This window comes from Maniola hyperantus, chromosome 23 (assembly GCF_902806685.2).
Source record: "Maniola hyperantus chromosome 23, iAphHyp1.2, whole genome shotgun sequence".
In the NCBI taxonomy this organism is placed as follows: Eukaryota; Metazoa; Arthropoda; class Insecta; order Lepidoptera; family Nymphalidae; genus Maniola; species Maniola hyperantus.
The window spans coordinates 7,875,926-8,341,152 of record NC_048558.1 but is presented as its reverse complement, the minus strand read 5'-3'; the positions used below and the strand labels follow the sequence as shown (position 1 = coordinate 8,341,152).

The 465,227-nt window shown below is 37.9% G+C and overlaps 13 protein-coding genes, 2 long non-coding RNA genes and 1 other non-coding gene across 37 annotated transcripts in view; 13 read left to right on the top strand and 3 right to left on the bottom strand.

Annotated features, from left to right (window-relative positions):
- The first annotated feature begins 27,184 nt into the window (after nt 1–27,184).
- Nucleotides 27,185–39,867, top strand: LOC117993149 (uncharacterized). 2 transcript variants are annotated; one of them, XM_069506578.1, is made up of 10 exons: nt 27,185–27,345; nt 29,689–29,871; nt 30,049–30,210; nt 31,237–31,404; nt 32,037–32,163; nt 33,334–33,508; nt 35,120–35,252; nt 36,695–36,826; nt 37,103–37,648; nt 38,940–39,867. In XM_069506578.1, the coding sequence occupies exons 1-10, from the start codon at nt 27,294–27,296 to the stop codon at nt 39,131–39,133; spliced, it is 1,872 nt and encodes a 623-aa protein (XP_069362679.1). In that variant the 5' UTR covers nt 27,185–27,293; the 3' UTR covers nt 39,134–39,867. The 2 variants fall into 2 exon arrangements, with proteins under 2 accessions (XP_069362679.1, XP_034836784.1); XM_034980893.2 differs by lacking the exon at nt 27,185–27,345 and adding an exon at nt 27,741–27,801.
- A 19,301-nt stretch (nt 39,868–59,168) lies between these two features.
- Nucleotides 59,169–93,511, top strand: LOC138403955 (uncharacterized). Its single transcript, XM_069506328.1, has 16 exons — nt 59,169–59,193; nt 61,213–61,329; nt 62,796–62,940; nt 65,526–65,697; nt 66,444–66,645; nt 67,101–67,223; nt 70,066–70,207; nt 70,918–71,095; nt 71,914–72,097; nt 72,374–72,532; nt 74,925–75,029; nt 76,041–76,179; nt 77,459–77,627; nt 80,149–80,272; nt 82,854–82,946; nt 93,399–93,511. The coding sequence occupies exons 1-16, from the start codon at nt 59,169–59,171 to the stop codon at nt 93,509–93,511; spliced, it is 2,190 nt and encodes a 729-aa protein (XP_069362429.1).
- Nucleotides 93,512–118,160: 24,649 nt separating this feature from the next.
- LOC138403988 (uncharacterized) lies at nt 118,161–134,753 on the top strand. The gene is made up of 15 exons (XM_069506552.1): nt 118,161–118,451; nt 118,805–118,903; nt 120,444–120,539; nt 120,806–120,968; nt 121,435–121,609; nt 122,785–122,926; nt 125,083–125,175; nt 126,349–126,484; nt 127,674–127,848; nt 129,410–129,686; nt 130,414–130,485; nt 131,336–131,455; nt 132,373–132,520; nt 133,849–134,023; nt 134,253–134,753. The coding sequence occupies exons 1-15, from the start codon at nt 118,397–118,399 to the stop codon at nt 134,391–134,393; spliced, it is 2,067 nt and encodes a 688-aa protein (XP_069362653.1). The 5' UTR covers nt 118,161–118,396; the 3' UTR covers nt 134,394–134,753.
- Nucleotides 134,754–137,481: 2,728 nt separating this feature from the next.
- Nucleotides 137,482–160,204, top strand: LOC117993248 (uncharacterized). The gene is made up of 10 exons (XM_069506327.1): nt 137,482–137,524; nt 139,184–139,291; nt 141,312–141,474; nt 141,695–141,869; nt 143,278–143,485; nt 143,963–144,058; nt 144,968–145,136; nt 158,192–158,366; nt 158,836–159,139; nt 159,954–160,204. Exons 3-10 carry the CDS (start codon nt 141,335–141,337, stop codon nt 160,202–160,204), a joined length of 1,518 nt encoding a protein of 505 aa, XP_069362428.1. The 5' UTR covers nt 137,482–137,524; nt 139,184–139,291; nt 141,312–141,334.
- Nucleotides 160,205–166,004: 5,800 nt separating this feature from the next.
- Nucleotides 166,005–229,715, top strand: Cadps (calcium-dependent secretion activator 1). Of its 10 annotated transcripts, XM_034980845.2 has the most exons (35): nt 166,005–166,166; nt 175,871–175,950; nt 177,464–177,547; nt 179,696–179,789; nt 184,766–184,874; nt 187,280–187,447; nt 188,616–188,791; nt 189,072–189,157; nt 194,587–194,744; nt 196,232–196,312; nt 196,410–196,579; nt 197,709–197,717; nt 199,720–199,825; nt 200,531–200,652; nt 201,612–201,756; nt 202,284–202,390; nt 202,558–202,733; nt 204,137–204,157; nt 204,845–205,021; nt 205,707–205,843; nt 206,244–206,434; nt 207,921–208,083; nt 208,535–208,682; nt 209,024–209,136; nt 210,804–210,842; nt 213,210–213,366; nt 214,040–214,181; nt 214,578–214,752; nt 215,572–215,706; nt 218,587–218,717; nt 219,713–219,821; nt 220,523–220,657; nt 221,972–222,105; nt 222,921–223,029; nt 223,705–229,715. In XM_034980845.2, the coding sequence occupies exons 2-35, from the start codon at nt 175,881–175,883 to the stop codon at nt 223,774–223,776; spliced, it is 4,149 nt and encodes a 1,382-aa protein (XP_034836736.2). In that variant the 5' UTR covers nt 166,005–166,166; nt 175,871–175,880; the 3' UTR covers nt 223,777–229,715. The 10 variants fall into 10 exon arrangements, with proteins under 10 accessions (XP_034836736.2, XP_069362597.1, XP_069362602.1 ...); XM_069506496.1 differs by lacking the exon at nt 197,709–197,717 and having other exon boundaries at nt 184,781–184,874; nt 199,678–199,825; XM_069506501.1 differs by lacking the exon at nt 197,709–197,717 and having other exon boundaries at nt 196,410–196,567.
- A 1,931-nt stretch (nt 229,716–231,646) lies between these two features.
- LOC117993346 (LIM domain and actin-binding protein 1) lies at nt 231,647–272,605 on the top strand. The gene is made up of 17 exons (XM_034981148.2): nt 231,647–231,803; nt 251,184–251,325; nt 253,224–253,387; nt 254,223–254,323; nt 254,501–254,572; nt 255,108–255,270; nt 258,095–258,189; nt 258,660–258,829; nt 262,137–262,194; nt 263,620–263,775; nt 264,174–264,280; nt 264,649–264,804; nt 267,245–267,410; nt 267,767–267,927; nt 268,565–268,713; nt 269,142–269,223; nt 269,750–272,605. Exons 2-17 carry the CDS (start codon nt 251,188–251,190, stop codon nt 269,750–269,752), a joined length of 1,941 nt encoding a protein of 646 aa, XP_034837039.1. The 5' UTR covers nt 231,647–231,803; nt 251,184–251,187; the 3' UTR covers nt 269,753–272,605.
- Nucleotides 252,399–252,480, top strand: TRNAS-GCU (transfer RNA serine (anticodon GCU)). The gene has a single exon. It is a non-coding gene; the product is annotated as a tRNA-Ser (tRNA).
- Nucleotides 272,606–279,618: 7,013 nt separating the features above from the next.
- On the bottom strand, nt 279,619–306,103 carry LOC117993345 (lysine-specific demethylase 9-like). Its single transcript, XM_034981147.2, has 12 exons — nt 305,697–306,103; nt 302,304–303,015; nt 301,724–301,888; nt 300,952–301,069; nt 300,218–300,406; nt 298,987–299,127; nt 293,263–293,399; nt 292,455–292,594; nt 290,206–290,356; nt 285,258–285,397; nt 284,344–284,442; nt 279,619–283,776 (listed from the first exon to the last, which is right to left on the bottom strand). The coding sequence occupies exons 1-12, from the start codon at nt 305,902–305,904 to the stop codon at nt 282,968–282,970; spliced, it is 3,009 nt and encodes a 1,002-aa protein (XP_034837038.1). The 5' UTR covers nt 305,905–306,103; the 3' UTR covers nt 279,619–282,967.
- LOC138403982 (uncharacterized) lies at nt 294,161–295,899 on the top strand. The gene is made up of 3 exons (XR_011238095.1): nt 294,161–294,582; nt 294,734–295,020; nt 295,152–295,899. It is a non-coding gene; the product is annotated as an uncharacterized lncRNA (long non-coding RNA).
- Nucleotides 295,537–296,786, bottom strand: LOC138403981 (uncharacterized). The gene is made up of 3 exons (XR_011238094.1): nt 296,664–296,786; nt 296,425–296,568; nt 295,537–296,107 (listed from the first exon to the last, which is right to left on the bottom strand). It is a non-coding gene; the product is annotated as an uncharacterized lncRNA (long non-coding RNA).
- Nucleotides 306,104–317,550: 11,447 nt separating the features above from the next.
- On the top strand, nt 317,551–399,218 carry FoxP (forkhead box P). 9 transcript variants are annotated; one of them, XM_069506558.1, is made up of 18 exons: nt 317,551–318,203; nt 348,867–349,083; nt 357,222–357,248; nt 380,460–380,548; nt 382,557–382,662; nt 382,889–383,095; nt 383,827–383,938; nt 384,924–385,040; nt 386,096–386,204; nt 386,942–387,114; nt 387,734–387,811; nt 388,567–388,643; nt 389,215–389,316; nt 393,856–394,025; nt 395,669–395,744; nt 395,836–395,927; nt 396,221–396,369; nt 396,447–399,218. In XM_069506558.1, exons 2-18 carry the CDS (start codon nt 349,036–349,038, stop codon nt 396,605–396,607), a joined length of 1,893 nt encoding a protein of 630 aa, XP_069362659.1. In that variant the 5' UTR covers nt 317,551–318,203; nt 348,867–349,035; the 3' UTR covers nt 396,608–399,218. The 9 variants fall into 9 exon arrangements, with proteins under 9 accessions (XP_069362659.1, XP_034836771.1, XP_069362658.1 ...); XM_034980880.2 differs by lacking the exon at nt 393,856–394,025 and adding an exon at nt 391,054–391,202; XM_069506557.1 differs by having other exon boundaries at nt 383,827–383,950.
- On the top strand, nt 323,062–327,904 carry LOC117993247 (putative nuclease HARBI1). Its single transcript, XM_069506335.1, has 4 exons — nt 323,062–323,267; nt 323,392–323,681; nt 323,775–324,375; nt 324,686–327,904. Exons 1-4 carry the CDS (start codon nt 323,062–323,064, stop codon nt 324,696–324,698), a joined length of 1,110 nt encoding a protein of 369 aa, XP_069362436.1. The 3' UTR covers nt 324,699–327,904.
- On the bottom strand, nt 326,384–328,609 carry LOC117993246 (myb/SANT-like DNA-binding domain-containing protein 4). Its single transcript, XM_034980999.2, has 6 exons — nt 328,333–328,609; nt 327,910–328,029; nt 327,587–327,652; nt 327,330–327,421; nt 327,021–327,169; nt 326,384–326,657 (listed from the first exon to the last, which is right to left on the bottom strand). The coding sequence occupies exons 1-6, from the start codon at nt 328,607–328,609 to the stop codon at nt 326,384–326,386; spliced, it is 978 nt and encodes a 325-aa protein (XP_034836890.1).
- A 16,998-nt stretch (nt 399,219–416,216) lies between the features above and the next one.
- LOC117993201 (zinc finger protein GLI1-like) lies at nt 416,217–421,653 on the top strand. The gene is made up of 5 exons (XM_034980953.2): nt 416,217–417,189; nt 417,837–417,935; nt 419,318–419,436; nt 419,987–420,148; nt 421,342–421,653. The coding sequence occupies exons 1-5, from the start codon at nt 416,217–416,219 to the stop codon at nt 421,573–421,575; spliced, it is 1,587 nt and encodes a 528-aa protein (XP_034836844.1). The 3' UTR covers nt 421,576–421,653.
- Nucleotides 421,654–426,279: 4,626 nt separating this feature from the next.
- Nucleotides 426,280–435,026, top strand: LOC117993076 (vitellogenin-like). The gene is made up of 7 exons (XM_034980800.2): nt 426,280–426,393; nt 428,188–430,393; nt 430,485–430,698; nt 431,007–431,994; nt 432,090–432,971; nt 433,464–433,641; nt 433,874–435,026. The coding sequence occupies exons 1-7, from the start codon at nt 426,363–426,365 to the stop codon at nt 434,688–434,690; spliced, it is 5,316 nt and encodes a 1,771-aa protein (XP_034836691.1). The 5' UTR covers nt 426,280–426,362; the 3' UTR covers nt 434,691–435,026.
- A 17,597-nt stretch (nt 435,027–452,623) lies between these two features.
- Nucleotides 452,624–465,227, top strand: part of LOC117993327 (trehalase-like) — a 49,914-nt gene continuing 37,310 nt past the window's right edge. For all 4 annotated transcript variants that reach the window (XM_069506554.1, XM_034981117.2, XM_069506556.1 and 1 more), the window contains exon 1: nt 452,624–452,780. The gene's annotated coding sequence lies outside the window, so the exon portion shown is untranslated. The remainder of the gene's footprint in view (nt 452,781–465,227) is intronic.

The following is a 465,227-nucleotide window of genomic DNA, read 5'->3' as shown; positions in this document are numbered from 1 at the left end:
TATCCGCAACAACCCTACTCTAGAGATAGGTTCTGCATACAACAGGCGTCAATGAAACTTATAAGATACGAAAATTAAACATTTTTTTATAGACTCGCGCTTGGCTGCAATCACACTTGCTGGCAAGTGATGATGCAGTGATGCAGCCTAAGATGGAGTGTGCTCGCCTAGAAGATGCCTATTCACTCTTGACTTCATGGTACCCATATTAAAACTAGAAGGGAAAACTGAAGCTATAATAACGTTTCATATTATTATCCTAGGACCTAGCGGTTGGAATTAGAAACGAGGAGGCATTTTACATTTTCAAGTTTTTGTTAATGTGTTAGTAGCGAGCAAGCGAGTGTAGTTTTAGTGATTTAGTATTTTTCAAACCCGCAATGTATAGCGTGCAAAACTGGGGTCAATGTCCCACCTACGACGCGGCATCGACTCCGAATGCCCTATTTACTCAACATTCGTTGATCTCTAGCATCAGTCAGATGTTTTATTTGCAATACTAGCTGACCCGCCCCGGCTTCGCTCGGGTGGAATTTAGAAACCGCGCGTTCGCTCGGGTGGAATTTAGAAACCGCGCGGGTACCTTACTCATAGATCTAAACTCCCCTCCCGCACGCGCACCGCAGAAATCGTAATATTTTAATTTCGCCATAACTTCAAAACCAAACGTCCAATTTTAATCATTCAAAGACCAAATATTATCTCCATAAACTGTTCTTAGTGATGAAATCATTTATTTTGATAAGGATTAATAGCATGAGTAAAATAAACGCGTTTAAATGTAGTCCAAAAAAAATTCAAGATTTTTAAATAAAAAAATGGTTGCTGTGCCTCACTCGACATAGATGGGTATAGTGTGTCGCGGACTTTTTTGTAGATATTTATAAGATCTACAATTAATTAGAACATTTTATGGTTCTATCTTTTATAGTTTAGGCAGCGTACGCAAAATAAGTAACTTTTCTGGTTGATTTTTTACACCTTGTGTCCGAAAAACCCAAATATCTTACGGAACCCTATTTTTTTCCAAAATAAAATATAGCCTATGTTACTCGTGGATAATGTAGCTTTCGAATGGTGAAAGAATTTTTAAAATCGGTCCAGTAGTTTTTGAGCCTATTCAGTACAAACAAACAAACAAAGTTTTCCTCTTTATAATATTAGTGTAGATAATATCGTGAACTTTTATAAAATACTTATAAGATTTTTTTTCGCGTTTTTTGTGGTCCTATCATATCAGTTCTATCACCTGTCTTCGTTTTTGCTAGCGTTCTGTTTACACCCTGTATGTATTTTTATGCAAGTGAACTTTTACAAGTGCTTTTGAATCGTCAAATAATTATTTACCACTGGTTCGGAATGCCGTTCCTACCGAGAAGAACCAGCAAGAAAGCAAGTCGCCTAATCTTTGGCAATAACCGATATCCATAAACTTATGCAGCATTTAATTTAATTTAATTTAATCAATAGAGAAACAAATTACAATCATATTGTAATTTTGAAATTCCAAATTACAATATTTTATTTTTGAAAGCAGGTACAAGAGCATAAGGTTCAGGTGTCTAGCAATTTATATTATTGTCGTGTTGAAAATTGCTGATAATATGTATAAACATATAGAAACTGATTGTAAAATTAAATAACCGAGCAAGTAGAAGAAAAGATAGTTAATAATTGCTAGCTCTAGTAAGACCTCACCTCTAATCGCGACTCAACGGGATTTGCCACAACCGGGAAGTGACCGGTAGCTATCACAGGATGCTTACTGATAGGTAATATCTGTGCACATACCTATCAATATAATAATTACTTATCATCGCAACAAAAAATTGAGGAAAATCAAACTTAGCAAAAAGTTTTTAACAAGCGTTTAAACTTGACTGACTTGACTGTGATGTTGCCAGCTGATATTTTTGACAAATTAGCCCTTGACTGTGATTATTTTAGCGTTTTTAAACTTGACTGACTTGACTGTGATGTTGCCAGATGATATTTTTGACAAATTAGCCCTTGACTGTGATGTTGCCAGCTGATATTTTTGACAAATTAGCCCTTGACTGTGACGTTGTCAGCTGATATTTTTGACCAATTAGCCCTTGACTGTGACGTTGTCAGCTGATATTTTTGACAAATTAGCCCTTGACTGTGACGTTGTCAGCTGATATTTTTGACAAATTAGCCCTTGACTGTGACGTTGTCAGCTGATATTTTTGACAAATTAGCCCTTGACTGTGACGTTGTCAGCTGATATTTTTGACAAATTAGCCCTTAACTGTGACGTTGTCAGCTGATATTTTTGACAAATTAGCCCTTGACTGTGACGTTGTCAGCTGATATTTTTGACAAATTAGCCCTTGACTGTGACGTTGCCAGCTGATATTTTTGACAAATTAGCCCTTCACTGTGATGTTGCCAGCGGCGCGGCGCGGCGCGGGGTGATATTTTGACAATTTTTATTTATTAATTTATTATTTATTAGTATACATAAACATAAAGTGACAAACCCGCACAAATATTTTAAAACTATACTTAATAACTAAACCAGAAAACTCTTTACAACTTGGGCATTTGCGTGGGTGGTGGATCTGACTCCTAACTAGATAACCTGTGTCTAGGATGTCATTTCCATTCCCGATGCGGTTTGCGGCTTATAAGTTTACCAGTACTTACATAGATGACACTACTTTTACTTTCCCTTTGTACTTTTCGATCCTTATTAGCCCTTGACTGTGATCTTATCAGCGCCAGCGCGGCGGCTTGTAGTGATATTTTTGAAAATTTAGCCGTTGACTGTGAATAAGATGTTACCAGCGGCGGAGTGATTCGCTAACTCAGTCTTCAACACTGACCACCACCACCGACATTGCTTAGTTCTACATTGCTGCTTCACTGAGTGATATCCAAATATTTTTTCGTAGAAAACTGTCAATGGATTAAAAATAAATCTCAAATGATCGGTGGCTATCATTCAATGTTGAAGACTGAGTTAGCGAACCTAGCAAGTCTGGATTTCTGCCCACGTAATTGACAATCGTAGATCGGCAATTTAGATACAACCTTTTATAAAATACATCAAAACCTTCTCATCATCATCATCAATCAGCCTGTTTGCGTCACGATCACGATCCTCCGCCTTCCTCATCCACCCACTTCCCGCTATCTTCTTAAGGTCATCAGTCCAGCGGGTTAGAGGTCGTCCCACACTGCGCTTGCTGATACGCGGCCTCCACTCCAGAACACGTCTGCCCCGTCGGCCATCGATTCTGCGACAGACATGACCTGCCCATTGCCACTTCAGCTTACTAATTCGTTGGGCTATGTCGGTCTAAAACTTTCTCGTAGCGTCAATATAATATAGTACGTGACTGGTCGAGATAGCAATCGGGGTGATAGGTGATAAGTGATAGATAGCGCGGGTGACGTGCAAATGTGCGGGACGTCCCTCCGCCTCACACCCCGCTTGCCATCTCGACCTGTCGCGTACTATACATATCCATCCATGGGTGAAAACCGAATAAAAATTCCTACTATAGTTTCTGAGTACCTACGCGTACGAAACGCTTTATGTACGTCATCATTCCTTATACGCATGGCTAGGGTCTGGAATACTCTTCCGAGATCAGTATTTCCCGCCAATTATAATACAATCCGGGTATCTATAAAACAAGAGTGAATAGAGACACCTTCTAACGCGTCCCAACTCCTAACTCCCATCTTAGGCCACATCATCACTTCCCATCTGATGGTGTGATCGTGGTTTTATAAATAGTACTTAGTGATAATGGTAGTGATAGTGATATTGAGTGGGCTCATTAATGATCAACAAAAAACGTATAACAAAATATGATCATTTTACCAAAAAACGTTTTGAAAACTAATCAAATCACAAACGTATTCCGCAAGCATATTATTTTTCATTTCCTACCAGAGTCAGAAAACTTTCTCGCACGATAGTAGGTATTTCCTTTTATACGTCACAACTCCGCCTACGTGGTTTTAGGTTTTTAAAAATCCCATGGGAACTCTTTGATTTTTCGGGATAAAAGTAGCCTATGGCCGTTTCTGGGTTTCTAACTTTGTACCAAATTTCATCAAAGTCAAAAGTTTACATCCCGAGGAAGGACGTGGCTCTTTTTTATCCCGGAAAATCAAAGAGTTCCCATGGAATTTTTAAAAACACAAATCCACGCGGACGATGTCGCGGGCATAAGCTAGTCCGATAATATTTTTTGCAATTTTCTTCTCTTACCTACAGAAGTTCGATACTTTTCAGCAAGGAGGCAAAAAGAATTTTGGGGGTTATAACAGGTAAAATAAAAGCCATTTTATTAATAGGTACATAATAACAGTTTATTCTTTATTATTTGAACAAGCTGTGATAGCCCAGTGGTTAGGACGTCCGCCTTCTAATCGAAGGTCGGGGGTTCGATCTCATTTACGGAGTTATGTGCGTTTTAATTAATTAAATATTACTTGCTTTAACGGTGAAGGAAAACATCGCGAGGAAACCGGCATGCCTGAGAGTTCTCCATAATGTTCTCAAAGGTGTGTGAAGTTTACCAATCCGCACATGGCCAGCGTGGTAGACTATGGCCAAAACCCTTCTAACTCTGAGAGGAGACCCGTGCTCTGTAGTGAGCTGGCGATGGGTTGGTCATGATGATAACAGTTTATTCAGAAGTCATTCAGTCTCAAAGCTTCTCAGTAATGGGCCGACAATAGTTCGATCATGATTAGCTAATTATAAATACACCGTTACCCTGTTGAGTTATTGTCGGCGGAAAGTTTATAGGTATTGTTGTTGGCGGCCGTGGCGTTGTTGTTATTGTTGTCGGCGTTGTTGTCGTAGCGCTAGTTGTTCTGGATCGCAGTAGTAGTACACTGACTCCCCTGACGTATGGCGACGTCGTCTATTGCTATAATCCGATCAGTCACACCTTCAGTGAAAGTCCCTTCTATGATGATCTGAATATAAGAATATTTATGTTCATCAGATTTAGAAATTGTCTTGTATACATGTGGAAGGAAAAACCCGGCCAAGTGCGAGTCAGGCTCGCGCAATGAGTGTTCCGTACTACAGTCGTATTTTTTCAACATTTGGCAGGATAATTCAAAAACTATGATACATAAAAATAAATAAAAATCTGTTTTAGAATGCACAGATGAAGACCTTTCATATGATACCCCACTTGATATAGTTATATTACTTAGAAAATTGAAAATACTAATTATTAGTTCATGACCACAATTTAATTTTTTTTTGTGTGATCTAACCCTAAATTCACGATTTTCAGATTTTTCCCCAAATGTCAGCTATAAGATCTACCTACCTGCCAAATTTCATGATTCTAGGTCAACGGGAAGTACCCTGTAGGTTTCTTGACAGACAGATGAACAGACAGAATGACAACAAAGTGATTCTATAAGGGTTCCGTTTTTCCTTTATCCACACGGACAGGTAGGTATTAATTACTTATACAGGATGTAACCAGAACTCTAGCAAAAACTCTACTAGTGATTTAGTATTTTTCAAACCCGCAATGTATAGCGTGCAAAACTGGGGTCAATGCCCCTTCTACGACGCGGCATTGACTCCTAGTGGCCCGCTTATGCAACGTTCGTTGAGCTCTAGCGTCGGTCAGATGTTTTATTTTCAATATATCGTGAACTTTTACAAAATATAGGATTATATTATGGCTGGCTCCCTATTAGGCATCGACGTAATCTGCATGTTCTTTCTATCCTATTTGCCACACTTTTCCATCCCTGGTCACCACCCTACCTTAAAGATCAGTTTAAATTTTTTAGCTCCTTCGAACGTGATCGCGGCCTGCGTTCCTGTTTCGATTTCAAGCTTATAACGACCAAACATAATACGCATGGCTACGCGGAATCATTTACTGTAAAAAAAGATTCCGACGAATTGAGAACCTCCTCCTTTTTTTGAAGTCGGTTAAAAAGCAGCTTCGCTGTGGAATGCACTTCCGGTCGAAATAAGACGCTCCAAATCGCTGGCAATCTTTAAAAACCGTGTCAAGAAACACTATCTGTCACTGTAGATTTTCTGTCATAACTATATGTACAGTTAGCTATGTAGTATGTATTATTTATTTAATTATACTATATTGATTTTATATAGTATTTATATACATGTATATTGTATATATTATATTATATTTTATAGTATGTACCTATTAGAGTGTATATGTTTATATATACCTATATATATTTATATATATCATATTTATAGCTACATTGCGACTCCCCGTCTTACAGTTCTATAAGTTCTTAAGTATGGGTTGCCTGGAAGAGATCACTTTAGTGATAAGGTCGGCCTTTGTTTTTTAAGTGTATCCTGTATTCTTACTCTCTGTAAATATATTAACAATAAAGTTATTTAAATTTTTTTTTTAAATATTTTTTGTGGTATCATAATATCAGCAATCATCAGTACCTGCCTTCGTTTTTGCTAGCGTTCTGGTTACACCCTGTATTATATTTTTGACGTACTTGAAAGTTGTCATTGAAGTGCTTCAGAGGTGACTCTCGGACACACCAGTTGTTTATTGCAGATGGCGACCATGCCGACGCTCTCAAATTCTCAAAAATGATGTAGTCCTTTTTCGCCTCATCGCTGTACGCAATTAAATCTTCAACAGCTAGATACTCCGGCTTTTGGTATACTCGGATACCAAGAAAACTGATAAATTATTAGAAATAGATTATTAAAAGGGTATAAATTAATCTAAATATATAAAAGGAAAAAGGTACTGACTGACTGATATATCAACGCACACCTCAAACTACTGGACGGATCGGGCTGAAAGGCAGGCAGCTATCTAACTAATATGACGTAGGCACGTCAAGAAAGGATTTTTGAAAATTCAACCCCTAAGGGGGTGAAATAGGGGTTTGAAATTTGTGAAGTTGCGAGCATAAGCTAGTACTTAATCTAGAGGTACCTACTCATATTATTATGAAAACGTTAACACTGGACCAATAAAGGAGATGGACAAAAATTGTATGGACGCGTTGTATGGAAAAAAAAGTCACGCGTTGTATGGAAAAAAAGTCGCAAGTTGTTTTGCAGTCGTGGAATTAAGTTTGTGATAGGCATATTTCAGCTTGGGGCAAATTTTGTCCATTTCGTTTACTTTAAAAATGGAAACCATTAATAATTGTCGTCGTGAAACCCTCATAGAACCAAAACATTAATTTTAAAGTTTGTATAAGTCTGTCTGTGCACTTAGTGGGGGGTCTTCCAACACGGCGTCTTCCGGTGAAAGGTCACATTTCCAGCACCTTGAGACCCCAACGTCTATCCGTTTTACGAACTATGTGCCCAGCCCATTGCCACTTCAGCTTCGCAACCCGTTGAGCTATGTCGGTTACTCTAGTTCTCCTACGGATCTCCTCATTTCTGATTTGATCACGTAGAGAAACTCCAAGCATAGCTCTCTCCATCGCCCGCTGAGTGACTCTGAGCTTTCTTATGAGGCCCATAGTTAGTGTAAGGGTGGTAAATTGGGCGGAATGTAAATATACCCGGATACGGAATAATCTACCACCTTACAAAGATTAGAGGAAAAAAATAATTTACTTTACTTGATCTATCTACCTAGTAAAGAATAGAAGCTAGCCGTCGACTCCCTTGTAATGTATATGAGGTGTTATAAATGAAATTTGCTAGATGTTAGGCAAAATTGTTTTTAATGTAACTTTTACCGGGGTCGCTTAATACATAGTGATGGCTAATAATGCTTAGTTATTCTAGCTTAATGCCAAGACTTAATTTAGATACATTAGAATGCCTTAGGTAGATAGTACATAAAATCTATGTTTTAAATTTAAGATGCCATTGGCATGGAATAGACAATGACACAGTAAAATTCATAAAATTGTTTCAAAATAAAAGCTCAGTAGTAAAGACAGGGTTCTTACTGTACACATACACTAAGAAGGTTCACTAAACTGTTCCAGAATACAAACATTTGCTTACTTGTAGGTGCGAAGACTGCAAGGTAGCTGGACGGCATCGGCCAAGCTCCCAAAACTCGATTTAACTTGATTCTTCACAACCGAAATGTTTCATTACAAAGATTTTCACCAAGTCTTATCCATAGAATTAAGTTGCCAACGTGAATGTGCAAAAGAAATAAATACGGAAAACGAAAGCGAAAAACGGAAAACCGAAAACTAAAAACGGAAACGCAAACGGAAACCCTGTAACAAAGAAAAACAAGATTATAATTTGTGCTGTGTGAAAATTTCGACACGTGGAATTTTCCCGATCAAACACAACTCACCTATTGAACTCCTGGCCACCAATGGTTTTCAGGAGTCCACCCACAACCCATTATCCTCATTTATTTGGGAAGGTAAAATAACTGGAACTGAAAGGGAAATCATGAAATTAGGATTTTCTCTAACCAAACCGCCATTTTGTCGAATCCACATTACTTGATTTTTCACTCACCATAATTGATGAAACATTGAAATACGTTAGGATGACTAAATTTATAACAATTGTATTTTCCCAGGCGAAGCCATGGGCGAAAAAGAGTGAGATTTTCCTGGAACGAAAAAATTCGTCTTCACATGTTGACTCCAGAAAAATTCTAAATCTCACCAATCGGTGTTGCCAGACGCAACCCGAGTGTGGCCGCTCTCATTTAGTTTGATCATGAAGCCAATTCATTTTTGAATATTTGCGGAACCTAAGGATATATTATAAGAACCGTTTTGTTAATGACTTAACAATAAACAAATGATATTATGGTTTTATTTAATTATTTTGTTTTATTTTTACGACAATTGACAACGAAGCAAACGCCATCTATTGTGGCTCGAATGAACTCTGAACATCGACCCACGCGTAGTTCTGCACCTTGATGCTAGGTGGCACCAACATACTTTGAACAAAATAGATTTTAATTAAAAGCGAAACGCTAATTAGTAGTTCAAAATTTACAACGTCACAATACTTCCCCTCCTACGAAAAGGTTCAACAGGTTGAACCACGCTGCCCTCAGCGTCATCCAACAACTACTAACAATTTGCCTGAAACAAACAAACAAAAAAAACACAGAAGTTACGCGTGAACGCACATCTACTACTAACAAGGAAAATTGTCTAACAAAATAAATATACTGAAAACAGTGTAAGGTTTTATACGTTATACTTAACTACACAACCCTAACTTCTAAAAAGAATATATACAAAAAAACTTCATGGTGTCTAAGACACTTGAGTGGAAACATCTTGGCATCATTCTTCAGCTGACTGATAGAATGCGTCTAGGCCTACGGTGGTTCACTCTTTTAAACTACCATCGTAATATTTGTTACTCAACAAATACGGAAAATCTGGTTGTGAACGGGTCCATCTGATATGGCAACCGTTCTCTATCCCATTCGGAAAAATAAAACCGAATCAAAATCGGAATATGAGAAAAAAAAAAACGAAATAACTCTCCTAGAAAATAGATCTCGGAACAGAATCGGAAAAATAACAGAAATGATCCATTATCTAGAAGGAAAACGAAAACAAAACACAAAACCCCCCCCTTTTCGTTATCCCCAAAGTACGATATTTGCATTTTTACTTTCTCAACCGGTTGGTCTACCACAAGCATTCCAATCATCACATATTCATCCCTACATACATCCACTACATTCCTCCTCAACTGAACCATGGTAATGTAACTGTTAACTCAGAACATCACTACACTCATTCAAATTCCTAATTGAATATTGATAACTTAAATATTCAAACAGTTTAGACCAAACTAAGTAATGGCAAATATCTACTTCTTAATATCCTTAATATGCCAAGTGCCTATTGGGTGGTTGTCAGCTACTCTAACTAGTTCATAAACCAAAGGTGACAAAACCTTGACAACCCTGCACTTTTCATACTTAGGTGCCAGCTTAGCTGTGAAAAAATTTGTAGCGTCGCTTTGTGGATAGGTCTTTTTCCACACTATATCCCCAACAGAATAGCTTGCAGACCTACGCCTTAAGTTGTAATGCGTTGCATACTCTGCATGAGCCTGAAACAAATTTCTCCTAACCTGACCAAATATGTCCTCCAAAGATCCAAACTTTCCTGCGTATTCCTCCCTTGGAATTCCGGCCTCGTACTCCTTATCCGTGTCCTTATAGAAGGAACCATTTAAAACCGGTTCTCTAGCGTGGACAAGGAAGAACGGGGAGAATCCAGTGGATTCATTAACCGCACTGTTTATGGCGAACTGGACCTTGTACAGGTTTTCGTCCCAGGACCTGTGGTTATCTTTCACAAAAGCGGCTACAGCAGTCATAACAACCTTATTGTACCTCTCAACAAGGTTAACTTGCGGAGTGTACAGTGGTGTGTAGTGTAATTTCGGAATATTATAACGCTTAATGAGATTACGGAATTCAGATCCTGTAAATTGGGACCCATTGTCCACAATCACAGTCTCTGGAACACTATGGTTCAAAAATACAAAATTCTCTAGCGCTTTAACAACAGCGGCACCTGTGGCACGCCGTAACGGAAACAACATTGTATATTTCGAAAAACAACACGTCACCACAAAAAGAAATGTAAATCCTGATTTAGACCTAGGCAAAGGTCCGACTAAATCAGCCGAAATGACCTGAAAAGGTCTCTCGCAGACTTTAGGCTTCCCTAGCAGACCTGGAGTGGCTGATGTCGTGTGTTTATACGCAGAGCAAGTATCACAATTCTTAACGTACTCAACCACGTCCTTATACATACCACGCCAAAAATATCTGAGGGATAATCTGCGATGAGTTTTGAACACACCAAAATGACCTGCAGTTGCGTCTGCATGGTTTTGTTGCATAATTCTAAGGATGTCGTTCTTGTGGACTACCTCTTTCCAGTCGAACTCACTGAGAAGCTGGTATTTACATTTACTGTAACGATATAGTTTATCGTTCAAAATACTAAAATTCGGAAAATTTGCTGGATTGATTTTACAGCCATTAAATGTTTTGTCATACCAGTCATCTACCAAAACTTGTTGACTAGAGTTATCATTACGATCACCAACTACATCTACGTGTATGAGTCTCGACAAGGTATCCGGAACTACATTATCACAACCCTTCCTATGTTCGATAACAAAATTATACTGTGATAATCTACAACCCCATCTGGCGAGTCGTCCTGAGGGATTTTCTAAATTTAAGAACCACTTTAGGGATGCATGGTCTGTGATAATTGTGACTGGCTTGGAACCAAAATAAGCCTGAAATTTCTCCACTGCAAAAATCACTGCTAGAGCCTCGCGTTCCGTCGCGCTGTAATTCCTTTCGTTTTTATTTAGGCTCCTACTGACATACGCAATGGGATGATCGCAACCATCGGTTTCTTGCGTTAGCATACCGCCAACACCATATGCAGAAGCATCACAATGTATTTTGAATGGTTTTTCAAAATTCGGTACCGCAAGAACAGGTGCGGTTACCAACGCATTCTTCAATGTATTAAATGCTACCTCTGCCTGTTCGCTCCACTCAAATTTAGGTGCGTTCTTTCCTTTACTCGTTAGTCTATTGAGTGGTGCAGCGATGGTTGAAAAATTCCTAATAAAGCGCCTGTACCAAGAACAAGTGCCTAGGAAAATCTTTACCTCCTGTGCAGTTTTTGGGGTCGGAAAGTTCAAAACTGCGGCAACTTTTCCAGGATCTGTGCGTAAACCAAATTCATCCACTATATACCCTAAATATTTCAAAGAGTTTCTAAAAAAATTACATTTATCAAAATTTATGGATAGTTGAGCCATTTTTAGTTTATCCAGAACTCTGTTTAATAAAATTAAATGGGTTTCAAAATCAGCAGAACAAATAACAATATCATCTATATAACAAAATACTATTCCATTTTCAATATCACTACAAAAATTTTGATTAAATAACTGGTCCATTAACCTCTGCTGTCGTGCTGGTGCACCGCATAGGCCAAACGGCATGACTTTAAATTTGAATAACCCTCTACCAGGAACTGTAAAACTGGTTTTTTCCTGAGAGTCGTTAGCTAACGGAATTTGCCAGAAACTTGAACTTAAATCAATCGATGATAAAAACCTTGCCTCTTTCAAGCTATCTAGAATTTGTGGAATGTACGGTATTGAGTATGAATCCCCCTTTGTCACTGAATTTAATTTCCTGCAATCTAGGCAAAATCTCCAGTCTCCATTTGCCTTTTTCACTAAAATTGCTGGGTTATTCCAAGGGCTTTCACTCGGAGTAACTACGTCCATTTCCAGCATCCTATCTAACTCTTTACTTAAAGCTTCCTTCTTTTCGGGAGAAAGTGGATATTGTTTTATTTTTATTGGCAAGGCATCACCGGTGTCAATAACATGTTCAATTAATTTTGTTCTACCCAATCCAATTTTCTCTGAAGAAATATCTAAAAATTTATTTACTACAGACTGGGCTAATTCTTTCTGTTGAGATGATAAGTTTTCAAAAGAAGTGATGGTATGAATTTGTTTATTATCAATCGCACAAATATTGTAAAATTGAGAAGGTGCCTTAATTAATTCTAAATTATCAAAAATGCCAGGGGCTAACTGAAATGTTTTCCAAAAGTCACAGCCAAAAATAACATCCGCTATTATAGAGGGTACTACAAAAAATTTTATTATGTGAGTTACGGAATTATAAGTAATCGGAATAAACATATAACCCATGCAATCAAGTTTGTCTCCATTTGCCACTGAAAATGTGGTATCAATACTGCTATGCAGTTTATAACCGAATCTCAAAAAACCTTGTGCGCCTGGTTACCCAAAATTGACGCGCAAGCACCGGAATCTAGTAAACCTGTAATCTCAAAACCGTCAACAAAAACCTTTAAATGTGGCCTAAAGTCTCGTTTACCCACTGAATACAGAACTGTGTCAGGTAAAAGGGATGTTTTGTTGTTAATGACCAAGTTCTTTACTTGTGTCTCTGCACAGTTCTTACTAATTAGTTTTTTGAATTTTTGTCCGGAGCGGGTTTACTAGTCGCCTTTTTACTACAACTTGGACATGTCTTTACTGTAAAGTTCTGACGTCCACACGAAAAACATCTAATAAATTTCGGAACTGTCCTGCAAAATTTAAAGGAATGGTTACCCTTGCCGCACTTGTAACATAGTTGTTTATTTGTTTTCGTAAAATTAGTGCCTTTACTTGTATCAACCTTAGGTGCAGGTGTGACTGAAAGTGTGTTTATCTGTTTTGTCACTTGTTTGTAAGCAAACTCTGAACTTAAAGTTGCCTTACTGTTAGTAGGCTCAGAAAATAAGGCGGAACGCTGCCTCGCAGCCTCTAGTTTGCGACACTTTTCCTTCAACATTGCGACAGACTTAATGTCAACAAGAGCTAATTGTTCTGAGTAAAAAGGGCGAATATTATGTAATAAAATTTGTAACTTTTGTTCTTCGGAAAGTGGTGTTGACAACCTTGAAAACATGCAAAACATTATAGCGAAATAGATAGACACAGGTTCTTCAGAGCCTTGTGTTCTTGCTCGAATTTCACCTAGCAACCTGTAGTCATAATCTACTGCATCAAATTCCTCTAAAAATAAAGTTTTCAATTCTGACCAAGACGAAACTTGACATTTGTTGCCTCTGTACCATAACAATGCTCGGCCTGTAAAAAGATGAAATGCAGAAACAAATAATTTTCCATCTGAAACGCCATAAGATCTTTTATATTCCTCAACGCGTTCGATGAAACTGCGCGGATCACCCTGTCCGTTGAAATTTAACTTCCACTTGGCAACATTTTATCACCAGTGCAGTCAACGGCGGTACTCTCGGAATCCAGTGATTCGTCGTGAGACGACTCATTGTCAGCATCTAATCTGGAAATCAAACTCTGCAACTTTGTATGTAATTCACTCTTCCTACTTATTAAGCTGAGTTCGGAACACTGTATTCTCAAAATTCTAAAGTACAAATGTGAAGCTAAAGCTTTAGACCTACAGAGGGCATGTCTATCTTTAGTGTCAGAACACTTTTTTAATAAATCTTCTAAGTCTTGAAGTTTTTTAGTAATAACCCCTAACTCACTTTCAGAAGAGAAATCCGTCTCTAAAATTGATTCAGAAGGAATTTCCTGAATTAATTGTTTTAACTGTTTCTTTAAACCTAGCACTGTAGGTGCTGGAGTTTCGGAACGAATGGATACCTCATAACACAATTCGTCCTTCAAAAGTGAATGAAACTGGGCAAAAGTCTGTTCCATTGTGTTAAGTCAAAACACATTTAACAAAATATCGAGCTTGTGTAACTGTCTATGTTTAGCCTTATACAAATTGGTTAAACACAAACACAAAAGAAGTTATTTAAACTATTAAATATACACAAGCAAAATACACAACAAAAACAATATTCTTAAGTCTATCCTAACTATTTTATCAATTATGTTCCTATTCCAAAATATTGTTAATAATACAAGCACATATTATTACTATAGTAAACAAAATATAACAAAATAAAACTTCCCAAAATTGAATATATGATTGTAAGGTGCAGTATCACCTTTATGAGTACACAGTGTGTTACAACCTTTACAATTACAAAAGTAAACAGGCAACAAAGTTGCAATGAACTCTGACTAGCATATTATCTTTAAAAAAAAAACAAAGAGATTGTGCAATGGTTTGATGACTGTTACTTTACACTTTTAACACATAACCTAAAATACAACAAAATCTGTTTCTAAATGTCACTTTAAACTACCAGCATTCACTTAAACTTAACATGTTTTGTGTGTGAAGTAGCTTTTATCATAACCTTAACACAGCTCTAAACAAAATTTCAACAAAATAATGAAGTATCAAGTCACTGAAAAAAAAATTGTTCATAACTTCATACTTGAACTTAATGTAATCTCTGAATATAGTTTATATATTTAGTTTCACAAGTTGTAACTCTTAGTATTTATAAATGTATGTGTGTAACTAGTTAACAGCACATAGCGTTTCAAAACTTTAATTATACTAAGTTACCGGAATTTTCAAACATAAGATGTACTTACTATTGAAAGCAATACCCAACAACAACTCAGTTAAGCAATGTTTATTACTAAACTGAAGGCAAACATTCACTTATACACCTCCAAGGTAAGTCAAATAACATAATTGAACGGCATAAACACCATTTATAATGTGTTAATTAAATAAGAAAAAAAAAACCAATGTTGGACTATACTCAGAAAATTACTTAAACTATCAAACAAAATTTCTAACTCTTAGTTATTATTTAGTTAGTTAACCATAAAAAACAGCTTAGTGCTCTTTGCAATGTGTCACTACTTAGAAAATTGTACAATCAGCGGAGTACATTTCATAAAATTCACAAAATTTCTCAAAATATACTGAAATAACTATATAAAAAAAACGTTCGGGCGCCATTTGTAAGGGTGGTAAATTGGGCGGAATGTAAATATACCCGGATACGGAATAATCTACCACCTTACAAAGATTAGAGGAAAAAAATAATTTACTTTACTTGATCTATCTACCTAGTAAAGAATAGAAGCTAGCCGTCGACTCCCTTGTAATGTATATGAGGTGTTATAAATGAAATTTGCTAGATGTTAGGCAAAATTGTTTTTAATGTAACTTTTACCGGGGTCGCTTAATACATAGTGATGGCTAATAATGCTTAGTTATTCTAGCTTAATGCCAAGACTTAATTTAGATACATTAGAATGCCTTAGGTAGATAGTACATAAAATCTATGTTTTAAATTTAAGATGCCATTGGCATGGAATAGACAATGACACAGTAAAATTCATAAAATTGTTTCAAAATAAAAGCTCAGTAGTAAAGACAGGGTTCTTACTGTACACATACACTAAGAAGGTTCACTAAACTGTTCCAGAATACAAACATTTGCTTACTTGTAGGTGCGAAGACTGCAAGGTAGCTGGACGGCATCGGCCAAGCTCCCAAAACTCGATTTAACTTGATTCTTCACAACCGAAATGTTTCATTACAAAGATTTTCACCAAGTCTTATCCATAGAATTAAGTTGCCAACGTGAATGTGCAAAAGAAATAAATACGGAAAACGAAAGCGAAAAACGGAAAACCGAAAACTAAAAACGGAAACGCAAACGGAAACCCTGTAACAAAGAAAAACAAGATTATAATTTGTGCTGTGTGAAAATTTCGACACGTGGAATTTTCCCGATCAAACACAACTCACCTATTGAACTCCTGGCCACCAATGGTTTTCAGGAGTCCACCCACAACCCATTATCCTCATTTATTTGGGAAGGTAAAATAACTGGAACTGAAAGGGAAATCATGAAATTAGGATTTTCTCTAACCAAACCGCCATTTTGTCGAATCCACATTACTTGATTTTTCACTCACCATAATTGATGAAACATTGAAATACGTTAGGATGACTAAATTTATAACAATTGTATTTTCCCAGGCGAAGCCATGGGCGAAAAAGAGTGAGATTTTCCTGGAACGAAAAAATTCGTCTTCACATGTTGACTCCAGAAAAATTCTAAATCTCACCAATCGGTGTTGCCAGACGCAACCCGAGTGTGGCCGCTCTCATTTAGTTTGATCATGAAGCCAATTCATTTTTGAATATTTGCGGAACCTAAGGATATATTATAAGAACCGTTTTGTTAATGACTTAACAATAAACAAATGATATTATGGTTTTATTTAATTATTTTGTTTTATTTTTACGACAATTGACAACGAAGCAAACGCCATCTATTGTGGCTCGAATGAACTCTGAACATCGACCCACGCGTAGTTCTGCACCTTGATGCTAGGTGGCACCAACATACTTTGAACAAAATAGATTTTAATTAAAAGCGAAACGCTAATTAGTAGTTCAAAATTTACAACGTCACATTAGCGACCATCTCGGATCCATGTCATCACTGGCAACACGCACTGTTCGAAGACTTTGGTCATCAAGCACCGCTTTATTTTCCACCAGTTTTCTTAAAATATTTTACTTGAAAATAAGAACTTCTCACCTGTCATGTGTATATATAATAAACATGATATATTCGAAGTAGAAACAGCCGTTTCTTTCTAGCTCGCGACTGTTAAGTGGCGAAATCAAACGAGCTGTTCTGTTCCCGAGCTCTGGGTTAACGGCGGTGTACAGGGGTCTGTCGGCACTCAGGAACCTGTTGTCGGGATCTGAAGAGGCTTTGTAAACACATGTAAGCATGTAGTAACACATACGGTGTCTGTCTTTGCGGGGTAAGCCCTATTTGTGCCATAATATGACTTGTTGTCATCGGAAAAAATGAGACAATGAGGAAGGTTCAAAGAAATTTTAAGTACTAATTCTTGATGTAAGGAATAAGAATTATTACTTTCTATGTCGATGGGAAGGTTCCAGGCAACATTCGATAAAATTTTCATAGATGGCTCTGAGTACCTACTACCACCACTAAAGACGAAAAATAATACCTAGGTAAATCTATATGATCTATGCTTTAATGTTTAGGTCGTGTCAATCAATGACATAGATGAAGAGTAAGAGCTAGCGTGTACGGTGTACTGCAGTTTTCCTCACGTTTCTTCCCCACAAAATCTATGAACTATAATAGAAGTAATTACATAATTTCGCATCGGATTTAATTTTTAAGATTTCACGTTTAGATCATATACCTACATATAGGTATTATTTTTCGTCTTTAATGGTATTCAGAGCCATTTATGAAAATTTTATCGAATGTTGCCTGGAAACTTCCTTATTTCATCCTAATTTGTTCCATAGAACTACATACCAGCATTTCATCTCGAACTTGCTTTTCTTTGATGTCATAACAAACTTTTCTCGGGGACAGCGGGATGAGTTTTTAATAATTTTATTCAATTCCGAGTAACGGATAGTATTTTAAATGTTCGCAATGTATTGCAAATAAAACATCTGACTTATGATAGATGTCAAAGAACGTAACTTAAAAACGAACTTTCATTGTTTCAAAACTCTGCATGATAATGTTGGAAAAAGAGGATTGAGAAATCAAGATAAATTAGTGTCTGATAGGATCTCCAAAACATCATTATACCAAAAAAATTGTTACTCTATGTGCATAAATTTTTTTAACAAATTGCCGTTAAACGATTCTGTCATAAATTAAAAAAATGGTTGCAAGAAAAAATTTTTTATGCAGTGGATGACTTCGTACGACATATTAAGGCTTAATTTCGAGATTTGATTAAGTAATTAATTTCATCAATGTAATTAATTTATTATTAAGTTAATATTAACATGCACTTAAATAAGACTATTTTAGGTTTTCTCTGACATCATATTTTAAATTTATTTTTTATTTTTTAGTACCTATGTTAATAGTAACTAAATGTGTAACTGACACTATTGTAAAATTGCGCGCCATTGATGGCAGATTGTAATTGGACCTTTATATTTTTAAGACCCTATGTACATACAATTTTGCAATTAATAAACTTATCTTATCTTATCTTATATAGGTGCGTCATCGTAGTAGGTTCCGCACGACATACATTGCGGGTTTGAAAAATACTAAATCACTAAAACTACAATATAATGCAATGGTCAATGGTATTGGAATGTGTTTAAATATTATAATGATAGCGCTAAGTTTTTGCTAGCGTGCTAATTCCACCCTGCATATTGTTCGATGGAAGCAAGGTGGTTAGGTGGACAAGGAATTGTTGACTCGTTTTTGTCACATAAATAATTGCGTTACGAAACAGGTAGCTGGCCTCAGGGCTTAATATTCTAAGTCTCCTTTTAAGAATGAAACTAAATGTGTGAGAAGAGAATATACACGCTGAAATTTTAATGGTTGTTTTCCCGAAGCGAAATGATTTTGTCGTGGTATTACAATCGATTTATAAATATAAAAAAATATTACAGTCAAAAATGTCAAATTTACAATCGAGAAAAACAAAAATCAAATGATACCTCGAACCAATAGTAGTACCGCGTGCGTGCAGGCTAGTTTATGCCGTATCACTAAGCGCAAGAGTTTATTTTGCTGTAAGCTTTTTCACTTTATTGGCAGCGTGGTTCGAGTGGATGTACCTACCTACTATTCACATTACGTCTAGTAAGTTACTATAGTTTCCCACATTTTCAAGTTGATGATTTTTTTTTATTTTTTTTTAAAACAAAATCATTTTTACTTTTTAATCGTTCTGCCGCGGGAATACAACCACTAAAACCTCACCGATAGCCTTACCGAGGTTAGTTACTTTTTCCCAAAATCCAGTCGCCCTCGGGTCATTTTTCCATCCGCAGAGACCCCAGGCCTCGAAATCGCAACTCAAAGAATCTGAAAATAATAATCGATATATATACGTGTTCAACTTCTTTATCTCTAGCTTTTCGGAGTACTTAATTAAATATCACTTATCGTGAGGAAACCTGCATACCTGAGAGTTCTCCATAATGTTCTCAAAGGTGTGTGAAGTCTGCCAATCTGCACTTGGCCAGCGTGGTATATATAGTCATATAGCCAAAACCATTAACACTGAGGGTGAGATCTATAGAGCGCACTCTGACTTTGCTTAGACTTAAGAAAGAGTTAAAACGAGACAGAGCTACATTTCTCACATAAGTCTGTCTTGTTTTAGCTCAATCTTAAGTCTAAGCAAAGTCAAAGTACGCTCTATAGATTTCAATCTGAGAGGAGACCCACGCTTTGTAGTGAGCCGGCGATGGGTTGATCATGATGATAATGACTTAATTAAAATATTAGTCACATTAAATACTTTTTATTTATTTATTTTTTATTCATATACAAGTTAGCCCTTGACTGCAATCTCACCTGGTGATGATGGAATCTAAGATGAAAAATGGACAACCTGGAAGGGGTATGGCAGTTTTTATTAATCCCACACGCCTTCGGTTTCTACACGGCGCGCGTGTCGTACCGGAACGCTAAATCGCTTGGTGGCATGGCTTTGCCGGTAGGGTGGTAACTAACCACGGCCGAAGCGCTCCCACTCCCACCAGACCAGACAAGAAATTTAGAAATTATAAAATTCCATACTCCTGCCGGGAATCGAACTCGGGACCTCCCACTAATAAGACCACTGCGCGCCAGGGATGTAATTAGGCAAAAATAAAAATAAAACTTTACTAAGACATAATCATTAATACGATTGTTGCTCACCTGTTACTCCTCGTGGTCCTTCCTCCGTCGGCGGTGAGAGTGTCGTTGTTGTTGGCGGTGAGAGTGTCGTTGTTGTCGGCGGTGAGAGTGCCGTTGTTGTTGGCGGTGAGAGTGTCGTTGTTGTCGGCGGTGAGAGTGTCGTTGTTGTTGGCGGTGAGAGTGTCGTTGTTGTTGGCGGTGAGAGTGTCGTTGTTGTCGGCGGTGAGAGTGCCGTTGTTGTTGGCGGTGAGAGTGTCGTTGTTGTCGGCGGTGAGAGTGTCGTTGTTGTTGGCGGTGAGAGTGTCGTTGTTGTTGGCGGTGAGAGTGTCGTTGTTGTCGGCGGTGAGAGTGCCGTTGTTGTTGGCGGTGAGAGTGTCGTTGTTGTCGGCGGTGAGAGTGTCGTTGTTGTTGGCGGTGAGAGTGTCGTTGTTGTCGGCGGTGAGAGTGCCGTTGTTGTTGGCGGTGAGAGTGTCGTTGTTGTCGGCGGTGAGAGTGTCGTTGTTGTTGGCGGTGAGAGTGTCGTTGTTGTCGGCGGTGAGAGTGTCGTTGTTGTTGGCGGTGAGAGTGTCGTTGTTGTCGGCGGTGAGAGTGTCGTTGTTGTTGGCGGTGAGAGTGTCGTTGTTGTTGGCGGTGAGAGTGTCGTTGTTGTTGGCGGTGAGAGTGTCGTTGTTGTCGGCCGCGAGGATATTTGACTTTCGCCTATAGGTATAACATTTAAAGGTTCCTTTCAGAAAAATTATGAAACAACATGAATATAGAAAAACTAGATTATGCCCGCGACTTCGTCCGCGTGGAATATACAGTTTCGAACCCCTATTTTACCCCCTTAGGGGTTGATTTTTTAAAAATACTTTCTTAGCGGATGTCTACGTCATACCTAATAGCTATCTGCATGCCAAACATCCGAGTCGGCACGTAATTGTTATCATTAAAACCAATGATATTAGAAGAATAAAACTAACAACTTTTGTTCTACGACTATTCAAAGTTCCGTATTATTATTTTTCATACCAAAAACTGAATAAATTGTGTTATGATTTCTCTAAAGTTACATTACACTGTGAATCCAAATACACGAGCGAGACTCGAGACTGAGATACGTGTGTATGGTTCGATTCGATTCGATCTGAATTTGATATTTCGCAAAAATATATCGATTTAAAATAGTCGTAGAACAAAATTTGTTAGTTTTAATGATAACAATTACGTGCCGAGAGCTTTTTGACATATTTTATTAAACCCAAGTAGGTATAGGTACCTACTTTCATAGCTATTGTGAACTATGACACTGTTAAAACCAGATAGGTAGATTTGTAATCTCATACATAAATCTGTCTCGTTACCATTGACTTATATATTACTTCGTATGGACAGGACCATTGAACAAACAAAATGGCACCGACTCATTGGTGCTTTAGGACCAATGTAACCTCAGTGATGTCTTCAAACGGGTCGTTCATTCATTTCATTTTATTTATTGCATGATTGTAAGTACAAGGGAGATGTTACATAGATTATTAAGTAGATACATGTCACAATCTGCCATGCAATGGCGTACAATAATATTAAAGTAAGTAAAATACATTATAAATTAAGTATAATCATTAGTATCTAAGAGGTGGCGCTGATTTCTTTGGTTCCAAAACCGTGAAAAATTTTGTTTGCTTGGGCAAATCATCATTTATATCGATGCTCGTTACTGAATTAAGTCTGAGCAAAGTCAAAGTGCGCTCTTATAGGCTCAATAGTGCAACAAAATAAATAAGTTAAAACCACTGAAATAAATTAATAAAAATATAAAACTCACCCACGGCATTGTGTGATCCGAAAATAAAGAAAATTATTAAACACTGATCGAACATTTTGAACCAAATTAAAATCTAAGATATTATTATTTAAATCTTTACGAAAATCTTTGTATTACGAAGCAATTTGTACCTATTATCTCAATCAAGACTTAGAATTAGAAATTTTAACTTAAAATATAGTATTTAAACAACAAAGTGTTTTTACGCGAAGCCTACGTTCGGAGCAAACCACTTTTGTAAAATGTCATAATATTGTGTTTGATATAGAATATATGTAGTTTATATCATAGAGCGGAGCGAGATCGGAGATGGAAACGGACTAAGTTGGAAGCACAGAGTACTTTTAACATATGGAAATAGAGTACTATCTCGCGAGCTAATAGTGGCAACAGCTTAGTAGCGCCATCTGTATCTGACGAATGGAACTAATATTTATAATATGTACATACCTACCTATATATATAGACTGCTTTATAGGTTCATACCTATACATATAATACATACATATAGGACTGCTATGGAAGGTAGGATTGTGTTCAGATTAATTATTTATTAATATTTGACTCCCTTACAATTTAACATATCATGTAAATTTAAAAAAAAATCTATAATAATTAATCTGAACACATATTTTTAAATAATAGAAATTTTTGGATTCTAATCTTTATTTTTACCAAAATTAATCCTAATCACTCTTCCTTATCCTAAAACAGTTTATAAAGTTGCCTGAGGACTGGGGTCTGGTGCCGAGTAGTTTAGTTTCAAGATATCAATATTATGAATCCAGGTCATAAAACGATCCAAATCTTTTGCACGATTTGGAAATTCATGCAGGACATTTTCTAAACCTGAAAAGTAAAAATATGAGTATCTTAGTATGGTCACAAGTTCATAACATGTTCACTAAATCTGACTCAATTAATCTAATCACATCTAATCTGAGGTCGGGGGTTCAATCTAGGGCATGCACCTCTAACTTTTCGGAGTTGTGTGTTTTAACTAATTAAATATCACTTGCATTAACGGTGAAGGAAAACATCGTGAGGAAACCTGCATGCCTGAAAGTTCTCCATAATGTTATCAAAGGGTGTGAAGTCTACCAATCCGCACGTGGCCAGTGTGGTAGACTATGCCTAAACCCCTTCTCACTCTAAGAAGTGACCCGTGCTCTGTAGTGAGCCAGCGATGTGTTGATCATGATAGGAATTTGGTCTAGAAAAACTAAAGAAATACCTACTTCTTTATGCAAATAAACTTGTAAATAGGTGCTTTCGAATCGTCAAGAGAATCTATCACTGGATCGGAACGCCCAATACTTAAAGAAAAACCTATGCGTGAACCATATTGTCATCAAGTTCAAGGAATTTAATAAAAATTGCATTCAAGGATTAAAGTAGATATGACCGGTATTACAATGGAATTTACAAACCTGCAGTGAACCTGAACAGCCTGGAATACAGCCCCTCTTGTAAGAAATGTTCACTAAACTTAACTAGTACCTAACTACAACTATACTGGAGTCCTGTCTCGTAAATAAACACTGGAGTTCTGTCTCAAAACACTGGAGTCCTGTCTCAAAACACTGGAAGTCTCTGTTTCAAACATGGGTACGGAAAACTTAAAATTTCTTTGGTCTCAAAACACTAGAATCTCTGACAGCTTACTTAGCGTGGGTTAGGTTCACTGGTTTGCTAAACGTAGCGTGAAATCACTAAAAACTGGCTTTAAATAGTTACAAAAGGTATTGAAAATAGCAAAATCAGAAAACATTACGACCGCCAGCACAGACCAGGTTGTTTGCCCAATTTCTACCATATCAATAGCAAAAAATTGTCTGACAATTTTATTTTGAAGAATATTTATTAAATCAATGATACATACCAAAGGTAGAACCAAATAAAATATTGGTAAATAGAAATTAATTGTTAGAGAATATTTTTTTCTTTAAAATACAAATATGTTAATGTAAACTAAACTACCAATTTGGTAGAAAAATTAAACATGGGATGCCTTGACCACAGAATAATATATCGAATTTGTCCAGTCACAGTAGCGCGGTCTGCTATTGACTTTTGGTACTAAATGAATTGAAGTACCATGCTATTTGTTCTAAGATTGATGACCCTGGTTGGAAGTATATTGCGACAAGGCTCTTCTGGCGCCTGACGAAAATCGGAACTAACGCCGAATCCTACTCTATGTGTGGCGCGCTGTCCCCTTATATGCAGTGTTGCTAAGTAAAAAAAACCGGCCAAGCGCGAGTCAGGCTCGCGCAATAAGGGTTCCGTACTACAGTCGTATTTTTTCGACATTTGAAGCTATTTTGACGGGACTTTCACAGACAAGTAGAGGATTAACCAGGGAGTAACATACTTTCAATAAAAAGGAGGAGTTGTGTTTTTCTACCTATATACATCGAAATCTCCGAGATTACTGAACTGATTTGCGTAGTTTCCTTTTTAATCGATAGTAAAACTTTGCGACATTATTTCATAAAAAATAGATTCCAACTCTTTAATCCTGATGCTGCAGGGGACCTGACCACCTGAACCGATGGGATTTAGAAACTATCGGTTATAAATTGATATTGGAGGTACCAAGTAAAGCCTTTTTGAACTCGATTACCCACTTCCTCAACACTGATGCTGTAAGGAATTGCATTCCTAAATCGTGGTGATCCCACGGGATTTTTACAGGACCATACGTTTAAATGTTGTAGGGGATATGTTCGTAATTAAACACCCTATGTATATGTATATGAAATATATTCACAATAAACTAGATAAATGCTAAATAACTTTAAAACTTATAACTATTTGATCGACCGGGGCTTCGTAGCCCCTTGCGCGCGGCCTCTTCGCGTCAGAGTGTAGAGCTCACTGGCGTCTCGCCCTAACCCGACCACCAGCCGAACCGCAGCGGAGAAACCCGAAGTCTGCGCGTCCGCCACAATGTATTTGCATCCCATGGACGGGCTACTACGGATAGGCTATTTTTTGTCCTGTAAAATCAAAAGCTCCCACGGGATTTTAATAACCTAAATCCACGCTGGCGAAGCCGCGGGCATCAGGTAGTTTATAATATTAGTATGGATATGGATAGTATGGATTAGTAACTACCAGTTGCATTATTACTATTGTTTAGGTCTTAACCTTGGAGAGGTAGACCGGTGGCTGACGCAAGCACTCGGCGGTAACGGGGTGTTTAACACCTACCTCTTCGCAATTGGAAAAGCGCCGAGCGAAGACTGCTATTTCTGCGGAGAGGAAGACACCCCGAGACACGCAATCTTTGAATGTCCCGGTTGTGCCGACCTAAGGACAGAAGCGCTAGGATCGACCGACGCGGAGGGTGTGGACGCCCGTAACCTTATATCGCGGATGCTGTCGAGCGAAGATGCCTGGCAACGATATAGCAAAATGCTGAGGGCTATAATGATAAGAAGAGAAGAGAGGGAAAAAGAAGAAATGAGGAAGATAGAAATTTAGGAGGTCAGCACGAAGTAATGCTTACGCAGTTCCGTGCTCACCTTGGTAGGCATGGGGAGGTTATTTTAGTCCGTGCGAGTCGGACACACCCTGCCAGCAGGCAGAAGTCCGTAGGGATTTTTTCCTCCCCCGAAAAAAAAAAGGTCTTAACCTAAACAATCGTAATAATGCAACTGGTAGTTACCTACTTATGAGTCAAGCAGATTGCATTAGTGAGGAGATAGATAAGATAAGCTGTTTAGTATAAATCTGCTCATTCCAAGAGTGGGTAGTAAGTAGATAGCGATATTATTCAGAATATCGCTGGAAAGGCTGCTTCCCTTGATAACACTGCCGCATCCCGTTTGTGGCAAAGAATAACTGGAACTGTAGATGAGACTCATGTTGTCAGTTTTATGCTTACACGAGTGAAGCCACACGATGCGTTACGACTTACGAGTTACGACGTTCGTGCGGCGCCGCACCGCACGCGCAACGGACTTGAGACCAGTACCTACCCGTAGTACAATATTTTACGTCTCACCAAAACCAAACCAAATTCGAGAGTCGAAATACTTCCGCGTTACAGTAAAATGGACCTAAACAGCCTTGAATTGAAGTCAAATATTCTATGCCACTGATTTTAATTTCGCAATGTTTCCGCTTGGAGCGCTGGCTGTAGAAGTGTAGACAAACTTGAGCTTTAAAACAAGGCATTTAAGATCCAGTTTACTGTAGCGCGGAAGTATTTCGACTCTCGAATTTGGTTTGGTTTGGTGAGACGTAAAATCTTGTACTACGGGTACAGAGAGACGAGGCGGCGAGGGGTGGTGCGTAATAAAAGTCAAAAGTCAAATGGTTTATTCAAAATAGGTAATAAATAACACTTTTTGACTGTCAATTGTTGCATTTGTAAGATGATGATAATATAGTGGTGATAATTTTTAAGCGAACTTAAAACTAAAGCTACGAGGGTTCCAAACGCGCCCAGGTCTGAGAAGAGCCCACGACAATCTCAACCGGGTATTTTTTTATCAGCACCACTTTACAAAATAATTTAAACTCATTAGAACTATCACAAAGCCGTTAAGCAAGTCATTCCCAAGTTTGTTATCATTTAAATAATCCTTTGACATTGTATAAGTATGTGGCAACCGCCACATCACTCCCCTCCGTGACGAACGCGTAGTGTAAAGCAGTGAAGAGAGGTGGCGTTGTAGCGTGAAGGCGTCGCGTGTGAAGGGCAATGGCCGCTAACCATCCAGAGAAGCGGTGGACGACGCTTGTAGCTGGTGATGGAGTGCAGAGCCATTGTGCCCCGTTGCTGTGCTACATCCGTCTTACAGGGCTCGATGTGATTGCTGTTGCTTGGTAGACTTGGAGTTGGAGAAGACGTCGGCTTGCGGTGTGTGATCCAAAGGTGTTGCGGTGTATGCGATCACCCTTGATCACGTTGTGCGTGCAGTGCGGTGGTGTGGGGTTGATCTTTGACGTCGGCTGTCTTGTCTTCCAACACTGCGTCTTACGGTGCGAGGTCGCCATTCCAGCACCTTGAGACCCAAACGTCTATCGGTTTTACGAAATGTGCCCTGCCCATTGCCACTTCAGCTTCGCAACCCGTTGAGCTATGTCGGTTACTCTAGTTCTCCTACGGATCTTCTCATTTCGTAGGTATAATCTATTATGATTACAGAATGTGCCACATCTGTTATGTTGCCTGTTCCTTCGTGTAACCACAATTTCAGAGGAACACATGATAAGGTTATTTTAAAATGTGTCTCCATTCGCCCTAGTCACTAATGTAACCGCAATAGTATTGTCCAATATTCTTTTGTTTGTTTATACAAATTTTAATATAGAGTTTAAAATGTTTGTTCAGTGTTTATTATTTCTGTCCATATTTGGATCCCTGAATGCTGGTAAGTTCGTCGTAACTACATAATAAGTAAAATGACGATAGCTTAGTGGTTGAGACATCGGCCTCCTATTCGTGAGTTCTGCGGTTCAATCCCGGGCCGCACCTCTAACTTTTCGCAGTTAGGTAGGTACCTATGTGCGTTTAGAGTTTTTTAAATCTAAATCTAAATTTATAAAAGGAAAAGGTGACTGACTGACTGACTGGCTGATCTATCAACGCACAGATTAAACTACTGGACGGATCGGGCTGAAATTTGACGTACAGATAGCTATTATGACGTAGGCATCCGCTAAGAAAGGATTTTTGAAAATTCAACCCCTAAGGGGGTGAAATAGCGGTTTGAAATTTGTGTAGTCCACGCGGACGAAGTCGCGAGCATAAGCTAGTTTAAATATAGAGTTTAAAATGTTTGTTCAGTGTTTATTATTTCTGTCCATATTTGGATCCCTAAATGCTGGTACGTTCGTCGTAACTACATAATAAGTAAAATGACGATAGCTTAGTGGTTGAGACATCGGCCTCCTATTCGTGGGGTCTGCGGTTCTATCCCGGGCATGCACCTCTAACTTTTCGCAGTTAGGTCTAGACCTAATCAATCAAGAGCCTCAATAGCTCAACGGGTAAAGGAGTGGACTGAAAACCGAAAGGTCGACGGTTCAAACCCCGCCCGTTGCACTATTGTCGTACCTACTCCTAGCACAAGCTTGACGCTTAGTTGGAGAGGAAAGGGGAATATTAGTCATTTACACTGTCTGTCTATCCGTCTGTCGTGTCTGTCAAGAAAACCTATAGGGTACCTACTTCCCGTTGACCTAGAATCATGAAATTTGGCAGGTAGGTAGGTCTTATAGCACAAGCAAAGGAAAAAATCCGAAAACCATGAGTTTGTGGTTATGCCACAAAAAAAATACTTATCGCAATTTAAAAAAACTTATTTTTAACTATGACTGAATATTTTTGAATGTAAAGATTAAAAGGAGGTTTATTATTAGCATCAACCCATTCCCGGCCCACTACCGAGCATGGATCTCTTCACAGAATGAAAAGGGCTTAGGCCATTGGCAGACTTTACGGCCCTTTGAGAACATTATGGAGAACTGTAAAGCATGCATGTACACAATCATTCCTCACAATGTTTTCCTTCACTGATAAAGCAAGTAAGTGGAGAAATCTATGCTTGGAGTTACTCTGCGTGATCAAATCAGAAATGAGGAGATCCGTAGGAGAACTAGAGTAACCGACATAGCTCAACGGGTTGCGAGTGCAAGTGGCAATGGGCAGGGCACATAGTTCGTACATATAGACGTTGGGGTCCCAAGGTGCTGGAATGGCGACCTGGCACCGTAAGACGCAATGTTGAAAGACCCGCCCCGGCTTCGCATGCGTGCAGTGTAGATACTAATGTGTGTCAGTGAGATTTCAATTTTCCTAGGGATTTCTAATTTTTCGAGACTTAAACTATACCTATAAACCTTCCTCTTGAATCACTCTATCTATTGGTGAAAAGCGCATTTAAATCCGTTGCGTAGTTTAAAAGATCTACGCGTTCATACATACATACATACAGACAGCGGGAAGCGACTTTATTTTATACTATGTAAAGAAGTCACGGCCATAAGCTAGTTTTCAGTAAAACAGTGGAAAATATGTATTTGTTGTCATGAAATAAATAAACTTTATCTACCGGATATGCTCTTGATGTTCCCTCGTGCTGTACTTCCGGTATGCAACCGTGGGAGGACCTTCAATGACCTCTGGCAACAGAAATGTACATTACCCTTTAAAACTGATGGCATTTTTAGGAATCGGTACCTCAAAAGGACAAAGATTATATCAAAGGGGAGCCACGATCCTCAAAATTGAGGGAGCGACGCAGGAAGAAGACCTCAAAAGTAACTACGGAACCCTTATAGGATCACTTTGTTGTCTGTCTGTCTGTCTGTCAAGAAACCTACAGGGTACTTCCCGTTGACCTAGAATCATGAAAATTATTTGGTAGGTACGTCTTATAGCAGACATAAGGGGGAAAATCTGAAAACCGTGAATTTGTGGTTTAGGACGACCTACCTACCTGCCAAATTTCATGATTCTAGGTCAACGGGAAATACCCTGTAGGTTTCTTGACAGACCGACAGACAGACAGACAACAAAGTCATCGTGTAAGGGTTCCGTTTTTATACTTTTGAGGTACGGAACCCTGATCATGTTGAACTGATAATTAACTAATAATAGGTAATTAGTATTTTTAATATTCCCGTTTCCCATTTTTAAAGGTCCCGTTGGCATCCTTTACGTACGGAACCCTGCAAAAGTAAACGGTAAAAAATGTTGTATGATTTTTCAGATTACTACCGCATGTCGTTACGGCCGCAGCCCTGTATCATCCCACGGCTGGACCACGGGCGGGTGCGCGTGCGCCGGACCACGCTCATCAAGTTCATCTGCCTGCAGCGGTACGAGCTGGTCGGCAACCGGTACGCCACGTGCAAGGACGGCCGCTGGGACGCGCCCACGCCCGTTTGTGTCCGTGAGTTCTTGCAGTTCAATTCAATTCAATTCAATTTACGAAATATATACGAAAACTAACGTTGTATAGGTACCCCCGTGACTCGTACAGGCAACAAAACAGTGGCTGATCTTTTTCAGGTCAAGTATGACTGACTTGTGACCGAAGTTTTATCTTAAATTGAATTTATGCTTACAGGTTCAGGGTGCACAGTACCCAATATAGAAAATGGGATAGTAGCAGCCAGCAGGAACAACGCGTGGGTGATGTATTTCTGCTTGCCAGACTTCAAGCTGGTGGGCTCCTCCGCCATCTACTGCGACGGCAGGCGATGGAACGCCTCGGCTCCTACGTGCGTCAGTAAGTATTGGATAAGACAGAGATAGAGTTGAGCCAGCAGGAACAACGCGTGGGTGATGTGTTTCTGCTTGCCAGACTTCAAGCTAATGGGCTCCGCCGCCATCTACTGCGACGGCAGGCGATGGAACGCCTCGGCTCCTACGTGCGTCAGTAAGTATTGGATAAGACAGAGATAGAGTTGAGCCAGCAGGAACAACGCGTGGGTGATGTGTTTCTGCTTGTCAGACTTCAAGCTGGTGGGCTCCTCCGCCATCTACTGCGACGGCAGGCGATGGAACGCCTCGGCTCCTACGTGCGTCAGTAAGTATTGGATAAGACAGAGATAGAGTTGAGCCAGCAGGAACAACGCGTGGGTGATGTGTTTCTGCTTGCCAGACCTCAAGCTAATGGGCTCCGCCGCCATCTACTGCGACGGCAGGTGATGGAATGCCTCAGCCCCTACTTGCGTCAGTAAGTATTGGATAAAACAGAAATAGAATAGAGCGATATCCATATCGTGAGTCCATAAATGTCTTACGACTGATGATCTCACGAGTTACACGGAGAATGCCCGACTAGTTTCAAACCCGTCTTTTTCAATGGGCATCTGCTCGTGACGCAGTACCAAGGGGACTGTGAGTCACACAGCCTGCAGGACACGCCGTGAGGGTTGCTGAGGTGGGGTGAGGCAGAGTTGGATCATCTCCCGACAGTTCCTGCAGATCTACGTCGCTGGCACCGTCACTGTAGTCCAGGCATACTGGACGGACTAAACTCGACGGATGGATGGACTTCGAAAACTCGGACATACTCCGACATGCGTAAGCACAGCAGTCAGACTTTTTTAAAAAGAATATTAGCCATGTTAAATGACTAATATTCCCCTTTCCTCTCCAACTAAGCGTCAAGCTTGTGCTAGGAGTAGGAACGACAATAGTGCAACGTACGGTGTTTGAACCAACGACCTTTCGGTTTTCAGTCCACTCCTTTACCCGTTGAGCTATTGAGGCTCTTATTAAATTTGAAATGAAATGTCTCTATTTTCAGATTCCAAAATCCAAAACTCCTTGAGCTGTGATTTCGAGAGCAGCCTGTGCGGGTGGACGCAAGACGATCTTCACGATTTCGACTGGAAGAGGCTGAACAATAAAACGCCCAGCTCGTTTTTGAACACCGGACCCTCACATGACCATACGTTAGGACCACAGGGCTCAGGTAAACTCAGGATTTAGGTTTTGAAAAATCCCGTGGGAACTCTTTAATTTTCCGGGATAAAAAGTAGCCTATGTCACTACTGACTCTCCAGGTCTTTATCTATACCCATGCAAAAAATCACGTCAATCCATTATGTCCTTCCCCGGGATGTAAGCTAAAATACCAAAATTCATCAAAATCTCTTGGACCGTGAAAAGCTAGCAGACAGACAGACAACCTTTCTCATTTATAATATTAGTACGGATCATACAATCAAAACACACATACTTAACTCCAGACCGACGGACTATGACCTAAGCCCTTCTCATTCTAACAGAAGACCCGTGCTCAGTCGGCCGGCGCACGATGGGTTAGTCATGATGAAACTTATTGAATAGAGAATGTCTAATGAACGTATTATTTACTAGCTGATGCCCGCGACTTCGTCCACGTGGAATTAGGTTTTAAAAAATCCCGTGGGTTCTCTTTGATTTTCCGGGTGCCTATGTCGCTATCCAGGTCTTTATCTATACCCATGCAAAAAATCACGTCAATCCGTTGCACCGTTGCGGCGTGATTGAAGGACAAACCAACAAACCAACAAACAAACACACTTTCGCATTTATAATAAGGGTACTGATGCTCATTTTCAGGTTACTACATGTACATCGAGAGTACTTCGCGTTTAGAAAACGACACCGCGCGATTCTTATCACCAGTTTACGAACGGGTTCTATCAGAAAATGGCTGCTTTTCTTTCTTCTATCACATGTACGGCAGGTGAGGTATTTCTCTAATTATTTTCAATAAATCGTTTCACTCGTATGTAGTCATTCCGTCGAAATTGGTAACAGATTTTTCGGCTACTTCTGACCCGAACCGATTCGCACGGGTAGCTTATGACAATTTTCGTAGGGATATCTAATCTTTTTGAAAAAAAAATACAGCTTATGTTACTCAGGAATAATGTAGCTTTGGTGAAAGAATTTTCAAAATCGGCTCAGTAGTTCCAGAGATACAGACCCCCTACAAACAAACTTACAAACTTTACCTCTTTATAATTTTAGTATTACAGCCAACAGGGTTTGTTTTCATGAGTACAGTAATTTTAGTTATTTTTGTCGTAGGTACATTAAAAAATAAATACTTTAAAAAGTTTTAAACTTCCAACTTATTTTTATAATCCGAATAGAATATGCTGCCCGCGACTTCGTCCGCGTGGAAACTCTTTAGTTTTCCGGGATAAAAAGTAGCCTATGTATGTAAGCTAACTGTACCTACCAAATTTTATCAAAATCGGTTGGGCCGTGAAAAGCTTTCAGACAGACAGAGACACTTTCGCATTTTTAATTTAGTATGAAAGTATGGTGAACCTGTGAAAGCCTAGTGATTAGGACGTCCGCCTTCTAATCGGAGGTAGGGGGACGTACCTCTAACTTTTCGGATTTATGTGCGTTTTAATTAATTAAATGTCACGGTGAAGGAAAACATCGTGAGGAAACCAGCATGTCTGAGAGTTCTCCATAATGTTCTCAAAGGACTGTTAAGTAAGTCTACTAATCCGCAAATGGCCAGCGTGATAGACTATGGCCAAAACCCTTCTCACTCTGAGAGGAGACGTGCTCTGTAGTGAGCTGACCATGGGTTGATCATTATGATGATGATAATGTACGGGAGCGGTGTGCAGGCTCGACCGTACCAAAGGGAGATCTCCCACCGAGCGGGTGGTTGTGCTCGGTAGCGCCAGCTGGGCCGACGGTTGTACCTATCTTGAAACTTCTATATACGAATAGTCCAGATTGCAGAAAACTCCATTAGTGCGAGTACTGTCGGCGGTACATTTGTCCGGGACTACGTCATGTAATGCTATCGATTGAACAGTGCCATCTAGTTTCTACTGTGGCAACCGCCACAATAATGATGGAAATATGGATATGGATTATTCCACAGCTCCTGCGGAGGTCTCCGAGTGTATCAGAAGCCGGACAACCTCCCTCTAGAAGTCCTGGTCCAGTCCAGCGATGAGATGAAGAAGGAGTACATACTTTTTGAGAAGTGGGGCAACCTGGGCGACTTCTGGTACAACTCTGTCACCAGGCTGAGGCAGTTTGATGACAACTTTCAGGTACCTATAGTACGACAGGTCGAGATGGCAACAATCGCCGTCACCGCACGTCACCCGCGCTATCCCGTACCGGGTTAGCGGGGAGTCTTTACCTCGATTGCCATCTCGACCTGTCGCGTACTATACGTCTATTTTAGGATTCCGTATCTCCAGAGCCTTATATATGGAATAACCAGCGCTTAGCTTTAAGTTGTGATGTGTGGCACAATTGTATAAATAAACGTCTTTCGTTCTTTCTTTCTTCTTTCTTTCAGAGAGAAAAAAGGAACTCTTATAGGATCACTCTGTCGGTCGTGTCTATCAGGAACCTAAACCCATCAAAACCTATAGGGTAGGTACCTACTTCCCATTGACCTAGAATCATGTACAGTCCGTTCACAGTTATTTTACCTCTGGCTGTAAGATTGGCACCATTGCTTTGTTTGCTTTATTCCTTAATCCTTAGAGCATAGGGTTTATTATTGTGTGATTTGCAATGGTGCCAATCTTACAGCCAGAGGTAAAATAATTGTGAACGGACTGTGCATGTAGCAGTGATTATTTTCATGGGTAGGTATAGTTAAAGACCTGGCGAGTGTCATAGGCTAGGTACTTTTTATCCCGGAAAATCAAAGAGTTCCTACGGGACAAATCCACACCGACGACGTAGTCACGGGCATCAGCTAGTTATCAGTACCCATATTATAAATGCGAATGTGTGTTTGTGTGTTTGTTTGTTGGTATATTGGTTTCTCCTTCAATCACGTCGCAACAGAGAAACGGATCGACGTGTTTCTTCGCATGGGTGTAAATAAAGACCTGGCGAGTGACATAGGCTACTTTTTATCCCGGAAAATCAAAGAGTTCCCACGGGATTTTTATAAACCTAAATCCACACTGACGTGTTCGCCGGCGTCAGCTAGTTATTAGGTAATCCATACTTTATTTACAATATTATATATTTAATATTATAAATGCGAAAGTGTGTCTGTCTGTCTCTCTGTCTGTCCGCCTGTCTGTCTGTCTGTCTGTCTGCTAGCCTTTCACGGCTTATCCGTTCAACCAATTTTGATGAATTTTGGTACAACGATAGCTTGCATCCCGGGGAAGGACATAGGCTACTTTTCATCCCGGAAAATCAAAGAGTTCCCACGGGATTTTTATAAAAAAAATTTACAAAAAAAATAAAAACCGACTTCGTTACACAAACACAAAAAATTGAAAAATAATAATTTAATTTATTACCGAATATATTATGTATACAAGAGTTAATATAGTTCCATAATAATACTTTTTGGTGCCGGTGCCAATTAGCTTTAGCTGCGCGAATCGTCTAGACTTCATATTTTTATGGGACTCCACAATGGCACCTCATTCCTCCTCCTTTTTTTGAAGTCGGTTAAAAAACCTAAATCCACGCTGACGTAGTCGCGGGAGCTAGATTAGCCTCAGAAGTATAGAGACAATAGAGTCAGGAATCACCTACTGAGAGCCTAAACCTTAGTTCGTTATCAATAAGCTAGGGCGTGGTTGAAGGTAAGGAAATAAATAGCAACTCTAACCATTTATCTTATACGGGCATCAGCTAGTTATTTGGTAATAATTAACTCTTTCTTTGAAATACTTTCCCAGATCATCATAGAAGGCATCCGAGGATCCAGTTTCACCAGCGACATAGCCATAGACGACGTCGCCATTCTCCAGGGGGAAAACTGTACTGCGGCCATACTTGCCGCCTCTACTCCTTCTCCTAGCCCATACATACGTGAGTTTCGTGCCTTTCATACAAAACACCGATCTATCAGGCTCATCTATTCTATCTATTCTATCTTCTTATCTTATCTTATAATCTTATAATAATATAATAATAATTAATCCTAATTAATAATTAATAATCTATACTTAATATTATAAAGAGGTAATGTCGTTGAGTTTGTTTGTAGGGGGTAATCTCTGGAACTATTGAACCAATTTAAAAAATTCTTCCACCAGTAGATAGCTACATTATTTTTGAGTGACATAGGCTATATTTTATTTTCAAAAAAATCACAGATCCCTACCAAAATTGCAATAATTTGAAAAAAGTCGCCTCATGTGTGGGCTTCCGTGGCGAACGCTGCGTAAATAGTTGAAGTTACACGAAAACAATGTTCTTTAGAATTGTTCCTCTTAATTAGCTCTAAAAAAAAGTCCACGACAGCATATATCTATCTTTTACGTTAGACTCATAATAACTATTTTTATGATTTTCAAACGTGGTCTAAAACAAAGCTTTATTTTCGAAGCTGTTTTTACTATCATAATAATATTAATCCTTATCAAAATAAAATGGTTCGTCATCTCAAGTATTTAATTTATAAAATTGCCCTTTGCATCATTTAATTTAGATTAATATCTTACGAGATATCACGAAATTAAAATAATGGCGACGGCCGCGGCAGTCCGTGCGTGCAACGCGATTATGTGGAGTGCGATTATATTGGAGGTAGGTAGTAGCTACCTACCAAGAAAAGACTTTTTGAACTTGAGGATCCAACTCCTCAGCCTTGATGCTGTAAGGAATTGCATTCTTAAATCTTGGTGATACCATAGGATTTTTAAAGAATCATGCATTGAAATGTTTTTATGAAATTCGGTACTGAGATATACATATTATCATGCATTACGGGGACGGGGTACTACGGATAGGTTACTTTTTGTCCTGGAAAATCAAAAGTTCCCACGGGATCTTTAAATACCTAAATCTACGCGGGCGAAGCTGCGGGGATCGGCTAGTAGAGATATAAAGAGTTGCCATAATGTCCTATAGAAAATAGCGGATCGGAAACTAGCTCAAGCTTATCGAAATTTTCATAAGTATGTAAGAGACAACACTACATTTCAACATAACTATAAAAACAGGGTTTCGGCACAATCCGCCATTTGCTGTGCGAGCGTAAGTACTTGTTTTTCATGTAAATAAATAACCTAATCTTTTGTTATGCCAGATACTAGGAACAAGCGCCGCCATTTTCTGTGTTAAAAAGTACACGATAAAACCATAGATATATTTTCCTCTCTATTAGTTTAAATACTCTAAGGTATTTTCTCTCTATTTGTTTAAATACTCTACGATCAGGCTACGCGCAGTGTTTCAAAGTTACCCGTCACAACTACAGTGCGACAGGGCTATAATATGGCGATAATATGGATAATACGAACTTACAGCGGACTCTTGCGTGGGCCGATGCCGCACGATGGACACGGCAGACACGACGCCGGGCTGTGGCTGCTCCAGCGCGTGTCTGGTGCACGGGAACTGCTGCCCGGACTTCTTCGACGTCTGCGTCTTCGTTGCTGGTGACTTTTTTAATAACATTTTTACCTGTTGCTATTTAAATTGTAACATAAGAACTCTAATTTCTAATAGTTTAATCTAATCTTAGCTTCACCTTTTTTACATTTTTTTACTCTCTAAATAGGTATATTGCTGCTGCTTGATAGTGATTAGTAACATATCAAAGGAAAAAGTTGACTTACTGACTGAATTTTAAAAATCGGTCCAGAGATTACCCCCTACAAACAAACTTACAAACTTTACCTCGTTAGTACTTATTATAGATGATATTTTTTCAGATTCTACAAGTGCTGACGACATGCTACCGGCGAACACTTCTGATGACGATGCCGCGCCTTTTACACAGAAACTAGTCGCTACTACACCTGAAACTACCTCTATCTCAACTACTACAACAACAACATCGACAACAACAACAACACCACGGCCAACAACAACTACTACTACAACTACAACAACGCAAAGACCAACAACATCAACCACAACAACAACAACAACAACAACAACACAACGACCAACAACAACATCAACTACAACAACGCAACAACCGACAACAACCCCACAAAGCACATTAAAAACAACACCTTCAACAATTTCAACGAGTACAATAAAAGTTACAATCGCACCAACAACGAAAACTACAACAATGGAAGTTCCAACAACAGTTAGAAAAGTCACAACATTTACAACAAAACCAACAACTCACATGCCGTATGGGATTTCCAGAACTATAGAAAATCATAATGTTTACCATGAACTTATTGAGAAGAGAAAAAAAGAAAACACAGTTGAGACTAGAAAACTTGAGTATACTCACGGAAAAGGTAAAATTATATAAGCAGATAATGTTATGTAGATCATCATCATCATCATGATCAACCCAAGACCGGCTCACTACAGAGCATGGGTCTCCTCTCAGAATGAACGAGAAGGGTTTTTACAGTCTACAACGAAGTTTGTAGGACATTGTGAAAAACTCAGGCAACCATGTTTCCTCACGATGTTTTCCTTCACCGTTAAATCAAGTGATATTTAATTACTTAAAACGCACATAACTCCAAAAGGTTAGAGGTGCGTGCCCGGGATCGAACCCCCGATTTCCGATTAGTAGTCCGACGTCTTAACCAAGGTAGTAAGTCTACATAGTAAGGCTTCCTATACAACGTTAGTTTTAGCATACGCAAAAACCGAAACACGCGTCGAACATTTTTACCTAAAGACTATATAGGTAATATACAAAATTTCAAAAAATATTTATTGAAAATTTACGAAGTTATACGCTTGCTGTGTTGAGTCGTTGTCCCGCAAAAACATGGTCACCCCAAGCGGAGCGGCTGTGAGCGAACGGGGCGGCTGGCGTCGATCGTGCGCGCTCCCGCTCGCGCAGCACGAATCAGCTGGTGCACGCGGTCATTCAACTAGGTGTTCAAACTTGCCGCATTTTAAAGGATTTTTTTATTTTTTGGTCAAAATATAACCCGTTGCAAAAATGATTGAAATCGATTCTGTTACTGATACTGAACAAACTACTTACAGGTTTTGCGTATACTAAAACTAACGTCGCGCGTATAGACACTACTTTATTATTAGAAACAAGGAAGCAAATCATCTCCCAGCGGTTCCTGCAGATCTTCATCGCTGGCACCGCCATCGTAGTCCAGGCATGCGGAACTAATGGTGTCCTGTCTCACGGATGATAAACGTTGTCTTAGCCTTAAAAAGCGGTTTGAACGCTGAGGGCGCGTTAATATAAGTGCATTCAACATTAACCGGCGTGTTTCCACTTGAGACCATCAGTAGCAATAACAATAGGATTACATTCGACATGCCACGTAAACAATAATTGGGGTAATAAACCAAACACTCATAGAGCCCATTCATTTTTAAAGGAGTCGGCTCAACTTTATGTATTTTGTTGCAAACCAACCAGTGTTGATACTTTTGAATTCACCCGCCACGACTTAATGCTATTGTTATTGCTAATGACGGTCTCAAGTGGAAACACGCCAGTTAATATTGAATGCACTTATACCCTCAACAACGGTATCCATCGACTGTCAGTGACAGTTTAAACGCTACAATAATACTTATTTAATTTATTTATTTGTTTCACAGGTGCTGAACAAAAGAGCTCAAACGGCTGGAAAGTAGCTCTATCAGTGTTGGGAGTGTTGTTCTGTGTTGTTGTGGTGCTAGCTGTGAAGCTGGGTCGCAGCGCGCGCGGTCGCGTCGCTCTCGCAAGGCTGCGTAGTCGCGCGACCAACGACCCTGAGGTCCGGTACCTGTCCGCCGACAACACGGATTACTGAATGAACTATAATTATTACCTCTATTAGTGTTGGGAGTGGTGTTGTTTATCGAGCAGTCCTAGCCTTCATACTGAATGACTTCTGTATATACTGTTTATATAGCTCTATCAGTGCAGCGAATGTTGTTGAGTGTCGTCGCTATGCTAGCCCTAAGGATGAATGAATTTCGGGAATGTTGTTGAGGATCGTCGCGGTACTGGCTCAGGGAGAAAGGCAATACCAGCTAATAGCTCTACCAGTCTTACGAGTAGGTAGTGTTTTTCTGGACGAGGTTGAATTCTGACTTTTGAATTAACTGGTACAACTATTAATAGCTCTATGAATGTTGTGGGTCAACGCGCGGTCATGATCCTAAGCCTGAATTAATAGACCAATTTAGTATTGGGAGTGGTGTTGAGTGTTGTTGTGGTCCTAACTGTGAGGTTGAATAACTTCTGAATAAACTGTTTTAACTACTATTAGATCAATTAATATTGGGAATGGTATTGAAATAAATGAATAAATATATATATTTTTTTCAATTAAACTTTTGCAAGTATTTTTGAATCGTCAAATGCGTCTACCGCTGGTTTGGAATACTTTTCCTACCGAGAAGAACCAGCAAGAAACTAGGCGGTTGCTCTTTTCAAAGATTTGATGTTCAATATTATGCCATGTATAAAACAATTTTTACAGTCCCGCGCATTGCTCAGTATTGTTGTGGTCCTGAAAATGGTGTCGAGTGTTGTTGTTGTCCTGAGGCTGAGTGACTTCTGAATAAACTGTTACAACTATTAACACAATGCCTTTTAATTTACCTGTTGTCGTCAACCCCAACATCCTTTCTGTCTCCTGGATGCCATAAAAGCGGGCAGTGATAGCCAAGTGGTTAAAACTTCTGCCTCCTATTCGGAGGGTCCGGGGTTTGATCCCGGGCACCTCCAACACGCGGATGAAGTCGCGGGCATCAGCTACTATAAATATATTTATGTTCCAAGATTATTTCAATTTATTATTTTATGATATCTTGGTGCTAATATTGGTTTATCTAAATATATCTAAATATTTAAAAATAAAAGGTGACTGACTGACTGACTGATCTATCAACGCACAGCTCAAACTACTGGACAGATCCGGCTGAAATTTGGCATGCAAATAGCTATTATGACGTAGACTTCCGCTAGGAAAGTATTTTTGAAAATTCAACGCCTAAGGGGGTGAAATAGGGGTTTGAAATTTCTGTAGTCGCGAGCATAAGCTAGTTTATAAAAATAATGATTTCAAAAATTGGTACCTACCTACTGAAATATTTTGTTGACTAAATAATGTTTTTACGTAGTGCTTAGGTATATAGATACCTACGTGGTTTTATCGTTTGCAGTACTATTTTTTGGTGAGTTAATTGGCTTGGGGGTCAAACAGCTCAAAAATAATCATTAGCTATCTCACAGTTATCAGTTATCACCAAGCATCCTATGTGATAGCTACTTAGTACCTACTTACACCGACATCGACAGTGCGTCGCCAACCAAATGTATGAAAAACATGTTGTGTCTATCCCCATTATGACAAACTAGCTTATGCTCGCGACTTCGTCCGCGTGGACTATATTTTCAACCCCTTATGTTACTCCCTTAGGGTTGAATTACCAAAAATCCTTTCGTAGCCTGGAATGTAATGTAATACTCTAAGGACCGTTCCAACGTTTGTCAAGCAGGAGAGAGAATGAAAGCATTAATGGTATAGCCGTGGGGGGGGGATAAGAATCGCATAAATTCAGGCAATTACAACAATTGAGATTGTAATAATGATTGATGCAGGTTTTGCGAAATAGACCTACTGGTTGGTTACAAAGATAGACCGTGAAAAGGTAACAGATAAGTAGAACACGCTTTCGCATTTAGAATATTAGTAGGTAGTAGGTACCTATAAGTAGATTTTTTCATAAATATATCAAAAATTTCGCGCTCCCTTCGCTCGCGCTTTTATTTTATAATGGTTACATACCCGCAACTTCATCCACATGGATTTAGTTTTTTAAAAATCCCGTGAGAACTCCTTAATTTTCCGGGATAAAAAGCCACTTCCGAGTGTAAACTATCTCTGAATACTTCAACTCACTCTATTTTTTCTTATTTAAAAGGTAGTTTAAAAACATACAATTTTGTCATGGCCTAGCTCGTTTTCCTGTCGCTAAAATTGCGCTCGCCCTTCTGTTTATTTTTATCTTACTGACAAATTGAAAACTAAAATTCGTTTAACCAGGTATACTCACCCCGTCAATTAGTCGAGCAAAAGTGTGTTTCAATATGAAAGGATTCGATAATAGCTATTTATATTACTACCTATTTATAATGTTATTTATATCTCGAAAACATGATACTTTGGAAGATTTTGTCTCATACAATACTTGTTTGTATTGATGCCAGCTATTAATTAATGCGGGTTTTGGGCGTGGCCTCTATTTTGAAAAAAAATGGCGGACATGTAGGTAGCCCAGGGTCCGTACAAAAATATCCAAATTACTTTCAGCCTACTGATTTTTGCGAATCGTGCGGCTCGCCGCAATGTGCGAGCACCTTAACATATTTTTAGTGTTACTTAAACAATAACAATAGTATGATTATCTAATGCTACTAGCATATTTTGTCAGTGTATCACGATTCATGAAGAGGGCCGTACAAAATTTGAAGACCTATAATATATTGTTAATAATTAATTAATTACCTACATTTTTTTATTTTGTAAAAATGATTGTTAAATATTTGACATTGATATTTTTCTTTGGACTAGTTCATGCCTTAAATGATACTAAAGTGCTAAGAAGCGGTGGTAAGTTCTTTTTAAAAAATCGGTCAAGTGCGAGCCGGATTCGCACACGAAGGATTCCGTGCCATCGTACGAGAAATAACACTTTTTCAATTTTCATTGCGGCCATTTTGAAATATTTGTCGTTATAGCGGCAATAGAAATATACATTCTGTGAAAATTTCAACTCTCTACCTATGACGATTCCTAATATGAGATAGGTACAGCCCGCTGACAGACAGACGGACGAACGGACGGACAGCGGAGATTAGTAATAGTGTTCCGTAGGCGTTTTTTCAAAAAAACTGTCAAAAAATCACATACTGAAAATAGATGTTCAATTCAACCTTACATGTAATTTTTTTATTAACCTAGCTGTTATTTCTAAGTTCTTACGCACGACTTATCCGTCTGTATGCTGTAGCCGCCAATAATTTGAATCTAAATATATAAAAGGAAACGGTGACTGACTGACTGATCTATAAACGCACAGCTCTAACTACTGGACGGATCGGGCTGAAATTTGGCATGCAGATAGCTATACGTAGTAGTAGCCGTCGATAGCTCAACGGTTAAAGAGATTTACAATTTTGAATAGTTCTAAAAATATTACAAAGTAAATTACATCAAAAAGAAACTATACGAATAACCAGTTCAACTCGCACTTGAGCGAGTCTACTTAGATCAACTTAGATTGTTATTTTCAGATCCTCTGGGTTGTGATTTTACGTTGCGTAAGTTATGCGGGTGGAATAACGATGAAGCAGCGTCTAACGATTGGGATGTATCTGTAGATTATGGATGTAGGTACCTATAGTCCGCGACAGTGTGAGATGGCCATCGGGGTATGAGGCGGGGGACGCCACACACACTCGCACCGCACCCGCGCTAGCTCGCACCGGGTTAGCGCGGGGGCTGCGGGGCGTTCCCTCCCCGATTGCCATCTCGACCTGTCGCGTACTATTCTAATTTCCTCTATTTTATTAGGCTCAAAATTGCTAGATCCCAGAATCGTAAAACCAGTTAAAAAATCTATTTCATTTGGTCTAAGATCCGGTAAGTATTAAAAATATTACCCTCACCTATTATATTTTAATGGTGATAAAGAATACGATGTTTAGTTTTAGTATACGCATTTTGACCAAGAATTCCTTTAAAATCCTGCAAGTTTGAACACCGAGTTCAATGACCGCGTGCACCAGCTGATTCGAGTTGCGCAAGCGGGAGCGCACGATCGACGCCAGCCGTCCCGTTCTCTCACAGCCGCTCGCTTGAGGTGACCATATTTTTCGAGGACAACGACTCAACACAACAAGCTTATAACTTCGTAAATTTTCATTAAATATTTTGAAGTTTTATCCTACTAATATTATAAATGTGAAAGTGTGGATGTTTGGATGTTTGTTACTCAATCACGCAAAAACGGCTGAACGGATTTGGATGAAATTTGGAATGGAGATAGATTATACCCTGGATTATTTATTTTATTTATTTATTTATTTATTAGTATGCATGAACATAAAGTGACAAACTCGCACAAATATTTTAAAACTATAACTAAAGCAGAGAACTCTTCACAACTTGGCCATTTGCGTGGGTGGTGGATCTGACTCCTAACTAGATAACCTGCGTCTAGGATGTCATTTCCAATCCCGATGCGGTTTGCGGATTAAGACATAGACTTCTTTTTATGCCGGAAAATCAAAGAATTCCCGCGGGATTTTTAAAAACCTAATTCCACGCGGACGAAGTCGCGGGCATCAGCTAGTATATAATAAGTATATTCTTTATGTAAAAATATTCGACACGTGTTTCGATTTTTGCGTTAACTGAAACTAACGTTGTATGATGGCTTCCCAACGAGTCACACTGAATCGTGTCACAGTGTTACTCGTTGGGAGCTCATCGAAATTTTTCTCCCATCGAGTCACACTGTTACTGGTTGCAACTTTTTTATCCACTGTAATTCCCAACGGAGTCACATGTAACTTTGGGTGTGACTTGTTGGGAATATTTATTTATAGCTCAATAAAATTATTTTCAGTTGAGAGTACTAACTACTACATGTACTGGGATCCCTCGTTGTTGCGAGAGGGCACGGCTCGTTTGGTATCTCCAGTCTACAGTCACGATTTAGACGGATACGGCTGTTTCACCTTCTACTATAAAATCTTAACAGATAGCAGCAGCAGGTGAGGTGATTTTTAAAGTAGCTTATGCTCCCGACTTCGTCTGCGTGGACTACACAAATTTCTAACCCATGTTTTACCCACTTATGGGTTGAATTTACAAAATAGCTATCTGCATGCCAAATTTCAGCCCGATCCGTAAAGTTTGAGCTGTGCGTTGATACATCAGTCAGTCAGTCAGTTCCTTTTATATATTCCACTAGCTTATGCTCGCGACTTCATCCACGTGGACTACACAAATTTCAAAAAAAAAATTAAGATTATGGAGAACTCTCAGGCATGCAGATTTCCTCACGGTGTTTTCCTTCACCGTTGAAGCAAGTGATATTTAATTTCTTAAAGCACACATAACTTCGAAAAGTTAGAGAATTACAGCCGTACTCAGAGTCGCTTAATCGTTACTTAAGTTTAGTTAAAACGAGACAGAGCTATATCTCTCAAATAAATCTTTCTCGTTTTAACTCAATCTTAACTAACGATTTGCGACTCTGAGTGCGGCTGTTAGGCTAAGATTGAGTTAAAACGAGACAGATTTATGTGAGAGATATAGCTCTGTCTAGTTTTAACTCTGTCTTAAGCAAAGTCAGAGTGCGCTCTATAAATCTCAACCTTAGATTAAAGATTGGTCACCGCTGCGCGACCAATCCTTGATCTAAGGTTAGAGATACGTCCACGGAATCGAACCCTCGACCTCCTGAATAGAAGGCCGTCGTCTTACCGCCGTACTCAGAGTCGCTAATCTTTACTTAAGATTGAGTTAAAACGAGACAGATTTATGTAAGAGAGCTGTCTCGTTTTAACTAAACTTAAGTAATGATTAAGCGACTCTGAGTACAGCGGTTAGCCACTAAGTTAGCATCGTTGGACTTGTACGGGAGCGGTGTGCAGGCTCGACCGTACCAAAGGGGAGATCTCCCACCGAGCGGTTGGTTGTGCTCGGTAGCGCCAGCTGGGCCGACGGTTATGTCTTGAAACTTCTATATACAGATTTCAGAAAACTCCGTTAGTGCGATTACTATCGGCGGTACATTTGTTCGGGACTACGTCATCGATTGAACAGCGCCATCTAGTTTCTATTGTGGTAACCGCCACATCACTCCCCTCCGAGACGAACGCGTAGTGTGAAGCAGTGAAGAGAGGTGGCGTTGTAGCGTGAAGGCGTGTGAAGGAAGGTCACAATGGCTGCTAACCATCCAGAGAAGCGGTGGACCAGGACGCTTGTAGCTGGTGATGGAGTGCAGAGCCATTGTGCCCCGAAGCTGTGCTACATCCGTCTTACAGGCCTCGATGTGATTGCTGTTGCTGTAGACTTGGAGTTGGAGGAGACGTCGGGCTTGCGGTGGGTGATCCAAAGGTGTTGCGGTGTATGCGATCACCCTTGATCACGTTATGTGCGCAGTGCGGTGGTGTGCGGTTGATCTTCGATGACTTCGGCTGTTTTAGTGTGCGATTACTCTTGTATCAACGTCGGCTGTTGTAGTGTGCGACCACTCTTGATTTCGTCGCTTGTTGAGGTGTGCGTCCATTCTTGATCACGTCGGGGTCACCAATGTACGGGAGCGGTGTGCAGGCTCGACCGTACCAAAGGGGAGATCTCCCACCGAGCGGTTGGTTGTGCTCGGTAGCGCCAGCTGGGCCGACGGTTATGCCTTGAAACTTCTATATATAGTCCAGATTTCAGAAAACTCCGTTAGTGCGATTACTATCGGCGGTACATTTGTTCGGGACTACGTCATCGATTGAACAGCGCCATCTAGTTTCTATTGTGGTAACCGCCACAGACTCACGTATGTTTTGTTTATTTCTAGATCTAACGGCTTCCGAGTATACCAAAAGCCGGATAATATAACTCTGGAAGATTTTGTAGCGTACAGCGACGACGCGAAGCAGGATTATATTCTTTTTGAGGATTGTCTAGAGTGGAGGGAATGGCGTTATAAAGTGTTAACGCTGAAGCCGTTTTATAAGGACTTTCAGGTAATTACGGGTGTTCAACGATGAATGATAGCCACCGATCTCAGTTGACATTTGTTTTTATTTGAAGACTAGCTTATGCTTGCGACTTCGTCCGCGTGGACTACACAAATTTCAAACCCCTATTTCACCCCCTCAGGGGTAGAGTTTTCAAAAATCCTTTCTTAGCGGATGCCTACGTCACAATAGCTATCTGATTCCTCATACAATTTAACACATATAATTCCTTTTACTCAGTTCCTCAGATTCCTTTTAACACCTATAATTAAGATTCCTTTAACTCAGTTCCTTACCTTCATATTCCTTTTATTTAACACCTATTCCTATAGATATAATATAAAGGTATAATCTAAATATATAAAAGAAAAAGGTGACTGACTGACTGACTGACTGATCTATCAACGCACAGCTCAAACTACTGGACGGATCGGGCTGAAATTCGGCATGCAGATGAGCTATTATAACGTAGGCGTCCGCTAAGAAAGGATTTTTCAAAAGTCAACCCCTAAAGGGGTAAAATAGGGGTTTGAAGTTTGCATGAAAGTCTGTCAGTTTTGAAGTGTCTATAAAGAAATTTTGTAGTTAATATTTTTGCAATTAGCAGTATGACATATTTTATTAAGCTCATATATTTTTTTTTTGTCGTAAAGCACTGTCACCAGTACTTTACTACCATTACAATCTAGCCTATGAAAGAGGCTAATAAGCAATATTATATTAACGTAAACTCATAAACGTACTTATACCTAAGAATCGGTCCATTGACTTAGCTTAGTTTATAGTTAAGATACCTTATTGGAAGACACTTTGTTCTTGTGTTCTTTAAATTGCACAAGCTCATTATTATGTTAAAATCTCATGGTTAAAGATCAACCCTAAGGGTGTAAAATAGGGGTTTAAAATTTGTGTAGTCCACGCGGACGAAGTCGCGGGCATAAGCTAGTATAATATGTGTTCAGTCAAGCCAGTTGTTTTTCAGGATTTTCAGCTAGCAATACAAGCCACTCTCGCGCCGAACACCGGACTATCCTGATTGGTGGATAGCACTGATATATTCGCATCACACGTCATTAGTGATGCATTAACTGTCCGTTGCAAGTCACCGTGCGTCACGGTCGTACATACATACAGAGCGTCTCCCCACGCCGTGCGTGAGAAATACAACTACAAAAACATTCGAATCCCACGTTTTACCCCACCGGTGGACAATTGTGCTGTGCCGTGCCCATCCCTTTGTGTGCTGGTGATTTTTGGACGTTCCAAATCAAGCGGTAAGTGGTAGTTTTGTAAGTTGTAGATTTTGGGAAACTCTGAGCAACTGAACACCCTTTTTCCTAATTTTTATAATTATTATTGGTCCTTCGTTAGCTCTCCAACATTTCTGGTCCTTCGAACCGGATTAAGTTATATATTTTCATAAAAAACCAGTGATAACATTGAAATAACCTTGAAAGTTCTAAATATTTATCTTATTTATTCTATTATTTACGTAAAATATATTTATTTCTATTCTAAAATATTAATAATTATATGTATTTTACGTATATTTCACTAGTTAATCAATAATTCGTAATTATTATTGCTAGAAACAACCATAAGATTCTTTTGTGTGCGAGGTGTCGGACCGGTAAATAACAAACATGGCCGAACCCACTCAGACAGAGAAACTTGAATTAAAGTTGAAAACATTGCATTTTAAACGAGATTACCTATTCACGAAAGCACAAAAATTATATGATTATTCGAAAAATATTAGAGATGATTCGAATAAGATGCAAAGCTTTCTAGCTCAGTTCTCGGAATTAGATAGTGTTCGAACTAAATTCGAAAATACGATTATGGAAATTTTGGAAATTGATATGCAATTAAAGCCTGGTATTAAGTTAACTACGTCGCAATTAGATGCCTTTGAAAGTTTATATGAGAGTTGTAGTTTGCTGGCGCGTAAATATCAAGCGAAAGAAAAAGGCGGTATGTCAGAAAAAAGTGAATTAACGAAACCGTCGCTTCCAAAGTTAACATTATTCGAGTTTGATGGCGAATTAGAGAATTGGACAACATTTTATGATACTTTTCATTCGCTCGTACATAGCCGAGACTTTACAGAAATCGATAAATTTCATTATTTGCTTTCGTGTGTAAAAGGCAATGCACTTAACCTCGTTAAGAAGCTACCTATCACCGCAGCTAATTACCCACTAGTGTGGCAAAGCTTGTTGGAAAAATATCAGGACAATAGGGCGCTTGCGGATAGGTATCTCGACAAAATGTTAAATTTCACTCCTTTGCATAAGGATACAAGTGCGAATCTTACTTTATTTGTGGAAACGTTTGATCATTCGCTAAAAGCGATTCAAGTGCTTCGAATTGAAAACTTAGATGATTATTTAATGTGTCATTTAGCTTTGCGTGGCCTTGATCCTCATACAAAAAAGTTATTTGAAGAAAGTAGGGATCAGAAATCTATTCCGAAATTCGGCGAATTGATTGACTTTGTTAATAAACAAATTAAAGTTCTGGATCACGTGTTTCCCAGTACTTCTGCTAATATAAATACGCAGTCTAAAGCCAAACCAAGTTATAACAAAGGCAATCAAAACTCGAATTCGCGACAAACGTCAAAATCGGTTCTGACTACCTCCCGGATTAATAAGTCCGAAGATAATAAAAATAGGTTAGTCTGCCCGCATTGCAATTTGGGGCACATGATATATAGGTGTGACGTCTTTAGAAAGTTACCAGTCGAGGAGCGAATTGACCGTGTCAAGGCTTTAAGACTATGTGTAAATTGCCTAAAAAAGCACGACCAGATCTGTACTAGTTATATGACCTGTGGGGTATGTACTGGTCATCACCATTACCTACTTCACAAAGACCAGGGTAGCGCGGTCTCTGTGGGCACCTCGGCCGTGCCGTCAACCCCACCCGCGCAGCCCAGCTCATCGTATGGGCAGCAAGCGCTCGTGTCGTCGTCTCACTCCGTGAGTGACTCGGTGCCAGCGCAAGATGCGCTGTGTTCTCTTAGCGAATACGGCGTAGTACTAGGAACGACGCGGACCCACATTCTCGATTTTAGCGGACAATATCAAGACTGCAGAGGAGTCATTGACTCCGGGGCGCAGACGTCCTTTATTACCGCCGAGTGTGCCCAACGTTTGGGACTCCCGCGTCAAAAGTGTCCTTTTTCGATCTCCGGCCTTGGCGGGGAATTCATTAAAAACCAAGGTATGGTAACGTGTACCATAAAACCGCGGCATCAGGATTGTCCTAAGTTTACGTTAAACATGGTAGTCGTAACTAAAGTCGCCGGCGATATGCCTAATGTTTTGTTCCCGCGCGAAGTTATTCGTCATTACGATAAATTCAACTTAGCGGACCCGCAATTTTATGAAAAATCGCGGGTTGATATACTTTTAGGTAACGACATAGTGTCGCAAATTGTAACAAATAAACCGTTGTTTATTAATTCCGAGATACCTAGCGTAATCGATACGGTATTCGGTTCTGTGATCAGTGGGAAACTTGTAATCGATAAAAAAGATAACCGGGAAAAGTCTCAAAATTATTGTTTGTCGGTGTCAGAGGGTGAGTCACTAGACCAAGCGTTACGTGCATTTTGGACAATTGAGGAGGTGCCGTGCACACCGTCCATAAACCCTCTCGACCAACTGGCCGAGGATATTTTTGTTAAAGAACACACGCGGGAATCGAACGGGCGTTATGTCGTACCTTTGCCACGCGTGCCCGGTCACCCGGAACTCGGTGAGTCATATTCCATCGCGGAGCGTCGTTTACTGTATACAGAACGTAAGCTATCACGTACTCCGGTGTTGCAGCAAGCGTACGCAGACTTTATGCGTGAATACGAGGCTTTAGATCACATGGAGTTATATGTAGGAGCGTCTCCTAGTAAATATATAATTCCTCATCATAGTATTTTAAGACCGAGTTCCACCTCAACGCCCCTCCGTGTGGTGTTTGACGGGGCCAGTCGCACTAAAAATAATGTGGCGATTAATGATATATTGTTAACTGGGCCGAACCTTTATCGTGATATTTCGGCTATCATTATCAACTTTCGTCTTTTCAATTATTGCCTCGTCTGTGACGTTTGTAAAATGTACCGAGCGATACGACTAAAGGAAAGCGACCGGTGCTACCAACATATTTTATACAGGTCATCGCCCACTGAACCGATTAAATTATTTGAATTAAAAACCGTCACCTACGGACCTAGCTGTTCACCTTTTCTCGCGATACGTACGTTGATTCAGCTAGCTCGCGACGAAGAGGAACGTTTCCCGCTCGCCGCGCAAGTGATCAGAGAAGGGGTTTATATGGATGACGTCTTATATTCTTGTAATACCTACGAGGAGGCTTGTACGATTCAAGACCAACTTATAGGTATATTTGAAAGCGGTCGGTTTTTATTGAAAAAGTGGACGAGTAACAGCTCGGAACTATTGAATCGAATTCCTTCGGATCATAGGGAATGCCCTTTGACCTTTATGAAAGACGGAAACGAATGTACCATTAAGGTGCTCGGCTTAACTTGGACGCCTAAGTCCGACAACTTCGTTTTCGCCATAAATAAAACAGACCCAGTTTTGACCAAACGATCGGTCCTAAAATTATTAGCGTCTATTTACGACCCCGTCGGGTTCCTTACACCTTGCACGTTCCTTGCTAAATTAATTGTGCAGGATTTATGGAAGTTAGGTATCGGATGGGATGAACCATTACCGCGCGAGATAGGTAACCGGTGGTCGACTTTCACTTCGGAACTCCCGCGCCTAGCGGACATACCTATCGAGCGCCACATGCTACTGCCTGGACAAACTGAATGCGAGTTAGTAGGTTTTTGCGATGCGTCATCGCGCGGTTACGCCGCATGCATTTACGTCGTTTCGAATGATGAGCGAGGCAAAGTTAAGGTTCGCTTAGTGACCGCTAAGTCTAAAGTGGCGCCGGTTAAACCTATGACTATTCCCCGATTAGAGCTCATGGGAGCTGTGCTACTTAGCAAGTTATTAAAGTTCGTTCAAGATAATCTAACACGGGTCAAAATTAATAGAATAACATGCTTAACCGACTCAACAATCGTGTTGTCATGGCTTAATACGGACGCCTATAAATTAAAAACGTTTGTGTGCAACCGTGTTGCACAAGTCACGGAGGTCGTACCTTCTCATAGTTGGCGTCATGTTAGCAGTGAGAACAATTTAGCAGATTGTTGTTCGCGTGGAGTTTCTCCAACTCAACTAGTCTCCGAACGTTTTCGGTGGCTAGAGGGCGCTGCGTGGTTGTATCAGCCCCCGACTGATTGGCCCATCTCAGTTTATATTCAGGAAAAGGAAGTTGAACCTCCTGAATTGAAACCTTTACAGAATTTATTCTCTGAACAATTAAATGACAATAACGAATCAAAAAGAGAATTTTGCGAACGACTATTGAATCGATTTTCGTCTTATTCTAAATTACAAAGATCTGTTGCGTGGATTCTGAGATGGCGCAATAGAATACGCTCTTCTATTCAATCTAAATGTTTGACCACTGAAGAATTGAATACAGCTCAGGACTCGCTGATTCGATTGGTACAAGAGGTTCATTTCTCAGACGAACTCGATCGCTTATCAAGAAACGTTAAAGTTATTCCTTCACTAAAAAAGCTTTCGCCTTTTCTTGATTCCAGGGGCTTTCTCAGGGTAGGGGGTCGTATCACCTACTCTGAGCTACCGTATAACGCGAAACATCCTCGTCTCTTACCAAAAGACAGTTTGTTCACAAAATTGTTAATTGAATATTGTCATAAAAAATATTTACATGCCGGACCACGCGCGCTCCAAGGTTTAATCACGGAAAACTTTTGGATATTATTGGCTCGTAGCCTAATCAGATCCGGATTAATTAAATGCAGGGTTCGTTTCAAAACCAAACTGCCTCTGTTGCAACCTGGGATAGCGCTCTTGCCTTTCACCAGGTTAATAGACAAATTCTTGACTTTTCCAGAACTAACTATCGTATTCTGTAAAGTCAAAGCTATACTTATTTCGCTATATTTATGTCTCTTTACCACAAGTGACTTTAATATGTTGTCAGTCGGATATTTCCTTATCGGTAAAAGTCTAACGGCCGTGCCGGAATATTCTCTTGAACTTGAGCCGATCAGCGGATTGTCTCGCTGGCAATATCTTCAAAAAACTTTGAAGTTATTTTGGAAGCGATGGAGTCGCGAGTATTTAAATACACTTCAACAGCGTGCAAAGTGGTTCACGTCAAATATTAATCTTAACTTATTACTTATTAAAAATGAGAATGCGCCTCCATGTCAGTGGTCGTTGGGCAAAATAGAGGCCCTACATCCCGGCCCAGATGGCGTTGTTCGTTGTGTGACGTTACGCACACAAAAGAGTCGGTTGCAAAGACCGGTCAACAAGTTTAGCCCTCTACCCTATGTTAACTAATTCTCGTACTTAGAATATTATTATATTTCTTTTATTTTAGTTTAGGGCTTACTTATTTATTATTATTATTTGTATTAATTTTATGTTTATTTTAATTTTTTTTCCTCACTGGTAGGAAACCATTTTATGGTTTCGGTAGGGGGTGTGTTCAGTCAAGCCAGTTGTTTTTCAGGATTTTCAGCTAGCAATACAAGCCACTCTCGCGCCGAACACCGGACTATCCTGATTGGTGGATAGCACTGATATATTCGCATCACACGTCATTAGTGATGCATTAACTGTCCGTTGCAAGTCACCGTGCGTCACGGTCGTACATACATACAGAGCGTCTCCCCACGCCGTGCGTGAGAAATACAACTACAAAAACATTCGAATCCCACGTTTTACCCCACCGGTGGACAATTGTGCTGTGCCGTGCCCATCCCTTTGTGTGCTGGTGATTTTTGGACGTTCCAAATCAAGCGGTAAGTGGTAGTTTTGTAAGTTGTAGATTTTGGGAAACTCTGAGCAACTGAACACCCTTTTTCCTAATTTTTATAATTATTATTGGTCCTTCGTTAGCTCTCCAACAATATAAATGCTCCTTTTACTCAGATCATCATAGAAGGCCTCGTCTACAACCAAGACGCAGTGCGGGAAGTTTACATAGATGACGTCGCCGTCCTTCTGGGCCGTGAATGCAATAAAAGAGTTATAGATGTGAGTCCGATTTGTGTAAACTTACCTATAAGGGTGCCTTTCCACCAGAGATGTGCTATGCAGCTATGCTGCAAAGATGTCAAATCTGCACTACGAAAGTATGTGACCGTTTCCACCAATACTAAGCTATGTCTAACAATCTAAGTACTCAGAGGCATCTCTAGCCCTTGTGGCGCCCGTGTGCAACCAGTACCCTGGCGCCCTCTAGTCTAGTAGGAGCAGGGTCAAAATGGAATACTAACAGTTATATTTTCAAACGGAAATTCGGATGCAAATGGTGCAATTTTTAATGATGATTTTAAATGATGAAGGCGTCGGCCATAACACGAGCGCAGGGTCTTTGAGAGCGCCGGCATCAGAGGTCGCATTAGAGGACGCTCGGCGGCGCCCCCTTAGACCCGGCGCCCGTGTGCGCCGCACACCCTGCACCATAGGTAAATACGCCTCTGAGTACTCAAACCTTTCGTAATTTGCAAGTCTAAGGCTGCTTTTCCATGTGCTATGCTACGTTGCTACGGATGCGTTTGAGATCCACCAATCATATTCATTGGTGCACATAGCTTAGCACTGGTGGAAACGGATTCAACTTAGATATGTTTTTTATATGGAAGGATGCGTGCTATGGATGCGTGCTATAGATGCCTGCGTGATGCCTGCTATGGGCCGTCGCGAGTGGTGAAGCTATGTGCAGAGCAGAGTACCTGTTACCTGTTACATCGCATCCAGGCGCATCTTCTTCACCCTCACTAATGGGCGTTCCTCAAGGCTCTATACTAGGTCCCTTCATGTTCTTGGTATATATAAACGATTTACCATATTTCGTTCATGATACTTGCGATATTGTGCTATTTGCAGATGATACGTCCCTAATTTTTAAAGTCGATAGAAATAAAAACAATTTTGACGATGTAAATAATGCCATATCGCGGGTCACTCATTGGTTTACTGTCAACAATTTACTTTTAAATGCAAAGAAAACCAAGTGTGTTATATTTTCTCTGCCCAATACAAAGGCGACCAAGGACATTAACTTAATGATAAATAATGATATGTTAAAAGTGGAGGAGACCACCGTGTTCCTGGGAATCACGTTAGATGCAAAGCTTCAATGGAACGCCCATATATCAACACTTGCTGGCTTGCAATGGCTTGTATAGTACGGTATAATAACATTGTAAATTGAAAAATTAAAAAGAGCAACCGCCGAGTTTCTTGCTGGTTCTTCTCGGTAGGACGGCATTCCGAACCAGTGGTAAATTAAACCTGACTATTCATAAGCACTTTTAAAAAGTTTACATGAATAAAAAAACATTCTATTCTATTCTATTCTATTCTATTCTGGTGGAAAAGCACCCTAAAGGTGCTCCCTCACCGGGAGCATTCGCCTGTAACCGTTCAGCTATTGAGGCGTTCGCAACAGGTCGAGATGGCAATCGGGGTATGAGGCGCGGGGACGCCCCACACACCCGCACGTCTCCCGCACTTGCCCGCACCGGGTAAGCGTGGGGGCTGTGCGGGTATGCGGGGCATTCCTTAGCTGATTGCCACCTTGACTTGTCGCGTACTAAAACTAGGTATATTACATTATTTTCTTTATTCCTCACAGTGCCAGTGCGCCGAAGAGTTCAAGTGCGTTTTCCGCAAATAGTAAAACAGAAAACAAATAGAAGCAATAACATAATCATCATCATCATCATCAACCGATAGACGTCCACTGCTGGAAATAGGTCTCTTGTAGGGACTTGCACACGCCACGGTCTTGCGCCGCCTGAATCCAGCGGCTCCCTGCGACTCGTCTGATGTAGTCCGTCCACATAGTGGGGGGCTTCCAACACTGCGTCTTCCAAGAACATAATACACTAGCTTGATCCCGCGACTTCGTCCGCGTAGACTACACAAATTTCAAACCCCCTATTTTACCCTCTTAGGGATTTAATTTTCAAAAATCCTTTCTTAACGAATGTCTACGTTATTATCAGCATTCTGCATGCCAAATTTAAGCCGATTCGTCCAGAAGGTTTGAGCTGTGCATTGTCAGTCAGTCAGTCAGTGAGTCAGCGTTTCATCCATACTAATATTAGAAAAGCGGAAGTGTGTCTGTCTGTCTGTCTATCTGTCTGTCTGCTAGTTTTTCACGGCTCAATAGTTTAACCGATTTTGATGAAATTTGGTACAGAATTAGCTTACACCCCGGGGAAGGATATATGCTACTTCTTATCCCGGAAAAGCAAACAGTTCCCACGGGATTCTGACGGATACGAAGTCGCAGGCATCAGCTAGTCTAAATATTTAAAAAGAAAAGCTGACTGATTGACTGACTGACTGATTTATCAACGCACAGCTCAAACAATTGGACGGATCGGGCTGAAATTTGGCAAAGAAAAGATTTTTGGATAAAATAGGGGTTTGAAATTTGTGTAGTCCACGTGGACGAAGTCGCGGGATCAAGCTACTTAGTTTTCCATATTTAGATAAGAATTAATCACTACAAATCGTATTTCAATAGTAGGTAGATACTTAGGTACATACTATTGACATGTTAACTTATGTTGTATCTACTTTGACACAAATATACTTTGAAATGAACTCATAAATAAAAATTCAAAAATACAATAAGATTTTTTATTTAAATAAACTTTTACAAGTAGGTACCTATTTATGAATCATGAAATGCATCTACCACTGGTACGGTATGCCCTTACTATCGGAAGAACCAGCAAGAAACTCGGCGGTTGCTCTTTTCAAAGGAGTTTGTATGATTGTGTATGTGCGCATGGGCATACACAAGCCATACATTTGCATACAAAATGCATACATTTTGAAATCCCGTGGGAACTCTTCAATTTTCCGGGATAAAAAGTAGCCTTCCCCGGGATATAAGATAAATTTGTAACAAATTTCGTCAAAATCGGTTGAATGAAGGGTTGGGCCGTGAAAGACTAGCAGACAGACAGATAGACAGACACACTTTCGTATTTATAATATTAGTATGGATTAGCACACAGGGTGAGCACATACAGGGTGAGCACATACAGGGTGAGCACATACAGGATGAGCACATACAGGGTGAGCACATACAGGGTGAGCACATACAGGGTGAGCACATACAGGGTGAGCACATACAGGGTGAGCACATACAGGGTGAGCACATACAGGGTGAGCACATACAGAGTGAGCACATACAGGATGTAACCACAACGCTGGCAAAAACGAACACAGGTGATAATTCCTACTGATGATTAGGTTAGGTATTGATACACAAAAAAACATTAAAAAAAATATATAAAAAATCCTACAATCTCGTAAAAGTTTACGATATATTGCAAATAAAACATCTGACTGACGTTCGTTGACCTCAGGTCAACGAACGTTGCAAAAGTAGGCCACTCGGAGTCAATGCCGCGTCGTAGGCGGGGCATTGACCCTGAGGGTTTGCACGCTAAAAGTACAAAACGAGGCAAACGGTTATTGGTATTGGATAGATTGTTTAGGTAGTAGGTATAACGAATAACGATAACGTTTTCAAGTTTTGCTAGCGTTCTGGTTACCCCCTGTATGTTATCATTTATCAGCAAGCATCCTGTGATATACCCGACACTTTCCGGTTGTGGCAAATCCCGTTGAGTCGTGATTAGAGGTGAAGTGTTACTAGAGGTAGCAAAGATAAAGCAATTTTTATCTTTTCCCAGACTTGCTCGGAAATTGCTTCATTGTTTATTTTTTATCGTACTTTTTCGTCATTTTGCACGATAAACAAAAATCTATTTAGCATAGAAATAAATAAAAATCTGTTTTACAATAAACAGGTAAAGCCCTTTCATAATATATTATCGAACCGCTAGGATATACAATGCCACTTTGTGCCTTCAAGTCAAGAACGAATAGGCATCTTCTAGGCAAGCGCGTGATATCTTTATTTTTTATTTTTTATTCGTTATAGGCGCACGCTTGACCACGATCACACCTGATGGGAAGTGATGATGTGGCCTAAGATGGGACGCGTTTGCCTAGAAGGTGCCTATTCACTCTTGTTTTAAAGATACCCGGATTATAATTGGCAGGAAACACTGATCTAGGAAGAGTATTCCAGACCCTAGCCATGCGTATAAGGAATGATGACGCAAAGCGTTTCGTACGCGAGGATGGAATGTTGACGACATAGGGGTGGAAACTCGCCCGGTGTCTTGCGGTACGGTGGTAGAAAGGTGAGGGAGGGACTACTACTACGCCGTTATACGGAATAGAATTGCGGGTTTCTGGGAAACCGTCCGTAATTCCAGAGCCTCAATAGCTCAACCGGTATAGGAGTGGACTGAAAACCGAAAGGTCGACGGTTCAAACCCCGCCCGTTGCACTATTGTCGTACCTACTCCTAGCACAAGCTTGACGCTTAATTGGAGAGGAAAGGGGAATATTAGTCATTTCAAAAATGGCTAATATTCTTATTATAAAAAAAAAAAAAAACATTTATTTGCAAGAATGTTTGTACAAGAAAGATGAAAATTACACTATAATCAGAGGCCATAACATTCTACTAAATTAATAGTGTGCAAATATTTTTGAGTACCAATTTGTAAAATAATTACTTAATAGTCAATGAAACAAAAAATTAAATTAATAGTCAAAAAACAATTATATAACAATAAGATGATTAAAGTCGTCGCTCAGGCATCCCCTGACAATGGGTACACCAGATCCCGAACGCAAAATGACTATTAATTTTTTAAACGATTTTAACTAACTATATTATATTGTTTATACCTACACATATTTTAATTTTTAATTATCAACATGTTTTTATAGGTCCCTGACCTGCAATTAAATGATTTTTTTATATATATTTTTTTTATATCTTAGGCTGCATCATCACTTGTCAGCAGGTCTGATTGCAGCCAAGAGCTAGTATATAAAAAAAGTTTATTTTACTTATTTATAAGTTCCATTGACGTCTGTTGTAGGCGGAACGCATCTCTATAGTCTACAACACAATGGTAGCATGAATTTTTGGTAATTCACATTACGCTAGATTTAAAATAATAAGTAGGTATTTATACTTTATCAAACACAATATGACATTATGATGTGTCGTTTAACTAACCCAAGCCAGCGATAATTTATCAATATTAATTATCTCTGCCCAAGCTTTGAGCAAAAGTGGTTGGCTCCGAACGTAGTCTTTGCGTAAAAATATTTAATTGTTTAAAATATTATGTTCTTTGACTAACTTTAATAATAATAATATAACTGTCACATGTTTTGGTAGACATAACAAAATTACCAAAATTTTCCATCAAGATTCGCATTAGTTCCTACTACATATCTACCTGCGTAGCTGAATTTTTTTTGTGAATTTCGAGTTATTATTTTGAACATACCTACCTATTATTCCTGTTTATCTAGTAAAATAATTATTGTTGTTCGAGTTCTGAAAGACGGACAATTTTATTTTATTTACTTGCTATACAATATTTAAATTTGGTTCAAAATGTTCAACCGGTGCTTAATAATTTTGTTAATTTTCGGATCACACAATATCATGGGTGAGTTTTAATTTTGAAGGTTCCGTACCTCAGAAGGAAAAACGGAACCCTTATAGGATCACTTTGTTGTCTGTCTGTCTGTCCGTCTGTCTGTCAAGAAACCTACAGGGTACTTCCCGTTGACCTAGAATCATGAAATTTGGCAGGTAGGTAGATCTTACAGCTGGCTTTAGGGGAAAAATCTGAAAACTGTGAATTTGTGGTCACATCACACAAAAAAAATTAATATGTGGTCATAAACTAATAATTAGTATTTTCAATTTTCGAACTAAGATAACTATATCAAATCATATGAAAGGGCTTCACCTGTGGATTCTAAAACAGATTTTTATTTATTTTTATGAATCATAGTTTTTGATTTATCGTGCAAAATGTCGAAAAAATGCGACTGTACTACGGAACCCTCGGTGAGTGAGCCTGACTTACTTACCGGCACTTAGCCGGTTTTTTTACATAATTCACTAGTTTCAACACTTTCAACTTATTTAATTAATTGCCTGCACGCCCTATCTACTCTGAGGTCTATAGAGCACACTTTGACGGGGCCGGAAAGTCGCTTATTATCACCTATTGTAGTTTTTATTAGCAAAGTCTATTAGTTGGTCACCTGAACTAAATTATTGCTTGATTTACTTTACTCTATTGTCAGAGATTGCAAATGGCTGCCATTTGTGTTTTGAATCGGCATGGTGTTTTGTTTTTTCTGTTTTGGCGAAAGGTAAATTCCGTTACTAGTACGTCGAGTCGAGTGGTTTCTTCTTCGTCTTCTCGTGAAATTAACATTTAGTGATCTGTGAGACACAATAAAAATAAAAAGTAAATCACAATCAGTGTTGTTATTCCAATGAACCTATAATAATTAAGGTGCCAATAAAAAGGTGGTCCTGTTACACTGCGTGCATTAAATAGATAAACCAAAATCACATGGATCTTTGACTTTTCAGTGTTTTATTGTTTTCAATTCACTAATAAATTAAGTATTATTGTTAAATTAATACTTGTTTTGAAACTCAAACACTGTAAAGTCAAAGGTCTATTGTGGTTTTGGTTTACCTATATAATGCACGTAGTAGGTACCACCTATTTATTTATAGGTATAGTAGGTATATATGTATGTAGATACCTATAGGTATGTATACAGTTACAGTTGTAGGTGACCAACTAATAGATGGTGCTAGGTTTGCATTAGGAATTTGGGTGACATTAAAATCTTATGAGAAGGCTCTCTATTTCCAGTATATTACTTTACTCTATGACTTTGACTTTGCTTATCACTATATTACTATTACTTAAGTCAGACTAAATCGATACCTATGTACCTATATAATCAGTACCCTTATTATAAATGCGAAAGTGTGTTTGTTTGTTGGTTTGTTGGTTTGTGGGGTTGTCGTTCAATCACGTCGCAACGGTTCAACGGATTGACGTGATTTTTTGCAGTGGTATAGATGTCGCAGGTATATTGTCAAAGCCGTGATATTACAATTTCACTAGTGTTAGCTTATTGAAGTTAGTTTAATGAATTAGACAATATTTGACTCATCCGATGTCACGCGATCTGTGGCGGGGAAGCCATCTTGAATCGATTTGTATAAATACCGGTGTTTGAATGTTTTTAAGGCAGTCTCGTTCCGACTCGAGACTCAACGACTATTAAATACTTTTGTGTTTAGGTCGATATTTTGATTAAGCGGTTACAATAGCAATTGTGCCCTAATCAAGTTAATATTGCAGTTAGGTTATTATAAAGATTAAATCTCTCGAAAAGCCTCTACGCGTCGTGATCTATATCCTCGTGCAAGCTTTATATGAGGGAACATTTTATTTAATAACTTATAAAATTAGTTAAACTTAACCTGCTTTTCTGACTTTTGCTTTTACTAGTGATATTATAATTAAACGGTAGATTGTCAATCAACTTCATTTCTCACAATTTAACGGTCTGGTTTTAGTGTCATTGTAATGTCACGGGGGCACTATAGGGATATTGTAAGGCAATGATATTTTGACAATTTCACTGGTCGTTAGATTATGAGGCCGTATCTGATTGGTCCGTTTCCAACGTCAATTTTGCAATCATAGAGTTATAATTAAAAAATCACAAACTATTGTAATATTATCATAGAAAGTAATAAGTCACGTAGTAAGACACTTTTCTGGAGAAGGACTTTTGACCAATCAGAACGCTCGACGTCTCCCACTCCCAAATTCACTGATAATATGCCCAGATTTATTATAATGGCACTATAATGACCCCGCGACATTACAATAACACTAAAACCCGGCCGTTAAATTGTAAGAAATGAAGTCGATTGACAATCTACCGTTTAATTATAATATTACTAGTCAAATTGTAATATCACGGCTTTGACAATATACCTGCGACATAGATAAAGACATCTCATTCTCTTTTATGAACTTTACAGTTGGGGGACAAGGACAGTACTACCCACACACTACTACTTCAACAACTAGTCTTCCAATATCAACGTCGATGACAGAATTCTCACAGCCAACAACGGAAAGAATAGTAGGACGATACGGTAATAACTAGCTGTTTTTTAGGGTTCCGTACCTCAAAAGGAAAAACGGAACCCTTATAGGATCACTTTGTTGTCTGTCTGTCTGTCAAGAAACCTACAGGGTACTTCCCGTTGACCTAGAATCATGAAATTTGGCAGGTAGGTAGGTCTTATAGCTGACATTAGGGGAAAAATCTTAAAACTGTGAATTTGTCATTATCTCACACAATAAAAATTAAATTGTGGTCATAAACTAATAATTAGTATTTTCAATTTTCGAAGTAAGATAACTATATCAAAAGGGGTATCATATGAAATGGCCTCACTTGTGCATTCTAAAACAGATTTTTATTTATTTTTATGCATCATAGTTTTTGAATTATCGTGCAAAATGTCGAAAAAATACGACTATAGTACGGAACCCTCGCTGCGCGAGCCTGACTCGCACTTGGCCGGTTTTTTATTTGTGTTTGTAATAAAGGCGACCAAGCGATGACGGAGTCACAGCAGAAATCCTGAAAGCGGGCGGTTTACGACCTCCCTGGCGCAGTGGTAAGCGCAGTGGTCTTGTTAGTGGGAGGTCCCGGGTTCGATTCCTGGCAGGAGTTTGGAATTTTATAATTTCCAAAATTCTGATCTAAACGGGTGGGAGGCTTCGGCCGTGGCTAGTTACCACCCTACCGACAAAGCTAAAATATGCTAAAATAAGCTAAAAAATAAGCTAAAATTGAAGTGCCTGTCTGTAATTTCGAAATAACTATGTCAAATTAAGCTCAAATGGTTATTTGAACTGTACCATAACTGAATCACACGTTGTTAAAATTTTTGTCTGTCTATCTGTCTGTTTGAACGGGCTTATCTTCGGAACGGCTGAACCTATTTTAACGGGACTTACACAGATAAGTAGATGATTAAGCAAGGAGTAACATAGGCTACTTTTTTAACCGACTTTCAAAAAAGGAGGGATTGTGTTTTTCGACGTACCTATCTACGAAAACTCCGAGTTTTTTGAACCGATTTGAGTAAATTTTTTTTAATCGATAGGAGAACTTTGCGACATTTTCCCATAAAAAAGTTGAATTCCAACTCGTCAATCCTGATGCTGTACAGGACCTGACCACAAAAAATGATGGGACTTAGAAACGGTTATTAATTGATACTTACAGGAGGTACCTACTAAGGTACCACGCGGGCGAAGCCGCGGGCATCAGCTAGTTAATAAATAAATCAAACAATCAATGGCAACATAGAGTTGCATGTTATCTCTATAATATAAAAATGAATCACTAAATTTGTTGCTGATCGCAAATCTCGAGAACGGCTGAACCGATTTCGCTAATTTTTTTTAATAATATTCCTTGAAGTACCTACGAGGATGGTTCTTACGGAGAGAAAAATTTAATTCAACCTCCCCCTCAATTTTCTAATCGCTAGGCGGATCAGCTAGTTAGATTAAGTATAAATTTTATCATATTATTATTTTTCAGATTATGGCTACTTAAGTTGTGACTTCGGCATGGAGGGTTTATGCGCGTGGAAGAATGACCCAGGGGCGAGCCGCTCTTGGCTTCTAAATCCTTTCTATAAATTTGGGGGTAGGATGATGGGAGGTAAGGCTGCTTTTCCTGACAGGTAAGTATTCGTAGGCAATGGGCAGGACACATAGTTCGTAAAATCGATAGACGTTGGGTTTCCCAAGCTGCTGGAATAGCGTTCTCGCACCGGAAGTAAACCCCCCCCCCCCCTCCCCCACTCCCCCCTCCCCCCCCCCCCCTCCCCCACTAGGTGGACGGACGACATCCAGACGAGTCGCAGGGAGCCGCTGGATTAAAGCGGCGCTAGACCATGGCATGTGGAAGTCCCTACAAGAGACCTATGTCTACCAGTAGACGTCTATCGGTTGAAGATGATGATGATGATCAAAGGAAAAAAAGCAACACGTATAGGATTTCTCCGTTGTCAGTCTGTCTGTCTGTATGTCGTGTCTGTCAAGTTTTGTCAAGAGTTTTGATTCCCTTTTCTTACCTCTTTTGGCAACCTACAGGGTACCTCTCGTTGACTTAGAATCATGAAATTTGGCAGGTATACAGGTCTTATAGCACAAGTAAAGGGACAAATCCGAAAACCGTGAATTTGGGGTTAGACAAAAAAAAAAAAATGCGTTCACGAAAAATAATTAGTTTACTAAATCACAGTAGATGGTGCTGTCCGTCATTAACTTGCAGTTGTTGCTTATAAAGTGTAAAAAAGTTTTCACAAAAGGGTAATTGCAATTTTTTGCAGTCTAGAAATAAGCGGTTAGTCCACGAAAAATAATTAGTTTACTAAATCGCAGTAGGTAGATGGTACTTGCTATCATTAACTCGAAGTATTTTTTTTTTATTCAGATACAAGTTAGCCCTTGACTGCAATCTCACCTGGTGGTAAGTGATGATGCAGTTTAAGATGATAGCGGGCTAACCTGGAAGGGGTATGGCAGTTTATTAAACCCATACATACCCCTTTGGTTTCTACACGGCATCGTACCGGAACGCTAAATCGCTTGGCGGCACGGCATTGCCGGTAGGGTGGTAGCCACGGCCGAAGCCTCCCACCAGACCAGACCAGAAATTTAGAAATTATAAAATTCCAAACCCCTGCCAGGAATCGAACCCGGGACCTCCCACTATTAAGACCACAGCGCTCACCACTGCGCCAGGGAGGTCGTCAAAGCGTAAAAAAGTTTTCACAAAAGGGTAAAATACCCTATTGCAATTTTTTGCAGTCTAGAAATAAGCGGTTATTTGTTAACTTTTCAGACCCGGTGACGTCTGCGTTTATTTACTTCGACGAGTCTTCTCCGCGTGGAAACAGTTCAGTTAGGTTGATTTCTCCACTTTACAGCCCTGACTTAGACACATATAGCTGTTTCTCTACATCCTTTAAAATGGCGGATAGCGTTTCGGAGCGAATTCAAAATGCAAAACTTATAGGCATTTTTATTGCACTAATCGATAGAATAAAAAAATTCGTATTTTATTATCACTTAGGATCAAATTAAGACAGTTTTCAAAAAAGGCTAAAATTCCCTATTGCAATTTTTTGCAGTCTAGAAATAAGCGGTTATATTTTATTAACTTTTCAGACCCGGTGACGTCTGCGTTTATTTACTTCGACGAGTCTTCTCCGCGTGGAAACAGTTTAGTTAGGTTGATCTCTCCACTTTACAGTCGTGACTTGGACAAAGATGGCTGTTTCTCTACATCCTTCAAAATGCACACAAATTCATCCAGCAGGTGAGAACTTGGATATCTTATTGAAAAGCTATTTTTTGAAATTGATTGAAAGTTTCTAAAAAATAAAAGCTGACAAAATAATATGACTAGTGGTTAGCCACGAACTAAGACCTCGTGGTATCCCTTAATTCCCGGTAGTATAATGTTAACAGCGACATCTATTAACATTATTGTAAAGTTTTGTTAAAAATACTGACACCCATTAAAAACGAAATAATGGGGCTAATTCCTTTGTACACAATCTCTAAACTAAACTAAAATGGCACGTCTAAATCTATTGCTATCCCTGTTTATAATGTTATTATTTGTGTTTCAAAAACAGGATATACCTAAGTGGCTTTAAAGTGATTAAAATATAATATAAGTTGTTAATACATGCACGTCGACATATTTTTCTTGTGCATAGTAGAATGCGATACACATTGCTGCCTGTGTAGCTTATAGAGAGAGAGCCAGCGCGTGCCAGACCTTCGTTATTTTATCAAAGCTGAAAGTTTCTCTGGCAATTGTCCCCAACACAGGGAGGAACGATCAGCGACTATGAAGTTTGGATCATGGTGGCTTTGGTAGATAACAGATAAAAAAGTTGTAAAAAATCTTACGTATACAAAGTCTAGTTTTTTTATATTTTCTTCGGAATAGTGCTAGAAATATTTTTTTATTAAATTTTAAGGATGTCTGGCAAGGGGTTGCCATGATACTAAGTGTCTGGCAATGCATGACGTTATTTCTAATACTACTATCATTATCAAGTTATCTCCCAAAAAAAAAACCACCATGATCCAAACAAACGTTCCTCCCAGTGTTGGGGATAATACGCAGAGAAACTTTGAGCTTTTATAAAATAACGAAGGTCTGGCACACGGTTCTTAGTCCATTACTTTTGCAGAGCTATGTGCGTTTGTAAATTATGTAAAAGCCGTTTTTTTGTAATTTTCATAGATCCGCCGGAATCCGAGTATACCAAAAACCGGACTATATAGCCCTGGAAGATTTAGTTGCGTACAGCGACGAGAAGAAGAAGGAGTATATTCTGTTTGAGGTTTGGGGAGATTGGGGCGATTACTGGTATGAGAAAGAGTCGACGCTGAAGCAGTTTGATAGCAACTTTCAGGTATGTTCGTAATCTGATCTTATTTTTATAAGTAGGGTTACGTACCTCAAAAGGAAAACGGAACCCTTATAGGATCACTTTGTTGTCTGTCTGTCTGTCAAGAAACCCACAGGGTACTTCCCGTTGACCTAGAATCATGAAATTTGGCAGGTAGGTAGATCTTATAGCTGACATTAGGGGAAAAAATCTGAAAACCGTGAATTTGTGGTTACATCAAACAAAAAAAATTAAATTGTGGTCATGAACTAAAAATCAGTATTTTCAATTATCAAAGTAAGATAACTATATCAAGTGGGGTATCACATGAAAGGGACATGTGGATCTGTGGATTCTAAAACAGATTTTTATTTATTTTTATGAATCATAGTTTTTGATTTATCGTGCAAAATGTTGAAATAATACGACTGTACTACGGAACCCTCGTTGCGCAGGCAGTTATAAATAATTGTTTAATAATCAACTAGCTTATGACCGCGACTTCGTCCGCGTGGACTAAACAAATTTCGAACCCCTATTTTACCCCCCTTAGGGGTTGAATTTTCAAAAATCCTTTCTTAGCGGATTTCTACGTCATAATAGCTATCTGCATGCCAAACAGCCCGATCCGTCCAGCTGTAGTTTGAGCTGTGCGTTGATAGATCAGTCAGTCAGTCAGTCACAGTTTTATATATTTAGATATTGGAATGCATGAATAATAAATGAAATAAATATTATGTAGGAACTTATAAAGAATTTCTTTTTTTCAGATCATATTAGAGGGCAATAATTTCGGTGAAGATCCTATGTACATGGGCATAGAGTTCATCTCCATAAACCAGAGAAGTGCTTGCCATGGGGAAACTGCTCTGACTCCTCGAACGACTGCCAGCACTTCGACAACAACAACGACAACAACAATGGCGACAACAACAATTCAAGGACCATTAGGTATAGGATTTGGAACATTCGGTAACTATCATCATCATCATGATCAGCCTGTGGACGTCCACTGTTGGACATAGGCCTTCCCTAAAGAGCGCCACCACACCCGGTCCAGCCTTCCTCATCCAGCCACTTCCCGCCAGCCTCTTTATATCGTCGGTCCATCGTGCTGGAGTTCAATATCAAAATATATTTAAAACGAAAAGGTGACTGCCTGACTGACTGGTAACTATAGTCGTCCCAAAATATCGCTGCCCGCAGGGCAATAAGTCTTCTTTTGTTGTGATAGAAGTAGAAATAATACCCTTATTATAAATTCGAAATTGTTTTTTATAATTATAAAAAAAAAATTAATACGAGGGTAGTTCAAACCGCTTTGTTTAGTAACTTTCTTTTTTTGAATATTTTTTTATAGAATATCTACCTATTCAGATAATAGAGGAAGAAAAGGAGTTTTATATTACACCTACTATATTTTTCAGATGAGTTCAGATGTAATTTCAACAAGGTTGACTTTTGCGGATGGAAGAACGACCCAGCAGCCGATGACGACTGGTTTCTAAGTACTAACGATAGAAATTATGTGGACTTTTATTCGGAAGAAGGTAGGTGGGCATTTTTCAAAAAAGTTGTCGGTAGCGTAATAGGAATTCCACATAAATAAAAATTTAGTTTTGCCTTAAAATGTAATTATATTGTAAATATATAGTATAAACTATATAAAAATAGTAAATTTTTATAAATATAAATGTAATAATTGGAAATATTTTCATTTTTAACTTGATACCACCCAATTGAAGTTCCATTACGTCACTGACTTTTTATTGGATTTCCAGGGAAATAAAACAAGTTATACATTAATTATCTTTAATGTCGAAAAATTAACCAAATCAGCCTTCTAAAAATAATTAAAACTAAACATATAACATCAAATTGAACTGAAGTTTTTAACAAACATGTTCTTTAACGCTACTTTTGGATGTTTTGTACTAAAGAATTTTGTTAAAACACTGACTTTTTTCTTATAAATCTTTTAATATTAAATTGTGACAAATAACTAATTATTTAATAACATTTCTAAACATTAAAATATTTATATATCTCTGACTTTATAGCCATTTCTCTAAAAATAAACCTTTATCAAAAATAGGACAGTGACGTATAGTGGAATACAAAATCGCGTTTAGGAAACATAAGGCATCGTGCATAATTGGTCAAAAAAGACAAAAAAATAGCATTACAAATCAAATATTATTATGTAGCTAATCATCACAGTAATATTATAAAACGAGAAGTTTCGTTTGTTACAACCTGCAGCAAAAACTGCTGAACCGATTGACATCTCTTGATCCCGAATATCCCGCAAGATAGAAATCTTTGCAAGTGAAATAGTGTGGGCTGGCTATCTAAGACGTAAATGAAATAATTATTATAACATATATTTAATAAAATTTTATAATTATAAAATTTAAAGAATATAATATACTGGCTGATTCATTTGAGTGGGTCAGTAAGGGGAGGTCCTGGAACCGCTGTAGCTATGAGAAAACGTTTTTAGGAGACCATCCGTTATTTTTGAAATAATTAACATCCGCAATATTTTTACAGCGGTTTATATAGCCTAACACACCAGAATACATCATAGGTTAAAAACTTACCTCTATCTTTTTTATGTTGGTTTACATGATGATGATGATAACAATCCAACTTCCTATGAAAACACCTTTATTGTTCCATTACGTTACTTTTCAATTCCATTCACGCGACTGTGGTTCACGGTAGCGTAATGGCGGTGACGTATACAACCCCTTAAAAATTCAAAATCAATATTACATATTAATAATCAAAGGTTAGACTGATTTAATTTTACTTTCCAAATAAAGAATAACAAATCTCTTTAATAACATACAAACACAAATGTGCAATCAAACCTTACCTATTAAAATCAGTATCGTTGGTGGAACAAATTTTTTGAACCAAGTCGAGGCAACCACTTCTGTTGCGTTTTTCTGGCGACTGCTTTTGTAAAATACAACATGGCGATTACCATAGACTAATAATGTTGCCAGTATTCCGAAAATATTTTGCAAATGGTGCAATTTTCATTCGAAGACTTCGAAAGGCCGGTAGCGTAAGCGGAAATTCCACTAACACCAATTTCACGGGACAGCAAATAAATTGTATTTTTTAAATAAAATTCTATCGTAATGTCTTTGTTTTAGGGCTTTAATTTGAAATTAGTATCATACTTAACTACCTCAGTGTTCAAATATTCTTGAAATATTTTTGGACGGTATAATTTTTGACTCTAAACTTGACAAGGTGTTAGTGGGACATATGTCAGAAGGTACTTCCTCTCTTTTATTTTTTGGTATTTTATGTTTTTAAAACTCTTAAAAATGAATTAACATATTAAATTATAAAAGATTAAATATTAAACAATATTGGTAAGCATAGACAATAGCTTGTTTTTTTCATAAAGTTTGATCAAATTACCATCAAAGTGGCCGGACAACGACTTTTATAATGGGACAACTTTTTTGAAAAAAGCCCAGGTACATTTTTTTAAAAAGATTATTAGCCATGTTAAATGACTAATATTCCCCTTTCCTCTCCAACTAAGTGTCAGGCTTGTGCTAGGAGTAGGTATGACAATAGTGCAACGGGCGGGGTTTACCTTTCGGTTTTCAGTCCACTTCTTTACCGGTTGAGCTATTGAGGCTCTAATATTGGTATTGTCATATTTAACGGGAAGTTTTTGCCAGCTGTTTTTAGGGTTCCGAACCTCAAACGGAAAAACGGAACCGTTATAGGATCACTTTGTTGTATGTCTATCGGTCTGTCCAGAAACCTACAGGGTACTTCCCGTTGACCTAGAATCATGAAATTTGGGGAAAAATCTGAAAACCGTGAATTTGTGGTTACATCACACAAAAAAAAATTTAATTGTGGTCATGAACTAATAATTAGTATTTTCAATTTTCGAAGTAAGATAACTACATCAAGTGGTGAATCTTAGTGGTATCATATGAAAGGTCTTCGCCTGTGCATTCTAAAACAGATTTATATATTTTATTTTTATGCATCATAGTTTTTGAATTTAATCGTGCAAAATTGGCCGGGTTTTTGATAGGATGCTGCGGCCTCTGCTCCCAGGCTGGGAGCAGAGGCCGCAGTCCCAGCTACCACCTAGCAATGCTATTCTCTATACGATATCCAAATTTCTCTTCCGCGATATGTGTTTCCTACCAATTACAACCCGGGTATCTTTAAAACAAGAGTGAATAGGCATCTTCTAGGTAAACGCCTATCTTAGGCCACATCATCACTTCCCATCAGGTGTGATTGTGGTCAAGCGTATACCTATAATGAATTTTTTAAAAAAAGTTTAGTTTTATAAACGTGGTACATATTTTTTTTAATTACTTAAATTACACTTATTTTCAGGACCTGGGTGGTTCCTGTATTTCGACAAGGCGTCGTCGTCAGGAAACGGCACAGTTCGTCTGATCTCTCCACTTTACAGTCGTGATCTAGAAGGCAGCTGTTTCCACTTCTCTTATAGAATTCATACAACTTCACATGGCAGGTGAAAAGTTTTAATATTATTTTCAAACTAGCTGATGCCCGCGACTTCGTCCGCGTGGAATTAGGTTTTTCAAAAATCCCGTGGGAACTCTTTGATTTTCCGGGATAAAAAGCCTATGTCACTCTCCAGGTCTTTATCTATACCCATGCAAAAAATCACGTCAATCCGTTGCACCGTTGCGACGTGATTGAAGGACAAACCAACAAACCAACAAACAAACACACTTTGGCATTTATAATAAGGATACTGATTCATTATTAAGTATACCTACTAAACTACTGTATATTATGGCTCTTTTATATTTCTAGCTTATGCTCGCGACTTCGTCCGCGTGGCAAACCCCTATTTCACCCCCCTAAGGAGTTGAATTTCCAAAAATCCTTTCTTAGCGGATGCCTACGTCATAATAGCTATCTGCATGCCAAATTTCAGCCCGATCCGTCCAGTAGTTTGAGCTGTGCGTTGATAGATCAGTCAGTGAGTCAGTCAGTCACCTTTTCCTTTTATATATTTAGACTAGCTTATGCTCGCGACTTCCTAAAAAAACCCCTATTTCACCCTCCTAAGGAGTTGAATTTTCAAAAATCCTTCCTACGTCATCCGTCCAGTAGTTTGAGCTGTGCGCTAATAGATCAGTCAGTCAGTCAGTCAGTCCGTCAGTCAGTCAGTCAGTCACCTTTTCCTTTTATATAAAGCCTGTTTGTTTATAGATCTACCGGTATCCGAGCGTACCTAAAGCCGGAGTATCTTACTCTTGAAGATTTCCTTGCATACAGCGACGAGGCGAAAAAGAATTTTGTTCTTTATGATATCTGGGGAGACTTTAGCGAAGAGAAATACTGGAGCTGGAATGAGACAAAGTTGATGAATGTTGATTACAACTTTCAGGTACCTACCTATATTTTTTATAATTTTTAGGGTTCCGTAGCGAATGGCAAAATACGGAATCCTTATAGATTCGTCATTTGAGCCTAAATAGCTCAACTCGTAAAGGAGTGGACTGAAAACCGAAAGGTCGACGGTTCAAACCCCGCCTGTTGCACTATTATAATAAATTGTCGTACCTACTCCTAGCACAAGCCTGACGCTTAGTTGGAGAGGAAAGGGGAATATTAGTCATTTAACATGGCTAATATTTATCAAAAAAAAAAAAAAAAATTGTCTGTCTATCTGTCTGTCCGTCCGTATGTCACAGCCACTTTTTTCCGAAACTATAAGAGCTATACCGTTGAAACTTGGTAAGTAGATGTATTCTAGGAACCACATTAAGATTTTTACACAAAAATAGAAAAAAACAATAAATTTTGGGGTTCCCCATACTTACTTAGAACTGAAACTCAAAAACTTTTTTTCATCAAACCCATACGTGTGGGGTGGGGTATCTATGAATAGGTCTTCAAAAATTGAGGTTTTTAATATAATTTTTTTCTAAACTGCATAGTTTGCGCGAGAGACACTTTCCAAAGTAGTAAAAAAAATTCCCCCCCCCCCCCCTGTAACTTCTAAAATAAGAGAATGATAAAACTTAAAAAACCGAAAATTGGTTTGAACGAGATCTACTAAGTAGTTTTTTATTTATCGTGCAAAATGTCGATAAAATACGATTGTACTACGGAACCCTCAGTGCGCGAATCTGATTCGCACTTCGGTTTTTTTAGTGTTTTACCTACACTTACTCAAGACCTACTTGATATTATTTTATTCAGATCATAATTGAAGGCATTTACGGTCAAGATAATATATATATGGCACTAGATGATCTCATAATATCTGGGTATCCTGAGTGCACTCCATCTGTGGCCCCTACAACTAGCTCTTCAACAACATCCCCACGGCCGACAACAACGACATTCTCAACATCAACGCAGGAAGCACCACGAGGAGTTACAGGTAAGGAACAACGTACACTTGCAGTGTGGAGTGGAACCATCGTAAATTGTACCTATTTTATTTAAAAAAATATTAACTTACTTTCTTGTTGGTCTGTTTGTTTGTCTGTTCGATACAAATTTTGCAAATGATTTTAAACTAACTTCCAGAAGAGCCAGTTAAATTATTTAATACTGTTGCTCGTGTTTAATAGCCCTTATTATACAACCGTTCCATAAAATAGGTACTATTATGATACATTTTAACCATTATTATCTTCCTCTTACGCTTAATTAGGACCTTCTTCAACAATAACAACTACTGAGCCAACACCAGCCTCACTGACACCAACAACATCAAGGGCATCAATTGCACCACAGCCAACAACAAACTCGCTGCCGACAGCATCCTCACCGCCCCGGCCGACAACAACGCATCGACCGCTACAAGAAAACGGTACATCCATATCCATACTAATATTATCAATGCGAAAGTGTGTCTGTCTGTCTATCTGCTAGCTTTTCACGGCCCATCCATTTACCCGATTTTGACGAAATTTGGTACAGAGATAGCTTGCATCCCGGGGAAGGACATAGACTCGTTTTATCCCGGAAAATCAAAGGTTTCCCACGGGATTTTTAAAAACCAAATCTCACGCGGACGAAGTCGCGGGCATCACCTAGTACTTTATAATTTTACTAGCTTATGCCTGCGACTTCGTCCGCGTGGATTACACAAATTTCAAAACCCTATTTCACCCACTTAAGGGGTGAATTTTCAAAAATCCTTTCTTAGTGGATATCTAAATAATGTCACTTTTGCCCTCCGATTTAATGTTAGTTAGTGTTTTAAACATGGCAATCGCCTTTTTTTTTATTTTATCGCTGGGAAATGCGTTTACGCAACCCCCCTTCTGGAAGCCAGCCAGCTAAACAGCCAGCCAGCCGAAGCAAACCACCGCGACCCAGTCAGCGACATCCGCCGAGGCGGACCCTTCACCGGGGACCCCGCTCGCGAGATCCCCCCACCACACGTCCGAGGCGCACCAACGATGTGCGCCTCCCCACCCCCGGGGACCCAACGGGCAACAACGCGATCCTGCGTACGTCACCCGCGTCCCATCCTCCGCCTCGTCCACTGTGCCCTCTGCTAGTCAGAGGGACACGCGGAGAAACTCCCCCTGCCAGGTCATTAGCCATGGCTAACAATATCCCCGAAGAGAGATTATTGTATAGCCATGTTACCGGGGTGCACCTTCCCGAATACTGCTCTTCCCCTCGGATGCCCGATGCATACAAAAGGGACCAGCAGCGCCCAGGCACACTGGCAGGCTACCTGGCTGGCTCCACAAACATAGCAATCGCCTCAGTGTACGGTATTTAACTATGTCATAAATAAATTATTTCTCAGTGACAATTAAATAGAGGATCTTCCAAAATAGGTAAAATCCATGTCCTTTGTTAGTTACTTTTATGTGTAATAAGCATTTTAAATTAACGAATAAACTAAAAAAAGCGCGTCAAATGATTGTGACGACACATACCGGTATTTCATAGAATCTGAATTCAATTAAATTCCCAATTATTGGCTTTTATGTGTGCTAACTGGGCACAGATTGTTTCGCCACTGTCACGTTTATGGAGAAGGCACGAAGGAGATTAAGCTTTTTTTTTTATTCAGATACAAGTTAGCCCTTGACTGCAATCTCACCTGATGGTAAGTGATGATGCAGTCTAAGATGACAGCGGGTTAACATGGAAGGGGTATGGCAGTTTTTATTAAACCCGTACCCCTTTGGTTTCTACACGGCATCGTACCGGAACGCTAAATCGCTTGGCGGCACGGCTTTGCCGGTAGGGTGGTAACTAGCCACGGCCGAAGCCTCCCACCAGACCAGACCAGAAATTTAGAAATTATAAAATTCCAAACCCCTGCCAGGAATCGAACCCGGGACCTCCCACTAATAAGACCACAGCGCTCACGAGTCACGACTGCGCCAGGGAGGTCGTCGAAGAAGAACTGTTGTACAGTTCATAGAATCTCGCATACTAAGCGCGCGTCAAATACCGGCGGGGTGATTACGTAAAACGTTGCAGTAGCGACAGCAGTAGCAATGCGATAGTTCATTTGCTGTCTCTCTTCCTCTTCTTCTTATTTTGCTTTGTGGCTATTGCTGTCTCGCAAGCCTGTCGCGAGATACGTAATCACCCCGCGGATACAGTACGCGCGGCGAGAGTTTGGCTTTGACCGTTATTGCGCAGAAATCAGAAATTGGGTATCAACGGGCAATTAGTGGGGTGCGGGGCGGGTGTGTAGGCGCACGCGGTGCTCTGATTGGCGCTCCACTGCTCCAGTCGTTCCCTGCCTCTGTTTGTACAATCACGTTCACAAGTGAATTGCTATTTTCGTTAATTGTTTATTATATAAGAATCTGAATAGCACTGCTGCTAAGACTTTTTTTTAATGTTAACTTTTGTATTTAATAAGTTTTCTTTTGTTTGTATGTACCAATTTTACATGTATCTTGGAATAAATAATTTTATTAAAAAACAATTATTTAGAATTTTCATCGCTGTCTCTGTAAACTTTAAAAGGAAATAAACATTTTATATAAGTAAAATAACTATCAATAGTTTTCATAAATGAAGAAGTTTATCTATTTCGTATTATTTTCTAGCATTATTACCACTGTACATGAATTTTGACCCACTCAAATATCCAACCTGGTACATAAAAAAGGAAAAGTATTGTGTGCGTGACAGTACCCATGCGCAGTAATCCCCTCCACCCGAAGGTCAAAGCCAAACTCTCGCCGCGCGATCTGTAACATGCATTACTTTTTTTTCAGATTCTTTAAGTTGTGATTTTGAGTACTGGGAGCTGTGCGGGTGGAAAAATGATGAAGCAGCGACCGGAGAGTGGCAATCAGAAGTAGATGACTATGAAGATGAAGGTGAGATTATTTTGTTTTATGTTTACTAAGGGCCTTTTCAGTGCGACGCGGATGACCTACGCGGACGTCCGCGACGGACGGTAAAATGTATGAAACCTTAACAGCGCGTTGAGAGCGACGCGCGCGGAGCTGTCCGCGTCGCAGATGTCCGCGGGCGGACGGTGCTCGGTTGTAATGTTCAGTGCTCGGCGGACAGCTCAATCACCAAATTCAAAGTCGTATCCATGACACTGTACCTGTACCACTCTCGATCACGATCCGCATCGCACTGAACGACGAGTTCATCCGCGACGGACGCAAAACCTCATCCGCGTGCGGACGGTCCGCGTCGCACTGAATAGGGCCTTAGGCTTTCTGTCCGTTCGTCCGTCTGTCTATCAGTGAGCTGTTCGTTGTTGTGTAGTATTTCACATAATATTAATAACACAATATAAAAAAAATGATGAAGCAGCGACCGGTGAGTGGCAAACAGGTGATTCTGAAGATGAAGGTGAGATTATTTTGTTTTTGTAATTAGGGTTCCGTACCCGAAGTGGCGTGTGGAAGACGTCATGTTGACGTCATCCAAAATAAAAATATACCATCAGCTCGAAACTTTAGTCTAGTGCTGACGTCACTAAAGTGGCGGCCACGCGCATTAGAAATTTGCGGGACCTATAATTAAATTTTCATCTCACTCGCTCGGAAATAATCCGTTTGCCCTTTGAAATCTGAGGTGAAAGTGGTAATTTTGATTTTTGAATAAGATATATAGAAACTTCTTATTGAAACCTTCACGGTACTAGCGCCTCTTATATCAATCACTTAGGGTTTCCTCGCTGTAGTGAGATGAAAAGAAAAGTTGTGTGTTTCGCATATTTCGCATGGTTGCAAATTTATTGGCGCTTGAGCTTTTGAATTCCTCAATTCAACCTTAGATTAGAACCCTTCGCTGGCTCGGAATTCAATACAAACTCTCGCGACAAAATAACAAGTTTGCAACCTTGCATAACAAATAACTATTATTTTCAGTTCAAGTATACTTTTACCTTTTCTGGTCGCCATGGGGCAGTGATGATGGCTCGGTTCGTTTGGTTTCTCCGCTTTACAGTCGGGCTCTAGAGAGAGATGGATGCTTCACCTTCTACTACAGAATCAGATCACAAAATAGGTAAGAACTAGCTAATGCCCGCGACTTCGTCCGCTTGGAATTAGGTTTTTAAAATCCCGTGGGAACTCTTTGATTTTCCGGGATAAAAAGTAGCCTATGTCACTCTCCAGATCTTTATGCCCATGCAGAAAATCACGTTAATCCGTTGCTCCGTTACGAGGTGATTGAAGGACAAACACACACTTTCGCATTTATAATATGGGTTTTAGACTTTAGTGTAGGTACCTAGATCTTGCGCAGAATCACTTGGTGACATGGCTTTGCTGGTAGGATGGTAACTAGCCACGCCTAAAGCCTTCCACCAGACCAGAGACAGTTTAAAAAATATAAATTCCCAAATTGCCCCGGCCAGGAATCGAACCTAGGGCCTCCCACTTATAAGACCACCGCGATAACCACTACGCCGAGGGTCCTCAAAACAAAGATTGTGCCATGGACTTCACCAGAGTAACGCTTGCTTCTATTCAATTACGAAGACGGCCGAAGAACCCCACCAGATAAAACGGACTTATCTAAATATATAAAAGGAAAAGTTGACTGACTGACTGACTGACTACAGATGTTATTTCTTCTCCGCTCTGGGCTGGTTTCCGCACTTAAACGTTTCCGTCTGTTGTGCGTGCATTGCCCCTCCCCGCTGAAGTCTTTACTGACTGACTGACTAACTGACTGACTGACTGATCTATCAACGCACAGCTCAAACCGCTGGACGGATCGGGCTGAAATTTGGCATGCAGATAGCTATTATGACGTAGGCATCCGCTAAGAAAGGATTTTTGCAAATTCAACCCCTATGGGGGTGAAATGGGAGATTGAAAGAATAGTCCAAGCGGACGAAGTCGCGAGCATAAGCTAGTCTAAATATATAAAAGGAAAAGGTGACTGACTGACTGACTGATGCATGACTGACTGATCTATCAACGCACAGCTCAAACCACTGCACTGGACGGATCGGGCTGAAATTTGGCATGCAGATAGCTATTATGACGTAGGCATCCACTAAGAAAGGAAAATTTAAGTCCTAAGGGTTAAAATGGGGGGTTTAAAGTATGTTCCACGTGGACGAAGTCGCGAGCATAAGCTAATGTACCTATATTTTTTTAATAGAGATAGCGAGCAAACAAGCAGGCGGGTCACCTGATGTTAAGTGATTACCGCCGCCCATGAACATTTGCAGCACCAGAGGAGCCGCCGATGCGTTGCCGGCCTTTTAGGAATTTGTTGGTCCGCCCCTTGAATAACCCCATGTTATAATCTATAATATTTTATTTATTTCTAGCTCTATCGGTATCCGGGTATACCAAAAGCCGGATAGTATATCCCTGGAAGGTTTAGTTGCGTCCAGCGACGACGTGAAGAAGGAGTATCTTCTGTTCGAGAATTTTCAAGAGCAGAGGATATGGTATCATAAGGAGTTAACACTGAAGCAGTTTGACAGCAATTTCCAGGTATGAGTATCTAGATCTACCTTCAAAAATCATTATCCAACTATTTTTAGGGTTCCGTAACCAAAGGATAAAACGGGACCTTATTACTAAGACTCCGCTTGCCGTCCGTCTGTCTGTCCGTCTGTCACCAGTTCTGTATCTCATGAACCGTGATAGATTAGACAGTTGTCACACATGATGTATTTCTATTGCCGCTATAACAACAAATGCTAAATGTTGTATAGAAGCAGGCGTTATTTTGCGGAATTCCATGATTGCACAATTGCAAAATTTTGCAATTGTGCATTGTTAGGTCTACATCTCCTGAGGATGCTGCGGTGTCGCGGCGAAACGTGCGTCGATTGTGTTTTGGGATTTGAATAGAATAGAATAGAATAGAATGTTTTTCTATTCATGTAAACTTTTTAAAAGTGCTTATGAATAGTCAGGTAGTTTTAATTTACCACTGGTTCGGAATGCCGTCCTACCGAGAAGAACCAGCAAGAAACTCGGCGGTTGCTCTTTTTAATTTTTCAATTTACAATGTTATTATACCGTACTATACAAGCCATTGCAGCCCCGTGCATTGCTGGAGCGAGTCAAATCCAAGCTTTTTTATCGTTTACATAGTCTGCGACTGTATAATATGCTTTTTTTAGGAGCATACTTTTAACACATTTTTTATTAAACTTGTGTAAAGGCAAGTCTAAAATTGGTTGTGGAATTTTATTATAAAATATTACACTCATTCCCACAAATGACTTTCGCACCTTCCAGAGGCGGAGCGCAGGAGTAGCCAGCTTATTTCTGTTTCTAGTTTGCCTATCATGGAGATCACTGATTTTTTTGTAACTGTGAATGTTTTGTCGTACAAAAATTATATTATTGTAAATATATTGGGAAGCTACTGTAAGAATACCTATTTCCTTAAATATCTCTCGTAGGGAATCGCGCGGTTTTAAATTATAAATTGCACGTATTGCCCTTTTTTTTTGTGTGGTGCTGCGTGGTGGTGGTGCGTATTGCTTACCTGGTAGCTGCTTTTTCCTGCATGGTTAGCTGTGGGAGGGCCGGCGGTGCATGTCGCATGCTGCATGTCGCACCATACAGATTCGACCTGTTTCAGCGGATTATAGCAAAGCTTTTGGTTCATTGTATAACAAATGCTAAAACACGCTACGCTACGCTATCCAACCCATCGCCGGCTCACTACAGAGCACGGGTCTCCTCTCAGACTGAGAAGGCTTTGGCCATAGTCTACCACGCTGGCCATGTGCGGATTGGTAGACTTCACACACTTTTGAGAACATTATGGAGAACTCTCAGGCATGCAGGTTTCCTCACGATGTTTTCCTTCACCGGTAAAGAAAGTGATATTTAATTAATTAAAACGCACATAACTCCGAAAAGTTAGAGGTGCGTGCCCGGGATCGAACCCCCGACCTTCGATTAGGCGGACGTCCTAACCACTAGGCTATCCTTTTCCGCAAGCAACATTATGAAAGGGATAGCAATAGGTTTAGACGTGCCTTTTTAGTTTACTTTAGAGATTGTGTTAAAACGGAGGCCACATTATCTAACACAGACTTATTTAACACATCCAAGACGCGAGTCTGCCCGCGTCATTCGAATTTAATTTGGTTTTTCACAATTTGTAAACTAAGTAATGCAACAAAGTAGACTTATGGCATTCAAATTTCGCCCCTAGCAATAATATCATCTTCACAGGTTTATATAAATCCATAGATTAATTATTGGTTTCGCTATGTAAAAATCTTTACTTGAAAGTATCCAGTGGCCCTACTGCGGTTTGACAGCTACAATGTCACGATCGCAATCATCTCTGATTGGTTAATGCTCGCTCACTATTGGCCACAATGCATTGTTGCAAGAAGAATCGCACAAATTCAGCCAATCAGAACAATTGAGATTGTAATAATGATTGATGCAGGTTTTAGACAATCGCCCTACTGTTTAAGAAATTAGTCAAAATAATGACTAATTTGTGAGTAGCTTACGTCAAACTCATTATTTTGTGTACTACGTAGTAGTACTTCTAACTTCTTTGATTTTGTCTAATTTCTTAAACTGGACACTTTCAAGTAAAGATTTTTATATTAGGTATATAAGCCTGTGAAGATGATACTGCTAGGGGGGCTCAATTTGAATGCCATAAGCCTACTTTGTCGTATTAGTTTACAAATTGCGAAAAACCAAATTAGATTTGAATTTTGCGGGCAAACCGTGTCTTGGACCTTAAAGGATTTATATTTTAGCATTTAAACTACCGTGAGTGATTTCCATTCTAAATAATATCTGTCCCGGCTGTACTCACGTGTTTAGTCGACGTTAGCCCGACTAGTTTCGAACCCATACGGGGTCCTTTTTCAAGGGAGTCCGTTCGCGCACGCGCCGCGGTTTTGACTGCGGGACGCACGTGCCGCTGCCCGTAGCCGTATGGGTTCGAAACTAGTCGGGCTAACGTCGACTACACACGTGAGTACAGCCGGGACAGATATTATTTAGGATTTATATTATTCAGATCATCATAGAAGGTCGCGTTTATAAGAGGGACATGCCCTCCCTCGAGATAGATGACGTTGCTATTGGTCAGGGCAGTAATTGCATTGAAAAGATATCCAGCACAACTGCAGATGTGATTCCGGGTAAATATTAATACACCTATTGTAATTTGACGAGCTCCCTGGCGCAGTGGTAATCGCTGTGGTCTTCTTCTTCTGCTTCTTCACTCTGGGCTGGTTTCCGCACTTAAACGTTTCCGTCTGTTGTGTGTGCATTGCCCCTCCCCGCTGAAGTCTTCACTCCAGCCAATCAAGCTCGCTCCAGAAGCCGAGTAGACCGTCCAGGTTGCCGAGGGCTTCATGAAGTGAGGTCGGGAACCCAAATGGAACCTATAACGAAAATTATACGACATTTACGATTTAATTACTTAAAACGCACATAACTCGGAAAAGTTAGAGGTGCGTGCCCGGGATCGAACCCCCGACCTCCGATTTGAAGGCGGACGTCCTAACCACTAGACTATCACAGCTTCCGTAGCGTATTTTATTAACCGACTTCAAAAAAGGAGGAGGTTCTCAATTCGTCGGAATCTTTTTTTTTTATTTTTTTTTTTATTTTTTATGTATGTTCCCCGATTACTCGAAGACGCCTGGACCGATTTTGAAAATTCTTTTTTGTTTGAAAGGGTATAGTTCAAAGTTGGTCCCATTTAAATTTGGTGAAGATCTGATGAACATCTTCGAAGATAGATACTGGAACTCCTCAACGGATAATTTATCTAACCATTAATTAGAGCCTCGATAGTTCAACGGTTAATAAGGGAGCGGACTGAAAACCGAAAGGTCGCCGGTTCAAATCCCACCCGTTGCACTACTGTCGTACCTACTCCTAGCACAAGCATTTAACCCCATATTCCCCCTCATATTTCGGAAAGGGGAATATTGGCGCCGATTCTGTTGTTTTTCGCTAAACTAAATTTAGAGTATCTGCATCCTCTTCTTTTTAATATTGCTAAAAGGACGGAACATGAATTTTACATTTAAAGACTATAAATTCTAGTGCACGCTACAAATTTAAACGATACGCTCGCGACTGGCAGCTAAAGTCACAAGGTTTGACGGCTCTAAATTAAACTTAAAACCACAAAACTGTCAAACTATATCTGTCCTTTTCATATTATATTAGTAAGAAGAGGATGCGAATGCTCTAAAATTTAGTTGTGCTCAGAATCAGTACCAGTAGTCAGCAATTTGGCTAATCTTCTTTAAAAAAAAAATCTTCCTTTTACGTTTAGGACCTTCTACAACAATACAAGCACCAACGATACCAACACCAGCTACTTTAACACCATGGGCACCAACTGCACCACGGCCGACAACAACCCATCGTTCGCGACAACAAAACGGTATTTACCTACTTAGCCATGTCTTTGACGACTCTAGGGAATAAGTTAGTTATAGGAACTTAAGTGGCAAACCAACATTGATAGAAATACTAATTGACAAAAAACAAATGACAAAGTTTCATTTCCCAAACAAATTGTGGCAAAATTATGAATCGTTTTATGATCGTTATAAAACTTATGTTTCTACAAATAATTCACTTGATAAAACAAATTACCAGACAAATTGTCATTTCATAAAATATTATTTGACAAACAATTGATTTCTTTAATCGTGTTAATTAGTAAAACAACATATCTATCGCACTTTTTTTTTGATAAAATTAATTGTTTGATAAATACTTTAAGAATTCACCAAATCTTTTATATGTCGACCGGGTCGACGGAAGAGACTGCTTACTATAATGGGCTCCGTCGACGTGCCCCGGTCGACGAGAAGAGACCACCACTATGGTGGGGGATCTCTCTCATCCCCCCCGCTCCCACCATCAAGAGCGAGCGAAGCGAGCTCGGGACTTGGGGCACTCCGACTCGGAACGGTTAGGTTAGAAGGGGATGGCGGGGTCTGTAAGACCCCGCCATCCCCTTCGTGGGTTATTTTTTTTTTACCACCCAGAAAAACTGATAATTTGTCATACGTTTTTTGTCATTCATTAGTGAACCGTAATAACCATTTAAAATTATTGATTAAACTAAAAAAAGCACGACAAATGATTGTGACGTCACACACTGGTATTTTATAGAATCTCGCATAGGTAGGTACTAAGCACGCGTTTTGACGTTTGATAAAAAGTTACTGATTTGACTAGTTGTCAAATACCGTATTAGGTATAAATCGACTTAGTCCGCGTGGAATTAAGTTTTTTTTAAATCCTGACTCGCACTTGGCTGGTTTTTATGTTGGTTCTGCAGATGATTAAGCTTGCTTATTACTGTAATATTATAAAGGCCAAAGTTTGTATCTATGTGTGTATGTAGCTATGTTTGTTACTCTTTAACGCAAAAACTAGTGGCCTGGACTGTGGGGTGCTTCTAGTCTTATGAGTGCGCGACGTCAGAAATATGTTGAGACTATCTGATGCTCGCGACTTGGTCCGCGTGGACTACACAAATTTCAAACCCCTATTTCACCCCCTTAGGGGTTGAAGTTTCAAAAACCCTTTCTTACCGGATGCCTACGTCATGATAGCTATCTGCATGCCAAATTTCAGCCCGATCCTGTGTCTAGTTTGAGCTGTGAGTTGATAGATCAGCCAGTCAGTCAGTCACCTTTTCCTTTTATATATTTATATTGAGATTTCAGTATAAATTGTTATTTTCAGATTCTTTGAGTTGTGATTTCCAAGACAGTGATCTCTGCGGATGGAAAAATGACCCGACAGCGTTTGGAACTTGGGGTGAAGTTTTTGACCCCGGTAAGACTATCTCTGTCTCTTCTCACACATCATCATCAATCATCAATCATCAATCAATACTTATAATAAAACTGTAACAGGTCAAATTCTGTACATTGAAGATATTTTGAAAATTTTTTTTCGAGGGCACTCTATAATCGATACTGAACCCAAAACTGTAATTTTTTTCATTTTTGTCTGTCTGTCTGTCTGTCTGTATCACGGCCGCGCATCACGCTGAAACTACTGAATGGATTCCAATGAAACTTGGTACGATTTAAGGTCATACTATGAGGAAGAATATAGGATACTTTTTATCCCGAAATTCAGCATGGTTCCCGTAGGAGAGGGGACGAAAGTTAAAATGTATACTGAGTTGTAATTCATTAACGCGTAGTCCGATTTCATTCATTCTTTTTTTGTTAGAAAGGGGATATTTTAAAGATTGTTCCGTAAATATTTCAAGGTCATCGGTTTTTAACCGACTAGCGACTGTCAAAACGGAGGTGTTTCTTTTTTCTACATCGATTTTTTCGAGGTTTCTGAACCGATTTGCAAAATTATTTTAAAAATCAACAAAAAAATTTTACGTCGTGGTCACATAAAAAATTCTGGATTCAACTCCTTAATCCTGATGCTGCAGGGTTACTGCCCGCCTGGGTTATCAAGATTCAGGAAGTGTTCATAGTGAATTCATATTGTAGGTACCAAGCAACGACAACAATCCCGAAAAATCAAAGAGTTCCCGCGGGATTTTAAAAAACTTAAATCCACGCGGACGAAGTCGCAGGAATCAGCTAGTTTATTATAAAGGAGGTCAGCCATATTATGTTTCGTTACTATATTTGGACAAGAGGACATCTCGAAGCTTCCTGCACGCTGCCCAACCGAGTTGGATTTGGCGGCTGAACTCTTTCTCGAATTTGGACCTACCTATTAGATTGTCCAAAATTCCTCTTGAAGACCAAAGTCTTCGAACAGTGCGTGTTGCCAGTGATGATATGGATCCGAGACATGGTCGCTAATTATGGGCCTCATGAGAAAGCTCAGAGTCACTCAGCGGGCGATGGAGAGAGCTATGCTTGGAGTTTCTCTACGTGATCAAATCAGAATTGAGGAGATCCGTAGGAGAACTAGAGAAACCGACATTGCTCAACGGGTTGCGAAGTTGTTGAAGGGTTGTAGTGGCAATGGGCAGGGCACATAGTTCGTAAAACCGATAGACGTACGTAACCGATAGGGATCCCAAGGTGCTGAAATGACGACCTCGCACCGGAAGACGCAGCATTGGACCCCCACTAGGTGGACGGACGACATCAGACGAGTCGCAGGGAGCCGCTGGATTCAGGCGGCGCAAGACCGTGGCGTGTGGAAGTCTCTACAAGAGACCTATGTCCAGCAGTGGACGTCTATCGGTTGATAATGATGATGATGACGTTATTTTTGTGACAAAGACTGATCGAATTGTGAACTTCCGTAGCGCAGTGGTGAGCGCTGCCGATTTATAAGTGCGAGGTCTTGGGTTTGATACCCGGCAGGGGCAATTTGGGAGTTTGTGAATTGTTTCTCTTTTAATACAATAATACAATAATACAAACTTCTTTATTGCGAATATGGGTAAACAGTGGAGATGTTACAAAGTAAAAAGGTACAGCCTAATTCTGCCTATTAGCATGCAATATGTTATGATATACCTAACAACGTGTACATTGATAAAATTAGTCACATTATATATTTAGTCACAAAAAATAATAAAAATAATAAAATAGTATTGAGTATTGTAGAAGAATTTTTTTACAGTTTTTTAAAATTTATCATCAAAGTACTCGTTTATGGAATAGAGAAGGATAATAGAGATTTAATATAAGCTTTGACCGTGGCTAGTTACCATGCTACCGTACCGGCAAAGCCGTTCCGCGTAGCGATTTCTGGTAGTGGGTTTATTAATAAAAAGAGAATTGAATTAAATCCTGACCCACCAATTTACACACAATATACCTAAGTTAATGATAATTATCCTAGTATTAAATAACCACTTAAAAATTAAAAATTGTGATTTTAAACTTGTGGATGTTTTTATTTGATTCACAATATTATTGGTAAATTGTATATAACCTAGAATCATTGTGACTTAATCTTAGATTTAATGAAAAACCGCAAGTTCTAGAGGTGTTAAATCCTATGTTAAGTTATCAGTAATGAAACAGCAACAAAATGCTGCATAAAACATAGGTACATACTTCTCGACTCTAGTATCATAAGGTCGGATGTGGATTTTTGCTACTTTTCAGGAGAGCCAAAACAAAAATGCTAGGGAAATCGGGTCATAATTTCTAAACTACTAGAGATACAATTTCAGTTGTTTTTGTAATATTTAACACTTAACTGTACCTATCATTAACCATTACTAGAAATACTTTATCATTAATAAATAAAATATAAACTCACAATTTCTTCAAAATGGACGATATGCGACTTTATGCTGGTAATATTCGTAACTGTGCTAAAAAATTGTGTGCATAAGTTGTAAACCGACTTTATGGCTGCAATTTTTACTATTACAAATTTGAAATAAAAGTCGGATCTATTACTTAATATTTCATAATACGTCTTAACTGATTATACATAAGTAATATTCGGACAAAAGATCACAGTAGTTATCTCACAAAAATCATTTAGGAGTTTTGTGAGATAGCAACAATGTACCTATCTGATTTTTTCTGAAACTGATTAGTTAGATCTGAAACATAATAATTGCATTCGCCCGATAGTCTGACCATTGTATCCGTGTAAACCTTGTGACTTCTGAATGAATGAAAATAACATTTACAAATTCAAAAATAAAGCCCATTAATTAAAAACAACGGCCAAAAATTGGAAAAAAAAATTACAAAGTAATTAGAAACCTACAGTGGGCCAAACATTTTTTGTGGAATTGCACACATGACGGTTACATCAATATAGAAATCTAAAACATGCCAACATAGCCTGATTTTCCTTATAATGATTAGGAACGTAAAGTAAGAATGGAGGTCAGCAGGTACCTACTGCAAAAGTTGGTTATATTTTACAGTGGATAATGTATGTATGTATGTATGTATATACTTTATTGCACCACAGAAACACAAATGACAGGTTACAAAAAGAAATCTTAATAAGTAGGTACAAAAAGGCGGTCTTATCGCTAAATAGCGATCTCTTCCAGACAACCTTAACGCTAGGGAAAAAACGAACAAACGGACAATGGGAGGTGGTGTAAAATAAACCTAAATACCAATAGGTAAATAAACTAAACCATATAATAAGAATATAAAATACATATTATTAATACACTAATATAAATACTAATAATGGTTTCTCATTATGTCGTATATTGGGCGAAAGCGGGGAAGAATTTTAAGTTTATATGTACCTATAACATACTAATGAAATACAAAAAAGTCTTCTTTAAAGTAGTGTTTATAAAATAATAACACCCAGCATTATTGCGTTAGTTGTAGCCAGGTAATATATTCCGAAATCTGAAAATCCCCGCCGTTCTTTTTTTTTTTGAAATAACAAACGGTCCTGATATATTACCTTTGTAAAGGGATGTGGTCTTTAAAAATATGTTGTAGTGCCAAATCAAACTTATCAAAAAGTTTTGTTTCCTTCGCATGTTCTTGTAAACTGTGACCAATCTCTTAGTTTAGTAATCTGCATTGTTTTCAGCTGTTCCCTTTTTTCTATTTGTGCATGGATTACATCTTACTCCACGTAGGTACATGTTGCATTTTAGCATAAAGCTTGTGATTTATCACCTTTTAGTGTGGTAATCCTTATAATAATCATAAGTAAGCCATAACGATTATCATGTTCCGATTATGACCGACACAATTATCAGACCACAAAGTCAATTCTTCAACAATTTCGAGAATACTTTGTTTCTTCTCTAGTAGATTAATGAAATAAGACAAGATACTGTTTTATTCCTTCCGCTGCAGCTGATGTTTTCAGACCACATTAATGTAGCAACACTGCTGGTAGCATCATGAATGGTTTTTAAGGTGCAGAAACTACGCAGGTATAAGGATTTACTGTTAGTCAAATCCGGCATTGCCACTTTTGTAATAAAAAAATACTTTCTGCTTTCTTGAAAATTCAATTGCTTCTGTTTCGACTGTTCTTTTTAACAGATATACTTTTTTAAACTGTTTCTTTCGTGTTTTAGTTAAGTTTTTTATTTTTTTACTTTCACTTTCATTAGTTGTTTAATTAATAAATTAATTTATACTACATTTATATTTAAATTAACATAATCTAAAGCTTCCTAAATTTAGGTATGTTTCGTTAGAATCACTATCATCACATATTGTAGGTGCCTTATAATTTCTGCTCTCGATTAATATCAAATTCGGTCGATTATAAGACGGGTAAAGAAGAAAAAAATTGATTAGGTACTCTAATTTTTTAAGGCTACCTTAAAAACTAGGGCAATAAATTTTTAAACTGATGATTTGAACTACGATTCATAAAAAAAACCATAAATGCACGGTTTTTTGCTTAGTGGGGTATTATTATAATATATGTTTAGATTTCCATGGTGTGATTTTCGTGGTCCTAAAAGATTTTCTAGTCTACATTTTCAAAATGTCTTCAGCTTTATTCTGGCTCTTTACTTTTTTCCCGCAGTTTAGTCCAAAATTTTGGTGAAATAGGATGGATCTCTTACCTATTAATCACATCAACTTTAATGTAGTCACAAACAAAAAGCTTTATTTCAACTTACTTCCATGAATTTTATTGCAAAATTATTTATATTACAAGGCAAAAAGTCTTAAATGATTCACAGTCCAAATATTAATACAAAAAATTCGAAGCATAACATCTGTTGTGATTTTACCTAACAAAATTATTACATATTTTAGAAGCAGAAGTGCGTAACTGCAGTACCAGCTAGTATTACAAATAAACTTATTTCGTAGCATAATGGTCGAACTCAAAATACATCTATCATTTTTCTCCATTGCTTTGATGCATACATACGCAAGTCAAAAAATATAATTATGGTTCTCCAAATTTTTAGAATGTGTTCAGATACGACATTATGCATGTATTTATCTTTGCAACGAAAAGAGATAGAAATACTGGTGTCAGCTTGGCAGAAAGAGCCCGAAATGCTCATTACCTTTATGTAAAAAAGTGAGTTTGGTCGGTAGTACACATCCGACCTTATGATACTAGAGTCGAGACTTGTAAACGACTTTTATATAATAAAACTAGCTGACACGGCTTCGCTCGGGTGGAGCTTAGAAAATTGAGGGGGAGGTTGAATTAAATTTTTCTCTCCGTACGAACCATCCTCGTACTTCAAGGAATATTATAAAAAAGAATTAGCGAAATCGGTTCAGCGGTTCTCGAGATTTGCGATGAGCAACACATTTAGTGATTCATTTTTATGTTATACTAGCTGATCCCCGCGGCTTCGCCCGAGTGGATTTAGGTTTTTAAAGATCCCGTATAGCCTATGTCACTCAGGAATAATGTAGCTTTCTACTGGTGAAAGAATTTTTAAAATCGGTTCAGTAGTTCCAAAGATTACCCCCTACAAACAAACTTAACGACATTACCTCTTTATATAATAGAAGAAGAAGAAGAAGAAGAAGATAAGTAGAAGATGGGTTACGGTTCTATAGAAATTCTGTCATTGGCCTTTCCTTACACCTTCCATCTTAGTCTGCATCACTTACCACCAGGTGAAATCGCATCAAATACACTAGATTGATAACAAAATATTTTCAGATAACAAGTTCCTGAATGCCTATATGCCCCGGATCCACATACACCGTCGGTCAGGAAACAGGACAGCTCGTTTGATTTCTCCACTTTACAGTTGGGATCTAGAGAGAAACGGCTGTTTCTACTTCTGCTATAACATGTATAGCGCATATTACTATTATGCTGATCCCAGGTGCGTAGTCTTCTTCTATTATATAAAAGGAAAAGCTGGCTTGGCTAACTTACTGACTGACTGGCTGGCTGGCTGATCTATCAACGCACAGCTCAAACTACTTGATGGGCAGTGGCGTGCAGGTCATAGAGGCATAAATGCACTGCTTACCCCAGTTGTAATAGCTCAATGCATATTTTTCATTATGACCTGCCAGTAAACAGGTTTCTACCTAACTAATGCCTACACTGGCTTCAAACACTGTGCACGCCACTGTTGATGGGTTGGACTGAAATTTAGCATGCAGTTAGCCATTATGACGTAGACATCCGCCAAGAAAGGATTTTTGAAAATTGAACCCCTAAGGGGGTAAAATAGGGGTTTGAATTTTGTGTAGTCCAAGCGGACGAAGTCGCGCGTGTGAGATTTAGATAAAAAGAGAGAAGTTAAGACAGTGGGCTTTAATAGTGATGATAAATTAAATACAATGATTACTAATGAAAGTTATCATTTATCAATTATTTGTCAGGTAAGGCCAAATACTAAGTAATTAAAAATCAAGCAAAGCATCTGCTGTATTATTTCAAAGTAAGAATCCTAATCATCTAAACAGGCTTCTAATAATTAGAAGCTAACAACCTAATGTTTACTTTTATCTCAATGTCTAAAATAATTAATTAGCAAAAGAGGGTAGGTTATAAATACAGAAGTAAAACCAACCAAGTCGAATAATAATTGATCATTTATTGAAAGATCTTTAATACTTGAATCTTTATAGACCTATCTGTATTTTGTTGTATTTCTCAGCATAGGTCTATTTCATATTAAAATGAATCTACCACCCGTTTCCAAAGGTGTTTCGTTGTGGAGAAGAAATGGGCAAAGAAACTCCACAACACACATCTTTTAAAAGCATTACAACATTCCATAATACATAACATAATATCTAAACATATTTGGTACATAGTTATAATAACTAAACCTTTATAAGGCAAGTGATTACGGTAGGTATATGGTAGGTACCATTGTACCAACAATTGAGATTGTTGACATTATTATTAATTTACTTAAATAATATTATTTGCAACATGTATTGACGGTTTACCTATTATTGTTTTACTACATTAATTAATGCCATACTATATTGATGATTTACATATTATTTCACATAATTTCTATAGACAACTGTATTTTAAATCCAGCCATATCCTGTCAATCCTAGTATGTTGTCAGTATTTACTTTACAATAAATAATTAGTCATATGTATCGATAATTTACATAATATTATTTTTCGTATTGTCACATTCCTAGATATTAAATTGGACAACAATAAAGAATATAAGATACTACTAAATCATAACCTTTCGGGCTGGGTAACATTGACGTTGTATCCTGTCACGGCATAACGATTCTGTTCAAAATATTACTACAAATATTTATTGTAGACTCCAAGTTTATGATTGGGTCAATTTTGTCATAATAATTTGGATATATTTTTATCCTGATATGACACGCGCATAAGCTTGTTAGTTTAATAAAACTGGTGGGAAATAAAGGAGATGAACTTGGTTCCATCCAAGTTTGGGCGCCAGCGCTGAACAAAGTTCAATTAATATTCCTTATTTTGAAAATTCACTCAGCGGGCGATGGAGAGAGCTATGTGTGTGATCAAATCAGAAATAAGGAGATCCGTAGGAGAACTAGAGTAACCGACATAGCTCAACGGGTTGCGAAGCTGAAGTGGCAATGGGCAGGACACATAGTTCGTAAAACCGATAGACGTTGGGGTCTCAAGGTGCTGGAATGGCGACCTCGCACCGGAAGACGCTGCGTTGGAAGACCCCCCACTAGGTGGACGGACGACATCAGACGAGTCGCAGGGAGCCGCTGGATCCAGACGGCGCAGGACCGTGGCGTGTGGGGGGTCCCTACAAGAGACCTATGTCCAGCAGTGGACATCTATCGGTTGATGATGATGATTTAGAGCTCTAAAACTCTTAAGTTCGCTACTCTATACGCTCTTGCTATCGAAGTAGGTATGTGACTCATAAGTAAAAATTAAATTTAAGCCTCAATAGTTCAACGGGTAGAGGAGTGGACTGAAAACCGAAAGGTCGACGGTTCAAACCCCGCCCGTTGCACTATTGTCGTACCTACTCCTAGCACAAGCTTGACGCTTAGTTGGAGAGGAAAGGGGAATATTAGTCATTTAACATGGCTAATATTCTTTAAAAAAAAACTGTCTGTTTATAGAAGTACCGGAATCCGAGTATACCAAAAGCCGGAGTATCTGGCCCTTGAAGATTTAGTTGCATACAGCGATGAGGCGAAGAGGGATTACATACTTTATGAGGTTTGGGGAGAGGGGAATAGTTCGACATGGTATGATGAACAGGCAACTCTGAAGCACTTCAATGACAACTTTCAGGTAATCCATACTAATACTATAAATTCGAAAGTGTCTGTCTGTCTGTCTGCTAGCTGTTCACGGCTCAACCGTTCGACCGATTTTAACGAAATTTGGTACAGAGATAGTTTGCATCCCGGAGAAGGACATACTCGTAGGCTACTTTTTATCCCGGAAAATTGAAGAGTTCCCACAGGATTTTCAAAAACCTAAATCCACACGGACGAAATCGCGGATCTCCGACGCTCTGACCACTGAGCTACAGCCCGCTTGCTGCCAGTGAGGAAATTTCTGATAGGTATGTATGTTCCCTCAGTACTGAAGCGACTGTTTATGCCATCTAGTACCGACACCTTTTTGCAGTAATCTATATATAAAAAAGGAAAAGGTGACTGACTGACTGACTGACTGAATGACTGACTGACTGATCTATCAACGCACAGCTCAAACTACTGGACGGATTGGGTTGAAATTTGGCATGCAGATAGCTATTATGACGTAGGCATCCGCTAAGAAAGGATTTTTGAAAATTCAACCCCTAAGGGGGTGAAATAGGGGTTTCAATTTTATGTAGTTCACGCGGACGAAGTCGCGAGCGTAAGCTAGTCTAAATATATAAAAGAAAAAGGTGACTAAATGACTGACTGACTGATCTATCAACGCACAGCTCAAACTACTGGACGGATCGGGCTGGGCATGCAGGCGTGGGCATCCACTAAGAAAGGATTTTTGAAAATTCAACCCCTAAGGGAAGGTGAAATAGGGGTTTGAAATTTGTGTACTTCACGCGGACGAAGTCGTGAGCATAAGCTAGTCAGTAAGTAAATTATTTAGAAATTTCCTTGAAGTGTAGATAAAACTCTATTAAAATTATAAAATATAACTTTCAGGTAATTCAAAAAAATTATGGAATAAACGTCAGTGTGTACGGGAGTTTCATTATCATCAACCGATAGAAGTCCACTGCTGGACGTAGGTCTCTTGTAGGGACTTCCACACGCCACAGTCTTGCGCCGCCTGAATCCAGCGGCTCCCTGCGACTCGTCTGATGTCGTCCGTCCACCTAGTGGAGGATCTTCCAACGCTGCGTCTTCCGGTGTGAGGTCGCCATTCCAGCACCTTGAGACCCCAACGTCTATCGGTTGTACGAACTATGTGCCCTGCCCATTGCCACTTCGGCTTCGCAACCCGTTGAGCTATGTCGGTTACTCCAGTTCTCCTACGGATCTCCTTATTTCTGATTTGATCACGTAGAGAAACTCCGAGCATAGCTCTCTCCGTCGCCCGCTGAGTGACTCTGAGCTTTCTTATGAGGCCCATAGTTAGCGACCATGTCTCGGATGTACGGGACCAAGTACGGGAGTTTAGGATTTTAATAATACCGTGGGAACTCTTTGAATTTCCGGGATAAAAGGTTGCATGTGTCACTTTGTCCATGCCTTTACCAACCAACAAACAAACACAATTTCGTATTTATAGGTTCCTAGTGATTATTTCGCCTGCAACGTGTCTATGTGAATATAAGTTTTTCAAAACACTGACGCTCTTTGTTTTCCTGGAATATATTAAAAGTATCCAGCATGAAGAATTCAAGCTATTACATTGCATAAATCAACAATGCAAGTCTGTGCCAAATCAATTCAACAGCTGGTCATGCTGTTGAGCCTTGGAAAGGTATCAGGCAGACACACTTTTGCGCTAATAAATGTTTTGATATTAAAATCCATACTTAATATTATAAATGCGAAAGTGTGTCTGTCTGCTAGCCTTTCACGGCCCATCCGTTCAACCGATTTTGACGAAATTTGGTACAGCGATAGCTTGCATCCCGGGGAAGGACATAGGCTACTTTTTATCCCGGAAAATCAAAGAGTTCCCACGGGATTTTTAAAAACCTAAATCCACGTGGACGAAGTCGCGAGCATCCTCTAGTGAATAATAATTTGCAATCAAAAATAACGATTTACATCATTTATCCAAATTTATAAAATTATTGCTAAACTTTTAAATCTTCTGTAAGTTTAATTTAAATATATATTCAATTCAGTAATTTACACATTCAATGGAACCAAAATCTAGTATGTATATGAGATTTTCTTCTTTTAAGATATATCCTAAATCTGATTTTTTTTTCAGATCATCATAGAAGGGATTTACGTGGACGGTCCATTGTATTATATGATAGTAATAGACAATGTTGCCATACGTCAGGGGAGTCAGTGTACTACTACTGCGATCCCGACAACTAGCACCTCAACAACAACATCGACAACAACAATAACAATGCCACGGCTGACAACAACAACAACCTTTCCACCGACAACAACGCAACGATTACGTGGCGGTAACGGTATAATTTAGCTATTATCACCCAATCCCATCGTCAGCCTACTACTGAGCACAGGTCTTCTCTCACTCAGATTGAGAAGAATTTAGGCCATAGTCCACCACACTGGCCAAGCGCTGATTGGCAGTATTAAGTCACGCAATTTGCAAGCCCCACTAGAGCCTATGGTAGACATCGGAGACTTAATTCTTCATCTTCTTGTTAGTTCTTGGAATACCTCGTGGTTGTATTTAAAATTATTTGCACAATAGATACTTTATAATAAATATAACACCGCTAGATGACGCCCGTGTCATATCCAAATAAAAATATATCCAAAATTATTATGCTAAAATTGACCCAATCATAAACTTGGAGTCTAAAATAAATATTTGTAGTAATATTTTAAACAGAATAGTTATTTCGCGACAGGATATCAACGTCAATGTTACTTCCAACCCGAAAGATTATGATATTTTAATAGTGTCTTATATTCTTTACTGTTGTCCAATTTAATATATTCTAGGAATGTGACAATACGAAAAATAATATTATTTAAATTATCAATAGGTACATTTCACTGATTATTTATTGTAAAGTAAATACTGACAACATACTAGGATTGACAGGATATTGCTGGATTTAAAATACAGTTGTCATAGAAATTATGTGAAATAATATGTAAACCATCAATATATTATGTCATTAATTAATGTAGTGTTCCAAAAGTATAGGGATGGTCTTCAATAATAGTCAGTTTCCAATTTCACTTCACTGTATTTTTAAGCATAGCTTGCGCCTTCGACTTAATTCTCACAATTGACCGCCATTTTTATTAAACCTACGCTTTTTATACTAATTTGACAGGATAGCAAAACTGATATATTTTAAAGGTTGGTACTATTTAACTTCCGGTATTTTACAAATTGCAAAGTGATTGAACTAAATGGTACTTCCTGTGACGTCACAAATCATTAAATATGTTGATTCAAATAGTTAACAATTAAATATGACTCATAGTCCATTCTCGCCAGATATAAATAACAATCAATCCATTGTATAAGTCTGGATGCCTCATGATGATGCCAGCCATGGAGATGTGGTTTTTGACATTCGGCCATCCTGGAAAGGCCGTGTCTCACGGCACTCAGATAACATCCCCGCTTTCGCACCATCAGTCACCTGACAAAAGAGAAATACCGGACAGTATTCACTTGATTGATACTTAATTTTATTACAAATATGTACATATTAATAGCATATACCATATAAAATATTCAGTTGATTTATTAAGTTATCACCTACTTCTAATCAAAATTGTTATTAATGTTCCTCTTTTAATCATTACTTTAAATGTTTTGCTATAGTATTTAGGTAATAAATAAAGGTAACATTTGATTACCAGTAGGTGGGTGTTTGAAATTGATGAAATGTAAAAGATTTCGTTGTATCTGCAATCCAAAATTGTAGGTAGGTACTTGTCTATCCAGATAAGTTTATAACAGCTGACGTCATGACTCATGAGACCATTTTATTAAAGTGGCGCAGTACGCTCGACCTAACCTGTTTGCTTTTCACTTGACATTGTATGAGAAAGGTGAGAGGCACGATGATTTTTACTTAAATGGTAAATTAAAACTGTTGGTTAACTAGTGTAAACTAAGCCTAACATGTTTTTGGCTGTAAAAGGCTTGTAGCCAGAGCCGAAAAACGGTGTTTAAAATGTGTTTTGGCAATCTGTTGTCCTCTCTCTCTCTTGCGATCTCTTCTCTCGCTCTCTTGACTACACTAGCCGCTCTCCGTTGTACTCACTAAAATGTTCCTTACAAATTAAATCTCTTTCGATCAATATATTCCCTTTTTATTTCTGTATAAAGGTACGGACAGACGTGCTCATTACTAGCACGAAAGCATGCTTTTATTGAGCAAGTGCTCATTAGTAGCACGTGTGTCATGTAATGAGCATGCTTATTTCGAGCATGCTCAAAAATCAACCGACGTTTGATTTTCGAGCATGCTACCTGAGGCGCGGGTAGAAGGGGGCGTGCTCCGAGCGCGTCTGAACAGGGTTTGCTTATTAGCATGTACTCAGTACAACATACAACATATAACTCTACAGTTTATTTAAGCATGCTTATTGCTGGCAAATGTGAACAGTTGCATGAGCATGCTAACATTAAGCTAGCATAAAAGCACGCTTTTTTTTAGCACGTCTGTCCGTACCTTTACCCTTCAGGTTATCGGTCCCAGTGACGCGAGTGCTGCTGAAAATTAACTTTATTTGTGGCGGCGCACGGCTGCGCATACGACGAAAAAATGGCATCATCCATGCACATTTCCATAGAAAAATTAAAAGGAATAGAAAACTACAATTCCTGGAAATTCCACATGAGGATGTTGCTTATCCATGAGTAATTATGGGATTGCATCGAAAGAGACGATGGGGAAAAGGACATGAAAAGACAACTCAAAGCGTTGGCACGGATTTCGTTATCAGTACAGCCGGCAGCAATTCCACATATTCGAAATGCAACAACGGCGTACGAGGCGTGGCGTAATCTTCAAAAGGCCTATGAAGATAAAGGTTTGTGTCGTAGATTAGGATTATTACGCACACTATTTGCTGTAAAATTAAACGAGAGCCAAAGCATGGAGGCGTACGTCAACAAAATTACCGAGATCTCTCAACAATTAACGGAGATCGGATCGGGGCTTGAAGACGACTTCGTAGCTGTCATCATGCTGAGTGGACTTTCAACAGACTATGATCCTCTCATAATGGCATTAGAAAACTCAAACGTCAAACTTTGCAGTGACATAGTCAAAGGAAAATTGCTTCAAGAAAACCTGCGTAGGGATGAAAATAGTGGTGGGTCAGCTGCTGCATTAGTTACTAAGAAGGTATTTAAATGTTTCCGTTGTAAAAAGCCGAACCATTTTTCCCGGGATTGTCCATTAAATAAGAAGAAAACAGAGACAGGCAAGCGTAAGGAAGCGGAAAAGAGCACAGATAAGTCTCTTGTCACAGCACTCTCCGTGAAACTTCAAAGTGATGTTTGGTGCGTAGATAGTGGATGCACTAATCATATGTGCAATAATCAATCAGTGATGTCAGATTATGTGTCTAAGAGTCCAATCGAAGTGTGTGTTGCGAATGGTGAAAAAGTGTTTGCGTCGGGGTATGGCAATGTCAAAGTACAGATGCAAAATTGTATTAAGCAAATATAAAATGTATTCTTTGTACCTAAATTGTCAACTAACCTATTATCTGTTAGCGCAATGACCAAGAAAGGATTTGAGGTACATTTTAATGAAAAAATCTGCAAAATTGTTCATAAAAATAACGTAGTTGCAACTGCAACACAAACTAATGGTATTTATATACTCGATACCTTAATTAAGAAAAATGTATGTAATGTTGCATCAGATAACGCTGTTATGTCACCTCTAGGGGTAGATAGGGAGAATTTTGTAGACTGTTCACAGATAAAGGACCCATTTAACGCTGACAACGTGGCACTAAGTGGAACTGGAACTGATGGTTTGGATAGCCAACTTTCAGCGTCCAGCGTCTCACAAGAGACCTGGCACAAGCGTCTCGGACACTTAAATTCTCGCAGCATGAATTTAATGAAAAAAGGTATGGTAATTGGCATTAATTATAATGATAGCAATTATAAAACTTGTGTTGCATGTATAGAAGGCAAGCAAACAAGGACACCCTTTCCGTCAAAATCGTATAGCAGGGCAAAGGAGGTCCTAGGGCTCATACACACTGACTTGTGTGGACCCTTGCAGAAGTCCTTCGGTGGAGCCAAGTACTTTATGGTGCTGATTGATGACTTTTCAAGAAAAACTTTTGTATATTTCCTACAATATAAAAATGAAGCTTTTCAGTATTTCAAAGATTTCAAAGCTCTTGTAGAAAATCAGACTGGCGCTAAGATTAAAGTTTTAAGAAGTGACGGAGGAGGTGAATATGTGAATAATGAATTTCAGAGGTTCCTGAAAGCTAGTGGAATACAGCATCAAACTACTGTACCCTATTCTCCACAGCAGAACGGTGTGGCCGAGCGAGCAAACCGAACCATAATGGAGAAGGCTCGGTGTATGCTCTTAGATGCTGGCTTGGACCAGAGATATTGGGCGGAGGCTGTCAATACGGCAGTATACCTAAAGAACAGAAGTCCAACCAAGGCCGTGATGGGAGCGACTCCTGAAGAAAAGTGGAGCAACAAGAAAGTAAATGTAAGTCATCTACGTGTTTTTGGCTGTCAAGCTTTTAATCATATAGTAAACTGTAAAAAGCTTGATAAGAGATGCAAGAAGCTAATTTTTGTAGGATACTGTGAAGATAGTAAAGGATATAGGCTAATTGATCCTGCGAACCCTACAAAAATTATAAAAGCTAAAAATTACAAAAATTATATTAAGAAATGTGAGGTTCATAGAGGAAAATTTTCAAAATGACTTGTCAAATGATGAAAATTTTGAACAACAAAATTTTGTTATTTATCCTGAGAATGATGTCAATTCCAATTTGTCAGAATCATCTAATGAAAATGAGGAGAGTAGGAAGCCTGATGACAGGTCGGAGGTATCCAAGGGGGTTTATTCCCAAAACAGTCATCGTAGACAAACTGTGTTTTCATTGGCAGATTCTGATCAAAGTCTCTCTGAAACATTCATGGAAACAGATGACCCGTCCGATCCAACATATGTTCCAGGAAGCTCAACGCTCGAGATGGCAGAGTCTGACAGCTATGATTCAGATATGCCCGAGCTCGCCAACTTGAGCTGCGCGAGACAGGGCGTCGACAGCGACGAGCCTGCCACCGTGCACGAGGCGCTGAGTGGCGATGAAGCTGAGCAATGGAAGAAGGCTATGGCAGATGAGTATCAATCTTTTTGTAAAAACAAATGTTGGACACTGGTCGAGAAACCAAAGAACCAGAAAGCAGTTCAATGCAAGTGGGTCTTTAAGAAGAAAAAGGGACTGAATGGAGAGGTTCTGCGTTACAAGGCTCGTCTGGTGGCAAAAGGTTACACACAGAAGTATGGAATCGACTATCACGAAACGTTTTCGCCTGTGGTAAGATATTCTACCATAAGGATGCTTTTAGCACTTGCAGCTGAGTATAATATGGATATAGACCATATGGACGTGACCACAGCTTTCTTGAATGGCGACTTACAAGAAAATGTGTTCATGGAACAACCAGAGAATTTTAAAATAAAAGGTAAAGAAAATATGGTATATAAATTAAATAAAGCAATATACGGACTTAAGCAAGCCGCTAAGTCGTGGTATGAGAAGATAAACAATGTTCTAACACAAAAATTGAACTTCAAGAAACTAAGTTCTGAACCTTGTGTTTATGTCAAGAGTATCAGAGGTAATTTGATAATAATAACATTGTATGTTGATGATATTTTGATCTTTTCATCCTGTTCTAAGGAAGACAAAGACAGTTTAAAACAAGAACTCATGGAAGAATTTGAAATGAAAGATTTTGGTCCCGTTAATCACATACTAGGTATGCATATTTGTAAACAAGATGGAACAATAACTATCGATCAGAATTCTTACATAAAGAATATTTTAGAAAAATTCAAAATGGAAAACTGTAAACCTGTCAAGACACCAATGGAAACCGGATTAAAGCTTGACAAAATTGAGGGAGAGTCAGGTAAATATGACTATAGAAATTTAATTGGTTGCTTGATGTATGTTGCAGTATGCACGCGCCCTGATATAGCGCATGTGGTCAGCGTGCTGAGCCAGTTCAACAACTGTCACGGTGAGGTACACTGGAAGGCAGCCAAGCGTGTCTTACGCTATTTGAAAGGTACGCTTGACTATTGCCTAATTTTCAAAAAGAGTGGTTTAAAGGTCACTTCTTTTGTGGATGCAGACTGGGCAGGTAATACAATTGATAGAAGATCTTATACAGGGTACGTATTTAAAATTGTTTCTAATGTTGTTTCCTGGGAAAGCCGTAAACAAAGAACTGTTGCTCTCAGTAGCACAGAGGCGGAATATATGGCCTTATCTGATGCTTGCAAAGAATCATTGTTTGTTCGTACTTTTCTAACTGAATGTCTTGGTAGTAAAGTTATTGATATTGTGATGTATAATGATAATCAATCAGCTCAGAAATTGTGTAATAATTCGCTATTTCATTCTAGAACTAAGCATATAGATGTGCGACACCACTTTATACGACAAGTTGTGAACGAAGGTATCTTAAGTATAAAGTATTGTCCCACTGATGATATGATAGCAGACATATTAACTAAAGGTCTTTGTATATCTAAATTTACTAAATTTGTTAGTAGTCTTAGTTTGATGGAATGTAATTAGGTTTAGTTTAAGGGAGAGTGTTGATTAACTAGTGTAAACTAAGCCTAACATGTTTTTGGCTGTAAAAGGCTTGTAGCCAGAGCCGAAAAACGGTGTTTAAAATGTGTTTTGGCAATCTGTTGTCCTCTCTCTCTCTTGCGATCTCTTCTCTCGCTCTCTTGACTACACTAGCCGCTCTCCGTTGTACTCACTAAAATGTTCCTTACAAATTAAATCTCTTTCGATCAATATATTCCCTTTTTATTTCTGTATAACCCTTCAAAAACTACCTGACTATTCATAAGCACTTTTAAAAAGTTTACATGAATATAAAACATTCTATTCTATTCTATTCTATTCTTATATTTTATTGTAATGTAATTACTTGCCTTTTAAAGTTTACTTGTGTTAGTTTATTGAAGTTAAGTTTATTGAATTAGACAATATTTGACTCATCCGATGTCACGCGATCTGTGGCGGGAGCCATCTTGAATAGATTTGTATAAATACCGGTGTTTTAAGGTTTTTAAGCCAGTCTTGTTCCGACTCGAGACTCAAGGACTATTAAATACTTTTGTGTTTAGGTCGATATCTTGATTAAGTGGTTACAATAGCAATTGTGCCCAAATCAAGTTAATATTGGAGTTAGGTTATAATAAAGATTAAATCTCTCGATTAGCCTCTACGCGTTGTGATCTATATCCACGTGCAAGCTTTATGAGGGAACATTTTAATAACTTATAAAATTAGTTAAATTTAACCTGCATTTCTGACTTACGCTTAAACTTGTTATAACCATGTACCAAATATGTTTTAGATATTATGTAATGTTGTAATGCTTTTAAAAGATGTGTGTTGTGTAGTTTGTTTGCACTTTCTTCTACACAACTAAACACCTTTGAAAACGGGTGGTAGATTCATTTTAATATGAAATAGACCTATGCTGAGAAATACAACAAAATACAGATAGGTCTATAAAGATTAAAGTATTAAAGGTCTTTCAATAAATGATTAATTGTTATTTTACCCTCTTTTGCTAATTATTTTATACATTGAGATAAAAGTCAACATTAGGTTATTAGCTTCTAATTATTATAGAAGCCAGTTTAAATGATTAGGATTCTTACTTTTAAATAATACAGCAGATGCTTTGCTTGATTTTAATAATTTAATATTTTGGCTTTACCTGACAAAATTTACAACTACCTACATTTTAAAATAATTGATAGGTGATAACTTTCATTGGTAATCATTAGATTTTATTACTCATCACTAATAAAGTCCACTGTCTAACGTTCTAAATCTCTCACCCGCGACTACGCTTAGATTTAGGATTTTTAAGTATCCCGTGGAAATTCTTTAACTTTTTTAGACAAAAAGAAGCCTATACCCGTCTCTAGGATTCCAGCAACATCTGTAAACTTTTTTTTTAATGAATCTAATTACTATATAAATCATGCCCGTAAATATACATCATCTGTAAACTGTGTCCGCGACTTAATCCAGGTGGATTTAGATTTTCTAAAAATCCTGTGGTAACTTTTCGATTTCCGGAATAGGTTATAGGATTGGCTAGGGATGCAAGCTATCTCTGTACCAAATTTCATCTAAATTAGTTCAGTTATAACCACATCAGTTAAATTATATAAAAGGAAAAGGTGACTGACTGACTGACTGACTGACTGATTGATCTATCAACGCACGGCTCAAACTACTGGACGGGTCGGGCTGAAAGGCATGCAGATAACTTTTATGACGTAGGCATCCGCTAAGAAAGGATTTTTGAAAATTCGACCCCTAAGGGGGTGAAATAGGGGTTTGACATTTTGTGTAGTCAACGCGGACAGAGTCGTGAGCAATAAGCTAGTAATATATAAAAGGACACGCTGAGTGACAGACTGACTGACTGATCTATCAACGCACAGCTCAAACCACTGGATAGATCGCGCTTGGCATGCAGATAGCTATTATGACGTAGGCGTCCGATAAGAAAGGATTTTTGAAAATTCAAACCCTAAGGGGGTGAAATATGGATTTGGAATTTTCGTAGTTCACGCCGACGAAGTCGCGAGTAATATCTATACAAAGACAACCTATGGTGATGGTGAATCCATCAATTGAGAATTGATTTTGTAGTACATTTTGATATTGATTTACTTATAGAAGTGTTCATTTATTTACAGGTTTGGATTCAGGAAATATCCAATTGATGTCTATAATTGCTATCCTGGGGATGTTGACAACTGTCTTCATCCTCGCGACTGTGCTCGCGCGGCAACGTGGCACATACAAATTAAATGCCCTGCGTGCGAACATTGTGGACACATCTCATAATGTTGAGTACGAAACAAAACCACCTGAGGTGCGATTTTCAACTAATGATGGAGATAAAGTCATCATAAATTGCAATTAGTCCAGTCAACAAAATAATCACAATTAGGAAATAGATTTTTTTAGACGTTATTTTTTTTAACGTAAGGTGACATTTCAATTGTACGCAAACGTTGCGTAACTGAACAGATAGTATATGCCCTCTTGTTTGTTGCAAAAACTCTTTAAAAGTGTTAAATTGAAAAATGTATTCTGGCTTTAAGGCTGAATGACTTCTGAATAAACTGTTATAACTATTAATAAAACGCCTTTTAATTTTAATTTAATTTACCTGTTGTTATCAACCCCGAAATCCTTTCTGCCTCTGTAACAATCTAAACTTAAAAATACAGGGTGCAACCAGAACGCTATCAAAAACGAAGACAGTTGATAGTACTGATGATTACTGATATGATACTGCAAAAAAAGCGAAAAAATATAAAAAAATCTTATAATTTTGTAAAAGTTTACGATATATTGCAAATAAAACATATGACTGACGCTAGAGGTCGACGAATGTTGTGTAAGTAGGCCACTCAGAGACAATGCCACGTCGTAGGTGGGGCATTGACCCGAGTTTTGCACGCTATAATACATTGCGGGTTTGAAAAATACTAAATCATTAAAACTACAAAATGACGCAAATGGTTATTGGTATTGGCTTGTGTTTAGGTAGTATAACAATAACGCTAAGTTATTACCAGCGTTCTGGTTACACCCTGTATAATACTTTTGAACAACTTTGAATACGTATGCTCCTGTATCTTTGAAAACTAGTCTTATTTAGCGTTACAAGTGCGTGTCTGTCAGTGGGCTGTGTATCTCGTGAACCGTAATACGTAGAGATTTGAAACTTTCGCAGAATGTGTATTACTTACTATTACTGCTATAACAACAAATATAAAAAATCATAATGGCTGCCATATTTTTTTTTAAAGTATTTAGGGGAGTGCGGTGGTGACCAAATAATACTCCGTAGGTATATAGATAAAAGCTTTAATAGGTGCGTGCTAAGTGCCCTGCGTGGCGAACCTATACCGACTGACTAACCATGCGTCCGCATACAATATTATATTGCGTTACGTTCGCATATATCAAACCCCCTACAAGTATTACTTATTGTACGATGGTGCGGAACTCTTCGTGCGCGAGTCCGACTCGCACTTGGCCGGTTTTTTGTTGAAATAATTAAGTATTTATTTATTGAGTCTGATACTACCACTGTACACCAGGCATCCTGTGATAGCCTCGACACTTCCCGCTTGTGGCAAATTCCGTCGAGTACCGACCAGAGGTGAGGTGTTACTAGAGAAGGCATCTGAATAAAAAAATAAAAAAAGGCAAAGATAAATTATGTATTACTTATTTAGCTTTAGTTTTATTGCGTGATAGGCTTGCGCTTGACGACAATCATCTATACTTATAATAAAACTGTAACTAGACGAATCTTATACATCACTAACTTATGCCCGCAACTTCGTCCGCGTGGACTATACAAATTTCAAATTTCAAAAATTACTTGTCCTGACTGACTGACTGGTCTATCAACGCACAGCCAAAACCGCTGGGATTAGAAACCTGAAATTTTGACAATAGGTTCCTATTATGAAAACACATACCTACTAACAAAGGGTCTTTGGAAATTCCACCCAGGAAAGGGTCTTTGGAAATTCCAGCCAGGAAAGGGTCTTTGGAAATTCCAGCCAGGAAAGGGTCTTTGGAAATTCCACCCAGGACGGGGTTAAATAGAGGGTGAAAATTTGTATGCAAGTGAGTAACTTTTCAAGTTGATGAAATTTCGAATTCAGTTTAAAATAAAATAAAAACTTATATTATTATTTAGGTTATAGGTCTTACAGGATTTTTGGAAATTCCACCCCGTCACAAAAAAATTCTACTCGAGAATTAAGTCTACTAATTTTAAAATAGTTTGAAATTATTCAAGTTTAATTTAGTAATCTAAAACTGCAGCGCTTTTTTGACGCCACATTGAAGGCATCTCTATAGTCTACAACTCGTTGTTTGCGGTATGACTTTTTGGAAATAACATTTTATTTCAGTGATGAGCAAGATGATTAATATTAAAATATGTCGAACAATATAACAAAATTGCATCAAAATTGCAAGCTAAGTTTAAACAATGTAGTCAGTGGTTCGCACCGAACGAAGATCACTCGTAAAATATATTTTCGTTGTTTAAAAACATCCAAGAAAAATTCTACCTGATGGTCATAGAAATACAAGTTTTTTCATAAACTTTAATCAATATAATTGATACTATCAATATATTGTATTTCTGAATTTTAAGTTATTATTTTGAACGTTTAATCAGATACCTACCTAATTAACATTCACGTCTGATAAATATACTTTTTAAATTTCAGTTATGGATTTTTTCAAAATGTTTGGTCAGTATTTATTAATTTTGTTTATTTTCGAGTCACGCAAGGCTGTGGGTGAGTTAAATTTTTTAAAATTTAACTTGTTTGTTTTTTTACTTATCTCGTCGTATCCTACGAATAATGTTTTATTTTAATAATACTTAATAGAGAAAGAGCCTGCGAGATTCAGACTCGTTATTTTATAAAAACTAAAACTTTCTCAGTCTTATAACATTATGGTGAACTCTCATGTGGCAGACTATGACCTGAGCCCTTCTCACTCTGAGAGGAGACCCATGCTCAGTAGTGGACCGGTAATGCCTTTATAGCCTCAATAGCTCAACGGTTAAAGGAGCGGACTAGTTCCGATAGGTTGCCCGTTGAAACCCCGCCCGTTGCACTATTGTCGTACCTACTCCTAGCACAAGCTTTTCGCTTAGTTGGAGGGGAAAGAGGAATATTAGTCATAATTAACAATTCTTTTAATTAAAAAAAATGGGTTGATGAAGAAGAAGAAGACAGTTTCTCTGCTTTCTTCACAAGCACTGATAGTTCCCCCTGTGTGGGGGACAATCAAACGTATTCCAACACAGGCAGGAACGATCAGCGATTATGAAGTTTTTATCGTGATAACTTTGACAGATAACAAGTAACTATCTAATAGCCGCACTCAGAGTCGCTAATCGTTACTTAAGATTGCGTTAAAACGAGACAGATTTATGTGAGAGATATAGCTCTGTCTCGTTTTAACTAAACTTGATTAACGATTAAGCGACTCTAAGTGCTGCAGTAAATCATGGAAGTATAAAATCTTTCCTCAAAGTAGGTATAAAGTAATTTTTTTTATATTTTACACGGCATAAGTAGTACCTATTAGAAATCTAAGCTATGATAGCTTAGTGGTTAGGACGTCCGCCTTCTAGACGGAGGGCGGGGGTTCGATCCCGGGCACGCACCTCTAACTTTTCGAAGTTATGTGCTTTTAAGTACCTAATTAAATATCACTTGCTGTAACGGTGAAGGAAAACATCGTGAGGAAACCTGCATGCCTGAGAGTTCTCCATAATAATCTCAAAGGTATGTGAAGTCTACCAATCCGCACATGGCCACCGTGGTACACTATGGCCAAAACCCTTCTCACTCTGAGAGGAAACCCGTGCTCTGCACTGAGCCGGCGATGGGTTGATCGCATGAAGCTTGTAGTTCCTTGATTTCATTTCGCTTTCATCAACTCGACAGTTGCACAAGAACGCTCTACAACAACAACCAGCCTTCCGACATCAACGCCGATGACAACATCTTCAGGGCCGACAACAACGCAAACGATATTGGGAGTTAACGGTAAAACTTGCTGATTTAACACGCTTTTATTAACTCGCTTTCTTGTCGGTCTGTTCGTTTGTCACAAATTTTGCAATCGATTGCAATAAATAAATAAATAAAAATCTTTTTTATTCAAATAAACTTTTACAAGTACTTTCGAATAGTCGGATGCATCTACCACTGGTTCGGAATGCCTTTCCTACCGAGAAGAACCAGCAAAAAACTCGGCGGTTGCTCTTTTCAAATATTTGATACAGGTACAAGATTATGCCATGTATAAAATAGTATTTGCAGTCTTGTGCGTTGCTGGAACGAGCTGCAGGTCAAATCCACGCTCTTTTATCATTTAGATAATCTTCAATTGTGTAATATGCTTTTCTCAGGAGCATATTTTTAATAGATTTTTAAACTTGTGCAAAGGTAAGTCTAAAATAGTTTGCGGGATTTTATTATAAAAGGTTATACCCATACCCACAAATGACTTTTGAACTTTCCTGAGGCGGAAGGTAGGAGCTGCAAGCTTGTTTCTGTTTCTAGTCAGCCTATTGTGTAGATCACTATCGATCGAAAAACCTGAATCCACGCGTACGAAGTCGCGGGCTTCAGCTAGTTTATAACATTAGTATGGATATTTTTCAGATACAACCAAATGTTTCTTCGACGATCGTGACTTTTGTGGATGGAAGAATGACCCGGCGGCGGACGACGAATGGTTTCTAATAAGCAAATATTTTGAAGGATATTCTACGGAAGAAAGTATACCTTATATCTAAATATATAAAAGGAAAAGGTGACCGACTGACTGACTGACTGATCTATCAACGCACAGCTCAAACTTCTAGACTGATCAGGCTGAAATTTGACATGCAGTTACCTAATATGACGTAGGCATCCGCCTGCGTCATATTAGCTAACTGCATGCAACGAGCTAGTATTATTATATTCTTACTAGCTTATGCTCGCGACTTCGTCCACGTGAACTACACAAATTTCAAATCCCTATTTCACCCCCTTAGGGGTGGAGTTTTCAAAAATCCTCTCTTAGCGGATGCCTACGTCAGAATTGCTATCTGCATGCCAAATTTCAGCCCGATCCGTCCAGTAGTTTGAGCTGTGCGTTGACAGATCAGTCAGTCAGTCAGTCACTGAGGGAGTCAGTCAGTCAGTCACTGAGGGAGTCAGTCAGTCAGTCACCTTTTCCTTTTATATTTTAGACTAGCTTTTTTTCCGCGTGGATTTCAAAATCTCGCGGGAACTCTTTGATTTTCCGGGATAAAAAGTAGCCTATGTGTTAATCCAGGGTATAATCAATCTCGATTTCAAATTTCATTCAAATCCGTTCAGCCGTTTTTGCGTGATTGAGTAACAAACATCCACACTTTCACATTTATAGTATTAATAGGATTAGGATTAGGATATGTAATTCGAAAATCAAACACTGAGCAAAGGCAATGTACTTAGCTAATATTACAATAATATGATAAATAGATTTTCGCTACCTACCGTCGCAGTTTTATTATGATTGCTTGTATTGTTATAATTCCCGCAAATTGCTAATGCGCGTGGCTGCCATTTTAGTGAAGTCAGCACTAGACTGATGTTTCGAGCTGATGGTATATTTTTATTTCGGCTGACGTCAAAATAACGTCATTTTGATGTTAATGGGACATGGTTCCAGCGCAATAGCGATTTGCGGGACTTACCTATACCGTCGCAGTTTTATTATGATTGCTTACATTGTTATAAGTCCCGCAAATTGCTAAAGCGTGTGGCTGCCATTTTAGTGACGTCAGCACTAGACTGATGTTTCGAGCTGATGGTATATTTTTATTTCGGCTGACGTCAAAATAACATCATTTTGATGTTAATGGGACATGGTTCCAGCGCAATAGCGATTTGCGGGACTTACCTATACCGTCGCAGATTTATTATGATTGCTTGCATTGTTATAAGTCCCGCAAATTGCTAAAGCGTGTGGCTGCCATTTTAGTGACGTCAGCACTAGACTGATGTTTCGAGCTGATGGTATATTTTTATTTCGGCTGACGTCAAAATAACATCATTTTGATGTTAATGGGACATGGTTCCAGCGCAATAGCGATTTGCGGGACTTACCTATACCGTCGCAGATTTATTATGATTGCTTGCATTGTTATAAGTCCCGCAAATTGCTAAAGTGTGTGGCTGCCATTTTAGTGACGTCAGCACTAGACTGATGTTTCGAGCTGATGGTATATTTTTATTTCGGCTGACGTCAAAATAACATCATTTTGATGTTAATGGGACATGGTTCCAGCGCAATAGCGATTTGCGGGACTTACCTATACCGTCGCAGATTTATTATGATTGCTTGCATTGTTATAAGTCCCGCAAATTGCTAAAGTGTGTGGCTGCCATTTTAGTGACGTCAGCACTAGACTGATGTTTCGAGCTGATGGTATATTTTTATTTCGGCTGGCGTCAAAATAACGTCATTTTGATGTTAATGAGACATGGTTCCAGCGCAATAGCAATTTGCGATACACTTATTTTCAGAATCTGACTGGTATCTGTACTTCGACAAGGCGTCGTCGTCGTCAGGCAACGGCTTTCGTCTGATCTCTCCACTTTACAGTCGTGATTTAGGAGGCGCATGTTTCAATTTCGCTTTTATAATTAATGCAACTTCTCGTGGCAGGTGAGAAGTTTTTCAACTACCTACCTATTTTCACATATTATCTATTATACAGAATGTAACCAGAACGCTAGCAAAAACTTAGCGTTATTGTTATACTACCTAAACACAATCCAATATCAATAACCATTTGCCTCATTTTGTAGTTTTAATGATTTAGTATTTTTTAAACCCGCAATGTATAGCGTGCCAAACTCGGGTCAATGCTCCGCCTACGACGTGGAATTGACTCCGAGTGGCCTACTTACGCAAGGTTCGTTGACCTGTAGCGTCAGTCAGATGTTTTATTTGCAATATATCGTAAACTTTTACTTTATAGAATTTGTTTATATTTATTTCGCGTTTTTTTTTTTTGTGGCATATATCAGTAATCATCAGTACTATCACCTGTCTTCGTTTTTGCCAGCGTTTTTGTTACACCCTGTATGTATATGCACAATATATTCTATGCCAGGATTCTACCACCGGGTTGGAATTGGTACGTACATTCTTTGTACCTATGTGACCCTTTGTGTTTCTTACTGGTTCTTCTCGGTAGGAACGGCATTCCAAACCAGTGGTAAATTAAACAAGTTGACGATTCAAAAGCCACTTGTAAAAGTTTACTTGAATAAAAATATATTCAACTAGCTTATGCCCGCGACTTCGTCCGCGTGGACTACACAAATTTCAAACCTCTATTTCACCCCCTTAGAAGTTGAATTTTGAAAAATCCTTTCTTAGCGGATGCCTATGTCATAATAGCTATCTGCATGCCAAATTTCAGCCCGATCCGTCCAGTAGTTTGAGCTGTGCGTTGATAAATCAGTCAGTCAGTCAGTCAGTCAGTCACCTTTTCCTTTTATATAGTTAATATAAAATATAATTAATATATAATATATATATATATATAAAAATATATAGATTCTCTATTCAATTCTATTCTTTCATATTTACTGAATCCTGTTTGTTTATAGATCTACCGGTATCCGAATATACCAAAAGCCGGAGAATCTGCCTCTTGGAGATCTACTTGCGTACAGCGAGGAGGCGAAGAAGAATTTTATTCTTTATGATATCTGGGGACACTTTAACGAAGACGTCTACTGGTGGTGGACCCGGACAAGGCTGATGAATTTCGATCACAACTTTCAGGTACCTTTAATACTTGTAAACCTACTATTTTGGCGTAGGTATATTAGATTCAGATTCAGATTTATTTTTTTGCTTTCATGTACATTATCATTAATTGATGGTGGGTGCTTCCTCAGGCGGAGGGTAGGAGTCAAAGTCAAAGTCAAAGTCAAAGTCAAATGATTTATTCAAAATACGTAATAAATTACTCTTTTTGATGGTCAGATGTTGGATTTGTAAGATATAGTGGTGATAATTATTACGCAAACTTAAAACTAAAGCTACGAGGGTTCCAAACGCGCCCAGGTCTGAGAAGAGCCCACAACAAACTCAGCAAACTGATTACGTATTACTTATTACGTATTACGAGTTGCAAGCTTATTACGGTTTCTAGTTAGCCTATTGTGTAGATCACCAATATTTTTGTAACTAAAAATATCTATAAGATGGCATTTCATTATATGACACATTCAGGAAAGTCCAAAAGTCATTTGTGGGTATGGGTATTACCTTTTATAATAAAATCCCGCAAACTATTTTGGACTTACCTTTGCACAAGTTTAAAAAATCTATTAAAAATATTATGCTCCTGAAAAAAGCACATTACACAATTGAAGATTATCTAAATGATAAAAGAGCGTGGATTTGACCTGCAGCTCGTTCCAGCAACGCACAACACTGCAAATACTATTTTATACATGGCATAATCTTGTACCTGTATCAAAATATATTTAAAAAAGAGCAACCGCCGAGTTTCTTGCTGGTTCTTCTCGGTAAGAAAGGCATTCCGAACCAGTGGTAGATGCATCCGACTATTCGTAAGTACTTATAAAAGTTTATTCGAATAAAAAAGATTTTTATTTATTTATTTATTTATTCCTTTATTCAGATTATAATCGAAGGCATTTACGGTCAAGATAATAGATATATGGCACTGGATTCCTTCTATATATCTCCGAAGTTGTCTGCCTGCACTCCATCTTGGCCTCGTTTAGCACCACAAGCACCAACCACGACGACGGTCGTTCCACTAGGAGTTACTGGTAACGAACAACTTCGTCCGCGTGGACAACACAAAATTTAAACCCCTATTTCACCATCTTAGGGGTTGAATTTTTAAAAATCCTTTCTTAGCGAATGCCTACGTCATAATAGCTATCTGCATGTCGATCCGTCCAGTAGTTTGAGCTGTGCGTTGATAGATCAACCCTCCACCTCCCATGGCCCCACCAACCTCTCGGTTATATGGGCCGAATCGCGGGAGGGCGCACGTTCGGTACTTGCTCTTGGCATTTTTAGCGGCATACTTGCTCTTGGCATTTTTGGCATTATTATTCATTGGCGTTGATAGATCAGTCAGTCAGACTAGGGGCACACGATGCGTTGCGGCGCCGCACCGCAAAGATTTCACCGTATCAGCGGGCACACGAGTGGTGCGGCGCCGTAACGTTGTTATGTCGCAGCGGCGCCGTAGCAGCGTTGGACAGTGTCTTTCCTTGTGACGCATAAACAACTGAGCGGTGCCGCTCCGACGTCGCAACGCATTCACCCCTCCCCACCTCGTCTCGGTGGTTGCAAGTCCGGTGCGGCGCCGGAGCGCATCGTGTGACATGCCCCAGATATTTCTATAGACGACGCAGCGACACCGCTCCGGCGCTGCACCGCCGCGCCGCGCCGCCGCAACGCATCGTGTGCCCCCGCTCTTAGTCAGTCAGTCACCTTTTCCTTTTATATATTACTAGCTTATGCTCGCGACTTCGTCCGCGTGGATTTCACCCCCTTAGGGGTCGAATTTTCTAAAATCCGTTCTTAGCGGATGCCTACGTCATAAAAATAATAAAAATGATAAAAGCTATCTGCATGCCAAATTTCAGCCCGATCCGTCCAGTAGTTTGAGCTGTGCGTTGATAGATCAGTCAGTCAGCCAGTCAGTCAGTCACCTTTTCCTTTTATATATTTAGATTTAGATTGTTATTTTCAGATTCTTTGAGTTGTGATTTCGAGGGCAGCGGTCTCTGCGGATGGAAGAATGACCCGACAACTGTCGGAAGTTGGCGTCAAATTACAAATAGCATCAGTAAGACTATCTTCTCATACGTTCATTTTCATTCTACAAATGAGGCCAGCCATCTGTAGGGCGATTGTCTAAAACCTGCATCAATCATTATTACATGGTTCCAGCGCAATAGCAATTTGCGGGACTTATAACAATAACTGGTCCAATTGAAAACCTTCTTTTTTCAGGATTCCCACTGCAAATAACTAGATAATATTATAAGGTTTTTTTTTAAATGTATAGTTTAGCGCTTGGCTGCAATCATCACTTGGTGGCAAGTGATGATGCAGCCTAAGATGGAGCGCGCTTGCCTTGAAGATGCCTATTCACTCTTGACTTAAAGGTACCTATATTATAATTGGAGGGGAAAACTGATGCTGGAAGGGTGTTCCAAGTCAATGGAAAATCGTGAATTTGTGGTTACATCACAAGAAAAAAAATTAAAATGTGTTCATGTGCGAACAAATATTGTTATTTTCGACTTTCAAGGTAGGATTTCTATACCAAGTGGGGTATCATATGAAAGGGCTTTACCCGTTCATTCTAAAACAGATTTTTATTTATTTTTAGGCATAATAGTTTTTGATTTATCGTGCAAAATGACGATAAAATAAAATTGTAGTACTATTCCTCGCGAGTCTGACTCGCACTTGGCCGGTTGTTTATTTCCAGGTACCAAGTTTCTGAATGCCAACATGCCCCGGATAGCCCTAAACCTTTGGATCAAGAACGGAACAGCTCGTTTGATTTCTCCACTTTACAGTCGTGATCTAGAAAAAAATGGCTGTTTCTACATCTGCTATGACACGACTGTGATACGAGATTCATATGAGCGCGTCGATGGCAGGTGAGAAGTTAATATATCTCTAAATGTATAAAAAGAAAAGGTGACTGACTGACTGACTGATCTATCAACGCATAGCTCAAACTACTTACTGGACGGATCGGGCTAAAATTTGGCATACAGATAGCTATTATGACGTAGGCATCCGCTAAGAAAGGATTTTTGAAAATTCAACCCCTAAGGGGGTGAAATAGGGGTTTGAAATTTGTGTAGTCCACGCGAACAAAGTCGCGAGCATATGCTAGTTCAAAGATAATATTTGTTTAACAAAACTGGTGGAAAAAAAATTGTCGCAAAGGAAAAAAATTGTCGCAAAGGAAAAAAATTGTCAAAGTCAGTTTAGATTTGAGAGTTCTCCGTATTGTTCTCAAAGGTGTGTGAAGTATGCCAATCCGCAGTTGGCCAGCGTGGTGGACTATGACCAAACCCTCCTCAGACTGCGAGGAGGCCCGTGCTCTTGTAGGCTATGGGTTGATCATGTTGATGATGACGATGAATGTACTTCTTAATGATATCACTTAATTTTTTAGCGCTCTTGGTATCCGAGTATACCAAAAGCCGGAGTATCTACCCCTTGAAGATTTAGTTGCGTACAGCGATGAGGCGAAAAAGGATTACATACTTTTTGAGTTTTGGGGAGAGTCCTGGTTTGAAGATACGGGATGCGACGGTCGGTTCGCTTATGGCTGGAATAACAAAAAGTCAACTCTGAAGCACTTCGATGATAACTTTCAGGTACTTCGAAAATGTATATCCATACTATACCATACGATTTGAGTACCGATGTCATACACGCTCTTTTTCTCTCCGTTCTCAAAATAATCTACGCCTGAAAGTGCCTACACACTCCTCTTCTTATTATGCTAAATCATTTACTGTTACCGCTATACTGCTATGGAACTCTCTCTCCCCTTGGATATCATGCAGTCTCAATCACTATCAATTTTCAAAACGAAATTGAAGCTATTTTATTTATCCTCCATTTGATGTGTTTATTTATTTATTTTTACTTTTTATTCCACTTATCTGTCGTCTATTCCTCTCTTATTTACTGTTGTATTTATATACATTAATATAGTTTTAATTTAATGTTGTTTTTTTTTAGATTTAAGTTTATTAATAGTTTATTTGTTAACCAATAAAAACGTTCAATTACTTATTAAAAAAAATTATGGTGAAACAATAAATTATTTATTTATTTATGTATATAGATACGTATATTATGTGTATTTACTTTATTAATTAGTACACCCCTTCCGCTTTCTTTAATTTTTATAATATCCTCTACCCTAAGGTTGCCTGGAAGAGATCGCTATTTTAGCGATAAGGCCGCCTATTGTACATGCTATCTTTGTTATATTTCTATTGTTTTGGTTTTGGTGTACAATAAAGCATATTTTACTTACACTTACTTTACTTTTACCATACTTATAATATTATGATGAAAGGAGATAGATGGACAAAAATTGTATGGACGCGTGCCCCAGAATGTACAGAGATGATGTATGTGCCATTTAATAGTAAACACCTTTTATTTTAAGAAAAAAAAAATCGCATGTTGTTTTGCAGCCGTGGCATTAAGTTTATGATAGGTATAAAAACTAAACATCCAGGGCGGTCAAGTAAAAAAAAAAAATTTTGGACAAAGTCGATTTAAATTCTTATTTTGTTCAATTGTTTTCAGCGACTGCTTTTAAATGTAAATATTTATTCAAAATTCATTGTATATTGTATCTAATTTATTATAGGTAACACCTTTATATATATTTGTTCAGCCTGGGGCAAAATTTGTCCTTCTCGTATAGAGTTAGCTTACTTCCCGGGGAAAGACATAGGCTACTCAAAGAGTTCCCACGTGATTTTTTTTTAAACCTGAATCCACGCAGACGAAAACGCGGGCATTATCTAGTTTTATATAATTTTAATTTCACCTTTATTACCTGTTATCTCCCATTGCCACCACGATCCAAACTTTATAGTCGCTGATCGTTCCTCCCTGTGTTCGGGACAATACGCAGATAAACTTTTAGCTTTTATAAAATAACGAAGGTATGGCACGCGTTGGTTCTTAGTAAATTGTGAGGTAGTATAATAATAACGCTAAGTTATTATCCATACTAATATTATAAATGCGAAAGTGTGTCTGTCTGTCTGTCTGTCTGTCTGCTTGCTTTTCACGGCCCAACCGTTCAACCGATTTTAATGAAATTTGGTACAGAGTTAGTTTACATCCCGTGGAGGGACATAGGCTACTTTTTATCCCGGAAAATTAACAAGTTCCCACGGGATTTTTAAAAACCTAAATCCACGCGGAAGTCGCGGGCATCTTCAGTTAAATAATAACGCTATAATTCTGTAAGACATCTGAACATAATTTTGTTTTATTCAGATCATCATAGAGGGGATTTTTCCTGGAGGTATGAGAACACGTCATCGTTGTGCGATAGACAACGTCGCCATACGTCAGGGGAATCAGTGTACTGCAACTGCTACTGCGATCCCGACAACTAGCACCTCAACAACAATAACAACACACGACTGACAGCAACAACAATCGTTCCGCCGACAACAACGCAACGACTACGTGAGGGTAACGGCATAGAGCATCATGATCAAAATATCGCCATTACTGAGCAACATATTCTAATGTAGACTAACACTAAACTAAACTTAATTGGTAGGTCAATGGACCCGGCTTCTGCTTGTCGGCTGGTCTTCAGCAAAAGACTAGGAATGAAGACTTCGACTTGAATACCCCTTCTGTAGCGTTCTGTGTGTCAAGTATTAGGTATATAATATAATTAAAGTACTTTACATATACAAATTACAATCCAAGTACATTAACATTAAAATTGTCGTTAAAAGTGTTCAATACCACTACTTTAAAATATATGTACAATAAAGTGGGTGAATAATTGAAGTTGGGTTTTTTTTTGTTAACACCGGACTTTTCCACCTCACAGATGTACAGGGTGTAACCAGAACGCTAGCAAAAACTTATCGTTATTGTTATACTACCTAAACACAATCCAATACCAATAAACATTTGCTTCATTTTGTAGTTTTAGTTATTTAGTATTTTTCAAACCCGCAATGTAAGTATATCGTGCAAAACTCGGGTCAACGCCCCACCTAAGACGTGGCAATGACTCCAAGTTACCTATTTACGCAAAATTCGTCCTCTAGTCATCAGATGTATCAGTCAGATGTATTATTTGCAATGTATTGTGAACTTTTATAATAATAATAATAATTTTACTAAGTATATTATGATTTTTTTTTTAAATTTGCATTTTTTTGTAGTACCATAATATCAGTAATCATCAGTACTTTCACCTGTAGGGCGATTGTCTAAAACCTGCATCAATCATTATTACAATCTCAATTGTTCTGATTGGCTGAATTTGTGCGATTCTTGTTGCAACAATGCATTGTAGCCAATAGTGAGCGAGCGTTAACCAATCAGAGATGATTGCAATCGTGACATTGTAGCTGTCATTCTCCCGCAATCGCGCAGCTGTCTTCGTTTTTGCCAGCGTTCGGGTTACACTCTGTATATTATTATGTGCACAGTACCCGTAGTACAAGATTTTACGTCTCACGAAACTAAACCAAATACGAGAGTCGAAATACTTCCGCGTTACAGTAAACTGGATCTTAACTGCCTTGTTTTAAAGCTCAAGTTTGTCTACACTTCTACAGCCAGCGCTCCAAGCGGAAACATTGCGAAATTAAAATCAGTGGCATTGAATATTTGAATTCAATTCAAGGCTGTTTAGGTCCATTTTACTGTAAGGCGGAAGTATTTCGACTCTCGAATTTGGTTTGGTTTGGTGAGACGTAAAATCTTGTACTACGGGTACAGATAATATTATCAACAAGCATCCTGCGATACTTCCCAGTTGTGGTAAACCCCGTTGAGTTACGACCAGAGGTAAGGTATTACTAGAGCTGGCAAAAAGATACCTATAAACTGAACGATATCTGATTTAAAAAAAATCTTTATTGCAGGCCATGGCCCATAATATAGTTTTAGGTAGGTAGTACATTTGTAACTTCAATTCAATCTAAAAAATCTTAATTCAAGTACTTGCCGGTGCGCACTGAGACACTAGGTACATAGACGTGTGTATGTATCCAGTGCCTCAGTAAGTATTTGGCAGTCCGGCAGACTTTTAATATGTAGAACTGTGGCCCTACCGCGGTTGTTTGACAGCTACAATGTCACGATCGCAATCATCTCTGATTGGTTAATGCTCGCTCACTATTGGCTACAATGCATTGTTGCAACAAGAATGGCACAAATTCAGCCAATCAGAACAATTGAGATTGTAATAATGATTGATGCTGGTTTTAGACAATCGCCCTACTGTATGATGACATGACAGCTGGATGAGTTTTATATGTTAAAATCCATATTCAATACTTCATATTATAAATGCGAAAGTGTGTCTGTCTGCTAGCTTTTCACGGCCCAACAGTTGAAATTTGGTACAGAGTTAGCTTACATCCCGGGAACGGGTATAGGCTACTTTTTATCGCGAAAAATCGAAGAGTTCCCACGGGATTTAAAAAAAAACCTCATTCCACGCGGACGAAGTCGCGGGCATCAGCTAGTATATAATATGTATAAAAACTTGGAGTCATTATTAGTGCCCCTTGAACTGAGGCACTTTTTACGGGTTCCGTACCCAAAGTGTAAAACAGGCCCTATTAATGTTACAGTGTTATATTATTACGTCTGCCCTTCGTGTGCAAGTCCAACTAGCACTTAATGGTTTTTGGGGTTCCGTACCTCAAAAGGAAAAAAAGGAACCCTTATAGGATCACTTTGTTGTCTGTCAAGAAAACCTATAGGGTACTTCCCGTTGATCTAGAATCATGAAATTTGGCAGCTAGGTAGGTCTTAGCACAAGTAAAGGAATAAATCTGAAATCCCATGAATATGTGGTTATATCCATAGACCTTTTATAAAAGATCTATGGTTACATCACAAAAAAATTAAATCTGAACAAATTATAATTAGTATTTTCAATTTTCAAAGTAAGATAACTTATACCAAGTGGGATATCATATGAAAGGGCTTCACCTGTACATTCTAAAACATATTTTTATGCTTAATAGTTTTTGATTTATCGTGCGAAATGTCGGAAAAAAATCCCGAGTACGGAACTCTCGGTGCGCGAGTCTGACTCGCACTTGACCGGTTTTTTGGAATCTGATGTATGCGAAATGAATCTCTATAATAGTCTACAGTCTACGACTCAATGGTCGTGTCATGACGTTTTGGGAATTCATATTGCGATTAGTTTAAGATAATATTAATTAGACTGTATCGAACATAATTATTATAATAATTGTGTCGAAATAATCATTATAACATGATTTTAACCCAAGCCAGAGATAATTTTTATTATTGTTAATGAATTATCTCTGCCCAAGCTTAAAACAAAAGTGGTTCACAATGAACGTAGACGTCCTGTAATACTTAATAATTTTTTTTAATCTGTCATGACTTAATTTCGCTTGATAGACGTAATTTTTTCATAAAGGTTTAAGCTCAATATATAATTCTTTTAAGTTATTTTCAAGTTATTTTGGATATACTTATTACTACTTAGTGAATAAAATTGCGCTTAGAGTTCTGAGTTCGAGTTTTTTTTGTTTATTTATTTATTTACTGATTTCAAGTTCAAAGTTCAAAATGTTCGATACGTGTTTGGTATTTTTGTTTATTTTCGGATCACACGATGCCCTAGGTGAGTCTTAAATTTTTAATTTATCAACTCACTAGCTGATGCCCGCGACTTCATTCGCGTGGTTTTTGGTTTTTAAAACCCTGTACGAACTCTTTAATTTTCCGGGATTAAATGTAGCGCTAATGTCACTCTCCAGGTCTTTATCTATGGTACCCATTACCCATGTAAAAAAAACAACGTCAATCCGTTGCTCCGTTGCGACATGATTGAAGGACAAACCAATAAACCAACAAACAAACACTTTCGCATTTATAATAAGGTTACTGATTTGTTAAATTTACGTTTAATAAATTAGTTTTTTTATGTGTCTTGAATTTATCATGCAAAATTTTCATTTATCATTTACTCTACAGTTGCGGGACAAGGACAGTATTACGCACACTTTGCTAATACAACAATTACTAGCCTTCCAACATCAACGTTGATGGCATCGAAAATACTAGGAAACTACGGTAAAACTGGGTTTTTTTAAACTAAACTGCACGGCAAAGCAGTTACAGTACGCGGCAGATATTGTACATCGACCTTTAGAAGGAGATAGTAGATTTGTAGAGCGTTGTCTCTCTCGTTGGAACCGATAAAACGTCACATAGGTACGAGTGACTGAGACAACGCTCTACAAAGCCGACATCACATTCTAGAGCTCGATGTACAATGTTCCTTGCCGCACATGCATATATGCACGGCTAAAATAAGTCCCGCGAATTGCTATTGCGCTGGAACCATGTCTCATTAACATCGAGATGACGTCATTTTGACATCAGCCGAAATAAAAGTACGCATACCATCAGCTCGAAACTTCAGTGTAGTGCTAACGTCACTAAAATGGTGGCCACGCGCATTAGCAATTTGCGTGACTTATGTACTAAGTACGCGCATTTGTCAATGTTTTTATACAAATCCATAAACTACAACTTGTATGTGTGTTATGCATATATTCCGTGGTTTTGTGACTGCAACGCATGTTTCAGGCTTCAGGGGGGTGTCCTTCGAGCGCGCCCCATACAAACGAACCTAGATTTTTATTTGAATACTAGCTTATGCTCGCGACTTCGTCCGTGTGGACTACACAAACTTCAAACCCCAATTTCACCCCCTTAGGGATTGAATTTTCAAAAATCCTTTCTTAGCGGATGCCTACATCTTAATAGCTATCCTGTACCTATGCCAAAATTCAGCCCAATCCGTCCAGTAGTTTGAGCTGTGCGTTGATAGAACAGTCTATCAGTCAGTCAGTCATTCACAATATTTAGACTAAGCGATCTCAACGTTTGAAATTTTTTCCATACAAATATTTGAACCCGTATAATTTTGAAAGTAACATTTTTTACAGAAATCTGACAAACACGACAAACTACACACGTCAAATAATAATTTGTAACGCGTCTCTACAAAATTTTACTGAGTTTACTAGTAAAGTAAGCAACACAAAAACTTTTCAAAAAGAATTAAACAACTTTTGTATGAGAGTTCACTTAAAGGACACTCCTCTTAAGGTGACGCAGGACGCTCGACCGAAATTGGCAGCGCACGTGGGTAACGTGTTTGCTTTTCACTTGACATTGTATGAGAAAGTTGAGAGGCTCGATGATTTTCACTGAAATCAAGCGCGCGAAAAGGGTTAAGGAAAGTATTTTTGAGAAAAAACTGCTGACTTTATGTTTGCAAAGTAAAGTTATTTCAACTAATGAATAAATAAACTACGTCTAATGATAAATTGTTTTAGAACTACCATATCCCTAATCTTATTTATTTACGCCCAAAGTTATCATTTATTTAGTGTTAAAATAGGAATCTTTTGGGCCTCGTAACTTTTAAATCAATATTTTTTTCAATGTTTTATATATCAATAAACCTAGATAATGACGAGATAAATCGATATAATTCTTAGTTTTGTGCGTACAATATCGAATATTGTTGTAATTTCCCTCCTACGTTTGTATGAATAAAGCACTGAACTGAGTCCCCTTAAATATATATTGTCACTTTCAGATTCCTTAAGTTGTGATTTCAACGGCAATGATGTCTGCGGATGGACGAACGACTCGAGCGCCACCGGGACTTGGACTAAATATAGTAACCTTATCAGTAAGTCTTACTCTGAGATCTAAATTATGACTAAGTTAATTCCAATAGATACAAAGAAGATAATATATTATATCTATATCTTTCCAACCAATGTGATGCTGGCATTGACCATGAACCACTACAAATTTAATAAACTAAATATCTTTGAGAACAGCAACCGCCGAGTTTCTTGCTGGTTGTTCTCGGTAGGAAAGGCATTCCGAACCAGTGGTACTACGTGTAAAAGTTTAATAATTGAATTAAATATTTCTATTTTACATTTTTAGATTCAAAGGGCCTGGAAGTTGTTATGCCAAAACAGTCATTCAGGCTGAGGAACAGAACAGCTCGTTTGATTTCTCCACTTTACAGTTCTGAATTAGATAAAAACGGTTGTTTCTTATTCCGCTATAATATGTATTATTATACAAGTGTTATGCTTTTTCAAAGGTAAGAAGAGCTTCTTGTCAGACACTTACATCACAATACCTGCATTAATTAAAAATCAATGATATCCAACAAGGTATAGATGAATTAGCGTGTCAATGTTCTTTTTCTCTGACTTCAGTGATGCTTTTTAATATTATTGGTAATATTAGCTTCGACTGGCTTCTTACATTAGTTCAAGTTCCCTAGTTGTTGAAGTCCCTGGCCCAGAATACCTCGACTGAAGTAATTTATTGGTTCCTTTGGTCACATCTATGTGGAATTTAACAATGTGGCAATGTGGGTTCAAATAAATGACAAGTGTTCCAGGTGTTCTTCAGGGAGGTATCATTTCTCCTATTCTCGTTTCCATTTCTAGAGTTTCGTACCCAAAGGGTAAAAACGGAGCCCTATAAATGTCACCCTGCTGTCTAGTGTCTACCTGTCGATCCTAGAAAATACCTATTAATGAAATCATTTTATTTCTTAGATCTGTTGGTATCCGAGTTTACCAAAAGCCAGAGTATGTGGCTCTTGAAGATTTAATCGAATTAAGTGATGAGGCGAAAAAAGAGTATATTCTTTTTGAGAAATGGGGCGAGCAGGTATGGTGGAGCATGTATGAGGAAAAGTTAAGACTGAAGCACTTCGATGCCAACTTTCAAGTACGTCTGAGAATTATATACCTAGTATAATAAAATTACTACTTGCCGCGATTTTAATTTCACCCTAAAATATTTTTAATCAATACTATTATTGAGTTTAAATGCAAAAGTGTGTCTGTCTGTCTGAATGTTAGCTTTTCCGTGTGTTTTTTGTTTTTCTTATCCGTCTTGAGCCTGCAAGCTTTGTATTTTATCTAAGTGTCCTTCAATAATAATCTTTCAACAGTGGTTAACGTAACTAATTTTATAAAATTATTTCTCTTCAACATTGTATTGATATATCTACCTAATATAATTATGAACTGGACAAGCCCTGTATGCACCCCCCGTTTTTCTTTTTAAATCTTACAAGTAGCTATTCTCATAGCTAATAATAATTATTTCATTCTTTTCAATCCGTTTTAACAATGAAATATGTTAAAAATATTTTTAACTAGCTGCCCCGGCGATCTTTGTACCGCCTATGAGTCGATTCTTTTTCAGGATTTTTAAAAAAAATTCTCTCCGTAAGAACCATCCCCGTACTTCAAGGAATATTATGAAAAAAAATTAGCGAAATCGGTTCAGCTGTTCTCGAGATTTGCAATCAGCAACACATTCAGCGATTCTTTTTTATATATAGAGATTTAAACAATTCTATTTTTCATTAACATGACTTTGGAATAGTTATTGTAAGATTAAAAGACCTACCAATCAAATGAAACATACGAGACATTCAACTTAACTTTCCTAATTTCGATAAACACGTTCTTTTATTAGGGTTCCGTACCTCAAAAGGAAAAACGGAACCCTTATAGGATCACTTTGTTGTCTGTCTGTCAAGAAACCTACAGGGTACTTCCCGTTGACCTAGAATCATGAAATTTGGCAGGTAGGTAGATCTTATAGCTGACATTTGGGGAAAAATCTGAAAATCTTGAATTTAGGGTTAGATCACACAAAAAAATTAAATTGTGGTCATGAACTAATAATTAGTATTTTCAACTTTCGAAGTGAGTGACTATATCAAGTGGGGTATCATATGAAAGGTCTTCACCTGTACATTCTAAAACAGATTTTTATTTATTTTTATGCATCATAGTTTTTGAATTATCGTGCAAAATGTCGAAAAAATACGACTGTAGTACGGAACCCTCATTGCGCGAGCCTGACTCGCACTTGGCCGGTTTTTTCAGATCATCATAGAAGGGATTTTCGTGGACCTGCTCAGGCGCATAACAGTTGTATACGTCGATATACTGCCGTGTACTGCCAATACTACTGCAACAACAACGACAGTCTCACCGCCGACGAAGGATCGACCACGAGGAGTTTCCGGTAAATTCAATTCAATTCAATTCAATTTTATTCAATTTTATTTATCTGCTGATACAGGTATACAGGTATTTGAACAGTGCGTGTTGCCAATGATGACATATGGATCCGAGACATGGTCGCTAAGTATAGATCTCATAAGACAGCTCAGAGTCACTCAGCGGACGGTAGAGAGATGGCGATCAGAGCTACGCTTGGAGTTTCTCTACGTGATCAAATCAGAAATGAGGAGATCCGTAGGAGAACTGGAGTATCCGACATTGAGATATGTTGTGGCCGTATGGTAATAATTAAATGCGGCAACGGTGAAAGATGTTTATTGAGAGCCGGATTATGATCTACTCTCGCTTATGGACTAACAATACTAATAAAGAAATCTTACATACTATTGTCTTAATCGTATTGCTTAACTACCTAACCTACATAATTTTGCATCACCTCTCTTTCAATCCGATGTGCAGGCAACCTAATTCGATATATTGAGGAGTTGCATTTTTATGTTACAGCTAATATGAACATGCTACGTTTAAACTGTCAATTCGTACATATTACAACATAGCTCAACGGGTTGCGAAGCTGGCAATGGGCAGGGCACATAGTTCGTAAAACCGATAGACGTTGGGGTCTCAAGGTGCTGGAATGACGTTCTCGCACCGGAAGACGCAGTGTTGGAAGACCCCCACTAGATGGACGGACGATATCAGCCGAGTCGCAGGGAGCCGCTGGATTCAGGCGGCGCAAGACCGTGGCGTGTGGAAGTCCCTACAAGAGACCTATGTCCAGCAGTGGACGTTTATCGGTTGATGATGATGATTTCAATTTCAATTTTCATTTATTGCATTTCCATAACTCATTACATCATATTAAGTATGTACAAAGTATTATGGATACCCAGTTTGGGTGTCGCAATTTGGTCCTTAGACCTTAGTAGGGAGACCGATATTATTATTTATTTTTATGTTCGTCGTTTAGGAAATCATTTACGGCATAGTAGCCCTTTTCTAATAAAAAGTTTTTTAATATTTTGTTGAATTTATTTTCATTGTTTATGTTACGAATTTTGTCTGGTAAATTATTATAATATATCTGTATAGACATTACGTAGGGACTCGAGGTATGCAGTACTAATTTTGATTGCGGAAGGTTTAATTTGATGATGATGACAGGTACACAAACAGGTGTTACTACAATATAACAGTACGTACATTGGTCCAGCTGTACCACGCCAAGCTGGCATGCAAATATCTTAAACATAATAATTAATACAAAATAAAAAAAATGGTCGTCAGTCCAACCCGCTGGACTGACGACCTTAAGAAGATAGCGGGAAGTGGGTGGATGAGGAAGGCGGAGGATCGTGTGTGGTGGCGTGCTCTTGGGAAGGCCTATGTCCAGCAGTATAAGATATATATAAGATTTAGATATTTTTAGTATAAGATTTTACGTCTAACCAAACGTTGCTAGAATTTGAGTCGAAATATTTCCGCGTTATAGTAAACTGGTTCGTAAACGCCTTGTTTTAAAGTTCAAGTTTGTCTACACATCTACAGCCAGCGCTCCAAGCGGAAACGTTGCGAAATTAAAATCAGTGGCATTGAATTTTTGACCACCACTATCTCCGCGCGCGATGGCAAGCCTATCGTCCGCAACGCGGAGATCACGACCGGACCAGACACCACCCCCGCGCGCGACGGCGACTCTATCGCCCTCAGCGCGGGGAACACAACCAGCCACGAGGCCCCAAGCCAAGATGGCGGGCCCTAGCCGGTGAAATTCCGGCTAGAAGACCAACACCGGGGTAATTGAAAACCCCGCGCCTTGCCCGGGTAAGGAGGCTACGCCTCGAGGCCCGTACCCCCGCTTGGCCTTCGGCCAACCGGAGTAAACCCTGTCGTCGTCGAATTTTTGACTTCAATTCAAGGCTCTTTAGGTCCATTTTACTTTGATGTTATTGTGTTTCGATTCTCGAATTCTAGCAACGTTTGGTGAGACGTAAAATCTTATACTACGGGTACTGTAGAATTGCAGTTTCCTCCTTCCTTGTGTGTCCACAAAATTTTGATTGCTTAGTGCTTCCTCAAATAAGAATTAAGTAAACAACTTTTGTATGGGGCGCACTTGAAGGACAGTCCTCTTAACTAATAGATTGTCTTTTTCAGATTATTTGAGATGTGATTTCAACTATGGTGATTGGTGCGGTTGGACGAATGACCCGACGGCGATCGGAAGTTGGGCTGGTGGCACTCATAGAGGTAACAATTTATTCTCACACTGGTATTTTATTTTTACTTTATTTTATTAAATTTCGGTACACCAACAGTAAGTTCACAATGCGCTTATAAATAATCTAGCTTATGCTCGCGACTTCGTCCGCGTGGACTACACAAATTTCAACCCCCTATTTCACCTCCTTAAGGGTTGAGTTTTCAAAAATCCTTTCTTAGCGGATGCCTACGTCATAATAGCTATCTGCATGCCAAATTTCAGCTGATCCGTCCAGTAGTTTGAGCTGTGCGTTGATAGATCAGTCAGTCAGTCAGTCAGTCACCTTTTCCTTTTACATATTAAGATGATACAAGTCTTTTTCAATATTGTGGACAACTATATAATTATATATAATATCTGTCCCGGCTTTACTCACGTGTTTAGTCGACGTTAGCCCGACTAGAATAGACTAAACACGTGAGTAAAGCCGGGACAGATCTATATAATGGAAATCACTCACGATAGCTTAAACGAATATTAATAGATGTATAACAAAAATGTATAACTACTACGGTAGAAGAATAAGCGCATATTTAGTTCCTAAAATATTTAATGCAATCGGTTGGGCTGGGGAGGATATCGATAGGCTCAGTGAGGGAGTCCTTAAGAAGAGGTTAAAGAAACACTTACTTAGGGACTCTCTAACTGACTATCATGCTTCTTAATTATTTATTTGTGTTTTTGTGTTTTCTTTGGTTATTTATTAGTAAGTTGTTAGAATACTCAATTGTGTTAGTTTATCTTTTAGTGAAGTAGGTAGGTTTAAATTAGTATGTAGTACAGTTTTTATTATAAGAATAGATATAGGTGTATGAATAGCGTTAAGGAAATATAGTAGTAAGTTATGTACCTACTTAGTATTAAGAGCGCCACCTCGCCAACAAACTGGCCCACCAGTTTGGCGAGATAGATATGTAGGAAACTTTGTAAAATTATTATGAATAAATAAATAAATAAAAAAAAAAAAGATACAATATTCAGGAAGAAACATTATTCCAATCAAACTTATGATATGAAATGAAATTCCATACTTACTTTTCTGTACAGTTGTAATTTTCTGGTCAGTTGTAATACTCTCCGGAAAGTTTAACTGTCGAACCAATCTACAGTGTATGAAATGTCCACTTTTCATATCATTTTTTAGAAAAAAATATTTTCAGACTTAAAACGCCTGGTAGTCACCATGCCGAAACAGCTGACGTCGGAGTCCAGAAACAGAACAGCTCGTTTGATTTCTCCACTTTATAGTCGTGAGCTAGAGAGAAACGGCTGTTTCCACTTCTGCTATCAAATGTGGTTGGTTGTGTTATAATAACACGTAAGAAGTTTATATATTATATTACTGGACTAGCTTATGCCCACGATTTCGTCCGCGTGGACTACACAAATTTCGAACCCCTATTTTACCACTTTAGGTGTTGAATTTTTAAAAATCCTTTCTTAGCGGATGTCTACGTCATAATAGCTATCTGCATGCTAAATTTCAGCCCGATCCGTCCAGTAGTTTGAGCTGTGCGTTGATAGATCAGTCAGTCAGTCAGTGAGTTACCTTTTCCTCTTATATATTTAGATTACTAGATGATGCCCGCGACTTCGTCCGCGTGGATTCAGGCTCTTTAAAAATCCCGTGAGAACTCTTTATTATACATACGAAATTTCATCAAAATCGGTTAAACTGTTGGGCCGTGAAAAGCCAGCAGACAGACAGACAGACAGACACACTTTCGCATTTATAATATTAGGTACTATGGAAGTATGGATAAATATTTGGATGGTATAAATACGTTGTATTAGTTAATTGAAAGTAAGGGGCAGTGGTAGTGAGTTTACCAATGCAACAAAACGACAGGCAAACCTATTTAATTTGAAACTGTTAAACCGAATAACTTTAGGTCCCAGTCGTGACCCTATTGTCTAGAGTCAAAGAAATTTTAAGTACTAATTCTTAGTACAACTTATTACTTTCTGATACATACGATACATATGTATCATGTCTAGACGGACGATCTAAACGGAACGGACGGACTAAACGGAAAATGAATGTTCAATCAATTTTAAAGAAAAAGATGCAGATACTCTAACTTAGTTTAGAGAAAACATCTGTTGACGACAAAGACTACCTATATTATACTTACGTAATAAATAGAATAAGAAAGCTGTGATAGCCTAGTGGCTAGGACGTCCGCCTTCTAATCGGAGATCGGGGGTTCCACTAACTTTCGGAGTTATGTGCGTTTTAATTAATTAAATATCACTTGCTTTAACGGTGAAGGAAAACATCGTGAGGAAACCTGCATGCCTGAGAGTGAGAGTTCTCTATAATGTTCTCAAAGGTGTGTGAAGTCTACCAATCCGTACCTATATGGCAAGCGTGGTAGACTATGGGCAAAACCCTTCTCACTCTTAAAGGAGACCCGTGATCTGTAAAGCCGGTGATGGGTTGATCATGATGAAGATGAATAAATAGAATCACTTTATTTCAAAGGTCCATCGGTCTCCAAGTATATCAAAAGCCAGAAAAACTTTCTCTTAAAGATTTAGTTGAGTACAGCGATGAGGCGAAAAAGGATTATATTCTTTTTGAGATTTGGGGAGATTTTCTAATACAAGAATGGTATTGCAAAAAGTTCGCGCTTAAGCATTTCAATGAAAACTTCCAGGTACGTTGAAAAATTATATTAGACACTAGCTCGCGACTTCGTCCGCGTGGACTACACAGATTTCACACCCCTATTTCACCCCCTTTGGAGTTGAATTTTCAAAAATCCTTTCTTAGCGGATGCCTTCGTCATAACAGCTATCTGCATGCAAAATTTCAGCCCTTTCCTTATATATATAGACTAACAGTTCCGCGACTTCGTCTGCGTAAAATTTTTGGTTTCTCATGAGATCTGAAATTTTCCCGCTGCAAAAGGCCTCACTTACCTACTCACTCAGTCTCACCTTAAGGCATGGATAAAAATAACAATAGGTATTTAAAACTTTTCTGTAAAACATTTCCCCCCTACTTTACCACCCTTAAAGGCGGAATTTCCTAAATTGAACTATACAGATTTTTATTATTTAAAGCTAATAACCTAAATGTCGATTTTCACGTCGCTAACTTTAAAAACATAGGACTTTCATACAACCTTTGACCCCCCCTTTCACCCCCTTAGGAGGGGAATTTAGTTAGATCCTTTCTTATTTAATACCTACCCCCTAGAAAGAACCTACGTTTTAAATTTCAAGTAAAAATAACAATAGTTATAACTTTCTATAAAAACTTTTCCCCCCTATTTTACCACCCTTAAGGGGGGAATTTCTCAAATTGACTTATAAAGATTTTTATTATTTAAAGCTAATAACCTAAATGTCGATTTTCACGTCTCTAACTTCAAAAACATAGGACTTTCATACAACCTTCGACCCCCCCTTTCACGCCCTTAGGGGGGGAATTTTTTCAAAACCGTTTCTTAGCTGACACCTACGTCCTAGAAAGAACCTGTCTTCCAAATTTCAAGTTTGTAGGCCTTATAGTTCCTGAGATTTCGTGATTTGTCAGTCAGTCAGTGAGTGAGTGGTATTTCGCTTTTATATATTTAGATTTCGGCTATGTAGAGCGTTGTCTCTATCACTCATACCTATATGACGTTTTTCGGTCACAACGTCAGGGACAACGCTCTACAAATCTGCTTGCTACAAAATGTCCTTCTAAAGGTCGATGTACATTACTTTCGGCCTAAGCTTTTTTTCTGTTTTTCTTGGTACCTTTGGCCGAAAAAATATCCGTATGATGGATGTGGGTTTTCCAAAAATCCCGACGAAGCTCCTTGTTTTTCTGAGATATAAAATATGCTGAATGTTTGTTTTCCTGGGATATATAAAGTGGGTATTGTGGGTAAGTGGGTGGGTATATATAAGCTATCTCCAGGAAAAGTTAAAGGACAGAGATACTGTATTATGTGGGTTGCTTACGAAGCAAATTCAATACAGACAAATTGTACGAGCAAATGTGTTACTAATTCACTTGAACTGATTTGAAGTCAAAACTAAAGAGCAAAGACTGATATTAATATATTCATCCCATGTAGTTTAATAATTTTCCCTCATCGTAATAAATTTTGTAGTTCAGTGATGCAAACATTAAAAAGATTCAAAATCTAGATTCGATTTTATAATTCGAATAGAGATTCAATTTTCAAAACTTTCCCTAATCTAATGAAATCATTTTTTATTCAGATCATCATAGAAGGGATTTTCATGGAGGGTGACAGGAGAGTAGCCATAGACGCCGTCGAGATAAGTCAGGGGAGTGAGTGTCCTGCAACTACTACTGCAGCCCCTACAACTAGCACTGCCACAACAACGTCTACAACTACATTCCCAGGGCTGGCGACAACAACATCACCATTGCCGACAACAACATCATTCCCGCAGCCGACAACAACAACATTCCCGCAGCCGACAACAACATTCCCGCGGCCAACATCTACGCAACGACAACGAGGAAGCACTGGTAATTAGCCATTAAATATTTCTACAAGTTTTTGAAAAATAATGTTATGGATAATTAAATAAATACTTAATAATTAATCAGTCTTAAAATGCTGCTTAGGAAAAAAGTTCCATACAAAAATGTTCTGGAGAGCCTCTTGAATATTATTATTCTTTTGTTAGGCAGCCATTTTTTCATTTTTGGGTCATCAAAGGACCAAGGTTTTTAGGGTTCCGTACCCAAAGGGTAAAAACGGACACTCTGCTATTTGTCTGTCTGTCTCTCTAACTTGCTGTCCGCGTGTCTCTAACTCGTAGACGAAATTATTTACAGACCTGAAATTTTGATAATAGGTGTAAAACGTTGATCCAAAATCGAATATTGAATTAGAAATTCAATTAAATTATTTTTCAGGGGGCTTCCAGCTTTCCATACAAGAAAAAGGAGCCAAAATATTTTTTTATCCTAGCACGATGTGAACGTGTGTCAGTCTGATTCGCACTTGATCGGTTTTTTAGAACTTCAAACTAAACGTCTTAGGTATATATAGTACGGGACATGTCGAGATGGCAATTGGGGTATGAGGCAGGGGGACGCCCTGCCCACCCACACGTCACCCGCACCTACCCGCACCGAATTAGAGCGGAGGCGGTACGGATGTGTGGGGCGTTCCGTCTCCGATTGCTATCTGGACCTGTCGCCGTTTAACGTGCAACGGTTTCATTCCTCTTAACTATCAACTTTACAGTTGGGAGACCAGGACAGTATGCGGGAAACCCATCGTCGCGGTCGGTGACAACCGAATTAGGAATCCCAGATGGTAGGTACCTAGCTCGTACCTAATTTTTAAAATATCTTTTTAGGTACCATGAAAAAGTTAGTTTTTTTTAAAATTCTGATACAAGTTAGACCTTGACTGCGATCTCAGTTGATGGTAAGTGATGATGCAGTCTAAGATGGAAGCGGGCTAAATTGGAAGGGGTGTAGACGCGTGCAACCTGTACCATCATCTCGCCGATGACATTTGGCTGGCTGGCAGCTTTTAAGAAAACTTCGCAGATGCCACTTGGAACAATAATCGAACTTAAAACGCAATCGAAAATACTCCTGTTCTTTATACATATCAAGAGAGTACATTCCCTTCGATTCAATCGTCACGTCAACAACTTAAAGGCTTGCGAGCCAGTCTTGAAATCCTGATGACCATAAAAGTGCGGAAGTTGGAGTCCTTAGGCCACATTATGAAAAATAGCAGATACGACCTCCTTCAGCTAAAGAATTTACGCCAATGGTACGGGAAGAGTACCCGATCTCTTTTCCGAGCAGCAGTGTCCAAGGTGCAGATAGCCCTAATGATTGCCAACCTCCGATAGGAGACGGCATTCCAAGAAGTTCAATAAATTAATTTCACCGCGATTAATAGCCTCAACTGGTGACAGAAGGGCTGGCTCATTTTTTGCGCAACGGATCAGCCTGGCTGTCCAGCGCGGAAATGCAGCCAGTATTCTTGGCACCATTCCACGCGGTCATGATTTAAATAGTAATTAGATAAGGCTAGCTTTAAGTTTTATTGTATTAAAAAAAAAAAAAAAAAAAAGTATTGTACGGAACCCTTTGTGTTCGAATTTGACTCGCACTTGACCGGTTTTCGAACTTTATTTTGTTTTCAGATGAAGAATCATTGTTTTGCACCTTCGAGCCCCACGTAGGTACCTGCGGGTGGGAGAACGATCCCAGAGCGAATCACTCTTGGTTTGTAAATCAATTGCATGATCCTAGCACAAACGAAGGTAAGCAAACTTCTTTTTTTTTAAAGAATATTAGCCATGTTCCCCTTTCCTTTCCAACTAAGCGTCAGGCTTGTGCTAGGAGTAGGTACGACAATAGTGCAACGGGCGGGGTTTGAACCGTCGACCTTTCGGTTTTCAGTCCACTCCTTTACCGGTTGAGTTATTGAGGCTCTAAATTAATTATTGCTAGCTTATGCTCGCGACTTCGTCCGCGTGGCCTACGAAAATTTTCTAAATCCTATTTCACCCCCAAAGTGCGTTTGTGAACTCATCCGTGATTTTATGGATCCGTCAAAAAAATACGAATCGAATGTACTGTAATGTATTTGTATGACGGCCACTTCGAAGAATCACGGATACGAACGGAATACAGATGAGTGCACAAACGCCCTCAGGGGTTGAATTTTCAAATACCCTTTCTTAGCGGATGCCTAGGCCTTAATAGCATGTCTAATGTCAGCCCGATCCGTCCAGTAGTTTGAACTGTGCGTTGATAGATCAGTCAGTCAGTCAGTGAGTCAGTCAATCAGTCAATCAGTCACATTTTATTTTTAATATTAAGATTATAGACGTCGACGAGTTTCAGGGTCTCAAGATGGAGCCGGAAGGTAGCGTTATTGATGGACTGGCCAACAAACAAACACACTTTTTTTTTAAAGAATATTGGCCATATTATGACTAATATTCCCCTCCAACTAAGCGTAAAGCTTGTGCTAGGAGTGGGTACGACAATATTGCAACGCGTAGGGGGTATATTTAATATAAAATTAAATAAATGAAAGCATAATAAATGAAACTAGAAACCAAAGCGTAAATCTCTCCCGACTTCAACATACATAATACACGTGTAGAAACAAAAGTTATTTTTTACTGTGTGGTGGTTTTCGAAGTCGGTGTTTTTAATTTTTTTTTTATAGACCAGGCAAGTGCGTTTATTTACTTCAACAAGCCCTCACAGCAGGGGAATGGATCTGTTCGGTTGATTTCTCCACATTACAGTCGACTTTTTGACAATAATGGCTGTTTTGTTATCATCTTTAAAATGTTTTCCATGTCACAAAGCAGGTGAGAGGTTTTTATTTTACAACTAGCTGATGCTCGCGACTTCGTCTGCGTGGATTTAGGTTTTCTAAAAAGGGAACTGTTTGATTTTCCGGTAGGTATGTAAAAGTAGCCTATGTCGCTAGAATAGAATAGATATATTTTATTTAAAATAAACTTTTACCTACCCAGAAGGAGCAACAAGAAACTCGGCGGTTGCCCTTTTTCTAAAGATTTTTTTTTCAAAGATTCGATTCACAATACTATATCACGAATACAATAAGTAATTTCAATCCTGGGTTGGGTATTGCTGGAGCGAGCTACGGGTCGAATCCACGCTCTTTTATCATTTATAATATAATTTTCTATTGTGCAATAGTTCGTGTGTATAGACAAGTCTAAAATTGATTGTGGAAGTGCCAACGGGCCCCTATTACTAAGCCTCCGCTGTCCGTCCATCCGTCCGTCTGTCTGTCAGCGGGTTGTATCTCGTGAACTGTTGTAGGTAGAGAGTTGAAATTTTCACAGATGTGTATTTCTATTGCCGCTGTAACAACAAATAGTAAAAAAAAACATACAATCGAATTGAGAACCTCCTCCTTTTTTTGAAGTCGGTTAAAAATAGGCCGCCAAGAAAATTCAAAAAAATTAAGTGTTATTTCTTGTACGATACGGGACTTTTCCTGTGTGAGTCCGACTCGCACTTGACTGATTTTGTTTTGGGGCAGTCATGTATTTTTAAGATATGGTTTTGATTGCAATGCTTGTGACTTTATTGTTTACTAGCTGATACCCGCGACTTCGTCCGCGTGGAATTAGGTTTTTAAAAATATCGTGGGAACTCTTTCATTTTCCGGGATAAAAGTTCTTTAGTCTATGTCACTCTACAGGTACATCTTACCCACGCAAAAAATCACGTCAATCCGTTGCACCATTGCGACGTGATTGAAGGACAAACCAATAAACCAACAAACCAACAAACAAACACACTTTCGCATTTATAATTTAACTAGAGGATGCCCGCGACTTCATCCGCGTGGATTTAGTTATTAAAAATCCCGTGGGAACTCCTTGTTTTTCCGGGATAAAAAGTAGCCTATGTCCTTCTCCGGGTTGCAAGCTACCTCTGTACCAAATTTCGTCAAAATCGGTTGAACGGTTGACCCGTGAAAAGCTAGTAGACAGACAGACAGACACACATTCGCATTTATAATATTAGTATGGAATGTGGATTAGTATATTAGTAATTAGTAGATAATATTAGTAAATAGTAAATTAGTAATTAGTATGGATGTATGGATTGGCATGGTATGGTACTGATTTCACTTCCTAAAAAAATTTAATTTTCGTAGACCCGTCGGAATCCGTGTATACCAAAAGCCGGATTACATAGCCCTGGAAGATTTACTTGTGTCCAGCGACGAGGTGAAGAAGAATTATGTTCTGTTTGAGGCTCGGGGAGCTGAGTGGGGCAACAACTGGTACAACAAGGAGTCCACGCTAACGCACTTTGATTACAACTTTCAGGTACGTTCATAATAATATCGGCGCTTTAGATATTCTGGAGTTAGGTTTTTCAGTCATCACAAATCTCGAGAACAGCTGAACCGATTTCGCTAATTCTTTTTTTATAATATTCCTTGAAGTGCGAAGATGGTTCTTACGGAGAGAAAAATTTAAAAAATTTGAATCGACTGTTAGGCGGAACGAAGTTCGCCAGGGCAGAGTAGTATAATATAGAATTTCTTTTATACAGATCATAATAGAGGGCATTTTTGGTGAAGATCCGGTGTACATGGCAATAGCCTTCGTCGCCATGCAACAGAGCAATAGTTGCTCTGGATTGAATGAGCCTCTGGTACCTGTGAGACATAATACCACTTTACGTCGTACTTAACGTCTACTACAACAACGTCTACTACAACAACGTCAACTACAACAATATCAACTACAACAAAGCAACAACCATAAGTAGGGGTCCGACCGCCGCGCTGCCGGCGAGAAAACGACTAACTATCGGCGATTATCTCTCTCATGAAACGCACAATAAATGTACATTCCGTGCAAACGAAAGAGATGCATACATATATATCAAAAGTTGCTCTCTGACTGTTCACACTGCCAGCAACGGCTCGCTTTACTAGTTTTGTCAGACGAGCGACGAGATTTCAAAATTAAACTCGCTCAGCGATATTCGTTCAGCGATGCTATTTACCTATGTACTTATGTATGTTGAAATAAATATATTTAATTCTTTGATTTGTTTTTTACTATTCCCCACAACTGTATTGAAAAACGTCATAAGATACACGGGTGTGTAGGTTATTGCAAACATGTGACACTAAAAACTGTCGCCTTCGGCTCGGGTTTGTTAATGACAGCTCATTTGCAATAACCTACTTTCCACCCTTGTATCACAATGTACTATACTTTTGAATTCCTCGCTACGTGCAGGATTCTATTTTAGTATTAGACCTTAGAATCCTTCGTTGGCTCCGAGTTCAATACGAACACTTGCGCCAAATGATAATCTTGCAGCCTTGCGTAGCAAATACGAACACTTGCGCCAAATGATAATCTTGCAGCCTTGCGTAGCAAATACGAACACTTGCGCCAAATGATAATCTTGCAGCCTTGCGTAGCAAATACGAATACTTGCGCCAAATGATAATCTTGCAGCCTTGCGTAGCAAATACGAACACTTGCGCCAAATGATAATCTTGCAGCCTTGCGTAGCAAATAAAAGTATTTCCTGTTCAATACGAACACTTGCGCCAAATGATAATCTTGCAGCCTTGCGTAGCAAATAAAAGTATTTCCTGTTCAATACGAACACTTGCGCCAAATGATAATCTTGCAGCCTTGCGTAGCAAATAAAAGTATTTCCTGAAAAAAGCATATTACACAATTGAAGATTATCTAAATGATAAAAGAGACTGCAGAGGAGTCTCTAGCCCTTGTGGCGCCCGTGTGCAACCAGTACCCTGGCGCTCTCTAGTCTAGTAGGAGCAGGGTCAAAATGGAATACTAACAGTTATATTTTCAAACGGAAATTCGGATGCAAATGGTGCAATTTTAAATGACGGCGTCGGCCATAACACGAGCGCAGGGTCTTTGAGAGCGCCGGCATCGACGCATCTTTGGAGGTGTCGCATTAGAGGGCGCTCGGCGCCCCCTTAGACCCGGCGCCCGTGCGCGCCGCACACCCTGCACCATAGGTAAAGACGCCTCTGAGAGAGTGGCTTTGACTTGCAGCTCATTCCAGCAACGTGCAGGACTGCAAATACTTTTCTTGTACATGGCATAATATTGTATATCAACAAATCTTTGAAAAGAGCAACCGCCCAGTTTCTTGCTGGTTCTTCTCGGTAGGAAAGGCGTTCCGAACCAGATGCCTCGCCTCTGACGATTCAAAAATACTTGTAAAAGGTTGAATAAAATTGAATAAAAAATATTTTTATTTATTTATTTATTTATTATATTACGTGCACAGATAATATTATCACCAAGCATCCTGTGATAGCTACTCTACAGTTCCCGGCAAATCGCGTTGAGTCGCGACTAGAGGTGAGGTATTACTAGAGGTAGCAATGATACTATTATAAACTGGACGATTTCTGTGCATACTTATAATATAACAATGAAGAAATGATTTCTGCATTAAGCAATATTGTCGATTTATATATTTTTTTTTTATATCGCTAGGAAATGTTACGCCCTCCACTCTCCACCGGGGGCTACCTGGCTGGCACCCTATCGATTTATATCCTTTTTTTTAACACTGGGAAATGCGTTTACGCATCCCCCCCTCCTGGAAGCCTATCTAACCTAGCCTAACCAGCCAGCCAACCAACTGGAGGGAAGGTATGTGGGACTCGCCGGCCGAGAGGTGACCGGAATACCCACTAAAACCCAGCGGCGCTCCTGCGCGTCGCCTGACGACTGGGTCACGGGAACACCGAAGCAAACCACCGCGACCCAGCCAGCGACATCCGCCAAGGCGGACCCTCCACCGGGTACCCCGCTCACGAGGTCCCCACACCGCACGTCCGAGGCGTACTGACGAAGTGCGTGCGCCTCCCGACCCGGGGACCCAACGGGCGACAACTGCACTCCACGCACGTCGCCCGCGTCCCATCCTCCGCTTCGTCCACTGTGCCCTCTGCTAGTCAGAGGGACACGCGGAGAAACCTCCCCCCTGCCAGGTCATTAGCCATGGCCAACAATATCCCCGAAGAGAAATTGTTAGCCATGTTACCGGGGTGCACCGGTACTGCTCTTCCCCTCGGATGTCCGATGCATCCAAAAGGGACCAGCAGCACCCAGGCGCACTGGGAGGTTACTTGACTGGCACCCCATCGATTTATATCCTAAAACAACTCAACTTACCTACTCACAGCTAATTTTAAGTTTATGGTTGGCTCAATTACTAATTAACTGGCTGTTAATATGTGTTATATATCTATATAAAAAATTAATTCATTAAAATTTAACGTGCTAGCCATTGAACTGGGGCGCTTTTTAGGGTTCCGTGCCCAAAAACGCAAGTCCATCTCGCACTTGAGCGGTTTCTTGGCTTCTAGTATATGATGAATGCATCTCTATAATCTACAACTCAAGGTCAACAGGTCGCGGCATGACTTTTGGAAATTCATATTACGATTAGTTTACAAAAGATAATTAGACTGTGATAAACAAAATAAGTAGGTAGGTATATTGTGTCGAATTAATTGTAACTAAAGCTTAAAACAAAAGTGGGTCACTCCGAACATAGACGTCAAAACACTTTTTCATTTTAAAAAATCGGTCATAAGTCTTGATATAGACGCACAGACCACGTAAATTTTAGTTTTATTTACATTATTTATTTATTTTATCACTCGAGTTATTTTGAACATACTGTAAATTAATTTCTATCCGAGTTCAGAGAAGCAGACTAGGTACTTTTTTTATTTACTGATTTTAAGTTCAAAATGTTCGATCAGTGTTTAATAATTTTGTTTATTTTCGGATCACACAATGCCTTAGGTAAGTTTTAAGTTTATTTGCCTGGTTCTTAACTCACTTAATTAATCCTTATCCTAATCTTACTAATATTATAAATGTGAAAGTGTAGATCTTTGGATGTTTGTTACTCAATCACGCAAAAACTACTGGACGGATTTGGCTGAAATTTGGAATGGAGATAGATTATACCCTCGATTAACACATAAGCTTCTATTTTTCCCGGAAAATCAAAGAGATCCCGCGGGATTTTGAAAAACGTAAATCCACGCGGACGAAGTCGCGCGCATCAGCTGGTATAATATTATAAATGTGAAAGATGTTTGTTACTCAATCACGCAAAAACTACTGGACGGATGTGGCTGAGATTTGGAATGGAGATGGATTATACCCTGGATTAACACATAGATAATAATTAAAGGCATTTATGGTCAAAATAATAAAAATATGGCAATAGATAACTTCATGATATATCCGAAGAGTGACTTTACTGCAGCTAGCACTGCAACACCCACAATGAGCACTTCAACAACAACGTCGACAACAACAACATCGCCACGGCTGACAACAACAACATCCCTACGGCCGACAACAACAACAGCCCTACGGCAAACGACTTTACGACCGCTAGGAATTCCCGGTAAAAGGCAACGCATACCTGCATTGTGGAGTAGAGCTGAGGCACAGGGTTTTTCGGGTTCCGTACCTCAAAAGGAAAAAAGGAACCCTTATAGGATCACTTCGTTGTTTGTCAGTCTGTCCATCTATCGTATCTGTCAAAAAGACTTATAGGGTACTTCTCTTTGACCTAGAATCATGAAATTAGGATGGTAAGTAGGTCTTATAGCACAAGTAGAGGACAAAATCCAAAAACCGTGAATTTGTGGTTAGGTACATCACAAAGTAAAATCAAAATGTGTTCATGAACAAATAATTAGTATTTTCAACTTTCAAAATTAGATTACTATACCAAGTGGAGTATCATTTAGAAAGAGCTGTACCTGTACATTCTAAAACAGGTTTTCATTTATTTTTATTCATAATAGTTTTGACTTATCGGGCAAAATGTCGAAAAAATACGACTAGCACGGAACCCTCGGTGCGTGAGTCTGACTTGCACTTGGCCGGTTTTTTTATATGAACACAAACTAAATGAAACTGTAATGAGCGTAGCTTATATTAAAAGAAATCAAATGAAAAATATTTGATTACGAAATCTATGAAAAATGCATATTACTTTAGTTTTATTTACGTATGGTTTTGTAAATTAGTGTCAAAACATGTTAATTTAATTGTTGTTTCATGTTTAATTATTATTTGTTTAAAAATAAAATTAACTATTTTAAATTCCCCCCTTTTTTGTTCCGCTAATTGTGATGGCGTGTGTATTTTGCGACTTCATTCGCGTGGATTAGGTTTTTTAAACTCCCCAGGTGACTTTTTCATTGTCTGAGATAGAAAGTAACCTACACCCATCTCCGGGATGCAAGATATCTCTGTACCAAATTTTGTCGAAATCGGTCAAGCGGGTGAACTGCGAAAGATAACATACACAATAGGTATATAGGTACATGAATTTAATAGTTAGCGAAAAATAGTTTAATTGCTTAAGCTTACTACGCGCTACGTTTGTAATGGGAAGCGCTCGAGAACACTCCTCATATTATAGATTGTCATTTTCAGATACTTTAGACTGTGATTTCGAAGATACAACTATATTCGTCCATCTCTGCGGATGGAGGAATGATTCGAGCGCGATCGGAATTTGGACTGCATATAGTAACCATTACGGTAAGACATTCTATGTGATCAAAATTATGACCAAGTTAATGTGAAATAAAAAAATATTTATTTGTCGGAGATACTCGGCAGTAATCGGGACGCAAACGTTGTCTAGTGGCGTTGATCGAGTCTACGCATTATGACACAATCTGGGTTACCATGGACACGTAAGAAAAACAATATGGTTTGAAGATGGTAAGAGAAACGACTTGTGTACTTGTGTAGAATCGAATCCCGCGTTCCTATTAAGCCAACATAATAACCCTGTAGATAAACGCCCAATAGAAGGAAATAAGACGATCCTAGAGCTCTCTGCCGATATCAGAAGCGGGATCAGTGTTGGCACAGACCGGGAACAACGGGAACGGTAATGATAATTGGCGTACACTGTTTGAACAACAGAACGAAAACATGCGTGAACGGATTGTCACCTTACAATAACCTAAACCAAATTACCTTGGAGATTTACCCGAGTTTGATTACCTGATAACCAGGCACGGATTCAAGATCATGCACGACGAACGATTATGACGTATGAAATTAAAATCAAAATAATTTATTCAAACTACGAGGATCCGAGCTATGGCGTTTACAACTAATATTCCTTTGCGGGACGAACGCGACGAGGGCAGCTGGTGAGCGACACGTAGATGTCTGCGTCGTACAACCAATTTTAGGCATATTGGAACATAAAGGTGATGTAAATGCATTTTTTTAAGATTCCTGTGTTGAGTGCTCGTTATTTAAATAAAGTTTTACATTCAAGTTTAACGCTGAATGTGTTAATAATGTGGTTTCTGTGGCTGCTATTGGTCAAACACGAGTGTTCAGTACCTACGGAATGGATTTTATGTTGTGTACGTGACCGTTATACGTTAAAAGCTCTAAATTTAAATAGAAGTTACAAAATATGCACATGATAAATTTAAAAAAATGCCAGTAGGTCATGTACCACTCGAAGTGACGTAAACAATGTAATTGATGATCATGATGATGAGTAAGGTGATCAGTAACAGCTCGAGTAGAAACTCTATCGGCCATATGAAGTTTGACCGTGCCAGTAGTTATTACGTAGTCGCAGCCCGGTAGAAATCGGTGTCTCTTGGGGCAACTTGAGAGTCCGTGGGCGCGCGATGCGCGTTTAGCTCTGGTGGAGGTCGGGGTCTTGAGAGACCGTAGCGCAGACAGGTGCGCGTGTGTATGGGAGATGCACACGGATGATCCACTGTGATGGATGTGAGAGTGAAACCGCAATCCACGGGGGATGGATGTGCGTGGGCAATATTACAATTGCTCGTTGGCTGTGGGAGCCGGGCCGATAGGAGTGTTGACTCGAGTGTTTTAGATTTTTAAAGTAAACGACTGATACATGGCTGTGGTAAAAAAAAATGATTGAGAACCTATTTGTTTTGTTTATGAACAATAATGCGAAATAAACTGTAGCTCAGTTAAATGGTTTCTAGATATTTGAAATAACTGGCGATAATGATTTTAATGATTCTAAGATTTTCTTTATGGAAGTTGAGGTCAGAATTGGCCGAGGAATCAAGTACTCGTCGGTAAGTGTTTAAATAGCTACTCTTTGGTTGTTTTATTTCTTCTCAGAGTAACTGCAGCTGATGTACTTCACACGAGGGCGTGTGCTGCTAAGGACAGGCGTGTCGGAGATACTCGGCAGTAAACGGGACGCAAACGTTGTCTAGTGGCGTTGATCGAGTCTACGCATTATGACACAATCTGGGTTACCATGGACACGTAAGAAAAACAATATGGTTTGAAGATGGTAAGAGAAACGACTTGTGTACTTGTGTAGAATCGAATCCCGCGTTCCTATTAAGCCAACATAATAACCCTGTAGATAAACGCCCAATAGAAGGAAATAAGACGATCCTAGAGCTCTCTGCCGATATATTTATTTATTTTATTTATCATGGAACACATTTATAAGTATAAATTTGTTCCATGATTCATGTCTCTTGCTATCGCAAATGGGTCAATACAAAATATATAACTAAATATATTTTTTCAGATCCAAAGGGCCTGGAAGTCGTCATGCCAGAACAGACGTTGGAGCTCGGGAACAGAACAGCTCGTTTGATTTCTCCACTTTACAGTCGTGATTTAGCTATATACGGCTGTTTCTTATTCACCTATACTATGTATACGTATACAAATCACATTGTTGATGGCAGGTAAGAAGAGCTTTTTTTTCAAGTTACTTAGCACTCATATTACAGTCACTAGATTAAAATCTGCAAAGACATTCAATAAGGCATGGAATACAAATTACTGTTCTTGTTCTCTTGCGTCCATTGTTTCGTTACAGCGTGATTGAAGAACAACCCAACAAACCAATAAACCAACAAATATGGATAGTGATACCTATATTAATAAAATCGTTTTATTTCTTAGGATGGTTGGTATCCGAGTTTACCAAAAGCCAGAGTACCTGGATCTCGAAGATTTAGTTAAATACAGCGATGAGGCGAAAAAAGAATATATTCTTTTTGAGAACTGGGGAGAGTTAGAATGGTGGACCGATTACGAGGAAGAGATAAGGCTGAAGCACTTAAACGACAACTTTCAAGTAAGTTCGAAAATTTTATAGATTACAATAGGTATCACTACATAGTATAGAATATAGTCGCTTCCCGCCGTCTGTAGCTATGTGTGCTTAGATCTTTTAAACTACGCAACGAATTTCAATGCGGTAACTTCGATAAATACTCTGACTCAAAAGGAAGTTTTATATGTATAATTTAATATTGTTCAGCGTTAGGCAGTGGTCCGACCGCCGACGATGAACGAGAAACGAGTACAACTAGAAACTTAAACGATATGGCGATCAGCGGGAAGCGAGTGTGTAGTTTCGATAGTTTGGTCGCCGGGCTATAAGCGAGTGTGCAAGTGCGACGAGCGATTACTCGCGCCATTCGCCCGCGGCCGCTCAGTCCTGTGCAATCCTGCGCGCGCGTTACACGTGTTCAAGCGAGCGAGCATCGCTGAACGAGTATCGCTGAGAGAGTTTATTTTTGAAAGCTCGTCGCTCAGCCACAAAACTAGTAAAGCGAGTCGTCGCCGGCAGTGTGAACAGTCAGATAGCAACTTTTGATATAGGTATGCATCTCTTTCGTTTACACGGAATGTACATTTTATTATATATCCTCAATAGCTCAACCCGTAAAGGAGTGGACTGAAAACCGAAAGGTCGACGGTTCAAACCCCGCCCGTTGCACTATTGTCGTACCTACTCCTAGCACAAGCCTGACGCTTAGTTGGAGAGGAAAGGGGAATATTAGTCATCTAACATGGCTAATATTCTTTTAAAAAAAATTGTGCGTTTCTTGATAGAGAAAATCGCCGATAGTTAGTCGTTTTCTCACCGGCGGCGGCGGTCGGACCACTGCCTTAATTTGTTGAAATATGACGATAATAGTTATCGTAAGTGGATTAAACAATTATTAATTTAACAATTATAGTTCAAGATGTGGGGAGAAATTAAGCCGACTGAGAGCTTACATCAGTAATATCTAAACTTATAATAAAACTATAACTGGACAATTTCTGCACATTAAAGTAATATAAGAATTATTGGATGTTATAATAATGTTACACAATTAAACATAGTACCGTTAGCGAACTCATGAATAGTCAATTAAATGTACTAACAAGCTCATTGAAAGAGAAATTACACCTATAGACGGAAATGAGAAGAATATTGTATCCCGTGTCACGGATTTGAACTACTAGTTACTTACTTTTTTGCGGGAACTCGCAGGCAAGCCCTGCAAGCACCTCACGTTTTTCGTTTTAAATCTCACAAGTGTTTTCATAGCTTACTATAACTATTTTCACTTTTAGTCCGTTTGTAAAACGTGCTAGGTATTTAAATTTTTTTTTTTGAAAGTAACTTTGTAAATGACTTCTGATACACACTTGACTGGTAACTTTTGTTCAAATACCTACCAAACCAATGAACATGTTCTTTTATTCAGATTATCATAGAAGGGATTTGCGTGGATGGCCCAAGGCGCATATCAGTACGCTTCGTCGACATACTTCTAGGCAGTCTGTATTGTAGCGCAACTACTACTGCAGGCCCTACAACTAGCACTTCAACAACAGTATCGATAACAATGTCCCAACGGCCGACAACAACGACACTCTCACCGCCGACGAAGGAACGACCACGAGGAATTTCCGGTAAAACGCAACGCACACTAATTGGCTAGTGGCTAAGATAACAACCTTCTATTCTTCTATGTTTGAAAGATTTTTATATAACTTTTGAGCCCGTGTAACTACAATTTAGGCACTTAGGTACTCGTTTTGAAACTAGAATAGAATAGAAACATTTTTTTAATCAATCAAAATTATACAAATAGGTACTTTTGAACCGTCAAATGCATCTACCTCTGGTTCAGAATGCCTTCCCTACCGAAAAGAACCAACAAGAAGCGGTTGCTCTTTTTAAAGATTCGATTAGGAATGCCATGAATACAAGTAATTGCAATCCTGCGCATTGCTGGAACGAGCTGCAAGTCAAATCCACGCTTTTTGATAATTTACATAATCTTCGATTCATTGATTTTGATGGTGTACTCAAATAAGGGATTAAACAACTTTTGTATGGAGCGCACTTGAAGGACAGTCCTCTTAAATACAGATTTTCATTTTCAGATTCTTTGAGTTGTGATTTTGATGACAATGATCTCTGCGGATGGACGAACGACACGAAGGCGTTCGGAAGATGGATTAGAGGCATTTATTCTTACAGTAAGATATTCTCACTGGTATTTACATATTAGGTCTTCCTTCCTTCCTTCCTTCCGTATTAAGGAATAAAAGCATATTGTCCTACTCTGTGATATTGTGGTCGTGCGTGAGCGCATAGTATGTTTTAATCAATATTTACGGACAAAACGGAACTAAATAATCTAAATATAATATAAAAGGAAAAGGTGACTGACTGATTGACTGACTCTGACTGATTGATCTATCAACGCACAACTCAAACTACTGGACAGATCGGGCTGGAATTTGGCATGCAGATAGCTATTATGACGTAGGCATCCGCTAAGAAAGGTTTTTTGAAAATTCAACCCCTAAGGGTGTGAAATAGGGGTTCGCGAGCATAAGCTAATTTAATATGTTCACACAAGCGAATCACCTTGTTTCCATGCATGCGTGTAAGCCAAGTGCCACTGCAGTTCAATCAAACTAAATCCATACTAATATTATAAATACGAAAGTATGTCTGTCTGTCTGTCTATCTGTCTGTCTGTCTATCTGTCTGTCTGTCTGCTAGCTTTTCACGGCCCAACCGTTTAACCGATTTTGATGAAATTTGGTACAGAGTTTGCATACATCCCGAAGGTCAAATGCTACTTTTTATCCCGGAAAATCAAATAATTCATACGGGATTTTTAAAAACCTAAATCGACGCGGACGAAGTCGCGGGCATCTCTCTCTCTCTCCGGTCGTTCATTCATTGCTGAAGATCGTGGTCCTGGCAAACTACCCTCGAATGGATTATCTGTTTCCATCGGCTTCTGTTGGTGGCCATTTTCACTGTGATAAAAACCACACCTGCTGGATCCCTTTAACTGGTCTGACCGCCTAGTTGGTGAGCGGCCTCTGGCTCTTTTGCCCTCCGTGTTGCCAACTAGAATCAAATATTTTCAGGCTCATCGCAGCTGGAAGTAGTTATGCCGGAACACACGGAGCAGCTTAGCAACAGAACAGCTCGTTTGATATCTCCACTTTACAGTCGGGATCTAGAGGGAAACGGCTGTTTCTACTTCAGCTACCAAAAGTGCCAATGTTCATATAAGTATTTTAATAGTGATGCCATGTAAGAAGTTTTTTTTAAAGTATTATTAGTATAGATTAGTTTTATTAGTTAATTTAAATTAGGAGGCTTTAAAAACTACATACCCTTAATCCTACCTGTGACACGAATTATGCAAAGTACAGTGTGAGGACGATATAAGAGCTAATTTAGATGTACCTACTGCTAATATTATGTAGGTATTTTCCTTTTTATTCAACGTTAGGTACAGTGTACCTAACGTTAATAAAAAGGAAAATACAACAAATTATAAAATAAAAATTATGTGTTATCCTAATATTATGAGGTTGGTATATAAACATACTCCTGCGTTTTTAATGTCTTCAAAAAACCGCTCTAGTGCTCTAGTGCTAGTCGGACTCGCTCGCGAATGGTTCCTTACCAACGTGGAAGAAATTGCACTTTTTAGGGTTCTTTGTCTGTTTTCTTCGTTGTCTGTCTATCGTATCTGTCAAGAAACCTACAGGGTACTTCCACTTGACCTAGAATCATAAAATTTGCCAGGTAGGTAGGTCTCATAGCAGATGTAAGGAGAAAAATCAGAAAACCGTGAATTTGTGGTTAAATCACAAAAAAAATTAAATGTGTTCATGAGCAAATAATTAAGTAGTATTTTCAACTTTCAAAGTAAGATTACTATACCAAGTGGGGTACCTATTTTAATAATATCACAAATATAATATAAATTCATGTATTTATTGTTATAATATTAGATTGACATGACAAATTCAAAAACGTTCTATTTTTATTAAGTATGTATAATTTAAATTTAGGTGATTTAATTAACTAATTTAAGCCAATATATTTAAAAATAGAATTAAGTATAACTATTGTTTAAGATAAAGTGTGTTTTGTTATATTTATTGGGAAATAAAGGCTATTATTATGGATATACATCTACTCTCACGCCCGCGTACAAAATAGATACATATAAAAGCCAAAAGAGTTATAATATACTTACATACATAAAAATAAATAAACCTACATAAACATTACATACATACATATTTGTACCGGGCGGAGGATTACACCCCGGCAGGGGAGACCAAACGGCCGGGGGTCAGGGCGACAGGTGAAGAAATCGGCGGACTATCCTAGCCGAGTCCAGCAAGACCGCTTTTTGCATCCTGGCTGCGAGCGAACTGCCACGGAAACCCAGTCGCCTCAGATGTTGAGCGAGGCTGACTGGGATCAACCCATTCGCAGATATGACGATTGGGATGATTTCAGTGGACTCCACATGCCACATGTCGGAAACTTCGTGAGCCAGATCGAGATACTTGCCTATTATTATTATTATTATGGATATACATCTACTCTCACGCCCGCGTACAAAATAGATACATATAAAAGCCAAAAGAGTTATAATATACTTACATACATAAAAATAAATGAACCTACATAAACATTACATACATACATATTTGTACCGGGCGGAGGATTACACCCCGGCAGGGGAGACCAAACGGCCGGGGGTCAGGGCGACAGGTGAAGAAATCGGCGGACTATCCTAGCCGAGTCCAGCAAGACCGCTTTTTGCATCCTGGCTGCGAGCGAACTGCCACGGAAACCCAGTCGCCTCAGGTGTTGAGCGAGGCTGACTGGAATCAACCCATTCGCAGATATGACGATTGGGATGATTTCAGTGGACTCCACATGCCACATGTCGGAAATCTCGTGAGCCAGATCGAGATACTTGCGCTTTTTCTCCGTCTCAGCTCTCACGAGGTTCTCGTCATACGGAATGGTGATGTCCACCAAAAACACCCTCGACTGTGCCCGGTCCACCACCACGATGTCAGGCTTATTCGCTAGAATAGTCCTGTCCGTGATGATGGACCGGTCCCAATAGAGCCGGACTCCGTCGCGCTCGAGTACCGGCACCGGTGTGTACTTGTAATACGGCAGCCTCTCATCCAGGAGACCGTACTTCAGAGCAAGCTCTTGGTGAAGGATTTTGGCTGCTTGGTTGTGTCTGTGCAGATACTCAGTGTTGGCAAGCGCTGAGCATCCCGAAAGCACATGTCTGAGTGACTCGCCGGGATGGCGACAAGCTCGACAGATGTCATGAGTGCCATCCTTCAGAATGTACTTTCGGTAGTTCCGCGTCTTGACCACCTGATCTTGTATCGCACAGACAAAACCCTCGGTTTCCCCGAAGAGGTCACCAAAGCGCAACCACTGCACGGACGCTTTTTTATCTACGTGTGGCTCATTAAGAGCTTTAAAAAAGCGTCCGTGCAGCTCCTTCTCCCTCCATACGGCCTCCCGGTCAGAGGTGCTAAGTACCACCGGTTTCTGCCACTCGGTTTGGGCTAAGGATAGTGGGGTGAGTCCTTTATCACATTCTATGACCTCTCTATGCATGGGGGACCCCCTCATCGTCTCAAAGTAGGTTCTGAGGTTGGCTATCTCCCGGTTATGCATGGTCTTGACGCTCAATACGCCTCGACCACCACACTTCCGGGGGATATACAACCTCATCACAGACGATTTTGGGTGGTGCATGCGATAAAGAGTCATAGTTGTGCGGACTTTTCTGTCCAGGGCGTCAAGTTCGGTCTGAGTCCATCTGAGCACGCCAAAGGTGTACATGAGAACGGGCATGACCCAGCCGTTATAAGCTCGGATTTTATTGGCGCCTGACAAATAACTTTTACAGATTTTTGTCAGACGGCCAAAAAAGGCCTCGCAAACAGACTGTTTCACGTCCGTCTCTTTTACCCCTAGCGACTGTGACATGCCCAGATACCGGTATGACTCAGCTTCAGAGAGGGTTCTGATGGTGGACGGCTCGAGACTCATCTCAGCCGAATGAGTTACCTGTCCCCTTTCCACATGCATGACCGCACACTTGTCCAGCCCAAGCTCCATCCTGATGGAATTGCTGAAGTCAGTGGTGACATTCAGCAGCTCCTGCAGGCGGGTGGCATTGGGTGCCAGCAGTTTGAGGTCATCCATGTAGAGAAGGTGAGGCACTTTTGTCCCTCCTCTCCGAAACTGAAAGCCTGTCCCCGAACCCTCCAGCAAAGTGCTGAGTGGGTTCAGAGACAGACAGAACCAAAGCGGGCTCAGACAATCACCCTGGAAGATACCCCTTCCTATCCTTATCCGGTCATCGGCATCCGCCAGCCGCTCGCCATGGAGACACAGAATCGTACTCCACTGCCCCATGCATTCTCCGAGGAAGTCTCGAACTGTACCATCGACTTTGTACAGCTCAAGGACCCTCAGGAGCCATGAATGGGGCACCGAGTCGAATGCCTTTCTGTAGTCGATCCAGGCGGCGGAGAAATTCCGACGGTTGCGTTTGACCAGTTGGCCCGCAACGGAGTCGATGAGAAGGAGCTCCTTAGTACCACGACTACCGCCCCGACATCCGTTTTGAGCCCCAGATATGATGTTATTCTCGTCCACGTGACGGGAGATCTTGAGGCTCAAAACAGATGTCAGTGTCTTATAGATGGTAGTAAGACACGTAATAGGACGGTACTTAGCCGGATCAGTGGTATCGGTGGACTTTGGAGCTAAATGAGTGATCCCGGTAGTGAAAAGGCTCGGGAGTGCCCTCTGCTCAAGAGCCTCTTGAAATTGTCGAGCCAAGGTCGCATGGCAAACCGAAAAACCCTTCAGCCAGTAGTGATGCAGTCCGTCGGGTCCCGGGCTTTTCCAGTTCGGGGCCCGCCTTACTGCACCAGCTACATCCTCCGCAGAGATGGCGACCGGGTTCATCGGTTCTATTGAGGCACATGCTTCCTCTACCGCCGCAATCCAAGGGCCCTCCTCATGCTCCACCTCCCTCGACCACACACCCCGCCAAAAAGTGACGAGGTCGGCCGGGTCTGGTCGCTGAGACGTAGAGCAGACTGCTGGGCACTCCAGTCTTTTGTAGAACCTTTTCTGATCACTCAAGAAGAGGCGATTTTGCTGAAATCGCTCGACTCTTTCCGAGTATCGTCGGATGCGGTTCCCCCATGCAGCGATTTTCTGCTTCAGGTCGTCGATGCGCTCTGTTAGCTTTTGCGCAATATTGGGCTGGTCCAACCTGACCCCACACCCATTAAACGCAACTCTAACAGAGCGCACAATCCTTGGCCTAGTATTGCCCGACCTGAAGCTTTGCAGTCTGCCAATGAGGACTCTGGCCAGAGTGATACGGCGTTCTATTCTCTTCTTCCAGGCCGGTTCCGCGCTGCGCCTTGCAGCAGCAGCACGCTCCGGTCCCGGAGTCTTGGCACCGATAAATCGGTGCACGGCGAGCGCCGCGCCGAAGAGGATAGAAGCCGTATCACCCAGGCCAGTGCTGCTTTCCAGATGTTGAGGCAGCATTTTGTTTATGGCCTCAATGACATCCCGCGTCGCTACATTTAGCGTGAGTCGGGAGAGCCGCGGACGATTCTCTAGAGGAGCGCTCCGGATTTCAGAAATCGCCTCTTCTAGAATCCCTCTCATCCGCTCTATATCCAGGGAGACTGTTCCTTCGGTGTCTTCCTCCACAGGCAAATCTTGTGAGATGGTATTCGTCTCTACGGGGACAGGCACCGCCTGGGAGTCGTTTTGCTCTGTGGCTGGTGCTGACACTTCTGGAACAGCCTCACGTCGCAATCGTTCGAGCTCGGTAGCGTTAAAGATGTTCGAGCGCTGAATGTACCGAGCCCGGTCTGCCAGGTTTTGTTCCGTGACAGTTAAGTTCGGCTCGAGCAGCAGGAACTCGCGGTACATTGCCGCTCGGTAGCCAGTCCGTCCGGTTTCCCCTCCCGTCGCCCTGTAGTACGCACGCATGACATTCTCGTTCATGAGAGACGTCCATCTCATGCGGCGTACACCACCAGCGGCGGGCGCCGAAGATTGGGCCCTGGTGGACCCTGTCGGAGCCAAGCCATCTGGTGGGGATGATGGATGTGTCGACCGGCTAGGTGGCGGTGCCGGTCGACTGATGGTACTGGCGGCCCGTATGCTGCTACGCCCAGCGCCAGCTCCAGGCGCGCCCTGGCGACCCCCAGGTAGCGGCCCTATTCGCACATTCATTTCATTGTTTTCCATCATCATAAAAAGGGGGGGGGGGGTGGGGGGTGGATACATCACTCGGGGTCCACTCGGGTCCCCGAGGAGGCTGTTTCTATGGCCAGCACGCCAGATTTCGGGGGGCTTGGCTGACAATAATCAGCTCCCCGATTCCCTTAGTCGCCTCTTACGACACCCTTATTATTATTATTATTATTATTATTATTATGTATAATTTAGACTAATAACGAAGTTAGAGGTTTTACTACATTCCTCCACGGCTATATTAAGACTACATCTCTTCAATCAACCGGCGCGGTGGTTTAATCAGGCGGGTTGTGCGTCTTAGCTGTGGCCGTGGTGTCGACTGCTCTGGAGCCTGCAATTCACCCTCTGCCTGTGTATTCGCCAACTGTGGTTGCGCCCTGTCTGCGATGCTCCGACTGTCCACCACTGGTTCGTCATCCGATCTCTTGGTGCGGATTGCATCGGCGTGCATTCTTTTATAATTGTTTGACGGAGTTTCTATTACATATGAATACCGGTTTGTTCTTCTCTGTATTACCCCTGGTTCCCATTTATTTTTAGTTGTATTTCTGGTGTATACTTCATCTCCAGGTGTAAATGATCTTATGTCCGCTGCGTTATTAATATTATCTTGAAACTGTTTGAATCTTAGGTTTCTCTTAATATTTGGTCGAACATTGTCTAATAAACATGTCAGTTGTCGTCCAAACATTAGTTGTGCTGGTGATTTACCGGTAGCAGAATGAGGCGTATTTCTATATGTAAAGAGGAAATCTCGCAGGCGAGATTTCAATGTTATCTGGTTGTTGATGCTAGCAGCCATTCTTGTTTTGAATGTCCGTACCAAGCGTTCAGCTAGACCATTTGTTCGTGGATGATAGGGAGATGATTTTGCATGTGTTATGCCTCTCGTTTCGTTTGAATTCGTGCGATGTAAATTGGGGTCCATTGTCTGAAACGATCATTTTGGGTAGTCCAAATGTCGTGAAGATACTGTCTAATTTGTCACAAAGTTTCTCGGTGGTGATTTTTGTCATAGGTTTAATTTCCACCCATTTGGATAGGGCATCTTGTAACACTAACCATTGTTTGCCTTCAAATGGTCCAGCGAAATCTATATGAATTCTTTCCCACGTACTATCAGGTATAGACCACGAAAAAACTGGAAGTTCGGGAATGTTTGGACGGTTTTCCTGGCATTTATGGCAGTGTCTAACATATATGTCTATATCTTCATCTATATCTGGCCACCAAACATAGAACCGTCCCAATGCCCTCATTGCTGAAATGCCCGGATGGCCACTATGTAAATATCTTAAAACTGATCGCTGTAATGTGCTTGGAATTACGATCCTTCCCTGCCACATGATAATATCGTTTTCAATAGATAATTCATCGCGTTTACGTAAATAAGACTTTAGTTCATTTGTTGCATGATAATTTGTCCAACTTGTTTTTAGGAAATGTTTTACTTGTTTTAATTTGTTATCACTTTTTGTCTGTTGTTTTATGATATCTTCTGTTAATGCGATATCTTCAATTGTTGTGGCTTGGACTCTTGAGATGATTTTATGTATACGCAACTCTGCCTTAGTAGGTTGTTCTTCAGGGTTTGGTATGCGTGACAGATAATCGGCTATCGTGTTGTTTTCACCTTTCCCATATATTATATCGTAGTCGTAGCTGCCTATTAATAGTGCCCACCTAATTAGTCTGTTATTGACTAATTTAGGAAGATTGCGCTGTGGTCCTAATAATTTAAAGGTTTATGATCTGTTATTAATGTAAACTTAACTCCTCGTAAATACTGATCAAACTTTTTAATGCCAAAAAATATAGCCAGAGCTTCCCGATCTATAACCGAATATCGACTCTCAGCTGGTTTTAATTTTCTTGAAGCAAATGCAATTGGTTGTTCGTGATCTTGTATTTTGTGGTAAAGCATTGCACCAACTCCTTTTTCCGAAGCATCACACGCAAGAAACAGTGGCAGTTTTTCATCAAAAGCAACAAGAGATATTGATTTTAAAATAAGTTTTTTAGTTTCCTCAAAAGCCTTAGCTTCATGAGCTGTCCACTGCCATTTCCGTTTATTACCTGTTAATTCGTGAAGTGATGCGCACTTACTGTGAAGGTGAGGAATGAATCTCTCATAGAAGTTAATTAGGCCCAGGTAAGATCGCAATTCCTTTATATTTGTTGGAGGTGGAGCCTTGCTGATTGCGTCTATTTTTGATTTCGTTGCTCGGATTCCATTTTTGTCAATTGAATGTCCAAGATATTCTATTTCAGGTGTAAAAATGTACATTTCTTTAAGTTCACTTTAAGGCCCGCATGTTCCAACCTTTTGAAAACTTCGTAGAGTGTTTCTAAATGTTCACTGTCGTTTATGCCCGTTATGGCTATGTCATCGAAATAAACTGCTACGTTTGGTATGTTGTCTAATAGTTTTTCCAAGTAATGTTGAAAGATTGATGGTGCTGTAGTAATACCAAATGGCATTCTATTGTATTGATAATAGCCCTTGTGTGTTGTAATTGTTAAAAACTTCTTAGATTCTGGGGCAATTTCAAATTGTAGATATGCATCTTTCAAATCAATTTTGGAATATCTTTTTCCGTTAGCTAATTGTTGGCGTAAGTGATCAAACAGTGGTACCGGGTACGTATGTTTAAGTAGGACAGGGTTAATTGTTATGCGGTAGTCACCACATATCCTGATTTGACCGTTTGGTTTCACCACGTTCACTGTAGGCGTTGCCCATTCAATCGGTGTATCGTTTGGGTCTACTTTTGTAACGATTCCTTCCGTAACTAATCGTTCTAACTCCGCTTCTACGTTCTTTTTCATACTAAATTTGATTGGTCTTGCGGATAAATGTTTTGGTTCTGTTCCTGGTTTTACATGTATGTTGATTTGATAATTCTTTACTTTTCCTAATTTACCATCAAACAGTTTTGAATGTTCATCAATTAACTGTTCCAATGTCTTAATAGAAGGTTTCCTTTTAATTGAATAGACCGCTTTTGGAAAAGGCATGCCAAATGCTTCACTCCAATTTAATCCAAACAACATGGGCTCGGCATGCTTCATTACTACTACAGGTAATGTAATCTCTTCCCCGTCCAAACTAACTGACACATTAGTCAGACCTTCAGGTTTTAATTTGTAGTTACAGTAAGCTCTTAATCGTGGTGCTTCTTCAAGGGCCGGAGATCCAATACATTTCCAAAATTTGGTACTGATTATTGAGTAAATAGAGCCAGAATCCCATTCCATGCAACATTTAACACCATTAATTATAGGGTCGATTTTTTTGCATCTATTTGTAGTATTTATTTTATGTGTCCAATTTTCTGTTGATACTGATGATGATACTGATACTGATGGTTGGGATTCATCATCGCTCGAGTTTGACATGTAAGATATTTTTTGTAATCTTGGTTGATATTTATTTGTTCGTTTTTGATTTCTTTCATTTGTTTCCAAATATGCTCGGCCAGTTTTGATGCAACAGCTTTCAAAATGTCCAATGTTTCCGCACTCTTTGCATGCATGTTGTTTTGCTACACATTCGTTGACTGTGTGCTTGTTATTTTTTCCACAACGTTTACATTGTGTTGAACGTAGTTTACGTATATTCTTACTGTGTTTATTTTTGTGATTCCCTTTTTTAATCTTTTTAATAGTTTCTTCCTTGGGCATATCTGATTCTGCTAATTCTCGAGACTGTGCAACAGCGAATATTTGGGCAAATGTTACTTCTTTTGTTTGACCTTCTATAATTTGTAAAAGATCAGGCCATTTTTGTCTCAAGTCGATTTGTAGCTGTTGATGATTTAGCCCAGTTGCAAAACGGTCCCTTAATTGTCGCTCTAGCAAGGTATCGTCGTATCCACAATCTTGCTTAACTCCTTCAATCTGTTTGCATATTGTTCCATGTTCTCAGCAGTTTGTCTTGTGCAGTTCCAAAATTCTGCTAGCGCTTTATACCTTGTTTTACGAGTTTTGTATAACTCTAAGAGTTTAGTTTTAATATCTTCGTATGTACTTTTCTCGAAATTAGGAATAAGAGCCGTTTTTAACTCATGGTACGTTTCTGGTGTAAGACATGTCAATAGAACATCTTTTTGTAGTTCGGTGTATTCCTTACCACCAATGTTGCATTTTGCTTCGAAAAAATCAATGAAGCTGTCTATTGATGTAGTCGAAGGGTTAAACTTGTCGCCCTTAAATACATTTATTATTGCAAGTTTACTTGCCTTGTTTGTTGATATAGTTGTTTCCAACTCCGTTAGTAATGTTTCGGCTCGCAGGAGGTGGATGGAAGAAAACTAGTCGGCGATAATATCCTTATAATAATTATATTCAAAGTTACATTTAAATGAAAAGACTAAAAACTAGTGCTTATCTCTAAGGATGAGAATATTCTAACTTAATATTACGATTCCCACATCGCGCGGGTTCTGGTATTACGCCGCGTCAGCTATACGGGTCGTATTCGTACGTGGGAATGGGAATGCATGTTGCGCTGGCTCACTATGTATCAGCCGCTGGCTTCGCCTGCGTAACACCTCCCCCATCAGATCGGCGCATATGCTGCCGCCTTGGCTGTGAATTGCGCCGGAAGGTCATCGGATGAAGAACTCTGAATTTTGGTTATGTTTCTTAACTGCAAGTTCTTCGTGCGATGTATTTTCTGATAAACTGTAATGATCATATTCAGTCTGCAGGTTCCAATTAATATGGCGTATGGTAATGATTGTGTGATAAATAACTCCATGGTCCGTACTTGGAGGTAGAGTGATAGGCGTTTGAGATGAAACCTTTGCACTTGCATCATGTAGGTGATCCAGTTTTATGGACTTCAATTATTCATAATGTGGAGATGGTTTTGAGTCAAACGATTCTTCTTTAGGTAAAACTATAACTTGGATGGCTATGTCTTCTTCTATTCTGGGAAAGTGTGCTATATAATTGCTGGTCTTCGGGCATTCAGCCTCTGTGTACCTGTATTCGTTCAAGCTTATTGCAAGGAATGGATAATAAGAGATAAGGATATCATGATGCGTATGTGGTAATGGGAAATTAATACATAAACTAACAGGAAATTTTAAAACTATGAATATTTAATTTCTTACATAATACTAACCTAACACTATAATATCCTAACTCTTTCATGTTGGATCTACTGCAGTCAAAGGATTTCCATGATGCGTACTAAATTTAAGTAATGCTTGAACTACACTGACTGCCGCGCTGTCTCCTAAGAAATATGCTTGAACATATTTGGAGAAAGAGTCGACTATTGTCAGAAACTTACAGCTTTCTACACTTAAAAGGTCTAAGTGCACAAGCTCAAAAGGTTTACTGGGTGGTGGAACTACTTGAAATTGCTGTCGGATCGGATTACGGTCATACTTAGCCTGTCCGCATACTGCACAGTCGTTGATAAATTTTGAAATATGGTCTCGCATTTTAGGCCAGTAAAATTTTCGAGATAAAGCAAGAAAGCATTCATTGATACCGCGATGGTTTGTCTTGCCATCATGGTACTTATCTATAATTTGTTGCTGCTTTAAATATTCTCGAACATTTTCCACTTCTGTTTTAGCTAAATTGAGTATAATTGACGAATTTTTAAAAGTTTTCTGTATTATTGGAATTATCCTATACATAGCCAATGGTGGATTGATTAATAAACCGGTTTTAATTTTAGGTTGAATAAATTCTTTAATAGCATTGATGACATCTTCTTCTAAATTATATTCAGATAATTGAACAGTCGTACGCTTATGGTTTTCAAAGGGGTTTGTAGTGACTGGTTTGGTTTTAATATCACCTAAAACGTTAAAAACGATTTGCCTAGTAAATTTATTCAATGGATCTTCTGTAATCGGGATTTCCAAGATGGGGCTTTCGTCATCAGTATGGACAGTTGCTGTTCTAGAACCATCTTCAGCCTCCGGAGCTGAGAGAGTTCCAGAGTCATCTATAGATATAGAGGGAGCTCCGTCCGATTGATTTAAAGCAATCGAACTTAGCTCTTGCACATGAACTTCAATGCGCGATAATGCGTTCGAGCTGTAATCTTCTTTCATTATAGGACTCGGTTCAACTTTCGAGGAGCTTTCCTCATAGAAATCATAGTATTCATCCGGAAATTGTTCGTAATTGTCATAGTCATAATCGTAGTTATAGTCATAATCATAGTCATAGTCATAGTCATAATCATAATTATAACCATAGTCATAGTTATAGTAAAGTTCATTAAAATTGACGTCGCGTGATTTCATATAGTTAGTTGGTGGTGGATTACCAAATTTACGCCAATCATGTCCCGATGGTGGTAAATGTCTAGGGGTGAAATGACTCACACCGCTCATGGGACGTGGGAAATTAGAATTGTTAGGCGATTGGTGTCGATTTGGAAATTTGAAAACGTTGCTCTTCGGGTTATAATTCGGTGGAGGAGCGCGAAACATTAATTGGGTACAACTAGGACCACGCGGATGCATTTGAGGGTTAGGTTTCCAACCAGGTCTAAAATGCATAGGTTGCTGACTCTGAGGTGGTCTAAAATGTATAGGGTGCTGCCAAGATGGCCCAGGCATAGCGAAACCTTGTGACCTTGAAGGACCTGTGTAATTTGATACGGAAAATTTATGTCCAAAAATTTTCTGAGAAAACCCGCCTTCATTTCGTTGTTGTATATATAGGGTGTTAAGTTCCTCTTGTACAAATTCGAGGGCTTTTTCCATATAGATTTTGTATAAACCTAGATTATAAAATTTTAGGAATAAGGACGATATATAAATGAGGATTCAATAAACGTACGATTTAAAAAAAAATCAATAAAAAAATTAAACACAATACCTCTTTTTCTTGTTAGTCGGAAAAGGATAGGTAAAAGGAACTTGAACGATTCAAGTACTTACCGCATCGCCGATCTATTTCTTTCCACGAATCGAAGTTTAGATTCTCCACTACACTGCGGCCTCCGAATGGTAGGTTCTCAGGATAAGTTGTTCTCCGTCACAGTTGTCCGATACAGCTACAGGTACAGCTTATCCTACCCCGTCACTGCGCCAGTAATGTTTCGGCTCGCAGGAGGTGGATGGAAGAAAACTAGTCGGCGATAATATCCTTATAATAATTATATTCAAAGTTACATTTAAATGAAAAGACTAAAAACTAGTGCTTATCTCTAAGGATGAGAATATTCTAACTTAATATTACGATTCCCACATCGCGCGGGTTCTGGTATTACGCCGCGTCAGCTATACGGGTCGTATTCGTACGTGGGAATGGGAATGCATGTTGCGCTGGCTCACTATGTATCAGCCGCTGGCTTCGCCTGCGTAACACGTTGCATCATGTTTAGTTGGTGTTGGCGTTGCGTAGTATTGTTGTTGGTTTGTAAGTAATTTTATCAGTTCCGAGATTTGTTTTTGTTGTTCAATCTGGTTAGATAAAACTTGTTGTATTTGTTCCGTGTTCATTTTGCCATATTTCTCGTCGCCAATTTAATAATATCACAAATATAATATAAATTCATGTATTTATTGTTATAATATTAGATTGACATGACAAATTCAAAAACGTTCTATTTTTATTAAGTATGTATAATTTAGACTAATAACGAAGTTAGAGGTTTTACTACACCTATCACATTATGAAAGGGCTTTCTTTATCTGTACATTACAAAACAGATTTTTATTTATTTTGTTGACAAAATGTCGGAAAAAATACCCGATTACGGAACCCCCGGTATGCGAGACCGACTCGTACTTGGCCGGTTTTGTTAACCATAAATTTACGGTTTTCGGATTATTTCTTCATTTGTGCTCTGACACATCTTGACCTGCTAAATTTCACCAAGGGAATCAAGTTTTTGATTCCCTTGGTGGGTCTTAACAGACACGACAGGTAGACAACGGAGTGATCTGTAGATAAGGGTACCTTTTTTCTCCGGAGATATCAGAACTCTAAAAATATGTAATTAATGGAATCACTTTATTTCAAAGGCCTACCGGTCTCCGAGTCTACCAAAAACCAGAGTATCTGGCCCTTGAAGATTTAGTTGCATCTAGCGATGAGACGAAAAAGGATTATATTCTTTATGAAATTTGGGAAGAATTGGAAATGTGGGATTGGTATTGGAAAGAGTTGACGCTTAGGCACTTCGATGACAACTTCCAGGTACGTTCAAAAATTATAATCAGGTACTTAATCACATTTCATAAATGGGTAAGGAAGCGTTTTTTTCTTTTGCCGTTTTTCTTGCTATCTTTAACGACTTTATCGAGATATAAAATATCTTGTTTCTTTTTTTGGATATATAAAGGTATACTCTGTATAAAGGATAAAGGATATTCTGTATCCGCCTCCGGGATCCAACAGGATCAAGCTATCTCCAGGAAAAGTTAAAAGACAGATATACAGGCAATTTTTACGATTAAATGTGTAGAAAAGTTAAAACTAACGACTGATAATAATATTATTAATTATCCAAAGTAATTTATTAACTATCCCTAATCCTGATATTTTTTAAATCTTAATGTAAGTCCAGTGTTGACATAAAAAGAACCAAAATCACCACACCAAACCAAGAAGAAAAAGATACTTAAATTTAAAACTTTTCCTAGTCTAAAAAAGCTTTTTTATTTAGATCATCATTGAAGGGATTATCGTGGAGGGTGACAGGCATATAATAGTAGACGAAGTTGAGATTCGTCAGGGGAGTGAGTGTAGTGAAACTACTACTGCAGCCTCTACAACTAGCACTTCAACAACAACGTCGACAACTACAAAATCCCCACGGCCGACAACAACAACATTGCCATTGCCGACAACAGCTACATTCCCACGGCTGACAACACCAAAACTCCCGCAGCCAACAACAACACTTTCGCCGCCGACAACAACAACAATCTCGCCACCGACATCTACGCAACGACAACAAGGGAGAACTGGTAATTAGCCATGTTATTTAAATTCACTATTCTTAAATATTTGTACAACTTTTTCAAAATTATAGATAAATAACTTGATCATTCCTAATCATTCCTAAAATGCTGCTTTAAATGCACTGCTTACCCAGTTTTAACAGCTCAATGCATATTTTTCTTGATGACCTGCCAGTAAACAGGTTCCTACCTAACTAATGCCTACCCTGGCTTCAAACTCTGTGCACGCCACTGGTGGTAAGTATGTACCTATACTACGCAATTGACAGGTCCAAATCTAAACATAAGTTATGTTTTCTTCATTTTTTTTATCTTTTGACCAAGCAAGGCGCTAAAAACTGACAATACATTAGTTCAAATTCAAATTCAAAAATCAATGAATGTGTAGTCCACGCGGATGAAGTCGCGGGCATAAGCTAGTGCTTAATAAAAAGCAATGATCAGGTCTAAGTTGGAGCATGCTTGCCTAGAAAATGCCTAATCACTCTTGCCTTGATGGTATTTAGGCCACACGTGGCAGGAAATACAGGCACTGGAATGACATTCCACACATTAGCGGTTCTTATCAGAAATGTATAAATTGATATTGTGGCTAATTCCGTTTTACACAATCTCTAAACTAATCTAAAATGGCAAGTCTAAATCTAAATCTATTGCTATCCTTTTCATAATGTTGTTTGCGAAAAAGGATAGCAGTAGATTTAGACCTGTTAATTTAGTTTAGTTTAGAGATTGTGTACAAGAGAATCGGCCCCAATGCTACTTAAACTATTTTCATGTTCATATTTTATTTACTTCAGAAATTTTCATTTATTTACAGAAATTGGTTCAAGAGATGTACAACTGATATCTATAATAGTTATCCTGGGAATACTAGTGTTGACTTTTGTTTTCATCCTCATGGCTGTGCTGGTGCGGCAACATGGCACATACAGATTAAATGTCCTGACTGCAAACATTGTGGGCACGTCATCTCGTGATGTCGAGCATGAAACGAAATCTGAGGCGAGATATTCAACTAAGGATGGAGATGAAGTCATCATACATTGCAATGAAGCAACAAAATTATAACAATCAGAAAAAAAGAAAGCTAAAGGTATAGACACACTACTGGATTGTGTTGCAACTTACTATTTGGCAAGATGATCGACCAATCGAAACGCGCTTCGATCTCAGTGTCGGTGTGTCCTGATCATATAAGTCAAAGTCAAAGTCAAATGATTTATTCAAAATAGGTAATAAATTACTCTTATTGATTGTCTGGTATAGTGTTAGATTTGTAAGATAATATAGTGGTGATAATTATAACGCAAACTTAAAACTAAAGCTACGAGGGTTCCAAACGCGCCCAGGTCTGAGAAGAGCCCACAACAAACTCAGCCGGGTATTCTTTTTATTATCACCACTTTACAAAATTATTGAAACTTATTAGAACTATCACAAAGTCGTTAAGCAACTCATTCCCAAGCTTGCTTATCATTTAAATAATCCTTTACATTGTAATAGGATTTTTCAATTAGTTTACGTTTTATGAAAACTTTGAACTTGTTGAGAGACATCTCCAATATGTCTTCTGGAAGCTTATTATAGAAACGTATGGAATTACGAGCAAATGAATTGCTAACTTTACTGAGCCTAGAGGCGGGAATTACAAGTTTATTTTTATTTCTAGTATTTATATTATGACAGTCACTTTTTTTTAAATTTATTTATGTTTTTATGTACGTACAGTAAATTTTCAAAAATATATTGATTATGCACTGTCATAATTTTAACTTCCCTAAATTTAGTTCTCAGCGACTCTCGTGGCCCCATACTGTATATGGCTCGAACAGCCCTTTTCTGCAGCACAAAAATAGAATTAATATCAGCAGCATTACCCCATAATAATATACCATATGACATAATGCTGTGAAAGTAACTAAAATATACTAGTCTCGCAGTTTCTATGTCTGTCAACTGGCGAATCTTTTTTACCGCATATGCGGCAGAACTAAGTCTGTTCGATAAGTTATTTATATGAGAGCCCCATTGAAGTTTTGCATCTAACGTTATTCCAAGAAAAATAGCGGTATCCACTAAATCTAATTCCTCATTATTAAGTTGCACAGTGGTTTTCACCTGCTTAACATTTGGTAAAGTGAATTTAATGCACTTTGTCTTTTTCCCGTTGAGAAGCAGGTTATTAGCTTCGAACCACTGTACTAACTTGGTGAGAGAATTGTTTACTTCATCAAAAGTTGTTAAGTATCGGTTGATTTTAAATAAAAGTGATGTATCATCAGCAAACAAGACTATCCCGTAATTGTCCTTAGCGAGGTAAGGAAGGTCATTGATGTAAATAAGGAACAGAAAAGGTCCTAAGATGGAACCTTGTGGCACCCCCATTTTTACAACGGATCCGGGAGATCGCTTTCCATCCACGTCTACCCTTTGTATTCTATCATTTAGGTAAGAACTCATCAATTCCAATGCTGCACCCCTAATTCCATAATGGTGCAATTTCGCGACCAATGTTTCATGATCAACGCAGTCGAAAGCCTTGGATAAATCACATAAAACGCCAAGCGCATCACGTGATTCCTCCCAGGCTTCAAATATATTTAGTATTAACTCAACACCAGCATCGGTTGTTGAGCGACCCCGTGTAAAACCAAACTGTTTGGTGTGAAATAAATCATTAATGTTGAAAAAATTAAGCAGTTGAGTTAAAATTATTTTTTCAAAGATTTTACTAAAAGTGGGTAGTACAGATATCGGTCTGAAGTTAGTGGGGTCACTAGTACTACCTGATTTAAATAATGGAATTATTTTACTATGTTTCATTAAGTCTGGAAACTCACCACAGTCAACACAATTATTGAATATTAATGCTAACTCGGGTGCAACAATATCAATTAACGATTTCACAACGTTAACGGAAATGCCCCACAGATCATTTGTTTTCTTATTATTAATTAATTTAAAAGCTTTGATAACGTCAGAGCAACTAACGTGACTGAATTCAAACATTTTATTACATTCAGGCACGTTATCCTCCAATAGTGAGAGAGCGGCGGCTGCTGAAGAGTTCAATGATTTTGTAGTAGAAACAGGAATATCTGTAAAGAAGGTCTCGAAAACGGTTGCAACCTCGGGGTCTGACGTAATCAACTTGTCATGATATTTTAGTTCAAAATTACAAGTTTTATGTGTCACTCTTCCTGTTTCTTCGTTAACTATTTTCCAGGTAGTTTTTACTACATTGGAGCTGTTTTTAATTTTTGCCTGGATATATTTTGACTTGGCTGCAATGCAATCTCTCTTAAACTTTTTGGAAAACAGTTGAACGTACTGCTTGAATTCGTCACCAGTATCATATTGTCGCTCCGCATACAATTCATATAGTTTTTGTCTACTTTTATGTAGTTCTACTGTTGCCCATTCACTAAAAACTTTTGCATCAGTAGTCAAGACCGATTTACTGGTGAATATTGAGTTAAATATAGTATTGAATATATTAAAAAATGTATTATACATTTCATCAGGACTAAACCCATTTGACAAAAATGGAAGGTGTTTTATAAGGCTTAGTCTCATATTCTCAATTCGGTCAGACGTTACTGGTACAAAGGTTATTCTACGTTTAGAATTTTTTTTCTTCAAATTTTCAAACTGGATCAACTGTCCACAATGATCCGAATCCAATTTGCTAATTATGGTTTTAGTAATTGGATTTATATTTGTAAAAATATTGTCTATACATGTGGCGCTAGTTACAGTTATTCTTGTAGGCTCCATAAACATGTTGGATAGGTTGTAGGATTTGAAAAGATTTAATAATTTGCCATTTAAAGGGCTACTTTCCAAAATATTTACATTAAAGTCTCCGCACACAATCAGCTTTTTATTTGATTTTGAGATTTTGAATAAGACTTCATCCATTACCTTTTCAAAAAGATCAAAGTTAGACAAGGGTGGTCTATATACAGACACAACAATGAATTGCTCAAGTTCAACTGAGGATAGTTCTATTGTTCGCTCAACAGACAGGCTCTCTATGTCATTTCGATTCTTGAATTTTAATTGTTTGCTAAGCAAAATTAACGAGCCGCCATGAATCGCATTGGTTCTGGTGAACGAACTACCAACCTGGTGATTACCAAAATTGAATGTATACTCATGATTTTTTAACCAATGCTCAGTTATACATAAAATATCAATATTGAAATTATTCAAAAAAAGTTCTATTTCCATATCTTTCCCTCTGATACATTGAATGTTTTGGTGCACCAGATTGATAACATTAGATTTTTTGCAACAACTTGCAATTTCTAATTCTTTGCCGGTGAAGCTCTGTATACTTTGATGTACATTTTTCATGTGACAGGGCTCCTCCGTTGTCTTACTGTCTAGTTTAAACAAGCAATAGGGTTCCTAATAGTACTTACACTATTGCTCGAGTCAATAATAGAAAAATTAGTACTAGAAGTACTCGAGTCAATATTATAAATATTTGTACTAGAAGTACTTGAGTCAATATTATAAATATTTGTACTAGAAGTACAGTTTGTACAAGAGTCAAAAGAGTTTGTTACAACACTTGTAACTGAATCATTTAAATTATGTGCTAATAGTGAGGCAATATGCATTTTACATCTCTTCGGCAGATACATACTGTCTCCGGTCAATTTAAACTTATTAGTCAATTTAATACTATTAATGTCAAAATAAAAAATAGCTTCACTATAATGTTTAGTGAGATTATACATTTTCAAATTTAAAGTATGTATTTTATCATTTTGTTGTTTGTTTAATGTACCAGAATAAGGAAAAGCACACAAAACAAATTTACATTTTGTTTTCTCATGTAGGAGCAATAATTTTTGAATGCATTTTACAATCTGTTGTTTTTTGACTTGTAAACTGTCCCCAAACAATAATATAACATTTGTATTACTATCCAATGATTTTTCATTTAAGTTATTAATTAAATAGTTAAAACTAGCTCCAGGAGAACATCTATTAATCACTGAATGCTTTAAACAACAGCTCATTATGGAGCCCAGACCTCTACCTAAGCTGTGAAAATGTGTGCTCCCATTGCCTACTATTGCATGTCGATACAACACCACAGTAGTTTGTTTGATCTATTAGATGTTTGAATGTGTAAATATACTTTATTAAAACAATTACTTACCTACTTTTAAAAATTATTCTGTGGTTTTAATTTAACTGTCTAAATTTTAGATTCTAAAACATACCAAATCTTGTTTAAGCTAGGTTATTATTCTTTTGTAAGTAGGGCTTAAAATACGTAAAATACGTAAGTGCAAAATACATTTTGACAAACAAAAAAAAGGGGCCACGGTGATGAGGATAAAAAATAATCATTCGTCTCGATTTATTATGAGTTTAAATGCATTACATGCATTTGAAGATAAGCTGTGATAGCCTAGTGGTTAGGACGTCCGCCCTCTAATCAGAGGTCGGTGGTTCGATCCTGGGCACGCACCTCTAACTTTTCGGAGCAATGTGCGTTTTAAGTAATTAAATATCACTTGCTTTAACGGTGAAGGAAAACATCGTAAGGAAACCTGCATGCCTGAGAGTTCTCCATAATGTTCTCAAAGGTGTGTAAAGTCTACCAATCTAACGTGGTAGACTATGGCCAAAACCCTTCTCACTCTGAGAGGAGACCCGTGCTCTGTAGTGAGCCGGCGATGGGTTGATCATGATGAAATGCATTTAGCTATCTAACTTTAACAGTAAGAGTCACAATAGGGCTACTTCTACAGGTATTTGTTGTGAAATGCACACGTCTTTAGCACCGCCATTTTTTTTTTGATATGTCAACACTGCTTTCCAACTGGCAACACTGAAACCGGAAACGCGGGTTAATACAAAAACTGTGACCTCGATTCCTAAACATTACCCCGTTTCCACAATGTCACCCGGCATGTGGGTAGAACGTTGATATGTATTATAGCGGAAGATACACACTTTTTTACGGGAGTAGGTGGTACGGGTGCATAGTAAGAAATTTTACATCTCACCAACGTTGATAGAATTCTAGAGTCGAAACATAATGCCATCAAAGTAAAATGGACCTAAAAATCCTGAATTTAAAGTTGAAAATTTGACGACGAGTAGTCTCCCGTCTGACCGTGAGATCAATGGGTACACTACACTGTACAGGCCTCAAGGATTTGCCTCTTCACCCGGGCTGTAACTTGTGTGGTAGGTTGCTTCCCCGGTTGGCATTTTAATAAAGGACTTTCAAGGTTTGGCCCCAAGAACCGAGGTCCAGGAGGTACCGCCCCCTCCGCTCTACCCTTAGTCCACTACTTGGCGACAGCGCTTTTGATCACGATGATGATATGTGCTTATTTTGGATGTGGTACCTACAGTAGAAACTCGATTATCCGGCCCTCAGTTACACGGATTCGCGATTATCCGAACTACCAACCGAAATTTTTTCGGCCAAGTGCGAGTCAGACTCGCGCACCGAGGGTTCCATCGGGTATTTTTCCGCCATTTTGTACAATAAATCAAAAACTATTTTGCATAAAAAAACAAAAAATCTGTTTTAGAATGTACAGGCCCTACGAACCTAGGTGTTTACGAAAAGCCCTTTCATATGATATCCCACTTGGTTTAGTTATCTTACATTGAAAATTGAAAATACTATCTATTTATAGTGAACTACATAATATGCACAGACCTCGCTTTTCTTCATAAATTCGACTTTCTGGATTTTCGATTATCCGAATCCCTAACGACAACAATTAGTCCGGTTAATCGAGTTTCCACTGTATATCAATGGCGTACAGCCTTCATTCCTTATCATACGGCACTATCGACCCGCCGCGGCGCAGCGCGCATGCGCGGAATATATGCGGACAGTATGACGTTTGCCGGGAACCCAGTACCACGGCTGCCGCGACCCTGTAAATAGAACACTATTTGAATAATTTTCAAAAATCGAACACTTCCCAAGCCATTTTGCTATGAACGCTAAAAGTGTTTGAACTCCGAATCAAACGAGGCAGAGGTAAGTTTCAAAACAATCGTTTTTCAGTTCAGAGGTAACTTGTATTGTTTTTTTTTTTATAAATAAGAAAGTTAAGCCTATTAGGCTTTATGTAAGTTATCTTTGTCCTTATATAAGAAGATAAAGAGTGTGTAGACATGTGTGTAAAAAAATGGCTTTACCAATGCCATGTCTACGAAAAACCTTTTAATTTTCCGGAAAGGTGTTATTTTGGATTGTTTTAGAGAATATCCCAAGTCTAGGTCTATGTGTGCTTATAAAACTTAGCTACTATAGATAAATATCCATATAGGTACGAGTAGGTATACCATTGTCATGTACCTACGAAAATCATGCTATTTCTAGGTTTAACGACGTTATATTTTTCACTTTTATGGTCTTCTTCTTGAAATGCCGTCTCCTCTCTTAGGTTGGCAATCATTAGGGCTATCTGCACCTTTGACACTGCTTGAAAAGAGATCGGGTACTTTTCCTGTACCATTGGCGTAAGTTCTTTAGTCACGATATTCTTCTTCGGCCTGGTGGTCTTCTGTCGGCTTTTTTCCCCTGAATAATGAGCTGAAGGAGGTCGTATTTGCAATTTCGTCGTATTTGCAATGATGTGTTGTTTTTTTTAAAATCCATACTTAATCGATATTTAATATTATAAATGCGAAAGTGTGTCTGTCTGTCTGTCTGTCTGCTAGCTTTTCACGGCTCAACCGTTCAACCGATATTGATGAAATTTGGTACAGAGATAGCTTGCATCCCGGGGAAGGACATAGGCTACTTTTTATCCCGGAATTTCAGTTCCCGGAGTTCCCACGGGATTTATAAAAACCTAAATCCACGCGGACGAAGTCGCGGGCATCATCTAGTAAAGAATATTAGCCAAGTTAATTGCGGACTCATATTCCCCTTTCCCCTCCAAATAAGCGTAAAGCTTGTGCTAGGAGTAGGTACGACAATAGTGCAACGGGTGAGATTAGAACCGGCCACCTTTCGGTTTTCAGTCCGCCTCTTTAACCGTTGAGCTATCGAGGCTATGAATGTTTTATGGTAACGTTTAGAGAATAACTCAAACCTAAGTTTTATTTTAATATGTAGGAGTTACGTAGTAATGCATGCATAACAAGGCCTCAAAAAGGCTAAAATTAGAATGAGTTCGTAGATAATAATAAATGATGGTAGACTTGTTACGTCATCATAAATCATAAATCCTTTATTTTGCTAGAATACATGTCACAATGGTAGTTAATTTTTAAGGTAAGTAAGAATCAATGTAATCGGCCATTTCTGGCATGCAAATTAAATGTGGTCATGAGCTAATAATTAGTATTTTCAACTTTCGAAGTGAGTGACTATATCAAGTGGGGTATCATATGAAAGGTCTTCACTTGTACATTCTAAAACAGATTTTTATTTATTTTTATGCATCATAGTTTTTGAATTATCGTGAAAAATGTCGAAAAAATACGACTGTAGTACGAAACAATCTTTGCGCGAGCCTGACTCGCACTTGGCCGGTTTTTTTGTGGTATCTCATATCGTAATCATCAGTACTATCATCTGTCTTCGTTTTTGCTAGCGTTCTTGTTACACCCTGTATAGCCGGCTCACTACAGAACACGGATCTCCTCTCATTATGAGAAGGGTTTGGCCATAGTCCACCACGCTAGCCAAGTGCGAATTGGCAGACCTAAATAAAAAGTTTAAAAAGAAAATCTACTTCTTGGAAAACCTGAGACAAGGTCGTCTATTCTTGTGTCGACAGGGTACTTAAGGTAAATCTCTTGAGATATCAATTTTGAATGCACGTGGGAGGCCGTTTAATATTCGATTTGAGATGTTTACCTTTTAGGGTTCCGTACCTGAAGGGCCCTGTTAATAAGCCTCCGACTAAGCTGTCCATCCTGAAAAACCGGCCAATTGCAAGTCGGGCTCGCGCACCGAGGGCTCCGTACTACGTATTTTTTTGACATTTACAATAACTATTATGCATAAATAAATAAATAAATAAATAAATAAAATCATTAATATCTTTACAAACATGTAGTTTAACAAGCTTTAGTGTAAGGCCCTGCCTCCTGAGGTAGGTAGTGTAAACTGTGTTTCAGGAGGCAGTTGTCTTCCCATAATCATAATATTATTTATATTAAACATTGAAAACTACTTAAAAATTAAAAACAACTAAGTAGGTACTTATAATTGCTAATAATACTTTTTTTTTTAAATATCGTATACTAAGAGCATGTTTTTTTTTTAATAAAAATAAAAATCTGTTTTAGAATGTAAGGTAATGCTCTCAAATTATGATACTCCACTTGGTATTTACTTTGAAAGATGAATATACTAATCATTGTTCATGAACACATTTTTTTCTTGTGCTGTAAACACAAATTCAGAGTTTTCGGATTTTTTCCTTTACTCGTGCTATAAGACCTGCCTACCTGCCAAATTTCATGATTCTAGGTCAACGGGAAGTACCCTACAGGTTTTCTTGACAGACAGGTCCTATAATAGTTCCGTTTTTCCTTTTACGGAACCCTAAAAATTCTGACAAACAAAAATAAGTGCGCCCTTTCATAGTCATAAGTAGATTAGTCAAATGCGATTATGTTTAGGTACAGAACCGAGACCTATATATCTAATTGTACTACTTAAGTTTATTTACGCCCGATGCCTAGTGAAGCTGTGATAGCCTAGTGGTTAGGACGTCCGCCTTCTAATCGGAGGTTGGGGGTTCGATCCCGGGCACGCACCTCTAACTTTTCGGAGTTATGTGCGATGTAATTAATTAAATATCACTTGCTTTAACGGTGAAGAAATACATCGTGAGGAAACCTGCATGTCTGAGAGTTCTCCATAATGTTCTCAAAGGTGTGTGAAGTCTACCAATCCGCACATGGCCAGCGTGGTAGACTATGGCCAAAACCCTTCTCTCTCTGAGAGGAGACCCGTGCTCTGTAGTGGCGCTGGTGATGGGTTATCCCTAAGGCAAACTAGGCACGTGCGTAGAGGCGCGAGGTTACGAAGAAGCGCGCGCGATCATGTGTTCCATTACTGGCCTACCTAATTATCCCTACTAAGTAATAATATCTTGGAGTGACTGAAACTGCCTCTTCTTTAATATAGCAAAGTGTCATGACGTGATGTTCTTCACTCGTGCACATAAATAAATATAATCACCAACTACCAGTTTTACAATGAGACGATTCCTCGTTCTTTCGAAGTTAGTAAAATTTTTAATGTCTGTCAGAATGTGCCTATGAAGTGCTTGCCTAGGGCGCTCTTGACATTAAATCCGCCTCTGCCTATGTATGTTTTTTTTTTTGATTTATAGAATAGCGCTTACCTGCAATCATCAGACCTGGTGGCAAGTGATGATTCAAGCCTAAGATGGAGCACGCTTACCTATTCACTCTTGACTTGATGTCCAGCAGTGCACGTCTATCGGTTTTTTCAAAGAATATTAGCCACGTTAAATGACTAATATTCCCCTTTCTTCCCCAACTAAGCGTCAGGCATGTGCTAGGAGTAGGTACGACAATAGTGCAACGGGCGGGGTTTGAACGGTCGACCTTTCGGTTTTCAGTCCACTCCTTTACCGGTTGAGCTATTGAGGCTCAATAGCATCGGTTGATGATGACGTTTATGTTGTAGTTCTGTGGTAGTAGCTACACTCGTTAACGAAATCTCCTTCAAACTGACTGCCTATTGAGCCTTGACACGCGATCTAATTAGTCGCTATCGAAGTCATAACGTGTTACGTGGAACATACCCGTTGAGTTTGTCAATTTACACGATAAGGCTGTAACCATTAACCACGGAATTCTGAAAATGTATGGTTTTTAGGGTTCCGTACCTCAAAAAGGCTCTTCTCAGACCTGGGCGCGTTTGGAACCCTTGTAGCTTTAGTTATTATATATAGCACCACTAACTATAATTATCATCTTACAAATTAACAATTTTGACCATCAGTTAGCGTAACATTTTATCTATTCTGAATAAATAATTTGAGTTTAAAAGAAAAACTGAACCCTTGAACTAGAATCATGAAATTTCATAGATACGGACGAAGTCGCGGGCATAGTCTAGTATTACTGTGAAGACAATGAGTATGGAGGTAGATATCATAGTTAGGGTCTTGCGCCAAATTTTCTTGGGTTTTCCTAGTTCTACGGGAGTTTCCCCTCCTGTAATTAATTTCTTGACATAATTACGCCCTACCCTGAACAATAACAATTAGTGGTTTCAAGGGGTATAACTGTTAAGGCTAAAATAGCTTATTAATAAAAGTTAATAATAGATAATAAGAAAATAATTTTTGCATGCCCACTGTATGGCGGATTGTAGCTGTAAATAAACCACTGTAACACCATCTATGTACCTGCAATCTTGCAAATAAATGATTTGATTTGATTTGAAGGCCGCTCTTCACCCGTGCAAATCATGGCGAAAAGGCCCGGCACGAAACGCGTAAGGCGAAACAGTGCTACTTGACAATTTATGTGATAACATCTCATTGTAAAATGTTTCCGCAAATACTGAATCTTTGAAACTTTGAATAGACTGAGGGAGCTCTTATTTTGATCCTGATTCGACGATACGTCAAATATTAGGCCATCATCATCATCACCAACCGATAGACGTCCACTGCTGGACATAGGTCTTTGTAGGGACTTCCACACGCCAAGGTCTTGCGCCCCCTGAATCCAGCGGCTCCCTGCGACTCGTCTGATGTCATCCGTCCACCTAGTGGGGGCTCTTCCAATATTGCGTCTTCCGGCGCGAGGTCGCCATTCCAGCACCTTGGGACCTCAACGTCTATCGGTTTTACGAACTATGCTATATTATGCTATGGGTGACGTGAAATCAAAGAAAAATTAGCGATTCATAGGCTACCTAGCGAAAATGTAGGAACATTTGACGCCTGCCAGTGACGTTACTGCACATGCACTGTTGTTTGGCACTGTTGTTGGTTTGTTGAGTGGAGAACGGGCTTTAGTAAAGCCCAGAAACTAGGGACTTCCACACGCCACGGTCTTGCGCTATCTGAATTCAGCGGCTCCTTGCGACTCATTCTATGTCGTCTATCTACCTATTCATCATCATGATCAGCCCAACACCGGCTCACTACAGAGCACGGGTCTCCTCTCAGAGTAAGAAGGGTTTGGCCATAGTCTACCACGCTGGCCATGTGCGGATTGGTAGACTTCACACACCTTTGAGAACATTATGGAGAACTCTCAGGCATGCAGGTTTCCTCACGATGTTTTCCTTCACCGTTAAAGCAAGTAATATTTAATTGCTTAAAAACGCACACAACTCCGAAAAGTTAGAGGTGCGTGCCCGGGATCGAACGCCCGACCTACAATTAGAAGGCAGACGTCCTAACCACTAGGTTAATTAGGCTTTTAATTTTTGTTCTTTTTTTTCTTTTCTCCATTATCAATACCATTTTTTTAAAGTAATTATTCATCTTAACTATTTTTATTTTATTTTCTATAACCTATCTATCTATCCACCAATTAGTATTATAATCAAAAATACCAACGTAAAAAGTTTGAAGCCGGTCTTTTAAATTATTATTAGGTAATTTGAAAAAGGTATGAGCCGGAGATAATGCGGGAAAGCACATAACAGAAGGATTCTCATTTCCACCTTACAGAGCTAGATATTATGTAGAGTTATGCATGAAATTTAGAGGCTCATTGCATTCAATGGCGGCACACACGGTCGGTCTCATATTTTATTCATACGGTTGCAGTGAACCGAATAATTGCGATTGAAATTCGCCATTTTACCTACATGTGGCAGGCATATCGTAGAATTTCATAGCTTGTTATTATATATACTAGTCGATCAACTAGGTTTAAAAAAATACCGGCCAGGCTCACACACTGAGGGTTCCGTACTACAGTCGTATTTTTTCGACATTTTACACGATAATTCAAAAACTATGATGCATAAAAATAAATAAAAATCTGTTTTAGAATGCACAGGTGAAGACCTTTCATATACCACTTAATATGGTTATCTTAATTCGAATATTGAAAATAATAATTATTAGTTCATGACCACAATTTAATTTTATTTGTGTGATCTAACCCTAAATTCACGGTTTTCAGATTTTCCCCCTAAAGCCAGCTATAAGACCCACCTACCTGCCAAGTTTCATGATTCTAGGTCAACGGGAAGTACCCTGTAGGTTTCTTGACAGACAGACAGACAGACAACAAAGTGATCCTATAAGGGTTCCGTTTTTCCTTTTGAGGTACGGAACCCTAAAAAACCCGGAAAAATCCTGTAGGATTTTCAAAAACCTGAACCCATGTGACTGAAATGGCAGCCAAAGGGTATTAAGTATCACTTCACTACCTCACTACCCATATTATAAATGCCAAAGTGTGTTTGTTTGTTGTTTTCTTGGTTTAGTGGTCTGTTGGTTTGTTCTTCAATCACGTTGCAACAGATCAACGTACCGATGTGATTTTTTGCATGGGTATAGTTAAAAACCGGGAGAGTGACATTGGCTATTTTCTATGTCGGAAAATCAAAGAGCTCCTACGGGATTTTTAAAAACCTAAATCCACGCGGACGAAGTCACGGGCATGAGCTAGTAAATATATAAAAGGAAAGGTGACTGACTGATCTATTAAAGCATAGCTCAAACTACTGGACAGATCGGACTGTGGCATGCAGATAGCTATTATGACGTAGGCATCCGCTAAGAAAGGAATTTTGAAAATTCAACCCCTAAGGGAGTGAAATAGGGGTTTGAAATTTGTGTAGTCCACGTGGATGAAGTTGCGAGCATAAGCTAGTAAACTATAAATGCTAAATAATATTATGTACTTTTACTAGGAATAAATGAATAAGATAAATATTAGCGCTGATAGGTAGACTTTTAAATCGAGGTAAAAGCTTGCACTGTACTGTTATTTGCTGCCAACACGCCAGCACAGAATACATAATAGTAATTAAGCCCGCTCTACACTCGCACCGCAAAAGCCGACGAACACCGCGAAATAATAAGATGGCTTTACGGCTTCGCGTTCCCCGTCCTATAATGTTGGTTTTGCTGTCCACGGCAAAATGTGAAATAAACTACATTAATTTTGGTTTATTTTTATTTTTAAACTAGCTTATGCTCGCGATTCGTCCGCGTGGACTACGCAGTTTTCAAACCCGTATTTCATCCTCTTAGGAGTTGAATTTTCAAAAATTCTTTCTTAGCAGATGCCTACGTTATAATAGCTATCTGCATGCTAAATTTCAGCCCGATCCGTCCAGTAGTATGAGCTGTGCGTTTATAGATCAGTCAGTCAGTCAGTTACCTTTTCCTTTTATATATTTAGAGAAGATCATTATTGCACAAACAAAAGGGTTCATAGAAGAAATTACAAGCTTGATTGTCTCAGAAGCTCTTTAAATTTCAGTATAGAGATTGTATACAATAATTATAGAATTAGCTGCAATTCTCTCTCCAAAGGTTGTCTAGGAGTCACATAAACAATAAAACCTTCTTTGCATTTGTGTAGTTCTATAAGTACCTAATTGTAGTTTCTTCTGTGAATCCGTTTGTTTGTGCAATAATGATTTAAAAATAAAAATAAAACAAGCGAGATTCGTGAAAATTAGCGAGTTTAGAGGAACATAATATTATTTCTTGCAGTGATCACGCACGAGTTGCGATTAAAATCGCAACGAATTATGAATATAATTTCTATGGCCGCGAGTGTAGAGCGGGCTTAACGTATTGTTTCAAAGAGGTCGTGTTAACATATTTACGAGCTTTGTCTCGAATAAAAACGGCGCTCTTGTTCCTAACTTCAGGTAAAGTACCTGCATTTTACAAATCCTTTGACTCAAACGTCATTATTTTAATTTTTAGGGTTCCATTTTATAGCGAACAGCGGAAGCTTAGTAGTAGGGTCCGTTGGCATCTTTCGGGTACGGAACCCAAAAAACGTGGATGAAACTGCGTGTTAAAGCTTGAAGATAAAGTAAGGAATATATTATAACTAGCTTATGCTCGCGACTTCGTCCGCGTGGACTACATACATTTTAAACCCCTACCTATTTCACCCCCTTAACAGCGCCACAATAAACCAGCCTCACCGTTGCCACTGCGGTGACTGCGTTGACGCCTTCGGCCACCATGGGCTCTCCTGTTCGAGAAGCGCTGGACGCTTCTCCCGCCATAGTACCCTTAACGACATCATCCGGAGGTCCCTTGCCACCGCCCATGTGCCAGCTGTACTAGAACCTATTGGTTTGGCACGTGGCGATGGCAAGAGACCTGATGGTATGACGCTCGTACCGTGGAAGATGGGCAGGTCGCTTGTTTGGGATGCAACTTGTGTAGACACTTTAGCTGCATCCCACATTCAGGCGACCTCCTCTATGGCGGGTGCAGCGGCCATCAGCGCCGAACAGGCCAAGAGGCGCAAATATGAAAACCTCGATGGGAGCTTCGTATTCGTGCCTTTTGGTGTGGAGACCTTGGGGCCGTGGGGCCCGGGGGCTCGAGCTCTTTTTGAAGAAATTGCGAAAAGAGTTATCGAGTCAACCGGGGACCCGAGAGCTGGCAGCTACCTTGGTCAAAGAATTAGTTTGGCCATCCAAAGGGGTAATGCTGCCAGCATCTTGGGTACAATGCCTCGCTGCGGTGGTCTCGACGAGGTTTTAGATTTAATTTAATTTATTTTAGTTTTAATTTAATGTTGTTTTTTTTAGATTTAAGTTTATTAATAGTTTATTTAATAAACTTACATAAGTCTTAACAGTTGAATTTTCAAAAATCCATTCTTAGCGGATGCCTGCATCATAATAGCAATCTGCATGCCAAATTTCAGCCCGATCCATCCAGTACTTTGAGCTGTGCGTTGATAAATCAGTCAGTCAGTCAGTCAATCAGTCAGTCACCTTTTCCTTTTATATAATTAGAAGATAGACTAGAGACCCGCCCTGGCTTCGCACGAGTAGCTTATCATAATTTTCGTAGGGATCTCTAATTAAAAAAAAAAAATTAAATAGGTATAGCCTATGCTGTCACTCAGGAATAATGTAGCTTTCTACTGGTGAAACAATTTTCAAAACTGGTTCAGTAGTTCCAGAGATTACCCTCCACAAACAAACTTACAAACTTTACTTCTTTATAATATTGGTATAGATTTATTAGTGGTTGTGGTAAAATATTGAAGTCTGTTTTTTTGTAAAAATATAAATTACTAGCTGATGCCCGCGACTTCGTACGCGTGGATTTCGGTTTTTAAAAATCCTGTGGGAACTTCTAAATTTTCCGGGATAAAAAGAAGCCTATGTCCTTCTCCGGGTTGCAAGCTGCCTCTGTGCCAAATTTCGTCAAAATCGGTTCAACGGTTGAGCCATGAAAAGCTAGCAGACAGACAGACAGACACACTTTCGCATTTATAATATTAGTATGGATTGCCTATGCCTGGTTAAAAACATACTGTTTACAAATCGCGAACAATTTACTCTTATCCGTCCAGGAGTTCCAACTTCCATTGCTTATCTTCGAAGATGTTCATCAGATCTTCACCAAATTTATATGGAACCACTTCGGAAGTATACCTTTTCAAACAAAAAAAGGATTTCCCAAATGGGTAGTCGGGGAAAATACATTTTAAAAAATGAAAATTCCGAATTGAGAACCTCCTCTTTTTTTGAAGTCGGTTAAAAATAAGTTATTGTTTCAGAGGCGGCAACATGATAGATCCGAGCTCATCCGAAGAAGATAGTGATGATGAACACAAGAAACAGCCCTCGAAACTACCAGGTTTTTTTTTTTTTTTTAAAGAATATTAGCCATGTTAAATGACTAATATTCCCCTTTCCTCTCCAACTAAGCGTCAGGCTTGTGCTAGGAGTAGGTACGACAATAGTGCAACGGGCAGGGTTTGAACCGTCGACCTTTCGGTTTTCAGTCCACTCCTTTACCGGTTGAGCTATTGAGGCTCTATATATAGGTATGTAGGTACTATAAGCGTCACTTGAGTCAGACCCGCGCACGGAGGGTTCCGTACTACAGTCGTATTTTGTTTTTGAATAAAAATGGGGAGCAAACGAGCAGGCGGGTCACCTGATGTTAAGTGATTACTGCCGCCCATGAACATTTGCAGTACCAGAGAAACCACCAATGCGTTGCCGGCCTTTCACGAATTTGTTGGTTCGACATTTTGCACGATAAATGAAAAACTATCAATAGATACCCCTATTATAAATACAAAAGTGTGATTGTTTGTTGGTTTGTCCTTCAATCACGTCGCAACAGTACAACGGCTTGCAATGGCTTGTATAGTACGGTATAATAACATTGTAAATTGAAAAATTAAAAAGAGCAACCGCCGAGTTTCTTGCTGGTTCTTCTCGGTGGGAACGGCGTTCCGAACCAGTGGCAAATTAAAACTACCTGACTATTCATAAACACTATGAATTAAAAAAAACATTCTAAAACATTCTAACGACTATATAAAGAACTGGAGAGTGACATAGGCTATTTTTTATCCTTGAAAATCAAAGAGTTCCCACTGGATTTCTAAAAACCTAATTCCACGCGTATGAAGTCGCGGGCATCAGCTAGTATTATAATAACTGCAATATAATACTTTTGAAGTCGATTCATTATTTTTAAAGTTTTACTTTTTTTGTTGTCTGGTTTTTCCGCGTATCGCATCTGAGAATCTAATCTTCCCAATAGACTAAAGTACTGCCACAGCATCTATTAAAGATGTATACGAACCATTTAGTAGATTATGTGACGTAAACGCTGGTAGGCTGGCACGCTGCCAAATCAGTAGCGAAAATCTTTGCTGAAAGACTGTAATGATGGGAAATAATGCTTAGGTAATAGGCATATAGGCACCGAGTAGTAAGCATATAGGTATAATAGGTAAAATCGTAGGCAGGTTCTTCGTTGAAGTAATAGAGGCGCAGGACGTTTTGGTTAGGATGTTTTTTAAACCAAACCAAACCTAGTTTAAGGAGACTCAAACTTTTGTCAGCTAATTCCGAATCTCATATCATAGAATCGGTGCACGAGTTTCACCATTGTCAATTTTTTATATACGAGTAGGTTTTTTCCTTGTTTTTTCAGATCTTTATCTAGAATTTAGCCGTAGTCAAATTTACAGAGCTTAGCTTTGAAACTAAAAATTTGGATTCCAACTCTTTAATCCTGATGCTCTGACCACCAAACCATGGGATTTAACTATTTCTTATTCTTATTTATTAGTCGCGGACGAAGTCGCGGGTTTCAGCTAGTTTTGTAATGATATGATGTTTTTCTACAGTTCCTCCGGGCGGGCTGGCTGGAGGTCGACCCTCGGTCAGAGGGAAACCTGAACTACCCAGGGGATCCACAGCTGGACTTGTCGGTAATTTAAAAAAAAATATCACTTACATTTCATTAGGTCAATTTAATATAGATCAAAGAGTATTATAATATACAGGGAATATAGATTATAGGTAGGTACCTACCTACGCTAAGTTTTTGCTAGAGTTCTGGTTACATCCTGTATATTTAGATTTATTATTATTTATGCTCCTGAAAAAAAACATATTCCACAATTGAAGATTATCTAAATGATAAAAGAGCGTGGATTTGACCTGCAGCTCGTTCCAGCAACGCACAAGACTGCAAATACTATTTTATACATGGCATAATCTTGTACCTACATCAAATATTTGAAAAGAGCAACCGCCGAGTTTCTTGCTGGTTCTTCTCGGTAGGAAAGGCATTCCGAACCAGTGGTAGATGCATCCGACTATACGTAAGTACTTGTAAAAGTTTATTCGAATAAAAAGATTTTTATTTTATTTATTTATTTATTGACGAACTCTTTAGAAACAAAGTTGCGTGGAAGCAACTAGCTGAGCTTTCAGTTGCCCACAAGGTGATGTTATAGTATAGTTATATACCATTTGGACGGCGTATATTTTTTGTAAATATTAATTTCTTGTGATAAGTTTTTCTGTATGTTTTATAGACTAGAGATAGACTTTGTAAAAAATTATATAATAAACTTACAAGTACTACAGGCTCAAAAAAAAAATGTTATAGTTGTTTGATTACATATTGGATCTTTTTACGACTTGAAAAGAGCAACTGCTGTGTTTCTTGCTGGCTCTTCCCAGTATAACCTTCATTCCGAACCGGTTGTAGAGTCACAGACACAAGATGTCCTACATAAAATAAGTAAATTTTGAGTTTGATTTTTTGGCTTAAGTTGGAAGACACGGTCTGTCCGCGAAATTCAAATTTAATTTGGTATTTCGCAATTTGTAAACTAATGCGAGAAAGTAGACTTATTTATGGCATTCAAAATTCGCCCCTAGCAATATCATCTTCATAGGTTTATATAAAAATCTTTACTTGAAAGTGTCCAGTGGCCCTACCGCGTTTGTTTGACAGCTACAATGTCACGATCGCAATCATCTCTGATTGGTTAATGCTCGCTCACTATTGGCCACAATGCATTGTTGCAAGAAGAATTGTAAAAATTCAGCCAATCAGAACAATTGAGATTGTAATAATGATTGATGCAGGTTTTAGACAATCGCCCTACAGTTTAAGAAATTAGTCAAAATAATGACTAATTTGATGCTAATTTGTGAGTTTGTTTCACGTCAACACGTCACTCACGAAAATTGTGAAAAACCAAATTGAATTTGAATTTCCTTCGGCCTTAAATTACTAACATACTGGCACCGATTCTAAGCACAACCTAATTTTAGCGTATTCGCACCCTCTTCTTACTATTGTAATATGAAAAGGACAGAAGCAGTTTGACATTTCTAAATTTAATTTTTAGATGGTAAAACCCGTGATTTTAGCACGCACTCGCGAACCTACTGTTTAAATTTGTATTGTACACTAAAATTTAGAGTCTTTAAATGTGAAAGTCATGTTCCGTTCCTTTTTTAGCATTAGTAAAAAGAAAAGGATGCAGATACTCTAAATTTAGTTTAGAGAGAGACTAGAGAATCGGGGCCAGTATATAACTATAAGGAAATATTGTTACTAACACACTAACTTTAGTAAATATATAGTTGTAAAGGAGATCGCCCGCGAATGGGCCCTCTTTTGTGGCGTCGTGTCAAAACTTAAAATTTTTTTCTTTTTAAATGTGTTAATTACGATTATAATATGTTTTATTACGACTTTTCTTTCACCCTATCATTGAAAATATCCACAATTACAGTTAGAATTGGAAACATCCATTTATTTTGAAGAAGTACCTATTAATAAAATACCAGCAATATCAGCAACATAAAAAATAAGATTTCTTTATAACCAGGGTGAATAAATGGAAATCGTTTGCAGACAATAAAAAGGTAATTATTTGTGTACAAAATAAAATTAAAACCATGGTGACATAACAATTATATTGGGGGGGGCCAAAGCTCCTAAGAAAATGGGCAATCCCCTTTAAATATGGACTAGAACTGGTCTGAAATAAAAGATTATTTATTTATTTATTTATTTTATTTTTAAATATTTGAACCATTTTGCTGTAACATAGGCGCGAGTCCTCTGACAACCGCGCCGCTCGCCGCGCCGCTGCACCCGGCCACGCGACAGCGCGAGGCGGCCGCGCTCGCACCCCCACAGCATGCGTGAGTATATTGCTCTACTACAGGCATAACCTCCCCCCTCACAGCCCGTGTGGCATGAGAACAGTGTTTCCATGTACACGGTAATTACCGTAGATGCACCGTAATTCAGTCCTAATCTACCGTCAAGGTAAACATGCCATTACCTTGACCGTGTCATCGTAATACAAAAATCACGTAAAAAATTCATAATATACTGCGTAATACGAGTACGAATCTCAGTCACGTTAGCATATTTCGTAATGGCAGCATTTCTCTTGCTCTGGGTTTAAGCATCAAATCTCAGCAATCTATTTTCGTCCTTATTCAAGCAATTAGGAAGGAGTGAAATGTAAAATATGAATAAACCCGTATATGAAAAAGATATTGCTATGCTAGGAGAGTCAGATTCAGAATAATATTAATAATTGATTAAAAAGCAAATTCGTGACTTTTTTCTTTTAAAAATGACACGGTAATTTACACGGTATTCTTTTAGCTAATCCACAGTAATTTAATCTAGAAACACCGTAATTTTAACCCTTCAACACGGTAATTCTCGATTTACATATGGAAACACTGCATGGGAAGTAGCGAGGAAAGGAGGCAGAGACGTAGTGTGGCTGCGTTACTCGCGTGCCGCACGCACTGTTCCCCGTTCGGGCATGAACGCGAGTAACTCAACCACACTACGGGTCAGAGGCGGATTAAATGTCAAGAGCGCCCTAGGCAAGCACATCATAGGCGCTCCTCTAACAACCATATAAAAAATTTTACTAACAAACTTCGATAGAACGAGGAATCGTCTCATTGCATTGCTGGTAGTTGGATTATATTTATTACAGAGCCTCAATAGCTCAACTGGTATAGGAGTGGACTGAAAACCGAAAGGTCGACGGTTCAAACCCCGCCAGTTGCACTATTGTCGTACCTACTCCTAGCACAAGCTTGACGCTTAATTTGAGAGGAAAGGGGAATATTAGTCATTTAACATGGCTAATATTCTTTTTAAAGAAAAAAAAATTATGTGAACGAGTGAAGAACATCACGTCATGACACTTTGCTATATTAAAGAAGAGGCAGTTTCAGTCACTCCAAGATAATATTACTTAGAAGGGATAATTACATAGGCCAGGTAAAACTCAGAACTCAACAACCTGCGCGGTGCGCCCCTTCGTAACCTCGCGCCCCTAGGCACGTGCCTAGTTTGCCCTAGGGATAATCCGCCTCTGCTACGGGTGAAAACTATAGAGTGCACTCTGAGACTTAAGACAGAGTTAGAACGAGACAGATGTATATCTCTCATATAAATCTGTCTCGTTTTAACTCAATCTCAAGTCTATAGTCAATAGATCTCAGCCTACGTCTCTGCCTCCTTTCCTTGCTCCTTCCCACGCCACACGGGCAGTGTGTCGGGGGGTAACGCATAACAGAGTAGGTTCCTGCGGTAGTGGAGCGTTGCGGGAGGGGTGTGATGATGACGCGAGAGCTGCATAATATTGTTTATTTTTTTATTCAGATACAAGTTAGCCCTTGACTGCAATCTCACCTGTGGCTCTACCGCGGTTGTTTGACAGCTATAATGTCACGATCGCAATCATCTCTGATTGGTTAATGCTCGCTCACTATTGGCCACAATGCATTGTTGCAACAAGAATCGCACAAATTCAGCCAATCAGAGCAATTGAGATTGTAATAATGATTGATGCAGGTTTTAGACAATCGCCCTACTGGTGATAAGTGATGATGCAGTCTACGACGGAAAGCAGTGATTCGTCAACTTGTGACAAGTGTGTGTGTGTGTGTGTGTGTGTGTGTGTGTGTGTGTGTGTGTGTGTTCAATCAATACCGCAGGAACCTACTCAATTATGTGTTATACCTATAGCAACTGCACTATGGAACACTTTTCGAATCATAATATAATATATTAGTTTTGTAACACGTATATTGAAAGCCACAGAATTCAAACTACGGTAATAGAAGTGGTATGTATGCTGGGGCAGCAGCGGGACTTTTTGATTTAAAAATGGACGTCATTAAGAATGAACACTTATTTCGTAACCAAGCAGAAATTAAAAAAAAAAAAAAACATCGGGCAGCTTTGATTTTTAAAATGATGTTTTTTCGTAAAAATGCATTTCGTCATCCCAAAAAATGACGGATATGACACTCATAATACTTAATATGCATTTGTTCCAAAAAAAGTTTTATGCTGGTATTGTTCATTGAAAATGGATTTCATTTGTTAAATCCAGACGTATCATTTGCATATTATACGAGTAAAATTTTTTCTATAAGTAAATCAAAGCTATTTCATTCAAGGGTTTTAAAAATCTTCTCCAGCGAAGCCAGACAGGACAGTTAGTATACAAAAAATATTCAAAAGAAAATGCCTCTAGCATCCAAAGCAACTCAAATAAAATTAAACTTTACAGTTTAGGCGGCGCTCTGGGCACGACCAAAAAGTTGAACATCGCTTGCGAAATTTCTATCCGAGAACATGAGTTTACCAAACTTGGTTCGAACTTTGTTTGAAAAACAAATTACCAATCGCAGAAATAATGCAAATTTTTTCTTGTTACTGACTTTAAAATACAATCTCCAGCGATTTGGATGAATTGATAAATCATTTAACTAACCAACTTCCAAAAAACGAGGAGGCTCTTAATTCGGTGTGTTTCTTTCTATGTAACTGATAGTAACTGATTACATAATATGAAGATCATAAAGAAGAGACTAGAAATCGACGCATGACACTCCCCGACTCTAACAATTATTGTGTAGCTAAACAAAAATTAATTTTTTACTTTGTAGTGGATTTAAAAGTTGGTATTTTGAAAATATTTTTTTAATTGAAATAGCCACCTTTTTAAAAAATAAAAAATTCTAACTACACTATTTTAGTCATAATTTAACTATTTGCTCTAGATTAAGATCTAAACGTAGGTTAATAACGATGAGGCGTATGCCCGGATCTGTATGAGGGTTGGAAATACCACGTTTTGCGTCCGAGTCTATTAATCACTATATGCAAATGCATCATTTACAGCGCACTGGTGTTTCACTAGTCAACTGCGTGGCGTCAAGCTCTATTACCACTTCTATTCTGTTCTGAATTCTGAGTGGAAAAACGACTATGAAACGTGTGTCCTCTCTCGAACGAGTTGCTTGATGTTAAACCATCAAGCAACTCGTTCGAGAGACGATATTCTAGCGAGGATGAACCGAATAGTTTATCATGGCACTTTTGTTATTTTTTCTAAGTTCTAGCTCACGTTCATTTCGTCTCATGAAACATTACAGAGATCTGGGCTAAACTTTGACTACATATACAAACATAGAATGTAGAACTTTATACTTTAAGTAGTTATAGTATTGAGTTATTTGATAGCTATGTTGTGACGATCGCAATGGGAATGGAACAACTTAAGAATATTTTGTGTCTCTCTAGAGTTTGACTAATCTTCTAAATATATATAAAAGCAAAAGTTTACTGACTGATTGACTGACTGACTGATCTATAAACGCACAGCTCAAACTACTGGACGAATCGGGATGAGCATGCAGATAGCTTAATAGATAGATTTTTTTAATTCAACCTCTAAGGGGGTAAGATAAGGGGGGGGGGGGGGTTTGGAATTTGTGTAGTCCACGCGGACAATGTTCTGGCTATATACGAGTTAAAAGAATATTCAATGCTTCAAAATTAATGCTTTGTAATAAGTATTACAATAGAAACATGCAAAGAATACTCACCTAATATTTTAAGTAATTAGAATAGAAAAGCTTCTAGATTCATAACATAACCATAAGCTTACATACGCTGACGATCTTATAAGAAATGAGCAAGAAACCAAATTGCATTGCAATCATCCGCAGAAAAAGACAAATCAGTTGCAGTGTAAAGCATCATCCAAATCTGCGCGGCCGAAGCCACTACGAAGCGCCGTCAACCACGATATTTAATGGCGTCATGCGTACGCATCGATATAAATGTCAAGATATGGTCAAGCGAACAAAATTTTTCACGGTTTTGGAACCAAATAAATCAGCGCCACCTCTTAGATACTAATGAACGACCCGTTTGAAATCCAGACGTCACTGAGGTTGCATTGGTGCTAAAGCACCACTGAGTCGGTGCCATTTTGTTTGTTCAATAGCCCTGTCCATACGAAGTAATCAGTAGGTACCCTTATTATAAATGTGAAAGTGTGTTTGTTTGTTGGTTTGTCCGTCAATCACGTCGCAACGGTGCAACACATTGACGTGATTTTTTGCATGGGTATAGAGAAAGACCTGGAGAGTGACATAGGCTACTTTTTATCCCGGAAAATCAAAGAGAACCCATGGGATTTTTAAAAAACTTAATTCCACGCGGACGAAGTCGCGGGCATCAGCTAGTAATAATTATAAAAGTCAATGTGCGTACGCGACAATACAATACTATACTTTACTTGCATAATGTGTATAATACGGTACATAAGGTGTTATATCTAATAAACATAGTCCAGCACATTAGCTATGTCGGGTTACACATATAGTAGACAGATGAGATTACTAAGTATACATTTTTTTTAATAAAATACAAAATCATACAATTAAACTTAGTGCGACTAATAATTAGTATACCATAACATTTTACATTTTTGATAAGAACAATTGTTAATGTCAAGAACCAAGCGAATATTGGTAATAACCGTAATAAAATTTGTTAAAAAAGAATGTCCAACAATAAAATGTCAAACTACAAAATATACAGTTGCGTAGATGTGCACGTTCGTATGGATTCGCGTCGTGGAGGTCCCGCATCCCGCGTTCATAGCGCGCAGATGTGGCCGTACCCTAACCGTGCTCGGATGAAATGCTTTCACAGATTATTGCAATGCAATTTGCACCTTTCTTGCAATGGATACCTTAAAGGTACTAAGAGAAAGAGAAAGAGAGTCAGTCTGTGTCAACCAATACCACTTTCATTGACGTCGTAATGCCTGCGCGTTTAGATCCTTCTTGCGTAGGACGTCGACGGGCAGCGCCAGCTCTGGGGAAGCCCCTGCGCCGTCGCCGAGTCCCTCGGGCACCAGCCACTCCGACAAGGACCAAGACCCTCAGGTATCATCTCCTTCTTCTTCCTGGTATTTTTCCACTCTTAGACATCGCCCGTGACACCCGCGCTGGTACAAGACCATTTCAGACAGTCCCAGGGTTATCTGGTTACTCAGATCAGCGTGGATATGATATGCGGCGTAGGATCATTCTCCAGATAACTTTTTTACGTCGACTTCTTTACTTATCTTTCTGATATTTTTCATTTTTTTTTAATTTAGATACAAGTTAGCCCTTGACTGCAATCTCACCTGGTGGTAAGTGACGATGCAGTCTAAGATGGAAGCGGGCTAACCTAGAAGGGGTATGTCCGTTTTTAATAAACCTATGCCCCTTTAGTGTCTACACGGCATCGTACCGGAACGCTAAATCGCTTGGCGGCACGGCTTTGCCGATAGGGTGGTAACTAGCCACGGCCGAAGCCGTTCCATTGTACGTGAGACTGCTGGCACCTGATCTTTCCAGACAGTCCAAGGTTACTCTGGAATCTAAGCAGGCCATCCGATCAGCGAGGATGTACAGGAGCGTTCAGGTATTTTCGTCTTTCCTGGGTTCAATAGCCCAGCCAAATATGGAGAACTTTCGGCTCCATTTGAGGCTATCTACAATGAAGAAATGACCACAGAAAAATCTTTCAAAATTTTATTAAGTAAGGGTAGTTTGAAAGAAACCTCAGAAATATTCGTATACACTATACATGTTATACGGTAGGTATTCGACAACTAGTCAAATCAGTAACTTTTCATCAAACATCAAAACGCGCTCTTACTATATGAGATTCTATCAAACACCGGCATGTGACGTAACAATCATTTGACGTACTTTTTTAGTTTAATCGATAACTTAAAATAGTTAATACACTTAAAACTAACAAAGGACGTGGATTTTAAGGTATTTTGGAAGATCCTCTATTTAATAATTACTGAGAAATAATTTATTTTTGATATAGGCAAATTATAAGCAAATTATAGGCAAATTATACCCAATTATAAGCAGAAACACGAAGTTTCATGCTTTAATAATAGATATAGGTTAGTCCCTTTAGCCTACATCTATTATTAAAGCTTTACTCAGTATCGAACTGGTAGGTATTGAAGGCAATTGAAAGAGCACAGCTTTTAATTTGAGGGTGAATCAACAAAAACCGCATTTTTATTGATGTACGATGCCAATAACGGGTTAAAGTCAAAGAGACAAAGGCATCGAAATACCAATTTCTTTCCTTTTAGCTTTGATTAAAAAACTTGCATAACCTTTAAAAAGAGTATTAGATATTTTGTTTAAACGTGGATTTTAATAACAATTGGCGCCGATTCTGTCGTCTTTCTCTAAACTAGAGTACCTACCTATCTGCATCTTTTTCTTTTTAATTTTGACAAAAAGGACGAAACATGTATTTTACATTTAAAGACTCAAAATTTTAGTTCACAAAAATTTAAATAATAGATAGCTCGCGACTAGCAGCTAAAGTTACGAACTTTGACAGCTCTAAATTAAATTTTAAACTGTCAAACTGTGTCCGTCCTTTTCATATTAAGTACTAAGAAAAGGATGCAAATACTCTAAAAGTTAGTTGTGCTCAGATTCAGTACCATTGCTTTACACATTGCGATCTAAAAGCGTGTTTAAACTTTACTTAGAGTTTTAACGAGCAAAATACTTAGATACGCTCTACCTAAAGAGTATCACCGCAGCTCACGACAGGGAACTTTTAACAAAAGGTCGAGGCTTCGACGTCAAATTGGCAGGCGTCAAATGTTAGTACATTTGACGCAGGTAGCCCTAAATTAGCCCTATTTTTCTTTGATTTTACGTCACCGTAGCCTAATATTTGACATATATCGTCGATTCAGGATCAAACCGAGGCGAGAGTTCGCTTACTCTAGTTCACTCTGGTATCACTCCTACGTATCCTACGTCGCTTTGCGCCAATTATCTCTTCAAAGGCTTGCTGATCTTTCTATGTTTCGTCCATCCTAGGGCGTCCGACAAGACGTTTACCTATTGGGCTATTGGGGATGATGACGCGACTTGATGATCATCATCATAATGATCAACCCAGGCCACAGATCTCCTCTCAGAGTAAAAAGGGTTTTGGCCATAGTCTACCACGCTGGCCAAGCGGCAGACTTCACACACATTTGAGAACATTATGGAGAACTCTCAGAGGGATGCAGGTTCCCTCACGATGTTTCCCTTCAACGTTAAAGGATATATTTAATCACATAAAACGCACATAAATCCAAAAAGTTAGGGGGATCGGACCCCCGACCTCTGATTAGGATGCGGACGTCCTATAACCACTTGGCTATCACAGCTTATGGTTACTTGGTGACATGACGGTTACTTTATACTAATAAATATTTTTATCGTAGCGAAACCAATAATTAATCTATGATTTTTATATTTAGGAGAAGATAGAAAAACTAGAAGAGGACAAGAAGCGACGACTCCAGCTATACGTCTTCGTGTCAAGATGTGTAGCGCACCCTTTCAACGCCAAACAACCGACAGATATGACCAGGAGGCACACTAAGTTGACGCCGCACCAACTCGAAACTATACAAGCTAGGTTTCAGGTACGTACCGCACCAACTCGAAATTATACAGACTAGGTTCACGGTACGTACCATACCAACTCGAAACTATACGAGCTAGGTTTCAGGTACGTACCGCACCAACTCGAAACTATACAAGCTAGGATTCAGATACTTACCGCACCAACTTGAAATTATACAGGCTAGGTTCAAGGTACGTACCGTACCAACTCAAAACTATACAGGCTAGGTTTCAAATACTTACCGCACTAACTTGAAATTATACAGTCTAGGCTCAAGAATACGTACCGTATCGACTCGAAGCTATACAGGCTAGGTTTCAGATTCCTTACCGCACCAACTTGAAGTTATACAGGCTAGGTTTCAGATACCTTACCGCACCAACTCGATACTATAATAGATGCTCTGAATGTACCTATAACAAGCAGAATTTCGTACGCAGGTATTTTTGCTAAAATCGCTAAACAACATCACAGACCTATTATTATCGTTGAGAAAATCCTCAAAAGTAATGATTTTGTCATTTACCTAAAAGCCAACCAAAAACAGTAGTTACGCAGACCTTAATTAAAACCTTAATTAAAATATGTCCATCCAGAATTTCATCCCGCCGCGGCCATTTTACAATGAAAATAATATGTTTTGCAACCGCAAAATTGTCCGGCACATAAAATGTGGCTGTTAGGTATCGCGACTTTATTCGCATGAACATTATCAGTTTTTGAATTGGAAACTTCTTTAGGCGCATTGGGCGATTTCGGGATGGATGAATACTTCAAGGTTCCGTCACCGACATGCTAAAGGTGCGTTCCCATTATGTCTGGTCTGGTAGGAGGTTTCGGCTGCGGCTGGTTACCACCCAACCGGGAAATCCGTGCCTCCAAGGCACTTTATATTCTAGTATTCCATCTTAGAATACTAGAATATAAAAAAAAATATTTACTGTTTGTTGTTATAGCGGCAATAGAAATACACATTCCGTTAAATATTTCGACATTCTAACTATTACGGTTCACGAGATACAGCCCGCTGACAGACTGAAGGACGGACAGCGAACGTGAATAGGATGCCGTTGACATCACCCTTAGGGTACGAAACCATATTACTGCCGATGGTATTAATGAAAAATATAGGATATATATATTTTTTATTTTTTATTTTATTTTAATTTAAATATGGTTATGTTTAGGCTTTCCTAAAAGGAGAGACTCAAATTCTGGCAGACGAGGCCTTCCAGAACGCCGTGCAGTCCTACTACGACGTGTTCCTCAAGAGTGAGAGGGTGGAGCAGATGGTCAAGTCTGGCGCCTGCTCGCACCACGACTTCCGAGAGGTCTTCAGAAATAATATCGAAAAACGAGTCAGGTTTGGGAAAAAATTCAACATTACCCTATGTAGGATAGCGATGAAGGCGATCGGAAATGATGCTATAAATCCCGCAAATGGTTATTGCCACTATTTTGGCACCATGTTTTTTTCTATTATTCAATTAAATTTCTTCCAAAGATTATATGTTATTCACATAACTATGTGATTAACATATAATCTTTGGACTCTTTTTTTTAAATCTTTTTTTTGGGTTTTAATAATTTATTGAAGCATGTTCTGTTAAAATTACATTGAAATCTCCAAGTAAACTTTGCAGGTCTTTACCGGAAATCGATGGACTTAGCAAAGAAACAGTTTTAACCACTTGGCTAGCTAAACTGGATTGCATCATGAAAGGAACGGGTAAGTTAAAACATACCTACTAAACAGATCTTACATCATGAACATTTTATACACGATAAAATATGGGAGCTAAAAGTAAGAGAGTCAAATGAAAAAATGGGTGGAAATAGTTAAAAGATTTTAGAGGTAAATATATTTTTCAAAATAAGATGTCAAAATTGTACAAAACTTAAAACCTAACAGCAGATTAAGATGAAATATTCAAAACTGCGCATCCAACTATTATTTACTAACCTAAAGATAAAAAAATACTAGCAACCCGCCCCGGCTTCGCACGCCGCGCACGCTACCGAAGCAAATACGTAGGACAATTTTTTCCGACTTAATTCACATTTAAATAAATAAATAAATAAAGAAAACGTTTATTTTTCAATCATCTAGATTACACACATACATTGATTTGATCTTGAACAAATTTGCGTGCTTGTTGACATATACAATATTAAAAATGGTACAAGATCAAGAACTGGCTATCCTAGCTAGATAAATTTATCATCATACTGGCAGCTTATTATCGTACAATTTTAATTAATTATAGCTCATAATCTTTTTAGATAATTCCTCTTCCTATTGGTGAAAACTTTATGAAAATCCGTACAGTATTTTCTGAGATTAGCTCGAACAAACATTTAACTCGGCGCTGCGGGGGACTTTAACATTATTATATCATGATGATATCCAAAAGATTTTTGATTCATATTATCACTGAGTACCGTACATAGCTTTTGTTAAACTCAGTCTTTTAGCTCCCATATCTATAATGTTTAGAGGAATGGGATGGGACTCAGCATGTAGCAATGTGTGCAAAGCATTGAGTGAAAAAAAAAATGCTTGACTCTGCAAAAAGCCTATTGAATGTGTGTGACTGCGTTATGAGTTAGCTCACTCGTCATTGACACTCCTTCCTTAATACAGTTACTTAAAAACTTAAGTCTTTTATACAGTTACTTAAAAACTTAAGCCTTTAATACAGTTACTTAAAAACTTAAAGTCGAATACTGAAATGTCTCTTAGTTATCTAGAGCATCTTAAATATTATTATGTGGCTATATCATATTTTTCTGTATTGCCAAATCCATATTTTTTTCGGAACGCGGTCCACGTCCATATGCTAAAAAACAGTCAAAAATTCATTAGCCAAATGATTATTATTTATTAAGGCTGTATTATCAAGTTGTTATTTCTGAGATGTAATTACTATTTAGCTGATCTTCTCTAAATTTTTAATTTTTTTATTGACTGATTAATATTTTGTAAGTTGCTATTAAGTATTAAGAGACATTTCAGTATAGAGTCATATGGTCATTTCCTGAAATCGGTGCGATAGCGGGGCATAGACTGCGCCAAGTATGTTTGGCGCAGTCTGCTGCATTTTGTTCCATCTTATTTTTGTATACTTGAAATATAAAATACATAGAAATGCTCGGTAAGTTTTTAATACAGTGTATATCCCTGCACCGCTGTCGCACAGACCAGATGAATCAGGAAATCTTATCAACAAAATTAACTTTAATACAACGACCAGCTGCAAAACTATCAGTGGACTTAACATTTTTCATATTTTCAGTTATATGAGGTACGTTTTCATTAGCAAAAAAGAGTACTTAATAAAAAACATTTTACCGAACAAAATATTATAATTTATATCTTCCAATTACACTATGTGTCTCATCAACCATTACCTAGACTGTGTGTTGCCTGACTTAACAATTGTGATGGTTTGTCCTGTAAATTTCAAAATATGGAAATGAGATTGATACAGATCATGTAAGAAATTTTGAAAGATTTCCTTAAGATGATCGCTCACAGCTGCAAGAACTACCTAAAGCCACAAGTAGTTTTTGTTTAGTCTGAAAATTAAAATTGACGTCAGTAGCATCTAGTGTGTCATAAATATGCGTGTACTCACGCATATTTATGACACGCTAGATGCTGCTGAGGTTACGTTGCAGCTGACTTATCCAATTGTTCGATGCTCCTGATGCTACCGAATCTTGCTGCTTAGACCACGACCATTCAAGTATTGAAAAAATTGCCTTTTGTGGGTCCGATCACCTTAGAAACTATGATTCTATGTGAATTTTATTATTTTTATATTGCAAAGATCAACACAATCTCATTTCAAATTAATAAAACTTTGTAAAAATGTTTAATTTATTGTGCAATTGTTTGCTATTTTAAATGAATATATGTAGTCAGCAACAATTGTCTTATATTAACTAAATGAAAAATCTCAAATTAATTTAATAGATATTAACGTTAAGTTAAACATTTTGTATTGATTTTAACTACTACTAACTGTAGTTTTCCTTTATATGTAGGCCCAGTGCGTGTATTAGAGGGCATTATTTAGTTGTAAGGTACATAAGGTGTCCAACAAATAACTGTCAAACTGTTAATCGATATCGATCGACAAATAAAACTGTGGCGGTTTCCACATGCCGGCACTAGATGGCGTCACAGATATTTTATCACTCACTATGAAACCTGAATCTTGCAAACGAAGTGTTCACTAGGAAGCTCTAATATCTTAGATATAATATTATACAAGTTTCAAGATACAATGGTTGGACCTCTGATCCCGAGCATAACACTATCTTGGCGGAGGATCTTTCTATTATTATAGTTGAACCTACATCACCAGCTCATGTAGATATTATACCATGACTTACTCTCTGACAGACAACGCATAGCCTAAATCAGTGCAGTGCAGTGTTAAGATTTGGAGAATGTAGAGGGTTTGACAGATGCGAACGTAACGTAATATATATTGTATGCGGACGCATGGTTAGTCAGTCGGTATAGGTTCGCTTCGCAGTGCACTTGGCACGCACCTATTAAAGCTTTTATCTGTATACCTACGGAGAATTACGCGCACACCCTAAAAGAAAATACGTATCTATTTTTTGAGTACCCCAGTTGGAAGGAAGGGTTTTGAGAAATTTCAAATCTTTGAAAAACATCAATCCACGTGAATGAAGTCGCGAAAATAAAATAGATTTCAATAAAGTACTTAGGCGACCGTCAGAGACAAAGTAAAAAATTAATTTTCTGAGAGACAAAGTTAATGGATGGATGTGGAGCCTCGATAGCTCAACGGTTAAAGGAGCGGACTGAAAACCGAAAGGTCGCCGGTTCAAATCCCACCCGTTGCACTATTGTCGTACCTACTCCTAGCACAAGCTATACGCTTAATTGGAGGGGAAAGGGAATTTTAGTCAGCAATTAACTTGGCTAATATTCTAATTATTAATTATAATATTTTAATAAAAAATAAAAAAATAAATGGTATGTACACCGTAATACAGTTACTTTTTGGACAATTTGTGTGATATGCAACTGAATATTTACATGTCCCTGAAACACGCAAGAAGTCTTTAGAAATGAAAGCATTTATTGCTGACTCTAAATTAATGAATATCATTGGATGTAACATTAAATTAATCAAAAAAAATGTGTGTCGCTTGCATCTGTCTCACGTTTGTGTTTCTCTCCCTCTCACACCCCAGGAATAACAGGTATCGCTTGAGAACGGTTCATATTCCTTATTTCTACAAACTCAGCTTTTGTCATGTGATATTGCTTGTTTGGTTGTTACCAACGTTGTAGCACTTATTGTTGAATTTTCTGTTTGCATTTTACGCTCAGACGAGTGTATTTTATGCATCGCTTGGTGTCAAATTAGGCTTTATCTTTTTATAACATTGAAATCGTAACTGCATATACTTACGCAAAAAGCATTTTTGTGACATCAAATAAACTTTTTCATCTCTCTTTGCCTCGTAATCCTTAATATTACGTAGTACTATGATCCCTTTCTGTTTTTTTTTTTAATTTATAGACTAGCGCTTGGCTGCAATCAGACCTGGTGCCAACTGATGATGCAGCCTAAGATGGAGCGCGCTTGCCTAGGAGATGCCTATTCACGCTTGACTTGAAAGTACTCATATTATAATTGGAGGGGAAAAGTGATGCTGGAAGGGTGTTCCAAATCTTAGCAGTTCAAATCAGAAATGAGGAGGCGAATCACTTCGTAAGTATGATCACATGATGGCAAAGGTTTTCTGAGATAATCATGAAATGGATACCCAGAATATTCTGCATTAGATTCGATTTAGAGTAAGTCACGATTTCGATTCTTAGGTTATCTATTGAATTAAGATGATAATGATAATACCCGGGGATCAGGCACAAAATAAAGCCAAAACACCCGGTCAATTACCGACTAAAACTACCGTATCTCCAGCACAATCAACTGATAAGCCTAACCACTCTTATACTTATTTATTTAGTACTTGACATCGCAAATGCTTTGTAAAGCTGTGATAGCCTTGTGGTTAGAACGTGCGCCTTCTAATCGGAAGTCGGGGATTCGATCCCGGGCACACACCTCTAACTTTTCGGAGTTATGTGCGTTTTAAGTAATTAAATATCACTTGATTTAACGGTGAAGGAAAACATCGTGAGGAAACCTGCATGCCTGAGAGTTCTCCATAATGTTCTCAAAGGTGTGTGAAGTCTACCAATCCGCACATGGCTAGCGTGGTAGACTATGGCCAAAACCCTTCTCACTCTGAGAGGAAACCTGTGCTCTGTAGTGAGCCGGGTATGGGTTGATCATGACGATCACAAATGCTGTTAAAAATATGTTACGATTTCATTGTAATAGCTAATAAGTGCCGAACATTTCCGTACTGTTGTATATTTTAAAATATTCTATGATATCCATTTACAAGTACATTCTTAAACTTACATGATTAACAAAACGTATTACAGTGTTTGGGATTTCACTTACACCTATATTTGATTCGAATACACTTACACTATCAATATATTCAACTCCGCTATGAAAAGCATTTTACATTTGTGCGACTTCACATTTATCAGCAATTTTAACATCACATCCTGCTTTAGAAAGCTTGTAGACTATTTGAATCTATACAAAGATTATTCCAATTAAATCGCGAAAGTCTGTTAACTCGATACTTTTGCTCGAGTTCATTTTACAAAACTTTTCGAACAAGTTTCACCGCCAACTTTGTTACGTTAACAGATGATTACAAAACAATTTGGTAAAGGTTGAAATACAGTTACAAATGATTTTAATACCGAAAGTTTGCAAAGATTTCTCCATCATAACCTTGGCAAAGTAATTAGGTAATTTACTTTTTCAAGGTTATAACGAATCGTCGTGTGGTATTGGAAGAATGACATGTACAACTGTAGGTATACTTAGTCTGAATTTTTTTATAAGAAACATATCGATGTCGATATCCATTGGTTGAGATGATAACGATTCATGATACCATAAACTTGCAACACATTCCTAACCTAGCGATCAAAAGTTGGTACATAAGTATTGGAGAATAATACAGATGCTGAAAATCACAATAATAATCTTTTACATTCTGATCATTTTGTTATAAAAGGCATACCTGGGGATGACGAAACAAAACGGCCGTCTCGAGCACAGCAACAAAGCTTGAATGCTGAATGCATTCTCAGCAAGGAACAACTCTACGATATGTTCCAGCAGATCCTGGGAGTCAAGAAGTTTGAACACCAGTTGTTGTTTAACGCTCTTTTGGTAAGAACATCTGTTTTTCGTAATCTTGTCATAACCTTTGTCCAACTAATGGCCGAATTTCGAGTTTCTATTACTCTATCCATGGAAAGAAGTTACTATAGCGCTTTCTCTGTTGACGTTACTATTGCTGCCGTTAACTATTTTGAGCCACCAACATGTGACTTTAACTAATCACAAATATGTTTTCGAAAAAACATTTGAAGTTCTATTTAAAAGTATTTTCAAAAACATTCGAAAGCTAATTCGGGAACAGTTCAGTTTGTGTTTAGTTGATGACTCAAAATGTTTGACGTCCACTGAGATTTATAGCTCTGTCATTTTTATGGGATACGTAACAGAGAGAGCGCTTTACTAATTTCTTTCCGTAGATAGAGTATAATCTAGCGGTTTAAGCTGGGTTTTGATAGATAGTCATCAGTCAGTCAAAACAAGTTTTTCTATAAGTAAGTAGGCCTGGAAGTATGTATAACTTCAAAGTCTTCATTTCTCACATCAATACGCCACTTGCACTCAATTTCCTAATTTCGCCAATTTAATTCAGTAACTTGAAATTTTCGCCAGTTTCATTTTATGAGTTGATATTTTATTGAATTTAAATATGTAATGTAATAAGTTATGCTATATTAATAAAGGTTTATATTATTATTTACGGTCTATAAACGAGTAAAATAACTCTGAAAGGTATTCAAAGAAAGCATTTTCATATTAATCAACATTGTTCAGGTACCCGTAATAAATATTAAATTCTATGTCGCAATCGTGTGACCTTTAAAAACTCATTATGTTTTACCGCTACTACCTTGTATTGTTGACTAAAAGAAATAAACGCTTAGATTGTATAATATTAGCTTTCATGAAAATATGAAACAATGAAGTAAAAGAGTTGAAAAAACTTAAGGAACTGAGAACAATAATGTTAGAGGTAATGCTTAAAGAACTTCTCACAGTCATAAAAGTTTATGAACAACAGGCGGCGAAGGAAAAACTTCTTGAAATAGAATTAGTGTTGTTGTTAGTTCTTCTTTCTGACTAACTTTGTTAATACATTTTTATTTATTCTTTCTTTCATTTCTCTCTGCAGGCATAATATGATATTCAAGTAGATAAAATGATTACTATGCCGTTATGTAATTATTTGTCTCTATATTACCAAATTACTATGGTAGTCCACGTACCTCTAACTTTTTAAATATCACTTGCTTTAACGGTGAATGGAAAACATCGTGAGGAAACATGCATACCTTCTCAGGTCACACGCTCTACATAATGTTCTCAAAGGTGAATGAAGCCTGCCATTCCCGCACTTGGCCCGCATGGTGGACTCTGACCTAAACCCTTCTCGTTCTTTAAAGAGACCCGTTCTCAGTACTGTCAGTAGTAGACCAGCGATGAATTGAGATAGATGATGAAGTTTATAATGCTTGTGGGTGGGTCAGTATGGGTGGCTAGATGATAGGTTAAAACCTAAATTACTACATTCTTTTTAGCTGGACTCAGCTGATGAGCAAGCTGCTGCGATCAGGAGAGAACTAGATGGGAGAATGCAAAAGGTCAATGAGATGGAGAAGGTCAGTAGGTACATTTAAGAGAAAATGAATCTAAAAAGAGAATGGTAAAGATCGAAAAACTATTTCGGAGGTCATCTAAACAACTCAACCATTCCAGAACCGGAAGTTGATGCCCAAGTTCGTGCTGAAGGAGATGGAGTCGCTCTACGTCGAAGAGCTGAAGTCCTCCATCAACCTGTTGATGGCCAACCTGGAGTCGCTCCCCGTCTCCAAGGGCGGCGCCGACTCCAAATACGGCCTTCATAAGATCAAGCGGTATAATCACAGGTCAGTATCTGAGGAATTGCTACTAAATATACCCTATAACTTAAATAGCTTAAAGAACTTACAGATAAAAATAACCTTTTAGTTGTAAGGTATCCATTAGATAATAGGTTCTGCTTAGTCAATTGCGTCAATAATGAACGATGAATAATTGATGGAGCAGAGAATTATCCAGATGGTTTTCATGCAAATATCAGTAAATGTATTAGACGGTAAGGTAATTCAGTCGCAGTTTGTGACAATGGTAATACTGAAAGCAGGACCTATCGTGTTATGAACGCCTAGTAATTAAATACCGAGTCTTAAATGAAACTTTTTGTTTAAAATCTTATCAATGGATCTAGTGTTTATTTTAGTAACAGTGCTATAAAAAAATTTTTAGTAACAATATATATATATTTTTTAAATTTAGACTTTGAATAGTATTAGAAAAACTCTGGTTTGCTGTTCAAATTAACTGAAGAAGCCAGAGAAAAGTTTAGCTTAAACATAAACTTACATTCAAGACTCTAAATATAATGCTTGAGTCGTAAAAAAGTTATACCAATTAATTAATATAATAATATTAATAGAAATATGTAACGTTTGATTATTATTAGAATATATAAGGTCACTAAGTGTGAATTTATGGTTCTTGTTTTCATTTTGTTTTTTATCTAAAATATTACAGCAATTTACACTGACCAATAGAATTTATTTGATTATCTGGAAAAATCTGTTATTTTTTGTTTACTCTTGTTCAATAACTGTAACCTTAACATTTTTGTTTAGCTCTTCTAACTGCAGACCTGAGTCTTTGAGACCTGAGATTTTGTGTCAAAGATTATATTTAATCTGTTTTCTTTTTTTATGTAACCAGTTCATCAGTTTTTAATCTTTTTTTTGTAATTAACTCTATGTTTAAAAATGGATTATTGAATATGTTTGATATATAAATGTTAGCCAAATCTATTATAATATTAGACTCAATGCATATATTTTGATCCTCAAAATTTATACACTTATATTTTTATGTCAAATAGATGATTCTGGTTACATGATTTAAACTATCTCAACGCCACCTCTTTCTACTTTTTCATTTCCAATTTTGGTTTTTTTCTCTGTCCCTGGCACGAAACTGGACGGTAAAAAGGAAGTACAAGTAATGATTCCATCCATACGATATAATCCGCACGTGTCTTGTGTAGGAACCCAACACCTGCCTGACACTAAAGATTTTGATGACCCTACCATTGTCACTGTTTAGACCACTGTAGATATACTCGTAGCTCGAATAGACAGTAGTGATAGCTTAGATACAACTAATGAAGACACAATTTTGGACAACGAACAAAATTACACTGACGAAATTAAAAATCTTAAAACTGACTCGGTTCCTTTTCGCTATGACATTTTAATCTTAGGCGTAACCGAAAATTGCGATGTTCTTGTATTAACAGGTGTTAAAATTGACATCGCAACATGTATTGTATAGTAAGCGACAGACCGAGATCGCATTCGGGGTATGAGGTGGAGGGACGCCCCGCACACCCGCTCGCCCGCACTGGTTTAGCGCAGAAGTTGTGCGGGTGTGCGGGGCGTTCAAACCCCTATTGCTATCTCGACCTGTCGCGTAGTATACATTCCAGCATACTTTCGTATTCTAATGTCATAGAGAAGCAGGGAGCTGTAAGGTATTTTGCTAAACTTTGATTCAAACAATTCACAATCCGACTTAAGATACTGACACTCTTTGCTGAATTCAATATACCAAATTTTAATGACCAATATGAAACATGCCGATCACCACAAAATCAAGAGTTTTGCAAAACAGACAAGGATTATAAAGACAATGTAGATAAATCTACTCGCACAATTGATAAACACTTTTACAATTATTGGTTTACAACAAAAATAGTAATAAATAATAATTGGAGTACTTAACTCTTGTTTCTTCATCAGTTAACGTTTTGAATAAATAAAGCATACTGAACATTAACATTTTAATGATACGCCTAACGCATGTGGTCTGACAAAAGGTTTTGGTTTAAGACAACAAAGGAAAGTAATAATGCTTTTCAAACATTAGGATAGTTTTCAGCTTTAAAATTTTCTAAGGATTTGAAATATTTAGCCAATAATAGCTAGTGATATTAAGAAAAGCTTAACGATAGAGTATTCTTAGTGATATACAGTACAGTAGGAAAGTTTGATGATTTGCTACAATTATAACATTTAGGCTTACTACGATAAAACACAGCTTATGGTTTTTTTTCAATACTTTATATATTTTATTTCACAAATATTTTCTTACTCTCTTCTTCCTTGTACCTTAGCATACGTAAAAGGTATAAATTACGTAACATATTATTCAGGCTAAGTAATATAAACGCTCAATGCTTAAGCGCTTCGCTTACAACACATCCCATTTTATTAACATATCTACAATGATTACTACCTCACCCTTTATATCCCGCTTATATTTACATAAAGGCAGTTTGAGATTAAGACAATGACTGGCGACTGGTTTACTGGCACAAAGTACATGATTGCTTGTGACCTTTTTAATTTATTATTACTGGTAAAGAACACCGATGTATTTGCCCTTCAGCTTCTTGAAGCGTGTTAACAAAACATTCCAATAACGATTTTCGACAGCTAGTCCTAATCTAAACCTGCCTTAATAGTTTGTATGTGCCAAAAACTATTTAACACTTTCCATTTGCTATGCTTAATCATTCTTGGTATCGGTGATGGTTCTTTGTACGCCACCTCCTCCCTCCTCCCATGGGGCTGTGAATGTCATATATTTTACATGTTTATTATTATGTAAATTCGCTTCGAACATGCTAACTTTACTAATGTCTTTATAATTAACAACTCGTACTATATTTAACTTTACATTAACTTTATTAATCATATCAATTTCAATATCAATTATTATTGTTGATGCATAATTATTGTTGTCTACTTTTACATTATTGTTGATACAATTTGAAAAATCATTGATATCATTCGATGGTGTTTTGTTAAACATTAAAATTACACTTGTCACAATTTGTGGTGTGAATTTGCAAAAGTCATGGCTTTTTCGTTTGATCGGTGGTGGGTTTTGTGAATAGACCAGACCCGAGTCCAAGGTTGAGTAAGCAGCTATGTTTCAGATCGCAAGGGTCTCTAGCGAACAAGCTCACGGGTGGAGAGGCTGACGGAGGTGACGTTGACACTCAGCTAACTAAAATGGACGTAGTACTTACGTTTCAGATTGAGGTAATAATGAAAACTCGGCGATATGCGATTTCATATAAATTAAAGGCAAACTACATAAACCTATAAAAAACTCGCAAGTGCTAATGATAATGCTCGTAGTATTTTCTTTTAGTGTTATTAAATATCCTAGCTGATGCCCTCAACTTCATCCGCATGGATTTTGGTTTTCCTGTATTAACTCTTTGATTTTCCGGGATAAACAATAGCCTATGCCATTTTTCACATCTTTAAGTATAGCCATGCAAAAAATCACATCGATCCGTTACTCCATTGCAACGTAATTGAAGGACAAACCAATAAACCAACAAACAAACACTTTCGCATTTATAAAATGGGGAGGGATAAGAAAAATAAAAAATAAATATAATATAGGAAAGCGTAAAAATGTAAATACTTGAAGTATAATAAATATAAAATTTAATATAAATTTTAAATTTAATGAACCTCAACATTAATACTGCTCGAAAGGTGTTAATGTTGAGGTTCATTAAATTTAAAATTAAGGGCATTAACAATTACGAACTACTGAAAAACATTAAAATGTTTAGTATTTTATTGTATGCTAAAACTGATTAAAATACTGTACTGATTAAATGGAAGAGTAGGATAACAATTTTACTATGGGATTGCTTATGAATAATCGTACCATAGATTGTAATCCTTTAAATTGTACCTAAGTTCTAAATATGCTAGAGCAAATTCTAGGTGGTTGTTATGGAAGTGAAAGGATTGAAATCGTTAGCTCCCAACCGGATAGTGTACTGCACGATGGAAGTAGAAGGTGGTGACAAACTGCAAACTGACCAGGCTGAAGCATCCAAACCCATGTATGTACCTATTTATTATTATTTATTATTATTAAGCCTTTATTTACTTCCTTATCTTTATATACAATGTTTTCTTATAACTAGGTACTCGTATCTAATATTATTTATTTTATAACTTTTTCGCTTAATCCTATGTTAGTTTTGTTAGTATACTTATGTTAGTGTAATAATTAACTACTTAATTAATTAAATTAGGTTTGTTTGGTATGTTGTGTTAGGTAGTTAATAATTATTAATTTACAAAAGTTACAAATTAAATTTGTTATGTGAGTAGGTATTCTGTGTAGATAAGGATCCCATATTTGGGTATAAGGCCTCCCCCCGGTTCTGCCTTTATTTATTATTATCAACCAATTCAGAATCTTCTTATGATAGAAACTAGCTTATGCTCGCGACTTCGTCCGCGTGGACTATACAAATTTCAATCCCCTATTTCACCCCCTTAGTTGAATTTTTAAAAATCCTTTCTTAGCGGATGCCTACATCATAATAGCTATCTGCATGCCAAATTTCAGCCTGATCCGTCCAGTAGTTTGAACTGTGCGTTGATAGATCAGTCAGTCAGTCAATCCTTTTATATATTTAGACAAGCTTATGCTCGCGACGTCGTCCGCGTGGACTACACAAATTTCAAACCCCTATTTCACCCCCTTAGGGGTTGAATTTTCAGAAATCCTTTCTTAGCGGGTGCCTAAGTCATAATAGCTTTCTGCATGCCAAATTTCAGCCCGATCCGTCTAGTAGTTTGAACTGTGCGTTGATAGATCAGTCAGTCAGTCAGTCATCTTTTCCTTTTATATATTTAGATTCGGAAACCTGTTATGATAGAACTTATTGCATCTTAGTAGAATTCATACATCGCGCCCGCTGCCCGCCCCGCAGGCGGCAAGACGCACCCGCTCCCACCTGGGCCGCAGACTTACACTATTGGTTGTTAATAAAACCTTAATTAATTCTAGGTGGGATACTCAAGGCGACTTCAGTACGACACAACCTCTGCCAGCTGTAAAAGTAAAATTATATACTGAGAATCCTGGAGTTCTAGCTCTTGAAGATAAAGAATTAGGCAAAGTTGTACTCAGGCCTACACCTTTGTCGAGTAAGGTAAATCTCAAATTTTCATCTAGGTAAGTACCTTTGTTTTTATTAAGTAAAGGTAGCAACGAATAACATTAAGATACATAAATATAATTTGTACTCAATAAATGTAACAACTATAAACAGAACTTGCAGAATAAACAGCTTGGAGTTTCTCTACGTGATCAAATCAGAAATGAGGAGATCCGTAGGAGAACTAGAGTAACCGACATAGCTCAACGGGTTGCGAAGTCGAAGTGGCAATGGGCAGGGCACATAGTTCGTAAAACCGATAGATGTTGGGGTCCCAAGGTGCTGGAATGGCGACCGGAAGACGCAGCGTTGGAAAACCCTCCACTAGGAGGACGGACGACATCAGACGAGTCGCAGGTAGCCGCTGGATTCAGGCGGCGCAAGACCGTGGTGTCCCTACAAGAGACCTATGTCCAGCAGTGGACGTCTATCAGTTGATTATGATGATGACATAATTATAATCTGTACTCAATAAATGTAACTAAAACAGAACTGTTGTGCTGATAACGATAACTAAACAGGTACCAGAATGGCATCGCATGACCGTACCAAAAAACTTGCCAGATCAGGACTTGAGGATCAAGATCGCGTGTCGGATGGATAAGCCGCTGAACATGAAACATTGTGGGTAAGTGAACCTCAATTTATTGATTTACTGGCTCGCGACTTTGTACGCGTGGACTACACAAATTTCAAACCTCTCCATCGCCCGATGAGTGACTCTGAGCTTTCTTATGAGAAAGTTGTAAGGGATCATGATGATGATGATTGGTAAATCTAAAATTTATTCTACAGCTACCTCCACGTAATCGGCAAGGCGGTATGGCGGAAATGGAAACGCCGGTACATGGTGCTGGTGCAGGTCAGCCAGTACACGTTCGCGCTGTGCTCCTATAAAGACAAGAAGTCGGAACCGGCAGAGATGATGCAGCTGGATGGCTTCACAGTCGACTACATAGAGCTGGCTAGTGGTAAGTGAGCGGTGATCTTATTCGGGATGTGAATTTTTAAACCCACCGTAACATAATACCGTCAAGGTTTACCATAAATATTAGCTACTCAGGTGCCTCTTCTTCTTCTTCTTCACTGGTTTGTGCACTTGAATGTTTCCGTCTGTTATGCGTGCATTGCTCCTCCCCGCTGAAGTCTTCACTCCAGCCATCCAGCTCGCTCCAGAAGCCGAGTAGACCGTCCAGGTTGCCGAGGGCTTCATGAAGTGAGGTAGGGAACCCAAATGACGCTCGCGTTGTTCTACCACGCCCGTGCACTCTAGGAGCACGTGCGTCGGTGTTTCATCGACCTCCATGCAGGTCCTGCACAGAGGACTGTCGGTGACACCTATAACGAAAAGGCGTTTGTGTAAAGGCTATGCCCAGTTATGAGCCCCACCACCTTCGTAAATTTACCTCTCTCCAGGCGGAGTCGTTTGTTATTTTGCCGTTTGTCTATGTTAGGGAAAGCCTCTCTGACTTGCCTGCATACAGAGGTGCAGCTAAAAACGTCCCATGTCAAAATCAAGACACGCAAACCTAAACGAATTCAAAATAGGGTTTTCCAAGGAAGGATTTTCGAAGTTGTATTTACGTTGAATTTTACAATTAGTAGAACTAACACTAACTTAACTATGTTCGGATATTTTATAGCGGTATCGCTCAGCTATTCCATAACAACGGCGAACAAGGCATTAAATTACAGACTTGTTTTACTTATTAAAAACTTATAACTTGTTTTATTTCAAAGACTCAAGAGGGAGCTAGCTAACTTTGGCGTTTTGTATAATAAGTGCTGCGGGAGATCGGTGAGGGAAGTTTTGGCAGAATTAATCGTTTCGTGAAGTTTCTTAATAAAAGAGAAACCTGGAATATTTCGTTATATGCTCCAAATAGCTTTAGCATACGGCTGAATGTTTTATAGAACTTTTCAAAATCTTCAAATTGTTGTTAAATGCAGTAGAAATCTACTTAATATCTAATTCATTATCATCATCAATGGATAGACGTCCATAGGTCTCTTGTAGAGACTTCCACATGCCACGGTCTTGCACCGCCTGAATTCAGCGGCTCCCTGCGACTCGTCTGATGTCGTCCGTTCACCTAGTGGGGGGTCTTCCAACGCTGCGTCTTCCGGTGCGATGTCGCCATTCCAGCACCTTGGGACGCCAACGTCTATCGGTTGTACGAACTATGTGCCCTGCCCATTGCCACTTCAGCTTCGCAACCCGTAGAGCTATGTCGGTTACTCAAGTTCTCCTACGGATCTCCTCATTTCTGAATTGATCACGTAAAGAAACTCCAAGCATAGCTCTCTCCATCGCCCGCTGAGTGATCTGAGCTTTGAATGAGTATTTTGTTAATTCCAACTTTTTATTTTACAGCACAGCTGATGGTTGGACAAGGTGAGTGGAAAATGAAATGACAATATTTTTTGAGAGAAATTGGCCTTTGCCATAAATATAATTTTTTTAATGCAATTTTTTTTATTAATTAGACGTGGTGAACTATGGCTTAAACTCTTCTCATTCTGAGAGGAGACCCTTGTTAGGTAGTCAGCCAGCGATAGTACGAAATCATAATTTTATTTTGAACTAGCTACTTCGTCGCGGGCATCAGCTAGTTCAAAAAATCACGTCGATCCATTGCACCATTGCGACGTGATTGAAGGACAAACCAACAAACAAACACACTTTCGGATTTATAATAAGGGTACTGATTTTCACCACGATGTATATTTTCAAGGTCGATCGAGTTGTCGTTGTCATTATCATTCTAAAGGTAACCACAACTAAACATGCGTCTCTTATTAGTACTTAGTACTTCCACATGCCACTATGACTATGTCTACGCCTTACACACGTCGATTGAAAGGGTGCAATTTTTAAATACAATTTTTCACGTCAGAGGTCAGACATTACATATTATTTAACAATTTCATGACATGATATTATTATGGGATTGCCAAATAACTTAAGAAGCTAAGGATACGGTTCGCTTACCTATAGAGCTGAAACCTTCCACTAGACCAGACCAGACAAGAATATTTTGAAAAATTTAATTTTTATACATTCATTTTATGGTATTACCAGAACTGGAAGGAGCGAAGTACTTCATGAACGCAGTGCGGGATGGAGAGTCAGTCCTGATGGGTGTGGGTGACGAGAACGAGTGTCACCTGTGGGTGATGGCGCTGTACCGAGCCACGGGCCAGAGCCACAAGCCCACGCCTCCCACCACCTCCGACACGCACATTAAGATCATGGGAGGTAAGTATCAAGCAGTCAGATATTACCAGAACTGGAAGAAGCGAAGTACTTCATGAACGCAGTGCGGGACGGAGAGTCGGCCCTGATGTGTGTGGGTGACGAGAACTGACCACCTCTGACAGATCATGGGAGGTAAGTAAATCTATTTTATTTTAGAAATTTTCACTTCTAGATTAGTGACTCAAACAAGATCTTTGCTTCTGATACCAAGAACTGCCAATATTTTACACCAATCGGCTCTTGTAAATTCTAGCAGGTTTTTGCTAAATTAAAAAACTAAAAAGATATTTTAGAAAAAATAGAGATATTTTTATTCCATTAAAAGTTAACTCTTGACTACGGTTTCACTCGTTGTATTGTAAATGATGATACATCTTATGATGGAAGCGGGCTAAGTTGGAAGAGGTAGGCAGTTTTATTAAACTCTTACCCCGTATTGGTTTCTACACGGCATCGTACCGAAACGCTAAATCGCTTGACGGCACAGCCTTGCCAGTGGAGTGGTAACTAGCCACGACTGAAGCCTCCCACCAGACAAAAAATCTTCAGTAGTTTTTCTTCTTCAACTTGTTCTCGCTCCCCAGGGCTGGATCTCCCCTAAAAAGTTTTTAAATTAATAAAAAAAACGAAATATCTCGCATGTTATTTCTGCCAGTAACCATACTTTTATCTACTTATTCCTCAGATGCAGACAAAGCCCGCAAGCATGGGATGGAGGACTACATCCAGGCGGACCCATGCCAGTTCGACCACCATCAACTGTTTACTCTTCTACAATCTTTCACCCTGAAGTACCGGCTGCAAGATCCTTACTGCTCTTTGGTAATTATTTCATCACTAGCGTGAAATTAGGTTCTTAAAAATTCGTTAGTCCAGTAGGCTGGAGGTCATTCGAAGCTGAGCTTGTCTCCACGCCAGAACATGTCATCAGTTCTCCTAAAGACATAGCCTGGCCACTGCCACTTCAACTTACTAATCCATAGGACTATGTCGGACTGACTGCGATTTAAGCGGTGATCAGTAATGATGCAGCCTCAGATGGAAGAGAGCTAATTTGGAAGAGGTATGGCAGTTTTTATTAAATAAAATTGCACTAGAATGCCAAATTGCTTGGAAGCAAGGCCTTACCGGAAGGGTGGGTAACTAGCTACGGCCCCTCCCACCAGACAAAAGATCTTCAGTAGTTATTCTTCTCCTTTTTCAACTTGTTTTCCCTCCCCAGGGCTGGTTCTCCCCAGGGCAAGTGTTCGTGCTGGATGAGTACTGCGCGCGCTACGGCGTGCGCGGCTGCTATCGCCACCTGTGCTACCTGTCCGACCTGCTGGACGTGGCTGAGAGCGGCACGCAGACTGTGGACCCGACGCTCATGCACTACTCCTTCGCCTTCTGCGCGAGCCACGTGCATGGCAACAGGTGTGTATGAGTTCCCACGTGAAGTTTTTTAAGAATTACGTCTTTGATTTTCCGAGGCAAAAATGAAGAAGATGCTGTGGAAGCTGTCTCTGTACCAAATGTTAAAAACGGTTAAATAGATGGGCCGTGAAAAGCTAGCAGACAGACAAACACACTTTCGTAATGTTAGTATGAATTTAAAATTTATCTCGAAAGTTTCATCAAGCATTTGTCAATTATAATTTTTAAAACTTTCCAAGCCAAAAAACTGAATTAAATACTCTTTTGAATCAGCTTGATTTTCCCCAAACTATTAAAATCCCCCTACTAAAGTAGATGATACTATCTTGCTAGAAGTGAATGTTGTTAGTACTATGCCCTTTATGCACTATGGCCTATTACTGTACCTACTGTCATCTATGTTTCTAATCATCTATCCGTACCTACTAATCTATTTTAATGGAGATCGCAATATTATAATTGGTATCAAAATTAAAACAATTTTCTAAAACCACAATGGAGTGGTATTTGATGATTTTATGAATAAACATGATGCATATGACCCATAACAAGGTAAATAATGATGTATTGAACTCTAAAGAGAAAGCAATTAATGGGAAAGATGTAGCAGTAGAGAAAGAAAAAGGGAAAGGGCGCTTTCAAAAATTCAAACGCTCACTTTGAGTCACAATAATCGGCCATTCGAAGTTCCAAAAAGACCAATGCCCTGCGCAAACGAAGGACTATTGCCCGTGGAAGACAAAAATGGGTCACTAAGAACTGCATCGCAAAACGCACATGATGGACTAATAGCACCGCAAAATACCGTAGTAAACAATAAGATGTTTTTGTCCTCCGCGGACAAAAGCCCCTCGTCTGCGCAAGCCCTAAAGAGCTTCTGAGATGGTCAAGCGGTTTGACGTCAAGCACGTATATATCTTTTGCTTGATCAAGCTCAAGAACTCGTCAAGCGGATTGATCAAGCAAGCTGCATTTTCTCATATCTCGAACACTGTCCGAACGTCGCGTCGCTCAAGTAAAAATATGAAATCGCATCGATCACGCATCAAGCAAACTTTGTAAACGGTTAAAATGCTTGACTCAAGTAAAAATATACGTGTTTGACCTCAATCCATTTGACCGTTTCGGAGAATCTCTTTAGAAAAATGGTCACTGAGTTTATTCTCAATTACCAAATTCAAAACCCTAGATACTATAGTCACAGGAACTTCATGTCCTGATATGAATTTGCCTTGCCTTTGATTTTGTTTTGTTTGACATGCTGCGCATTGCGTTACGTATTAAAGGCCCCAGTATGTGACATGTGTTTCATACAAAATTGAGGACCTTGCCATGAAATTTCTGTGAGACTAAATAAGTGGTCATTTGCATCAAACTCGCAAAGTTTATTCCTCAAATCTTTTTTGAGAATTAGAAAAATATTGCGTACTCCACCCCTTATTTCCTGCTTGAACCCTGCTAGAGTGAGGCAGTAACCCTTTCACAGTACGGCCACGTTGCCTGGCAGGCCGGACGGAGTGGGCAGCATCACGGTCCAAGAGAAAGAGAAGTTCGCGGAGATCAAGGAACGGCTGAAGACGTTGTTGCAGCATCAGATCACGAACTTCAGATATGCTTTCCCGTTTGGACGACCTGAAGGAGCTTTGAAGGTAATGGAACACAAGTTACTAGAAAAATTTATCAATATTGACTGACACTTTACCAGCAAGACATATACCTACTACAATAAAAAATGCAGTCCAAAAACGTTATTTCATTTTTTTATTTAAATGTTTATACAGTCTTGCTTGTATAGTGAGTCACGGTTTACCAGCTATGAACCGAAAAAAGATTACATTTCTAAATTACAACTTAGTTTGAAATAAAGAACTTATAACTAAATTGACTTCGTAACATGTTAAGTAAGATAAGATAAGAATATGTGAAGATCAACTCATAGTTACTTAAATAAAAAAAATTACAACAATCAAAAATCGGTTTAAAAAAGTCATTGATGTTAAAATTAATTTAAATGACCATTAAATTAGTAATGTTCAAAAATCTAAGCAATTAATATTATAGAATATTTCATCTGTATTTTATATTTCATGGCTATTTTAGGCAACGTTGTCCCTACTGGAACGAGTACTAATGAAAGATGTAGTGACACCGGTGGCCCCTGAAGAGGTCCGGTCGATGATTCAAACAAGCTTAGAAAATGCGGCGCTTCTCAACTACACCCAGCTGAGTCAGAAAGCTAATATTGAAGGTAAAAAGCTGATCGTATTTTCATGCATACCCAAAAACTACTGATTATGGTGAAGATTAAAACCAAAACAGTTCCTACTGATAATAATTGTAAGCTTATTTCGTGGTTTAACGATTCAAAGCTTCAACTTAATAGAATGAACGATGCTCTAAAGCATAGGCCATGAACGAACAACGAATAAATTGTTGTAAATTCCACACAATACACTAAAATTGAAGATTTAGATGTACTTACACTTTAAAACTACCTATTGATGTTTTAATTTAATTTGAAACATGAATTAAACATACAAAAATTTGTTTATGAATAATACGCAAATAATATGATATTTTGTCATACAGAGGATCTCAGAGGTGAAACCATGGTGACTCCGGCTAAGAAACTTGAAGATCTTATACATCTAGCAGAGCTTTGTGTAGACCTTCTTCAACAGAATGAAGAACATTACGCGGAGGTAATAGGCGATTTAATCTGGGGAGGTATATTTGATAGTAGAAGTTTGGTTAATGGTTTAAGCACTCTTAGATCTAAATAATTATGTTGGGGTAGCCTAAGCTTAGGATAGGTATGTAAATTTGCGTAACCAAAGTGCATATAAATTTAAATGAGTAAGTTTTGAAGAGACTAACAATATAAAAGAAAGGGTTAGTAGTAGACTAATTGCACAAAATGAAGACCTTTATAAGTAATGTTAACAAAAATAAAAAGATTCTTATATAAATTCTTATAGAATATTCTTATAGATATTCTTATAGAATAAAAATAAAGAGAACTTTAATTGTAGAATTTGTAGAGTGATCTAAACTAAAGATAAAGATATTATACTAAATGAGAACAAGAACATAATATCATAAGAAAAATGTATCTACGATTCACTGATTTTATTATAATTGTAAATAGAGAAACAACCATTAATCAAACAAAAGTAAATTAAGAAGTGCAACTCAATCTAATAATACAAAAGATTTAAAAAACTTGTGATTTTAATGAAGCCTTGGACAGTCTGGTTACTGTTCAATTTTGAATTGAAGGAGTTGCGCATTCTCTGCAGTTTAAGAATGCGTATCTAAATGTCGTGATTTCCTTTGGTAAAACTTTTTATTCTTTCCTATTAATCACTTCGAAGGGTGCCATTATTTTTATTATTTCATCAAAAATCTTAAAGCGACGAAAAAGATTCGGGTAAATAAGATAAAAGTAAGCTGGGGTTTTTTATTTTAATTAAATATCGTTTAAGTTAATATTAGAGCATGAAATTAAGGAAACTTAAAAACGTTTTACCATTATTTGTCAGTGTTTGCTGAAATAGCACCCTGTTCTCCTGTCGCTATTAGTGTGGGGAATGTCAGGCAGTAAATAAAATTATTATAGAAAATATGACAGAACTGAAAATATCAAAACAAAAAGCAATCTAAATATAAAACGGTGATATTGATAAGCACTTCAAAGATTAACTAAAAATATTAAATTAATCTATACTTACGATTTAAAATTTATTCTGGGTATAAAATTTACTTTAGTCAAAGTTAAGAGATGAAAATCAAGAATCTGAAGTCATAGGAAGTTATACTTAAGTTCTGGAAATCACAATATAATTTCAGTTCTGTTAGTACACTATGAAATCTTACTCTAATATATTTTATTATCACAAAATTAATATGTTGAAAATTTGTTTAATTCATCATAGTGTACGTTATGCGATAGACTGTATTGTACCTACTTCTTTAATTTCACCAAATCCTGTATTTGTATAAACATTTACATCAATACATCACTTGTTTTCCTTAAGAAAAGATTTTTTATTTCCTTTTAAGTCTATCGTATCAATAGGAAGAATATGTGATAGTTTATTTTCGTGGGTTTTGTATTATATTTATATTTTAGGTCGCTTTGTCCTCAAGCAGATTTTAGAATATTATTTTATTTACTGGAGTTCTTCAAAAAATAGTCGAGTGAACAACGTGATTCAGAAAAGCTTATAGCACTAGTAGTTATTTTTACATAAGCACTTTTTCTTAAGTATTTTGAAATTCAATTAAAGTTTGCTTGGGGACCTTTTCGCAAAGAATTATATATACCTATTTATAGTCCACTTCTACTTTACTTTTTATTTCTCCGCAGGTTTATAACACAAAACCGGACTCTAGCGGTCAACAAAATGTAACTACTCGTTTGGTTGAATGCTCGGCTGATCGAATCACTTATCAATTCGTTCACTCGATCTCGATCATTCTCACTATGATTTGATCACGAATTGTTGAAAAGTAGTCACGTGGCGTTATTCTTATAGTTAAATTCACTCGCTTGGACAGCGTAGAATATGTCATAGAATTTGAAATGAAATTCATTGCATGGAAAACTGGAAACATGCAATTTGTTAAGCCTGGTGGTGAACCTAGTGCTTTAATTAGACAAGTAGCAGCTACAACTGAATTTGAAGTAAACAGTCTAATAACATCCAACAAATTGATTCCTATAGAAGATATCTATCTTTCAATTATTTTGCTAACCTTTTCAATTTAATACCAATAAGTTGAGATAGTTATGTTACAAAGGGTTTTAGTTCTCTCTTTGAAAATTGAGCATTATACCTAAGTGTAATCTGATTCAGGATTTAAATTTTCCTCCGTTATATTGATTTCTTTACCTTAGTGTTTATTAGGCCCAACAACAATATCCCCAACTTAGTGATATGTCTAGAAATATAATCTTGATCATACAAATCAATGACCTTTTAATAACTTTGAAATTAATCGAAAGATGGATATTAGTTTTGAATTAATCTTCTTTAAAGATATATTTTAGTAAACCAAAATTAAGTTGATGCTGCTGTCAATTTAATCATTCTTGTCGAACTTTTCATTCTAGGCGAATGAAACCCAAAATTTAATAAACAATCGATACAAAATTTATTTGGAGAAACATTTAAGTTTTTGAAACATAATTGGCAGGTATTGACGACAACAATGTCTGAAATGAAAAGTATCTGTTCAATACTATACCTTTACATTAAAACGTCACGTACATTTTACATATCACTCAACTCATCACATTACAACAAGATTACAATACTGCTGAACTTATAATGTAATGCTTTTGTAGAAGCTATTTACTTTATTTATATAGGTTTCACATCGGAGCTTCTCACTCTGTTTCTGAATTACAAGCATTAGTTAGTCATATGACCATCACTACTACACTAACAACATTCAGCTGGCCACGTAATGTGGATTTTAATTTCTTTACAAACATTTATCAATGAAAAGATTTATGAAATACTAGCTTATGCTCGCGACTTCGTCCACGTGGACTACCTAAATTTCCCTATTTTACCCCCTTAGGGGTTGAGTTTTCAAAAATTCATTTTTAGCGGATGCCTACGTCATAATAGCTATCTGCATGACAAATTTCAGCCCGATCCGTCTTGTAGTTTGAGCTGTGCGTTGATAGATCGGTCTGTCAGTCACCTTTTCCTTTTATATATTTAGATAAGCGATGTGAAAAAACAGGCAGCGCCAACTACTATTTTCTTGTCATTGGAAAAATAATCTACAAGAAACAACTCAAAATCTACATTTAAATGGCAAGCTGTATGTTATGCGTGAGAAAGATGTCACGTCGTTGAATTTATTACATTGAATCTTGAATGTGCACATACATTCTACAGTTTTCGATTATAATCACTGCATTTTTGTATTAGTGTCCTTAATATGTCGAAACGTAGTTAGACTTTGTTGTAAGTATATTACATATTTTGTGCATGGTCTGATAATAATTAAATCAGTTTCCATTAATTAATTAGAATTAATGTATAAGTTACACGAACCGTGAGTTAAATGAAGCCAGGAAAGAAAAAAGTAAAAATATTACAAGAGCATTCAGTGGAACTCTCTTAAAAATTAGAATTTTAAATCAAAGTCCAACTTACGAAATTACCTTAATCGTTTTTTATGGAAAACCTAAGTCGACTACATCAATGCTACGCTGTCAACTTTTTTAATAAACTTCTATTTATGACTTTTTTCAAATATTCCCTTTTAATATTTCAGTACCTATTCTTACTAATTTTAATCTACTTTGTCTTCCTTCCATCTTTTAATCTTGACTCTTTCATTCGTCGCATTATTGAACTTTTATTAATCTCTTACCTTTCATACGTTTTAACTTTCATATAATTTGTTTGATGTTTATTTTGGTCACTACTGGTTATATGATTTTTATTAAGTACTAGCTGACACACCCCGGCTTCGCTCGGGTGGAGTTTAGAAAATTGAGGTTGAATTCAAGTTTTCTCTCCATAAGAACCATCCTCGTACTTCAAGGAATATTATAAAAAAAGAATTAGCGAAATCGGTTCAGCGGTTCTCGAGATTTGCGATGAGCAACACATTTAGTGATTCATTTTTATACTGTAGATTATTTTCCTTATTAGTTTTATTTTATTTGAAACGTTATATTTTATGTTATGGTCCCAATATTTTCTGAAGTATTTTGTTATTTCCCTTAATCAAATTGGTATCTATGCAGGCTTTTGCGTGGTTCTCTGAGCTACTGGTGGAGCACGCAGAGATCTTCTGGGCGCTGTTTGCCGTGGACATGGACCGCGTTCTTTCCGAACAGCCCCCTGATACGTGGGACTCATTCCCCCTGTTCCAAATTTTGAACGACTATTTGAGAACCGATGGTAAGAATTTTGAACGTTAATTTCCCTTCCAAACTTTACTATGATTTTACGTGTCTTACGTTCCGAGTTTTCTATTGTTTATATTCGATTTAATCCCCAAGTAGGTATTGGCTTTTAGTTGACCCAACTGGGCACTAACTGCTCAGTTATATTCGATTAAATTTATAAGTCTATGGCGGTATAGTTTTGCTGAAAACTCTCTACCCACTACATTTCAACATAGGGTTTTCAAGGGGCAGATCATCACATTCCTGAATGTGCAAATGTTCATGGGCGGAAAAAATAAAATCCATCAGTGACAAAATAAGATGCTAAATATTCTGGCCAAAATCAAATTATAGGCTTAATAGAAAGCGTAGTTTTCTATTTAAAATTGATTTTCTCTAGCCTGTACCTACTGGCACGTCATCTATACATATAAAAGGAAAAGCTGACTGACTGACTGATCTATCAATGCACAGCTCAAACTACTGAATGGATCGGGCTGAAATTTGGCATGCAGATGCAGCTACTATGACGAAGACATCCGAAAGGATTTTTGAACATTAAACGCCTAAGAGGGTAAAATATGGATGAGAAATTTGTGTAGTCCACACGGACGTAGTTTCAGAAATAAGCTTGTAATCATATTATATTTAAAAACTAGATACATCAACTGAAATGTTGTTTTCAGATAATTTAAGAAACGGCAGATTCCACGAACATCTGCGCGACACGTTTGCTCCACTCGTGGTCCGTTATGTGGACCTGATGGAGTCGTCCATAGCGCAGTCACTTCACAAAGGCTTCGAGAAGGAACGCTGGGAGATTAAAGGGTAAGTATAGAAACAGTAAAGTTTAATGAGGACATCCCTGGTGCAGTTGTGAGCCCTGTGGTATTACAGGTGGGATGTCTTGATATACGAACAATCATCAAAAAGAAGCAGATCAATTAAGTTATTTTTATAATGACGTTCGGCTACTGCCTATTCTACTGCACAGTAACTATTCTTCAAACCATTCGTTTTACGATTAATGAAATTTGTGGTTTATTTAATAGACATAGCGAGCAAACGAGCAGGCGGGTCACCTGATGTTAAGTGATTACCGCCGCCCATGAACATTTGCAGCACCAGAGGAACCGCCGATGCTTTGCCGGCCTTTTAGGAATTTGTGTATGCGATTTAGCATTGTGAAAAAATTACACTTCACATTACATTTTTTTCTTCTAGAAACGGCTGTTCAACGAGCGAGGAATTGTTCTGGAAGCTGGATGCGCTCCAGTCCTTCATCAGAGACCTGCACTGGCCGGAACCCGAGTTCCGATCTCATCTCGAGCAACGACTGAAACTGATGGCCCACGACATGATGGAAACCTGTATTCAGAAAACTGAAGCTTCTTTCCAGGTAAACCCATCCATCCTTTTGATTCGTCTTCTTTGTCGTAGCACTCTTGGCAAGGTGGTGGTGGTCATCATGAAGTGATGTTTTGGGGGCAGGTGTTAAGTACCTCTCGAGTATTTGCCACTTCTGCCTGCTGGCCGATAGTCTGGTACACTCTACTCTGGTCTCCTGGTGCAAGGAACCACCCACAGCGGACTTAACTTAAGCGGTCCATCGCGTAGGCGACCTTCCTTCAACCAACAATCCTTTTGCGTTCCTCTTCAAAACTTTACACAGATTAATCGCGTCTCTCTTTTCGATTATTCGAGCTCGAATAATATCAATGGTATAGATGAGATTTTATATCAGGCCTTAGACATTTCAAATTCTTTCAAATTCACTGATAGACTGTCATATTCAGAATATTCAGAACGTGCAGCTATTTAGCAGTTAAGATATTGTAATATTAATGAGAATTCATTCTATATTCTATATTCTATATTCATAATATCTGTGTCGGCTGTACTCACGTGTGAATTATTAAGAAGATATTAAGTATTTAGAATGGAAATCACTCACGGTAGTTTAAACGCTAAAATGAGAATTCATGTTGTAATAATGATGGGGGACCCTACAAGGTTGGAAATTTGGACCCCTTTTATTCTTTATATAAGTTTATGACTTAACAAATAAAAAAAAATGTATTAGCGTTTAGTATGAATGATGATGATGCTTCTGAGAATCTAATATGAAATTCAATGAAAGAATCTTTAAAGTAGGGTGTGAAATAAACTATATTTTAATTAAAACTAATAACAGCGTAACAATTCTATTAACTTTCAGGCATGGCTAAAGAAGAGCGTATCTTTTATTTCGACGGATTACATCTTACCGGCCGAGATTTGCGCGATGGTGAACGTTGCGCTGGATGCAAAGAATCAAGCCCTCAAACTTTGCGCTGTTGAAGGAGTTGACATCGTAAGTTGACTTCCGACTCCTACAACCATCATCATCCATCATTGCAACCAAAGTGATGTGAATTAAATTCAGTAATATCTAAATTCAAGCTAATTTTGGGAATATACAAATTGAAAATATTATTGATGCTAATTTGCCAATAGACAAAATGTAAACTAAAATAAACCCTGAAGATAATTTCTATTTCCAACTTTCATAAATAATGCGTTATTATCAAATTGTATTAAATAACATTTGCAGTCGTACAAATCTTTCTTAAGCAAATAATTAATCTAAAATTTGATCATGATGCTTGGTTAATGTAAGGGGAAAATTAATTTCGTTTATAACCCTAAATTTATCATAAAAGTGGTATCCGCAGAAATTATTGTGAAATAAAGGTTGGCACTACAGAATACATCCTACATTATTATAGCAAATAAAAGATTTTACGTAATGAATGAATAAATTATGTAAAGAAAAGATTGAATTTTGGATATTACTGGCTTTATTCGGTGCTCAATGTAAAATAATCGAAGAATGTAATGAAACCCCCTAAAACAAAATTGCAGTTGAAAAAATCTCTCGTCTCCATTGTAAAGAATATGTTTGACAGCTTTGATTAGATCTGCATCATGTTACAAACACGGCGAGTTTGATAATGCAGCACAAAACTTTGCACAACAAGGTTTACTTTGAGTTTTGCTGATGTTTAATCGCTGGGCGTTAGCGTAAAATATTTATAACTTGAATATAACTTTTCTTAAAACTCCTATAGGAACTCCTTTATGTTCTGGAGATAAATATTCTTAATGTCCTACTCCAGGCTGTATTTAAACTTTGTGCCCATCTAAATCGGTTGGGAAATTAAGGTATCAAGAAAAAACAACAATATTAAAGTAAGGAAAATAATGTTTTTTCAATTTTCAAGAAGCAACGCCGTATGAGAAATCTTTTTTTTTAATTTTTGTGATTTTTATTCACTTGACAGAGCCGTGACATGACAACCAACAGTCGAAAAACAGATAATAGCATTATATGTAAAAGTATTTACTCTGTGAATAAAACATACGGAAAAATTTATCACTAAAAAAAAGTAAGGATGGTAGATGTGGATTGCACAATGCATCAAGAATTTATGTAGGAGCAAAAATCACTAATCAAATATTTTACGCAAACGTTAGGGAGCAAACGTAAGCAAAATTCTTAGTATCTCGAAAAATATTATTTTATGACGGAGACGAATTTAAAAATAAATGAAACTGCTTCATGAATTGGCAAATTAAAAATTTCAAAGTTACTAACACAACAAATTGTCAAAATTAAAATTTTACACACAATAAAAGAGTTGGATCTACTTGAATACAGGTGTATGTACTAATTTTGTTTATTTACCTTTGGCTTAGTTTGTAAGAAGATTTATATTATGATAGTTTGAAGATTAACAACAGAATGAAACTTACGATTCAAAAGAATTTTTGTAATACTCTGTTTGAACAATGCAAATCGGTTTGAAGAAAAAGCAAAATTGGTACATCAAATGTTTTTTAAAGTGATCCGATTCTAAAGATAAAAAAGTCCCTGTAAATGTTCTAGAATAGACGCTACTGAAATGAGAATGCAATAAAATACTTTATTCATAGTTATACTACACTATAATAATAGTTTATAAGCAACATTTCTTTATCTGATGAAAACTACATTGCCTCGAATTAGTAAAATTTACTGCAAGAACAAGAAAATATGTAACAATCCTACACCTTAATGAAGACATTCTACGAAGTGGTAAATTTATATTTGTTACTATTGCCATAAGATAAAACCACGAAAAATAGTACATTCACATTTGCAACCATTGTCATTCGAGCAATAGAAGACAAGAAACATAACATAAGTAGCTTTATAACAGACTCCATTGAGAACTAATTGACAAAGAGGATAATTTCAATTATTCACCAGGACATACCTTTTTTCGCAGCTTTTATTTCTGCGAAAAAATTGCTTCATAGTTCAGAACATCTACTCGTAACATACCTATTGTTTAAAAAGGCGCAAACATTTTTTCGCTACTATATTACATATACTACATTATTTTAGTTCATAATCACGAAAATCTGATATAAAATTTATAAAGCCACATCTAAACATGCATTTCTTATATCAGTAGCTTCTTAGCGCGTGCATAAAAGCATGGCATGTCGCAAAGAGATCAACGCATGAGAGGCACAAATAGAGAAATCACTGAATATGCGCACGAACGCTGAGCTGGTCTACAGCTAAGTTTCATTCAAATGATGGACCCACAAGCTGTTATGTTAGTGGCTCATAGATCGCTGTCATATTCGATTGCCAATTTGGCTGTTTGGTCTACATCAATTTCATTGAATTAGATATGATTGATCATATTATTTAGGTACTCGTATCATCGATTTGCAATTAGATTGCTTCTAGCTTTTCATCTTTGCAAGTCGATGTAGCTACTGTGGCAACCGAATGTGATAATTCATCTAGTTTTAACGCATCCAAACGCACCTTGTGGCTCCGTCATGCATGATTTGCAGAAATTGTGACGTCATCGCATTAGTCGCATCTTTCTTTTCATTTCCTTGCCTGTCATTATGAACATCTTGCATGAACTATTAATTTCGCAAACCGCAATCTTTTCCTCTTCAGTTTCTATTTTTTGTTTCGTTTTGCACAAATCTGCAAGTGATGCATGACGTCCCTTGTTGCCGATCCGTTTTCCGCAAGCGCCGAACTCTCCGATTTGAGGTTTGCGGAAGGACGGTGCGAATAATTCGATACTCGAAATGACTTTTTGCATTGGTACTGGTAGGTAAAGTCAATCCAAGGGTACATCTGCTTGACGCTTTCAATGTTAACACCCGCAATCTCTCACAGTACCAGTACCATGCTAAAATGGATGCCCAGATCGAGGCGTGTCTCCATGCGATGTCGACGGGGATGACGACGCGATTGGCGGCCGTGCTGGAATCGACCCTGGCCAAGGTCGCGCGCTTTGACGAGGGCAGGTGAGTCACCAAGCCGCCTCATCCGTCAGCCACTCCGCTTCTCCATCAAGATCAACCGCTGCACCATGGGACCGGGGATGGATGGAAGATCAAGTACTAAGTGAGAAATTTTGGAAAGTGACAACAAATTTACATTTGAAAAAAAATCGAGTTCACAGTCTAAGTTTACTAATAAAAACTAAGATTAGGTATTGACCAATTGAATAATATTAAAAGTTATAGTTTTTTTTTTCTTTCTTCTATCTTCACAGTCTTTTCAAAATTGATTAAATTAACTCTATACAAAGATTCTCAAAAAGATTTGAAAATTCTTACTTACTACTCATAGCGACACATTTTTTTCGTATAAACACCATGCAAACATTTCAACATCGTAGTTAACAATTGAACTTTCATTTTGTGCTCATTTTTAACGAGTTACACATTAACTTACATTACACTTACTCATTTCTTTAACCATGCAATTACTAATACTTTCAATTCCGTTCACAGCTATCTAGTTTTATGTTCACTTCTTTTAACTTCTCTTCTATGTTTTATAGAAGAGATTCTCTTATTTATGTTTTATATGACACTTTTTTATTTTCTAATCTTTTTGCCTAGTGCTTGCAAATAACTTTTATTATTTCTACTTTTCTTAATTATTAATTTCATCTATGTTCTTAGATTAATAATCTTTTATGTTCTGATCTTTTTATTTACTACTTCCAATTTTGTTAACTGTTAGGTATATCTTGTATTATTTCTATTAATTATTTATTTCGTCTATGTTCTTATATAAATAAATTTTCATTTTCTGATCTTAATACACTACCTACTTCAAATTCTGATAATAACTATAACTTGTTCTATTTTGAGCTCTTTATCTTCTCTTGCCCATGTTTCTTGTGTTAATTTTTTCTTTTCTGATCTTTTTTATACAATTATTTATCTATCTAAAACTGTTTCAAATTTTTTTTATTAATTTATTAATAGTTTATTACGAATATCCACAGTTTGATAGGCTCGTTCTTGAATATCGCGAACGTGTCGAGCTCGGGCAAGGACATCGGCCAGGGCTACGTCAACTTCATGAGGAACTCTATGGACCAAATCAGATCTAAGGTAAGGATGCTCTTCTTTCTGCAAGATCTTTGTAACATGGACAAAACTTACATTCTTCTGTTCTTTTCACAGTGGTTCTAAATTTTCTTTTTGTACAAATTTATTAATTTTTTTTTGATAAAAATGGCAAGCAAACAAAGGCAGGTCACCTGATGTTAAGTAATTACCGCCGCCCATGAACTTTCGCAGTACCAGAGGAACCACCAGTGCGTTGCCGGCCTTTCAGGAATTTGTTGGTCCGCCCCTTGAATAACCCCATGTTGTAATCTAATGGAAACACCACCGAAGGGAAATCTTAGAGACAGAAATCTAACTCGCGACAGAAAATAGTTGGATCTCTAAATGGTACTCATTTGAGGAGTATTAGGAAAATGCAAACTTGATTGGATCACCCTTCCCAGTTTTACGATCGTATATCACACTGCACAACATAATCATTGATATCTAGGTAAAAAAAAAACTAGGTAACTGGTAGGTACATGTATTCTTCCACGTTCTTCTACTACCCGCTACGTCCGAATTCAAAAGAAAATGTTTAGAATCAACTTCTCGGGTAGAATTTCCTTCGCCTTTCTTCTTCTCAGATTCTTGAAGATGGTGGAAACTGGAAACTTAGTTCTTTATTATAAACAAGGGCTATATCAACTATTTTCTGTCTTTCTGTCTGTTAAAATACATTGGATCCCTCATTAATATTCCAGGTGACGGATGAGCTATGGATCCTGCAGCTCTTCGAGCAGTGGTACGACGTGCAGATCGATCTCATCAACGAATGGCTGAAGGTGCGGCCAGCGCTGCATCCACAACAAGTTGCCTGTCTCTCCATCGTTCTCAAGGTACAGAGCTGTATTCCAGGTGACAGATGAGCTATGGATCCTGCAGCTGTTCGAGCAGGAGATCAAACCCGGGCAGTTACTTCTAACTTTTCGGAGTTACGTGTGTTTTAAGAAATTCAATATCACTTGCTCTAACGGTGAAGGTAGACTTCGTGAGGATACCTGCATGCCCGAGAGTTCTCCACAGTGTTCTCAAAGGTGTGAAGTCTGCCAATCCGTACTTAGCCTTCGTGGACTATACAGGATGTAACCAGAACGCTAGCAAAAATGAAGACAGGTGATAGTACTGATGATTACTGATATAATACCACAAAAAAACAAAAAAAAATTAAGAAACCTGTTTTGTAAAAGTTTACTATATATTGCAAATAAAACATCTGATTGACGCTAGAGGTCAACGAACGTTTCGTAAGTATGCTACTCGGAGTCAATGCCGCGTCGTAGGTGGGGCATGGACCCGAGTTTTGCACGCTATACATTGCGGGTTTGAACAAATACTAAATCACTAAAACTACAACATGAGGCAAAAATGGTTATTGGTATTGGATTGTGTTTTTTAAATATATAAATAAATAAATAAATAAACGTTTATTCGCTGGAATGTGGGTACATGTAGGTGTTACATCAGTTGAGTTGCCTGACACATTCTACCAGATCCTGGTGTGCAAATGGTTAAAGAATATTACAATTTCATCAAATTTTTTTTCTAGTTCATTACATTTACGAAATCATAAATTTAAACATTACTCAATCAGATAAAATAAAATAAGGATTTCCATGTCGTAGTTAAAAACAAAATAAAATATACAGTGATTACAGAATATAAACCAGTAATTTAAAAGAAGCAGAACAAAAGCATAGTTTGTCAGCGCATATAAGAGTCCAAATTCATCAATTATATTATAAATTTTTATCCATGAAATAGTCATTAATTTTGTAATACATTTTGTTTAAAAGAAGATCATGTAGTTTCCGCTTGAAATGTAGTATACTAGGCGTGTTTTTTATCACTTCGGGTAGCTTGTTATAAGTTTTTATTGCCATGTAGTATGCGCTTTTAGAAATTAAGATTTATCCTCGTGTGAGGTAGCTGAATTTTATTATTCCTTCTTCTGCTTTTCAAGTTTGGATTGACCTCATTAGCCAAGAATAATCCTGGATTTTTTTTAACAAGTAAAAAGTTTAGATAGTATAGCAATAACGCAAAGTTTTTGCTAGCGTTATATATTATACAATAGACTATGGCCTAAGCCTATTATCATTCTGAGACAGAATTCGGCGAAGAATTGAATTGATAATGGTGATTGTTCACAGAAAATGTACAGCGATTTCGAGCTGCAAGGCGTGATTGACGAGAAGCTGAACTCTAAGACGTACCAGAACGTGGCCGGCCGCATGCACACCGAGGAGGCCACGTGCAGCCTACTGCTGGCGCAGCAGGACCAAGGGTAAAGTCAAAGTCAAAGTCAATTTCATCAATCTTCCATTCAAGATAGGTGCTTACCATATCAAATATATTCTAGTTCAAAAATTTAAACAAACCAGTCACGTGCAAGTCAGATTCGCGCACCGAATTTCTACGATATCTAAATATGTATATAAAAGAAAAAGGTGACTGACTGACTGATCTATCAACGCACAGCTCAACTACTGGACGGATCAAGCTGAAATTTGGCATACCTACAGATAGCTATTATGACGTAGGCATCCGCTAAGAAAGGATTTTTGAAAATTCAACCCCTAAGGGGGTGAAATAGGGGTTTGAAATTTGTATAGTCCACGCGGACCAAGTCGCGAGCATAAGCTAGTTTTAAAAAAAATCAAGGACTGTGCATAAAAATATGTAAAAATCAAGGACTATGCATTAAAATATATAAAAATCTGTTTTAAAATGAACAGGTAAACCCCTTTAATATGATAGGTACCCCACTTGGTATATTGTTACCTTGAATGTTGAAAATACTAATTATTTGTTCATGAACATATTTTAATTTTATTTTGTGATGTAACCACAAATTCACGGTTTTCGGCTTTTTCTCCTTACGTATGGTATAATACCTACCTATCTGCCAAATTTCTAGATTCTAGGTCAAACGGGAAGTAGGTACCCTATAGATTTCTTGACAGACACGACAGATAGACAGACAAACAACGGAGTGATCCTATAAGGGTTCCTTTTTCCTTTTAAGATACGGAACCCTAAAAAACAAGCTCACGAACAACAAATCCGTGAACTCAAAAACTCATAAAAATAATTTTACAGAAGCGGCGATGATGGCGGCTCAGAAGAAGGCGCTCGAAGCGGCAAATCTAAATTAGAATCTTTGACTGAAGAAGCGAAATTGGGGAACGTCACTGCTGTCGTTGGAAAGGTATCAACTATCAATATGCATAATATTATTAACTCCACGTTATCTACCTTCTTCTTGTAAACTTCTTCATATGCGAACTTCAAATTTCGTCTTGTTAAAGGACGTTGTAGCGTGTAGGTAGCGGAGGCGTAGCGCCACAAGTCTGTGAGTCTCATAGACAAAGTAAACATGTGAACCATGGACAATTTTAAAACGTCATCCTGTTATTTATGTAGTTACGCTACTCCTCACTAGATGGCAAAACCCAAAGAGTGGATAACTATGGTGGTTAATGTTCTTTATAAATGCAAGGCCGTGGTTTTGATTTTGACTAGGGTTTTAATATAGCGCCATCTATGATTAGACACTCACGTGAAAGTACTACCATCTATCGTAGTACACTCAAACTAAAATATAATGTCACACGCGAGAAATAGATGGCACTAGTTGTATTTAATTAAAGTTTATACGTGGTTTGATATAAAAATTCAAATTCAAAAAATATTCCTATTTTTAATTTTATCATTTATTTTTAGTTTTAAAATAAAATTATACTTATCCTTTATAAATATCAATTAAAAATTGCTTGCCCAATAACAGTCAAACAATTTGTTTGAACAGATTGTAGAGTAAGTAAGTAGCTGACTTCCCCGCTAATCCTTGACTAATCCTATATTTTATTTTGACATTTTGCAGATGGGCAACATGTTCGGGCGCGGAATCGGCGAGCTATCAACAAAACTAGGCGGCGCCTCATCTTGGTTTTAGCGCTTTGAAGAGAACTTTATTGATATCATACTTTTCTTTGCGTATATCGATGTAATAAGATGAGGTTACGACATGCTTAACTGTTAGAATTTCTACCTGTGATGTCGATAAAATTAATAAAAAGTATTCATTTGTATTCGACTTAGGGTTGCCAAGTTCTCATTTTACCAATTTCAGTCTTATTTTAAAGTTTATAAAGCTGCATTTGAATTGTTTTCAAAAAAGACGCTTTTTCGGCCCCAGTCCACTTTATAGGTATGCGTTGTTACCTTACATGGAATTTTTAAAGAAAGCAAGCATGGTTTAACTAGGTAGTACTAGGTACCTACCCACTAAAACCCAGCGGCGCTACTGGGCGTCGCTTGTTGACTGGGTTACGGGAACACCGAAGCGATCAACCGCGACCCCGCCAGCGACGTCCGCCGAGGCGGACTCTGCACCGGGGACCCACTCATAAGGTACCCTCGCCGTATGTCCGAGGCGCACCAAGAAGTGCGCCCCCCGACCCGGGAACCCAACGGACGACAACGCGATCCCGCGCACGGCGCGGCGCCCGTGTCCCATCTTTCGCCTCGTCCACTGTGCTCTCTGCTAGTCAGAGGGACACGCGCAGAAACCTCCCCCCTGCCAGGTCATTAGCCACAACCAACAATATCCCCGAAGAGAAATTACGAGCCATGTTACCGGGGCAACCACCCAGGCACACTGGGATGTTACCTGGCTGGCACCCCATCACCCCAATGTCTGGGAAAACAGTTTATTCATATTATGGCAACCCTAGGTCGATATTTACGCCATGTTTAACTAACACGTCAACAAGAAAAAAATCAATTTGGCGTCTATTTAAATGTAAGCAAGCATAGCTTAGTGACAAACTAGTGTAAACGAAGTCTAGATTTTATTTTATAAAAAAAAGCTTTATGTACATTGTACAGTTAGTCACATTACTTGTTTGGAGCAAAATAAACATGTATTTTATTTAAGTCTGTTTTGGTAGAAACTAAGTTTTTCATTTCAAAATAATTTAAATTGTTGTTCCTGTAAACTGTAGGTATGGGGAATTCCCTCTATAAAGAATGAGTATTCACCTTGAATCTATATTATACCTGAGCACTGAGCACTTCTAATATCTAGACTTGAAGCAAATACCCACTTATCGTTATCCCACTTCGACTGCCGAACGAGAGCAAGAGATTGGACACCACTGGTGTCCGAGCTCTCGCTCTAATTAGTCATTAAAGTGGGATGGCGATAAGTAGGTATTTTCTTCAAGGATCTAGGTATAAGGAGCGGTCTATGCATTTTACTATGTAGGTATTCATGGTGTTCACATATTTTCAGAGCTCACTAAGCAACGGACTTTTGAACCGAAGCTTTTAATCAAACGTTTGGGACTTGTTTTTTATCAAACGTTGGGGAAGGCAAAGAACGAACGAATGACGCGGTGATAAAAGACCTGCGCGGTATTGACCGGGTAGCGCCTATTATTTTTTTATTTTTATTTTTTTAAGAATATTAGCCATGTTAAATGACTAATATTCCCCTTTCCTCTCCAAATAAGCGTCAAGCTTGTGCTAGGAGTAGGTACGTCAATAGTGCAACGGGCGGGGTTTGAACCGTCGACCTTTCGGTTTTCAGTCCACTCATTTACCAGTTAAGCTATTGAGGCTCTATTATTGATGTGTAAGGTGTCTCAGGACACGACGTTTTTCTAACAATGCTATCTTTTATTATTGAGTTTTCAAAAATAACATAAAATATAGGTACCTACACTTAAACAGAAAGAAAGGTGAAGGCCAAAGTTTAATTTTGGCAAATAAATTGTACAGTAGCCGACAAGAAATGTTATATATCGATCTTTAGAATGAGATTTCGGGTTTGTAGAGCGTTGTCTCTGTCACTCATACCTATGTGACGTTTTGATAGTCTCAACTCTCAACAACAGAGACAACTGCCAACGCTGTACGAAGCCGCTCTGTCTAAATGTCGATGCACAATATTTCCTACCGGGTATATATATTTTATCTGTGTTATTCTCTGAGGTTGCAGACAGATAAAAAATTAAGTAACGTGGGAAATCCCGTTTATGCCTCCGGAAATCCCCGCTTTTATTATTCAAAATATCACAAATATTAATGTTGTCATATGAAGAAAAATCTTGAATTGAGGGGAAAATAATATATCTTTATGGGAAAATATTAAACTTGGGACACTGTTTGAAAATAATTGTAATTTTTGAAAGTTTTTTGGACATGGATTAATATTTTAGTTTCTATTAAAGCAGGCGTTAGGTGTGAATATTAAGATTAGTATTTGATAACACGATTGATATAAAGAAAAATATTATATAGAAAAAGCATAACGTACCATTTAAACAATGCTACAATAAGGAAACATATCGCTTTGTGCAAGTATTGTATAATAGAGACGGCATAATATGAATATTATTTACAAAATATGTTAGCACATTGTAGTAATCGAATATAATAGAGGAATGTGGGACAGGAATTAATAATATCCAGGACAAATTTTTTATTCAAAACATTTGGGCTTAATTTATTAATATTTTATCACAATAATTTATTAGTATAATCGCAATATTATTTTTATCCTAATCCAATACAATAAATAAAAATAATTTTATAGTACATTTATTTCCTGATCAGAGTGATGATGTAGGTAAGGAATCTAAGATTTTTGTTAACTATTTAAGCTCCGTTTTCCTTTCGTAAAAACTAAACTATTGTAATAATATTCTAGTTCTGTAGTGCAGTTTTCAATGCAAGTTTTTCTAAACTAAAAAGCAATATTTTTCTAATATTAATAACGTTACTCAATTCAGGAGTTCATAATTGTAGCGACATTTACCTCAAAATAACGCTATCTCTATTTACTTAATATGCATTTTTGTAAAAATAAGAGCTGCGAGAGAGCGTGAAAATGCCAGGCAGTAAGGAATGACAGCAATTGCAGATGTTGCTAGTTAAAAGTATGCATAATTCCCGGCTTATTTTTACAAAAATGTTTTCAGCTCCATATGAGTAGCTGTGTTGGAAATTCGAAATAAGTACATAAAAGCAATTCTGTAATTTTAATTATAATTTTAAAAGCAAGAATTTTAAAAATGCGATCTTTACGTGAAGTAAAACTAAACCCGCTAGTAATTACATTTTTTGGAAATGAGTCAGCAAAAAGGTTTTATCATGTAAGAAAAATTGCACTTTTTATTTATGGCACTAACTATTTGATACCACTACGATAAATGATGGAGTCCTCATAAATCTGATTGGTTTGGTGGCCATTTTCAGTGGAAGTGACGTATGGACGTTACTTCCGTCCAAAAAATATAAGTTAGAGCGACTACCTACTCATCTAATTTGAATCCTTGAAAATACGGATATAAAACTCGGACCGAATTCGAATATATTCGAATCCAAGGTAATACGAAAGTATTCGTACAAACAGTGCTACGGCTACTTCGCTCCGAATTTCTTCCGAATTGGAGACTCGGATGATGGAAGTCGGATATAGTGCGTAAAGTACCATAGAAATAGTTCCATGACTACTTCGGAACGTATTTTCACGAATTCGGTAGTATGTTTATGCAGTACATAACCACCTCTAGTCTCCAGCAATTTGACGAGATGCGCCTTAAGAAGATTTATCTCCAAAAAAAAATAGAAAATGACGTTAGACGTTAGGCAAAAACCGTTATCTCGGATATAGTTACGCATATGAAGCTGTAAATTGGAACACAGGAACAGCTGTTTTGACGTAGAATAATAAACTTTATAGTTTGAATGCTCTCTAGTTTCTAATAAAGATCTATTCGACATTAGAATTAAAACTTTACCTTGAAATAGTCGTCAAAATATTTACCTAAAATAAAAAATACTACTATATCTTCTATGTATATTTGTTAACAAAAATTATTCTTCTACGCTAATTAATTAACGAACTTACCGATTTTTGAACAACTAGTTGAAAATTTAAAAGTTTTAGGTAAATAAAATACTTTAAAATAACGGTTAGTTATGCTGATTCGCCTTAAAAAGACATAGAGATGGCTTGCGACTTGCGAGGTATAGAAATGTATTCGTTCTTACGTCTATGTTATAATATTCCATTTAGGTTTTAGATCATATTTTTGCTTTATCTATCAACTATCTCTCTGACTATGCACTTGGTCATTCTAAATAATTTATGGATCATTCAGTTCAATGTAAAAAATGAGCACTTAATAATATTTTCAAAAATGATTATTTACTGCAATAATTAAAATATTAAAATGCAAAACATAACCACTCATAATCACTCATGATAATTTCACTCTAGTAACACTAATTATCACCAGCACTTTACACAGTACAAAAATACATTTCATTTAACAATATGTGAATCATAATATGACACGCATTTAATTTTGTAGTTATATTATGTAATATGTATCATAAGCAGATACCTACCTTATTTATATTCAAATTTTGTTTATAAATGCCATTTCACACGACTTAGGTCAAAAATTATGCTTAATATTCACGCAAAAGATTTCTATACCTAGGTTTTTAGTTTACTTTACATAGGTTAGTTAGGTTCCTAGTTAAGTTTTGTGTACGTTTTATAGAATTGTTATCGTGTTAAATGTTTGAAACCCACTTACCTAAATATACTCCAAGATATTTAAAAAATGGTAACTAAGTTTCTTCCTGGCGTCTTGGTGACAATTAGGATGATGACTGCGTCAAAAATAAATTATTTCTTGGGGATTACTAAATAGAGGGTCGTCCAAAATTCGTAAAATCCACGTCCGCTGTTAGTTTTAAGTCTGTTAACCATTTTAAATTATCAATTTAACTAAAAAAGTACCTCATATTACGTCAAACATGTATGACGTCACATCTGTGAATTTCATACAAATGCTCCCTTACTTAGCGAGCGTTTTGACGTTTGATAAAAAGTCGCTGATTTGACTAGTAGTCATCATCCCTATTTCATCCGTATTAGGTGTTCTAGATCCAAGAATTAAATTGAGTGTTAGTACTACTACGTCATCAGCATCTAATAAAACAAAATGAGATTGATACTAAAACCTAAATCTGATGTGCAGTTAGTTGCTAAAGACTTTCTTGATGATGAACTTTTGGAGACGTACGTTCCCTTCAAACATTCAAATACTCTAGTAGGTAGGTACATGTACACACATGTGCCCACTGCTGGACATTGGGCTATGTCATTGTCAATATTGACACGTAAAAAAAAGTTATGAAAAACTCCAGATTTAATTCTTGGGGTCTAGAATATAGAAAGATTTTAGTATTTTACAATCTCGTGTGAACTGGCATTAGCATTTGGATCTTAAGGTGGTAAAGCTCAATGAATGGAGGTCTAGTGTAAGTGCATTATAAGCCGACTGAAGTTACATAGTCGTAGTATTGCTTGTAAAATCTTCACATGGGACGACTCGCGATGGGTTAGACAGTAAAATACTAGTATATTCGTCTCTAGTTATAAAATTCAATACTTCTGTGATTCTTTGCGACAGTACTCGTATACTGAATAGTACTAACATAGACCACTAATTTAGTCTAGATAAAAACATACAAAGTATTTGTGTATTCTGATTGTAAAATGTCTACCTAGGATATGAAAGTAAATGTACGATGGTTTATGCCTGCATATTACATTAAAAATGAAAATAATTGAAAAGACAAATCAAGTAAACAATGACCATGTTTAAGTGAGAAATATTTAATTTTTAACTCTCCAACTCAAAATACCAAATACTGAGAGATTTTTTCAAAATGGCAACACCATGAACCAGTAGCGATATATGACTTTGGATTTTGAGTTTGTTGCTTGAGTACAAAAAGCACATCGCGAGCTCCACGATGATACAATAAAATATAATATTTACAATAAAATAAAAAATGTTTACTGTTTTCTTGTTGTTTCATTTTTGTACCTTTACGGTCTAATTGTAAATTAAAAAAATGTATTAAGATAAATCCCGAGGAATTTAATGATATCAAATTATCCTGATTAGGGGACATATGAAACTAAATCATGCGTAAAATGCACTTTTCTCAACACCGCATAAATAAACTCGCAACAAATGACACCTAAGCGCATTTTATCTTAGGATGCGTCATCACTTACTCAGTGAGGGTTGCAATCAAGCGCATTCCAGAAATCGATAACGAAAGAAAGCTTCAAACAAAACAGCTTATATTTTAGAATCAAATTTTAAAAAACATTTTAGTCTTTATTAATCCAAATACTTATTATATCTTCAAACCATTTACCATATTTAATTTGTATCAATTATAGTGCCCTCCTGAATCCTGACCAATTTGCAGTCACGCTGAATCTTAGATAAGCCAATTGGCTATATTATAGTCAATCTCGTAGTCCGATGGGACAGCAATCGGACACTACTGTAGAAATCAGGTCCAGGAACAATAGCTTTACGTAGATACTTCCCAACTTCGGGTTCCTGCTTTATCTATCATGTTTGCTGTCAAGAATTACTTGACAGCAAACACGATAAATTTTTTGTGGCTCGACCTGGTATTCGAACCCAGAACCTCATGCTTCGCACTACGCAGTCAAATAAGCTAGCCACTGGAACAACGAGGCAGACATGCCTAATTACCTTCTCTATAAGTCTACGAACACATTATCACAGTGAAAACACTAAAGATTAATCATTAAAATGAACACAAATTAAAACGCCTCATAAAAATATTATAGCACGGTGTAACAATTTCGTCATGTAGATCCATAAACCTCGCGCCGATAAACCAGGTTTATGAATCCTTTCTTATATTCCTGACTTCGTGCGGTACCGATCTCTTTCAAGAGCGTTGAACCTCGTTTTGTTTTTTATTTTGTGTGTTTGATTTGATGGCGCTCATATTAAATGATAAAAACACGACTATTAATTGAAAATTAAGTGTAAAAAGTTATTCAAAATTTAATTAGGTACTTATGACTTAAATATTTAGCCTAATCTTCATTTAGTTTTCACCAAAAATTGGGTCAAACTTATAATACCTACACTATCAAATGAAAAAGAGTTATCGATATTGGCTCAGACTTAACGAAGATATAAGAGAAACATCACCCACACCAACATTACATAAAAAATGCAAAACTACAAACTCATCCTTTTTGATGTCGGTTTAAAAATCCATTACAAGTGATTTTCATCACGCTAAACAAAAAAAGTAGGTAAGCATAAAGTAAGTAGGGGCGTAAGTGTATAAAATTTAAACGTGACTTTTTAACAGTACCTACCTACCTACCGGCAAAAATGTACCCATAAGGTATTTTCTTTTATTTATTTAGTGTTCATGGGTTTTTAGTTCATAGGTAGGGTTTATAATCTGGGAAATGGGCAGGGATATTAATTAAACTAATATCCCTTTATAGGTATGTTAACTCGTAAGACTGCATCGACATCACTTACCACCAAGTGCGACTTTTATAAAAAAATTAAGCAGGATTTACATAACACCTTTCTGAGTTTAATATTCGTATGAAATAAATCGTTTCACATCGCGAATACGATTACAACGCTCTGGACCGCAATACGTGCCAACGAGCATTTTTAAATATTTGACCTATTTTTAGTCACTGCTAATAATAATAAAAGGTAGGTAACGTGAACCTCTCAGCTGGTGAAGCGAAGAAATCGTGAGTGCAAACTGCGGGAACACTGATAGACGCAATGGCAACTTTTAGTAACAAATTACACTGTAAACAGAGTCCGTAGTTAGGTAAAATAAAGAAATGTTGTATAATTTCCTTTATTTCAATCTTCATTTAGTTGTTTCCAACTTCAGTATTATTCTAATCAACTCTCTACATTAATTTGACAAGAAAAATAATTGGGGAAAATTAATTTAAGAACTTGCAACACCGAGTTCGAAAGTTTGACAGATCGCGGTTCAGTGGTGTACGCAGTGAACGTGTGTGTTGTTGAAATTCAATTAAATTTTTATGTAGTGATTTATTCGAAGAGAAATGTAAGTTTTTGACATAAACATTGTTATTTTTCTATTAGTCTATAAGTTTCTCGACACATGTGCATGGATAATGTACTTTGCCAGCGTTGTAACTGGCCACTTTCCCGGAAATGCCTGTTATGTAGGACTGAAAAATAAAATTAAAAAAAAGCTTTGTGCGCGGATCATCTGTTGCATTCCATGTGCATTGCGTGGTCTTTGTCGTAAGTGGGTTCTTTATTATCATAACTTTGGATTTGGCGCGAATAATATTAGTTTCGAATAAGATTTTGTACTTTCTTGCGCGAACTGATTCTTAAAATAGCTGTAATGAGAAGGATCATCTTCAAACATGTAAATGACGATAGATTGGTGTTAGTAGGTGAGGGTTAGCGTACCTGAAAATAAGCTTTTTGTTTTACCTTAGCCTAAATATTTTTCAAAGTTGGAATTTGTTCTAATTTTAAATTACATCATCATTATACTTTTTTTAGAACACTTTATTTTTACTTTGGTACTCCGTTAAGAAATAGTGTACCCAATAATTATGTCCTTGATAAACCAAGTAAAACTTAATACTTAACTGTATTAATTAAAAATAAAATAATAAAGCCTTTATTGCAGTGTTATTTTACAGGTTTTTCTAAATAATGAATTAAATACTTAGAATTATTACAGTATTAATTATACCTATAATAATTAAATTAAGTATCTACAGGTAATAAAAAATAAATATTCCAATTAGGTTTTACTGAAGTAAGTAGTACCTTTACACAATTCTGTAATACAAAAAGAAATATTTTTTTAATGCAGGCATGCATGCATGCATCCTTGTTTTTAACTTTTTAGCCTTCCATACCTCCAGAGAAAAAGACCTGTATAGGATCTCTTTGTTGTCTATCAAGCTCCATCAAGGGAATCAAAATCTATAGAGTACCAACTTCCCGTTGACCTAGAATCTTGAAATTTGGCAGATAGCAATGTCTTAAAGCTGCACATGTAAATGGAATAATTCGAAAATCGTGAATTTATGATTACCATGACAAAGTGCGAGTCAGACTCGCGCACCGAGGGTTCCGTACTACAATCGTATTTTTTCGACATTTTGCATGATAAATCAAAAACAGCAAATGCGGCATAAAAATAAATAAAAATCTGTTTTAGAATGTGCCGGTAAAGGCCTTTCATGGGATACCTCACTTGGTATAGCAACCTTAGTTATTTAGAAAGTTGAAAATACTACTTAACTAATTAATTTGTTCATGAACACAGTTTAATTATTTTTTTGTGACAAATTCACGGTTTTCGGATTTTTTCCTTTACTTGTGCTATAAGACCTGCCTAAGGCCTAGTAGGTACCTGCCAAATTTCATGATTCTAGGTCAACGGGAAGTACCCTATAGGTTTTATAAGACAGACAACGAAGTGATGAAGTATGGAGCCCTAAAAAATTAAAAAAGTTTTATTTCTTGTACGATGGTACGGAACCCTTCGTGCGTGAGATAGACTCGCGATTTCCCTACCGACTCGTTTATTTCGTGGTAGGTAGGTATTCCTCCTTGTTTCCAGGTTGGTTAAAAAGGATAATTAAGTTATCTGTAACAGACTGAGATGCACTAAGTGACAGATAACAAATCGTTACTAAAGTAAATAGTAAATGCATTCCCAGGATTATTTCCAACTCAGCTGATAATGGCTATGTAACTATAGTACGCGACAGGTTGAAATGGCAATCGGGGAGGGGACGCTCCGCACGCGCTAACCCGGTGGGGATGAGCCCGGGTGACGTGCGGGTGTGCGGGGGGGGAGCAAATGTCTATGATGATGATGACGATGATTACCTACCTAGGTACTCAAGTATATATTACTAGCTGATGCCCGCGACTTCGTCCGCGTGGAATAATTTTTTTTTTTAAAACCCGTGTGAACTCTTCCGGGATAAAAAGTTGTCTATGTCACTCTCCAGGTATACCTACACTACACCCATGCAAAAAATCACGACAAACCAACAAACAAGCACACTTTCGCATTTATAATAAGAGTACTGATAGTATAATTATACTTCAAAGTTCATTTTAACTTTAGCTTTCTTGACATCCCAAAATAAGCAAGAGTGAAACATTCAAAATTAAATTAAATACAACAAGTTGGCAAGAAAATTAATGTTTACCGATTTGGATGAGATTCAAGACGAGAATCTCCAGTAGGTATTTTGTTTATGATGAGAGAATTTTCCTCACTTTTCAAATCACGTTTAAATATAGTTTTTGCGCGTTTTCTGCTTATTTTTAGGGTTCCGTACCTCAAAAGGAAAAAAAGCGCCGTTATAGGATTAATTCGTTGTCTGTCTGTTTGGCGTGTCTGTCAAGAAACCTACAGCGTATTTCCCGCTGACCTAGAAGCATATGGCAGGTAGGTACCTAAGTCTTATAGCAGACATAAGGGGAAAAATCTGAAAACCGTGAATTTGTGGTTACCTCACAAAAAAATATTAAAATGTGTTCATGAACAAATACTTATTTAATTAGTATTTTCATCTATTAAAGTAAGATTAATATATCAAGTGGGGTATCATATGAAAGGGCTTTACCTGTAGGTAGACCGTACATTCTAAAACAGATTTTTATTTATTTTTATGCATCATAGTTTTTGAATTATCGTGCAAAATGTCAAAAAAATACGACTGTAGTACGGAACCCTCAGAGCGCGAGCCTGACTCGCACTTAGCCAGTTTTTATTTAAAAGAACATAGCCTTGATCATGATGCTTGCCAGTTGCCACTAGCTCGGCCCACTGACGGGCCTGGATTTTCAGTGAAATTTCAACTCTTATCTATTAAGATTCACGAGATACAACCTGCTGACAGACAGACGGAAGGACGGACAGCGGAGGCTTAGTAATAGGGTCCCGTTGGCACCCTTTGGTTACGGAACCTCAAAAAAGTAAAGTAAAGGTGCTGATAAACTTGAGCATTCACTTGTAATGAGCATTCGTGCGAATGTTACATCACAGAAAAATACGAGAACATTTTAGCGAGCATTCTATCGAGCGTTTTGGGGTGCATTCTAGCAAGCACACGCGACCGTCAAGTCTGACATCTTCATGAAGAATAGACGAGCATTCGCTAGAATGCTCAAGATGTTCGTAGCAATATTTGGCTCTATACTATACTATATAAGGCATTCCGAACCAGTGGTAGATGCATCCGACTATTCGTAAGTACTTGTAAAAGTTTATTCGAATAAAAAAGATTTTTTTTTATTTTTTTATTTTTTACTTGGCTCGGCTCGTTGTTCAGTTTGACAAAAATAAAAACGGCGAATGCTCGATGTGTTACAAGTGAATGCTCAAGTTTATCAGCACCTTTATACCAAACGTTGATTCGCGTTGTTTACACATCACGTATCTCGCTCTCGATCAGCCGCAATGGTCGATAATCACGCGCTCCAGTGAAAAACAACTCACAAGTTGTTTTGAGAAGTGTTTTGAGGTTACGTTAACACTAAGTTTTCATTGTCATACATTGGAGTCATACAATTCTTTTAAAAATCGGCTGGAAGCGACATGGAGAGCACTCTTAAGCTTTATGCATCTTATAAGTGCACAATGCAGTCAGTTATTTTGGTGGTTACTGTCGTTAGGGCAATTGGCTCGATTGGTCGTTGTGACCGCGATTCAATTAGGTCTGTAAACATACATACATCACAATCATACTGTTTATTATTAGTTACTAGTTGACGCCCGCGACTTCTTCCGCGTGGACTTAGGGTTTTTACAATCTCGTGGGAATTGTTTGGTTTTCCGGGATGAAAAGTAGCCTATGTCACTCCAGGTCTTTGACTATCCCCATGAAAAAAAAACCGGCCAAGTGCGAGTCAGGCTCGCACAACGAGGGTTCCGTACAACAGTCGTATTTTTTCGACATTTTGCACGATAATTCAAAAACTATGATGTATAAAAATAAATAAAAATCTGTTTCAGAATGCACAAGTGAAGACCTTTCATTTGATATCCCACTTGATATAGTTATCTTACTTCGAAAATTGAAAAATACTAATTATTAGTTAATGACCACAATTTTTTTTTGTGTAATGTACCATATAATAGTTTTTTGTATAATGTTGCACGTGGCCGCCATTTTAGTGACGTCAGCACGAGACTGAAGTTTTGAGCTGTTGGTATAGTTTTACTTAAATATACGTCAAATGACATCAAAATGACGTCATTTCGATGTTAATAAGACATGGTTCCAGCGCAATAGCATTATGCGGGACTTATATATTTGACTTTTGAGCCTCAATAGCTCAACAGGTAAAGGAGTGGACTGAAAACCGAAAGGTCGACGGTTCAAACCCCGCCCGTTGCACTATTGTCGTACCTACTCCTAGCACAAGCTTGACGCTTAGTTGGAGAGGAAAGGGGAATATTAGTCGTTTAACATGGATATTGGGTAATATTCTTTTAAAAAATATATATATACCATCAGGAATAATCCTAAGGAAGCTTAAAAGTTAATTGAATCGTACTTTCACCGTTAATTCAATTTCTGTGACACGCTATCGCGTACCGTCCGTGAACTGAATTGTCATGTCTGTCTGTTATTATGCGATTATTGTCGGCTCAAAAATACCGGCCAAGTGTGAGTCGGACTCGCACACGAAGGGCTCCGTACCATCGTACAAGATACTGTACTTTTAAATATATATTTTTTAGTTTATACAGCAGCCATTTTGTTTTATTATTATTTGTTGTTATAGCGGCAATAGAAATAGGTAAAGACTGTGAAAAGACTGGATTAGACAATCCAGTCCAATCCAGATATTATGATAAAGTAACTGACTCCGATCGGTAGGGTGTCTGAAAATTAGAGAGCTACTGAAATATTTTCCTCAGGACTGGATTTCACTTTTTATTGCTACAGTCCAAGACTCTGGGCAGCATCATAGCCCTTAGAACTATAAATATAGATAGTAACTGAAGAGACATCTAAATAATATTAATACTAGCTGATGCCCGCGACTTCGTCCGCGTGGATTTAGGTTTTTTAAAAATCCCGTGGGAACTCTTTGATTTTCCGGAATAAAAAGAAGCCTATGTCCTTCCCCGGGATGTGAGGTAACTCTGTACCAAATTTCATCAAAATCGGTTGAACGATTGGGCATGAAAAGCTAGCAGACAGACAGACACACTTTCGCATTTATAATATGGAAGTATGGATAAACCATTTGATTTGATTTGATTTAAATATTATTATGATGATCACATGGAGTCATAGCGACAGAACTTTTAGGGGCGTGTGGCAAATCATAACAACTCAGTCACGATCATAATAAACAGCATTACTACGTGACTTCCCTTCTATGGTGTAGCGCATTGTCAGAATAAAGTCCCAGGTCTGATAGCCGCTTAGGATAGAAGTGATAGAACACTATCTTGCGGAAATCCTTGGTCATTAAACCTCGCATGGACATAATAATATGGTTGTATTGTTTATCCTACGGTCTTGATCTAGAATAACCCAAAAGCTAGTCTGTGTTCCACACCCCAAGGGTAAAAACGGGAGGTGGAGGGTTGTCCAGATTTTGTGCCATTAGAATGACATTTCGACTTTGTAGAGCGTTGTCTCTGTCACTCATACCTATATGACGTTTTGTCGGTCTCAACGACAGAGGCAATGCTCTACAAATCTGCTATCTCTTTCTAAAGGTCCTACCTACTCCCCAACTGCGGAAAGCTATAGGTTGACTGACGAACCAATGCGCGGCAGACACCGCGCTGTCGCTCTTACTTCATACCACATAAATAACTACCCATCTACCCATAATATAAATGCTGAAATACTTATGTTTGTTTGTTGGTTTGTCAATCACGTCGCAGCGGGGCAATGGATCTACGTGATTTTTCGTTTTGCATACCTAAAGACCTGGTAGCATGGGCTACTTTTTATCCCGGAAAATCAAAGAGTTCCCACAGGATTTTTAAAAAACTAAATCCAAGCGAACAAAGTTCCGGGCATCAGCTAGTAGATCGAAAAATCACCCTCTGCGCAGGTCAAAGAGTTCATTTCAGAGGACGCCAACTGTATAAGTCCTGTCGCGCAAATTAATGCGCGTGGCCGCCATTTTAGTGACGTCAGCACTAGACTGAATTTTCGAGCTAATGGTAGGTATATTTTTATTTCGGCTGATATCAAAATGACGTCATTTCGATGTTAATGAGACATGGTTCCAGCGCAATAGCAATTTGCCTGACTTATACCTTTAACAGCCGTACTGAGTCTCTAAATCGTTAATTAAGATTGAGTTAAACAAGACAGATTTATATGAGAGATATAGCTCTGTCTCGTTTTAACTTAAGTAACGATTAAGCGACTCAGTACGGCAGTAAGCCCTATAAGTATTCCAGGCTTAAATGAAACAATGTCAATAACTTGAACCGTATGATTCAGCCTTTGTGCCGTCACTCAATGTTATGATAACGAAAACCTTTGTGTTAACTTTGACTCAGACTCAAGTAATACTATAGACAGGAATAGGACCACCAGAAAAAGCACCTATCCAATTACAATACAACTTAAGCCGGCAACATACAAGCTAGTAGACAACGAAATCCGTGGCGCTGTGCCACCCGAATCGGGGTTCCTACTGAAATACAGACAAGCAAGACATATAGCATTTATGCTGAGTCGGGACAAAATAAAATAAAATAAACAAAACTAAACTGACAGGTCTAAATCGAGTGCTATTCTTTTTTGAGGGAACATTATGAAAGGAGTAGCTAAGAAACAATCATACCTACTGTCCATACACTAATTAAAAATAACTCAGCACAACTGAAAAGTAATTAAAATAATTAAAAATACTTGACAAAAACCGACCGAACCAGTGGTAGATGCATTTGAAGATTCAAAAGTATGAACTAGTAATAGTAATGTAAAAGTTTAATTGAGTAAAAAAAAATATTTATTTATTTACTACTAGATGATGCCCGCGACTTCGTCCGCGTGGATTTAGGTTTTAAGAAACCCGTGGGAACTATTTGATTTTCCGGGATAAAAGTAGCCATGTCCTTCCCCGGGACGTAAACTAACTCTATACCAAATTTCATCAAAATCGGTTAAACTGTTGGGCCGTGAAAAGCTAGCAGACAGACAGACAGACATACTTTAGCATTTATAATATTAGTATGGATTTAGTCTTAGGATAGAAACATGTTTTTTGCATTGTAACCTTCGCATATTGCAATCACTGATTTACAACCATGCTGTATTAATCGGCAAATATATCACAGTTCTTGCCCAACTGTCAAGCCCACATTATATTAGAGAGTGACAAGATACAACCGGCTTCACTTTAATGAAACTGATTGTTAAACAGAGCTCCGTCCATCCTTTACCATTAGTCTGTACATTCGCCTTACAAATTACAATATCGCCTCAAAGAATAATGAGCCATAATGAATCCATTCAGTTTGACGAGAAGTCGAATATTGCTTGCACTTTATTGCATTCCAGTCTTCAGACAAACCTTTACAAATTGTTTTAAAAATAATTAAGTAACTTTTGAAATAATTTATCTTCTTTTGTGTAATGAAAGCCAAATATCTAGGTATATGTATTACTGACTCACGAAACTGATTTCACAGAGTTGGTTACACGTAGAATGTAGATACCTTATAGAGATCTTCTAGGCAAGCGCGCTCCATCTTTGGCTGCATTATCACTTGCCACCAGGTCTGATTGCAGCCAAGCGCTAGTCTTTGAATTAAAAAAACCGGCCAAGTGCGAGTCAGGCTCGCGCAATTAGGGTTCCGTACTATAGTCGTATTTTTTCGAAATTTTGCACGACAATTCAAAAACTATGATTCATAAAAATATATAAAAATCTGTTTTAAAATGCACAGGTGAAGACCTTTCATATGATACCCTACTTGATATAGTTACCTTACTTCGAAAATTGCGTTTCCGTACCTCAAAAGGAAAAACGGGACGCTTATAGGATCACTTTGTTGTCTGTCTGTCTGTCAAGAAACCTACAGGGTACTTCCCGTTGACCTAGAATCATGAAATTTGGCAGGTAGGTAGATCTTATAGTGAAAACCGTGAATTTGTGGTTACATCTCACAATAAAAATTAAATTGTGGTCTTGAACTAATAATTACAATTATAATATAAAATATTTTCAATTTTCTAAGTAAGATAACTATATCGATTATCATATGAAAGGTCTTCACCTGTAGATTCTAAAACAGATTTTTATTTATTTTATGTATCATATAGTTTTTGAATTATCCTGCAAAATGTCGAAAAAATACGACTGTAGTACGGAACCCTCATTGCGCGAGCCTGCCTCGCACTTGGCCGGTTTTTTTATGTTAGTAATTTTTCGTGGAAACATTATTTTTTGTGATAATATGTATCTAACAACAAATTCACGGCTTTCGGAAATTACTTTACTTACCAAATTTCATGATTCTAGGCCAACGGGAAGAACTCTATAGGTTTTCTTGAAAGACACGACAGACAGACGACAACAACGGGTTCCTTTTTTTCCTTTTGTGGTACGGAGCCCTAAAAAGGTGGTGACTTAGGTATGTAATCATTGAGACAACGTTCTTCTGGCTCTACCAATACAGAATACAAACGTTATCTAGGTCATTTACTATCCACCTTTGATCAGCATATTAATAGAATGCCAATGAAGATGGACTATCTAAACATCAGCTAATATTGTTATGTAATACTAACACATACTACTATTACTATAATATAGCAGTGATAGCCTAGTGGTTAGGACGTCCGCCTTCTAATCGGAGGTCGGGGGTTCGATCCCGGGCACGCACCTCTAACTTTTCGGAGTTATGTGCGTTTTTAAGTAATTAAAATATCACTTGCTTTAACGGTGAAGGAAAACATCGTGAGGAAACCTGCATGCCTGTGAGTTCTCCATAATGTTCTCAAAGGTGTGTGAAGTCTGCCAACCCGCACATGGCCAGCCAGGTAGACTATGGCCAAAACCCTTCTCACTCTGAAAGGAGACCCGTGCTCTGTAGTGAGCCGGCGATGGGTTGATCGTGATGATGATGATGACTACTATTACTAACTATTTACTTAGCTGTGTTTTAAGACACTCATTAGGTAGGTACCTACTCAACAATGTGTTATAATTTGTACTTTTTAGGGGTCCGTACCTTGGACGATAGGTTAGATCGTCCAAGGTCCGTACTCGAAAGGTGCCAACGGGACCCGATTACTAACTACTGTAATTATCTAATTAAGATAAATCTACCTCTATTCTCACTCTAGTTTTTTTGCTAAAAACTGCGTTTTTCTATGGTCTCATAAAAACCAAACTGCCAAAGTTAACTTTAATTAATTTGTCACATTTAACCGACCTAGTTAATTCCAGCACGGGTTTAGTTCAAAGAGAATTGTGGATAATTTAAATCACTATGCCGGAATGGTATCCCAGCACCTCACCTGGTCGTTTGGTCCAGCTTGGCACGACGCCCTGGGTAAATTTAAACCAGTATGAAGGGTAAAGGGTAACAAATACATTTAGTATTTGGAACTTTCGTATACAGAAATCGCATTATTTGATGTAGAAAAGGTAGATATGTGCGTTTAAAAAATTACACATAACTTGCTTTAACGGTGAAGGAAAACATCTTGAGGAAACCTGCATGCCGGAGAGTTCTCCATAATTTTCTGAAAGCCTCAATCTTCTTCAGAGCCTCAATAGCTCAACGGTTAAAGAAGCGGACTGAAATCTGATAGGGCAGTTCAAACCCTGACCCCCACCATTGTCGTGCCTACCTACTCCTAGGCACTTGGAGGAGAAAAGGGGAATATTAGTCGTGATAAACATGGCTGATATGTGTGTGATATGTGTCACATTTAACCGACCTAGTTAATTCCAGCACGGGTGTAGTTCAAAGAGAATAGTGGGTAATTTAAATCCCTATGCCGGAATGGTATCTCAACACTTCACCTGGTCCCTTGCTCAAGCTTGGCACGACGCCCTGGGTAAATTTAAACCAGTATGAAGGGTAAAGGGTAACAAATACATTAAGTATTTGAACCATTCATTACAGATACCAAGTAGAGTAAGTTCTCTAATTATGGACTAGTCACATAATATGGACCATAGTGATATTTTGCTCGATGACGCTGCTATCAAAGCGAAGTTAGCTACAATCGATGCCCTTACACCGTTTTGTTCGCCAGCTCCTATTTTATTTATTGTTCTCTAAAAAATAATATGCTTCGTATTGGACACCCTAAGTCCGTATTAAAAACCTAGTAGTCCATATTGAGCTACCTATTTTTGAATGTGTAAATTTGTAATATTTTATAAAAAACATATGTTTGTTAGAAATTTTGTTTCTTTAGGACATTTCAAATATATGTTATAATTATGTAATAGTTTCTTGACGGATTTAAATTAAAAAGACTGATTTAGTTTCAATATCTTGCGATTTATTTAAGTAAACCCATAAGGTAGTCCATATTTAGAGAACTTACTCTAGGTTTGTTTTAGCATTTTTACGGTTCCGTATAACTAGAGAAAAAGGAACCGTCACACAATCATTTCGTTGTCTGTCTGTCTGTTGTGTCTGTCAAGATCCGTCAAGGGAATCAAAACCTATAGGGTATTTCCCGTTGAACTAGAATCATATTTGCAAGGAAATCTGTAAGCCTGAGAGTTCTCCACAATATTCTCAAAGGAGTGTCAATCCGCAATTGGGCAGATGGCCTAAACCTGTTTCATTTTGAGAGACCGGTGCTCGATGGGCCAGCAATGAGAATTATGAATATAACTAGCTTATTGTAATCTTAGGTATCAAATCACTTTTGCAGCGTCATAAACATAAACAAACACACATTCCCTAACCTAGCTAAAACGCGTGAGTGAGCCGAATAACCCATTCCAATCTCAACACCCACTTAAATTTTCAACGTGGGTTCAACACCCTAAATCTGGGGTAATTCGTGTTTATTCGCGAGTGCAACACTGACGCACCTGCAAAGATGCTTTGCGGCTAATTTTACCCGCTGTTATGTCACGACAATGCATAGCTGCTATAACATTTCTAGTTCAGTTTCCGGGCTGCATTTCGCTTTACTGAATAAAATACTCTAGACTCATATTTTCTAAACAAAACGGCCCAAAACTGTGCTAAAATTTAGGTCAATATTCATGATTTTTTTTTATAAAAGATCAGGCGGGTCTCCTGATGTTTAGTGATTACGCCGCCTATGAACATTTGCAGTACCAGAGGAACCGCTAATGCGTTGCCGGCCTTACAGGAATTTGTTGGTCCGCCCCTTGAATAACCCCATGTTGTAATCTAGTGGGAACACCGCCGAAGCGAGTTGATTCCACAGCTTGCTAATGCGTGGAAAAAAGAATCTGGCACAACGGGCGGTCGAAGTGCACCAGACGCCCAGGTGGTGTGGGTGAAATTGTTCTTGGTGGTGTGCGGTGCGGTTGTAGAAAAAGGAGGGTGGAATGAGATCAAACAACTCTTCAGAGCACTCCCCATTATAGCGGTGATAGAGCAATTTGTTGTTTGTTGTTGTAGTGGCAATAGAAATACACATTCAGTGAAAATTTTAACTCTTCATTTGTTACGGTTCATGAAATATATTCCGCTGACAGACAGGCGGACGGACACCGGAGGCCTAGTAATAGGGACCCGTTGTCACTCTTCAGGCACACCCTAAAAAGAAAAAAATAATTTACATATTTCCCTATAAAATTTTAAAGAATTTCCATTAAAAATACTTTAACCTCCATTATTTTTTTTTATTAATTTTTCCCCCTGAAATTAATTAAATTTTAATTTCTTTTCAAGGAAAAAAAAGTTTAGTTCTTCCCTTCCGGAATTAACGACAATTGTCTAAATAGACGGAACTAAATTCATAAATACAATACCGGGAAAGCATTAGAACGACAAAAACTAGTAGTAAAGTAAGTTGTAGTACATATTGACTATGTATTATGTACTTACATGTCGCTATTATTTGGACTATAATTAACAATTACGTGCGTGTCGGTCTGTACCTACCGGTTCATTTAATAACGGATTAAATACTGAAACTATCTTATTCCCGAGACTTCGTCCACGTCGACTATACATACAAATCCGTATTTTACCCATTTATAGGGGTTGAATTTTAAAAAATCCTTTTGGATTAGCGGATGTCTCCTTATTATAAATGCGAAAGTGTGTTTGTTTGTTGGTTTGTCCTTCAATCACGTCGCAACGGTGCAACGAATTGACGTGATTGATTTTTAGGATTCCGTACCTCAAAAGGAAAAACGGAACCCTTATAGGATCACTTTGTTGTCTGTCTGTCTGTCGGTCTATCAAGAAACCTACAGGGTACTTCCCGTTGATCTAGAATCATGAAATTTGGCAGGTAGGTAGGTCTTATTACAGACATTCGGGGAAAAATCTGAAAACCATGAATTTGTGGTTACATCACACAAAAAAAATTAAATTGTGATCATGAACTAATAATAATAGTAGATATTGTCAATTTTCGAAGTAAGATAACTATATCAAGTGGGGGTATCATATGAAAGGTCTTCACCTGTGCATTCTAAAACAGATTTTCATTTATTTTTATGCATCATAGTTTTTGAATTATCGTGCAAAATTACGAAAAATACGACTACAGTACGGAACCCTCGTTGCGCGAGCCTGACTAGCTTTTGGCCGGTTTTTCTTTATTTTTCTTTCTTCCAGGCATCAGGTTATTTTTATACCAAAGATGACATTGATACCATTGATACGGTCAAATCATTTCCGCGCACAATTAAATGACAATTACTCTAATTCGTGCGAAAGCGTGTAGACGCGTTTTGCATTCTACTTTTTTGCATTTCAATTTGCACGTCTCACTATCACCGGCTTTTCTATAGAGAATAGAGATGGGCATGATTGCTAATTATAAATCATTATTTTTCTAAACAGTGATTTCACGGACGATTTTTCACGGAAATAATGAACAAAATCACCAGCGCTGATATTCTGGAGGTTGGTTTTACGGAAAGTGAATTTTCGCATTTATGATAACACGTAGCGATACGAGTGCGTTCTCGTCCGCGTGCTCTTTAGCTCGGGTCGATGGCCGTGCGCGCGCGAAATTTAAACAAAGCGGAATTATATTATTTCAACCGTTCGCGTTGTATTTGATTTTGCTTCGTGATTTTTCATAGACTACATTATTAATATGACGCAAAGTTGCATGTCTATCGGTATTTTTACAGGATATTATTTCGGAGAGTGTGCTCTTTCCGACCTGGTTCCTCCTTCACCTTTCTACTATCGTAACGCAAGGCATCGCCAATGTCTGCACCCGTACGACACGTAGTCGTACGAAGCGATTCGCCTCCTCATTTCTAATTCGAACCGCTAAGATTTGGAACACCCTTCTAGCATCAGTTTTCCCTTCCAATTATAATATGAGTACCTACCTTCAAGTCAATAGTAAATAGGCATCTTCTAGGCAAGCATCATCTGCTGCATCATCACTTGCCACCAGGTCTGATTGCAGCCAAGCGCTGGTCTATAATATTAAAAAAAAGTAAAGTAGCATTTACTTCCTTTGCTGCCTTACTTATCATATGAAAAATCATTTCACGTGATTTTTCACATGCTACTCGTGAGCGAATCTCTAATTCTATATCAAGCGTTGTCTTGCACACGTTCATCTAGTTTTCACTTGCAACTGGTATGTTGGATTCCCTTATTCGGAAGTATCATATCACTGGCTAGCGATCTAACTTCGTGTTTACTGGGTTCCGTTTATTATCTACTAGCTGATACTCACGACTTCGTTCGCGTGAATTTACTTTTTTTTATCTCTTAAGAAATCTGCTTTCCCGAGATAAAAAGTACAGTGCGACCGTTTAGAGTAGAAATTAAAAAATATTTTGTTGATTTAGATGGGTTTTAGTAATCTACTAGTTTATTTGTACGAAAAATACCTTATAACAGCCACATTAAAAACTAGACGATCATTATCATACCATATCCATTATAGGTCATTTATTTTCAGTAGGAACGACTAAGCAAAATCCAGAATCCAGCTGGTGATAAAGCGCGGAATTCCACCGGCCACGGCTCAATTCGAATATACGTAAACAACTTGGCGAGCGTGGTGGACTAAGGCCTAAACAATTCTCATTATTCGAGGAGACTTGCGCTCAGTAGTGGGCCGGTAGGTTGATTATGATGATGGTGATTATAAGAATAACTACATAATTATCTATACATGAGAGGCATCTCTATTAAGTTATTTAGGTACGCGACAGGTTGAGATGGCACTCGGGGCACGGGAGGGGGTATGCGACTTAACCCCGTAGGAATATTTGATTTTCCGGAATAAAAAGTAGCCTATGTCACTTTCCAGGTCTCAAACTATACCCATGCAAAAAATCATGTCGATCCGTTGCTCCGTTGCGACGTGATTGATGAACAAACCAACAAACAAACACACTGTCGCATTAATAATAAGGGTATCTACTGATTTCCAGTAGGCAGAATCCAGATGATACTAAGTTCAGCCGTAAAGCGCGGAATTCCACAGGCCACATTCCGCCCACGCCGCCCAATCCGAATATACGTAAACAACGAAATGTATAATTTTGGAAACACCGACGAAAATCGTAACGCATGTCGGATTTTAAGAGAAGTTTACGCGGTAGAAAGTAATCTACATCGCCCTTTAGAATGACATTTCGGCTTTGTAGAGCGTCGGTCTCTGTCAATTATCTACCTATATGACGTTTTGTCGGTCTCAATGACAGGGACAGCGCTCTACAAATCTGCTATCTCCTTCTAAACTTAGAGCCTCAATAGCTCAACGGGTAAAGGAGTGGAGTGAAAACCGAAAGGTCGACGGTTCAAACCCCGCCCGTTGCACTATTGTCGTACCTACTCCTAGCACAAGCTTGGCGCTTAGTTGGAGAGGAAAGGGGAATGTCAGTCATTTAACATGGCTAATATTCTTTGTCTTTAAATCTCACGTTACGTCATCACACCCATCCCGCCACTCCACTATCGCAGGAACTTATAATAATTAATAGTACAAGACAGGCCGAGATAGCAATTGGGGTATGAGGCGGGGGGGACCACGCACACCCGCGCTATCCCGCATCGGGTTAACGCGGGGGCTGTGCGGGGCGTCCCCACCCCGTTTGCCATCTCGAGCTGTAACAGTTATGATGCAGTTTAAAAAACTAGTTCAGGGACATTTTATTTTAATGCGTTCGCTTAAACTTACATATGTAAGTACTTCTAAGTAGGTGAACCGTTTGGCATCTAACGTGTTTTAACCTTTTACGTTAAATCTACCCTAAATTCCAAGACTGCTTACCTACATAACTTTCAATTCAAACTTAAGTAGGTACCTATTAGATATAATTTTCCTGTCTTAAGAAATAAAATAGTTTCCTAATAATTTCAAAATAATTCCAAATAAAAATTATAAACCTTCATTTAACTTTTTACTTAGTACATAATAAATCAATGATCAAACCTCACTCGATGCATTCATTATTGGTGGGGTTTTTTTCTACTCAATGGGATTTTCGTCCGTTCCATTCGTCGATTGCCATACAATAATGCAACGGGTAGGGTTTGTCCGTTCGGATTTTCGTCCGTTCCCTAACCGTTACACTATTGAATATTCAAAAATCCCTTTAAACTGCTAATATATAAAAAAAACAATGCAACAAAGTCTAACTCTAAATATACTTCGTTCCAATTAATTACGAAACGCGACACTCTATTTTCCCACCATTAAACGAAAACACGCTGAGAAAATGGAATAGAAGGGTGCACGCGCACTGTGGAGAATGTGATCTTTTGTTTTTAGAGGTGGCCAAATGGGTTTAACTTTCTGAATAAACAAAACTTGCGCTTTGGCACAGTAAACTAGAGTGAGGAAATCCTAAATCGACATCTGTCATATATAGTGACGTGAAATGAAAGATACCTACCAAGCGTCAAATAAAATAAAATTCATACTTCTTTTTTTTTTTTTTTTTTATAACAAGCGTAGGTACACCAAATATTTACATTATTTTTTTCTCGCCAAACTTGGTGAGCCAGTTTGTTGGCGAGCTGGCGCTCCTTAAAAATAACTAGAATTTACGTATTAAATTGTACTTATGTATGTATGTAAACTTATATTCTAACTTAGTTTTAATTATAATTTTAAGTAATCTCTTGTGGCCTTTTGTATATATTTTGGAATAGGCGGAATAAATTTGTGTAGTCCACGCGGACGAAGTCGTTTATAAAGTGAAGGATCTCTAATAGTACTAACGCGAAATAAAAGGAAAAGTCCTGACAGTAGTGCGTGTGGGGGTTATTTCGGATGACTCGCTGGCCGGTTGACTTTTCACTGTGTATTAATAGACGCCATTACGTTTGTATAAAATGCGCTACCTGACGCTGCGTGCGGCCATCTTAAACTAATCTACGATTAAATCCAGGGCGCGTTTGGAACCCTCGTTGCTTTAGTGTTAAGTTTACGTAATTAATTAGGTAAGTATCACAATTTTATAATAAGCTAAATATATAAAAGGAAATGGTGACTGACTGACTGACTGACTGATCTATCAACGCACTGCTCAAACTACTGGACGGATCGGGCTGAAATTTGGCATGCAGATAGCTATTATGACGTAGGCATTCGCTAAGAAAGGATTTTTGAAAATTCAACCCCTAGGGGGTAGGGGGGGGGGGAAGAAGTGGGAATAAAGGGGGGTTTGTTTGTGTAGTCCATGCGGACGAAGTCGTTTATAAAGTGAATGATCTCTAATAGCACTGACGTAAAGGAAAAGTTCTAACTGACGCTGCGTGCGGCCATCTTAAACTAATCTAGGATTACAAACATTAGGTACCTACCTATCTGGAAAAGGAACTGTGTGTCTCATTCTGAATACCCGAGTTTGTTGTGACTTGTGGGCTTCTTCTCAGACCAGGGCACGTTTGGAACCCTCGTTGCCCATTTCATAATTATCTTACGAATTCTAAAATTGACAATGAACAAGTCTACAATGGTACCCATCAGCTCTTATTATAAATGCGAAAGTGTGTTTGTTTGTTGGTTTGTCCTTCAATCACGTCGCAACGGAGCACCGGATCGACGTGATTTTATGCACGGGTATAGTTTAAGACCCTGGGCGCGTTTGGATTTTGGAACCCTCGTAGCTTTAGTTTAGTTAATAATTACTTATCACCACTATATCTTACAAATCCAACAACCGACCATCAAAAAGAGTAATTTATTACTTATCTATAATATAAAAATGAATCACTAAACGTGTTGCTCATCGCAAATCTCGAGAACAGCTGAACCGATTTCGTTAATTCTTTTTTTATAATATTCCTTGAAGTGCGATGATGGTTCTTACGGAGAGAAAAATTAAAAAAATTTGATTCGAGTGGGCGGACGAAGTGCGCCAGGGCAGCTAGTTTTGAATAAATTATTTGAAATTTGAATTATCGCGAACGAAGTCGCGGGCATAAGCTAGTAATAATTAATTTCACTGGAATGTGCACTAAAGTATTAATAGCCTCAACTGGTGACAGAAGGGCTGGCTCATTTTTTGCGCAGCGGATCAGCCTGGCAGTCCAGCGCGGAAATGCAGCCAGTATTCTTGGCACCATTCCACGCGGTCATGATTTATATAGTAATTAGATAAGGCTAGCTTTAAGTTTTATTGTATTAAAAAAAAAAAAAAAAAAAAAAAAAAAAAAAAAAAAAAAAAAAAAAAAAAAATTGCCAAATCACATCAAGTCCTTACCACTGGGACCATTTAAAAAAAAACTGTATGAATGGCTGACCGCAAAAACATTTTATTCCGTTAAAGAATTTTTTGAATACAAGGAATAAAATATTATACAATTTATAATTATGTAGTAATAATAATAGTAATCTTAAGGTAATTTAATTAGAGTTGACTTGATGTGATTATATTATATTGACTAATTTTTTTTAATTATTTCTTGGTTAATATATTACAGGTAGATAATTATTATGTGACATGTGATATTATATTATATTATGTGATATGTGACTGTTGAACATTATAATTCTAAAAAAAAAAGTTAAAAAATAGCTTATTAATAATAGATAATAAGAAAATAAATTTTGCATGCCCACTGTATGGCGGATTGTAGCTGTAAATAAACCACTGTAACACCATCATTGTACCTGCAATCGTGCAAATAAATGATTTGATTTGATTTGAATAAATAAATAAGGTACTAGTTAAGTTAAATCATCAAATTCCTACGTCGAGATTCGAGAAGGTACGGTAGTTTTAATTGACTTGTAGTGACCTGGTATGCACCGACGTACATACGAGCACCAGTAGTTACATACCTATTGAGTCTCGAGCGAAACTGTTTGCATCATTAACTCTTCATTGGCGTCTCAGAAACGCCACTAAGGCTCAGTAGGCCCACACTCCACAGGTATAGTACGCGACAGATCATGATGGCAATCGTCGAAGGAACGCCACGCTAGGGTTGCGAACCGTACTCTAATAGAAAGTTGTTAGTTTTAATGATAAGAATTACGTGCCGAGAGCTTTCTGATATTTTTTTTTTTCCGCGACAAGTGGAGATGGCAATTCAAAATTCAAATAATTTATTCAAAATCTCTATAATATAAAAATGAATCACTAAATGTGTTGCTCATCGCAAATCTCGAGAACCGCTGAACCGATTTCGCTAATTCTTTTTTATAATATTCCTTGAAGTACGAGGATGGTTCTCACGGAGAGAAAAATGTAATTCGACCTCCCCCCTCAATTTTCTAAACTTCACCCGAGCGAAGCCGGGGCGTGTCAGCTAGTAGGTAATAAATTACACTTTTTGATAGTCGGTTGTTGTATTTGTAAGATATAGTGGTGATAATTATTACGCGAACTTAAAATTTAAGCTACGAGGGTTCCAAACGCGCCCAGGTCTGAGAAGAGTGACCTGGAATGCACCAACGGTACATACGAGTACCTACATACCTATTGAGTCTCGAGCGAAACTGTTTGCATCATTAACTCTTCATTGGCGTCTCAGAAATGCCACTATTAGGCTTAGTAGGCCCACAGGTATAGCACGCGACAGGTCGAGATGGCAATTCGAAATTGAACTACAATTTATTCTCAAAAAATTAGAGATCCCCAGGAAATTTGAAATAATGTGAATTAGGTTGGAAAAAATCCTCTCATTTAAGTTAGAGTTTCCGAGGCGTGCGCTGCCTAAATAGTCAAAGTTACATAAAATCTTATATTTCTGAATTTCTGATATTTTTTATTTAACCCTGTATAATTATTGTAAAAAACTATTTCTATTGTATGCTATTGTTAATTTCAGAGCAATGGCTGCCACTGTGGAGTCGTCACAGTCCCTCATCCAGTCCGAGTCCAGGGTCCACTACCAGGAGGTGGTCTCGGAGACGCGGAAGGTCAAGAAGAGCAAGTCTCGCCGGCATAAGGATGAGGGCTCTATATCTGTGGTAAGTGTCGGCATCATAGAACCTCTGGACAGCGTCTTCAGCTGTGAAGACGAGGTCCCAGATTTCTATATATATCAACACTTGCTGGTAAACTCAGCTCTGCTGCTTATGCTGTTAGAAAGATTCGACAGGTAACTGACGTGGAAACTGCAAAAATTGTGTATTTTGCCTATTTCCACAGTATTATGTCTTACGGAGTCTTGCTGTGGGGTAAAGCGGCAGATATTGGGAAAATATTCGTATTACAAAAAAGGGCAATACGTGCAATTTATAATTTAAAACCGCGCGATTCCCTACGAGAGATATTTAAGGTACCTAATAGGTATTCTTACAGTAGCTTCCCAATATATTTACAATAATATAATTTTTGTACGACAAAACATTCACAGTTACAAAAAAATCAGTGATCTCCATGATAGGCAAACTAGAAACAAAAATAAGCTAGCTACTCCTGCGCTCCGCCTCTGGAAGGTGGGAAAGTCATTTGTGGGAATGAGTGTAATATTTTATAATAAAATTCCACAAGCAATTTTAGACTTGCCTTTACACAAGTTTAAAAAATGTGTTAAAAGTATGCTTCTAAAAAAAGCATATTATACAGTCGCAGACTATGTAAACGATAAAAAAGCTTGGATTTGACTCGCTCTAGCAATGCACGGGGCTGCAATGGCTTGTATAGTACGGTATAATAACATTGTAAATTGAAAAATTAAAAAGAGCAACCGCCGAGTTTCTTGCTGGTTCTTCTCGGTAGGAACGGCATTCCGAACCAGTGGTAAATTAAACCTGACTATTCATAAGCACTTTTAAAAAGTTTACATGAATAAAAAAACATTCTATTCTATTCTATTCTAACGTCACCAGGACGTGGACTCACGCCACGTTCTAAAGAGCAAAAGTTTGTAAGTTTGTAGGGGGTTTTGGAAATTCGTTCACCAGTAGAAGGCTACATTCCTGAACCCTGAGTAACATTTATGTAGACTATATTTTATTTTCAAAAAAGTTGTAATTAGCTAACCGTGCGAAATCTGGGCGGGTCGGGTCAAAGTACCTATTTCGCGTCGTGTGGACAAGACGAGGTGGCCGAGAGGTTAAGGCGTTGGACTGCTAATCCAATGTGCTCTGCACGCGTGGGTTCGAATCCCATCCTCGTCGGTAGCTTTTTCGATGTTTTTAATTTTATTTTATTTTTTACTTCGTCCGCGGGGCCTTGAAAATCCCGTGGGAACTGATTAATTTTCTGGGATAAAAAGTACCTCCTAGTATATGCCACTTTGCGTTGCAATATCTCGTTTCTACCCGTTATAGTTTGAACTGTACCCGTAGTACAAGATTTTACGTCTCACCAAACCAAACCAAATTCGAGAGTCGAAATACTTCCGCGTTACAGTAAAATGGACCTAAACAGCCTTTAATTGAAGTCAAATATTCAATGCCACTGATTTTAATTTCGCAATGTTTCCGCTTGGATCGCTGGCTGTAGAAGTGTAGACAAACTTGAGCTTTAAAACAAGGCATTTAAGATCCAGTTTACTGTAACGCGGAAGTATTTCGACTCTAGAATTTGGTTTGGTTTGGTGAGACGTAAAATCTTGCACTACTGTACGTTGATAGTCCGTCGGTTATTCCTTTTATATTACATACTAGATGATGCCCGTGACTTCGTCCGCATGGATTAAGGTTTTTAAAAATGCCAAGGGAACTCTTTAATTTTCCGGGATTAAAAGTAAAGTTCCCCGAAATCCAAGCTATCTCTGTACCAAATTTCATCAAAATCGGTTGAACGGATGGGCCGTGAAAAGCTAGCAGACAGACAGATCCAGACACACTTTCGCATTTATAGTATTCGTAGGGATTGTTAAAAAATCAAGTTCCTAATAATGAATGTATGTCCACAGTCAAAAAGCTCCGAAAAGCTTTGCAAGAAGATGAAAGCTGCCGACGAGAACCCCATGTGCGCCAAATGCTCAAGACCTGTGTACGCTATGGAGAGGATCAAAGCAGAACGACGCGCCTGGCACAAAGAGTGCTTCAGATGCATTCAGTGCAACAAACATCTCACGTGAGTGACCTTTTGGGTGACCAAATAACACCCTATATAGATATACAGGGTGTAACCAGAACGCTGGCTGGCAAAAACGAACACGGGTAATAGTACTGATGATTACTGATATGATACCACAAAATAAAACGCGAAAAAAATATAAAAAAATCCCTTTAATTTTGTAAAAGTTTACGATATATTGCAAATAAAACATCTGACTGACGCTAGAGGTCAACGAACGTTGCGGAGTCAATGCCGCGTCGTAGGTGGGGCATTAACCCTAGTTTTGCACGCTATACATTGCAGGTTTGAAAAATACAAAATCACTTACAAAATTTGCCAAATGGTTATTGGTATTGGATTCTGTTTAGGTAGTATAACAATAACGCTAAGTTTTTGCTAGCGTTCTGGTTACACGCTATATTATTATACGGCATATTTTGTAAAAAAATTGAGCTCACTACACTCTCACTTCTCACGCTCGTAAGGTCTTTTTTCTTTATGCTCTATGTAAGCGGACTAAAACTGCTTTATATGCTCTCGTGTGCAAGTTACAGTTCTAGTATTTTTCCATAAAATTAAAATTTCGTGTAGAAGTAGACTTCCATTCCAATCGTGTAGCAGTTGACATAACTGCTTCACAAATGACGACTGACTGTGCAGTGTGCAGTCCGCGTGCAGTCAGCTTGCAGTTCTAGTCAGGGCCTGTCAGGGCAAACAGTATGACCTACATGCGGCCTGCACAGTCGGCCGGCAGTTGCGATGCAGTTCTGTCAACTGCAAGAAATGAGTCGTTAGAAGTAAGAATACGATGCAGAGAGGGAAAGAGAGCTAAAATAGTGTATTTTTGCAGAGTCGAGACGTACCAGAGCGATCATACAACGCTGTACTGCAAGCCACACTTCAAGCAACTGTTTGAGCCTAAACCCGTAGACGGGGACGATGAGACGGATGGTAAGTTTTAGGTCCTAGTTTCAACGTTTTACACAAGATGGCGCTGTTTGTAACACCATCGCACTAAAGAAGTTTTTGGCATAAAATTTTACACGCTTCGTTATATTAACACTTTTTTTGAGCGTCATTTTTTAATAATTAAATTAAAAATAAATAATTATAATGTTTTTGTTACAGCAACGCCTAAAAAACATCAAATGATTATTTGCGAGAGTCAGCCAGTGGAACTGCCACCGGATGTCGTTAGAGGTAAGATCCTTTCATCTTGTTATGTACATTAGAATATTTTAAAAAGTTTAAGCAAAACTCGAGATTGTGAAAAAAAAGACCATATTTTGTGCAGTTCACACGCGGTACAGATACCGGCAGTAAATATTGCACATCGAACTTAAAAGTTTTCTGCTTTGTAGAGCTTCGTCTCTGTCACTCATTCCTATGTGATGTTTCGTCGGTCTCAACGACAGAGACATCAGGCAACGCTCTACGAAACCGTTATCTCTTTCTAAAGTTCGATGTGAAATATTTTCTGCGGGGTACTGTTGAAGTGAAACCTTCAGTATAAGTCCCGCAAATTGCTATTGCGCTGGAACCATGTCTCATTAACATCGAAATGACGTCATTTTGCCGTCAGCCGAAATAAAAATATACAGTCTCGTTAAAATGCCTCTGACCTTGTACCTGCGCAGTGGGCAATTTAAAGATGCATGGCTAGAGCATAGCTAGACTATAGAGCACCAGGGAGGTCGTCAACTCATGGCTGATAAAAACCCTTATTTTGTTGTAGCATCAGACAAACCCGACCTGGGTCTAGAGGAGCTAGCCTCTCTGGACGTCAAATCCAGGTTCCAGGTGTTCGAGCGCAAATCCAAGCCGGAAGAGGAGCCTGCACCCCTTGAGAACAGAGCGCCCAGGGAGAAGAGCTCCGCTGTGCTGTCTAAGCTGGCCAAGTGAGAACTTCCTGTATTTCATACCAGATGGCGCTGTGTAAAGTTATATCGCGCTAACAAAGTGTTTGAACTTGAATCTTATATACCAGAAGACCATAGATAATGATAATTTGAAAAAGGCTCTACAACTAGATAGAACGCAAATAAATGAAATAAAAAATTGATCGATACCAACTCATCGTATAAAAATTAACACTTTCATTTTCATAGCGGTCATTTTTTTATTATTTGTTGTTATAGCGGCAATAGATATACACATTTTGTGAAAATTTCAACTATACCTTATTACGGTTCACGAGATAGAATCCTCTGACACACGGATGGACTGTAGAGGACTGACAATATGGTCCCGTTGGCATCCCTGGGGTGCGGAACCCTAAAAAGAGTACGAAGCAGAAAGAATGTCTATCAATTTGTAAGTGCAGTACCCTAAATACATGCAAGAGCGAGCATCTAATAAACTTATTATACCACGAATCTCCATAGAGAACAATTTAATGAACTACATTATCTATCGCAGTATAAATAGTTTTGATACTTGAAATATTTATTGTTCCAAATATCTAGATCAACCCATTGCCTGTTCACTACTGAACACGAGTCTACTCTTAAAATAAGAAGGGATTAGGTCATAGTCCGCCACGCTGGCCGGAATTTCAGCCCGATCCGTCCAGTAGTTTAAGCTATACGTTGATAGATCATTCAGTCAGCTTTTCCTTTTATATAGAGTAGCTTATGCTCCTAACTTAGTCCGCGTGGACTACACCAATTTCAAATCCCTATTTTATCAGCTTAGGGCTTGAATTTTGAGGTCAGCCAGTTAGCTTTTCATGTTATATATTTAGATAAAATACAATAATTACAATATGTATAAATACGCAACTGAAAATTTAAGCCCACTTGCTTCCACACAACCTCGATATCAAGAAATTCTTCATCGAACAACCTCGCCTTAATAAGTGTGTCTTTACACATTTTCACTTGTACACTTTTCGTGTAGTGACAAATCTAAAAATTCTTTCGGAGCGATAATATTTAAATAATAATACATTATTTTGCGCGAGTAGACTAACTATTTAAAATCAAAACATCAGCAAAAAGTGAGGAGCAACTATCAAACCGTCTCATTCCGCATACAAATAACGACTAACATTTTGACGTCATTAAACTATTTTTACTCCCAACAGCATGTGAACTGAAAACCGAACGAAACTTTTCATCGAAACCAAAGCATCTTACATACATTACCGACTAAGCTCAAGTGTACTTTAGTAATATGTAAACAAAATACGCAATGCATGTTATACAAATAAATAAGTAGCGTTTAAAAAGACTACGCTTCGCGGTGCATGCAACTTTAATATGCAGTCAATATTATGTGGATGCATCCAACTTTGAATCTTATTTATATAGAAATAAAGGTTGTTATAACTTTTGAGATATGTAATCGTAAGTTTGCGTTAAAAAAAAGAAAGTATATCAGCTTCAATCGGTCCAGTGTTCTTTCAGCGTCGGTTAAAGTTAACATTTTACATGGTTCAAAGTGAAAGTGTTTTTAGTTAATTTTACTAACTTTTAACTCATTTATTGTTAAATTTTGTTGTTTAAAATATAAAAAATGAATGGGTATGTAAATATGAATGAAATTGTGATGTTAAAAATGCTCAGGTTATTTTAAATTGATATGAAAACTGGAATAATAATAAATTCTAATTTCCAAATTTATCATTTGACTAGCTTATTTACTCGATACTAAGTATAAGTCCCGCAAATTGCTAATGCGCGGGACTGCCATTTTTTCGACATCAGCACTAGACTGAAGTGTCGAGCTGATGGTATATTTTTATTTCGGCTGACGTCAAAATGACGTCATTTCGATGTTAATGAGACATGGTTCCAGCGCAATAGTAATTTGCGGGACTTATATCTGGCAATGCATGACGTGATAAATAAAATAAATAAATAAAAACCTTTTTTATTCAAATAAACTTTTACAAGTACTTTCGAATAGTCGGATGCATCTACCACTGGTTCAGAATGCCTTTCCTACCGAGAAGAACCAGCAAGAAACTCGGCGGTTGCTCTTTTCAAATATTTGATATAGGTACATTTTTAATACTATTCCACAGAAAATGTAAAAAAAATTTATAGGTACTTTTACGTAAGATTTTTTCAGACCATTATTACCTGTTATCTCTCAAAGCCACCATCCATGATTCAAACTTCATAGTCGCTGATCGTTCCTCCCAGTGTCGGGGACAATACGCAGAGAAACTTACAGCTTTTATAAAATGACGAAGGTCTGGCACTCGCTGGATCTTAGTGCATAACCAGACTTCCTAAACACGTTTAACTTAACGGAACAAACGAAAATATTAATAAATCCTTCTGTATGTTCTGCGAAGTAGAATAAAACATTGAAATTGTTAAATTGTATTGTTGGAATAATTTTACGTTAACTGTTATAAATTATAATAATGATCACAGTCTTTCTTTAGTTAAAATATTAGATACTCATTATAAGTAGGTAAGTAGGTACTTATTACGTTTCTGCGACTTGTGATAGATAGCTCAGCAATAAGAGTAGACGTCGACCCTTATTGGGGGGTCTGGGGTTCAATCCCGGGCCCGCACCTCTAACTTTTCAGCATTTAAATATCACTTGCTTTGACGGAGAAACGTCCAGTATGCCTGAGCGTTCTGTATAATGTGTGTGAAGTCTGCCAATCCGAACTTAGCCAGCGTGGTGAACCTGCTTATTCTGAGAGGAGGTTCGTGCTCAGTAGTGAGCCGACGATGATGATGATGATGACCGTTGTTCCAGGTTCAAGGCGAAGGGAATGGACATCGGGATCTCTGACGAGTATCTGAACGGAGTGCAGCCCGAGCTGAGCTCCAGCGAACATGAGGAGGAAGACGGTAAGAAGACAGCAGGCCACACTAACTTTGAACCCCTAGTAGTTTTGTCATGCAGGACAAGCAAAGTAATACGCAACACCACCACAATACCATGTAACACCACACAACCATACGCAACACCACAAAACACTACTCAACACCACACAACACTACACAACACTACACAACACAACACTACACAACACTACACAACACTACACAACACTACACAACACAACACTACACAACACTACACAACACTACACAACACAACACTACACAACACCACACAACACTACTCATTACCACACTACGCAACAACACCACACAACACCATGCAACACCATGCAACACCATGCAACACCATGCAACACCATGCAACACCATGCAACACCACACAACACCACACAACACCACACAACACCACATAAATTCACTGAAACATGTCTCAATAAAACAGTTTCTGTAGATACTATGTATATTTTGTCCAGACGAAGATTCGTTGCTAAAGAAGTCATACGCCCAGAATTCAATACGCGAACAGACGTCGCTGTGCGATATGAACGAACTGGTGGGGCGCTTCGAGAACGGGCCGCGGAACACTACCCGCCACAACCAGCGCAAGCAGGAGATACAGAACATACGCAGCAGACTGTTTCTGGTGAGCTTATACCCTACATTTGCCATAATACGCGAACAGACGTCGCCGTGCGATATGAACGAACTGGTGGGGCGCTTCGAGAACGGGCCGCGGAACACTACCCGCCACAACCAGCGCAAGCAGGAGATACAGAACATACGCAGCAGACTGTTTCTGGTGAGCTTATACCCTACATTTGCCATAATACGCGAACAGACGTCGCCGTGCGATATGAACGAACTGGTGGGGCGCTTCGAGAACGGGCCGCGGAACACTACCCGCCACAACCAGCGCAAGCAGGAGATACAGAACATACGCAGCAGACTGTTTCTGGTGAGCTTATACCCTACATTTGCCATAATACGCGAACAGACGTCGCCGTGCGATATGAACGAACTGGTGGGGCGCTTCGAGAACGGGCCGCGGAACACTACCCGCCACAACCAGCGCAAGCAGGAGATACAGAACATACGCAGCAGACTGTTTCTGGTGAGCTTATACCCTACATTTGCCATAATACGCGAACAGACGTCGCCGTGCGATATGAACGAACTGGTGGGGCGCTTCGAGAACGGGCCGCGGAACACTACCCGCCACAACCAGCGCAAGCAGGAGATACAGAACATACGCAGCAGACTGTTTCTGGTGAGCTTATACCCTACATTTGCCATAATACGCGAACAGACGTCGCCGTGCGATATGAACGAACTGGTGGGGCGCTTCGAGAACGGGCCGCGGAACACTACCCGCCACAACCAGCGCAAGCAGGAGATACAGAACATACGCAGCAGACTGTTTCTGGTGAGCTTATACCCTACATTTGCCATAATACGCGAACAGACGTCGCCGTGCGATATGAACGAACTGGTGGGGCGCTTCGAGAACGGGCCGCGGAACACTACCCGCCACAACCAGCGCAAGCAGGAGATACAGAACATACGCAGCAGACTGTTTCTGGTGAGCTTATACCCTACATTTGCCATAATACGCGAACAGACGTCGCCGTGCGATATGAACGAACTGGTGGGGCGCTTCGAGAACGGGCCGCGGAACACTACCCGCCACAACCAGCGCAAGCAGGAGATACAGAACATACGCAGCAGACTGTTTCTGGTGAGCTTATACCCTACATTTGCCATAATACGCGAACAGACGTCGCCGTGCGATATGAACGAACTGGTGGGGCGCTTCGAGAACGGGCCGCGGAACACTACCCGCCACAACCAGCGCAAGCAGGAGATACAGAACATACGCAGCAGACTGTTTCTGGTGAGCTTATACCCTACATTTGCCATAATACGCGAACAGACGTCGCCGTGCGATATGAACGAACTGGTGGGGCGCTTCGAGAACGGGCCGCGGAACACTACCCGCCACAACCAGCGCAAGCAGGAGATACAGAACATACGCAGCAGACTGTTTCTGGTGAGCTTATACCCTACATTTGCCATAATACGCGAACAGACGTCGCCGTGCGATATGAACGAACTGGTGGGGCGCTTCGAGAACGGGCCGCGGAACACTACCCGCCACAACCAGCGCAAGCAGGAGATACAGAACATACGCAGCAGACTGTTTCTGGTGAGCTTATACCCTACATTTGCCATAATACGCGAACAGACGTCGCCGTGCGATATGAACGAACTGGTGGGGCGCTTCGAGAACGGGCCGCGGAACACTACCCGCCACAACCAGCGCAAGCAGGAGATACAGAACATACGCAGCAGACTGTTTCTGGTGAGCTTATACCCTACATTTGCCATAATACGCGAACAGACGTCGCCGTGCGATATGAACGAACTGGTGGGGCGCTTCGAGAACGGGCCGCGGAACACTACCCGCCACAACCAGCGCAAGCAGGAGATACAGAACATACGCAGCAGACTGTTTCTGGTGAGCTTATACCCTACATTTGCCATAATACGCGAACAGACGTCGCCGTGCGATATGAACGAACTGGTGGGGCGCTTCGAGAACGGGCCGCGGAACACTACCCGCCACAACCAGCGCAAGCAGGAGATACAGAACATACGCAGCAGACTGTTTCTGGTGAGCTTATACCCTACATTTGCCATAATACGCGAACAGACGTCGCCGTGCGATATGAACGAACTGGTGGGGCGCTTCGAGAACGGGCCGCGGAACACTACCCGCCACAACCAGCGCAAGCAGGAGATACAGAACATACGCAGCAGACTGTTTCTGGTGAGCTTATACCCTACATTTGCCATAATACGCGAACAGACGTCGCCGTGCGATATGAACGAACTGGTGGGGCGCTTCGAGAACGGGCCGCGGAACACTACCCGCCACAACCAGCGCAAGCAGGAGATACAGAACATACGCAGCAGACTGTTTCTGGTGAGCTTATACCCTACATTTGCCATAATACGCGAACAGACGTCGCCGTGCGATATGAACGAACTGGTGGGGCGCTTCGAGAACGGGCCGCGGAACACTACCCGCCACAACCAGCGCAAGCAGGAGATACAGAACATACGAAGCAGACTGTTTCTGGTGAGCTTATACCCTACATTTGCCATAATACGCGAACAGACGTCGCCGTGCGATATGAACGAACTGGTGGGGCGCTTCGAGAACGGGCCGCGGAACACTACCCGCCACAACCAGCGCAAGCTGGAGATACAGAACATACGCAGCAGACTGTTTCTGGTGACCTTATAATAGGACCATTTGCCATAATAGGTGGATGACAAGTCACGAACAAAATGTCATGATGTCATCGCTCAAGTGACCACGTTTGCACACATGTAGTGTGTACACATCTATGTTCCTCAACCTATAGAAATTCTACGTGACATTGGCGAAGTGCATTGTGCTCGGTGTGGCACTACTGAAAGCCATAAAGCAAAATAAAGCAAATTAAGAAGAACCTATAGAAAAAACTTCTGTTTATCGAAGATACGGAAAAATCCTCAGAATAAATACTTGTAGAAGTAGCCCTAATGTGACTCTTACTGTTAAAGCGAGATAGCTAAATGCTCGTATTAGAACGTGATAAAATAGGCTTGTATTAGAACGTGATAAAATGATTGTTTTTGTTCTTATCACCAGTTTTTTTTGTTTGTCAAGATGTATTTGTACGCGAGATCTTAACAAAAAACGTATGCTTCTGTTTGTGTTATGGTCCCATATTATAAAAGAATATTCATCTATTGTAGTGGTAAATTAAAACTACCTGACTATTCATAAGCACTTTTAAAAAGTTTACATGAATAAAAAAACATTCTATTCTATTCTATTCTATTTATTTTATTTATACATTTTACAATTTTTTACGTACCTAATTGAAATACATTTTTTCCAGGGCAAGCAAGCCAAAATCAAGGAAATGTACGAACAGTCAGTGATGCAATGCGAACAAAGTAAGTTAACTGTTTTAAGCACTGCGATAATATATAAGTGTTTAAGCCTTAGACTACAAGTCCGGCGAATTGCTATTGCGCTGGAACCATGTCTCATTAACATCGAAATGAGAACTTTAACGTCAGCCGAAATAAAAATATACCATCAGCTCGAAACTTCAGTCTAGTGCTGATTTGACTAAAGACTGACTGACTGGCGCCCACGCGCATTAGCAATTTGCGGGACTTATATTAAGCAATATTTTTGATTCATCTGACTAGTACCCGAAAGGGACAAAACAAAAGAAATCATACTTAGTACTTACGTATGAAAGGTTAGGTTTCATAATTTGCGTTCGCTACAACTTACAGCTGATCACACAGGAATGCACAATAAATGGCTTCTACACAATTTCAATACTAAATTTAAAACTAAATAAAATAAATTACTATCACAGAGCTTTTTTGTTGGGCACAGTTGTCATCTGTGCCCAACAAAAAAAGCTAACTTTGACATAGACAAAAAATGTGTTTGTGTCTTTATCACTCTCCAGAGCTTTTCTGTACACCTAGCTTGCTCTAACAAGTTATTATTATTTTGATGCCAAGTCTCCTTGATTCTTAGTCTGAGTAGGTAGACTAGATACAAAAATGTGATAGATAGACTAGATGTGATAGATAGATACTAAGCTGTGGTAGCCTAGTGGTTAGGACGTCTGCCTTTCAATCGGAGGTCGGGGGTTCGATCCCGGGCACCTCTGACTTTTCAGAGTTATGTGCATTTTTAAGTAATTAAAATATCACTTGCTTTAACGGTGAAGGAAAACATCGTGAGGAAACCCGCATGCCTGAGAGTTATCCATAATGTTCTCAAAGGTGTGTGAAGTCTGCCAATCCGCACTTGGCCAGCGTGGTAGACTATGGCCAAAACCCTTCTCACTCTGAGAGGAGACCCGTGCTCTGAAGTGAGCCGGCGATGGGTTGATCATGATGATGATAGATAGACTAGATACAAAATTACTTAGTGTTTATTAGTAAGCAGCTGTATTTAGTTTTTGCATTTAATTAGTAATCAACTTTTGTTCTATGACTTTTAATCTCAGAACAAGGACTTTTAGAAGTAGCCCTATTGTGACACTTACTGTTAGAGCGAGATAGCTAAATGCATTTAAGCTCTTGTTAGAACGTGACAAAATGATTATGTTTTGACCTTATCACCGTGGCCACTTTTTTTTGTTTGCCAAAATGTATTTGTACGTGAGTATTTGCCAAACAACGTGAAGTGTAGAAGGAATGACATTTCACAAGTAAGAAAATCTGCTTGAGCGAGAGGGACTGAGGGGGCCACGCTAGTTGCAAACCTGTGCTTTTAATATATAAAATGTAGTAGGGTAATATGCATGTGCTATAAAACATCAAATTAAATGTATATTTTCTTACCCTTAGGTATAACTTCAGCAGATAAAATCGCTCGCGAGTTAGATTTAGACGCGGAAAAGGCGAAAGCTATCAAACAACGGTTTGAAAACGGGGAAATTTTCAACGACGAAAACCAACCGCCCAAGAACAGGGAGCTAGAAGACACGTCCTTGTTCAATGAAGGTATGTTTAGTCTGTGGTTTTAGTAAACTACCACAGAACTAATTTTTAGAAAGGCCGACATCCAGGGCCGTAAATAAATTTAAAAAACACAAAACAGCGAGAACTTTGGCACCTCATACGCCATCTATAAACTCACACTGAAAGTCACTACTGCTCATTAGATGGCGTTAAATACCCAAAGAGGTTCTTTGTGGAAAAGTTAAGTTTTTAGTAAAACGAACTGACACTGAAATTTCCTGCTGCCGTCTACCGTAACACACTAAAACTACTTGTTGGTGTCATAACTAATAGATGGCGCTATTCTCTATGTGCTATAGAAGGATTGATAGTGCTATCCTTTTCTTAATAATATCGGAAAAGGATAGCACAATTTTGAGCAATGGATTCCCTTTGCGCAGGTATAGCCAAAAAGTCTCGGTCTATCTTCCTTGAGCTGGACGCAAACGCCAAGCACATGGCGCCGTTGTCGCCGCCCGCACAGGACCCGCCCAAGAGGAAGGAGATCGTAAGTGTTATTTTTAGGGTTCCGTACCTACCTCGAAAGAAAAAAAGAACCCTTACAGGATCACTTCGTTGCCTGTCTGGCTGTCGTATCTGTCCATAGGGTATTTTACCCATTTTTTGGAAAAGTATCTTTGATCCTAAGATGATACCAGAAAAGACGTGCTGTTTTCTCAGCCCTACATACCAAAAGACGTGCTGTTTTTTCAGCCCTTCATACCAAAAGAATAGTTGTTTTTCAGTCCTTCATACCAAAAGAGTGCTGTTTTCTCAGCCCTTCATACCAAAAGACGTGCTGTTTCTCAGCCCTTCATACCAAAAGACGTGCTGTTTTTTCAGCCCTTCATACCAAAAGACGTGCTGTTTTTTCAGCCCTTCATACCAAAAGACGTGGTCCGAGCGGCTGACAAACTAGAAGACGTGAAAATCGAGACGGCGGACATATCGGACCGCTTCAAGTTCTTCGAGACATATAAACCTGAGAACAAACGCAAGGAGTTCCGTATGACGCCGCCCAGGCACACGCAGGTATGGACGTCCACTGCTGGACATGGCTCCCTTACACTCCATAAAACTACAATCATTAAAAAAAAATTACCACCATTGTGGATTTGAAAATAAACATAATTTTTATAATAAACACCCATCAAGAAGCACAGAAAACAAAGCCAGGTATCAAATTTTTAAAAATAATACGGCATCAGAATTTTTGTAATCAGTACTAAAAACTTAAAAATTGACAAATCGAATCTTCTCAGTGATTCTTTATGATCATTTTTAACCATGAATCTCTTTAAATTATGGATCCATAATTCTGAGTCTGTAGTCATCTTCAAACTTTGAATCCATGGTCCCATAGGGGTGCAACTCTAGAACATTAAAAAATCGCAAATTGAAAATCGCTTGTGGTGCCATCTAAGCGCGAGCACGGCTAAACAAATAGAGAACAGTTTACAAAAGACGTCAATAGATGGCGGGCACATTGGTGTAATTTTAATGACATTAATAAATTATAACCAAGTTTTCATGCTTTCGTGTGCTGTAGTAAATATTTATATTTCTGTTAAATCTATCTGACTCTGCTTTAATAACAGGACTCTGTAGTCTGTATTTCCTTTCACCACCTCGATAACTATATTCTAAGGATTGATTTAGTGACTCGATTCATGCCTGAACGATTGACCACGGCTACGGATTACGGACTTGTTTTTGCTTTGTGAAATGATTTTTCTGTGAATATATTTGTGCAGAAAAATGCCACGGAGATCTCGATGTGTGTCTGGATGTGACTAATTCGGTAAGTATAAAATCAGCTTACTCGTAATCTAACTCAAAATTACTTCAATGAGTCAAACTCTATGCACCATTAAGGCACCATTAGCACATTAGGTATTTTATCATGATACTAGGTATATAGTTCCTGCGATTTCGTCCGCTCGAAAAAACTATTTTAGAAATCCCGTGAGAAGTCCAATTTTCCGGGATAAATGTGGCCTACAAGTTACAACAGTCTGATGCAAGCTATCTCTGTACCAAACAGATGATGACCACCACTTTGTCTACGTGGATTTAGGGTTTTTGGGAATCCCATGGGAACTGTTTGAGTTTTCCGTGACAAAAGAAGCCTATGTCCTTACCTGGATGCAAGTTATCTCTGTACTAACTTTCATCATAAACGGTTACACAAATTTACTGTAAAAAGCTAGCATACAGACAGGTTGACACACTTTTGCATTTATCATATTGCTATGGATTATTAACTACTAATTCTGTAATTTTTTTGTTTTGTAATTAAGTGTACTTACAACATTTGTTTTGAACTTTATTGACTAAGTTATTTTTATATTATAGGTATCAGCTATCAACTAATTAAGTAGGTACAATAAGTAAGTATAGACTAATGCATATTTTATGTTATTACTTTTTCAGATGTTTGCATGGCTTTCCAAAACCTGGCTACTCCTCTCTTTGAAACCATTTAAACAATGAAAAGAGATAGGACAACATTTAGAAAGCAAGACTGATAATGAAATAATATATAGTTACGAATTATCAAATTTGCAATCACCAGTTTGAAGATCGTTGAAATACACCAGTTGTGGTAGTAATATGAAAGTTATGAAAAGTAAATAACCAAAAATTTTGGATTTGAGCGTTACCTATTTCACAATCTCGTGGGTCTTGAATTTGGGTATGTATTTTATGTACCTAGTTACGAATTTATGAAAATAAAATATTTTACAAAACCTTAAAACCTTTTTATTTCTATAGTGTTTTATAATTTAGTATCTTAAAGAGTCAGTCTTGTAATATATATTTTTAAACATGTTTTAAACAAACGTTAATGGAATTATTGATATTTTTTTAAAACATGTTCAAAAATATAAAATATTCTAGTAAAGTACATTTAAATAGCATTTAAATTTTCGCGCTCTCGCACGCCTAGCGCGCTTTTAGTGCCCTCTAGATGTGAGCACACGCGTAACTTTGAAAAAGAAATCTAGAGTCGCACATCTATCTCTAGTATATAGTAGATAATCTATGCATGGTCCTCTTCAAACTCCTTTTTTTATTTTTTTTATTTTTTATTCTGGGTACATTTTCAAGCTCTAGGTACAAGCCCAGTGTCATTTTAAAAGAAAAATGTGAGTCTATGATCACTCTACATCCGGCTGTATAGTACCAGAAATTGTCTGTGAAAAAACTTTCTATCGCAGATACTCTGCGAGCATCAGAAGAATCCATCTTACAATTTGTGAGGTCTAGTATGTATGAGCAGAAAGCTTTGAGATACACAATAGAATTTTTTGACAGAAAATTTTCTGGTGATATGTACCCAATCAAAAATTCATCTTCATCAAGTCACGGACATCTTGAAATTTGAAAGCCACAGTCACAGTTACGTGCTTTCTACAATTATTTTTTTCGCCAAACTCAATCGGTCTTTATACACTTCTCTTTGGTTCAGCGTCCCAAGTCCCCGTCCCCGGAAGTCTACCATGAGCCCAGCGTGGTCCGCAGCGATGAGCCAGCGGCGGACGCCGGGCTGGCGGCCAGTCGCCAGACCGCGTCCAGGATGATCTCTGTCTTCCGCCAACTGGAGGAGCAGCGCAACCGACCAGAGGAGCAACAAGGTTAGTACTTTCAGTAAGCCTGGGAAGATCGCAGCTTACCATGGTATAAGCTGCTAAAGCCTTCAATTAGTTCGGGGATTTTTTCTTCCAATAGAGTTCCAGCTCATCACTGATGACCACACTGCACTGGGAGGAAAGATCCCTGAAATTCAATTGACGTAAGGTTGGTTGTCTTGCGCCAACTGGAGGAGCAGTGCAACCAACCTTGATGCTTAAGGTCACTTAAGGTCACTTATGACTATAAGTGCAGTTATGTTGAACCCGATAATTCAACATGAGATCCAATTAATTTAAGTGGTTCCTAACCTTTGGTCTACGCTAGAAGAAGAAACGCTAATAAATACCGTTCTCCCCAGGTCCAAAACCCCTGAAGCGTTTCACCCCCCCGCCCCCCGGGGAGGAGCGTCGTCACCTGGACTCGTCGTCAGAGTACAGCTCGGAGGGTGAGGAGGACAGCGAGGACGAGCACCGCCGCCGATACGAGGAGGCCGTGCAGAGGGACGAGGCGCTCAAACAGGTCTGTGACTCTACTACTCTATTTAAACATAAATAGACTTGTCTTGACTGACTGACTGACTGATCTGTCAACGCACAGCCCAAACCACTGAGGCAGAGTGAACTAAAAAGAGGAAACTCTCGGTTTGATCCTGGTGCTCGATTGCGGTAGAAATAGAATATAGAATAATAGAATGACAGCTATAAAGTCTCGATCGCAATCACCTTTGATTAATTCATGCTCGCTAACTATTGGCTACAATACATTGTGGCAACAAGAATACCATCAATTCGCCAATCGCAACGATTGCGATTGTGATAATGATTGATGCAGGTTTTATCTTATTTATTTTATTTTATTTTATTATTTTATTTTAGATGCTTGATATGCTTACAGCTAGCTTTACGGAATCGAGCAGCTGAAATTGAAATCTGTCAGATATTAGGCTAGGAGTGACGTGAAATCAAAGAAACCTTGTCTTATTACGGCCTACTTAGCGTCGAATGTAGGTAACGTTTGACGCCTGCCAGTGTGGGTGAAGCGTCGTCGTGAACTGTAACTGGGGTTAGAAACTTGACATTTTGACAGCAGGATCCTTTTGTGACGTAGGCACTAACTTTTTCTCAAGTAGAAATAATATATCGATTTTTGTTTCCAGGCTCAACAACTGGCCCGTACCAAAAGTTTTCGCGATCGCTTCGAACATTGGTCAGAGAGTGAAAGGGACAACGAACCGCGACCTCCCTCCGCCCTCATTGAGAGGCAGTATGAAGAGGACGGCGAATCCCAGCTGGAGACCGCTAAGAGGTAAGTTTCGGAGTTCGGACATCGCTAATAGATGGCGCCACGTGTATGTTACAACGCGCTGAAGATATAGTAATATTATGTGTAAGTACTACGAAGAGTTTCCACGTTCGTTTCGAGCATTGGTTTTGGTCAGAGAGTGAGAGAGACGACGAGCCGTGACTTCCCACCGCCCTCATTGAGAGGTCGCTAAGAGGTATGTTTCGGACATCGCTAATAGATGGCGACTCTTGAATGTTGCAACGCGCTGAGGGTGCTAACGCTATTTTGTAAGTACAATGGTTGGAGAGTAAGAGACCTACTAATAGATGGAGCCATTTCTTTGACACAACGTGCTTATATGCTGATATGACATCATTTACAGGTGTTACTGAAAATATAATGAAATCGTGATAATACTTTTCGTGACCATTGACTTATTTCTGTTGCAGTTTACGTCAAAAGTTTGAGAACATGAAGGTTCAAACGACAACCGTCAATAAAACTGTTGCAACAAAAGTTAACCGATTTGTGGTGAGTTCACTTATATTATACTAGACTAGGTTATCCTTGAGACATCGTCCGCGTGGACTACACATATTTCAAACCCCTATTTCACCCCTTAAGGGGTTGAATTTTCAAAAATCCTTTCTTAGCGGATGCCTAAGTTGTAATAGCTATCTGCATGCCAAATTTCAGCCCGATCCGTCCAGTAGTTTGAGCTGAGCGTTGATAGATCAGTCAGTCAGTCAGTCACCTTTTCCTTTGATATATTAAAGAAAGATATCTATATTTGCTATTGTTTGTTATTAGCTAATATTTGCTATTGTTCATCTAATAAGTATTTGGGTTCTTCCCAATTCCCATATGGAGACACATAATTCCAAAATTTTCTAGGACTTTGTAATATTACAGAGAAATAACTCTAGAACTTTATAATACCATAGAGAGCCCGAAACAAAATAAGACTAAGACTATTATACATATACATATATTAAACTGTTTTTCAATAAGTATATTTTTTAGTTTAAATTTTTTTAAGTCTAATTTTTTTTTCTAGTGACCATCGAGTGGAGTCGGAACCGCCTCAAAATTTACCAAAGCATTATTTTTTAACATACAAGCATTGAAACATCTGATTCTCAACTCTTGCCACTTATTTTTTTTTTAAATCTCAATTATTTCGATCTGATTTCAAACGTTTGTATTATTATTTTAATTTGTCTATTAATATTAATACTAATTGTAATTATTTATCAATTTTCATTTATAAGAAGTTACTCGTTAGTTAAGAAATCTAGTCTAAAGTATTATTAAAAATTCATTTAAGGTGAGTTCTCACAAACTTGAAAACTCAAAAAAAAAAAACAGTAATTTTTGTCAAAGTGTACCGTGACAATTCGCCTTAAGCTACAAATTCATGACATCTTTAGTATTAAAATACAAGGTTTCGCATTAATAAAAGAAAAATAATATTTATTTGTATCTATAGGACTGATAGTAGTTGCATTTTGAATTACGGTGCCTTGAATAAAAGTGCAATTAGATTTAGAGGTCTATCCATAAATTACGAAAATTTATTATATTATAATATATTATACTATATATATAATATATAAAAATGAGTGTTTTTCACCATAAGCGTAAAAAAACTACTTAATATTACGGTTGGATTTACATTTCGCAGACTTTTAAGTTAATTACAACGCGTAAAGTTTAACTTTTTGTGTCAAATTTCATGTCAAAAGTACGATTTTAGTCCTTGTTTTAAAGGTGGCCGTACTTTTGACATGACAGTTGACCAATAGAGTTAAAATGGCGCGTGAGGAGTCACTTTTTATGGACTATATACTTATTAAGTACACGACTTTTTTATGTACCCGCATCGAGTCGTTACAAGAAATATAGTAAAGCACTATATGTAGAGGTCAAAATTTACGTAATTTATGGATTTTTGCCAACACTATGTACTTTTTGATATATTTACTGTAAAATATATAAAAGTTACATAGTTTTTAAGGATCCTTCTATACATACTATATCGAAAAAGAAAGTTTAGTTTTAATTTTGAAGTATTTATCAAAAAAAAAAAATTATACCAGATATGTATCTCTATTTTAAGGTCTAATTTTGTGACAATAAATTATTTTTAACTAAAAAGATGCCAATTTTTATATATTTTATTGACTTACATAATTTTTGAAAAAACTATGGCAGTAACTAAAAAGAGTATTTTAGAACACCTCGAAAAGAACAGCTGTTCTGTTTGGCGGCCATTTTAATAACACGTACGGAAGTAAATAACGGTCGCGTTTTGTCGTGCAAAAACAGCTTGAGTGAACTCTCATAAATATCGTGCCTCTAGAAGTTTTAAGTATTTCAAATTGAAACATCAATTTATACATAAATTGTTAAATATAAGTAAGTGTTGTTGCTCCTTTTATGAATATTTTGTTAAAAACATTTACCTATTTTTTTTTATATATTTTGAATAACTATAGACAAAATTTTACTATAGATCGTAAAAAAATTACTCCTCACGCGCCATTTTAGCTCTATGGGTCAACTGTCATGTCAAAAGTACGGTTCACCTTCAAAATAAGGACTAAACTCGTACTTTTGACATGAAATTTGACACAAAAAGTTAAAATGGCGCGTGAGGAGTCATTTTTTACGCATTATATAGCTGGGTGCTATCACGGAATAGTATTGTTTTAATATTTATTTGTAAAAGAGGTGCCATTTAGGTACTTAACGCACAATATAAAAATTCGGTGCTAAGTATTAGTAAAATTATATAGAGATTGTTCTACCTACTTCGATTACAAAGCCGGCTTCATATCTTTGCGAAAGATACCTATAACCTTATACCCTATCCGCGGTTACATAATCCCATACAAATGATAGAGCCAAAAATCTCAGTGAGCGTTAACCATTTTGAGTCACCAACCAATCACAAACATGTTCTCAAAAAACATTCGAAATTCAAATCGAAGTTGTTTTAAAAAACTTTCGGAATTCAATTAGAAAACATATTTTATAATTTTTATGATAGTGTTTTTTTTTACCTACACTTCAAGGAAATTTCTAAATATTTTAAATACATATGGTCAAAAATTGTAATATGGGCTTTTGAAAGTAGTTTCGATAACTGCAAAGTGTCGCTACTAGATGGCATTAACAGTCGCTTCAGTACTGAGTAATATACATATCACTTTCGTCACTGGCAGTAAGCGAAACCGTGGCCTAGCGGTCAAGGCGTCGGGCGCGAACCCAGAAGACGCAGGTTCGAGTCATGCCGGTTCCGCAATTTTTGATATGTATTTAAAATTATTTAGAAAACATAGTTTCGTTTGTGATTGGTCGATGACTCATCATTTGTATGGGATTACGTAACAGAGAGAGCGCTGTACCTACTTATTAACTTCCGCGGATAGGGTACAGATTTTAAATTGGTAAGTACACTAAAAAGCCGCCGGTTTTGGTATAAGCCTGCCAAGATTTGTACGTTTTGTCATATCTATAATAAGTTATATAATAGCTTGACTATTTGAGTGATTGCCGCATTATTTTGTAATGGCGAATGCGAATGTATAATATTATAAATTCACAAAGAATAATAATATGCTTAAGTGTAAGATTAATATTTATATGACAATAATGTAAAAAATATTTATATAAATATCTAAATACATGACAATAATAATTAATACTATAATAATATTATTACCTGCCTACTTATTGTAATCGATATACATTTAATTGTATTGAGTTTTATACTTTGACTGAATAATAATTTCGTTTCGTTTGTACTTAAATGCGATCGCGTCGGTGTTTTTTTCTTTCTTTTTTTATTTTCATTTATGTTACAGAAACTGCGATATTATAAGCAAATATACATAATAAAGAAAATTATTTAAAATTTTGTTTCATTTTGCTTTCATTGGCGTAGTGGGAGAAAGTTGACGAATCCCAGGAAGCAAGGGTCAGCTTATCAACCAATGACGTGCACCCGCGCCAACTGATCAACCAATCGCGTGCACCCGCCATTCGCGTCAATGTTCAACTATGGTCGAGATGGCAATCGGAGAGGGAACGCACCGCACTAACCCGGTGCGGGTGACGTGCAGGTGTGCGGGGCGTCTCCCCGCCTCATACCCCGATTGCCATCTCAACCTGTCGCGGTCTATAGTTTGCCGACGCGCTATATCCACGGACCAGAGAATTTCAACTAGTCCACCCTACTATCGTTGGATAATCTCAACGGTATAACGCGTTTTAACTCTGCACGCGCCATTTTAACTTTTTGTGTCAAATTTCATGTCAAAAGTACGATTTTAGTCCTTATTTTAAAGGTGAACCGTACTTGTGACATGACAGTTGAGCCATAGAGTTAAAATGGCGCGTGTGGAGTCATTTTGAACGGACTATAAAATTGGCACAAGTTAGTATGTCAAATGGTCTTCGTGTTGGCAGATTTCTCATCACAAATATTTAATTACGGAATGGCGGAAATCAAGTTGCTTGTAAAACAGATCGACAATCGCAGGTCCAGCGGACTTTGTTGTTGTAGCATCAGTGATATGAGGGCATTGAGGGAATATTTCTCTATACCTAGTCTAAGGGGAATATAAAGAAAACGACCAAAAAGATTTCTATCATATTCTATTTTATTATTTTCAAAAAAAATATAGGAAACGTGAAACAATAAATTAACCATCTAAACTTAAACACGACATATCGAATATCGATCACATTGGAGTCTGCAGACTTGGGAGACCATTTCGACTGGTTTTTACGTCTTATAACATTTTGTCTCACACATTTTTGAGAAATACTCATACTCTATCCCCAGAAATAAGTTACTATAGCGCTCTCTCTGTTACTTAATCCCATACAAATGATAGAGACAAGAATCTCAGTGAGTTGTAACCATTTTGAGTCACCAACCATGGCGGCTCACGTGGCTCTAGTTCCAATTTTGGCCACCCAGATAAGTTGGTGGCACTGTACATCCTTCCTGGGTGGTGTCATAGTTTTCTGTTCAAAATAGCTTCCGTTAATTTGAATAGCGTTTCGAAAACTGAATGTACAGTACACGGCCGAAAGTGATGTACATCGACCTTTAGAAAGAGGTAGCGGTCTTGTAGAGCATTGTCTCTGTCGTTGAGACCGACAAAACGTCACATAGGTATGAGTGACAGAGACAACGCTCTACAAAGCCGAAATGTCCATTATTTTCTGCCGCGTACTGTACCTAAGTGTATAAAGGAGGCTCATTTTCATAATCAATGCAAGTTTTTCTCTGAATCTACTAAATATTAAGATTAGGTAAGTATCTAAGATTTAAAAAATTTATACAATCTATAATCAATCTATAAAAGTTTAGAAAATTTAACGCACGCGCACATTTCGACGAGGCGTTTTATATCCACACGAAAATGATAATTTTTTGCTATATTATTTATAGACACAAAAGTAATCTAACCACCCAAATAATACGAAAAATATTTTGACGAATATTTGCTTAAAATAACTAAGAATTCGTATAGCGAGGTTTAGATTAGCAACAAAACTTGCAGAAGTTGACTTCAGCAAGCTATTTCTACCGTGTAAACAATCACGTCAAGCTCACTTCCGCACGTTTTGTAGTTTTCCGCAAGTACTTGCGGAATAACTTGCAAGAAGTTCTTGCTAGTCTGAACCTCGCTTATAAGTAACGCAAGCAATTTTTTGGTGATTTGACCCATTGATGTTATTGGTTAGAGAACTGAGAGACGCGTCGTTTCGGCCAATCAGAAGCCAGAAAATGTCCAATAGAAACTCTTGAGTAAAAAGTAACGGCATGATATCTATCAAACAATCCAAACCACAAATTATATGCTGTTTTTTCGTAAAAGCGAAGTTGCTAATTTTGACTTACGTGGTGTTATAGCTAACACTGAATGATATCTACCGACCTCATAGTAATTGGACATGTATTTTTAATCCATTGAAGGTTTTCTACGTTTAAAATATTTTAATATCACTCAATGAAGCAGCAATGTAGAACCAACCAATGTCAAATCACCCCGCGCTGGTGGTAAATTAATAGGTATAATGAAGGCATGATTTTGATACGCAGTGATCCGCCAAAGTGTGCACGCGCCTTAACACCTCTGATACGTGAGCAACCCTTTATTTTTAATTTATCATGAGCAGTTCCATTTACTTTAAATTCTATTTTAATATTGGTTAATTATGAGAACTCACTCGCCATATTTACTTAGTGTCAACTGTCATCTCAAAAGTACGATTTTATAGTCCCTAACTGTATAAATCCCGCAAATTGCTATTGCGCTGGAACCATGTCTCATTAACATCGAAATGACGATTTTGCCTTGAACACATTATTTCGGCTGACGGCAAAATGGCGATTTTGCCGTCAGCCGAAATAAAAATATACCATCAGCTCATAGCTTCAGTCTAGTGCAGCCGTCACTAAATTGGCGGCGCGCATTAGCAATTTGCGGGACTTATACTTTTGAAATAAAAGTTGACACATAGAGCAAATATGGCGTGTGAGTTCTCAAAATTATGCATTATAATATTTGTACTACACATTTTTTTTTTTGAAAATGATAATGATATAAATAAAAAAAAAACGATAATTACGATAAAAGAAAATAAGAAATTAAAATTAACGTCTATCTCATCGTAAAAAAAAACAGGCAACTTTAAAAATTGGTTTATTATTTGTAATTTATTGAAGATTTAAAAACTGTCTTTTTACAAAATTACAATAATTATTATCCATCTGGTAGAATTATTTTTTTATACCAGATTTGGCCAGTTCCAAGGATATTATAACATAGATAACATTCTATTCAACATCACATTTAGGTCACATTCGCTCTCTTGTGCATTCAATATTAACTGGTGTGTTTTCACTCCAAACCGTCATTAGCAATAACAATAGGATTAAGTCGTGGCGGGTGAATTCAAAAGTATCAACACTGGCCCCGATTCTCTAGTCTCTCTCTAAACTAAATTTAGAGTATCTGCATCCTTTTCTTTTTACTAATGCTAAAAAAGGAACGGAACATGACTTTTACATTTAAAGACTCTAAATTTTAGTGCACAATACAAATTTAAACAGCAGGTTCGCAAGTGCGTGCTAAAATCACGGGTTTTACCATCTAAAAATTAAATTTAGAAATGTCAAACTGCTTCTGTCCTTTTCATATTACAATAGTAAGAAGAGGGTGCGAATACTCTAAAATTAGGTTGTGCTTAGAATCGGTGCCACTGGTTGGTTTGCAACAAAATATATGAGGTTGAACCGGCTTCTTTAAAAATGAATGGGCTCTATGAGTGTTTGGTTTATTACCCCTTATTGTCTACGTGGTATGTCGCATGTATCCTATTGTTATTGATAATGACGGTCTCAAGTGGAAACACGCCAGTTAATATTGAATGCACTATACCCTCGGGCGTTTCATATCTCCTGTCTTATTTTTTTTAATATTATAGACTAGCGCTTGGCTGCAATCACTTCACACCTGGTGGCAAGTGATTATGCAGCTTAAGATAGAGCGCGTCTTGCCTAGATGCCTATTCACTCACTCTTTATAAGCGAGAATGGATTTTACACGCAACTAATATGAACGCAACATTATCTATGGTATATCATTGGCTAGACCAAATCATTCACAAAGAGGAAGTTTCAAGGCAACGTTCGATGAAATGAAATTCGAAGATGAAAAATAATACCTATATCTATATGATATATGCTTTAATTTTTTAAACTAAATCGGATGTGAAATAAATTAATTACTTCTATTATAGTTCACACATTTTGTGGGGAAGAAACGTTAGGAAAATGGCAGTGCACGCTAGCTCTTACTCGTCATCTATGTCATTGATTGACACGATCTAAACATTAAAGCATAGATCATATTATAGATACAGGTATTATTTTTCATCTTTAGTGGTGGGGTTATTTAGCGCCATCTATGAAAATTTTATCGAACGTATTGCCCTGAAACTTCCTCATTTCAAATGCAGCATTTCCTTTTGATGGCAATCCGACACGACCGGAGAGAAATCAGGCGCAAGACAGAGGGATTCCCGGGCTAGCACTGAGAATTTCTTGACGAAAAATGGTTAGGTATAGATTATAATACGTAAATGAGGAAGGACTTGCCATATTTCCTGTATCAACTGGGTATTTGACTCCAATTTTTTTATTACTTTAATATAAACTAGGATAAAAATAATGACTGAAGAAACTAATTAAATCGATCAAATAATAAAAAAGTTATAAGCATTTAAATATTTCTGATTAGACAGAGATAGCAATATAGAATTATGACGTCATTTTGACAAATGCCATAGTAGCTTAGTGCGGTTTCATACAAATTTTCGTTTTACGAGAAAGGGATAGAAAACCCTGCCACTCCAAAATTAATATGCCTGTAACTTTGTAAATCTTTGTTGGATTTTAATATTTTTTTCAGCGTAGGTACGTCATTATTTTTATCCTAGTTTATAATAAAGTAATAATATTTATCAAACTCAAAAGTAGTAAAAGACCGGTCATGTAAAAAGTAGGCCGTTTGCCGTTTGACAAGCAGAGCAAATATGGCGAGCCTTCTCAAACGCACTATACCTATTTTGGGCCAGACCCGGGAATCGAACTCAGGACCTCCTTATTCGCATTCGAACTTGCTAACCAGATAGATCAACAAGGCAATGCAGCTAAACAACGATTGCGTTAATAGCAATGTCTAAATCACAAGTCCCGTGTACAATCATTGTAAATTAGAGCCCCCATTGCAAAGAAAATGTTCTTTGTATGGTTTTTAAACATACTTCGTTCTCTAAGATATAAATAATCCTTCAATCCGCCCAACATCAACAGGGATGTAATAAATAATTTAATTATAATTAATTTTTAAAAAATCACAATGTACTCTAACCTTAACTAAACTATCAATTATATCTTTTTACTCTTAAAGTATTTTCACTTGTACGATACGATATATTTCTCGGGTGCGAATCCGATATTTGGGGATCGTAATGTGCACTGGACGTCTTATACTTTGCATTAATATTGACACATTTCAAATTACTTAATCTATCGGTTATCGATCGATAAATTACTTAGAAGCATTGCTATTTATAAAAAAGGATCATGCAATTTTTGACAAATAACAACGTTGCTCGATACACGTTTCTTAAAACAATATGAGTGTCTTTTAAATATTTTCTACATGCAATAATAACATTAATATATATGTATATATTTTTTAAATAATAATGCACGACAAAGTTAGAAATTAAAGTTTCCTTGATCATCTCTAGACTCTTCCATCATTTAACCCAAACTAGAAACTAACTCGTCCTTAAAAGTAGTTTTTAAGTTATTGCCAAAAACTTATGACCAAACTACTAGCATTGGTCCTCAGTATAGTTTTTTAACAAACATCCGATTTTCTAATTCCTAGCTTTTTTAGTGAAAACTCAAAAACTACTTTTTGAATCACGTGTAAAAAAACTTTAATTACTTTTTATAAAGCGTGTAAAAAGATACTGAGGTATACTATAGAAACAAAATCCAAATACCGGATCGACAGTCGTTTTCAATGTCGGATCGTACAATGTAAAGACGGTTTTAGTGCACGTTCATTAGAAATGTGTGGATATTTAAAATTTATTTTCCTCTTAAAATTTATTTTACTTTATTAATTAATTATTAGTATTATTATTAATTATAAACCTCGACTTTTTTAAACTTTTACATCACATTCAGAACGCAGTTTTAGATGTGGGTAAAAATAAAATAAAATAAATTAGTTTCATTAAAGAAATATTTATTGAAACCACCCAATAATAAAATGTGTAATGTAAATTAGTGACAGAAAAATCAAAAACATTTTTTAAATATGCCAAAAAAAAATAAAAGAAATGCATGATACTATATGAGTTTGAACTACTCATGAAAAATTAATTATCTATGATTTATCAGGCTGTATAGCCTATGATCTTTGCCTGTCCCAAAAGGGATAAATAGGGTATTGGACTGTTATGAAAAGTGTCTCAGCCACATATTACTAAATCACATAACTAAAATGCTGCTAAAAATATTTTCTCGCAGAAATTACTCTATTTTTAACCGACTTCATTATGTTAAAAAATTTAAAAATATTTGTCGTTTATCGCCTTGTGATGTCATTGATCGCCTTCTGTACAGCATGACGTTAATAATGAATTAATTATGTTAAAAATACATAAAATTCGTGATTTTAAATTTAATTAATGAATTCTAGCCCCATAATATAGTATATTCTTGCCCCATAAACTATCACTATAAAAACATCACATCATTTTATTATTACAGTCCAAGACCCTATTGAACAACAACTACTAGAATTTTTATTATGATTTTGTTGTGATGCTCTTCCATCATTTAACCCAAACTAGAAACTAACTCGTCCTTAAAAGTAGTTTTTAAGTTATTGCCAAAAACTTATGACCAAACTACTAGCATTGGTCCTCAGTATAGTTTTTTAACAAACATCCGATTTTCTAATTCCTAGCTTTTTTAGTGAAAACTCAAAAACTACTTTTTGAATCACGTGTAAAAAAACTTTAATTACTTTTTATAAAGCGTGTAAAAAGATACTGAGGTATACTATAGAAACAAAATCCAAATACCGGATCGACAGTCGTTTTCAATGTCGGATCGTACAATGTAAAGACGGTTTTAGTGCACGTTCATTAGAAATGTGTGGATATTTAAAATTTATTTTCCTCTTAAAATTTATTTTACTTTATTAATTAATTATTAGTATTATTATTAATTATAAACCTCGACTTTTTTAAACTTTTACATCACATTCAGAACGCAGTTTTAGATGTGGGTAAAAATAAAATAAAATAAATTAGTTTCATTAAAGAAATATTTATTGAAACCACCCAATAATAAAATGTGTAATGTAAATTAGTGACAGAAAAATCAAAAACATTTTTTAAATATGCCAAAAAAAAATAAAAGAAATGCATGATACTATATGAGTTTGAACTACTCATGAAAAATTAATTATCTATGATTTATCAGGCTGTATAGCCTATGATCTTTGCCTGTCCCAAAAGGGATAAATAGGGTATTGGACTGTTATGAAAAGTGTCTCAGCCACATATTACTAAATCACATAACTAAAATGCTGCTAAAAATATTTTCTCGCAGAAATTACTCTATTTTTAACCGACTTCATTATGTTAAAAAATTTAAAAATATTTGTCGTTTATCGCCTTGTGATGTCATTGATCGCCTTCTGTACAGCATGACGTTAATAATGAATTAATTATGTTAAAAATACATAAAATTCGTGATTTTAAATTTAATTAATGAATTCTAGCCCCATAATATAGTATATTCTTGCCCCATAAACTATCACTATAAAAACATCACATCATTTTATTATTACAGTCCAAGACCCTATTGAACAACAACTACTAGAATTTTTATTATGATTTTGTTGTGATGCTGGCAAATGAATGAAAAATTTCATTCAGACCAATTTCATTTATCTGCGTAGAGAATTAAACTAAAACAGTCTTGAGATATAAATGAAAATCAAAATATAAATGAAATTATGAATAAATTAAAAAAAGCACATTAAAATATAATGTTTATAAATATATAAATCAGTTTAATACTGCTAGGGTTGGTATGCATGTTCTTGTAGGTAGTATGAAGAATAAAACATTAAAATAAAATCACTGGTTTAAAATAAAAAAAGTTAAAATAGGTTATTATATTAGCGCTTATTCACTTGTACACAATTCTCTAACGGTCGAATTTAATAATAAATAACCAAAGCTATAAGTCCCTATAGTTGCTATTGCGCTGGAACCATGTCTCATTAACATCGAAAATAAAAATATACCATCAGCTCGAAACTTCAGTCTATTACTGACGTCACTAAAATGGTGGCCACGTGCATTAGCAATTTGCTTATACCTGTAATTTGTCAATAAGTCACTTATAGTCCGTAAAAAATGACTTTTTAACTCTATGTATCAACTGTCATGTCAAAAATACGGATCACCTTTAAAATAAGGACTGAAATCGTACTTTTGACATGAAATTTGACACAAAGTTAAAATGCCGCGTTAGAAGTCATTTTTTACGCATCATAACTACTAATTCTACAAATTTTTTTTAATGTTAATATTATAAATTCTTGGTCATTTTGTATTTTTTTCTATTTCTTTCCATTGCAGCAACTTTTTTTTTGGGTTGCCTTAACGCTTTTATTAATGTGAAGAGGTTACGACTCTCAAAAAATTACTCCTCACGCGCTCTATGGGTCAGCTGTCAAAAGTGCACCTTTAAAATAAGGACTAAAATCATACCTTTGACATGAAATTTGACACAAAAAGTTAAAATGGCGCGTGAGGAGTTCAATTTTACGCGTTATAATATGATGCAGAGAGAATATAGTTTAAGAGATTGTGTACAATAGAATTAGCTATCCTTCCTTTTGCTCAAAAACCGACGATCCCCAAAATCTCGTTTTTTAGTTGTAGCCAAAAAATATGGGAGTTAAGAGAAACTGGTGTTTTTAAAAAGTTTGCTATGTTGAACCAAGCTAAAGAACTTAGCCCTACATAGCATACTTTTTAGAAACATCAGATTTTCAATATACCCCCATTTTTTATGGTGGCAACCAATGTTTCGTAACCAGCTTCGAAATAACACTTATACTTAGTTTTTTCATAGCTGGTTATTAATCCATACTGATATTATAAATGCGAAAGTGTGTCCGTCTGTCTGCTAGCTTTTCACGGCCCAACCGTTCAACCGATTTTGATGAATTTTGGTACAGCGTTAGCTTATATCCCGGGGAAGGGCATAGGCTACTTTTTATCCCGAAAAATTAGTTCCCACAGGATTTAAAAAACCTAAATCCACGCGGATGAAGTCGCGGGCTGATGATAAAATATTCTTGACTAGCTGATGCTAGTGAAGAATATTTTATCCGGGTTTGTAACTGAATAAGGCTGAAATCTACAGAGCGCACTTTGCTGACTTTAGATTGAGTTAAAACGAGACAGATTTATGTGAGAGCTATAACTCTGTCTCGTTTTAACTCTGTCTTCAAGCAAATTCAGAGTGTGCTGTATAGATTTCACCCTTAGATTAAAATGACGTCGTTTCCTAACTGGTTAGATACTAACCAAGAATATTTTATCCAGGTTGGTAATGGAATATAAGATTAAGGTTGTTTGATACATCCATCTGTGAAAATTCAAATTTTAGTTAGTTTTTCGAAAAAAGTAGACTAATCATACATCAAAGGCTTATGGTAATGAGTTTTGCGGGCATAACATTTATGCATCTACACGTTTTTCCATTAAAACTTTGGTCAAAAATACTCATTTACTTCATATTTGTGCAAATCTGGGAAAATTCAGAAAATTATCTTTCAGAAACAAATACAAATTACAAACAGTACCAGTTACAAAAAGGCGAAGTATAAATCTTATTTCGCAGCTGGTTACGAAACATTGGTTGCCAACGTGAAAAAATCCATTTTTAGCGATAACTTAAAAACTATTCTTGAGGTTAGCCACTTTTTAGCAAAATGAGGGTAGTATCTAAAACTGCGCGTTCAATCATTCTTTGCTTAGCCTCTACGAGACTTAATCCTAGTATTTACAGGGTTATTATCCTACTCTACCAGTAACGTACTTAGTGAGTCTTTTGAAACGTTTTGAACCTTGTACGGTTGTAATAGAGATCAAATTTGTTTAGCACTTATTATAGTACTAAAATAATATAAGGAATTTTTATTTTACTTTTTTTTTAAATTGACATTTGAAGGGCATTTTGATCAGTTAATTTTTTATTTGATAATTTTCGTAAATTTGAACGCTAAATTCGAAATTTTAATAATGATATTGGCGATAGATATCGCTAAATAAATTAAGAAATAATAATAAAAATAAGGAATTCCATATAACATGTTTGGCAAGTGCTCTAACAAAAAAATATTTCTGAAATAAACATTTTATTCTAGATAAGTCTTAACTTCACTAGCTGTGCCATTTTGCACAATTTTCAGTTATTTCTAGTTTATGTAGTAAGATATTTTATTAAAAAAACGAAATTATGTAGTTTTCGTGTTAATAATACTTAACATATTTTACCAACCTACACAAAGGGCAAAACTTTTTCAAAAAACGCACACTAAGCACAAATCAAGTGTCTAAACACACACACACACACCTAATCTGGAGGCCGGTGGACCGCTTGCGGTAACTTTTCACTTTGCACTTTGGATTCACTTTTCACTTCCTTCACTTTCACTTCTTCTTTCACTTTCACTTCTTCTTTCACTTTTTCCCTGTGCCTTTCATATTTCTTCTCATCAGATTTATGTTCCTTCTTGTAGTCTTTGTGATCTCTTGATCTGTCAGATTTGTGGTGCGATCTGTGTCGGGATGATGAGTGTCGTCTGTGACTGTCTTGCGATTTGTCGGATGACCGATCCGATTTGTCTGATCTTTCTACTGTTCTATTTTCTTTTTCAGTTCTGCTTTCTGATTTGTGGTCAGGTTTTTCTGCTCGGCTATCGTTTTTATCAATTTTTGGATCAGATGACCGATCTTTATCTGATCTTTCACTTTTGTCGGTTTTGATGTCTGATTTATCTGTCCGACTATCAATTTGTTTTTCTTTATCTGTTCTGTCAATTTTGTCAGATTTATTTTCTTTGTCAGATGTTTTAGTGTCCAATTTGTCTGATCTGTCCAATTTTTCTGTTGATTTGTCAAGTTTTTCCGTTCGACCGTCAGATTTGTCATTTCTATGTTTGTCATCTTTGTGTCTATGTTTGTCCTTGTCTGTTTTTTCTGTTCTTTCGTGTTTCTCTGATCGTCTGTCCTTCTTTTCGTCTGTTTTCTCTTTAGTTTCCGCTCTAACTTCCAAACTCTTTCTGCTCTCGGATATTTTTAATGCTGCTTTCTCTGTGAATTTAGCGCTTAGAGCTCTCATTTCTATGACGCCACTCTTGTGTTTTGTTGATTTCTTGGTTTCTGAAAAAATAAAACAATGTATTTATTATTTTTAGGGTTCCGTACCTCAAAAGGAAAAACGGAACAAAGTGATCGTAACTTTGTAGTCTGTCTGTCTGTCGGTCTGTTAAGAAACCTACAGGGTACTTCCCGTTGACCTAGAATCATGAAATTTGGCAGGTAGGTAGGTCTTATAGCAAACATTAGGGGAAAAATCTGAAAACCGTGAATTTGTGGTTATATCACACAAAAAAAATTAAATTGTGGTCATGAACTAAAAATTAGTATTTTCAATTTTAGAAGTAAGATAACTATATCAAGTGGGGTATCATATGAAAGGTCTTCACTTGTGCATTCTTAAACAGATTTTTATTTTTTTTATGCATCATAGCTTTTGAATTATCGTGCAAAATGTCAAAAAAATACAACTGTAGCACGGAACCATCGTTGCGCGAGCCTGACTCGCACTTGGCCGGTTTTTTACTATAGGTGGTAAATCTTGTATATTAAGAGTTATGGTAAACAAGTCAACAACTTTTGATGAATAGTACCAAGTAACACTAAGGTTGCACAGTAATTTGTACATACCGGTATGATTGATGATGGGCTGGTCGGGCGGAGGACGCTCGTCCGCTGGAGATGAGGCCTCTGAGGACGGGTAGTATTGCTTCAGGCGAAGGTGCCACGCTGCAGAAACAGTTACACAGTGAATTAATTAACGGGTGTTCTCTAAGACGCGTTGCTTGCAACTGACGGGGTACGGGAGTGGTAGTGTGGGCCGCCCGAGCGCAAATTTGCTGCACGTTTTTTATAAATATTTACATTTAAAATTCTATGTATAAGTCCCGCAAATTGCTAGTCTCATTAACATCGAAATGACGTCATTTTGACGTCAGCCGAAATACGTTAAATAAATAAATTAAAAATATTAAAAAATAAATCCCGACTAATATTATCAAGTCGAAAGTTCGTAAGTATGTGTGTGTGTGTGTGTGTGTGTATGTTCGTTACTCCTTCACGCAAAAACTACTGGACGGATTTGGCTAAAATTTGGAATGGAGATAGATTATACCCTGGATTAACACAGCTACTTTTTATCCTGGAAAATAAGAGTTCCCGCGGGATTTAGAAAAACGTAAATCCACGCGGACGAAGTCGCGGGCATCAGCTAGTTAAAAATATAACAACAGCTCGAAACTGCAGTCTAGTGCTGACGTCACTAAAATGGCAGCCACGCTCATTAGCAATTTGCGGTACTTATACTCTGTTACCATAAAATAATACCGTAATCCCTTAGTGTATTAAACGTTGAACGTAAATACGAAATTTTATTGAAATTGGTATTATATCAATTGAATAAAACTGGTTTTTCACCTAATGGTCATGTAAAAAATGCGTATTTTGGGGAAACTTCGCGATTTTTTGTATCAAGCCAAATTGTACCAATCGTGTCGTGTTAGTTGGAGGGGAAAGGGGAACATGATCATGATTAGCATGGTTACCTATGGAGGTGACCGCAGACACGGTGCGGAACTGGTGTATGATGTTTCTGGGTAAGAAGTAGACATCGTCAGCGCACAGCGGTAGTCTCGAGTAGCGCACGCCCTCGCGACGAAGTTGGTTCAGTTTCGCTTCTTCCAACCTGGAAATAGTATTTTTCGGAATCAGAAAAAACCCAGGCAAGTGCAAGTCGGCCACGCACACGAAGGGTTCCGCACAATATCATACAATAAATTTCCAACTAGTATTTATAACAAAAATTGTATGGACGTGTGCCCCGGAATGTACAGAGATGATAAAATAATATGTGCCATTTAAGGTAAAAATCTTCTATTTAAAAAAAAAAGTCGCATGTTGTTTTACAGTCGTGGCATTAAGTTTGTGATAGGCATAAAAAAACTTCCATCCAGGGCCGTAAAGTAAAAAAAGGGAAAATCTTAAAAAAATTGATTTAAATACATATTTTTTGCTTTTAAATCTAAATAGTTATTCAAAAATTCATTGTATATTTTATCTGAATTCATTCATTATTTATGTTCCGTAGAACAAGCGTTTATCTTTATACTTCCTAAAACTGCAAGCACAAATAATTAAAATTGCCATTCTTTCCAAATTCTCATTTTTTTTACAACATTCAAACGAATGTATATGTCACAATTTCCGAACGTGTGCCTACAGCGCCAACTACGTTAAGAAGCAAAACTAATCAGTTGTCAGACACCTCTCTGCAACGCGTGCACCGCTGCAACGCGCAAATAAATCGCAAATATGATTACGATATCATAATCCGATGCGGTGCGAATCTTCAATTTCGGCAACGTTGTGTCATCAACTCATCAATCATCGCCACCAGTACTTAAAAACGCCGCTATGGAGTCCTGCACGGGGTACCCCAAAGGATATCAAGCAGTCCTCGCATCAGCACAACGGTAAGTGACGGTTACATTCGTTACTTCCTGGCCTAAAGCTAAATCTACGCAACATATTCGAGCCGGATTACTAATTAATTACCATGGCTTTTAAGTATTTGTGCTGGCATTCATTATATCTATCGTAAAATTCCCTTGTCCACAAGTGACAATTACCTACCTACATACCGACCGGAATCCAATCGTTATTTCTCTTAAACTACGTATTATTTTTCGATAATACTAGTGCGTACAGTGTTCATTTATCATATTCTAGCTATTTCAAGCAATATTTCAACAAATAATATCATATTTCGTGAATTTCATTTAATTTTTCAAAACGCGGGTTGAAATCAACTCGTTCGCTCGCTCGCGCCATTGCAGTTCATAAAGGTAGGTCCACATCAGTCGGTTATTACGTTCATAAAATCGAAATATACATCTCACTGTCTATCTACGGTTTGTCTTGTTTCTTCAAACAAGGCAAGTAGTATTTCGTACTATATTCCGTATTTGTTATTTGTCATTGTTTTCCGAACATGACAATTTCATCTGCATATCGATTGCCCTAACTTACGTCTTGCCTTTGTTTTACGAACAAAGCAAACAGTATTACGTACTGTTACACGTAACTTCCATAACAAATCATATTACTTCTCTCATACCTAGGCATTACGTGCCAATTACACTATCTTACTTACGTCTTGCCTTTGTTTTACGAACAAGCAAGCAGTATTACGTACTGTCACACGTAAGACATCATACCACTTTCATACTCAGGCATTACGTGCCATTTACAATTATTTTACACATCATCATCATTATTAGCATCATCAACCGACAGACAAATATCACAATAGGATTCCACATTTGTATTTTCGTGCTTAATATTTACATCAATTTAATTATTTATATTCAATATCAAAACATAGTTATAAAATGGAAGCGATCCAATTGTTAACGTTTGAACGAGAAGTTCCTCTTAACAGCATTCAACGCATGGCTGACTGCATTTATACTAACGAAGCAGAGTTTAAAGTCCGATCTAAAGACTTAAATAATATAAAAAGACAATTTCACACCATTCAAGGTAAAATAGAAAAACACTTAACAAAAAAGGGTGTTTTTGACCCTCAACATCATTTGGAAATTCAAAATCAATTTGATAGCTTATGTTTCGTTATTCAAAATGCATTAGATAATTTAAAGAATAATTCAAGAAAAGGTAGTTCGGCTCATCTGGCCCGACCTTTATGTTATAATGATTCATCGAACTTACCTACAATTTCTTTACCCGTGTTTAGCGGCAACGTTTCTGAATGGAACGCATTTTATAATCTATTCACTTCTTTAGTGCACGATAGTAAAGAATTATCAAATATTCAACGTTTTTGGTACTTGTTTTCGTCATTACGTGACGAACCATTTGACATCATAAAATCGTTTTCCATAACCGATTCAAACTATGAAAGGGCTTTGCATATGTTAATAAATCGTTACGGTAAGGATCAATCGGTAGAAGTGACGTCCACCGCTACAGACAACGCATCTTTCGCGGCCCCATCCCGTGCTTCACGCCAGCTCGTCGTGCGCGTCGATGCAACTTGCATGGTCGGCGGCGCGGGCTCGGTCCACGCTGACTCATCGACTCCACGTCCGACGGCATCTCGCGCTCCAGAACTCGAATTTAACATTAACAACGCAACTTTCGCGACTGCGTCTAGCGATTCACACCAGTCCACCGCTGCAACTTGCACGGTCGGCGGCTTGGTCCGCGCTGACTCATCAACACGACCGACTACTGCAGCACTTCCTACGGCATTTTGCGCCCCTGAACTCGATTTTAACACATCTTTCGCGACCGCTTCCGGTGTTTCACGCCAGCACGTCGCTACAACGTGCACGGTCGGCGGCTCGGTCCATGCTGACTTATCGAATCGACCTGCAACTACAGCGAATCCAACGACTCGTCTTATTAATGCACTAGCAAATAATAAGCCAATTAATTCAAATTCTTACGATTCTAACATCATTCACTCACTAGCCAAACAGGGATCTCAAACGATCCGCAGAACCGAAGAGGGATCTCAAACGATCCGCTTAACCTATCAAGGATCTCAAACGATCCGCAGAACCGAAGAGGGATCTCAAACGATCCGCTTAACCGATCAAGGATCTCAAACGATCCGCAGAACCGATCAAGGATCTCAAACGATCCGCAGAACCGAAGAGGGATCTCAAACGATCCGCTTAACCGATCAAGGATCTCAAACGATCCGCAGAACCGAAGAGGGATCTCAAACGATCCGCTTAACCGATCAAGGATCTCAAACGATCCGCAGAACCGATCAAGGATCTCAAACGATCCGCAGAACCGAAGAGGGATCTCAAACGATCCGCTTAACCGATCAAGGATCTCAAACGATCCGCAGAACCGAAGAGGGATCTCAAACGATCCGCTTAACCGATCAAGGATCTCAAACGATCCTCAGCATCGAGCCTTGCGTTCAGCAACTCGGTGTTGAACAATTCAACACATCTACTTCAAATTCAACTGTCACAAGTACAGATGATAAAACTTACCAGATTACCTCACAAATCATACCAAAACCTTCACAAATACATTTATCGCAGCATTTCGAATCACACCAACAACAAACAGGATCCATTCAGGACGAGCTCAGCTTATCCGTCGATACCGCCCGGCTTTGCATGGTCGGCGGCAAGTCACAATATTACTTTTTTACAAAATTATACTCCTTAGTTCGTCACAAATACATACAAAATCACAATTTCAAATTTTACCAAGCAAAATTCAACCATAACATCATTCATCAACGTACTGCCTTTACGGATTCGCTGCTTTTAACACTACTACTGCAGTGGTATCTGGCTGCGCACGGGTTGCGTTTTCGTCAAGTAGGTAACCTAGTACTCCTCAGTATTAGGTTTTCTCCCAGACTTGTAGTCCAAGTCTTTTATCTTCTATGTATACAGACTATGTGTACATTTAACAGTCTCATTTCATAAGTAGATTCTAAGTTTTATCTCATTTATCGTAGATTCTAAGTTTTTTCGCATTTATCGTAGATTCTAAGTTTTTTTTTCTCGTTTATTGTAGATTCTAAGTTTTTCATAGTTTAACGTAGGGTTTCTTTCATTTTAAAATAAGCCCATTATTTTAAGGTCGGCGGCATGTTCCGTAGAACAAGCGTTTATCTTTATACTTCCTAAAACTGCAAGCACAAATAATTAAAATTGCCATTCTTTCCAAATTCTCATTTTTTTTACAACATTCAAACGAATGTATATGTCACAATTTCCGAACGTGTGCCTACAGCGCCAACTACGTTAAGAAGCAAAACTAATCAGTTGTCAGACACCTCTCTGCAACGCGTGCACCGCTGCAACGCGCAAATAAATCGCAAATATGATTACGATATCATAATCCGATGCGGTGCGAATCTTCAATTTCGGCAACGTTGTGTCATCAACTCATCAATCATCGCCACCAGTACTTAAAAACGCCGCTATGGAGTCCTGCACGGGGTACCCCAAAGGATATCAAGCAGTCCTCGCATCAGCACAACGGTAAGTGACGGTTACATTCGTTACTTCCTGGCCTAAAGCTAAATCTACGCAACAATTTATTTTTTATAATATAAAAGGAAAAGGTGACTAACTGACTGACTGACTGACTGACTGACTGACTGACTGACTGACTGATCTATCAACGCACAGCTCAAACTACTGGACTAGATAGACTGGACTGGATAGCTATTATGAAGGAGGCATCCGCTAAGAAAGGATTTTTGAAAATTCAACTCCTAGTTCATTATAATTCCTTTATATTTGTTCAGCCTGGGGCAAATTTTGTCCATCTTGTTTCATTATTCTAGATCAACACGAAGTACTCTATAGGTTTTGATTCCCCCAAATTAACAACAGTCGACAGATAAACAGACAACAGAGTGATCCTATAAGGGTTCCTTATTTCCTTTTGAGATACGGAACCCTAAAATTACATTCAAGTTAGACTTACCAAGTGACGCACTGTGAGATGGGCGGCTCGTACAGATCTAGCTGCAACAATTGTACGAGCTTGTTGAAGTCCCCCGCGTGGAACGCTACCACGTCCTTAGTGATTCTGCCTCGGTCCGATTCGTCCCCACAGTGGATTGCTTTTAGAACACCTGTAAAGAGATTTTTTATTACTAATATATTATATAGATTTTTATATATATATATATATATAATATATTATATATATATATATATATATTTATATAATATAATATATAATAAAATAATAATATATTATATATATTTTGATATATTTTTTTTTTTTTTGTTCTCTCTTTCTCTTCTATCTGCGATCAGTCCATCGACTATAAACAGATTGGAGGTTCGTAAATGTTCACAGTTTAGGCTTTGCACATCCAGCGATGTGACATCCCTTCTTCAATATGAATTACTAGCTTATGCTCGCGACTTCGTCCGCGTGGACTACACAAATTTCAAACCCCTATTTCACCCCCTTAGGGGTTGAATTTTCAAAAATCCTTTCTTAGCGGATGCCTACGTCATAATAGCTATCTGCATGCCAAATTTCAGCCCGATCCGTCCAGTAGTTTGGGCTGTGCGTTGATAGATCAGTCAGTCAGTCAGTCAGTCAGTCAGTCAGTCAGTCAGTCAGTCACCTTTTCCTTTTATATATATAGATAGAAGATTATGCTGGCCAAACTTGTCCTCTTAAGGCGGAACGTGCTGTTACTGGCATCCAGACGTTGGACTGCTAGGCTGTTTTTATGACGCTCAAGTCTTTGTTTGTAGGCCTCAAGTGACCTGTCTATATTATTATTATTTATTATTAATATTATAATATTAAAAAATCAGTAATATTTCGAGTTGTATCACTTTATCAATGGTGCTGTATCCGTTAAGGCCAGACCGCATTAAAGTGGCGCTGCACAAAGCGTCTGATTCAATTCCCAATTATTGGCTTTTAGGTGTGCCAGCTGGGCACAGAGATTGTTTCGCCAGTGTCACGTTTATGGAGAAGGCACGAAGGAAATTGTTCGGTGAGAGCTGTTCTACGGTTGAATTTTGAATATCTACAAAATAGTTTTTTTTTTGTTTTGTTTTGTTGTGCCTTATCATGCGATCAGTCGATGGACTATGAGCAGATTGGTTGGAGGACAGGTTGGCGTGATTAGAGACAACTTCCCCAGCGGAAAAACTCCATGGAACTCAGCTAATTATCCAGTATATGCTTTCTCTTTAGTCGACGGATCGCCTGCGGCATTGTCAACTGCACTGCCAGACGATTTGGACGGTTAGTAAGTCTTGTTTTGTAGTTGCAACTATAGCTTCTAATTTCTTCCTTTACTGTGTTGATATTTAAGTGCTCATGGAGTTCCGATATCTGCAAGAACCATTGGCAAGAACAATGGCACCTACAAAATAGTAAATATTTTTTTTGGTAGTTTGTTAGTCCTTAACCTAGAAAAAAGCACAAAATATTGGCCCCGATTCTCTAGTCTCTCTCTAAACTAAATTTAGAGTATCTGCATCCTTTTCTTTTTACTAATGCTAAAAAAGGAACGGAACATGACTTTCACATTTAAAGACTCTAAAATTTAGTGCACAATACAAATTTAAACAGTAGGTTCGCGAGTGCGCGCTAAAATCACGGGTTTTACCATCTAAAAATTAAATTTAGAAATGTCAAACTGCTTCTGTCCTTTTCATATTACAATAGTAAGAAGAGGGTGCGAATACTCTAAAATTAGAATCGGTGCCAATATTTTAATAATTTCGTATGGTGCAAGCGCGATGCTGCGCTTCGCGGCATACAGACCGTACACTGTAACTTATACCCTACCGTCATGATAGCACCATGGCTTTGCTTGCTTTATTCCTTAGAACTTAGGGTTCATTATTGTGTGATTTGTAATGGTTCCAACATAAAGTAGAGCCTCAATAGCTCAACCGGTATAGGAGTGGACTGAAAACCGAAACGGTCGACGGTTCAAACCCCGCCCGTTGCACTATTGTCGTACCTACTCCTAGCACAAGCTTGACGCTTAATTGGAGAGGAAAGGGGAATATTAGTCATTTCAAAAATGGCTAACATTAAAAAAAAAAAAAAAAAAAAAAAAAAAAAAAAGTCAGGGGTCAAGTTATAGCGAACAGTTAGTGGAGAATATCTTGACGAGAAGCGACGCATGCGGTCCGAACCTTAGTATGAGAAAAACGGTACGAGATGGATAACTAATGAGAGTAGCTCACCGACGGCAGCCGTGGTGATTCTGTCCAGACCATGGCCGACGTGGTCCGCGTGCGCGCGCGTTCTGTCCTCGAACAGAAACTCGCGCGCCTCGCTCCAACGAGGCAGGTATTGTAGGTTGCGTAGCTCGTTCATACCCGTCCTGAAGAACAGAGATATGTCAATTAAAAAATTCAGGCGACGGGGAACCCCTAGGGGTTTGCTTTACCCCTAACGTAAAGCCCAAATTTACGACGCATTTATCTTTTTTAGGGTTCCGTACCTCAAAAGGAAAAACGGAACCCTTATAGGATCACTTTGTTATCTGTATGTCTGTCTGTCTGTCTGTCTGTCTGTCCGTCTGTCTGTCAAGAAACCTACAGGGTACTTCCCGTTGACCTAGAATCATGAAATTTGGCAGGTAGGTAGGTCTTATAGCTGGCTTTAGGGGAAAAATCTGAAAACCGTGAATTTAGGGTTAGATCACACAAAAAAAATTAAATTGTGGTCATGAACTAATAATTAGTATTTTCAATATTCGAAGTAAGATAACTATATCAAGTGGGGTAACATATGAAAGGGACAAATATGGGATAAAACAGATTTTAGTAAACTAGCTTATGCTCGCGACTTCGTCCGCGTGGACAACACAAATTTCACACCCCTATTTAACCCCCTTAGGGGTTGAATTTTCAAAAATCCTTTTTTAGCGGATTCCTAAGTCATAATAGCTAACTGCATGCCAAATTTCAGCCCGATCTGTCCAGTAGTTTGAGCTGTGCGTTGATAGATCAGTCAGTTAGTCATCTTTTCCTTTTATAGATGCTATACCTTCTCTTCTTGATGGGACTCTTGCCAAGTTCAGCGGTGGGCACCAATTGCTCGCCTGGCCTGATCCACAGGATGGGGCCGTCGTTTGACTCCTTGGGGTCCATTTCTACTGCTGACATCGGACCCCACGGCATTGTCTGACAAAAACATCAAAAATTGGGGTTGAGTGTAGTTTTTACACGTCTTATGAATTGCTTTTGTTTTAAACAAGTCGCTCCCCACGTCAGTCCAGCAGTCAGTCAGTCAGCTTTTCCTTTTATATACATACCTACTAGCTGGTGCCCGCGACTTCGTCCGCGTGGATTTAGTATTTCAAAATCCCGTGGGAACTCTTTGATTTTCCGGGATAAAAAGTAGCCAACATTCGCTGATGATACTGCCATAATAGCAACTGGAGAAAGTCACGAAGAAGCAGTAGAAAAAGTTCAAGCTGCCATAAATAAAGTCAACGATTGGACTATAAAGTGGCGAATTAAGCTAAACGAGTCGAAATCTATGCATATAGATTTTACCAATAAGTTACCAAAATATCACCCAATTTATCTAAATCGGCAACTTATTCCCTACGTAAATACAGCGAAGTACTTGGGTATGACGCTTGACGCAAAGCTTCGATGGAAAGCTCATGTTAAAAAGAAACGTGAGGAGTTAGAATTACGCTACAAAAAAATGTATTGGCTGCTTGGAAGGCATTCCACGCTCTCATTACATAATAAACTTATGCTATACAAGCAAGTTCTGATGCCTGTATGGACGTATGGTATACAACTCTGGGGGTGTACTAAACCGACCAATGTTCAAGTAATACAGAGATTCCAGAACAAAGTACTCAGGGAAATAACAAATGCACCCTGGTATGTAAGAAATCGCGATCTCCACAGGGACCTTAAGGGCCGGTTGTTTCAACCAATTTTGACGGACACGTAACATTTAAATATGGCGCTAACGAACGTTAATCAAAAAAAGCGTTGCTTCACCATTTGCTTGCGCTAACGATCGTTAAAAAGTTACGTTTACGTTAACCAGTGCTGGAGCCATTGGTGATCGTCAAATCAGTTCGTAACTTCGTACTGTACTTCATACAAGCGGCTTATTTTCTATTAATTTATAAACTATGGAATCTTTATTCAATACTTTCAATGGTAGTTTTTTCGAAAATGAAAGAGAAGTACTAAGAAAGAAAAAAGTTTTTAAAAAGCGAATTTTCAATTATGAATTATTCGAAGAAGATGAATTTATAGATAGATTCCGAGTTTCGAAGGAAGTTGCAATATTCATAACGAATTTAATAGAAAGTGAAATAAAAAGAGATACGGATAAGTAAGTTAATTTTTGTAAACTTATACCTAACCTATTCTGTTGTATTGTATAGGTACTTACCTACCAGCTTGTAATTTCTTTATTCCTTTCAAATCACGATATAACCTACCTACCTAAGGTACCTATCTACTACATTTTAACATTGTTTCAGAAATCGCGCAGTAAAACCAATAGATCAGGTCCTTGTTACCCTCCAATATTATGCCTCAGGATCCTTTATGAGATGTGTTGGTGATATGGCTGGGCTTCATAAAACGACAGTGTGTAGAATAATACATAGAGTAACACTTGCTATTGCAAAATTACGCCCCCAGTACATATATATGCCAAGGACTGAACAAGAAATGCAAAACGTTGTTACAAAGTTTTATAACATAGCCAGCTTTCCGAAAGTAATAGGTGCCATTGATTGCACCCACATAAATATTTTATCTCCAGGTTAGTAACATGGTACTCATACCTGCCTTTCATGTTCTCTACATTTTCATTAGGTACTTATACTATTTTAAAAATTCATAACTTTCCATTGACTTTAATTACCTACCTAATATAAAATTTATTCAATTTAGGTGGTGATAATGCTGAAGACTTTAGAAACAGGAAGGGCGTATTCTCCTTTAATGTTCAAGTCATTGGAGATGCGGAGTTATGTATAAGGAATATAGTTGCAAGATGGCCAGGATCCGCACATGATAGCCATATATTCAATAGTTCCAATATTAAATATAGAATTGAGTCCGGGGAGTTCAATGGGCTGTGACTTCTCGGAGATTCGGGTTATGCTTTAAAACCATACCTGCTATGAATTATATAATTATATTTTGCAGGTTTATAACTTTACCTATGGATGTGAAATATGGTGATGGACTAATATCATGGACCTATACTAACATTCAGTATTTTTAGTATATAGGTTTCTTACTAATTGCATTCTTTTGGTGGACAAATAACCAATTTGACAAAAATAATAAGCATTTATTAACTGAATTACACTTAAGTACTTACAATATTCATTTTAACTACTGAAATATTAAAAAAAACATTTTTAAATTAAAACTAAAGTAAACACAATAATTTTTACTTAATTAAATACTTAATTAAACACACAAATTGTTTTATTTTATCATTTTACTTTCTTTTCTTATAGAATCACTTCACTGTCATGACCCCGGAATCAAAACTAGGGTACTTTCCATAAACCTAGTATCATGAATTTTGGCAGAATAGCAATGTCTTATAGCACAAGTACCTAAAGGGAAAATCTAGTGCTATCCTTTTCAGCATGGATAGCAATATACTAGCTGATACCCGCGACTTCGACCGCGTGGGTTTAGATTTTTTAAAATCCTTCACCTTTCTACTGACGTATTGCAAGGCATCGCCAAGGTCTGCACCTGTACCTACGTAGTCGAAATTCCACGGATACGTATGAAGCGATTTTCCTCTTCCTTTCCTTTCCTTTCCTTTTTATTTCCTTATTTAATATTGAAACTTCAGGTATATCTTCAGTTTTTTGGACACCAATCTGTAAATAGTAAATAAAAACAAATTATATTTTAGTATCCTTTATACACCAGTATCTATAATTTTTATAAGAATTAATTTTTGCCTGCATCATCTTTCACTGCTTTTAGGTTTCTAATATCTCTAGTTTTGCCCAGATAAAAGTACTTATCTTATTTTCTGTGATGTAAGTTATCTCTAAAGTGAAAATAGTCAAAATCAATCTTGCAAATGAGCAGTGAAAAGAGAAATAAACACATACAACATCAGGTACCTATTTATAGTGTTAGTAAGGATTATAAGTTTTTATAAAAGAGCAGTGAAATAGAATTTCCTTACTTGAGAATCATCATCAATTGTGCTAGCCAGCCCATCCATTGATACTGGCATAACTGACCTTAGCCAGTCTGTGTCTGCATCAGCAGGAGGTGGAGGCGGACCACCCCCTGTTTTAAACCTCTCTTGCCTCTGTTTGCTTGCATCCTAAAAATCAATACATAAAGTAAATATGCTATAAAGTACCTACAATATAAAATGTCTGATCTTGTCTTGTTTACAACAGGTTTAAGACAACATACTTTACGAGCATTCCGCTTCATATTATCAAATTTAGCTTGGAGCTGTTTAAGGGTTCGTGGGTTCTCTGACAGGGCATTAAACTCCGCATGTATGGCGTTCCATGCCTTCTTTTTTTGCACATTATTACAATTATCTGTTTTTTTGTTGAACAATACAGCTTGGTATTTATCTATCAAGTTCTTGAACCGCGCCTTCTCTTCTTTTGAAAAGTTTAATGAACGTTCTCTGAAAGTAATTGAGTCACGTAAATTCATGTCACTTTCAACTATCTCTCAATGAAATATACTTTGTACATATACAATTGATGCAATATTATACCAAATAATAACTTACTTTGGTGAAAAAGTCTCAATTTTTTCGAAAAACACAAAAATTAATAAATACCGCGAATTAAATAACCCTTATCAAAGTTGTCAAACTTGACAGAATCGGTGACAGAATGCTCGAATGACATTGTTTTCATCAATGTTGCTACTACTAAAAATATTCCCCATAAGACATTAGGCCAAACTAGGCTTTCGCTTACAGGCAACCCGAATAACAATGACGAACTGTTTTTTTTACAATGAAGCAACGCTCCAAAATTAACAGATGTTAAAGTTCGTCTGTAACTGTTAAATTTTAACGAACGTATCTTACGAAGACCAATGGTTTGAAACAACCGGCCCTAAGATAGAGTTCGTAAACAAAATCATCCAAAAGTACGCAGAAGCTCACCAACATCGACTTCGCCATCATGTTAATTTGGAGGCTGTGAAGCTTCTAGATAACATGGACATCAAAAGGAGGCTCAAAAGAACCAAGCCGTTCGAATTAGTGTTAAAAAGTACATAAGTGCAGCGTTTGTGTAATAGTGCTTGTGCTACTTTATTTTTCTAGGTCACAAGAACATAGTGAACTGTAAGTACGTGTTAGAATAAACTAAGGACAGTTATTGGACTGTAAATTAGATTTAAAAATTAATCATAAGTAGAAGTTTAAGCTAGAATAATATTACTTATTAGCCCATAGGCTAGATGGTAGTAGTAATAAAGCTGCCATTTTATAATGGTGCTTTATGGTAGGAAAAAAAAAAAAAAAAGTAGCCTATGTCCCTCTTCACAGGTCTTTAACTATACCCATGCAAAAAATCACGTCGATCCGTTGCTTCGTTGCGCTGTGATTGAAGGACAAACCAACAATCCAATAAACCAACAAACCAACACACTTTCGCATTTATAATAAGGGTACATATACAGTATATAAAAGAAAATATACTATATACTAAAAGGAAAGCTTCAGCCACTTTAGCTTCGCAAGTCGCAACCCGTTGAGCTTTGTCGGTTACTCTAGTTTTACTACGGATCTCCTTATTTCTGATTTGATCACGTGAAAATCAGCATGCAACTTGTCTCATCAAGTTGAGCATTCCGACAGCATGTAGCGCAACCACCAACCTCCTCGTGCACTGTCCTCACTAGAGAGATCTGATGCAGCGGGTACGATTGTGTATAACTAGTATGTATAATACGCGACAGGTTGAGATGGCAATCGGGGTATGAGGTGGGAGGACGCCCTGCACACCGGCACGTCACCCGCATTCGCCCGCACCGGATTAGCACGGGGGCTGTGCGGGTGTGCGGCGCGTTCCCTCCCCGATTGCCATTTCAATTTCAATTTTCAATTTCAATTTTCAATTTAAATTTCAATTTCAATTTTCATTTATTGCATTTCCATAACTCATTACATCATATTAAGCATGTACAAAGTATTATGGATACCCAGTTTGGGTGTCGCAATTTGGTCCTTAGACCTTGGTAGGGAGACCGATATTATTATTTATTTTTATGTTCGTCGTTTAGGAAATCATTTACGGCATAGTAGCCCTTTTCTAATAAAAAGTTTTTTAATATTTTGTTGAATTTATTTTCATTGTTTCTGTTGCGAATTTTGTCTGGTAAATTATTATATATCTGTATAGACATTACGTAGGGACTCGAGGTATGCAGTACTAATTTTGATTGCGGAAGGTTTAATTTATTTGCATGTCTTTCGGGAAATCGACGGGATTTGATTTCTTTTTTTGTGTATAAGTGTATATTTCTTTTTACAAATTTGCATATTTCGAGGATATATATGGAAGGTAGGGTAAGAATTTTTAATTTTTTGAAATGAGGTGAACATGAGTCTGTAATTTTTATATTGACTAGTATGCGTATGCACTTTTTTTGTAGTATAAACAGATCATGGGCATTTGTGCTGTTTCCCCAGAGAATAACGCCGTATCTCAAAAATGCGTAGCATTTCAAGCTGTCGCGTACTATATGTGTATAAGTGTCTCACCAGGTTGAGGAAGGGGCACTCCGACAGCATGTCGAGCATGTCGGGGAAGTAACCACCGACCTCCTCGTGCACTGTGCCCACTAGAGAGATCTGGTGCAGCGGCCCGCAGCGAAAAGTACCCGCCAAGTACGATTGTTGCACCTGAAACAAAGTATAAAGTATTAGTTTTTTTTTTTAATTTACGACTAGCGCTTGGCTGCAATCAGACCTGGTGGCAAGTGATGATGCAGCCTAAGATGGAGCGCGCTTGCCTAGACGATGCCTATTCTCTCTCTATTCTCTTGACTTGAAGGTACCCATATTATTATAATTGGAGAACCATAAGATTTACTTATTTTAATGCTCATTGTGATCATCATTGTCAACTAATAGATGTTTATACTAACTCATATAATCATCATTGTCAACTAATAGACATCTATACTAGCTCATAAGATCATCATTGTCAACTAATAAACATCTACACCAGCTCATATGATCTTCCTTGTCAAGTAGGAGAGAGCTCCCGCAGATTTGTTTGATGTGGTATGTCCACCTAGTGCGGATCTGTCAAGGCTACGTTTTCCAAATTCCTCAGTCATCATCATCAACTGATAGACGTCCACAGCTGGACATAGGTCTCTTGTAGGGACTTCCACACGCCACGGTCTTGCGCCTCCTGAATCCAGCGACTCCCTGATCGTCTGATGTAGTCTTCCAACACTGCGTCTTCCGGTGCGAGATCGCCATTGTAGCACCTTGTGACCCCATGAATATGTTCATCATTGTCAACTAATAGACATCTACACCACCTCATACGATCTTCATTGTCAAGTAGACTCCCTACATGTGGATGTGGTCTGTCCACCTAGTGGGGGGTCTGTCAATGCTACGCTTTCCAAATTCCTCAGTGCTTGAAGGTAATTGTTTATTTTATTTTGTTTATTTGAAAGTAATCAACAACGTAATTACATAATTATTATTTAAATCTAAATTTAGATTTAAGTCTGTTAAATCTAAATTAGGCCGCATGAGATTACATAAAATTATAGTGAAAACTATTTTTAACCGACTTAAAAAAAAGGAGGAGGTTCTCAATTCGTCGAAATCTTTTTTTTTTTTTAACATAATAGATTTAGAATAAATGTATATAATATATACAATAATAAAATTACAACCGTGTGTGTGTATGCATGTATGTGTTCTGTGTGTGTGTGTGGTGTATGTGTGTGCGTGTGTGTTGTAGTAATACCTGTTGATAGTATTTGCTGATGGTGGTGGTCTCGATGTCCGAGGCTCGCGCCAACACGCCGGCCTTGACTGTCAGGGTGGGGTGCTGCTCTGCCAGATACTGCAGCAGACAGGGTAGGCGTGCCGCAGCGCCTCGGACCACTCCGCAGACAAAGTACGCCCAACCCTCGCTGTCTTCCGAGAATACCAGCTGGAAAATTATGGTTAAATCAAAAACCGGTCAAGTGCGAGTCTGACTCGCACACGAAGTATTCTGTACTATAAGACCTACCTGCCTGCCAAATTTCATGATTCTAGGTCAACGGGAAGTACCCAATGGGTTTTCTAACAGACAGATGGATAGCCAGGATTCAACGGGAAGTACCCTGTAGGTTGGGTGTGCTTGACAGACACAACAGATAGACCACGAAGTGATCCTATAAGGGTTCCTTTTTCCTTTTCATGTATAGAGCCCTAAAAATAGATGATGCTCGATTTAGGTTTTTTTTAAAATCCTATGGGGAACTCTTTGATTTTCACAGCATAGCATACATACATGTAATGTAAAATTACGTGTATAAGTCCCGCAAATTGCTATTGCGCTGGAACCATGTCTCACTATCATCGAAATGACGTCATTTTGCCGTCAAACGAAATAAAAAATATACCATCAGCTCGAAATTTCACTCTAGTGCTCACGTCACTAATATGGCGGGCACGCGCATTAGCAATTTGCGGGACTTATATCAGACTAACCTTTAGGAACTCCTTAGCAAGCGACTCCTGTTGCGTGGCGCTCAGCATATCAATGTCGTGCTGGTAAAGGTACACGACACTCGCACCGCCATTTGGATGGGTCTCCACGCGCATTAACCTGGTGACAATAAAATACATATAAAGTCTACTAGCAACCCGCCCCGGCTTCGCATGAGTGCAATATAGATACTAATCTGTGTCAGTAGTGTGGTAGACCGTAGAGCTAATGATATAGTACTGTCTACCAGCAAGTTCACTTTTGTCTTTCTGTTTGAAAGATTAGGTCCATTCTTCTTGTTACCAAATTTTTATCATAAAAACTATACCTTATTTCAAGATTGCCGAACAGAACAACTGTTTTGTATTATAGCAGTTTCACTCACTTTAGCCCTTACTCACACAGTTAGCCCTTGCCTGCAATCTCACTTGGTGATAAGTGATGATGCAGTCTACATCTTAGACTGCATCATCCCTTCCAGGTTTTAGGCTAACCTGGAAGGGGTATGGCAGTTTTTAATAAACCCATGCCCCTTTGGTGTGTACACAGCATTGTACTGAAACGCTAAATCGGCGGTACAGCTTTGCCGGTAGGGTGGTAACTAGCCACGGCCGTAGCCTCCCACCAGACCAGACCAGAAATTTTAAAAATTGTATAACTCCAAACTCCTGTCAGGAATCGAACCCGGCACCTCCCACTAATAAGACCACAGCACTTACCACTGTAACTAGGTGGTAACTAGCCACGGCTGAAGCCACCAGACAAAAAACTCACCTATGATACTTCAGTCCTTTAAAGTCCAGGCTGTGTGCGACGGTGCCCCACACTGGGCCAGTTTTCTCCTTCTCTCTCCTACACTGCACTCCGATGGAGCAGCGTTTCACTCTCGCTCTTCTTCTGCACTGCTGGCAGGACGAATGACGGGACGAGTGGGAAGACCTGTAAAAATATAGCAAAAAAACATATATTTACATGGTAAACATGAAGTATAGCCGGGTGAGAGATATTAGTAACCTTATTATAAATTATAAATGCGAACGTGTGTTTGTTTGTCCTTCAATCACGTCTCAACGGAGCGTATCACGACGTATCATCGTGATTTTTTGCATGGGTGTAGTTTAAGACCTGGAAAGGGACATAGGCTACTTTTTATCCTGGAAAATCAAAGTTTCCACAGGATTTTTAAAAACCTAATTCCACGCGATCGAATTCGCGGGAATCAGCTAGTTATTTATAATTTTTTTTCTTAGACAGACAGACAACAAAGTGATCCTATAAGGGTTCCGATTTTCCTTTTGCGGTACGGAACCCTAAAAATTAAGGCTGTAAAACCATTTTTTTCATACGAACTCACCTATCTCTCTCCCTTTCTCTATCCTTACTCCTCTCCCGTTCTCGATCCTTATTCCTTTCCTTTTCACCCTCATACTTCACCAGTTCCCTTTCAACTTTCACTTTAACATCACTCTGTTTTTCACTTTCACTTTTAACGCTCCTGATAGCCGGATAAAACTGTGTCGAGACACTTTCCTGTTTAATTTTCAACGGCAACTCCAAGTTTCCATAGCACGGTAGCTCTCTCCGAGGCGTCTGTTGGAATTTTATAGCCTTTAATGACATGCTGAAATGTGTAGATAGACGCCTTGAGTGTGACTGTAGTAGTACGTTTGCCCGTGTAATTTTAGGGTACTTGTATCGAAACATTGATCTTTGGAAGTGTGTATTTATTATTTTCAACTGTCGGGATACTGATGAGTAGATACGTTTCGTTAGATCATCTTGAGGTATCGTATTGGACAGTTGAATCTGCTTCCACGCTGCGTTGATGCCTCCAAACCAGTCCAAACCTCCGGTGTAGGAATCATCGGTGTTGAAACCGTCTTGTTTGAAGAGTAAAGGGTTTTTCATTGCTGGTGATTTATGGAGGACGTGCATGGTTAGGACTGCGGTGTCGCCGAATCCTCCCGAGTCAAACACAGGCCATATCTTGCTGTATTTGGCCGGGCGCGTGTTTTCTCCCCACACGCATAGCTCTTTGGACTCGCTGCTGCGTTTGCGCTTCTTTCCTGTAAAGAAAAACAAAAGAAGCATTTTAATAAGAATAGTCAGCTTTAAATTAATTTGGAGATTACTAACGTAACAATAAAACTAGTATGTTTTTAGGGTTCCGTACCTCAAAAGGAAAAACGGAACCCTTATAGATCACTTTGTTGTCTGTCTGTCTGTCAAGAAACCTACAGGGTAATTCCCGTTGACCTAGAATCATGAAGTTTATCAAATATAGTTATTTTCCAAAAACCTTTATAAGCGTTTAAATTTTGGAGATTGCCCATTTTCTTAGAAGCTTTGGGCCCCCCCATTATAATTGTTATGTCACCATGGTTTTAATTTTATTTTGTAGACAAATAATTACCTTTTTATATTCTGCAAACGATTTCCATTTATTCACCCTGGTTATAAAGAAATCTTATTTTTTATGTTGCTGATATTGAGGTTATATTTAGTTAATACTTCTTCAAAATAAATAGATGTTTACGATTCTAACTGTAATTGTGGATATTTTCAATGATAGGGAAAGTCGTAACAAAACATATAATCGTAAAAAAATAAAACATTTTTGTAAAGTTTTGACACGACGCCATAAAAGAGATCTCCTTTAATAAAACTTAAGGGTTTCACAAGTTTACATAAAAATCCTTACAGTTTGCCTTTCTGTAGGCAAACTAATAAGTTGTAGGTAGGTACATAATTATACGCGTAGTAAAACTGTTTATCTATACAATTTTCCTCTTGTTATTTCAATGAATGAAATCCATTAATTGAATGAATTATCCATACTAATATTATAAATCTGTATGCTGCAAGCAGACAGAAATCAATCGCGAAAGTTGGCGGAGGCCTTTGCCAACAGGCACATTGAACTAAGGGACATTATTTAGATTTAAAAAAATCCTAAATTTAAATTCTACCTGTAATGTAAATATAGCTATTATGTTTTAATTGTAAGTTAAGTTCGGAAATAAAAGGCTATTTTTATAATTTATAATAGCTAACTGCATGCTAAATTTCAGCTCTATCCATCCAGCAGTTTGAGCTGTGCATTGATAGATCAGTCAGTCAGTCAGTCAGTCAGTCAGTCACCTATTACTTTTATATATTTAGATATAATCACAATGGCCTATTTTGTACTCTTTTGAAATATCATACTGGCAATTGTTGATGATTTCACTACAGAGGGCCTACACCATAATATGAGAGCTACGGTGTGATGATTGCAATCACCTCTGATTGGCTGATGCTCTCTCACTATTGGCTGATATGCATTGTTGCAGCCAGATTACCATATATTCAGCCAATCACAACACAACAGTTATTGAGATTGTAGCAATGATTGCTGCATCTTTTTCAGAATCAACCACCAGGTTTAGAACCTTTGTGGCAGAAAATATTGTACATCAGCCTTTAGAATGTCATTTCGTCTTTGAAGAGTGTTGTCTCTGTCACTCATACCTATAAGATGTTTTGTCTGTCTCAACGACAGAGACAATGCTCTACAAAACTGCTATCTCCTTCTAAAGGTTGATGTAGATTATTTTTTGCCACATACTGTACTTTAGAGATTGTGTACAACAGAATTAGCCACAATGATTCTTTCTCTATAGCAATGGTCAGCATCTTAAAAATTTATTGAAGAGATGTAGACCAGTAGGGCGATTGTCTAAAACCTGCATCAATCATTATTACAACGTCAACCAATCAGAGATGATTGCGATCGTGACAATGTAGCTGTCATTCTCCCGCAATCGCGCAGCTGCACAATGTGCATTGTAAGGTCTACATCTCCTGAGGATGCTCAGGTGTCGGGGCGAAACATGCGTCTAGTCTGTTTGGTCGTATTGCTTGCCTGGTTGCTGCTTCTTCCTGCATGTCTAGCAGTGGGAGGGCGGGCGGTACATTTCACATGCTGCATGTTGCACCATACAGATTCAACCTGTTTCAGCGGATTATAGTGAATTAAGCTTTTGGTTCATTGTATATCACGGACTTCCGCAAAGTAACGCCTGCTTCTGTACAACATTTAATGAAGAGCACTTAAGTACAGTGCTCATCAATAAATTTTCAAGATAAAAAGTAGTTAATTTATATTCTCTCAGTTCTCTCAGCTCAGATGCATACAAAAAGTGATCTTTTGGTTTTTATGACTTTCAGTTGGAGCAACTATTCATAAAATGCTTTCTAACAAAATGATTATGAAAAAATGACACCAATTGCTAGTGAATCATTGCTTCTTACATAAATATATTAAAACCAAGACTTTTTATGAGACAAAAGAACAATTTTAACGACAATGTTACCAACTGCAGTAATTTGGTGATTAAAACTTTTGTGAGTGCAAAAATCTTGAAATATTCAATAGAAAGTAGATTGGAAACCTCAGCAAGGTCACCCACTGATGCAACATGCAGCATCTCATGGTAACAGGGGAACAGCACTACACCATCATTTCCAAAACATTTTTTATGGAGAAATACCACAAAATAGAGGAATTGAACTCCACAATAATGTGCATGCAATGTTTATCAACATAAATGACCTCCATATAATGATGTAATGTAGAAATGATAGGTTAACAGATTTCCCCCCAAAACAAACTACAAATAACATAACAATTCCATGAATTGATAAATAAAAACAGTATTGGAAGTTTCATAACTAAACAGGTATTGAGGTACTGGTTATTTGTTACCTTTGGAATCCCCAGATGCGTGTTTCGAATTAGTTGGCACACTTGGATCGTATCCCAATTTCGAAAGTTTTCGATAATCGTGTGTCACTCGACGACGCTTGGTGCTCTCGCCGGCGTCCGTGTCGCTGCACACATTGCCGCAATCGTCCACGAAATCACCATTTTCACCAACTTTTACGTGAGATTCCATGGAATCACTCGACGCCATTGTTTCACGGCAAAAGGTGAAACATCGGAAATTTAACCATTAATCGTCAATTAAACATCAACGGCAGCTAATAAATTGTTACTGCTGACACGACAACATTTTAAATGACACAGTGAGATTAGAAACACATTGGTATTGAATAAAAAACAACTTGAGACGCCATTTACTTTCCTGCCTCACACTTTTTAGTTGAGTTTTTTTTTTTTCGAATGTTATGTTCAGTGTTGCCACTGGAGATTTTTGTTTTACCTGGTTTATGTAGCGTTTAATATAAAATTATTCCTAAATAATTACTCTAAAAACATCGAAATTCCGTTATTTAGGGTGCAATAACCAACTAAAGTTAGTATTCGTTACATTATATATTTTCGTCAGTAAGAATGGTATTATTTATCATAATAAAATTAATAGTACCTACCTATGGTAAACTAAAATGATTAGATAAAATACATTACATTCACAAAGAATTTGACGGAATCCCCTTTTTTGCCTTCATTTTAGTTTTGATACTCAAATCTTTAGCGACAAAGCACAAAGTAGCACGTGAGTAGGTACATAAATATCAAAATAACACGTGCGACCGTTAGGTAGGCGCAAGCGCACGGTAACCGTCTGCAGTGGCTCGGCTGGACGGGTCCCGCCGGATACTTGTGGGTTGTGGCTGTATACGTAATAATATGCGAAGTGCGCCTGGCCTGCCCAAATCATAAATCTGTGTCAAAATAAAAAATATACTTAACTGCACTCATTTCGCCCTAAAAAAAAGGTGAAATCTCTGGATGTGGAAACACTGGTTTTGTTGCCAACTATTGAAGCAACGGAACGTTTTTAAATAGCCACGTAGAAAGTGTTGAAATAGAAAAGTAATAAATATTTATTTAATAAAATGTAGAATGTAAAATCGTGCAATATTATATAAATGATAAACTAAAAATAGAAACTTATTTATTCAAAATTCTAAAAAGTTTGTAAAAGTTTTTAGTCCTCTAGCGTCAAATAGTAGCACTTTGCCAGTGCGAATTAGTGTTATTAGCTGTCGCTAGATGTCACGGCTATATAAAAAATCGTTTGTAATTTTGTTCAATAAAAAATAAAATAAACTGTATAATTTTAAATAATATAACTTCTTCAGATTATTAAAAAATTTAATAGTTGATAGTTTTTATGGTTTTTACAGTCATCTAGAGTAGAATACCATAAAATAGTACAGCGAATGTCTTCGTCGTAATATTACAAACTGACACTAGATGGCACAATAATAAAAAATACGAGGTTTTTACTAATCTAATGCTAATTTCGAACTAAGCTCTTTACCCCAAAAATTAATATCAGCTCTAGCCTCTAATGCCATTAGAGAAATACCTACCTAATAATAATTATAACTGTAAATAATTATTTATGTGCAGTTGGGATTCTAAAGCAATGGTTGAAAGTGTATTCATATCATAAGACGTTTAGGAAGGTAGGTGTAGCAAAGTTCTTATCCGTTCAATTATTATTACTCAACCTAATTTGATGAAACTACCGTACGAACTTATTTATTATTATTTTTAACTATAGTACCTATTTTTAAGGAATGCATCTTTGGGGAATAATACAATATTAAGTACCTATATTACATAAGAATGTTTTCAATGATAATAATATTATGCTTTAGATAAAAATAGCATTTGTTGTTCCAACAGTACCTACCTACTTATATGTCTAGGACTTCTAGGAGGTAGGTACATATTTTTAAACAGGTTTTTACTTTTTAGCATTGTCTTTCGCGTTTTCCGTCAAAAAAACCGCCACACATAAAAATCGAACGTGCCAAATTAGTAAAACATGTTTGTCATTTTGCTTTATAGCTATTTGCTTTAAAACAAAATAGGTACTAGGGTTGACACTTCAGGAAAAAATTAAATACGACATTTTATGAGAAAATAAGTTTTTTAATGTTTTATCATAATAAATCATCATCATCATCATGATCAACCCATCGCCGGCTCACTACAGAGCACGGGTCTCCTCACAGAGTGAGAAGGGTTTTGGCCATAGTCTACCACGCTGGCCATGTGCGGATTGGTAGACTTCACACACCTTTGAGAACCTTATGGAAAACTCTCAGGCATGCAGGTTTCCTCACGATGTTTTCCTTCACCGCTAAGCAAGTGATATTTAATTAATTAAAAACGCACATAACTCCGAAAAGTTAGAGGTGCGTGCCCGGGATCGAACCCCCGACCTCCGATTAGAAGGCGGACGTCCTAGCCACATCATATCACAGTTATCTCATAATAAATCAATAGCGAGCAAACGAGCAGGCGGTAAATGAAAAGGTGTGACTGATCAATCAACGCAGAGCTCAAACTACTTGACGGATCGGGCTGAAATTTGGCATGCAGATAGCTTTTATAACGCAGACATCCGCTAAGAATGGATTTTTGAAAATTCAAGCCCTAAGGGGGTAAAATAGGGGTTTAAAGTTCGTGTAGTCCACGCTGATGAAGTCGCGGGCATAATGCTAAATGATGACGCATATCCATCTAGTAGCTCCTGTGCTCCTGTGGCTCGTTTGATGTCGTCTTGTCCACCAGTAGCTCTATTGCGGTAGAATGACAGCTACAATGTCACGATCGCAACCACCCTCTGATAGGTTGACGCGCGCTAACTATTGGCTGCAATGCATTGTTGCAACAAGGATAGCACAAATTCAGCCAATCAGAACAATTGAGATTGTAATAACGATTGATGCTGGTTTTACGAAATCGATCTGCAGCTCTATTTAGTCATGGGTTGCACCTAAATAAATTAAAAAGGTAGATCTAGGTGCCTACTCAGTTATCTTCTTGTGTCGTCACTGAAGAGCGCACTACTTATTCGATGAAATAAAAAATATTACAATACTAGCTGATGCCCGCGACTTCGTCCGCGTGGATTTAGGTTTTTAAAAATCCTGTGGGAACTCTTCAATTTTCCGGGATAAAATGCCCGGGATGCAAGCTATCTCAGTACCAAATTTCGTCAAAATCGGTTGAACGGTTGAGCCGTGAAAAGCTAGCAGACAGACAGACAGACACACTTTCGCATTTATAATATTAGTATGGAAGTATGGATTATTAATTCAGAAAAGTTAAAGGTGGCAACCCTGAGTAGGTACGACTCGCAAATAAAATTCCTACAACATATCAACACGTACCAACTAAGTATTTTAATATTGTAGGTAGGTAGTAGCAGTGGCGTGCAGCTCATAGAGGCATAAAAGCACTGCTTACCCTTATTTTATGAATAATATGTATACTGGGTTCTTTGCCTTTAATAAAAAACTTTATTATTATTATTATCTCGATATATCTACTCTCACGCCCGTGTACAAGATAAATATATATAACAGCCAAAATAAATATAATATACTTACATACATAAAAATAAATAAACCTACATAAACATTACATACATACATATTTGTACCGGGCGCAGGATTACAGCCCGGCAGGGGAGACCAAACGGCCGGGGGTCAGGGCGACCAGGTTGAGAAATCGGCGGACCATCCTAGCCGAGTCCAGCAAGACCGCTTTTTGCATCCTGGCTGCTTATTATTGTAATAAATCAATGCTTATTTTTCATTATAACCTGCCGTTAAATAAGTTCATACCTAAATGCATACCCTGGCTTCTCCAACTGGCAACATCATCAAACATCTGGCAACTCCTGTGCACGCCACTGGTTAGTAGGTACTACTGAATAATTGATCTCGTACTGAATAATTGAATTGAATAATCTATTATGTCTGCCTACTTAATTTCAAATTAATCTTCGTCAATCGAGAAGTGCGTGATAGCCTAGTGGTTAGGACGTCCACCTTCTAATCGGAGTTCGGGGGTTCGATACCGGCCACGCACCTCTAACTTTTCGGAGTTATGTGCGTTTTAATTAATTAATCAATTAAATATCACTTGCTTTAACGGTGAAGGGAAACATCGTGAGGAAACCTGCATGCCTGAGAGTTCTCCATTCTCTAAAAAATAAAAATCTTTTTTATTCGTATAAACTTTTACAAGTACTTGCGAATAGTCGGATGCATCTACCACTGGTTCGGAATGCCAAAGGTGTGTGAAGTCTACCAATCCGCCCATGGCCAGCGTGATAGACTATGGCCAAAACCTTTCTCACTCTGAGAGGAGACCCGTGCTCTGTAGTGAGCCGGTGATGGGTTGATCATGATGATGATGATAAATTGCGAATTGCAACGGGCAAAATTGACGGTCAAAACGCCCGCTACGGATGGCTACGAAACGTGGTCGGCATACTAAGCCAATGAGGCAGAATTTACGGCCCGCTGGCTGTGACGTCATCTTCATAGAGGACTCCCCCTCGCTCTCTCCATACAAACGTATTTTCATTTTCATAATTTCAACCAAATTAAAAAAAAACCAGCCAAGCGCGAGTCAGACTCTCGCGCCCAGGGTTCCGAACTACAGTCGTATTTTTTCAATATTTTGCACGGTAAATTAAAAACTATTATGAACTAGCTTATGCTCGCGACCTCGCCCTCGTTGACTACACAATTTTCAAACCCCTATTCGCCTCCTCAGGCGTCGAATTTTCAAAAATCCTTTCTTAGCGGATGCCTACGTCATAATAGCTATCTGCATGCCAAATTTCAGCCCGATCCGTCCAGTAGTTTGAGCTGTGCGTTGATAAATCAGTCAGTCAGTCAATCCATTTATATATATAATAAAATTTAAAGTCCTGACTGACTGACTGACATATATATCAATGCACAGCCTAAACCGCTGGTCTTAGAGACATGAAATTTAGAGGGTGTGTTCTTTGTAAAGAGTAGGTATCCACTAAGAAAGGATTTTTCGAAATTCTACCCCTAAGTGGGTTGAATAGGGGATGAAAGTTTGTACGAAAGTACGTCTTTTTTCAAGTTATTTGCATGAAAATTGGTATTTGGGTTTTCGGTCACAAATGAAGAAATACGTGTTCCAGGATTTTTGGAAATTCAACCCCCACCTCTATTTTCTAAATTCCACCCGAGCGAAGCCGGGGCGGGTCAGCTAGTTTATATATATTTAAGATAAAAATAAATAAAAATCTTTTTTAGAATGTACAGGTGGTATGGTATGGTATGGTATATACCTTTCATATGATACCCCACTTCGGTATCGTTATCTTACTTTGAAAATTGAATTGTTTTAACACATTTTTTTTATGTAACCACAAACGCATTTCCCAGCGATAAAGAAAAGGCCATCACCGGTAAAACAAACCAAAATAAAGATTATCTACAATCTATCTACAACGTCCAGTTTCAGTGTTATCAACGTGTTTTAGCGTTATCATTATCAGTTTCACCGTTATCAGTGATCAGAAAACACCAAATATTTATTCATCAGCAAGGTTAGTATAGCGAACTGTTATCTATTGGGTTAACAGGTGTTATATCTGGATTTCTGACATACTTTTATTTTTTAGGGTTCCGTACCCGACCCAAGCCAACAGAGCCCTGTTACTAAGGGTGAGATCTATAGAGCGCACTTTGACTTTGCTCAGACTTAAGATTGTGTTAAAACGAGACAGACCTATATCTCTCACATAAATCTGTCTCGTTTTAACGCAATCTCGTTTATCGTTTAAAAAAAAATCTTAAGTCTGAGCAAAGTCAAAGTGCACTCTATAGATTTCACCCTAAGACTCCGTTGTCCGTCCGACCGTCTGTCTGTCAGTGGGCTGTATCTCGTAAACCATAATAGATGGAGAATTGAAATTTTATCAGAATATGTATTTCTATTGCCGCTATAAGAACAAATAATAAAAATTTCAAAGTAGGTAGCTGCCATGAAAATTAAAAAATTATAAAGTGTTAGTTCATGTATGATGTTACGGAACCTTTCCTGTGCGAGCCCGAGTCGCACTTGACCGATTGTTTTCTGTTTTTGTCAAGCGAGAACAATAAAGATAATATTATGCGTGTCAATTCAGAATAGGAAAGAATTTCAGCCATATTGTGATGTCTTAGCTGAAAATATGTATTATGTTTTCATTGAAATCATTATCTATAAACCAAAATATAATAATTTATCACTACCCATGTTCACTATCCATAATAAAAATGCGAAAGTGTGTTTGTTTGTTGGTTTGTTGGCCTGTCCTTCAATCACGTCGCAACGGAGCAACGGATAGCCGTGATTGTTTTGCATGGGTATAGGTAATAAGACCAGGGAGAACGACATAGGCTACTTTTTATCCCAGAAACTCAAAGAGTTGCCACGGGATTTTTAAAAATCTGAATCCACGCGAATGAAGTCGCGGATATCAGCTAGACCCGACTAAAGGCGAAAGTTTGTAAGCTTGTGTGTGTGTGTGTTTTTTACTCCTTCACGCAAAAACTACTGGACGGATTTGGCCGAAATTTGGAATGAAGATAGATTATACCCTGGATTAACACATAGGCTACTTTTTATCCCGGAAAATCAAAGAGTTCCCACAGGATTTTTAAAAATCTGAATCCACGCAAATGAAGTCGCGGACATCAGCTAGTTCATTATATAAATGGGAAACTGTGTCTGTCTGTCTGCTAGCTTTTCACGGCCAATACGGTCCTAACCGGGGGTAAAATAGGGGTTTATTTGTGTTCTAGTCCACGCGGGCGAAGTCGCGGACATAAGCTAGTAACAGATATAAAAAATCGCAATCTAATAATGTTTTGGCATATACCTACCTAAACAAAGTGATATTTATCTTATATTTTAGTTTGCCGGGTGTTGATAACAGTGACCGGGATTCAAATCCTTGCCTCGTAGATAACTTTGTCCAAATATACAAAAACATATTATTATTATCCATACTATCCATACTAATATGCCTCAATAGCTCAACGGGTAGAGGAGTGGACTGAAAACCGAAAGGTCGACGGTTCAAACCCCGCCCGTTGCACTATTGTCGTACCTACTCCTAGCACAAGCTTGACGCTTAGTTGGAGAGGAAAGGGGAATATTAGTCATTTAACATGGCTAATACTTTATAAAAAAATATATATATATATTGTAAAAGCGACAGTGTGTCTGTCTGTCTGCTAGCTTTTCACGGCCTATCCGTTTAACCGATAGAGATAGCTTGCATCTCGGGGAAGGTTAATAGGCTACTTTTGATCCCAGAAAATCAAAGGGTTCCCACGGGATTTTTGAAAACCTAAATCCTAAGTCGCGGGCATCGTCTAGTTATGAATATATTTTGAAATGAAACAAGGGCAAGAGAAAGAGAGCTCAGAGCAGATATGTATAGTCCACGACAGGTTGAGATGGCAATCAGGGTATGAGCCGGGGGACGCCTCGCACACACGTACGTCACCCGCGCTCGCCCGCAACTAAAATCAAAAGTTCCCACGGGATTTTTAAAAACCTAAATCCACGCGGGCGAAGCCGCGGGGATCAGCTAGTTATTGTAGAAAGACGTAGGCTGAGATCAATAGAGCGCAATCTGACTTTGCTTAGACTCAAGACAGAGTTAAAACGAGACAGAGCTATATCTCTCACATAAGTCTGTCTCGTTTAATTCAATCTTAAGTCTGAGCAATGTCAAAGTGCGCTCTATAGATCTCAGCCTACGTCTTTCTACGTCTCTGCCTCCTTTCCTCGCTACTTCCCACTTCTCACGCCACACGGACAGTGTGACATACATAAAAATTAAATAAATGAAGCATACAGTTAAAAAAGAAAAAACCCGGCCAAGTGCGAGTAAGGCTTGCGCACCGAGGGTTCCGTACTACAGTCGTATTTTTTCGATATTTTGCACGATAAATCAAAAATCATTACTTATACACAAAAATAAGTAAAAATCTGTTTTAGAATGTACAAGTAAAGCCCTTTCATATGATACCCCACTCGGTATAGTTATCTTATTTTGAAAAATGAAAATTAAGAAAAAAATTAAAAAAATGAAACATTATAAAATTCAAAATATCCCCTGCCGGGAATCGAACCTCCCACCTTCCGAAAAGAAGGCGGACGTCAATAAGTTTAGTTATTGCCCGCGGGCCGCGACTTCGTCCGCGTGGATTTAGGTTTTTAAAAATCCCGTGGGAAGTCTTTGATTTTTCGGGATAAAAAGTAGTAAAAGCCTATGCCACTCTCCAGGTCTTTAACTATGCAAAAAATCACGTCAATCAGTTGCCCCGTTGCGATCCGATGTGATTGAAGGATAAACCAACAAACAAACAAAACAATAAACCAACAAACCAAGAAACAAACACACTTTCGCATTTATGATATGGGTACTGATTGTGGTTTCATGAATTTGTCTAGGGATCTCTAAAAACCTTGCTCTCGCAAAGTGGAATGACTCGACTCTCGTGTTACGATTTTTTGCGACAAACAAATAAAACTAAAGAATAGGCCAGTCTCGCTTCAAATTCATTCATTTATCTACGGAAATAGGTATGACAAAACTGCTTTTGTTTGTATGTGTGTCAACTTATTAGGAACTAGGTGAAGCCCGCGACTTCGTCCACGTGAATTTAAGTTTTTAGAAAATCCCGTGAAAATCCCGGAAAATCAAAGAAGAACTCTAAAAAGTAGCCTAAGTCCATTTCTGGACTCAAGCTACCCATATTGTCATTCGGTTTTACAGGTGGCTCTTTAAGAATCCCGAGGGAAATCTTTGATTATCCGGGATAAAAAGTAGCTTAAAACGGCTATAATCACCAGAAAAAAGTTTCTATCTATAGTAAAGCCCCTGCCCTATACAAGTAAAGTATACAATACAGTAAAGTAGTAGAAATATCAATAATGTACCTCGGCACAAAAGCGCGAGCGAAGCGAGCACGACAATTTTCTTTAATTTTACATTGACGATCCTTATTATAATCATAACTTTACAATCATTATACTTTTTATGGGGCCTCCAACTCCCAAACTGAGTCTTGTCTTGACCTACCCTACTGAACATAATTTTTGAGATTTTACTTAGATTTCCTTTTTAGGGTTCCGTACCTTAAAAGGAAAAACGAAACTCTTATAGGATCACTTTGCTATCTGTCTGTCGTCGGTCTGTTAAGAAACGTACAGGGTACTTCCAGTTGACCTAGAATCATGAAATTTGGCAGGTAGGATCGTCTTATAGCAGAGATTAGGGGAAAAATCTGAAAACCGTGAATTTGTGCTTACATCACACAAAAAAAATTGTGGTCATGATCTAATAATTAGTATTTTCAATTTTCGAAGTAAGATAACTATATCAAGTGGGGTAGGTATCATAGTATGAAAGGTCTTCGCCTGTGCATTGTAAAACAGATTTTTATTTATTTTTATGCATTATACCTACCTAGTTTTTGAATAATCGTGCAAAACGTCGAAAAAATACGACTGTAGTACGGAACTCTCGTTGCGAAAGCCTGACTCGCACTTGGCCGGTTTATATATGTAGAAGTACCTATTTGTCGTGATTTGATTAAATTAAAATTTAAGAAGATAAACTTTCAATTTAAAATAAGTTTCCAAGTTTCTAGCTAAGTTTTAAATAGGTATATTTCCGCCTAAGCCTATTTATAATATGTTTAGTTGAACAGTCTGTAACAACATGTAAATTTGGGTGCAAAACACGCATATCTAATTAATTCGCATAGACAATGAGTTGACGCTGCCCCGCGCCCGGCCACATTTAACCTCGCCACCGTAGATCTGAAAACCAAAGATACACACACAACCTAAGACCGCGATTATACCTGTAAGTTTTACTCGCGTAAGTCCAAACCATCTTATAAGTTTAGTGTCCCCAATTGGGTATTTGCCTACTTTCAAATTTGGTAAATATTATTAGTTATTACTTTATTATAAACTAGGATAAAAATAATGACGTACAATGAAAAAAATATTAAAATCCAACAAAGATTTACAAAGTTACAGGCATTTTAATTTTGGAGTGGGAGGGTCTTCTATCCCTTTCTCGCAAAACGAAAATTTGTATGAAACCGCACGAAGCTACTATGGCATTAGGTGTGACGTCAAACTGCTGTATCGCTATCTCTGTCTAATCAGAAATATTTAAATGCGTATAACTTTTTTGTTATTTGATCGATTTAATTAGTTTTTCAGTTTACGTCATTATTTTTATTCTAGTTTATAATAAAATATTAAAAAAAATTGGAGTCCAATACCCAATTATACCTGTAAGTTTTACTCGCGTAAGTAGCTTACATGAGTAAATTACGACTTTACTAATCCAGACTCTTATAAGTTTAGTGTCCCCAATTGTATGTGGTAATGCAGAAGATGTCTCGCACTTACTATTGGCATGTGTTCGCAATCATTAAGAGGAACTATTGATAGTTTACAATTTTTTTTTTAAATTTAATTTTTGATACTACAATTATTACTAATTTGAGAATCCCAAAAACCACTGTTATTTCATAGTTTTAAGTTTTCCCTTCGGTCGGCATTTGGTAGTTCCTACTGCTACTGACTGCTAATTTTTTTAGCGATTTTCCTTTAGAGAACTTTTCTAGATATCTATGGCATCGCTGGCAGATTTCACACACCTTTGAGAACATTATGGAGAACTCTCAGGTATGCAAATTTTTCACGATGTTTTCCATCACCGTTAGTGGTAGGTATTAAAATACCCAAAACTCACAATACCTACTAATCCGATAAGTAAGAAATGCGTGCTTGGGACTAGCTAGAGCAATTTATACTAAGAAATAATTTTTAAAAATTCCATCCGATCGAAGCCAGGGCCAGCTAGTATAGTATCTTTGGTTCGTAAATCAATGGTCGCGAAATTAAAAATAAATCGCTATAGTCTATGGCCGCGTCCGTCCCGCCCGCGTTCCACATTCGAAATAATAATTGTATTAAGGAAACATGAGCGCCGCGCATGTGTTTGTTTGTTTGTTTACCCGCCGGTGACGTCATATGTTTATTCTCGCGGGGAGCTCGGGGCCGGATGGACACTTACATTTTTTTCCATTTAAAAAAATTTGTTTTATGGAATTAGACATCACGGTTTTTGTATTAAGTATAATTAACCTTAACAAGTAATATAATAAAAAAAGTAATTTAATAAAGACCGTAATTAAGGATTAGCAGACCTCAGGAAAAATGCAATTTTTTTAAAGTACGTAAAAATTAGTTTTAAAGAAAAAGTAAGATATCTTACAATTATTGAAATGTAACTCATTTCATATTAACATAGCATTTGATTTTTCAAAAAGGCTTTTAAATCTTCAAGAACGTCTTTTGGCACCATAAGCGTATCCTACTTATTACTTATTTAAAATCATAATAATTATGCTAAAGGAATATTAAGTGGATAGCCGTTTTCAAGCGATTTTCTGATATTTGCTGAACATAAGCGACACTAGAACATGTCTGTAGAGATCCTTGCAAAAACTATGTCCAGCTGAGGACGTTTATCGATTGTGATGACGTAAAAGGTCGAGCGACATGATTTCTTTCCTCGCCGCAGATTGCAAAGATGTATCAGGTGCTTTCAGTGGACACGACATGGACGATTAAAAAGTATAAAGATTTGCGATTGTCAGGAGTGAGGACGTCAAGCAGGCCGCAGCGCCCCTTGTTTACACACGCACACATCGGCGCGCACGCACACACGGCCGCGCCCGTCGTGCTGCTTATTTAGGTATATTGTTGTTTATTTTATTCGGCGCTATGCTCTACCACGGGGCGAGCCTTTCGACTCAGTTTTAACGCGCACGTTTTATGAAACGACAACTATGCGTCGATGTTCGCTCGCAGCCGATAATTATTCATATCGGGACCGCTCCTAGCGATGAAAATAGCGCCGCTGTAAACAAATTCGCGATTCTTATTGCCGGCAATAATCGGTTTTTATTTAATAATTTTTTTACGCTCGCATGTCGCCCGCCGGTGTCTCCGCGAATCTTAATGGCAGTTAATCATAGTTTATTTTTACCGCGTAACGTGTGCTAATAATTTTGTTGACTGTTGGGGCCTCAGCGTGTTTCTTTTATTTTCTGTTGTAGCGTTTGATTGAATCGAGCATTGCGGAAGTCGGTTTGCGAATAATTTGTCAAAGTAATTAAGATTATTTCGTTGTATTAGTGAGACAACCGTGCCCGGTGTTGCTAACGTGTTCCGCGGGGATTTTAAAACTTGGAAATTTCGAACAGTTTTGGCGGGAACGGACGGGGGAGGTGCTAACTGAAGAGTACTGGACCGAAAGTTTTGAAAAGTGTTCACGTCGGATGCGGCGAGTGTTTTTTCAACGCGTTTTCGAGGCTAAGCGCTAGTTGTTTGAACAAGTGTGTTTTCTAATGGATTTATTTTGAGGTGAGTTTAAATTTACTTGTGTTGGTGTTTGTATTGTTTGCTCTTTGTGTTTAGTGTGCGTGGTGGCGGGAAACCGAATACCTAGCCGGTTCCGAGCGTGTGTGAGTGTACAAACAAGTCGGCCGTGTGTGTACAGACTTATTGTCACTTTATGTAAGAGGGGGAACAAGGAGGGAGATACTTGTCATGTATTTAGGCGAAGACGAAACGTTGATGAGTTGACTTTTTAATTTATTTATTGTCCTTAAACAGCGATTGGAAAATTTTTTTATTTGTTCGTTTGCTCACGTTCCTAATTTGTCTACAACGTATTTACTTTTTAACGTCACCCCACCAAAAATGTTATGTAAATGCGAAATGTCATTAAGGCTTTTTTATTGTCCATAGGTAGGTACTCGCCGCCTACATGCTTTTAGGATTTCGCACTAGGAAATAATATTGTTTAGTTTGTGCTATTTGCCTTTATTTAAATAAATTTGGCAATAATTCTTTGATTTGTTCCGCGTGGATTTAGGATTTTAAAGTAGGTACCTACCAGTAAGAATGATATATTTTACCCTTACCAAACTTAGTTATTTTAATTTATTTAAACAATCTTTATTGCTTGATACTATGACAAAGAATAAAAAGTACAGGATTGACTTAATTAAAAGCAAACACCAAAATCTTTGAACTTAATTAATAATTAGTGTTACTTACCTATATTTGAAGGAAATACTTTTAGAAATAGGACCTATACAGAATATTCTAGGTATATTACCAAAAATTGTGGAACTGTCGATGCCTAACCAAAAGAAAATATGTATATGGGTTCAAATTCCACCGGTTCTACAATTTTTAATTAGGTACCTACCTAACTATACCTACCTATCTACTTCTACTCTAATTAAAAAAAATATTCAATAAGAGTTACTTACTTATTTGTTTTCCGGATCAAAAATAACTTTATATTGTCGCTGAGCAAAATCGCGGGCTTTATCTAGAAAAATATATATATTTTAAATATATTCATATAGTTAATATTAAAATACCTAATATAGGTACATTTTAATATGCAGAAAATACTTGTACTTTTGTTTTTTGATCAATAAACTATAATATATATAATTATTTCTATTTGTATATATAGGTACGTACTTAATATAATATAGGTACCTACTAATATTTATAATCCATTATAATATAGGTATATATGCTTAATATAATGGATGATAAAATATGTATATTATTAGGTAGATATAATGCCTGTCCAGTAACGAAATATTTATGATAATTATTGTAGTGTTGCTAGGTGTTGCTTTTATTGTTATCCAAATCTTTAGTGGGTTATCGCGTTTTCCTGGTTACCTACTCTTGTGGCACTGTAAGTTGACACAGAGTTGCCATTTACTAGAGCAACAATCTTCTGCAAAATGCACTAAACCTAGTATAAAAGTTGTGGTTAATACAATAGACTAGCTTATGCCCCGAACTTCATCTGCGTGGACTACACAAATTTCAAACCCCTATTTTACGCCCTTACGGGTTGAGTTTTCAGAAATCCAGGATGTCTAAAACATAATAGCTCTGCTACATAAAAGAGACAGATGTCTAATTATTTCAACAAAACGTGGCAGAAAGTAATGTACATTGAGCTTTAGAAGGAGATAGCAGATTTGTAGAGCATTAAATACAATGAACAAAAGCTTAATTTGCTATAATCCGCTGAAACAGGTCGAATCTGTATGGTGCATCTTGCACCATACAGATTCGACCTGTTTCAGCGCAACTTCCGCAAAGTAACGCCTGCTTCTATACAACATTGTAGAGCATTGTCTCAATCGTTGAGACCGACAAAACGTCATATAGCTATGAGTGACAGAGACAACGCTCTACAAAGCCGAAACGTCATTCTAAAGGCCAGAACGTCATTCTAAAGGCCGATGTACATTACTTTCTACCGCGTACTGTATTTGATTTGCTGCTCTATATTTGCATGATATTACTCAATGCAATATAATAATCATTTGCCTAAATAGTAGCTAAGTGCTACCATTTAATCTGTAAAGAATAAGGAAAAATAGGTCAAAATTATATGTATATTTAATTCTAGAATAATATTTTAACATTAATTTACTAGGATTAATTTATTTTGTAGTTTTATTTCCTAGTTAATTTATTACAGTCGTTTACATGAAAAATAATTATAGTAAAAAATATAACATTTAATTTGCTTAGTTAAGATTTTCCTTAGGGGGTTACCCCTAAGGAAAACCTACGTGAGATGGAGAATGTCACTTACAAAAATTAAGCTTTGATGCAGCTTCATAAAATTAGATTTGTATTGCTGGGCTGTCAAATAATATAATTAATCCAGTCCGAATTAGATAAAATGTTAAATCGATTTGAACTTATTTTGTGGCCTACCGATGTAGTAAACCCCAAAGGATTCCAAATATAATCTACTTTTATTCTAATCCGAACCAATCGATACTTTCCAAGTTATAGATACCTATTTAAAAATGTATAGCTTAATTCTTATGTAAACACTAAGTATATAAAAACGGCTCGGTTTTCAACGTTGTAGTCGGAAAGCAGTTTCTCCTAAGAAGAGCTGACTTTATGCATTAGACATTATTGACTACTAATGTAGTTTAAGATTAATACTATCAATAGTTCGTAATACCACAAAAATATATAATAATAAAGTAGTAAATAACAATATATATTTGGTTTCGATCATCAAGGAGAATATTTAGTGGTGGTAATACATGCACCTACCTTAAACTAAAGCATTGATTTAAGACAGGACCCATTTGTCAGCACATGTACCATTAATCAAGCTATTAATCGGTATTTAAAACAAAAAACATTTTCGTTAATTCATTAAAAACTTAAATGTAGTTTATTTTTATAATAACTTGATCTGTTTATGTGATACAACGATTAAAATGATTCATTTCCGGCCATGCACACATCGTGCAAATGTTGAATTACTTATTATATCTCACCTTATTCAAATGTAGATTTAATTATTTTGCTACATATACAAAAATAGGTGTAATTCATCAAAATCTCATTAGCATAGTGTTTTTAAAAATATGTATAAAACATTAAAATAAATAAAAACTTTGTTACGTATGTATTTAATACATATTATTATAATATCAGACAATGCTCGTGACTTTATCTACGTAAGTTTCGGTTTTTAAAATCACGTGGGAACTCTTTTATTTTCCGTGATAAAAAGCATTCTATTTATTAAACCGTCATATTGATTAAAGGGACGGACGGTTAAAAGCCAGCAGACAGACAGAGACACTTTCGCATTTATAATATTAGTATGAAAGTATAGATTAGTATGGATTATTACGAGAGATTGCGTTTTCGATTGATTAGGATCCTCGTAATCATTATCATTACAGTACGCAGCACAAAATAATGTACATCGGCTTTTAGAATGACATTTCGGCTTTGTAGAGCGTTGTCTCTGTCACTCATATTTATATGACGTTTTGTCGGTCTCAACGACAAAGACAATGTCTACAAACCAGCTATCTCCTTCTAGAGGTCGATGTACATTATTGTCTGCCGCGTACTGTAAATGAACGTATTTCACGAATGTAAGAGTATCATCTAATAATTTCGATTATTGCATTATTTGAACTGTGAATACCAGTAGATAGGTCGACCGATCCAAGTAGCCCCAACTCACCCATTCTCATTTATTTCGTTTTATTATTTTTAAAGTATTTTTTAATTAATTTCGCATTTCTATTTTAATTTTAAATATATTTATTTTAAATTAATTTTAACTCAATCAAAAATTGATAATTTTTTAACAATTTTCTGTATTTAGCGTCTCAGAAACTTATAAATAAGTAATATTTCGCTGTTGATTTTCCTATATTGAAAAAAAAGTCTTTATTATCATAATTATCAACCCATCGCCGGCTCACTACTGAGCACGAGTTTCCTCTCTAAAAAAATCTGGCCGTAGTTCGCCACACTGGCCAAGCGCGGATTGGCAGACTGTACACACCTGGAAAACATTATGGACAACTCTTAGGAATGCAGACCTCTAGTAGGTAGGTAGTAGGTAGTTATAAAATCTAAATATATAAAAGGAAAAGGAAAAGGTGACTGACTGCTTGACTGATCTATCAACGCACAGCTCAAACTACTGGACGGATCGGGCTGAAATTTGGCATGCAGATAGCTATTATGACGTAGGCATCCGCTAAGAAAGGATTTTTGAAAGTTCAAGCCCTAAGGGGGTGAAATGGCGGTTTGAAATTTGTGTAGTCCACGCGGACGAAGTCGCGAGCATAAGCTAGTTAATAGTATAATTATTAAAAGTAGCTTATAATATATTGTCTATGAAATTACCAAAATCATTACAATCAAGAAATAAAAACCGATTAACATTAAACTTGGGAAAAAATATGCATAATATATTAATCACATAATATACATACATACATTTAAACATACTCATACCTAAACGTAAAATTCCTAAAAAATTAGTTTTTCGAAAAAAATACACGTGGAAGTTTTTTTAATGGCTTACACGAGTAAGTAGGGAAAAAAATTAATACTAAGAGCCAATTTCACCGACAAAACTAAACGCGATTAGTTCACGCTAAACTCAGTTTACGCACATAACTGAGTTTAGGGCCATAGTTTGCATTTCACCGACGTCAATTAAACGCAGTTAAAGCTAAACGCGGTTTAAATTCTAAACGCCCAATTTTCTACGTTTAGCTTCGTAAAACCGAGTTTAGAGAGCTGTCAAGTGTCAACTGTCAACAGTGTCCATGTCTTAAGTTATATATTTTCATACTATTTGTATTTTGTAAAGTAATCTTTGCTGATCACTATGAAAAGAGCATTGGCATTAGCTTTTGACGATAGTGATACTGATGAGGAATATATTGTTCGTCGTCCAAGATGGATACGAGAAAGAGAACAGCACTTCGACACCCTTGATGATAAGGACTTTGTAACAAGATTTCGTCTCACGAAACCCACAGTTCTGTCTGTATTGGAATCGATTGAAGACAAGCTTGAGTTTCCTACAAATATGTAAGCCCTAAAATGTTGTTCATATTGTGTATTTTATAGTTATTATACTAGGGCCAACATATTTATTGTTTATGAGCTCTTTAGCTGATTGATTGTTTGTATTGATTGATTGTTTTTATTCCAGAAATTACAGTGTAGCTCCTATTAATCAGTTGCTATGTGCTTTACGTTTTTATGCTACTGGGTGCTACCAAGTAACTGCTGCTGACTTATGTGGATTTAGCACATCTACTGCACACAGAATTGTGCACAGAGTTAGCGCTGCAATCGCTTCGCTCCGAACACAGCACATTTACTTTCCGGAGCTACCAGATGAGATCCGAGACACACAAAGAGAATTTTATGAAAGAGCCAGGTTTCCATGTGTTATAGGTGCAATCGATTGCTCTCATGTGAAGTTCATTAAATCACCAGGTAAAGCATTATTTCATTTTTCATGCATTACCTAAACCTAAATGTTTCATATTACATTCTTATAATTTTATTAATAATTAATTATTATTTTAGGTGGAGAGAATCCAGAGATTTTTCGGAACAGAAAACACTATTTTTCTTTGAATGTTCAAGCCATATGTAATGCCAAATTGGAATTTACAGATGTGGTTGCTCGATGGCCAGGGAGTACACATGACTCATATATTTTCAGTAATTGTTATAGAAGAGCTATGTTTGAACAGGGCCGGTATGGAAATGCTGTGCTTGTGGGAGATGCAGGCTATGCCTGTAACAATTATATGATGACTCCATTGGATCAATGCAATACTGAGGCTGAAAATTTGTACAATGAGTCTCATATAAGGACCAGAAATTGTGTAGAGCGATTGTTTGGAGTCTGGAAAAGACGTTTCCCAGCGATGGCAATTGGATTAGGTGTTTCAGTGCAGCATTCATTTCCAATAATTATTGCCACAGCTGTATTGCACAATATTGCAAGGAGAAGTGGTGAAACAACACCACCAGATGATAATATAATAATTAATCCAGCCTCTTGGGATGCTATATTAGCTGATGGCAATATTAATATTGCGAATATGAATGCTGCACGAACACAAAGAACAAATCCAAATCATAGAAGACGTCATGAATTTGTAACAAACTATTTTGCCCAGTAAGTTTATTAGTTAAGTTTTCCAAACTTATTTATAAATTTATTAAAAACAAGCTTTTGCCCACAATTTCGTCTGCTAGGCATTAGGCTCTTAACTTTATTTTTTGGGATCATGTCATCCTCCAGGTGCTCACTCAACTTTACCATGCAAAAATATGGCTATGTAATACATAGCTCCATTTTTACATGATTGAAGGACAAACACACTTTGGCATTTATAATATTACACTCAAAGCTAATTGCAGGCTGAAAATTATTTATTTGAGAAATTTTAAATTACCCATGCTATATTAACTTATTTTATTTTCAGATTGGAAAGATAAATTCTAGAGTCTATATTAATAATGACCGCAGGCTGTCGACCATAACATATTTCAGGCGCACTTTGGAATACTTTGGACACTTTGCCCTGGAAAAACATCATATTATTATGTGAGGTGATCTGCGCTAAGGATTGTGACCCTCATTAATGGGGATGAAGATGCCACATGTCACTCTCTTGTTTACCGAACAAACTTAAAGGAAATTAAAATTATATAACATAAGGAATATGCCAATTTCCTTATAGTCTATAGTCATAGTAGTTATAGTTATAGTAGTTATACTGATTGATATATAATATATTAAAATAAAGATAATTTTATTGCAAATGCAAAGATAAAATATTGCCTTTGAAAAAACGTTCATGACTTACTAATTGCCAGGCTTTAAAATTTCAAAATTTTAATTAAAAATAGCCTTGACCATATTTTTATAGCCAATACAATTGCAATTTGTTTTTAGGGTTCCATACCTCAAAAGGAAAAACGGAACCCTTATAGGATCACTTTATTGTCTGTCTGTCTGTTGCTGGTTCTTCTCGGTAGGAAAGGCATTCTGAATCAGTGGTAGATGCTCTAGACGATTCAAAATTACTTGTAAAAGTCTAATTGAATTAAAAATATTTTCTGTCAAGTTGACCTAGAATCATGAAATTTGGCAGGTAGGTCTTATAGCACAAGTAAAGTAATAAATCCGAAAACCATGAATTTGTGGTTACATCATTAAAAAGAATTAAAATGTAGATAACTATAAGTACCAAATATGAAAGGGCTTTACCTGTACATTCTAAAACAGATTATTATTTATCTTTATGCATAATAGATAAATATAATCGATAAATATGCTTTTCATCTAGTAAACAGATGGGTGTAGGTAGACCTATATTTGGGATCTTGTAATAGTATTTATTATAAGAATTAAATTAGGTAGGTAGTAAATGGGATGAAAATAAATTGATAAAATAATCATAAATCTTTCATTTATTGTACATTTACAAGCACTCAAATTCTCAGCAGTTCTTCAGAACAAAAGGTTACAATATCTCTCATAATGTAATAAGTTATTACAATTACAATTTTGTAGACAGCTGGATGCAAAGGCGATTGCACCCATTCAACTTTATCTATGTTATAAGTTATAACCCAGACTTAATAAATGTATTTTTGGTAATTTTTATACATGGTTTAAAGTAGACAATGTTATTTTCTTCAGAAACAGATTGTATAAAAACACTACACTCAAAAATATACAAAGTACACAAAGGATTTCTATACTTTGTGCAGGTGACATGATAGTGTTACTAGTTTATAGAAAATTCCTGCAACACTATCTGGTGTGAACACCAGTCCACAAAAGAACTGGTAACTGACTTGGGCTAGCGTAGCTAGTTACCACCCTACTGGCAAAGCCAAGTTTAGCGTTCCGGTACAATGCCAAAGGAGTATGGGTTTAATTAAAACTACCGTACCCCTTCCAGGATAGCCCGCTTCCATCTTTGGACTGCATGAAAATTTACCACCAGGTGAGATAGCAGATGGCAGTCAAGGGCTAACTTGTATCTGAATAAAAAAAAAGGAAACATCAACAAGAAAAAGAAAAACTGAAACTTCAACAAGAGTGCATAAAATAAAAAGAGTACATAAAATTAGAACTTTATAAAATTAAACAAATTAAAAGAATAAAGAGTTTATTCTTTTAATTTGTTTAACTGTATTTGTAACAGCTCTAATTTTATTTTCTCTTGTTGCAATTTTATGTTCTCTTGTTCAAGCTTCACTTTTTCTTGTTCTTCTTGATGTTGCAATATCCTCATATGAATATCATGCTCCTCTTGGGCATGTTTGTTGGTCATAGTCAGAGTGTGTATTCTTTCATTATTCAGGCTTTGACTAGTATCATGCCTCAAAACTGGCCGCCTTCTGCTTCTCGCTGCAGTTAGTGTTGGTGCACGAGTATGGATCCTGCAATATAAAAAAAATTATAGTGCTCTGCCCATCACCTATTAAGATTACACAGTACACAGCAAATTTTACTTATCATTTTTAACTATAGTTATTGTTTGACTTTATTAAAATGTATAATGTAGTTTGTGATAAAATGGTTTCTTTTACTGTTAGCACGTAATTTTGGTACTACATTAACAAGTAGCTCCCTAATGAAAACTATTCATATTATAAATGTTCATATAAATCCTCTTGATGGAAGTTACAACTCTACCTATTTGGCTACATTTACATTGCTGTTTGGCTACCACTACTGCTTTCTATTCCTAGAGACATGAATAGAGCAGCTAATATAGTACACAGAGCAAAAATGATTAATACCTTGATGGTGTGTGATGCAATTGTTGTGCATCAGAAAAAGTCACATCAGGCTGTGCTGGTTGTTGTCTGTCAGGTAACGGGCTTTCCAATCTGCCAAGAATATGATTCATTGGCTCCCTTAACATACTCGGATTGTACTGAGACCAGTCCTGTATGAAAATATGAAGACATTATTATTTTGAACATTTTATGTATAATAATTATAACTACCTACGTATAATTATGTACCATATATACCTATATTTATAAAATAGAAATTAATGAAGAACACTAAATAATAGTTCTTGCTTGTGTGCATAGTATACTTACAAGGGTCATAGTGGTGGCCGCCTCAGTTGATATATTTTCATCCAGTATTGGTCCACTCTCACTCTCCTGAACCAATACTGTGTTACTGATATCTGAAAATTAAAGTCGTTTTATATACACCCAATACTAGCATGATGTAAGGGCCCATTTCATAGTTGAAGAGGTAGCAAAAAGGTGACTGCATAGCATCATTGTTTAATGTTTGCAGAACAATTAATATTAAGTATATCCAAAAATAAGGATTTTAAGGTACATACCACTTAGGACTGTATCGTGTTCTTCATCAGCTATTCTTACAGAAAGAGTATCAGGTTGCGATGAGGCTAAAAAATATGATTGTAATAATTACTACAATGTTATGAAAGTTGTTTGTCAGAATGGGTGTGACATATATAATAATAAATAAAATTGAATTGTCTATCTGTACTTTCGAAATTACTACCTCATATTACTGAACCAGTGGTAGATTTACTTGATGATGCCGCAATCCAAACTACTAGGTTATCACTGCTTATTATACTACATACTTATCACTGCTTATTATACTACATACTTATATTTCAATAAAATTAATACCTACCTATAACCTGAGTGTTATCAGAGTCATACTCATTAACAAAGCCTGACACTCTTGACTGAATTAACTGCAGCACGCGTTCAATGGCAGGATCGTCAATGATTTTTTTTGGTGGTCCTCCTCCTACAATAAGTAAATAATTATAATGAATCCTGTTGTTGTAGTAAGGTTGTTATTATAAGTCATGTTGGACAAACAATCTACAGAGTGAATATATATAAATTTGCATATAAAAAGATTAAAATCTTTTAATTGTAATCATAAATTAATTCACATTAATATTGTTTACAACATATTTTGACTTTTTTACTTTATTTTAAGAAGTTAAACTTTAATTATTACATCAATTGGGTATATTGTCTACAAGTTGGGTATATTGTGTACACATTACAAGATTACTAAAATAATATAATAAAATGCACATACCTGTTCCCAAAAAGTGCTGATTTTGAAGCGTCAATTTATTTTTCGCCTTTTTTTTTAGGTTTTCCCAGCAATTTTTTAGGACCTCCCACTCCCTGGGGTGCAGGCAGGACACAGTATTAAATTCAGTGGCTATTTTGCGCCACTCTTCACGTTTTTCAGCCACTGAAGCCGCGTCCGTTTTTTTATTTTCGACAATGTTGAAGTGTCTTTCGACGACTTCAACAAGAGCCAATTTTTCGCTGGCGGCAAAAGTGGCGTCTCTTTTTCTTTTTGACATAATTAACTAGTAGGTAACAATCTAACAACGTAACAACTAACAATACAAAATAAACAAAACAAAATACTATAACTAAAAAACTTATATCGATATCAATTTCAAATAAATAATTAACTAATAAATTTTTTAAAGAGAAACACAATGACAAACACCGATCAGAAAAGGATAATCAAGGATAATGAGTTGTCAAAGAGTATAGCACAATGACAATGCGCTTTGTTCTTGCAACTAAAAATTGTTAAAAAAGGGGCAGCAAGGCGCTGTTTAATGTTGCCAAGATGTTGCAAATACAAAACGCATCGAATACTTCCGTGGTTTTGTCTATGATCGTGACAACACTTCATGTAAACTTAGTTTTACTAAACGCGATTAGTTTATAGCCGGTGAAATCGGTTTGACTTAAACTGAGTTCAAATTATTTGTTTAAACTCAGTTAAGCTAAACTTAGTTTTGTTAAACTAGGTTTCTGTAGCGAATGGTGAAATCCGCCCTAAGATATACATTTCTTAAACCATTGGCATTTAATTTTTTTTTAACTAAATTACTATGTAGGTATATACTTTAATTTTTAATTTTTATGAGACTTCAAAATTTGGCACCTCATTGGCACTAACCCAAAAAAATATTGTTGTAGAACTATTTTAACTCTTGTATGTATATATATAACAATATATTTGGTAATAAACAAAATTATTTTTTAATTTTTACTGCACAAACACGGTTAGGTATAATTGAAGTTGTTTTTAAGGTTCCGTACCTCAAAAGGAAAAACGGAACCCTTATAGGATCACTTTGTTGTCTGTCTGTCTGTCAGTCTGTCAAGAAATCTACAGGGTACCTACTTCCCGTTGACCTAGAATCATGAAATTTGGCAGGTAGGTGGGTCTTATAGCTGGCATTAGGGGAAAAATCTGAAAACCGTGAATTTGTGGTTACATCACACAAAAAAATTAAATTGTGGTCATAAACTAATAATTAGTATTCTCAATTTCCGAAGTAAGATAACTACATATATCAAGTAGGGTATCATATGAAAGGTCTTCACCTGTGCATTCTAAAACAGATTTTTATTTATTATTATGCATCATAGTTTTCGAATTATCGTGCAAAACGTCGAAAAAATACGAATGTGGTACGGAACCACCCTCGTTGCGCCAGCCTGACTCGCGCTTGGCCGGTTGTTTTTTTTTTTGTAAAAATAAATAAATTTCAGGCGAAAGGATCGGCTTAGTTAACATACGACTTACCTATTCGCAAAACTAGCTGACCCGGCCAGGCTTCGCTCGTATGGAGTTTTTGAAAGTACATAGTTCAAAATCGGTTAAATAGTTGGGCCGTGAAAAGAAAGCGGACAGACAGACACACACTCGCATATCATTAGTATGGATTTTTAATAATAAAAAAAATATAAGTATGGGTTTATTAAAAGTGACCGATTAAAATTTTATGTTTTTTTATATGATTTTTTTATAGTAAAGATTTTTACTTTGTTTGTACAAAATAATTATATTAATTAAGTAATTAATGTTTATTTTCCCTCTAAGTAAGCATCAAGCATATTATTTATGCATTTAAATTATTCGCAAAAATGTTTTTTGACTATCCGTTACAGCTAAACCAAGCGTGACTCTAAGGCCCACTTGCATGACAGGCGATTAAAGTTACGGTTACCACTTACCGTTAAACTTTGACCGTCTTTAAAAGTAAAATGGTTTTTTTACCTTTATTTATTTTTATTATAGGCCTCTTATACAATACGTACTGTCTGTTTCGCTCGCACTTACAGGTCGTATGTAAGTGCGAGCGAAACAGACAGATAGCTCGACGACTCAGTTTAAAATGCGTCGCTAAAAAAACCGGCCAAGTGCGAGTCAGGCTCGCGCAACGAGGGTTCCGTTCTACAGTCGTATTTTTTCGACATTTTGCACGATAATTCAAAAACTTTGATGCATAGAAATAAATAAAAATCTGTTTAAGAATGTACAAGTAAAGCCCTTTCATATGATACCCCACTTGGTATAGTTATCTTACTTGGAAAATTAAAAATACTAATTATTAGTTCATGACCACAATTAAATTATTTGTGTGTGATGTAACCACAAATTCACGTTTTTCAGATTTTTCCCCGAATGTAAGCTACAAGACCTACCTACCTGCCAAATTTCATGATTCTAGGTCAACGGGAAGTACCTTGTAGGTTTCTTGACATAACGAAAGACAGACAGACAGACAACAAAGTGATCCTATAAGGGTTCCGTTTTTCCTTTTGAGGTACGGAACCCTAAAAATACCTAAAATATTACCTAGCTGTAATGATTAATGAAGTATGAACACTCATAAAGTGGCTGATATTTTAACTGCTCCTCGTAAAAGGATGTTTGTTTCAGTCTCGTATCTAAATATCGTTTAAAAGGCTCAAGTTTGTTTAAACAAAGGTTTTTAAACAAACAATTGTTTTGAAATGTGAGTCAAGTAGACCAAGCCTTACTCACGCAGAGGGTTCCTTACTTTATCTATAGTAATAATATTATGATAATACGAACGTGTGTATGCTGTCTGTTACCTTTTCACAGTTTTGGCAACGTTCAAATTCTGTGTTTCAAACGTTAAATTTGAATTTAATAAATTATAGAAGTCCTGTTGAAAACCAAAATTTAGCAGGTTCTCTGTAGACCTGTAAAGACAAATATTCCATGTAAAAACTATGTACCAAGTCAGAAATTTTAGTATTAAATAATTCGTTTGGACCTTTATTTTAGCTTCTTTCAAGATTTTATTTGATCGAGTGAAGTACTTCCTATTGTGTATCAAATGAGCACATTCCTTAGACAATGTCTTTAGATATATTCATCCGAGCCTCGCCCATGTTACGTTTCTTCATACAAAATTGCAATCCGTGGATCGTCCGTGCGTCGGACGTGGCCGTTATCATCCCTTAGAGCGGGGGCATACGATGCGATGCGGCGGCGCGGCGCGCGGCGGTGCGGCGCCGGAGCGGTGTCGCTGCGTCGTCTTACATAGAAATATTATCTAAACATTCCTAGCCCTAAGGAAACCCCATTAGGAACTCATATATGGTCTCCACGTCACAGGTTTAACCTAGTGTGGAGACCACTAGTAACCGACGCTAAAATAACTTGATTTTGTAAATAAAGTTTTTTTTATCTGTGGCATGTCACACGATGCGCTCCGGCGCCGCACCGGACTTGCAACTACCGAGACGAGGCGGGGAGGGGTGAATGCGTTGCGACGTCGGAGTGGCACCGCTCAGTTGTTTATGCGTCACAAGGAAAGACACTGTCCAACGCTGCTACGGCGCCGCTGCGACATAACGTTGCGGCGCCGCACCGCTCGTGTGCCCGCTGATATGGTGAAATCTCGGCGCCGCAATGTATCGTGTGCCCCCAGTCTTTAACGTAACTCCGAAAAGTCACAGGTGCGTGCGCGTGGTTATGGTTTTTGATTCCTGATTCATGTTTACGGAACCCTAAAATTAAAACAAATAAGTATACACAATTCTACAAAGTCGCGCCTTGGCTCAGAAGCAAAACGTCGTGAAGCTGATAAGGTTCTAACGACAAAACGACGGATACGATTTCACAAACATTCATACAAAGATATTATACCTAACTTTATTTTCTTGCTACTAGGCTTTTTTACACTAGGCTTATCACAGCAAGGCTGTGACAGCAAGGCTGTGATAGCCTAGTATTTATGACGTCCGCCTTCTAATCCGAGGTGCTAGGGTTCGATCCCGGGCACGCACCTCTAACTTTTCGGAGATATGTGCTTTTTAAGTGTAGCTAGCGACCCGCCCCGGCTTCGCATGGGTGCAATGTAGACATTAATGTGGTGTCAGTACTTGCTAATAATGTAGCTTTCTATAGGTGAAAGAAATTTTAAAATAAGTTGAGTAGTTTTTGAGTTTATCCTACTTTTTTATATTTGTTAATTTTCGATGGAAGCTTGTGATTTCTTCCGACATTTTGTTCAAATTGTCATATTTCAACAAATTAACACAAACCAATATTAAACTATACCTATATAAACCTTCCCATTGAATCACTCTATCTATTGTTGAAAACCGCTTAACATTCGTTGCGTAGTTAAAAAGATCTACGCGTTCATACATACAGACAGCGGGAAGCGACTTTATTTTATACTATGTAGAGAAGATTAAATATCACTTGCTTTAACGGTGAAGGAAAACATCGTGAGGAAACCTGCATGCTTGAGAGTTCGCCATAATGTTCTCAATGCTTAATTTCAAACCCCTATTTTACCCCTTTAGGAAATGAATTTAAAAAAATCCTTTCATAGCGGATGTCTACGTCTATCATGCATCAGCCCGATCCGTCCTTTGAGCTGTTCTTTTGTACTCGTATATAAATAGATGAGTAAGTATTTAATGTTTACTCAACTCAATTCAAATCATTTATTCAAAGTTTTTGATACAGTTGATAGTAGCGGTGATAATAATTTTAGTTACGTTAACTTAAAAGAGTCTTAGTAGGTGCAAAGTTACGAAACATTTCACGGAAATTAATAGCCTCATTTGACAGAAGGGCTGGCTCATTTTTTGCGCAAAGAATCAACCCGGCTGTCCAGCGCGGAAATGCAGTCAGTACCTATTCTTGGCACCATTGCACGCGGGTATGATTTGTTCAGTAATTAGATAAAGCTAGCTTTAAAATTTATTGTAAGATTTTCAAATAAATTCCCATCAATCTTATTGCATAATTTTTTTTTTATTTTAATTTTGTATATTTGGACCCCTTAGCACGTGTCGCAAAAACGGCTAGGATATAGTAACGAGGTCGGAAGTTTTTGATAGTCATTTATTTAGAATTCGAGGTCGCTCCATTATTTAGGTTGTTTTGTTTTATCAGTACACCAAGGCGCAATTTCGTGCTAAAAACTAGCGTATGCAAAAATATTAGATAAAACTCGAGCGTCGAATGTTTGCTTTGAGTGCGGAAGTGAAAAAGACTAATCACTAGGCAAAATTATTTCTACATTTTCGTATTTTAATTTATAAATAATACATATATTATTTTATAATGCTTTGTCCAAGAGTGATTATAGGAAATTTCAGATGATTAGCTAGATCATATTGTAAGTAAATGTCTTACCTAAAACTTAATTGCTTTTGTTTGCAATTTAATTAGTTCTACAATCCATACTAATATTATAAATGCGGAAGTGTGTCTGTCTGGTAGCTTTTCACAGCCCAACAGTTTAACCGATTTTGATGAAATTTAGTACAGAGCTAGCTTACATCCCGGGGATGGACATAGGCTACTTTTTATTCCAGTAAATTATCATAGTTAATTAGTAAGTAATCCCAGAGTTCTCACGGGGTTCTTAAAGGTCTATCCGTTTAATCGATTTCCATGAAATTTGGTACAGAGGTAGCTTGCGTCCCGGAAAATTGACATATGCAATTTTTATCCCGGAAAATCATAGTTTCCACGGGATAAAACCTCAATCCACTCGGATGAAGTCGCGGGCATCCTCTAGTCTATTATAGCCCATTAACAAAATACGTGAATATTTTATGGGAATAAATTGCAAATTATATTGTCTATTATGTAGCCATTATCGTCAACAGCTTAGCCGTTGGGATTGAATGTTAAGTATTAAATTCGCATTAATTTAAAATCTAAATATTTAAAAGGGAAAGGTGACTAACTGACTGATCTATTAACGTACAGCTCAAATTACTGGACGGATTGGGCTGTTTGGCATGTAGATATATATTACGACGTTCAATCTCTAAGGGGGTAAAATAGGGGTTTAAATTTGTGTGTTCCACGCGGATGTAGTCGCGGGGATAACCTAGTTTGATATAGTAATCAGCTGAAACAGACATTCCTCATGCCCTCCCACTGCTAAACATGCAGGAAAATCCAGCCACTAAGCTAGCAATACGCGCAACGTAAGACGAGTGGTGCATATCGCATGCTGCATGTTGTACCATACAGATTTGTCTGTTAGTAAAAAGATTTTGGTTCATTGTATTTATCATGAACTTCCACAATAACCCCTGCTACAACACTAGCTTATGCTCGCGACTTCGTCCGCGTGAACTAAATACATTTCAAACCACCATTTAACCCACTTATGGGTAGAATTTCGAAAAATCCTATCTTAGTGGACACCTACTCTTTACAAAAAACATACCCTCCCCGTAGGGCCAGCGGCTTAGGCTGTGCGTTGATATATAAGTCAAGTTGAATATTATAATTATATATTTTAACTTATGCTCGCGACTTCGTCCGCGTGGACTACACGAATTTCAAACCCCTATTTCACCCCCTTAGGGGTTAAATTTTCAAAAAACCTTTCTTAACGGATGCCTACGTTGTAATAGCTATCTACATGCCAAATTTCAGCACGATCCGTCCAGTAGTTTGAGCTGTGCGTTGATAGATCAATCAGTCAGTCAATCCTTTTATATATTTCGATTGGATATATTATTTAGTTGGAGAGGAAAGGGGAATTAGTCATTTAACATGGCTAATATTCTTTTTTTAAATTTATAGTTAGATATTTAAGAATACCTGTGTTTGATGTTCGACTCTCGCATACACTGCATGTTTGTTGTATATTTTTGCAAGGCTCGGGCCGATAACGTTATCAGTCGTCACGCCTACACGCACACACACGCACACACCGAGCGCCGTGTTTTCGTGTTACTAAGTTGCCTAAAACATGACGCTATAAATAGTACTTATCCACCACTAAGCTTTTGACGATCTCCCTGGCGCAGTGGTGAGCGCTATGGTCTCATCAGTGGGAGGTCGCGGGTTCAATAGGGTCTTGGACTGTAGTAATAAAATGATGTGATTTTTTTGTATAACGGTAGTTTATCGGGCTAGAATTTATTATTAAAGAGAATATAAAAAAAAAACAGGTTAGCCCACTATCATCTTAGACTGCATCATCACTTACCATCAGGTGAGATTGCAGTCAAGGGCTAACTTGTATCAGAATAAAAAAATAAAAAAAATAGTTTTTTTGAACAATATTTTCCCGCAGAAAATTTAATGACTCTATTTTTATGTTAAAATTTAAAAAATGGTCGTTTACGGATTGTGACGTCATTATTCACCTTCCGTACAGCGTGACGTTCATGTTAAAAAATAAATGAAAATTGTAATTTTTTCAAATTCTCTATAATAATGAAGCCCCATAAGCTAAGCGCTATACAAAAATTTGACTTCACGAAAAGATTTAAAAATGGGCTGTAAAAAGAATAACAGACAGACAGACTGTAATTTATAATATTAGTATGGATATGAATAATTTATCAGGTTCACGTGCGTCACTAAATTTGTACCTACTTTAGTAATTAAAAAGAAAAAGTTTGTGCGTAAATGCAACTAGTATACTTAGCTATTAAGTAAAAATAACTCGCCGTCGTCGATTAGAAATTATCTCTAATGTTTGCATATCCTGTTTTTCGCGGTGGTTATTTTTGAATAAAAACCGGCCAAGTGCGAGTCAGACTCGCACACCAAGGGTTCCGTACTACAGTCGTATTTTTTCGACATTATGCACGATAATTCAAAAACTATGATGCATAAAAATAAATAAAAATCTGTTTTAGAATGCCTTTCATATGATACCTCACTTGATATAGTTATCTTAGTTTGAAAATTGAAAATTCTAATTATTAGTTCATGACCACAATTTAATTTTTTTGTGTGATGTAACCACAAATTCACGGTTTTCAGGAATTCCCCTTATGTCTGCTATAAGACCTACCTACCTGCCAAATTTCATGATTCTAGGTCAACCGGAAGTACCTCGTAGGTTTTCTGAAAGACAGACAGACAGACAACAAAGTGATCCTATAAGGGTTCCGCTTTTCCTTTTGAGGTACGGAACAATAAAAATAGCTCACCGTCGTAGATATTATTTATAATGTTTTTTGGCGGTGGTTATTTTTCTAAATAAAAAATTGCACTAAACAGTGCCTAATAGAACCTACATCCCTACATACCTTTTTATCCTTGTTAGGGTTCCGTACCTCAAAAGAAAAAAGGAACCCTTATAGGATCACTTCGTTGGCTGCCTGTCTGTCGTGTCCATCAAGACCCTTCGAGAGAATCAAAATCTAGAATCTTCTAGATCTAGATTAGTTTCGGTTTTGTAGAGCGTTGTCTCTGTCACTCATGTCTCAACGACAGAGACAACGCTCTACGAAACCGCTATCTCTCTCTAAAGGTCGATGTACAATATTTTCTGCCGTGTACTGTAAGCTGTGATAGCGTAGTGGTTAGGACGTCCGCCTTCTAATCGGAGGTCGGGGGTTCGATACGGGGCATGAACCTCTAACTTTTCGGAGTTATGTGCGTATTAATTAATTAAACTATGTATATCACTTGCTTTAAAGGTGAAGTAAAACATCGTGAGGAAACCTGCATACTTGAGAGTTTTCCATAATGTTCCCAAAGGTGTGTGAAGTCTACCAATCCGCACATGGCCAGCTTGGTAGACTATGGTCGAAACCCTTCTCACTCTGAGAGGAGACCTGTACCCGTAGTACAAGATTTTACGTCTCACCAAACCAAACCAAAATCGAGAGTCCAAATACTTCCGCGTTACAGTAAACTGGATCTTAAATGCCTTGTTTTAAAGCTCAAGTTTGTCTACACTTCTACAGCCAGCGCTCCAAGCGGAAACATTGCGAAATTAAAATCAGCGGCATTGAATATTTGACTTCAATTCAAGGCTGTTTAGGTCCATTTTACTGTAACGCGGAAGTATTTCGACTCTCGAATTTGGTTTGGTGAGATGTAAAATCTTGTACTACGGGTACCGTTCTCTGTAGTGAGCCGGTGATGGGTTGATCATGATGACTGTAAACAATATTTGTTTTTGCACTGGTGAGTTATGACGTGAATCATCTGTGCTGCTTTACCGATATCTGCCGCTCGATAATAAATAAAACTGATTTCTCTTTGCTTAAGGGAAACTAGGTAAACTGTACATCAGTATTTGTTACATAATAGGAGACAACATGAAATTTTTATAATATTATCTACCTACTAACTGATGCCTGCGACTCCGTTCGCGTGGAATTAGGTTTTAAAAATCCCGTGGGAACTCTTTGATTGTCCGGAATAAAAACCGGTCAAGTGCGAGTCAGGCTCGCGCAACGAGGGTTCCGTACTTACTACAGTCGTATTTTTCGACATTTTGCACGATAATTCAAAAACTATGATGCATAAAAATAAATAAAAATCTGTTTTTGAATGCACAGGTGAAGCCCTTTTCATATGATACCCCACTTGATATAGTTATCTTACTTCGAAAATTGAAAATACTAATTACTAGCTTATGCTCGCGACTTCGTTCGCGTGGACTACACAAATTTTAAACCCCAGTTTCCCCCCCCCCCCCCTCCCTTAGGAGTTGAATTTTCCAAAATCCTTTCTTAGCGGATGCCTACGTCATAGTAGCTATCTGCATGACAAATTTCAGCCCGATCAGTCCAGTAGTTTGAGCTGTAAGTTGATAGATCAGTCAGTCAGTCAGTCAGTCAGTCACCTTTTCTTTTTATATATTTAGATTTGTTTGTGACCACAATTAAATTTTTCTTGACAGACAACAAAGTGTCCTATAAGGGTTCCGTTTTCCCTTTTGAGGTACGGAACCCTAAATTTTTTTTATTATAATTAAGAAAACCATGACTGTAAAACTATGACTGTATTCCGGTCTGAAATTAAGATAGTAGGTAGGTACCTACCTACTCATTGTTTACCTTTGGCTTTACCAGATAAACTAGCTCGCACTTGCGAAATAGCGCGAACCGAACCGTAGTGTTTGTGTGACTAAGGGCCGCTTCATCATACACATATTTTTTTCATATTTTCCTTTCCACACTGAAAAGTTTCATTTTGCAAGATTATAGCCTACTAGCGACCCGCCCCGGCTTCGCACGGGTAGCTTATTACAGTTTCGTAGGGATTTCTAATTGTTGGAAAAAAATTTAGGTTTCTACTGGTGAAAGAATTTTCAAAATCGCTTAAAAATAAAACTTACAAACTTTACCTCTTCGTAATATTAGGGGGCAGGAGTTCAATTCCGCAGGTCTAACTTTTCAGAGTAGGTACGCAAAATATCGCGAGAAAGTTTGCATGCTTGAGAGTTTTCCATAATATTCTGAGAACTGGAACTGAGGAAAATTTTATAAAAATATTTTTTATTCAATTCTTCAAATGCATCTACCACTGGTTCGGAATGCCTTTCCTACCGAAAGAAGAACCAGTAAGAAACTCGGCGGTTGCTCTTTTCAAAGATTTGATAAACAATATTATGCCATACTTATACAATAATGTAATCTCAGTCCCGTGCATTGCTGGAACGAGCTGCAGGTCATTTCTACCTATTATAGAATATAATACCTACTAACATGATAAATGCGAAAATATTATGCCTGTCTGTCAGTCTGTTAGTCTGTTCGCATGGATGTACTCGTAGTTAGAGATTACTACGGCTACTTTTTATCCCAGAAAATCAAGATAAAAGAATAAGAAAGAATAAGAAGAAGATAAAAGAAGAAGAGAGAATAAGATTAAAAAACCTAAATCCACGCGGAAAAAGTCGCGGAAGTTATACGTGAAAGCCTGGAATAGAATAGAATATTATATTTTTATTCAAGTAAACTTTAACAAGTTCTTTAGAATCGTCAGATAAGTAGGTAGTTTATTTTACCACTGGTTTGGAATGCCGTTCCTACCGATAAGAACCAGCAAGAAACTCGACGGTCGCTCTTTTTAAGTTTTCAATGAAGGACGCGGGAAGCACTTTTCATATAGTTTCAGAAACTTTGATGAACAAGTTTCCTTCAATAACCGTCTTATGAAAGGACCCTAAGAACGCGTTAATGTATGTGTGTATTATGTATGTATGTTCGTCTGTATGCATGTATAACAGAAAGGCGGGCTATTTTCCCATAGCTCATTGTTTTTCGCCGCCTTAACAAACAAAAATTGCGTAAACGAAACCGGCAACCTGAGATTTTGCATCATACATTGTTTACCAGATTGCGAATCATGCTATGTTGCGGGGTATTGTTTGTTTTATATTATTGCCTATAAAAACCGGTCAAGTGCGAGTCGGACTCGCACGCGAAGGGATCCGTAGACCGTATCCGTGTCCGGAACGTACAATGAATACCACTTTTTAAACTTTTTAGCTAACACTCGTAGCTTTACGTAATTCATTATTATGACCATTAATTACATTATTGTGTTACAAATCCAACAATTACTGACAATCAAAAAGTACCTACAACAATTGTTGCCTATTTTGAATAAATTATTTGACCACTTTTAGGGTTGAAGAGCCTCGTACCTCGAAAGGGAAAAGGATTCCTTATTATAGGATCACTTTATTGTCTGTCTGTTTGTCTGTCTTGCCTATCAAGAAACCTACAAGGTACCTACTTCCTGTTGACCTAGAATCATGAAATTTGGATTATAGCAGACATTAAGGGAATAATCTGAAAACCTTGAATTTGTAACCACTTTATATAAAACACATTAAAGTGTGTTCATGAACAAATAATTAGTATTTTCAACTTTCATAGTAAGATTAATATACCAAGTGAGGTTTCATAATATGAAAGCTTTAGGTACTTGTACATTCTAAAACAGATTTTTATTTATTTAGATTTTATTTATTTTATTTAGATTTTTATGCACCATAGTTTTTGATTTATCGTTAACAACACAAATTCATTTGTTTTCGGATTTTTCCCTTTACTTCTGTTATAACTTGTAAGACATCGCTATCCGCCTTTGATGATTCTAGGTCAACGTGAAGTACCTATACCGGTATACCCTATAGGTTTTGATTCCCTTGACGGGTCTTGACAGACAGATAGACAACGATTCTATAAGGGTTAAGTACTTTTCCTTTTGAGCTTATGGAGTACGGAACCCTAAAAAGCAGTAGGTAACCGTAAGTGGTAACACGTATTCTCGGCTTTCCATAGAACGATATCAAATGACTTTTATTATTTACAAAACAAGCAAAAAAATATTTCTTCTACTATTTTTTACTAACTTGATATAGTCCGCACTCCGCGACAGGTTGAGATGGCAATCGGAGCCTGAGGCGGGGCGACGGACGGACACCTGGAACATCCGCACGTCTCCCGCGCCCGCCCGCACCGGATTAGCCCGGGGGCTATGCGGGTGTGCGGAGCGTTCCCTCCCCGATTGCCATCTCGACCTGTCACGTACTATAACATTCAAAAGTAACATAATATAACGGTATCAACTACCAAGTAAGAGAGCTTGTCATCTAATGAATATTCACAGTGTTCAGTCATTGTTGACTTTGTATATTTGTTGTATATTAATATTAAGTATCTACTAAATTATTTGCCTAAGCAACGCTACTTTTATTTATTTATACACCTTCTTAAACTTGTACCTATCTACTTTCATAACGGACTTCCTGGACGTTTCGCTGGTTAGTGGTAATTAAATAGGTCTAATTTTATTTTAACTTTAACAATTAAAATGGGTGGCTGTGGAAACGACCACAATAAAACACTGGCCAAGAGAGTGTCAGAACACGAGCTAGCGCGCACCACGGTAAAGGTGATCGAAACGCTTCTATATGTTCCTGGACCCTGGTGATAATAAGATGAAAGTAGCACCATTTAAAAGCTAACATTTAAATAAGTAATCCATAATTGAAAATTTGGAAAGATTTGTCAATCTAGGAGCTGAGCAATTGAAGAAGTAAAAATGAGTATACCACAATTAGCACAACGATCCATTTCGTCAATATCCAATCGATAGGCGTGGTGTCGGATCCCAAAATAACAAGGCCAATTCAGTCGTGTGAGCAAGATTCTCGGAGTCCGTTAACAAAGCAGGCCGCAGGGGGTCAATGAAAAAAGGCAGAATTAAAAACCACGCGAAAAAACTCAACGAATACAACAACAAACGAAGTGACAACTGTAGGGCGGTTGTCTAAAACCTGCATCAATCATTATTACAATCTCAATTGTTGTGATTGGCTGAATTTGTGCGATTCTTGTTGCAACAATGCATTGAAGTCAATAGTAAGCGAACATCAACCAATCAGAGATGATTGCGATCGTGACATTGTAGCTGTCATTCTCCGCTGCGCGCTGAAACCTGCCAAACCGCACTTGACCAGCGTGGTAGACTATGGCCAAACCCTTTTCATTCTGAGAGGATACCCGTGTTCATACTACCTATATTATCAGCCGGCGATGGGTTGATGATAATGATGAATTCTAGACAGTCTCAAAAGAAAAGCCGAATATTATCTGACATGACCTCCAATACCGTATCTTTTGACACACATTTTTGTACACACAAACTATACATAGCATACCTATTACCTACATTTATGCCTATGTAATGTAGGCGCAACAAAAATCCGGAGATAGCACAAAATGTTTATTTAAAAATTCACAATCTTATCAACTCTGCTTTGCTTATTTGTGTAATCTAAATAGTTATTTGCGAATGCCAAAAAAATTAAGGTCAGTAAATACTTTACTTGCCTAAATATTTTGAATTTTTTTGGTTCAGAATTTAAACAAGTCGTATTAAAAATACCCGGCCAAGTGCGAGTCAGACTCGCGCACCGAGGGTTCCCTACTACAGTCGTAACTCTGATTTGCTTATTTGTGTAATCTAAATAGTTATTTGCGAATGCCAAAAAAATTAAGGTCATTAAATACTTACTTACCTAAATATTTTGAAATAGGTTTAGAATTTAAACAAGTCGTATTAAAAAAACCCGGCCAAGTGCGAGTCAGACTCGCGCACCGAGGGTTCCCTACTACAGTCGTAACTCTGCTTTGCTTATTTGTGTAATCTAAATAGTTATTTGCGAATGCCAAAAAAATTAAGGTCATTAAATACTTACTTACCTAAATATTTTGAAATAGGTTTAGAATTTAAACAAGTCGTATTAAAAAAACCCGGCCAAGTGCGAGCCAGACTCGCGCACCGAGGGTTCCCTACTACAGTCGTAACTCTGCTTTGCTTATTTGTGTAATCTAAATAGTTATTTGCGAATGCCAAAAAAATTAAGGTCATTAAATACTTACTTACCTAAATATTTTGAAATAGGTTTAGAATTTAAACAAGTCGTATTAAAAAAACCCGGCCAAGTGCGAGCCAGACTCGCGCACCGAGGGTTCCCTACTACAGTCGTAACTCTGCTTTGCTTATTTGTGTAATCTAAATAGTTATTTGCGAATGCCAAAAAAATTAAGGTCATTAAATACTTACTTACCTAAATATTTTGAAATAGGTTTAGAATTTAAACAAGTCGTATTAAAAAAACCCGGCCAAGTGCGAGTCAGACTCGCGCACCGAGGGTTCCCTACTACAGTCGTATTTTTTCGAATTTCGACACGAATTCGAGTCGTATTTTGCACGAAAAAACTTCTTTATATGAATCAATGCTTCACTAGTCTGTAATAATATCCATATTAATAATATTATGAATGCGAAAGTGTGTCTGTCTGTCTGTCTGCTAGCTTTTCACGGGTCATCCGTTCAACCGATTTTGACGAAATTTGGTACAGAGATAGATTGCATCCCGGCGAAGGACATAGGCTACTTTTTATCCCGGAAAATCAAAGAGTTCCCACGGGAATTTTAAAAACCTAAATCCACGCGGACGAAGTCGTGGGCATCATCTAGTACTGTAATAAATAATAATAATTCATCATCATCATGATCAAGATCGACTAATCGCGGCTCACTATTCACTACTGAACATGGGTCTTCTCTCAGACGTATAGGTCATAGTCCGCTGTCCGCCACACTGGTCCAGTACAGATTGGCAGCCTTCATACACGTTTGAGAACATTATAGAGAACACTGGCATACAGGTTTCCTCACGATGTTTTCTTCACCGAAAGCAAAGTGATACGTTTTTAATTTCCTAAAATGCACATAACTCCGAAAAGACAGAGGTGCGTGCCCAGGACTGAACTCCCATCTTCCCGAAATTCCCGAATAGAGGGCGGACGTCTTAACCACTAGGCTATCACGTCTATCTTATTAATTAGACTTTAGAATAGGCTAGTTGACCCTTTTTTAAAGTAGGTCTTAAATGGTTAATATTCGTCCTATTAGATCAAAAAAATTAACACTTTATTTTTTTGCGCCCTAAAAACCGTAAAACTTTAATTTAAAAATATATTTTTCTTAGAAAACACTGTCGGCCATGTTTGGCCGATAGATTATCTGTGCTCTGACGTCATGCATTTGTAAACAACAGCACAACCTCCCAAAGTTTAATAAACATGACTTCTATACTAGTTTACATGAAAAATATAGTAATTATCGTTATTGTATCATCCGAGAATGTAAAAAAAGTAGATAATTTAAAGTCCTGACAAACTTTTACGGACTTTAAATTTTATGTATATGGATACTACGTTAGTCCACGCGTGACATAGGGATGACATTTCTTTGTTTACATATTTAATGACGTCACATCATGGCTGACAGCGTTTTCTGCGTTTCAAATAAAAATAAAAATTGTATTTTTTTAAATTGGATTTATATATCCATCCTGCGTTTTTAATAATTGTTATTGATATATTTCGTTAAGCAAAATACTATAATAAATAATCATTTATTGGACGAAATTAGATATGAGTCAAGTAGCCCATTATATTCTACTAGCTTATGCCAGCGACTGACTTCGTCCGCGTGGACTACACAAATCTCAAGCCCTTATCTCACCTCCTTAGGGGTTGAATTTTCAAAAATCCTTTCTTAGCGAATGTCTAAGTCATAAATATTTAGGTATCTGCATGCCAAATTTCAGCCCGATCCGCCCAGTAGTTTGAGCTGTGCGTTAATAGATCAGTCAGTCACCTTTTCCTTTTTTTAAATTCATTATAGGCAAACGCTTGACCGCAATCACACCTGATGGAAAGTGATGATGTGGCCTAAGATATGGGACGCGTTTACGTAGAAGATGCCTATTCACTCTTGTTTTAAAGATACCCGGGTTGTAATAAAATTGGTATTCTTGGTTAGGTTTTATTTATGTAGAAGTACTTATAAGAAACCTAGGCTATATTTTAACGATCACAATCGTAATTTTTTTTGTAATAATAAAATATATCCTGCCTACATAGTATCAACAGTTCACACAGAATTTATAACTGCCATGCCTGAACTGTGCAAACAAAAACACTTGTGTACAAACGAAACACGTATACAGCTGTATAAACACAAACACGCACACACGCACACACGTTCACACAAAATAAACCAGGAAACGTCTAGCGAAAAACAAACAGGGGTCTTTTGTGTTGTGTAAACAATTGAATGGGCCAAGCAACAGGCGTGACGGTGAAAAAGTTTATGATACAGGTTACTTTGCATAGATGGCGATGTTGTGACGTTTAACTTAGTTGTCAATGGCTGGGGTTATTGTGATGACGTAGTTTCAGTGGGTGGTAATAGGTGGCGTTGTCCTGAAACTTTTGAGAAGTTCTATTTTCAAAATAAGATCGAATACTAAATTGATCGATTGATCCACAAATATTTTTAAATTTTTTAACATAAAAAATATTTTCCCGCAGAAGTTGAATAATTTGTCGTTTACGGATTGTGACGTCATTAATCACGTCACCGTCCGTACAGCAGCGTGACGTTCATGTTTTAAAAATAAATAAACATCATGTTTTTGTTAAAAATTATTCTCTTTGATAATTATAGCCCCATAAACTACCGCTTGACAAAAAAAGCTGTGATAGCCTAGCAGTTAGGACGTCCGCCTTCTAACCGGAGGTCGTGGGTTCGATTCCGGGCACGCACCTCTAACTTTCGGAGTTATGTGCGTTTTAAGTAATTAAACATCACTTTCTTTAACGGTGCAGGAAAACATCGTGAGGAAATCTGCATGTCTGAGAGTTGTCCATAATGTTCTCAAAGGTGTGTGAAGTCGACCAATCCGTACATGGCCAGCGTGGTAGACTACGGCCAAAACCCTTCTCACACTGAGAGGAGACCGGGCTCTGTAGTGAGCCGGCGATGGTTTGATTATGATGATGATGATAATGATACAAAAAATCACATCATTTTATTACTAAAGTCCAAGACCCTAATACTGTATCGTCTGTAATAAAATTATTTTCTTCTCTATAATATAAAAATGAATCACTAAATGTGTTGCTCATCGCAAATCTCGAGAACAGCTGAACCGATTTCCCTAATTCTTTTTTTATAATATTCCTTGAAGTACTTACGAGGATGGTTCGAGAGAAAAATTGAAAAAAAATTTGAATCGACTGTTAGGCGGAACGAAGTTCGCCGGGGCAGTAAAACAAGGTAACCAGTTAACTAGCTTGGTTTAATTAATAATTCAATATGAACGATCTGTCCATAGAGCCCATATTTAGAGCCTCAATGGCACCGATTCTAAGCACAACCTAATTTTAGAGTATTCGCACCCTCTTCTTACTATTGTAATATGAAAGGGACAGAAGCAGTTTGACATTTCTAAATTTAATTTTTAGATGGTAAAACCCGTGATTTTAGCACGCAGTCGCGAACCTACTGTTTAAATTTGTATTGTGCACTAAAATTTAGAGTCTTTAAATGTGAAAGTCGTGTTCCGTTCCTTTTTTAGCATTTTTAAAAAGAAAAGGATGCAGATACTCTAAATTTAGTTTAGAGTAAGACAAAGGAATCGGTGCCATTAGCTCAACCGGTATAGGAGTGGACTGAAAACCGAAAGGTCGACGGTTCAAATCCCGCCCGTTGCACTATTTGTCGTACCTACTCCTAGCACAAGCCTGACGCTTAATTGGAGAGGAAAGGGGAATATTAGTCATTTAATATGGCTAATATTCTTAAAATAAATAAATAAATATATATATATAATTATATATATATAAACAGTTTCATAGATAATACTTAATACTACAGTCAAAGTCAAAGTCAAATGATTTATTCAAAAAAGGTAATAGATAATAGATATAGGACATCGTCGAAGTCGGTTAAAGCACACGAGTAGGAAGCTGTTGAATTTCATGCAGTGAACTAGGTAGGTACCTACCTAGTTAAGTATTAAGTTACGTATGTTTTGGTTTAGTTGTGAATGCTAGGTTGTTTAGGAAATGTGTCGCGCCACAAGGCGTGTCGTGTGTCAGCTAAACATCGCGTATTGTTTGTGGAAATGCTGTGCCTAGCTTTATTAGGTCACTGTTCTTTATTTAGAAATGACTAGCTTATGCTCGCGACTTCGTCCACTATTTTACACCTTTAGAGGTTAAATTTTCGCGGATGTCTACGTCACAATAGCTATCTATCTGCATGCCAAACAGCCCGATCAGTCCAGTAGCTTGAGCTGTGCGTTTATAGATCTGCCCACCGATTGTGTAAGAAAAACGTATTCATAGTTATCGTAATCGTCAACAAGTTGGCCTTTGATTGGTTGATTCGGTTTTACTTTTTTTCACAGCCAATCAAAGAGCAGAATTTGATTACGATAACGATGAATACGTTTTTCTTACACAATTGGGGGTAGACCTACTATACAAATTCTCTACTCTTTATATGAAATTCTTAATTCTTATCAAAAAGGGTTCAGTAATTTTAAAAAGAAAATGTGACTCTTTGAATTTTTCAATAATCTCCAAAAACGTTTCTAACTCATGGTAGATTAATTAGTAACAGACAAACCATTGTTTGTAATAATCCTACCTACTTGAAACTTGAAAGAAGCATTTTTTTCAGTTGTAGTTTCGTTGATTCCATTAAGATTTTAAGTGTCTGCCTGTAGTAATAAATGTTCAGTACCTTCTTATTATGATACCTCTAAAAACTATGTTTACACAAACATAAAAAATTAACCACCGATATAACAAGCTCTAACATCTGCTTGAAACTGCCTAATCTAAAGCCAACTCTATTTGGTTTTAGAATAAGGTTGATTACACAACATAGTTTAATTACATAAGCTATTATTATATCCTCAACTTAAAGTACTTATGACTTACGCCCGGCTCACATTATTCCAGTAGATTGATTAAGTAACTATACTGCATTAAATTGGGTATTTTACTTTTGAATTTGATAAATATTATTACTTAATTATAAACTAGGATAAAAATAATGACGTACGAAAAAAATATTAAAATCCAACAAAGATTAACAAAGTTACAGGCGTTTAATTTTAGAGTGGGAGGGTCTTCTATCCCTTTCTCGCAAAACGAAAATTTGTATGAAACCGCACGAGGCTACTATGACATTAGTAAGGTGTGACGTCAAAATGCTATATCTCTGTCTAATCAGAAATGTTTAAATGCTTATAACTTTTTGTTATTTGATCGATTTAATTAGTTTTTTTAGTTTACGTCATAATTTTTACCTAGTTTATAATAAAGTAATAAAAAAATTGGAATCAAATACCCAATTAGATGGTTGTGGCTAATACACAATCTCTTAATAATAAAAACATTGGTACTGATTCTGAGCATAACTATATTTTTAGAGTATTCGCATCCTCTTTTTACTAATGTATTTTGAAAAGGACAGACACAGTTTGACAGTTTTAAATTTAATTTAGAGCTGTCAAACTTCATGACTTTAGCTGCCAGTCGCGTAAAATTTAGTCTTTAAATGTAAAATTCATGTTCCAACCCGTTTTAGCGATATTTAAAAGAAAAAGATGCAGATACTCTAAATTTAGTTTAGAGAATGACAACGGACTAAAATGACAGGTCTTAATATATTGCTATTCCTTTCTCAATGCTCCCTACCGAAAAGGATAGCATCAAACTTAGACCTGTCATTTTAGTTAAGACTTTTTAGAATGTAGGTAATAACTAAATTAGCTATGTACAATGTACATTGCGGCTTATTCTCTTCTATACTAGTACTAGCTTATGCTCGCGACTTCGTCCGCGTGTCCCTATTTCAACCCCCTATTTCATCCCCTTAGGGGTTGAGTTTTGAAAAATCCTTTCTAAGCGGATGCTTGCGTCATAATAGCCATGCCAAATTTTAGCCCGATCCGTAAAATCCGAGTTATAGCTGTGCGTTGATAGATCAGTCAGTCAGTCAGTCAGTCACCTTTTCCTTTTATATATTTAAGATGACTGAAATACTAATAGTAACTAGCTAGAGTAATGTAAACCGGCCATTAATTACTTAAGTCTCAAGCCATTGCTACTGGCAGCAAAGTTTATTATTGTTTTTCTGTACTGTTACAGATTGTATTCAAAACACAAGGAGTCGTACTGCCTCAGTCATACGTCGAGGCTTCGAGAGCGTCGTCGAGGTGTGCCGCAGGGAGGTGTGTGGGGTCACGGACTATACACTGTTTATATAAAGAATAGAAGTGAAGTGGTATCAAAAACTGTTCTAATCTGTGATACCTGGATGTGTCTCCAACGGGACGAAGACGATGGTGCCCTCATAGATGAAGCGGTGAGTTTCAAAATTATTTTTAGGGTTCCGTACCTCGAAATGAAAAAAAAAACCCTTTTAGAATCTCTTCGTTGTCTGTCTGTCTGTCGTGTCTATCAAGAAACCTATTCAATACTTTCAGTTGACTTACAATTATTATGTACGTCAAAGGAAAAATCCGAAAACGGCGAATTTGTGAATACATAAAAAAAAAATTCAAATGTGTTCACGAACAAATAATTAGTATTCGTCAACTTTCAAAGTAAGATTACTTAGTATACCAAGTGGGGTATCATAATATGAAAGGGCCAAAGCTGTACATTCTAAAACTGATTTTTATTTATTTTTATCCATAATAGTTTTTGATTTACGTGCAAAATGACGAAAAAATTCGACTGTAGTACGGAACTCTGGGTGCGCGAGTGTGGCCCGCACTTATAGAGATAGAGAAACTTTATGACATTGTCCTATAAGTAAATTAGATTAAAAAATTAGATTCCAACTCCTCAATCCTGATGCTGCAGGGGACCTGCCCACCAAGACCTTTTTACGTTTGGTTAGGTACTGCATCCTTGCATCTCCTAGCTACTAGTAGATAGGCTACTTTTTGTCCTGGAAAATCAAAAGTTCCCACGGGATTTTTTAAAACTAAGGCGAAGCCGCGGGGATCGGCTAGTAATAAGTAATTCTTATTGAGACGATGGTGATAAATTGATAATTATATTCGTCAACTTAAAATTCGCTGTGTGTAAAGGCCGACGCACACAGATGAAGTAGAATGAAGAAGTGCTTTTTTGGTAATAACTTGAACTTAGCTTTTTATATAGTTACATAGTACGCGACAGGTTGAGATGGTAATCGGGGTATGAGGTAGGGGGACGCCCCACACACCCGCACGTCCGCACCGCACCGCTCGCTGGGGCTGTATAAGTGTGCGAGGCGTCCCTACCCCGATTGCCATCTCGACCTGTCTTGTACTATAAGTTGAATTTGATAAGTATACTGAAAACAAAACACAGAAGACTCAAAGGATGCGGGTCAAAACTTTATTTTGGCACTAAATTATGCAGGTCACTTCGTCCGTGTATTATTCAAAGACGACACGTCGACGACGTCCTTCAAAGACGTCAAAGTTTATCGCTGGTTTGAGATGTTATTATAGTCGATGCATTTTAAACTGAGTCGTCGAGTTATCTGTCTATTTCGCTCGCACTTAAACGTCGTAGGTAAGTGCGAGCGAAACAGACAGATAACTCGACGACTCTGTTTAAAATGCGTCGAAAGATAGCCCAGACTCCGGACTACGCTCTTCACTGTCAGTGTGCGTTCCGCTTTACACCTAGAGCTACGCTAAAATAAAAAATAACATGAAGTCGTCAGTTTTTAATAATAAATAAATTTTGCTGACTTCCTGAGTGTTTACATAAAGCAAAAATTATAATATTTAGTGCGACCGGTCGGCCTTGGGCCGACTTTTGGCATACACGTGTTTTGCTTTGGAATCGTGGATAATGTACGCATAATCAACAATAGATACCTACCTATCTATTCTTATACATAAAGTTGATTTAAAACTGTGTTTTCGTAATTAGAAAAAACAGAATTCATAAAATGTATTAATAGGTTAATAATTCAATCCAATCCAATCCATCAGCCTGTTTGCGTCCACTGTTGGACATAGGTCTTTCCAAGAGCGCGTCACCAAACACGGTCCTCCGCCTTCCTCATCCATCCGCTCCCCACCACCTTCTTCAGGTCATCGGTCCAGCGGGCTGGAGGTCGTCCCACACTGCGTTTGCTAAGTTTGCGTAATTATCACCACTATATCTTAGAAATCCAACATCTGACCATCAAAAAGCGTTATTAATTACCTATTTTGAATAAATCATTTGACTTTGACTTTGACTTGACTTTGCGCTTACCGTTACGCGGTCTCCACTCCAGAACACGTCTGCTCCATCGGCCGTCGGGTCTGCGACAGACATGACCTGCCCATTGCCACTTCATCTTGCTAATCCTTTGAGTTATGTCGGTCACTTTTGTTCTTCTGCGAATTTCCTCGTTCCGGATTTTATCCTTGATACCCAACATAGCATAGGTTAATAATTATTGTAGGTTAATGTACCTAGGTTCAAACCTATATAGTACGCGACAGGTCGAGATGGCAATCGGGTATGAGGCGGGGGGACGCCCCGTACACTCGGGTGAAGACCTTTCATATGATACCCCACTTGATATAGTTAGTTATCTTACTAAGAAAATTGAAAATACTAATTATTAGTTTATGACCACAATTTAATTTTTTTGTGTGTGATGTAACCACAAATTCACGGTTTTCAGATTTTTCCCCTAATACCAGCTATAAGACCCACCTATCTACCAAATTTCATGATTCTAGGTCAACGGGAAGTACCCTGTAGGTTTCTTGACAGACAGACGGACAGACAGACAGACAGACAACAAAGTGATCCTATAAGGGTTCCGTTTTTCCTTTTGAGGTACGGAACCCTAAAAATGAAAAATAAGTTTGTTGCGAAATCCTAAAATGCCTACATCGGAAAATCTTTTCAACATCATCTCATAAAGGAAATTCAAAGATATTATTAAGGAATTCGATGACTGGGCGATTTTTAAAAGCGTGATGCGGCGATTTTTTTTGGGAAAAACATATTTTTATCGTCCCTTTAGTAGATACTAATAAATCGATATCAAAAAAACAGGATGTCTAAGGATTACAGTACACGGCAGGAGACATTGTACATCGACCTTTAGAAAGAGAGCGGTTTCGTAGAGCGTTGTCTCTTTTGTTGAGACCGACAAAAAGTCATAGGTATGAGTGGACAGAGACGTGACTTTACAAAGTCGAAATCTCATTCTAATATGGGCATCGTACCGGAACGCTAAATCGCTTTGCCGGAACGGTGGTTACTATAGCCACGGTCGTAGACTCCCACCAGACCAGACTAAAAAACCGGCCAAGTGCGAGTCAGGCTCGCGCAATGAGGGTTCCATACTACAGTCGTATTTTTTCGACATTTTGCACGACAATTTCAAAAACTATGATGCATAAAAATAAATAAAAATCTGTTTTAGAATGTACAGGTGAAGACCTTTCATATGATACCCCACTTGATATAGTCACTCACTACGAAAGTTGAAAATACTAATTATTAGTTTTAACAATTTAATTTTTTTTGTGTGATCTAACCCTAAATTCACGGTTTTCAGATTTTTCCCCAAATGTCAGCTATAAGATCTACCTACCTGCCAAATTTCATGATTCTAGGTCAACGGGAAGTACCCTGTAGGTTTCTTAACAGACATACAGACAGACAGACAGACAACAAAGTGATCCTATAAGGGTTCCGTTTTTCCTTTTGAGGTACGGAATCCTAAAAAATAGGTATAATAAATTCCCAAATTGTCCCTGCCGGGAATCGAACCCATGACTCTCCCACTTACCTATAAGATCATATTATAGTTTACCATTGCGACAGTGAGGTCAACAAATATTGTACTATTATAGGTCTACCTAATGCATGGCAAAGATTTATTATTATATTCAGTATTCTTGAATAATAATATTATAGTAAGTAATTACAACTTAAGTAATTAAATTAAGCAATATTAAACAAGGAAAATATAATAATTTAAGTAGATAACGTGTCAAATTTTTTAAAGGAAGTAAGTAGTTCTTTACAATAAATAACTATAATTATCTAGTTTAAAAAAATTAAAAATAGCATGAGCGTATTATTTAATTTAATTTTACTTAGTTGTAACTTTTAATACCCGCTTCTAGGCTAAGTAAACTTAGCAAATCATAGTTTATTGGCGTACGTTTGTTGACAGACAACGAAGTGAACCTAGATAAGGGTTCCTTTTTTCTCTGTAGGTACGGAACCCTGAAAACGTATATAATATGAGATTAAAAACAATGTAATCTCGCCAATGTTTAGGAGAACAGCACAAAATGTTTTGTAAACAGCAACTCGAACATAACGTAAACTCGCCGGGCGCGGATAATCACAAAACTAAACAATTTTTCGTGCGCCTTCAAAGATTTTATAAACAAGAAAAATTTATTGAAAACAAATAATATCACGCAAGGTGACAGACACTCGAGTTTCAAAATCTAAAACAAAATGATTGACAGACGTACCTATTAAGATTTTAAGGCTCCCCCACACAGGCGCGTTATTATAGGTCGATAATATCGCATGCGTTATTGCGATATCTGTTTTCAGTACATTTTGTATTAAGATAATTAATATTAATTAGGTATTAGGATTCTGGTGGGAGGCTTCGGCCTTGGCTAGTTACCACCCTACCGGCAAAGCCGTGCCGCCAAGCGATTTAGCGTTCCGGTACGATGCCGTGTAGAAACCAAAGGGGTATGGGTTTAATAAAAACTGCCATACCCCTTCCAGGTTAGCCCGCTATCATCTTAGACTGGATCATCACTTACCATCAGGTGAGATTGCAGTCAAGGGCTAACTTGTATCTGAATAAAAAAAAATTAAAAAAAAAAAAAAATGGTCATATTGTAGTTACACACTGCTGCGATAATACGTCCTACTTCCATTGCGGCGTTAGTATTGCAGCAGTGTGTAACTACATGACCATCCTAATACAAAATGTACTGAAAACAGATATCGCAATAACCCATGCGATATTATCGACCGATAATAACGCGGCTGTGTGGGGGAGCCTTAAATTTCTAAAAACGCACATTACTTAAATATCAAAGGAAAACGGATTGACAGATTTCACACACCTTTACAACCATAGTTTACAACATTATGGAGAATTCTCAGGTATGCAGGTTTCCTCACGATGTTTTTGTTCACCGTTAAAGCAAATGATTCTTAAGAGATGTGCGTGCCCGGGATCAAACCCCCGACCTCCCGAGTAGGAGCCGGACGTCTTAACCACTAGCTAGCTAGCTTTATCACGGCTATAGTATTATTATTTGTAAATTTTATCACATGCGATAGTCCCTAATGTGTAAATAAGCGATAATTCAATATTTACAGGTATTATAGAGCTGTATAACTAGGCACGGAATAGATAACGTACCTAGCTAGCTCAGGTACGACGTCATATTAGCTAGGATTAGCTGTGTTACTTTGTTTGTGTTTTCTATATGTTATTACTTACTAGCGACCCGCCCCGGCTTCGCATGGGTGCAATGTAGATACTAATGTGGTGTCATTGCCTCGGAAACTCTCAAATGAGAGGATTTTTTCCGACCTAATTCACATTATTTCAATTTCTCTAGGGATCTCTAATTTTTTGAGAATTAAACTATAGCTATAAACCTTCCTCTTGAATCACTCTATCTATTGTTGAAAATCGCATTAAAATCCGTTGCGTAGTTAAAAAGATCTACGCGTTCATACATACAGACAGCGGAAAGCGACTTTATTTTATACTATGTAGAGATTCTCTATAATATAAAAATGAATCACTAAATGTGTTGCTGATCGCAAATCTCGAGAACAGCTGAACCGATTTCGCAAATTCTTTTTTTATAATATTCCTTAAAGTACGAGGATGGTTCTTACGGAGAGAAAAATTTAAAAATTTTAAATCGACTGTTAGGCGGAACGAAGTTCGCCAGGGCAGCTAGTTTATCTATACAGGGTGTAGCTCTCCGATTGTATAAGAAAAACGTATTCATCGTTATCGTTATCGTCAAATAATTGTGCCCTTTGATTGGTTGATTCACTGTTTACATTTTTTCACAGCCAATCAAAGGGCGGAATTTGTTGACGATTACGATAACGATGAATAGGTATGTTTTTCTTTTGGGAGTATTGGGGGGCTGAACGCTAGAAAAAACTTAGCGTTATTGTACTGTACGTGAGTACATTGCAAAATCTTCTAGATCAAGTGGTTTTTAACCGACTTCCAAAAAGGTGGTGGTTTTCAATTCGGCTCGTATTTCTTTTTTCTTGTTTTTTAGGGTTCCGTACCTCATATGGAAAAATGGAACCCTTATAGGATCACTTTGTTGTCTGTCTGTCTGTCTGTCTGTCTGTCTGTCTGTCAAGAAACCTACAGGGTACTTCCCGTTGACCTAGAATCATGAAATTTGGCAGGTAGGTGGGTCTTATAGCTGGCTTTAGGGGAAAAATCTGAAAACCGTGAATTTAGGGTTAGATCACACAAAAAAAGTTAAATTGTGGTCATGAACTAATAATTAGGATTTTCAATATTCGAAGTAGGATAACTATATCAAGTGGAGTATCATATGAAAGGGCTTTACCTGTACATTCTAAAACATATTTTTATTAATTTTTATGCATCTTAGTTTTTGAATTATCGTGCAAAATGTCCAAAAAATACGACTGTAGTACGGAACCCTCAGTGTGCGAGCCTTACTTGCACTTGGCTGGTTTTTATTTTAATGTATGTACACCGATTTTTTTCGAGGTTTCTGGACCAATTTGCCAATTTTTTTTAAGCTGTGCGTTAATCATTATCAACCTATCGCCAGCTCACTACAAAGCACGGGTCTCCTCTCACAGTGAGAAGGGTTTTGGCCATAGTCTACGACCAAAACCCTTCTCATTTTGAGAGGAGACCCGTGCTCAGTACTGAGCTGACGATTGGTTGATCATGATGATGACTATCCATGGGTTTCTTCGGCCGTGGCTGGTTACCAACTAAAGCCGTGCTGCCAAGCAATGTGACGTAACATTATTCAATACTAGCTGACCCTCCCCGGCTTCACTCGGGTGGAATTTAGAAAATCGAGATGGGGGTTGAATTTCCAAAAATCCTGGAACACGTATTTCTTCATTTGTGACCCAAAACCTAAATACCAATTTTCGTGCATATAACTTGAAAAAATAACGGACTTTCAGACAAACTTTCATCCCCTATTCAACCCACTTAGGGGTGGAATTTCGAAAAATTCTTTCTTGGTAGATACTTACTCTTTACAAAGAACACACCCTCAAAATTTCATGTCTCTAGGACCAGCGGTTTAGGCTGTGCGTTGATATATATATTTGACTTATAAGTCAGTCAGTCAGGAAAAAAAACCGGCTAAGTGCGAGTCAGGCTCGCGCAATGAGGGTTCCGTACTACAGTCGTATTTTTTCTACATTTTGCACGATAATTCAAAAACTATGATGCATAAAAATAAATAAAAATCGGTTTTATAATGTACAGGTGAAGACCTTTCATATAATACCCCACTTGATATAGTCACTCACTTCGAAAGTTGAAAATACTAATTATTAGTTCATGACCACAATTTAATTTTTTTTGTGTGATCTAACCCTAAATTCACGGTTTTCAGATTTTTCCCCAAATGTCAGCTTATAAGACCCACCTTCCTGCCAAATTTCATGATTTTAGGTCAACGGGAAGTACCCTGTAGGTTTCTTGACAGACAGACGGACAGACGGACAGACAGACAGACAGACAGACAGACATACAACAAAGTGATCCTATAAGGGTTCCGTTTTTTCTTTTGAGGTACGGAACCCTAAAAAGAAGATTTTTGTTATGAAAACTGATAAGAGAAGAGTCGTTATCAGTAGGTACGCACTACGTAGGCACCGGCGGCCGCGGTCAAGGGAAGTTAAGAGTTCAAAGATTTTGGTGTTATTCTTAACTTCTTGACCTTCGCAATATTTTTTGTGTATAATGTGTATTTCGATTGTTTACGTTCGTTCTCGTCACTGCCTGAGTATAGAAGATTATGAAAAAACCGGCCAAGTGCGAGTCAGACTCGCGCATCGAAGGTTCCGTATATCGTAAGGGTAATGTATCTACATTATTTTCTGCCGCGTACTGCAGTTCACTACGCGCGCTGAGCATTTTGCGCTACGACTCTACGAGTGCTACGCCACGCTCATGTGCCCTACACGCTATGAAGCGAATTGAATTTGACGCTTCGTGTCACTTCGACTTTGCTGTAATGTGTCTTGACCCTTGACCCTGAGAACTGCCAGAATTTAATAAATCTGCGTAATATAACGCGTAAAATTTAGCTCCTCACGCGCCATTTTAACTTTTATGTGTCAAATTTCATGTGAAAATTACGATTTTAGTCCTTATTTGAAAGGTGAACCGTCATTTTTGTCATTTTGTTCAGACTATTCCTTTTTTTTGACATTTTAATTTGTTATTTCTATTTTCAGAGTCCAATGGTGCAACTACCAATACTGGTAAGTAAATCTAGATAATGGGGTAAACTATGAGTTGAAATTTGTTTAGTCCACGCGGACGAAGTCGCGAGCATCAGTTAGTATATTATAATTCCACATTGTATCAAAATGGTTATGAGAGTCTCTTCAATTCATCTCGGTATGTTTACGTAACATCTTAACATTAAAACTCTAGGGGTCGCTAAACACAGAGCCCCTGTTTGTTAAAGGGCTTTATTATTTTGGCATTAGGGTCTCGAATAGATACCTATAAGCTTTGAGCTTTTTATTGTAATGTAACATTATGAACTGACATCATCATCAACCGATATACGTCCACTGCTGGACATAGATCTCTTGGTAGGGACTTCCACACGCCACGGTCTTGCGCCTCCTGAATCCAGCGGCTCCCTGCGACTAGTCTGATGTCGTCCGTCCTAGTGGGTGGGTCTTCCGGTGCGAGCTCGCCATTCCAGCACCTTGGGACCCCAACGTTTATCAGTTTTACGAACTATGTGCCCTACCCATTGCCACTTCAGCTTCGCAACCAGTTGAGCTATGTCGGTTACTCTAGTTCTCCTACGGATCTCCTAATTTCAGAGCAACAATAGCTCAACGGGTAAAGGAGTGGACTGAAAACCGAAAGGTCGACGGTTCAAACCCCGCCCGTTGCGCTATTGTCGTACCTACCTAGTATACTTAATAAGTCTATGTACCTACTCCTAGCACAAGCCTAACGCTTAGTTGGAAAGGAATATTAGTCATTTAACATGGCTAATATTATTTTTAAAAAAAGAAAAGAAAAGAAAAAAGATTTGATCACTTACAGAAACTCCAAGCATAGAGACATTGTCGCTATAACTATGGGCCTCATGGGCGACGGAGAGAGCTATGCTTGGAGTTTCTCTAAGTGATCAAATCTTTTTTCTTTTCTTTTCTTTTTTGACGGATCCATATGTCATCACTGGCAACACGCACTGTTATGAAGGATACTGGATATTATGTCATAGTAGAATGTTGCTATTGACTTTGGCAACCCGTGCGAAGCCGAAGTCAACGCACAGCTCAAACTACTGGACGGATGGGGTTGTTTTGAGCTATTATGAAGTGAACATCCGCTTAGAAAGGATTTTTCAAAATACAACTCCCAAGGGGGTAAAATAGGGGGTTGCAATTTTTGTAGTCCGCGCAGACGAAGTTGCGGAAATAAGCTAGTCTAAATATGTAAAAGGAAAAGGTGACTTACTGATTGATCTACCAACGCACAGTTCAAACCACAGATAACGGAATTACTTCTCTAGTCCGTGGCTCAAACCACTGGACCGGATCGGGCTGTTTGGCATGCAGATAGCTATTATGACGTAGGCATCCGCTAAGGAAGGATTTTTCAAGGAAATTTGTGTAGTCCACGCGGACGAAGTCGCGGGAATAAGCTAGTTTTGTCATAAAGTATAAACTCTCTAAGATATAAAGGATTAACCGAAAACTTTGCATCATCCAATCTTTAGTGTCAATAAAAAGGAACGTTTACTGCCACTAAACCCCAACGGTCGGTCGCAATGGCCGCGACGAAGCAGGTTTTTACGACGAGATAACAAATCTTTATTACTTATTTACTTACTTACCGTAATATTGGTAAGCGTAGGCTAATGCCTCTTTGTAAATTAACTTCATCATGATCGACCTATCGCCGGCCCACTACTGAGAACGGGTCTCCTCATAGAATGTTGGGCTTAAGGCTGAGTCTGCCACGCCCAGTGAGGATTAGCTTACACACCTTCAAACTCTCAGGCATGCAGGTTTCCTCACGATGTTTTCCTTCACCGTCAAAGCAAGTGATACCTTAGTATTATATTTGACTAAATCACACATCTTCTATATATAAAATTCAAAGTCCTGACTGACTGACATATATATCAACGCACAGCCTAAACCGCCGGTCCTAAAGACATGAATTTGGGGGGTCTATTCTTTGTAAAGAGTAGGTATCCACTAAGAAAAGATTTTTCGAAATTCCACCCCTAAGTGGGTTAAATGGGGGATGGAAGTTTGTATGAAAGTCCGTCATTTTTCAAGTTATGTGCATTAAAATTGGTATTTGGGGTCTCGGTTACAAATGAAGAAATACGTGTTTCAGGATTTTTGGAAAATTCGCCCATAAGGGTGGTTTTAATTATTTATATTTGGAAAGTAGTTTTTTTCTCGAGGTTAGGTTAGGTGTTAAGAAACGACTATAAGAAAATCCCCCTCCCCCCCTATAATGTTTGTTTCTAAAAAAAAATGCCATTTGTTTCCTGTAGACCACGCGGGCGAAGTCGCGGGCAGAAGCTAGTACTATATAATTCTGAAAAGTTAGAGGTGCGCGATCAAATCTCGGACTCCTCGAATAGGAGGCCGTCTATTCACCAGGCTATATGTATACTAACTAACTGCTAATAAATCGTGACTTTACGTTCCCCCCCATAATCTAGGAAACAGACAGCTGCTATAGTAGGTACAGGACTACATTATTTATTCTGTGACAGTAGGTACCTAGGCGGCAGAAAAAAATAAGTATACCTTTCGAAATTTAGAATGAGATTTCTGAAACTTTAGAGCGTTATTTTATTTTATTTTTACTAGAGGATGGCTGCGACTTCGTCCGCGTGGATTTAAGTTTTTGAAAATACCGTGGGAACTCTTTGATTTTCCGGGATTGTTAGGTATCTGTCGATTTACGGTATGCAGCCTCTGTACCAAATTTCATATAAATCGGTTGAAGGGATGATCCTTTAAGAATCCCATGGGAACTCTGTGATTTTTCAGGATAAAAGTAGCCTATGTCCTTCCCTGGGATGTAAGCTAACTCTGTACTAAATTTCATCAAAATTGGTTAAACTGCTGGGCAGACACACTTTTGCATTTATAATATTAGTAGGTATAGATTTAAAAGTACAATCATACAGGTTACAAAAAAAACTTAAAACTACACAAAAAGAAAGAAATACATATATGTACCTAAATGCTATTTTGTAGACCCACTTAGTGATTGTCACAGCTTGCGATGAGAAACTAGCTACCTATAGGAGAAAAAACGAAAAAGGAAATAGGGACAAGAGAAGAGGTGCTAAAATTGTCTCCCTCACTCATAACTATGTGACGTTTTGTCGGTCTAAACGACAGAGACCTGTAGGGCGATTGTCTAAAACCTGCATCAATCATTATTACAATCTCAATTGTTCTGATTGGCTGAATTTGTGCGATTCTTGTTGCAACAATGCATTGTGGCCAATAGTGAGCGAGCATTAACCAATCAGAGATGATTGCGATCGTGACATTGTAGCTGTCAAACAACCGCGGTAGAGCCACCGTACAAAACCGCTATCTCTTTCTATAGGTCGATGCGCATTTTCTGCCGCGTACTGTACATTATGCAGGCTGTAAAGCAGACAGACCTAATGTAGTCTAGATATAGCCTAGATCTAGCTGTAGATGTGTCTACAAATTGCCGCGTCTCCGCTTTTATTGCTCTTGAAGCGATTGCTATTCCGCCATTAACGAGTGTAGTATAAGAGATGGTGTTCTAAAACTAATCTTAGTTAAAACCTATTTTTTATTTTTTTATTTTTTATGTACCGAAATTATATTTACAAAGTTATAATAAATTATGTTACATTGAAAATGCTTATATCTAAACAGAAATTTCTTCCAGCTTTCTCCCACTCAAGGTTGTGAGTAAGGTTAGTGATTATTTTTAAAAGAAAAAAATATACCTAGACGATATGCATTAAAAAAAAAATGTATGTTGATTAAAAGAGTTATGTCATTTAAAAATAGTTTTTGATACTTCATTTGAAAAAAAAAAATGTTTTTTTGAGCTTTCATATTCTAGGGCGTTTTATTTGTCAGTAATCATTTCATCACACACCTGATTGAAAGTAATGCAAATATATTTTATTTCATCATCGGTTTCATGTTTTCAAAGGTACAAGTTAGTAGAGAGTAGCATAATAATATGTAGAGTCTAGTTTGGACGAACTAACGTAATGTTCTTGCCGGTTTCAATTAAAAACCTTAACGTAAGAGTAGAGAAAGAGATAAACAGAACGCAAGAATAGGGTAGGTGCCTACTCAAATTGAAATGGCTACCGATGTGTATATTAAACAATACATTATTGTGTCGTGTAATTGTTTGGTAGAATTCCAGTACTTACCAACAGTTTATCGACAAATTAAGTACAAATTATTTAAATAAAAACTTAGCAAGTCACAGCATTTAAAACCAATAAGGCTTATCTTATCAGACACGGTCAATATCAGAAGCTATAGATACATCATCCACGCAGTATACAAATAAAATTGGGTATAAATCTAAATATAAAATCCAAAGCTATCTCTCGTTACTGAAGCGCGGGTAGGCGGTCGCTCTAAAGCGGGCTGGGCGTCACTGAACAGAGCGAAGCCCCGCCTACTCGCTCATAAGCTACTATGTTGCTATACTATGTTGGTCTATGTACCATAGTTCATTCTTAATTAATTTTTTTCCCGTTCAAACCGAGATGCCATTACGCTTTGTGGACTCTGTCGATGTTTTATGAGGTAACTAGCTTATGCTCGCGACTTCGTCCGCGTGGACTACAAAATTTCAAACCCCTATTTCACCCCCTTAGGAGTGGAATTTTCAAAAATCCTTTCTTAGCGGATGTCTTCGTCATAATAGCTATCTGCATGCCAAATTTCAGCCCGATCCGTCCAGTAGTTTGAGCTGTGCGTTGATAGATCAGTCAGTCAGTCAGTCAGTCAGTCAGTCACCTTTTCCTTTTATATATATAGATAACAAACTACGTACATTTTTTATAATTCTCATTTAAAATCTGTCCGCTTAGCGACTTGAAAAAAATATACACAATTTTTTTTAAATGGTACAAGAAAATTACCTATCACATAATTTTTTTAGGTCATAAAAAACAGACAGATTAAATCGTAGTTACTATCAGTTAATACCAAATAATTCAAACAGTAAAAATTCGATGAAAATGTAAATTGAAATAAATAAGATAAATACATAGACATAGACTGCTAAACTCACAACCCTTTCTTTTGACTTTAACGTAGTCGGGTAAAAGTAATTTAAACTAGGTAAACTAGGACAGAATCTTTAGTTTCAAATGTGCCGAAATCTTGAAAAGTTAACTCATTTAAATTAATTTAAGCTATGTAACCCTTTACAGAGAGACGTAGTAGCATATTATGCGACCAAGCACTTTAAATAAAGATTAAAAAAACTCATTTAAAACATAATGTTAGAATTTATAAGAATATGCGAAAAAAGCAAAGTTCCAATTCAAAATGATATTTTCATTTAGGTCAAGTTTATAAGTATTTATAGATATATACCTACTCAAGACACCATATATGTATATAGGAAGCAGAATCTACTGAGAAGAGCCAGCAACTTTCAAAAGCCAAATTGTAATAAAATTTGATAACAGTGTAACAAATCGATATAATATTATCTTGTGAGCATCAGTTGCTTTTATACAACACTAGCTGATGCTCGTGACTTCGTCCGCGTGGACTACACAAATTTCAAACCCCTATTTCACCCCTTTAGGGATTGAATTTTCAAAAATCCTTTCTTAGCGGATGTCTATGTTATAATAGCTATCTGCATGCCAAATTTCAGCCCGATCCGTCTAGTAGTTTGAGCTGTGCGTTGATAGATCAGTCAGTCAGTCAGTCAGTCAGTCACCTTTTCATTTTATATATATATAGATATAACACTATTATTAAGAACCGTATCAACTGCAAAGTAAATTTGATTGAACAAATCTGTAAAGGTAAAAACATATTTTTTAATTTATCTAATTGCAAATCTAAGATATCCCATAAAAATGTCTGCACCTGTTAAATAGCAATAACAGGCTCAGGCAATACATCAAGCCTAGACGTGGTGTCAGTAGAGCAGAGTTCTAAATTCAAATCTTCTTCCGGATGAGTGGTGGCGACGCAATCGATAGCCCCTAAATCATCGCCCAATAAAAATGTCAATGGCCTACTGGGAGCTGGCTAGCTGTTACACCGAATCTGTGCAGTTTCAATTTCAACTTCAATTATATGTACTAGTTATAAGCTACCTGTGTTATAAGAATCAACTGAGTGATTAACATAGCCTTAGACCACTAGAAACTTGCCAAAAACTTGATATTTTGTCTGTAGGGTTTCTCAACAACATACCCATTTAGAAAATTCTACTCGCTACAACTAAATAAAGTTGTTTAAGCTGTGTTGATCGTAATATAAGGTGCCAAGTCTAAGGTGCCAAGCCTAGAAAAAAATCAGGAGAGATCACCGCCAAGCCAATCACTCTACAGGGTTAAAAGTTAAAACTCAATCAGTTCTAAATTTTGCGACAAAACAAAGCAATTGTGAAGAAGAACAAGACAGAAAAATTATTGGAGCGTCCTAGGATAATGATGACGAACTTTTTTGTTTTGGATTTTACATAATCTATACCTAATAGCTGAAATTTTGTCTTATGTTATAAAAACCTAATGCTTAGTAATTATTTATTATTTATTTATAATTTATTGCACACAACACAAAGTAAACATACAAAAAAACATACAAGGATCTTAATTTAATAGCTGTAGTATACAAAGGCGACCTTGTCGCAAATTATGTAAGGGCCTAGTATCAAAGGCATCTAAGTATGGGATCCATAACACAGTAAAACAAATAAAATCTTTCAATTCCAAGTACAATTTTTAAGAATTTCTTAAGAATCACATCCATTCTATTTTGATGGTTTTTTTGTTACTTGATCATCATCCTTGAAGCTTTCTTTAACTTTAAAATCTTTCTGTTGATTATCAAGCAGTGTTTCGTATTTATATGATTAGATACAAACATAATTGATTCACGTAATGGTTTATGGTTATAATTGTGTCGATTGGTCATACACAATTATTTCGCTAATGTCACGTAGGAGTGAAAAGACACGAAAGAGATTGCTTAGAAGAATTTGTGATTTGTTACTGTCATTTATTTAAATTTTTTTGATGATCAAAAAAATATACCGTTTAATATTTTGCATTCGGTGTAAATGGGGTCTGGCGCATGCGTAGTGGCCTCATATCGGATAATAATTGATATAAATCCATTCAAACTCCCCGTAGACTTGTTAAGTTAATGCTTTCTATGATATCTTTTCCCTACCTTGTACTTTTAACATACAAACTTGCTTTCTGCAGTTTATCTACTTATATATCACTAACTTTAAGTAGTTGGCCATTGTCTTCCAATTTTACAGATTTGGTTTGGGTTTTAATTTATGTAAGAGTTCAGGAACTGTTAAAGTTTTTCGGATTCAAAATGGCAGCGATTCCGTTACATCCAGGAGCTGCGTCGGTGTTGCGCCAAAAAATAAATATTTTGCATCGTCAATAACATTTCGCTCTCTCATCCTCGCGCATGCGTACGACCGAGCAATCGTTTACCCTGTCAGAAATATGCAAATTAATCTATAAAAAAGCAATTTAGGGAATCCACTACAATATCTCTAGTTTGTGCGATAAATCTAGTTGGTATAATGATGGAATTGTTGACTATCATACGTTAACAAGCGCTCGTTTCAAGTGCGTCGTCGAGTCTTGCGAGTCGCTTCATCTCTGTCTGCGTCTACCGCGCATGCCCGGTTGTAATGTTTATATTATTTGTATTTGAGCTGTGTATCACGTAAACTATAACTACCACAGCCATAGCGCCAATACTGAGGGCCAGTGCCCGCCCCTCCCCGCTTCGGTAGTTAAATATTTCTTGCTTATTTCGACCTAGCATTGTTGATGCCGCCGCGGCGACGGCTGTTGTGTATTGTTTAGAGGCGCGTTCATAAGCAAATATACAATTTTTTTGCAACACGATTTCACGTGACGCGCGTATTATACGGAAAGTGTATGGAACGTTACAGTTTATATTTTGTACTGTATGCACTTAAGTGCAGTGTAAATAATTTGCATCGGACTGCATTCGGAACTTATGAGTGGTAGCTTTCGTCGCTGTTCAGTGTTGGGTTTTTTCGTGTGGTTTTTTAATATTTTTATTTTGTTTTGGCAGTTTTAATTGATATGACCTCGGTCTTAAGCGTGATTTTTTCCGTATTAGGTTTTTCGGTCTCTAAGTTTATCTTATCGCTTCAATGCCAATTGATATGCGAAATTATGGATGTTATTAATTCCGTGACTTTTTTACTCTTGATTTGATCTATGTGTGCAGTAAACCAACGTTTCGTAAGTAGACAAATATTTTTTAGCTAATCAAGAAACAATGTGTTAACTAAAACAGTATATTTCATTCATTTTTATAGCTCTTTTCATTAATTGAATATTTAAAAAACTCATCACTAAACACCAAGCATTACAATATTACTTTATAACATTTTCAAAAAACGAACAGAATAACATCGCAAAAACAAAATAATGCACTGCAGTACGCGTAAAAAGTTTGAATTTCGAACTCGGAACTTATAAGCACGTGGCCTGTCGCTCATGTGTCCCGCGCGCACCAATCGCGTCGTCGCTCATAAGCGGGCGGCCAATGGCGCGCGACCGCTTTAGAGCGCTGTTTTTGACAGCTGATAAGAGACCGAGATTTCCCGCGCGAGTTTTACGGCTAATCAAAGTTTTGATTCATGAATTTGCGATTGATATTTTTAGGCACATTTTTTTTGGTTGGCTCTCGGTGTAAAATTAACTTTATTGAGTGAAATATTTTTTTTACATTTCGTCATTATCATGACATAAGAACATTATTTAATTCAGCACGTTTTTGTTTTGAATTATATTACAACTAAGGTAGTGTAGTAGGTACAGACCTCCTATTTAGGTTGGTACTTACTAAACGAATGACCTAATTTTTTAAATTATATTGACATATTTTATTTATTTATTTATTTATTTTTATTATTCATGTACCAAAAATTGTAGTTACAAAGTAATAATAAATTAAGTTACATCGGAAATGCTTATCTCTAAACAGAGATTTCTTCCAGCTTCCCATTCAAGGTTGTGAGTAAGGCGTATCAAGAAGTGGAATAGGTCTACGGTACTAGATTATCTAATTATCTACTAATTATCTCGAACTTTATATTTTTTGTACAATAAGTTATAAACATATTAACAGTTTTAATACAAAAATCTCTACATATTAGTATAAAACAGTCGATTCCCGCCGTCGCGTCGCTCGTCTATCCCGCTGTATCTGATCTTTTAAAATACGCAACGGATTTTGATGCGGTTTTCATCAATAGATAGAGTGATTCAAGAAGGTTTATCGTATACCTACTTAGTTTAATTTTAATATTACTTTGTGTTAATTTGTTGAAATACTTAATGCCAATAATATTGTTCAAGATGTCGGAAGAAATCATGCCGACTAGCGAGTGACTTGACTAGAGCTTTCTTTGAAAATACTGTCTTATTCTTTTGAAATATAATATGACAAAATACTGGCACCATATTACTATTTACATTGCATAATATTGTTCAAGATGTCGGAAGAAATCATGCCGACTAGCGAGTGACTTGACTAGAGCTTTCTTTTGAAAATACTGTCTTATTCTTTTGAAATATAATATGACAAAATACTGGCACCATATTACTATTTACATTGCATAATATTGTTCAAGATGTCGGAAGAAATCATGCCGACTAGCGAGTGACTTGACTAGAGCTTTCTTTTGAAAATACTGTCTTATTCTTTTGAAATATAATATGACAAAATACTGGCACCATATTACTATTTACATTGCACCCGTGCGAAGCCGGGAAGTTTAAGCGTTAGAGCGATTACGCACTGCATCCGATCCGAATCCGTGAAAATACGTTCCGCATTTAAACTATTTGTATGGTACCTTACCGAATTCCGTCATCCGAGTTCTCTCCGACATCCGTGAGAATATCTTAGATGTGCCTCGGATGCAAATCGGACATAATATGACGTAGATATGTCAAACATGTCCACTGAATAGCTTGGATTTGGATCAGAGATCGGATTAGTTCGTAACCGCTCTTAAACAAGTGATTATTTTAACAGACAGATTTCCGATGCAAAAAGCGTCAAAATGTCACAATGTCACACAACACTGAATGTGTATATGTATTTATAGGTCAAAGAAATTTTAAGTACTACTAGCTGACACGCCCCAGCTTCGCTCGGGTGGAGTTTAGAAAATTGAGGGGGAGGTTGAATTAATTTTATCTCTCCGTAAGAACCATCCTCGTACTTCAAGGAATATTATAAAAAAAGAATTAGCGAAATCGGTTCAGCTGCTCTCGAGATTTGCGATGAGCAACACATTTAGTGATTCATTTTTATATTATAGAAGATATTATAGGTAGATTTATTTAGTAAACTAGTAATCTAGATGATACCCGCGACTTCGTCCGCGTGGATTTAGGTTTTTAAAAATCCCATGGGAACTCTTTGATTTTCCGGGATAAAAAGTAGCCTATGTCCTTTCCCGGGATGTAAGCTAACTCTGTACCGAATTTCATCAAAATCGGTTAAACTGCTGGGACGTAAACAGCTAGCAGGCAGACAGACACACTTTCGCATTTATAATATTAGTATAGATAGGCAGTACAATACTAAGAATTATTACTTTTTAAACCCATCCAGGTACAGTTGATAATTTCACATAATATCTTAGGTAGGTATAATAAGTAGTTTGAAAAATCAACCGCGGGATGCAGGACGAAGGATCAAGTGCAGGATGAAGGCTAACTGTGCCAAATTTAGTCAAAATCGGTTAAACGAATTATGCTTTTTAAATTTTCGGTTTTCCGTTTTCCGTGATTAAAAGGAACCTATGTGGATAAGCTAACTAACCAAATTTAGTCAAAATCGGTTAAACGAATTACGGTTCGCTTGCTGCCACTGACGTTTGTGATATTATGTAGGTATGTTCAGTCAGTACTGAAGCGACTATTAATGCCATCTAGCAGCGACACTTTGCAGTTTGTGTATAATGTTTTTTGTTGTTGTTGTTTTTTGACGACTTCCCTGGCGCAGTGGTGAGCGCTGTGGTCTTATTAGTGGGAGGTCCCGGGTTCGATTCCCGGCAGGGGTTTGGAATTTTATAATTTCTAAATTTCTGGTCTGGTCTGGTGGGAGGCTTCGGCCGTGGCTAGTTACCACCCTACCGGCAAAGCCGTGTCGCCAAGCGATTTAGCGTTCCGGTACGATGCCGTGTAGAAACCAAAGGGGTATGGGTTTAATAAAAACTGCCATACCCCTTCCAGGTTAGCCCGCTATCATCTTAGACTGCATCATCACTTACCATCAGGTGAGATTGCAGTCAAGGGCTAACTTGTATCTGAATAAAATAAAATAAAAACCCGGCCAAGTGCGAGTCAGGCTCGCGCAACGAGGGTTCCGTAATACAGTCCCATTTTTTCGACATTTTGCACGATGATTCAAAAACTATGTTGCACAAAATAAATTAAAATCTTTTTTAGAATGTTCAGGTACAGGAAGACCTTTCATAATATACCCCACTTAATATAAGGTACCTGGGTCGAATATGGCCACCTTAAGGTTTCGTGTCTATTTTTTTTCATGTTTTTGAAGACTAGAGGGCATGTCAGAGTATTTGTCTCAAAGAGTACCTATTAAACTATATTAATACTGAAAAAAGTATGAAAAACATTTAATAGTTACAGATTTTCTTTACTTTTTGTAAAAAATGGAAAAATGGCCGTATTTCCGACGGCGTAGGTTAATATGTCCACAGATATGGCCATATTTATTGTATGAATAATTACTGTTTTTGAAGTAACTGCAGAAAGCTTAGTTAAATAAAAGAAGATATCAGTTTCGATAGTATATTTCTTATTACAGGGCCAGTATTGTGGCATGACCTAAAGTAAAAAGTAAAAAGTTCAGGTGTCCATAATTTTATACAGTAAATATGGTCAATAGCCAATGGCCATATTTTCAGTCACGCCTTTTTTCTTTTTATTCAAACGGATCATAAACACAAAAGTATTTTGAGAAATACACACAGAAATTACAAAATACAATTGCCAAACAGCATGAAAACAAATAGAAACTAATGAAATCGAAAACTAACCTAAAATGCAGGACAAAACTAACGTGAGATTTTAATAACGGTGACATGGTTTCCTACTTGGACGACTCCTGAGGAGCTGGTGTCTGTGCGGGAGGGGTGGCGGGTGCGGTGTTCGGATCAAGTCGCGAATCTGGACCATGTAAGGCCACGTTTAGTTTAAAGAAACGTTTACGTTTTAGAAATAATAGTATGTGGCCATATTTATCGCCTGGCCATATTCGACCCAGGGTACCTAGTAGTAGGGTAGTTATCTTACTTCGAAAATTGAAAATACTAATTTATTTTTTATTTATTTAGTTTATGACCACAACTTAATTTTTTTTGTGTGATGTAACCACAAATTCACGGTTCTCAGATTTTTCCCCGAATGTCAGCTATAAGACTACCTACCTGCTAAATTTCATGATTCTAGGTCAACGGGAAGTACCCTGTAGGTTTCTTGACAGACCGACAGACAGACAGACAATAAAGGTGATCCTATAAGGGTTCCGTTTTTCCTTCTAAGGTACGGAACCCTAAAAAAAATTAAAACTGCACCTACTAACTCCCGAAGGTCTAAGCGGACGGGCAAATCGCGTCCATATTTTTCTAAGGTAAAAATAAGTTTATACGTATAAATTAGGTACTAAGTATATTTTTTTTAAAGCATTTTTAATTTAATTAATAAACTTATATCTAAAAAAAAACATTAAATTAAAACTAAAATAAATTAAATTAAATCTAAAACTTCATTGAGACCACCGCAGCGAGGCATTGTACCCAAGATGCTGGCAGCATTACCCCTTTGGATGGCCAAACTAATTCTTTGACCAAGGTAGCTGCCAGCTCTCGGGTCCCCGGTTGACTCGATAACTCTTTTCGCAATTTCTTCAAAAAGAGCTCGAGCCCCCGGGCCCCACGGCCCCAAGGTCTCCACACCAAAAGGCACGAATACGAAGCTCCCATCGAGGTTTTCATATTTGCGCCTCTTGGCCTGTTCGGCGCTGATGGCCGCTGCACCCGCCATAGAGGAGGTCGCCTGAATGTGGGATGCAGCTAAAGTGTCTACACAAGTTGCATCCCAAACAAGCGACCTGCCCATCTTCCACGGTACGAGCGTCATACCATCAGGTCTCTTGCCATCGCTACGTGCCAAACCAATAGGTTCTAGTACAGCTGGCACATAGTATATTATATTCATACATTCCTATTACCTAGCTACCTTACTTCATTGTTTAAAAACTATTATCCAAACTAAAACTAAGTGGACTAGTTATGCAAGAGACAAGGTTAAAAGGTTATTTTGATTGGATTTCTTTAGTAGACTTTTTTCAATCGAGTGAGATTTTCCCACCTAGGTATCGACAGGTTGAGATGGTAAAAGGGGTACGTCACCCGCACCGGGTTGGCGCGGGCGCTGTGCGGGTGTGCGGGGCGTTCCCTCCCCGAATGCCATCTCGACCTTTCGCCGACTATACCTTCTTTGATCTTTTTAGAAGTAGGTATAACTTAAGTAATAGAGGCATTTAGTTGTTAATTTATTGTAGAATCCTACCTTGCCGATGGTCTTCTCAATAATTATTAATTGCTAGCTTATGCTCGCGACTTCGTCCGCGTGGACTGCACAAGTTTCAAAGTCCTATTTCACCCCCTTAGGGGTTGAATTTTCAAAAATCATTTCTTAGCGGATGCCTACGTCATAATAGCTATCTACATGCCAAATTTCAGCCCGATCCATCCAGTAGTATGAGCTGTGCGTTGATAGATCAGTCAGTCAGTCAGTCACCTTTTCCTTTTATATATTTAGAAGATTTAAGATTAATCTCTTTAGTAAACTACCTCTATACAAAACATCACATCATTAATTTATTACTACAGTCCAAAACCCTATTCCACTGACTGCAATTTTTTTTTGCTGTTTTCTACGAATTAAATTAGTGCACAATATGACCTGTGATGCCAATTAATTAAATAATTAATAAAATAGCATCGTCGTCGTAATCGTCTAGACTAAGGTCTAACACTGAATAAATAAATTATTAAGTGGTTGAAATTCTATTGTTTCTATAATTATGTCGCAACTCGCGACCCAGGAAACAGCCAAAAAATTAATTATTAAGTCTTCCTAGTTGCTACCCGTCACTATAAAATAATAACAATTATACTTAGATGATGCCGGCGATTTCGTCCGCGTGGATTTAGGTTTTTAAAAATCCTGTAAAAGTTATTTGATTTCCCAGGATAAAAAGTAGCCTATGTCACTCTCCAGTCTCGTCTTTAACCACTTATACCCATACAAAAAAATCACGTTGATCTTTTGCTCCGTTGCGACGTGATTGAAGGACAAACCAATAAACCAACAAACAAACACTTTCGCTTTGGGTATTGAAATATGGGTAGTACCTAGGTACCTAGTGATTGACGGGATTTTTTGCATGGGTATATAGTTATAGACATGGCGAGAGACATGGGGTCGCCATGACCCCCTCCCCCCATCCGGAGGTCAGGACCCCCAGCTGTATAGTACCTACGCGAAAGATCGAGATGGCAATCGGGGTGAGGATGCCCCGCTCATTCGCACAGGCCGATGCGGGATAGCGCGGGTGTGCAGGGCGTTAAAATCGGTCAAGTGGGAGTCGGACTCGCACAGAAAGGGTTCCATACCATCGTACAATGACTGACTGATCTATCAACGCACAGCTCAAATCACTGGACAGATCGGGCTGAAATTTGGCATGCAGATAGCTATATATAACGTAGACATCCACCAAGAAAGCATCTTTTAAAAATTCAACCCCTAATGGGGTAATATAGGGGTTTTAAATTTGTGTTGTCCACGCGGACGAAGTCGCGGGCATAAGCTAGTATAGTATAAAGGTAGACTTTTACACTTCCTTCAAAAAGAAAAAGGATATAAAACCGCTATATATTTCATTATTACTTTCAGTAGTAGGTAGGCGTAATTTTCAGCGGCTGGGCGTATAGCTGTACAGCGGCCGCCATTGGTCGGCGCTGTTCAGGGGGTGGGGATGACGCTTTTCAGGGGGTAACTTTCATGACGGGCGGCATTTATTACAAGCTTTTTACTTTGCTCGGAATTGTTGAAATTTTTAGGTGATAATAAAACTAGCTGACTGGCCCGACTTCGCTCGGGTAGACTTTTTTAAAATTCCTTTTTCTAAGCATCTGCTGTCCGTCCGTCCATCCGTTCGTTTGTCTATCAGCGAGCTGTATCTCGTGAACTGTAATGAAATTTTCACAGAAAATTATGCCTTTCCAAGTTTGCCTGCTTTCATCTGACATTGGAGTTCATAGTCAAGTTAGGGGCTTCTTAAGAGGACGATTCAGGCGACATAATATTGTGTCATACACAACCCTAATGCACTGCATAAAGGTTGAATATGACATTTAAACACATACGAAGTCAAAAACATATTTGTAGGAGGAATCTATACCCTATGTGTTAAGAATGGTTTTTTCTATGGTGGTGGAAATGACGCTTTTGAGGCGGTACTTTCATGACGGGCGGCATTTATTACAAGCCTTGTACTTTGCTCTGAATTCTTGAAATTTTTAGGTGATAATTTAACTAGCTGACTGGCCCCGACACCGCTCGGGTTCCTGGCAGGGGCAATTCGAGAATTTATAATTTCTAAACTACCACTGTAAAAAGTCCGCCTTGTTTTCAGTAGGTCAGAGGTTCGATACCGGGCACGCACCTCTAACTTTTCAAAGTTAATGTGCGTTTTAAGCAATTAAATATCACTTGCTTTCACGGTGAAGGGAAATCATCGTGAGGAAACCTGCATGCCTGAGAGTTCTCCATGTTCTCAAAGGTGTGTGAAGTCTGCCAATCCGCATTGGGCCAGCGTGGCAGACTATGGCCAAAGCCGTTCTCATTCTGAGAGGAGACCCCTGCGTGTGCTGGCAATTGGTTGATCATGATGAGGAAGTTAAATGATGAGGAGTTTTTCTATGGTGATATTTGGTGGGGGGGTTGGGGGGGGGGGGGGGACGATGCTATTTAGGGGGTAACTTTCATGACGGGCGGCATTTATTACAAGCTTTTTACTTGGCTCTGAATTGTTGAAATTTTTAGGTCATAATAAAACTAGCTGACTGGTCCTGAGTCCGCTCGGTTTCCCGGCAGGGGAAATTCGAGAATTTAAAAGCTCAATAGCTCAACGATTAAAGGAGCGGACTGAAATCCTAACGATCGGCAGTTCAAACCCTACCCGTTGCACTCTTATCGTACCTACTCCTAGCACAAGCTTTACGCTTAGTTGGAGGGTAAAGGGGAATATTAGTAATGATAAACATGGCTAATATACCTATATATTTTTTTAAGTTATAATCTCTAAACTACCACTTTAAAAAATCGGTGATAGTCTACTAGTAGTTAAGACGTCCACCTTCTTTTCACGAGGTCGGGGGTTTGATCCCGGGTACGCACCTCTAACGTTTCATAGTTAATGTGCGTTTTTAGGGTTCCGTACCTCAAAAGGAAAAACGGAACCCTTATAGGATCACTTTGTTGTCCGTCTGTCTGTCAAGAAACCTACAGGGTACTTCCCGTTGACCTAGAATCATGAAATTTGGCAGGAAGGTGGGTCTTATAGCTGACATTTGGGGAAAAATCTGAAAACCGTGAATTTAGGGTTAGATCACACAAAAAAAATTAAATTGTGGTCATGAACTAATAATTAGTATTTTCAACTTTCGAAGTGAGTGACTATATCAAATGGGGTATCATAATATGAAAGGTACATTCTAAAACAGATTTTTATTTATTTTTATGCATCATAGTTTTTGAATTATCGTGCAAAATGTCGAAAAAATACGACTGTAGTACGGAACCCTCATTGCGCGAGCCTGACTAGCACTTGGCCGGTTTTTTATGTACCTACTAAGTATTTTTATTAACCGACTTCAATAAAGGAGGAGGTTCTCAATTCGTCGGAATTCTTTTTTTATTTTTTAAAGTTATCAGTCAATACTGAACAGCGACGCAAACATAACTAATAAGTAATAACACAAACAAAATCTTTCAGAATCATCATAAACTTATCATAATGACGATAATAAATTAATAATATAATAATAATAAACAATAATATGGGAATAAACACAGTAATCACAATAATAAGTGCACACAAATCATTTGATGCGAACGATATGACCTTAGTGCACTAGGATTTGTTATTGTTTATTATTAATAAAAGACGCGAACCGTGTTATTAATAAATAATAATAAGTGATTCAATAACTTTGGAGGATCTCAAGATGCTGTATGCTGTTAGACAGGTGAGTTTTACCTTTTTATCTAGCCGAGAAAAAACCTGTGATGGCCAGACCTTCGTTTTTAGGGTTCCGTACCTCAAAAGGAAAAACGGTACCCTTATAGGATCACTTTGTTGTCTGTCTGTCTGTCAAGAAACCTACAGGGTACTTCCCGTTGACCTAATAGAATCATGAAATTTGGCAGGTAGGTAGATCTTATAGCTGACGTTTGGGGAAAATTCTGAAAACCGTGAATTTGTGGTTACATCACACACAAAAAAAAATTGTGGTCATGATCTATAATTAGTATTTTCAATTTTCTAAGTAAGATAACTATATCAAGTGGGGTATCATAATATGAAAGGTCTTGTACCCAGACAAAGAACTGCAATCTTAATTAGCTAGAGTCCGCCAAATCAGACAAATCTTAAGGACGCGACAGGTCGAAATGGTAATTTTCAAAAATCCTTTCTTAAGCGGATGCCTACGTCATAATAGCTATCTGCATACCAAATTTCAGCCCGATTCGTCTAGTAGATTGAGCTGTGCGTTGATAGATCTAAGATTAGTCAGTCAGTCAGTCACCTTTTGCTTTTTGGACATTATGCTGAGCTGTACACCCATTTGGGGTGGTGTCACAGATGAAATGTTACATTTGTACTTTGTTTTTATCTGTGACACCAACAACAAATAAATGCATTTTCTTTCTTTCTTTCTTTTCTTTTTATTATATTTAGATTTTTTTTTAATAGAGTTAGCGAGCAAACGAGCAGGCGGGACACCTGATGTTAAGTGATTACCGCCGCCCATGAACATTTGCAGCACCAGAGGAATGCGATGCGTTGCCGGCCTTTTAGGAATTTGTTGGTCCGCCCCTTGAATAACCCCATGTTGTAATCTAGTGGGAACACCGCCGATGGGAGTTGGTTCCACAGTTTGCATGTGCGTGGAAAGAAGGATCTGGCACAGCGGACGGTCGAAGTGCACCAGACACCCAGGTGGTGAGGGTGAAATTCTTTACGGTGGCGCGCGGTGCGGTTGTAGAAAAAAGAGGGGGGTGATTACAGTTTGTCAGTGAGTCAGTGCACGGTTTACTTTCTATAAAGCCTTCATCCAGTGAGTAATGCGGCGCAGGCATCGTTTACAACCAAAACAACATGCGATGTTATTGTTCGCGCGCTCATGCGGTTGTTTTTCCTAAAAAAACAAAACATGGAACCCGATAACTAAACACGTTACTCATTTTTAGGGTTCCGTACTCAAAAGATCGCTTCAGCGATAAGGCCGCCTTTGCATGCTACAGCTATAAGATTAAGATCCTTGGATGTTTTTTCAAAATGTTTACTTTGTGTTGTGTGCAATAAAGTATAAATAAATAAATAAATAAGGTGCCAACGTGCCAGGTGCCTATTGCTAACCCTCCACTGTCCGTCGTGTCTGTCAAGAAAACCTATAGGGTACTTCCCATCTACAGGAATTTTATTAAACATGAAATTAAAATAAAAGTTCCTTTTTTCCTTTTGAGGTAAGTAGGTACCTATGGAATTACTTATCATGGAATTACTAAGCCTCGGCTATCCGTCTATCTGTCAGCTGGCTGTATCTCTTAAACCGTACCTACCTATTCTACCTATTGGTAGAGAGTTGAAATTTTCACAGGATGTGTATATCTATTGCCGCTATAACAACAAATAATAAAAATTTCAAAATGGCTGCCATGAAAAATTAAAAAATGGTACGGAACCCTTCGTGTGCGATTCCGACCAACTTTTAGCCCGATCCGTCCTGTAGTTTGAGTTGTGCGTTGATCGATCAGTCAGTCACCTTTTTTTTTATATTTTAGTTTTCTCTAACTTTCTGTTATGTAAAATAAACAATATTATTACGTATCTTCGTACCAAATGGTTGTCATTTGTTCCGAGAAAGATACGCGATATGTTGTCACGTAACAGCTTGTTTACCAGACGTGATGTTAACATAAATAGACACAGCCACGGTAATGTTATCTATGCAGTATTCCAACTTCATACAAACGGGCGAAACGCGAGCTATACCTACGCGCCTCGATCTCGCGGTGCGCTCGCGGTGCGCTCGCGGTGCAGCCAGTCGCGACTGTGCCGCAGTGACGAACAGACGGTGTTTTGATGACAAGTACATAATTTAAACACAAAGTAAGTAAATGTAATTAAAATCCCGGAGGCGGGCAGCCCTATCGCATGTTTACGTACCGCGCTGCTGTAGGTATTTATTTCAAAGATACGGCCGAGTTACAATACTGTATAGATAACATTACCGTGACACAGCCATTGATATTTGGTACCTACGAGGTGATTCGCTAACTCAGTGTCTAACGCTGAATGATAGCCACGGAGTTAATTTGACATTGGTTGGTTCTACAATGCTGCTTCATTGAGTGGCAATAAAACGATTTTTTGTAGAAAACCTTCAATGGATTCAAGATAAATGTCAAATGAGCTAGGTGACTCGGGCCAAAGAAAGTGAGATTGCGAGCACGTACAGCAGAGGACAAAAGTTCTTCGAGGATGGACTTGTTGGTCCGAAATGCGGTCCAAGATATTCTACAGCATGAAGTCCCTTTTCTTTAACGCTGGGAAATGCGTTTACGCATACCCCCCCCCTCCTGGAATCCAGCCAGCTAACCAGCCAACTAACTGGAGGGAAGGTATGTGGGACTCGCCGGCCGAGAGGCGACCGGAATACCCACTAAAACCCAGCGGCGCTCCTGCGCGTCGCCTGGTGACTGGATCACGGGAACACCGAAGCAAACCACCGCGACCCAGCAAGCAAACCACCGCGACCCAGCAACGTCCAAGGCGCACCAACGTAGTGCGTGCGTCTCCCGACCCGGGGACCCAACGGGCGACAACTGCAGACTCCGCGCACGTCGCCCGCGTCCCATCCTCCGCTTCGTCCACTGTGCCCTCTGCTAGTCAGAGGGACACGCGGAGAAACCTCCCCCTGCCAGGTCATTAGCCATGGCCAACAATATCCCCGAAGAGAGATTATTAGCCATGTTACCGGGGTGCACCGGCCCGAATACTGCTCTTCCCCTCGGATGCCCGATGCATCCAAACGGGACCTGCAGTACCCAGGCACATTGGGAGCAGTGGCGTGCAGCTCATAGAAGCATAAACGCACTGCTTACCCTCATTGTGAGAAATCAATGCTTATTTTTCATTATAACCTGCCGTAAAATAAGTTCATACCTAAATGCATACCCTGTCTTGAACTCCTGTGCACGCCACTGATTGGGAGGTTACCAGTAGGGCGATTGTCTAAAACCTGCATCAATCATTATTACAATCTCAATTGATCTGATTGGCTGAATTTGTGCGATTCTTGTTGCAACAATGCATTGTGGCCAATAGTGAGCGAGCATTAACCAATCAGAGATGATTGCGATCGTGAGATTGTAGCTGTCAAACAACTGCGGTAGGGCCACTGGCTGGCACCCCACAGCAGAAGTCCCTACAAGAGCTATGTGTCAGCCCTGGCAGATATCCGATAAGGCAGCGATACAATCACACGTTTTATTCGAAGCAATTAATAAACAATTAAAACCTTACACTTTGTTTGCTTTAACGTCACGTACCAGCAAACAATTTTCGCTACGTGACAATATCGTAGGCGGGCTGTGTGCAGTGTGCCGTATGTCAGATGAGTTATGGGCAAAAATTGCTTCTTTCTGGACTCACTAGAATAATTTTTTTTAAAAAGAATATTCGGCATGTTAAATGACTAATATATTTTCCCTTTCGTCTCCAAGTAAGCGTCAATCTTGTGCTGGTAGTAGATGCGACAATAGTCCAACGGGCGGGGTTTGACGCGTCGGCCTTTCGGTTTTCAGTCCACTCCTTTACCTGTTGAGCTATTGAGGCTCTGAAATCATTAACGCAACCTTAGCAGGCCGAGGCATCGATGGCACAGTTCACGACAGTTATAAAACTTGAAACAAAACCTCGCGGCTTCTTTTTTCATGGCAGCCATTTTGAAATTTTTATTACTGTTTCTAGCGGCAATAGAAATACAAATTCTGTGAAAATTTTAAGTCTCTACGTATACGATTCACGAGATACAACCCGCTGACAGACAGACGGAGTGGCGGACGGACAGTGGAGGCCTAGTAATAGGGTCCAATTGGAATCCTTCGGGTACGGACCCTAGAAAAACACATACATTTGCTCTGAAACTCTTCGGAATAGACAGCGTGTTTTTCATATACATATTATATTATACTACTCCTGACTACAATTATATTAGGAGTGCGAACAACTAGTTATCGATAAAAAACCTACATTTTAAGTCTAGTCTAAAGCAATTACAAACAAAATAAATATGTAAATCGCTTTATCAAACATAATAATTAGTCGTATTTGCTTACATTTTATAATGTCTAGCACATTACACGTAATATACGTGTAATGTGCTAGACATTTTAGTCATATCCGGTATTAAGTATAAGGGGTGTCCTTAATTTTTATTAGATACTAGAGGATGCCCGCGACTTCATCCGCGTGGATTTTTTAAAAATCCCGTGGGAACTCTTTGATTTTCCGGGATAAAAATGTAGCCTATGACCTTCCCCGGGATGTAAGCTACCTCTGTACCAAATTTCATCAAAATCGGTTAAACCGTTGGGCCGTGAAAAGCTAGCAGACATATAGACAGACAGACATACACTTTCGCATTTATAATATTAGTATGGATAATGTTACAGCCCTAGTGCTGATTAAGAAAAACTAGTTAATATGTTATTGTAGTGGGCATGGGTAGACATAAACATATTTGCACTATGAGCTCAGAGGAGCCGTGTTTTGATGGCCTGTGTCAACACGGCCCTGCAAGTGTGAAATGTAAACTGTTATATGTTACTATTTCATAACTACTATTTTTTTATAACAACCGCTATTTAATTTATTATTTACTAGCTTATGCTAGCGACTTCGTCCGCGTGGACTACAAATATTTCAAACCCCTATTTCCCCACCTTAGGGGTTGAATTTTCAAAAATCCTTTCTTAGCGGATGCCTACGTCATAATAGCTATCTGCATGCCAAATTTCAGCCCGATCCATGCAGTAGTTTGAGCTGTGCGTTGATAGATCAGTCAGTCAGTCAGTCACCTTTTCCTTTTATATATTTAGACTCGCTGATGCGCGCGACTTCGTTCGCGTGGGTTTTTAAAAACTTACGTTATTACTTGCTTTAACGATAAAAAAAAACTTCGTGAGTGAAGTTTTGCATTATGTTCTCAAATGTGTGAGAAATTTGACTGGGCCAGTGTGGCAGACTATGGATTAAATCTTTCTCATTCTGAGAGGAGACCTGTGCTCAGTAGTGGGCCGGTGGTAGGTTGATCATGAGTTGACAATGACGATTCTTGCAATGGAAGCACGTGGCTTGTACTTACTTACCATTATGGCCTTTGTGCACTCATCCGTGATTTGACGGATCCGTGAAAAAAATACGAATCGAATGTACGTATTTATATGACGGCCTCTTCAAAGAATCGCGGATACGAAACGAATACGGATAAGTGCACAAAGGCCCTGAGTCATTTTTAAAATTGAAAATATTACAATAAAACTTAAAGCTAGGCCTTATCCAATTACTATACAAATCATGCCCACGTGGAATAGTCCCAAGAATACTGGCTGCGTTTTCGCGCCGAACAGCTAGGCTGATCCTTTGCACAAAAAGTGAGCCAGCCCTTCTGTCACCAGATGAGGTTATGTGGAAATCGCGCGACGATGAAAAATCGCGGTGAAATGTCTCGTAATTTTTTTTAGTACTAAGTCTCCATGGCCCCAGGTCATAATGCTTGGTTTGGTTGTTTGTCGGCAGGGTCCGGAGTCGGCACTGAACACAACCCCGAGTGGGGCCGCCAAGCCGTCGCCACTCAACTCTTTCGAGCTGGACCGCTGTTTGGACAGGTAAGGGGTCCGATGGTCAGATATTGGAACATGTATGGTAGTTTGGCAGACTTGATAAGAAATTCTAACTCTAGCGGCGCCATGCAGCCACTGAACTTCATCATTATTATCATAATCAATAACCGACGCATTTTTGTGTTGTTGTTTCGGATTGACTATGCTGCGTAGGCCCTACTGGCCGCTACAGCGTCACCGGGGGGGTTGCCGAGCGCGAAGCTCCGCCTGGGGGTGAGCCCTAGGGCTCGAAGAAATCATTCGAGAGGTCGGAGGGCAACGTCCTCCTAAGGGCGCCTCCTGTGAGGCTCGGACCACGGCTTAGGATGACGTTGGGATGGGTGGAGTTGTTGAACTACTGGTTAGTCCGTACGCCCCCGAGGCCGTGGCGTGAGTCCACGTCCGGGTGACGTTAGAAATCGGGAACTGACGCATGTCTACTACTGGACATAAGTCTCTTGCAGAGACTTCCACACGCCATGGTCTTGCGTCACCTGGTGATACCAGTGGCTGCGACTTGTTTGATATCGTCTGTCCATCACTGTCTTTCAACGCTGTGCCTTCAGTACCCGTAGTACAAGATTTTACGTCTCACCAAACGAAACCAAATTCGAGAGTCGAAATATTTCCGCGTTACAGTAAAATGGACCTAAACAGCCTTGAATTGAAGTCAAATATTCAATGCCACTGATTTTAATTTCGCAATGTTTCCGCTTGGAGCGCTGGCTGTAGAAGTGTAGACAAACTTGAGCTTTAAAACAAGGCGTTTAAGATCCAGTTTACTGTAACGCGGAAGTATTTCGACTCTCGAATTTGGTTTGGTTTGGTGAGACGTAAAATCTTGTACTACGGGTACAGGTGCATGCAGGTCGCCGCTTCAATCTTGGGACCCAAACGTCTAGCTACGTCTATAACGTGACTTTGAGCTGAGCTTTCTTATGAGGCCCATAGTTAGCGATCATGTCTCGGACCCATATGTCATCACTAGCAACACGCACTGTTCGAAGACTTTGATCTTCAAGCACTGAGGAACTTTGGACAAGAAGACATCTCGAAGCTTCCTGAACGCTGTCCAACCAAGTTGGATTCGGCGGCTGACCTCTTTCTCGAAATTGGACCTACCCAACTGAATTGTGTGTTCTTAATTTCTTATATAAGCCCCACAAATTGCTATTGCGCTGGAACCATGTCTCATTAACATCGAAATGACGTCATTTTGACGTATATTTAAGTAAAATATACCATCAGCTCGAAACTTCAGTCTAGTGTTGACGTCACTAAAATGGCCGCCACGCGCAACGGGACTTATATAGGTACACGTCTACAATTTCGAGTGCAGAGCTGTTGACTTGAAGAGTGCTAAGTCTTGAAATGTTGTGTTGTGGTAATCAACAAGTTCAAAGTTTTCATAAAACGTAAACTCATTGAAAAATCCTATTACCACAGTTTAACGAATATTTAAAGGCTGTTCTATTACAATGTACCTAAAGGATTATTTAAATGACTAGCTTATGCTCGCGACTTCGTCCGCGTGGACTTCACAAATTTCAAACCCCTATTTCACCCCCTTAGGGGTTGAATTTTCAAAAATCCTTTCTTAGCGGATGCCTACGTCATAATAGCTATCTGCATGCCAAATTTCAGCCCGATCCGTCCAATAGTTTGAGCTGTGCGTTGATAGATCAGTCAGTCAGTCAGTCAGTCAGTCAGTCACCCTTTCCTTTTATATTTAAATGATAAGCAAGCTTGGGAATGAGTTGCTTAACGGCTATGTGATAGTTCTAATAAGTTTAAATAATTTTGTAAAGTTATGATGATAAAAAGAATACCCGGCTGAGTTTGTTGTGGGTTCTTCTCAGACCTAGGCGCGTTTGGAACCCTCGCAGCTTTAGTTTTAAGTTTGCGTAATAATTATCACCACTATATCTTACAAATCCAACATCTGACTATCAAAAAGAGTAATTTATTACTAATTTTGAATAAATCATTTGACTTTGACTTTGTGGTGTTGCAGAGAGGAGTCCGGCAGGTGGGGCGGCGACGCGTCGCGGCGTCGCAGGCGCAGCTCGCCGCCGCGACGCTCCCCGCCGCCGACCAATGAGCCCATCTCACTTACACGGGTATGTTGCATCTTCAAAAAATATCGTAGGCACCTAAGGTTTATACCAATTTTCGAAATAAAATCCCGTGTACGGTCACCCACGATTCTAACAGCCCCCCGATTGTGTAAGAAAAACGTATCTACCTATTCATCGTTATCGACTCAGATATTTATAATATCAAAATCTTTCAGTTTCATTTTGAAAATGTGTAACTTAGATTATAAAAGTATTGTTGTCACTGCAGGCGTCAGCACCCACATCGCCCACTGGTGGATCAGCACAGTCCAGCCCAGCGCCCGTGTCACCAGCTGGCAGCAGTAGCGCTCCCCCCAGATCTCCCCTACCCCTCGTAGCTCCAGACCTGCTGGCCATGCAGCTGCTAGACCAGCACTCCCAGCTGCAGGCGCTGATGAAGCAACGGCTGTTCCACCAGCATCATATGCAGAAACAGGTGAAATAGCATCATCAGTCTCTTATCATTCATCATCTCATTCATTTTAAACTCTTCTATCTGTAGGTGTGTCATAGGCTGGACGTACCAATATATAGGAATATCTTCCTCCAAGCGGATGTCATGCTTAAGTTCCAGCTGGTCCGACTGTTGTATCTTGAAACTTGTATAATATTATAGTCTTCTGTGATCAAAACTTTGCTAGCGTGATTCAGGCTTCATTGTGAGTGATTTGAATATACCCTGTAGTGCATTGACTTATATATTACTTCGTATGGACAGGGCTATTGAACAAACAAAATAGCCTCATTGGTGCTATAGCACCAATGCAACCTCAGTGACGTCTGGATTTCAAACGGGTCGTTCATTAGTAGGTATCTAAGAGGTGGCGCTGATTTATTTGGTTCCAAAACCGTGAAAAATTTTGTTCGCTTGGGCATATATTGTCATTTATATCGATGCTGTAATGCCATCTAGTTGTGAATTGCCTCTATTGCCTTCTTAGGTACGTATTGTGCCAACATGTGGCGACCGCCACATATCAAACTAGAATTTTCTAGGCAAGCGCCCTGCAACCTAGACTTTAGCATGGCTCTGTTTCTCAGACATGATTGTCGTCAAGCGCAAGCCTACCTCACAATAAAAATTAAAGAAAACTTTATGGTCTTACCAAAGTAAATCAGTCCTGATGGCCGCCTAAACCAATAACACTTAATGGTTTGTTTCTGCAGCATATGTCATCGGAAGCGGCAAAGCGCCAACTGGAGCAGTCCCGGCTTCAAGAGCAGATCAACCTGAACCTGCTCTCACAGTCCCATCTACAGCCTCCCGACACTTCGCCCAGTAAGTTAAAAGGTTATAAACATACCACCAATATTTACACTGTATAGCCACATACTATGTAATGAAATCTATAATAACATTGTAAATTGAAAAATTAAAAAGAGCAATCGCCGAGTTTCTTGCTGGTTCTTCTCGGTAGGAACGGCATTCCGAACCAGTGGTAAATTAAAACTACCTGACTATTCATAAGCACTTTTAAAAAGTTTACATGAATAAAAAAACATTCTATTCTAATGGTTTATTATAGAGCCTCAATAGCTCAACCAGTAAAGGAGTGGACTGAAAACCGAAAGGTCGACGGTTCAAACCCCGCCCGTTGCACTATTGTCGTACCTACTACTAGCACAAGCCTGACGCTTAGTTGGAGAGGAAAGGGGAATATTAGTCATTTAACATGGCTAATATTCTTTAAAAAAAATCTATACTATTATTATAGAGAGGTACAGTTTCTAGGTTTGCTTGTAGGGGATGATCACTGAAACTACTGAACCGATTTTGAAAATTCTTTCACTAGTAGAAAGCTACATTATTCTTGACTGACATAGGCTTTATTTTATTTTGCTTTATATATTTTAAATTGTATGAATATGGGATGACAAGGTGTTTACAATACAGAGCTATTTTACCCAGCCTTGGTCTGGGGTCTTGCTTCGTCAAGAAAGCAAATTGGTAGTGTAGTAAAATATGGATGACTAGGAATTCTGTTATCTAAATAGGTATATAAAAGGAAAAGGTGACAAACTGACTGACTGATCTATCAACGCACAGCTCAAACTACTGGACGGATCGGCTGAAATTTGGCATGCAGATAACTATTATTAACGTATAGGCTTGTAACGTAAAGGATTTTTGAAAATTAAACCCCTAAGGGGGTGAAATAGGGGTTTGAAATTTGTGTAGTCGCGAGCATAAGCTAGTTTTATATAACTGATTTCTAATTTTAAAAAGGTTTATGTATATTACCTAATTCTCTGTCATCTCTCAGGCTCCCTGCAGCAGCAGCTCGGCGCGCAGCAGCAGCAATTAGTGCAGCAATTGCAGGCGGTGCAGCGACAGTACTTGATGCACGCGCCCATATCCGTGCCACCCAATGCTCCTACAGGTCAGTACTCACTTACGACTTTCTTCGGAGGAGCAAAAATCCCTTCGGAATTCTGTTTGCTGACAATGCGTGTCCGACTAGCATGGAACACCTTGATATAATATTGTATAATTTGACTGAGTAATTTGTAATTATACTGTTTGACATTATATACGAGTATAATTAAGTGACTAAAGTTTTTGATTTCTATTATAAATGTATAATTATGTTAATACTAAATTCAAGCTAAATATTTGTACACTGTCGGTGACAGTCGATTGTGTAAGGGACTGTTGTGTTATTGTTAACTTGTTATGCCCACAATTTTGCAAATAAAACATTTATTTATTTATTTATTTATTTATAATACTGCTTAGTCAAAGTGAAATCATTTTTTCAAAAAAAAAAGTGTGCAATGTTACCTACATTGCACACTAAAAAAAATGCTTTGTAAATCCATATAGTTTCGGTCGATGAACTGTACGCTTAGTATAAGATTGTACGTCTCACCAAAACGTTGCTAGAATTCGAGATTCAAAACACAATTACATCAAAGTAAAATGGACCTAAAGAGCCTTTGAATTAAAGTCAAAAATTCAATGCCATTGATTTTAATTTCGCAACGTTTCCGCTTGGAGTGCTGGCTGTAAGTGTGTAGAAAAACTTGAGCTTTAAAACAAGGCAGTTGAGATCCAGTTTACTAATACGAGAAAGTGTTTCTGCTAATTCTCGAATACTATCAGCGTTGGTTTTTTTTATTTTTTTTATTTTTATTCATTATAGGTATACGCTTGACCACAATCATACCTGATGGGAAGTGATGATGTGGCCTAAGATGGGACGCGTTTACCTAGAAGATGCCTATTCACTCTTGTTTTAAAGATACCCGGGTTGTAATTGGTAGGAAACACATATCGCGGAAGAGTATTCCAAACCTTGGCCATACGTATGAGGAATGATGACGCAAAACGTTTCGTGCGTGTAGATGGAATGTCGACGACATAAGGATGGAAACTCGCCAGACGTCTTGCGGTGGTGAGACAAAATCTCGCTGATGCGAAAAGTTTTTATTTAAGGGTTAATGCTGTGGGGTGGTGAAATAGAAGAGCATCCGTTATTTGGAAGAGGAGTATGCAAGTGGCCCGGCTGTGATGCTCTGGCAGATGACTTCCAGGCCTTCCTCAAGTGAGTTTGTATGTCTTCTGCTAGGCAAACATATCCTCTGTAAGACTTTATGTAAATTAATGTACTTATTTCTGCAAAATAAAGAAATTTGATTGTATTAAGTCTTTGTTGAATATATTATTGTGTCTTAAGTATGTTTGTAGTTTAAAAAAATCTAGAATCTAGTTAACTAGAAGTCAGTTTTTGGATTTGTAAGATATAGTGGTGATAATTATTACGCAAACTTAAAACTAAAGCTACGAGGGTTCCAAACGCGGCGAGGTCTGAGAAGAGTCTACAACAAACTCAGCCGGGTATTATTTTTATTATCACCACTAACACTTTACAAAATCACTTTAACTTATTAGAACTAACAAAGCCGTTAAGCAACTCATTCCCAAGCTTGCTTATCATCTAAATAATCCTTTCCAGAAGAAGAACAAAAAAAAATCCTTCACATTGTAATTGGATTGACTCCTGGACTCCGCCTCAAGTCGAAAGGTCGTTTGTGGGAATGAGCATACTTAATCTTTTATAATAAAATCCCACTATTATTTTATTTCCACAAGTTGCTAAAAATATTTCATGTTTTGACTTAAGATTTTCTTTGGATAGACATGTTTTTTTGGTCATTTTTTTAAACAAAAAGAGAAGCGTCTGTTGCAGTCAAATTTTTAGTTGCCAATTGTTAACAAGATCTAATTTAGGTTGTGCAAAGTCTAGTAACTGGTGTCGATCTAAATCTTTATTATCTCCAGGCATTTAGAAGGCGCGCACACACTCGACGACAGGTCGGCAGCGCAAGCACGTGTCCAGATGCAAGTGGTCGCGCAACTAGAGTTGCAGCTGCGACGCGAGCGCGACCGTCTCGCAGCCATGATGCGACATTTACACGCAGCTAGAGACAACCATCATGCTAAATTGCCTCATGGTAAGTGATCAGGGAACGACAGACGGAAAAGAGGGAACAGGGGCTGGGAGCAGGGATTAGGGACCAGGGACCTGGAACTTAGGAACAGAGATCAGTGACCACGGATCAGGAGCAATGATCAGGGACTGTAAAGATCAGATCAGAGCAGGGATTGGGTAAACGGGATCGGGGTTTGACGATATTATGTAATCGGTGATTAGGCGTTGATAAAAGGGAAAACTAGGAACCATGGGACTTGGAACTAAGAATCTCGGACCAGGGATCATGGATTAGGGATCGTGACAATATCCAAAGACCAGGAATTGGTAAAGGGTTAATAGTATATAACCGGCAATGGGAGTCAGTAAGTAGGGAGCCATTACTAGGGACTAAAGATTGCAAAAGGGGACCACCCGGTAAAAGGGACCAGGGTCTGATTTCTAGGGACTAGAGAGCAGGTAGTAGGGACCAGAGACTTGCTATCTGATGTCTGGTATATCTATGTATAAGTTGCTTTAATTGTAATCTAAATTAGCCTGTTTTGTCGCCTCGACCTGCCATGCTGGCATTGATGATTTTGGGGAGTCCAGTAAGAATCAGAATTTATATGTTTTACTCAATGAGCTTCTCAATTTTACAGGAGCTCCAAGTGAAGGTGCTTCCCCTGGACCAGTGAGGCGACGCGTCTCCGATAAATCTGGCGTAGCGATTGCTGGAGGTTAGCATATTTTCATGGTTATTTTTTTAGAAATCTTTATTACACCCGCATTGTATATAGGAAAACAAATAAATCAATACAATACAGAAGAAACTATACAAAAGGGTGCAAGGGAGGTGCTAATAAAGCAATCTCTTACGACATCCAACACACTGTGAAAGAATTTACACTGGGATTCAAGAATATTTTTACTTAATAAACGTGAGGCTCAATGGATTTAAAAAATAGCATTTTATTGACCCCATCTAGGTGAGACCGCAGTCTCACAGAATCAATGAATTAATAAGCTAAGCTGATACTTAATTACATGACTACATACATGTACATGTACATGGATGTTACAGCATGTACCAATACTGACAATATTGGTCCTTCGAACCAAATTTAATGTGCACAACAAAAAGTATGTTCTAAAAACTTGGGTCCAAATGGGTATGTCCCTGAAAATTTAACTTTTAAACAATGACGATAATTTAAGACTAAGTAATGAAGTTGGTTTAAATTTAAATATTTTTGTTAAGGTCTGCCTTATATGCTCGAAAGAGCTGGATTAGATGTACAACAAGGTAAATATTCCTAAGATAAATTTTGTTTTTGTTTCTCACTCGATGAGAAATTAGCACTTGACGGCGATCTCATATCATGATGCTTAGTGGCGACACAGTTTAAGATGGAAGTAGATGTATTTATAATGCATTGTTTTACTTATTGTAAAAAATAACGTTATTAAAAAGTGTTTTTGTATTTTATTTCAGAAATTCAACGCAATCGTGAATTTTACAAGACGGCAGATGTGCGACCTCCGTTCACATACGCGTCGCTCATAAGACAGGTTCGTATTTTTTATTGCCTATACCCTCAATAAAAAGTTACTTACCGAATTAGTGTCAGCAACACTGACTAAATTACTAGTTATTGTTACCTCATTTTTACAGAATTGGTTTGAATTTAAATTAATGATCAAGATTATCAATAAATTTATTTATTGAAGTTAGTTCAATGATATTAGTTAGGACATTATTTGACTCATCCTATGTCACGCGATCTGTGGCGGGGCAGCCATCTTGAATTGATTTGTATAAATGCGATTGTTTGACGGTTTTCCCGGTGAGGCTGCGCGGCCAGTAGGGCCTACGCAGCAAAAAAAGGTTTTTAAGGCAGTGTCACTATGAGTCAAGACTCGACGACTATTAAATACTTTTGTGTTTAGGTCGCTATTTCAATCAAGTGGTTGCAATAGCAATTATTCCCTAATCAAATTAATATTTCAGTTAAATTAGTTTAGACTAAAACTCTCGATAAGCCTATACGCGTTGTGATCCCTATCCGCGCGCAAGTGTGTAATAAAGTGCTTTTATTTATTTACTTACAAAATGTTCCATATTGAAATTCGTTTGTTCCAGGCCATAATTGAATCTCCAGACAAACAACTGACACTGAACGAGATCTACAACTGGTTCCAGTCCACGTTCTGCTACTTCCGACGCAATGCTGCCACTTGGAAGGTAAGTTGAATTGAGGCGTTTATTTCAACTATAAGAGTGTACTATTTCGATCTGAGTCCGAGAAAATATAACCTGAAATGTCAGTATTACCACTTACGATACGCAGACACTCAATGTAAAATACTTATTTTGTTTTTATGATAAAATATGTCAAGACTACCTACTAGTCTATCCGAATTCAGTATAAAATTTTCTAGAACCTTATTTTCTCGAACTATGGTCCGACATGTGCATAATCGCCCTTACGATAAGTAAAGATAAAAGTTTTACATTACAATCTATAACAAGATAAAGTATTCTTTTATTCAGAAAAAATCTTAATCAAGTGAAGTGAAACTTCTTTGCTGTTTCTTAATAAATTAATAAGCACCAGTCTATTACATGACATGAGCTGTCCATTACTTTTCTTCAGATTTATCTGTCTTCCAAAATTGTTTGTCAGTTCTATTTAAAATATTTGAAAAGTTTTATTTAATTTTTACTAGGGGCATCAAGTTCAATATAACAATTATCAATCTTTATTGATATTTTTTTTTCAATTTCTGCATTCGCGTAGAAATTATTTCAAAAGTTAGATGGTTTCTTTCAAATATTTTTTGAAGTTCCAAGAGAATTAAGCTGCCTTATCTGACTCTTTTTAAATAATAACCATGATTAGATTTTTTAAACTTTGGGAAAAAGTCTTTCATTCTTACTTATTTCTTCTTCCCAAATGTTTTACTATTTATTAAAACCAAAATTCCTAATCTAAAATTTTTTAGGTCCTAAAATTTGATAAGCTTGCCATAAGCGGAAAGAGGTTTCACTTTTGTAAATTTAAAATGAGTAAAATTGAGGATGTTACTAAAGTTTTTGAAAATAAATTGTACATCGCTGCAGTCGAGTTATAAGGTAAACTGTAGTTAGTGTTAGCACCTGTATTTTTTTGTTTTTCTTTTGCTATAATCAAAGTCAAAGCCATACATGCGATGGTAATGATATAATGTTTATTATTTTTAAAATTGTTGTTTCTTTTTTCTGGTGACGTGATGAGCAAAAAGACAAAAATTACTAAAAAATGACATCTCGTCATCAGGATTTTCAAAAAATATAATAAATGTATATGATATTTCTTTAGCTATTTAGAACAAAAAAAGTAAATAAAATAAGAAGAAAAGATGATGCTCTTAAAAACTTGTCAATAATTTTTCCCTGTTCGGATGTGTAGATTCTAAAGTCACTATAGAAATGAATACAATAATTTATAAGAATTTTATCGCTATTCACCAAGCATGCGTAAGATAAATGTTTGTATTTTGGAGCATTCATCATATTATTGTGTACATTAATATAATTTAGAGGTCTCAATTATTAAAAAGATAGGAGTAAAATCTAAATATATTCACATCAAATAGTGATAAATTATAATTTATTATACTTACCTACTCACTCTTAGTAAGTACATAAATTGATGCTTCGTCGCATTTCTTATATTTTTTAATAAAAACCGTGCCTGAAGTGAAATTTCTTTTATGTATCACCAATAGTAGGTATGTTTCACTTTCACTTTAAATTATGATTCAGTTAAACTAGGTCTAAGATTTCTTCTATCACGTTTCTTCATGCAAAGTTCTATGAACTTTAAAATGCAGTTAAAGAAAATTCACTTCAGAAAAAAATACCTACCGTATAATGTTATATATATAAATCGGTGCACATGAATTCGAGAACGTATAACAAGTAGCCAAGTGCAAACAGAACGCGGTACGTCACAACCTGTCGCTGCACAAGTGCTTCATGCGCGTCGAGAACGTCAAGGGTGCGGTTTGGACAGTCGACGAAGTGGAATTCTACAAACGCCGGCCGCAGCGAGCTGCGCACGCGCCGCCGCCGCAGATGCACGCCGGGTACAGATGCCCGACCTTCGCAGACCACTTCACTTTTTTAGATTGTTTATCACTTTCATTGAACACTCTACATTATGAATACACTTCTTTACAAACTAAATGAAACACACAGAAATCCATTGATAGAATTTTACGACTTTCATAAAACACTCAATCACACAGTCCATAACACAAGTTGACCACATACATCTATACAATATAATATATTCTTTAAAATACACAAAACTTCTTTACAAATATTATATTTACAAATAATACGTATGCACGCCGGGTACAGATGCCCGACCTTCGCAGACCACTTCACTTTTTAGATTGTTTATCAATTTCATAGAACACTGCACTATGAATACACTCCTTTACAAGTTACATGAAAGACACATATATAGAGGTTTCCAATCTCCAGAAATCACTTTAGATAGATAGATTTTTATGACTTTCATAGAACACTCTAGTCTTCAGTATGAATGCACTTCTTTACAAATTGACACTTTCGACTTTCAGAAATCACTTTGATAGATTATATCACTTTCCTAGAAAACTCAATCATATCGTCAATTACACAAGTCAACAACATACACAGTACGAATACACTTCTTTACAAATTGACATTTAGAAACAGTATGAACATTAAGTACAGATTTGATGAATAAACTTCTTTACAAATTACATGAAATACATAGACACAGGGTACAGATTTCCAATCCTCAGACATCAATTGATAGATTTTTAAGCCTTTCATAGAACACTCAATCATACATTCAATAACACAAGTTGACAACATACATCTATACCTACATACATTCTATATGATACACAAAACTTATTTACAAAAATTAAATATTACATTTTACAAATAATAACTATGCACACCGAGTACAGAATACTTCACTTTTTTAGATTGTTTATCACTTTCATTGAACACTCTACAGTATGAATAAGCACACTTCTTTACAAATTGACTCTTATAAACAGTACACCTTTATGACTTTCATAGAACACTCAATCTTACATTCAATAACTCAAGTCATTAACATACGTCTATACATACTCTTTATGATACACGAAACTTCTTTACAAATATTTAGAAATAATATGCACCCCGGGTACAGACACCCATCCTTCGCAAATTACTTCACTTTTTCAATTTTTTATCACTTTCATAGAATACTCTACATTCTACAAGTCAACAGTATAAATACACTTGTTTACAAATTGACACTTATTTCTTACTTTTGTCTGACAGACAGACGTTTGTTTGGACATACAGATAGACAGACAACGAAGTAATCCTATAATGGTTCCTTTTCCGTTTGAGGTACCGAACCCTAAAAAAACAGTATGAACAGCCGGACTTTTACAGATAAACAAAATCTTCCTCCTGTTCCTCTGGTACTGCAAATGTTATGGGCGGCGGTAATCACTTAACATCAATCACTTAACAAAATGGCGAGCAAACGAGCAGGCGGGTCATCGCCTGCTCGTTTGCTCGCCATTTTTATTAAAAAAAAAGAAAGATAAATTCACTTTTATCACTCATTAATTACGTACAATAAAGTTTACGTTAAATATAAATTTTTCAAATTTTTAATACTAGAAACTTTTTTTACAATTTTAACTAAATTATTTTTATGATTTTATACGCTTCTTATATACAAAAGTACTTTACAAAAATTTACAAACTTAATGTTACATAATTATTTTTACATAAGTAATATTATTATTACATTTACACATTTCACAACTTTTACAAACACACTTTCTTCAGTTATCAAAATACACCCATACACATATTACAATAAACCGACATATACCTATATACTTTGAAAATTCTTAATAACATAGCCTACCTATTTCAAACTCTAATAAAACGAAATCTTAATGAATTAATAAAATACGCTTATAGTTAATGCTCAATAGTAATACTAGCTGTCTCAAGCTAATGCTAGTTTTGAAGGGATACAATTTATTATGGTTAATTAAAATATTAACTGTATATCTAAATATATAGAAATAAAATAAAACACTTGACATTTTGTAAAACTGATTTTTTTTTTCATAATTGTAGACTATTATTACACTCAACAATGATTGACACATTTCCATTTTTACACTATACATATTAATCTTCTTAAATATTTTCTATCTAACCTAGTTATGTACTTAACTCTTATTGTGTAAATAAGCGTTTTTCTCGTTTCAGATTTTAAATTTGTAATTATTTATGTAGTGAATTTTGAATTTACTTGTATTGTAAGTGACGTTGTAACCGAATGTAACATTTCTGGCAATACATAATCGTTTGTGACGTTACAAAATGTGATTGTAATAATTGTATTTAGGGTTCGTTATTTGTGTGTGTTCGTGGATTTCAGCGCAACTTAACATTTTTCTCGCTTGCCTATTAACCTGGCTCCTCTCATTGGTTCCCATCCTGGGGTTTCTCTTCTTGGGCCGACCTGCATGCCTTTATACCACCTACATTTCCACGACGATCTTAATGAGCTCCCATCGTTTTCATATCATATTGTTCAAAAAAAATCATCATTTTTGTAGCGATTGGACCTCATTACAAAACTGAATGTTAACAAAAATGGTCTTTCGGAGGAAATAATCCTATTTTCTTTTGTATGTGCTAAAAAGAAATGAATTATAGAATGCGATCCGGACCAACCTGTCTCTGCACAAATGTTTCGTGCGCTATGAAGATGACTTCGGTTCATTCTGGATGGTGGATGACGCGGAGTTCGTGAAGAGACGGCACCTGAGCCGTGGCCGGCCCAGAAAGTATGAACCATCAACCGGACCTAACACCGCTCCTCCACAGTAAGGGCGCAGCGCATCAGAAGTTGCGACCGTCCAACGAATCTAAACTTAGACACAAGCTTTTTAGAAGATTTGTCATTCAGCATTTCAGCACCATTTTTTAAATATAACTAAAACTAAAAGATTTGCCAGTCAATATTATTTTCTTCAAACTAAAGTTATCAATTATAACAATATTTGATGAACATAGTTAATATGCTGAATCACAAATATCAGTGATTAATGATAACAGCGACATGCTTATAATAGTCTTGGGGACATACAACATTTTAGTAAATTACGCTTTAATGCATTAAAAAATATATTTAAAAGAGCATAGAACATGTAGTGGATAAAAATCATTATGTCCATATTTCTGGCGTGAATCGTTGGACGATCGCGTCCAAATTTAGCGTTTTCTTGTATGTGAAATTATTCGAAATGAATCGAAAATTATCATATTCAATGATAATTTTGGATTTCAATTACTTAGATCGGTGTTTCTGACCATAATGTACGGTGTATCACTGTGTAAGCTTAGATACAATCAATATGTCATGTTAGTTTTTAACTAGAACCACATGTTTATTCCAAAGTTATTTAGTATAATTTTTTATGTGTTCATATATCACATTTTCATTTTTTGTAACAAATGAAAATTATTTATTAGAGTATGATCTTTTCTGAAAACTTACGATAATGTTTTTAGCAGCATTATTTCACGTACCATTGAAACTCATCTTTTCCATTATTTTTTTGGCTACGGCCTTGAATTGTTTAGGTTTAGATATAGATAATTTAGATATATCAGCACATAAAATCAAAATAGAATTAGAATGCGAAGCTATAACTTCATTGTTTTGCAATAGATTTTAACATCACGTCTCAACATAACTTATATTATTATATTATTAGCTTTAATCATAATATTTTGCTATTGTACCTACCACTGATACATTTTTGATTTATACGTAATTGTCAGAGAGCGTAACCTAAACCTACTGATCATGACCATGTTTATTTAATTGAAAATCGTATTACTGTGCATGTATATTGCATTATTAATGAACTGTAAAGAAGGATCGTCGTTGGATATCCAAGTAAGATTATGAGATCTTTAAAAATCTTGATTAATCCCATCTTTATTACTTGCATGTTTCCTTATTAAACTGAGGTAAGTATTTCGCTTGAAACGCTTTGCATGTGCATTTTCGTCGCATGCTAGTTGTCGAATTTTCTAACCTTTTTTACTATAAGCTTGCCTTTTTATCTATTTTTATTATTCTATTTATTATCTTTTTCACTTTTGACATGGACACTCACCAGTTTTTATTGACACTCACATAATCACATTATACAGATGAATTGGTCATTTATTCATTCCAAATTAGACACTTTACAAATATTACACTCTAACAGAAAATACTGACGATTTTATAGTGGTTTTGAAATTTTGAAGAGGTCTGAGATGGCCGGGGTATGATTTTTAATTTTTTTTTACTTTAGTTTTATTTCTTAAGATTTACTTAAATGCCTTGTAAATCAAAGCAGAAACAAAATATAATTTTACAAATTTATTCAAGAAAGATTATGATTTTTACACGATTTTTAACTTTTTTTTGTTACAATTTATAATTTTTACATTATTGTTATTAAATGTACAGGTTCATGGGTGCTCAGAGTCCACCAATGATGACAAGCCCCCACGGTTATTCCGAAGTTCTAAAACGAAATCTTCAGGTATTTGCAATACACTCATTGTATTAAAATAAAACAATGGTCACTTTTGTAACAAGATTATAAATTTTATTTATATCGTTTCAAATTTTAGGGTATGATGGAAGACTGTAATCTATCCTACATGACTGGAGATGATCATATGATGCAAAGTGATGATTATCCGTCAGCACATGATGATTATAGGTAAAGAATATTTTATTGAACTATCAGTAATGAGATATACTTACAAATTAATTATTATTGAATGTATTTTAAAATTCAAATTTCTTAAATATGATTATATAAATATGATGCTTACTGTAAAGTATCAGAAACTTGCTGGACTAGTCTACATTAGTTACCATTTACCAATAATCTGCCTTATCAGTCAGGGCGACCGCCATCCTAGTAGTCAGTGATAACTCCATTCCCCCCCTACCAGTAAGCAATGGGGCCATGAGTTTTAATTTATTAATTGTTTACTTGTATTTTCTCAGTCGGCCACCAATGATGAATGGATACGGCAGCAGCAGTTCCTCTCACGACGTGAAGGCGGAAGATTTGAGTGGAAACGATGTACAGGACATCAAACCAAACCTGTATGCTCTGAAAAATGAGATGCAAGCTTCAGATTATTCTAATAAAGGTATTTCTTTATTTTCTTGAAATTAACATCTTAATTCTCATGGGAAATTCTTGTCATTACATATGTAATGTTTACAGATTACCAAAATTCCACTAAAGAATCATCAAGCAATCGCTCCAGCGAAACTAGTCAGTATGACGACTATCCGCGTTCAGAAGATAGATACCGTGCTTCCATATCCCACATCAAAGATGAAGCCGAAAACTTATCGCTCAACGAACAGAGATCTGAAAAATAAACTCCCAAAAATACAAAAGACTTTGCAAAAAAGTCGAAAACATGGCTAATGACAAATCTCAACTAAGTAGAGGTTCAACAAGAGGCTGAATAAGTGTTGGTGTAAAATTATTTATACAAAAAAAGTAACTATTGTAATGGATTGTGAATAAAAAATATAATCAACGAATTATATGAATTTATCTATGATTGATATAAGAATTGATTGCGTCAAGATGGTTCGATAGAAATTATGAACTTTACAGAAGTGAAATTATGAACTGAATAGCAATATGAAGTGATTTTGTGGTTAATATTCTATGGACGTTTTTCGCGTATTCTCTAGCGTAGTGTAGCGTATAATATCACAGTATGTAATACGATTTATATTTACGGGTTTAGATCTATTTCAAGCTAGAGAACGGTGTTTTAATGTGTTCACTGTTGGATTTTTATAATTAAAGTATAAATGGATCGATTTAGGAGTAACCAAATATTTTTTTTTTCAGTTTTATTTTTATTGTTTTGCCCGGTTTTAACGGGACATTTGAAGTATTATAGGTTTAAAGTTCTATTTTTTAGTTTCCCTTTTTTAAGGTAATTAATTTTAAGTAAAGTTAAATATTTCGAATTGTTAGAAGTTATTTTAATATAAGTGTTAGGTTAAAAGTTGGATAAAAAATAATCGGACAGTCAACGATAGACAACCTTAAAGGTCCATATCAATATTTAAAAGTATATAATCATTATTTGTAATAAACAAATAAGAACAATAAGTAGTGTTATTGGTCTGTCGTAGAATAATATGGTACATAAGTTCTAAACACGCATAGCGTTTTGGTTCGAAATCCATTCCTTGTTAGTTATTTCATGTTTAGTGTTGTTATAATATTTTATTTACCAACATTTTTGAAATCTACTTAAAATCTCACAAGGATACAAAATTTACGAAGATCTCAAGATTTTTTAAACAACCAGAGTTGCTTTTAATAATTAAGTACTAAAGTATACGGAATTGATTTATGTATGATCTGACTAGTTATTTTTTAAAGTTATTTTTGTAAATGATTTCACCTAGCGTGCCATAGGTTATTATCGATGGTACTTTTTGCTTAATTGTGATTGAATGGAATTGTTTTAAGCTGTACATATTTAACTCTATTGTCAAAATAAATGTAAATTGTTTAAGAAATTTAAATTCTAGGCTTATGTAAACGTTCACGTACCTATAATATAAATGATGCATATATTAAATCGTTCATGTTGTAGGAAATTTAGATGAAAAAATTAGTAGTAAAATTTTCACTGTAATAGATAACCGATTCTGAGAATTGTTTTTGTTTTTATATAAAAATTATGAATACTTACAGAATTGTTAGTGTTTCATAATATTCTTGTAAACATATTTTATTGAAATAATCGTCAATAGAATTTGATCGTGTAATTCCGAATAATTATTAATTAAATAATAAATAAAGGGTGGAAATAATCATATCACAATTATGTATTTTTAGAAAATAAATAGTTCTGTAACTTTGATGGATATCAGGATATATTCAAAGCATTTAAAGTATTTGTAGGAATAATATGTTGCACTTCACTTTCCAGTAAGACAGTTCCAATATTGTTTAAGAATAGTGGATGAACGTACAATTGTAGTAAGTAGGTATGTACAAAACAAAATATTTTTACTTTCTTTGAAATATAAATATTATATTTTTGTTTTTCATACTTTTAAGTGAGACAAAACTAAGTTTACCACTCATTGTACATGTTTTTATTTGAAAAAAAAACTGTTATTTGTATGCCTCTATAGTACCGACTTGTACTTAAGTTTTGCTACAAAAAATAACTTTTCATTCGTACAGAAATATATTCTATTTTAAAATTGAATTTGGTTTAAACCCAAACTATTCAGAGTTTAATTTATTATTAAGCTTATTGTTACTCTTTAACTTGTCTTCTAACTAGTTAAAGGTATGGGTCTGTTTAACTGTCATAAATTATAATTCGTAACTTTATCAGAAAAAACGCAGTTAATTTTATAACAATTATGTTTTAAAATAGACAAATGTCTAGTATAAAATTTAAACCTGACTCTAAACAAGGCATTATATTTTCGTTTTAAAAAGTAAATAAAGGAGAACAATAAGCTCTAATATTGCGTGTACCTACCAATTGATTAAACTCTGTCCATCAAACTATTTTTTTGACGATAAATTATATATTTTAGTGTCGTTTGTTTGGTATCGATCAGTGTGGATATCAATGAGTCCCTGATGACTTAGATGGCAAAATTTATATAAGTAATATGAAATATTGTGGCCCATAGCATGTAATTGTGGAACCTAATAACTCTAAAATATAATATTGCATTGCAAATAGTAATGAGAACATAGTTCTAGAAACTTCAACTTTACAGCAAAGCTAATCCCAAACGTCAAAAAAACTATACTGGACAGAGTATCAAAAGAATTTAAAAGTTACATAAATACAATTGTATGTATCAATTCAAGAAGTTGTATTGCATCCATTTTGGCGCCCAATTTGGGGTAATGACACTGACATATTTATTGATGATCATTGTAAATTATACTTAATTAGTGTTGTATTAAACCAAATCATTACCAATATCGATTTGTTTCATTTACCCTAATTTTGTAACTACATATTCGGAAAATCTAGGACTTGTGTCTGGTTCGATTTGCATCAAAATAGGCGTTCTCGAACTCTTTAGAGCGTTTGTGCACTCATCCGTGGAATCACGAATTCCGTAAAAATACGAATTGATGAGTAGGTACGTATTTGTAAGACGGGAACTTCGTAGAATGACGGATACGAACCGAATGAGTGCACAAACGCCCTTAAATTTGTCAAACCTGTCTGGCAATTTGTATTGGTAAGTAATTCTAACATGGGCTTAGAATTTGAGATGAGGCCTGAAATACATTCGGTAGGTAGGTTGACACATATTTTCAGTTGCAATTCCTAAAATAGTTTCTTAGTTATTAGATTTCCATTTTGTACGATTCCGTGTAGAAACCAAAGGGATATGGGTTAATAAAAACTGCCCTTGTTAGCCCACATCAATTTTAGACTGCATCATCAGTTACCGCCAGCTAAGATTGCAGTCAAGGGCTATGAGTCCCGCAAATTGCTATTGCGCTGGAACCATGTCTCATTAACATCGAAATGACGTCATTTTGACATTAGCCGAAATAAAAATATACCATCTGCCCTCCTTCCAGCATCAAACCTTCAGTCTAGTGCTGACGTCACTAACATAGTGGCCACGCGCATTAGCAATTTGCGGGACTTATAATTTGTATCTGATGTAAAAAAAATTGAAAACTAATTTAAAGATTATGTAATGAATGGCAACGATTTCCGAAGCTTCTCACCATTTGATAGACTTTTGAATATTAAAAGCAACAGTATTTATATAATTATATATTTTTTTGCAAAATAAAAATTAAATTAAATTATTACAATCATTTTTCAACTAGTAAATACCTACTTATTTACTTTTTTACCAAAGTATACAAAATAGATTTTTTTGTAAATTCACCTGAGTAGCAGTAATTTTAAATACCTAAAAATTGTAACATAATAAAATTTGAAAAAAAAAAATATTTTTGTAAAAGCCATAAGTTATTATTATGACTTTTACAAAAGGAATTTTTCGCTTTACAGTAGGTACTTAATATGAAATATAAAACAACATTCTTCAATTAAAAATTTATACCAAACATAGAAAACGCGATTTATCAAAAAAAAAATTAAAACACTTCTCACGTGTGTCGTATAACATAATCACTGCCATATGCTACATTACTCATCTTCAAGAAAAAACTACCACTAAAACTACTAAAACACGTTCTCAAGTACTAAATTAACCCCTAACTTTCCATTTCGAATCGGAATGACATTTTTGGACGGAAAAAATTAAAATTTAACCCATTCGTAGACATGTGGGTGAAAACAGCCGGGCAAGTGCGAGTTGGCTCGTGCTTAAGACAGGGTTCCGTTATCATGCTAACAGAATAAGTTCTTCATTGAGGTTTGGTCTTTTATTGTAAGATAAGCTTCGTAAATGAACCTAAATTTTAAAACTATCAGATCAATCAGTAAGCTTTTTCTACGGTGTGATTGATCTAACGGGGTCCTATAATAAATTAACTCTCAAAAATCAGGATGCTCTGACACCAGACCTAGAGTAGGTACCTATGATGAGTGAACTTTACTTTGCAATTGCGCATTGTAAAGTCTACATTGTCGGTCGCCGACATAGCTCAAAGGATTAGCAAGCTGAAGTGGCAATAGGCAGGTCATGTCTGTCGCAGAACCGACGGCCGATGGGGCAGACGTGTTCTGGACTTGGAGTGGAGACCGCGTACCGGCAAGCGCAGTGTGGGACGACCTCCAGCCCACTGGACCGATGACCTGAAGAAGATGGTGGGGAGCGGATAGATGAGGAAGGCGGAGGACCGTGTCTGGTGACGCGCTCTTGGAAAGGCCTATTGTCCAGCAGTGGACGCAAACAGGCTGATAGATTGGATTGGAAGTCTACATTTGCCTTCTCGTTTCTAATTCTGACCGCTAGGATATGAAACGCCATTACGGCGTCATTTTTCCCCTCCAATTTTAATATGGGCACCTTAAAGTCAAGAGTGAATAGACAAGAGCATCTTCTAGGCAAGTTTGGTTACGGAACCCTAGAAGCGACGTTTTTTCATAAAGTTCAGTAACCAGATCGGGATTAAAAACACAGTTATTTTAGTGTTTTTTGTCGGTTCAATGGTTTTGTAGTTGCTCGCGATCGGAGATATGATTAAGTGCCACATGTCAGCGTTTTAGGGTTGGATGGGAGTCGATAGTTTAATTTTTTATCGATGACAGGTTCGCATACCGCAGGGCGCAGGCTAATTAATATGGACTATGGAGTTAGGTACTAGTTTCTGATGAGTGTTGTCATTATAGAAGCCGTTTGATAATCTCCATTTTTTCAATAAGGACCTACCTACTACCTATTAATTATTATGGGATTTACAATACTAAGTATCTACTTTGTAGTATTATGCACTCGCAGCTACTTACTGAATTTCGAAATGAGAACAAGTAACAATCTTCCTTTTAAATAATATCTGTCCCGGCTGTACTCACGTGTGTAGTCGACGTTAGCCCGACTAGTTTCGAACCCATACGGGGTCCTTTTTCAAGGGAGTCCGTTCGCGCACGCGCCGCGATGGTATGGGTTCGAAACTAGTCGGGCTAACGTCGACTACACACGTGAGTACAGCCGGGACAGATATTATTTAGAATGGAAATCACTTACGGTAGTTTAAATGCTAAAATCTTTCGTCAAGTCTTCCCTAAAGTCAAGTAAAAAGAACGCGTATTTGATGCGCTTCTAGTTCCAATAAAAAGTATTTCTGTTTCTATTTTTAAGACTAGCTTATGCTCGCGACTTTATCGCCGTGGACACAAATTTCAAACCCCCATTTCACCCCCTTAGGGGTTGAATTTTCAAAAATCCTTTCTTAGCGGCTACCTCCGTCATAATAGCTATCTGCATGCCAAATTTCAGCCCAATCTGTCAAGTAGTTTGAGCTGTGCGTTGATAGATCAGTCTGTCTGTCACCTTTTTCTCTTATATATTGAGAAAATGTCAGTAGGAACGAACGAAAACATCGATGTCGATTTATGTATGATCTAGTATCAGCCCCTCCCTAGCGTGCACTTGTTCATAATATAAATCAAGCGAGCGCAAGTGTCGCCACGGTACCTATATTGATGAAATTACAGTCTATATTGAAAAACCTTGGTTATTGTATTAGGATGGTTGTTTTCATTTTTTATTAACTTTGATCTCATGTCGTTTGTAATTATTTTTTGGATAAGTAAACTGGAATAAAACTCGATTAATCAAATATGAAATCAACGACATAATAAAAACAATTAAAAATACGACTGCCAAAAACTATCGGCAGACGTGGTTTTAAATTTTATTTATTTATATAATTTTAGGTTTACCTATCAGTAGGTAGGTTGACTATATCCATACTAATATTATAAATGCGAAAGTGTGTCTGTCTGTCTGTCTGCTAGCTTTTCACGGCCCAACAGTTCAACCGATTTTGATGATATTTGGCACAGAGTTAGCTTACATCCCGGGGTAGGACATAGGCTACTTTTTATCCCGGAAAATTGAAGAGTTCCTACGGAATTTTAAAAACCTAAATCCACGCGGACGAAGTCGCGGGCATCATCTAGTAAAAAACCGGCCAAGTGCGAGTCACGTTCGCGCAACGAGGGTTCCGTACTACAGTCGTATATTTTTGACATTTTGCACGATAATTCAAAAATTGTGATGCATATAATAAATAAAAATCTGTTTTAGAATGCACAGGTGAAAACCATTCATATGACACCCCACTTGATATACCTAGTTCTTACTTCGAAAATAGAAAATAGGTACTTACTAATTATAAGTTCATGACCATAATTTTCTTTTTGCGTGATATAACCACAAATTCACGGTTTTCAGATTTTTCCCCTAATGCCAGCTACAAAACCCACCTACCTGCCAAATTTCATGATTTTAGGTCAACGGGAAGTACCCTGTAGGTTTCTTGACAGACCGACATACAGACAGACAGACAACAAAGTGAAAAAAATAAAAAATAAAAATAAGATACTTAGCATCCTACTTCCAGAAGTAAAAATCGAAATCGAACGCAATGCTTCTATATTTTGCATCCACGCAATCTTGCTCCAAATCCAAAATAAATGCCGGCACAAACAAAAAAGGCAATCGGGCAATCGACGAGCATAAAAAGCGATTTAAAAAAAACAATCATATCTAGCTTTGAAAGGAAAGTTTATTTATAATAAGTTTAGTTTTTTTCATGTGCGCAAGCGTGTGGCGCAATTACTCGTTGTGTATTTATTTCTGTGCACCACATGTGCGCGTGGCTGATCGTCAACACTTCTCGACCGGGGGCCGCTTTCTTTACAGAAAATAAAATAAAATAAAAAGTTTAAATAATGATTTTAAGCTTATTTCTTGGTTTAACGACATATCCTAATAAAAAAAAACAATCATATCTAGCTTTGAAAGGAAAGTTTATTTATAATAAGTTTAGTTTTTTTCATGTGCGCAAGCGTGTGGCGCAATTACTCGTTGTGCATTTATTTCTGTGCACCACATGTGCGTGTGGCTGATCGTCAACACTTCTCAACCGGGGTCGCTTTCTGAAAAAACCTGAAAAGTAAAAGCTCTGAAAAAATATTGAAAGCTCAGTTGGAAAACGTGCCGCACTGAGTAAAGTTCTAGCAAAAATAGACTACTACTAGAATATGTAAATTCAAGCATAACAAAATGTACCTACTCTGTGAATTACAAAACTTTTTCTTTTGTTTACAATCGAATTATTGGAATTACAAAACTAAAATTACAAATAATAAACTTTAAATAAAAATAATTAAATTTTAATAATTAATTAGGTAACGTTGATAATACCTACAGAAAAACGTTTGTGAAATCACTTAAATAAATATTATTAAAAAAATATTTTCGACATGAATATGCGGAAGGGTCTGGGGATCCACAACATTATTATACCTACCACGTAAACTCGCCATTATCATCATGATCAACCCGTTGCCGGTCTACTACTGAGCACGGGTCTCTTCTCAGAATGAAATGAAAACTCTTATCATTATATAAATTATGGAAAATAGTCACGACCCTTAGCAATGAGGAATACGATGCAAGGAGAGAATACGAAACAGTTTAGTTATTTTGGGTGGTGAATTTTTTTTAGGTAGGTATCGACGATTAATTTGCAATTGAGTCAATGGAGACAAGCGACAAAAAAAATTGCTGATCTCTTTCAACCTACTGTTTCTATTTTTTTTATTCAGATACAAGTTAGCCCTTGAGTGCAATCTCACTTGGTGATAAGTGATGATGGAAACTAAGATGGATGCAGCCTAACCTAAAAGTTATAGGAACACTAAATCGCCTGGTGGCACGGCTTTGCCTGCAGGGTGGTAACTAGCCACGGCCGGAGCCTCCCAACATACCAGACCAAAAATTTTACAAATTTTTCTTTTTTATTGTTTTTATTTTTTTTGGTTGGTATTTATTCAGAATTAATTTTTTTTATAAGCTGTGGTAGCCTCCGTAGGTCCGCCTCCTATTCGGAGCTCGTGGGTTCGATCCCGGGCACACACCTTTAACTTTTCGGAGTTATTTCCGTTTTAAGTAATTAAATATCACTTGCTTTAACGGTGAAGGAAAAATCGTAAAGAAACATGCAACTGAGAGTTCTTCATAATCTTCTCAAAGGTGTGTGAAGTCTACCAATCCGCACTTGGCCAGCGTATTAGACTATGGCGAAACCCTTTCTCATTCTGAGAGGAGACGCGTGCTCTGTGTTGAGCCGGCGATGGGTTGATCATGACGATGATGATTTTTTCTAAATTTTCATAGCGACAATTTTGAACCATTCGTGTGCTTATCAGACTCGTAAATGACCGATTTTTAAATATTTATTATAATATTAAGAAAAAGCTCAAAGTAAGTTTATTTAGAGCGGGCCGGGGTTGGGCGCCGGTGGTGCGCGCGAGTGTGTTAATTTGGTGTACCACCGCGACGATCAGTGCTTCCCAAACTTTACGCCTTTCACTCATTGTCACTATTAGGTAATATTTCAGCGATATTGATACAAAAATAGTTTATAGGTCAAATTTATATTGTCTCCAGAGTAGATACTACAGACTCTTTTCCGTAAGGTTTCAATTCTTTATTATAAGAAATTTTTATATAGAGATTTTCCGGGATATAACGTAGACTATGTCACTCTTCAGATCTTTAACTAACCATGGAACAAATCACGTCGATCGTTGCCCCATTACGACGTGTTGAAGGACAAACCAACAAACCAGCAAACCAATAAACAAACACACTTTCGCATTTATAATTAACTAAGTAGCTTATGCCCGCGACTTCGTCCGCAAGGAAAACACAAATTTCGAACCCCTAATTTACCCCTTTAGAGATTGAATTTTCAAAAATAATTTCTTAGCGGATTCCTACGTTAAAAAGCTATCTGCATGCCAAATTTCAGCCCGATCCGTCCACTAGTTCGAGCTGTGCGTTGATAGATCAGTCAGTTCTTTTCGTTTTATATATACAGATATAGGTTGTGATTAAGTTCCTTTAATTTAAGAAAAAAATTGAGGATTAATTTCTTTCAGCCGAACTTTGGGCGCTAGTGTCTGCAACAAGTGTAAGCATTTCTCGAGACGTGTCCTAGATAAGTAGAGAAACAATAGTTAATTTAATATGTCCATTAATCACACACCACACAGCTATATAGCCTTGAGTTTATACTAAGTATATTGTTAGTTAAAAACTTTTAACGAATTAGCCAGCTGAAGTGGCAGTGGGCAGGCCACGTCTGCCGCAGAACCGATGGCCGCTGAGGTAGACGTGTTCTGGAGTGGAGACCGCGTATCGGCAAGCGCAGTGTGGGACGACCTCCAACCCGCCGGACTGACGACCTTAAGAAGGTAGCGGGAAGTGGGTGGATGAGGAAGGCAGATGATCGTGTGTGGTGGCGCGCTCTTGGGAGGCATATATCCAGCAGTGGACGCAAACAGACTGATTGATTGATTGATTGATTGGTTGAAAAACTTTAAGGCAAAAATTATTTTCATCATCATCATCATCAACAACCGATAGACATCCACCGCTAGACATAATCTTGTAGAGGCTTCCACACGCCACGGTCTTGCGGCGGCTGAATCCAGCGGCTCCCTGCGACTCGTCTGATGTCGTCCGTCCACCTAGTGTGGGGCCTTCCAACACTGCGTCTAAACTAAACTAATCTTAGTTTTGGAAGGAAGAATTGAAGGCAAAAGGGCTCCAGGTCGTCAAAGACGCAAATGGTTGGACGATATAAGGGGGTGGACTGAGTTACCCAAAGTTGAAAGAGGCGGCTTTAAATAGAGAAGCTTTTCGCATGATGACCGCCAAACTTCGTTTCGAAGAAGGCACGTGATGATGACGATGATGATGATACGTAGGTTGTATAGGTAGGTAGGCCAGTAAAGATAACATTTTTATTAATATCAATACCGTGCCGTCAATAAAACAAAAGTTAATAAAACACGACGAAAGTGCAGCATCAATGTAGAGACGTGTAGGTTTCACATAAAGGGGATAAAAATCGCGAGCACATCTATTTCTATATTTATAAAATCGACTCAAGATGGCTGCCCCGCGACAGATACACGTGACTTCCATTTCAAAATGCGACTACTACAAATGTGATAACATTTAGTTCATGTACAAACTACAAAAGAGTGCTAGTAAGGGTGAAATCTATAGATCGCACTCTGACTTTGCTTAGGCTTAAGCCATAGTTAAAACGAGACAGATGTCTCTCACATAAATCTGTCTCGTTTTAACTCAATCTTAAGTCCGATTTTCGAACCATCTTACAGACATGAATACCTATCCATACTAATTACTAATACTATAAATTCGAAAGTATGTCTGCCTGTCTACTAGCTTTTCACGGCCCATCCATGATTTTGACGACATTTGGTACAGTGATAGCTTGCATCCCGGGGAAGGACATGGGCTGCTTTGTATTTTTTTTTTTTTTTTTTTTTTTTTAATAGATATAGCGAGCAAACGAGCAGGCGGGTCACCTGATGTTAAGTGATTACCGCCGCCCATGAACATTTGCAGCACCAGAGGAGCCGCCGATGCGTTGCCGGCCTTTTAGGAATTTGTTGGTCCGCCCCTTGAATAACCCCATGTTATAATCTAGTGGGAACACCGCCGATGGGAGTTGGTTCCACAGTTTGCACGTGCGTGGAAAGAAGGATCTGGCGCAACGGACGGTCGAAGTGCACCAGACACCCAGATGGTGAGGGTGGAATTCCTTACGGTGGCGCGCGGTGCGGTTGTAGAAAAAAGAGGGTGGAATGAGGTCAAAAAGCTCTTCAGAGCACTCCCCATTATACAGGCGATAGAACACGCATAGAGAGCTAACGTCTCTGCGGTGCTCCAGGCTTTCCAACGAGCCGGTAAGTTTGGGATCGTCCACAAGTCGAACAGCCCGCCTTTGGATCCGATCAAATGGAAGGAGTTGGTACTGGGGTGCTCCAGCCCAAAGGTGGGAGCAGTACTCCATGTGAGGGCGGACTTGCGCCTTATAGAGTAGGAGCCTATGCTCAGGCGCGAAGTACCGCTTTGCTCTGTTGAGCACCCCAAGCTTTTTGGAGGCTAATTTGGCCTTGCTTTCCAAATGATCGCGGAATTGAACCTCGCTCGAAATGTGGACTCCAAGGATCCCAATGCTGTTGGAAGGTGTGAGGGGAGTGCTCTGAAAGAGAAAAGGTAATGTAAAAGGGGACTTTTTGGCGGAAAACGCGCAAACCTGTGTTTTAGATGGGTTAAATTGCACTAGGTTTTGTGCGCCCCATTCTGACACTTTACCTAGGCAGGTTTCTATGTCAGACACAAGTTTGGCTCTACACTCCTCCAGCACTGCGCGAGAAAGCTGTGTATGTCCTTTGTACAGGGCATCACCCGTACTGTCATCCGCATAGCAATGGATGTTGTTGTGATGCAACATGTCATTGATATGCAGGATGAACAGTGTGGGCGATAGCACCGAGCCCTGAGGGACGCCAGCATTGATGGGTTTGAGTTCCGAGCAAAAACCGTCGACAGCGACCTTGATGCTGCGACCGTCAAGGAAACTGGCGACCCAATTACACAGCTTCACTGGTAGTCCGTAAGATGGTAGTTTCGATAGAAGTGCCCCATGCCAAACCCTATCAAAGGCTTTTGCAATATCAAGACTGACCGCCAGGGCCTCTCCCTTGCTGTCAATGGCTTCCGCCCAGCGGTGCGTGAGATAAATAAGAAGATCACCAGCTGATCGGCCGTGGCGAAAACCGTATTGACGATCACTGATCAGCTGGTGCTCCTCAAGATATCCCAGCAGCTGGGCGTTTATGATTTGCTCCATGACTTTGGACAGGAGGGAGGTAATCGCGATAGGTCGATAATTTGAGGGGTCCGAATGATTGCCTTTCTTCGGAACAGGGTGAACTAAGGCAGTCTTCCACGAAGATGGAACTGTACCGGAGGAGTAAGACAGACGGAACAGACGAGTCAGGACCGGTGTCAGCTCAGGAGCACATATTTTGAGCACAACCGCAGGAATACCGTCCGGCCCACTCGCTTTATTGACGTCGAGAGAGAGGAGTGCCTTACGCACAGCTGTTTGGGTAAAGCGTATGTCACGCAGCGAGCTTTGACACCGCGGGATGGTAGGCGGTGTTCTCCCCCCGTCATCAAGCGTTGAATTGGCAGCAAAGAGTGTGCCTAGAATTTCGGCTTTCTCTTTGGCGGTGTGGGCCAATGTATCATCCGGTTTGCGCAAAGGTGGAAACGAGGAACGACAGAAGTTGCCTTGAATGGCTTTTGCCAGCGACCAGAACGCGCGGGAACCAGATGGCATTGCGACTAGTCTCTGTCCAATTCTGTCGACATGCTTGAATTTTGCCCTGGCAATGGCATTTTTGTAGGATCTAGAGGCAACATTAAATTGTTTTTTCAGGATGGCGGTATTTGGTTCGTTGTTGCGTTGTGCTGATAACCAGGATCGGTAAGAGGATTGCTTAAGGTTTGCAGCCCTCTTACAGGTCCCGTTAAACCATTTCTGTGCTCGCTCACCGGTGGGTATTAAAGAGTTGGGGATGAAGCAATCCATACCTTGGAGTATAGCGTCAGCAACGGCCACAGCACAGATGTTGGGGTCATTTACGGAAAAACAAAGCTGCCCCCATGGATATGAGGCGTAGAATTCGCGGAGACCATCCCAGTCAGCTGATTTGTAATGCCAGACTCTACGGCTACCGGTATCACGCGTGCAAACGGATGATGGAAGCTGCACGGTGGTCTGTACCAAGCAGTGATCAGACGTCCCTAGCGGAGCATCGACACTAACTTGGTAGCCGGTAGGGTGAGTGGTGAGAAAAAGATCGAGAATAGAGGGGGTATGATCAGCGATATCGGGGATCCTAGTAGGTAGCGTAACCAGTTGGTTGAAGTCGTATGCCAGGACAAAATTATGGGCGCACCTCCCGGCGTGATCAGTGGTACGTGATCCTAGCCATTCCACATGGTGGGCATTGAAGTCCCCTAGGATCACCACCTCGGCGGAAGAAATATGCTCCTGTATATAGTCCACTGATCTTTGGACGTGGTCGAAGAGTCGGTCCGTCTCAGCGTTTCCGCTATGAGATCTGTACAGGCACGCATAGACTCGGGTTTGACCCCCGAAGTCCACGCGCAACCAAAGTAGAGATAGGCCCCCAACCTCTAGGGTGTATAGGCGTTGACCGCAAATATCCCCTCTAATATACACACACACGCCAGCGCGTGGCGAGAAGACGTGTTCCAGTTTGTAGCCGGGGTAGTTTAGATACGAATCTAAACTACCCCGGAAAATCAAATTTTTCCCACAGGATTTTTAAAAACCGAAATCGACGCAGATGAAATCGCGGGTATCATCTAATTTATAATATTTTTTTCGCACTGTATATAAACAGAGAATACTAACTGCAATAATTTCATTTGGCACCAGTGTCAGGTACCTATATTATATTTTGCACCCCATGCTATATGAAACGGGGCGGACTCATCGCCTCGTCGCTTTATGATCATGTTGCACTTATGCGTGACACGTGTGCTCTGCCAGCACATAGATATGATTTAACCGGCTACCAGGAATAACAATACTGCAATTATAAGAAATTGAATTAATAAACAAGCGTTTCCGTTGGAAAAAGTAAACTTTAGCCATCACCATTAAAAAAATTAGCTACAGGTTAAAAGCTTGGTTCAGAATGGTAAGATTAGCACTGATGAAACTTCGAAAAATTAAGAGACGCGTGACCGGGATCGAACCCACGACCTCCCAAATAGAAGACTGACAGACGTCTTAATAACAAGACTACCACCGCTGTAGATCTAAATAAATAAAATGAAAAGCTGACTGACTGACTGACTGACAACGCACAGCTCAAAGCCATGGACGGATCGGGCTGAAATTTGGCATGCAGATAGCTATTATGACGTAGACATCCGCTAAGAAACGATTTTTGAAAATTCAGACTTTAAGTGCGTAAAATAGGGGTTTGAAATTTGTTTAGTCCACGCAGACGAAGTCGCGGGCATAAACTAGTTGTCAAATAAAACGTACAAAGTTAATGAAACATAATAGAGAATTAGGAGTTAAGACAGATGATATCAAAATAAGAAGATGGGAGGCGCCAGACGTAATATAGACGTTGATAACTTTGTTATTTTGTACGACAGAATAAAAGGAAACAGAGTTTACTATCTGATATTCTATTTTCTTATCTTTTAAGCGTTCCATGCTGAGGTAAAAAAGGAAAAAGAAACCCTTATAGGATTACTTTGTTGTCTGTCTGTCCGTCTGTCAGTCGTGTCTGTCGTACCTACATCAGTTACACGTGTTTTGCTGTTTACACTTCAATTAACCCATTTGATTACAATTTACTTGATAGCCAATATTATACAGGGTGTAACCAGAACGCTGACAAAAACGAAGATAATACTGATATGATACCACAAATATACGCGAAATAAATATTTAAAAAATCTATAATTTTGTAAAAGTTTACAATATATTGCAAATAAAATATCTGATTACTACTACTAATTTCTCATAAGGTATTTAACCAATGAACAAAATTAGAGCTTAATCTAAATATATAAAAGGAAAAGGTGACTGACTGACTGACTGATCTATCAACGCACAGGTCAAACTACTGGACGGATCGGGCTGAAATTTGGCATGCAGATAGCTATTATGACGTAGGCATCCGCTAAGAAAGGGTTTTTGAAAATTCAACCCCTAAACGGGTGAAATAGGGGTTGGAATTTTTTGTAGTCCACGCGGATGAAGTCGCGAGCATAAGCTAGTAAGTTATATTATGCAAATTGCGATCCAAATCCCCAAAAATTTACTTCGCTAAATTAAAATTAAACTACAGTAATAAAAAATAGTAAAAAAGATTTTTTAAAATTCTTTCCTTGAGTCCAGTCTACCCCAGACTCATACCTATATGAATTCCATACAAATCTATACCTAAATATACTTACATATAAAAGGGAAAGGTGAGTAGCTGATAGCTATCAACATGGCATGCAGATAGCTATATGACGTAGACACCCGCTAAGAAAAGATTTTTGAAAATTCAACCCCTACGTTGCTGAAATAGGAGTTTGAAATTTGAGTTGTCCACGTGGACGAAGTCGCGAGAATAAGCTAGTCTATTTATATAAAAGGAAATGGTGACTGACTGACTGATCTATCAACGCACAGCTCAAATTACTGCACGGATCTGGCTGAGTTTTGGCATGCAGATTGCTATTATGACGTAGACATCCGCTAAGAAAGGATTTTTGAAAATTCAACCCCTAAGGGGGTAAAATAGGGGTTCGAAATTTGAGTAGTCCACACGGACCAAGTCGCGGGCATAAGCTGGTTACTTTATAATACTAAACTAGACTTTTACTCGACTGCGGCGATGCCCAAAGCTGTAATGTCCTCTCCTATGTCCGCTTAGAACTGCTCAACTAATCAACCGATTTTGATAAATGATACGTCATTATATTCGTCTTGATGTCGCGAGTGAATTTTTGAGAAATCTACTCATAAATGGCGTAATTTATAGTACCTACGCTTTAATGGCGGGCTGAAAAGATGACGTGAAAACCGCAGTCGAGGTTTTCCTGTTTTTTTTTTTAAATTAAGTACTCGTTGTATAGACCATTTGTTATCTGTTTTACTTAGTAAGTCTAGTCTAGGTTGAACTTAGATAAATAATCTTCTATTAGCAAACGCGTGTAATAGCTGTTTACTCATTAAGAGGCTGTTCACCCGACGGATTGCAACAATGTGCGCGCAACTTTAACCCGCCTAGCGCTTATACGTAGTAAACCAAGGGTATCTGGATACAATCATTTTCCGATTTACGTCATACGGTTTTAGGTCGTAGCGATGAATTTTTTTAATTTTTTTATTATTTATTATCAAATCACATTTTACCACTTTGGAAGTGTCTCTCGCACAAACTATTCAGTTTAGAATAAAATTATATTAGAAACCTCAATATCACTTCTGAAGACCTATCCATAGATACCCCACACGTATGGGTTTGATGAAAAAAAAAATTTGAGTTTCAGTTCTAAGTATGGAGAACCCCAAAATTTATTGTTTTTTTCTATTTTTGTGTATAAATCTTAATGCGGTTCACAGAATACATCTACTTACCAAGTTTCAACAGTATAGCTCTTATAGTTTCGGTAAAAAGTGGCTGTGACATACGGACGGACAGACAGACATGACGAATCTATAAGGGTTCCGTTTTTTGCCATTCGGCCTCGGAACCCTAAAAAGTGAGGCGTTTATACCTATTATGATCTGGAGCGAGCTTGGATGGCTGGAGTGAAGACTTCGGCGGGGAGGGGCGATGCACGCACAACAGACGGAAACGTTTAAGTGCGGAAACCAGCCCAGTATGAAGAATGAAGACCTATTATGATATGTATAGCAACACCGATGGGTAGTGCTACCGAAGAATTAAGGCATAGTACGCGACAGGTCGAGATGGCAATTGGGGTGGCGACGCCCCGCACACGCGCACATCCCCCACGCTAGCCCGGTGCGGAATAGCGCGGGTGAGGTGCGGGGGTGCGGGGCGTCCCCCACCTCATACCCCGCTTGTCATCTCAACCTGTCGCGTACTATAGCTTACCTACTTACAAAAACACGGACCCTAAAAAGTCATCAATATCATAATTAAGTTTAAGTATTGTGTTAGAAACATATAAAGAAAATAAAAGCCAAACATTAGGATGAAGATGTAAAGACTTCAACAGAAAAAAAATTAATAGGATCTTTTTTCTCGGCCACGTGTTTACGTTTTAACTTCCAACTGGTTTGGAGGATCTGTCGTAAAAGTTATTGCTACGAAAAACAATAAAATAAGCTTTTCAGGGCTCCGTATCCGAAGGGTGCGAACGAGACCCTATTAAGATTCAGCTGTCCGTCCGTCCGTCCGTCTATCCGTGTGTCTGTCAGCGGACTGTATCTCGTGAACCGATATAGAAAAAGAGTTGGAATTTTCACAAAATGTGTAGGTATTTCTATTGCCGCTATAACAAAAAATTGTACGATGGTACGGAACCCTTCGTGTGCGAGTCCGTCTCGCACTTGACCGGTTTTTTATCATCGTCATTTTTGACACAGTAGCTTGTGACTACGACTAAAATAACTGTAGCAAAGCTACGGGCTACGGTGTTTGGCCGCTTCATAGAGTTCATCTACTGAAAGCTTCTATCAATCAATCAGCCTGTTTGCGTCCACTGCTGGACATAGGCCTTCCCAACAGTGCGCCACCACTCACGATCCTTCCCCTGCCTCATCCACCCCCTTCTACCTTCCGGTCGTCAGTCCCACACTTCCCTTGCTGATCCCCAGCGGCTATCGGTTCTGCGGCAGACGTGGCCTACCCACTGCCAAATTTCGGCATTCGGCAAATCAAATGGCCACACTATTTGGGATAGGGTAAATGATTTGTATTTGGAAAATCAAGGAATAGCAGACATAACCTACTTTACCCACAACTTTACCTTTCAATACACCTTTAAAAAAAGGTCGAAATTAAAATCTGTACATAAAAATACCTACCTAAAAAGTAATAGTCCAAAACAAAAAATAATAAAAGCCAATTAAATGACAAATGAATTAACAAAACAGTATAATATTAAGGCGCCAAAAGACAGTAATCTTGTTGGACTATTTTATTTGCGGCCAAAAGCTTTACATGCCACGTAATTTTCTATCTTACTCCATTGTGAAAAGAAAGTAAAACGATTTGTCTATGGTTTGTCAGCTGAAACAAATATGGTGGTAGTTTTTAACACATGTGTAAGTTTTCAGTGAGGTTTTTTCGCTATCCCGTCAGCTCCTGTTATTCCCGATTGATATCCCAATCAGTTCGGTCGTGGTTAACACTTAACCGTTAGTTAACCCTTAACCGTGAGTGAGCATAGGTAATTAAGTGTCAATTTGACAGCGCGCGGTTTTGTGAAATTTTAAGTGTTGACAGTTTTCACAATTTTCTCCGTAGAGCGGTAAGTTATTTTTTATTGTTTTTAATTTTTTTGGTTGGTATTTATTCAGATTTTTTTTTTTTTATAAGCTGTGGTAGCCTAGTAGTTAGGACGTCTGCCTTCCAATCGGAGGTCGGGGGTTCGATCATCTCTAACTTTTCGGAGTTAAGTATGTGGGTTTTTAAGTAGGTACCTAATGTCACTTGCTTTAACGGTGAAGGAAAACATCGTGAGGAAACCTGCATGCCTGAGAGTTCACCATAATGTTTTGAAAGGTGTGTGAAGTCTGCCAATCCGCACTTGGCGAGCGTGGTACACACTATGGCCAAAACCCTTCTCTGAGAGGAGACCCGTGCTCTGTAGTGAGCCGGCGATAGGTCGATCATAAATAATAATATTTTTTTTTCTAATATAGGATATACATAGGTACCTACATACTATATAATTCTTTTTTTCATAATTAACTTGATTTCCTTTTTGGAAAATTTTATTCCTTTTTTTGTCAAATGAAAAGTGTTCATGGTTACTATTATTTCTAGCTTTAACCATTGTAATTTTTTTTCACTTCAATAAATTAATACAAATTAAATAAATTTTTTGCAAAAATTGCAATGTTTTCAGTAGGTAAACTTTAAAGTACAAATTTGAGTTCGTTTTATTATTTTTGTAACCCCATACTTATAGGTGGGTTTTGTTTGTACAATAATTTTTTTTTTTACATTACACAACTAGTATTTTTTGTGACACTAAAAAAAGAAATAAGTTGCCAAGTAATCCTAACCGAAAATTGTAGAGAGAGAGTCAGCGCATGCCAGACCTTTGTTATTTTATAAAAGCTGAAAGTCATAAAAATCATAATAACTTAATGGACGAACCGTTATATTTCTCACATAAATCTTTTTCGTTTTAACTCAATCTTAAGTCTAAGCAAAGTCAAAGTGTGCACTATAGATCTCATCCTAAGAGTCGAAATCGTCGAGTCGTATGAGGAAGGATCTTTAAGCCACCACATTATTATCCTTAGAAAACTCTTACCATTACGTGATTAATATAAAGGTGCGATGATCCTCCCAGTGCCACGCACAATCATAAGCTTTACAAAACTGAAAAATCGTTTAAAAAGTCCACTTCCTGAGCCTAACGATATAAGGTGCCCATTAGAGAACACGTGTTGCAAAATGTAATAAGAATAACAATAGTAATTAAATTTATAATTCGCAGATGCTGGAGCCACGCGAGATCATGCTCGGAGAAAGTTTATTTTTATAATAATAGCAAAACCATACCATATGCGGCGATCGGAGTATACCACATGTCAATTAAATGTTACAGCCACCTCACTATTGGGATTACTGAACCTTATTAGGCTAACGAACTTAGTCCAACAACCATGGCCGATTATGACCTCATATCTTACGAAGACGATGAACTATTTCAAGAAAAAAACGATAGCGTCACAGATCTACACGCATATTACATGTCACAGTTTAATCTAGAACTAGAAAATAGTAAACCTAAACCAAAAAACGATTTTAGATACAATGTTGAACCGAAAAATGATAACTTTAGGTTTGGAGTCGAAGAAAGCTTTGATTTCGAAGTTCTAGAGGGATGGAATAATACCGATAGTAATCGAACAGATTTTGAAATTATAGATGAAGCTATAGACAGTAGTATTAATGATCAAAACATTAAAGAGGTCCTCTTAGATTTAGATAATATTGAATTTGATGATGGCAGTTTCAAATCTGATTCATGCGATAGTAATAAGAAAAATAAATGTCATAATAATAGTAATGATTATATTGATGATGAATCACTAATTGATGAACTATGTAGAGAAGATGGAGAGTCACGTTTAACGCCTGAAACATTTAAGGATGATTATTTGAAAATAATGTCCAACGAGAACTTACTGCCGTCGATTGAAACTGTGTTCTCTAAACGATATTGTAATTATAAAAACACTGAAGAATGTCCGACACAGCAGAATGTATATGATACTAATGCAAGTCAGGCTACAAGTAATGCTCAAGCTATAAGTAGTATGGAACATTACAGTTATCCAAACAATATACTATATAATATAGATACCGAAAAGAATTATATACTACCGGATACACCAACTAGCTGCACGGAGTTTAACTTCGAAAGAAATTCTAGAACAGTTTCAGTTTCAGATTCTGTAGAAAGCGATGTACATAGTGGAGGTTATTATGATGAAAATTCGGAAAATTTTGATGAAGATGAACTGTTTATTAATTTAGATGATTTTGGTTTGGTTTTTGAAAGAGAAAATGATGGGGTTGATAGTGATAGAGCGGGACTAAATAATGGAAGAACGGATAAGGATAAATCACAAGGTAAAAATAAATAGTTTAAGCTGATTTATCTAAAAATAATTAAAAAACATTCCACGACCCAAAGGGTGGCTGTTAGAAATGTCGTAAACTCTCATCTGATGGACTATAACAAACAATATACAACGAATGCTTTGGAAATAAATTTAATAGGGAACTGTTTTGTATATTTTTATTTTATAACCGATGGTTTATTTTTATACTTAGTAATAATGATATTTATTTCTTAGTCTGACTTTTCTATTAATTATAAATTAGTCGTTATTCTTTAATGCTTATTATTTAAGTCCCGCAAATTGCTAATGCGCGTGGCCACCATATTAGTGAAGCCAGCACTAGACTGAAGTTTCGAGCTGATGGTATATTTTTATTTCGGCTGACGTCAAAATTACGTCATTTCAATGTTAATGAGACATGGACAACAATTTGCGGGACATATAGCTACTTATATAGAGCCAAAGAAATTACGATGAAAGCCTTCAGTGCTTTCATTAAAAGAAATTAAGTAACAAAGATATAATATTAGATGAGAGAGCAACTCAAATCCTGGACAGATTATTTCTCATCCCATCTTATCTTTGAAGCACACCGCAATGTTTAAAGAATAACTATAAATCAATTGATGTTATTTAGTAATGTTTACGTTTTAGGTGAAAGGGTATGCCTATGGGAGCACTGCCACGAAAGATATCCAAATCAGAACACCCTGGTGGAACATATTGAGAGGGCGCATGTCAACACTTATAAAGGTAAGAAGCTGAATGTTTATTATCTTTATAGTAGAAATTGTTTATATCTAAGATTCTTAGAAGCTAGGACAACAAACTGAATTGTTTTTATTATAAAAAGTTAAGTAAAGAATCACGGTCGTTTAATTTAAAAAAAAAACTATTTTTTCCGATAAAAGCTCAATAAATGACTATTGAAGTTTCATACACGGCTAAGGAATAATTGTCTGGGATTTATCTATGTCCTATATTATATAGGTACCTCAACTCAATGGTACCTACTGTTATAAAACTTAAATAGGTTAGAAATAAGATCAATAGTGGAGCGGAAGCCAAAGTTAAATTTAATTCGCTATTTGGCAAAGAAAAATTGTTAAAGAAAAATTTTATTTTACTATTTGGCACTCATCAAATCAATTATGCCCATTTTACTCCCTTGTTGAAATACGTTTTTTTATGAGTTTTGACGTAAAATCTAATAAATATACCACTATCCCAGTTTTATAGTTTCGTAGTCTAACATAATAAGCAGATATTTAAAATTTGGTTCAGTAATCAAGCATTCTTTTCCAAATTACGTCATCATTCAGTCATCAGGATGTCAGGAGCCTTCAGGAATTTTTATTTTAGTACCTTTCCTGATTAGTCAACGGAAAAATATTATAATACTTAAATGTGTTAGTTTTTAAAATAGGAATGATGATTAGCCTGCAGACCTTGTTCTCGAATATAGGTATTACGATTTTTACGAAGTATGACTCAGAACTTAGAATGCAATTCTTATACGAGATGAGACATGTCATAAAAAATGTTTTAGGTATGACGATTGGATATTTATAAGGAATGTCATATATTATCTGTTTGCTAATAATATAATAGCTTCATTTTATACAACCAGTTTCAAAATCTTTCGCGAAATTGCATTGCACTTAAGTATCACTATTCACTACCCATATCAGATACCAACTCATATTATAAATACGAAAGTGTGTTTGTTTGTTGGTTTCTCCTTAACAATCAGGTCGCAACGGAGCAACGGATCGACGTGATTTTTTTGCATGGATATACCTAGTTTAAGACCTGGACATAGGCTACTTTTTATCTGGAGAAATCAAAGAGTTCCCACGGGATTTTAAACACTTCCTATGTCTTATGTCCTTCCCCGGGATGCAAGCTATCGCTGTACCAAATTTCGTCAAAATCGGTTAGACGGTTGGGCCGTGAAAGGCTAGCAGACAGACGGACAGACAGACAGATGGACAGACAGACAGACAGACACACTTTCGCATTTATAATATTAGTATGGAGGTATGGATAAAGACGACTGATTGATGACTGACATAGACAGTGTGGGTGGTACGTAACGTTTCTGCTCTATATTAAAAAACTAGAGTGTGTTTCAGGGGATGAATTCAGCTGCCTATGGCGCGACTGCATGCGCGCGCGCCGCCCGTTCAACGCGCGATACAAGCTGCTCATTCACATGCGGGTGCATTCTGGGCACAAGCCGAACAGGTGCCATGTAAGTCGAAAAATTTTAGTTTCTAAAGATTTCTTTTTTAGGATTCCGTACCTCAAAAGGACAAACGGAACCTTTATAGGATCACTTTGTTGTCTGTCTGTCTAGAAACCCACAGAGTACTTCCCGTTGACCTAGAATCATGAACTTTGGCAATAAGGTAGGTCTTATTGCAGACAAGAGGACAAAAATTTAAAACCGTGAATTTGTGGTTACATCACAAGAAAAATTTGATGTTTGAAATTAAAACGTGTTCATGAACAAATATTGCTATTTTCAACGTTTAAAATAAGATTGCTATACCAAATGGGGTATCATATGAAAGGGCTTTATTGTACTTTCTAAAACAGATTTTTATATCGTGAAAAATGTCGATAAAATACGATTGTAGTACAGAACCTTCAGCGCGCGAGTCTGTTTTTTTCTCTCAGGGAGTCAACCTAAAAAGGGGGGCGATTCATTAATTCCATTCTTCTATATCTTAGCCCTATCTAAGTCCCATTTCTGGCACTCTCCTAGTTTTTAGTTTAACTCCCTAATATCTTTTCTACAGCACCCAGGTTGTGGAAAAGCGTTTTCTCGTCTGGAGAACCTCAAGATCCACGTGCGCTCTCACACAGGTGAAAGGCCCTATGCGTGTCCAGCTCCTCATTGCAGGAAGGCCTTCTCCAACTCCTCGGATAGGGCCAAGCATCAGAGGACGCATTTTAATGCTGTGAGTACCATATTTGAAAAAAATCCTACTCTCATTTTCTCAATTCACTATAATGTCCTCCCATCTGAAGGAGTTGCCTGATCTCCATAGAGATTAGGCAACTGCGCGGGAGATTATTATAGTGCACAAACACAGGTGCACACTCAATTTCTTCACTCCCACATCCTGAAGGAACGGAAACTCGACACGGCCGGAGAAAGATCGGCTTTACGTGCTCTCCAAGGCACTATATGGGCACACCCTTGTTCTCAACTACACCTGATGGAAAGTAATGATGTGGCCTTAAATGGGATGCGTATAGAATAGAATGGATTTTTATTCAAATAAACTTTTACAAGTAGGTACTTATTGCCATTTTACAATTGCCACTTCAGCTTCGCGCTGTATGCTCTTGCGTATCAAGGCATACAGCATAATGCTGAGCTGGAACCTTTCTTCGGGTTCTGCTATGACACAATTTATTCCGGTCTGCTTCAGAAGAAGAAGAAGACTTGCTCAAGTGGAGGTGGCGCCGGGATAACCAACTCTTAGTTATATCATGTAATGTGTGACACAATTTAAGAAATAAACATTTTTCTTTCTGTCTTTCTTGGCGACCCGATAAGCTATGTCTACCTATGGATCTTCTCATTGTTATTTGATTACATATAAAAACTCCAAGCACAGCTCTCTCCATTCGCCCGCTGAGTGACCCAGTTTATTTATGAGCCATTACCTATGGATCTCCTCATTCGTGATTTGATTTCGTAGAAAAACTCCAAGCACAGCTCTCTCCATTCGCCCGCTGAGTGACTCAGTTTGTTTATGAGCCATTACCTATGGATCTCCTCATTCGTGATTTGATTTCGTAGAAAAACTCCAAGCACAGCTCTCTCCATTCGCCCGCTGAGTGACTCAGTTTGTTTATGAGCCATTACCTATGGATCTCCTCATTCGTGATTTGATTTCGTAGAAAAACTCCAAGCACAGCTCTCTCCATACGCCCGCTGAGTGACTCAGTTTATTTATGAGCCATTACCTATGGATCTCCTCATTCGTGATTTGATTTCGTAGAAAAACTCCAAGCACAGCTCTCTCCATTCGCCCGCTGAGTGACTCAGAGTTTTCTTATGAGACCCATAGTAGGTATAGTAAGCGACCGTAGCACGTAACTGTACTATGAAAAAAAATTCTAATGAGCCTTTCTTTCTCAGAGACCGTACGCCTGCGGCGCTATAGGCTGCGGTAAGCGTTACACTGACCCATCTTCTCTGAGGAAGCATGTGAAGTCGCACCCCCACGTGACGGCATCGCCGCGACCGTGCCTTCCGCCCACCAGACCAATCAGACGACCTGAGGAACAGCTGGTGCCTAGTTCGCCAGCCAAGCTCACTACTTTGAGATGTATTCGAGATAAACTGACGGTGCCTAAGTTGCAAAGGATGTAAAAACAATAACAGTAGTTTTTTTTGGCAATTTCGTTGTCAAGCTGATGGTATTAGCGCGAAAAGAGTTGAAATTTTTTAGTTTTTTAGACGAAGCTTCTTATCGGATGTTTGATGAGGGGAAGTAAAGTAAATATCAAAAAGTGAAACGGACGAAATGAGATAAAAAAGACTTAAGTTTCACTTCTTTCGGGTGTCCCACAACAAGGCAAATTTTTTATCGCAGGGTAATTATTATTATCAGGAATTTTAAATATAAATTCTTCAACTACTTACCTAAGTAAAGTATTAAAGTAGTCAGTAATTGGTCGGTCGCCTTTTCAATTAAAAGGTATTAACAATATGTAATTTTCTATTATATGGCATGGCCACACCATCGTATTACTAGAAATAGAGGAATAAATAATAGGAAGGTATAGACATGCCAATAAATATCAAAACTTCTTGGAAGGAAAAATATAGTAGAACGAAAGCTGGTTTTAATCTATAGATATCGATATTATAAAGAGGAAAAACTTGTTTGTTGGTTTGTAACTAATAAACTTAATTATTATTTTCTTTATGTTGATAAAATAAATATGTATTGGTAGGTAGGTATATATGTAAGAAAATAGAAAGAGCTCAATGAAAGACTGTCGAAAGTAACAGGCTCAATTTTTCATAATGAATATTTAGGTTAAGTTTTGTTGTAAATATAATAAGAGATAGTGTTCAAAACATAATCTCTTTTAGGTTTTGGGACCAATTCCAAGCTCCAAAAGTAGGTACGGAATTTTGACTGTACAATGTTCTTTAATTAGGTACCTGCACCTACAGTGCTGAAAAGCGCTGTAAAATTGTTATTTTTAAGTCAATTGTGTTTTTATACAGAAGTTCGAATGACACCTATAATTGCTCAAAAAATATTTTTTTAGTAAAAATCTTGTTGATATCATGTTAATTTCAACCAGATAATAATTAATAGGTACTTAAATAGTTATAATTTTTTCGCCATGTTGGTAAATTTAGTTTTAATAATTATGCAGGTAAGTAAGTATAACAAACTTTTTGCAAATTGGCAATTTTATAGTTTTTTTTTTCATTTTTCTAGATATTATTAAGTATTTTTTTCTGATTAACTTATTGTATATATACACTAGCTATTTTATAACTATGCGTGCAGCTGTTTATTTTCACCAATTACAAAACAAAAGTGAAGCTGTGATAGCCTAGTGGTTAGGACGTACGCCTTCTAATCGGAGGTTCGATCCCGGGGACGCACCTCTAACTTTTCGGAGTTATAATATATGCGTTTTAATTAATTAAATATCACTTGCTTTAACGGTGAAGGAAAACATCGTGGGGAAACCTGCATGCCTAAGAGTTCTCCATAATGTTCTCAAAGGTGTGTGAAGTCTACCAATCCGCACATGGCCAGCGTGGTACACTATGGCCAAAACCCTTCTCACTCTGAGAGGAAACCCGTGCTCTGTAGTGAGCCGGTGATGGGTTGATCATGATGACAAAACTGAACTAAAATCTAAGTATAATTTGGCATATTAATTAATTCCTTAAATTAATTAAGTTTATTCCAAACAGTTGCATGCCAAGATAAAGAATTGTGTTTAAAATATATTTTGTTTAGAATAACTATTTTGAACAAAACCAAGTTCCTTAGTTTATAAGCGTTAAAAAATTGCAAGTTAGATATTATGCATGCAGTAGGTACCTACCTACTGCAATATTCTTTCAAAGTTGTAGTGCCTAAATATTTTGTCTACCATAACATTGTGGCTAATTCCGTTGTACACAATCTCTAAACTAAACTAAAATGGCACGTCTAAATCTATTGCTATCCCTTTCATAATGTTGCTTGCGGAAAAGGATAGCACTAGATTTAGACTTGTTAATTTAGTTTAGTTTAGAGATTGTGTATAAGAGAATCGGCCCCAAATTTTATTCAAGTGTCAATGGTACTGATTCTGAGCACAACCTAATTTTAGAGTATTCGCATACTCTTCTTACTAATGTACCTAATATGAAAAGGACAGACGCAGTTTGACAGTTTTAAATTTTATTTTTAAATGTAAAACCCCTGATTTTAGCGCACAGTCGCGAGCCTACTGTTTAAATTTGTAGCGTGCACAAAAATTTTGAGTCTTTAAATTGTAAAGTTCATGTTCTGTCCTTTTTTAGCATTGTTAAAAAGAAAAGGATGCAGATACTCTAAATTTAATTTAGATAAAGACAATGGAATCGGTGCCAATCACGGAACAGAAAAAACCTGTTTTTCTGTTCCGTGGTGCCAATACACCGTTAAGGTATGGACTGAAATCCAAAAGGTTCTAGGTTTAAATACTGGCTAAAGTACTATACCTACAATCATTGACATAGGTACGTTATCCTAACAGAACCTTTACGCCTAATCGGTAGGAAATAGTAGTAGGTACCTAAAAAGATGGTAAAATTTTCCTTTTTCAAAAAAAAAACATTTGGTTAATCTTATTTATCTATCATGCAGTATAATATAACTTGCAATAAATACATAGAAATTGTAAGTATTTTTTAATGTACAAAATAAATTGGATGCTTTCCAAAGAATCTCTATTTGTTTACGTATTTCGTAAGATTTTTTCCATTTAAGATCTCCATTTTTGCTCATACGAGATTTTCTTGTATTCTAAGTTAGTTTTAAGTAAGACAGCTACTGTCAAAGATTTTGCTCATTTTTTTAAATAAATAAATTTTATGACGAATTTCATATTTTCGTTTTTCTTTTTATCCTACTCAAAAATAAAACAGAAAACTTATGGAATTATACCTATTGACCCTGTCTGTAGGTACCTATGTGGAAATATATTATATTTTTTACAATTTCAACAGATCTCATTCGAGAAGTACTTTGAATTTTTATTGCCGATGTTAGGTATAGGACCTGTAGGTACGCGACAGGTCGAGATGGCAACGGGAACGTCCCGTACACCCGCATGTTACCCGCGCTATCTCGCACCAGCTTAGTGCGGGGGCTATGCAAGTGTGCGAGGCGTTCCCACCCCGATTGCTATCTCGACCTGTCGCGGACTAGACCTGTACCAGGTACCTAGCGGCAATACGTTTGTACAGGCTTCATCATGATCAACCCATCACCGGCTCACTACAGAGCACGGGTCTTCTCTCAGAGTAAGAAGGGTTTTGGCCATAGTCTACCACGCTAGCCAAGTGCGGATTGGCAGACTTCACACACCTTTGAGAACATTATGGAGAACTCTCAGGCATGCAGGTTTCCTCACGATGTTTTCCTTCACCGTTAAAGCAAGTGATATTTTAATTACTTAAAAACGCACATAACTCCGAAATGTTAGAGGTGCGTGCCCGGGATCGAACCCCCGACCTCCGATTGGACGGCGGACGTCCTAACCACTAGGCTACCACAGCTTTTTTACAGGGTTACTGGTAAAATATCACGATGCCCTAAACGGATTGTAAAAGTGGGTCAAATGGTATCAATACCTTCAGGCGAAAGACTTGAATAAATAAATTGTGTTTTGGTCAATTCATATCTAATACTGTACCACCCATCCCAAGTACAGGTACCCGGGTACAATTTCTGAAAATCTTGCATGAGGTTTTTTTTTTTTAAGAATATTAGCCATGTTAAATGACTAATATTCCCCTTTCCTCTCCAATGAAGCGTCAGGCTTGTGCTAGGAGTAGGTACGACAATAGTGCAACGGGCGAGGTTTGAACCGTCGACCTTTCGGTTTTCAGTCCACTCCAATACCGGTTGAGCTATTGAGGTTTACAGAGCAACCATATAAAAATCTCAATTTTTCTACACACAACAATTTGATCTGTACGTTGATATTATGATAGTCAGTTTATACTTTTGTAACCTTATTATAAATGCGAAAGTGTGTTTGTTTGTTGGTTTGTCCTTCAATCACGTCGCAACGGTGCAATGGATTGACGTGATTTTTTGCATGTATAGATAAAGACCTGGAGAGTGACATAGGCTACTTTTTATCCCGGAAAATCAAAAAGTTCCCACGGGATTTTTAAAAACCTAATATCACGCGGATGAATTCGCGGGCATCAGCTAGTTTTTTTAAATTTATTGATCACGTAAATTTAAATAATACATTTAAAATATACAAATTCGCCATCCTCTAGAAACTGTTGAAGTTTATGTGAGGATGGCGAGTTCGCGTTATACAAAATAAAAAATAGGTTAAAAAACTGTTACATAAATAAAAGCTGTTAATGCATAATTGTACATATAAATATCGTGACATGAAACACTTCCTAGACCTAGACTAGGCATCCAAAGAGGCACCTAGATCCAGGAAGTGCCTCTTACAATTTCTTATAAAAATTGCTCTTTTACTGTAGGTATTTTGCAGAGTTAATGGTAAGTTATTCATTATATTTGCTAAGATATATGAACATGTTCTAGTTCCGTACTTATTATTAATCTTAGGTAACTTAAACTTCTTGTAGTTTGTTAAGATGCGCAGATCTAGTACTTTTATGTAAAGATTAGATCGACACACATTTTTCTTTCTCAAACCGCAATTAGATAAAATCCTGCAATGATCTCTAAAGTTCAGCTGCATAAGCTAATTGTTATCTCCAGCCCATGACACCAAACTGCATACATTGTAGTTATCACCAGATACCGAATAAAAGGTCAGAGACTACACGTGTTATATACTACTAAGTGTTAAGTATATAAGGGCTGGGCAGATCGGGTCCCAGCAGAAGTCTTCTTCTCCGAGAACTGACAACATCAAGAACAGGAATTGTGTTCGATCATGAAGATTTTAGTGCTTGCGGCCGTTTTAGGTGAGTTTTTTCCTATTAATAAAATATTTTTATCTCATCAAAAAATCAAAACCGGCCAAGTGCGAGTCAGGCTCGCGCAACAAGGGTTCCGTACCTACTACAGTCGTATTTTTTCGACATTTTGCACGATAATTCAAAAACTATGATGCATAAAACTAAATAAAATCTGTTTTAGAATGCACATGTGAAGACCTTTCATATGACACCCCACTTGATATAGTTATCCTACTTCGAAAATTTAAAATAGTAATTATTAGTTCATGACCACAATTTTTTTTTTGTGTGATGTAACCACAAATTAACGGTTTTCAGATTTTTCCCCGAATGTCTGTCCCCAAATTTCATGATTTTAGGTCAACGGGAAGTACCCTGTAGGTTTCTTGACAGACCGTTAGACAGACAGACATACAACAAAGTGATCCTACTTATAAGGGTTCCGTTTTTCCTTTTGAGGTACGGAACCCTAAAAAATTAATCACTACTCCTAGTTAGGACCCATATTATAGATCTATACTTACTTAATATTATAAAGAGGTAAAGTATGTTTGTAGGAACCGATTTTGAAAATTCTTTCACCAATAGAAAGCTACATTACTCCTGAGTAACATAGATTATACAATATAAATATATTTTCAAAAAATTAGAGATTCCGACGAAAATTGTAATAAGCTAACCGTGTGAAGCCGGGGCGGGTCGCTAGTGTGAAATATAACGAACTACAAGCTTAATTCGCTATAGTACGCCAAAACAGATCAGCCCCCTAATTGTGTAAGAATAACCATTTCATGGCTATCGCAATCGTCAAGAAATTCTGCCCTTTGATTGGTTGATTCGCTGTTTACATTTTTTCACAGCCAATCAAAGGGCAGAATTCTTGACGATTGCGATAGCCATGAAATGGTTATACTTACACAATCAGGGGGCTGCTCCCCAATTGTGTAAGAATAACCATTTCATGGCTATCGCAATCGTCAAGAAATTCTGCCATTTGATTGGTTGATTCGCTGTTTACATTTTTTCACAGCCAATCAAAGGGCCGAATTCTTGACGATTGCGCTAGCCATGAAATGGTTATTCTTACACAATTGGGGGGCTGATTAAGGTGGATTATAATGAATTAAACTTTTGGTTCCTTGTATCCGACTCCCGCCAAGAACCTAACGCTTGCGTGTACAAGCACTACCAATTCATAAATGTGAGTCTGTTTGTTTGTTAGTTGGTCCTTAAGTCAATCACGCTGCAATGGAGCAACGGATCGACGAGATTTTTTGCAGGGTTAGAGTGAAAGATCTGGAGAATGACATAAAATGGGATAAAAAGTAGCCCATGTCCTTCCCCGGGATGTAAACTAACTCTCTACCAAATTTCATTAAAATCGGTTGAACTGTTGGGCTGTGAAAATCTAGCAGACAGATAGACAGACAGGCAGACTTTCGCATTTATAATATTATAGCTGTTTATCTCAGGAATTTGTTTCGGAAATCTAAAAAGTTAAAAATTATTTAGCGAATGAAAATTCAGCCCTTAGTAATAAAATTATTGAAAAGGTTCTACTAGAAATATGATAATATTTTGCCATAAATATATCTATACTACGATACCTAAAAGTTACTGAAAGATTTACTTAATTTTCTATTATTCCATGTTAATTTGAAATAACTGACAGTCAGTAAAATATTCTGGTTAAAACTAACTATATACCTATGTAAATGGTTTTTAAATATTTATTTTAACCGTCTATAAATTTTGAATTACCCAACTAATTATCTAAAAAGGGTAATCTATTTATTGCAGTGGCCGTTGCACTAGGCCGTCCGCCCAGCAGCGACAAGGATACCGAAGAGCAATCCCAATGGCCCTGGAAGGTTGGCACATTGTACCGCTACGATGTAGTAACGCACACCTTAGCCTATCACCAGGAGGGCGCCAGTGCAGGCAACACTTACAGGGCACGAGTCGTCGTACGCGCTAAAGCGCCTGGCCATCTGGAAGTTAAATTGGAAAATCCAGAGACTGCTCAAATTCACCAGGAGTTAAAACACCATGAACCCCTGCCTAAAGACCTAGTGTACAAAGAAGGCTATAACATCGATAAGCCATTCGAGATTTTCTTGGTCGGCGGCAGAGTAAAGTCTCTACGTTTGCCTTCGTCTCTATCTCTGGCCCAGGAGAACTTAATCAAGGGTTTCGTTGGTGCTCTTCAAGTAGATTTATCAACTTACCGCAATGTTCACAGTTCACATGATACTTTCGACAAGAACACCAAACAAGGCTTATTCAGAAAGATGGAAACTGATGTAACTGGCGATTGTGAAACACTATACACCGCGTCTCCTGTTACGGCCGAGTGGAGACGCGAGCTCCCAGAATTCGCTGCAGACGATGAACCGATCGAAATCACGAAGAGCAAAAACTATGGTCACTGCCATCACAGAGTCGATTACCACTTCGGTGTTCCCGAAGGTGCTGAATGGACCGGTACTGCGCATAGCACCAAGAAGGAACAGTTTATAAACAGAGCTACTGTCTCTAGAATTCTTGTCGGAAAAGAGGGTCCCATTTACAAAGCTGAGACGACCAGCACTGTTAACGTTAACCCTCACTTGTATGGCAAGCAACGAGCTGAAGTGCACAGCAAAGTCAGCGTTCGATTAGTCTCTTATGAACAAGACTCTGAGCCTGAATGGCCAAAACTAGAAGGAGCTCGCGAAATCCTAAATCTTTTATACAGTTTGACACCAAAACAAGTTAATATTGACGACAGTTCAGCCTCATCCGAATCGTTTGAGAAGGACATTCATATCGAAAGTTATCAGCGAGAACGCCGTTCAGCTAAACCCAAATCGGTGTTCAGTATTGATAAAGTAATCAGGAAGAACCATGTAAGCAATGAAGGTAGTTCATCAAGCTCCAGTGAATCTGCTTCTGCTTACGTTAATGACGATATTCCTCACGATAATGAACCAGCATACGCCGCTTTGTACATGAACCCCCAGCCCCATGGCGATAAGAAACAGAACCCCATGAACGCTCAGAAACTCGTCCAGGAAATGGCGCATCAATTACAGAACACAAACAATATGCCCAAAGCCGATTTTCTATCTAAATTCAACATCCTTCTTCGCGTTATTTCTTCTATGAGCTACGGCCAACTGAGTCAAACCAGTCGCAGCATAGAAATTGCAAAGTCAAGCAACGACATTGTAAAGACTGACATGTGGATGATCTACAGAGATGCTGTGGCCCAAGCCGGTACAATGCCAGCATTCCAACAGATAAGAACATGGATCGAGAAGAAGACGATGGAAGGGGAAGAAGCCGCGGAAGTTGTAGCCGTGCTATCTAGGTCTCTACGTTATCCTACCACAGGTGTTATGAGGCAATTCTTCGAACTGGCGATGAGTCCTGTGGTCACTGAACAGTCATACCTCAACAGCTCTGCATTGCTTGCGGCAACCAAGTTCATCAATATGGGTCACGTAAACAATGAAACCGCTCACCGTTTCTACCCCACCCATATGTATGGACGGCTTTCACGTAAGCATGATCGCTTTGTTGTAGATGAGATTCTTCCTCGTCTTAGCCAGGAACTGAATCAAGCTATCGAAAAGGAAGATAGCCACAAAGCGCAAGTATACGTAAGAGCTATTGGCAACCTCGGTCATCGTGCTATCTTAGATGTTTTCGCGCCGTATCTTGAAGGCAAAATCGCAGTGTCTACTTACCTCAGAACAAGAATGGTAGAAAACCTTCACGTTGTAGCTTACCAAGGAGACCACCACGTACGTGCTGTATTATTCAGCATTCTTAAGAACACAGCTGAACCTTATGAAGTCAGAGTAGCTGCTATTCACAACATTTTCATGAATCGCCCCACAACCGCTATGATGCAGGCAATGGCTGAAATGACTAAAGAAGATCCCAGCATCCACGTCCGAGCTGTCCTTAAATCAGTGATTCTATCAGCTGCTGAACTCAAAAACCCACGTTACTTCCATCTGTAAGTTAATAACAAGATTCATTTCTTTTATTATCAGCCAATTAAATATTTAAGTGATGTTCGTTTGATGGATGATTGTTTTTTTTTGCAGCTCGCAGACTGCTGCAGCTGTTAGAGACATGGTAACTAAAGAACACTTTGGTATGCAATACTCAAGTAAGAAGGCCACTGAATTCTTGGAGCGTGATGATGAATGGGGTATTACCAATTTTGTATCCAGCATTGGCAGCAAGGATACTTTATGTCCTAAGTCCTGGAAATCATCTTGGAAAAACAGAGTTGGAGGTTGGGATGACGAGACTTCGGTAAGTTATGTGTATTTTCTTTTTTAATTTTGTATTACTCTTAATAAGAAAAAGCTAAATCTTTTAACACAAATATAATATATGTATATATTATATAATATTACACAGTATCTATTGTATTCTTTTCATGAATACTTTCTATCTTCTTTTTGTACCTAATCTACTCCCTCTACAACTTCTCGCACTGCCAAGGGTCACTGGTAGAGATCTCTCATAGAGATAAGTGCTTCCCTGTCCACTCTCTTTTCTCTTTATTGTAATTTTTTGGTACAAATAAAAAATATATGATTAAAACTAATTATTTCCAGTTTTCGTGGGCAGTTTCACGCAAAGTTTATGACTACTTCATTAATACAATGTTTGCTGAAAGTAACAGAGATAGAAGCGCTGAATTCAACCACAAATACTCTGCTAATAAGATATCTGAGATGTTCAACATCAATCTTGACGACAAGGAATCGTTGCAAGCTTCCCTCTACTTTGATTTCATGCAACAACAACGATTGTTTGCCTTTGGTGAAAATGACATCAAGGATTTGGCTATCAAGTGGGCTCAGTTCTTGCAAAAGCTTACTAATGGTATCGATGTGCACTACACAAAAGTCATCAATAGAAACAAAATATCAGTTATGTTCCCTCTTGCTTCGGGTATGCCTTTCGTATATAGATACAAGGAGCCAGCCGTTATCCACGTTCAAGGCAAAGTTCAAGGCAAAGTTGAATTCTTAGACAGAGAGGATCACAAGATGGCAATCACATTGGACAAGGATATTCGTATTACCTATGCTGAAAACCATGACGGCAAAGCTGGTTTCCTGGACCCACTCGGCAATCAATATGCGGTTGCAGGTCTTGTTAGCAAGTTCCAAGTGAACATTCCTCTGAAATTAAAGTTAGAAATGAAGCAGGGTGACATTAAAGCCTACATCAGGGCAGCCGAACCTGAACAGGATTCAACATTAGTGCATTACAGTGTTTGGCCATATACTGCTAGTCAGAAGAAGGATTCAATAGTGCCATTTGCGCTGGATCCTACCACGAAAGTTATTTCAAGGCCCAACAAAGTAGTTTCGATTGACTACAAATTTGGACAGCAAATTGGTTCACCATTCCAACTTCAAGGATATTCCTATTCTGAAGATTATAGAAATATTTTCAACATCGTCCGACCCAACGACTTTATGTCTAGTTTAATTACCGCTCTAAAACAAAGAGATGTTGCGCAAACTCATTTCAACTTTAGATATCTTGGAAAACAGGCTAAGAGCAAGGGTGTTTTGATAACGGGTGTTTATGGTAAGAAATTTAACAATAACCGTAACTAATGCAATCTTTAAATGTATTATGTAGGTATACCATCCAGTTGACATTAAACCTTTTGTATTTTACAGATACTCGTTATAACCTAAACAATGAAGGTCAAATGCCAGAAACCGCTGCTGAAACGAGTGACGCTACACCTAACAGCCCTTCACGAAGAGATGAATTGATCAAACGCGTTACTTCGGGAATAAATACAGCAAGAGCCACAGTCTGGGACTTAAGCGCCAAATTCGATCTACCCCAGAAACAAGAATACGTTTTCACAGCTGCCATCGGCGATAGCCACGTAGACCCTAAGGTCCAGTTTGCATTCTTCGCTGGTAGAAATTCCGATCAACCAAATCAATTTAACGCAGTGGGCACACTTAAGAAACCCGCTTCAATATCGCCGATGAATTTCAAAGAGGCTCTTCAGAAAGAACTCAAAATGGAATTCGAAGCTGATATTCGTTACAACAAAAAGGAAAATATTCACATCCACGGCTCTACCGAGCGTACCAAGAAATACGTGGAAGAGCTTCAGAAGCAACCTTGGGCGAAAGAGTGCGAAGAGGAAATTGCTACTGGCAACTTCTACCAGCGGGCTTGTCACAGCGCAATTGTTTTGGCTCATGCCCCAGACAGCTTCAAATTCGGCGTTCTCTTCAAGGACGTAAACCCCTTGATCAACAATGGAGTCTACCAAGTGTTCAAAATAGCTGAGGTTCTTGGTCTGTGGCAATTAGAGGAGACCCCTCAAAAACTGCCCCGCGATGGCAAACTCGACATTGATGTAAACCTTTCATACTTGACGAAAACGATGAGCCTTGAATTGTTCCATTCATTCTATGGACGTATGCGTGTAAAGAACGTACCTATTCCTGAAGTTACACCCGCTGCTTTGGCTACATACTGGCCCATCAAACCTCATGAACGCGTGTTCAATCATTACAAGACACACCAGTACCTACGTAAGTAGTCCCTAAAATTATAGTTTCTATAGTAAAGTTAGAAAGGCCTCGTAAATGCCTACTCCTTTTTTTTTAACGTGGGGAAATCCTCATGGATACCACCGCGCTCGGGGAGGTGCGGTGGTTATGTCGGACTCTTACCGACTAAAACCCAACGGTGTTCTGTCTCATCCGTTGTTGCTATGCACAGGGACACGAATGTATTCGACTGCAACCTAGCTAACGGCTCCCGCCAAAGCAGGCCTAGCTCTGGGACTTAATGGGGTCCCCAACTCAGTTTTAGGCTCACCGGGGACGGGGGAGGAATACCTACTCCTGGGCCAACGTTTCCCATCTTAAAGACAGAGGCACAGAGCACACTCAATACACTGTTCCGGTACGGGGTAGAGACATCACCAACCAAACATCCCAAAATTTCTTTCAAGTATTCTTTCACCAATAAAGGAAAGGCATGCTCATTTGACGTCAATTTTTTTTCGTAATTTCATACAGCTATGTGCAGCGTTGATGATAACAAAGTGAGGACCTTCAGCGACCGGGCCTACGACTACAAATTGTCTCGCTCGTGGCATGTCGTTATGCTCGACGACAGGCATGGAAGCAATGAAGACTTAGTTGTCCTGGCGAGAAGACCCAGCGAAAAGAGACAAGACATTTACATCTCGTACAGGTAATTTGGCCTTCCGTGTAGTTTTCAAACCCAACCTAAAAAATTCAAAGACAACTTTTTGGTACTTTTTACTACTTTTTAGGTACGTCTTGTGATAATAATTAACTAAAATGATCCAGCTTAAAACCTGTATTAAGGAGATTTATTCTTAAATCTTGCCTCCTAGAATAAGATTTATAGGTCAATTTAGTACCTAATCTGATAAAAAATCATTTACGTTTTCGTTTCACAGTTCGCACACCGGCAAACATGTGGAGATTGAATTGCAACCTGCAGAAGGCCAACACAATTACAACGTGAAAGTGAACACCAACGCCAAGAAGGTAGCCGAAGGAGCACTCACGACTTATTGGGACGAGGTTGACAAAAAACCCATCCTTGAATACTACAAGGAGGGAGATGTGCTCATTCTGGAAATCCGTGAAGAACGCCTTCGTCTTATGTACGACGGTCACAGATTCACCCTTATGTCTGATCAAAGACGTAACAAAAACAGAGGAATCTGTGGCTACATGAGCGGAGAACCTCGTGATGACTATCGCACTCCTAACGGCGTGATCGACAAGCCTGAATACTACGGTGTTTCTTATGCTCTCATCGATGGCGAATCTGACCCCAAGGATAAGGAATTGCAAGTACAAGCAAAGAAAGTAGCTTACCAACCCAGAAACAAGTTTACAGCTATCCTCAAGTCCGATGAGGAATGGGCTAACCAAATGCGTTTAGCCAACGAAGAGGAATGGGGAGCTGAAATCATTTACAAATCTAGGAACTACTTGAAGTCGAAAGAACGTTGTGACTTGAAGCCTCAAGTTCAGTATTACGAGAACCATGGAGAGATTTGCATAACAACAAACCCTTTGCCCGCTTGTCAGAGCCACTGCAGCGGTGAGGAGTTCAGGATCCAAGCTACTCAAGTGGTTTGCAAGTCCAAACTTGACGAGCAATTCCGTTCACACAAAGACCTTATCCGACAAGGCCAGAGTCCTAAAGTGACTGGAGTCGCAAAGATTACCCAATACAGAGTGCCTAGCTCATGCAAAGCGTAAAATTTTCTCACTAATTGTAGATTAACTTAAGTTTTAAGTCTTATGTCCCACGAACTGGCTTGTTAAATGGTTATGAATAGATATTTTTTATTAAAATGGTATTGTATGATATAAAAATTCGACCGTATCGTATTTATTTATGTAAAATTATATTATCGTTTGTATTTTTTTGATATGTATGCATCGTTGTATGTATGTATTTATTTATGTATCTATTTTTTTTTGTTAATTATATTATACATATAGTATTATTATATGAATAGATATTAGAGATAACTAAGAGGCAAATTTTAAAAAATACAAAAAAATGGCAATAAAGGGCAAAATGTAAAATTACCTTTTTGTTTTTATTACTGCGACTTTCATTCTTCGTAACAATGCATAGGTAGTTAGCTGAACGAAATAAATTAATAGGTAGTTAAATATTAGTTTCTCCGGGAAGCTTTCTTGATTTAAAAAAAAAAGCCTCAAAGATAAGGATTATTGTCCTTGTCTAAACTTTTACTATCTGTGGCACAGCTTGACAACTGTTGACAACTCACTCGTTTCCACTGACATTTACAGTAATGTTGCCAGCATATAAAGTAAAAAATTACCCAAGTATTGAGGAATATTGAAGACAATTATGTAAACATTTTCTACTAATTGTCTTCCATATTCCTCAATACTTGGGTAATCCCCATTCGGGGATTAATAGTATAGAAGAGTAAACATTTGATTAACAAGAACTAAAATTGAATCTAATAGGTACTACCTGTATTAGATCTACTAGCTGATGCCGGCGATTGGTCAAACTGAATTTAGATTTTTGGAAATCCCATGGGAATTTTGATTTCCCGGGTTAAAAAGTAGTCTATGTCACTCTTCAGGTCTTCACTCTTGAACTAGGTATATCTGGATGCAAAAAAAACATGTTTATCTGTTGCTCTGTTACGGCGTGATTGAAGTACAAATCAACAAACAAACACATTTATCACTAAATATTTAATAGGTACCTAGGTACTCAATGGTTACCTAGTGATATTTTATAAATTGAGAGAAAAAATCTAGTTTTACTGTTCGATTAAAGCTGTAAAAAATAGAACTTTAATAATAATAAAAAAATGCATTTTGTACCAACTTCTTATTGCGTTATTTTTTATAATAACTAAGTAGTTAACAATATAGTTGGAATTTTGTGGATTTTATGAAATTGAATACTGACAACTCTATCAAGCTTTTTGTCCCTTGCTGTTTGAGTCTCTGGCACTATTTAGATTTTAGTGAATTTAGTGTGATATCGTGATATCTATGTTCTATGTGTTTGAGCAAACAGCTGTTTATCTATGCAGCTGTTTGTGAAAAAGTCTGAAAGTCAAGTTATAATCGGCAAATCGGTATCGTTTTTGGGTAATTAAAAATTTTAGCTTGCTGAGCATCTTTTACAAATAGAAAAATGTTTAAAATTGCAGTGAAGTTTAAAAGAAAATAGATTTAAAATGTTGCAAAGTTATTTGATTGTTTCTGTGACCAGTGGTTGAAAATTCGATTTTCGAATCTCGACGTGTGTTGTGAGTACTTTTATCATATTTTTTCGAATTAAGAACGCCGAAATTGAACCTTTTTTGTTCAGAAACAGGAAGGGTTTTCAAGCCGAATCTCAATTAATGTGACATAATAAAGTAATTTATAATCAATAGTTTCTATTCTACATAATATTATACACTTTCGATGATTAAAGACAAGTAGTTATTACCTATCTATTATTCCTATTAAACATTATGTAGGTATTATGAGTAGTTGCTCCTGAGCGTCTATTTCCTAAGTTATTGATTTTTTTCAGCAACTGTCGATCTGATTTTTAACAATTTAGGCTTCCAATTCTTCCATTGAGGTACTTAGTGGCGACTCAAACATCTGAACAGAAGCATACCATTTCATAGGTGTTGTACTTCTCTACAGCACCTATAAAATGGTCAAATCCTTGAGATTTTTAAATACTATGGCTGCACTGAAATGGACTTAGGTACACTAGAAGTCATGTGCCATACAAAATCACAGTTCGTTTTTGTAGACACTTCATATCAAATGGTCTAAAGGTGAGATCTATAGAGCGCAATGTGACTTTGCTTAGACTTAAGACAGAGTTAAAATGTCTCGTTTTAACTAAATCTGTGCGCTCTACAGATTTCAGCCTTATTGTTGATACTATGTTGACATATTTCTCACTAGCTAATGCCCGCGACTTCGTCCGCGTGGAATTAGTTTTTCTAAAAATCGTGTGGGAAATCTTTGATTTTCCGGGATAAAATGTAGCCCATGTCACTCTCCAGGTCTTTATCTATACCCATGCAAAAAATCACGTCAATCTGTTGCTCCGTTGTGACGTGATTGAAGGACAAACCAACAAACCAATAAACCAACAAACAAACACACTTTTGCATTTATAATAAGGGTAGGTACTGATGCTCAATATTAGCAAATTAACAATTTTGACCATCAGTAAGCATAACATGTTACCTATTCGTAATAAATAATTTGAGTTTGAGTTTAATAACATCTTCAATGTTGTTATATATATCAAAGTTTGTGTTTAGAGTAGGTACCTACTTCTTACTTTGTTGTATGAATAAAGTTAATGTAAGTGGGTAGGTTGCAAAAAGTGTATGACAGCTAGTTCATGTTGGCACTCCTCAGTGAATACATATTCTAATGGTGAACTCAAGTGTTTGATTTACTAATCCAAACATATTGAATGTCTTCGACCTTCAAGTCAAGAGTGAATAGGCATCTTCTAGGCAAGTGCGCTCTATCTTAGGCTGCAACATCACTTGCCACCAGGTCTGATTTCAGCCAAGCGCTAGTCTAAAAAAAATATGGTATGTGTCCATAAATGCACAAATTTAAAAAAAAAATATTTAGTTCTGAGTATGCTCACATGACGTTCACTGCTGCTAGCAGCACCAAAATGTCAAAAATCAAGTTGCTCAATCAAGGTTCAGCGTGTAAACCAATAGAGGTCACTGTATATTTTCAAATTGTTGTTTTTCATTTTTCCCACTTCGGGACAGGCAAAGATCCATAACCAAACAGTCTATCCAGATGTGGAACTATGAATTCTTATAAGTAACTATGTAGTAGGTAACTGTTAAAGAACTGTTGCATTATTATCATCATCATGATCAAACCATCGCTGACTCACTACAGGGTTTTGGCCATATTCTACCATGCTGGCCAATTGTGGATTGGTAGAGATTGGTATACTCTCAGGTGATTTTTAGCAGCTTTACATAAACAACATAGATCCGAATTATGGACCTAGGTGGTCCATAAATCAGATTTATTCTTGTTGTGAAAACAGAAAATATCCTTCTCACTTTATGATAGTAACATTTTCATGAAACTCATTTGCTATTCATTTCTATCAGGAGTAACTATTATAATTATATTGTATGTTGTATGTTGTAACTAGATGTAGGCTCTCTAGCCTTTTCTTAATAGCCGAACACCCCCGCTCGCCAAGCTTAGGCACTTGCTGAGCATAAAAGTCGGCCCACGCCCGTTCGGTACCCTCATTCCGCACATTGTTTTGATTACGTGACTTTTAAGTCCACCAATCACAACAAAACATTCTCCCCTGTCCCGCGCCAATTTTACGATTTTGTTTCATGCAAAACCTTGTATATATGCGTACTCTAGGAGTTGAATTCTCTGTGCAAATATCAAACCCCTATTTCACCCCCTTAAGGGTTGAATTTTCATAAATCCTTTCTTAGCGAATGCCTACGTCATAATAGCTATCTGCATGCCTTCAGCCCGATCCGTGACAGTAGTTTGGGCTGTGCGTAGATAGATAGAACAGTCAGTTAGTCAGTCAGTAACCTTTTCCTTTTTATAGGTATTTAGATATTTAGTTGTCGTGTAGTCCAGTAGCTGTGATAGCCTAGTGGTTAGGACGTCCGCCTTCTAATCAGAGGTCGAGGGTTCGATCCCGGGCACGCACCTTTAACTTTTCGAAGTTTGTGCGTTTTAAGTAATTAAATATCACTTTCTTTAACGGTGAAGGAAAACATCGGGAGGAAACCTGCATGTCTGAGAGTTCTCCATCATGTTCTCAAAGGTGTGTGAAGTCTACCAATCCGCACATGGCCAGCGTGGTAGACTATGGCCAAAACCCTTCTCACTCTGAGAGGAGACCTGTTCTCTGTAGTGAGCCGGCGATGGGTTGATCATGATGATGATGATGATGAGGTACTCTTCCAAGTTCTTCAAGCCAAATAAGGTAATGTACACTCCTACAACCTACAAATGCATGTAATTTACCGTTGCGTTGCGTCACACATGCGTCAGCGGCGCGCCTCTGCGTTGATCGACTTTCATTGGTCCTACGCCACCTAAGTCACGCAACCATTTCTTCGAAATACGTTTATTAGAATAGAGTAGAATAGAATATATTTTATTCAAGTAGAAGTAGAAGTATAGTGCTTTTGAATCGTTAACTAGTTTAATTTACCACTGCTTGGTTCGAAATGCCGTTCCGTTCCTACCGAGAAGAACCAGTAAGAAACTAGGCGGTTGATCTTTTTTGTTATTAAAACACCTTTTTATGTTCTAAATTTATAAAAGGAAAAGGTGACTGACTGACTGACTGATCTATCAACGCACAGCTCAAACTACTGGACAGATCGGGCTGACATTTGGCCTGCAGATAGCTATTATGACGTAGGCATGCGCTAAGGGGGTGAAATAGGGGTTTGAAAATTGGGTAGTCCACGCGGACTAAGTCGCGAGCATAAGCTAGTTTCCTTAATACAAATTTTCTGAGGACTATAATATTTTGATGAAGCTGAAGTGTACTTATAAAAAAACCGGCCAAGTGCGAGCCAGGCTCGCGCAACGACGGTTCCGCACTACAGTCGTATTTTTTCGACAGTTTGCACGATAATTCTAAAACTATGCTGCATAAAAACAAAAACTGTTTTACAATGTACAGGTGATGACCTTTCATATGATACCCCATTTGATATTAGTGTTGTTAGTTTGAAAATTGAAAGTAGGTACTAATTATTAATTCATGATCACAATTTTTATTGTGTTATGTAACCACAAATTCACGGTTTTCAGATTTTTCCCCTAAAGCCAGCTATAAGACCACCTACCTGCCAAATTTCATAATTCTTGGAGGTCAACGGGAAGTACCGTGTAGGTTTCTTGACAGACAGACGGACGGACAGACAGACAACAAAGTGATCCTATAAGGGTTCCGTTTTTCCTTTTGAAGTACGGAACCCTAAAAAATAAAAACAAAGAATCCGACGAATTGAGAACCTCCTCCTTATTTGAAGTAGGAGGTAAACGTCTTAAATCTGTCTTAACCACTAGGCTATCAGGGCTAGATGTAAGTACAGTTAACCGTTGTATTGCATCAGATATGCGTCATCGCCGCGCCTCTTGGTACATCGCCTCTCATTGGTCCGACGTGTCTATTAGCACGTATGCGAAATGGCGGATATATCGGAATGTCAGCTGGTTTGGTGCATTTGGACTTTGGAGCGTTTTCATAAGTAGCCATCATTGACTTATTCAGGGTTACAGGAAAATAGGACACGATCCCGTTAAGGGATTATAGTACAGGACATTGGCTATCAAACGACTCCTAAAGTGCTCATGCGAAAGTGTATCGTTTTCGAGTTATTCATTTTTTTATTTTTTTCTTGGTAAAAGGGTGTTTGCCACTTTAAAAATTAATAAAAAAAAGGAACAATGTATTTCAGCAGATTTTTTTTTATTTCTTGCTAGTACATATCCTTGTTAATAATAAACAGTTATAAAACTAAAAAAAACTTCAAGCAATTTAAATTTAATTCTTTGAATAACTTGCAAATTTTCTGTAAAAATTACTATGGCACTTATCCTGCGGATTATTTTAAAAACATTCACGTTTCGTTAGGTATCCATTGGTACAAAAAAATTACAAAAAAAATCATAAAATTAAGAAAAAATTACACAACAAAGAGACCAGGTAGAAAATTCTAACAAATGCTATTGCCAAAGAATTAAATCAGAATCAATGTAAAAACGAGTTTAATGCAAAATAGTTAAAGATTATTTTTAATAAGGTCAAAAGGTAACATAAAATCAGTCAAGTGCGAGTCGGGCTTGAACACGAAGGGTTCCGTACCTTCGTACAAAAAATAACACTTTTTAATTTTTTTTAATTTTTATGGCAGTCATTTTGTAATTTTTAGTATTACACTTAAAACGATACACTTTCGCATAAGCACTTTAGGGGTCGTTTGATAGCTAATGTCCTGTACTATAACCCCTTAACGGGATCGTGTCCTCTTTTCCTGTAACCCTGTATATATTACTAGCGACCCGCCCCGGCTTCGCATGGGTGGCAATGTAGATACTTTATGCAGTGTCACTTCCATACTAATATTATAAATGCAACCACCGCCGCGCTCCGTCTCGTTTTTTGCGCGTTATACCTACCTACCTATTTGTTAATTTTCGATGGAAGCTTGATTTCTTCCGACATTTTGTTCAAATTGTCATATTTCAACAAATTAACACAAACCAATATTAAATTATACCTACAAACCTTCCTCTCGAATTACTCTATGTATTGGTGAAAACCGCATTAAAATCCGTTGCGTAGTTTAAAAGATCTACGCGTTCATACATACAGACAGCGGGAAGCGACTTTATTTTATACTATGTAGAGACTTCGTATGGACAGGGCTATTGAACAAACAAACTGGATTTCAAACGGGTCATTCATTAGTATCTAAGAGGTGGCGCTGATTTATTTGGTTCCTAAACCGTGAAAAATTTTGTTCGCTTGACCATATCTTGTCATTTATATCGAGCCATAAAACGAATTTCGCGTCGTGGCCTTTCTGCGATTGTCACAACGCGTTGTGAGCTGTTTAGGTTCCGTACCTACCTCAAAAGGAAAAAACCGGCAAAGTGCGAGTCAGGCTCGCGCAATGAGGGTTCAGTACTAAAGTCGTATTTTTTCGACATTTTGCACGATAATTCAAAAACTATAATAAAAATCTGTTTTAGAATGTACAGATGAAGACCTTTCATATGATACCCCACTTGATATAGTCACTCACTTCGAAAGTTGAAAATACTAATTATTAGTTCATGACCACAATTTAATTTTTTTTGTGTGATCTAACCCTAAATTCACGGTTTTCAGATTTTTCTCCAAATGCCAGCTATAATATCTACCTACCTGCCAAATTTCATGATTCCAGCTCAACGGGAAGTACCCTGTAGGTTTCTTGACAGACAGACGGACAGACAGACAGACAACAAAGTGATCCTATAAGGGTTCCGTTTTTCCTTTTCCGAACCCTAAAAAGAAACCCTGATAGGATCACATCGTTGTCTGTCTGTGAAGAAACCAATAGGGTACTTCCCGTTGAGCTGGAATTATATAATTAATCCCAGGCGGAGCTTCGGATTCTTTGGGATAGTTCAAGAGTAGGTAGTTATTAGTACTGCTAAAACCCAATAACGGCAATAACCCAACCAAAGTCTTATTGGGCTTAAGCAGTATATCCTCGTTTTACTTATAGGTACCTAGCGAGCAGCGACCATTTTAATTTAACATGTAAAATGTGATAAAATTAATGAACGAAACAAATTTCGGCAAATCCAAAATTTGTCGCGCAATCAAGTGATTCAGGTTTCTAATTAATTAAACACGTGACCTCCAAATGTCATTCGCAAATTCCAAATGGCAAAAAGTTTAGCTAGGTACCTACCTACTTGTAGAATTTCTGATTGAATTACAAATTAGTTTTTTTGTGTACAAAATTGTTGATACCAGTTGATAGGTGCGTGTGTCTTATTAATTATTACTGGAATAAATTTAAATCAAAATCAAATTATTTACGTACGGACATATGTACCTACCTACTAGCTTATACTCGTGACTTCGTTCACGTGGACTACACTAATTTCAAACCCCTATTTCACCCCCTCAGGGGTTAAATTTTCAAAAATCCTTTCTTAGCGGACGCCTACGTCATAATAGCTATCTGCATGCCAAATTTCAGTCCGATCCGTCCAGTAGTTTGAGCTGTGCGTTGATAGATCAGTCAGTCAGTCAGTCAGTCACGTTTTCCTTTTATATATTTAGATTACCTACGGACAGTACGCGGCATAAAGTAATGTACATCGACCTTTAGAAAGAGATTTGTAGAGCGTTGTCTCTGTCGTTGAGACCGACAGAACGTCACATATCGCATGAATGACTGAGACAACGCTCTACAAAGCTAAAACGTCATTCTAAAGGCCGATGTACATTACTTTCGCGTACCTACTGTAACTGGTTTGATTGCTAAACACTGAAACAAGGTCTACGACTTTCTATAGCTTTCAGGTCATATTGTATAAGCGGAAGCGGAATATGTTTTAAAGATTTACTTTTTTTGTTTTGTTTTTGTTTCGGGAGATTTTTTTTTAATCTTCTTATTTTTTTATTTCTCTTATATTGCAACATCCTGTGTATTAGTTCTAACTTCTAATAGATTCAATTTTTTTTAAATACTTTAAGTTTTTTTATTGTATTTTTTCACTTCATAGTAACGTGATGAAATTAAAAAAAATTATTTACTAGATGATGCCCGCGACTTCGACCGCGTGGATTTAGGTTTTTAAAAATCCCGCGAGAACATTTTGATTTTCTGGGATAAAATGTATGTCCTTTCCCTGGATGCAAGCTATCACTGTACTGAATTTCGTGAAAATCGGTTGAACAGATGGGCGGTGAAAAGACAGACAGACATATAATTTAATATTAGTATGGATTTATTGTTAGATGATACGGAACCCTTCGTATGCGAGTCCGACTCGAACTTGTCCGGCTTTTCTATTATAATCAGTAAGTACTTGAGGTAAACATAAATTATTTATGCGCTAATATGCAGATGAGAAATAACCAGTTTTCTTTAAAGGTGTCATTTTTATTATTACGGTATAAGAATGCGGAATCATCTGACCTTCATTAAGTTAGCACGATAAGTATTTTTTGCAGTGGAAATAAAAACAACATTATGATCTTGATGTGTTAAAATAAAAGGAATTATTATGAAGCTTTCAATGGCACCCATTCCGTTGTCAAAGACAACGTCTTTCTCTAAACTAAATTTAGAGTATCTGCATCCTTTTCTTTTTAACAATGCTAAAAAGGGACAGAACATGAACTTTACATTTAAAGACTCTAAATTTTTGTGCACGCTACAAATTTAAACAGTAGGCTCGCGACTGTGCGCTAAAATCACGGGTTTTACCATCTAAAAATTAAATTTAAAACTGTCAAACTGCGTCTGTCCTTTTCATATTACATTAGTAAGAAGAGGATGCGAATACTCTAAAATTAAGTTGTGCTCAGAATCAGTATTGACGTACTGCAGACTGACCGAGAGCAAATGTTTGCTGAACAAACTTATAAAGCCAGCAAAGAACTTAAAAAGAAAGAAAAATTGTTATTTCTTAAATACGGTATTTTACACCAAGCGAGAAAAAATCTTAAAATGTATAAACAAGAAAGTAGCATTATTCGAGAAATGTTTATTTTAGTTTATTATATTATAAAGATTTCAGTATTTTTATCTGTTCTACAATATCCAAAACGCATGATACCGTAGCTGACATGTTAATTCCGACTGTCACGTCACAAGGATTGAATTTTTTTTAAAGAATATTAGCCACTTTATATGACTAATATTCCCCTTTCCTCTCCAACTAAGCGTCAGGCTTGTGCTAGGAGTAGGTACGACAATAGTGCAACGGGCGGGGTTTGAACCGTCGACCTTTCGGTTTCCAGTCCACTCCTTTACCGGATGAGCTATTGAGGCTCTAATTTGTAATGCAGGTATTTCACTAAGAAAACACCGTTGCTTACCAATCCGTGTGACGCACGATATCGCACACCGGCGGCGGGGTGATTACGTATCTCGCGACAGGCTTGCGACAGACGTAAATCTCGCGATCATTGCTGTCAAACGTCCGGCTAGAGAGAGATAGATTGCTATCTCTCTCTAGCCACAAAGCAAAATAAGAAGAAGAAGAAGAGAGACAGCAAGTGAACTATCGCATTGCTACTACTGTCGCGTTGCTGTCGCTACTGCAAAGTTTTACGTAATCACCCCGCCGGTATTAGCGCGGGAGCTGTGCCGGTGTGCGGGGCGTCCCTAGCCCGCGGGGTGATTACGTAAAACATTGCAGTAGCGACAGCAACGCTACAGCAGTGTAGCAATGCGACAGTTCATTTGCTGTCTCTCTTCTTCTTCTTATTTTGCTTTGTGGCTATTGCTGTCTCTCAGCCGGACGTTTGACAGCAATGATTGCGAGATTCACGCCTGTCGCAAACCTGTCGCGAAATGTAATCACCCCGCGGATTGGCATTTCGACCTGTCGCGTACTAGCCGCGTACTAGGGTCTAGAAACTTGAGATTTTGCTTTAAGATTTTCTACATACCAAGACCCCACACTAAGAAAAGATTTTCAGTAGATACTTACCTACCTAAGTGAAACCGGGAGGGTCAGCTAGTAAATAACATACAAAGCTGTTTACGATATTGATTGAACTTTGAAAACAGTAAATCCGCTGTTTTCCGTGTAATGTCACGTAGTCATGCCATTTTATCGAATGCGCCTGAGTCGATGACGTCATGGAGGCGCGTTGGTCTCAGCCAATCAGAGGCCGAGGTTCGAGAGGCTCGCCGCAATGCCAATATGGCCGCCGGTGCATGTCTGTGTGCGTTGTTTCGAAGGAAACACTGGTAAATTGCTTTTTAATGGGATCGTATGTTCGTTTCTTGTTATAATGATATTGCAATTGATAGTAATAATCGACAGTTGATAAGATTACCATGAGTACTTTTAGATGTCTTATCAAAAAACCGGCCAAGTAATATAGATTTTATTAACCCATGCCCGTTTGGTTTCTACACTGGCTGCAATTTTTTTGAAAAAGTTTATCAAACAGTACGCGACCGAAAGTAATGTATTTTAGAAAGACATTTCGGCTTTGTAGAGCATTGTCTCTGTCACTCATACCTCTATATGACGTTAGGTCTCAACGAGAGTGACAATCATTGCTGTCAAACGTCCGGCTAAAGAGAGACAGCAATAGCCACAAAGCAAAATAAGAAGAAGAAGAGAGACAGCAAATGAACTGTCGCATTGCTACACTGCTGTAGCGTTGCTGTCGCTACTGCAACGTTTTACGTAATCACCCCGCGGGCTAGGGAAGCCCCGCACACCGGCACAGCCCCCGCGCTAATACCGGCGGGTAAGACATTTCGGCTTTGTAGAGCGTTGTCTCTGTCACTCATACCTCTATATGACGTTAGGTCTCAACGAGAGTGACAATGCTCTACAAAGCTATCTCGTCATCGACCTAAAGGTCGATAAGGAGATGAGCATACAGACCAATAATTAATCTATGGAGATGAGGTTATTTTCGGCCACGTACTGCAATTTATTACCTACTAGCGACCCGCCCCAGCTTCACATGGGTGTAATGTGGTGTCATTGATGTGTATTTGCCTCGGAATCTCTCAAATGAGAGGACTTTTTCCGACCTAATTCACATTATTTCAATTTCTTTAGAGAAATCAAATTTTTTGAGAACTAAACTAGACCTATAAACCTTCCTCTTGAATCACTCTATCTATTGGTGAAAACCGCATTAAAATCCGTTGCGCAGTTTAAAAGATCTACGCGTTCATACATACAGACAGCGGCTAGCGACTTTATTTTATACTATGTAGAGATTTTGAATAAATTATTTGACTTTGACAACATAACACAGACACACTTTTCTAAAGACTTCAAAGCTCATTTGGATACGATATCCGGCAAGAACAAAGTCATTAAAATTCCGCTTGAAAACTGCAAAACAGTCAATTAACAAATTAGTGTTGCAAGCTGGCCTTGCATTTAATTATATTATAGAGGTGACCGTATTTCCATAATAAATACAGCGCTATATTAAATAATCAACCTTGGTGCCTCTTAGAATTATTAAATGCAGTTTTTAAATGAATACGAGTTAATTTATGGGCCTCATAAGGAAGCTCAGAGTCACTCACTGTCCAATGGAGAGAGCTATGCTTGGAGTTTCTCTACACGATCCGTAGAGAAATGAGTAGATCCGTCGAAGAACCAGAGTACACATAGCTAAACTCAGCTAAACAAATTATTATGAAGAACTAGGTATCTGACCCGCCACGGCTTTGCTGAAGTGTTGGAAATCGATGAGGGGGTAGAATTTTCAAAAATCCTTTTTTAGTGAGTGCCTACGTCATAACATAAACCTACTGTCAACATTTCATGTTTCTAACCATACCTACCCATTGAAATAAAATGCTCAAATTACTCGTGTTAAGCTTTATTTTAGAATAAATATTTTTGTTGTCCTTTGAAAAATTCGAATATTTTAAATTTATTGTCGACGACAAGAGGTATTTAGCAATCGTTATTAAATTTTATGCTCAAGTGATTTATAGTGAAGTGTTTTTTAATAAACTGAAGTTGTTGATATTACAAAACTTTTTTCTACATTTCGTAATAAGAAAGAATGAATGAATGAAGAAACATAGATGGGTATATATTGTGTGCAAACCTTTCCACTTGAGCGAAGCAATCTCGTTTGTAATGCCTTGTCTACTATATAATATAATACGTCTGATGTTCTATAAGTCAATGTTCTAACCCTAGCGGCTTAGGCTGTGTTCTGATAGATCAGTGAGTCAATCACAATAGAAAGAAAGAAAGAAAGAAAGAAAAGACGTTTATTTATACAAATTGTGCCACACATCACAACTTAAAGCTAAGAGCTGGTTATTCCGGCGCTTCTTCCACCTGAGAACAAGCAAAAAAAGCGCCGGAACAAACTGTCATATTGTGTGGCACAACCCGAAAAAAGGGTCCCAGCTCAGCATTATGCTGTATGCCTTGTTGCACAAGAACATACAGCGCTGATTTTCAGCTGGTACCCTGAACCGGGTGACGCCACGGAATCATAAACTAATGATAACTAAACTAATGATAACTAAACATAACTAATAAAACACACGGAATCAAAAAAAAATGCAATATGCTTAGAGATGTGTACATATTTCATGATCATGCGCACTTTGGCTGCGCTCAACGCGCTGCTGAAGGAGTCCCCTCGCTGTGACATATTTGCTGACAAATGGGCTGACCTCATGGGTCAGATCTTGCACTTTTGTGAAAATTTATAATTTTAACAATTTTTGTAAGTATGTTTATGTTAGTTTGTACTCGTAGTATAATTAGTGTTATTGGCTTTATGGCCGTTCTAATTAAATAATAAATAAATAATAATAATAATAATAATAATCTCTATTAGGGACAACATCTGCAGTCCGCTGCGATTGCACGCACGTAGATTTCATCTAACGGAACTATTCACTCCTACATTTGAAACAGCGAAATCAAAATGACCCGACCTAACTCTATAACTATATTATTTTCTATGACAACAAATGCTATTCTACACCTCAGTCGTCTGGTCATAAAACTAAACAGTAGCTAGTAACTAGTACTATAATTATCCATTGGAATTTACGCTGGAATCAGACAAGGCATTTCTATCATATATCTGTAATAATGTATAGTGAAAAATTTACTTAATTAAAATATTCCAGATGATATAATAATGATCTTAAGAACTAAGTAATTAAAACGGACGCAACTGAATAAGTTACCAATTGTTTTCCAATACTGGTACAAACTTACATAGAATCGTCTATGGCAACGTCTATCGATTTTTCGAATTATGTGCGTGGACATAATTCGAAAAATCGATAGACGTTGGGGTCCCAACATGCTTCCCAAAGCGCAGTGTTGGACGACAAAACAAACCCCCCCCAATCCCCACTAGACGTGGTCCCTAGAAAGCTCTATCTCCAGCTGTGGACGTCTATCGATTGACAATGATGATTATGATGACTGTAATGAACAGATCGCAAAAATTCTAAAATTAGCCATAACAATTAGACTTCGGTACATCAGACATCGTACGATTGTAATTGGCTGACCGACCAATCAGGAATAAGCTCGCAGGCGCACCTACAAAATGTTGAAGAAGACAATTCTAGCGTTAATAGCAGCAGCATTTAGCATTTATTCTAGCAGCATTTACTGCAGCGTTAGACGATTTATTATGTTTAGACGATAATAAAGTGACAGCGGTTATTGTTTATGATGGAAATGATACTGTGAAAGACGACAAATACAGCACTGCAGAATTCGTTGCAGCGCTTGATGATTTATAATGTTTAGACGATGATAGAGTCACAGCGCTTGATAATGATGCACAGTTTAAGTACACAAGATCGTGGAATGTGCAATTCATAGTTTAATTGCTTGAAGTGAGATTGATGGAAGACTGTGCTAAGTTCACAACTCAAATCAGTGCGATAATGATGATTAATTGAAACATATTGCATTTTTCCTTTTTTTACAACACAAATCAGTGCGATAATGATGATTAATGGAAACACATTGCATTTTTATATTTTAGTATATTGGTCTATGTAGTTTATAACTACGATCTATTAAATGTCATCTATCATCATAAGATAGGAACCGTTGTGAAAAAATACTGCATATTTTGAGATGGATTATGAGTAAACTGAGGTAGGCGAATATGCTGGCGAATATTCAGAAGAGCCTAAGTACATCTTACAGCTTATATAGCTGTAGATAGTATATAGAAATCATGGGCTACTAAGATTTTGTAAATTCATCAAATAGCGCTTGACTGCGCTATTTGTGCGCTTGGTAATGATAGAAGATGCAGCGGTGCGTAATAAGAACGAGAAAGCAAAAGTTTACTCTTTTATTTGTAGAACATCATTAGTACTTTAATAATAGTACTGTACCTAATACCTGTAATGTCTTTGCAGTGACTTATGCAAACGTTCAAGATATATTTTTAGCTGACTAATCTCTACTCTCTCGCTCAAACTATAGGTAGTTTGACTTTTATGGCTAGTGTTATTTTTTGTGTCGTATACCTACAAAAAATAGAATTTTTCAAAACTTTTAAAATATTTTTCTGTCTGATGAATTCAGTGAAAAGTATGAACTTGAAATGAAAAATGAATGTTATTAAGGAAAAGTTGAAATTCTTTAGAAACATGAGTGGATTTCATATTAAAACTAGCTAATGCTCGCGACTTCATCCGCATGGACTACACAAATTTCAAACACCTATTTCACCTCCTTAGGAATTGAATTTTCAAACATCCTTTCTTAGCGGATGCCTACGATCTGCATGCCAAATTTTAGCCCGATCCGACCAGTAGTTTGAGCTGTGCGTTGATAGATCAGTCAGTCAGTCAGTCAGCCACCTTTTCCTTTTATATATTTTGATCAGTAAATATTATGGAGCGGGCTATGTTGGGTGTCTCTCTGATCTGAATGACGAAATTCGTAACGAAGAAATCCGTAGGAGAATCAAAGTGACTGACATAATCGACTGACATGACAACGAATTAGCAAGCTAAAGTGGCAGTGGGCAGGCCATGTCTGTCGCAGAACCGATGGCCACTGGGGCAGATGTGTTCTGGAGTGGAGACCGCGTACCATGTGGGACGACCTCCAACCCGCTGGACTGACTACCTTAGGTAGCGGGAAGTGGGTGGATGAGGAAAGCGGAGGACCGTGTGTGGTGGCGCGCTCTAGGGAAGGCCTATGTCCAGCAGTGGACGCAAACAGGCTGATTGATTGATTAAAATTGGGAAAGTAAAATTAAACGTGTAAATTAGAAAATTTCCTAACTCCAATGGATCTTTTCAAGATTGGAGATAAAGTGAAAAGTTATCAGCTCACACAAAGATTACAAGCGTCTACGAAGATTGTGTAACAGAACTTTTCCTAATAATTACAAAACATGAGTATGACATTGCGACCAGACAATCTCACCTGTTTTTAGGGTTCCGTACCCAAAGACCACAAGCAACAACAAGCATTCATTATTTATGGGAGGTCGGGGGTTCAATCCCGCGCACGCACCTCTAACTTTTCGGAGTTATGTGCGTTCTAATTAATTAAATGTCACTTGCTCACACCGTTAGGTGAAGGAAAACATCGTGAAGAAACCTGCATGCCTGAGAGTTCTCCATAACGTTCTCAAAGTTGGGTGAAGTCTACCGATTCGCACATGGCCAGCGTGGTAGACTATGGCCAAAACCCGTCTCACTCTGAGAGGAGACCCGTGTTCTGTAGTGAGCCGGCGATGGGTTGATCATGACATGACCCAAAGACCAAAATGTCACTCTGTTGGCTGTCCGTCTGTCTGTCGGCGTGTCACAGGTCTCTGGCTCGTAGATGAAATGAGTAAACAATCTGAAATTTTTATATTTGGTGTTGAACTTTGACCCAAAACTGAATATTGAATTAGAAATTCAATTAATTTATTTTTCAAGATAGCTGCCATACATGAAAAGGGAGTCGAAATTTTATTTTCTTACCTGCAGTGGTATCATTTTTAGGGCTCATTGAGTAGAGTACGAATATTTTTTAATTATTTTTATCTTATTTAGAAATTTAAAAGTAAATTCGGAAACTCTAGTTCGTACCTACAACGAGTTGATATACTTAATTAAAGAACGAATTAATAACTTAGAATTAATTATCAATAAGAGTAATTTATTACCTATTTTGAATAAATTATTTGACTTTGACTTGACTTGACTTTGAACAAGAAAGAGGGTAGTTCGCTATTGCCCTTGACAGCTCGAACTTCATCTCTCGCAGCACCGCAGTCCCGTCGTGACCACGACCCGTGCAATTGGGTTGAAATATCGACAAATAAAACAAAAAATAATCGTGGTATGTACCCGTTATATACATTAATCTATTAACAATAAAGTTGTTTTTAATTAAATTAAATTAAATTAAAATATTGATATATCTTATCTATATCGATAAGATCTTGAGGGACAAGATCAGAAATGAGGAGATCCGCAGAAGAACCAAGGTCGCTGACATAGCCCAAACTATTAGCAAGTTGAAGTGGCAGTGGGCAGGTCATGCCTGTCATAGAGGCGATGGCCGTTGGAGCCGGAAAGTCCTTGAGTGGAGACCGCGTTTAAGCAAGCGTAGTGTGGGACGCCCTCCAGCACGATGGACCGACGATATAAAGAGGCTGGATGAGGAAGGCTGAGGACCGGGTGTGGTGGCGCTCTTTAGGGAAGGCCTATGTCCAACAGTGGACGTCCACAGGCTGATGATGATGATGATGAAATTAAAATATGTCGGTTAACCACGAAATAAGCTTAAAATCATTAGTGATATAGGTACTTAATTACGTAACAGTCCAAATCGTTCCCTTGAACTTAGACAAGATTGCCTGTAGGGCGATTGTCTAAAACCTGCATCAATCATTATTACAATCTCAATTGTTCTGATTGGCTGAATTTGTCCGATTCTTGTTGCAACAATGCGTTGTGGCCAATAGTGAGCGAGCATTAACCAATCAGAGATGATTGCGATCGTGACATTGTAGCTGTCAAACAACCGCGGTAGGGCCACTGGTTTACTTTTACAGAATTGCAAAGTCCTTGCTATATTTCACATGTCTTTCAACTACTTCGTTCGAGAGCGGATGCAGTTCACAATGCGTCATTATAAAATTGTTGTCCGTTACACACATGAACATATGAAGAGTTGTATTGATTGTACGCGACAGGTTGAGATGGCAATCGGGGCATGCGGTGTGAAGCCGTTCCGCACACCCGCACGTCACCCGCGCTCGTCCGCACCGGGTTAGCGCGGGAGCTGTGCGAGTGTGCGGCGCGTTACTTCCCCGATTGCCATGTCGACCTGTCGCGTAACTTACATGTCTGTGTCCCCACGTCACTGTGACAATGAAACCCGCATGTGTGCAGGTTGTTAATTCACCTATACACTGCGAAATAATCATTTTTCAGCCAGTTGATACCGGGCTGTCGATAGAGACGGACGTGTTTTTTGCGAAACTCCCGTTCCTCGTAATTTTGTAACTGTGCACCTAGTGTCGTGTTGGGATTAACTCGAACGTATTGCTTGGTGAGTTGTAACTTGTATTGTAACGCATGTATGTGCTTCACTTTGATCTTGATACGCTCTGTATATTGTGCTACAGAAATAAACTTTTTGGCACAACTCCGCGGTGTTACCCTTGAAACGAATACGACGTTTGTGACAACTATTTTGCTATTTAATTTAATATTTTCAGGAGTAACTAACTTTTGAAAAATTCTGATTATATCAATGTAAATATTTAACAGAAAAATGTGACTGACTGACTGACTGATCTATCAACGCACAGCTCAAACCACTGGGCGGATCGGGGCATGCAGATAGCTATTATGACGTAGACATCCGCTAAGAAAGGATTTTTGAAAATTCAACCTCTAAGGGGGTAAAATAGGGGTTTGAAATTTGTGTAGTCCACGCGGATGAAGTCGCGGGAATAAGCTAGTTCCTCAATATTTTAAAAACACTTTTTTCTGTTCTAACTATAACCAAGTCCTTGACTAGGTATATTGCATAATTTAATGATCCATCTGGGTATTTTAATCTTCTCTTCGTTCGTAAATCGTTATGACTGACGTTTGCTTCCATTACTATCTTATTACCCAACTGTGGTGAGCCCAAAGGAGGGTTTTGTGTTTTTAGGTTGCGTACCTCAAAAGGAAAAACGGAACCCTTATAGGATCACTTTGTTGTCTGTCTGTCTGTCAAAAAACCTATAGGGTACTTCCCGTTGACCTAGAATCATGAAATTTGGCAGGTAGGTAGGTCTTATAGCTGGCTTTAGGGGAAAATCTGAAAACCGTGAATTTGTGGTCACATCACACAAAAAAAATTAAATTGTGGCCATGAACCTAATAATTAGTATTTTCATTTTTCGAAGTAAGATAAGTATATCAAGTGGGGGTGAAAGGTCATCACCAGCTGTGCATTCTAAAACAGATTTTTATTTATTTTTATGCATCATAGTTTTTGAATTATCGTGAAAATACGACTGTAGTACGGAACCCTCATTGCGCGAGCCTGACTCGCACTTGGTCGGTTTTTTTATGTTCTAGTCTCTACTGAGGCTACTTTTGCGTATTTGATGAGGTCTTTGAGACTTTGACTATTGTTCTCAAGGTATATTTTATAATGTCTTTCACATTCTTGTAGTCATTGAATTCAATTGTTTCCGTATCAATTACAAATTCATGTTAAACAGCAGTTTATTGCAATTTTCTATATTTATCTAAGTGCAATTTATACCAGGTAGGTATCTACTCAGCTTTTAGAATGTCTATTTTACTATAGCGTAATTAGCTGCGTTAGATACGCAATCTATATCTTTCAAATCTTGCATAGCATGCATTGCTTCTTTCTGCATTTGTATTGTTTTAACTTGAGTATTTTTACAGCAATGGAATGGTTACAATGAGAATTAATCTAGTACTTTCTTATATGAAACAACTTTATAACAAATAATTAGTAATATTGTATGCATCACTTTAAAGAATAATTAGTTACATTGAACTCTACATTCTTTTGTTATATTCCTCTAACACATTTATATACCTACTAGCTTATGCTCGCGACTTCGTCCGCGTGGACTACACAATTTTCGAACCCCTATTTCACCAATTTAGGGGTTGAATTTTCAAAAATCCTCTATTAGCAGATGCCTACGTCACAATAGCTATCTGCATTCCAAATTACAGCTCGATCCGTCCAGTAGTTTGAGATGTGCGTTGATAGATCAGTCAGTCAGTACCATTTCCTTTTATATAATATAATAGATTTTTCCGTGTTTCTTGTAGGATTTTTCTAAAATTTCTTTAAATTTAAAAATAATAAGATTTGCAAAAAACTTATTCTTAAGGTCAGACAACAAGTGTCCTTTGAAATGCCTTTCACTCATATTAAGCCAGTTATAACATACCTATGAGATTATATTTTATTAACTACTAGCTTATGCTCGCAACTTCGTCCGCGAGGACTACACAAATTTCAAACCCCTTTTTCACCCCCTTAGGGGTTGAATTTTCAAAAATCCTTTCTTAGCGGATGTCTATATCATAATAGCTATCTACATGTCATATTTCAGCCTGATCCGTCCCGTAGTTAGAGCTGTGCATTGATAACCTGTGACCTGATCCAATAGTTACTGTTAAACCTTTGGTTTTTTTCATTGGATTTGTGTTCCTTTTGTGAATTTAACGCCATTACACACAGACAGATAGACAAACACACAGACATACTTTCGCATTTATAATATTTGTATAGATATGGATGGATTTCGGCTATTAGCTGGCCCAGTTCATTAAAAGAAGTGCAATTGTACTTCAACAGTGAGATCGTTTCATTTCGTACCCTTATGTGGAATGGTTTGTTACTGCCAATTGCTCTAATTCGAGGTAATTTTCCTCTTATTGTCGCCCACGGAACCATCCATTCGCTTATTGTCACTATTTATAGAATCTGGTAGAATATGCGAGAGGTAACTTGGAATTTTAATGACGAAATTGACTTAATAAGCACTTAGATTTACGAGTAACTTTATCAAATCATCCAGTATAATGTGCCAAACTAGAAATATAGTATGTGGTAGACTTTAAATACTTTATTTTATTTATTCACTAGCTTATGCCCGCGACTTTGTCCGCGTGGACTACACAAATTTCAAACCCCAATTTCACCCCCTTAAAGGTTGAATTTTCAAAAATCCTTTCTGAACGAATGCCTACGTCATAATAGCTATCTGCATGCCAAATTTCAGCCCGATCCGTACAGTAGTTTGAGCTGTGCGTTGATAGATCAGTCATCAGTCAGTCAGTCCGTCAGTCAGTCAGTGAGTCAGTCACCCTTTCGTTTTATATATTTATATTTATTAAAGTAAATAACTCGGCAACTTAACCAGAACAATGATGATACCTATAGTAAAATCTCTTGGAGATCTATCTACCTACTAATGTTATATTCTCAGAGTAATCTATACTATTATATAAAGAGGTAATGTCGTTAAGTTTGTTTGTAGGGGGTAATCTTTGGAACTACTGAACCGATTTTAAAAATTCTTTGACCAGTAGAAAGCTACATTATTCCTGAGTGACATAGGCTATACGCAGTGGCGTGCAGGTGATAGAGGCATAAATGCACTGCTTACCCCAGTTGTAATAGCTCAATGCATATTTTTCATTATGACCTGCCAGTAAACAGGTTCCTACCTAACTAATGCCTACCCTGGCTTCAAACACTGTGCACGCCACTGGCTATATGGGATCTTTGAAAACCTAAATCTACGCGGAGAAAGACGCGGGGATCAGCTAGTATGCTATATTACACGTTTTTGCACTTGACGATTGCATGTATAATATGTCCGGTGTAATAATTAGCATAGTTATTAGTTATGCAATGACATGCAGTGACGCGCCGCGCGCCGCCCAGCAGACGCACACGTGGATGACACTTGCACAATAGGTATTTGTGAGGCTTAGGTTTACCTGCGTTATGGCTTGGAAAAAATAGATTAACTATGTCTATCAATATTCAATGCACTAGGTACACATATCTATAGTTCATTCATCAACATCATCAACCGAGAGACATCCACAGCTGGACATAGGTCTCTTGTAGGGACTTCCACACGCCACGGTTTTGTGCCGCCGCCATCCAGTGGCTCCCTGCGACTAGTCTGATGTCGTGCGTCAACCGAAGGGGGGGGATACCAGGTCGCAAAATAAAAAAAGCACGTTGAAATCTATAAAAACACCAATTTTCAAAACTTTCCAGGCAAAACTACCAAATGACTGGACTACTACTGAAAAGGACAGATTTTCGTCTTGGCAATTGAGTGGAAAAGAAACACAGAAATCAGTTGCCTTGGTCAAAAGTCAAGGTCAGAATGTCGCGCACTCTGTTCAAATATACCGTATGATTCATTGTAGTCATTGAACTTTGTCTAGCCGAATGTATTAAATTAGTCGTATTGTATAGGTAGGTTAATTGAAGTTAATAGCGCTATTTATTTAGCTTTTGACCAGTTTAATTTGGGCGCGTTTGGAGCCCTCGTAGCTTTAGTTTTAAGTTTGCGTAATAATTATCACCACTATATCTTACAAGTCCAACTACTGACAATCGAAAAGAGTAATTTATTACCTACTAGCTGATGTCCGCGACTTCGTATGCGTGGATTTAGGTTTTTAAGAATCCTGTGGGAACTCTTCAATTTTCCGGGATAAAGCCTATGTCCTTCCCCGGGATGCAAGCTATCTCTGTACCTACCAAATTTCGTTAAAATTGGTTGAATGGTTGAGCCGTGAAAAGCTAGCAGACAGACAGACAGACAGACACACTTTCACATTTATAATATTAGAATGGATTTTGAATAAATCTTTTGACTTTGACTCTGACGTTGACTTAGAAGAAAACAAACATACATAAGTATTTTGATTTCTTCAATCTTGATCCAGCAGAAAGAAAGCAAATGTTTACAAAAATCGTGTTAAAGTAATCAGTACCCATATTGTAAATACGAAAGTGTGTTTGTTTGTTGGTTTGTCCTTCAATCACGTCGCAATGGAGCAACCGATTGACGTGATTTTTTGCATGGGTATAGTTAAAGACCTGGAGAGTGACATAGGCTACTTTTATCCCGGAAAATCAAAGAGTTCCCGCGGGATTTAAAAAAAAAATCCACGCGGACGAAGTCATCAGCTAGTTGGTCATAAAAGTCATAAATTATAATACAACGCGTCTAATTAGGTGGATGTTTGATGATGATGAGTGATAAAGACATGCTTGTAATAAAGGATTCCCACGGAGTTTTAGTCGCAAGCATCATCTAGTAGGTAGATATATTAAAATATTAAATACCAGTCTTGAAGCCTAGTAAAAAGCTAGGAGTTTATGAGGACGCAACGGAAAAAAACTCGAGGCAAACAAGTTCGAAGCAGAATTTTTTTAGTACCGAATCAAATGAACCCGTCTGTACAGGAAGAAACGAATTACCTATTTCTGTCTCTAATGAGAGGTACTTTAACAACTAAGCTATAAATACACGTTGAAATTTTTAAATCAGGACGGTAGTTCAAAGTTCCGTTAGATTTTATTTATTTATTTATTCAAAGTCTAAGTCAAATGATTTATTCAAAATAGGTAATAATTAATGCTTATTGATGGTCTGGTATGGTGTTAGATTTGTAAGATATAGTGGTGATAATTATAACGCAAACTTAAAACTAAAGCTACGAGGGTTCCAAACGCGCCCAGGTCTGAGAAGAGCCCACAACAAATAATATATAATATAATAATATTTATTATAGTTATACGCTTGACCACAATCACACCTGATGGAAAGTGATGATGTGGCCTAAGATGGGACGCGTTTACCAAGAAGATGCCTATTCACTCCTGTTTTAAAGATACCCGGGTTGTAATTGGTAGGAAACACATATCGTGGAAGAGTATTCCAATCCATCAAAGAAATCCAATAAAGTATCCAAAGAAAATCTTAGGTATTCGATTCGTGCATGTCATGAAAATCGATATTGTTAGAGTCATCGTCATCATCATGATCAACCCATCACCGGCTCACTACAGAATACGGGTCTCCTCCTAGAGAAAGAAGGGGTTTGGCCTTAGTCTACCAGGCTGGCCATGTGCAGATTGGTAGACTTCACACACCTTTTTTTTTTAATTAGCCTTCTTAATTATGACGAATATTCTCCTTTCCCCTCCAACTTGTGTTAAAACTTGTGTTAGGAGTAGGTACGACAATAGTGCAACGGGTGGGGTTTGAACCGTCGACCTTTCAGAATTCAGTCCGCTCCTTAACCGTTGAGCTATTGAGGTTGTTCTTTTTGAGAACATTATGGAGAACTCTCAGGCATTCTTCACGATGTTTTCCTTCACCGCGCACCGTCAAAGCAAGTGATATTTAATTACTTAAAACGCACATAACTCGAAAAGTTAGAGGTGCGTGCCCGGGATCGAACCCCCGACCTCCGATTAGAAGGCGGACGTCCTAACCACTATCTAAGGCTATCACAGCTTAGCTTATTGTTAGAGTACCAAGTGTAAAACTGAGTTTCTTGCAGACGCTTCTCAGTAGACTCTGTTTTCAAAATCGGTAATAGAGTCTCGAAATCAATACTCTACATGTCATAAGACTTGAGTCAATAAGTAGTTCAAGATTAATACGAGGAAAATGCTGGAAAGGTCTGTCCTTGACAGCTCGAACTTCATATCTCGCAGCTCCGCACTCCCGTCGTGACCACGACCCGTGTGATTGGGTTGAAATATCGACAATGAAAAAAACTCAAGTGCGAGTCCGGTCTCGCGCAACGAGGGTTCCGTACTACAGTCGTATTTTTTTTTGTAATTTTGCACGATAATTCAAAAATTATGATGCATAAAAATAAATAAAAATCTTTTTCAGAATGCACAAGTGAAGCCCTTTCATATAATACCCCACTTGATATAGTTATCTTACTTCGAAAATTGAAAATACTATTTTTTAGTGGATGACCACAATTTTTTTTGTGTGATGTAATCACAAATTCACGGTTTTCAGATTTTTCCCCTAATGTCTGCTATAAGACCTACCTACCTGCCTAATTTCATGATTCTAGGTTAACGGGAAGTACCCTGTAGGTTTCTTGACAGACAGACAGACAGACTACAAAGTGATCCTATAAGGGTCCGTTTTTCCTTTTAAGGTACGGAACCCTAAAAACAAAAATAATCGTAGTATGTACACGTTATCTACATTAAAATACATAGAAAAAGTATTTTTCAAGGTTGTACATTGACTTCTACTTCTATGGGATAGAATAAATTATGAACTTTACTTGACTCACGTTTCTGGTCTGATAAATTATACTAACTAGCTTATGCTCGCGACTTCATCCGCGTGGACTACACACAAACTCCTATTTCCCCTCTTAGGGGTTGAATTTTCAAAAATCCTTTCTTAGCGGATGCCTACGTCATAATAGCTATTTGCATGCCAAATTTCAGCCCGATTCGTCCAATAGTTTGAGCTGTGCGTTGAAAGATCAGTCAGTCACCTTTTCCTTTTATACATTTAGATTTCCATAATCGTTTTAATTTTCAGTGTCTCAAAAGATTTTCATGCAATAATATTATGTCGTCTGTGCCCTGTTTATCAAACATTACAAGTCTACAAGCTACAAGTTACAAGAACTTTTTTACAAACTCTTGTAAATTATGTTTATCAAATAATTTCACAAGACTTGTAGGATTTTACAAGACTTGTAGAACTTGTATTTTTATTTATAACACTTTATTTTTGCTAAATTGCAAAATAATTTTTCAACCGTAATAAATGACGATAAAATAGAAATTACGGTACCATAACTAGTCAAGTTATTGTTAAAAATAATTTTATTTTTCAAATAATTTAATTTTGTGTTGAATAACCTATTTGTAAAACCTGTTGCTTCTTATTTTATTTACCTATCTACTTTTATTTATTCTATTTCGGTACACCAACAGAAAGTTCCGACACAAAAAGTTTAAATTAAAAATATTACATTCTTTTTCATGAATTAAGGTTAGACTTAAAATTTGAAAAAAAGGATAGACTTTAAAAAATTTCGCTATTCGAATTACACTGCAAAAAATGGCGAAATCTGATTCGAAAGTTACAATTATTCTTCAATTAAGTAATTCGTGACAAAAAAGATATTTTATTTGGCGCATTTACTGATAAATTATCTAAAGACCAAAAAATAGCAGAGTGGAAAGAGATACTATTGCTATGTCAGTCGCTTGGACTTGTATCTGCCGAAAAAGATTATGCCAGCATACTCGTATGTACATGAGACACGTTTTGGTCAAATTTAAAAAGAGCAGCATTGATAAGTTTAATAAAATTACACCTTTGAATTATTTTATAGTTATTTTACCTATTTACTACTAGGTACTAGATAATTTAATTATTCTTTTATACAATATCATACTTGCATACAACTTGTAAAATAAATTAAGAGTCAACGGAGGCTCTCCAACTTTTTCGTTACAAGTTACAAGCTACAAGTTACAAAGGCATTTTTGATGAACAAAACCACAAATACAAGTGTGAAAAACACATGTATTACAAGTGATATTACTCGTAGCTTGTAGTTTACAAGTGTAGTTTTGATAAACGCATTCTTGTAAAAATGCAAAAATTTACAAGAGAAACGCTTGTAATACAAGACTTGTAACGTTTGATAAACAGGGCACTGGTCTTTCTCGTACATTAGTTGTAATTAGTCAAGGAACAGAGTTTTCAGCTCTTTTTGGCCGTGATTCAAATGATTACAAGTATTTCGAGTACTTGGACTACATTCCTAAGATCATCCGATTTTGCCTCAAATATAGATTCGAGCGTCACACCTTTTGGGGGTGTGCCCGGAGTATACGTCTATAGAAAAGTTGTGGGTGGGTCTCACGTGCTTTTTAACATAGCACACTATGATTTTGACAATTTTTTATCATATTTTTTTTAAAATAATTTTATAGTATTTTACCTACACTGTAAGGAAATTACTAAATAATTTTAAATGCATATCAAAAATTGCGTAACCGGCAGGAATCGAACCTGCGTCTTCTGGGTTCGCGCCCGATGCCTTGACCAACTCGGCCACGGAAATTTGTGATACGTATGTTCTCTCAGTAGTCAGTACTGAAGCGACTAACTGTTTAATGCCATCTAGTAGCGTCACTTTGCAGTTATCGAAACTACTTTCAAAGGCCCATATTACAATGAAGCTCTTTGAACGAGAAATGACATTATTAAATTATATTATGTAATTTTTTATCAATCAATCAGCCTGTTTGCGTCCACTGCTGGACATAGGCCTTCCCTAGAGCGCGCACCACACACGATCCTCTGCCTTCCTCATCCACCCACTTCCCGCTACCTTCTTAAGGTCGTCAGTCCAGCGGATTGGAGGTCGTCCCACACTGCGCTTGCCGATACGCGGTCTCCACTCCAGAACACGTCTGCCCCAGCAGCCATCGGTTCTGCGGCAGACGTGGCCTGCCCACTGCCACTTCAGCTGGCTAATTCGTCAGTCACTTTGGTTCTGCGACGGATTTCCTCGTTACGGATTTTGTCCCACAGAGAGACACCCAACATAGCCCGCTCCATAGCACGCTGAGCGATTTTGAACTTGTGGAAAAGGCCAACTGTCAGTGTCCACTTCTCATATAGACAAAACTTTAAAAGTTGAAAAAAAAAACAAATATGTAAATACCAAAATATTTAGGTATGGCCAAGTAAGTATAGTATTTCTTTCTTCTTCTTATTTGAGAGTTGATTTTTCAGCTCTCTTTTTTAAATTTAGAGTATCTGTATCTTTTTCTTTTTAATATTGGCTAATTGGCTAAAAAAGGACGGAGCATGAATTCATTTAAAGACTAAAATTTAATGCACGCTACTTTAAACAATAGGCTTTCTATGACAGCTAGGGTCACGAGGTTTGACAGCTCTAAATGAAATTTAAAACTGTCAAACTGTGTCTGTCCTTATCATATTACATTCGTAAGAAGAGGATGCGTATACTCTAATATTTACGTGTGCTCAGAATCAGTACCATTGTATTGTGGTTTAGCTGGCGTGCAAATGGAATTTTTCTTTGTAATTTTCTTGATAAAAATAGTAGAAAAATCAAAGTTATCGCAAATCATAAGATTTAAATAAAACTATCGACTGTAGATAATTGGTTATTTTTCTTGATTTAAAAGTACTGAAATGAAAACAAATAGGTTTTCTGACCAACATTTAGATCTGGAGTTATTTGGTTACTAGCTGCTGCCCGCGACTTCGTCCGCGTGGAGTTGGGTTTTTTAAAATCCCGTGGGAACTCTTTGATTTTCCGGGATAAAAGTAGCCTATGTTCTTCCCCGGTATGCAAGCTATCTCTATACCAAATTTCGTCTAAATCGGTTGAACGGATGTGCCGTGGAAGGCTAGCAGACAGACAGACAGACACACTTTCGCATTTATAATGTTAGTATGGAAGTATGGATTTCATTGCCAATTTGGCAAATATATTGGCACTAGTATTTATTTAGTAGACACTATAGTCTTATGTCTGTGGTAGCCTAGTGGTTAGGACGTCCGCCTTCTAATCGGAGGTCGGTGGTTCGATCCTGGGCACGCACCTTTAACTTTTCGGATTTATGTGCGTTTTAATTAATTAAATATCACTTGCTTTAACGGTGAAGGAAAACATCGTGAGGAAACCTGCATGCCTGAGAGTTTACCATGATGTTCTCAAAGGTGTGAAGTCTACCAATTCGCACATGGCCAGCGTGGTAGACTATGACCAAAAAACCATCCTCACTCTGAGAGGAGACCCGTGCTCTGTAGTGAGCCGGCGATGGGTTGATCATGATGATGATAGTCTTGTAAGGTAAAAAAGATTCCGACGAATTGAGAACCTCCTCCTTTTTTGAAGTCGGTTAATGATATAACCCCCAACGATTCATCGTAAAGCCAATATTTGGAAGGTATACTAGAACTGGCTCCAAGATTGGCCAATAACAACTTGTAATCATCCAATTCATCGGTAAATAAGTTTTATGGAAAAATCCCTGTCATGCTCCACTATAATGCCAATATTTGGAAGTGACTAGAAATACTGGCTCCAAGGTTGGCCAAAGGTAACCTGTAATCTTCCAATTGATACATCTCGTCCAATTGTCTGGTCGTAACTCCGGCGGCGGAAGAATACACTTTGCAGTTCCGTATTTGGACGCCTGCTTGCCGCTGAAAGGCAGTTTTGCACACTAATCATCATCATCATCATCATCATCATCTTCACCATCACCATCACCATCATCATCATCATCATCATCATCATCATCATCATCATCATCATCATCATCATCATCATCATCATCATCATCATCATCATCATCTTCATCAACCGATAGACGTCCTATGCTGGACATAGGTCTCTTGCGCTGCCTGAGTCCAGCGGCTCCCTGCGACACGCTTGATGTCATCTGTCTCACCTAACCCGGTGCGGGATAGCGCGGGAGGTGCGAGGTCGGCATTCTAGCATCTTGGGACCCCAACGTCTATCTAGTTCTATTACGTTTTTGCAGCTCTGTTATTTTCGGGGTTCCGTACACGAAGGGTGCCAACGGGACCCTATTACTAAGCTCCCGCTGTCCCGCACATAACTCCGAAAAGTTAGAGTGAGCTGAGTGTGCCAGTGAGCTGTGCGTTGGTAGATCAATCAGTCAGTCAGTCAGTCAGTCACCTTTTCCTTTTACATATAAAGATTTCGTCGATTCCGGATCATCTAACCGAGAGAATTCCCTCACTCTAGTTCACTCTGTCAGTAGTCAGTGATAATGATGATGATGATGATTAAATGAACTGTGCCAAAAGCCCAAAACAAGCATGGTTTTGATGACATCATTGCTACCTTAACACTCTGTGTTCTATGCATCATTGTCATGATACTGATTAGTGATTATGTCAACAAGTAATGTGGCGCCTCACACCGGTTGCCGAGAGGTGCTATACACAATGTTTCCTTCTGCCAAAGTGCTGGACCACTGGGTCTGAAAAACTAAAATGTTGCAACCGTATAATGCGACTTTGTAAGTGGTAACGATTTTGTCAGGGAATTTCTCGGGTTGTAATTCCCTCGCATGAAATGCCAAAGCCACATAATTTAGTGTATTAAAGTGTTAGAGAAGCGTAGATGTGTTACTGGCCGCCGCGTAGATGTGCTAGACTTAGGGTCAATTCATACTAGCGTAGAGTCGCAGCGAAACGAAGCGTCAAATTCTTCACAATTAAAGCGAAGTTGCAAGAATGCGTGCGTGTTCGCGTTCACATGCTTTTACATTTATGTAGTGAGACGAGTGACTTCGTGTTGATTCCCCGTAAAGGCGCTTGAGTGCGCACGAACGCGTGCATGCGACTCAAAATGGTTAACGCCCATTGAGATTTTTGCCTCTATCACTATCATTTATAATTAAACATAATTGTAATCTAATTTAGTTACTAACATAGTTAATAAGGTCTACTGTTACTAACACATTATGGATGAAATATCTGAAATAAAATAAATAATTAAAAAAAAAAAACGATTACCTACGTAACAGATAGAGCGCTATAATAATTATTATTCTTATTAATTATTATTATTAGCGAACCGTATCTTAGTGTTCAGACCGTCGCGTCGGGTGCGATCCCAAGAGACGGGTGCGATTCCTGCCGGTCCGCAATTTTTAAAATTATTTAAAAGTAATTTTATACTAATTTCGACAGCTTCAAAGAACAAGATTTTTGTTCTAATGACCCATCTAATAATGTAGTCAAAACTTTTTGTATTGGACGAGTTCTGCCTAGTCTTCTTACGTGTTACTCAATTATGACTACTGATGACTAGATGAAATATAAAACTCTGCTTAGCTGTAGGTCTGACCGAGCGCAGTCTATATTTATTGCTTCCGTTTTATTTTTAGTAA

Excerpts from the sequence above, each read along its gene's own strand:
- LOC117993345 (XM_034981147.2), bottom strand. The coding sequence starts at position 305,904 with ATGGCGTCGAGTGATTCCATGGAATCTCACGTAAAAGTTGGTGAAAAT. Across the intron at positions 303,016-305,696 it reads CGCATCTGGGGATTCCAAAG|GAAAGAAGCGCAAACGCAGC; the intron begins GTAACAAATAAC and ends TTTTCTTTACAG. Across the intron at positions 301,889-302,303 it reads AGAGAAAGGGAGAGAGATAG|GTCTTCCCACTCGTCCCGTC; the intron begins GTGAGTTCGTAT and ends ATATTTTTACAG.
- LOC117993346 (XM_034981148.2), top strand. The coding sequence starts at position 251,188 with ATGGCTGCCACTGTGGAGTCGTCACAGTCCCTCATCCAGTCCGAGTCC. Across the intron at positions 258,830-262,136 it reads TACGCAGCAGACTGTTTCTG|GGCAAGCAAGCCAAAATCAA; the intron begins GTGAGCTTATAC and ends CATTTTTTCCAG. Across the intron at positions 267,411-267,766 it reads CCGACCAGAGGAGCAACAAG|GTCCAAAACCCCTGAAGCGT; the intron begins GTTAGTACTTTC and ends CGTTCTCCCCAG.
- LOC138403955 (XM_069506328.1), top strand. The coding sequence starts at position 59,169 with ATGCGACTGTACTACGGAACCCTCG. Across the intron at positions 75,030-76,040 it reads AGATGACTATGAAGATGAAG|TTCAAGTATACTTTTACCTT; the intron begins GTGAGATTATTT and ends TATTATTTTCAG. Across the intron at positions 76,180-77,458 it reads AGAATCAGATCACAAAATAG|CTCTATCGGTATCCGGGTAT; the intron begins GTAAGAACTAGC and ends ATTTATTTCTAG.
- LOC117993149 (XM_069506578.1), top strand. The coding sequence starts at position 27,294 with ATGTTTGTTCAGTGTTTATTATTTCTGTCCATATTTGGATCCCTGAAT. Across the intron at positions 29,872-30,048 it reads GCCCACGCCCGTTTGTGTCC|GTTCAGGGTGCACAGTACCC; the intron begins GTGAGTTCTTGC and ends TTATGCTTACAG. Across the intron at positions 35,253-36,694 it reads TTCTCCTAGCCCATACATAC|CGGACTCTTGCGTGGGCCGA; the intron begins GTGAGTTTCGTG and ends ACGAACTTACAG.
- LOC117993201 (XM_034980953.2), top strand. The coding sequence starts at position 416,217 with ATGGCCGATTATGACCTCATATCTTACGAAGACGATGAACTATTTCAA. Across the intron at positions 417,190-417,836 it reads GGATAAGGATAAATCACAAG|GTGAAAGGGTATGCCTATGG; the intron begins GTAAAAATAAAT and ends TTTACGTTTTAG. Across the intron at positions 419,437-419,986 it reads ACAAGCCGAACAGGTGCCAT|CACCCAGGTTGTGGAAAAGC; the intron begins GTAAGTCGAAAA and ends TCTTTTCTACAG.
- LOC117993248 (XM_069506327.1), top strand. The coding sequence starts at position 141,335 with ATGCCAGAACAGACGTTGGAGCTCGGGAACAGAACAGCTCGTTTGATT. Across the intron at positions 141,475-141,694 it reads AATCACATTGTTGATGGCAG|GATGGTTGGTATCCGAGTTT; the intron begins GTAAGAAGAGCT and ends TTTATTTCTTAG. Across the intron at positions 145,137-158,191 it reads TATTTTAATAGTGATGCCAT|GCCTACCGGTCTCCGAGTCT; the intron begins GTAAGAAGTTTT and ends TTTATTTCAAAG.
- LOC117993076 (XM_034980800.2), top strand. The coding sequence starts at position 426,363 with ATGAAGATTTTAGTGCTTGCGGCCGTTTTAG. Across the intron at positions 430,699-431,006 it reads GTTGGGATGACGAGACTTCG|TTTTCGTGGGCAGTTTCACG; the intron begins GTAAGTTATGTG and ends AATTATTTCCAG. Across the intron at positions 432,972-433,463 it reads CAAGACACACCAGTACCTAC|CTATGTGCAGCGTTGATGAT; the intron begins GTAAGTAGTCCC and ends AATTTCATACAG.
- LOC117993246 (XM_034980999.2), bottom strand. The coding sequence starts at position 328,609 with ATGTCAAAAAGAAAAAGAGACGCCACTTTTGCCGCCAGCGAAAAATTG. Across the intron at positions 328,030-328,332 it reads TCAGCACTTTTTGGGAACAG|GAGGAGGACCACCAAAAAAA; the intron begins GTATGTGCATTT and ends TACTTATTGTAG. Across the intron at positions 327,422-327,586 it reads ACACGATACAGTCCTAAGTG|ATATCAGTAACACAGTATTG; the intron begins GTATGTACCTTA and ends TTTAATTTTCAG.
- LOC117993247 (XM_069506335.1), top strand. The coding sequence starts at position 323,062 with ATGAAAAGAGCATTGGCATTAGCTTTTGACGATAGTGATACTGATGAG. Across the intron at positions 323,268-323,391 it reads CTTGAGTTTCCTACAAATAT|AAATTACAGTGTAGCTCCTA; the intron begins GTAAGCCCTAAA and ends TTTTTATTCCAG. Across the intron at positions 323,682-323,774 it reads GAAGTTCATTAAATCACCAG|GTGGAGAGAATCCAGAGATT; the intron begins GTAAAGCATTAT and ends TTATTATTTTAG.
- Cadps (XM_069506494.1), top strand. The coding sequence starts at position 175,881 with ATGATAGATCCGAGCTCATCCGAAGAAGATAGTGATGATGAACACAAG. Across the intron at positions 201,757-202,283 it reads CTACACCTTTGTCGAGTAAG|GTACCAGAATGGCATCGCAT; the intron begins GTAAATCTCAAA and ends ATAACTAAACAG. Across the intron at positions 208,084-208,534 it reads GACCTGAAGGAGCTTTGAAG|GCAACGTTGTCCCTACTGGA; the intron begins GTAATGGAACAC and ends TGGCTATTTTAG.
- FoxP (XM_069506557.1), top strand. The coding sequence starts at position 349,036 with ATGTGTCTCCAACGGGACGAAGACGATGGTGCCCTCATAGATGAAGCG. Across the intron at positions 357,249-380,459 it reads TGGTGCAACTACCAATACTG|GGTCCGGAGTCGGCACTGAA; the intron begins GTAAGTAAATCT and ends GTTTGTCGGCAG. Across the intron at positions 396,370-396,446 it reads TTCAGATTATTCTAATAAAG|ATTACCAAAATTCCACTAAA; the intron begins GTATTTCTTTAT and ends TAATGTTTACAG.
- LOC138403988 (XM_069506552.1), top strand. The coding sequence starts at position 118,397 with ATGTTCGATACGTGTTTGGTATTTTTGTTTATTTTCGGATCACACGAT. Across the intron at positions 118,452-118,804 it reads CGGATCACACGATGCCCTAG|TTGCGGGACAAGGACAGTAT; the intron begins GTGAGTCTTAAA and ends TTTACTCTACAG. Across the intron at positions 120,540-120,805 it reads TAAATATAGTAACCTTATCA|ATTCAAAGGGCCTGGAAGTT; the intron begins GTAAGTCTTACT and ends TTACATTTTTAG.